The sequence below is a fragment of the Lonchura striata genome, chromosome 1A (genome assembly GCF_050655825.1).
Source record: "Lonchura striata isolate lonStrDom1 chromosome 1A, ASM5065582v1, whole genome shotgun sequence".
Taxonomy (NCBI): domain Eukaryota; kingdom Metazoa; phylum Chordata; class Aves; order Passeriformes; family Estrildidae; genus Lonchura; species Lonchura striata.
In genome coordinates, this window is record NC_140741.1 from 12,824,489 (window position 1) to 13,364,467 (window position 539,979).

The 539,979-nt window shown below is 40.4% G+C and overlaps 3 protein-coding genes and 2 long non-coding RNA genes across 32 annotated transcripts; 2 read left to right on the forward strand and 3 right to left on the reverse strand.

Annotated features, from left to right (window-relative positions):
- The first annotated feature begins 12,835 nt into the window (after positions 1-12,835).
- Positions 12,836-138,982, forward strand: EPS8 (EGFR pathway substrate 8, signaling adaptor). Of its 16 annotated transcripts, none has more exons than XM_085569940.1 (23): positions 12,836-13,461; positions 44,795-44,934; positions 86,650-86,740; positions 87,782-87,855; positions 94,845-94,895; positions 96,560-96,627; positions 98,561-98,722; positions 98,921-99,070; positions 102,754-102,836; positions 104,870-105,006; positions 107,280-107,353; positions 108,332-108,458; positions 108,815-108,903; positions 111,102-111,176; positions 111,777-111,925; positions 113,931-114,114; positions 117,780-117,913; positions 121,233-121,344; positions 122,191-122,334; positions 129,902-130,151; positions 133,721-133,901; positions 134,536-134,665; positions 137,534-138,982. In XM_085569940.1, exons 3-23 carry the CDS (start codon positions 86,679-86,681, stop codon positions 137,645-137,647), a joined length of 2,550 nt encoding a protein of 849 aa, XP_085426066.1. In that variant the 5' UTR covers positions 12,836-13,461; positions 44,795-44,934; positions 86,650-86,678; the 3' UTR covers positions 137,648-138,982. The 16 variants fall into 16 exon arrangements, with proteins under 16 accessions (XP_085426066.1, XP_085426070.1, XP_085426078.1 ...); XM_085569944.1 differs by having other exon boundaries at positions 12,836-13,270; XM_085569952.1 differs by having other exon boundaries at positions 12,837-13,461; positions 117,780-117,814.
- A 1,754-nt stretch (positions 138,983-140,736) lies between these two features.
- On the reverse strand, positions 140,737-286,277 carry PTPRO (protein tyrosine phosphatase receptor type O). 3 transcript variants are annotated; one of them, XM_021535161.4, is made up of 27 exons: positions 285,829-286,277; positions 206,263-206,536; positions 197,572-197,730; positions 195,587-195,739; positions 193,567-194,016; positions 193,004-193,165; positions 190,178-190,377; positions 187,762-187,882; positions 185,616-185,809; positions 183,130-183,241; positions 177,386-177,537; positions 174,886-175,006; positions 170,723-170,862; positions 167,458-167,590; positions 166,420-166,540; positions 164,747-164,815; positions 162,145-162,228; positions 158,407-158,442; positions 157,353-157,434; positions 156,215-156,305; positions 155,626-155,702; positions 152,557-152,691; positions 151,066-151,188; positions 149,787-149,941; positions 147,711-147,846; positions 145,789-145,909; positions 140,737-144,827 (listed from the first exon to the last, which is right to left on the reverse strand). In XM_021535161.4, the coding sequence occupies exons 1-26, from the start codon at positions 286,045-286,047 to the stop codon at positions 145,805-145,807; spliced, it is 3,804 nt and encodes a 1,267-aa protein (XP_021390836.2). In that variant the 5' UTR covers positions 286,048-286,277; the 3' UTR covers positions 140,737-144,827; positions 145,789-145,804. The 3 variants fall into 3 exon arrangements, with proteins under 3 accessions (XP_021390836.2, XP_085426065.1, XP_077639389.1); XM_085569939.1 differs by lacking the exon at positions 285,829-286,277 and adding an exon at positions 227,299-227,346; XM_077783263.2 differs by lacking the exon at positions 162,145-162,228 and having other exon boundaries at positions 285,829-286,156.
- A 40,057-nt stretch (positions 286,278-326,334) lies between these two features.
- RERG (RAS like estrogen regulated growth inhibitor) lies at positions 326,335-422,569 on the forward strand. Of its 2 annotated transcripts, none has more exons than XM_077783266.2 (5): positions 326,335-326,465; positions 328,514-328,688; positions 404,226-404,282; positions 418,148-418,221; positions 418,823-422,569. In XM_077783266.2, the coding sequence occupies exons 2-5, from the start codon at positions 328,628-328,630 to the stop codon at positions 419,228-419,230; spliced, it is 600 nt and encodes a 199-aa protein (XP_077639392.1). In that variant the 5' UTR covers positions 326,335-326,465; positions 328,514-328,627; the 3' UTR covers positions 419,231-422,569. The 2 variants fall into 2 exon arrangements, with proteins under 2 accessions (XP_077639392.1, XP_021390848.1); XM_021535173.3 differs by lacking the exon at positions 326,335-326,465 and adding an exon at positions 326,814-326,962.
- LOC146763383 (uncharacterized) lies at positions 383,722-408,197 on the reverse strand. Its single transcript, XR_014952249.1, has 4 exons — positions 407,202-408,197; positions 406,282-406,348; positions 385,705-405,841; positions 383,722-384,627 (listed from the first exon to the last, which is right to left on the reverse strand). It is a non-coding gene; the product is annotated as an uncharacterized LOC146763383 (long non-coding RNA).
- Positions 422,570-469,795: 47,226 nt separating the features above from the next.
- LOC146763384 (uncharacterized) lies at positions 469,796-527,499 on the reverse strand. Of its 10 annotated transcripts, none has more exons than XR_014952239.1 (5): positions 519,895-527,499; positions 512,969-518,535; positions 486,109-511,335; positions 485,771-485,990; positions 469,796-484,963 (listed from the first exon to the last, which is right to left on the reverse strand). It is a non-coding gene; the product is annotated as an uncharacterized LOC146763384 (long non-coding RNA). The 10 variants fall into 10 exon arrangements; XR_014952237.1 differs by having other exon boundaries at positions 486,109-506,975; positions 508,951-518,535; XR_014952236.1 differs by having other exon boundaries at positions 486,109-513,031; positions 514,766-518,535; positions 519,895-527,498.
- Positions 527,500-539,979: the final 12,480 nt, after the last annotated feature.

A 539,979-nucleotide genomic window follows, 5' to 3' on the forward strand; every position in this document is an offset into this window, starting at 1 on the left:
CAAGGGAACAGACCCATACCTTACCCATCTACGCTGTCTTGGTTGAAACATTTTTTATTGTTTCAATATGTGGCCAAATTAAGTTTAATATTCTTTATGAGATCCAGGAAATTTTTTGACTGAATGATTTAAATAGTATGGTCTAAAGCATCTACAGATTGAATTAGTAATTTTATTTTGGAGACTGTTCTGGTTCACACTCAGTATGGTCCAAGATGATAAATCCTATTGCAAAAATGTGTCATGTTTCTAATGTGGGTAAGAATATATGTTTGTAGATTGATTTCAGAGGAGGGCTGTTTCAAATCCTTGCAAATGAGGAGAAAGAGGACAGCTTTCTTGTAACGTTGCTTTGCTTTTGTTTTCAATCTCACAGCAATTGGATGCAGAACTAGTATACTCTCTCAGGCCTCTGTTGCTTTGCTGCCAAGGTCAGCTCTGCAAGCAAACTTCATATTTTACACGTGGCAGTTCCATGCTTCAGCTATTTCTCTGGTGTATTAAAAACAAGTAGGCTCCTCTCCAACGTCAAATGTTCATGTCTTTGCTTTGTTTCTCTGTTTCCTTTTTAACCCTTACATCTGTTGAAGACCTAGGAAGGGGCCCCCACCCTCTTACCCCATCCTCAACTGCCCCTTCTCCACCTCTGCTGCCCTCAGCAGGAGCTGAAGGTCTGCCTGGGACACATTAGACTAGGAAGTTGATAAGCAGAAATATTATCATCACCACTTTTAATGAAGGGATGGAACCACAGCGTCTAAAAACGATTCATTGCTCAGATAAACTTCAGTCTCAGAGGCTGTGAGGTTTAAGAGAACAAACAGTTGGCCATAGCACAAAATGGCCACAAGATCTTGGTTACAAGGCAATATATATAACTTTCTAATCCAATGAACATTTGCCACAAAGTTTATTTTCTTTTTCTAACCTATCACCTTTACTTACTTCTGCTGCAATGTGGATACTTTTATCCAATGGGCTGCTATCTCACATACACACATATACTTCTAAACTCTTAGCTACTCTATACAACCACACCCCTACATTATAAACCCTTCACCATCTTATCAATGCAGTTTCTCACTTATTTAAGGCATATTCTTACTTATAACTATAGAAACATAAGTTTATCATTTTTCTGCTTAATGTCTGTGTACTTTATTTTTACATCAATCCAAGCTTCTTCTAAGGCTGCAACTCAAACCTTCCTGTGTCTGTGGAAGTTTCTATCTTTCCATTTTCGACAGAGGAACTCCTTACAGATCCCAAAGTGACCATGAGGAAGGTCAGGGATGCATAAGGATTTGTTCCTCTGAACAGCTGGGGTTCCAGAATTGTTCAGAAGATGGTAGTAACAGTTGTAGGAGAGTGGTAGGATTTTGAGTGGTTTGGCTTAGAGCATCCTTTTGTAGCTACATTAGTTTATTTTTTACCCCTGTCTCAGGTGTAGGATCCAAATATTAAGTATGTGTTAGTGGGTGTTCAGAATTACCTGGAAATTGCATTGTACCATTCAATTGCAAAACAAATATTCTAAACTCACTAGTTAAGCTTTCACGCTTTGGCTGTTGCACCCTGAGTGCTGTGGGGGTTAAAATTTGGGTTTCTGTCTTGAGTGAGCTTGGGCTTAAGTGTTCACAGCTTTGGGAGGCTGATATATATACCTACACCTACTGATAGCTAACACACATGATCCTCTTATGCTTATAAAATTCCATTAAAGAACCAACTGAAAAAAACACTGTGAGTAAAATTTGACATAGTTTTTAAAATGAAAAAATAAATCTTGATTTGTAAGTGCACATGTTTTTTGCTTCTGTATTCTCAGGGCACCCTGCTGCACAGGGAAGTGTGTGAGTAGTCAGGAGAACTTTCTGACACTGACAGGACTCTGCTGCAGAGGTGCTGCTCTCCTTCTAAACTCCCTGTTGCAAGATGCCCAAAAAGCACTTAAAGAGGTTGGAAAAGAAGGAGCTGCAATGCTAATGTAGGTGGATATGACAGGCAGCCTCAGAAGGCTCACTAGAGCAGCCAGACATTATACCGCAGATATGCATTATCTGTATAGTATTGGATGTGAAGAGAGTAGCTTTGAAAAACACAAAACATCTGAGCTCCTGTGAGAGCATCCTCTGGGCTGTCCAGCATCCAAATTCCTCAACTTCACTGCTCTGTTCTTATAGTGCCCTAAAAGTACAGATAATATTTCAGTCTAGAAGCCTGATACTTTCTGGCTTTATAACTCTGTAAGCTAAATAAATCCTTTTCTGCTTTATATCTCTAACTTAATTACAAACTTCCTTTTGTCATAAGTGCAGCTGGGACAACATAGCCGTAGAACCCACAGAATGCAAGAGCTGAGCTAATGAAGTGTTGGCTGCTGGTAAAGAAATTAAAGTATCTGCAGCTCTTCATATGAGCCCAAAAGTTGTCTCACTGGTAAAAAAGGTAATTCTAAATTACTCACTGTTATGACCCATAAAAACATATCTGATGGCCAACTTTTTCTATTCCCAAATATCAATACAGAGTTGCAAATAAAACAAGCCAAAGCCAAACCTGAGAATGAGTCCCAGCAAGGTGAAATAAAGCATACCAAAATCTATGGAACTTAATGAGAAATCAAATGCAATTTCTCTGGCATATTCCCACAGTTTAAGTTAATGCAAGCAGTAATGCTAAAATAGTCAGGTGTTATTGCTCTCCTCATGGGAGCCAGGGGGAGACCTGTACTTCATTTTTATTCCTATATGGTCAAAACTGCCTATAGGTGAGAAATAATTTAAAATGTGGGTCATTAAAAATCTCATTCCTCTAGTAGAAAATAATAAATCCTCTGAAGAGAATGGTCTACTGCAATAACTTTAAAGATTTACTATCCTTAAATATCCTAAAGATAGAAATTGATGACTAGAACCAGGATAAGGTCAATATAACATTGTAAACTCAATGAAATACATCAATAAGGATGAAAAATATAAGAAATCACTTGCTGACAAATGATGATAGGGGACTGTGAGCATTTTATTTCCAATGTATTGTGAAATTCACATAAAAAACTTCAATCTCGCCATCAGTTAATCAACTTCTGTCTTACTTAACTCCAACCCTTAGCCCATAAAGCCTTGTTTAATAGTGGCAATGACATCTTCCTAATGTGAAAATAAAACTATGAAAATATGTTGATAAGAGGAAAGCCTTCCTGTTGAAGAACAGGTATCCTATTAAAAGAGACTCTCACTCTGTTACAGCTGTTATTCAGAAATATGGGTATTTTTTTTCACTAGAAAAAAAAACACACTTTGAACAATATTTCTGTGCTGGACAACAAAGGAATTTTATTCATACCCAGAGAATCATTCTATACTATGCAATTAATTCTTTATATTCCCTAAGAAGACAGTGACACTCCCATAGATAGAAAAGCTGAAATGGTTGCAATTAAATTGATGTAATAGTGAAACCCAAGTCCAAAACAGATACAAACTGATACATTAATAAGAATCATTTCCCCCAGATTTCTGTGACCTAATTTCTTACACTGCTGGGATTTTTAGTAGGAATATAGGTTCTATAAAATAGAACTACTATATTATAGCTACTAAAATAATAATAATAATACACTGTATTATCAATAATCATATTACTAAGATGCATTATTATTGATGACTTGTCAAAGCTGACCTAGAACAGAGGCTAGATGGAGCTAAAGAATAAAGCAGGGATTTATTAAAATTATCTCCTCCATGGATTCACCCTGGGCAGCACATGAGCCCAGCCAGGGCTGCACCCAAGATGAACCAAAATGATCCCAAAATGCACGAGCGCTCACGGGGGCTCTCCCTGGGATCAGTTCTGCTCCAATGGCACCTTGGAGTTCATTGTCCAATTCCAGCTTTAGCCCAGGCAGTCCCATCCTGCTTGTTTTTCTCTCTCCAGCCCACGTTGTTTGTGCTCTTGAACTGAGATTTGGATCATTTGTCCTTGGTCCCCAGCTAGAGAAGGAATTGTTTTGTCTCCCTGCTCTGTGCAGAGAGCTCACCATCCCCTAATATGAAGCTCAGAACTGCACACTAAAGCAGCACAGAATCTGAAAAATGTAAAAGCTGAAACCTGAGGCATCATTATAGCATGTGATTAAGAAGAATGTGTCATGTATGGTCTTTTTTTCATTATTTTTCTTTTACTCACTCTCAGGTTTTGTAGAAATTGCATATTATTTGGTAGGACAGAAATACTGGAACACACTCAAAGCAAGGTTATGCAGCAGGCAGACTGTGGCAATGGACACACATTGATGACACTCCTAGTTCCGTAAAATTAAATGTAAAATGCAAAACAGCAAATGAATTTAATGTACAAATGTTTGAAAATAAAACTAAACATGAAATGGCTGTAGGGATACAAGGGTGGGGACAAAGCTGGGGACTGAATGGGAGGAGGTACCTGCTGATCACTAGGAATGATCCCATTTCTCCAGCAGTATATCTGGTTTTGGGGCCCTGAACACAAGAGCAGTATGGCCATACAGAAGTGAATCTAGTGAAAGGTAAGATTATTTATTTGGGTGCTATGATGAACAAAGAGAGTGTGACAAAGCTGGATTTCTGCAGCCTGAAAAGAGAAAGTCTGGGGGAGACCTTGTTGCTGTCTGTAGCAACCAAAGAAAAGTGTGTGGAGGAACCAGAGTCAGGAATAGCTCAGAGGTGCACAAGGAAAGGATGGGAAGTGATGAGGTCTCAGGCTGGAACATGGGAAATTCCAAGTGGGTAAAAGGAAAAATAAAACTACCATGAAGTTAGTCATCACAGGGACACAGACACAGGTAGGTAGTGGAGTTTTCTTGGAGATACTCAAAACTCAACTGTAGGAGTCAAGCAGCCTGAGCCAACTTCATTTTGCTACCTCTCATTTATGGTACAACCTCTTTTACTCCAATTCTTTCAGTTTTTCAGGGCTTTTAAATAAGTGTAAGCAAATAAACAAAATACCCATACAAGTAAATGCAAGTATTAAAGTACACTGCTATCTATAGCAGAGTAAACAAGAATCAGGTCCATCAAATCTCAGTTTTGGCCATGAGTGGCCATCAGCTGGAGTCACTGCCCTGGGCAAGCTGCTATTTGGAGGAAAGAGCCCACAGTCTGAGCTGCAAGAGCTCATATCTGCCTGAAACAGGAAAGCTCACTCCACTCATGCACAGGAGGGTGTGCCAGTGCTTGTCATGCCAGTGGCCAATTGGAGTTAACCCCATTAAAGAGAAAATTCGCTCATAACAACATTTTCTTTAAAACTTCCCACTTTTTTGGTCAATACCTCCTCAGCGGAGCTACACACAGAATTGAAATGAAAATTCCTGAAATGAAAATTCTTGTGTCCCTGTTAGGACAATCTGATCTATTGTGTGCATTCAGTTGTGAGTAAATGGAGAATGCTGACAACACTGAGGAACAGAATGTGTCTGTCTGTCTATCCTCTAAAGAATCAGCTCTCAAACTGCCTCTGCCTGTGCTTCCTGGGAGAAACACATTAAATGAAGCACACACCAGAGAATTTTTCATTTAGCACAAAGCTTTTGGACTCCTTCACAACTGCTCTAGCATCTACCTCATAAATTAGGAAAAATTCTGGTAAGTAGCTGTCAGCACAGAGAGCCTGACACTGGGGGAGCATTGTCTCTGTGCTACAGTTATTTGATTGGGGCTGCTGTCACATGTTATATATGTTATGTTCAACTCAGCACTGAAAAACAGCCTGTGCCATTTACCCTGCTCTCACAGACAGGGAAGCTCAAACCATTGTTCCTGGTTTGTTTTCAGTTGTTGCAGTCTCCGTGCTGATAATTTAACAGTCTGTAACTTAGATGGGGATAACAAGAATATATCTTTGAAATAATACAATGCAAACGCACATGAAAGGACAATTTATTCTGGTTTTACAGTGCTGTGCACACCCTGACTTATCCTTTGCCACAGCCATTTACTCTGTAAAGTTCAGTAGTTACTTTGCAGTATATATGGGTTTGCTCCATTGTCCCATAAATTAGAGATATCCTTCTGGACTTCAGAGGACTTTGGATTCAGTTTTAGCAAACATCTCATCTCGAGATCTCAGAGTGTTTTGTAATTATACCTAAATAAATCTTCACTGTGTCTCACTCTCCTGTAAGTAACAATTCACTTCTTCAGAAGGGAGGGTAGAATTTAAAGGCAGAGAATAAGAGAGGAATGCAAAGCTGGCTGGTGGGTGTATGTGCTAAAACACGTTTGTGTTTGCTTTGCTTTTGTTCTCAGACTGAGGAGGAGGGATGCTTCAAACATCTGAAGTTCACTTTTCTTGCCTCCATCAAAACAATAGAAATACACCCCCCAAGTTTTGAGTGCAAGGAAAAATCAGTTGCAAACCTGCAACATTTTCTTCAGATCCCAGAAATATACAAATACTGTGGGTTTACAAATGTTTTAAATACTTCTGATAGATCAGGTAGGCTATCAATGCCTGCAGTGTACGTTCCTGGCATGTATCCCTGTTTTAGAGTTGGGAAGCTGAAAGCTCTTCAGTCCTCCCAGGGAATTTTCCAGATTATCTATTCTGTTATTTCCAGTAACTGTTAGTTTATTTTACTTGGTGATTCCTTCTCTTCCTACTTTTCTTAAAGTCCAGAAATATCTGCATCATGAGTAGACTCCCAGTCCATAGCTTGTTCATTCTGGGGGTTAAATCATCCGTGTCATTCTATAAGAGTTTCAGTCCTTCTCAGTTTTTCCTTTTGTCTCCTTACAGCTGCACCAGCCACAAGCATCGCCTGATCAAGACCATTCAAGCCCCCTTTTTTAAATTCAACAGCAGTCCGGGTGCTCTTTGGAGTGGTGAATTCTGCTGGCTGACACCACTCCAAAGGAAGAAGAAATTCTTCTCTTGGCCGAGCACTTGCTTATTCTTTTAACATAAGCTCATGTAAAGAGGAAGGACTTACATTATTTTTGTCACAGTTTTGCCTGATTTGGTAGGACACAGAGGTTTTTCTCAGCACAGAGCCCTGGCTGTGCTAAGCATTGGACACCTATACATGCCTGAGGACAAGTCCCAGTCATAAAAATCCCCCCCTTATTAAAACTGAATCCACAGAAGGTGTGGGAAAATGTTTCTGTAAGTGAACAGGGTGACTATCATTGTGTGTAAGCTCAATTTCTTCCTTCAGCTCATTGGAAAGCACCCCTGGCAGGGGTTAGGAGGGGAGGGCAGCTCAGGTTTCTCCAGTTTTCCGTGGTGGCTGGGTGCAGAAGTGCCAATGGAGCAGGATGCAGGAGGCGCTTTTTGCGACCCTTTCTGCCAATGTGCCTGTCACCTGCAATGTGGCATGGTGGCTTTTTCCCATCCAATGCCCTTTCCCCTCATCTCCCCCTTGTGTGTAGGGTCGTGGAGGGGAGGAGAAGTGCTGGTGCTCCCTGGATTCACAGGGGAATGGAAGGGAGCTGAGCTCTTATGTGCACAGTGTGCTGGTGATGGGCATGTTGAGGGCAGGGACTGTCTTGAAGAACACACCTTTGATCTTTGGGGTTCAAATGGCCTCTTACTCTCTCTAGAGAGGAGAAAAATTATTTGGGACCATTGCTGTGTCAGTGAGTGCACTTACTTACAAAAGAGTAGGAAAAGTTTTGCAGCATCACAAACTAAAGGAAAGGAAGAACATGAAGGACTGATGGAGAGAGTTTCACGGCCAAAGTCTTGTTATTGGCAAAGGAGGAACACACAAGCCAAGATTTTTTTTTTTTTTTGGTCTATTTAAAATCTTAACATGCTAACTAATACACAACACACAGTTAATTAGTTGTATTGCAGTGACAATACACAAATATTCACACTCCAAATTATCTAATTAATATAAAATAAGCTCTGCCTAGCTCATTCACTGGATGAATGGTTTATGACCCTGAAATCTTTAGTACCATTCTGTGCCTGTACTTCACTGGACTGCATCTCATATCCCTGCTCTGGAGGCTACTGCTGTCCTGCATCATTATACCAAGGTTATAAATATGTCAGAATACACAGAGTATCAGCTTGTTGCTGCTAACTGTGTAAAAATTCCTATGCCATATGGCTGTAACATATGATTCTGCCATGTGATTTTGCTCAGCTCTAGAACTAAGGGAAAATTAAGTTCAGCTAAAGAAGCTGATGGTAACATAGCCCTTAAAGCATAGTGCTCTCAAAGACCTCTCAATCATCCAGTTCTGCTAAAAGGCAGTGACCTCCAGATTGGAGTTCTCCCAAATACTTTTTCCATGCCCCAGAAAGCAGAAGGTGTGCTGTGGTAGGCAACTTCTTCCTCAGAATCTCTGAGCTGAGCAAATAGTTGTGACCACCTCAATAGGAAATCCATCAGTGGCTGACTAGTGATCATAACCATAGAGCTTAATCTCCCTTTTAATTTTTGTTAGCTGTTCCTTACTTGTAACAAGCTCAGGGAAGGCCCTCTTTGACTTGGTAACGTGTGTTTCCATGCTGACATTACTGTGGGGACTGGGGTGCCTTAAGGCAAAATGAAGTAATGTAGCTGTAGACCTGCCACATCTGTCATAGGCTGAAGCAATTAGGAACTTAGGCATTGCATATTTTTATCTGGAAACTGGATGGAAATTAATCTGTCTCATCAAAATTAATCTATATCTATCTTCTTTCTAGGGAAGAAAAAGCTTGAGTCTGCTGGAGTTTTGTGAAGCAGTTCTGAGGTCTGTGGCAGGAACTATGTAACCAAAAAATTGATATCAGCATTATTAATTAGCGCCCTCAGCTAATTAAATAATTATTCAATCAGAACTCAGAAAGTGTATGTGAATGATTTCAGGTGACCAACACATTCTCTAATCAGTTTGGACAGTTGAACAAGGCCCTTCTGTCTTTAAAAACAGGAACAAGGATGAGTATTTGCAAAATAAAAGTTCAGAACAATTAACAATTAAAAAACCGTTTACAAAGTAACTCTGTTCAATCTAATGATTTTATTATTGTGGTAATAATATTTGATACGTTTCTCAGAAGCTTCACTTCATCTTGTGAATGCCTCAAATCCTTGTCATTTGTTACAGGAAGAAAGCCTCTCCCTCTGACATTTCTGCTAGGAAATATGAAATCTGTGAACACTGAATTCAAATAAATGAATATTAGTGTCTTTTTTATCAACAGCTTGTGATTATTAAAGAAATGTATTGATCTTAAATGCTTGACTCAAGAACTCTGAAGGCTTTGGGATGAGCTACATGCTTAAGACTGTTCCCCGTCCAACACAGTAGAGCTCAAAATCCTAGAATAGAAACTAAAAACCAGAAACTTCTATACATTCTGGCAAAATAAATTATTTTGTTTCTAGTAGTTACATATATATTTTTTGTGCCTGCTCTCTTTTTTTTCTTATGAATATGATAGTCAAGGAAAAAGAAATATCTAAGGTTTAATGCTCTAGCTCTCTGTCAATAAACATCAAATTGTAATAAAACACACATATCATGCTTCCCTATAAAAAGCAGAGCGTAGATATAAAATGACTGATTGTCTGTGTCTTGTTTCTTTTTTGTCTCTGTAAAGTAGGAATATGGAAGCATGTACGATGTAATGTGTAAGAACATTTCAGTTTGCTTTGTAGTCTGCAATTTATTTGCATGAATTCAATTAGAGTCTCATTCATCAACCATAGTGTAGCTCTTGAGAGGTAACAGATCAAACTCTAGTAATCACAAGTGTGCTGAGCTTTGCCCAAATTATGGCAAAGGTTTCTTGCACCTCCGTTTTCTTTCAGGAGAGTCTTTGACTTCCAAATCCAAGTGTCAGCCAACCAGCTCTCTGTACAGAGATTAAGTAATGCACAAATGAAGGGTTTGGGGCTGATTCTATTCCTTCTGAAATAAATGGCAGCACTCCCCATGGCTCCAGAGCGAGAAAGGTTGTCTACATCACTGGCTGATTGCAATCCACCCAGAATGGTGCAGAGAGAACTGCCAGAGAATTCAGAACGTCACAGAGCCCTTGTCTTACTGCAAGGTTTTTATCATCACACATTCAGCTTCAGCCCTAGTTGTAAATTATATGGTTTGTAATTGATGCATTAGTAGTCAGAACAGCTGGATGGCAAGTTTTTAACTCATCGGTGGAGGCAGCTTCAGGCTGGAGAGTTTTGTGTTCAGGATGAAGAGTTTGTGCATTTATCTCAGTCAGCTCAGTCAAATAATCTCCCTAATGGCTGTAACAGTAATTAGGAACAAGGAATAAAAATCCATGATCCCCTAGCAAGGAATAAATATGGAAGGTGTACATTTAATGATGCAAACTCCAAATAAGATTAAACAGAGACCAGAACACCCAGGAGATGTAGGTCCATGTTCTCTGACTTGGGAATGCAGGCACCATAAGGGTCATGAGCAAACAGTTGAGTCTTTTCTTTCTGTAATAACTGAACTTTTCTGCTCTACAGAGTGGTCCCTCATTATAACTTGGGCGAAGTGACTCACGACAGCTCTTTGAAGCAGTTTTATCTGTCATAGTCCCTGGGACCCTCCATGGAGTTCCATGCCATGACTTCAGTCTGACAGACACCTCACTCTCACCTGATATAAACCTGCCATATCCCCAAGCTCTTCTCAAGAGTCATTTCTTGCATGGAAATGAGACTTCAGGGAAATTTTTGTGCTGCTTTAGCTCTGTAGCTGGGATAGAGTGTATGAGTCAGCCAGGAGCAGTCCAGACATTTTCCCTCTGGTTCAGAACTGAGTCTGGAGTTCAGTTTCTGTGAGGATTTCAGACACACTGAGTTCTGCCTTTTTCACATTTAGATTGTGGGTAGCTCTCTGCTCTGCTTTACTTTGCTTGCCTGAACCAACCTTCCTTAGAAAGGTGATTAAAGAAACTGCATATAGTTTCTGTAATATCATATTAATCAACTAATCACAATCTTTTCAATATAGGAATCAACTAATGAGGAGAGAAGAGGTCTTTTTAAAATCCTTTTATATTCCTTTTTTTTTCTTCTTCTGGGCAGGGGGATCAAACTTAAACACAGTAGAAGGTTTTTCCAAAGGTAATTTTTTGGGTAGCAGACCCCAGCTTCTTAGTTAATGTAGAAGTGTATAGAATGTCCTGAACTTGTTTAAACCTCACAAATTTTGAGGTCATTATGTTATTCATAGATAAACAGTAAATCTGAATTTAGAACCATTAATCACATTAACTTAGTGTCTTCTGTAAATGGTCTAAATATATGTACATATATATTTATGGCACAAAGGATAACGTATTTACGCAGAATACTTTAAAACCAGACCTACCCAAAAGAAGCTCCCAACCAAACTACAAATTACTTTGGGACTAGAAAACCTCTATGGTTGTTCTTCAGACTTTTACCTACATAGTTTTGTAGATAGTACCATGTTTAGCCATGATGCAAAATATATTCAATAATTTTTAAGCAGCAAATAAATATTTTCTTTTAAGCAACAATCAGATTTTTTCTGTACTTGCAATTTTTTTTTTGTTTTTGTTTTTTATAGCATAAAGAATGGAGTAGCATGGACCAAAAGCCAGTCTCTTTTATCTCTCTCTTTGCTGTTGATTCTTCTAGGTTTATCTTTCATTTTTATGACCTAAATCAGGAACAATTCTGCTGTTTCTCACTGAGCTGCACGTGCCTTACAATCAATAGAAGACTCAGGCTTGCTTTGTATATTTTTATTCTGAAAACTGTGGATACAGCGATGTCTGTTTTCAGTGAGAGTGGAAACTCCAATATCAGCAGCTAACCTTCAATCTCTGGGCTTGCTGCAGCTAATACCACACAAAATGAACCTTTTTACTATACACATCTCGAAGAAAAGTCATGGAGAACAGAAATAGAATTTATTCTTCCCCAAATCTTTCTCCCATTTATCCTTCTGGTTTCTCTTCCCTCATTCTCACATCCCACTTTCTTTCCTCTTTATTGTCTCTTTTCCTTTAAAATGTTTTCTTTCTATGTGAAACCAAACAAAATTATCAGCCCACAATGATCTTCTGCATTTGTGTTCTGTCCTTTGTTAAAGGGAATTGGAGCAGGGGGTGGGCTTGGGCTTCTGTCCAGGAAAAAGGGGGAAGAGAGGCACTATGTATTGCTGCCAAGGACTGAAGCCATCCCCAACCTTTTCTTTAAGAGAATCTCTCATATGTCTTTCTACCTCTCATGGGGTACTTTTTTTTAAGTATCAATTACTGTTATTATTTACCTAGGGAGAGTGTGTATGGCATCTGGTGTAGTTTGGAAATGTCAGTGTTCCTGTAAGCTTCATTCACAGGAATTACCTAGGTAGCCTCTCCATAATAATTCTTTAAGAATTGAAGGTTTGTTGGAAACAAACTAGGAAAGCATATGGTATCTGCACATTTCAATGTTTGTTTGGGTAGACAGAAGTGGATTTATTTCACACTTTTTTGTGCTATCCTGTTTTGTGGAGGACCAGAAAAATAGCAAAGGCAGAACTGGTAGAAGATGCAGCACGACAAGGGGCTCTGCCAGCTCCGAGCCAGGAAGGGGAAGTTGGCTGAACTGCTTTTCTTTCTTTCTTTCTTTCTTTCTTTCTTTCTTTCTTTCTTTCTTTCTTTCTTTCTTTCTTTCTTTCTTTCTTTCTTTCTTTCTTTCTTTCTTTCTTTCTTTCTTTCTTTCTTTCTTTCTTTCTTTCTTTTTCTTTCTTTCTTTCTTTTTTTCTTTCTTTTCTTTCTTTCCTTTTAAGCAGGGTTAAGGTGAACTCCTAAGCAATTGTGGAGAGAGGCCACACCTCTCCCAGCCTGATCTGCAGGCTCGGGTTACTCTTTCCTGCCTGGTTCTCAGGAGCCCCCAGTGAGCTTCACGCCTGCCTGCTGCTCCTGCCTTCAGCCCGAACCTGCCAGAGCCTGGCAAAATAACTCCCTCTGTAGAGTTCAGACCTTCTTTCAGGAAGGTTTGCTGGCAAGCACCAGCTCAAGGATGGAATAGCACCACTTGAGATTCAGCAACGAAGTTGCTGCAAGCAGTAGCTGAGCAATATCATCCACTTTTTTTTTTTTTTTTTTTTTTTTTTTTTTTTTTTTCAAAATCGGGAAAATCCGTGTTCTTCCTGGAGAAGCCGTCAGGGGCGGGACTCTGGCAGTGATGGCTCTGATTTCACCTGCTTCTGCAAATGAGTCACGGAGAGTTATAAAAAGCAAGGACCTGCCAAGTTTTATTTCTTGGAACTGAGTGGAAATTTCAGCAAGCAGCTGCTCTTTGGTTAGTTTATAATTTTCCTCTGCAGGTTTCTTGGGGAGGGCCTGGAATTACAGAAACTTTGTAGCAGAAAGGACCTGTTGTTCCGTTTTGATAACCGTGGCTCGGTGGAATTAGCTGTTTGGTCCAGATTTCTCATCTTCTAAGGGATCTTGGTGAAGCCTGGAAGGAGCCTCGGGAACATAATTAAGCAGGTGTGTAAATTCTTTCTGGACTGGCAATTGAATCCTATCAAAAATCAGGAACAGACCCTCAAAAATCAGATTAGTTCTCCTATACGCCACCTGAATAGAGGCTATTTTCATATCTGATACTGTCAAAAGATTTATGCTTTCTAGCTTTTTTCTGGAGTCACATAAGGCAAAAACTTATTTGAAAGAGAAATCAGTCAAAACAGATTCTCGTGGAACAGCCGGGTTTGAGGAGAGGAAGTGGCTCATAATAGCAATCCTGACTGTGCCAACAGTGTAGCGTGAGGACTTTGGCTACCTGCAAGCGCGCCGGTAGGGACCATTCCCCCGCGCTGAGCGAAAGCCACGTGTAAGTTGTCAGAGTGTGGAGGAATTGGTGCCAGATGGAAACAACATAAACAGCTGGGAGATTTCATCCGGCATTTCAAGCGAAGACGGGAGACTTTTATTCTCGTAGACCAGTCGTTCCTAAGGTGCTTTAGCTACACCTACATCTTCGGGGGAGGATGTTGCTTTGGAGTCGTGGTAGGTTTTGTGTGTGGCCCTGTGTTTAATTTTAGGGGTTTTTTTACGATGACTTTAAACTCCCACATTTCAGCCCGGCTCCGGGGCGCTGCTCTCAGCACCTTTGCATGGCGTGAGCCGTGCAGGGACGGGAGGAGAGAGCCGGGCAGAGTCCGCGGGGCGTCGGGCGGCCGCTCCGCCGGCGCGGGAGCTCCGCGCTGCCCCTCCGCGGGCCCGCCCCGGTCGCGGGCCGGGGCTGGGGCTGGGGCCGGGGCTGGGCGGGCTCCCGGCAGAGGGAGCTCGGCTCCGCTCGGCTCCACTCGTCGCGGCTGCTCCACTGCCCGGCGCCCGCCCCGCTGCCCGGCGCCCGCCCCGCTCCCGCACTTTGTTGGCGGCGCGGAGCCGAGCCCCGCGCCCGGCCCTGCCCGGAGCCCCGCGGCCACCGCCGCCCCCGGCCCGGGAGGAGGACTCGGGGCAAGGTAAGGGGCTGCCGGGGCGGGATGGGATTTCCCCCACGGCGTCGAGCCCCCGGGTTGTTCCGCGACCCCAAAAGCCGCCGGGGCATCCGCCGCAGGGCTGATCGCGGGGCGCTGCCCCGGCCGCTCCCCGCTCCCGTGGGCGCTGCCGCCGCCACCCTGCGCTCGGACAGAGGGGTGAGAAGTCCCTCTCGGGCTCCGCGGGGACGGTGGTCGCTGCTGCAGCTTTTCCCCCGCCTGGCTGTACACCCAGCAAGCCCTCCGTGTGTGTGTGTGTTCATGCAGGTGTGCTGTGCTCTCCTCCTGCCGCTGCGGTACGGCCGCACCTGGCCGCACCTCGCCCGCCGGGCTCGCAGCGGGGGCGGCGGGCTGGGCATCCCTGCCAGAGCCCGGGGAGGGCACCATCCGTGCCGCTGCCCTCTTCCTCCTGCCTCACCTTCTGCCAGGTGACTCGTCTTTCAGTGCTTACTGGGCTATTTTTTCCCACCCGGTGGTTCAGCTGGCTTTTCCATCTCTGTAGCTGAGCAGCTTTGGGATGGGATAATCCTGTTGGATGCCCGCGTTTGTTTGGGGCTCTCCCCTGCTGTCTTTCATGTCCCCCGCTGCTCAGCCTTTCATTCTCTCCGGTAACTTTCCCTGGTGTCCTTGCTCCTTCTGCCCCTGTCATCGCCATGACACGCACTCCCTTACGATTGACCTGGGCACACCTTGGAAACAGGTTAGTGGCGTTTTGAGGAATAATTTAAGGTGCTCCTGCCCCCCACCGTGACCTCAGTAGGGCTGCGTTGTATCCACGAAAAGCGAGATGTTACAGCTTCCACTAAAGCGTAGTTTCAAGCTAGCTGGTAGCAGGCAACAGAAGGAAGGGAGGAACAGGTTTTTCTCAAGGATGGTGTTTGAGAACTAATCCTCCCACTCAGAAATTGTGCTTTGCCGTGCCTTGTGAATCTCGTACCCTCCAGAGTGGTGTGACCTTTGGTGGAGCCTGCTTTGTTTACTTGAGGTGAAGTACTGAAGGTAAAAGTATTGCTCCTCTCATCGTGTCTGCTGAAATATTAACCAAATGATGGATCTCACATGCCTTCACAGCAGAGATCATATTTTAATTACTTCTCTCCTTCATCATGAAAAATGTGTCCCCCTCCCTTCCTAGTGACTGTCTTCCTTCTCGTTTGTGATTGTGCAATGTCTATATGTCAGCTACAAAAGTTGCTTGCATGGGAGAACATAAAAATGACCAGTTTTTGTTGTTAGCAACTGGAAATACTTAGCATCGTGTGACCGGTCTCCTTTCCCTGGAATACCCATTGAAACGTTGTTCCTGCCCTCTAAGGAGAAGAAACCTCTCCTGGGCCAGGCTTGCAGTGAGTTGGTGATTCCCCCTCAACCAGCGGCTGGTGGGGACTGCAAAGAGCTTGCAGTTTCCAAGGTGTAAGGGAGACGTCCCATATCTCCTCCTGATTCACAGTTCACAGGGAGTGTAGCATTATTAGCACTCAGGTAAGGTGATACTGTGCTCAAGGCTCCACGGGAGCAGGCTGTGGCTGCTGCTTGCTTTTACTGGGCAGCCAAAGGAAATGGAAGTGGCTTTGGACTTGAGTTGTCCAGCTGGCTTGTGCTGTCACACACTCATGGTGTGGAGTTTTGCCTTCTCCTAGCTCTGAATGCTTTTTTCTGAGTGATTCTGTGATTTTGAAAGCAGACAAAGTGTCCCATTACATTTATTTGGAGGGAGGTAACACCCCACCAGCAACAACACCCAGTAATGATTAGGTGCTAGTTATATACAGCAGTAATGGAGAGGACAATATTAATCTGAAGTTACTTACTTCTGCTGTGAAATGCACAGATGGAAAAAGTACTGAAGTTTTCCACTTGGTGACAACTAAATTCTTGACATAGGGTTGATTTTTTTTTTTTTTTTCTATCCATAGTCCAGCTGTAAATGGAGAATCAGTCACATTAACTACTGCATTTTTTTCCCCTGTGGGTGACAGCTTATTAAAATCTAACATCTGAAGTCAAATAATTGAAGCACCAAGAGTCACAATGGATAAAATAAGAAAGAATTCTTCAGTTATTGTGGGCTGATAAGAGACTTGAAGTCCACACGACAAAGATTGCACCAATAAAGCACTTGCTAACTTCGGTTTCAGTGTCTACCACTTGTTGCTCTTACATTCCTGGTTACAATTCCTGCATCTCTTCTCATACAGTGAATGACTGCTCAATGCACAAGATTTTTTCCAAGACATCTTTTGGCTATGCCAGACAGAAAAAGGAAGCCCTTTGGTCTGTGACCCCTCCAGTCTCCTCTCTCTGCTGTGGGGCTGGTGGCCAGAAAGAAAAGACATTTAACACCTTGGAGTTGTTGCTTACAGTGCAGCGTGCATGGCCTGATCCTTGTATCTCCATTCAAAGTATATATTTTGATGTGAAAATTCGGTATATAAGGGACTCAGTTCCTGTATTTAATACTAGTTATCTAGTTTTTTCATTACTAAGTGCTTCAAACCAGAAGAAACTAGAATTCCTGCTTTTGGGGAGGGGCTGTAACTGGTGCCATTTTATCTTAAATTTCTCTCTGCCAATTTATTCATCTGAAAAAATGACATTCTGTTTTGTACAGCTTTTTTTTTCCGATTTAACTGTGATACCTAGGATTTTCAGTTTTCTACCCTGAATTCCAAGTTAGATGATGGCTGTCATCTGAACTTAGTTTTGCCATGAACTTCAGCTGTTAACGCAGTCCTGAGCCACCGTGGAGTTTTTCCCTGCTGTGCCCATAGAGGAATTTAGGTATAAAGTCATTGAAAGTTTCACCCAAGTCAGTGACGCTGTTTTGTGTGTGTGTAGAAAACATTTGCAAAACTGTTTATAAAACAATGTTCTGCAGTCGCTGAAGGGGATTGTTAAAACAAGGTGTCTTTTACAGCTATTGACACTGGGAGAGTCACAGCCTTCTCAGAAATACCATGATGGTGTGGGAAGAAGCAACCTCCACATGTGTTTTGTGAGGAGGGACTCTTTTCCCCTCCTAATTTTGTGCCATTGACACTGGGGGATAAAAAAAATGAATCACAAATGGAAATGCTGTTAGCATTAGTTTTTTAAGATCTGTTTCATTTTGAGCTGTGGCCGTGAGCCTGCCATCACTAACACATGCCTTTGATTGTAACATCTGTTTTGGTAACATTTTTAAATATTAGCCAACTCAGGGCCTTGAATTGCTACTACTTGAAAGTTTGCAGTCCTTTCTTTTCTTCCATCTCCATGCCACTGTCTCAGTAATTAAAGACAGGCATGCTGTGAATCTCCACAGGGTTAAGATCTGACATGGGAATAGCAAATTACAAGTTACTTTCTTTGCATTTATTACCTTTGTCTTTTGATGAATAGACTTCAGCAATCTTGTGCATCCTGAACAGACAAAATTAGCAGATGTCTCTAGCCTCAAAAGTGCAGAGTTAGTATTTTCCATGAAGTTGTCCATTTCTGTGGGATTTTCTCTTGTGTAGTTTTCTCATGCATGATAGGCATCTTCATTACTGGGTGGTGTGACAGGGGATTCTACTTGCCTTTGTTCTCAAAGCCTCACTCATGTTGTCACTTTGACCAACCATGGAAATTGTTAGGTTGTCTCTAAAGCTACAGAAGAAAAAAGAATAGCAAAACCACCAATATAAACACAAAAACAATTAAATCATTCTCCTGGAATACTATGAAAACTTAGAGTGTTTCAACAGAATAATTAATAAAAATTCATAATTTAAAGAATGGTATCTGTTGAGTGAAGGTAGGCGTTATGAATGTCCAGTAACTTAAAGAAGGTTTCATACAGATAACATGGTTGTTTGGGGTTTTTTGGTCTTTTTGTTGTTTTGTTCCATTATTGATTTTATTTTGTTGTAGTTTTTTTGTTTGTTTTCATTTTCAAGAATGCATTGGTTTTACATGAGAGAGAGGATTTCTTTTTTAATAATCCAAAATGTTACAGTTCATGGATTTTCTGGATTTTATAGATTACCCCTGAAGATAAGGGAACACTTGATTCCTTTCAAGCTTTCCATGAGTGCAGGGGAACTGCATTCAGCCGAGTTAATTGTGAAACTGCCAGAGCTGGTTCTTGGGGCTGGAGTTTGCTGTAGTTGCTGGATGCTTCAGACTAAATGTGCTACAAGAGTTTCTCTTATTGTCTGTAGCTCAGCAATGTTTGTAACCGGAAAATAAAGAAGTGACTCCTGGCGGATTTGTATTTATTACTTTGATTTCTGCTCCTACATGTAAAAGCATTTTTAAAGACTTGACAAAATAGAAAATCAGGCACTAGTATTGTTGCTTCTCCCATCAGTTCTCCCTTCTCCTCCCCCTCCAGAAATTGTCTCAAGTGCAAAGAGGAGCTGAAAGTGAGGTGTTAGCAGCACCTGCTTGTTGTCCATTACATAAGCCCACACCCATTAGGAAATGGTTTTAAACACCCCCTCCCCAAAAACAGCTGCATCAAACTTGTTCTAAAACACATGAGAAATACCTGAGCTCACAGAAGTTCATTTGTTCTTCACTACTTGCAGATACCTATTATCCCAATTTTGTCAATGTTTTGCCTTTAGGTAGACTTTGATGTTGCTGTGTTTTGTTCTGTTCAAGGTCCCAGTGAATTGTCTTCCACCTGAAATGTGAACTTAGGTTAATGAGCACAGTCTTTGATTCTGGGGTGGTTGAGAGGGCTTAATTCATCCCTCTGAATACTCCTTTCATGGAAACTGAGGACTTTGCTCTTCCTTCTAATGTATTCTTCCTTCTTCCGAGGCCACTGATCTTTTTATTTGTTTATTTGTGTCTGAGGTGTAGTCTTCTCTATTTCCTGAGACGAAGATCTCTTTGTTTCCAGTGTAAAATACAATTTGAAGTAATTAGCCTGAAGAAAGTTTTTTTTTTTCCTACTTGGTGTTCCTGGGTTTTAGGTGTCTGGTTAATGCAGGAATTTGCTTTAAAGTTCAATGCCTGTGAGAATCCCAGTGTGCATCATAAAAATATTTTTGAATGAGCTGTTCTATTACTCAGAGCATGTGAATGTGAGACCTTTGTAGAAAGAGTGAGACATTAATTTTGTACATTGTCTTATGCACTCAGATACATGGAGTACTCAATGATCTGGCAAGGATAATGCAAGGAAATTGAGTTACATCATGAGGAGTCTGTGATATCATGTGGCAATAAAATTTAGCTTGATGATCTTCTGTGCCATTTAAAAAAATGGTGTGGAAGAGTCAACCATTTATACTTGTGCCTCTAAAGTAATTTTCAGCTTTGCTCAACATGTTTTGAGAAGGCAATGAATGCATTGTACTGCCTTCAGCTGGAGATAAAAATATACATCTGTGTTTCACATTCAGAACAGGCTGCATATGAAATACATGTGTTTTCTTCTTTCCCTTCAATCTCAGACTCACTTTTCCCAAAGTGGAATTATTTATTCTCTGCTACACTTCCAGCATTATTTATTGCTTTGCAATTCTTCCTGTGCTCTCACAAGCCTTAGTGTAATGTTTCAACTTTCGTTTCCTTCTCTTCCTGTGTTCAGGTATAAAGTCTTGTCCAGGGCAGAGGGCTGGGAGCTAGAGGAGGGATTTGTTTCTGTTTTAGCAGCAAACTTCGTTAAGGCTAATAAATCTGTAATTAACTTGTAATTAGCCTCTTGGTGCTATCTGTCATGGAGAGGGCAGGACAGCACAAGGAATCTGGACTTTGTACCTTGGTGTCTCTTAGGTAAGTCACCCCTGGGTGACAAATGTCCTGCCTCTGCCAAGAAACAGGCACAGTGTCCCTTCCCCTGGCTGCTAAAGGGCTGCTGCACTGAGAGCCTTGCCCTCAGCTTGGGCTCACCTCTCCCTGCTCAGCCTGGCCCCTGGGTGAACTCTTCAGGGTTTCCTTCCTTCTCCACCTCCCTCAGACATGTTTCTCCACGATCATCCATATTCTGGTCCATCCTACTGTTGAGTCTTTAGTCTCCTGTTTATTTTTTTTCCTATTCTGTTTCTTTATTTAACCCGTATTTTCCCAACCCTTTTTGTGTTACATCACTCTTTTAATGGCACGTAGCGCTCTGTGTTCAGCTTCATGACACTTCTTGCAGTAAAGCTTTTGCATACTCAAACCCCAATTCTTTCTCCCCTTTTGTGTCCTTTATTCCAATGGCTTCTCTAAAGCATTTCAGATCCACTGTTCTCAGTGGGAAATGTGGTATGTGAAAGTATAAGGATAGTCAAGTCTTTGTGGGTTGTCATGTCTTCCCTACAATGCTGCGTACTTTGTCAAGGCAGTGATTTTAAGCTCTCCTCAAGCATTTCTAGAACTCAAGACTTTGCTGGGAGGTGTTAGAGTGTGTGTAGGCATTTGTTTTCCCTACGTGAGTGAGGTGTCTAATACACATCAAAAAAAAGCCTCTTCACTAAAGAATGTTACTGAATATGACTGTAAGATATTCTCAGAACTGCCTTTGATACGGGGTGGAACGAGTTATTTTCTACTTAGAATTTACAGATTTTGTCATTTTTTAGGTGAGAGCTGAATGTTGACATGCAAGTGGCTTAGGGCAGCTGGCAGCAGGGAGCTGTGTCTTCCCAGGGACAACACTGATTTTTTTTTTTTTTTTTTTTTTTTTTTTTTTTTTTTTTTTTTTTGAGGAGGAGGAGGAGGTGGATGCTTAGAGCATGAGAGTTTATGTTCCACTGGGTTCTTTGAGTATTTTAAGCTGTCCTTTTATAACTCTGAAAGTTATTGTCCAGGCATCTCCATTCCCTTTTTAAAAAAAATAATCTAAAAATCTCAATTTTGGAAACAGCTGTTTTGTTTCTGTCTCAATTTTTCCTAGTTATAAACAAAAAACATATCTGACTCTCAGGAGTTTTGTGAGGCTTAATTAACAAATATTTATACAGGCTTTTGAAGATATAAAGCATCATATAAATGCTAAGTAGTGTTATTATTACCACCAGCTGCTTTGTTGTAATTGAAGTAATAAAAGTTCAGTGCCAGTGGCTGTATTGCTGTTGCCTAAATACAGTTTTTGTGAACTCAGGAGAGATTGAGGTTGGGGAGAAAATGATGGTGTAGACCATACTGAAATACAGTCTGTGGGACAGCTCTGAAACATTTGTGAAGGACTTAAAAAAATTAAATAATTATGATAAACAAGTATAAGTCTATAACTGGAAAAGAATAAACTCTGTTCTGCAGTATGTTTAGAGGTCTCAGGACTAACTGGGGTTGTCTGTGCTGTGCACTGTCTCCCTCATTAGGAATGAGCTGGCAGCATTTGCATTTGTGACTCTGGCATATAAAAGATCTTTTAGAGATTGATAATGGGTAGCATAGGAAAAGTAACATGGTATAAATCACAATTAGCCTTTACAATTTATTTTTTTAAGGTCTACTTTTGTAAAACATTCATGGCTTAAAGCTGAGTTATTTTTATTAATGTTCTTGTGCTTATCTCACATAACCAGCTTGTTAAAAGCGGATATGAACGCTTTTCAAGCCTCTGGCTTATAAATTGTGAGAAAGAGAAAAGAAGATTGATTCCAACAGGCTTGAAGGTAGATTCATTTCTCTTCTAGTTAGCAAAATGAGAGAGTGGGAAGAATTAAGCTGTAGACTTAGTGAGCCAATCAGTTTCAGCCAGGGTGAAAATCATTAGATTTAGCTCTAATGTACAATTTAATTGTAAAAGTCTAACTTAAAAGAAAAGGAATTCAGGGGAATTCTGTTTTGGTAAATTGATGATAATATCTCTAAGTTATTTTTGCCTGAAGTAATAAGAGTGTGGAAAAAATGAAGTAATAACAAAGGAGCAGTGAGGAGGAACAATTATTTTGCTAACTTCTCCTGAGGTTCAGAGGGAGTTACTTGGTTGCATTAAAGAAGAATATTGTACTGCTTGAATATTGGAGAGGATTGATAAAAACTGTGGTTTGAAGAAAACATTTCTGTTCTTTTTTACTGCAAACATTTGAGATAGGATGGAAAAGCTTGGAAGAATGCAACATCTTCTGTGAGTTCTTTCAGCATTCTTAATTGTTTGTTATGGGGTCTTGGTTTGAACATTGGCAGGTATTTCTGGTGGGCTTTAGGGGGTTCTAATTTATTAAGTTGGGCTGTCAAACAATCTATAGCAAGTAATCTGTCTCTAATAATATTTTAATATTTAATAAAATGCTGGTTTTAGTTGTAAGGGATGTTTGCCAACAGCTTCTGGACCAGTTCTAGTTATGAAGAGCTGAGTTAGTTAAAGTGTTAGAGGGCTCACATAAATGTGGATCATGGGTGTCATGATTTCATACTGCAAGGACTTTGAGAACAGAGAAGATGCAAAGCAGGGAACTTACTCAGTCCTTTATGATTATAGGTAAGCAAATTTTCAGACAACTTTGACCATTATTAAATACTGAGAAGAAAAGTCCACAGTCCCTTTTTTTTTCAGTTTTAGGCAAATCTCACTTTAAAAACTTCCATAAAATGTACAACCACAAAGTTGTTCTGCAGAGAAATAAAAGTGCTTTAAACACACAGAGGCAGGCAATATAGCCCTGAGGCACATATGGAGACAACCCAAATGCTGAATGTTAGGTTCAGAAAAGGTTACTGCTCAAAATATTTTCAGTAGCCAAGTGGAAGACAATTCATAGCATTGTATTAGAGCTGCTCTCTCTTTGTGAGAGACTGGTGACACCTCATTGTGAATAAAAGTCTGGGGATTTTTGACAGCTGTGGGAAAGAGCAACTATTTCATGCTCCCTGTATACAGTGGTAGAACAATTAGATAGGAATTTGTTTTTCTGTTACCCCAGACTGTAACATAGACTGTATGATAACTGTCTTTTGAAGTACAAAAAAATCTGCCTCAGGGGCTATAATTTTAAAGCATCATATGAAATGCTGATTTAATAAGGTCTGCTCCTTGCACATTTTGAGTACAAGGAAATGTGTATGTTGAGACCTTGCTAATCCTTCATTTGCACAAAGTCTTTGGCTTGTTCCCTAGCTATCAAGGAATTAATGGTGTGCTTCAACAAGATCCTGCATTACTAGGCTGTAATTATTTTCATAAGAGATTCTGCACTGCGTTTGGTGGTGCTTTATGAATTATCATAATAAATAGAATGAAATTGCTGTTGTCAAAACCTATGAGCAAAGTAATCTGATTCCCATTGTTCATGTACTCAGTGGCTCGTGGAATAAAGTGATACCCAGTGGACTCCCAGGCAGTTCATGCAAGTCGGTAGAGGTTTGTTGAGTTGGGTTGTTATGCTTGTGGCAAGTTCAACAGGGAGGTAGGTGACAAGGAACAATTCCACTGAGCCAGAAAGAGGCTCCAATTGCATGGGACACAGTGGTTTTTGTGTCTCTTGGCTGAGGATGGAGGTCCTTGCTGCTGTGGCGTTGCCCAAACTTGGGTATGGCTCTGCATTATAGACACACCCTGCATCTGCATGATTTTATGGAAATCTGCACTAGCTAAAGCAGGCTGTGCAGAAGGTAGCATATATCACTTGCTTTTCAGGTGGAGAGAGTCAGTAGTATTCAATTTTGGAATATCTACGTAGGATTTTCCCTTTGGTTTATTACAAACCTTTGTACGGTCATAGTCCCTCCAGATCTTAGCCAGTGACTGGAGGCTTGTTGTACCAGGCACTCAATTTCAGGAGAATGTTATTATTTAAACATTGTGTCTATTTTAAAGTCAGATAATCTATAAAACCTGTTTTAAACCACAAGAGATCATTACATCATCTAGTTTGATCTCCAGAGTGTATGAAGGAGGAGAGTTTCTGTCCTTCTATTTCTGCTAGAAAAATATTAATCAAGTTTCCTTGGCTTTCCTCTCAGAGGAAGATATACACAGTAATTTAAACTACCTGCCCCTGGCAAACATTGGCATTTTTCACTGAATCCATTAGTGAATTTTTAGTGGTTCTTTGTGTGTGAACCATGTGAATGCCAGAACATGGTGCAACCCTCTTGATGCTGCTCTTTATGTGTGTGTATATATATATGCATAAATATATATACTTTATACATATATATATATACTTTGTATATATCTGTATACACTTTGTATGTGTGTATATATATATATTTATATATATACACACACTTTGTGTGTCTATATACATATATCTATGTCTCTATCTCTACTTTGGCATGTAGCAGATGCAATCCATGTTTCTTCCTCTAGATACACACACCTTTTCCCCAGAAGCTTCATAGGCTAAAAGCAGGTGATCCTGGAGCTTCTACTTCTGCCCTTCATGCTTCACTGGATAAATTGTGTAAACTCCCATCACTTTGTGAACCACTGTGTGCTTGTCTGTGTAATCACTTTTTGCTCACATGGCAGACTGAGGCACTTGTTTGCACAGCAGTTTTTAGGAGTTTAAGGCCATGTTAGCCTGTGTGGGGAATCCATGGGAGTATTTGGGAAGTTTTGTATAGGTTCACTTTGATTTTTGAGAGATTTGTGGCCTTCCTGCCTCCTAGAGCATGGAACTGTGTTGTACAAACTCTGGGATGTCCAGATGTGTGCTGTGCTAGTATTTCCAGTAGTACCAGTGATGCCTCAGGATTTAGTTTTTATATTTTTCAGATTCTGTACTGCTTTAGTGTGTGAGTCTGAGCTTCATATTAAGAGATGTTAAGCTCTCTTCACAGAGTGGGTAGACAAAACAATTCCTTCTCTAGCTGGGGATCAAGGACAAATGATACAAATGATCCAAATTTCAGGCCCAAGAGCACAAACAACATGGACTGAAGAGAGAAAAACAAGCAGGATGGGACTGCCTGGGCTAAAGCTGGAATGAGACAATGAGAGCACCCGTGAGCACTCGTAAATTTTGGGACCATTTTGGTTCATCCTGGGTGCAGCCCTGGCTGGGCTCTGGTGCTGCCCAAAGTGGATCCATGGAGGAGATCCTTTTAACAAATCCCTGCTTTATTCTGTAACTCTGTCCAGCCCCTGTTCTATGTCAGCCTTCACAAGGCATCACCAGCAGTAACATTTTTTTCAATATTGTCACACCTTCCTCATGGCTTCTATCAAACAAGATTTACAGATGTCACTACAGGCAATTTAGTAAATGGAGTCCAAAAATTTGGTTTCTATGGGAATGTGTCACAAGTGATGTGAGTCCTTGATTTCAAAACCTTCCTTGTAGAGCTTCAGTGCAGAGACATTAGGATGTAAAGAAAAAAATGTGGTCATTTTACAGATGACCTCGCACTTTATGCTCTCCCTGCATGAGACTCTTGCTTCCAGTAATGAGGAAATGTTCTGAGGCAGTGTTCTTGCCACAGTGACATAAAATAACAGAGACTTCCAGTTATTCCCTTGTTCCTGCCCTGAAATAAACATATTGCCTTCAGGGACCAACTGACCTTAGAAATTATGCATATCTGGAGCTTGGGGTAATTTCTGTTTGTTTGTTTTTTTTGGTTTTTTTTTTTTTTTTTGTTTGTTTTTGTTTTGGTTTTTTTTTTTTTTTAATAGGTATTGGGATGGTTATACTGCACTCACTGATGAGAAACCATATGTGATTAGTAGTCTTGATCCAAGTGTGCACTCTCCACTCTGGACACATATTCCCTCTAGAGCTTCTAGAAATACACTCAGCTGTTGCTCTGACAGAAAGAAAAAAAGCAGGAAAAAAGCCCAAAAATTGCCTAAAATTTACCTTTTATGAGTTTCAAGGAATTTTTGAGCCCAGAGTTAAAGATTGGTGGTGATGTCCATGAGTTGTTCAGCTGTGGGTGAGAGGATTTCTGCAGCATGAGAACCTTGGTCTTTAAGTACTTGTTTGTTCCACTGATATTAATAGAACAAATTGTCTGCCTGTTTAATGATTTTGAGGTTAAGGCTCAAAAATCTCAAAAAACCAACAACCCACAACAAAAAAGCAAAGCAAACCCCAAGATAATTTGTGTGCTTGTTTTGTTAAAGGAAACTTAGATCATTTGAAAACAATTTTAAAGAATTTGTCACCATTCTTGTTATTTTTTTCTGTCCTCATCTTACTGTGAGACATCTTTTATTTGAAGCGTGTACTATTTAAAACAGGCATTATGTTTTCATGAAAACTCTGCTGGGCAATGTCTAAACCCAGACATAAAAGCAAATAAACTAAGAAAAATCCTCTCTTTATCTGAGATGAGAGGACTTTTTTAAGAAAAGGAGGAAGAGAGAGGATCTAAACCAACTTAATGGTTTCTTTTGTCTCTCTTTATGTTCCTTAATTTTCTTCTGCAGTCCTCAGGAATTACATTATCTCATTGGTATGTCACTGGGATAGTACTACAAAGAAATGTCAAAATGCTACTGTTTTTAGCCTATATAGTGAAGAGAGACAGAAAGTGCTGCATTACACTGTCTGATCTAGGCTGATTCTGATTTTACTCTGCTCTCAGGTTTCAGATGAGAGGGGATAATTCAGAATTGGTGTGAGTGTTTAATGATTGATAACATCCTTTGGATGCTTCCTGCATCTCACTGAAATAAACCTGAGGACTTACATCGTTCTTTTTGGGCTGTTAATTTTACATATAGCTGAGATCTCTCGTGTGCAAGGTTGGCTCTTTGGGATTTCTAATTAATTGCATTTGACAGCTCATCCTCAGTTTTACTACTTGGTGTTGCCTCAAACAAAGCTGAGCAAGATTACTGTAAACTTTCCCAAGCTCTTCTCTATTGAAATCTGTCACAATTTCCTGTCACTTGCAAGGCTGTGGAACTAGCTGTCACACAACTGAGTGCTGGAATTGTGGAGGTGGATGTATCAGCAGTGCCAAGTGAAGTAGAGATGAGGCAATTGGGGCTGTGGACTGGGAAATGAGCAGGATGGTGTTGTGGGGGGCTCACTTCATCTTCACTAAAATCTTCAGGATCTGACTGTTGAGAGCTAGGATATCTTCCAGGGTTCCTGGACAGGAGGCTCTTTGGTTTGTTATCACTCAGTTCTTCAGCTAGACTTACCCCTGTAAAGACTAACAGCCAAATGGGAAATGAAGTTAACATCTCTAATTTTCTTCCTTTTGACCCCAGTGTTTTTCAAAGCATCCACTGCATGGATGGAGGGCTTGTTTTTATATATTTCCATATACCTCATTGCCAGGTACTAGACAGTGAAAGTCAAAACTACTACCCCAAAACCCCCTGATAATTCAATCCCCAGTGATGCTATCTGATGAGCCTATGGCAGTGGTACTAAACAGTCTGGAGTGGAGAATATCAGTGCTGCCACATTCTTCTTTTGCAAAGCCCTGGGATTCTTCTTTTATCTTGGTTCAGTCTGCAAAGTCTTGTGAAAACAATAGGCTGGCTCACCTCCAGTACTGTGATTTTTATCTTGAATTAATAACAAGTTGTCTTTTCTCACAAAGTACTTTTCTTTGAAACAAAAATTGCTTTATCTTCTTGAGGATTCTACCATGTTAGCTAACACATTAAATATGGTGGTTTTTTGTTCTAATAATCTTTGTGCTATCAGGACCTTTGATTTGCCCTGGATTTTAATGAGTCATTTAAAATTAGAGGTCTGTTTTGGCCATTTGACTGTGATACTCCTTCTCAAATCAGTTACCATTTTGAGAATGACATCTGAGTCTGCCTATGTTTCTGCATGACTGGAAGCTGTCACTACTCATTGAAACTTATTAGTGCTGGAAATGGATATGCTGCTTCATCTGCTGGGGATGAAAAATGAGGCACCGGCATTCGAATTTAAGTGTTGTTCCCATGTGGAAAGGAGGAGAGCCTGGATCGTGAGGGGTGAGAGCTGCCTTGCAGCTCAAAGAGCCTTTGGGAGCTTTGCCTACAGGTTGCTAAAAGCAGATTGTGGCATTTTTTGATGATTCAAGAAATTACTGTGCTTTAAGATCAGAGTTTAATGGGAGGATATGAGGCTTTAGCTGAAGATTATACTGTGGAAGACACTAAATTTTTCTTTAAGAGGAACCAAAGCTGGGCATCCTCCTTTTGGGGAGGGAGAATGAGCACTTGAGAAATTAGTCTTTAAAGAGGGCTGGTGCAAAGTTTGACTCAAAGCCAAGCTTCTGAGAGCCCATATGAGCAACCAAGGTGTACAAAATGATTCTTAGAAACCTAGACCTGGGGAGTGGAGGCCATGAGCCTCCATCTGTCCTTAAATGACATCTAAGCACTGCTGACACATTGTCACTTTCTCACCTGAGAGGACTGTGAGCCAAAAGAGCAGAAAGACAAAAGGAGTCCCTGGGTGGCTCCAGCTGTAGCTGGCCCTGACCACATCACTGACGCTGCTTGTTTTACAAGGCTGTAGTGGTGTATTTTATAATTTCTTCATTGTTTTTTCATTTCATTAAATCTAAATATATTCCCAGTACAGAGATTATTTTCCTCTACCTCTTCTCCCCCTCCCATGCCTCAACACAAGCCCAGAGCTTGCTTGAGATGGGAGTCTTTGATTGACAGTGCCTTCACCGTTTGAAACTAGTGGTGTGCTAAAATGTACAACTGGCATTTCAGAAACTGCAAAACTGACCTGACGAAGTGTGATTTTATAATTCTTTCTCTTTTCTTTTTACTCTCCCCTTCTCTCAGCAAGTGGTAGATGTGTCTTGATTCTGATCTGTCACGTTGTTATGTCACTGGTTAACATTTCTGCAACCTGTAGAGAACTATAGAATACTGGAATTGGTACATTCTGAAATTCATAGAGAATTGGAACAGCATAGTCATAAATTAATCTTGATTAAACTTTTTTTTTTCTTAAATAGGGTTCAGTTTGCAGCAGAAATTCAGCAGTCTGAAGCTGACAGAGTGCAAAGGTGACCTTCAAGGTGATGGGAATGGTTAGGACAGACCAGATTTTACTAATGGATTTGTGATTTCCATAGTGCCTCTGAATAACCCATTTATTTCTCTGAAACAAGTTGGGAGTTGTTGCTCTTTGCCTAAAGACCAGCATTTTTAAAGCAATCTTACAGTTCTCTCATCCTCCCATACAACAACTTGGAAGCTTTTCCTTGACAGATAATAATACTGTGAGGAAAAGGAAGTTTTGCAACCCTTAAACTTCCTGAAGAAATAAGTACGATTAAGATTCCTTGGAAAAAAATTTAATAACACAACAAAATATTCAATGAGTCATAATTTACAGGAACATCTGAGATGGTAACAAGATATAATTTTTTTCCATTTATCCCAAAGGAAGGCAAATTTTGCCAGCTTTTTTGCTGGTGTTACACTTCAGTATGGCAATCATATTTAAAGGAATAGTACCCAATTTCATCCATCAGTAAAATGAGGATGCTTCTGTATTAATATCAGAAACTCTCTGCATCAGGTTTGAACATTGAATAAAAGGAAATGAGGAATCAGTTGAATAAAAGAATAAGAAATTTCTTAAAGACATGGCATAAATAATGAAGCTGAACATTAGCAGAAATGCTTATAAAGGAAAGCCTTCCCATTGCAACAATTAGTCTGCAGCTTAGTGCAAGAGAATGCTGCTTCAATTAACAAAACTGATTTCTATAGCACAGTGGTGAGATTGGCTCAGGCTAAAACTGAAATATTCTCTTACTAAGGTGCTAATTAGTGAAAGAAAGAGCTCTTCCAAGTGAAGTCACTTTTTCTGTATGAACTAATAGCCCAATTTTAAAGAAGTCTCTTACCTGATCAGCCTTTGAGGCATTGCAGTAAGCAGTAGAGTTTTACAACTCATGCTCAATAACATTTCTGAAGGGTGTGCTTTCATATAATGAAGGTGTGCTGGATGTCTGGTTTTAAGCTCATGGGGACTTACTCTCCTTGATGACTTTTTCCCCTCACATCTCATTGTGCTTCTGAATGTCTGTTGTGCACAAGGTTTTCTCTTGACCTCCTAGAGAAAAAGATTTGGTTTATGATCCTAAGGGTAAATATTTTTATTTACTTTTTTGTTTGTTTGTTTTTCTTTCTGGTATTTAACATAGCAATGTATCAATAGTGGTTGCTATCTGTGTTGTTCCCACAGTTGCAGTGGTGTGGAGCATCAGAAATTTGGTTTGTCCTGGACTTTGAAAGTTGCTATGGTAACTGTGAATCCCATTGGGAGCTTGAGTTAGGTGTGCACACCTCATTTAACTTTCCAGCATTTCTCTGAAAATGTATTAGGTCTGGGAACTCCATTAAAACATCATCTCTGGTGTGCTAAGAAAAAAAAGAAATCTCTTTGCTGCAGTCTGTGATTTCCTCCTCGCTCTGTGTTGAGTGAGGAACTGCAGATGCTCACCTGGATCTTCCTGCATGCTGATGGGCACTGCTGGAGGGCCTGGTCCAAGCTGTTGCTCTCCATCAGTGGAGAAGCTGAGCCTGACACATGGGTACCCATCTGAGTCACTGCAGGGGCTGCTCCTCTCTGCACCGCTGGATTTGGGCTCCTGGAAATCACTTTCTTGCCCAAAAGCAGCTGTCATCCTGCGCCCTGCCTGGGCATTGCTTCCTTCTGAAGCACCACACAGGTAAGAGCTGACCTTCAGAATTAGTGCTCTGGGGGCTGGACCATGTCCAGGGCAGTTCAGACATCTCTTTTCATCACCCCCTTCTAAGAACATAACAAGAGCTGCATATGCACTTAAAGAAGGGAATCTTCACGGGGATGAAATGTAAGCAACCATGGTGTAAATATTTTTTGCATTATACAGTGAGAATTATACCCTCCTCTTTGATTTTTACATGCCAAACTCTAATCCAGAGGGATTTTTTAGGAAGCCAGCATCTCCCACATGCAAAAATGTGATGGCTCCTCCCTTTCTCCTTCTGTGTAAGATATTCTCTCTTATTTTGGGTGGTGTTTTACCGCTGTGGTAGGACAGTGAGCCAACCCTGTTGGTGCCCCCATACACTCAGTGGAGCAAAGCCCAGGCTGAGTGCCTCCCTGAGCTTGCAGCTGGAGTGAATTATGTTTGGTTTTCTGTTCAATCTGGCTGAGGGCTCAGCACCATCTGTGAGCTGTTTGTAGAGAGCAGCAGGTCTCATGTTCTGGAGTACATTTGGGCAAAAGACAAGCGGGGCTGGGAGGAGTGGCAACCCCTGTTTTTGGTGTGGTTGAGATGTGCCTGGTCTGACAGCCAAAAAAATCTTCAAAGGATCTTTCTCACCATGGTCAAGTCCTGCTAGCTTGCTACATTCAACTTTTGTTAGCTTTTTGGTGTTTTTGGTACCTTTTTTTTTTTGCTACGTATTCAGTTTCAGCTGTTGGCCTCCTGTTGTCTACTTCTCATCATTGACTGATGGCTCTGGTGCCTTTGGGGTAAAAAATAAAGACCAGATGGATCACCCTGCTCATGGTGATGTTCCTTTGACTTTTTGATAAGTAGAAGTCCATTTTCCTGACTCAGACTCCCTATCTTCCATTTGCCAGGATATTTTGAGGTGGGGATTCTTCCTCCCTCCCTCCCTAAGAAGCACAAGAGAGAACCTTGTCCTCAACTAATCCTGCCAATTCATCTTTGCCCTTGGAGAACATTCCTCTATAGAGTTTGAGGGTTATGTTTGGTTTGTTTTGTTGTGGGTTTGGTGGGGGTATTTTGAACCAGTTTTAGTAAACAAGTTGAACTTGCCTAAGGCTAGAGATACAAAGAAATTTAGGATGGTGACCTGAAACTTTATGCTGAGACATTTTTGCAGAGCAGGTCTGTTACCAGCTTGCAAGCCCTAGGTAATTAGTTTTCTCCATAAATCTCTGTGAAGAGGAGGCAAGTGTAACATATTAAAAAAAAAGACAAACTTGTAGTCAACTTTCTGCCTTTCCTGGAGGTGGAGGAGAAAGCTATTATGTGTGACCACAGTTCTTTTTTTCCCCTTCTCTTTCCTGATGTTTGATACTTGGGAGTGGGGAAATATTTTACATATTTATAATTATAAATCTGTTTTTGATTTCAGTCCTGACTGGAATGCAGAATACCATCCAGTTTGGTAGGACAAGTGTAGTTAATGCCCCCAGGACACTGGCTTAGGATAACTGTGCAAAGCTATGGATATTTGCCTTCCCTCTTGCAAATTCAATGGGAAACATTTGTCCAAGCTCCTTCCTTGTCTTGCTGTTTGACTTAAGCGGGAACATAATGCAGTTGAAATGTGTGAAAAAAAATCACTTCAGACACTTTAATATCAATCTTTTCTTTCTTGTTGGGCACAAGCTAACCAGAGAGCTCCTGCATCTGCTGCTGTGTCCCAGCGCTCAGCTGGGGCAAAAAGTTCTCCTTTAGCTTCTGACAGAGGAATATAATTTTCAGCACTGGTTTTGCTAGGAAATTCACTGTGAAAATAATATTGGAAGCTGTCAAATTGCAAAGGATTTTCAGATTTCTGGAAAAAAACCCTAATATGCCAAGCTGAAGTTAGGGTTCTAGGAATAGTCTAAGCATTGTTATATGGGGAAATAATTATTTTCTTGTTTGGCTAGAGGACCACCAGCTTTCATACTGTCAAGAAGAATGCACATGTAACCTGAACAACACATAATCATGTCTCACTGGAACTTAAAGACATGAATCACAGGGCTGATAGGCTCTTTGTTGTATCAGCATTGAATGGTTGCAGCCCAAAGAAAAATGTACTTCAAGTACCTAGATAAAAATTAGGCTGAAATATGTGATGCTTTTAATGCTGTGAATTGTTATGTCTCCAAGTTAGCCTTGTATGCAAAACATTTTTACTTCTCTCAGGAACATTGAACATAATATTCTCATTTTCCTGTTACTGCAGCATTTTTGCAGTTTGGTAATAGGTATTTCTTTTTCTAATCTGTGCCCACTGGGTTTGGTTGTGCCCACTGGGTTTGGTTTTGCCCACTGCATGCAACCTTCACTTCTGGCATTCCATGAAAATCTGTAGCATTCTGGGGACAAAGCTGTGCCATGGTATTGCCACTCACTGCAGGAGCAGGAATTTAAATCCACAGTTTCATTTTGACAGCACTGTGGTGAAAACTTTTTTGGTCCCTTCTGCAGTCATCCCATGATTGCCAGCATCAATATAAATAATGAATGGCTGAAATAAAAGGGAACCAAGTGACTTTAACTCCCCTTTCTATAAATACCTCATTTTCCTGCCTAATTTTCCTGAGGAAATTTGCTCCAATGTTGCTTGTTCTACAGGCTGGGCAGTGTGTTCATCTCCTTGCTTTCACAAGGGTCTGGCAGGGGGATCTTGTGAAGGTACTGGCCCAGCATCACTACTAAGCAGATATTTCCTGAGTTAATTGATGGATGCTATAGATGATAAAACTTTGAGGTATTACAGAGAAGTTTTTGCATTGTAAGTGGATTTTTCCTCTCTCAGGGAAGGGCTGCCTCAGTATTGAGCAGAAGGTGACAGGCACAACCTGAATTCTTTAGCGTTGTTCTGCAGCTGCACTCGAAGTCATCCTGTGGCCACAATCATTTCCTGCAAGGAGAGATTTAGAACTTCGAGGTGCTGGCCTGAGTGTCCTTCTTCTGAAGGAGCTGCATAAATGGGCACAGAGCCTTGCCATGTCATGGTTGGTTGAGGTCCTGAGGCAATATTTAGTGTAACAGAATAAGCAGTGCTCCAGTTAGCACAGTCATCTCTTATACAAGGAGATGTATTTATGCCTTTCAAGACAAAGAACCTTTTCACTATATGTCCAGCTATTATTCTGTTAGTTCTTTGTGGGGAATTACCACATCTTTGTTTTCCTTTGGGAGGGGAAAGAGTTTTGCACTATTCTCACTGAAAAGCCCAGTGTTTGAAGACACAGCACTTACATGAGGATTAACTTTTTAAAAGACTTGAGGGTCCCTGTAGAGTTGCCTGAGCCCATTAATAAAAGTTTGAATTTTCAGCCTAATGTATTAATTATGTTTGTCCAATTCCTAGAGGACCAGTAGATCAAATTAATCTTAATTAAATTTAAGGCTGTGATAGGAGGGGGAAAAAATATTGTAGAGTTTAAAGCTTGAAAGAGTCACTAGACAAGCAGACTGTTACTTTTTCTGATTAAAATGTAAATACATTTTAAATTAAATTCCAGTAAATACATTTTAACTTACTCATTTTTAGACTGGAGTTAGATCTGCAGTAATATGCTGACTGCTGTGCTTTTGTCTTCATGGGAAGATTGTTTTTCAGATTAATAGGTTGAAAGCTCTTTTGATAAAACCTGGCTTGTCATGCTAAGCCTGTAAATTATTTTTATGAAATTTGTGACTTTAAATAGAATATTAATATTAGAAACAAAATTTCTGTGGTGGATGTTTCCATATACTTGTATGAGAAAAAGCTGAAAGTGATAAAGATGGAAGCCACTCAGATTTGTGTTCTCAAGTTGACTTAAATCATCCATTCAAATCCTGCTCTAGGAATCCTTAGATGTGTGAGACCATGCAGAATTACTTTATCTCCTGAGGATGTCTGCATTTTAATAAAACAGATGTCAGTTTTGCATCATGAGGTCTATTTCTTGTTTCTGCAGAAAATTTTGCATTTGATTTAGATCCAACACAAAGGTTTTATAAAAAATTTGTGTTTATCAGGCTAATATCACCCTCTTATAAAATAACAAAACATCTCTCAATTTCTTACTTTGTGGAGTGTATCTAGTGCTCTTTCTTATCTCTTGTCTCATAACAAAATTTATGTAGACATAAGCATCACCAGAATGTTTTGTTTTGTTTTTTTTTTTTTTCCATTATATTCATTTTCAGTGTTTTAGGGCTCTGAAAGACAGTATATGCTTTGGTCTTCTAGAAACATTCTTGTTAAAGCTGTCATTTACTGCTTCCTTTGGCCTATTTTTTTATCCACCTTGTTTTAAAACAATGCCTTGAAGCTTGCAGGAAGTTTAGCACAGGATGTTTTTGGTGTAATCCACTGACATACTTGATATACTTTATACATTTATGCCTTAGGTGGGTAACATGAAGTATCTGGTTTATGTTTGGAGGTGTTTTTAGAATTGCAAGACACTGACAGCAGTGTTTTGAACCTCCCTGGAAGTGAAAATATTTACTCTGGAGTACGATTTTGATTATGCATAATTTCTCTCTGTCTTCTGTATCATATATGTCTGTCGTATACATCCTTCCTTTATTTTAGCAGTCTTTATTTCACCCTAACAAACAGAGGGGAAACTGGATTTATTATTAAACTCTAATAAGGGTGCACAAATTGTTTTGAAGTTCAAGACAAATGACACTGCTTGGGCAATGTAAATAATGCATGGGTTACCTGACAGACTGGAGGCACTTCTAGAGTTTCTCACCTCATCTCATCTCCTGCAAACGATTGGAAAAGGTCAACTTCCAGTTAGGCTGGAAACTGCTGCTTTAACTTCATTAGACTTAAAAAGATTGTCCCCATTTTCAGTTGTTTTCCATTTTTTTCTAAGCCTCATAATACACATGTGTAAGATGCATTTTGCTTTTCCAATATAACCTCATATTTTAAGTTTCGTCATTTGGCCCCAAGTTTATTCCTCCATGCAAAGATGTGGAATAGCCTCTTTCAGCCTACAAGGAACAGTGTTTTATTCACATTTTTCTTGAATTTCATTACCAATTTGAGTTTTTTTTTCTTTTCATTCATCACCATGAATTGCTATTTTATGACTAGAATTGAAAGTCTGAAAGTAGCTTTGAATGCATAAAATAACAATGTAATGAATGTTGTTTTAAATGAGAGCAGATTTCTGATTTTATTTATTTTCCCCAGAAAATTTCTGGTGGCATGATTAAAATGATGAAACATTGGATTAGGAATTGTTTGTTCAGTGTTTGAGTGTGTTCAGCATTGGTAATGACTCTATGCAATGAACAAAACCAAACACAATTGAAATACTTTGTTGACAGTAGCAAGTAGCAAGCAAAAATTGTAGGCATTTTGGGAAACTTAAAGGCTTTTCCTTTTTTTTTTTTTTTAATGTCCTCACTTTGTTGTCTAGTAATGTTGATTTAGAGTTACTCTGTTTTGATCATAATTACCAAGCAAAAATAATTTGGAAATATGGGAGGTGCAGAACAGTCAATACAGACCTGAGAAGAAATACCCCTGTAACCATGGTGAGGTTTTTTTTGGTTTTTCCAGTTTGCAGGGAGGCTGAGCATTTTTGTGTTTGTTTTTCTTTATGATCTGTTAGCTCAGGATTAGGCCCTTTTGTTTGTGGTGTAAATCCTGTTCTTGGCCTACAATGAATGCTAATTAACTTCTGTACTTCCATGTGCCCTGTTGCAGAATCAGCTCCTTATTAGTAAGGCAATAAAAGCAGAAATGAGATGATACAAGGAAGTCAAAGAGAATCTGCGATCAGATCAAGGGCAAACACCCTTGTTCTAAAACTGTAAAACAGAGGAAGAGAGATAATTGGAAAAGTTGGAAGGTATTTGAGCATGAGGATTTCCGTTTTATGCACCCTTAACTTTCAGAAGGGCATTACTGCGAGACATTACTGAAAGCATTACTTTTTAATAGACTTCAATAAAAGAAACATTAACAAGAAAACCTTTATAGAGGTAAGTGGTGGTTTTTGTCATTCTTCTGGGGTTGTTTTACGGAGTGGAACCTTTTAGAAAGCTGGCTCCTAGCTCAGACTTGATTAAAGGAATATTATTTTGTAGTTGACCTTTGCAGGGCTCTTGATGAGTACTTGGCCATCATTGTTTGTACCTTTCATCACCTACAGGAAACTGAGGGAGGGACCTTGTCCTACAGCAAAGGGACTGTCATGTTTGTTTTTCACATGTAGGATCTGAGGAGAATATCCAGGCCAAAGTCTCCAGAAATCCTTGCCTTTCACACTGTCCTGGCCAGAGTTCTACTCCAGAGTCCTACTCCTACTCCAATCCATTTAAAAAACAGATTGCCCATTTTTTAAAACCCAACCAACCAAAGGAAAAAAGACAACCAAAAAGACCCCAACCCTTCTCCCCAAAACCCCACATTTAAACAATAAACCACACTTCTAGAGTTATCACTACCACTTTTAATGTGATTTATTCCCGTTGCAGTAGGAATTAGAAGTTATGCTCTATTGGGAGCATTGCAGATTCTTTAGAAGGAACAGAGCAGCTCTGAGAAAACTGCCACCTTGTCCTTGTTGTAGACTATTAGATTCTTGATTCTTTTTTGTCACTTTTTTTTGTTAGACCTGATAGTTGGCCTGAAAACAGGCTTGTTCTCTTTTTCTTTTTCCCTCTACATGCATTACTAGACTAATAAAGGCTATTACAAACCTTGCTTTTCATAGTTGCATTGATTTTTTAAGGTAGATGTAGCTTGGCATGTGATTTAATGTGCCTCATTGCATTATAATAAACCATTAATTCGTGAGGAAGAGGTCAATAATGAGGGGTTCCAGGGCTGTGGTCAGTAGCAATGATGGAGCAAAAGAAAAAAGGTCACAGTTGCTGAATTTCTTCGCAGGTTGCTTTGAGTCAGGGCAGAAGGGTTCTGACTTTGATGGGCAATATCAGAAGAGACAGAAAAACATCACTAAGTGTGCAGTGCTTTGATCCCAGGGGGCTACATCAGTGATTCTAATTGGGGATAAGTACAAAGCAAAGGTAAGAAATGGCATTTGGGGAAATGAAGAGATGGACTGAAACTTCTGGCATCCAGATGTCTCAATACTGTGACTCTTTTGTGATTCCCAGGTAAAGGATAGCATGAACTGCTGAAGACTGGTTTTTTAACTGTCTATAAAAATGTGATTTGATGTGCAGGAGTATAGGGAAAACAAATTAAGAGATTGGTAGAAGTTTTTAGGTGTTTCAGAAGCTGTGCCCATGGTGTGCTCTGTCTTCTCTTGGGATAAAAATTTAATTAATCCAAATTTCGATACAGCTTCAAAGTAACTTCTGATGACATCATGATGGGGACACTCCTCCTCAGCTACAAAGAGAAAATTATTGACACTAAAACTGATTTATTACTACGGACCATGCTTAAAATAACTTTTATGACCACAGTGGCTGTAATGTGGTGGATGTCTGTAGGTGTATTGATGTGAAAACCCCTCTGCTTTCCTTTGAGGAAGGGATTTCAAAAAGCTGCCTGAATTTTTTCTTTCCTTAACAAACAGAAAAGATTCAAGACCTTCCTGATGATACAGTTCTCCAATGCTAGGAACTGCCAGGTTTCTAATCTGTGCACAGTATTAAATTTATACCAGTCTGAACCAAATGTTCTGTCCTTCACCTTTTGGCCCTGAGTTTTCTTAACTATGGAGTTACTCACTGTTCCTTCATGCTGCTTCTCCTGTTTTCTGGCTTCCTTCTTCACATCTTGAGAAGTCTCACACAAATGAGCTATTATAACTTTACACAAGGCAAGATTAGCATATTTTTTAAACAAGCTTCTTGATGTGTTAAATTTTCACGTGACTACTGGGCATTTTAATGGTGTGCCTTGCCCTTCTGAAAATGTTAGAAAGGCTGATTTTTCAGCCTACAGCGGGACAGTTGCCTGGATTATTTCAACTTTCATTTTACAAGAGGGCCAGCAAAGGAAGGACTTGATAGCAGGCAGCTGGGAAATTAAAGTCATTTTGCTACTGAACACAGTGGACATTCTGGTAATATCTAGTGCTAAGATATGCCAAGGATGGATGTTGTTTTATGCTAGTCTGTCCATGTTCTCTGTTTTGCTGTTTCTGTGGAATGTCATGTGTTTTTTGGTGGTGTTTTTTATTTTTTTTTTTTCCCTTTGCTGAGCAGGAAAATGGAGCAAAAAAGGTCAGCTCGAAGAACAAACACAGTTACTTTTCACAGCCTGGTTGCTGCTCTGAGCACCTGTGGTAAACAATCTCCCCTTCTAAGCCAGTGGTAGGATGGGAGAAACCCCTGAAATAAATGCAGAGTCATTGGGTAGTGCAGAGGGAATACAAAGGGTGAGCAGGGATATGATGGGTGTTTTTGCCACATGGCAATATCTAGAAATTGGTATTTAGAACATTCCTCAAGTCCCACCAAATATGCTAAGCCTGAGAATCAAGGGTTGAACATTTCTGCTCACATTTCAGAGTGACAAGTAAGAAACCAACCCCTTCTTGCACTCTTCTGCTCCTTTCCAAAGCCCAAATTATTTTTCTTACTGCTTTTTCTGAAACCACATGTGATGCTTTTCACACATCTCTTAAGCTACAGCAGCCCATTCAAAGGTATGGGAATTGATGCAGTTTTTGAGAGAATTCCCAATCTTATGATGTCCCTTTGTGGGCATGGGTGGTATATTTATTAACACCAGTAACACTCTGTGTCTGTTTCCCATTGCAGTGCTCTCTGGGCTGATCCTTTCACTCTGTATTGGTATTTGAACACAATAATCTTCCTAAATAATATCCTGTTCTCAGTTTTGTTTGCTTACCTCATCTAGAGACAGGTTTGTAGTGCTAGTAATAAATCCCGGGTCTGCTGAGATGTAAGACCAAATGTGTATTGACTTCAGGAAGGCAGAAACTTAGCCTCTGTATTTTTTTTTTTTTTAATTAATAATCTCTCATTGTTTCAATTGAAAAAATAATAATTGTAGGGTTTCTACTAAGATGTGCCTCTAGCTGGTAGAATAGTAGTTTACATATGAATATATTTGACATTGTAACTTTAATGCACTGAGGTTCAGAAGTGGATCCAAGCTGAATATATGAAAATAATTTTTATAATACCTGAGACTAATATAATTTGTCTCCTATTTCAAAATATAAATAGTACTGATTCATTTTCAATTTATTATAGCTGATCCTTGCAGAGTTTGAAAACCAAACATTGTGGCAGGAGGAATCTAAAAGTAAAACCAGGTTTCATTGTTTCTGTAAGAAACTGAAGCTGAAAAAAATGCAGAAGTTAACAAGGAAACAGCTTATGACAATAGCCACTGTAATCTATTATCAGGCTGTGAATAAACCAAGTCTAACATCGATGTACAGAACCAAGGAAACACTCAAAAGGTGGCAATGATAATAATAAATATCTATAGTAATTTTGAACTCCTGTGGCAATGAAGATAGACAACTTTCAGACATCAAACTGGATTTACAAAGCTTTGCATCAGTATAGATAACATGAGTCACATTTTGCAGTTCTATTGTCTTCCCCTCAGATTTCTGTCTCTCTTTATATCCATCCCACTCTTGGGTGGTATTTTGTTCATTTCTTTAGGATAACTATTCTATAGTGGAATTATAGTGCAGCATTTGAAATTGTGCTGTTGAATATAACCTTTTAAGTGTCTGACTTGTCCATGAGTGGTGTGGAGGCTTCCTTTTCTTTTGGCATTCTGACTAAGTGATGTAGCATCTTAGCCCATTAGAGAGAAGGGTTGGGCATTTGTGTGGCAAATGTGACAAATCTGACTGTGGTACATGGGGAAAACCTGCACTTTTAGAGATGCTGGGTGTTGCATTATGTATCTGGTGAAATGAGCATTTTTGTTAGCCAAGGAACTTTCACAGATGTACATGTAAGCAGACCTGCTGCAGAGTTAGACATTGAGATGTTTTTTGAGGGGCTCAGTATCTCCCCGTAGGACAAACGGTGTGTATTATGTCTTTTAGTTTTAAATTCATTAGTACTTCTAAAAGAGGGATTACAAATGCATCACACCAAAGGATATGTTGTCTCTTTTGACCTTTCCAATAATGCTTTTATCTGTGCCTTGCAAAGAGGCTTTTCCCTGTGCACTTACCCATCAACTCCTTAAAGGTCAATAGAGGTAAAAGTTGAACTTGGAGGTTTTTTGTTGATTTTGGATTTCTTTAGTTTTGGATTTTTTCCCCTAGATTACATAAATGACTGATTTAGGAATAAAATATTATGTGAAATACATTGGTCTGTGGTAATTTCAAGTTCTTTTTCCTGTGTACTGCATTGCCATCTCAACACACTGCCTCTCTTTTCCACATCCTCAAACCCTGCTGGTGTGCATCAAGAGACTCACATTAAAAACAGAAAAAAAAAAAAACAACAAAAAGGGAGAGAGTTAATTACAGCTGCTTATAGTGCTGTGGAAGAAATGTTTTAAAAAATAGTCCAAAAGGCCCCTTCACTACTATTATTACTAATTTCCCAGAGAAGCAGTGGTTCTAGATCTGTTCAGGTCACCACTTCCCCTCCCTTTGAAGTGTGTGAATACTTTTTCAAGACAAGGTTATGCCAAACTAATTGATTCTTTTTTCCCCCCTTCTTATTAAATAAGTTTGGCTGAGCCACATTTACTTGGATTAAATACAAGCAAAAAGAAAACTCACATTGGTTCAGGAAGTTTGTTTTCTGGTCCTTTGGAAAAGAACATTCTGTCCACTCTTTGTAAAAGCGATACAGTCTTTTGGCACACACACTATTCTTTGTAGATACCTTACTTTAAATTATCTCTCTGTTATTTTGCAAGATTAAGTATCACAGTCCATATTTTCTGGATAAATACTGCCTTGTGTAATTGTGCTTTTGCTTTGGAAGTCACATCCACAGTGGTACTTGGCAGTTTCACATGACTAAATCTTCTAAACACCATTTGAGATCTGCTGCTGAAAGATACTGAATAATGGAAATGGTGATTATAAATTTTAGGACAGTAAATGGGGTTTATGTAATAGCACTTATTTAGAAGTGGTTATATCTCATTGTTGAAATGATCATGTAAAAATATGATGTGAAGGAAAAAGAGCTGTAGAGGCCCAGAGTAAAACTGCAAGAGGTTTTTATTTTGTAGTTGAGGAATTGTGTGTGAGTTTTGTGGAGAAATGTCCTCTTCCCTTTTAACTCTTTAAAGGATATTATTAAGCTACTCTGTGCTACTAAAGGAGTACTGGGATAATTAATTTCATGTGCTTGTGGCAGGCACACGTGAGAATCTGGCAGGAGCTGCCAGAATTGGGAGTAACAGCAGAGAAGGAAATGTGGAAATGTGCACTGTGCAGCCTTAGTCAAACAGGGAGCAATCTCTGGTGCCCTCCTTTGATAATATATTTAGAGAAACCAGTTAGGGGAGGAGCTTAAGTGATGTTAATAAGTTATTGGTCTGATTCTTCAAGTGTCTGTAACTTTTACTGGCTTGGGCTCTTACAGGAAGGGAAAACAAAGATATCCTGTACCTTGTAGGAGGCAGTCCTGCATGTGGTAAATAATATTCCTAGAGAGTGATAAAAGCAAATCAAATCTGTCTTGTAACAGCTTTGAATTGAGCTGAAGGTTTACACATTTATTTGGATGTAAGTTTTGAGAGGGATGTTTTTTAACATAAAAGGAAAACACAGTGAAGGACCCCAAACATTTGAACTTTCTATTTCCACCTTTTAAATCCAAAGACTAAAGTATTTTGAATGTCATGTCTGTCTTACCTTTCTAGCAAAGCTTTTTCCTATAATTAAAAAGGAATCAATTTTTCTAATTGTTGCCAAATCCAATCCGAGCCTCCCACACAATCATTTCACCCTTCCCTCCCCCTCCCATCATTGTCTGATATTTTGTTTGCACAGTCATTATTCATTAACTGTGTCTAGGGCAGCAAACAGAAGAATCACATTAGCAAGGAGGAGCTCAGAAACTCACCAGTGAAATCTGTTTTTTCCTTTTCTGTTTTACATTGGCTTTCAGATGAGAATCCCAAAACCTGTAACAAATTTCAGAGATAAGGAGCCTGGAAACAATGAGTGTGCTTCTGTTTGCTACTTCCTTTTCTTAGCAGAATTCTTTAGTCTTCCATTCTACTGAGAAGAATTAATTTCTATGTAAGAAGCTACTGAGATTATAAATTACTATTGGAAAGGAAAGAGGTGTAGTCTGCCCTCTTTCTTCCCTCTTCTTTTTTCTTCTTACAGAATCACACACAATCATTAGTTAGAGTTGGGAGGGACCTCTGGAGATCATCTTATCCAGCCCCCTTGCCAAGGTAGGGGTCACCTAGAGCAGATTGCACAAGAAGAGTTGGGTTGTGGAATCTCCAGGAAAGGGAAATTCCACAGCCTCCCTGGGCAGCTGTTCCAGTGTAAAGTTCTTCCTTATGCTCGAGTTCTTCCTTATGCTCAAGGTCTTCCTTATGTTAAGGTGGAACTTTCTGGGATTTAGTTTATGGCCACTGCTCCTTGTCCTGTCACTGGGCACCACAGAAAAGAGCCTGGCACTACCTTCTTGGCACTCCGTTGAAATATTTCTATGTATTGATGAGATCCCTTCTCAGTATTCTCTTCCCTGGACTACCCAAGCCCAGTTCCCACAGTCTCCTCTTGAGAGGGGCACTCCAGACCCCTCATCATCATTATGTCCCTCTGCTGCTCCAGTAGCTCCTTATCTTTCTTGGACTTTTTCCATGTTTTGAAGGGAATGAAATGGGCATGGAAGGGTTGGAGAACCTTGCCTGAGGTCACTGAGGCTCATGAATGGAAGGCAACCTGTGCTGCCTTAAGGTGTTGTGCCCATGTGTTGTCCTTTCTTCTGTGAGGCTTTTCTGGTCAGAAAAAAAAAACACATTAATTTTTTATCTCCCCTTCAAATATTAAAATGTTATTTTTTCAACAGAAATAGGTGATTAACAGATCTAAACCACCAGTAGATTCTGGTCATATTAGTAAGCAGATTGATAAGGTTTAGTATAAAAACTAGCACAATATACTACTGCATTTTTACATTAATGTGCAACCACTGGATCAATTCAGATTGGCTGAATTGACCCATTCTCACTTGTCCTATCAATGAATTGACTTGGAACTGCTTCCTCCTAGTTCTGTTGCCATGTCAAATTGATCTGTATGTTTTAATTAATTTTAATTGGATTTATTGTAAATGGCTTTGTAAGAGGAAGGAAATGGAACCTCTCATAGAAGTCACAGGATTGCGATAATGCCAAAATGAAGGCTTAAAGAGAGTAATTAATAAGAAAATTCTGCTGTATATTGGTCAGATTTGCTGGAATTTGAAGAACTGGTCAGTGCCTGGAATAGTGCAGTTGTGAAGCTGGAAGTGACTCCTATTACACCTAAGTTAGAATGAAGTGTTGCGTATGAATAAAGACATGAAATAGAAAAGGACTTACTCTTGCATGTCCCATTCAAAATTGAGGGGTAACAAAATTTGAAGGGTTTATGGTGGAGGCTGTTCAGTTATCCTGACCATGAGGTTCCTGTTAGCTGTACAGAGGAGTTCTTTTTGGTATCATTGGTATTTAGGAAACTCACACTGACAGTAGTGGATAAACTCTAACCAGAACCTGTATTTCTCCCTGTCATGCACTGAGGGAAATTACATTTTAAAAAGTCAGGGATTAGCAAGCTGAACTCATTGTGTAACGTGCAGTGGAATTGCAAAGCTGAACTTGTTTCTTTTCTGGTTTTCAGTGATTTGTCCTGTTGGGCATCTGCCTTCTAAGTGCCTCTGGAGAGATGCCAGACAGCTGAATTAAGCAGTGGCAGGGACAGCATCTACCCAGGCTGAAGTTCTAAGCCCAGGCACGTGGCACTTGCACAAGTGATCACTGGTGAGTTGTACACGAGCACAGCTTCTCTCTTTCCTCTCTGTCTCTTTAGCAACTGGCATCTGCTGCAAACTCTGAGTTTCTGGATGCACAGACTGGCCTGCCTCGCTTGTTTTCCCCAGAGTGTGACTGATGGGCTTAGAGAATATGAGAGTGATCCAGGTTACCAGCTAATCTTAGGAAATCCTTACTACTTGTTTGTGTTTATGGATTATTTCCCCCTCTCCCTTCACTCAATGAGTAATGTCCCAGTGAGGCCAAACGTCAATTCTATAGCATTTGTGTGTTGTACTAGGTTATATCAGTGTGCTTTTTTTAACCAGAGGAGATTTTACACCTTCTTCCTTAGTGCTTCTTAGCCTGGAAATCCAAGCTGTGGGGTTCTGATAACAGAAGTAGTGACTGGCTGCTGTCAGCACAAAGGTGATTAAAAATGTGTGTGTGTGCTGGTTCACTCCTTTTCCAGCTGAATAGAAAATGAAACTGCCCAAAGCCTTTTATGTAAGTGCATGGATTTGGGGTATTTTTTTCCTGTTTAAATCTCTGTGTGGCTGTGTGCAGACAAACTTCACCCCCAGCTTCCTTTTGAAGATGCTGTGTAAAGAAAAGACTGAGCTTGTTCTGACCTATGAGGCATGATCTTGTTTCCAGCTCAGTACTAGACATAACTCTCTACAAAAGGCAATAGCTGACCATTATTTTTTTTAGGGGAAGGTGGTTTCTAGTCAATTTTTCCAATATGTGGTTTTCCTTGATAAAACAATGGCAATCTGCTTCTTCCAGCAGCTGAAATGCTGTGATTCTTCAACAGCAAATGTATGGAGAGCTGCCTTATACCTTGTGACACCCTGCTTTATTTAAGACTGGCATGCTGGGCTGACTGCTGTTTTCCTGGGAGTGTGGCACCAAGGAATCATTGATGAGATGCAGCCTGGTCTGTAAAACACACGTTTGCTATTAAAAACAACACATGTGCCCTTAGCTATAGCTAATAATTTAAAACTCTCTGTGGAATTTGGGGGAGATAGCCCCTCTAGACATGGAAAGAATCCCATTAAAGCATCAGCATGATACAGCTCAGCATCAGGTGCTGAATTATCCTATGAATATCAGAGTAGGGGCTTTGTGCTTTAGGCAGAACTATCTGAAGGTCTCTTCTGGAGCAGCAGGAGGATCCCCCTGTAAGGATTGGTGCAGGAAGGGCAAAATGTATCCAGGGCACTTATTTGGCTCTTTCAGGTTCTTGCCATATTTTTAAAAAGGCTGGTTGGAATATTTGGACAAAGACCTGAAGGGCAGTGCTGTCCTGAGCTGTACATGCTACCTTAATTAGCAACAGAGTTGGAAAATTACCCCAACCTGAAAAATTATGGGGGTAATTCTGCTTTATGCTGGAGGGGACAAAGACAGAGCAAGGAATACAAATACATTTGTTTCAAGGTCCAGTAGCCTATTAAGCCAGACTAAAAAAACTAGGCTTTAATTAATGGAAAGTTTAGGAAAACAAATTTGGTGCTATTGTCACATAACAAGTTGGAACTTACCTGTCCTTAAGTTCCTTTCCTTTTTATTTCTGCTGATCTTCCTGCCTCAGTTTGAGCATAGCAGTTGCTATCTTGGGAAACACTGAAGGTAGATGCATTTCCTTTCTGCTGCTGGAGAGCTCTGAACCCCAGCACTTAAATAATATAGTAACTTCAGTGCTAACTGCAACAGCTTTGGAGGAGAGAGGTTTTCAAATTGCTGCAGCAGATTTTCAGGGTGTGTAGAAATAGAGAAAGCAAGGTAGTAATTGAAGCACTGCTTTTTTATTTAAAATCACTGTCACTTGGGTAGGTGCACTTCTTTTTTGCTTGTAAATATTTTCAATTATTAAAAATTAGAGACCACAGATTTTTGTAGAAGCCAGAGAATTCCAGCAGAAGCACATCTGTGTCTTGGTCAGGGGGACACCAATTTAGGACAAATGTCTGTGTGTTGTGTCAGTCTGGCTCACAGGATGGAATGCCTGCGTGGGGGAAAAGGCAAAAACCTTTGGTCCCTCATAACATGGGTAGGAAACCATCTCTGTGTGGAGAAATTGCACATCACCAGGAAGGTGCATTGAAAATTCACTTTATTCCCAGCTAAAGACTGAGTCAAGCCACTGCCTTCTTATCAGGTCAGGTGGTGATTGTGCTGTGACATAAATCACAGTGCTCTGAGTACATCCAGTTCCATGGGTTTGCCTACGGCTGCGTTTAAGAAATGAATGTGAACTCACATGCAGGTTTTTAGTTTGTTGTTTTGGTTGGGGTTTTTTTCCTCCCCCATTTCTGAGAGCATTATAGAGCACAGAACGTCAAGTGCAGGGTGTCTAGGGAGTGTCCTGCCCTTGGGGTTGAGTGGTGTTTTGCACTTTGCTTGCAATTCTGCTCCATTACTCTTTGCTACCTGCAAGTGCAGTGTAGACGTTTGAAATTACAGTTTGAACCTTCATCTGGAAGATGAAATTTCTTACACTTTTTCTTTAATTTTTAAAAATTTTCTAGTTCTTCTTAACTATACTGTCAGAACAGTATTACCATAGAATCATAAAATATTTTACAATGGGGGGATCTTTAAAGACCATCTAGTACAGCCCCCCTGCAATGGGAAAGAATATGTTCAAGCAGACCATATTTCTCATAGCACCATCCAACCTGGCCATGAATATTTTCAGAGATGGGACATTCACCATCCCTCTGGGTAACTTCTTTCACCACCTTAATTGTAAAAAACTTCCTTACATCCATTCTAATTCAACCTTCTTTTGCTTTAAAACCATTATCTCTTCTTGTCCTATTGCAGTGGGTCCTGATAAAAGTTTGTCCTCACCTTTCCTATAGGATCCCTTGAAGTACCAAATCACTGAAGTGGTTGGCTATTAGAAATATTGCAGAATCAAGTAAATGAACCTCCTGCCTCAGGTGGTTGGATGCTGAAACACACTGGCAGAAATTGTAAACCATCATAAGCCTGCAAAAGATTAATGGTTAACTACAAATAACTGTTTTAAAACTCAAGAAAAATGATAGCTTAAGCCATTGGTATGAATCAAACCAATTTTGTAGAAGCCAGAGAATTTTGTTAATATAAATTTTGCTTGGATCTAAAACTACTGAAGGTGGATGGATATTTCTGATGTTTTTACTACAGAATTTAATTTCTATTTCTTGACAGGAGTAAATGAGAGATCTGCACCAATCACCTGTGGCTTTGATTTAAAAAAATAAAATTCCTCAGAACCATTGGAATTTTTTTTTTAATCCTATAACTCAAAATGAATGGTTAGCCTATCTTTTAAATCCTGAGACCTGGCTGCTCAGGTGGGGGATGTGCTTTAGGACAGGTAGAGAAATCTGGGCATTTTTAGGGTTGTCATTGCATGTGGTGAGGGCTGCTGGTGCCCAGGAGCCTAGCTCTGCAGGAGGAAGCTCAGTGTCACAAACGAGAGCCCTGCTGCTCACCGGGTGTTGACAGCTTGTCATTACAGACTCTGTTTTTTCCTCCTGGCTGGTAGTTGAAAACGTTTAGAAATGACCACAATCTCTTTCCTCCAGTGACTGGGGAAGTATCAAGGTTTGTTCTTTCCAGATTTAGGAAAAAAAAAAGAATAAAACACCACTCTGCTTTTCGTTTGTGCTGAGTTTCCAATTATTTTATTGTCTCAGTTGGATTTTCGTAGCATATCCAAAATCATTAATCTCCCATGGAGTGAGAGAGGATGTGAAGAAAAGGAGTGGAGAAGGGAGAGGAAGAACAGAGTGGTGGTTAAACAGACTGGGGTTTTCTTGGGTATAGGTGGGGTGTTTATTTTACAGCAGCTATTCCTGGTACCTAGGGGAACACGTGGAAAGGGTGGGGTGACAGTGGTGTGTCACGGAATATGGCACTTGCTCACCGTGTGGCAAGAAGGAATTGTGATCTCCCTCCTTTTATCTGGGGTTATAGAATAATTTTATTGTTTAATGCATCAGTGTGGCCATTCTCAGCTCTGGGTGTGCATGCTCCAAGTGGAGTGGTGAGATCCACTGACATAAAAACAAACCTGAGCAATCAAGTCCCCTGTCGGGTGCCAGTGGAGAGCACCTTTGCCCTTTGTCATCAGAGGGACAGTGCTGGGTGAAACCAGCCAGTCTGACTTGGCTCCCACCTTTGTTTGGAGGTTGCTGTGGTGATGAATAACCTTTGCAGAGGGTGTGTGAGCCTGTGTGTGCTCCTGCCTTAGGCTCTGGCAGATCAAACAAAACCCACAGCATCTCACTCCATATCAGAGTGTGTACCCTGGTGGTGGATTGGGCTCCCAAAATAAGTTACACCTGCTGTCTCAGAGCTGGTTATTGACACGGTAGAGATCTAATCACCACTTCTGCTGGGTGCTTTCCCAGCAGGCAGCAGGAGCCTGGGTGATGGCAAGCAGTGGCTTTGTTCCCTTGTGTGGCATGGGAGCTGATGTGCCTTATTTGTGCAAGGTTATGATGCCTGAGCTTTGTCTCCCTATCTACCCTTGAGGAAGGAGAGTAGATAGAGCAAGAGACTGGCAAAGGCACTCTGTAGAAGGAAAGAGGGAAATATTATTATCCAAGAAGTCCTCTTTTTTTTTTTTCCCTACCATTGCAAAGATTACATTTTCTATATTGAGGAAACTTGTGTTTCTTTTCACTCCCCATTTATCAATAAGTGTTCCAAAAAATTATTGTTAAATTCTCTGCAGCTCAAAATGGAAGTGTGTTTTTCATACTAAGACACAAAAATATGACCTAACAACCACATAGTGATATAAAAGTGCATGAAATTTGGAATTCTACATGAGCATTACATGCTTTCCTCATGAATTCACACAAGTACAAATATACTTGGATGATAGAGGTGCCTGAAGATGCTGCAAGTGTCATGTCTGGATAAGAATTGCCTTCAAAAAGGTTTTCAAAACTTGTTTTCCCCCGCTCCAAGAAAACCCTAGCAGGAATTGGCAAGAATGAATTGCCACCTGAGGAAACTCATGGAGAATTTTCCTCCCTGCATATCACCCTTCTTCTCAACATCTGCGAAGCTGCCCTGTGCACAACTCATAGGAAGTGGTCTGTGAAGAACTGAGTCACTCAGAGATGATCCAGTGGCCATGACAAACACCATGATGTTTAAAATGTCTATTTTTGCTGCATAATTCCTGAAATTTAAATTAAAAAGTGAATTACTCAGTTCTGTGTCAGCTCTCCATCTCCTCACAGACCTTCAAAATGGGTGGTTCCATTTGTCAGGCTGTGCCTTGTTCTTGGCACTGAAGGACCAAAGAGGAATATGAAAACTTTTTAAAGCAGTGAGGGTTGTCACAGTGCTTAAGATGAAGGTGGCAAAGGCAGGCCCATGTCTCTCCATTGCATCATTGATGGATCTTCTTTCTGAGTTAGAGCATCAGGGAAATAACTTCTTCTCCTTTCAGCAGTGGTTTGAGGCTTGCCATCTTGAAGCTGTCAGGTCCTCTTAGTGACTTACTTAGTTAAAAAACACCTTCAGTAAGGAGTATTTAATTGCACCTTCTAACACCTTATTCAGGCTGCCCTCTTGGATTTTGGAGAATGCTGCTAAGAGAGCGGAGCCAGCATCTACAGGAATGAATTAATGGCAGTCCCATAGCTGTGATTTTTACATCTGACACATTCTCCAAGGCTAGCATAGTACCTCCCATACTTCTTCAAAATTCATTTGTTCCATTTCAGCTCAGCCTTTTGAAATATTTTGTGATGAATGGGTGTGCTGTACAAGCTGGTGATCAGGAGCAGCTGTTCATACTCATACATTAAATTGAATCCATCTGTCAGTGGGCTCTTTAAAGTGTGAGTTTCACATTGTCAGGAGACCTGATTGCACCAGAGCTGTATCTGGGTGCTGTTTGTCAAAAAGAAAAGGACAAATCTAAGTGAAGAGTGCTTGGATGGTCTCTGGGATACCCCTGTAGCCTCATCTGCAGAGCTGTGATTTAGCCTGCTGAGATGAGAGCGAAGTGGTTACAAAGCAGCACTTCTGCACTGACATGCAGAGAGTTGTTCAGATGTAGATGAAATTAGGAGCTGACTTGCAGTGAGCTTTGTAGAACTCGTGTACAGTGGTTGCTGCTTGGTTTTTAATCCTGACCCTTTGACCTCATCACCAGTTCTTTAAATTTTTTGGTGGTAGAGTTTTTCTTCAGAGGATGAGCTGAAGAGGAGAAGAGGTGTTTTGTTCAAATCAGCAAAAGGAGACCACACTGTTTGTTTGCTTTTTTGTTTATTCGTTTATTCCCCCCCTCCCCACCCCAGCATGCATGCATCAGTTTTTATATTCATTTACAAATAGAGATGAGCAAAATTAATCTCCTGAAGCTGTTTTGCAAACTTCATTTAAGGCAAAATTTCAGTCCAACAAACGGTTGTTTCCTGATTGCAATATTTGTTCTCATAATTTTAAGTGAATGCTTCAGTCTGTAATATTCTCTGTAAATGACACACTGGTTAAGGAAGCCAGCTGATTCATGGCCTGAAATATGTTGATCTTGTCCAGGGGTAGCTTCTCTTGGCTTCCTTCTCCCAGTTTGCTCCTCACCAAGACTTTTGTGGTGAGGACTGTGTTCGTGCTGGCTTGTGTATACTGCTCTAGGGAAAGGCCTTGCTTCTCACCAGAAGCTTTTTCACCCACAAATGTAATCTTCATTACATCATTTCACTTTAGGACAGTCAGCTTCTCTTGGAGGAGCCACTGTAAAACTTTCCTTTGGCACTGTAAGACTTTCACTGATGTTGCAGGAGGGCCATGTTTTATTTCTAGGCTCTGCAATGGTCCCCAGAGCTGCAGAGCCCACCCTTTGCTGGTGATCACATCTCCTGTCACCTGGGGGGAAGCCCACCCGTGTTTCCCTGCAATAAGTTTCTCCACCTCACTTTTTTTTGCAAGCACTGCAGCTGCACTGCTGCTGCATTCCTGGTGCAGGGCTGAGCCAGCATTTTTCAATTAACACTAAATTCAGTGCTGGCAGAAGCACAGAGAGGGTAAAAAAAAAAAAAGTAATACACCAGAAACGAGAGCACCCACGCTGGCTTTGTGAGCTTGTATTTTGTGTCATCCTATGGTAAGAGAAGAACACTTAGCTTTTCTTTAACACAGAGAAAGCAAGACTGAAGCCTGTTATTTCTGTGTACCTGGTAAATATAGATTATTTTTTTTAGTAGAAACTCATTAACGTGTTTCACATGGAGAAGTGAGAATTGCACTTAGAGTGAAGAGATTGATTGATGTTGGCTTGTATTAAGAAAATATGGCTAACAGAAGGAGTCAATACATCCTTTTAAACTTTTTTTTCCTGTGGAGTACATTGTTTTTCTTGCATGTGTTTAATGAGGGAACTTAGCAATGGAATGGTATTGCTTAACAGAATCTTGTTATCTTCCTTTAAAATATTTAAGAGTGTTAAAATACAGTTATTAGGATCTGGCAATCATTTGAGCACCCACTTGGGACTGTGGATTATAACCATTCTCTACCATTATTTACCATCTGTAAATGAGCTGCAGATGCAGAGTAAGGATCCAGTCCTTCAGCATCCAACCTCACAGGCAGCAAGAGCTGTGCACCAAGAGTGAAATGCTCTGCAAACCCATGGACAAACCTGTCCTTCCTCTCTGGGAGTGCTCAGACCTTTGAAAACTGCTTGGTTCTCATCCCTCCCTGGGCAGCTTATTCCAGAGTCAGAAGTCACAATTCAGAAAGTTCCTCTTCATATTCAGGTGGAATGTTCCCTGTTCCCCTTCAGTATGGGCAGGCAGGGCATGCCAAGCCCACTGCTTCAGCACTGATATGTCAGGGAATTAGGAATTAAATTCTTGATACCTTCTCTAGACTGTACTGATCATAAAGGATGAAATTATGTGGTTTCAAATCCAAGTTCTTTTCCTTTGGCTTTTAAAACCTGTTTTGAAATATGAGGAGTTTTGGCACCATTGTATGCTGTAAGCAGAAAAGCTGATTATTTTGGACAAAAGAGGAGGCTGATGTGTTAATTTCTTGGTAGACTTAATTGATGATAAACAGGAATCTGATTCATCTCAGACAGTACTGGCATGTTCCTATTAATTTTGTGCTGGGTATGGTTATATGCTCCCCAGATAGTTTCAGGAAACCAGGAGCTTTGGCACCTGCCTGTTTGGAGGAAGGTTCAGCTGGTTGCAGCTAATAATTCCTATAATAGAGGTGAAGTGCAGGAAAATACACTGTATGCAAAGAAGGAAATGCACATTCCTTCTGTGAAAAGGAAAAGTTCAGGATTCTGGCAAGGCATTCATACACATTTACAGTTTTATCACATTGAACTGCAAGAACCAGTTCATGGCTTCAAAGAGGAATGGTATTTTAACATTATTATTATTATTACTATTATTATTATTACTATTCCCTACTTTAAAAGAGCAAGTTGTTTTAAAAAGGAGGGTATTACTTTGGATTTCATGCTGATCCCCTTTCAGTATTAGGAACAGACTTTATCTGAGAATCTAAAATTCTCAGCAGAGATCACATCTGCTTTATGTTGTGGTTGATCATGGAGCTCTGGCTCTTACCAAATATACAAAATAAGAAAGCAAATGGATCAAACATGAGTCATTACAGTTATGTGTTGCAAAGATGGAGAATTTTTCCTTGTTTCCCATATTTTTTCTCATTCAAATAAAACTGTGGGCTCTCCTTCTTATGTAAATGAATTAGTGTTATAAGTGTTGCAAATCTTTTCTGGATACTTAAGGAAAAAAAGGTAGAATATTCCTTCTAGAGGTTGATATTTCTCATGCTTCTTACTCTTGTGTGGAGGAGTGGATTCAGACCAGAGCTCTTTTTATGTCTTTATAATCATTACTTATCTCAAAAAAAAACAAAAAACAAAAAAACCCCAAAAAAAAAAAACCAAGAAAAAACAAACCACAAAAACAAACAAAAAAAACAAACAAACAAAAACAACCAAACATAAAAAGAAAACCCCAAACACAAAACAAAACAACAAAAAAACCCTCAAAAATCTTTCTACCATGTGACCATTTAGAGAAGCAGTGTCTCACTTAAATATTTAGAGTTAAGCATGCTTTTAAAATTCATTATCAATATGAAAAATACAATTAGCCAAGAAGCTCTGAGCCACAAGCTGCTTTCCTCTAGTTTCTTTCCCCAATAATTTCCTGCTTTCTGTACTTCATGGTTCTCCTTGTGCACCTGTGAGTGGGAATTGCTTTCTCTGCCCTCTTTTCACTGGGCTTATGTCCATTCCTTACAGTTAAACAAACCCTTGCTATTGAAACAGCAAAACCTTCCAGGTGCTATTTATAATTTACTTTCAAGATTAAGTGATTGTAAATGTGAGGAGTTCCTGAAGCCTATTGCTGTTCTGACATTCCAGCTTTGGTTTGAGCAGCTGTGGTCTGCTCTGGGCTTTTCCTCAAAACTGCACAGGTGAGCTCAGCTCCCAGGCGTTTTTAACCTTTAATCTCTTGCCTTGGTACCCAAGACCTGGGTGACCTGGCAAAGCAAAGCTTTGGGGAGGTTGTGTCCTGTCTGACACCCAAAATACACCCAGCCTGTCACCTGCTGTTCTGATTTGCCTCATGCTTAGGTGTCAGGTGCTACATTTCTTGTTGAAATAATAGAGCATGACATTATGTGTCCTGTAGATTATATCTCCTCTATTTTTATTTTTATATGACATTATTATATGATATATTTATTTATGACATTATATCTCCTGTAGATCTCTGCAGATTCCATACCTCTGGACAAATTTGGTAGGGATTGAATAGGTGTAGTTGAAATATTATGGGATTCCTGCACTGGGAAATGGTAGAGATTTTATGTGCTTGCTTTTCATTGTAAACAGTGTTTCAAAATATATTCAGTGAGGCTTGGATTGGTAAGCATAACACTGCAAGTAGCATTTGTGTCACTAGAAATTCTCACTGTTTCCACACTACTTTGTAAATTTAGATATTGTTTTTTCTTTCAAGTACCATACTTGAAAAATTACAATAAGTAGACAAGTATACCTTTGAAAAGTCCTTATCTCCTGTGGTATGACAACAGAATAAAATTGACCTTGGCCCTGGAAGCTTTGAAAAGACTGCAGTAAAAGTGCAGATGTTTACCTTGCAAAACGACCTTCCCTGCTTTGAAATATTTGGTGCTTTAGTGCATTGTTGATAGTGACTTCATGACGCCTTCAGTTAAACCCCTCTGAGCAGCCCTGCTCAGATTCTCCTCTTCCCTTTGACACTGGTATCCATCCCTGTAAAATGCTAATGAAAAGGATAGGTGCTGCACAGAAACAAAGGGAACCATTGACTTCACAAAGGGAAGAAATCTCGTTTAACGCCCTTGGAAAACTCCACGAGGAAGTCAGACAGTACTTTACTCACAAAGGAGATGACATCTCTTTGCTGATATCCAAAGTAATTTGTCATTTAGGGAAGAGGTAAAGTGTCAGTAGAAGTTTGTTTTTTTTTTTTTTTTTTTTTTTAGGTGGAGGTTTGAGAGAATGTGTTTTTTGCTGTTTAAGGATTTTATTTATTTTAATTGTCATTTGTCAGAGCAGATACTGGAGTTAGTGCAGGGTGGACCTTGTGAATCTGATAGCTCTGGGATGATAAAACTGTAACACAACTGTCCTGGGTTTAATTTGAAGTTATTTTACTGATCCTGAATTAGAAAGTTTATGCACTTCTGTTTCAATTTATTAATAAAGTAGACTCCAGGTTGATTTTATATGGAAGAACACAATCTTAATCCCAAGGATTTCCTTCCTAAGTGTTAGGATTTTGTGCCGGAAGTTATGAAGGGTGATAATTCTAACTACCTTCAGCATTTGGTTAAGGCTTAGGGGCAGTGTAGACTTGTAAGCAGATGCTGCAGTAGAACAACTAGATTTTGCATTTAAGTAAAAGAAAAAAGCTTGGCTTAAATGCAACCTAAACCTTTTCTGGTTTTGTTTGTTTGTTTTTTCTTTTTGGTTGGAGAATATATAATTTCTAATCAAACTGAAATTGTTTTCAAATGGTGTAGAATCACTTGTTTTGAGTGCTGTTCTAAAATAAAATTATGTTTCCATGCTAACTTTGCTCTGAATTGTCCTAACCATTGAGAGAAGATATGATGAGGGCAGACAAGCTTGTTCCTGGTTTTGAGGCTTGTGAAAAAGAGTAATTGAGAGTGAGTAAGTAAAAATCCATGTCAATCTGGTTAATTCACCAGAATTAACCAGAGGAGGAGAATAAAACAGATGTCTCTTGGGAGATTATTTTGTTTACAGAAGATAATCTGGTTTTGGGGTGATGTGTGCAAGCAGGTCTGGGACATCTCCAAGGTGACTGCTTTAACAGTCCTGCACTTTTGTCGAGCTGTGCCCACGGCATGTGAGATGCTCTGGTTGTAGGAGCAGTCTCTGTTCCAGCTTGGAGCAGATCCACTTTCAGTGGAACTTCCACAGGAACATGCAGGGCCTTTGCTGTGAGGACATTTCTGACAGACAATTCCACGTTTTCCTGATGTAGCACAGTCCCTGGTTTCAGCTGCAGTCTTTAAGTGGGATTTATCGGGTCCTGAGGACATCTCTGAGGTCGGGAGGAGGTGATGTGGAGCCATGGCCCTGGAGGGTTTGGGAAGGAGGGAAGGGGGAAACTGTGCCCTTGGAAAGAAGCACACCCTGACTCTGCATGAGCATGGGGCCACTCTGATCGTGCTCCCTGAGCACAGCTGTCCTTTCCAGCCTCTCCACAGGCCATGGGTTCCTGCAGTATCAGCAGGATGCACATCCTACCGAGAGCTGGGAAGGAAAGTGGGAGGGAGGAATCCTCTTCCATGAAAAGACACAAACTGGATCCATCAGCTTAAAACTGGATCAAACTGGTTCTAACTAGCCCAAAACTGTTGTAACATAGCCCAAATAGTTCAAACTGGTTCTGGCCAGTTCTGACTGGTTCAAACTGGTTCAATCCAGGTCAGATCAGTTCTGACTGATTCCAACCTATTCCAACCACTTCAATCCAGAACAGTTCTGACTACTTCCAACTGGTCCAGACTGGTTCAAAGTGGTTCCAGCTGTTTCTGACTGGTTCAAACCATTTCTGGCCAGTTTCAACCTGTTCCACTGCTTCAAACCTGTTTCAACTGGTTCATCCTAGCTCTGACCAGTTCAAATTGGTTCTGACTGCTTCTGGGTGACTTGCCCCATTTCAACTGGTTCAAACCACTTCAAAATGGGTTAGATTGGTTCCAACCCATTCAAACTAGTTCAAACTGGTTCCAACCAGTTCAGGCAGGTTTTAAGTTGTTCCAACTGGCTCCAGCTGGTTTCAACCAGTTCATGGGGGTTCAAACCATATCCAATGAGTTCAAACTGCTTTGTTCCATTATTCTGTATGTTCTATTCCATACCTGTAGTGAATTGTTGGCTGCCTAAGCCATCACAGTCAGGACGAGAGGAACAACCTCAGCCCTCCCTTCAGAACATTTGTAGCTGCCATGTTATTCACAGTCATGGCTGTGCTGTAATTATTCCAATATTAACATATTTCCATTCCATTTACCAACCAAGGTCTAATAAAACAAAAATCAGAAAATTAAAGTATTGCAGAAGATCCCATTCTAATTTTTTACATTTTTGATGTGGATACTTTTCATAAATAGAGCAAATGCTTCTAATTATGTTTTCTCAAGCAGTTCTGAAGAAGTTAATTTCCTATTGGATCCTAAATTCCTAAAAATTACCTACTTAACAGTCTGAGATCCTGAATAAAATTTATTAGAACCTATATTTTACATATGTAGGTATTATTTGATTTATTCAAACCACATTAATTCTCATTAAGAAAACTTATGTTTCTACCTTAATCTTTACCTTTTTTTTTTTTCTCCTCCAACTGGAAATGGTTGGATTAAAGTGCTTATCAATACTTTATTGAAGAATATGAATGCCTGAGTCCAAGGTAACTTATGACACCTTGCTCATCCTGTTTCTTGATGTATTCTGGTAACACAAATTCTTTCCAGAACACTTTGAACTCTGATCTCTTGAATGGCAGAGACAAGGTTATGGCTGGTTCACCTATCTGTAACCATGCTATCCTTGGTTCAGTCATTTTCATAAAAAGTTGCAAGTTTTGGCTTGATTTTTAAAGTTCTTTTACTGAACTTTGAGGATTGTCTCATGCAGTATATTCTTTTGTGTTTGCAGTGGAGAAGACATGGGGGTAATTTAACAAAGCTGCCCACCATTACTTTTTTCCTCACATAACTAAATTGCCTGGGAGGAGAACAAAAAAAAGGGATGTCACAGGATGGGAGAGAATCATGCTTGAGTTTCGAGGAAGAGGTTGGGTTCAGTAACTGTTTGGGCATTCCAAGGCTCTGAGAGTCCCTCTGTGCTCTGTGGTTGCTGTCACAGAGCAGCGACTCATGGATGGACATACCTGTATGGACACCTTTATTCCCAGCAGGAACTGTCAGCTTGTTTAATCAGAAAAAGGAAAGGAGGGCTGTAGGGAGCTGAGACAGAGGGAAGCTCCTGAGTACTCACTCCCCTGTTCCATGTAGAGAAGGTGGCAAAGAGGAACTTCCCACCATCTGGAATCAGCCCAGTGGAAATTAGCAGAGACACACTGAGCTGAGCTGCAGTATTACTCCACTGCTTTGGCATTAGCACTTTTAATTCTTTTAATTGCTTTTTTTTTTTTTTAATAATTTTTTTTTCCCCGGCACAAGGTCCTGCCCTTTGACTTCTCAGTTCTTTTGACAGAAGCATCCTTTGGGTGTCAGTGTCCTGTTCCTTGTGTTTGACCTTCAGAGTTAGTTGTCTAATTGTGGAGTGGGCTGACCCACGTAGCCTGTGTTTGACCAAATTGCTAAGAAATAACTGTGAATACTATTGATGCTAAATATGGACCACTTGACATCCCAGTGCTTGCAGAAGCTACTGCAGGTGTTTTCCCCTCCCATGTTCAGGCAGCCCCAGGAAAGAGCAGTGTGATTCAGCATAAGTGGCTTTTTGCTCAAACTCCTTATACCCAAAATCTGGTTCAAACTACACTTGAAATGCCTCTTCACATTTATTACACAATCTACTCTCCGTGATCTGTGTTGTTTTCTAATATTGATGTGATATTTCAAAGAATAATGCTGTAGAATGATTTCTTCAGGAGACCTCACTTTGGCATTTGGACAATTATTAAAGTTTGAATTCTGAAGTTTGGGGGTTGATAAAAGAGGTGAAGTTGATAGCAGTGGGAAATGTTTTAAAAATACAAATCTTGCTTTTTTTAAGGTTGCAATAAGTTGTAGTAGGATTTAACTTGAAGTTTTCTTTACAAATTTCTAAGTTGGCCTGAATGTCCCCCCAGTTTTTGGAGAGAAAACTGTTCTTAGTCACTTTACCCTGATATAGTTACTTTTGATTTATTTTGCACAGTTAATATCTATACTTTAATACTTTATTTTACATAATTTGTGCTAAATAGTGTTAATACTTTCTCATCTGCAAAAATGTGAAACTGCAAACAACCCTACTTGATGCATGTGAGAGGATTTTTAGAACTTTTCTATGTATTTTTAAAACACCCTGATTTTGGGCTGTGCATACTGAGCCACATTAAAGGATTTCCTGGTGCAGCTTCCCTGGGTCTGAGTGCCTTTTAATATGATTTCACTTACAGTGGTGCACAGGCTCCAGCAGCCTGGTGAGCAGTGATGACTACTTCAGATGCAGCACTGATGGCTGTCCTACTTTTGGATTTATTCTATTCCTCAATTGCCTTCTCCACAACACCCAGCCTCCCTCTCCTCCTGTCCTGAAAAAGACACTGTCAACTCTTCTGTATTAAAAAAAAAAATAAATATATATATATTGTATATATTTCTTTAGTCTGAAGAAATAATACTACTTAGAGTTCATCAGACTTTTTGCAGCAGTGTTTGTAATTGTTTTGCTTTAGAAAGAGAACTTTCATTCATTTTCATTTGTGTATTTATTTATTGTGTACTGCTAAAACTCTTGCTGAGCTTCCAAAGACAAGTTCTGACCATGAGCTAAGTGGATGCTTTCAAGTAGCTGAATAATAATTGAGGACCTCAACATGTAGGAAAACTGACTCTTTTTTCTTTTTCTTTTTTTTTTCTTTTTTTTTTTTTCCCTCTTCTTTCTGAAGGTTAATTTTTTTCCTTCTTGTTACCACACTTTGTATGCTGGGCTTTACACTGATATTTGGCACATCCAGTCTGAATTCCTTCCAATACATAATTAAAGAGAGCAAAACAGAAAAGGCTAGATTTAAAAATTTCATCTCTTTGAGTTTTATTTTCCTTTTTCAGTCCCAAGGGATGCAAAGCCATGAAATGAGTCTTTGCCTCTTCCCCAGGAGCCAGCACTCCCAGCTGGAGCCAGGCTGGACTCTTTCCTTCAGTGTTCATAAACTCTCTTCTGTTGTCCTTCAGTTTTTCAGTTTTACTCATAATTTAAGGAGAGTGATGGGAGTGGAAACCATGGGAATGAAAATGCAGCAATACAGTCATGAAAAGACTGAGGAAATCTTACTTATAGCAACCTCTGTAGGAGTAGAATTGGACAGACAGTCTATGAGTAAAATTGTAACCTCTTTTTACTTTTTTTTTTTTTTTTAATATAACAGTGTAGTCGTTTTCCAGTCACCCCTTCTCCTCTCAGGAAAAGTCAGGTATGAAAATTTAAATTGTAAGGAAAGAGGCGTGCAGAAACAAAACTGAAAGCAGTTTCTGAAAGCAGTTTCCTTTCTCCTACCATCCCTTCTTCCTCCTTGTTTGTTTGTTTTTTTTCCCTTTGCTTGTAAAAAGAAACATGAGGTCTGTCTTTGCTTCAGGACAGATCTTTCAGCACTGTATCAAAGTGCAGGGGGCTGTTAATCACTTACACATTTTCAGCTGGAAATAGAAAATCAGCCTGGTTATTCACTTCTGTGATCAGCCAAGGAGATATCTCTGAGAACTGCAAGGCACTATTTTGTTCCTGTTTTTATCTGAATCAAGAGGGAGGGAAAAGAAGTGTAAGTTGGTGACAGTTTTTTAAACTTTTTAAACAGAAATACAAAATGAGAACATTGCAGCATATCAGTGTGTGAGATAAATGAAGTTGCTTATCCAGAGCCAAAGCTCCTTGAAAATCTGTTTGCAGTGGTGTGGGTGAGGGGGCAATCACTACTCCAAAACAGCACCCAGATTAACTAGAGGATCGTGTAGAGTAACAAAGGACAGTGCTTCTGAAGTGTTCGTTAAAACACAGAACTCTGTGATTTCAGAAAGCAAAAATCAGAAGAGGATTGGAAATGAAGGTGACAGAATGACTTTGAAAGTCCAGAGAGGTGGCATCAGAGGGATAATTACTGCATGTGTAATGCCTTGCTTCATCATGTCCATGGCAAGTGGGGAAAAAGGTGATGACAGAGGGAGCTGCTTAGGGGAGTGGTACAGAAGATGCTGGCCAAGAGCTAGAAGGGAGTGTGGAAACAGAAGTGCTGATGTCCTTAATGTTTTTACAAGCCGGATCAGCTTTGTGCTAGGTTTATCCAGCAATTTGATTTCTTGATCTGTGTTTTCTGTGTAAGCTCTTTGTAACAAAGGGTTTGGCACCAATGCCCTCTGGCAAGCACCTGCCAGTAAGAATCCATCTGCTCCTGCAGCGGTGGTGTTTGTTTGCAGAGTTGGAGACAGGTCCCTTTCCAAGGGGATTCTCTGTTACATTTCCCAAAACAATGTGTGCAGCCACAGGCTAGAAGCTGAGAGCTTCACCAGCACAAGCAGCGATGCCCAGGCATTTCTGCTTTTAGGAGTGGACCAAAAAAGCCTCATTGTGCTGCTGTGTGGAGGGACAGGCTGATGTGAGAGGTTTCTGATTTCCCTATTAGGTCATGTGTGTGTGATCCAGAAGAAGGCCATGCACAAGCACAAGAGCTAATTGTGGTTTTTTGAGCAGGTGAAAGAAATGCCCGCACTTAACAGGTTTCTCTCCTCAAGCCCAAACAAGGAAACAGTTCATAAATTTGAGGGAGCATCTGCTGATAAACTCTGAAAGTTTGCTCCTGTCTTCCCCCTGGGTTATAAGAACTGGCACAAAAGTATAAACTTTGATGATTCCTTGTGAAACAAGAGCAAGCTGTGCTGCTCTTGGACTATCAGGGACACAAAGGGGCCTGAGACCAGTCTGATACTTGCCTGCTGACTGAGAGCACATGCTAGCAAAGTCTTATGTGAGAGGAAGTAAAGCATGGAGAGAAAATGGTCTGTCTCCTGTGGTGAAAGATGTGCTGTACTTCCTGACTGAGGAGGTGTAAAAGAAGCCAGATGTGAAATGTTTCAGAAGGGTAGGATGTGGCACCCAGACTAACAAAGCTGCAGTTGGTGTGAGGTCTCAGAGGAGCAGGGATAGCCCCAAGCCTGCCTTGGGAGGGTTAGCTAGAAATGCTTTTCTCACCTTTGATATCGTAGAATAAAGATACATTTCACTTGCATGGCAGTTTCTCACCAAAAAGCGCATTTATTTTTAAACCAAGCACCACCATATGAAATGCATGGAAATAAGTTGCTATAATTGTTTCTGGTGTGTAAATGTTTAGAACATATGTAAGCAAATATTCACAAATAACCAGAGTCTCTCCCTTGCATCCCAGGCCTGTGATAGGATCAAGATGCTTCGCAAGCCTCTCAGTGCCTTCCCTGGGGCACAGCCTCCCCTTGCACATCTCTGAGCAGCCCAAACAGCTCTGGGGGTTATTGGGGTAAAGAAGAAATGTGAGCCAGTGGGAGAAGGCCTCCCTCTGCTCCCCAGAGCTGCCTTGGCTTGCAGGCGAGGACTGGCAGGGCTCAGTCCTGGCCCAGAGACAGCTCCTGCAAGCCTCTGGCCCCGACAACACTGCTGATGTTCACCTGATAACAACTCAGCCTTTCATGCCAGGCTAACTTGAGCAGGATTTAGTTCTTGCAGAAGCTTGGTATAACTAAAAGGCTTGGCAGCTTGAGTTATAAATTGCCAGGAATTCAAGATAAGTTGATCTAGTTTATTTTATTGCGTGCCAAAAACTCTATTTAAAGTGTCTGACCTCAAGATGCAACAAAAAAGAAAGTTCCTCTGATCTTCTCTGGCACCATTTTCAGACTCTTTCAATGCAAAGAAAATATTTTGTTCGTCTACCATCTGCTTAAATCTGAAATATGCAAGGAACGAAAAGCTCTGATTATCAGTAAAAACATGACATTTCAGTGGATTTGTTTCTGTTCCCTGACCTAAGTTTTTTTGTGTCATGAAATGAAATGTCTCTGGCATATCAGTAGCAGGTACAGAGTTACTGGCACAAATGGAGTGGTTTTAGTAATGCTTTTTCAGAATAGACATTGCTTACTAATTCAGTCTCTGTTAATTAAGATGAGCAGCGTATTAAAGCCTTAACTACTTTCTTGAGGCAGAACTTCTTAGCTAGAAGAGAAAATTCTGCTTTGCTTTTCATAAGAATTTTCAGGCTTGCTATAATGATTTTTATGTGGGCTTTGTGGAAAAAAAAAGCCCATGTGACATGAAATAGCATCTTACATGATGCTTACTGAGGTGCTAGCAGATGGAGATACAATGTATGCTGTACTTGATTTAAGAGGAGTAGTTCATTTTCAAGAGCTTCAAGTCAGATAATAGTAAAAAATTGTGGTGGTGTATTTTTCTATGAGTCCTGGGCAGCTCTAAGAGCAGGTCTTTTTCTATCTGTTTCTTCTTTCAGAAGCATCCTTATCTCTATGACTTTGAAGTTCTAAACAACAGACTCTATTACTGTTTATTTGAAGTATTGTGAAAATACACTTGAAAATATTTTAGACCCTCACTTTCAAGCATATCTTTCCTAATAGTTCCTATAAGGTTTGCAAGCTTGAATGCTGAGAAATTGTTTTTGTACTATCACTTATCAACCACTCCTGTAAATTAAAATTTAGTCATATTACGGTAGTATGATAAATTCAAATAGTTTTTTCTGGCTTATGTTCTTCCTTGAAATGATGAGCTGGTGTTCATACACAAATTTTGTTTATTTTATGTACTATACCCACAGCCTACACACGTGACCTTGAAGTGACCTTGAACATTGGCAGTGAAAATTGCTTGATTAATCTTTTACACCAACTCTCTGATTTTTTTTTTCTTTTTTTTTTTTTTTTTTTTTTTGTTTGTTTGATTTCATTCTACAAAGAGGAAACTGCTGCTCTTGAATCTGGAAAGTGCTTGTATAAAAGTAGCTTTACAAGGCAGGAATCTGCCTGGCTCTTCATGAAGCATTTCCCAATCTCTCAGACCCATCTCCCTTCCTGAGCGTTTTCGCATCGTAAAGTTCGTGCAGAGTGAAGCACGCTCTGATATTGTCTCTGTATCCCATTACCTGCTCCTGAGTGAGGCAGCAAGAAGTGTCCAGATATGTAACTGAAAATTAATGAGGAACTTAGCTTTTTATGGAAGACACTAGCATTCAGTTTGCTACACAGCAATAGCACTGATATCCTGTCTCAAACAAGCATGAAAGCAGCAGAGCCTTGTTTATCTCACCAGTCAGCAGCAATCACTCCTGACTGCACACCAGCAGCAGATTTGCTGAGTGCAAAGGTACCATTTTTATGTTGCTGTTTATCAGACCAGAACTACTGACTTTACTTTCAAAGCATTTACTTTATTTATTTTGGAGATTGGTGCTCTTCCAGGAGAAAAGTAGAAACCTATTTGAGGAGAACCAGCATCTGGGAAAAGTGCTTCAAGCCTGCTTTTAGAAGTTACTTCCTTTATTTCCTCCATTATTTCAATACTTATCAGACAGCTTCAAATAAACTTTCTGTTTAAGTCACCTTTATGCCACCCTAGAGCTGTTGATAAAGTACCTGTGCTAAAATATCCATCAGCCTGCTTAGAAGTGAAGCAAGCATAGCACAAGACCAGCAGAGAGTTTTCAGACACTTCATTTATTCCTAGCTTTGCTATTTTTTGTGCATGTTAATTTTCTTGGCTTTATTTTTATCATTTAGCAAGAGCCCAGAGGTACAAGAAGGCTGTTATGGTACTGTTGGCAAGCAGATGAGAAGATGCAACTCAGCTGTAAACAGGCAGTGAGTGATGATGGAAAGAGGAAATGGGGGGAATTAATTACACTAAAGTAATATTTTCTCTGGATGCTGTAAGAGGTCTGGGATTTGAGGTTGATTGTTGGAAAGAGTAATTGCTACCAATTTCTAAATATGTGTTTTAACACAAGGATACCTGTGGAGGCATAGAGAGGTAGAGAAACAAGTTCAGGAGTAGTGAGGGGAGCTGAGGTGGGCATGGATTGATGCAGAGGTTTTCCTGGGAGGCTGCTAGAGCCACTCTGAGTACTGGGATTACAGTGCCTGGGACAACTATTTCTTTATTTAATGTATATTCAATGTTTTCTGGCCCAGCTTCTCATTTTGAGACACCCCAAGTCTGGATGGCACATGTGGCATACAGTAAATTTTGCTTAAAATTAATTTGAAATTGTTTCTGTTAATGGTAAAGCAGTCAATGTAAAGGTAAGGATGTTTGTCAAAAAAAAGAAAAAAGTGCTGAGACCTGACTGCAGAAGTTTGTAAGTCACTTCTTACAAGGTATGGAGAAGCTGTCTGAACTCACTTCCATACTATTGACAACTTTTGCTTCTTGGAGGACAGGAGACAAATAGAGACTGGGGAAGAACAAAAATACAAATCAAGAAAATGCTGATCTGCAAGAGTGATCTGCAAAAGCTTGAAGTGTTTATATCAGTGTTTAATATACAGGACAAAGTGAGGAGGTATGTGAAGTTAGAAGCAATCTCCCCATCCCATTCCTTCCCCCTTTCCTTTTATTATTTGCTTGGTTGGTTTGTTTTTTTATTTCACTAACTTGATGGTTTTGAGGTTGTTCATGCTGTTGCTTCCTTAACTTGCAGGAAGGGATTGTTGGGGGGCCAGGGAATTTCAAAAAGTTGTTCTTGGAACTATTGCAACTTCTTTTAAGTTGCAAGACTTATATGTTTTTAATTAAATTGTCTTTGTCTTCAAAATGTGAATTTAGTACTTAAAATCAAACAGCATTTTTAAAGACTCTTTTCTCATCTACTCTGACCTCCTCCCACCACCAAGGTCATTCAGCTGTACTGCAGAGAGGAAGCGTGGAAGGAAAAATGTTTTCAGTTTGCCAGGAACCACTACAACCTCAAGGGATTTTGAGCAATGGGTCATTTTAAGAACTGTGATTTGTTAAAGTACCTGGAATTTGTTCAGAACATTCTTGCTGGTGCTGTTGCTGGTAGAGAGGCAGTTATTTGATTTTCCAGTATGGTCAAAGTGTGAACAGCAAAATATGTTCCTCTCTTTTAGACACACTTTGTAAGACAGACTGCTTTCAGCACTATTCAGAGTGACCATTTTCAATCTTGTTAACTTAAGAGAGCTTGTTCCTGCACATGGGAGCCATGACAAACTATGCTGTAGGATGGTCAGACCATTAAATAATCTACAGCCTGTTGCACTTGGCACAGCTCCTTGCTGTAGCCTGGATGTGTGTGTCAAATCCGAAGAGACAAAATCAGACTCGTTGGGGCACACGGAGATGCTACTGCTCCTATTTAGATCTGTATGCATGTATATATGAATTATGCTAATGCCAAGCAATTATGGCAGCTCACAGCTTGACAGATTGTCTGTGCTGGATAGAATATGTTCATTCCCTGCTCTAGAGAACGGAGTTTGTTGTAACTCAATCTCATCTTCTCCCTGTGGCCCCATAGTGAGGCCGCGGAGAAGGGGAATGTATAAACAGCTGCAGTAAGGCTGCTCCCAGTACAGATGTGTCTTCCTGCAGTGAGTTCTCTGGGTCACCAGGTGTCCTGGTTTTGGCTGAGATGGAGCTCATTCTCCTCCTAGTAGCCAGTACAGAGCTGTGTTTTGGAGCTGGGTTGAGAATAATGTTGATAACACGCTGATGTTTTGGCTGTTGCTAAGCAGTGCTAGCCCTGAGTCAAGGACTTTGCAGTGTCTCATGCTCTGCCAGTGAGGAGAGGCACCAGAAGCTGGGAGGGAGCGTGGCCAGGGCAGCAGACCCGAGCTTGCCAAAGGGATATTCCAGACCATAGGACGTCATGGCCAGTATATAAACTGGGGGGAGCTGGCTGGGAGGTGCCCATGGCTGCTTGGGGACAGGCTGAGCATCCGTCAGCAGTGGGTGAGCAATTGCTTTGTGCAACGCTTTGTCTTTCTTGAGCTTTATTTCTTTGTCTCAACTTTTCATTACAAATCTATCATTATTGTTATTTGTTATTGCTAGTACTACTATTATACTTTGTTTCAGTTATTAAGCTGTTCTTATCTCCATCTATGTGTTTTCCCTTTTTTCTGGTTGTCCTCCTCATCCCACCAGGGGCAGAGAGGGAGCTGCTCTGTTGTGATCTGGAACTAAACCACAACACCAGGGACCATGCAAGCCATACTAAATGGATTTCAGGAACCTCTCCATGGGTTAGCCAGTTGAGCTGTTCTTTTTTCCTCCAGGGAAAAGCTCTGCTTCCTTCCACCCATCTAGCTGTCCCCTTGCTCCTCTGGGTTCTGGCAGCTTTCTGTCCTTGACATGCTGCCCCTTTTTAGTCTGGTTGTCTCAAAACCATTTTTCTTAAAATGCTGCTGAGCTGCATTTGAGTTGCAGGCTGGCAGCATGCTCCTGCCAACACCTTTACTTGTGTTCTTCATCCAGTTCAGATGTAACAGGACATGAGCATGGGATCAAAATGGGAGAATTTATTGTGCTTGTGGTCAGGAGCTGTTTGTGCTGTGTTTCTGGTGCCTGGAGAAGTAATTGTGATTATTGTACATTATTATAGATTCTATCTGGGTCTAGTTTCCAAGTTGTTTTGATCAGATGACCTCCAGAGTTCACTCCCAACCTAAATTGTTCTGCAATTTATACTGCTATTTAAACATAGTACAGATAAGGAGCAGATGGTGCAGTAAAAGAGCTGGTGAGCGTAGCTCAGAATTCGGAAACAAAAGGTGATTCACGGGCTAAAAAAATAGAGTTAAGTCCAGTGTGTATCTCTTTTTTGCAAGTCCACATATACATAGGCTGATATTCAAATATTGGCTGGTCTTGACAATCCACTATATAATTGATAGATCACAGAAATAAAAGTCTGGCATATATTTTTTTATGAATGTTGTTTAAAATTCTTAGTTTTAACTCTCCTTAAAAAACAGCAAGTGGCAGGGGAATCAGCTTATAAAAGAAGGATAAACTTGTAGATTTTTCCACCTCTGATAGGTTGTTAACACACTTTTATTCATTTATACCCTTTTGAAAACAGCTCAGTAACAGCAGGGTGATCCCAGCTGTTCACCAAAATAAAACTTCCTATAACGATTGTTTTTATTAGAGATGCATTTGAATATACTAATTTTGAAGATGCCTTCCTGAATCATTGAAATTTTATTCCTCATATAACTAAGAAATTGTGTTGCTACTGCAAGCCTTCACACAAGTACAAACACCATTGCTCAGCTATAATGATATGTGCCCTCCCAAAGTGCTTATTCTACATTTGGTGATTTGTGTTCCAATGTACTTTAACTTCTAGTGCATAGTGTAGACTTTTTTTCCTTGAAGTAGAAGAATCATATGCTTTTGGAACAATAATTGGTCTTAAATGGCACCAATATCTGCTTGAAAGTCAGATCAGCACAGGAATTAGTGCTTGTTTTATATCTTGTCATTTCAATCTTAGTTACCTGAAGCTGCCTCTATTTTCAGAAAGCAGGGACTGAAAATTTTGCTCTTTTTGGCTTTTTTTGATTAATAAGGTACAATTATTAATAAAAAAAAATCACAAAAAAAATCACTCCCAAATCACCTGGGCTATTTTTTTTTTTTTTCCCCAGGATTCCCTTTGCAAGTTTTTCCAGCCACCATCAGCCTTGGGAGTTGGTGAGAGTGCTGGCCCCAAGCTGTGCCTCCTACATGCAGTGAGAGTTACTTTTAGGGCTATGATGGTTGCTGCAATAAAGATGCAAGTGTGGAGGTACCTAGGATGAAATCTAGCCCAAGCTCTGGAGTATAACCATCATTATTTGGTTCCTGTGGCACAGAGGTCCTTCTGCACTACTGGGTGCACTGACCACCTGTGGCCAAGACTTCTCCCAGTTCTGGGGATTTTTTTGTTGGTCCAAAAGCTGCTGCCAGCCCACGTTGCTGTGCCTGCTCCCAGGTGTACTGCTTCTGAAACCCTTGTATTTTCTTGGCTCATGGGGTGTGTGCTCTTCCTGTTCTTCCCTGATTCTTGAGCAGATATATTTACCCCCTACCATGTTTTTCACTCAAAATCTCTCCCATGGGGTTATTTAAGGGTGGGTGTCTCCTCTTACCTTACAGCTCTTCTTGAGTGCTGGTGATTGCACTACAAAAATAGAAACCAGTGATTTATGTTCATTCCTGGTAATAAATGACCTAGGGACTGGGTGTCTTAAGACCTAAACTGTAAATAATTAAGCTTTACCTCTGTGGAACCCTCACTCAACCCAGGCTGGCTTTAGCTGTACTTTTATAACAGTTACCTTTTAATTTCTTTCCCAGGCACTGTGGTCATGTAGCATGGTCAAAAAGCCCCAAAAACTAAATGCTTATGCACACCTTGTTTTTATGTGCATGAGATGATAAATGCTGTGCAGTCAAAAACCCAAAAGCTGATGTTACTGCAGAGCAGCCATGTGTTAATTCCAACTTAGCCTAGCAATTCCAAACAGGAGCAGGCTCTCAAGCTCATTGATTCCCTGGTGTTTTTTGTTTGTTTGTTTGTTTGTTTTCAAGTTTATCAAGCTTTATGGGCTTTGGGTGTCTGACTTTTGCTCTTGACCAACCTGATACTGGCGATTCAAGAATTTTTTTTACTTCATATCTAAATAAAAGGGAGCATGAAGGAAACAGGGGAAGATGGAAGATGCAATTTTTCAGTATTAACTGATGAAGTGGATGATTGTAAATTTCTAAAAATATTAAATATCCTTTCAATTTTTTTTTTTTTTTTAATTTGGGCAATTCAAAAAGTGACAATTGCCTCTCATGGCTTAGGCTTTTTAGCCAGAAAAGGCTAATTTATATTCTGGGCATTCTGAATATTGTTCAGACTGTTCTGTGAGCAGCAATGCTCAAATTAAATTGTGATAGTTAGTCCTGCGAGCATATTGTGGTGAAATAAATTATTGAATGAGGTGTTTGGAAGTGAGTGTTAAAGATTACAAAAATATCCAGCTGAGTGCACTACTGCACAACCAAATATTACTTTTTCTTCTGAGAATCATCTAGGTGCATGGGAGAACCTTGATTTTCAGGGCGTAGGATTTTCCAAAATCAGTATTTAAAAGAAGCTGGACAACTAGCTGCTCTGTAGTTCCTTCAACACCTCCCCCTGAAAATCTCTGCAACAAAGGGGAAAAAATGGAAAACTCTGGATTTTATTTGGAGAGAGACTGATCTGCATGTCATGATGCTCTTTTAGAGGTTTTTTTCCTTTCTAATCCATGCTGTGAGTTTATCTCATGCTTGACTTGTACTAATTATCTGTGCTCAGTAACTTTTTCAGTGTCCAGGAAGTCCCGTACTGAATACATTGTTGTGACTTTATCCCTTCCACCTTTCTTCCACATAATTCTTCTGACAGGGTTCTGTCTCCTGCAAATCCCATGGACTTATTTTCTTCTTTTTCTTTTGTAATTTGATTTTAAATGTAGGCCTGTTGATCCAAATACTTCTTCTATTAGCAATCACTATTAAAGTGTCTGTTTTCTATGTGGAACAAGATGGGGATTAAAATTCATCAGGGATTTAAAAAAAAGCACAAATGAAAAATAAAATGGAAGCAAGGTTTTCTTCCTGTCCTTATTCCTGTGTTTGTGAGAGGGCAACACAGCTGACTTGAAGTCTGTGGGATGTGGACAGTAGGCAAAATATATTGTGGAGATACATTTCCCTCTGGATAATTCAAAAATATACAAAATAATCATTATGCTGCACACAATTTCCTTTGTTACTCTTGTGGCTTGAAACACATCCCAGATTCCTCAGGTCTTGTGCAATCTTTTCTTCTTCTTCCATAAATCTGGAGCTGTGGATGCTTCCTCCCTCCTCTGCTGTACTTTACTCCTGAGGAGGAGGGGATGCCCAAATGCCATTTCTGAGTAACAAACCGTCTTGTGCTCAGGCCAACAGTGTGAGTCAGGAGTGAGAGCTCTTCCACTCCTTGCCTCTGCTCAGACAGGTTTGGAAATCTCTGGAAAAGCATTTGTGGTCAGTTTAGCATTAGTTTTTATACTGCATGTGGCTAGTCTTCTGCATCTTGTGTATTATTCTCTTGGATAATATCCCCCTGGAGTGCACTAAAACACGAGAAGGAGAGCAACACTAGATAAGAGCAACCTGCTATTAGGGAAATGCAAATTACATGACATCACAGTTTACATATTTCTGTTTCAGGAGCAATCCAAGAGGGTACCATCTCCATCAATAGAGAAGTTTCACTGATTTTATGCACTCAGGATAATTTGCAGTGGTTAAAGTCTTGTTTGGTAACTACTGGAAGCACGTGCCACCTGCTGCAGTTCTTTGTGTTAAGACTTCATCACTGGGAACGAGGGTGCTGAACAATATATGCCCCAAATTTTAAAGGAGAGCCATTGCTGCCACTGGATTCATGTTACCCAAGCACTTCTTGTCACCTGTCAGAGCTGTCTGATCACTGTGCTAGGGCTGCAAAGCCTCTTCTGCTCACAATTGAAAGGAAAGGGGATGGTTTAGCATCTTTTGGGCTTCCAGACTGCACCAAGCCTGAGCAGGAGAGGGAGGTGACGCTGGTGCAGGAGTGAAGGGAGCTGGTGGTGAAGCTGGGAAAGCAGCACCTGTGCTTCTGATGTGAAACCATCCAGTGCCAGGGAGGGGAAAGCCCTGAGCACACTGAGAAGAAGCCATCTGCTAAGTAATGCTAAAATTTGGCAGGGGTGAACTGCACAGGAGACCCTAGTGTTTGCCAATTGATCTGGGCAGCAGGAAAAACGTTTGTTGGGATTTCCCTGCTTGTAGAGTAATGGATCCCCTCCCTTACAAAACTCTATGGGTTTCTAATATGCTTCAAGCAGAAGCACTCAGATAATCTGTGAACTTTTAGAAAAAGAGCTGTACATGCCCTTCTCTGGGGAAAGAGTCAATGAGGAAGATGGGGCACCAAGGCCTGATCTTTCAGAAACAATAAGGGTGTTTGAGACTATTGATCACAAATGCATTTTTTGGAACCTGAAGCTGTGTGTCTCTAAATCTTGACCCACCAATGTGATTAGAGCTGTAATCTTATTCCATATTTCATTCAGAGAAAACAGATGGGAATATCTCCCGTTACATCACCTGAGAGCCTGGCACTGACTGAGATGTTCCTGTGCTTCAAAGATCTGAGTCACAAAGCCGAATAATGCCGAAAGAAGCAAGTTTTTTGGATGTGTAATTTGCCCAAATGTCACCTTCAGCGCTCTGCACTGCAGCTGTGCTGTTTTCCCTTCAACAGAGGGCATGAAGGAGGCTTGGCCAGCCTGATTAGATATTAATTGTGCAGATGCCTTTGGGGAGAAGTACTGACCTTGTGCACAGGCAGGGAATGGTTTGGGGACTGCTCTGTTCCTACTGTGTGATGCCACATCCCACTTTGTGGCTTGGCTCCCCCCAGCCATCCTGTGTGGCTGATGAGGAAGCACAGGAACATCATCCCTGGAGTATCCCTGGACCAGGGGATGTGGTTGGCCCATGGGATTGCTCCTGCAGGAGGTGTCTCAGTGTGACCCAGAGCCAGGCCCACAAACATGGATAGTCTGGGGACTGTTTAGGCTCTTCGTGGATGAAGAAAGGACATCTGACAACCTTCCAGCTATCCTACTAAATAAAACACCTTATCTTTGTGCTGGATCTTATTTGGGCCATAACCTCAACTGCTGCAAGTTGCAGCTTGCTTCTCTTCCCTGGATTTCATACTGGTACCTACAAAGAAGTTGGGATTTCTATGTCAATATTTTTGCATCCATGGAAAGAAAGAGGTTATAGCAAATTAGAGTAGTAATTGCTTCTGCCATTTCACCTAAACCTGTCTGTGAATGAGTTTTCAGAAAGCTTTATGCAATAGCTGGGAAACAAAAAAAACAAAACAAAAAAATATCCTATCCCTAATTCTTTTGGTGCCTCTGTTGGAAAAGGCAGTATTTATATTTGTCAGTGTTAATTTCTTAGTGATAATCCAACCCAATCCAACAGGAGATGAAAGACAGTCATAGGGTGGATGACAATCTGAGTCCCCATCTTAAAGATATTGTACAATGTCACGAACAATTTTTGAGTCTACACTTGAATTTTTTTTAAATAACTTTAATTTTTTTCCAGAAAGTCTGCTGTAAATGTTCATGAAAAAAAGGAAAAGGAGGAGAAAAGAATAAGGCTGCATTAAACAATATGAGGAAAGAGTAGAGGTTATGCAAAGTTCAAGAAGCAAAGCGATATGGCTTAGAAAAACACTGAGATAATGAAAGATAATATATAGATGAAGTAACTGCAATATTGTTCCCCCTGAAACTTGCCTTGTGGGCTCCTAAGGGAAAATAGAAGTTTACATCTGCTTACTTTGGATTGTCTAGCTGGAAAAACATATGAGATGATACACGTGAGACAACATCCTTCTGGGCCCATTGCAGTGCTGATGTGAGTGGTGAGCTCTAGAAGAGAGGGGAGGTAGCAGCAAGCCAACTATTCTTGATCAAACAAGACAGAGGAAAATAGGATATTTTTATAAGCCCAGTTCAACACTGATTTGATGCATGTTATTATTTTTTTCTTTTTTCTTAAATTAAGAATCTAGTGCATTTTTTGGGTGTGTTGTGGATAGAAGCAGTGTCAGGTGAGTTTAAACTGCAACATGGATTTTGACTATTGAGAAGAACCTTAGATTTTGATTATTTAATGAGAAGAAACCCATGGCCTCATTAGCCTTTTTCAGAATAAGGCTAATGAGACCCTGTGCTTCCCCAGGCTTGGTTGATAGCCTCCCTTATTAGAGCACTGAGGAAGAGGTTAGGAAGTACTACTTTTTGGGAATTGCCTTGGCACAGTTGCTCCTGCCTTAAGGTTGTGAGATGACTTCCTTTTCAGCCCCATTTCTGATTGTTTTGGAAGCTGTTTCAAAAAACACTGAGTTTTGGGGAAGCACCTATGAACAGGCAATTGCTTTGTTCTGGATAACTTCCCAATAATTTGGTCCAAGCTCTTTTTACCCTGAGTCTGTCACAGACATGCCTTAGTTCAACAGCAAGTTTCTTGATCAGATTCCTTCATGAAAGCATAGAAATCAGAATGCTCCTTAATTCTTTATATGTTTCATGTCTAAAATATGATTATACTTTAGCCTCTTTTGTAATTTTTGAACAGCATGGAGTTCAGAGCAGTGCATTCTTAACATTTGAAACATTGTATGAAGATATCTGAAAGCTCTTTTTTCATACAAGGGCTTCTTTAAAAGCCTTGGGTTTATTCTTTAGTCTTATTTTTTTCTTTCAGTTGCGTCTCACAGTAACATAAAGGCAAATGTAATGGAAACAAGTGCTAAGTTCTGGGAATGACAAATAGAAAAAGGATAAGTAGAGAAAAAATGTTCTGCTTTTCATAGGACTTCAGAAGTCTTTGGGAGCTTGCTAGAAGTGCTGGCTCTTTTCCAATGTGCTTTTATTGGCATACATGAACAAATTACCCAGGGCACAGCTATTTTTCTTACTGTAGTGAAAACAGGGACCCTGAATAGAGGCTTTGTGTAGGACAAATATTTTTCCTTTGAAACTGGCTATGAGTTTAAAGTTTATCTAGCATGCCTTCTGGAAAAGGGAACATTTCACTTCTTAATCCCTCAGAATAGAAAATGTATTATAGTTTAGGCAACTCAGAGCTCTATAAGCAAAATTCACTCATTGGTGAAAAGCTGGTATAGTTTTATAGTTTTATAATAAGCATCATTTCTTAGTTGCCTAGAATGTGGGAGGAATTTTATCTGTTTATATTGGTTGTAGCTGTGTCCCTCAAAAATTAACTATGGATCTCTTCCCTCTAGCATGTCTTGCAGGGCTCTGACCTTTTTTAGCCACATGGGTGTAGCCAGGAGGATAAGGGTGTTATGATAAACAGTTTTTAGATAACATTCTTTGCTCTAAGGACTGTCTCCATGGGTAATTCCAGTTGGAGCTGTAGCTCACTGTGTTGTTGTGTCATTGCTCTTCAAAACCTGGCAGCATCCTGGAGCAGAAGGGTCCCCAGTGAGGATCATTTGTGCAAAATCCCCATAAATTGGTAACTCAAACCACAAAAACCTAAGCTTTCTGAGGTCTGCAGGAGGGTAACCTGAAGGAAGATTTTAGATGAGTGCTTCTTAAGTAATGTGCAAGAACACGAGAATCACATCTAGAACAATCCTTGTAGAGGTTGGAAGTGAATGGCACAGTCAAATTTCCCCAGCTTCACCTTTTTGATGCTTTCCTCACCCACCCATATTACCTCATATGGCTTTTTAGCTCCTCCCCTTTCTCCTTCCCACCCACACTTATTTCACACACATTTATTTCTAATAAAAGCATCAGTTGAAGAGCAATAAATTCATGTTCAGAAAGATTTTTGAAAGTTCTCTTTCTTCAAAACCTGTGGGAGCTTTCCAAAGTGTATAGCTCCACTGAGGTTTCCTGGGGACAAGGTATCCTGGGCTTCTGCCCCACACTATCTGACATTAATTCTAAGAAAATTTGACATTAAAATTCTCAGCAAATGTTTTCAGTTGAATGTATCAGCAAATTGCAATAAAATACCTTCTGTATCTATTCAGAATCCATTTCTAGTGAGAGTTTGTTAAATTTGGCTTGGTAATCATCAATGACAAATTCCTGGGGAAGATTTCCTTGTGAAATTCAATTTGAGGTAATTGCAGCAAAAAACATTTTGTAGTAATTTTAATTTATCTTTTCTAAAGGTTTCTAATTTTGTTATCCTTGATCACTGTATGTTTGCGGGAAACTAAATGTGATTGTAAAGGCATTAAAATTTTAAAAAGTATATGTACTTTTACTTCTGAAAGTTAGGCCTGTAAACTTGCCAAGCCTGGGCATTCACAGCAGAGGCTGCTTTTGAAAATGTGAATCTGTGAATTGAGTTGGAAAATAATAATATTTATGCATTTGATTCAGGTAATTTAAAACAAATCAAAATCTCAAAAATATGACTTGTGCTGAATATATGTTTCTGGAATGGAAATACAGCTAGAGGAAGGGCTTGGCCCAGATTAATGGATGAGAAAATTGTATCTGTACAGTGAAACATAAATGATTGCAACTAGAAAACCAGAGGCATGGAACACCAAAAGTTTAATTCCTATTTCCTTCCCACAGATTATGGGATTTGCTATTGTTCAGCCTATTTTCATCCAGGAAACAATTGCTGAGTTACATAAGTGCACTGTAAATACTGTGGCAGGGTGTGACTTCAGTCAGCTGTGACCTCAGTTCAGTGAGTTCTTTTACACTTGACTCACTTTGTGCTGAATAATTGCAGCCCTGATGTGGACAAAGACACAAGATAGTGCCTTTTGTTTACTTGCTGAATTGCAGTATATTCCTTTTTTTTTTGGATTACGTGTGTGTTAACACAAACAAAAAAATCAATGCTCAAGTTTTCTGGTGACCCCAACAAACCCCTCCAGCTGATGCTGGTGATGCCTTGTGAAGGCTGCCCTAGAACAGAGACTAGATGGAGCTAAAGAATAAAGTAGGGATTTATTAAGAGGCCTCAATGGATCCACCTTGGGCAGCACAACCCAAAATGGCCACAAAAAATGGATGCCCAGTCACAGGATCTCACACAATTTTTTGGTCCATTTGCACATTGGAGTTCATTGTCCAATTCCAGCTTTAGCCCAGGCAGTCCCATCCTGCTTGTTTTTCTCTCTCCAGCCCACGTTGTTTGTGCTCTTGAGCTGAGATTTGGATCATTTGTCCTTGGTCCCCAGCTAGAGAAGGAATTGTTTTGTCTCCCTGCTCTGTGCAGAGAGCTCACCATCCCCTCATATGAAGCTCAGAACTGCCCACTAAAGCAGCACAGAGTCTGAAAAATGTAAAAGCTGAAACCTGAGGCACCAATGGGGTGCAGATGAGTGAAAGTGCTGAGAGTTGCGTGGACCACAGTCAAGGTCACACACCCCACTGCAGTCGTATGCCTGTTTGTGACCTCAGGTGAGGGGGAGCTGTCCTTGAAGTTTATTGTTTCAGATTCATGCTTCAGAAGGAAAAGCCATCAAGGAAATGCTGTTTGACTTCACTCTTCTGTGTGAGCAAACAAGTCACACACCTCTTCTCAAGTCTCTATTTTATTCTGCTGTAGAGTAGGAAACGGTTTTGTGTTTCCTGGTTGGTGTCAAGAAGGTATTTCAAGCAAAAGGGAGAGGGAAAAAAAAAAGTAATATTCCATTGAAAAACATTTTTCCCAGTGCAAATTTTTCAGTGAAAACAAAATAATTGTGATTTTTGACTGTATCAAATTGAATATCTCAGTTGATCCAGTGGTGGTGTTATGGGTTCTTTTTTTTCATAGGTGGGAAAATGTAACAAAGTTGTTTGTAAAAGACAGTGACTTCTACTTCTAGTGTTTAAAATAGTGCAACTTATCCTCCAATTTTATTTTAAAATAATTTGGCTTTCCTTGTCTTTTCTCTCTTCTGTCTCATTTTCATTGTTGTTACCATGTGGACACTGTGCATCTAGCCCCCTTCTCATGGTGTCTCCTGCTAGTAATGAAAAATACAACAGGTTGTGATCTGGAGAGCAACTCAGGAGCAGCAGTTTCTCCCTTAGATTCAAGACAAAGCAGTTTTTGTAGGCCCCAGAGTTTGGGAAAAAAAAAATAAATATTCCTGTATCAGAGGGCAAGTTTTAAAGAAAATACTAGTCCTCTGCCAAAAGTGTCTATGAAGCAGCTTCAGTCAGACCTCTGTGATGAGGCAGGGCACAGGTTTGACTCCCAGCTATTGCCATTGTTGCTGCTAATCACTACAGCTTCACAACCACGTCTTTGAGAACTAATTTTTCTTATGTGCTTTACATGTGTATGACAAGCAAAAACCTGGTCCCTTTTAGGAGGCGTGCTGACTAGGTTTGAAATTATTTCAAATACTTTCCCGGAATCATGGGTTAATTTAATACTTTAATATACCCACAATGTTACAAATACATTGACAATATTAGGGGAATATTTTAAATTAATTCTGAGAATATGAGTACTCTGATGACTTTACTGGCATTATAATCTTGTTTAATCCCCAAAACTTTGATTGGTGATGTTTGGTTTAGATTGTGTTACCTAAAGTCATGAAGATTTGCATATAAGACTTGTGAAACCTTGTTTGCACATTATATAAGGGGAGTTTGAAGAGTTAGTCAGCATCATTAGAATAGTATGTGTTTGTTTATTAAGTTTTAAAATTAAACTTTAAGATTTGCTATTGAGTTCCACTGTGAGCTTATCCTTATGCTCAGCATTGCTGGTTTGTTGTGGTCTAATCAATAGCTTTTCAATGGTACCTATTTGTTCACCTTTATTAAACAGAGCCTTTTCTGTTTACACTGAACTACATGCAAACTGCCTTTTTAAGTTTTTTTGGGGTACCATATAGAAAATCTAAATCTTCCAGTAAGACATGGAACATGAACCCTTGCCATACTAAAGTTTGAGGCCTTCCAGATGCATGTTAGTTTGCATTCAGAGCACTTGACTGGTGAAAGAGCTGAAGATTCAATAAACAAAGCTAAATCATCAAGGAATGCCATCAGTGGGTGGTCCACAATAGTTTGGAGCCTGAGTGTTTAAGATCATCAGGAAGTCAGTGGATGTTGCTTCTACTCAACTTTATCTTGTTTAATTCAGAATTGTAATATGCTACAGACCCAGAAATTGGTTTTCTATGTAAGTAACCGATGGACTTCAATAACTTTTCCAAAAGTTGAAGAAAGCAAATTTGTGAAAACAAAAATTAAATCTTGCCACATTTCTATTAAACCAAATTAAAGAGGTATTGAAGGGTGTTCATGTCTTCTTTTCCCCTCCTCCTCCTTCAGGTTAATTTTTATAGTCTGGTTGGAGTATATCATTATATGGTTTCAGTTCAGCTTTTGTTATGAACTGTACCACGCCAGTTTTAATATTGTCCCTGTGTCATGGCACAGTTATTAATTGGCTAATAAATGTGGGCAGGTGATTAAGCCAGTTTCATTTGCGCAACTTGCAGCTGTTTTTTAATTATGTTGGAAGTTCTTTCATTTTTTGGCCAGAATGAGAGGAAAACTATCTAAAACAACACTTAAAGACACTATCTTATTAACCTTTATATATTTTAGAAGTTTTCAGAAATTTCCATTTCTAAAGTGATGGCTTTAAAGTTGGCTGTATACTGCAAACTGACTTTCAAAGTAGTGTCTGGAGTGCCCTCTTTCGAAATCTAATTATCTCATTTGAAGTGTGATGTGTCAAAGAATAAAAGGAAATAAGGGGAAAAAAATCAGGGAGTATGAAGAAGGGAGATACAGCTATGGTTTCTGTGCTGGGTCAGAAGAATTTGCCAGTCAGCAGTTTTTGTTTAATTAAAATAATTAAATTAAAAAAAAACAAAACAAAACAAAACAAGCACAAATAACAAACCCACCAAAAGCCCAAACCAAGACAAGTTTTTGGATATCTCTCTTCAAGTGGAGATACTGAGTGAGTTGTTGTAGACACATTGGAATTGGGATTTATGAGTAAAAATGGTCTCATTTGCCAGCTCTACTCTACTTGACATAGACTCAGCAAAAATACTGATTTTTATGGTACATTATAATCCCTTTTTTCTACTTTCCTCTACAAATTCCTCCATATGCCAAAAACCCCTTCCTCTTTAGACTGCTCTGTATGTGTGGAAGGCTTTTTGTTTGGATTTTTGGGTTGGTTTTTTATCCTTTCTTTTTTCTTTATATACAAGATATTCCACCTGTAGTGATGCATTCTGCAAGGACTGCATAATGATCTTGATCTTGGTAATTAATACTCACATTGCTTTAGATGAGGTGGTTTAATTCTCCAATTAAAAATAGCAGTGAGCGGTGTCTTCAGTGCTTAGCATATTTATTAACGTTTCTTTGTTGCAATGGGGATTTTAAGTCTTTGAAGCTTTTGTATCTGTAAAGCTTTTTTATTTTCTTTCAATATGGTTAATTATAAATCATGGCCCAGACCTGAGTGAAAGGGATGGAAACAGGTTGCCATCCCAGAATAAGAACATGTTTTCAAGCAGGGTCTTTATTAGTGTGGCAATAATAAGGGCAAAGTCTAAGAACATGATCTATCTGAGGTTTATTCATTCAATTCTTGCTGTTGCTCTCCATATTTCTCCCCTCTCTCAAAATAAAAGATAGCCATTCCTATTGTATTGTTAGAATATTTCTTTAACAGTGGATCACTGGGAAATGTCATAGCAGGAAAAAGGAGACTTCCAGGGCATTTTTTAATGTTGTTAGTTTTTCCAATGGAAACCTTCTCTTTTAGGAAGCAATTTCTGTTCTGAAGACAGGTCTTTATCTACTTTGGTTGATAATTGTGACCACAAATTTTCTCTAATAAATTTATCCTCTCCCTCCTGCTGAAAGGAATGCTGCTAATGAATTTAGCATATTTGTCCTTAGTGAAGGACTCAGGGAAGAGTATTTGATTTCAGAAAGTGCCTATGAAAATCAAAGCACTTTCTGAAGCTGGCAAAACCAGCATTCATCGAGCTTGTCTGCTGCACCGCACTGTGGAGAAGGATGTGAATACATTTACAAATCCCCCCTGGGCACTCTGTGTGCCTTGTCACTGTCCCCTGCCTGGACAGAGGGGTATTTCTTGTCTGTCATTGTCTTTAGTTGCTTGAAATGTTTCTACCCCTGTGACCCCTTACACAAACATGTAAATAATATTCTGCGGTGAAATTCAGCTTTCTGTAAGGAGTAAAATTCAGGCATGAGAGGGAGACACATCCAGTCCTTTCCTCCCCACCTCCAGGTTTCTTTAGCAGGAACCCCAGTTAGTTAACACTGCATCCAGCACTAAAACCTCAAACCAGGATAAAACGAAGTGTAGATTTGCATAAACTAAAATGCAGTGTAATTAGTGCTAAGGGTTGTGCTGGACAACAGCTCTGAATACAGAGAGGTCCTGAAGGAAACAGCATTTTCAAAATTATTTTATTAACATATTTCCTGGTGCTTGGACACAGGAGTGAATAGTGGAGCATATACAGCTCAGAAAGCTTCAAAACCCCGTCATAAATATTATAGAGTGGCTTGAGAGAGGCAAAGGGGACAACAGTCACAATGGTGGGGAATCCAGTTCATTCATTTTGTGTTCAAACTCTAGCACTTGTAGGGCCTGGCTTTCAATTTTCTGCATTGATTTTTTTCTGCTGTCATCTTTTCTACCAGCTTTTGGATGCTCCAACCTGCTTAACAGGAAAATGAAAACATTGCAGAGCAAAGCTGTGCTAGCTCAACCAAGGGCAGCTTTTCTCAGAGCAATTCTGGCTTCAGTGCACTGAGGCTGGAAAGTCCCCAGGGATCATTTCAGAAGCATTACTTACTTATGCATTCATGTGCATTTTGCTGTTTATCTCCAGGCAAGATGTCCAACAACCAGCAGAACTCATGTTTGCTCTTGGTTGTGCTCTGAAGCAAGTCCCAAAACAGAGAGCAGCAGCAGCAACATTTCTGGCTCCACAGGATGTATTTCTTCCAGGAGTTTCCCATTTGTAAAATCTGTCTGGAGTGGCTGGAGTGAAGATACAAATAGGAGAGTAACGGGTCAGAACAACAAGGTAGACACAAGGAAATTTAGCACCAGTAGGGAAAGTTGTGTGTGGGTGAACGGGATGAGGTTTGACAAGAAACACATGAAAAATGGCAAGTCACACAGCAAGTTAAACAGTTTTTGTACATTCTGCAAGTCAGCAGTGCTGAATGCTGTGGGATAGCAGTAAGAGGCATTTTTACTGAGTGCACAGTGAGCCAGGAGTACATGGAATTTTTTTTTAAATTGTTTTTTCCCTGTTTTGTTCTTCGTAATACTTTTGAAAGGGGAAGGGTGGAGAGAGAGAGTCCTTGTCTGACATGACTGCATTCACTAGGGAATAGTGTTATCTTGTAATGTCCACTGCTTTCTGTTTAGGCTGGGGGAAAATTTTGGGGGGTTTGGGGAGATACATAATGACAATGACATTTTCTTAATTAGTAGACAATAACTTTTCCAGCCATTATTGGCTTTTCTGGTCCTTCTTGTGCATCCTTTTCTCTTCCTCCTCCATAATTTCTAAAATATCCACGTCATTAAGTTGTTTCTCTTTTGGTTTCCATATGATATTGTGATCTTCCACTGGGTGGGACTGATTGCTTCAGAATGAGTGGAAAAGAGCACCAGGCTCTAGCATATCTAATTTTCTCTAATGATGCAGCTCTGACTTTCTGGAACAGTTGTTTTGGTTTTTGTTTTTTGGGTTTTTTGTTTGGTTTTGTTTTAGTTTGTTTTTTTTTTTTGTGTGTGTGTGTGTTTTTGTTTTTTTTTTTTTCTTTTTAAATAAACTGGAGGATTTTGTTACTTTCAAACCCCTATTAGGAAATGACATGGCAGGACATGTCAGTTGTTGATGTGTCACATAAATAGCATTGTTTTCACGTGGCTGCCATGCTACAAGATGGGGAAGGCAAAGAGTATTTTTGCATTTTGACTATTTTTTAAAAATAGTGCTCATGACTGATATAATCATGTTGTACACTGGAATGATTCTCCCCATGCTTGGGATTACCACCTTACAGGTGGTAACCCCCATACTAAAGAACAAAAGTACATCTGTCTCAGAAATGGTTTCTCTGTTATAAAGGCTGGATCCTTGTCATTTACAGAGCTGCTGACCATCAACATCCCCTCAAAAATAAAGCTGATATCAGCAGGGAAGTCCTAGGTGGATTTTTTTGTTGTTGCTGAGACAAGTTTGTAGATTGTTTACTGGTTTTTCAAAATAAAATATTTATAAATATTTGTGACTGATTTTAATTATGTATATTTTATTTATATTAAGTATACTAATATAATATTTGTATATTATTTTATTATACTCAAATTATATTTGTCTTATTATTACTGTATATATTTTCTTCTTGAAATATTATTTAGCTTTCCTGGTTTAAAATATTTCTATTTCAGAGCAGGCATGATTTTGTTAGGTTTTAAATTTTGTTTTGTTGGGGTTTGGTTTTTGTTTTTTTGTTTTTTTTTGTTTTTTTTTTTTTTTTGGCAGGATCCTGAGACATGATCATTTTTGGTCATATTCACAATTAAACTGTTGATACTTCAGGCCTAATTGAAGAGGGATTGTACAGTTAATTGGGAAGGATGTTTATTTTAAAGTCTGGGACACCAACATAGTTGCTGTGAACTGCTGAGCTGAGGTGAAAGAGAGGATTAAAGAGGAAGTGGAGTTTATTAATAGACTCCTGGTTGACAATGGCTTTGCAGCGTGCAGGGTGTGACTTTTGCTACAGGACTGACTGGTTATAAGAGATGAAAGAGCATGTGAGATGAGAAACACAGTAGAGAAAGCTGTACAAGGGAATAATAAAGCCCTGCACATACTGTTACCCTTTTGTGGTTTTTCACTTTTCTTCATCCTGCACTTAATTAAAAAAGAAATTAAAATGTCTTCCTATTTTTTTTTTTTTAATGAAACATTTAGGTTGAATGAGATTCAATTGTGTGGTAATTTTGGGGAATCATGAGTGGTTTTTTGATGTTGTTATAAATATTTGGTCTAATTATAAATAATTATAGTAAAGGGTTTGTTTGTATTCACTTCTGGTGGTTTCTTGAACCAAGTGACAGAAGCATTGCATGAAATTGCAAGAGCACTGAAATTGTCATGTCAAGGTAGTTGTCCTGGCATTTCAAAAGCACTGTAAAATTGCATGGGGGACAGGAAATATTGTTGGTTTTACTCAACTATCTAATAGTAAGTGGTGTTTTGTCTGCATATCAGCTAAAGCTGACAAAAACTTTTGGTTTTGTTTGGCAGGAGAAGCTACTTGCTTTTTTTCTTTTAATAGTCAAAATTTTTGATTTCAAATTTTCAGTATCTCTTAATTCAAAATATTATTCTGAAGCTTTTTGTATTTAAGTGGTGTTGTGCCTTACAGTGCGCAAGTATTTAGTCATGAGAGGTGGTTTCTTTCCCCAGTGTGAAAATTGGCTGCTCAGTTTCTTGCTGCTTTCAAACTCAGTGTGTCATGTTGACTTCAAAGGCTGAAGCTTGAAATTCTAATATATTCCACTTTAATATATTGCATTCCTTCTACTTAAAATATCTGCTTCACCACCTCCATAAAGATGAGTGAATACAAATACAAACCAATTTTTGTCAGATTAAGATGTCAGAGCAGTGGAATTATTCTGAGAGTTTTAAACCAAGGGGTTCCCCCCCAAGATCTCACTTTAAGACAGTTGTAGCATTTCTTACAAATATGCCTGTGAAAAAGACTACAAATCATAAAAGATTATGACAAACAGAATTATTCAATAAATGCTATCTTAAACAATGTGTGGATGGAAAGTAAAGTGGGGATACCAAGAAGCAGCAGAGATAATTTGTGTGTTTTGGATGTCGTGACTCCATGGAAGCTAATCACAGGGGAAAGTGTAAAGCAGGGCATCAAATTGAACTTGGTTGCAGATGATGATAAGAATTAATAGCTGCTAGGAAGTGGGGAAGAACTCAGTGGCAGCCTGGGCTGGAGAGGAGCACTCTGAGCTGCTCTGGTCCAGGCAGTCACTGAAACGAACAGGGAGTGCACAGTGAGCTGGCAAATTCTGCTGAGAAAATGAATACTTGTATCCTTTCAAGTCATGTGATAATTTCAGGATGCTTCCCCAAGCTTGTAATTGCTAATGAATTGAGCAGCACTCAACATGGGTAGTAATTTATTGGAGACAGCTGTTAAGGACTGCAGTCTATAAAAAGAGTCAGAGCAGCCAAACGGGTTTGGATATGTGATACTTTTGTGGGGCAAAATGTGCTTTTGTCACTAAAGAGGTTCTGCAAAGAGTCAAGGTTTAAAAGAACATTAAATAAATTTAAAATAATAATAATAAAGATACATATATATATAAAGCCAAATTAGTAAGCATGTACCTGCTAAAACAACACTGCCCTTCCACATGATTTCACTTAGCACATCAAATACACTTTAAATACAAATACACCTCAAATACATAATTTCACTTGGAATGTGTAATACACCAACAAATACACACTTCTAGCTAGTTTTGTAACCTGCGTCCAAGGCAGGAGGTGCCAGGTGTTTGTTCCTCAGAAAGGTATAAAAACTGTGCCCTCAGCAGCAAAGAGCAGCAGCTTGTATGTCTCTTGAACTGACTGATGGATTTAGAGCTCAGCACAGATTTTGGTTGTCTTTTTGCATGGAAGAAGGAAGTGGCAGAATATATGTGGGCACTCAGTGGGTCAAACAGCTGCTGCTTCTCTGAAAAACAAGAAGAGAACAGTTAATTTGGGGCAGTTGAGCTGAACTGGGGCCTCAGAAGATTAAACTGGCTGCAAGGCAGCTCTAGTGCAAACAGAGCAGGTTATGCTTACTTTGGAAATGGAGCTTTTGTAGGTAGAAATTTGATCTGATACACTTTTGACTGTTCTGAAGTGTGACTGAAATGCAGAGAGATATTCAAATTTATTTTATTCATGTGTATATGTAAATGAAAGAGTATTTGCCAATGGTAAATTTGAATATGAAAGGGTTATGAAAGTCACTTTCCAGAGCTAGTTTTAACTTCAATGGACATATTATTAAAGGGAGAATTTTTTAAACTGTTTTATCATGGCCCGTTCAGCACTGCTTTTATAGGAAAGGTTTCATCTCGCAGGCCAAACTTTCAGGATGTTAAGCACTGCTTAACACAAAAAAAAGTTTTCTTAAGTACCAAAATAGCTAACCAAGTTTCCTTTTTTGCTAACAATTGTGTTTTAATTTGACAATGCCTCTTTCTAACAATTAAGCTGATATGTTTCATAAAATATGCATCAAAAGGTCATTTCAAAAGTTGTATTTGAAAGAAATTAATTGAGGGCTGAAATAAAGCACACTTGAGTAATAAAGTTGCCATTTGGAACATCTTGTTCACTTTTGCAGTAGATCTTTTTCTTTGTTTAGTGAGCCTTTTATATCTACAGCTATTCCTAAAGACCATTGTATCCAAAATAATAGCTTTGTTCATAAAATTATAAATTGTTTGAAACTGTAACTATCAAATTGCTACTGGGAAAAGTTCCATAGCGGGTCTTTGAAGCATCACTGGATACAGTTAACAACAACTGAGCTTGTTGATGTAATCTCGTTTCCATTTCAACCATAATTTCCTCATTAAGTTTGTATTACACCTGTGTTCAACTTTTATCTTTTAGGAGACTTTAGTTCACATGCTGTTGTTTCTTTCCCCAGGTCGTTTCTCCCAGTGAGTGACAGTGAGAATGAATGGACATGTATCAAACACCCCTCCTGGTGGATATGGAAGCTACTTCCCTCAAATGAAGTAAGGTTTTGCCTTTGGCTTGCCTTTTATGGACAAAATGGTGTTGTACTTCCTTCTGTAGGCTTTCATTTCAAATAGAGCTGTAATTAGTTGGTCCCACTGGAATTATAAAGGAGTTTTCTGTAGAAGTGTGAGGGGTTTGCAAACCAAAGGGACAGATATTTTTGCATTCATGTGAAGGAAAATTGTGTTACTTCATGGACTCATCTGGAACAGCAAAATAAATTACTGTAGCCATAACATCCTTATTATGTTACTCAGAGAAGCCTTTGTGTGCCTGAGAGGTGAGCTCTGAGTGAATGCATTTTTATGCATAAAAGATGAGGCTGCCTCTTCCATCTGTGAGAACAGACTGTTTCCCAGTAAGGAGAACTGAGCAACTGCTACCTGAAAGTGTTACCTTGCCTAAGATAAGAAGGTGATCCCTCTATCAGGGGCATGGCACTAGAGTCACTCACAACACTAATGAGAATTTGCCCAACTGATGCCAAGGAACAGGTATTCCTGTATGGAGCAGGATATCTGTGGTGTCTTTTGCATCTCATGTTGTTGTCCCTGTAAGGTGAACTCATATATCACTCATTCTTTTAGAACTTGTAGTCATATTACCTTTTGATTTGTGTAAGATAATGACAGTAATTTCAAGATTTTCATTAAAAGCTGTTAAAATTGTTAAAATCAGTCAACACTTGTGTATGGAGGAAAAAATCCGTAATCCTACACAATTCTTTGGCATAGTCATTATTATTATTGTTATTATTATCCTTATTTTAATTGTGCAGTGAAGTTTGTTACTGGAGTTAAGGTGGTATTTATTTGCATACCACACTCCAGTTGTGCATGATGTTGCATTAATGCAACAAAAGAGAGCTCAGAAAGGTCTGCAGCCCAAGACAAACATTCTCCCTCATATTCATGGTGTGGAACAAATATCCAGTATTGTTCCCTCTGTTACTAATGCTGTAGGTATGTGTAGTAAGGGGAGAGGGTTTTTTCAATGTCTACCAAATGCAGAAGATAATCAGATTTTTTTTCTTCCAGTGGCTATGGCTCCCCAATGTTCACTCAGGCAGAGAGAGAGCAGAATTCAAGAACAAGTGCAAAAGCTCTCTATGGTAAGGTGGCAAAAACTCTCTAAACTTCTGTGCTAAATTGCTGTTTAAATAGTGATTGTGATGTGGTGGTGGAAATATTTTACACATGCTAATCTGGAAGTGTATGTACATACACATGGGTGCGTCTGTCAACTGAACTAAAACACAAAATTGTTTTATTCCTACTAAAGCTAACTAGAAAATGATCAGTTTACTAAGCAGAGAGGTCCCACCTGCTCATTTTTTAGGCAGCATTCATCACAAAACTCAGAGTGATCCTATAGGTAAGTTATGCACCAGGGAGAAGTCATTCAAGGGTTTAGCTGTGCTTAAATCCTTAAAAATTGAGGTTTTTTTTTTCTCCTGTACCTCCCTCTGCCTCCCCAACTTCATCTCCTGCCAGCAAAAAAGGCATTCACAATTTTCTTCTTCTCTGACACAAGGATTTAATAGAAATCAGAGCTGTTGGGACAGATTTGGAGTCCTGCTTGGCATGCTGTTTTCAGCAGGCTCTGTGACTGTCAGATGTGATGTTACAAATGCCTGAATGTTGTTGCGCTCACCAACTACAAATTCTGGTGTTTGTCTTGGCTGTGCACACTACTCTGCAGCCTAACACCAAATCACTGTTCAGGAGAAATGTAGTCATGTTGCTTGCCAGCCAAATTGCACCATTTTCAGGTTCTCCTCCTCCACTGTGAATACATCCCACTGATAGCAGTGCTGGTAATGGAAATAACAGCAGTGAGGCTGTGAGAAGTTCTACTTTGTAAATCTGTGTCTGTCACTAAATGCTCTTTTGAAAGTCAGTGTGACTGATGAGACTGGAAGGATGAGGCTTCTCCTGAGAGCCTGGTCGTGTGCTGGACCCCTGAGACCTCTCCCTCTATGCATCTGCCACTCTTCTGGAGGCTCACCAGCCGGGCAACTCAAAGAGCAGTGGCTAATAACAGCAACATGCCAAGCAGTAATCTTCTCTCCCTCCTCTTTTGGGTGGGTGGGAGGGAGCTCAGAGCTTAGGGGAGTGGTGGCAGCCTGCTTTAGAATCTTAGAATCATTTCAGGTTGCAAAAGACCTTAAAGATCATCAAGTCCAAGTGTTAACCCAGTCCTGCTAAGCCCACCACTGAACCATGTCCCTAAATGCTTCACAAACAAACAAATCTTCCCAACACCTCCAGGGATTGTGACCCAACCATTTCCCTGGGCAGCTGTTCCAGTGCTTGATAACCCTTTTGGAGAAAACATTTTTCCTAATATTCAACCTAAACATGGTACTACATGTGAAGCGTTCTAAGTTCAAAGTTACTTTGTTTTAGTGCTATGCTACAAAAGTCAGTTTTTGACATAGAGCTGAAGGCAGGAGCCAAAACTGAGGACAATTCTGAGCAGATCATTTTAAAGAGTGATTTCTGCATCCTATATGGGTTCACTCAACAAACTGATTGCAAGTGTTGACAGAAATAGTAGGTGGCAACAGAAACCAGCAGGAGATGTTGCAAAAAACTCTCAGCAGATTATTTCTTTATGAGAGTGTTGTGATTCCTTTTTCATTTTATTTCACCATCATAATTTTTCAGTAGTATATGGTTTGGACAGTGGGGCAGTATCAGTGTCCTAACTGTGTCCTTTAATCTTTGTGGGCTGTTAAAATATCTCTTTGAGCTTTTTCATATCAAACTTTGTGGGATGGTCATGTGTCAGGAGAAGATGGGGACAAGTGAGTAAATTTGAAGTGTATAGTGGTATTCTTTTACTTCCAACTGAATTCAGGTACTAATGGAAAACATTTGCCATTAAACTGCTGTGTGGGTAAAGAGAAATGTTGTCCTTGGTTCACTTCTGCTGCTGTAGATATATCACAAAATGATAGTTGCAGTTGCCAGGAGCTGAATGAAATAGAAGGATCAGTTATTTTGGAACTCCAAGTGGATATATATTGGCACAACTTTCAGAGTTTGCACATTTTACTACTTCTGCTCTGCTTTTTATACATAAAGAAGTAGGGTGTTGCTATCACCACATATATGAGCGGGAGTTAAAAAAGGAAAACACCTAAAATCTTTCTTAAATTCAGGGCAATTTTTCTAATTTTTAGCAACAAAGTTACTATTCTGCTGCATCCCATGTCCTTCTTCTTCCTTTGTGATGTTAAATTTTTTGTGCATACTCTCCCAAATTGGCTGAAATGCAGCTGAGTGATATTGGAATTGTTAAACAGTGTTGAAAATGCTCATTACAAAGTATTTTATTTATAAGTAATAACTAAGTTATTTTATTTGAGATTATTGAGTCTGAAAACTTATAAAGCAGGAGGAAGCTGTCTTAGCTTTCTTTTTATGTTTTGTTGTGTACATATATTTTAAATGTATGTATACTACTTAGGTTAATAAAGAAAATTCATGTGCTTAATAGATTCACTTACACTAGAAAAAAATATGTAATTTTACTGTAAAACTAAAATGGACTGTGTTTTATTATTTTACTAAAATGAGACAACATGACATCAGCAGAAAATTTTCCCCATTAAAATGTTCTTTTTCTTGGAAAACTTGAGGGTTAATTGGACTGAGCCACCTATCCCTGACTATCAACAAGTAAAATGGTGCCTGGGCTGGTAGGTGACTACTTGATATTGAACTCAGTTTCTTCCAAGCACTGTAAAGACTAAATAATAATAAAATTAACAATAATAATACTACTGATAATAGTAATAATGGTAATGCTAATTATTGTTATTATTATCATAATTATAATTATCATTATTGTAATTATTACTACTTATTATTGCTTTTTGTTATATCTATCTTTATGTCCTGGCATATATGTAGGCGTGTTTATGTCCTGGCATGAAGTTTATGTCTTTGATGCCATTGCTGAGGTGATTCATGATTATTCAGCCCTTCATCCACCCCACAGAAGGTTGGCCATGGTGTGTGGGAAAGGAGGGTGGAATATTATTGGTCTTACCAAGAGTTCAGCTCAAAGCCAGACCGGAGCCATCACTATCTCTAGTCTGCCTGTCTGATAGTGAAAACTTCCTTGCAATTGCCTTTTTTCCTGTGTCAAATAACCCTTTTGTTTTCACTCATTTCCTTCCTGAAATGAGCTGTTTTCTATTTGCATGACAAATCTCTCTCTGAACCGCAAGGGAAGGTGCTCTCTGCACGTTTTTCTGGGGTTTATTTCATTGTTTGCTTCCTGCTCTCTCCATCTGAAATGGCTTTTGGCTCCTGCAGTCATCTGTTGTTCTAGCATTGGCTTCTCCATCTGCCTTGAGCAGCTCTGCCTGTGGGGAGAGCAGCAGCAGTCTCGGGGCTGCGCCAGCCACTGACACAGCGTGGAGCAGCCTCATTCCTCAGGAGGGATGGACCAGGAGCTCAGTCCAAATTGTCAGATTATTGTACAGCACAGAACTGAAGGATGCTGCTAAATTTGTCTTCTCACAGCACATTAGGAAAGACTGTTTTGTGCTTCGAGTTTATGCTCTTGTGGCTGTGATTTGGAGCTGGAAGTGAAATTGCCTGTGTATTTTTGCTCACATGCCTCATTCACAGCAAGAACTGCAGTGTAACAAATCCAAGGAAACCTCAAGCAGCTCACAGGCAGGTAAATGAGTCCACTGAAAGAAGCCATCCACGTAACAGCCTTGTAGTATTTTGGTTCTCCAATTAAATTGACAATTGACTTCTAAACAACACGCTTCCTTTGACAGCTAGTTCCACACAGCCATCAGAGAGCAGCTCCTGGCATAAATCTCTGAAAATGATAGTGTTTGCTCCTCTGGAGAGGAAATTTGTTTTGAACTCATGTTCTGACCTTTCCCCCTGGATGTTTAGGTCATGTTTCCTGCACTTTGCTCTGCTTCAAGCTTATTTTTTTTTTCTGGTTGTGCTGTAATTTATTCTTAAAAGGTATCAACAATCAGTCCAATGCAAATAGATGGTAGTAAATTAAGTATTGGGCTTTTCTGCTTGCTGATGTGTAGAAATATTTTATGTTGTCACTCCAGGATTCTTAGGACAGATTCTCAATCCATGTCCACGTGGATTGCCATCAAATTTCAGAGCAATCTAGAGTCCTGTTGATCTGTGTCACATACTTACTGGTAGAGCTTTTGACTTGGCTGAAAGTCTTTGGTTAAAAGGTTGCTTTTTGTTTTCTGGTGTTTTGGATGCTTTCAAAAATGAAAATAAAATCAGTGGCTTTCAACCTCTGTTTGGAAACAGAAGCATGGTCTGTTCCTGATGATTGGTGAATTCAATGATTTCACAAAACATGAATTGCAGTAACATCTGTCCACATCACACATCAGGAAGAGAACTAGTTTCTGTGGATCACTGTTCCTGTTCCTCTGGAAGCTTTAGTAGCTACTAGATCTTATATTAATTTCTCTCACAAGAGAAATGCTATGCTACTTTTCACTTTATTACCTTTGTGTTTTAAGAAATTTTATTTTAATCAAATTCTTCTGGGTTGTATTTGCTATAGATAGTGGTTAAGAATTTAACTTAAGTGTCTTCTGCCATGATTCTCTCTTATTTTTTATTTAATTTTACCAAATAAAAAAACCTTTATCTAAATAGTGTGCAGCATATCAGCAGAGTTTAAGCTAACCTGTTATTAAGGCTGCACTGTACTTTAAGTGGTGGATGTAAGAGCTGCAATGAGTATACAGGAAAAAACTCAATAATTTCAATAGTTTTATTCATCTTTTGATAATTTTATGCATCATATCTGGAAGTCTCTGTTGTGGTATTTCACTTCAGCTTCAATAGTGTCTCCATGCATGAAGGGACCTGTGAGAGGCCGAGATTGACTGGGAGGATTAGGAGAGTGAAACAGAGCATACAAAATATTATTTTGTTTTCAGTGTCAGGGGTTGGTCCCAGCCAGCAACTGAGGACCTCCCCATTTGCTTGCTCATTCACCCTGTCTCGTCTCTGGAGCAGAACAGGGGGAGAACTGAAAGAGAAGAACCAAGAAAAAAACCAGATGGGTCAAGATAATGATGGCTTAATAGGTGAAGGAAAGAATGGGGAGAAAAAAGGACTGAATAGCACAAAGGGATTTACTCACAGCCTTCCATGAGCAGAGCAATGGCCAGACTATCTGGGCAAGGAGGTTTTGAAAAAATCACCTGCCAGTTTTATTGCTGAGCAAGGATATTAAGCAGTAGGGAATATCCTTAGGGTCAGCTGTCCCAGCTGGGTCCCCTCTCAGCCTCTTGTGCACCCCCAGCCCACACACTGGGGCAGCAGAATAGGAAATAGATAAGACTTTGACACCCCTCAGCCACAACTAAAATATCCCCACATTATCAGATCCAAAATCATCTCCATCCTAGCCAGACCCACTGCATTCAGTACATCAGCAAATTCTGTTGCTCATCTTCAACAGCAGAGCACGTGTTATTTGCATTTGAAGTTTGTGTGACAAGTTAAGGATTCTGTAAAAGCAGTCAGATTAATATTGATAGGTAATAACTTCTCACTTTGATATGTGAAAGGGTTGAGAGATGGAAGCTGCATTTCCTGAAGAATGGCAATGGCCATCTCTGTAGGAGAAGTTTTATACAGATGAAAAAATCTGGGATGTCTCTGATTTGGAAGTGGGAATACAGAGGTGCTGTAGGAAGGAGCAGCAGTCCCTTGTGTCATCTGGACAGAGAACAGATTTGCAGGCTTTTATCAGCTTTTCCAGGAGTTCAAGGCAGCAGAGCACTTCAGCAGACTGGGGTGCAAAAGAGTTTGTGTCCTTTCTGATGGCAAGGTGAGAACTTTTGGAGTGTTGTAGATGGAATCTATGTCAGGAGCCAAGCACTCTGAGAAAGCAGAACTTGAAAATTCATTTTGAGGTGCTGGCAAAAGCCATGGGACAGGGAATGCATTTTAGCTGCCAGTCTTTTATTTCCTTTCCTTTTTCTTTTTTCTTCCTCTTTCTTTATGTTCATATTATCAGGGGGGGACTATTCTTCCTTCAGTGTGATTCCTGCCAGGCAGTCACAAAAACATGTCTCCGGGAGCTGTAAGGGAAAGGAGACACATTTATGAACCATTGGATTGTAAAAGGTTTGAAAAACAAAGGCTGAAGACAAACCCTTCTAACAATGGAAGAATTTTGCCTGCTACAAGATTTGTGTTAGAAGATGTATTTTGATGGGTGAATTTCAGGGTGCAGCTGTAGTATCCACCTCCAGATCCTCTATAGTTGTTTCATTCCGAACTGAAATGTTCTGCTCTGCTCTAAATGGCAACTCGGGTCTCCAGCAGGTTCTAATTCTTATTCAAACTGCCTTAAAGAAATCAATTTGTAAATAGGAATTGCATTCAGTGTGGACTCTCATTTATTTTTCCCTCTTTTTTGTTTATTAACACAAACACTGACTGACTTTTGTTAAATGTAAATCTTATTAAAATTGTTGTTAATTACAACATAATAGTGACAAGAACTTTAATAAAATTTACATTTACTCTCACCATGACAGTGTGTGTTGAGCACCTTTCCATCCTGTCTGGCTGGGAGTGTTGTGCTGCTCTGTGGAAGAGGAGCTGTTAATCCATGCTGCAAATGGTTTTGAAATTCCTGCCTAAACACAGAAGCAGAATAAGGAGCCTCCTGCAAATTTACTCTCTGCTTTTTAATTCCTTTGGAACATATATAACTTTCTTTCTTTATTTAAAGCAGCTCCAATTGTCACTGTTTGCAGCATTTACAAATTTTACAGTGGATGTAAACTTTCTTATGCTTGTTTAATTCAATAACACAAAACTTAACTTTTTGTTCACCTCAAAGGAGACAAAGCTCAAAACTGAGTACTTGGTGCATTGTTATTGAAACAAGTAATTTTTTTTATTTGTTTTGTTTAAAGCATATATTTTTTCTTACTGGACAGTATTTAAGTATCATTTACAGTCCACAGCAGAAGACTGCTAACTGATCCCCTTAGAGATGCAAATAATTCTATGGGATTAAACTAGATACTGTTTTTTAATCCCCTTGTTTTATTAGGAACAGATGGACTTTACTTCTTCAGATCATCATCCAAACAAAAAAAGAAAGGTAGCAAATCAGACAGCACTGCTTTACTGACTGTGTTGTGGGGTGTGCATGTGTGTGTGCTGTGGTCAAAAAGACAATCAGCTGAAAAAATAATTTCACTAACATGCTGCAAAAGCAGAAATAGCAGATACAGATGGAATGATCAAGGTTGATCCTCTGCCCTGGGATTTCAGAATAATGCATAATGAAAGAAAGATATCTATTTTGAAATATTCACACACCTGGCTAAAAAAATATGATAATTTGTGGTGTCCTTGAATTTGACTGTTTGCTCTGCAGACTTCTCTTGCTAAAGCAAACTGAGCAGCTGCTGTACAGGATTGGGATGGCTCTGCTGCCTGAGTGGCATTTGTCTCGTGGGAGAGGGGCTTCAAGCCAGTGCTGTATCTCAGAAACTTGTGAAAATCACTGAGAAGGGGAGAGATAATGGTGTGTTTATAAAAGGTGACAAATGCTTCCACAAGTGACGTCTGAAAATGAGGGCACTGCTGTCTTTGCACCTGGAATTCCTGTATGAAGGAGCCCTGTCACAGAAGAGACCTTTGTAGGGGGGCTTTTATGGACTCCTCACAGCAGATTTCTGTATGTCACAGATCATATGTTTCATAGTATTCAGAATTTTTTTTTTTCCAACGACTCCAAGTGTGATGAAATTGATGTTTTTTGTATGTGTGTTTTGTATTTGTATCACATGATAAAAAATTAAACCACCTATTTTACTTGACGATCAGAAATTGACATTTTAAATGAAATACAGAAAAAAAAAAATTACCTACTTCCAGAGTTTCCCTAGGCCTTTCTTGGCCATGTCACCTACTGACTTTTTCACAGCAAAGCTCCTGGTGCTCCAGATCAGGTGCTTAAGGGTTGTAGTGAAAGAAACCCAAAACTTCCAATTGTAGTATTCAATTTTTTTTCACTAGAGTTGAAAAGAGTTCTTCAGTATTCATCTAAATTCATTATTTTGTGGTGTGGGTGTGTGTTGTGTCTTCATCTTGCTTTTTCCCCTTCCTCTCCTGCTTTAATGTGAATCTATTGAACAGAGTATAAAGCACATAATGTTTCTGTTTTTGCAGCATTGTGTTTTGTTAGCTGAAAAATATTCCTGTTTTGAGATATTTTGGTGTGTTTATGTATATTTCCATGCCTATTTCTACATTAGCAAGTCAATGAATTGAATACTTTTTGAAGAAATAAAGTCAGGTCTTTTTTTGTGTGTACCTTTGTCGTCTTGCAGATTTAGCATGAGAATTATTTGTATATATCAGAAAATATTTTTGCTTTCAAGGATGCTCATGCAGATACAGTGAGCCCAGTGCTAGTTATCATACTGCTGCTACAGTGACAAGCCAAAGATTTTAATAATCAGCTTTCCCAAGGCAGTGTTTCCAGTTAGAGCACTGCTCCCCTCCAGTGTCCTGACCCACTGGATAAGTGGCTTTTTTGGGCACCCACCAGCTCTCTGTTAACATTGCTGATGTAAAAATGGTCCTTGTACTGGACCACGTGGGGGTGGAGGTCTTTTCTGCTGAAATATAGAAATTAACCACAGTTTATCTTCTCATGTATACAACTTGTCCAACGTTTCTCTGAGAAGCTGTCAAGACACCAGGATAAGGCACTGTTACGTTAATAATTATTCTTTCTTTTCCTCCCATCTGCAGAACAAAGAAAGAATTATGCACGAGACAGTGTCAGCAGCATATCTGAAACATCACAGTACCACGTGGAGGTGAGATGAGAAGGATACAGCAATTACAGCTCTCAGTTACATGTGGCTATTTTTGCCTACATGGTTTTTTTTTTGAGGATATATAAGCTTGAAGGCACATGCATCTTCCAAAATATCCCGCCAGCCTGGGGTCACTTCAGAGCAGATTACAATGAAATGTCTCAAATTCTGTAGCTTTGCCATAATGAGCTGAAATCTGGATGTGGAAGGATGTAAGCAAAGTGGTGTGTGGCTTGGCAGACAGACAGGACTTCTCAACGGGACATCAATTCCACACCTTGTGCTGCCCTGCCTCTGAACCTGGCTCCTTGCAAAGATGAGGCAGAGCTGAACAATGCTGTGCTGCTGGCAAGGCACACTGGGTGATATTTAAAACTAATACTCTGATCAGATCTAATCAGCAGAGGTATTAGAATATTCATAAAGTGCTGAGCATTAACCCCTCAAAGCCCCAGTGGGTCGAGTACATGGTGGTTAAACACATTCTGCCAGCACAGAGTCTTCCCCAGTGTGAAGAGCAAGGTGTGCGATTTGCTGTCTTAAGCTGCTTTTCAGAATTACTGCATGCTGCTCTCATATTTAAAATACTCAGCAGGGTAAACCTGAGTGCCTGTATGTAGCCTGTTAGGCACTTTTGAATGAGTTCCTCGTTTTGTAGCCTTACTTTGGCTTTAAACTTTCTCCTGCTGGCATCAGATCACTGTCATGAGTTAAGACAAGCCCTGCAACCACCACAGAGTCTCAGCTCCTAGGGTTTTAAATCATCTAGGAATTGTGAGATTATATGCAGAAGACTCCTGATTTCAAGTGCTTCAGTCCTACAATCAGCTTGCAAATGAATACATGTGTTGGTTCTAATTGCCTGTTTACTTTGTGTGCTTTCTTCATAACGGTTTTGGTCCTGTACTGGCATAACAACTAGTACTTGCATTTAGAATCTTAAGCATTTCTGGTTAAGCAGCCAGTGCAGAGTTTGTTTCACTTTACTTCTTTTAAATACTTTGATTATATGCAGCTTACACCTACTTTCTTCTCAGAAATTACCATGTGCTGTTATCCTGTAATGGAAGAAAGCAGAGTTAATCCTTTTTTGTTATTTTTATTTTTTAAAGTTATTTAGAAGACAGATATGCAGGCATACATTAAATGTGGTTCAGCTTGAATGAGTTACCAGACCTTCAATTAGAATGTGAAGGTGGATTAATGCTTGAAGAAAATGAAATAATTTTGTGGATTTTCTTGCACAATTGGCATGCTGAAGGAGACATTGCCACATCCAGAATGACAGGGAAGCTAGCTGAGGTGATATTTGTGAGGTACTATTTAGTTTCCAGGTCATTAATTGAATCTGGAGAATATTCCAAGCTGATGGTGAGCAAAAGTTGTCACTGTTTTCTTCTGTGCTGCACGTAAAAGTGACCAGCCCATCCATAAGGTATCCCAGTCAGATGCAAGCCCATCCTGGCTGCCACCAGCAGGCTGCTGGCAGCTCTGGCAGAGATAAGGACACTCCAGGTCAGGTGCATTGGCAGGGAGCTTCTGGGAAGCTTCTGCTGGCACCTCCTGAATTCAGCTTGCCACGAGAGAGAGACAGGTTTTCACTCCTCAAGAAAGCTAATTAAAACTCGTGGTTTAATTCTATCTTTGATACCTGGAGGATGTCATAATATGCCTTCAAGTCTCACTGCTTACAGTAGTAAGGAAATGACAGTGGGTGTCAAAAAGCAGGCCACAAAAATAAGTTGACTTAAAATGACATTGTGAACTAAATATCCTTCCTCATGTCCTAGAGGTGGTCTCTGTCATATACCAAGGCACTTTTACTCATGAATAATTTGTGTTGCTACTTCCTGACAATTTAAATACTGGCACTCCTGAACAACAGGGAAAATTGCAATCATAATTTCTTTTAAATGTACATCTTACTCACCAGCACTTGACCACCTTTGTTCTGGACCGAAAAGAGGCAATGATTACAGTGGATGATGGAATAAGGAAGCTGAAATTGTTGGATGCCAAAGGCAAAGTGTGGACTCAAGACATGATTCTTCAAGTGGATGACAAAGCTGTCAGTTTGGTGGACTTGGAATCAAAGGTAGGATCTGTGAGTGACAGTCTCATTTTCAGAGAGAGAGAAAAAGGGAGCGAGCAAAAAAATTATGTATGTGAGACTGAGGATTTTAATTAGCTTATTATCACTTTCCCTTTTTAGCTCATGCAGCTTTTCTGAGATCAGGACACTGTATAGTAAGGTGGAATTTTGTGTTTTCTTCTTTTTTTCCACTTCTGACAGAATGAACTGGAGAATTTTCCTTTGAGCACAATTCAGCATTGCCAAGCTGTAATGAATGCATGCAACTACAATTCAATTCTTGCATTAATATGTAAAGAACCAACCCAAAACAAGCCTGATTTGCATCTTTTCCAGTGTGATGAAATTAAGGTAAGATAATAGTGGAGATCTCCTTTGACTTATTTGAATAGGGGAGATTGTATGAACTGGCCAGTACAGTGGATAAAGACAAGTGAGGTGATTCATAGAAAATAATTGTTTACTTTTATTCTTTTAAATATGCTGTAAGTTTAATCCACTTATGATATCAGCACTACTTATTGTATGTTATCAAATGTAGTGTAGTATGTATTGCAAAGGAGGAATCTAATATTTAAGCTGAATCCTTAGTGCATGTTCAAATATGTCTTTACTGTAAATATTGGTTCTTGGACTCTATAGCTGCTAATTTGGGTTTGCAAATGTATGAAGCTCTTGAAAATGTCTATGGTTTGCCTTCATACTTCTGAAAAAAGTGGAGTAAAATAATTTGAGTTATCTGAAATTTATTTTATAATCTGCAAAGGGCTCATCTGAGCCCTGAGTCTTACCTACTCTTTCTGCTCTTTTTGTCACTGAGCAATTAAACATTCTCTACATTCTCACCTCTCTGCATCTCTGCTCTGCTGGAGAGATCTTGAAAGGGAAAATATTCCTTGCAGGAGGGGCAAAACAAGGAAAGAGATTGCTTGTCTCTGATGAAAATATTGCCTTCAAGTGTAAATTATTTTTTTAATGTATTCTGTAATACTTCTTTTTTTCTGAGGTTATAATTTTTAATTCTGTTAGCTATTTTCTGTAATTCCAGTTGATAATTTCATGGGGGTTTCTTAATTTCTTTGTAGTAATTTGTCTTGAAACAACAGACTGATAATCACACTGTGCAACAGTTTTGGAATTAGCATGGTGAGAATGGAGTGAGGATGATTAGTTATTGTGTGATTTGTTGCATAGAATTTGCTGTTTTAAACGAGAGGGGGATCCTGTCAGAAGTTCGGGGGTATTGTGTTAAATAATGCAGGGATCCGATTTGAGGTGTGTTTGGACCCAGTTTCTCAATGTGTAGAGTTGGTCTCTCCTCAGTTTTGAAGTTGTTCCTTGTTGTAGATTTAAAAATGTAAAGTGCATAAGCACAACTTGGAAGTCCAGAATCTCCCTTAGATCTGAAGTATTGTTTAATTCTGCGGCCATATCCCAGATTTTTTTCCTTACCCATTGAACTTTTCTTTTTTTGAAAATTCAGATCTTTCTCTGTCAGCTTTTCCCTACTTTTGTTTGAATTTACAAGCAAATCCAGGAACCTTTGCAATAAAAAATAGTTAAAATCAATACTATTTGGGGCATTCTGACATTTTATAAACAACAACAAAAAATAAAATAGTAAATAACAAGAGTGTTGGATTAATGGACTTCTTCAGGGTTTAAGTTCCTCTGGTCCCCTAAAGTTTTTTTTCTATTAATTCTGTAATCCTAAAGTGTCCTAACTATTCTGTAGTGAAGTCCATTATAGCCTGAAAAGTCCTGCAATCCCCTTGAATCCTAAATTCAACAATGTTTTCTGGTCCTGGCAGAAGTCACAAATTCCTCCCAGAAAGGTACACACTTGTGCATGATGAGGGTACTAGGAAAGACATGGTCCTTGCAGAGTGAGCCAGACACTGACAAATTTGGGCTTTGACAGCCTTTGTAGGAAATTAATTTGTCAGCTGAAGACATGTAACAGAGCGTTCTAAATCCTGGGAGAAGCCATGACCTATTTAATGCAAGATCTATTAAAATAATGCTTTAGACGTGCATTGAAATTTCACTTGTGGGGCCACTGGTTGAGGCAGACTGCAGTTGTGGAGTGGCAGAAATGTACAGGTGTCGTGGTTTGACACGGAAAAATAATTTTTCCGGAAGGAAGAAGTCAATTTGGATATTGACCAATTGAAGGTGGACACGCCTCTGAGAACACAGAGGGGTTAAAAGCAGAATTCCCAGGAGAACTGGCTCTCTTTAGTTCCAGTCAGCGTGCAGTGCAGGACTCTCCCCTGCCTGGCCCGTGGCTGGGTGGGGAGGGGAAGCCCCATGGCCTGACTGAGGTGGGCCCAAGGGTGGAGGGGCTGGAACCGGGCTGGCCCCTGCAGATGGAAGAGGTGGAGGAAATCTGGGATGTCTCCGTTCCTCTTCCCCCCTCCCACCCTGCTCCGAGTTTCTCTCCCAAGAGGGAGAGAAAAAGAGACAGCAGCAGTTTTGTCAGCAGTTCACCATGGGGAAGGAGGAAGGGGGGGTGGGGGGTGTGTTGCAAGGTGCCCAGTTGTGTGGGAGCCTCTGGAGTCTGGGCATCGAGCCATCCTGGGAGTCCAGGCTTTTAACCCTTCCTTGAGAGATGAAAACTTTGTGAATTTTTTTTTCCCCTCCTCGGTTTGAAAGAGAGGAAGAGGGACACCTTGGACCCTGGGATGTTAGAAGGAGAAATTCTAGATGGGAGGGGGACAAGGAGTGGCTTTTGGCTGGACTTCTCTGTGTTGGCCACAAACTGAACCAATCTTCTACTTCAAGAGAGACTGTATTTTGGGAGGATGCCAGAGCAAAGTCAAGAGACCTGCTTCAGCTGGAAAAAGACAGAAATTGAGTGAACAGAGGAAAGTTAGGGGTTTTGTGGTGGTGCCCCCTGTCCTCAGAGAAGGAGAAAAGAAGAAGATCTCTGTTCTTGGACCCTCAGCCCCAGGGGGAAATGGGGGGGGACTGTGGTACCAAAAAATGAAAAACTGAACTGTTGTTTTCTCCCCTCTTGGCAGGGCATCCTTGAAAGGAAAAATCCTAAAAGCAGTCTGTCCATCCATGCATTGGTGGTGAGAGCACTGTGCATGGAAAGGAGAAGGGTCACCATGGCAAACTTTTTTTTCTGGGTGGTGCCATGTGTGACATGGAAGCACAGGATGTGGCAGTGTGTTTCTTGGGGGGTCTATGGCACAGGAGAGACTCTGTTCCCTCGAAGGACTGAGTATCGATTGTCTGAGGGGTGGAAACCTGATTGGAGTCCAGATTGTGTCTCACTGTGGTTTGTTGGAGTTGGGTGGTGGGGGGAGGAATGCTTTGCAAGGTTTTCATTTTGATCTGTGTGTGTGTTTTTTTTTTTTTTTTCTTCCTTTCTTTCTTTTATAGCAGTAGCTTAATAAAGGTTTTTTTTGTTATTAAGCTTGGGCCTGCTTTGCTCTGTTCTTGATTCCATTTCACAGCATTCAATTGAGAGATTACATTTACATGGGGGCACTGGCATTGTGCCAGTGTCAAACCATGACAACAGGTTAAGGAATCTTATGTCACATCAATGAGAAATTGGAGGTTGTCATTATTTCTGAAAAGAAATTGAATTGTGACAAGTTACTTTCTTAATGCTTATGCTGCAGCCATCTATAGTAGTTTTACTGCTTCTATATTTAGTAGATTTTCTTTTTATAGTCTGAGACAAACAAAATAATTGAGACAATCAAAAATTACGTGTGCAGAGGGAAAAAGTAGCTTATGCAATACTGGTTGACTTGAGATAATTACAGCTGTTCAGACAAATTTGGTGTCTAGATTACTTACTTGTGTGATGATAATGCTTGGGGCTGGAGTAGTGATAAAAATACCAACTCCCAGGTTGTATTCTGTTCTTTTTTCGGTTTATGCATAAAACAATATTTCCAAGTGCTTTTAAATAAATGGGATTTGATCAGGTATTCTCTGTCTAAAGATGAGATATTTATTTCAAAGATCTGGGCACAGTAGCTGATTCCTGATGTTTCCTACTCCTGTCTCCTTAGGCTACCCTTATTCATGAAGATATTGAAAGTGCAATCAGTGACAGCAAAAGTGGGAAACAAAAGAAGAGGCTTGAGACACTGAGGTAAAAATCCAACTGTTTGGCAGTGTATGAGATCATCAGATAGTGTGACAGCACTCAGAAGCTCTCCAGGTCTGCCTGATGTCTTTTGGGCTTTTGTAGGGGGCTTGAGCTTTTTTTCGTCTAGCTAATAATATACTTCCAAAGCCATGTGTATTAAAGCCATATCTTGCTTTAATAATTTTCTTATGTTCAGTCAATTTATAGTGTCAGTCTTACCTTTCCCAGTTCCACCTTAGTGATGGGAACAGCTCAGATCAATTCCACTTGCCAGAGAATGGCATTGTCTCAGCTCTGCATATAGGTCATGTAGTTCAGAATTTAAATCAAAACTAGAAATTCTCCATAACTCCAAGTAAATAATATTATGCTAAAAGGTTTTGGGATCTGAGGATGTTAAATAAAACAGCAACTGAAGATTGAATAATCTTCCTGCCTGCCTACTTAATGATACTGAAGACTTCTTGTTTCCCTGGTAGCAAAATCTTCTCTGCCAGTTGGAAAATGTGAGGGAAAGAATCTGTTGGGTTCACAAAAGATTAATACAGAAATGAGTAGTAGCAAAGAGAGGCATAAAAGCAAGGGCACAAATATATCAGATACTGCGTGGTGATGGTAGTAACTTGTTAGAAATTCAGTGTGTAACTGATGCTGATAGTATCTCTCAGTAATAATTGTGCTCAGATAGAGAAGTCTCTGCTGGACAAAAATTAAATGAATGTATAATAGTTCTGGATACCTGTTAAATTCTGATGTGCAACTTACAAAGATTTCCTAGAGCAAGGGGCACTCTTAGAAAAACAAAAGAGAATCTGAACTGTGTCCAACTCTATTTGCAAGTTTAAAATTAAATTAATAAATCTTAATATTTGTGGGACTGTTGCAAACCAGGCATAAGCACTGAGAGGCAAACCAGAGGGACTCAAACACATTGGATGTGCTGGGAAACTAATGAGATTCAATTGGGATAATAATGTAGGTCAATACATCTGTTGGGACAAATAATGTGAGATATCAATCTCCAAGGGCTGTGAGGCCCAGAGGTCAAATGTGGGTGGCAGCTGAGTGCTGCCTCCTCCTTTTTGGCTCGTGTGCCTGCTGGCTTTGGGTCACAGGGAGGGACCCTCCTGCCTCACTGAGGCTCTGGGACATTGTTGAGGTGCTGCAAAGTTGTTGATAAGTGCAAGGGGAATGCAGGAAGGAAAGGCAAAGGAAATTTTTTTGTTGTTGTTGTTATTCACTGTTCAAAGGCCAAACAACATTTGATGTTTTGTGGTCATTTTGTTGAATGCTGTAAATAAGATGGGTTTATAAAAGGTGACTTTAAGGGGAAGATCTGGTTTTTAAATAGGGCTCTGGGGAAGGAATGGGGGGATATATATGACAGGAGCTACTGTGATATTTTTTTTGTCTGTTGGTATCAACAGACTGCAGGATAAAATCTAAGACCTTTTCCTTACAGCACTTAAAAATACACTGAGAACTGGAAAATTGCAGGTGGGAACATTAATATGTTTGTATTGAGAGAGGATGAACAGACAGACCCCTGTTAGAAAACAAATCAGCCAGTGAATTTGGTTTTGTTGGTAGGGTTTTAAGCAAAAGGTAGTTGACAACGGGCCACACTTAGGGGACTAGACACTTGATTTGTGATGGCTGAAAGGTAGCTTCAAACCTTCCAATTTTCTCTCATAGAAAAGACAAGTGCACCCTTACAACTGCATGTGCTGGTAAAAATGCCACCTAATAAACCCAAGGCACTGAATTTATCTGTGTACACTGGCAGGTCTCCTCATGTTCTTTGGCACTGCTGGGGGATTTCCCAGGTGACAAAGATTTGCTAGCTCCCTGGAGGAGTGTGTTTCCTGCTGTGTTAAACATATTTTCACATCATGGTCTGGAGCGCTGCTTGCCTGGCAAGCCCGTAGTACGCTCTGCCGTCCTTGTGAAACCTCCTCGTTTCTTCTGACCAAGCACTGGAGAGCAGAAGGTTTGTCCTTCCAGTGTCACTCGTGGGCTTTCTCCTGTCCTTCTAGAATGATCTCCAAAGCTGACACTGCCATCCCCCCACCCCCCCGGGCTCCTGCCCCCGTGCCCCCGGGGACCATCACCCAGGTGGACGTGCGGAGCCGCGTGGCAGCGTGGTCGGCATGGGCCTCGGAGCAGGGCGACTGTGAGTATTCCTGGGGCTGCTGCCACACACAGGGGTGCCAGGAGTGGATTTTTATGCCACTTGGGTATCGGAATCTGTGGCATTGATGATTCCAAGATTGTAGAAAGTCTCTGTCTTTCTGCCCCACTGCCAAAGCAGAAGCTATAATTGGTCTGTGCTGGTTCCAAGGTTGTTTATTCTGTTTATCTCTAACATGTTCTGCTGCCCTGCCCAGCTCTGTCCTGCAGGGCAGCGTGTGGGGCTCTGCCCTCAGTGGGATGTTACAAACATTTAATACCAGAAACTCCCTGGGCTGGATTTACAATAATGTGCCAATATCTGTCACCTACGTTGAACAGTGTGTCCCCAGCCTAAACCAATAGAAAAATGCCAACACTACAGTGAAACATGGAGGGCATGAAGAAGGAGAAAAAGAACAAGGCACACCCAATTTCCTCCATCTTGTCCCCTCTAGACCCCTAATCTAGAATCCTAAAATTTTACTTTTGCACCCGTGCCACACTTTATTATTACTTATATCAAACACTCAGAGCTTGTAATTCATCCTGTGAGATTGAAAACTCTTTTCCATGGACAGAGATCAGTGTCTCTGGGGGCTCTGTCCAGGGGGGTTCCTGACCCCCTGCCAGGGTCCCAGGGCAGCCAGGGCAGCCAGAGGGAAGCTCTGGATTCCCACACTTGGGAGCAGCAGAAATAATTTGGAAAGGCCATGTTCACGGTGGCAGCAGCTGGATGCAGAAGTGGTTGCACAAGGTCAGCCCTCACTCCGAGTAGATTTTCCCAGTCAGGTTTGAAATGCCCCAAGCCACTGCTGCCTGATCTGGGGACAAAGATGTCTCTGTCATAATCTGATTTGTCATTTCCGTGCATTTACCCATTTTCTGGATTCTTGTTCAGAGCTGCTTTTACTTGTTCTGGGTGTGGGCTCCAGATTTTGATCTGGGATTTCTTGTGAAGGTGGTAACAGTAAGACAGAAATCTAATGATGCTCTCCCCCAGTAGTAGGGCCAGATGTTTTGGACAATTAAAAAGTACATTCATGGATACAAGGTGACTTAAGATCATCATTATTTATTTATATAATATTTATCTTTATAATAGCTGTTTTGACTAATTAGTTTGTTGGATTTTATTTCTTTTTTTTTTAAGGCTTAACTAGGAAATGCTCTAACTTTAATGTTCCTTAATGTGTTGGATTTTTCTGTTAGATGGTCGTTTAAAAACATTTTGATGAGATTTCTTTAAAAATAAAAGTTCTTCAGAAAGAATAAAGTTCTTTCTATAAAACAGACTGAAAAGCTTAAGATGAAGCCTCTTTTAGTTTGCTTGGGTTCTTTTAATAATAGATAATAAGACTGTACCATTGAAAAAACTTGGATTCCTTATAATTTTTGTTTTATCAAATGATAGCCATATAACTTAACAGAGTACAAAACTATGCAAAGAAAACAACTACAAATATGTAGGGAAATCTCAAATGTTAAGAATTATTCAATCTATGTATCTATAGTATTTGAGTAAACGTTGTCTTGTTCTTCTTGAGTCCTCACACCAGAAAAGTTTCATTAGTTTGGTGTGTTGTCAGACCAGTTGTGGATGTGAGTTCCTGCAGTTCCTTTTATTCCACTCAGGTAGATCTTTTCTAAAATGTGTTTACTGAAATCCCACCTGCTCACAAATGCAGTGCAGTACTTGGTGTGGGTTAAAAATGCAACATTTATAATTCCTCAAAAAATTCAGCCTTGTTATTTTCAAAAAGAGTCACTGACTGAGCTTTGTTATTTGGAAATATCCATTCTATCACATCATTATTTCTTCTTTCTGTGCTTCCAGACCTGGCATCCCTTTTTGCTAATAACTTTTTACATAAGAATTGTCTTCAAAGCCACTGCACTCTTTCTTGCTTGCTTCTACCAGAGTAGCTTTCAGCATATTTTGCAAAATAGGATGATTCCTAATTGTGTTGTATTTATAATCTTCCACTTTGTGTTGAATTTTTTTTTTAATTTAACGTACCATACTTCTGCAGTTTGCTTCATTTATGTAATTAAGTAGGCTGAAAGCAGGTACAGAAGCTTTTTTTGTGAGCCTGGACAGGATCAGGCATTAAGGTACAAGATTTTAATCTTGTGTGGAGTCCTTACAAAGGGAATGACAGAGTTTTGTCCATCTTTCCCTTACAGTAGTGTATTTCAAATTATAAACTATATAAAAAGTTTTATATACTAATCCCACAATTATGCATGTCTAATTCACTTTTCCCCTGTTTGCAGATGAAAAGCACAGACAATACCATGAGCAGGAAGAAACAGCAGAGATGATAGCAGCCAGGATTGACAGAGATGTTGTAAGTGAGAAGCTACAAATGATACTGCTTCATGTCTGTGAAATCTTGCAACTCTCCTTCGTGGGAAGACTTTTCTCCACATGGGATATTCAGTTCTGGAGAAAAGCTTTCCAAGCAACCTCTGCTTGTTGTGGTAGATCTAAAATGGACAGGTGGCAGTTTCTTTCCTTAATATTATTTTCTAAAAAAGAGGGAAAACACACTGAATGTTGATGACAAGTTTTCTGCTGTGAATGGCAGGACTTGGATATGTGTAATACCTGGAAAATAAACATGGTCATTTCTGAAGACAGGTGGACCCTTTTTATTTACAACTTAAAGCATTCCTGCATATAAGCAACAATACTGGGCATGTTCTATGGTATATGCTAGATCAAATATTGCCCCATCTGTCATTTGTAATTTTCTATTTCTCCACTCTGCTTTTACCTTCAGCAACATCAGAGGGTCTTGAGAAAAGCATGTTGGGCCCTGCTAGATTGGTGTCTTTGTGTTTTCCCCTGGGGTTCATTCATTCTTCTCCAGTTATGCTTTGAAATCAGTTCTTCAAAGAGCACTTCACAAACAGCTGAATTTGTAGAGAGCTTCATCAAATAGCTCAATACTCAGTACTAAAGGAGATTGTGAAGTTATACTCTTTATAAAAATGCTGTCCATTCAAATAATTACAATTTTCTTTGTGTGCTCTCAGCACAAATGTCATGTGGATGTAAATTGTGTAATTGCAGTCTGAGCTGAACTGTCTTGTTACACATAATTTAAAAACTTCCAACGGGCCTACATTTTTAAAAATCTGAAATTTAAAACCTTTTATGGGTATGTAAATTTAAAACCACAAGGAATCTAAATATGGGATATTCCAGCATGGAATTTGTACCAAGGAAGTTATTGGTGTCTGGGAATCTGGACATTCCAACATCTGGAGTATTTCTGCTATAGATTCTGTAGAGAACCAGTTATTTTTCTTTTCTCTCACAGCAAATTCTGAACCATATTTTGGATGACATAGAGTATTTTGTTACCAAACTGCAAAAAGCTGCTGAAGCATTTGCTGAACTTTCAAAGAGGAAGAAAACTAAAAAAAGTAAAAAGAAAGGACCTGGAGGTAAGAGTTTGTAGTGCACATAGTTCTATTTCTCTCAGGACCATTGAAGGAGCTAGGAAATGTCTTTTTGTGTGGTTTTTCTTAATCAGTGTAGCAATTTCCTCTCAATTTGAGCACAAAAGTTCCTATGCAGTATATGCTTAGAGGGAAACCTATGAAAATCATTTGCTTGAAGTCAGTGGGGAATGATTAATTAGAGATGTGACCACAGAATATGCTCCTGCCTTGGTTCTATATTTACAAAAGTCTGTAACATGGTAAATTTATTATCTATTTTATCATTTACTATATCTGGAATACTTAAGGAAAATATATACATATAAATGAGTGTATAAAAATCTCATTTTGTTCACCAGAGGGTGTTCTTACTCTCCGTGCAAAGCCACCACCTCCAGATGAGTTTGTTGATTGCTTCCAAAAATTCAAGCATGGCTTCAATCTCCTGGTAAGTGATAACAGCTAGTGAGTCTGAGATGAGGCCAGAGCAGGGCTGGCCACCTCTGGGTTAGCTTGGCCTCTGAGTCTTGGGATGCTGCTAATCAGGTTCTCTACACAATGACCAGATGAGCATATTTGGTGTTCAGCGTCATTGTGTTTCTTTGTTTCCTGTTTCTTTAAAGCCTTTGCCTTGGGAAATTTGATTTTGAGTAATGAAAGAATTCCTAGAAGGTCTGTGAGGCTCACAGATCTGTTGCGTGTTTGCCAGCATCACCAGCTGTGGCTTTAATTTGATTTTATTCAGCCATGCCCATCAGACTCAGCCATTCCCCAGGACCTTCTGGCCTCAGAATGTTCCATCCAACAAATTTCTGTCTCTTTTTAGGTTCTCAATAAGCAGAGATGATAATTTAAGAGCCCTCTGCTGGCATCTCCTCTTCTGCAAGTGGGAGTCTCCTATTCAAGGGAGGCAGCACCTGGGACCCCTCAAAGCCTTTGCTGTCACTGACTGTCCCTTCCCATTGCTGGAGAGTCTGTGCCAGGGGGGAAACTGCTCTTGAATTCACTGAGGCAAATCAGCTTCTTTCCTCCTCTTGGGGAATGGATTCTGATTGCAGGGCTATAGGAAATTATTGAGACATGTTAAAGATAAAAAAAAAAAAAAGCCACATCAAGTGTTGTGGTTCTGACTGTAAGGGATTGCTGTTTTGAAGGAGGATGAGTATCGTGGCATATGCTCGTCCTTCTCAGTGAAAGATGTAATGTCCAGGGTTTTTTCCATTCTTTTTGCTACATTCTGCATTTAAATTACTTTTTTACTCAAGAACAATCTGTGCATCTTTTAATCTTTCTCTTCTGTGCAGTAGAAGTCACAGCTCTTGTTTTGATGCTCAGCAGCATCTGGGACTTGGTTCTGGTGCTGCTTTTGAGGAGTTGTGCCGTGACAATGCTTAAACAATGCTTTACTTCAGTATTTTTGCAGGAACAACAAAAGCCTGAAATTTGTGCTTTAGGTCATGCAAGGAGAACTGTATAAAATAAAAAATCTGGTTTAAAAAGAAAAAGGAGTAGCTAGAAGAATAAAATCTTCAACTAGAATGGAAATTATTTTAAAACCTCATGCTGGAAGCTTCATAGACTGGGTCTGGGTTGTTGTGACTGAGGAACAATGTATAGGAAGTTATTAGAAGCAAAAACACATCCTCCTCCTTTCTTCATTTGGAGGGACAATTGGATGTAAAAACACATCCAAGGGTAGCCAAAAGCAGTTTGAGGAACAGATGGCAAGATGCAATAGAAACTACTACAACTCTTTAAAGCACAATTGGGCTTCTTATTTCTGGAGCACACAAAGCCAATGGGTTATCAGTAGATAAAATAAATTTCCCAAGAAGCTGTATGAGTGAATTGTAATGGTTTGGGGGTTTTCGAATTTTTTTTTTTTTTTTTATGGTGGTGTTTTGTCATAGGTTGGATTTGATGATCTCAGAGGTTTTTCATAGCAATATCTTATTCTAGCAAAGTAATAGCTGAAGTTCACTATTGATAGATGTGATAGTCATGGACTGGCAATGAAAAATCTCATACATAAAACAAATTAGAACAAAATTTTGATGTAATAGGGATTCCTGGGAGATAAGCGTTCGTGTTCAGTGTGATTAACCAAGGAAATGGTAAAAGCCATCAGGGAAAAAAAGACAACAGAAGATTATCCAAGAGCATCAATATGCCATTGTGTTAGCTGGCCTGATGTTTTTGGTAGTGTAGCAAAATTGAAGAAGGTCCAGGGTGGACAAGAATGCTTGAAGGAATTATTTCAGCTTGGAAAAGACCAGATTCAGGAATACTGTAATAAGTCTGTAAATGTTATGAGCATTGCTAGAAAAAGTGAGTTGAGGAGGACAATTTAGTTTTATTTGAAGAGTTTGCAGAATACTAATGAAAGTAAGAGGTGTCAGATTTCCAAAGGAGATGCTTCTTCACAAAGCATGTGATTTGGTTGTGGAACTTCTTGTTCTGCACATTAAGTGCTAAAATATACATGGACTCAAGAGCAATGGGATGGATGAGCACTTGCATTAAGTGGGTGTTGCAGGCCAAGCACTGGGCTTTGGTGGACCTGAGCAGGGATGGCCATTCTTAAGTGATTTATTGTCTTAACAGTCAAATGTTTCCTAAAATGTACTATTTGTTTGATTCCTTCAGGCCAAGTTGAAGTTCCATATCCAAAACCCTAGTGCAGCTGATCTGGTTCATTTTCTCTTTACCCCACTACATATGGTAAGGTTTTACAGTTTTCTAAATGATTACCTCAGAACTCTTGTATTTATATGCTCTGTAACCTTTTCAATGATAACAAGATTGAAATGTTGTGTCCCTGGACAATAAGTAAGGAGAAATGTTTGTATCTCAAGATGAGGTTTTCTTTAGAAAATAATTTATATCCTTTTCTGCATATTTTCCCTTCTACTAAATGTTTTTTTAAAATCATCTTTAGCCTCATGTTACACATTGCCAGTATAACTTTTAACTAGCAACAAAAAATTGAGGTTCCCTACATAATGCAGGAGGAGAGTTGGAACCATATTTAATGGAAGTATGTGTGGCTTTGATCAATATAGCAAAAAATAACATTGCCCAGAGTGGGTTTGAACAAAAATGGTTGGTGAGCAGGACAACAGTTCTCCAGTAATAAATAGTTTAGTTAATTTGTGTGACATCAAGACACCCTGTTAGATTCTCAGAGGGGTTTTTACTTCTGGGGCGTGTTTTTATGAGTAATGACTGTTAACTAGCAGCACTGTAGGTAAGATAAATTCACAGTCACTTCCTTACTGACAATGTGTGTGTTCCTGGCATTATTTTAATCCTTGGATTTAGGTGGTACAGACTACAGGAGGTCCAGAGCTTGCCAGCACAGTGCTCAGCCCCCTGCTGACAAAAGACACCATAGACTTCCTGCGATACACCGTCACCAGTGAGGAGGGACAGCTTTGGATGTCCCTGGGTGATTCATGGACCAAAGCCAGGTGAGAAAAAATTCTTCAGGCTTTAGACAACATTCTCTAAAATCAAGTTTATCGACGTGGTCTAACCAGGTTATCCAGCCCCCGATAAATTCAATATTCCTTTGTTAGGATTGGGACCCTTGAGAACTGTTCTTTGAAGGTTTTGGAAAGGAACTCTTTAGCTTCACTGGGATTTGGGATCTCAAATAGAGACAAAATTCATAGAGGTTTTTTTGGTTGGTTTTTTGTTTTTTTTTTTTTTTTTTGTCAGTGATATGCAGATATTATCTTCTGGAGTATCTTTTTCCGAACTGTCCCTTGCATGCTTCCAGTTATTTTTCACCGTTATTTTTTACCGCCTATCTATCTGGACTTCATTAAAAAACTATTTCAAGATGCAATAAAGAGTGACAAAATTTTAAATAATAGTTACAAATGTCTGTTTTCAATTTCCAAGAATTATTTAACGTTAAAAATTTGCAATGTCCTTACTTCATTAAAAGCATCATAATGCTGTATAAGTGTTTATAATTGTAAAAAAAGCATTTATTGACTCAACTGTGCCACATGTGCATACCTTATGCATTGCATTTAATGGACTCACTGTTATGATTTATCTTAGCTGAAAGTTAACTTCTTTATGCATTTGCTGTGTTCAAGGTGACTCTGTAGTTTAAAATTCAATGAATTGAAGATGCAAAAGAAAAATCTCAAACTAACAAAGTGCATTTTAACTCTATAATCTGTGGTAGATAAGTACATTTTATGATGATGAACTATGCAATCACTTGGGCTGGAAATGCAGCATAGTTTTTGTGTTTATTCATCCTTGCTCTTAAAGTTTAGATTGGAACACAAATATCTGCCAGATAGATTTTGTTTTTATTAGTTATTTTATTATTTGGTTGATTGAAAGCTGTAGAGCGTAAGGAAGGTTGCATGGAAGGAGTGGAAACATCATCATAGCATTGGAGCCCCATGCAAGGAAAATGGATCACTGGACAAAACAACAGGCTCCTTGTCTTGGGAACTACTCCATTTGTTTAGTCCATCCTGAAAAAAGGGAAATGGAAAGAGAAATGTCTGGTGCTTGGTAATGAAGGATGAAGCACTTAAAATGTAGTTGGGTGATCTGTGCAGATTAGAATTGATGGTGAGATTGATCTCAGTATCCAGAGGTACCCTGGGGTGGGAAGTAGCAGGAGAGGGGAATGATAAAATCAGGGATTACTGACCAAGGCCAGGCCTAACAGGCTGGGGATTGCTGCCTGCTCATGTGACTGGCAGCATTTGTCCCTTGATTTTGGGCAGTGTCAGCAAAGAGCCTGTTAAAAGACTGATCTACATTCCTGTTTCTGCTCCTACTGTGAAGACAGCAATTTATATTGTGGGACAGAGTGTTATGTGTGGTGCAAAGGCAGAGCAGGACAGCATTAATTTAGGTGTTTGGCATGACAACAGATGCTAGTAGAAATCTGAAAAGTAGTACAGTATTTTATAAAGATCAATCTGGACCATAAACCAGCAAATGTGTTGATAATTCTTGTGTTCTGGAGCATGTAGAGTTGGGTGGAGTTTATGTCGGTAAAGCTATTGTTTGGGTTTTTTTTGGTTTTACTGTAGCTAGGCCTCCCAGGTTTCCATGTTTCAGATGCTCTTACAAAGCTGGCTGTTTCTCTGCAGTCTTCTGTTGGTGCTTTCACACAAATAGAGCATTGTAATATTTTTCCCCATGTCTCACCATTAAAACAAGTCCTAGATTTGGTTTGATTGATTCTTCTACTCTCCATCCTTTGCTATAAGGCAGAAGTCTGTTGTGTTTTAGTACTGATGTGTGCTTATAGAAGCAGCAAACTCCTCCTGCCAAGCACTGCACAGAGGATAGTTGAGGTAAATAAATGTGTTCTGCTGATTGTTCTAGCATGATTCTGCCTGTCTGAAGCATTTCAATTTCTATAAATTGAACCGTATTAAACCAGCATTCGTGTGGCCCTAATTTCTAATTTCTAATTTGCCTTTCCCACAGAGCTGAATGGCCAAAAGACCATTTTATCCCCCCTTACGTCCCCCGGTTCCGGAATGGTTGGGAGCCTCCTTTGCTGAACTTCATGGGAGCTCCAAAGGAGCAGGAGCTCAACCATTTGGCCGAGTCTGTGGCAAACGTGGCAGAGCAACAGAGGAAGCAAGAGATGAAAAGACTGTCCAGTGAGGTGAGTTACTGCAAAAGTGCGCTGTTAATTAGATAATTAACACCAACCTTCCTAAGGGCAAGGGGCATTCCTGGAGTAACCACCTGTTCTGTCAAGTAGAAGCTCTTCGCACTTAGTGATTGGAAACCAAATACCTGCTCAGGCACCAAAAATGCAATTAGGATAATATGAGGTTTTTTGCTTACTGCTCTCCTTGAATCTGTGCACTTCCCTGCCTCAGCTTGGAGGACAATCCAAGCCCCAAGGTTCAGTTTGATTGAGCTCTGCTATCACATCCCATTGATTAGGAGCATAAATACTTGGGACAATGTTTGAACCAAAGTGCTGTCAATCAGAGGCACACTATCTAAAAGAAAGGAATCACCATTTTTGGTGGAATTTTGGGCTTAAACTGCTTCCTCATAAATGTGGGATTTATTATTCCTTTCATTAATATTTTGATACTTTCACTGTATTGCTTATGAATATTTAGAGGTGGTCTCAGGGCAATAACATGTCAGGTAGATTAGGCCTACTTAAAAAAAACCAAACCTGCTGATTAGAAAAATGATTGTATATAACATTTTCCAAAACTTTTCTCAAAAGGAATGTCACAAATTTAGCAAAATTTAGGTTATTCTCTTTGAAGAGTGGAAATATGCATCACCATCTAAAGCCTTTAGAGTTACCAGGGTGCATTTTCTGACCAATTTGATAACTAGCCCCTTGTTTCTCAATCAAGATTCTATCCCTTCTTTTTCAATAGAATTTATCAGAAAATTAACTTTGATTTTTTGTGAAAATTTTAAGAATATATGTGGATTTTGTTGCTTTTCAATTAACCAAAGGTGGGTATTACCTTTTTAAATATACAAAAATTTCACTTTGGGAGGTTTTGTCTTTTGCTGGGAGGACGCAAGATTTAATTTCTAGTTTATTTTTCTATACTGGTTTGAGTTTAAACCTAGTGTTAGCTAATCCAGTGTAGTCTTTTAGCAGCTGTGAGATGGAAGTACACCTAAGAATTTCCTAGGTTCACTTAAAAGTCTTTTCTATCTTGGGGAATTATTATTGGCTGTTATGGGTTATTGTATTCTTGCAGATCAATTCTTTAATTTGAGATAGCAAAATCTCCCCAACAAAAACTTCCCAGTCACATTAAAACTTTATTTTCATTAAAATCTCTGTTAGTTATTTTTAAAAAAGGTCTACTCAACTATAGAGACAAAAAAATAAATTGGCAAAATCCCTGCCAAGCAAAGTGGGGATAACATGATTCTTTTTTGATTACTTAAAGCACTGTTTGGCTTTATGCCTAACAAGATGCACAAGAATAAATGTGACAAGAAGTAAATATTGCCAGCGATTCATTTTAGTGAAGTTAATGGGGACAGTAATGTGAACTGTAGATTTTGCCATTGCTACCACCCCCCCTTCCCTCATGACCTCCCAAAAAACATCAAACATTGTCTCATTTTGATGATCTACATTTCCATGTGGTTTTTGTTTATATTGTATCCCTTCTAAATAATAACAATAGTAACAATAATAATAATAATTAGACAACCATATTGAAAGTTTCCTGATATTATTAGAAAAAGTTCATTAATTTTTCTCATCTGATCATTCTAATAACTTCATGTTATTTACTTATATAATAACCTAAAACAAATCTGAAGGTTGAGAATATATTGAGGGGTTTCAATTACTTGTGTTTCAGGGAGCTGATTTCACTTCAGTCTTTTTTGTGCACTTTTAGTTGTTTATGCCAACTTAGCCTCCTTGTCTTAACCTTCAAAAGACACATAGAGCAATGAACAAAAAACAATTAAAAAAAACTTATCCCAGTTCATTGAAGCTGTTTGTGTGCCTGGTTCCTGTGATGTCAGGCATTGGTTTCATGACTGTCTCTGATTCCCTCAAGGTTCTGGGCAAATGATTTAACCTTGGTACCTTAGCTCCCTGTGCCCATGCCTCCCTAGCACATCCCTGGGGGAAAAGGCACTGAGCTGCCTAATAGCTGTGAAATGCTGCAGGTGCTCAGCTGGAAAAGCTGCCTGAGTGCAAAATTCTGTTTTGTCTGCAGCAAAAGCCCACCCTGGAGTGGGTGACAGCAGGATCATTATTCTTTCATAAGCCTGTTGTAACAGCTTGTTCAGTGAGGAGTGCTGTATAAATCAGATGAGAATGGAAATGTTCATCTCTTGCTGCTAATTTGCCTCATGTGTCGGTGTGGAATTCATCTCCCCAGAACCAAGGCTGCCTGTGGAGAGCTGTGCTGGGAGAGCAGAGAGGGTGCATGGCCCTCTTCTCCCTGCTGGGCAGGGCTCTGGGGTCAGGAAAAGTGTATTGGAGCTTCCCACCCCTAAAAAACTCCTTGTTTTCTTTCCATTCCTGAATTCCTGAATCTTAAGATTCAGCCAAATATGCAGCTTCTAGCAGTTCAGCAATGAGGACTTCAAATGGTGGTGGAACAACCACCAGAGAGTGTCCAAAGTGATGCAAATAATTTGTGTGTGAAATAAAATTAATTCCTGGCTCATGCATGTCTTTTGATGTAAGGCATAAGCCAGGTGACACTGGAGATTTTTTCCAAAGGCATCTAGGAAACGTGCTTTAAAGAATATTCTAGTTGTATGGGAAATTCTGTGAGGCTTAATTTATTTTATTAATTGCTTTTCGTAAACCCTCAGTCCCCTAAGCAAGGGTCTCTGGGTGCTACGACACCTGGGGGTAGAGATTAGGTGAGTAACTTTTCTGTAGCTACATTAACAGAACTAAAATAAGACAATAAAAATAATTAGCCAAAAGCAAAAACAACGCAGGAGAAAATTTTAAAAAAGCCACAACAACCCAGGTTTAAAGATTTGGCAAATTCAGACAGTCTCAGACAGTCTAACTTGTGCAGACGGATGGTATAAGGAAAGGATATAAAATTAGCTATTTAAATATCATAATACCCATAAATGAACTGTTAAGCTTGGCCTTGCTTTTGGAAATGGTGATTAAGATAATTTTTACCTAGAAGGGGAGTATCTATGCTGAATTTAAGATTTTTTTTTTAGTTAAAGGAGAAAAAAAAATTTCCTAAACCCTTTAAAGTTCTTACACATGTGCTTGTGATAAAGTATGATTATTTTCCCTAATTAAAATCCATAATTATACCAACTATCACACTCCTTTTTGCATTTCTTCATGGACTATAGCCATATTCAGTGAGGGTGTGACATGAATTAGCCCTTGCAATAGAGTGATAGTTTTCCTTCCTTCCTTACACGCACTCACTGCTGGCTGGCCTAGAGGTTTTTGGCTTGAATTGTACATCCAGAACAGAAACTCAGAGCAGTTTTTCTGTGCAGGTTACTTTAAAGCAGTTCAGCCATTGTTTATAAAGTTGTGTTGCTGTGGTGATATCTGAGAGATGACACAGCCCTTGCCCCAGAGATCTGTTTTCCTACAGAACATCCTCTGCAATATTAATGCAGTGGGACAACTCAGGATAAGAAATCCTTCTATTCTCATCCTTTTGATCTCTGCGTTCGCATAGCTGAAAAACTTTTCATGGCAGAACCGTGGGCACCTGAGGATGGGGGAATGCTGACAGAGCCCCTGGGGGATGCTGGGTGGAGCATAGGGGAGGATGGCACTAATCCAGCGGCGGTTTTGTTCCCCTTTTTGTCTTGCAGCCTCCCGGCGTTCCCGACTACCCCCCGGCGGATGGGTATGCATTCAGTAACACGGTGTACAAGAGAGGGCCTCTGCTGGACCAGGGGGCAGCTGTGGCTGCCTTTAAGCAAACTGTTAGCCGACATGTAGATAGGTAACCCTGCCCTGCCAGCGGCCGTGGAGCTGTGGAAAACTGTCCCAACTTCTTGCTCTTGGGGTGGCAGGGTCTGTGACTGCCTCTGGTTGTGTCATTGTGTCTGCTGGGGAAGTGATTCTGCTTAGCAGTGGGTATTCTGCTTTTCCTTACCCCTAAAGTGTGTCATCAGCACGCTTTTTGTATAACCTCTATGAAATATCCTGTTGATCCGTGACATTAAATCACTGCTTTTGTCAAAAATGATACAGTGGAGTTCCAACCCAAATTGTGACCACAGAATCCACCCACTTTGGTTCAAATTTTTGTTCTGATTTGTTTCATGTTTAAATACACTCTTTGCTCTTTTCAGAATTACAAAGGATGACAAGTCTGCTCTGAGATTCACCTGTCCTTGTTTTGACTGATTGTTTGATTTTCTTAGCTGCTCACTTAGTGCTTCATCATCTACTGCTTTTTTTTTCTGGGCTGGGTTATAAATACCCACTTTCAGAACAGTGACACCTTGTCTCTTCCATCCTCTTTCAAATGTTACAGAAAATACTCTGAAATGTTTGCACAGAAAACAGTGTCTTTTTGCACATCCCCTTTCACCCCCTTAATTTTATCCTAAAAGTGAATAACTTGACAAGATGATATGCAGTGATCCTTGGCCTTATCTCTGGGGAGAATTTATACCGGCACAAACTGTGGAAAGCAGATCAGTAAAGAAGCACTGGAATTGCTCCCCTGTACCAAACCATATTCCATATATACTGTCTGAAAAGTATTTTGTCTTATGAGCCTTGGAAGATGTTTAAATTTTGGGGATCAACTTGCTGGTTAAAGCATCCTCAATATAACTCTTTTGATGAAAACCCTTTAAGAATCCCTAGTTTTGAGCCATGTGCTAAAAGATCTTGTTTTTAATCTGCATGCAAGCCAATTCCCATGTGGTGTCCAGGTTGAAGACACAGTTAATTTCTCTGAATTTTGGATTTATTCTTCATGGCAACAGCAGCAGTCATCTCTTAATTGTTTTCTCAAACTTGATTGCCTGTTGCATTCTTGTCTCGGGATCATTTATTTTGAAATCTAGATGATCTACACTCTAAATTCCTTTCCCTTACCTGTAATGTGGCAAGACCTGTTTTGTCCTTCCAGAGTAAGAATATCCCATGCAAAGGTTTTTGCCTTCACTTCAGTTTACAGAAAGAGTCTTACTGCATTGAGCTGTTGATGGTATCAGTGTGCCTGAAACAGAAGGAGTTATCCAGGCCTCCTTTGTGGCAGTAAAGAGAAATGGGTGTCTCTAAGAAGCAGTTCATGAAAGGTGAAATTAGTCTTTGGAAAGCTGTGGAATGAGACCTGCTTGTCACCACTGATGAAAGACATGCCTCCCTTGGGTGATGCAAATAAAGTGCCAGAGTTTTAGACTTTCAGTGGATATTAGGTATTTCAGGAACTCTGATGCCACAAGAGCACGGAATAATTTTCAGCAAGTTTTGTGCTGTTTCAAGGCAGCAGTTTTTTGCTGTGTAGTTTGGCTTTCACTGTCATTTGAAGAAAAGCTCTCTGAAAGTCTGTGCAACCCTCAAGGCTCATGAGCAAGGTACAGTGAAGAGCTGAGGCCTAAAATTATTGTATATGTGCTAGGCAGAAAGAAACACAATGTAGGATGGATGAAGTGATCAGAATATTTGTGCCCAGAGTAAACTGGCTCATTAGGCTGGGCTTGAAGAATTAGGGTCTCTTCAGAAGCAGGCATCCATTGTCTGGCCCATGTTCTGGGCATGGTGCTAAGTTGAGTACAACTTAAATGTAGACATTTTTAAAATTTCCACCTGAGTTACAATTTTGAAGTAATCAGGATAATTAGGTGTGGACAAACTAGGAAGGCAAAAATATTGACGTGATCTTAAAAAGGCTGCCTAAAAGTAAAAGAGTACTGTCAGAACTACATTAGTCACATCTCTGAGATAGTTAGAAAGAAAATCAAAATTATATTAATTTTAGGGAGGTAGCAGGAAAAATTTGCAGTACTCACACATTGTTCAGCCTCGTAAGAGCTATTCTGCAGGCTGGGGATCATCCCCTGCTTTTCACTCTCTCCTTAAATACTGTGAGTGTTTTCTCTTTCTTTCAAAATAATCCTTCAATCTAAATATGATTTTCCTTGGTTCTGCTCTTCGAGTCAAGTGAGACAGTTCTCCACAGCCATGCAGTAGCCAGGTAGCTGCTGGATTGCTCAGGCACACCTGGAACCCAGAGTTACACAGCAGCAGCAGCAGCAAACACCTGTGTTCATATGCCCAGGCTGTGACCTTGCACCCAGCATTTCAAGCCATGAATTGCTTCATGTTTTAATTAGCTGTCTGTATTTTAATTATTTTATTCATTAATTTATTTATTTATTCATTCATCTATCTATTCATGTGGGGTTTTTTTGTTTGTTTTGTTTCTTTACTGTCCAGTAAGGGTTAATGTTGTTTGGTATAATTTGTAGCAAGTGTATAAAGTTAATGGACTGTACAAAGTGTATAAAGTTACTGGGAGGGTTTTTCTGGACCTGTTTAGAGTGGGCTGGGGACTTCTCTGTTGAAAAGTGTTATGTCAAAGAAAGCAGTAGCTCCATAAGCAAAGGCATTCTGGACAGGTCTTTCCTCATGGAATCAGAGAGATACAGAGCTTGCTGTAATGTGCCTTGTTCTATAATGAGTTCCATGTGTAATTGGCAAGTTATCTCTCATTCTTAATTGATAAAGTAATTTGAAGTTGTTAAAGTTGATGGCATCTTATGGTCAATTATTAAAACTGATCTACAACAGCTGAAAAAATTTTAGAGTTTAACTCCATTAGTATTGATGGCAACAATTTATTCATCTATTATGTATTTGAAACAATCTGTGATGAACACTAGAAATATAATTTCATACAAAGCCTAAGCTATCAATTATATCCTAAGCATAGTCATTTGTTTATATGGCAAATGACTGTTTAACCTTCTGTTGAAAAACAAACGAAATATAGAGCACATGTTTATTTTTAAACAATAGCACCTGCTAATCTAGGTTGTTATCATATATCTTGCATGCAGTGAGCTGATAAAGATTAGCAGTTCTTGAGGTCTGTGTATTTCAGCCACCTCTTTACTTTGTTTTATTTGTACTTTTTTTGGCACTTAAATCATATTATGAATAGGTAGTTCTACAGCAGCATCACATTATGGTTGAGAGGTTTTTGTTTTAAAAAATACTTTGCGGGTTATTTGAAGAAGGAATTCTGTGTTTTTATTTGCTTGACTGTCTCACTGAACAAGAGTCTGATCTTTGCTTTGCAGAAATTATGAAGCACACAATAAAGCACAGACCAAGAAATACGCCAAATGCAAGTATGAATTCGTGGCAAGAAACAACAGTGAGCTTTCTGTCATGAAAGAAGAGATTGTCGAGGTAATTTTGTTTGCAAAGACAACACACAAATTTCTGGTGCTGCTCAAAACTGAGGGCACCTTTCCTGTGGACAGTGTGGTTTTCCTTAATATTTACTTCAATGTGTTTAACTTGTCTGCCTCAGTATGGAAAGTTCAGTTAATATGTTTTGCACCAATTTTGCTGACTTAGGAAGGGTGCTGCAGAGATCCGTGCTCGAAATACATTTGTGTGTTCCTTCCACCTTCTCCAGTGTTTCTTTTAAATATGAAGTAGTGTTTAAATAACTGTGTCCACATAGAATAGAGAAGGACTGTTCTTTCCAAGAGGATGTGGCACCATGAAAGTGAGATACATTTGGAAGGGAGGGAGCAACAAAGAGAGAAAATGCTGAGTGTGCGAAAATGAGGCAGGCAGTCAGACTGCTCCAGGCCATGCTGCTCCCATTCCTTGTTTCCCAAGAAGTGTTGTGTGTCCAAATTTGTGCTCCCCCAGAGCTGCCTTTACTTGGGTTATTAATAATTATTTATTCCTTTTGTCAGCAGCATGTGGGTTGTAGAGATGGCAGCATCTCTGTGCAAGTATTTGGGTTTTGTTGCACTGTCTGATCCAGCACATTCCTGAGTTATACAGAACTCCATTACACATTTCTGAGAGCCCCATTTTGAATAGTGCAGTAGAACTACGTAGAGTTAATGATGGTGGGGATCAGGGAAGATGCAGGGGTTTCTCAGGGACACATCTGTGCAAGATCTCTTGGCAGACACAGAACCTGGCAAAGCCGTGGCTTTGTTTTGAAATGATTCACAGCCTAAGTACTGGAGGAAAGTCAGAAAAGATTGTAATTAATTTACCAAATTATTTCAGATTCTGGATGACAGAAAGCAGTGGTGGAAGGTTCAGAACAAAAGTGGCAGCACAGGCTTTGTGCCAAACAACATTTTGGACCCTCTGAGGAGCACAGAAGGCGGTCAGGGATGGCCAGAGCCTGCCTACACCCGGACAATCCAGGTACTGTCCATCCTGGGAGCAAAGCCTCCTCTGGAAGTGTCAGTGTAGTGTGTGCACAAAAAATTTACATTTCTCGTAAATCATCTGAAAGTGATGTGAGGAGTCTTTGCTTCTTTTTTGCCAGGTTCGGGATTAAATGCACAAGACAGTATTTCTTGTTGGGACTCATGTTTATTAGTTCTTATCTCTGTCACAGTCTCACAAACCTTGAGTTCTACAGCCCTTCACTCTAACAAACTAAAAATGGAGCCCCATCTCTCTCTCTCTCTACAAGGCCTTTTAGGGATAAACTGTCCAATTAAGAAATGACACCTAAATTATTTTCACTCTTAACCCAATAACCAATCACCCATTCCTGCAATGAGGACTTTTTTATCCAATTACACAAAACCACCCAAACCCACAGAGAAGAAGGTGAAGAAGAAGGAGAAGAAGGTGAAGAAGAAAAATAAGAAGGTGAAGAAGAAGGGCCAGCCTCCACCCTAAAACCTCCATCTTACTTTATATATATTGCTGCATTCTAAACTCTTAAACTCTAAGTTTTCCACCCTGTGACATTACACTCTTCTATTGAAACTCCACACCCACAATCCCAGTTCTATCATTCCATTTTGGAAGCTTCTCCACAGCCTCAGGTCAAATGCAGTGTTCTCTTGGGGGTCAGTGCCTGTCAGCACAGAAAGTCTAAAATTCTCAGCAACCAGGATTTCAACACTGCTGTCTCTATTTCACAGAGAATAGAGTTGATAGAGATACTGCAAAAATGTTTTACCTCAGGGTTTTTTACCTTCTTATTTGCTTAGAGGTGGTAACTTCAGTCCTAGTGGATGTATATGTGTTTATTTTAATTGCAAATATCCTTTGTGAATTGATAGCTGTTGATGCCAAAGAAGGAGTTTGAATTATTTAAGGTAGGGTCATCTTTGTTTTTCTTAGAAGAGTGAACTCTACCTTTTCCTTTCATTTTCTGTGTTTGTGTGTCTCTATCCCAGTCTTGAATTTATTTAATTATTGTAATTTTGGAGTCATAAAAAGGAGGTATATTTCCTTTTTGAATTCACAAAGCAGGTATTTTTCAATTAATATGTCTGTGCATCAATAGCACTCTATTATCCTGACCTCATTTTTAATTTTCTTTCTTTCATGTAGTGATGTGGAATGAATATTTTTGTTGTTGTTATTTCTTTTATGTGTTGAACAGTATTAGAGAGAATTACTTAAAAAAAAGTCTTCCATCAGCACAATTATCCATCCAAGTAAGGTTATATATAGGATAAAGTTGTAATATGTATTTTTAGACAAAATTTAAGGGGGTTAGAGGCTGTTAAAAGAAGTTGTTCTATTTTCTAAGACCTCTTTCTTTTCCTCTTTTTTTTTTCTAATGATCTTGAAAGTTTAGGCAAACAAGTTTGAATTAAGCAGAAATTCCAGGCCTACCTCTACATCAGACTTTTAAACCAAACATCTGTAGAATCTTGAAGTTTAATAAATTAATTTAATCTAATATTCATTTGCTGTGTCTGCACCTCCCAGCTAATGACTGAACACCAAGAAATGCCACAATGTTTTGCAAAATAATGCAGTAGACCTGCCTTGATCTTGGTGGGCTTGAATCTTACCATTTCTGAGCTTTCCTGCCCCAAAGTGTTTGCCTGTAACATCTTGGCTCATTCTGCACTGATTGTGGATCTGCCTGTCTGTGAAGTGAAGCATGCATCTAGAGTGCTTTTCAAATCCTGATTTAAAGATTTGGCTTGTTGGTTTTTTGTTTTGTTTTTTTTTTTCTTCCTGTGCATGTTATTTTGTGTGTTTGGAGTTTGCCACCACGTCCTGAGCAGACTGAGTAGTTTTGAGTAGAGGTTCTCACATTATTCTTCTGTAATGCACTGCAGGGTTTGAAGTTGTCTGTTTGAAATAATGACAAGACATGGCATTAAATAAAATAATCATTTCCACAAATCATTCTCCATGGACCTATGAAAATTATAGTCAGAAAACTTAGTTTAAGATAAGTTTGTTACTTTGCCCTCTGACAGGTTATTCTTCATCATATTCAAATGTGAGCTTGAAACACTGTGAAATTATTTATGAATATAATGAATTGCACAGGATAAATTAAGTCTTTACCAAGACATGTCAGTAAAGCTGTTTTAACTTTGTGGTGATTATTATATTTTTAGCGCTCCTGAACATTCTCATTTGTCTGTTTTCCTGTGATGGACACATGGTTCATTTGGGAGGTGTTTGCATAACTCCATTTATTTTCACATGAGACATTGCTACTGTTTCGGAGAGAACTGAGGCCTTGAAAGGGTGAATGCCTTGCCCAAAGTCAGACACGAGAACTTGTGGGTAGAGCAGAAAATCAAAGTGGTTCCTATCAGTGCTTTTGCCAGACCCTGAACAGGAGCAGTACCTGGTGCTGGGCAGCTTTTGCTGCTCTCCCAAATCATCTTCAGCTTTCAAAGATCTGCTTTCACAGTGGCCTGGCTGCTGTGGCCAGCTGCAGATAAGTGTTGTGAGCAAGGGCAGTGTCTTCCTTTACAGACTAATCACTTTCAGTGCACTGCTCACCAAAGGGTGTTTACAGATTATTAGGAAGAATTAAGGATTCTGTTGAAAGAGAGGATTTTTTCACTTAATTGTTCTACAGACACCCCATCTCTGAGAGATGAATACCTCATTATCACAATTATTTTCAGAGCTGTAATGGTTTTTTTTTTTTTCTCTTAGTCTGTCTCTCTGCCTAGTGACCTCTAAGGCCACGCATTACTTTAAATCCTGATTTTTCACTCAATTGCTTTCAGGATCCATGTCCCAAAAAGTCATTTGAGAGCACTGAGGTGATACTTGCACGACATTGCCACCAATACCCCAGTTATTTAATTATCTTTGTGAGTCAGAGGCTGTAACACTGTCTTCTGGTCAGTTGAATTAGTTCCAGGACCAGTATTTTTGCTTGTCTGGTACTCTTGTACTTTCAGGAGAGCATTTTGCTGTATTCTTCTATTTTCTACTATTGTTAATTATGGTTTATCAGAGTTTTCTGGTCATTTAATCTGTTTATTTTATTGTGAGCCAGCATTGGTATTTCACTATCCTATTATATATGAACATAAAGAACTTCCCAAGCACTCTGATTTCTTATTTTGTAAAAGTATTGCTGGTAAACCTATGAAATAATTCATCACAGTGTTTCATATTTTCTGTGCATTTTATTAACTTTCTTTTAATGCTCTTGAAAATGAAGTTTGAAGAACATAATTAGGATAGAATTGTGTATGTTGTGGGTATGATAATTAATCTCCTGACACCCTTTTGGAGGAGAGACAGTTATATTATCAGTGATGTGTACAAAATCCTTAGGCAAGGAGTAAATGTTTAAAAAGGTGCAGTTTTCCTTTTTTTATTTTTTTTTTTTTTTTTAGAATTGGGGACAAATTCTAGCTAATAACAATTTGAATAAGTAAATTCTGTCTAAATTTCCTGTCAATTCAGTAAAATCCCAAATGTCGTATACCCCACTAAGAATTGCTGAGGTGGTTTTTAATGGGATTTTAGTTGGCAGCTGTTTGCATAATAGCTGAACTCACCAAAGCAAACCCTGGCAAAAGACCCTGCTTGAAATTTATTCTTCCAGCCTTGGGCACCTCATTGGCCCTTTTGGCTGAAGATGAGTGGTTGGTTCTCTCATGTCCTGTCAGCGGAGTCCCAGGATAAGATCCAAACCACAGTGCTGTTGACAAAACTTAGGCTGAATGCTCTGAAGCCCTCTTGGTGGGCTCGTGTCACTGTGCAAACAGGAATGTGGCACTCAAAATTTCAGAAAGAGATTAAACTGAGAGCTCTGTGTCTGTGTTCACTTAATGAGAGCATTTCCCAGCACTAGCACTGGTTTTGGTTGTTTACAATGCCTCTTTGTCAAATTTTTCCCATAGTTTGAATACATATTTTCCCTTTTATTAATGCCAAAATATATTTGAAAATATATTGTTCCCTCTCTTTTACACTGATCAAGGATTAGGGTTGGTACCAATAGCATTTTTACTCAAAATTATTATTTTGCTTCTATTAAAAACAGATTGAATCATACTGAATCTTCTTTTTTTTCACCAGATGCAGCCTGTAGCATGTTGAAAACAGCTTTGGGACTTAATTTTTCCTGTAAAAACAAAGATTTTTCTGGCAAGAAATAAGAAAACAAAATTTTGTCCCAGTATGCTTTTATGATATATCCAGATTTTTTATGAGTGTGTGTGTGTCATCACCATTCCAAACAGTTTCAAGCATTTGTTCCAATTTACGTGAACTGAGGTGATAAGAGGGATGAAACACCTCTCCCGGGAGGAAAGGCTTAGAGAGTTGGGATCATTCAACTCTGGGGAGACTTTCTAAAGGCCTGCCAATACCTAAAGGGGGCCAGCAAGAGAGATGGAGAGGGACTTTTACAAGGGCATGGAGTGACAGAAAGGGGTTAATGGAATTAACCTTAATGAGAACAGCTTTAAGTTGGATATTGGGAAGAAATTCTTTCCTGGGAGGGTGAGGAGGCCCTGGCACAGGTTGACCAGAGGAGCTGTGGATGCCCCATCCCTGGAAGGGTCCAAGGCCAGGTTGGATGGGTGTTTGAGGAATCTGGGATAATGTAAGTTGTCCCTGCCCATGGCAGGGGGTTGGGATTAGATGGAACCATCAGGTCCCTCCCAACCCAAGTGCCTCTCTGAGCAGCACCTTTATCTCATTTGCTGAGCTAAACAACATTTCTTGAGCTAGAAAAATTAAGCACTTTTTAAATACTTTTTGTGACTTAACTCTTATTTTTCTCCAGTTACAAGTTTTGTTTACATTCACCTGAAAATCTTTAATCTTTTGGCTATCTTTTCTTGTTTGGTTTTTTTTTTTTTTTTTTTTTTTTTCCTATTTAAACTGTTCCTATCTGGGTAGGTGCTCTGAAAAGTGCTGATTGCTTATATGGCATCACATGTGTATGTTTTGTAGCCAGCATTCTGTTCCCTATTCAAAATAAGAATATTAGAATAACTCACTATTATTCTTAATCACTTTCCTAGTGATTAAGAAGAGGTAATTACTAAGACTGATGTTGCTTTAGTTTAAATTGCTAATGTGTATGAAATTTCAGGAGTGATGTGTGAGACAGTTACTTCTTTACCATTCTAACAATACTATTTGATGTGATTTACTCCATTTTCCTCACAGCAATTACTGGGAGAGCTTTCAGAGGTAACTGAATTACTCTTCTGATATTGAATCTCAAAATTTTCCCTTTTGGACTATGCAGTCACCAAATTCCATAGTGCATGTTTTTTATAGCAATGAATAGAAGTGATGGGATGAATGTGTGGATGTCCTCAAAAGATATGGAGTTAAAAAAAGAAACATTAAATGGGATTCAAATATGTAATTGGTTTTTGGGCACTGTTTAGCAAAATGCAAAGTGTATTTTAATGTGGTTGCATTTGTAAATTTAGAGTTTGAGTGATGCTTCCAGATTAATTTTTGTTGTCACTGCAGCAAGTTGTTTTGATGAGGCTTATGATTGCAGTACAACATGTTTATGCAGCTCCTCCAGTAACACCCATTGAAAGTTACATGGAGTTTTTAGCTCTCTCTTTTTCTGGATTATGATTGTGGCAGTGTGCAGTGGATGTCTTGGCTTGTTACAAATCTTCTCTATCATGAAATAGTTCTATTTTTTCTTTGTGTTATTTTAAGAAGGTCAAAACACCCATGAAGAAGGTACATTTTGCAGATAATAGTCTAGTAACGAATCTGTGAACAACATAAAAGGATGTAAATATCATTGGAACCTTTTAGTAGCTGTGAAATTTTAAAATTCTTTGACAAGATTTTGAGTCTAGCACAGTACATCTATATATAATAAATTATGGTATATTTGCTATGCACCTAGTGGAAGACTCTCTTTCCACCAAAGGGCAAGTTTCATAAATACATTTATTCTGCTTGTTCACTTTTATATTATGCATTTCACTTTCCTTGTCATTTGACAGTTAAAGAAGCATTCATTTTCTTAACAATGTAGCAGTAAAATGCAGAAAAGTCAGTAATGATTTTTTTTTAAATACCCCACATTGCACAAAGCAGTTAAGATGGAGGCCTTTTAACAACTAAATGATGAGATAGAATCAAATGAATAAACAAAAAACTTTTATGGGAGACATTTTGCAGGGATATATGTTTGATTTAGTAGTTGACTATTGTGGTTTAAGTGAAAAATCATCCAAGGCTCCTTTCTCAGGCTTAATTGATTGGCCAGAGAAGCCAATGGGATAAATTTTCTGCTGGTGTAAATCAGTATTGCTGCAATGTTTTACACTCACTAATAAATGCCATTTCCATCAGCTGGACTTCACTGAGCTGGAGATTCCTGTACAAGGGCAGCTGCTGACATTTAAGGAAAGTTTGATTGTTGTCAGGACAGTGATCTGCTACTCAAATTCTAACATACTGCTCCTACAAATATTTCCCTGTTTGATCTGCCTCCAAGGGAATAGGGAAAGGTATTTCAGGAAGGAGCAATGAATCTGGAGAATGCATCCATCTCTCTTCATACCAAAGTAAGCAGACTTCTCATGACTATGAGATGAGGCATCCCTATTGAGAAAACAAACTGTAATATTGAACCTTCAAGCTGTGTTAGTCCAAAATTGTGGAGAGGGAACACTGTTAAACAGTGAGATATGGAGTTTGAACTGCCTGAAAGAAAGGGGTAGCATAGGTGGCTCATGGATTGGTCTGTCCTTATGACTGCTCTGGGAAAATACAGGTGTTCTTATGTAACTGGGCCCCTTATAAAGGCAAAGAAGAAATAACTTCCCAAAGTTATTCTTGAGACACCTGCTAGTTAGATATTAGCAGCAAGATAACTTGCCTGTTGTTAGAATGTTGCATGAAGTGGGGGAGAAAGAAATAACAGCCCTGTTGCAAGAATTGTGCAACCTGGGGCTTGTTTTTTAATCACATAGCTGCCTTGAGATGACTTGTAATGATCGATCATGTCAATAGCTGAAAAAGCAGAGATGAATGGATAGGAGGAGCAGGAACCTCTTAAATGCTGTCTGCAATTCAAGAAACAAAGCATTATGCTATCCTTAGTAACATCTATAAGTTAAAACATTAGTTGAGTTTAGTTGTGGCTAGATGTGTTCATTTTTCAGGTTTGTTTTTTTTTTTTTCTAATAACATCTCTAAAATATACATTTTTACACTGATAAAGTTCAATAAGTCAAAAGTTTTGAAAGCTTTTAAAAAGTGCCAGGTAATAGAAGTTTGAGATAAAAACAATCTCATTTATAGAATGAAAGAAAGAAATATGTTTCAGAGGATTTCCTTACTGTGAGTCCTGTGTCGAGCAGAGAAATTTATGGCAAACATTGACACTAGATCAACTTTTGGCAAATTTTGGCATATTTTGGCATGATATGTGGCAAGATGCCCCTGTGGAATAAAAGACACCATTTGGTGCAAAGGTTTGGCTGATGTCTTGCCCAGATGCTGATTCCTTACTGAACCTCTCTGCTTCCTCCAGAAACAAAGGATGGACTATGTCGCCAAACAGCCCGACCTGGCTCCTGCCACGCCCTCGCCGCCCCCCACGCCCGCTCCTGTCCCCGTGGCTGTCCCCGTGGCTGTCCCCCAGCCTCCCAGCGCCCCGGCTCCCATCCCAGTCCCCGTGCCCAAGGCGCCGGCCGCCGTCAGCCGCCAGAGCAGCACCTCCAGTGACAGCGGTGGCAGTGTGGCCCGCGACGCCCAGCGGCAGAAGCAGATTCCCGTGGATCGTAAGTTTGCCCCAGGATGCAAGAGAAAAAGCTTTCCTCCCATTCCCGTGTGCTTGGCTTAATAGTGAAGTCACTTGAAGTTTGTGTTTCAGATGAGTCTTGGTGAGAAAATTTGGTTCTAAGTTTTTGTTTAAAATACACGTTTTCTATGGATGTGTGTTCTGACCCTCGTTATAATTACCATAATGGTAATTAGGGAAAAACATTTTATTGTCCCATCTTAAATCACAGAATAACCAGGCTGGAAGAGACCTTCAAGATCATCAAGACCAACCCATACCCTAACATCTCAACTAAACCCTAGCACCAAGTACCACATCCAGTCTTTGTTTAAACCCATCCAAGGATGGTGACTCCACCACCTCCCTGGGCAGGTCATTTTAGAACTTTATCACTCTTTCCATGAAAAACTTTTTTATAACATCTAACCCAAATTTCCCATGTCTGGGATCTCTAATCAGTGGTTTCCAGCACTGGAAATGCCCATGCTGCTATGCTGGCTAATGGAGGTTTTCCACCCGAGCTCACTGCCGCATTACAACCTAAATTGCTTGTAAAATCAGTTACATTGTTTTCACACTTCAATTCATGATCATCCATATTTCTAGGTCGTTTGCACCGTTCTGAAACATGTATTCAGGGCTCCAAGAGCACTTGCAGGTCTTGCACTGATGCACAGGAACCACGTTGTAATAGTTTTGTAGAGTTACTTTACAGTCCAGCTGCCCTGTCTTGGTCAAAGCAGCAGCAACGGGCATGGGCTTCTATGTCCTTGCTCCTGGAGGACACAGGAACATATTCCATACATACCTCTTTTGCTGGAAAAACTTGGTAATGTGCATCCAACAGTGTGTGGCTGTTTCGAGAAGTTTTGATTAAGGCCACCTTGTAAATATGCCAACTGAGGGATGCTGAGGCTGCTACTGAAAAGCAGGTCAGAAAAGCTTGTTTAGTCAGTAATTTGTATCCTAAATGCACTTTAGGCAATGTGATTGCTTGGCTTAGAAATAACTGAAACATGTAGGCAAGCATTTGCTACAGTTTTTTAAATAATAGCTGTGAAAATCATGAGCTTTTTGTAGTTCAAGAGTTGACAGTACTCACTGCCTTACCAGCAAATCCTGCTTCCACCTAAGGTCAGAAACCAGCACAGAGCACAATCCTTTCTAGGGAAGTCTTCTTTGCTCCCTGTCCCCAGTGGATGGGAAGGGTGCCTGTGTGGATAATCCTGCTGGTGGAGCCTGTAGTGACATTACCTGGTGGAGGACAAGCTCCTGCCTAAGCCCTGAGCTCAGGAAGGCTCTAGGAGCTTTTCTTTATAATGACCTAATGGACTGTCTGGCTGGAAATCAGAAGTGGAGAACAGCCTGGCTAGAGGAACAGGCTTCACTGCTGCTTCCTAAAAAAGGAGTTGATTACTTAAATAAAAGCAGAAAAGTAGAAACTTACAAAAGATGTGGAAAGTGAGGATGATTTCCCCCACACACACATGCACAAAAATGATATTATTTCTGTGGAAGGACTTTGCCATAGCATTGCAGTGAATCCTTGAATCCACGGCGGCCTCCTCTATCCATGTTAGATAGAAAATGAGAAGACAGGATCCTGGCTTCAGGTACAAGGCATGTGTGAGGCGTGAAGAGTTACTGTAGAGGCTGTGGGTCACACACACAGGAGATCCTGATCACTTAAGCCCAGTTAGTGAGCTTCAGGCACCTCAAAACTCTCACAGAACAGGTGCCTCTGCAATGGTGATGGGAAACCTGCTGGCCAAGTACCCACCTGAACCCTGTAGAACCTGCCCCGCACCCTGTTTATTTCTGATGCATCTAACAACAGGAAGAATCTCTTATCTAACAGCTAAATGTTTGTCTCTTGAGACAGTCTTGGTCTAGATTAAGCACAAGTCTTTCAAAATCTGTGTAAATAGAAGGAAGATAGCAATGTTCTGTGTCTCTTCCTGCTTGGGAAACAGCAGGTGCAAGCTTTGATAACACTGCCTAAAGGCTTTCCTCGTATAACCCCTGTCAGATTTGCACAAATCACTGAGCTCGTGTCGTTGGGCTTCTGACTCACACTCAGGGTGGGGGGAGAGGAGAAAACCCTACACAACAGGGCCTGAATGCCTCAATTATTATAGTAGAGGTACTTTTTCCCCTTTCAACCTGAGGCTATTTTGTAAAAGAAAAAAGGAAATGGTTAAACCAACTATTTTTCTTCTTTTTGCCGTGGTGATTAAAGGAATAATCCTAGAGGCCTATATAAAGCTTGTTTTTATTTGTTTGACTGGCTAGAGATATTGGTCCCTGGAGAGGTTTTGAGAGAATATAAAAGGAAAGTAGAGAAAGCAAAAATATTTCTATCTTATAGGGTTTTTTTTCATATTGAATTTGAGTTGTTTTCATCTGTTCTTATCAGTATAATGGGAGAAAATGAACGGGTTTTGCCATCTGAGTGCCTTGAAAGGATGGTGTAGTTACTGTTTGTGTATCAAGGTGAGAAGGTTGCAGGAAGATCACAAAAAATATCTTGGCAAGGAAATCCTGAGAATTTTTGAGATAATTGGAGTTGTCAGAGGATTTTTATAGTTGTTCCAATGTTAAGGCACAGAGATTTAAACTGTGAAATCACCATCTTCTCTGAGCCCAAGAGATTATTTATACCTTATTGAATTCTACCTATTTTTGTGAAGTTATCCACAGAAATTTGTATTATAATTTTAAACAATTCTCACTGTCATTACAATTGATCTTGTTGAAATGACTGAAAAGCATTTAAATTTGTTGCCTGCTAATGAACAGCAACTGAACTAAATGTTTCAGACAAATGGGTTCTGGGGGATAATGAATTCTTGCAGTTTTGTTTAAAATGAAAAAATAAATAGCAACTCTTGCCCAATTCTTGAGTCTCTGGTGAGAGCAGCTACCCCCTTTTTATTTTATATTCCTTTTTTAATACAATGTGCGATAATGTTTCAGCTAAGCAGCCACTCCAGGCTTGGAATGAATACAAATTTCTCAAAGCCCTGTCAAAAATGCAATTGCTACAATAGCTCATTAGATGTAAGTTGATATATGTCAGCAGCTGTGGAATTTTTTGCCTATGTTGATTTGCACAAAAAAAGTTGGATTTTCAATTGAAGAACTGTTTGTGGAAAGTACTACCTTCTCACAGTGTGAGCAATCTTACAATCTTCCCCATAATTTTCTTGTTTTCATTTTTGAAAAATAAGGCAAACTCTGGCAATTGAATGACGCTCCATTCCCATTTTATTCTACAGCTTGGGTGCTGTCACACGGATCTGCACGTCTCTGAGACATGCAGTCATCTCTCCTTTCTGGGGTCTTAGGTGAATTCTGTCTGGGGTTTTTTGTGTGTTCATTTTTGCTTTGTTTTGCGAAGGGAGGCTTGGGAATATTGAAATATTCCATGGGGGAAAAGGAGAGTAATAATTCAATCAGATCTAATGAATTTTAAAAAAAAAGTTTACGATTTAAAGTGACATACAAGAAATTACTTGGCTTTGATAAAGAGAATAACTCCTGTGAAATCTCTCTCTCTCTCTTTAGGCAGGAAATCCCAGATGGAGGAAGTGCAGGATGAACTTGTCCACCGGCTCACCATAGGCCGGAGCGCTGCCCAGAGGAAATTCCACGTGCCACGGCCAAACATCCCCGTTGTGAACATCACCTACGACTCCTCTCCTGAGGATGTGAAAGCCTGGCTGCAGTCCAAAGGGTTCAACCCTGTGTAAGTCCCAGGGCAAATGCAGCAAAATTTCATTTTAAATATAAAAGGAGTTGTTTTCCTGTCAGGATGTGGTCTGACCACTTTTTAAAATCAGGCAGCCTCCTGAAAGTCAAGGGATGTCAGCTGCACTCTTAGAAAAATTAATTTGTTTTTACATACATTCATACATACATACATATATATATATACATACATATATGTATATATATGTATATACACATATACATGTACAAATATATACATATATATACATCTATATACACATATATATGCACCTATATATACATATATATATACATCTATATATACATATATAAACACATATACATACATATATAGATATACACACATATATGTGTATAAGTGTACCTAATACATACATAAAAATACATGTCAATGTGTTTATAGAGCTACAGAATCTCTATAAATTTTATATATATAGATTCTGAATATAGTGTATGTATGTTTTAGCCTCTACCAAAAAGTGTATTTGTATACCCAATTGACTTCAGTAGCCCTGCTGCACCAAGTTTGCTCTGAATTTACTAGCCCTAGCCAAGGCAATGTGCGATGAAGACAACCTTGGCCAGTGTGGCTTTGCTGATTTACTGTTTGTTCCCTTGATGTGTCCCAGGACTGTGAACAGCCTCGGGGTGCTGACAGGAGCTCAGCTTTTCTCCCTCAATAAAGAGGAACTGAGGACTGTTTGCCCAGAAGGGTCAAGAGTCTACAACCAAATTACGGTACAGAAATCTGCCTTGGAGGTATGGACAACTCTTCTTACTCACCTAATTTGGGTCACCAGTTTTGAACCTGTGGAATTAGATAACGGCTTCTGTGAGGCAGGTGGTTTTTCCTCAGTTCCCATCACAGTGATAAACATTCTTTTCATCTGAGTTATTTGGGATTAATTCACTGGAACAGCATTCATCAAAACAGATGAGTTCTTCCCCACTTCTAAAGAGGTCCAAAATCATTAGAAGTAGCACTCAAGTTTAAGAGGTTTTATGGTATAACCAGACTGCAAGAAGACAAAATCAGCCAAAAAGAGCTTTGGGGGAAACAATGGAAAAGTAAAATGCCCTTTTTCCTGCTTCTTGCTTTGCCTGGTGCTTGGACAAACACATACTCCCAACAATTTTAGTGGTGATAAGTGAGTATTGTTTTGTCTTTATAGAGGAGAATTGATTTATAGGGTATGAGAAATTGGTAGAGTGAGCCCACTGCTAACCTTTGAGTATTTGGCCTTCCAGGTCAAATACTGGTCCACCTGCGCTGAAGGGAAAACACACTGGACACTGTGCTTGCAGAGTTTCTGAGCCAAGGACCAAGTATTGCGTCTCTGTATTTATTGCTCTGCAGCACTTTGCTGTAATTAAAGAAGCTTTGTCTCTTAAACACCTTAACCTTGTATCCAGAGCTATGCTAAGGACAATTTTTGCCAGTTTTAAACCAGTAAAATTGGGGATGCACCTACTTTTTTTTTTTTTTTTTAACTTGCTGTGGCAAGTGGAGAAATAATCTAGATGTGAGATCAACCCAACTGAGAAGTTATATTCTCCGCATCCTATTTAGAAGAAAATCTTGAAGAGGTTTAATATATTGTCCTCTCCTTAAGCTGAGACTGTCTCACTTAAAAGATTTTAAGCATTAACTACATATTTTTAAAGATAGGTTTATAACTACCAGGCATATTTTGCACTTTACGTGATCAGTGTGGATCAGAGAGCATAATTTTCTAACACTGTCAAAATCATTTCGTTCCCTTCTCCAAGCCCTATTTTCCAGTTAAAGGAAGGGAGAAATATTTCACCTTTACTCTTAGGAATAGAAGTCACTACAGTCCAGGGCAATCCATAATTTCCTAGTGAAGATATATTTGTATTCTTCAACTTTTTTGCATGTCAGTCATCTTGTACTGAGTGTACTGAGATGGAAGCAGATTTACAGTGGAATTTGGTCTGAAAAGCATATATGCCCTGGATTGGAGGGGCCTTTTCCCCTCTGTGATGTTACTCTGCTTGCCCCACTTAGGCCTCACTCTGCAGGAAACTCAGAAGTCCAAACTTATCTAATAAATGCCCTACAAGAGTAAATTAGCAGGTACTTAGAGTCTAACAAGGTAATTGTTTTTTTTTTTTGTTTTTTTTTTTTTTTTGTTGGGGAAAAGGTAATTGAAATGTTTATTTCTGCTTTTGTTATTTGAGGTTGAGTTTCAGAATTTATGCAATTCCTGATGGCTTTAGTCTGTTGTTTGCTGAATTTTGTCATCAAAGGAAGTTGCACCATCCTTTCTCTCCTTATAATAATATTATAATATAATGCATTTCAGGCTTATCTGTCCTGTTGTCATTGATGTTATCAGGAAGGCAAATTCTTTCAACTTGGGCTGCTCAGTTATTCTCAGAAAAATATATGTACATGCCCTCTGATGAAGCACATTGTTGGGTATCTGCTGGTGGTTTTTATGCATGACCTCAGTAATGGGTGCTGCACTTGTGTGTCTGAAACCAAGAGGGCAAGGACAAGATGGATTAAGACAAGTAAAGCTACTCCCTCAATTTCAGAGAGTCACTTCTAGGCTCCCTGCTTTGCCCTTGCACTCTGGGAGAGAACAGCAATGATATTTTAAGTAGGAGGAGCACTGTAGTTAATTTAAAAATTGTCTCACTCTTTGTGGTACCAGGTACTTCATTTTAATGGATATAATGGGCTAAATCTATATGAAATTTTATGAAATTAATAGGATTCATTTTCAGAGTTCAGAATCAACTGCAGGATTTCCCCCTTAACAGTCCTGGAATTTGTTTTATAAATTTCAAAACCAGTTTCTGTTTCCTTATTCAGAGGGTATTTTGGAAACTGATTTTGAAGTTTTGGAGGTCATGTCATGGCCAGATAGTACAGTAGCAGATATACCCTTGGTTTATCATCCCCTAGTTTTATTCAAAGTCATGCACACTTTGGGAAGTTCTGCTCTAGTGAATAGATGTCCTGGCCTTGCAAATAATTTCATTTATGTTGAAAAAGCAATGTTGGCAGCTGCTTCAGCAGACCGGTTTTCCCTCTTAAAAGGTGAAGTAAGGCCTTGTCCTCACAATACTTCACTGTTGCTAATACTGTAATATGGTCCCTGAGTGTGCTTTCTATGAATGTGCTCTAAATTTGAAACCTTTATTTCCTAGCTGCAAATGCCTCATGGTGTGTGAGCCTGAGAATGAATCCTCACTTAGGTCTTGCCTGTGCAATCCTATGTGCATGTGTGAGCTCTTAAACCCATCAAAGACTTCTTTTTGTGTTTTTAATTTCTAAACATCATTGCCCCAATTTTTAAGTATGGAACCTAACAAACTCATTCAGCTTAAACTCTGCTTTTATTGAAGCCTTATTTTATGAGCCCCCTAAATATCCAACACCTCCAGGGCTTCATGTGGGAATTAAAGATGCTCAGCAGTGCTGAAATATGATTTTAATAGTTTGCAGATTTTTTTCTGGTCTATATCTAAGGATAATGTAAATAATTTCCTATTGGAGCAGCAAGGTGAGTTTGTTCAAACAACTATCTTAACAAAATGTTGACAGAGGAATTTCAGCACCATTCAAAGCCACAAATTCTTCTCTTTTGTTTTTAGGCCAGCAGTGGTAGTTCAGAACTGCAAGAAATTATGAGAAGACGGCAAGAAAAAATCAGTGCAGCTGCCACAGATTCAGGTGTGGAGTCCTTTGATGAAGGAAGCAGCCACTAAATGTGTTTCCTCTTTCCTTTAATTCCATTGTCTATAGCATTAAACCATCCAGCTTTGCTTTAGGAAGCAGTGAAGGGAAATGTCTTATTGTATTGTAAATGTAACTAGCCGACATAAAGAGAATTTCCAGTAGTCTCCACAGAAGTACCTGCTGCTGGCTCCTCACCATGAGAAATGAACAGATGAGAAATGCAGTGGAGATTCCTGACAGGTGAAAATAATGGTACATGATTCCTTACAGCCAAAGAGGAGTCTTGGCTTTATGGAATTAACACGACAGATAAAATGGGGCACGTCTTTGTTGGTGATTCATCTGAGGGAAGCTGAGCCAGCAATAAAAAAGCACTTGAACCCTTCAGTAATAATAAGATTCTGAATCCCATCTCTTGCTGTAGTGTGCAATTATGTCTTTTTTGGCTCAGTCTTTCTTGTCAGGCATTTGGCTGCAGGATGTTTACTTAAGTTGTCGACTCCAGCAAATGTGGAGGAAATGTTTAGGGAATGAACAGCAGCCCAACATAGACTGAATCTTTCCTGCATCACTCCCAAGATGTTTTATTACTAATGATGCTGTTTACAGCAAAATAATATTCTGTACATTGATTTTATCTGTATTTCACCTGTGATGAACTATAATATTGCACAAGAAAGAGTAACTAGAAAATAGTAACACAACCCAGCTCAAAGAGGTGATGAGATCTGCTGTAGCCATGCAACAATTCACAGTATATATTTTTTTAATATAATTGCATTTTTTGTCTGTAACTTAACCCATCAAAAAGAACAGTGTATAATCTAGACTTCTCTGTGTGTTGATCCCAGATATCAGTTTTTCCTCATGCAAAAAGCCTTTATAATTTCCTTTATAAATATAATCTTTTGGAAAAGTGGATTCCCGAAGGCAAAACAGGGGAAAAAAGAAAAGAGAAACATCCCTTCCAGAAAATGCTATTTTTGGAGATGCAATGATTTTTGTCACAAAATGTTCTGTTTCACATGGCCATGTGATTTTATATATAATATATGTATTATATATAATATATAATATCACTTAATTTAGACAAATTTAATCATCTAGTTTGATTAAGTTTCATAGTGCCTTTTCACATGAATCACCTTAAAGTCTGCAATAAACAGTATTTCTTGTCTGTTGAATTATTGTATCTTTGCGGCTACAAAGACAGTATTGAAATAAGAAAATAATCTTGGTTTTTGCCATTAGTTTGCTTTTCCTCTGCATAAAAGGGAAAAAAATAATCTATTCTTTTTTCACACATGAAAAATTAAAATCTTAATAAAGGTGTTAGTGCCATTTATTGTAAATGTCTTCACAAATACTACTTCTGTGTGGTTGGTTGTGTGTCCATGTATGTTTTTACATTTGATACCTATTCTTTATGCCTGTCTGCATAAACATGGCCTTAATCAGAAATGGGTCAATAAGTGATAAATGCCGTTACTTGTAAGTGCAGCAGGAGGAACCTTTTTAAAAGGTCTTTGAAATTCTTATTTAAAACTTAGAGTCCCTGCCTTTTCTCATGGGAAGGATGTCTGATTCTCTAAAAAGCACTGTGGTGGTAACCTGCACCTCTACTCCCCTGATAATTACCAAAATAGGAAGCCAATATTCATTCTCTCTGCTGGCTTTTATTTCAACATGCAGCACATGGTTTGCTTTTGCCCAGAAAGAGGCACCAGCTCTGGGACGTCCCAGACTCTGTGAAGTTTGGCACCTTGAGGTGTTGGGAGGAGAACTCACGTTCCACTCTGAGAGAAAAGAGGTGGCTTCACAACTGTTTGGGGTTTTTTTGTTTTTTTGTTTGTTTGTTTGTTTGTTTGTTGAAGCTGGGTTTCTGTGTAGATGTTTAGAAAATGCCAGACAAGTCTGAACGTGCTAAGAGGCACCCTGGGAGATACTTGCGGGGAAAAGAGGAAAGCCCTTCCACACACTGAAGGGATAAGCAGAACCATCTTGGGGGTTGGTTGGTTGGTTTGTGTCTTTTTTTTCAGTTTCTAAACTATTAATGAATTAATAACCAAGTACTCCTTGAGTTCTATTTACCCTTTAAACTTTGCTGAACTAACCACTATGATTTCTGTGTTACAGTCTGGGAAATCTGAATGGTGTTAAGGCAAATATTTCCCTGTTTGCTGGAATTTCCTTGCTGCTTTAAAGCCCTGCTGCTGTGCAGTTTTTGAATTTTCATTTTGTTGGCCGTCATAAGAAATCAGAAGGAGATCTCATTTGGGGTTCCTCAAATGAAAATGAAATGTTTTCTTCAAAATATTCCACAGTTAAAAGGAAAATGGTAGTAAAATGCAATGTCTCATTCAAAATCTTTTCTCTAGGATTTGAGCAGTGAGGCTTATTTTTTCACTACTAATATTTTAGAAGGATGTGATATGTCTTTGAGAAGGAAACAAAGCATATGCCAAAATCAGTGCCTTATTAGACATTTGAGAAGTGGAAGTAATTTACTATTTTTCTGCCATCAATCTGCCTTTTTACCTGGGTGGAGGGAGGGTGTTTTAGCAGCCTGTGTTCACTCAACAGTTCCATGCTTTCAAAGCACAAACCTTTTAACATCAGCAAGGCATTTCTTCCCACTTCTTTAGGCTGCTTGTTCCCTTGGGACACCATGGGGAGAGCAAACCACTATGAAACCTCACATTTAATTATTGAAGAACACTTCCAAACAATATTGATGGGTGGAACAATTTACTTACCATATAGCAATTCAAATGTTGCTCAGACAATCTGTGGTCTCTGGGATTTTATACAAACTTTCATTGCTCCAAAGCATTGAACTGGATAAAAATTGGTGGTTTGCTGTCTGTTTTTTTTTTGTTTTGTTTTGTTTTGAGTGGGGTTGGGAAATAAGTGCATCTATGCATGACTTATGTGTGCAGGAATAAATGGTTTATGAAGCAGTAGAGATATCATATCCAAAAGTATAATGATAGTCTGAAATGTGCAGAGCTCTCAGTGTGTTCATTAGTGTGAACTTCAGAATTTTGGTAATTTAAGGGAAAAAACAAAAGAATCCATGAATACCTGTAAGATGTAAATTCTTTCTAATTAGGAAAACTGTAAGTCACAGAATTTTTATTTTAACATGGGAGTGAAGGCATTTTGAGTTTTCAGTTCATAGCCAGAAGCAAGTTATGGCTTTAATACCAGACCCTGTTCAAGCAGGTATGACCACTGATTTTCTTGTATTTCAAGCATAAAGGAAACACGGTCATGAATGGGAACTCAACATTCTGGCCAAATTACCCTTTCATAGGAGCCCAGTTTTTCTACTGTGTTGAGTCTGGTGTCTAAACCAGCCCTGTTTAAGGTTCTGATGCATCAAAAGTATTTGAGGGAATAGTTTTGAGATCAGTTTCCCCCCTCTACATAAAGCACCAACATTATATAGGAGAAGTTCAAATGAGAGGGAACCTATTTTGGTTCTGTGTTTAAATATTTCAGACTTTAAATTTCTACTGCAGCTGTGACAGATTTCTGCTTCCTCAGTTTTCAGACCAAAATGAGCATCAGGATATGAGTCTATACTTCAACTCCTTGGTAATATTTGCAGATTAAGAGAGGAAATGAGTGAAAATAGGGAGTCTTCCTAGAAGATTCCTAGTCCCCACTGGTGCCTGTCACAGCAGCAGCAAAGCTCAACCCACTCTGCTCCCATCCATGTCAAGAGCACTAACAACATTATTCTCTCACAAGAAATGGCTGAAACAGCAGCTTTTGCCTGCCTCAATGAAATTACAGTTTTGACACAAACCCTTCAAAAGTTAGAAGTGAGGGGCAAGTGGTGTGACTGTGGTTAAAGGAGGGAGGGAAGGGCCATTTTAGAGCATAAGATGATGATGTTGATTATTTGACAGGAGACATTCATCCTAGTTTGGTGTAGGGAAAAAGGACAAACATTAAACTGAAATAAAGCATGAATAAGGCTTCCTGACCTGTTCTTAATATTTTGGTGAGATTTGAACAAAACAGTTCTGAAGACCCAAGGATGTCAGGGCTCACTGCACAGGATGTGCTCAGAGAGGCCACACTTTTACACATGCCTGTAAAAGCTTCCTACCATTTCAAAGTCATGTTAAGTTTACTTATTTTTTACTTCTATGGCAGCACACACACAGCATGAGAAAACCTGCCCTGGTTTCAGTTAATGGTCACTCACAGCACAGAACTGCTTTTACAGACATCTGGGTCAGTAAATGCTGGAAGAGCAGCAGATCAATAAAGAGCATCAATAGTGTCAGCAGAGCTTTGGACATGAGGCTCATAATTCCAAAGATCTATTACCAAACCTGAAGCTTCAGATAGCTTCACAGCTGTGATGATGGGAGGGTTTTATTTTAGCAGATGCTGGAACCAATATTAACATGAAGCATAAGTCCAAAACATTGTTCTTTTGGACTTACACTGAAGGGGTATGATGAGGTAATGCCAAAATTATGATGCCAAAATTCAGTCTAAAAGGCTCTGCATGAGTCTTCTGAACCACAGTGTCTTCCAGGCTCATTTATTGCTTTACTCATGTCTTGAATGCTGGGAGAGGTGGTTTCCATTGCCATCCCACATGTCCACTTACACAGTCTTGCATACTGCGTGGGGTAGGAAAAGGTATTCTGATGGAATTTTCATTGTAATTGACTTTGTGATTAAGCAGCTATTAAAGGAAAAATACCCACCTGCTGCTGTGCAAATGGAAAAATTTCTAGCACTCATTCAAAAACTGTCTAGTAAATTCAGGCTGCTCAGTGTCCTTTGCAACAATGTGATTTTGGCACCTTTGCAGCAATTTTGTACCCTGTCACATTCAGCCAAGCTTCTATTACAGCACTGTGATATTTTGTGGGCACAGAGATGATTTAGCAGTAACCTGCTTACCCTGGTGTGATACAGAATGAGTATTGGCTCAATAGGCAATGGCCAGCAGGAAGGAGGAGACAACACATGAAAAGGAACATTTGTGGGTTGTTTTTTTTTTTCTCCCAACCAGTTGTCTAAAGGGATATGAACACATTTTCTGAGTAAACATATAATGAAACTCTGAAATACATTAAAAAAAAAAAAAAAGCATGGAGGCAAGGTCTAAATGGTCAAGCACTCATTTATAATTCTGTTTTCTGTTCAGTTTAGGCCAGACAACTCTTTGCTGTTCCTACTGGAATGGCAGGCCCTCCAGCTGAGGCACACCAATGAAATGAGGGAGAAATGTGCACCATTGAAGAGTTTCTTGTCAACAACTGGCTCCCTGAAACAGGGTGCTCTTCCCTTCTGCACCCATTTTGTGCTTGGAGAAACAGCATTCCGGCTCTAGGACTGGGATTAGTGGGAGCAGTGGGAGTAGCACTGGGTGCCTGGAAACAGAAGGGAGGGGAAATGCGTATCACACCCATGGAACAATCAGTGGTGGGGGTCTGTTTGTTTAGTACCCCTCACAGGACCTGTTTTACCTGGTAATTATGTTAAGTCTGTGCAGTTTTGCACAATATACACAGGACAGTTTGAAAGATGCTTTCTCCTGTAACCAATACCATAATAAAATAGTGATCAAAGAAGTGTGCACCTATTTACCTGCCAGTGGAATAACTTTGGAAGAAAAAAGAAAATCAGCTGAAAGGAGATTATCAGGCTCCTGAGGGCAGCTGAGCTACTGCCCTACACCCTGGTGCCCTGCCAGGTGATAGCAGAGTCAGGGTGAGTGAAATAAAAATCATGTGCAGGTGTGTTTGCTGTTTTGCTGACAGTGACTTCTCCACAGGTAAGCAATCCAGTGTGTTTACTTTCAGTTCAAGTCTGCTTTGTTTACATTGAGTACCATTGCTGCTAACTTCCAATGAGGTGACACAAAGCAACAGGTTACAAAAATGCCATCAAACATCCATTCTGACAGCATCCATGTCACAATACACAATGATGTACCGGCATTATACAAAGACAAAAAAAAAAAAAAAAAAAGATATATATATATATATAGCTAATTATTTTGACTAGAACTGAAATGGACAGCAAAAAAGAAAAGAGCCCCCTTCCCTGCCCCCAAAGGCCCTGTAGGAATCCATACTGACATTTTTGCAGCCTTGTAGCAACAAATTGAAAACCAGCCCTTCACATGCCAAAACCTTGTATTTGTAACATTGTAAATTCCTGGTTCAGGAAAAATAGTTACGTCTATTAAAGCACTTTTTGTGGGTTTTTTTTCCACTCCTCCAACCTGAACCAGCTTCACATTTTTACACAGGGTTAATAATTACTAAAAACAATACATGAGTGAGGGGTATAGGCACCATAGACTGCTCAAACAGTTAAATGCTATAGTATATATGCTAAGATATCCCAGCTGGAAACTCAGCTGCCCTGTGATTAGATCCACCAAAAAGAAGAGCCTGATAAGTGGCATTACTGAAAAAAGGTTGGCAAAAAGAGCAATCCCTCTGCTCAATTAGTGGCGGCCCAGTCAAGAACCAAACCCACCCCTTCCCTCAGCTGCCTGTTTCAGCTTCACAGCTCAGATTTCTGCTCGTCAATGCTTCCTCAGGTCCCATGCTCCCCCCAGGCCCCACACAGTCCCCATCAGTGCTCTAAGGGAACAGTCAAATCCATGGAGCCAGCAGCCCCCCCCTGCCCTCCCAGCCCCTTTTCACAATCTCCAGGTTTCTTCATGTATGTTCATGCCTCGCTATTCACTAATGAGGTATTATTAGATACTAACAATGCCTGCTCTCCTAGGGACAGACCAGTGACACATGAAGAAAGCTCTTCAGTCAACCATTAAAAAAATATTGCACTTACTTTAACCTTAAGCCCAACCTGCACAGAAAACCAAAATATTATGAAAGAAATTACCTGAAAGTACCAAACAAAATCCCAATGCTCTGGAGCAATCTGTTTTATGCACATATAGTGTCTTTTCCTTCATGTTGTTTAGCTGAATTTGGTCCAGTATTTAAAAAAAATGTCCAGAAATTAAACAGTTCAAAAGACATCGCAGGCTCGTTAAGGCTTTGTCTCCCCAGTGCTTCAGAAAGGTAAAAGTTTCTTTCCCTCATTGTCTATGCACTGCAAAGCAGTGGTCTCTCGTGGCACAACACCTGCCCCTTCAAACCATCAACAGAAAATAAATCAGAAGCAAGGGAAGATGGGTGTGCTTCATGGTCTCACCTGCAACCAAACAAACAGAATGCTTTAGAGAGAAGAAAAGGGAATAAACATTTATTTTTAGCATTTGTTTTACTGACCCTCCACTCAGGCTGGGACTGCAGGTCACCAGTACAAGGTGCTGGGACTCAGACTAGACAGTAACCCTAAACCTGAGGGACAGCGAGGCAAACTGGGGTTCCTTTACAGACAGGGGGATGATGCACACAAGGGTTAATAAATACACAAGTGCAACACCACAGACACACAGCAAACACAGCTGGAGATGCTCCCCCAGCACAGGTCTCCACCAGCTGCTCAGAAAGCAGCTTGTGTCCAAGCCTGCAGCTTCCTGCTCCACCCAAAAGGGACTATTTAGGTTATGGCTGGGTTATTGCTGCCACCTAATGAGCCAAAGATTGGGAGCTTAAAGAGCAGTGACACACATCCCCACAGCTTGTTCCCACCAGCAAACCTTGTGGTCACAGGCACTTGTTTTACTCAGGCACAGGGGTCAGGAGGAGAGTGAGACCAACCCTTCACAGATGCTGCTGGTTCTCTGGTTCTGTGATTTTTGATTTAGGAAAATATTTCCCACTGTTTCATGCCAGAGCTTTTTGGTTACCTTCCAGCAGAGCATCCCCAAGCCTCTGCTGGCCTTGTTAACCAGGTAAAATTCTTTTTTGAGAAGAACTGGAGGTAATTGAAGTTCTCCTTGCCTTTAAGCTTTGCATGGCAGGTCATGACAAGTGGTACGGAATGCTTAGATGGCTCATCAGGAGTTTGGATTCTCTTTTTCTTTAAACATGACTGAGCCCATATATTCTTATAGGGCCATGGAAAGGGTAGTGGGTTATCTACTGTGAGAGGTTAGAAGGATTTTTCCCTCACTCTCCATGTGAACATGGAAGAGGAATAAGAAAAGCCCCAAATTCCAGTGGAACAGGGATGTGAGGTTGTGGTCATGGCACAGGGCCTGACTTACCACCTGTGACTCTGAACTAGGACTTGCTGACGTTCTCATATATGACATCACTGATGCAGAACTGCTGCTTCTTCTTTTGCCACATCAGCTGCACACACTGGTGAATAAAAATGTACTGCTCCTAGAAGAAAAGACCATATAAATGGGCATTTTTTGCCCCAGAAAGCATGACAAAAACACAACCAGTGGAATAGTTTGATGGTTCACAGTAACATGTCTCCCAGCTCAAGCCCCTCACAATGCACAGGGAGTTATCAACTCCCAAAATAATAGACCACAATTGTTACAGATAACAGAAGGGGAAGCATGAAATCCACTGACACCATAATCCCTTATTAATAACCTGAATGATGACAGAAGAGTTGAATCTGAGTTAAAGTTGCTTTACTTTACATTGCCTAAAAATAAATTCCAAGAAAGGTATCTGGATGCTTTATGTGCAATAAATTGCACCCATGCCACATATGCATCTGAAATATTTTAATGAGGTTCAGGTTCCTCAGTGTTTGACTTCTTTATCAATAAAAAGAAAACCCCAATTCTGTTCACAGAGTAGTTAATTTGGAGAGACTGGTTTCAATTAAGGATATTCCCAATTCTAAGGCCCTTTTTGGGCCCATGCCATTTGTTTTTTGAAACTGCTCATTGAGACACTGCCAAGTCTCCAGCATACCAGGCACTGTGAATTCAGGTGAGCTATCAGTGGTTTCATATTTTGTAAGGAAAAACTGTTTGGTGGCCTCTGTGACTGAGTGTCAGTGTCCCTTGGTGACACTGAGGCCAGGCTTGCCTGTAGCTGCAGGAGCTTAGGAACTGCCCTTAACATGCAATGAGGCTCTACATGAAAAGAATTGAAATATTTAAAGGAAAAAAAAACCCTACAAAAACCCACATCACCTCTGGAGTGGTAACAGTTGGAGCTGAAATCAATCACCCACCGGGATTTTTTTCCTCTGGTGGAAAGGATCTGCCTTTGGATTAATACAGTGAATTGTGATGAAAATGGCAGTTTGATAGGAATGATCCAGAATGGACTGAAAATTAATTTTTTTTTCATTTCCAGATCCTAGTTGTTGTCACTGCAGGTTTTCTTCCTCCTCTCCTCTCCCTGCTACAAGTTTTTTCTTTGATCTCAGTTCAACAAACTTTGGCAAAAAGCAATCATCATCTGGAAACAGTGATGGTGACATTTCTAACTGCATGGAGGTTGCTCATTTATATGGTGTGTCTAACCAAGGAAGAGCACAACAGGCATGAAATATGAAATATTTCCCTCTTTACTAGGAGAACTGGGAAGGTTTAGATGCATATCATCTTCTGCTTTTAAGAACGAGTTTGTGATTTTTTTTTCCCCCAGTATATATTGTCTATATATTTTTGTCTTGAAAAACAGAAAAATAACTAGCCAGTAGATATTTGGATAGGGAGAGGGGCAAGGAGGGTGTCTGGCAGATTCACAATCCTTTTGTCTGTTTTGCTTGTTTGAAATTCCATTGTGTGATGAGGCTTGGCTGAATGATACCAACATGATACTTGAACAAGGCTGCCTGATACTGATATCATTTCATGAGCCATTAATACCCTCAGCAAGCCCAGCTCTTTGCAGTGTGGCTTGAAAATTTCATATGTTAATCTATTCTAATACATTGTTTGCATATTCATTTCACAGAAGGTGAGAATAACTCGTTTCCTCTGGCAGACAGTGAGATTGCAGATATATCATCAAACCCACCTATGCAGCAGATTAATAATGTGACAATATCACATTGAAGTCGAAAACTTGATTGTATTGACTCATACTGGTTTTGTCAAGGGGAACAACAGGGATTCTCATGTGTATGATTATTTGCATGAACATGATGAAAAAGGGTATGAAATGGGCATGACAATACTGTCACGGTGCTGAAGTGAACAGACCTTACCTCTGTCTGCACCATGGACATTCTGTAGGACCTCATGTCCGACACCAGGCCCAAAATGTCCACAAACTCGTGGTCACGGATGTGCTGCAAGAGCCGGTCCAGGGCGATGAACGTTCCCGTCCGCCCCACGCCAGCACTGCAACACACACAGACACGCAGCTCACTCAAGGGCACACACAGCAAAAGCAGTGGCACTGCAAAAGGCAGGAGTCCTGCAGCTGTAGCTATAACTGATATATATATATATATATATATATATATATATATATATATATATATATATATATATATATAACTGATCTGAGGCCAGGCAGGCTGGTGAATCTGTGGTATTTAGTGGCATTGGTTGGGCAGAGTGGATGCACTCACACACAGAACGTGCACACGCACCCTCACCCAGCCTTAGCTCCCTGCTCTTCCTGCTGTCACTGCTCCCCTCACAGACTGCATGAGAGCTCCTGCAACTTCAGGGGCTGGAGCCAGAACTGTGGAGACCTGCTCAGGAGCAATGGATGCCCAGAGACAGTGGGGACCACACCTGTAGGACTTGGCTCCACAGCTCTCCACACTGCAAAGCTCTTGGCTTGCAACGGCGCTGCACGAGTGTAGCTTGTCCTCAAAGGACAACCCCTCAGTGATGCCTTGCAAAGGCTGCCCTGGAACAGAGGCTGGACAGCATTACAGAATAAAGTAGGGATTTATTAAAAGGATCTCCTCCATGGATCCACCTTGGGCAGCACCAGAGCCCAGCCAGGGCTGCACCCAAGATGAACCAAAATGGTCCCAAAATGCACGAGCGCTCCTGGGGGCTCTCACTGGGATCACTTCTGCTCCATTTGCATATTGGAGTTCATTGTCCCATTCCAGCTCCAGCCCATGCAGTCCCATCCTGCTTGTTTTTCTCTCTCCAGCCCACGTTGTTTGTGCTCCTGGACCTGAGATTTGGATCATTTGTCCTTGGTCCCCAGCTGGACAAGGAATTGCTTTGTCTCCCTGCTCTGTGCAGAGAACTCACCATCCCCCAATATGAAGCCCAGACTCACACATTAAAGCAGTACAGAATCTGAAAAAAAAATAAAAGCTAAAACCTGAGGCATCACCAGAAGAGTCTGCACTTCAGGACTTCTGCCTTAGGAACATGAGACTCCCACTCAGCTACCACTCAGCTGAAAATCTGCATTTTCCCCAAAGGGAATCTCAGCAACTAGAAAAAATACACACTGCTTTCATTTAGAGATTCTCACGTGTACGATTGTTTGCACTGTGATTTGACATGTGATGTTTAAGTCAGATTTCACAGAGGTTTTAGAGTTTCAGACAGCATCCCAACACCTTACCTACTACTAAGGGTGTGTATCTTGGCAAAAGCTCTTTCTACTGTTTTGTCATGCTTTTTCTGAAAGGCCTTGCAATTGTTTTCAATAATGTTTAAGAGCTCATCTCAACACAGTTCAGCATAACTGTAAAAAAAGAGGTCTCTACTTTGGCTTTTGTTGTGTTTATTTCTCAAATACATGAATACAATGGAACATCTGATGTGTTAATTGGACAGATAAATGAATAAATTAATTCTGTGCCTTCTTTAATGTCTGAGAACAATTGCTGCAGGAGTTGATCGATGCACTCTTTCTTTGACTCTTTTCTACTTTTGTAGCATTGTTATTTTAATCTATGTGGTCTAAGATACACAGTATAGTATCAAAATACTACCTGAAAATATGCCTCTTTGCTGCTAGAAGAATCCTCATTGAAAAAAAGAAAATATTACAGCTGTTGCCCAGCTCTCTGATACTTGCTTCTGTTCCTTCCCAGAACAATTAAGCAGTAGATAAAAGGTCTGATTTTATAATATTATATCTAAATCTCTCCACTGGCTTATTGAGCACTTTTTTTAATACCAAGACCCATGGAACAATATCAGCTATGAATTTCTCCATGAGGTTACAGGGCAGAGCTGCATAACACTAACACCAGAGAGAACCACCTTCAGCCAAATCCCAAAATCTCTATTTCTCATGGTTTCTCAACCTTTTTAATGTCACACCTTGTTCTTCTCCTATTCCTTGAAGCACTTACCTGCAGTGTATGACCATGGGGCCTTTAGTCTTTGCTGATTTCTGCCTGACCATCTGTACAAACTGGAGGATGCTCTCGGCAGCGTTGGTGGTGGGAACGCCGTGGTCTGGCCAGGCAGTGAAGTTAAAATGCATCACGTCCTGCACCTCATCAGCCTGGTGGGAGAAGCAGAACAGCACCATGGCATCACACTGAGGGCGTTTTTGTCATTTTGTGCTCCTCTTTTTTTCCCCACATCCAGCCTAAAAGACTGAAGACAGCCAAGAAATTGGCAAAGAACAAACAAGCTAATTACAAAGTGGGGGGGAAAATCAGGCCATCATTATCAAAACAACATGAACTTCCTGTTTCTGGGTTTGGGATTTGCTTTTTGCTTTTGTCCCTGTGGTAGTTCCTTCTTATTTTGCTTTTAAATCAAGAACTGTTGCGTTTTTCAACTCTGGGCTTTTTTCCGCTTTTTATTCCATTCCCTCTTCTTTTCTCATTTTGCCACAGATAAAGAACAACACTGTTGGCAAGCAGGCAAACCTGAAAAAAAAAATCTCACTGAGAGATTTTCTTTTCAAGTTTTAAAGAAAAAAAACCCAAAAAAAACTCCCCAAAATTAAGAAAAAGAATTTACCACAGGAAACATTTAGGAAAAAAAGCTTCTTATAAAAAACCCACTTTTACAGTGCTAAATTCTACTCGCTTTAGATAAAGTAAGATCCTCAGCATATAAGGTCCTGGGTCAGTGATGAATTGCCAGTACACAGCTTTTTCCACAACCCCTCCACATCCCTAATTTTTCCTTCATTAGATGGTGCTGGCACTGAGCTGATGCAGGAAACAAAGGTGGAAGGAAAATCTGAGAAGCTTTCATTTGGACACCACATACTCTCACATCTGTTTCAATACTTTATAGATAGACATTATTGCAGAATTGCCGTTTTGAAAAGCATTTTCAATTCTTCCACTGATATTTTCAAGTTTTGAATAATTTATAGCAAGAAGATGTGTGTGAGATGTAGAAAAGAAGAAATTCATACATTTGTTGTCAGTAATTATTGGTACCACAGAAGTGTCCAGAGCTCTAGTACTATTTTTGTTTAAGCCTTGCACTTTGCAGATAAATTTAGAGATGATTTTAGGGGAAAGTTTTGTGATTTTGTCATTTGTCTGTGTGAAGTGAGGGTAAGGACAATGATCTCTCTTAGGTGTTTCCTGCTGAGTTCCAGAAATGGACAAAAGTTAAAGAAAAATCACTGAAATCACTCCTTTGGCAAAGGGTTTCACTCACATAGCTGATCCGGAAGCTGCGATACACCCAGTCCGTGTGCTCCTCCTCGCTCAGCATCTCCACTGTGATATCCCCATATGCAACAGGATCTTCTGTGAAAGGCCAGTAGTGGTCACATTTCACCTGAAATGGAGGGAAATCCAGGCATTTTTGTATTTTTATACAAAAAGATATACACACACAAAAGGACACAGAACCTCAGGTTTAGCAATGCCTACAGCACTGCACTTGCTGCTGCAATAAGAGGAATTTATGCTGCAAGGACTTCCAGCCTGACCATTCCCATTTAAATGTGGCCATCAGCTATTTATGAGTTTTCAGAAGGGCAGCTTTAGTGCCATGAAGAACAGACAAAGAGTGCCTTTTGTTATTCTTCCTAATATAATAGCTCTAAATGGAGCAAAACACTGGGAAAGAGAATTTAAACTCCCCAAATTATATTCCAAATATTTCTATTACAATATCAAGGGAAAATGTAAAGATAGAACTTGCATTTCATAATTACCTAAACTTAAAAGTGCAGAATCACAGAAGGCTGAGGTTGGAAGGGATCCCTGGAGGTCACCTCGTTCAAGCCCCTCTCCTCTCAAGCAATGTCACCTAGAGCCAGCTCTAGACCATGTCCAGGTGACTTTGGAATATCTCCAAGGATGGAGACTCCGCAAGCTCTGGGAGCACCTGTCCCAGTGCCCAGTCCCCCTCAGAGTAAAATAAGTGTTTCCTGACTTCAGAAGGAATTTAATGTGTTTTTTTAATTTGCACACATCACCTCTTGACTTGCCACTGGGCAAATCACCACTAAAGGAGTCCCTCATTTCCATTCCCTCCCATCAGGAATTTGTACACAGTGACAAGACCCCTGGAGCCTTCTCTTCTCTAGGATGGAGAGTCCCAGCTCCCTCAGTCCCTCCTCTGGTAAGAGGGGAGGCTTCATAACAAGGTCAGGGGAGGTAAAAGGGCAGAAAAAGTTGAAGAAGATCAGGGGTCATCAAAGAAGTTCAAAGAGGGATAAAGAAAGGTTAAGGAGGTTAAAGAAATTCAGGAAAAGTCAACATCAAAGCAGGTAAAAGCAGGCCAGAGAAGGTCAGGGAAGCTCAAGGAAAATCAAGGAAGGTTGAAGAAGGTCAGGGAAAGTCAAAGAATGTTGAAGAAGTTCAAGAAAAGTCAAAGCAGGTCAAAGAAGATCAAAGAAGGTCAGAAAAAGTAAGAAGGGGTCAAAGAAGGTCATAAAAGATCAGAGAAGGTCAGAGAAGGTGCAGGTCAAGAAGGGAAGGTCCAAGAAGGCCAAGAAAGGACAAAGAAGCTCAAAGGAAGTCAGGGAACATCCGGGAATGTCAAAGAAGGTCCTGAAATGAGAAGGCAGATGCCATTCCAGGGCTGGTTGTGATGCTGCCTTGTGATCAGAAACAATGCAAAGACATTGACTCAGCAGAAAAGAGCTCTTTTTCAGGGTGGTTTCTTTTACACCAGATAGAAGATTTTGTTACATACCCGTCTTTTCTCATTGCACTGAGTGAGCATAACAATAATTTGTGATTTTTGCTGGAGAACCATCTTCCAAAAATCATTCCTAGTTTCTGGCAGTGGTCCTTGGGTTGCAATGTATTCCTGGGGTGAATTATAACCCTAAAAGACAAAGAGATAAGTCCTGCTTACTAACATGGTTACTGCTTCAGAACTTGTATTTTTCAAATTTTTTTTAGTTTGCCCAAATTCAAGTTGCATTTCTAAAAGTGATTTTTACTATAAAGAAATAAATTATTTTGTATTTATTTTGTGATGACAACTTTTGCTAGATTTTGATGTTCCCAAAGTCTAAGCAATCTAAAACACAGCAGATGAAGCTGCTTCCACACAAATCATTTGTACAGAGAGCAGAAAAGGCAACATTAAAAAAGCAAGTAGTAAGAACCCCAAAAGAATGTTATTAGAGCTCCTTCCAGATTATGTAATTTTAGGGTTTGTTTAGTTATAGGCACAAAACCAGTTACAGATGCCCAGGTTCCTCATCCCAAGCAGTGCCTGGGGTGATTTTCAGTCACTGGTGTAAATGGAACAGGATTATATACACTTGTTCATGTCATGAGGCCTTAAACTAATAAAATATTAATTAGAATTCTGCTTAAAATAATAGAAAATATGCTAAGTCAATGCTCTTATCAGATGTTAAGATGCTTCATATGCATGTATTCCCTTTCCTATCAGCATGATTTTAGTTGGAAAGGCTCCTTTCACCTCTCCAAAACCGAAAGACTGTTACGAAGACTATAATAAAAAGACCACAGAATGACCCTTTTGGCATCTGCTATAACCATATTTGCTGAGATTGTATCATCAGAACTGCATTTGGAAAGTTATTTTATTTTCCTATCAAGAGCAAAAAATACCCAACACACAGCATGATCCCATGCAAATTGGGCAATTTCTGTGCCAACACTGTATGTGGATCATAAAATTATTTGTGATTTGGGAGTATTTTCCACAAATGGCTTCCTCCAGACATGTCTGCAAATGAGCTCAATCCCAGTTTTTTTGCACTACACAGAATTTGCTGCCTGTTCTGTGTGGGTTGTGTCTGACCTAAGTGACAAATTCCGGTTAGCACAGGGACAGATCCCCCTGGTTTCTGTGTTTGGAGGCAGGGAATTGTGGGAACTCAAAATGTCTCTCAGACATTTTTAGAGGTTCCAGGCCTTGGTCAGAAGCATTTTAGACCCTGGCAGGCAGCTGAAAAACAGCTGTGATTTTGAGTTTGAGCCATGGAATGAATTACCAACTTTGGAGGTGGAACAAGCAGTCACAAAATGTTAGATAGTATAGTATAAGTAATTACAAAGTAGAGGGGAAATTTTTTAGTATTGTACAGGGGGGTTTTAACACATGTACAAGGGAGTTTTCACTTTGTACATGGGGGTCAGAAGTTCTAAAATGGAAGAAAGTAGGCTAATCCTATTCTTCCACCTTTTTCCTTACCTCCATATTCTTAGTAATGTTAGCACTCACATATTGGTTTAAAGTAGAAAAACACTTAGCAACATAAATAGTAGGTATTGGGGAATAATTGTAAACATGTTATACGAAATATATCTTATAAAAGATAGCAGCAGCCCTAGGCGGGGGGAGAGACAAAAAAAACAGCAAATAGAGAAAATGTCAGTGTATATGTGTGCCTCTACCCAGGCCACTAATCAAATAGCTGCAGTCCAAAAACATAATCTGTTAGATAACTAGCAATAAACTACCTTAAGACCAAACAGCAAAAGCCTGCGGAGTTTTTCTTTAGAAGCACAAATTAGAGGAAGAATTTCACCACCACATGAGACCCCAGAGCAAGGCCGGGGTTCTCACAGGGAATCAGTTGAGCACTGATTATCAGAAAAAGAACAGCATTAACATCACATGTTTATCCCAGTTTCCATGGTCAGCACAGTGCTATAAGCAGAACTAAAGAGATGCAAAGCAGAACTGAACATCTGAAAGGGACTGAGTGCTGCTTAGGATCCTGTTAGCCACAATCCCGTGCGACAGAAGTTTCCTGGGATGTGAAGCCTGGAAGTTTTTTTTTCCTGATTCTTGCAGTGTGAGTGCTGAGGTTTGTGCCCTGGACACAGAGAAGCCATGCACAGACACTTGGCTCAACACTGCATACTTGGGCAATGCCAAAGTGACAGGGAAGTGGCCCCAGTGACTCATCCAAGGGCTCCTCCTTTCTCCATAACGCTGGCTCAGCTCTCTCCAGCACAGCCAGGGTCAGCTCTATCTACAGCCAGACTGCAAAAATATTCATTTTTCTGTCAAAGACCTCTTCCTAAAGGGCTGCAGTGGTGCCCTGCCTCCTCTCCATGCAGAATAACCCATGGAATTCTTGCTCTCCAGCCCACACTGAGCCACAGCACAGAGGTACCAGAGGGGCAAACCCTTGTGGCAGTGGCAGGGATAAGCCTAAGTGACTGCACCAGCTCACTGGAGAGTGGAGAGAGCTGATGAGCTTTCAGCCAACCCCCAGTGTCAAAATATTTGCCTACAGCTCTGTGTACGCTGCAATTATCCTGAAACTGTGGGTGCTACCCCCGGGAAGTGGTTGCTCTCTGCCAGGTGCAGGGAGGCACAGGGGAAGCACCAGAGAGGAGCTAGAAAGCAGAAGTCTCTCCACACACCATCTGGGCTGTGTGCATTTTGTGCATTTGGAGTGCCTGCCTTAGCCCTTTTCTTCCATGTGCAGTAGAAAGCTAGAAAAAAAATCTAATTTGAATATCTATGCTTCACCTCTCTATCTTAAAAGGCCATTTAACATTTCCTGCTCATTTTCCTACCACTCCAATCAAAGTCTCACAAAGATTCACAGCTACTGCAGGAAAATTTGCTAAAAACCTTCCCCTCCCACCTTTTTTTTTTTTTTTTTTTTTGATGGCTGTTCTCTGGAGACAAAATATTTGGAAGCTGAAGGAGATGCTGAGAACATGACTGAGCTTCCAGGAAATATTGTGCTATTTTCAAGGGCCCAGCTCTGCCTGGTGTGCAGGACACTGCACTCCACACTGACCAGACCTCTGTACTCACAGGGATGTAGTTGGCATTAATGTAGTCAGATCCTTCCTCTTCATTCATTGAGACTAAGCGGACACGACTAAAGTCATCTGCAAAAGGAAACAGAAATTAGAAAAAAATTGCCTCTGAAATATGGCACTCATCTCCAGCTCGGCAAAATTTAAATTAGCCCTATAGGAATGGCCAAAAATAATCTACTAAAAACCAGGAAATTCTTGTATTGACTAAGAGAGCAATGTTTGCTTCAGCAAACATGGACACACCATCCTTAGTGTTCTGCAAATACCTCCTCCAAGTGCTGTCCCTTTGGGCTCCCTTAGGCTTCATTAAAATCATAAAAGAAATACAGTAACACCACTCAGTAGCATAAAACCCCTTGTGTTTCTCACCTCCAAACTCTTGCCATGACAAACACTTCCAGGCAGCTACATCTATTCAAAGTTAACATAAAAACCACTCTTGCCTGGCTCTCTGTAAGAGCAGGATTGTAGAACAGGCTTTTACCAGTCTTAGAAAATCTCCTGATTCTCCAGTTTTCTTATTGGAACTCTTCTTTCCCTCTCTAGGGGTTTTAGCAGGATTTAGTGTGTGTTGTACTTACATGGCAGTATATTTGTGTAGCGATTCTTACAGCGATTCATGGGGAGATCAGCAGCAAAGTGGGGGATGTCCAGCCCAATCAGTTTTAGCTCCTGAGACAACAGAAAGGAAAATGTCAAGGCCAGCCTCAAAAACACTCAGAGAATAAGTCCTTGTGATTCCTTATGGCAGGTAGCAGACAGAAAATGCTCATAAATCACTTTATAAATTGACAGCAGGGTGACAGATTGTCCTTTTTTGATGCCTCTGAGCTGGGCTCCAAGCAGCTGGAGAGCACTGTTGGGGTTTCTCCACCTGATGTTGCTGCCATCCCAGCTGGGACTCAGAATTGCTCCTCTCTACCCACATTCACTGTCAAACCAAAAATGCTATCAAACTAGGGGCTTGCTAAATTATTTCTGTGGTGGTTACCTGCCTTCCTTAATGAGGTTTCTTGAAACCCTCAAGTGGCTTTCAGTCTTGGGGAAATGCTTAAAAGATCTTTCTAGTCATCATCTTCAGTAGCTACATTTGGTAGTAGCATATTTACTACTATATAGTAGTAATATATGGTGCATCATGGGAATTTGCTGCCTGAAAGAGATTGTGGAAACACCCTGAGAGTCCTCCCCACTGCCTTTCCATGTTTAAATCTTTGGGAAACAGCCCCAGGATAGGGATGGGGTTTTGGTTTTATACTACTAAACTGACTTTAAATTTTGAGTAATTAAGAGAATGCACCTGAACTTAGAGAAATTCACCTGTCTTAGAGAAATCTCCTTGCTCTGACAGAGATTTCTGATGCTACTTCCTGATTTCAGTACTTCCTCTCAAGTTAAGGACATGAAATATCCAATAAAGCCATTAAAATCCCAAATTCAATTCAGGTTGCCAGCATGCCCTAAACTTTAAGCAAGTGTGTTTTTTTCTGACATTTAACTCAATTTGAATGTGAGAAGCCACTCCAATCAGTTCACTAAATGTAGGGTTTAACAACACCAAGCTCCATTTCTAAATTCTGCAGAGGAAGTGAAGCTGGCCCGCCCAGCAACGCCACAGATCGACCAACAGAGAGCACACAGGAGCACACCATGCAGCCTTAACATCTTGTAAAAGCTAATCTGAGCAAGTAGCAGAGGGCAGAATCCTCAGAGATTTACCTCAAATTGCAGAGAAAATTTATAATCTGAGTCTTTGGCCATATCCTTGATGTATCCATCAAAATCATCCAGCTGGACAGGGCTTTAAAACAAAAATACAGAGAAAATCTGATTTTTTTGTAGTACTTTTAATTTCCTTCCACCAGAATACTCTCAAGTCATAAATATCTATTTGCAGCTGTTAATGCCAGAAATAAATGAGGACAAATCTTGTGGTTCAGGGCCACGAAATGCTGGATGTATTACATTTTGGATGCCACTGCCCTGGCAGCTTTCTCTGCTGGCTTTGACAACTGCACACATTTGTAATTATAACTCAAACTCTTTTCTCAGAGAGATGGTGGCTAAAAAAAGGTGGCATATAACTATAAAAAACCATGGAGAGCTTTAGTAAGTACAAATTAGCCTTGATTTAATGACTCCCATCTTTCCACACTTTTTTTTTTTTGCCAGGTGAGATCTATCTGTTAGTCAGGCATAGCCCCTGAACATAACACAGAAATAATTAGGCTGACACTCTGAGTAACGAAACACAGGTAAACAGCTTCCCTCACCTAATTATCATACTCTAATTTACAAGCTACTGAAGCATGTACACAGTAATCTTCTCATTTACTTGGAGGCAATATGCCCAAAGGAACCTGTCTTATCACCACTTAATTACTCCTGTTTACCTGCCAGCATTAATGATCTAATGTTCTAGCAACAATTGTAATGAGAGGCCCATGTCAATAGGGAAATATCACTACAAACAAATGCATCCCAGTTTTTTTCACCATTTGCAATTTTTAACTAAGGATAAGCTCTGTTGAAATCACTAAATTGGATAATTGATCTTTTCCCTGATGACTAATTTTGTATGTTTTACTACAATCTGTTGAGCAGAACTGCTTTTGTACAATTATTGTTTGTTTTCTGCTTTCAGGTATCTCCCTTGGGATATGTCTAGAAAGAAGTTTTCTGTATTTGTAACTGAAATACCACTGTGCCATGTACTCCATAATGCCTATTTAGGCTAAGAATTATTCCTTTAAATATCAAAGAAGTTACATACTTGGTCAGCTTTCTCTTCTTTAATCCATTTTTACTCCTGTAGGAAAAAAAAAGGAAGTGTGTTTAATTCATTAAAGAGTTGTACAACGTTTATTCAAGACAGCACTGATTTAAGAAAGTGTATTTTTTCATCATACTCAGGAGGAGATTGGTGATAATAACTGGTGGACAATTTAAGGCTGATAGCAGCATTTCTGTTGAGTCCAGTGGGAGGCATATCCCTTCTGAGGCTCTGAGAATGACCTGCCATTGAAAGGGAAAATCTGTGCCCAGAAAAAGCACATCTGTGGAAAATCTTGGAAAAGCACAGGAAAATCTGTGCCCATGGCTGCCCTATAAATCCTGACCCATTGGCTCTGGGTGGGCTGGGGCTGAGTCCCCAGGACCTGAGCCTGGTTGAGCTTGGAAAATTGGATGTCAGCACTGGGAATGAGAAGCATCTGTTGGGTAAAGGGACAAGACCACCACTTGGAAATTCAAGAAAAGGTGAAGGCAAATTAAAAGAGCCAATCTAATAACCTGCTTATGGTGATAAATGAAGATAATGGCAAATATCCTACTGACCTCAGCAGGACGACTCAAGCTTAAACCTAAGAAAATGTAATTGACTTTAAACAGCTGGAGATAATTGTGACAGTCATTTAAAACAATGATTATGGCTGATGTAATTCACTAGCAACAGTTGTGAGCAGCTTTCTGAGTATGTTAAGCAGTAAAACCCAAAGGATTTGACTTGAGAACTGCCCTACCCCAGCTACAACGGTGTGGTTTTTTGGAGGGGGCTGTGTGTTCATTTTGTTGTTGCCACAAAGAAGTCAAGCAACAATAAGATTACATACACAAAGCAAGCTTGCTTTGTGTGATCCTTGCTTACTCAGAAGGAATTTTAGTAGTGTGACTTTTTAATTCCTAGGCATTAAAAAATATCCATTCATTTTTCACATTATAATGATGTTATTTTTAATTTCATGGTGATATGAAAATTATTGTCTAGATCATTTGGTTCACAGCTTCAATTATTAAATGAAAAGGACAAGACTTCTAAATTAGAAATAATGACATTATACCAAAAGAAATATTAAAAAGCAGAGTATTTTTATTTTTCTACCCTGTTAAGTTTAGCAGTTACACTAAAAACAAATAAAGGGCTACTTTCCAAAATTAAGTTTTACAGAATATTCAGTTTCCGGAGCAGCCACAACACATAGTAATTTTGTTATTTTTTCAAAGTACATTTTCATTTATTTAGGCATCTTTGCCTGCAGAATTAACAAGAGTTATGGCAATACCAGCTTTCTATGAATGTGGGGATTAAATATTATAAACCTCTTCAGGCTACCATGTTATCTGTACATTCATATGTATACTGTACATCTAAAGTAGTAGTACTTATTTTCCATTTTCAAATATTTTTTCCAGTGAAATCTTAAAGTTAATTACACTAAATTATTCAACACACCTCTGTCCCCTGTGACTATGGTAAAACCTCTTAATGTCAGGCACATAAGAATTAATTTGAAAAGAAAAAAAATCCCTAAATGCCCTTTATGGTGGGAATGTTTCTAAGAACACTTCTCCAAGGAACATTGCAAGACGCAATAAAACAAATGACTGACAAGCATTTCTTAGCAAGAATTTTGTGTGCTTTGATAGTCTCAAGAGGCCTTTGCTTCTTAGCAGTGCAATTGTTTCCTGAATGTTCATAAATATTTTAAACCAGCTTATGTGCAAAACAAAAACCATTGAAACACTAGCTGGTGTTTCATCTGTTGTTCCATTTAGTCTACATATTAAAATATAAAGAGAGGGATTAATCTCATCTCATTCCACTTCAGCTCCTGTAAACTTAATCATCTAGACTGAAATAGGTAGATTGATTGAAGGGGGAACCTCTGAAGAAAGATGCACATCTGGAAAGGTGATTTAATGCATAATAAAAGAAAAAAAGGCAGAGGGACAAAAGACGACAACATTTTTGCAGCAGTGCCATAGACAGTGGCCACTCTGGGCTTCTTGACCAGCTAAGAGAGCTCAGTGTGACCTCCAAAATAATCACCTGCTTGCCTGACCTGAAGCCTCAGGTTTCAGCTTTTATATTTTTCAGGTTCTGTTCTGCTTTAGTGTGTGGTTCTGAGCTTCACATTAGGGGATGGTGAGCTCTCTGCACAGAGCAGGGAGACAAAGCAATTCCTTGTCCAGCTGGGGACCAAGGACAAATGAGCCAAATCTCAGCCCCAGGAGCACAAACAACATGGGCTGGAGAGAGAAAAACAAGCAGGATGGGACTACCTGGGCTGGAGCTGGAATGGGACAATGAACCCCAAGGTGCAAATGGAGCAGAAGTGATCCCAGTGAGAGCCCCCAGGAGCGCTCGTGCATTTTGGGACCATTTTGGTTCATCTTGGGTGCAGCCCTGGCTGGGCTCTGGTGCTGCCCAAGGTGGATCCATGGAGGAGATCCTTTTAATAAATCCCTGCTTTATTCTTTAACTCTGTCCAGCCTCTGTTCTAGGTCAGCCCTCTCAAGGCATCAGACCTTCCACCTCTGTGCAGCTTGAGAGCTAGCTGAGCTTATACCAGACAAGCTCCAAGTATATAATATTAATATACTATAATATATTATAATATACTATAATATACTATACTATAATATAATATCATATCATATCAATAACATAATATAATCCTTGGAGAGGAAGGAAGACCCCCACGTGCTCCTCAGTAGGATTTGTGTGGAGAACACGTATTTTCTTTCATCACAGAAGAAATGGACCTTTCTTTACTTACATTTCTAGTCCCACTGAAAATTTGGATGGGTTTTTCTACAGACCCACTCAAGGAAAATCGGTCTCAAAAATCCCTCTGCTGAACATGTTGATGTCTGCCTGCCAGGGCTTTGGTGCCTCATGGTAAGAGCAGGGAAAATGCCTGGGAAACAAAATCTTAACCTCAGGAGCACCTTTTTTGTAAAACCCTAAAACTTGGACCCAAGACCATCAGAAACTTAAGTTTCTTTATATGAAATAGGCAATTTTGGGTCATAGTCAATTGTAATTATTTGTTAAATGGCTTGTAAAACAATTCTTTTTCTAAGTAGACATGTGGCTTTGTCAGGTATTTTCAAGAAAACAATCAGGTGTTTACTAAATCCTTATAAATCATTTACAGACTAAAGTATTAAATATACAAAATGAGATGTGCACACAGTGACTCTGTTTTTACTCTTTGGGACTTCTAGTGGTATTCATTTTCAATGAACTGCTTTTTTCAAAAGCAAAATTTTACTGACATCAGGAGGGCATAATAGCACCTTTGAAAAACAAATGTATTTGACATCACACACCAAACAGGTGGGGCATGATCAAACAATTTTAGTAATAGAACAACAGCAGCAGAAGTCAGTGCCAGGCAATGAACATGTAAATAACCAGGACAGAAGAAGCCAGGACTTATCATGAAGCAGCAAAAGTTGCAAAGACAGCAATGAGATGGATATGATGAACACTGTAAAATTAGCTTTTTAATACCAAAATGGGTTGGAGAATAAACAGACAAACCAGATGAAGCAGGGTAGCAAATACTTTGATACCCACATCCTCGCCAGTCCATGTTCCAGTACAAGAAAATTATATCTCCAAAAGCTTTGACCCAATTGAGAACAAAAGTACCACACATTTTTCATGTTATAGAAACTCACACTGTTTACACATTGCATATGGAAAAACAAGTAAATCACTTACCAAGGATTAACATAAAATGCCAAAAGATAATCAGTCCAAAGGCATGAGGGTAGCAGAGTTAGGAAAGCAAATACACTTCTACGCCTGTGAGCATTAATAAATAACATACATAAAGATGAAAAAGTGAGGAGAGTTAGTAAGACAGACATCAGGAGATCAGCAAATTCTATTTTAAAAATCACCTAAACCCATAAACCCTACTTCTTACTTACTTCCTAAAAATATTGTTAGCATCACTAGAATTTTTACTCCTCAACCTGCAGGACTGTCAGCTATCCAACACAAAATTCTATATGGTCAAAATAAGTATGTCTTATCATATTGATTCAGACCTGTTACTCCTAATTTTCAGAGTAAAGTGGGTAGGAAAAATATCTTCAACAGATTTCCAGCAATTGCATAGGTGGTATTAAGCCTATTTTCAGTGTTTTGAGATATTCAGTACTGATATGCTTTGTTTTTATCACACACATAATCTCCCATGTTTGTTCCTGCAAGTGATCCTGTGGATATCAGAGATAAATTCAGATGCTTAAAACATCTCTTAATACCCTCTATTGTGTCAGCATTCTCAAGGAATCCCTATAACACTTTGCAGAGTGCTTTAAATTCTTTCCTAGGTTTTCATCTAAACATTGCTTGAACAGTTCTTCTTAACTGTGTTTTCTGTGAATAACTATCCACAGCAGATTTTACTGTGGCTAAAGGAAATATGAGTACAAAATCATTCTAAACTTCTGTGTTTGCAAGCTGTTTACCAGGTTCTGCTGTGCATTAATTCAGGAAACCCACTCAGGCCTATTCTACCTATTGGTGAAATGGGCTTCAGGTACTTTGCAAATATGAAAAACTCATGAAACTTAAACAAATTTGGCTCCAGTAAAAGGATGATTTTTTTTTTTTTGTCAAATACACTCTCAGTGTGTTTTTTCCCCATCAGAGAATCTGCTGCCTTAAAAGTGATACCACCCTTCTGCAGCTGTTCTAAAGAGGAAATACAAATTTCCTTGTTCAGTACTCTTGGCTCTTATGAAGTTGGTAGATACTGTGTTTTCCCTGACAAACAAGTCATGCCAAATTGAATCATCTCTAAATCTTCCAACCAGAGAGGAAATCTTCTGCCCGTGCAATGAAAACTCCAAGTTATGAGTTCTAATGAGTTTTGCTGCTGCAGAAGAAGCAGGCAGTGCAGTTTCTGCAGGGCACCTGCCCCAGGCTTTGGCAGGAATTGTGTGGCTCAGCCAGAGACAAGAGCCCTTCCTAGTCAATAGTACACCACAAGCATCAGTTTCACATCCAAGCCTGTTAATTCCCTTCCCAATAAAAATAAAAAGCCTTTTATGGTTTTAATAACATCTCTTGCTAGTTTAATAATTTCATTCAAGCTTGGCTATTTAATTAACATGAGTGTTTGCTCTTCTGACTTTTTTGCCACTCTGAGGAGTGGTTTCATTTGCACTGCATACAGCTGGCTGCTATTAAACCTAAACCAAGCAAGTGAAGCTTGTTTAATATCCAGTTAATTAGCAGCACAGTGAGGTATTGACAAGATTTGCTGGGTTTGTTAGTTCACTTTGCAGGCTTATTAGCAAAAGGCTTGTGGTGGTGCAGTGTCAGTCCATTCAATCCCAACCCTGCTGGCAGGCTGTGTCCTGTGAGGTCATGGAAAGCAGTTCCCTGTGCACCAACTTTTCTTTCCGACTTCCTGGCTGTCAGCAAAGCTGACCATGGGTGCAAAGGCACGTATTTTCTCCAGGAATGGGGGTGATGTCATGCTTGTAAGTGTCTCTGTTTGGACTTGCCTTGAAAGAGAAGTTTTTGCAGAAATTGTTAACAACAGAGCAGTAAACCATGGCTCTGTCATTACCACTCATTTATTATCAAAATAGGGATGGAAATGACCACACTGGTGCCAGCCAGGTAGCTCTCAGAGCCTTTTACTTCTATAAATGCTAATCCTACAGATTTTATTTGTACAATTACTTCTCTTCAGCTGATGGTAACAGTGATGATTTACAGTCCATATCAGTGCCTGCAATTCTTGCAGGTGATTTTCTCAACTAGCAAGATATATTTAGGGGTTGTTGTTGTTGTTGATTTTTTCAACAGCACTGAACATTAGTTACAGAATATATTTGAGTTGGCTTGTCCTTGTCTTGTAATGTAAGGAAATATTTATTAAAGGCACTGTATGAAGACAGTTGGTAATTAAGTTATCTACAAATAAGCCTACTCCTGGATGCAAATGCATGGTAGTGCTAATGAATGTATAGATCAATTATCTACAGTTGTGTTATTTTAGGAAATATATCTGTAAGAGAGAGGGGAAAAAAATCCTCCCCAAATACATCTATGCAACTTGGCTGACATGTAAATACATTATTGCCTACTAAAAACAGCAGGTGACAGAATTCATGTCTTCAGTCATCATTCAAGAAATAAAATACATTTAAGGAATAAAATATGAAATTAACAAGTCTAGTAGTTTTATCCTAAAAAGGGACAGCAATGACATAAAAAATAAGCACTTTAAGATTACAGATAATATTTGCCAAAAAGCAGAGATGGGGAAAAAAACATAAGCTTTGCTTCAAACACTCACCAGTTATAGGGGAGCTTTCCATCTCTCTCTAAAGATGCAAAATTCACAAAGGTCCCAGCCCCGCACTCCCTGTTCCAGGACAACCATTAGGTAAAAATTAACATTTCTGGATTCACAACACTTGCAAAGAGCTTGATTTAACAGAGAACTCTTCAGCAGGGAAGTGCTGAACACATCTGTGACTAGGTCTGAGATAATCTGTAATGAACATAACTAGAAACCCTTAATGCGGTTGTCTAAAACCAATAAGTGTTCAACACCACCTGAGATCAAATTGCCTAAAAATGCTTCAAAAGAATGAAATTCTCAAATAGACCTTATCTTCTGTCCAGATTTGTACTTTCCATAGCATGGCACTGGCCTCAGTGCACAGGTTAAATATTTACCTTTCTATACTAAATATTCACTGTTCCCACTCTAAGGAGAAGTTGTTTAATTGTGTCCTTTTTACAGGATAATTATAGGTAATTTTGAGTAATAAAAATAACTCTAGACAAAAGAAAAAAATCCTGAATAACATTCTAGTTGTTTCTTTATCACAAGTCCATTATTTTCAACTATGAATTGTAAACTAACTTGATTATTTTCTTGATTTACGCAAACCATTGCTTGCAGCTTCTTGATGGATTTATTTTTTAAAATTTCCTCCTGGGGTGTTTATCTTCTGTGGCTAGAAGCAGTTGATGAAGAGAAAAAGCTTTGGGCTGGCTGCACAGTAATTAAATAGGAAAGATAATTAATTTAGCTGGGATTTCCACAGAGCCAGTTACATGCAAAAGGAACAAATTATATAATGTTTTCTTAAAAAGATAACTTGGAACATAGGTGTGATGTGGTCATCTCCTGCATGGAATACATAGACAAGACATCACACAAAATGCAGCATCTTCTAGGTTGTCAAGCACAAGATTGTTTGCATAAGTTTTTTTTACAGTAAATAATTTCCTTCTTGACACAATACAGTAAATTTACATAAAATATATTACAAAAATCTATTACATAGATTATAAAAGGACAAAGACTCTGTGACACCTTCAAAACTAGTAGGTAAACCAATTATATATATATAAATATAAATATACACAGGATATACAGAATTTGGGGAAACTTCCATAGCTCACACAGGCCACAACAACCCACATTAAAGTGAGCAGTTGCAGGTAAGATGGCCTAGAAAAGGAAACTGAATTTCAATATTCAGGTACAAATGATTGGTGCAGACTGGCAAATAGTGAGAGAGAGACTTTCTAGAAAATGTTATCTGTTGGTATGGAAAAAATCTCTTGCTTCAAACCATATCAAAGACTTTCAAAGAACCTTGATGTCCTGCTCATGCCCATTTGCCTCAGATCCTAATTATCATTCATGTTCCTGACACAACCCTTTTGTAAAATGGGATTGCAGTTATGGACTCGATCCTGCAAAGCTCAAAATGAGACAAAGCTTGAGGCTTGTCAGTCAGGTCAAGACTGAAAGCAGATAGAAGGAGAAGACATGCTCAACAGCAGCAAAACAGCTCTTTTGAAGACACTATGTTCACAAGCACCTCAAGCAGCCTCACCCACCCACACGAAAGCATTCTCAGCTGAAACTATTGACATGACGTGTTTGTCAGTGTCTGATTTTTTTTTTTTTTTTTTTTTTTTTTGTAATTGGCATAAATCTGGACTTACCTGGCCATTTGTAGGTGTTTTCTCCTGAGTACAACAAGAGTGACCAGCAGCAGTCCAATCAGGAGGATGCTGAGGATGGCCAACACAGAGATGACCACGATGTTCGGGTTCATCTCAGTGACTGTAAGTACAGAAAATGACTCTCAGTTTTTCAGTTCAGAAGCATTGACATTTTTGTTTGGTTTTATTTCCTCCTGAGTTTTGATAATGTTATTTTATTTTTTTTATAACTTATCTCAAAGAGCCTGGAGTGTTAGAGAGAGAAAAATCTACCACAGTAGATAAAGGGAGTGTTTGAGCAGCTATTGCTCTTAGAAAATTTCTGTGGGGAAATGCCTTCACCCTGGCATTTTTGTTGAAATTTAACATGTTCTGATTTATTATTTTTTTCCTCTTTAGCTGACATTTATAACACAAGGGAAAACTGTGAAGGTAATACAAAATACAGATATTCATCATCATCTATGTCTCCAAATCGCATTTCCACTCTGAAATCATTCTTCAACAATAATCAATGCTTTTTCCGACCCAGAAGCAAAATAATAAACTGAGGATTTGTAACATGCTGGGTGGAAAATGCTTAATTACTCTGGAAAATTACATGCCCAGGGATCCTCCCTCAGGAGGCTGTGACTGCTGAGGATCATGCAGAGGCCTTTCTTCTCTCTTACTTCTTTGTTGAATGCAGGAAGCCTTAACAGCTTATATGAATGTGATTTTCCTCTTGTTTGGGCTTGGCTGAGAAAACATTTTTCTCCATAAATATCATCAGGCAGCCAATGTCAGTATTGACTGAACCTGATATTTAGTATTGACACCACAAATTCTGTCCCTGATTTCTAAAACCCAGTCCAGAACCAAGCCCCTTTTCTAAGGGTTTTCCAAAGCTTCTCCCCCCATCCCATTCACATCTGGCAGCCTTTCCATAACACAAACAACCCCTGGGGCCAGCATTAAAAGAGCAGCTTTAAAAAGCAAGGGAGAACAGATGTAGCTGGATGAGAACAAAGAAGGAGAAAGCAGGGAAGTGCTGCTTACCCATGGTGGAAACGGAGATGAAGGTGGGGATGCTGGGGCTGTCGTGGCTGAAGGTGGTCACACTGCAGTTGTAGGAAGTGGCAGGGGTCAGGCTGGAAATGGTGACAACGTGTGAAGAGACAGTGACAGGTTCCTGCAGACATGGGGAAAAACACAAAGGAGTTTGTCTCTCCTGTGAATGCCAGGGCACAAATCAGTGTTCCATGTATCTGACAGGTAAAGTCAAGTCTGGTGGGAGAAATCAACACTTTGAAACACAGGAAAGGTAACCAGGGCCTGTCTTTGACAGCAGGCAGATAGACTGGCAGAAAAGGGGAGGGAAACACCCCAGAGCACTCCATGGACCCCAGAGCCTTTTGGGCAGGGAAGGACACGCACCCTGTCAGAGTCCAGGACATTCCTCTGGCTGTCCTGGCTGTCTCGAGACCCTGGCAGGGGGCTCAGAGACCTTGGCATGAAGTCAAAAACACCTGTGGCTTTGATTTTAGCCCGTGGAAAACGCTGGCAGCTTTGTATGAGGAATTACAGCCACAAGGGTTTGAGTAGTGTGGTAGTTGAATTAACATAGGGTGGAAAAGTAGAAATTTGGGGTTTTTAGAATGGGGTTCAGGGAGTCAAGATGGAGGGATTTGGGCGTGTCCTGGCCTTCTTCTTCTTCTTGTTCTCCTTGTTTTGGTGTGATAGTGACACTTTTCTATTGGTTTAAGGTAGTGACACACCGTCCAACATAGATGACAAGTATTGGCACAATATTGGAAACAGACTATACATAAATTTTGATATAAAATGTGTTCTGCCTCTCACCCAAGGTGAGAGGCAGAACGCCATGGCCTCCTTGCTAGACAGAACTCAGCAGATTAGAGAAAGAATGGTGTAGACAAGGAAAAATAAACAACCTTGAGAAGCCAACCCTATGCATTTCAGACTCCTTCTTTGGCTGCATGAGCTGGGAAATGAGGACTTTTACATTCTTGGGGTCATCCCAGCACAGCAGACCCTGAGAGTGCCCCAGAGCGGGTTGGTCAGGCACAGACTTGGTAGGTGAGAACACTGTGACCTCCAGGACATCCCAGAGGTGGACACAGCTCATGAGCTCTGGTTTCTAAGCCACACAGGTAGGAGGAAAACCAAGTTATTTTTAATCAAAGAAGATCCAAGGCAGTCACAACCTCTGCCATGAATGAAATCACAATTCTGGTTTGAATGCATGTCACCTCTGTCTCTGAGGCAGCTCCTCTGAGTGTGGAGACCTGTGAGCCCTTTTGAGTGGCCAAGGTGAAAAACAAAGCTAGAGCAAAGTCTTTTGCAATAATTATGATCAAACACCCTACATCTCAGTGTTTCTAGCTGGCAGAAACTCTACATATTTATACAACGTGTTAATTATTATGACCCTTATGAACACTTTTGTGGATTTTAAATGCTGATAGAACAAGAGCAAACAAATACAGAAAGAACACCACATGCATTGACTTAAAGAAAGAGTTCCTTAAGGCTCTGTTTTCTGGACTGCCCTGCAGAAGCAGGGGTGGGTTACAGCTGTGAAAACAGGGACACTGAGCCAGTGGTTTAGAAGGGAGAGAAGGAGATGTTTTATAAATGAACCCACTCCAGATTGAGAATGCAAGATGCTGTAACAAGTCCCAAGCACTGGATACTTGCAAGAACCTGTTGTCAGCCATGGCCTAATCCTAAACTCCTGTTGCAGAGTAATTCTGAGGTACCTTGTGCAGATGAAATCACATGACTGGAAGGAAGGAGAACCTTTTTATTGCCTGAGCCGAAAGGAGGAGTCAAACTTTGGCAATTGTACTTGGTTTCATGTTTCCATTTTCCCCTCTGGGAAATTTAAATTAGTCAACTCAAATCCAAGATGTTCAAAATTGGAAACCTGCTGCTTTTCATTTCACTGATTTAAAGATGCAGGGAAGGGACAAAAATGTTCATGTAATTGGCATGGAAAATCACAAAGAATTTTCACCAGCCTACTTGGAAAGCATCCCTTTTTACAGTTCAGAAAGGAGCCCTTCCCAGTTTTTCATGGAGGCAGAAAAGAGAGTGATGAATCCAATGAGGAGTGAGCTGACAATCTCTGTGCATTACCCAGTGCCAGATGTTCCTATCAACAAAGGAGACACCCTCTGAAGCATCTGCCAAATGAAGCAGTCTTTTCCTGATGCTCCTAAAAGAGATCTGCTCTGCAAATCCTCTGGTGCTTTCCTTGCCTGATCCCATCACTATTTTGAATCTCTGGTAAGTGATGATAATGACTTTGCAACCTTTGCTATTCATCATGAAAAAGCAAGAATCTAGAGGTGGAATCTAAATGATCCAAAAGATTTAAGTGCACGTAAGCATTTTTCTTCCTTTAGTCGTTGTCTGTCTCAATTTAAAAATAATATTAAATAATTCAGACTGATCTTCCATAGCATTAAAGAGTATGCAGGTCTTTTACATGTGGTAATCAGTGGTTTTAGTAGGTAATTTTTCACTTCTTTCTCAATGATTCCCCATTACGTGCCACAATGCACATGAGAAAATAATGTTTTGTGGCATGTAATCAGAGTGATTCATTATACCATCAGCTAAAGCACAAAGTAAACCTCACATGTAGCACAGTATTGAATGTCAAGGAATTAAAACTACTACTGCTCTCTGTTTTTCACTTAACAGCATTACCCATTTAAATACTATATATTTAAATTGGCCACTGAGCACAGGTACCTGACTAGACAGAAAGAAAAGGAGGTTCATATGTTCACCTCAGGAGGTGGGTCTTGAAGACAATACCCTGAGGTAAAATTAATATAAAATGCATTAGGAGCAGCCACATTTGCATAAAGGTACTCTTGGAACAGCAAGGAATCTCCTACAGAACTTCAATTAAGAGATCTCAAAACCAGGAATAAAGTATTCCAGAAATAATTAGATACTGTATCAGAAAACTCATGGCATCTAAATATCTCTATTTTCCCCACTCCTTATGAAGCTACCTGACCAATTTTCCCTTCTTGTTCATTGGCATTCCATTATTTTCATAGCCTGTTAGGTTTTGCATGTATCAGAGCCATTTCCACATGTAGCCAACTCCACTGACACTGCTGGATGCACACAGCTTCTCTCCAACCAGTTATATAACCTCAGTAAGACAGAGGTCAACCTTAATATTGCAAAACAATGAAAAAATTTTAGTATTTGAAGCGTAGTTACCTTTTAAAATTTTAATTCTGGGATGAAGAGTGGACACCAAAGAAGAGACACATACCTGGGCTTTTGTTTCCTGGCCAGATCCAGCCTGCTGGCAGTAGACTTCAAAGAAATCAGCTACTCCTTCTTCCACCCACAGCAGAGTCACAGAGGTCTGAGTCTTGTTGACAGCAAACAGTGATTTTGGAGGGGCTGGTTCTGGTGTAAGAGAAAAATCTCCTTTCATTAAGCTTATTTTTAAGTTTCCGGACAGCTGAGAAAAATGAAAGAATTGAAAGCAATGCCTGATGCCCTGCTTTCATTTCCTTCAGATAAAGTCTACCAATGTAAATCCTCTCATGATGACAAACTACCACTGTAAAATGGGAAGATGATGAAGTGTGTTGGTTTTTCTTCTCTATTTAAACCGTTCTCTATTTGGACAGAGGGATAATTACTTCACTTCCCTTTTCAGCAGAGCCCTTGTTTGAGGATCATTAGTGGATTCTATTAATAGAGCAATGTTAGCAGGAACTCTTTCAGAGAAGATCCCTGTCCACCTGTTAGCAACACATTTAGCCTGAGAAGGCTTTTCTTCACTTGGCTGCCCAGGAGACTATAAAGAACCAGCTTCCCACAAGCAAAGGTTGCCTAGGTTCCTTTAATTGCAGCAGAGAAAAACATTAGGCCAATTACCAGATTAAAAAACAACCGAACTTGTAGTATTCCCCCCCCCCCCGCCCCCTCTGGCTAACATTTAAGGGCTACTGGATCTGTAGGAATGCAGAGATCCAGATCTCCAGAGGTCCTCAATTAATTACTTTGATTTTCATTGCTTTTGTGCTGGATGAAGTGACAACAGACAAACAAATACAAGAGTCTATCGAGCAGAGGACAGCCCTATGACAAAAGTCATAGATGGAGGATCTCCTGGGAGTGATGGCATCAGAAATGTTGTGAAATATGGATGGGAGTGTGGACTCCCCTATCCCAATGTCCAGTGGCCTTGGCTGCTGCCTCCAGGGCCATCTCCCTGCTCATGAACCCCTGTGGAGGTCACCCCTCCCTGTAACCACACCCAAACCAACCTGGGGAATGGAAAGCACAGAATAGCAGGGAAAATCTTGAGGACCAGGAGAGGAGCCAATGGCCTAAGCATAGTGCTAATATGAGAGATACTATTTCTCCTCAGTATTATTTAAACACCAGTGCTGAATCCTGATATTCATCCTGATGGCTTCACAAGATGGGTACTGGAAATGCCTAGCTTTCCATACCTCAGGCCTTCTGGGCTCTTCTGCTTTGCCTTCAGAGACTGTAAAATTTGGGTGGTACATTTCTGAGTCGTTCCACACAGTTTTCAGATCTCCTATTCTATGGATGTTTAATTAAAGCTGTAATTCTCAAACAATGACCCTATTTTGGGATTCTGAACACACTGCATACAATGGATGATGCACAAGAACATTCTGGGTTGATTCTTTTTCCTTTCACACACAATTTGTTATTCTCATTCTGTGAGATGCTGTCACAGGAACCTTGGCACAAGGGGTGTGCTCAAGTAGTTATAGACATTTTGGAGATGTATCTGAAACAATCAGATCTGTGTTCTGGGATTGGAGTCTACCCAAGCCATATTGGCATTATGGAAAGAGTTGGGCAGGAACTGAGGCACATTCATGTGTGTCATGGGGCTGTGCACATATTGTCCCAGTGTTACATAGGAAAGTGTCCCTTTCCCATAATTACACACATATATCTGCTCTTGGACTCAGAAACACATTCCATCCCTCACTCCAGGTAAAAAAAATGGCCTCAATTAACATATGAGTTTTGCATTTGGGCAGCGTCCCAAGCAAATCCTCCTTTTGCTTCCAGCAAATGGATTGATTTTTCTGCAGGTGGAAAGCTGCCAGGATGAAGCAAACATCATGGAGGGAAGAACATTTGGCAGGAATGCTTAAGTGACTGCCAAGTGCTGAGTCGTCTATCACTTAGAGTCAGCTTCCACTACTGCTAATTACAACTCCCATTGCTCCCCTCAGAAATGGAGAGAGGGAAAACCTCTGGCAAAATATCCTCACTTTTGTCTATTCAAAGTTCAAACATCATAAAGGGGGAAAAAAAATCAAATTCAATCTAACAAAAAAACCCCACACCCAAAAGTCTAGAAGTGTCGGAATCTGTGGTATTGATGATTCCAAGATTGTAGAAAGTCTCTGTCTTTCTGCCCCACTGCCAAAGAAGAAGTCATAATTTGTCTGTGCTGGTTTCAAGGTTGTTTATTCTGTTTATCTCTAACATGTTCTGCTGCCCTGCCCAGCTCTGTCCTGCAGGGCAGTGTGTGGGGCTCTGCCCTCAGTGGGATGTTACAAACATTAAATACCAGAAACTCCCTGGGCTGGATTTACAATAATGTGCCAATATCTGTCACCTACACTGAACAGTGTGTCCCCAGCCTGAACCAAGAGAAAAATGCCAACACCACAGTGACACATGGAGGGCATGAAGAAGGAGAAAAAGGACAAGACACACCCAATTTCCTCCATCTTGTCCCCTCTAGACCCCTAATCTAGAATCCTAAAATTTTACTTTTGCACCCATACCACACTTAATTATTACTTATATCAAACACTCAGAGCTGGTAATTCATCCTGTAAGATTGAAAACTCTTTTCCGTGGACAGAGATCAGAGACAGTGTCTCTGGGGGCTCTGTCCAGGGGGGTTCCTGATCCCCTGCCAGGGTCCCAGACCTGCCAGGGCAGCGAGAGGGCAGCCCTGGATTTCCACATAGAAGGGATTTATTGAAATGGAATTCATCCCACCTTCTCTTTGTTGACACTGAAGGGCAAAATACCCATCCAAGTTCAGTAGGAGTGCCCATCCATAAGGAAAGAGCAGGAAGATACAACTGCTGCAGGGTGTACAACATGAATAAGGCTTATGGATCTGTCTGAAAGATAAAGCTAGCTGGTGTTTTGAAATACCACCCTAAAACATTTGGACAGTGGTAGTAGAGGATAATACTCACTCCCACACATTCACCCTCTCAGTGGGTGAACAAATACACACACGAGGCATGGGGAAAGCAGTGGATATGGTTTGCACAGGGAAAAGAAAACTCATGGAATTTGTCTACTTCTTTCAAATATTGTCTTTGGTAAGAAGACCTGCAAGAACTTCTGATTGTTGTGTCTGTTTGCCTCAGTACTGTAAGAATACTGAGAAAAATAAATGGACAATGGTTTTTTTTTTAGAGCTCTAATCCCATTAGAAATTATAGTCCTTTAAATTAACTTCTCTCACGGTGACTCACAAAAGGATTATTATTCATAATAATATGAATGGAGAATCTCATAATAATGAGAAGATAATCCACACTGAAATTACAAACTCCTCCTTACCCACCTTCTCAGCAGAGCTAATGCCAGTAAAAGCAGTCTGGCACACTTGGAAAATTCAGTGTTTTAGGTACCTAGGGCTCAACAACTCCACATATATTCAAAAGACAACTAAAATTTCTTAAGGTACAATGGTGCAGTGTCCAGTTTCCCTCTCAAGTAAAGAAAGATATCAGGTAGAAAGTTACATTTGAAACTCTTACATTAAGGATCAAACTCTCAAGTTTTCTTTTGTTTCTATGAGTATATTACACATATTTCTCTTAAAATGAAGCTGGGTTCTACACTCACAAATCTGACTATTTTTATAAAGAATACTATCATTAATTGGTATTTAAGGGTAAGTTTTGGTGTTGAAAGATTTTGCAGATGTCCAGAGAGAGATGAGGGGAGACAGAAAAGCAGACCAAATGGCAGAGAGGTGTGGAAATAGGCTTGTCAGAAGCAGAAAGGTAGAAAGAGAGGTTCTGCTTTTTATTGAAAAGTTCATCTGTGAAGCCTGAGTTGCTGTCCTCAAAACCTACATGTGTTCAAGACCTTAGGCAAGCAACTGTGAAGTTGACTTGTTCTCTCAGCAAGGCACCAAGCGATTTCCACTCTCCTACTTCCACTTACAGTCAAATTTTGCCACTCTTGCTCCTCTTGAGCAAAACCCTTTCAGGAGAGTGGCTTCACACACAGGCATGAGACAACCTTCACAGCAAGGTGAGGTGAAAATCACAGCTTTGCAAAAGAAATGGGCTCAGAGGGACAAAACTGAAATGAGGAAGGTGCTGACAGAGTTACTTTACAGTCAAATGAGTGGGGTGAGTTAATAAAGTACAAACAAGCGCTTCTTACCCAATTTCACAAGTTGGGGCATGGAAGTATTGCTGCCTCTCTCAGTACAAGCAGTCACTGAAAGGTTATAAATGTCCCCAGGAGGCAAGCTCAGCACTGCAGTCATCACATTGCGTGTCACCTGAAGAATCAAAAGACACCAGCTTAAACACTACACAAACCACACAACTGCCTGGTAAAATTAACCTGCTCACTCAAAACACTACAGAGAAAGTCCTGTGCACCACAGCACATCTTCTGTGTGCTCCAGGCTTGTGACATCAACCACTTCCCACTGATACCAACCACAAAACCAGATTAGCACAATGCAAAAAGATGATGATTTTAGGCTGCACTTTCTATGTGACTGGTGAAAATTTAAGGAAAAAAGAAATTCTCTCTCACACCACTGGGAGCATCTAGATTTCTCAAGTTGTGCAAAATGCTAAATAAGGCATGGACTTGAGTCTATTGCAATTTTAGAGGAATTAAAATCAGGTCAGACACCTCAAAGAAGGGCACACAAGCCATGTGCAGGCAAGCCTTTATGCATCCTACAGACCTGAAAATTAAATCCATCTGGGCAAGGCTAACATCTCTTGGAGACCTGTTAACTTGACAAGAGATCTCAGGGTCTGACTTCAATCATCTGCAAATCCAATAACAGATCCTAAACTGAGCTAATTCTCAAAAGATGGAGAATAACTTCTTCCTTTTATTTTAGGGTAATCTTCCCATTTCTCCAGAGTCATGGAGAAGGATGCGGAACTTGGAACACACTGTTTTCAGAGCCTTTCTGGACTATCTATAAAGGGCCCATCCAGGAATTTCATGCTGGTTTTCAAAGTAATTTAATTCTCAGATGCAAGAGAAGCTGACAGTTCTGAATAAAGCCCAATAGGGCTTTGTACATAATTTTCATCACTTCTCTAAAAACTGGCCAACTTCTGTGGAATCTTGGGAAATACACAGGGAGCAGGAAGAAAAAAATCAACAGTGCCTGATAGTGTTACCTATTTATTTCAATAATGCTACAAGAAAAACAACCATATTAGCAATCATAATAAAATAATATTATGATATTTCAATATAGTATGACTTTTAAAGGAAACAGTTCCTGGAAGTGACTAGCAGAGCCTGGGAGAACAGGTATGCCCTAATGCCTGCAAGCATGTACCCATATTTATCCATATGAACAGAACCATAAAAGTTAGCTATAAATAGGTAGGTTTTTGCAGGATTTTCCTAAAGAATACCCTCTGGGTTCCCTGTCTTACAAGGAATATAAAGACAAACATTTGTAAAGTTTTGAAATTTTATTTATAGATATAGTATATTTCTAGATATACTATATTATAGATACGGTCTACTTTTAATCTTTTATTTAATAAAATTACATATTCAGTTTTGGTTTTAATTTATTTAAATTTTCACATTAAATGTTTATTTCATATTTATTTAATCTACAATTTTTGCATTCAATGAAGTTGGATGGTAAAGAAATCAGATTTTTCCTGAAAGAATAATATGCTTACAGAAAACATGCCTTTTGAAGGAAAAGAAGAGAGGTATATAATTGTGATTTTTTTAAAAATTCAATTGATAGAATATTTTATTTGTAGGACAAAAATTAAAGTCTAGTTCTCTTCCTTGTTAGAAGTAAGGATCCAAATCCTGAAAGCTCCTGCTGCTCAGAAAGGTTATAAATTCTCCTAATCATATAATTAGATTCATGTTGCAACAAGCTCCAGATGGGTGTACTCTCACAGCCACAAGGAATTTTAATGAAAGCTAGGATGTTCTACAAAAATCCACATGAAAAATCAGTGATCAACCTGCACTTCTGCTGAAAATGCACTTCTGCTGAAAATACACTTCCAATTTTCCAAATGTTCAAGAGAATGCACCAAGATCACACCTTAGCATCTAGCAAGTTTTCTAAGTGCTCACATTCTGGGTGAAATCCTCATCCCATCAGTTAGTGGAACTTGTATTCAAACATAAAATAAAGAATACAGAATTTATGAAGATAAAGTCAGAAAGAGGGAAGCAACAATACTTGAACAAAAAAACCCCAAAAAACAACAACAACAACAAAAAAAAAACCTGAGCCAGCAGCTTACTCTATTTAATAAATAAAAATGAAAAGTACCACACCTGTGTATAAGAATAGTCTTTATGTTTTACTGTCTGAAACTGAGAAATTTTTAAGCTCTTCTTATATTATGTAAATTATCAACACCTTCACTGGATCACACAAAGAAACACTTTGTCCACTGGCTGTTTTGAGACCTCAAGTGTTTCAAAGTGCATGCTAACACTGGGAAATAACTTTTACTGGCTTCCACCAAACTTGCTGGAACTCAGTAATACAATGTTATCACAGTTGTCAAGGTTTTTCTGAGTTATCAATTCAGAAAAACAAACCAACCAACCAAAACCACACCCCCACCCCCCAAAAAAAAAAGGAAAAAAAAAGTAAAATAAATGAACACCATCTACCTTCCACACTGATACTTACACTCTTCTTGATTTTTTTCTTTCCTTCTGCAACAACCATCCAGTGCAGCATCCTGGAATGAGAAAGGTCAGGGCCATCTCCTCCATAGGTCCAGGTGACGTAGAGAAGGTGGTTGTAATACTCTACAGCGGTAATTTTGGGTGCCACTGGTGCTGAAGAAAGAAGGTAAGTGCGTCACAGACAGTCTAACATAGTTGATTAGTAAATCCAGTGATAAACTTCTGCCAAAGGATGCTGTCATGAGAAGAGTACTACAGAGCTAGCAAGAAAGGATCATTAAAACCATTTGAGCACTAGCTTAAAGATATGAAAACCATAATTTTACCTGGGAGATAATCAGAACAAAAATACACTTCTTTTTGCAATCTTTTCATTAAAAAATAAAAATCACAGCAAATAAAAATAATTTTTGAGTCACAATTATAAGTCAAATTCAAGTTAAATGCCTCAGATATTGCTTCATCCTGTCACTGAACTGAAAAGAAACAATAAATTGTTGCATTGATAGGTTTACCATAGGGGAAAAAAGATATATTTTCCCTGAGCTTGCATCTTTTCCCTGAGCTCTCATCAGCTGTGACCTGCAGAGAGCAACCTCCAGAATAACCCTAAAAGCTCCAAAACAACACTAAAATTGTTGTTTGAGATGAGGATTCCACTGTAGAGGGAGCACAGCTGGCCAGCACACCTTGATTGCCTGATCCAAAGGTGCAGGAGCCCAGAAAAGAGTAAAATTAATAGCGAGTGTGTTGAAAATAGCAGGCTCCGGCATGGTGTGGATGGATAGAGGCAGAGATCTCTGAAGATTGCTCTTGAGGAAAGAGGTTTGTTGGGGGTGCAGAAAGGTCCTGCCGCATGCTCCCAGACGCAGCACATGGCCTGGCTTGAGAGGGTGTGGGAGGAGAGAGACAAAAGGATGCTCTAGGAGAGAGGAAACTCCAAGAGGAGGGAAGAGGTTCCAAGAGAGCGTGTGGCCCCTGGAAGCCCCCTTTTCAAGGAGCTTCAAGGTGGGTTAGAACAAGGCTCAGGCCAATGGGGTTACAGGCACTTGATGTTTTAGGGGAGGGTACAGAGGTGTGGGATGAACCATGCATCTTTTGGGGGGTGAGATGGAACAGTCCACTTGACCCCTGGACCCATCCATAGGCAGGGGCATTGTCCCGCTAGCTGGGAGAACTGTTCTCATCCTGGCTGTATTATTTATGGATAATCATATTTTATCTATCTTCCGCAACACGAGTGGAGAGACAAAAGTGAAAATCTCAATCAGTGAAGATCTCAACCCCTTCCAAAAGAGATATGAGTAGGATAATTTGGATATTACAGGGATGGATCTCTGTGCTTGGCTGATTTTTGGGGAGCATAGTGGGGAAAATGGTGTGAACTGTCTGGTTTTCCTCTGCTCAAGCCACCTTGTGTCCAGTGTGCTCATGCCAAGGCAGATCAGAGGAGCAGAGCCCTGGGTGCCAGCACAGCTGTGGGTGACAGGGAATGCAGGATGGCCTCGGGTCTCTTGGAAAGGGCCACAAGATGTCACTGCTGCTTTCACGAAGGCTCCTTCCACTTTGGCATTGAGACTCGATTTGTTAGGGAACAGATTGACTGAAGCAATCGCTGAGGAAGGCAGCAAATGCAGTGCACAGACAATTTAGAGCCATTCAGAAATGTTCTCCCAAACATTCTCCCAAATTGGTCTTGAAAATGTCATTTTTATGCTGCTGGGGAAATTTAGTACAAAATGCTTGAAGCAGTATTTATTTTAATTTTTAAAGTTCCCAGCCCATCCCTGCGCATGGATTGTGTATTCCTTGCAGTTTAAGGCCATACACAAATAATGATTTCTCCCTGCACTTTATTATTGATTGTATGCTTTCATGACAGTGAATATCCAGTGTGGTATTCACATTCTCTGGACAGAGACACATAATTCTGTCTCTCAGGAGAAGCACAGAGAGGAGAAGAGAAAACCATCTTTTATCTCTGCTCCTTTGTTTTCCCCATGCGGAGTTTAGTATAGAGACTGTTTACCTAAAGTGATTACTTGATTAGATTCTAGTGAAAGTTGTTTGGGTTCAATAACCATTTGGATCCAGCTGTGTCTCAAACTCTCAGCAATCACGAGATTGTTAATTGGTTGTTAGATAAGAAAGAAATATGTATGTAGAATATGATAGTCTCTCTTTAAATAGTATAGTAATGTAATATAGTATAGTTTTAAAAAAAATATTAATAAAACTATACTGTAGTTTTAATAAAACTTCAGCCTTCTGATCTAAAACCAAACATCATCATTTCTTCCCCATCAGGGTTGCCTTTTTTGCAATAGTCCAGGATATGTCACATGAGAGCAAGGGCCAGGGCTGGTGTGACCCAGCCCCTATCACAAGGTCCTGGGGAGCACAGAGAGGCTGTGGAAGTCACACCCTGCTGCTGACCTGGACCAGAGCGATAGCTGGAAGCACCCACGGGACCAACAGGCAGCACATGTGGTGGCAGTCAGCAGAACCCAGAGTCTGTCTTTCTCACCCCTTTTGCTTCTCCAAAGACAAAAGCATCCTCACTGCAAAAAGCAAACCCTGGTGGTCCAAAGAGCCTTTGCTCATGGTTGTTTTAAATCCAGCTGTTTACAGCAGGTGGCATTAAAAACTCATTAGTCACCACAGCAACCCTGGCAGCACCACAATCTCTCCCTGAGTAAAACAATGGTGTGCACCTGCTGCTGCAGGAGCTGAGAGGACAAACATTGCTTCTGACAAGTCTCTTGGATCTCCCAAATCTCCCCAGCTGCTGTGGGAGAGAGCTCCATCTCATCACCCCAAGTCCTGCATTCAGTCCAGCCCCAGCCTCCCAGGAGCAGTGGGATCCTGCACCAAGGAATGGCTGCTCTGAGCTTCCTGCAATCCTCAAACTCCCGGCTGATCCTTCTGCTCTGTTTTTGAACTCAGGTTTATGCTCCAGCTGTGGAGGTTGGCTCACCAGTTACACCCAGAAGTACTGACAGATATACTGTCAAGGCTACAAAACCTCCACTCCTGTATTTTTAAAATATAGGGCTTTTTGGTGGTTTTCTTTTTCTGTCTGTTTATTTGAATTCCTGGCAACCTGTGAAGGGGAGATGGCATTGTTCAAAATGATGCAGAAAGGAACCAAGTGCTCCATAAAACCATCTGCTCCCTCACTGGGAGGAAAGAGGCTGAGGGTGAGAAAGAATTCTCAGTCCCCTGGTGGCTTAAAGCCGTGAAAAGGCAGGGGACACACTGGGGACAAACTGTTCAAACCTGCAGATATGACAAACTGGCCAGCCTCACAAGTCAGCCTGACTGCAGTTCCTGGGCAAAGCTGAGGAGATTGCAAGTAATAAGGCAATCAGAGGACAGGAGTGCATTTAATGCTCACATTCAGTGCTGACCATCTATTGGTAAGTGCTTGCAATTTGACCAAATCAGCTTTCTTTGTTAGGGCTCTTCTCTTAAAATCACAGTGTGATTTTAATACCTCATTGCTATTCAACATTTTCATCGGTACCCTGAAAGTAAAAGCAGGGTTGGTGAACCATGCAAGAAGAATGGCAACTGGCAGAGGAGGGCAGGATTTGGACAAGGCTGAGCTTTGAAATATTGCCCCCTGTGCTGGGCCTGCTCAAACAAAGTGAATTTCAAAGTGCCAGGTGTGTTGGAAAATGGCATGTAGACAGCAAATGATAAATTCTGTTAGGAGCCATAAAACAGAAGCAAATCAACACAGAGCTGCAGTGTGGTGATGCAGGAAATGCAATCATTTAGATGCACACACAGGAGAGCTTTGAATAGGGAGCTGATTGTGCCTCTACAGGAGTATTCAGCAGGCTTTCAGTTTTTATGTACTTCAGTAAAGACAGTAAAAATTAGAGAGGCAGAATGGGAAAAAAAAAAACTAACATGGGAAAACACCTAAAAGTAGAAAGCACCTAAGTAGTTCAATGGAAGCAGAAAAACAAACTAAATTCTGTTTAGGGACCAAAAAAAAAAAAAAAAAAGAAAAAAAAAAGAAAAAGAAAAAAAAAAGCTTTGTTTTTCTTTAATCAGTAAGATAAAAGTGCAACAAATATCTTGGACTGGATATTAAAACCAGAAAAATTCAAATCAGAAACACAGGGTATAAACCCTTGATAATAAGAGAAGTTAACCATTGATGCAGCATTCCAGTTGGATATTTTCAATGCAGACCAGATGACCTTCTCTAAGAAAGGTTTTGCCAATCACAAATGGATGATATTTAGAGGTTGATCCATTTCTGATTTTGTCTGAATCTGCTAGTAAGAAGTCGATCCATTATTCATTTAGCAGCAGTAGCAGTCTTTCCTGTCATCATAGAGATCCAGATTGGTACTGATGGCAAATTACATTTCAGAAGACCCTTAATCTCCCTCATTTCTGCTGCAGGTTTCTGGAGATACAATACTGAAGTGAGTATCCCACTGGAACACTTCCACTCTCAACTGCTGAACCTGGTACCCAAATCATTTGGAAAAGACATTTTTTTTCCCCTCATACAGCAACCAACCAGCTGGAAAATTGCTTCTTTACAGTGCTACAGAAAAGCTGATTGATGCCAAGGGACAAGGAATATCCCTGGAGACCCTTCACAAGGCTACAGTTGTCATACACTGGAAAAGTGCCAGAATTTGTCAGCAGAGTAGCCTGGGATCAGGTATCTCAGCATGGGAGGGTTTCTGTGGACTCCAGTGGAGCTGCAGCTTTAACTGCTGCTGACTTTTCTGTCGTGGTTTTCTGGGGCACAGGCTGTGTAAATCATCATTGCAAATGGGTCTTGTTCAGTAACTTTTCCAGGTGCATTCTCTGACTGTCACCAAACAGAAAATGTGGGGCTAGGCTAGTGTCTGCTTTGGATTGAGTGGTTGGGACATTATACCCTGATTTTCCTTGTAATTGGATTCCTGCAGATGGAAAAGTAGAGCAAGTATACTTCATTGCATCTCATAGTAAAACTGAATTATTTACTGCTTTCAGTCACCTCAACTTCAGCAAAGGGAATTAAACAGTGACACTTAAAAGCAAAATGATTCAATGGAGGGCTCTGACTTTTGGCCTAACCATCCTGGATGCTGGGAGCACATGGCAAGGCACAAACAGGGCCTCTCTCATGCTGCTCCCTCTGATCTGTTGGACATACTGAAGATTCAAATCTAAAGAGTCTGCCAAGAGATGCCAGGGTGTGTTAAATCCATGGCTGGTCCCAAGTGGAAGAGGAAAATCCATGTGGTTGTATCAGCTCACTCATCTTGGTGCTGCACAAGTCATGCTCTGGCTTGCGGATTACTGGGAGGGTGATAAAACACTTGGAAATATTGCAGATGAATAAAAAAGTGTTCCATAATATTAAGAAACCTGAGAATTCAGGCTTACTAATTTACCTATTAGCTTCTCCATGTGTCAAATGTATGGTGTGGTAAAAGTGGAGCAGGACCACTGGCCCTCACTGGAGCCAGGCACTCAGCTGATGGAGGATTGCAACAGAGCAGTCAGGCACTGTGCTGGGCACAGGAAAAATTTATTTATATGTTCATTAAAAGCAGTCCTCAGAGACTTAAAATAATAGAAAACCAAACAAAAAAAACACAACCTAAAAAAACACTTAGCTGATACATATCCTAGCTTGCAACTATCTGTAGGTGAAACACAGCACCCAGGTCAGACTTCCTCAGTGCTTCTGCCCCCAGGAGCATTCCCAGAGTGTTTTCATACCTGTTATGAAGCTGATGGTGGAGCTGTCACAGCAGCTCATCTCTGGGTCCCCCCAGGTCACCATGGTGACCCGGAAATTGTAATACCAAGCAGGCAGCAGGTTGGCTATTCTCTGTGAAGGGACAAAACACAAAGAGCAGCTCAGGAGACAACTCACCAGCATGAGGCAGGACTTCTGAAAAACAACAGTATTTATAAACCTAGTGCCCGCACTCATTTTTCTGAGCTCCCATTACTCCCTTCAGTGGAAATCTCTGAAATTTGGCCTTTCAATTTACTAAAAAAAAAAATCTCTGTGGGGGGAGCAAACACAGCTGTGATGGCTCTGCTGCTCATCCACATCCACCTGGTTGCAGGTTCTGTCCACCATGGGAATCTCAAAGGATTTCCAGGGTGGTAAGAACCATTCATACAGAGCAATCTTCCATCACAATTCCAGTGTGATGAAGGCAAAATCTTCAACTGGAAAATGTAGGTGTTTCTAGTTTGATTAAATGGGGTTTGAGGATAAATTAGAATCAATGCTTTTGTCTCAGATATTGTCACTTTAAAAGATGTATTTTTATCCAATTTTCCAAGTGTATTTCACTTTCTCTTATCATTTATTATAAATGGAATAGGAATGAAACATAAATGACTTATGAGACATAAATTATATATGTAAATATAAATTAGATATAAATGAAGCATAAAAAGCAATGACATATTATAGTATTGTGTGCAATATTTAAGTTAAAACTCTAATTCTTCCACTGACAGCACAGAACATTTAAGATATTGATCTTTAGATGAAAAGCCTCTTGATATTTTTAAAATTCAAAATAAAAGCAATTCGAAAATAACAACTTCAACAATATAGAAACTGCTTTTTTTGCAGATCTCTGTTGTTTGCAGTGGCCTTTTTCCTCCAGATACTACAAGACAGTGCAAATATAGGTGATGTGATCTGTTCTTTTCATGATTTTTGGAAGAAGTTGTATCCATCCTTGAAGATGATTGGACTTCTGACATGCCCCTGGTGTCATATTGGAAATACCAACATCGCTTTGACAATTTTCAAGTAACTTGCACAGCACAAATGAATGAAGCAACTAAACAGAGTGAAAAGACAAATCCATTTCCAAAGGTTCTTATCAAATGTTAACTCTCCAGGAAATAATGCTTGATTATTTTACGCTGTTGGAGACATTGATTTTTGATTCTCATTGTTGCATCAGAATACACCACTCAGAGGTGTTAGCAGGGATCAGTGGGACTCTAGAGCACCATTAGAGAACCCAAACAAAAGTTCACCAGTCCCTACCGGTACAAGAATAATAGGGAAACATTCTTTTCCTAATTCACAATTAGTCTTTCAAATTATCCTTGAAGAAATGCTCACTTTAGTTGCCATTTTGCATTTCAGATTGAAATCCAGACAAAGCAATTCCAACTTGGTGGCTTCCCTGAGCAGGATTTGCAAGAGTAAGGGACAACATCATCTCCTTTTCTAATGAACCACATTAACTCTGCATGATAGCTTTATTTCTTGGATCACTTAGATCACTCAGCTATTAATCTATTGGTGCTGAGTCATGATTACAAGATATTAATTACCAGTTTGGTAAGTTATTTTTGTTTTTAATTTCCCTGGAGATTTATGTGCTAGATTTATAGTCACATACCCAATTACAGTAAAGCTGCTGGATCCAAAATGACTCCACAAATGGTATTATGCAAATCAGTTACAGTAAATCACTGTAGCTCGCACCAGCAGCAGAAGTTACTGCTTTTTTGCATACTCATAACTTTCTTGAACAACTAATTTCAGCTGGAATTGCCTTCTCTAGCACTACAGCAAAGTCTGAATAAAATCTTTTCACCTTCTTCAGGAAATAATGGAAAACAGGAGGAAAATATTGCTTTATATCTGCAAGGACACCTCTGAATATATGAGTGTGTTCTTACAGAGACCAGCGCTGACCTACTTAAAACCCTGGCCTAAAATTTGGCAGCTTCAGAAGCATGAAGGATTTTTTCCATAAAAACCAGAGCTAAGCCTTCCACATGGCACACTGAGAGACCAGCCTCCAAGCCCCAAATCCATACTATCAATATTAATTATGTAGATAAGCCTTTGCTCTACACCCCCTGAGGAGATGATGGAACTTTTAAAGCCTTGACTGACAAACTGACCCACAAACTGAAGCTGCCTCTGGACTTGCTGAAAAAAAACCAAACCAAACCAAAACAAAAACAAACAAACAAAAAAAAATAGGCTAATCTCCTGTCTTATTGCTCTGCTTAAAATTTAGCATGGTTCAGCTGGCAGTGCCTTACTTTAGCCTTACAATGGCACCATTGGCCATTTTCTCTGCTTTGCTGGGGAAAAAAACATGCCAGGCTTAAAGGCATATATATATACATATTCATGGAGAAACGTCTGGGAAAAAAAAGTGTCACAAGGTGCCAGGCATGGGAAAGCAAGGCAGGAATGGTCACTTTACCACTGAGGCAGTCAAGGAGACAGTTGCTGCTATTTCATAGTAGGTTGTCCACTCCGAGGTCATGGTTGATGGGTTGAAGTAAAACATTTCTACCACGTATTTCCTGAACACCCCAAGGAAAGGTCTGTTCCAGCTCAGAACCACAGAAGTAGGTCCCAAAGGGTAAAGTGTCAGATCCTTAATTCCTGTGGGCACTACAAAGCAGAAGTTATGGTTAGCAATGCATATATGTTATCAGTTGCACTTTATTTTTAAAGTATACCTTTCCTTAATCAAGTTCTACCTATTTCTGGTTTTCTCATGACTAATCTTCAAGAACTTCCTGGTCACAAGCAGTTGAATACTATTTTTTAAGCATTTCTTCTCCAGTTTAAAACTACTTTTTCAGAAGTGGTTATAGACCACTTTGTGTTGGCTGCTTATCTTGAGATAAAGAACACATCTTGCTTTCTCATAAATGGAGGGTTATATTCTACTCTGAAAATCAGGATGCCTAGGGGATATTTCAAGATGCTCAGAAACAAAAGCATCAAAATCCAGAGCACCGTAAGAAAGGAAAGTTTTCACCTCTAGCCCTCCTTCCCTGGGGAACCCAAAGGTTCTGTCATGTGCTGCTATTCTTGCCTCGCAGATGGCAACACTGAGAAAGAGTCAAGTGATTTGAAGAATGTCACCTTAAGGGTCAGCTTCTGCAACCTGTATGGTCTGGAAAGCAATTATTCTTCATGACTTCACTGAGGCTACTTAAATAAGGGCTTGGAGCTAACATTTGCCAGGGCTGCAAAGCCCCAGCTATTGCACACCGGGTCAGAACCCAGAGCAGCACCCAGGTTATTTCAGCCCATGTTTGCACATGGCTGCCTTTACCTTTATAAATCGTTTACCACATCTTTGCTTTGCTTTCACTGAATTGCTAATAAATGTGAAAATGAGCCTTAGGATAATGTGGGGAGAATGGAATTCTTCTTAAAGTGCATTTTATTTTATTTGAGTTTCATTCGTTGTTAGCCACCACTGGTAAGTTCACAGAACAATTTGGTTTTCAGTTTTATTATTTTATTATAATATTCAATAAACTGTTATGAAATGACAACTCATGCCACTGTTGTTCTACTGCATAAAAACAGACACTTTATAACATGAAAGTTATGAGATGTTCTATTTAGAAACTTATTGCCATTTTAGTTTTGTAAGAAATTTTCATGGTTATAAGGCCATAAAAAAGTGGAGAAAATGAAGGAACTTATTTGCTTTGGGTATACATGATTTTACTTTGGCAAATAAAAGAATTTTTCAGATTTTTGAATTACGGTGAGAAAGAAGATCAAAGTGTTTGTGAAAACTGTCCAGTGATAGAAATTTTAACGTTAAAGTATATATAAATATTTACGTACTAATTTTTCCTTTCCTGAAATATAGCATACTTTACAAATTTTTATTCAGACCAAATTTATGAAAATACATAAGAAGACTGACTAGAATGAAAAGGCTCTCACCATAATCACTAGGCCACATATTGGCTTTTATTTAAGGATTAAATTCTTAACAGGATGACATTTTTTTCTGTTTCACTTTCTTCCCTACATCACAGAGAGAAAGCAACATTAAAAATACTGAAGATGTCTAAGTTTCAGCCACCTGCTGTCCCACTGAACAGACTTTTTGTCAAAAGGAGAAGCTGGGTGATACAGGTTAAATATTTCTCTGCAAATGCAACTCTGTACACTGGATCTCTTTCTCTTTTCCCCCTCTCTACTTAATACATTTTGTTTAAGTGGTAATCTTAACAAAATAAATTACACTGAAACTTGAAAGTTATTGAATTCTGTCCTAAATGACCCTTTGTAGGAGCCTGGTGGAATCCTAAATTACAGGTATGGGGGAAGCAGCTCTGCCTATTGGACATAAAACCACATTCTTGAAGATGTTAGTGTCAGTCTCAGAGGGTTCTTCTCCTTTTCAAATCCCAAAGAAGAGAACATTGAGATCCACTCTTAAACTTGAGAAAATCAAGGCGTGGTCTACAGGACTTAATGAACATACTACACATATTAAAAAAAAAAAAACAAACAACAACAACAAAACAAACAAACAAAAAACCCTAAAAAGAAATAAACGCATTTCAGTCAGTAGGTTCAGGGGTTACCAATGGAAAATGTGACAGGATCAGAGGGAGGTCCAACCAATGGTCCTTTCCGTAGGTAAACCACAACTTGGTACTGGGCACCAGGAACAAGATTTTCAATGAGGCTGCTGCTTGAATTCACCTAGGAGGAGTGGAACTCATCAGATATGAAGCATTTACTTAATTAATAAAAGAATATTGAGACTGTACTTGAATGGCTCCATTTACAAAAGGCATTAATCCAAACACATTGGCAGCAAGAGCTTTATTCATTAACCCCACGTGGCAAAACTGTGGAAGTGGTCAGGACTGACCTCACAAATGATCTGACTCAGAGAATTGCACTTGCTTGGCTGCATAAGGTCAGCTACCTCACTTCAGACCTACCTCTCTCTCTCCTACTGTCAAAGTTTATTACAATATTCAGGCTACATTAGTCATTTTCAGGTGGTGTTATTCAGGATGGAGCATTTAGACCACATGTTTTCAATTAGAGCCTGAGGCTTTGCATCCATCATTGATGCAGCTCTGTGGGGTGAAGACAGCATTTTGGGGAAGCTGTCCTCTGACTGCATCTACTGAGTGACTCCACAATGAAATCAGAGAGGAAATATTCTCTGTCACCTCCCCTCCAGAGCACTACAAACTGTAACTAAGGGGCTTTGTGAGTCTTCTTTTCAGTTTGAAAACATCACTGTTAAAATTTCTGCTGTGCCACACCAGGTTTCAGTCAGAGCTGGAGGCAGAATTCCTGACCAAGTGATTCCTGGTCTGATACAACAGCAAGAGGCTTATCTTCTGAAGACTCCACAAACAGCAAAAGCACAGAGCAGCTTTGAGGAAAAGCCTTCACACATCCTTTCTAGAGCTGCAGGCTTGTATTTCCTACTAATATTTTCTTCACAACCTTCTCAAAGTCTGCACCACAGCCACCTTTGCATTGGTGGCTCATTGCAATGCACATGAGTGTATCACTGCCAAGCACAGATTTAGTGAGGAACAGAATTTGTCTTTACCAGCTGCTCTGGAAAGCTAAATCTCTTTTAAATCATGCACCATGTTAGAAATGGGTAGAACTCTGCAGTGCTCTTTTCAGCTCATGGAGAACTCAAACCAACAGCCTTTAACGATTCCAGATATAGTACGTTGATAAAATTTGATACAAATCTATATAATGACAGAAAGAAACAAGCAACTGTATTTAGACTTTTTGACCTACTTGCAGTAAATACACATGTACTTTTACAGTTATCTTGTTTATTCACAGATTAGGTACTTTTTTTTTTGAGTTTGTAGATAAATCCTGCAGTATGTGTGGAAATTATAAATGCAAATGTTTGTGATCTGTGTTTATAACCACCTACTGTACTTTGCTTCCCATATAAATGACTACACTTGTTTAGAACCACCTACTGTACTTTGCTTCCCATTAAGATGACTGCACTTCTAAGAAATACAAGTAACAATGAGATTCTGAAAAACATTTCTCAAACGGTCACAACAAGACACAAGAATTTAAATTCACAGCCATTCTTGAATTGAAACTCAAAATTTCTACAGAGATTAATTTTACAAGGCATTTTAAGGGTCACAAATTCTCTGTATTAATTCACTGGTAGGGCTGATCATGAAGGCAAAGGAAATTATTTATAAGGATGCCAGCAGTCCCCTCCATTCCCATGGGTGGGCTGAGGGTACAGCAGGGCAGCTCTGCAGCCCTTTGCAGACTCCTCCATCACACACGTTCAGGGAGCCAGACAGAAGCCATGGCCCTGCTCAGAAAAAGGCTGTATCAGCATCTTGGTGAGGTTATTGAGATGTGGGCTAAAATCTTTCTAATTGAAGCCACGTGCCACTGACCTATCACAGGCACAGAGCCTGCACTCACTAAGGGTTTCAAGTAGCAGAAAATTGTCAAGTTTTGGGGTTCAGGATTCTTGATGGTTATAAACACATCCCATAAAGGACTTGTCCATACAAATCACTGGTGGTCTGAATTGCTTTTTTTTCCCCAGAGCTGACACCTTTTCCTAAGGATGAAAAGATAAGCTGGCTTATGATCATCTTAAAACTTCCAGAAAATTTACAGTCAGGTTCTGCACTCAAATGTGAGACAGCTAAGAAATAATTTATGCTACTTGGAGGATAACCATGCATGTAAGCACTTCACTGATTACAGATGCACTGCAGCACGTGCCTGAGTGAAGCCACAGCAGAAACACCACTTTAACAACGCTGTGGTGTACTGCACATCCTCACTCCTGACTGCTGTATTCTCCCCTCCACTCAGCACCAGCCACATCCCTCCCTCTGGGCTGCAGAAGGGAGCAGCTGCCACTGTCCTCTGCAGCCTGAGAGAGCCCTGGGCCACAAGGACTCTAAACAGCAGTGTGATTTTGTTACTGGATTGGAAAATGCTCCAGCTTCTGCTCCTTACCTCGGTGCAGTAGTGTTTTTCAAGCCTTTGGCTTTCCTTTTGCTTCTGGCAGGTGAGGGAGAGCACAGACACGATGGTGCTGTTGCCACTGCTCTCGTGTGACGCCGTCCAGGAAGTCAGGGCAGTGGTGGAGCTCAGCACCGTCACAGTCACACGCTGGGGCTTCTCAGTGAGCTCCTCTATCCACTCACCTGTGGGGCCTGGGACATGGCCCAAAAGCACAGGTGAGCAAGCCACTCCATCCATTTGAGGCACACATATTAAAACACCCTTCTTTCAGGGAATTATTTACAGCTGGTGAGGGAGGCTGGACTGGCAGCTCTCGACCCCACAGCTCCTAGGTAGCAGAAGTGGCAGCCCCTGGGAAAACCTGCAGCAGAGCCCACGACAAGGGAAACGTGCCTGTCTGAAAATTCAGAGGGCAGTATTCTCTGCTGCTTACCAGAAACCACCCAGCAGGATCAGATTTGCTCCAAGGGAATGCTTAAAAGCACTGACAGCCAAAAATGTACAGATCATTGACCAGTATTAAAGGATAAGCACACAGATTTTTTCATCTCTCCACATACTAAAACACCCTGCAAGTGCACCATGACCTCAAAGCATGAAAATCAAGTTTACAGAGGTCACCACAGTGAAGAATCTCATTCTTTTTGGAGCACTTGGTTGAGAACACAGCATTAAATATAGATAAAACAACAGTTTTGAAAATAACTAGCTAGATCTGGTTAAAATTTTGTGTTTCATGAAAACAGCCCATTTTTCTTGTCACTTTTAAGTGATACTTGTGACTGCTCTCTCCTTGACATTCTTCCTCCATGCAGCTCTAATGGTAATTTACATTTATTGATAAAATAAAACAAATGCCAGAGCAAGAATGTGGTTTAAAATCAGCCTATATGATTTGACTGCTGATTGGATGTAAGAAAAATACGTAACACAAGGCAGTAATTTGACAGGGTGATTCACCAACCAAGCATTACAAGGAAAATATAAGACTGACCCTGTGGGCAAAAGACCCACACCCACGCAGGTAAAAAAGAGGCATTTGATCATTAGATTATTCTCTGGAGACAGAGGATGCACATGTTGCTCTCACTATTCAGAAACTCTTTCAGCATTGGCATTAAGGCAGCAGAGATGCCTCATGTCATAACCCAGAGTTGTAGTCCCCACACAAAAACCATACTTGATCAGACTCAGAAAGAGGAATGGAAAAGCAATTTCAACCTAAGAGTATTAGTTCATATCTCCAATTTGGCATTCTATCAGAGATACATATGAAATCTATCTAAAATACTAAGGACCTTGCATTTGACAGACTAAGACAACTGCCAAGAACCCTGATTTTGTTGTAAAAGCCTGCAGAACTAACTGACAAAACCCAAAAAAAACAAAGGTTCTTACATGTTACATGTAAAATTAAAATACCCTTGCCTTCCTGTAACACTTTTATACTTCATCTACAATGAGATTAAGGTTCATCCTTAATCTAGTCATCTATACCCCTATACTTTGGGTTAACATGTTCTCATTTCTCTCAGGTCCACAGTTAGCATGGTGAACACTTTAAGCATTAAATACTGCTTAATGAAAATAAAATATGTCACAATTTACAAAATACAACAACATTTGGTACTAATAGCAATGCTATATATATCTTTATCTACTTTAATGCTTTTCATATGATGAAGATGTCCTAAACTATTCCTAAAGAAAAGCAGAAGACAGTGAAATAACAACAGCAGAGACCCTCTCTCTCATGTGCTGTTTTCTGGACGTTTTCCAATTATTGTTTCTTCCAACTATAAAGTTGTTAAAAATGGGAGCAATAGTGGGATTGCTACATACAGTCCAGCATTATGATGACTTCAAGTTTAAATACCTAGTATTTGTAAATGTTATGAGCTACTAAAGGTGCAATTTTTATTCATAATATACTGAAGTGCTTGACTACATTTCCTTTTAATAGGATTTTTTCTGCCAGCTTTGGCTACTCTGTTTTGTTGCAGCATTCATGGTTTGGGGAGGCATTATCTTTTCACATGCAAAATTGCGCAGTGCTGCAAGTATTCCCCTGTTCTCATTCTATGGGCATTTTGTAGGGCATATCTATTTCCTTTTGCAAAAAAAAAAATAAAAATACTAAGGTGACCACAGCCATTGAAGGATAATGATCTGAATTCACCAACACCTGTCTCACTTGCTGATCCAATCATCAGTCATGGTATTAGTTTACACGGTAGTGTATTATTACTTTGTCTTTTACTAAATCTCCAGTTAAGAAAGTATGGAATTCTACAGGGAAATAATAAATTACTTTTTCTCCTTTGAATTTAGCAGGCTGTACCACTTCATCCACTGTAATTTGCTCTGTGTTCTCTCAGAGACCATTCAGTTTCAGAGTTCAGTGTTTAATTGTGCAATTCTCACACTCTCAGCCTATGCTGCCCTTCATCCCTAACACAGTACATACTCCAGGAGTAGGAAAGTTAAATATTTCCAGAGCTCTCTATAACCACCAAATTAATTCTTGGAATTAAGTCCTCACTGTGAGAGGTGCAAAAGGGAAACTTATTTAACTTCTGAACACTGACAATGCATCACTTGCTTTCCTAAGGCTGCCAAGATGGTACAACCAAGGCCCATCCAGGCAGGTTGCAATATATTAACATATTTGCACTATATTTGCTTCTCTGGCACAGAGAATTCCAGAAGACAAGACCCTTGTGATCCATCAGCAGGTTCCAGAAATACCAGTGGTCAAACTCTACATTACAGCTATGTTGCTCATGGAGAAAAAGATGAGTTTGATGAGATACTTACTGATATAAAAGCTAAGTGCTTTTGCTGATTGACTTCCCCGAACTTCACAAGAGCCAGAGGAGCTAAATGTTGTTACAGACAATTTATATTTTCCTGGTTCTTTCAGTTCGGCAACAAATTTGTGAGTGTCCTCACTCACTGTCAAAAATTCTGTGGAGTTCTCTAAATCAGGAGGAAAAAAAAAGTGTGGATTAACTGAAATTTGAAAGGTTCCAGTCACCAGGAGAATTATTTACATCAGAAATGCCAATCTCGTTTCAGATGTGGGATTAAAAGATATCCAAAAAAACTTTATTCAAACAGTGTGTCAATATGTACAACAGTATAAATCTTGTTTAACAAAATAGACCTGCAAAGTGCAATTTACTCCTCCTCCCCCCCTTACTTTTATGTTGCCCAGCCAAAAGTAGATGCTGTTCAATGCAAAAACTCCTCAAGAAATACATGGGATCTAACAAAGCCCTCTGAAGAACAGTACTAGATAATGAATAATTTGTAGAGGAGACAACCAGCAACAAAATTACAGAAAAGGAGGATGAGAAGGGCACAAGGCTCTGCTTTACCTTCCCTTTCAATATTAATGTTGAAACCATCAAAGGCTGTAGGGGGCTTTGGGGGCAGCCAGCTCAGCACCATCTGCACAGGAAGGAAGGGAGGGGGCTCTGCTGTGGGTCTGCCAGCCGTGTTGGCATCGCTGGCTTCATAATCCCTGGAAACTGCATTGACAAACTCCTCCTCCCCCTCAGAGGACTCGGCCTCGCTGGACCACCAGGACGGCTGCGAGCTGGTTTCATATTCAGTGCTGGTGTTGGAGGGCTTGTCCAGCCAGGCTGCAGAGGTGTTTGCTGCTGGGATTTCAGTAGGGCTGCCAGAAAGATGTCTGCCTTTCTCTTTCCTGATGATTTCCTGCGGTCCCATGAAGGATTCTTCCGCGAAATTCCCACTGTGCTCTTCCCAGTTGTTTCTGTTGATTGGGACAATCTGAACAGAAATGTTTCGGGGTGGGTAAGGAACTAAAAGAGAAGCAAGGATAGTCTTTTAATAGGTATGTTCTGTGCACCTTTAAATATATTAATTCCTCAGACAAATAACATTCTTCTAGGGATTGTTTGAAATAGTTTGTTCTTACTAAGATACTCCCTTCTCTTTCCTATTCTTATACGTATACCAGAAGTGATTGTAGTGGGATCAAGATGAGTATAAATTCACAGCATTATCACTATTAAAGAATGCCAGGAAGTAAAGTAGATGTGAAGCCACGGTAAATCAAACTTCAGTGCTATTATAACAGCATGTCTACTCTAGTATGAATTTTTAACAGTGAATCTTTGTGTCTTCCAAGAAGTTCTTTATCATGCAGAAAAACACCACCTCTGTAGAAATGAATTGAAACATATGCAAAATGAATATATAGCATAGCTCATATTAAAAAAAAATAACCTTCATGTTGCTGTAGGGCTTTTCATATGCTTTTAGCAGCCACCTTTTCACAAGCATTAAACATCAGTTTAAATTTTAGTATTTGTGAAGGCTTGATCTTAAGATTTGGGTCTCCACAAGACAAGATTCTGGCACACAAAGAAGTTACTTCAGCTGATGCCAGGAGGTGAACACACAGTATTTTTTCTGTCTCACTGTAATTGCTTGTCTGCCTCTCCTTACACACTCTAAGTGTGAATATCCTCTGCAAATAATTTTGCCTGGCACCTTTTAAGCTGGCACTTTACAGCACACTAATTTGTTCAACTTCCATCCCAGCCACAGCCACTAATAGAAAACCAGACTCTACATTCTTGTTGCAGCTCATGTGAAAAATGAGGCATGGGAGGGCAGCAGGAAAAAAAAAGTGATCCTGTTGGTTATGGTTCAATACTTCAACAACTATATTTAGGATCTTCAGGACAGAACTCAGCTGGCATCAGTTGGCTTAGTTCTGTCCAAGGTAATGGACCAACACCAGTGTATTCATCTGAAGATTTGGCCTTTTGATTTTATTGCTGGTATACTTCACTTTGGACCCTGAAAAATGTCTGCAGTCCAAGAGATTAACAAAAAAGTTTTGGGCACCATACCAGGGCCAAATTAAATTAGTTCTGGACCCTGAACAAATGCAATTTTCAGCCTTTGCAACATGGCTGTCTTGGAAATTAAAAGTTCATGCTTCAGGGCACAAAGTGGCCGCCAAGTCGGGCAGCTATGACATTCTTCTCCGTGATGGAAAAGTGCACAGTGAGGAAAATCTCGAGCAGTTCAGCTGTGATTCTGCACAAGGAGACAGACCAACAGAGACAGACCCATGGTCTGCTCAGTGCAGCTATTCCTGTGTCATAAAACCTCATTCCTAGCACAAGGCCTGGGATATCTCATGTGAAGTTATTTTCCAAGAAGCAAGCTTTATAACAGAAACACACAAATTTCCCTCTGCACTGTTTGCCTATGGAACAGCCAAAACATCCTCCTCCCGTGCTCCCAGGGCTGCTTCCACACAGACCCTGCTCTCTGTGGGATCAATCCCCTCCCCACAGCAGCCAGAAAAGCAGCAGTACAGACTTGGAGGAAACATTGTGTAAGAATTTTCATCACCTGTTCTGTGCTGTTTGGGCTCATGCTGGACCCCACTGTATTCCACAAGCGTGCTTTTGTTGAAGGTTGCTTCTGACACCAGCTGAAATGTGATGTTACTGTAGCATATGCCTGGCAGCCAGTGATTGAAAACTGTTTTACCTTTAAAGAAATCTGCAGAAGGTTTAAAGGAAAAAGAAGAAAGGGGGGAAAAAAAGCGGATAATGCATCAAATGTTCGCTTTCTGATAATGTGACTGCACATGGTGAATGGACAATGTTTTAGATGTTTAAACATTTTCAGCCCACTCTGAGACATGAAATTGTAATAATTCAGTTTGCCAACACTTTTCCTGGCTGCCAAAGCCACTTTGCTACCAGAAAAAAGAAAGACCCCCCCCCCCCAAAAAAAAAAAAAAAAAAAAGGGCCCAGCACAAGAAACATGAGCTGTTTTTCACTGGCAAGGGAACTGAATCTGGCAACCTGCTCCATATGACACTGAATATCTCAAAGAGCATCTGACAGCTCTCCTGCAGACCTTTAACTGCTGCACACAAAAGTGTCTTTGGTCTTTTGCTGACTGAGGCCCAGCATTTTTGGGTGATGTTCAAAAGAACACCTGCCTGCAATCGAGGGGTGCTGAGGGCTCAGCTCACATCCACCACACCAGAGGGCTGAAGAGAACTTGCTCAGGGCTATCTGGCTGTGTGCAAGCTGATTAGTGAATCTCCTAATTTAAGATGACTCTTATTTATCAGCAGCTTCAGCGTTACAGCCCCCAAAACCATCTATTAACTGTGGAAGAGACAAATGACTGCGTGTATCCCTTTTGTTCTCTGCAAAGAGGTGACCTGTATTTTCTGCCACGATCCAGACTTTATCCTTCTGAACTTCTGGCACTTTATAGCACCGAAAATAGGATTTCTAGCCCCACTTGGCATTGAAGCAAAGAGACTCCCAAATTCTCTGACCTCCTTCTGGAGGTGTGCATCTCCCTCTGCTGACTTTAAAGAGAGCTTCCAGTGACCAGTCTTCTATTCTGGGATTCTTAATTCAGCGCCTAAAATTAAATTCAGCACCTACTGGATTGCCCAGAGATTTTGATTTGATTTTGGATTTTACTGCCACTCTGGGATGTTAAGTCATTGGGGCTTCAGGGTCCACAGGCATGTGGGTGTCTTCCTCACCTCTTAGGGTGCTTCCCACAGGACATTTATGGTCCCATTTATATCTCTGAGACAGATACTGTGCTTAAGCTATACTGCAGGGCAAAAGTTGTAAACAAATATATGAAAGGGTTCAGTTATGAACAAATGAAAAAAGAAGGCAGGATTTGCTCTTGTTTGGATCATTCAGGTGGTTAGGTTGGTTGTTTGCCTAGGCTGACTGTCTAGACTGTTAGATAGATTGCCCTTGATTAGATTATTTTAGGAACATGGAAATTTCTATTATGCAGCAGGGTTTATTAACTGAGGGACAGCACTGAATGCTGCACTGATGTAATATACAGCACAGCACTGTGTCACTGCACGGTGATACAGAACCACCAGCTCTGATCCTGTGCCAACAGTCAGCTTTCTTGAATGGGTTTCCCTCCTCTGGGACATCCCAGAGCTTTCCTATCAGCCACAGACCAAAGAGGAAACCTTGGCCAGAGGGAAAAGCCTGGGAGCTTTTGTATTATTTGAACTGACACACAAGTACCAGTGACTGGGGATGCCTTCCCAGGTTCATTTCAGACCGAATGCAAAATCCAGGGCACCAAGTCTTACTCTAAAATCCAAAAGAAATGGAACATCACTACAACTAAGATTCTAGCAATTTAAAAATCCCAAGTGAACCACCAGCTCAATTCAAAGACCCATCCCTTACTTCACAATATACAAGCACATTACCAGAAGGACAAATCATGATATAAATACATGTCAAAACCCCATCTAAGGCCACTGTTTAAAATGTTTCCAGCAGAGTTGGTATTACATTTTGGTGAAATACTTTCCACCTACCTTTGTAGAGCATTGTTCTGTAGTCTTTCCCTTCCCAGTAGCTTATATTGACCCTGGTAAAAACATTGTACTTCTCTGGGTACTGAATTTCAAACAACACTCCTGTTTCTGGAGATGGTTTGTAATCATAGATAGAAACATTGCTCACAGGAAGTGGTTCTAAAGGATATACAAACAAAAGAGGAAAAAAAAGGAAGAAAGGGGTAGATTAAAGGGGCAAATTGGAGTTACTTGCACATATACAATATCAATGAAAATAAATGCTTCTGTAGGTATGATAAATACAATATAAATGAAAATAAATGCTTCTGTAGGTATGGTAAATACAATATAAATGAAAATAAATGTTTCTGTAGGTATGGCACAGGCACTATTAAATCTACCAGGTGATATCTGGGCCTTCACTGATGTGTGGGGCAAAGCCACCACGACACTGTCAAAGCCAGTATTTCTACACTCCCCTCGCTTCAAAGAAGGTATCTTCTTAACACTTATGCGTCAACAGCAAAATTTTCATATTTGACATTTAAAAAATGTTATTATTTAAGCACTCACAGCTCTCACCTCAGAAACATTTTCATCTTTAATGCTTGTCAATCATGTAGAAGTGCCCAGACAAAACCAACACAACACTTGAAACTGATTGTGACTTCAGCATAAATTTAGAGCTTTCAAGATTAGCTGAGAAAATTATCAGTGTAATGACCTAAAGAAGCTACATGAATAAAGGTTTCCTATTTTGGTATCTATAATTTTCTTTATTTCATGGGTAGTTATACAGTCCCCATTCCCACCCTGTGAAAGGGTTATCTGTTTATCCACACTAAACTTATACAAAACCAACAGGACCACTACCATTATTTTAAGGATAAAGAACTGAGGTACAGAGAAGTAAAGTGGTCTGTTGGAGACCACAGGAAAAGCCTGTGCATAGGAAGGAGGCAAGTCAGAAGCTGCTCCTCTCTGATCTCAGAATCAGGTAGGCCACAAAAAGTAAGAAAAATATCTTCTGTCCTGTGATCTGAAATCCAGACCAGTGTAGCTCCATCAGCTGAGGAAAGCCATGACAGGTTACTGCTGCTGGGAGTCTGCATTGTTGCTGACAATAAGAGAATCACATTTTTATTCAGCCTTCTCTAATCATTAAAAAAATCCCAAGAAAAACTAAAAGAAAGAACACCTTTTGTTCAATGCTCTCCTCAGCAAGAAAAAGTTGACAGCAACCCAGTTATCCTGTGGTTAAGAGGTCCAAGCAAGTTTATACTGTTACCTGATATTTGTTATAGTAACATATTTTAATAGAGATAGTTAATGCAATTATGCCTACATCCTTATAAAGATTAGCATGTTGATTTAGCTCTTGCACAGTATAGGGATCAGATTGCAAAATTCAGGCTGTTGATTAGCACAGCCTTACAGGACCCATTTGACTTCAAAATTCTGCTGCTCTAGGCCCTGGAGAAAAAAAATAATAATTTTTTTCCCCAAAGAGCTTATAGTCACAATGGGCAAGAGAGCAAAAGAAATGGGAAAATCAGTATCAGGAAAATCACCTCCACAGGAGGTGGAGTAGGTTAATCAAAGATGGAAAAGCAAGACTGTAGTGAAAGAGCAAACTAAATCCCAATGACCAGCAGAGTATTTTCACTACAGCTTTAAGTTTATAGATGTGATGAGAAAGAGAGAAGAAAAAAGAACTGGGAATAAAACCATAGATGCAAAGAGAACCTCTCTCCAAAACCAATGTGTCATCATTTCTAACTTTGCCAGAGCATGGAAATGCAGTAGTGTGGGATTATTAAACTATTTCCCATGGCAAAGGCACCTCATTATTTCCATCAGATATATAGCAGTATATTTGTACATTAACCACTTACAAAGAGAAGCTCCCCTTCTCACAGATATCAACAGGCACTTCAGTAATGGGATCCATGAAAATTCTGCTGACATTTCATGATAGCCCAGAAATAAACAGGAGTAAAGCAGAGTATAGGAGACAAAGCCTTCCCTTCTTTCTGCCAATGCTCTTCCCATTACTTATTCCGGAATAAATAGTGGAAATTACTCCCAACATGGCCAGAGGGGTCATATCACATCTCACACAGCACACCAGAGTGGTTTAAATGTCAATAACCATCTCTAAATAGCCCAGTGCTTATGTGCAGTCATCTCCCACGTTAGCAGGTGTGCCCTGGGCTTTCTCCTGCTATCTCATTCACATCTGAGGTCTCCTCATTTCTGGAAGAATTACTGAAACTTGTGCCAGTGATTCAATTATCCCATTTATTCCTTCCTACAACAAATCAAATAAAGGATGGAAGCTATATTCATTTTTTATCCAGATGATTTTTCCTCCTGATGCTTTGATTTAATTAAGCAACAATTGAATTAAGTGGTAATCACCACAGAGTCTCTTCCGTGTCGCTGTCTTCCGCTCACTATCCTCTCCTTGCTCGTGGCTGATGTCAGCAGAGCTGCATGAGTGACATAATGCAATTTAAAGATTCTCCCATTATCTTACTTCCTTCAGCACCAAATCTTCACATCAAAAGCTATTTGCACACTGTGAAATTAAAAGAATGCTCAGCAGATAACCATCAAGTTCTGTCTTTCACTTACTAACTGCTCCTAGGGCTATTAAAATTAAAGAATATGGAAAATGCCACTCTTTACTATCTATATTTATAATTCAGAGTATAAACAGTCTGGTCTTTTTAATTTTACTATTTTTAATGTTTAGGATCCAGCTTGTCACAGATTTCAGTGACTGTCAAGAAATAGCCTAAATAAAGTGGAATCACAGAAATTTAATACTTAGAGCTTTATAAAAGCTCTGTACTACGTTGAAGTCATATTACAGAAGGGATTTAGAACATTTCAATGTCCCTCTAATAGTTTAAAGTACCTCTTCACTTACAATCTTTTTATTTTTAGACTTGGAGATTATATTACACACACATAGACAAGACTGCAGGATCAAGACCTGAATTTGGCATTTTTCTTAGTGTCTCAGAATCTGCTGTTCCTGTAGCAGCTGCTTTTCCATTTTATCTATTTACAGGAAACTCAACTTCTCTGTTTATCCTGGACTTTCCAGCATTTTGCATTTAACTTGCATTACATAAACATCAAGACAGCATAATAAATATGCCTAACATCTTCCTCCAATGCCGTGGAAAATTCTGAATGCCAAATCCTCCATTAATGCATTCAATTTGTGTCAGCCACATTAATAGTTGCAGTTCAGGGGGGAAAAAAAGTGCTGTGAAAATAAGTACCATATTTCAAACCAAATCAATTGTTTGCAATATGTGCAGATTGGGTCACTCCACAAATTGAATTGATTCTTGTTGTGGCTTAGAATACAGCATACCTGTGGGACTGAGATCTCTTGCTTCTCACACTGGAACCCAGACTAACAGTTATTTACCTCCATTCTGTGACTTTTATAAAAGAAGATGCCCATTAATGAAGTGACCTAACCCCCACGGGTAATTCCCTTTATTTACAGGAAGAAGTTGTGAATTAAACCATTTTCTCCCCAAGATGACACTATTTATGTAGCTGTATTATTACTCAGAGTAAGGCACAGCCAGGGTAAAGCTTCCATTACGCTGTAAACTTTAGGATTTTTTATCTCTTGTTAAAGAGAAACCATCTTTGAGATTAAAGAAGCTGTTGTTCAATACTTTGGGAACACAGTATTCAAGTTTATGATACGTAATAGTGATATTGTGCTATTGCTTATGAAGGGGAAATATAAATGAAAATAGTACCTGAGCAATGATGACATATACTGCAAATTCTACATGGCCACATAGAGTGATAACTAAAAAGATGACACAGTTTGAAAAATAAGGTTGTCACAAGAACAAAGGCATAGCTATTGTTCTGGAACAGATTTAGGCCAATTGTTTAGATCCTCCTCACAATGCAAATTACAGCAGGAAATCATATGGTTGCAGTTCTTTCTGCTTCTTTGATACTGATGGAGAAGTCTTTTCACCCTAAAAAGAGGATAGCATGTTTAATTTGCTGGGAGAATATGAGCACAAATGGACCTAGATGCTGCCGTGAGTTACATTTCAAAGTTAGGGCTGCCACAGATAAGCAGCCTTTTTAAAGGTGTTTCACATCATCCTTTAAGAAAGAAAAACATGAGGGGCTAAAGTTTCACATTTCATTAAGGAAAAACCCTCTGAAGCTCCGAGTTAGAGAACGCTGATCCATTAAAAAGCCAGAGGAAAGGACTGGACCTGCTGAATCACTTCCTGCAGCATCTGGCACAATGACAACAGAACATTAACTGGGTGTAATTCCAATTACTTTCTGAGGGCTGGAGATCACAGTCCCAGGCAGCAGCTGTTGGCCTCTCAAGATGAATATTTTTTGTAGGAGACAGAGGCAGAACTCCCCCTAAAGGGAATATATTTCAGTCATGTATGCAAGGAACCATCAGCTTCTGAAACAATGAGACTTTTTACCACTCAGAACTCCTAATCATCAGCTAAAATAAAAGCCAGGCAGAGCTGCTCTTAATCACTATCAAAGATCTTCAGATCCAGATTTCTCCAATTCCCAGCAGAGACACATTTTTTCCTGCAGCACACAATAGCTTTGCAATGTACTGCTTTCCCCATTCCTTCAAATGTATAAATATTTTTTTCCTTCACAATATAAAATTGATAGTGCATATGGAAAAAAAAAATTATATGGTTATGACTTACCCTGAGAAGAATAAAATAAGGCTTCAAGCTGGGAAAATGTAGGCTGAGTGAGAATATCAGTCATGGATTTTACAGAGGTGCTCTTCATTTATTTCATAAACTACTTTAAAATCAATTAGCAATAAGGTTGGATTTTCAGGCACGTATTTCAAAGCACTAAATAAATTATACTATTCCAGAGTTACTTCATCCCCATTGAAAAGCCAAAGCTCCAAGAGCAGAGGAAAGCAAGCCTGAAAGATTTGTATTAGATAGCAGAACAATTCAACAGTGCCCAGACTGAAGACTGGAAGGAAGGTCACTGTGACAGGCACAGCACAATTGCACCCACAGGAATCCAGCCAGGAGGGTGAGAGTCTCACAACTGTTCTCATCAAAACCATTGCAAGAATCTTTAGAAAGCACTCAGGGTTTCCATTTTTCTCTTTCAGTGATGTACTGAGCCTAATCTGCTGAACGCAGCTTTGCTACAGAAGCAGAAGCAAAAAGTGCTATTTTGTGCTAAAATTCTATGTTACAGGTTTCTTATCTAAGAGTTTTCAAATAGCTCATCCTTTTTGTTGAAACAGTCTGGACGACAGAGCCCAAACGAGGAAATTCTACAGCTTGTGGTGTTATGGTTAACATGAGAAAACCCTGAAGTTATCCAAATCTGAGACAAGCAGAACTGTGCGGGCTTGTAGAAAATGACCATACACATGAATATGTGCATGGATGACCTGCTCAAATGCAATACAAGGAGGTGATCCAAGACAGCCAGGATGGCTTCATTAAGGACAAATTGTGCCTGACAAACCTGGAAGTTTACACTGAATATGAGGATAAACTTCACTGAAAAGGTGGTCAGGCATTGGAATAGGCTGCCCAGGGAAGTGGTTGAGTTGCCATCCCCCTGGAAGTGCTCAAATATGTGGAGGTGGCACCTGGGGACATGGTCTGGTGGTAAACTTGACAGTATTAGGTTAACAGTTGATCTTGATTATCTTAGAGGTCTTTTCCAGCCCAAATGATACTATGATTCTATGTTATACATATATTTATGTGACATGATTTTGTGTTTTTATACGTACATATTTATGCCCATATATTTCTATGAAGAGTTACACATATATATGCCTATATATAATGTATAAAATATATATTTTGTTAGCTTTTCAATGCTTTTCTGGCCAGAAACCTTTAAGGGGTAAAACGAAAGTCTTCTCTGAAATGGGTTTTTCTCTTGCTTTTTCTTGCCAGTTCTTAGATGTAGCATATTGATGGGAGACATGAACAGGAGAAAGGAAATGTCATCGGGATTTACCACCAGAAAGTAGAGGTCTTTCACGACTCTCACTGAATTTCTAAGTAGGCAATGTCTTTGAGGCACCTTGGTCTTGTTTTGACGAGCACTTTTTGGGTACACACTGCTCTGTGTGAAATTCAGACCTCCAGCACACGTTGAAAGGCTGGATCTCCTTTGCAGACTCCAAGAAATCCCAAAAAAGCTCTTGTGAGCACCGCCTTGGGAATAACCACATTGGCATCACTGGCTATCCTGCTTGATTTATTTTGTGGCAGCCTAATGAATGGGGTCAATCTGCCACTGGTAAAGCTCTCCTGACACCAATGGAGTTAGAACAGGAATTAATTTGGTACTGGAAGCTAATTGCAATGAGCCATTCTTTCCTGTGTAAGATATAGATGGAATAATTTAGATAGTTACATGAATAAATAAACCAGGAATATTAAGCAGTCAGAGAGCATAGGGCAAAAAAGAAAAATATAAATCTATCCTAATTATTATGAACCAAAATAACATTAATTGACAGTCATAAAATTATGTAAAACATGCAGCGGACAATACTAATAAGAGGGGGAAAAAACCCAACAAGAAACCAAATACCACCTCATGCAATTTTGTAGGAGAAACCAGTGGTCACTACAGGAGTTTTTAAATCTCTTCTCAAAACCTGAAAGGTATTGAAACACCTTTAAAAGGTCATCCTGCCATGCTGCCTTTTCATTCCAAATTTACTTTGTTCTGCAGCCTTGTGCTCCAAAAGATGAACTTAGGAGCAAAGGCTGCTACAAGAGAGCCAGCACTCATCAGCCTGCCTGACAGAAAATATCACAGAGGATATTGGATCCTTTCCCTTCCAAAGCTCACAATTTACAGCCTGCTTTTGGAGTTCAGCACAGCATCCTTCAGTGCTGCCTGCAGGACTGCCCTTTCTTTCCCATGAACAGGGTTGTCTCTCTGTTCAGGCAAAACCAGAGCAATCCCCAGTTCTCTCTCTGTTGCACGTTTCCCACTGGCAGCACTGGCTGAGTGCCAGGACCACTGCTCCTTCCAAGGTCTGGGGGAGCAGCAGGACACCCCAAGATGTTGCCAGCACACCCCATCAGACAGGTGGTGAAACCATTGAGTCTTGGAGGAGGGGGAGTGACACAGGATATGCCCTTGGAGCCCCCAGCCTCACATTTTCCCAGGAACACCTTGTGGAAACCCCCTGAGCCAGCAATGGGAAGCCTGGGGGCTTTGGTCAACTAAGTGACTCTGGCTTCCTTTTTCCTTCAGAGATTCCCTGCACAGGAGCATGTGCACCATCTGCCAGCTTGGATCCCACCTTCCCTGCTACCAGAGACCCTTGTGGGCTCTGGAAATCAAAGAACAACAAGCTCTGCTGCACAACTGCAAATGCACAACCCAAAACCTGCTGAGAATGCATAGTGAGGCATTTTTTTTTTTCCCAGTTGTATATGCCAACAGATGTTTTAATTATTTTCTTTGAAGAAAAAAAACATAAAATAGAAAATTTGATTAAAATTACTACTTTGCTTACTACTACTGCTTAAAGCAATCAAAGGAAAAGAAATTCAGGCTGCCTGTGAACCCTGAAATTGTTCAGTCCTTGCACTACCCAACAACATGATACTTTTCCCATGGAACCCCTCATCAGGGCACAATTTGAGTACACAAGGGAAGGCTGAAAAATGTATAGATGATGGAAAATCTTGTTGCTTCTGAATTTTAGACACCTTACTCAATAACACATGAACCTATTTTAACATGCTTTGAATGTTATTACCATGGATGGTGTTTCCTAATTGACACCATATAACACAGGTACAAAAAATCATGACAATTCTTCAAATGTCATACAGCTAAAGCTACCCATAAAACCCAAGGTGCCATTTAGCAGGGGGGAGGGGGGGGTGTAGGGGGTGGGGGTGGTAATCTGAAAAATTAGTCTGGCTCTATCCAAACAGATTTTTGCCATCTTCCAGATAAAGAAATAATTTTCTATTCTACAAATTGTTTTCAATTTCCAGGCTGGCACTAGAAGCACAGCTGGAAATCTGTGGTAATTTGTACAATGACAGAGCAAACAAAATCACACCTCTGCCCCAGGATCAATGCACCTGGAACTAGTAGGAGACAGACTACTAGAAATGTGTTTTCCATCACAAACACCTTCAGTACTGGCAGAAACACATGGTTTTGGTGACTGGTGACTTCTTTCCAAGTTTAGTATTGCTTTCACATATTAGCAGTCAAAGAACAATGTTATAGCATTTAAAACAGAATGAAACTCACTAAATAAGAGGAGCACTTACACTGAAATGTCAGTCATGCCCTTTACTAGATTTTTGGAACTCCTGGTTCAAAGGGTTTAGGATGAACATCTGAAAAGGGGGGTTCATTCATCACACTCTTTTAGTGTGTTACACCTCAGTGTTCAGGAAGAGCCAGCCAGGTGCAGCCTACAGCTTTTCCTTTCTTTTTGCCCACACCTTATGAATTTTCACTCACACCTTGTAAAGACTTCTTCCCTACTGTTCTCACACAGGGATGCATCCTACACACAAGCAGGTCCCACAGGAAAAATAACCCAACCTTGATAACAAGAAAAACTCCTGGGGAAAAAAGCCACACACACAGACAAGAAACAGAAGAAAAGAAGAGTAAGATGTTACTTACTGGTTAACACAGTGATTGACCTCACTGACTTGGAAACCATATTTGAGTTGACTACCAACAGAGTCACTATGTAATACAGGCCATGGTATTTGGCATTAAAAACCACAGGGGCAGGTAAAGTGCTATTGAATTCGTCGAACTGGAAAAAGTAGTTCTTGGATTCTCCAGCTATCTTCACAACATATACAGAGGAGGAGCTCACCACGTCTGACACTTCCAGGGACACAATGATACAATTGTCTTCTTGGACAGCAACTTGGAAGGGCTCTGCACTCTACAAGACAAGAATAAAGAGTTTGTTGAGGTAAAAGCTAGTATCTTACTTTCACCTATTTCCCTTGTTATTCATAGGATACTCATGCTATATTTGCAATAAAGTTATCTCTTATATCCTACTGGAGAGTTACCATCAAACAGGAGCAATTATTTCAGGCTGCAATTCACAGTCAGCCAATGTCCACATGTATCTGATTATCAGAGGCCAGACTCTCTGCAGCAGAGGTCAGATCCTGCTGTGTGTTTTCTGATACTTCAGATACTCCATTCCTTACATCCTGAGGAAAAAAGTCTCTGTCATCCTTTCATGAGGAAAGGTTAAGTAGAGCAAAGAAGGATGAGATTGTAAAGGGTATCGGGGCAAGAAGATTTCCAAAAAAGCCTCAATGTCATTTAGATCCCCTCAAAAAAAAGGTGATTAAATCAAGACACTTTTATCTTGCAGAAACAGGATCATATATTCCTCAACACACTACATTCTGAAAGTCTACAGCTGAAGAATACTTTTTGGTTCTGCCTAAGCTTTTCCAAATGGGCATTGTATTAACCATACTTGGCCATTTCTGCAAGTACCAAGTTATAAGCAGCTCTCACCACTATGTCCATAGTTTTGGCTGGCACTTTTTTTTCCTAAGCTACAGCATTTATTCTCAATATTTATTTTATTAGTAGTAGAGAGAAAGGAGCAATTTAATCTTGTTTTCCTATATCAAGAGTGTGTTAAGCCATTGCCAGCTGAAAACACTTTCCTTTTTATTAATTTCAAACCAGCTTGAAGCACTTGTTCTCTACAGGAATTTCAAAACAGATTCACGTTAATTAATGAGAAGGAAAAGTTCAAGCTTACTGTAAGAGTTGCCTTTTTGTTTATTAAACCACACCACACCCTTTAATTTTTTTAACCCCTGTGAAAACTGTAATATCTGGTATTTTCAGTTCCCAACTCCCCAGTGGCTTTTTTTTCCTTCATGTTTCAGAGGCTGAGAGCTCTCAGGGAAAGGTGGAAAAGCAAAGCTAGTTTGCAACTTCTTTGATCAAGTTGTTCTTGTACCAGAGAGAGATAGAGACCTTCTACAGAGATTAATTCTAGCAGCCTGACTACCTCCTATTTCCTTTTGGTTTTGTTTAGTGCTTGTTCTTCCATGAAAACAGTATTTCTGGGATTTACACTGCAAGAACCAGGATCCCTACTTGAAATTCACACAAATCTGGTGTTGCCAACTCCTGGCATTAAAAATAAAAGAGAAAAATAAAAAAAAAGGCAAGAAACCCCCAACAACAACAGAAATAAACTGGCCAAGAACAAGAATAAGTAATTGGTTGTAGGAGTGTAAGATTTAAAACAGCAGCAGTTGGATTTTTTTAGAAGTTTTTTGTTTTGTTTTGCTTTTTGTTTTTACATCTATTCATGGTATCATCATTGGGCTTTGACATTTACAGTGTACCTAAGGTTATGCCACCCTAGAGGCAAAGCCACAGGCTTGAGACAGAAGCCCTAAGAAAACCCTCTGATCTGATCCAAGAGGAGAGCAAGGCACAAAGCACATAATCAGTCCAACCCAAAGAGGATAACCTGTCTAGACAGCTCCAAGCCTGAGATTAAAAACAGAGGCAATGCAACTTCAGCTGCTGACTTGAGGTTTGCTTTAGTCTTTAAAAAATTACTTTTAAGTTGTTAAAATTGTATCTGCCAATGTTATCAGTGGGAGAATATTTTGGTATGGAAGTCTGGGTAATTTTTCACAGATGACAAAGAGATTGTTCCAAAAGGTTTATAATGTAAGACTACAACTACAAGAAAGCTTCCATGTGTTTTCCTCAGCCTGAGCTGAATTCAACAGGCTTACCCTTGAGTAGATCAAAATTCTACATTTCAAGTGGCTGTATTGTGCCTTAAATCCCAGTCTAGCATTTGGATTCACACAGACTCAAACATTTAAATGGGGATTATGCTTAGATCTGGTCAAAACCAAGTGGAGTTTCTCTTATCCTTCTTCCTCCCTATTTTCTTTTCACAAAGAAAATGTGGAATCAATCCTACTTCAGCCCTCCTGGTGTGGGAAGACATGAGAAGGAGGGCACAGGTGACCTGGCTTTCCAGAAGCACATGCACTATTGTACACAGAAGCCATTGTTGTCTTCCAAGACCAAGAAATGACTCAGCAAGGTTATTTCTAAACACTAATCTTGCAGTTCATGTATAATCCCACAGAAATCTATGGGTTTTGACCTACCACAGACTTGCATTTGAATGCTTCACTAGAGGAAAAAGAATGGTGTTGTCTCTAAAATTATTCTGGCCTTCCCTTGGCCTTGGCACTGAATCCCACAGCTCTAACTCCATGTGCCCACCTGGCTATGAAGAACCAGCTCAAAGTGCCAAACAAATTTATATGTGCCAACAAACAGTTCAAAGCAAGTTCCTTAGAGCTGGATACTATAAATCATTTGCTATGCTAATCAAGTACAGCTGGAAATTAAGCATATAATTGCAGAGTCATGGATATTCCTAGGATATAATTAGATATCAGTCAATGCTCATATGGGTTGTGATTTTACTCTTTGATTCTTCCATGGGTATTGTATTAACTGTGATGAAGACCATGCTTTTATTTTTTTCCCCTCAATGTTTTCCTGAATACACAGCAAGCACCCTTCAGCAAATGGTTCATGAGCCTTCTTCAACAGTCCTCACACAATTAGCACAGAATGCCTCTGCCAGCTAAATAAAACTCTCAGACATTTGCTATAGTTACCTATGACACCTGCCTGGGATAAATAGCTTTTTTTGAGTCCTCTGTCACCTTAAGCACATGGGGACTGGATAGCTTTCCTCATCCGTGGGCCTGTGTCCAGATTCTTTGGGACCACTGTTGCCATAATGCATTTTTTGAGGGCCATCTCCTTAACAGCCCGTGGCAGGCACATTCCTCTCTCACTCAGGATTTTTCATAGAGGAACACAGAGGAAAGAAAGAGAAAACTATTTCTATGTCTGCTCCTTGTTTTTCCCATGTGGAATGGGTTTTGAGAATTGTTTACCTGGGGGGGGGGAGGGGGTGATTGCTTGATTGGATTCTGGTGAGGATTGAGCCTGATGGCCAATCCAACCCACCTGTGGCTGGACTCTCAAAGATGGTCACGAGTTGTGAGTTAGATATGGTAGTTAGAACAAGTAGGTTTGTAGTTTTAATATCTCATTTAAATAGTATATTGTAGGAACCCAGAGCTTCCCTCTGGCTGCCCTGGCAGGTCTGGGACCCTGGCAGGGGGTCAGGAACCCCCCCTGTACAGAGCCCCAAGAAACACTGTCTCTGATCTCTGTCCACGGAAAAGAGTTTTCAATCTTACAGGATGAATTACAAGCTCTGAGTGTTTGATATAAGTAATAAATAAGTGTGGCACGGGTGCAAAAGTGAAATTTTAGAATTCTAGATTAGGGGTTCAAAGTGGACAAGATTGAGGAAATTGGGTGTCTTGTCCTTTTTCTCCTTCATGCCCTCCATGTTTCACTGTAGTGTTGGCATTTTTCTGTTGGTTTAGGCTGGGGACACACTGTTCAGTGACAGATATTGGCATATTATTGTAAATATAGCACAGGTAGTTTCTGGTATATAATGTTTGTAACATCCCACTGAGGGCAGAGCCCCACACGCTGCCCTGCAGGACAGAGCTGGGCAGGGCAGCAGAACATGTTAGAGATAAACAGAATAAACAACCTGGAAACCAGCACAGACCAATTCTGGCTTCTGCTTTGGCAGCGAGGCAGAGAGACAGACTTTTTACAATCTTGGAATCATCAATGCCACATATTCCAACAGTATATTCATGTATTATAGCATAGTTATAATAAAGAAATCATTCAGCCTTCTGAACTGGGTCAGACATCATCATTTTTTTCCCCACCAGGTTCATCTGTATTTCCAATAGCAGCCCTTGTGCCCCATCCAACCCATCAACTGTGCCCCTGTGCAGGATATATCCCTCCTCTGAGTGGACCCTGTCCAGTGATTATCTGTCCGTCTTCCACACCTCTGTGTGCTCAGAGGCTTTCCACATGGTACGTGGCAGACAGCTGTTGTTCATTATCCACTGGCTCTTTAAATAACTTTTAGCCTTTAATTTCATCTTCTAAGACTGGAGTGGCAGTTCAGAGATCAATAAAAATAATTGGCAATTAACATGCCATGAGACAAAATCCTTTATCTCCTTTGGAATATGAATTTCACTTGGGCAGTGTTTTAAAAAGGACAGACCATTCTGCTCATCCTTCCTTCAAGTTGTACAAGGCCAGGGCTGGGATTGTGATTTTAAAAAGAAGGCTAAGAAAAAAGCTGAGTATTTTCTCTAAGCACCACTGGAAGTGACAAACATGCCCCATTTAACTAGATTGTAAAGCCAGTGTGTCTTAAGACTGACAGCATCAGTATGGTAAATACACATTTCATTACTTCTGGTCAGCTACCTCCAGGATTTAATTTGCTGGTGTCACAGCCTGAGTGGCTGTTTCATGCCTGTGGGGAAATTTGGCAGGGCTTATGCATTCAGAACCAAATTATTAGCTCCAACTTCCTTCCTAGTTTATTATTACAAGCTTGTGCCATGATAAAGCACTTAGAATAAAAAAAAAAAATTAAAAAAGAGGGGGGAAGTAAATCCCACAGTGTGATGCCTGTTCATTTCCAGTGCAGGGATGAGTCATGTTAGTGGAATTTCCAGCCAATAACCAGGTCCCAATTTAAATAAAAAGGAAGGGGAGGCAAGGAGATACACAACATGTCAAATAAACAATAACCAAAGAGTAATAGGAAAATAAATGGTGTGCAGCAAAGCTCAGAGTCCTCTTTTCAGAAGGTTATATCCTCAGTTTATTTCCATATAACAGAATGAGTTTCACACATGAGGAAGAGATCAAGGTTGCAAAACAACTACTGATTTTAAGTACTCTAGCTTTTGAATGTCTCATTCTGAAACACATTGTGCCAGAACCCAATTACCGGAAATGCAAGTAGTTACAAGTTCTGCTGACTTTAAGAGGAGCTGTGGACATTCATCAGCTCTGTAAAATTAAAGTACTGGTAACAACATCTCATTATCTAATGCCAGACAAGTGGAACCAAAATCCCAAACAAATTACTTTTGTCAGCTTTTACAGAGTAAATCCTCCAGCATTCACAGACTTTTCAAAGTGGGCATCTGAAATCCCATAGCAGGAGCAAATTTTAAAGCTACGAGGATCTACTTCTCAAGCACCATACTCATCACCTACTGTATGATGTTGGACAAAAATAATATCCATGAAAGTACAAGAAAATATTGAACACTACATCCAGACTTCTTGGGTGAAATACTGGCTAGTTAGGGAGTGATTCTACTACACTCTGATATATTTTGTCCTGGTGGCCAATAATGCTAATGTCACTCTAAATCATGTGATGACTCATTCTCACCACAATTCATCTTACTTAATCTTAGGTACTTAAAAGGAATGACTAAGCCAGGATGACCTTTTCAGACAGAATACCTATGGATTCACCGAAGACTGTAATTACTTTTTCAAAAGCCTAAACAGCCAAAGGGCTGATGGCTCCAGCTTGGCAATATTCCTGCAGTCCTCTGTCACTGGGTGCAGTGAGTCCAAGCCTTACAAAAAAGACAGCACTGGGGTCCAGATTTCAGGATCTTCAGCCTTGCAGTGGTACAACCACAGAAAGCGGGTAAGAAAAAAACAGTACTGCAAAACATGCTTCCTTGGAATTGCTGACTATCATTATTAGCTCCTAGAGTTTAGAGTTTAAACAAAACAGGTAAAGCCATCCTTAAAGAACTTAGGGAAGTACATCCTAAGTTTTCCATGTGTTCCAGTGAATTCTGGAGCAGGCATAGACTTCAGTGCTGACTGCAAGACAAAAGGATTGCTTGACATGATCTTGAAAAGAGTGAACAAAAATGTTACAGCCTTCTGACAAAAATGCAAAGACTTCTGGAAAATAAGGATATTTATTTCTGAGGCTTTTGTTTTTATCTACACTTTCCCACAGGTTGTGTAAAGATCATCCCTTAATAAACACTCCTCAAAAGAAATACTCCATGGGGAAAAAAAAATGCAAATCCGTGTAGTTAAGATTTTCCATGCAAAAAGGAATATTTTAACATGTAAAAAGATAGCAAAAGCTGCAGTTGTCAATAATTTATGGTTTGTGATTCAGGTTAACACATAATTTCTGGCATTCTGCTCCATGAATAGTGTCCTCAGCCCTGTTGCTATTCTGAGTCTCAAAAAGCCAGTAATAGCAATCTTCTGGTCATATTTTATAAATGAGCTTCCACATTTCCTTGCTCTGGGAGATTGCTCTAAAAAGCAAAGTATTTTTTCCCTGTCTCTGCCCACAAATGCAGAACATGGGGGTGGTTTTTTTTTAAGCAAACATCATTTTGGGATGTGCAGCCCACCATGTTTTGCTGCCATTCTGAAGTTAATAATCTGGAAGGAAATATTTCTTCACACAATCATCTGCTACTACAACAGCATTAAGTAGCTTCCAGAATGCTAATATCAGTAAGGCTAATATCTAATGTATCCCACTGTTAACATGTCCAATACTTGATAAATTATTGCTAAATATATAATTCTAACTCTTCTTTCTAGCGCAGAGGGCAACACCCAAGCATGGTGATTCAGAAGCCTTGTGTTAACAAAGTTTAAAACTAATTTAAGCTTCCAGGATGGCATTTCTCCCTATTATTGATCCTGACTTCACCCCAGATACAACAGGAATTCACACCCAGGCAGATATAGTTTGGTTTCTCTCTGCTCTAGATTTTTAGCTTTTCCCTAGTACTAAAATTATGTCAAAGAGCATAATTCTGCTGAAAGAAAACACGATTTTGCTTCCCTTCCCCAACTCAGATCTTTATGGAGCCTCTGCAATTAAAGTTTAGCCATCCCTTGTGAATGTAGCCAAACACATGCCAGATGAACCTTGTGCTTTAATTAAAATGCATCTTCCCCTCTTGATCCTGTATGTGAGCAAGAGAAAACGAAAAAGGGCACAGGAAACATATCACATTGCCTCAAATCCCTTAATTCTACCCAAATGGTCCTTCTCCAGTCAACCCTTGTTCTCTGGGACAAGAATGAGAGCAAACTTCTGCCTGAACTCATGGTAAAATGATCAGAGCTGAACATATGCAGGTAGGAGGTGTTGGCTGGATCCCCTGCTAAATTCCAAAAAGAACAAGTAGGGAGAAAGGAAGAGAAAGATAAACTTCATGTACACGTTATTCTAAGAACATACACACTTTCCAGTGATTGAGAGTAAGAGCTCTCACAGCATAGCATCCATCTGCAACTACAGTTCACTGTGCATCCCAGGAGGAAGGAGGAACAAATCACCTCATGACAAGGCTGAAGGAGAAGGCAGAGTGAACAAATGAGCAATAAATTAAGGTAGATTTTGAAGAATTTGATTATTAGAAAGAAGCCTCTCCTTCCATGGTGAGAAAAAAATTTCTGAGGTGTTGCAAAGTGCCCTGTTGGAAGGTGAGAGGGAACACACTGGAGATGTGGGTTTTGGTGATGAAGGACAAATTCATTCAAGCTGTTCAGTCCTTCAATTCCAAAATCGTGGTTTCTCCTCTGCCAATAATGGAAGTCTGTAAGAGAAGCTTCTGATGCTGAAACAGCCTCTGAAGAGCTACTGATGCTGAGAGGTGACGCTAGGAAGTTACACAGAAAATTCCTGATGTTCAACAGAACAGGAAGACTAGTGCTGCATCATGAGAAAACAACTCCATTAGTGCTGTGCAGCTGAGGTGAGCTGACTGGAGGCAGCTGAACTTCCTACTACATGGTGAGAGAATGACAGAGGGTTACAGACTGACCTGGTGGGTGCTACAAGAGTGGAAAATGCCTCAATTTAGAATTAATAAGTTGCCTATATACCCGTCGTATGTATACAAGTGAACTAGTTCTTACAGGCAGAATGCAATGCTTTGCTACTTGCATTATCTATTAAGAGCACAGTACAGCTGAGAGAAAGTTAAGAGTTTTTACTTATCAGAAAAATTGGAGACCGAAGTGGTTATCAAATTAATTTGTAATCACAAAGCAATGTAAGGGAAAATGGTGGAAGAGAACCAGACTTTCTCTTCCCTCCCATGTTGTTCTATAATAAGAGAACAATGAATTTACTTGTAGATAGGGGCTATTCCAGAATCTTAATCCTTTGTTCCCTCCCTATCTGCAAATATTTATAAAGGGGATTAGGCACCAAAGTGCCGTTAAGTATTTTCAAAATTGAGACTGCTAGAGAGGTTTTGAAATTTGAAATTGAGATGCAGTCATCAAAAAAAACCAAAAACAAAATTAACAAAAAACCCCAAGAAACAGAAACAAAAACTAAAACCTGTTCTAAATACCTTAAACAAGTGGTCTACCTTATTGCTGGTCATTTTTCTATCACACCCTGCCTCTCAGGTTCCCAGAAAAAAAGCTGCAAAAAGCCACCATCCTTTCTTCACTGGTCACAGGAGTCATGGCATGTCTGGAAAACCTAAGTCTAGATCCAGAGCAGCAGTTTTCATATTCTGTACTTACTACCCTTCTTCCCTGAGCCATAACTGGTTGTGTGCCTATGGCTATCCCTGAAAGATTGCTCACTCAGGTTCAAGTACAGGTTGATTTTGTTTTCAGATCCAAGTGGAACCTGATGTTCTGCACTTTGATTACCTTGTGGTGTCCCTGTGCTCTCTAAACTGGCAAGAGATGAACAGACAAGCTGCTGAGATTTTTCTCTTGTTATTTATATATAGTTTGTGCAGATGAATGGCATTTTTTTTTTGCTAAAGTATTTACTGTGGTAAAGTGTGTGTGTGTATGAGTGTGATTGATTGTCTTGCTTGGTAAGGGTGGTTTTTTGTTTTTTGGTTGCGGTTTTTTTTTTTTGTTTGTTTTTTTTTTTTTGTTTTTTTTTTTTTTTTGCTTTTTTGTAATCTGTGCTCAATGGGAAGCAAGCTGACAGTGCTATTTCCCTGATTACTAGCAACAGATGAGCTCTGTAACTCTTTGTGCAGCACAGGGTCAATTGCAAATCCACACAGAACATTTCAATTGTAGCTACAGCCTGATTGCAAATTCATTTCTAGTGTGGCTTTAGGCTCAGTTCAGCCATTTGTAGCAATCTGCTAAGTTCATACCCACAGAAGAATGCTCTGTCACACTGGCAGTGTGCTGCTCAGAAGTCACAAAACACCCCCAAACTCCAATGCTGCAAAACTCAGAACTTGTCATTGCCACCCTGCCCTGCAGGGGTGGCTCCAGCAGGATTTATTTGATCACAGTGTGTCCAGCATTTTGTTCTTAGCATGACTGCCATAGGCTGACTTGAAGGAAGAGAAAAAGAGGACTGAATACAAAGAGCTCAGGAAATGGAGCCAGGACCCTCAGCTGCTGGAAAGTCCTTCCAGATGTAAAAGTGCCACCCCAGCTGCCCAGAGCAGGAGACTGGCCAGGGGACAGTGACTGCTGTTGCCTAAATGAGGACACCTCAAAGATTTGCTTGCCAGAACTTTTGTGATGAGACTAATGTACTTAGTGTGTGATTAATCTGGCTTCATTTTATCATAGTAAAAATTGGGTGTGTAGTCAAATCTTATCATCTAGGTTCCCTCTGTAGGGAGAGAGGGATCTGAAGAATTTGATTTACCCACTTAACCTTAAACAAGCTGCCTCCTACAGATGCTTGTCTCTGTGCACTTTCCATTTAAACACCAAGAGCCAGATGAGACCAGAAACAGCTGTGTATGCTTTGATGGCAGCTGCAACTCAGATTTTCAAAGCCATTTTTAGCAATTATGGCTCCTAGTCTTTTTTTGTCCAAAATGATATTATAAGGTTTCAATTTTGTTTAGCTATTCTCTTTTTCAGCAGTATAGAAGTGCATGATGGCCGTGACTGAGCAAGGCAAATAACTTGAAGCACAAAATAACTTTAAGCATCCTACTCAGCAAAAGATGTAATCATGTCCATAAATCCTTTGCCTCTGTGACAAAGGCAGGCCCTGAGTACAAAGAATCAATCAGGAGATCAAGGTCTCTTTTCTGGAGCTGCCAAAGAGTGATAATCCCCTGAAACTTCCTTCTAATAAGTTTTGAGTCTTTTACAAAGTGAGATTGCTAAAAAGTCATTCAAAGAATAATTTTTAAAAGCCTTGGTCTCTTAGGTGATGCTGAGCCTCCTGTTCTGCAGGTTTAGTGTTCTCCTCATAGAAATTATTATTCCTTGCTGTGGTCATGTGGTTTTTACACTTGACAGTTATTCACTGGCCAACAGGGATGCAGTCAAACCACTGCAAACACATTCATCAGCCTAACATCTCAGGCTGAAGTAGCTCAGCAGTAATGGCATGGAGAGCAGACACATTAAATTTCTGTCTGCTTTGGCAGCTACGTACCCTGCGAGTGCAGAACTAAAAGAATTAAAGTTTTGCCATTAGCTTTCTTTTATATATTTCTCTGTTAATACCTGACAGAGCTTTTCCCCAGGCATGACAATGGCTAGTCAGGCAAGAGAAGGCTTAATAAACTGAGAGATGAAATCAGCTGGAAAAGGCTGTGTGGAAATTGGCAATGAGAAGTCTGTTCCCTACAGTAGAATTGACTGTAAAACAAAAATATAAATTTTCTGAATGCTGTTTCCTCATTTTAACTCAGGATGCTAAACCTCTGGAGTGTCTTCTGAAAAGGATGAATTTATAAACAGCATGACCTTAAATGAGTCAACATGCCCTTTCCCAGACATACACCACAGTAAATATTTACTGAGCTTTATTTCATAGGCATTAACTCATTGCTAATATAAAAAGCTTTCAGGCTGCTAGACAATGCAATAATTAATCCTATCATTCTGACACTTAAGAATATGCACAGTTTAAAATGATAACAATTTTCTTTCCTAGTTACCTTCTAGATATAAGTTAACCATGTATTTGTTTATGCTGTAATTTTCTTCTTCCATTTTATGAACTATTTTTTGTGGCCAGTGAAAGGGAAGGATAAGGATGAAGGCATGGATTTTTTTTTTTTTCTTTTGTCTTCTATTTAACTCACAGCAAGTAATGTTTTCAGACATAAGCATTGGTCATTCTGCATTATACTAATCCAGGCAAAAATACATTTAGCCTGGTTGTCTGACTACCCTTTGCAGGTCTTAGTGTAGCAATTTCTCAATAACTGCAGTGTAAATATACAAATCTCTCTTATCAACTTCTACACTTTAAATTCATGCAATACATACATTGCCTAAGAACTTACCCAACTCTTTGACTGAACAAAAATATTTTCAATATACTTCTGAGAGCACACCTGCCTGTACTTTAGAATTAAAAAACTGACATGACCCTTTTTTCCTAAATGAGACCATGAAAAGTCACAAGTAAAGTTCTGGAAATGAACATGGTGTCCTATAACCCAGATAAATATCCACAATATCCTTCAAAAAAACAGAACTGGGCACCATGGTATTTTTTATGTTAAGTTAAATGTACACCCTTAAACCTCTCTACCTTCACAGCATGGTCCTTCATGTACATGTGCAACAGAAAGATGTAAGAAAAGGCACGCTGGCAGCACTGAGCCCCTGTGGTAACAGAAGCAGCTTCATCTCCAAGCCAGATGAGTGGTTTCTCCTAGTTATTTATATCCCTTTTAAATTTTAATCACTTTATTTGCTTATTCTCTGCCAGATCCCTACTGACCGCATTCAGTTTTCCCTCCTCTTCCACTCCACTGTGCTCACAGAGCAGTGAAAGCTCTTTACTGCCAGTATCAGTCTACAATGTTGTTTCTCAGCTCAATGGATGCAATTTTTGCCTCCTAATTCAGGTGACAGGAGAGCCAATGGACAGAACTATGCTCCTGACCAAGCTGCAGAGAGAGAAGAAGGCTGGTGTTTCTTTGGGGTTCTGTTTTTGTGGCTGATAATAGGTTACATCAAGTATTGTAGCTCTGGGCATGTTTCTGTGGTGATTTCTCAAGCGATGAAAGAAGTGGGAAGAGCACACAGAAGAAAACTAAGGCTTAGTGAGTCATGGAGTTTTCTGTCCAAACTCCAGAGAAGAAACTCATCACCAACAGCACCCTGAGCTCACTACAATTCACAGCAGCAAAAGTCATTTGCAAGCAACAGCTTCTCCACAGCTTAATGAAACACCAGCAGTAATAGACTCTGCACTGACTTCAAGCACCAGGCAAAACTGATTTAAATTACCACAAAGATTACGACCATAAACACAATCAGCTGGCATAACTCAGTCTACAAAGAAAAAAAATGTATTTACCTATGGCAACAAAATTAGCCATGCTGTCCTTATCTCTGCTGCTGCAAGCACTTACAGCATGCATGTGAAAGTGAACATTCATGCTTGCACTAAGCATTTGCATGTTTATGAATAAACTGTAATCAGTTTGACATTATTCCTCTTTCTTGCCTTATTAGCCCTGTGAGCTCTTCATTCAGTCCTCACGCTTTGCATACCAAAAAGGCAGACAGGGAAAAACATCAACACCCTTGTGAAGTTGCACACAAGCACAGAATGTCTACATAAATAAGAAAATTAGACCCAAAGACTAGAGATCATGCTCCAAAGAGCAGCAATGTCTTAGTATTGACCACAGTAAACAGAGAGGCTGGGGAAATCTTGGATTTTTTTTCCTCATTTGTCTCTACTTGAAAGAGGGGGGAAAAAAGAGACATGCATGACTGATGGTAATGGAAAACCTATTTGTGTCCAATTCACTGGAGAAACAGTACAAGGACATATCATCTTTGTGAAAAAAATTGTCCTGTATTCCTTGAGCCAGATGAAAGTCCCATTATGTACAAAACAACACATGCCAATGAATACAGATTTGGGAGATCTATTATCTCAATACACTGCCTCGGTGCAACCTCTGTCATGAAAAAGGTTTCTTTCCAAATGCCTCCCACTGTCATAAAGTGTGACTTTTTCTACTAACCTAGAATAGATTTGAAAGTGCACAGCAGCACCGAGGAGTCAGTCATGATTAGGGCTCTCGCTGTGAAACAAAACTGGCACATGCTCCTGGAACCTACAGCAATTAGCAAGTGTGAAATCAAAAAGTCACACCACACCAACTGTTCGAAGAGCAAAAATAGAATGAAACAGCTACATCTCTATAGCCCTGGATGGCTTTGCAATTCAGAGGGACCTTTATGAGCACATTACAGCTTCATTCCCTCAGATGAGGCTGGTACTGATGTATTTGAACTTCTCAAAGTTTTCCTCTTCACCCCTTCAAGGTACTCTTATCTCAGATGCTGCTCATTACTAATTCCCTAACCTAACAAGAAGTCGGTGGAGGAACAAAAGATTTCTGAGATCTAAAGAATGATTATGAAGTGACACAGGTATGATAGCAAATATAAGGGTTGTTTTCCCCTTGCAGTGCTAAGAAAAAAAAAAAAAAAAAAAAAAAACCACAACAAAAAACCAGGCCCAGTAGTCTGCCCAGTGCAGCACAGAGCACTGGAGCCTCTTCAGCCTGCAAGCCATTGTGCTGCCTCTAAAATTTAAGGGCTTACAGAGCAACTCTATCTTTCACATCAAACTGAGTAACAAAAGAAAAAAAAAAAAGATAGAAAAAAAATTAAAAAAAAAAGTTTTGAGGCACCATCCTTGGTTGAAATCTGCTACATTCACATTACAAATAATCAATTCGAAACACAAAAAATGATGGCTCTGCCAGGAAAAAAAGCAGTCTGTAGCTACACATGGTAAAACAGAAGCTGAAAGGTAAAGTCCATGCTGGTTTACTAAGCTATCCTAGAAAAGCCTATAGCTCTCATTCAGATGCAGGTCAGAAAAGCACAGTTGCCTAATTTGGCCTGAATATAGCTGATGTTAATGTTGATTTATGTTTGTTAAGAGACCTCAAGTATTTTACCTGAAGCTGAAAATCTTGCATGTTATTGTATTCATACCTAATTTTTGAAAAATCATTATGAATATATTTGATGTCCACATCTTACATGGACGGTTTTTGTTTGTTTCATTGTAAGCATTTCATGTGAGCTATTCCCAGAAATTTCAGAAGGCTTTAGCAAAAGCAGCTCAAGAATGAGGAGCTAGGGAGAAAGACCAAGAGCACAGAGAGAATAATGATTATAATTCAAACAAAACTCCTCAAAGGGCAGAAGCAGCTACAACTGTGAGAACTAATTGATTTGATTCTACATACACAAAAAAATGATAAGAAGGATTTTGTACTGGTAAGATAATTTTTTTTAAGAGGGATTTAATTAAACACTCCTCAGATTTTTTTTTTTTTTTTAATTTTCAACTGTCAGGCATCATATCCAAAAGAAAAAAACAATACCATTCAGGAAGTAATTATCTGCATTAAATGTGCTATTTGACTTTTTTCCTGCTACAGTGATCTCTGCCAGAAGGAGAAACCAAGGAAGGTGGAGGAGGAGGGGGAAAAAAAATTGATTCAGCAATTTGAGAAGCTAAATACATTTCTCTGTGTCTCAATTAACAGAGGGAGGGTTTGTTCTGCAGGGGGAGCAGCAGCAGGTGGGGAGCAGCAAGGTCTATTTTAGTGAACATGTGTCATCTTGGAAACTGGAGGAACAGAAGGGGATTGACCCAGCAGTATTTGCTGTGAATAACAACCCCCTGAGCCACCACTCAGAGCTGCTGTTGCACCTCAGATGATCAAATCTGGGCTTGCCCAGCTCCAGCCACTCAGCCTCTGCCCTCCTCTGCTGGCTCCAGTTCCACATCACTTATTTGTTGGTCAGCTTTCAAGGTGGATGCAGTCCTTACATTTTTAGAGCCCTGTTTTAAATGTTTCATTTCTCCCGACTTTGTTTTAGCCCAGCTCCTGTTATCCTAGATAATTAAGAGTTGAAGTCAACACTTAATATTTAAAATGTGTTTCCTGTGTGTTTTGATGATGTCACCTTTCATATTGAATCCTTTCACTGGTTATCCTGCAGAAATTAAGGCTTTATCCTTTTCCACTCAATACTTCTGCTACCATTATTTGATGACACTCTTTCCCATTACCTGCTTCTTCTGCCAGTAGCAGGAAACACAAATACCTATTTCTGCTTCTTTCTTTACTGCTCCCTATAAATGATACTGTCTTGCCATCAATAAACTAGAATGCCTCCTTTATACAGAAGTTTGTAATAAATCTCAATAGCTTCTGTTGATTTGCTCCATATATATATTTTTAAAATTATATAAAAAGGAAGCATATTTCATATGAAACTTGCATATAGCTTGCTCTTATGTTCCTCACTTTTAAAATGAATTTTTAAAAACGAGAAAGATAAGTGGTTTTTATCTCCAAACAATTTAGCTTGTTAAATTCCTCAATGTCTCTCTCTATTTTCTGTATTGGTTGTTTTCTTTTTTTTTTCCTTGCTCCTGACTGATGTGGACTGATGCTGCTCCTGTGGAGACTAAGCTGGTTACCTCATCTAGCAACCAGCCCAATAGGTTTCCAGCCCTTCCAGGAGCTCTCACGGCTCCTTCAGCCTGCATTGCAGCCATCCAGCACAGCTATGGGATAATAAACCTATTTTAATTTGCATTTTCTGCTCCCCAATAGGATAAAGGTTTTGCATCTCCTCTGTCCTGTGTGAAGGACATCATCATCCTTAACACACAAGAGCTGGACCTGAAGCAACATGACAACCTCACCAATAATTTTGTTTTGAAAAGCCTTCAGTTGTGAACTATTTTCTAGTGTCAGTCATGGCAGCCCAGAAAATCCTTCTGCTAAGTTTCCTTTGATTTTTTGCACAGAAACAGTGCTTTTTGACAAGAGACCAGGAAAAGTCAGCCTGAAATAATCATGTGATCCTCTGCGCACGACTGCTGCAGTGACTAATCCCAATTTGCTCCCTTAACTCTGTTTCTCTCCCTTGCAGAAGGCAGCTCAGCCCTGAAAACAAATGAGAGTGGAGGAGAAAAGGCAATTTGTCCTCACATTATCTCCCCCACCACACTTCCTCCTACTCCAAACTCAGCAGCAAAGAAGAATGTTTTGGTTCACTAGCTGAGCCTACATTCCCAAATACTGTGCTAACAAACAGCAATGAAAGAATGTTTTTTTGCTTAATTATGTGACTCTACTGCTGCTGTTGCACCTGACGGGGGAAGATGAGAAAGTCTGGGTGGTTTATGGTACAAATGTAATGTGGGAAGTGCTCAATCCATACACTTGTTGGGCCATCATTCCTTTTCCCAGGATGTCTGAGAAGTCTTCACTCTTAAACTGAAGAATTTACTGAAAGCTGACATCAAGATTGGAAAATGCTCTGTATTTCTGTGATATGGTATCTTTCACTGCAGAATATCAAAGTACTTTTCTAATACATGTTAATCAGCCCTTACAAGATTGCTATAAATACAGTATCATGTGTATATGACTCATGTGGCTTATTAATTTTACATCACCTACCCTGCTGCTTGAGCAAGAGTGACAGAGCAGCATTCAGGCAAATTCCTCTGCGAGAATTTAGCCAAAATAGCAGTACCTGTGTCTTCAGGGGTCAATCTGCCTCAAGGCTTATTCTAGTTAGCAATATTCAGTCTGAGAGAAATGTTCCCTGCCTACCACAGCCCTCCCAGTACAGTCCTCTCAACAAAAAATTAGAGCATTTTTCTAATAAGAAAATAAAATCTAAAGCAATGTATAACACCTCCTAGGTTAAACATCCCATACTCTGCCACTGGTCTACAGCAGGGTGCAAGGAAGAACAGGAACTTTGCTGGGGGATGGATATGGATCCAAAAGGCATAGATCCTCAATGGGACTTGATTTTAATTTAAAAAGCAGGAGGGAAAAGCAATATTTAATCTTTTAAACTTACCTTATGCCCTTAACCAAATGACATTTTTACTTCACTTAATTAGCAATTAACACTAAGCTCCAGAAAAGCCCTTTGTAATTTCAGTGCTCACTCTACTCCTCTGGCAGTTAGCCCATTAAGAGGTTCCACTGACAGAGAAATGAAGATACGTGAAGGATTTGTTTGCTTGGTACTTTACTGGAGCTGTGAGCCAGGCAGATGATTTAAATGGAGACAAACAGGATTCTGTGCTCATACAGGTTGATGAGAGGTCAAGTGTATTAGCATGGGGTTAGCACTAGCCAGTGCTAGTTTAGAGGAGAAGAAGGTAAAATAATGCCTGGCTGTAAACCACCACACCTTAAACAAATGGTTAAAGGTCCCCCAGAGGGTAAATAATAGAGCTGAAACCACAGGAACTAGATTTCTTTAGCCCAGGCTCAGTGGAATCAAGAAAGGTGGATCAAATCACCCATTTCATAGTGATTTCTTTCTTTCCTGCACCCAGGATGATTGATGTGGTGGAATTCAGCCCAAACAAGGCAGGAAAGTTTCATCAGCAGTATCCACAGACGTGAGAAAACTGAGGCAGGGTGGAGGGAAAGGAGAAAGCTCCAGGAGCTGCATTGCTCTCTCACAGCAAAAAAAGGAGGAGAAAGTGAAGAGGAAGATGGTTCCTCCTGTCCCCCAAACAGGAGTAAGGACAGAGCAAGCAGTTTCCTAGGTGTCAATTAAACCCAGCACCTCCCACCCTTCCCACACTGAAACTCACACTCATTGCTTGTCTTTGCTAATGCTTCCTCTCCATCCTGAAGCCAAATAACTCCAAACTTCCCAATATTCTAATCCAAGAGCAGCTTCTGCAGCTAGTGTACCCCTGAACTCTAAGCCATCCATACCCACTACAAGTTTCATTCTGTAATTGCTACAATTATTTAGAACTCAAGCCTGCAAATTTTGATTTAAATGGAAAAACGTCAATTCTCTTTGTCAATTTAAAAAACACACTGAAGTTTAAACCTGTTTAAGTGATGCACTTAAGCCTTTCCTCTAGTAATTAAAGACTGATTTAAGAACTTTGCCATTTAAAAGGTTTCTATCTCAGCCTGGTTCTGCTGTACTGAAAGTAGTGTACATGGATATGCTCTGTCAGCACAAACAAGGACTGGGTGGTGGACATCTATTCTTCCTCCTTCATTTTTCCCCTGGTTTTACAGCATCTCAGCTTTGTTTTGTCATCTTTCGCCCCTTCCTGCTGCACCTCATTAAAAATGCTCTGACATTCCAGGAATTTCACCTGACACAGTAGGAGAAACCTGAGAAAATTCAAGTGCATCTGCTTGCATGTTGCAGCCACACAGCACAGCCCTCACCCTAATGGCCTTTGAATTGCCAAGAACGATCAATCCATGAAAAGCTAAGAAAAAAATTGGTGACAAAACACGTGCAATCACCAAGAGAGAACCTGAGAGACTCTGCTGTGCACTGGGATCAGTCAGTCCTGGACTGCCTGGGGGACAACAGCTCCCACAGCCTGAAAAGGCTCCTGAAAGGATTTAGCACCATTTCTGGTAGGGAACAATCTGGCAAAATCAGTGCTCTTATGAAACACCTGATGGAGTTAAAATGGAAGTGGCCCCTTATCCACAAGAGCTAATAACTTTGAGGAAGGGAAAAATTACTTTAGGAGCCTGCTTGTATTCTAGGGGAGGAAAGAAGAAGACAGTTGGGGGTTAAGGAGGTGAAGAAAAGAGGTAAAAAGTCTCATGCATTGGGAAGAGTAATTTATTTCTTTGAGGAGCAGAAGGTTGGGTGAAGCTGTGCAGCAATTTGGCAAATGAGTCTACCAGTTTTTGAAGTTAAGGCTCCCATTTTCAAGACCAAAAGCTCCAAATTTGGTACTTTCCACTAATTATATCTGCAAGGGAGTTGTGTTATTTATATGTATTTTAAATTGTCTGGTGACCTGGGCTGTATCTATTACAGACCAAATGCAGTTTGCATATCATTCATAATATAAATGAGGTTTGAAATGAACATAACTGTTTCATCAGAAGACATCCATTTATTGAGCTGGCATTTCTTCATTACCCAAAATATATGATAATTGTCCATGTAATTCCTTCAGCAATTTAATTGCTCACAGTCCTGCTCCTCCATGGAAATTATCTGTCAACTCTACATAATAATTATGCATCAGCCTCAGTTAATATTCAATCAGACATACATAGGGCTGGATTGAAACTGCATTCAATTCACAGCAAGGTGAGCACCTTTTTTTAAAAACCTACAACAATGAGGTTTTTACAACAAAACTAAAAACAATTCAATGATTGAAGTGCTACCATGGCACGTGATGTGGGGTATGCTGGCATATCACAAGAGATACAGCTTCTGCACATATATCATAATTCCAAGGTGAAAGGTAATGGTAAATCAGGGTAGTCACATTCTGCCCTGAAAGGAAGAGATTCCCTCTGCAGGAAGGGTAGGAGGCGGCGTTTCTGCAACTGGAAACAAATTTTGCATTTTGCACTAAACTGATCCAATTTATTCTAGTTCCACTGGAAACCTGACTCATTTCTGATGTAAGTTTGCTGCAAGCCTGCCTGTAAGTTTTCTGCTGCAAAGGGATTAGGTTCTGACAGGAAGCATTTCTCAGCCCTGGCACATCTGAGGCTGCGGTACAGATCTTGAGGGAAATCCCTGAAAGATGGAAACAACATTGCCCTCAGATCACATACAAGATACTAAAGTCAGGCTCCTTGTTTACTGTCACCTCCAATTTATCCTTTGTGAGACAGCCCAAAACAACTGTACCACAGAAGGAAAAGAAAAGCATGAAACAGTCTATGTGATACAAGCCAGCAAATCTGTCAAAAACATCTTACATGTGCGTGTGTGTGTGTGTGCCTATCCCTATAAAACCACAAAGACTATTCAGATGACTGGCTCAAAATAAATGCAAATCCCCTAGCCCCAAAAAATCTGACAGAAGAAGGTCTCAGCAGCTAAAAATGTAAGTTTGAAAACTGAAAAGGATAAACTGACAATCTAGGTCAGGTTTTGTGATCCATTGGTGGCTGATCTCAGCCTTTCTGAACCTTTTTTTTCCTGATCCTTACACATCCTCATGTTACAACTTAAAGGAAAAAAAAAAAAGAAAAATATCTGTCTCCAGATCCCAAACCTTTTGGTTAGCTAAATAAAGGGCTTTGCCCATCAAGGCTTTAGAATATTCTATTTTTCTTTAGACATTTATAGAGGAAAATACCCTGCAATGGAGTCTGTATTCAGAACCGGACATAAATCCCCAGAATAGAGACCTAGCCCAGTCACACTCTTTATCATCATGAGATCATCCAACAATGATACAGCATATGAAGCAACGGAAACAAGAGTGCATTTTGCAGAGGCTACAGCATTTTATACTCTCTGCAGTGAGTAAACAGGAAAATCTAAATTAACTGTCTGTATTGAGGTTAGCATAAATTACTGCTCCAGGGACTGCTGCATTCCTGTCACACACCCCACAGCCTCAAAAACAGCACCTCCCTACCAATTTCACCTCTTCTCGTAAAAACCAAATTTCTGTAACTGTTGTGGAGAACGAGATACAACCAGGTTGCAGCAAAATTTGTCCAGTATTTTCCCTTTTTTAGGATTAAAAAGGAGGCAACCAAAATTTGTTTGACAAGAAAGCTCAGCACTTGTCAACAAATTGAATCAAAGGTCAGTGGTGCCCCCATGGATCAGGTCAAGATCAGCATTTACTGCAACCTCAACCTCAGCTCCTTTCTTACAGAAAGTCAATTAAGTTACAAAAGAAATCTTAAAGGAGAAAGAATTAATACAGAGAAACTGTTACCTCACCCAAAATTGACCAAGAGACTGCCTGTTCCCTCAGGATCTCCCCAGCCCTTCAGCAGGAGGGAGGAGCATGTGGCCTTCCATTTTAATTGTTTCATTCCATACAGGTGGGGAACATTTCATACTAATTCCATGGCCCTATCAAGATGTGGAGTCAACAGACAGCAAAAGGCAGTTTGCAGCATCAGTGCAGATTTAAAATGGTTTATGTATCCCAAAAGTAGAGAACTTTAGAACAAACTTTCTCTAGACGATCATAAAAGTCTCTACTTCAAACCCCGGTCTCTGTGCCAGCCTTATCTCCACAGCCTCCACAGGTTACATTTATTTTGGAGGGGAAGTCTGACTGTGTGCAAAAATCAGACAGAATTTTCTATTGAGTTTTGGCCCTGTGTGCCTCAGAGGGAACCTCAGTGGGTCAAGGGTGATTCTTAAAGTTGCCAGTGATATTCTGATAGCTCTCCTGCTGACTTCAGAGGGGTTTATGTTCCTTAGACTCTGGGGAGGGGAAAAACTGTGAATTTGTTATCATCTTTAATGTCCATAAAACAAGACCTGAGATGCACAGCTCACGATGACTCAGAAATTTAAATTTTAGTATTAAAAACTATTTTTTTATGTCAAGATCACAAAAAATAACCTCCCCTAGAGCCAAAGAAATGCATCCGTCTATTTTAAATGTGCCATATATATGTATAACAAACAGTTAAAAATTATATCTTCAAACAGATTTCTGTACATCTGAGTAGGCTGAGGATCAAAAGTCAGGCTCAAATTTATGCCAATTGAGCTTAATATGGTAAATAAGGAATCTTCAGCTGGAGATCTCGGATATTTTTTCTGCTATTACACTCCTTCATCCAATTTTCCTGTTGCATTTCTGATACTTCAGCTTCCTGTACTGAATGGATATCAAGCATGGAATACAACATGGCCAAAAAATTCAGTCTAGAAAAAGTTCAGACTTAAGATGCAACAAAGATTATTTGCAAGACTAAAGAGAAAAAAAAAACAACCTTAATTTTTTTTTTTATGCTTACCTTAGCCTTAGTTATAGGACCTCAGAAAAAAAGATAATGACACAACAATGCTACAACTTCAAGTGCCATAACAACAAGAACAAAATAATAATAATAATAATAATTAGTAGTAGTAGTAGTATTATCATCATCATCATCATCATCATTATTATTATTTGTGCTTCTAAGCAAGTTCAAGGAAACACCTAATGTGCTTTTGTACACTAACTGAGGATCCTATTTCATGACAGAATTTCTTTATAGTGGTCTAATTTTACTTTACAGTAGAAGCATAATTTTCAGGTTTTTTCTTTATGGCCCAAATGGCAGTTCCCTAAAGATCTAAAAACCTCCATCTTTTTAAATGATCTCTAATTTTATGGAAATCTGTCACTTGACTGGGAAATGTCTGAAAGAAGAAGCAAATGGAAGAATTCTGGTATTTTTGCAGTTTGAATTAAAGAAATAAAATGTCTGGAAGAAAATTAGTTAGATGAAGTGTTAAGATGATGAAACATCTCTTTGATGCCCACTGAAAAGAGAACACCACTTTCTTGTCAGAGACATCTTACACATTTCAGCCAGTATAACCAAATAATAATTAGCTTTCCATGGCACTCAACAGAAATATAAAATAAAAAAGAACACATAAATGGTTACTCGAATAATGTCATTCAACATTTTTTGTATTTGAAGACAATTGAAGAGCAGCTTTTCACACCTTAGGGGAAAAAAGTTTTGCTCTTAAAAGTAAAGCACATAATTTATGCCTTTAAATAAAATAATCCTGTCTTTAAATAAACAAAAGTTGTATTTTAATAAGGCCATTGAACTAAAGTTGATTGTTGAAAACCAAAAAGATATTGATAGTTGAACTTTCTTCCTTAAAAATATTTGTAGGGAAAAAAAGTAAAAATTACCCCAAAAAATAGTTTGAAAGTTTCAGCTAAAAGGACAGCAGGTGACACCTCTCAACTCTAAGACAACCAGAAATACAAAAACCTTGTTTCTTCAATAGTTTGCTTTCTTGTTTTTGCAAATATGTGCAAATTATTCCTCTTTATAGCAAGGGCTAAACCATGGATTTCATATGAAAGCTCTACAGTGGAATGAAAAATAAAACCATCATTGACCAAATTACTTAGAGCCATCTGCTCTTTTTGAGCTGCTCCAACCAGACAAAGAGCAAGGGAAATTGCAGGATTTTCTAGGTAGCTCAGAGCCAGCACAGGCAGCTTCCTCTGCCCATCCTGCAGCTGCCACCTCATCCAGGGATGGAGCCAGGGACTGATGATGCCCTAAGTTTTAGCTTTCATATTTTCCAGGCTCTGTACTGCCTTAGTGTGCAACTCTGAACTTCACATACAGCGTTAGCAAGTTCTCCTCACAGTTTAGTCAGAGGAAACAATCCTTTTCCAGCCTGGGAACCAAGGACACCACTGCAGCTTTGGGCCCAAAAGTGTGAACAACAGTGACTTGAGGAGAGCAGTCTGGGAGAATGGGACTGGATAATCTGGAGCTGTACTTGGACAATGAACCCCAATATGGAAATGGACCAAAACTTATAAAAGTGTGAAAACTCATGACCCAGGGTCCATCTTGGGTGGAGCCACGGCTGGGCTCTTGTACTGCCCAAGGTGCAACCTTTGAAGGCCTTTTAATAAATCCCTCCTTTATTCCTCTAACTCTGTCTAGCCTCTGCTCCAGGTGGCCTCTGCAAGCATCACTGGGACATGGCAACACTGTCCCCAGAGTGGTTGGCTTGGAATGCTGTGGATGGAAAAGGTAGGAGCTGTCCTAGGAAACTGGGAGCCACCCTAGCCCCAGGGAAGGATTTCCATGCTGCACAGGCTCAGGGAGCTCCTTCCAGTGCACTTTGTCACATGCTCTCTTCCCATTAACCAGTGCCTAGAGGATTGGCCTGGAAATCTGACCCTAAAGTTTGGGAAAACCACAAGAGTCCAGAATGACAGGAATGGGACAGGGTCTGGAGCCACTGATCCTTGGAGCACAGATGGACTAACCTATGTCTTGCTCTTCTGACCGAGTTCTTTTTTCTTCTCTTAGGAGAAAACAAGCCTTTCCATCACTCCTTATCTTTCCTATTATCTCATCCTGCCCACAATAGCAGGTGACAGATTGTGGAGAGGGCTTTCAGAGATATTGTAAATGCTTATCTGCTGTAAATCACAGCTTCATCCCCTCCAGTGGAATCTGCTGAGCTCTACCAGCCCAGGGCCTGACTCTGCACACCAGCTGCCCATGTTCCACCTGTAATTTAAATTAATGAGGAACCAATGTTATTATTTCTGCCACAGAAAAGGAGCTGCCCACACAGCAAGAGAAAATAATGATAGCAAGCTCGTTCTTCAGCTGTAACTCTTCAATGAGTTTACAAAGGAAGAAAGCAGCATTACCCTGTTCCACAAATTAAGGTACAAAAAGGAACATGTAGCCAGTAGAGCTGGTAGCAAATCCAGGGGCAGGCTCTCAAAAGGCAGGGAAAAAAGACATCCACAAGGATTTAGGATATATTGGAAACCTACAGGAGCACGACTCAGAAAATTCAGGAACTGAGAAGCCTTATGTCCAAATAAAGCAAAGCTGTTCTAATGGTGAAATGAGAGAACAGTTTGCACATTTTTAAACATTTTCCAGTGGAGCAGGGGTGTCTTTGACTCTGAGCTAAAATCTTTCCTGCCTCTTTCAATCTGTATTCAGCTGCAAGTGAATAAACCAGCCTTGCTTTTGACAAGGCAGAGCACGGCAAGAAAAAGCCCACCACATGAAATTGTGACCCTATTTCAGAAAATGGGAAAAGTGTGGCAGCCAAGAGACAGCAGGTACATTTTTCCAAAGCTTGATAAAGATCCATATAAAGACCCTTAATATAATTGTTCCAAGGAGTTACAGCACATAGGGTGACTTCCAGCTTGGCACAAGTTCAAGGGAGATTCACCTGAGCTCTGAACTTGACCCACCCTCTCAGTTCTGATGGGCACTGCCAAACTCTCTACTCTGGTCCAAATCTCTCATTTAATGGGAACATGAGGGCTCAACATCCCTAGGTAAATTAAATTTCTGAATTTTAGGTCTATATGTATTTATTTCCCTGACCTGAAAGGAAGCCATCTGGATTAAAATATTCTGGCTCCAGCTGCCAATGAGGCTTAATTAACAGAATTAATGTGTGACAGGTTGTCCCTGCAGATCCAGCCCTTTCCAGTGAAGAATGACAACATGTGCATTTATGGCCGCAGGAGAATTCCGGGTGAAACTTCTCTCATTTAACTGTCCAATTATTAAGACAATCTGTGTGACCAAGATGGGGAAGTTTATCCCACATAAAAAAACCCAAGTCAAACCCAAATTCAACCAAACCTCCCAAAGTATGTTGGTATGATGCTTAAAATGGCAAAATGAGAGCCTGTATTTGGCTTATAAATAGATTTTTGTGGCAATGCTTATCAGTTCAACCAAATTCAACCAAACCTCCCAAAGTATGTTGGTATGATGTTTAAAATGGCAAAATGAGAGCCTATATTTACAACCCTATATATATAGGGTTGTAAATAGATTTTTGTGACAATGTTTATCAGTTTGTCTCATAATCACTGAAGTGGTTTAAAATAATACTATAATCCTTATTTGAGGAACTAGATTACTGTAAAAGTTCATCCAGGGAGTTAATTTAGAAAGTTCCTAGCAGAGTTGTGAAGCCACTCTTGATATCCTAATTTCTTACTCTATAATTAAACCTAACAGTTTGTCTAAACTTTTACAGCCAAACCCTACTCTGCTAGATTCTCCATCTCAATCTTCCACAAGCTTAACTAGTTCTTATGCTAAACACACCTAGAAATCGAGTGATTTCAAGCAGCTGTCCTCATATACTCACAGTGATGGGGCAGGTGCCAAAAGCATTCCAGGCATCACTGGCTGCATTGCAGCCTTCCCACAACTCTGCTGGAAGCTGCCCCTCTGCACTTCACCTGACACAGTTTTGAGTGAAACCTCATTTCCTCCTCCTCCTCAGCCTCAGTTTGTTACTTCTGGTCCACGTTTCAGCCAGGCCTCCAAAATACAGCATTGAAGTCATCCACGTCCCCATTTCTTCCCTGTGTACTCCTCAGAGCCCTGGAGCTGGGAATCCAAACCCAGTAAAACACACATCTACTGAAGTCTCAAAGCAGAATTGTTTTTAAAAATGTGAGGATTCCAAATGCCAGCTTATTTATCCATCTCCAATTGCAGCTCACCCTGCAGCACCCTGCACTGACAGAGATTCACTAATTATCCTTTGGAGGTGAGCTGGGCTACTCCAGCTTTGATGATCTGCTTTGCAATTAAATGTATTCCAGCAACCACATGGGGGAGAAGGAAAAAATACAGCTTCCAGTTCTGCAATGACCTACTTACAGCATTAAAGCACTGAGGGGAAGGGGGAGGGCTGGGGAGGAGGGGAGAGGTCTAACTACAGCTTAATGCAAGCTGACACTGGTATGGGCTTTAGAACACACAGCAATCGATATCAGATATGACTTCACATCCTACAGAAAATATTGGTGAGACAGGCAAAGTTAATGACAGGAAGAAATTAATAGAAGGCCTTTCTTCTCAAAACCTGCAGTAGTTTTAGTATCCACAATCCCTTTGTGCCTCCCCGGCCATTCCCCAAACCACAGCACTGCTAAAGTTTGTATAAAATTCACAACATTATTCAAGCTAAGGGAAACTTAGCACTCTCTCCCTGTACAGGAAAACCTTCTACTCCACATTCCCATTCCTCCCTCTCAAGGAATACAGCAAGGAAAGGAAGAGAATCTGATTTATTTAGCATCACTAAGCTAAGTCAACGCCACAGATTGATTCCAGACCTTCTCATTCATGTTTTAAGCCTGTCCCTTCCCCCAGTTTTTCCCCACCTCATATTGTCTTTAATCTTTAAGACGGTTAAGCAGAATCATTAGAGAAATGTGATCATGGGAACATTTTGCATTCTGTTAGTGACCCCAGAACACACTGGATTTTTAAGTATGGGATGTATTTTGGGACATGGTTTCTCTTCTCAGTATTCCACTATCCTGGCACAGACAATTTAATTTCTGTACTTCATACTAAGCATCATGTTTATTTGTGACAAAGTCAAATGACAAGCACACACTTAGTGCTATTAAACTAGACTGTCCCAAAATGACATATACTTGCAGCATATGAAATGCCCATTGTTTAAGTATCAGACAAAATGTTTTGAAAGCTTAACTGCAAAAATTGAGCTGAGCAACACATTAATAAGAATATAAAAGTCTTTCATTCCTTGGAGCCTTTTGTATAACATAAAGCAAAGGAAATCCCTTTAGCAGTCTGAGAAAATCCCCTTTAACAGTCTGAGAAAATAATCTGCCTTTTTTTTTTCCTTTTTTTTTTCTGGTGTCAGATGAAATATTAACCTTCAGTTCTGTTTCCAAAACTTTAAAAATATATTGGAAATATCAAATGCATGAATGTATAATAGTTATCCTCAACTACGGTATCTAAGGATCAAGAAAACAGAAAGAAAGAAAAAGAAAAAAGTGAAGGTGAATGTCATTTTTTTATCCTTTCAGTGCTCACCCATATGAGGAGCAACATCCAGCAGCACCACTTGCCCCAGCCAGAGGATTTTCAGCCTGAATTATCAGTTTCCTTCAGTATTCTCTATCTCAGTAGTTGCATTGCTGGAAGGATCATTCATATCTGTGGAATTTACTAATCCTCTTCTACAGCTGTCACAGAAATTGGCTATTCTCCCTTTCCCCAACTATTTCTGAGTCACACAACCTAGGGCTGTGAGCTTGTCATATCTGATAACTGAGGCAGGGCCAGACACAGCCTGTACTTGAACAAGAGACAGCCAGAAAGAGGAGAGATGCTATGGAGACGATGCTGGTTAATCAATGGACAGCAGATCACACTTTGCATGATTCTGCACAGAGCATTATGCCCTCAGCACAGCCAGTTGTGACACAGCAGACACAGCTGGAAACAAAAAGTGCTGCTCCTGCTTGAAATGACAGTCAGAATAGAATAATTTAATGAACAGCTCTGAATTAGTCAAAATCACTATGATCTATTGCAAGGGATAAATTCCTGCATTAATGTCCTGCAAGAAAGTTGGCAGAAAAGTCCCTCCATTCAAATCACAGCAAAAATCCCATTTCTCAGCCAGAGGTCTCATTTAACACCATCTCCAAGCATCACTGCATTGCCATGGAACGTAGAAGCTCTAATCTCAAATTTACTCAGTCTGCAGCAGAGCATCAGATAAACCAGAATTTCCTGGAGTCAGTCAACTGAACCTATTTATAAACCTTCGTGCCATGGAATGTAGGAGCTCTAATCTCAAATTTACTCATTCTGCAGCAGAGCATCAGATAAACCAGAATTTCCTGGAGTCAGTCAACTGAACCTATTTATAAACCTTCGTGCCTCCAAAATCCAGGCAAGGTTAAAGTGAGCAGGCAAATGAGAAGGTAGGGCAAAAGGTGTTGGTTTGCTGGTTTCCTCAAGTCTCTCTCCCTTCTGATAATCCTCTGTAAATGCTAATACCACTGCTTTTCTACAGTTTGGAGTGAAGGAAGTATTCCCTGGAGAGGAAGACTAGAATTTTCTTGTTGTTACCTTGAGATCCTGTAAGGGTCTCGTTATTGGGTGAATGGATCAAGGACCAGTGAAAATATTTGAGCACTTGAAGTTATTTGAGTCATTATACAAGACAGAAGTGTCTCACTTTATCCACCAATACTGTAAATTATGTACTTAGCCTTGCAGTGACATTAAGCCTCCACAGTTGTAAAAATTTTGCCATGCTTGAATGAAAAACATCATCTAAAGTATACTGTATAATTAATGTGACTGCACAGACTCTTCCTTCTTTTTAACCAACTTCTTCAAAAGCATTCTAAGCATCTAAAGTCTTTTTTCTTTTCATATGAAAATGACTGATTGCATATTTAAAAGTATTAATTGGTTCTATGATAAGGTTTTTTTAAAAAAACCCTTAGCACTTCCAAGATATCAGGAAGAAACATTGTAATTGCTCAAATAACTTAAAGTGCTCAGATGTTTTGGTGGTCCTTGATAAAATCACCCAATGAAGACACTCATATGGGCAAAGGTGGATGGTATTTATTTAGGAAAGGTTGCTTGGAAGTAATGGACTAATGATAAATAATTTGTAGACCATTGTGCACAAATTATAAAAAGCATTCCAAACAACTGATCTCATTCCTTGGTTTAATTATTCAGTTCTTTTTAGGCTAGAGCTACGTGTCTGATATATTTGCTTCAGATCTCAAGAGGGTATTGACCAGGTTTTCTGAAGTCTTCTGCATTATTTATCTCTTCCTACCATAAGGGGTCTGATAGGCACACTGTTTCAATAATTAAATGTCAACAATTCATGCTGTTGGCCAAAACCCAAAGGACCTTCATAAATAAATAATAACATCTTGCATTTTTATAGCTTCTTTCATTCAAGGGTCTCAAAGTGCTCTGCAAATATTCATTAAGACTCCTCCCCACCCCCCAACAGCCTTGCATGGTAATTCAGAATTATTCTACTACAGGATTTTCACAACAGGAAGAGAGAAGGATCCACAACTCCAAGGTCAGGGCTCCAGCCAGGGTCTGAGGTGGGCAAGAGCCCAAAGCAACATCCCCTTCTGCCAGCTGTCCTCAGCAGACTCTGCACTGGCAGCAGCAGGAAGCAGATGTGGCTCCAGGCAGCTACGAAAGTGGGACAGCATGGGGGAAAATCACTGATGGCTCTACTCTTTACTTTTGTTTTAAACATGGCTCATTATCACATTTCCAGAGAAGATGAGGGATCAAAAGAATGCTGCACCTGGACCCAGCACTGACATTTCTCTCTTACTGTTTGTGCTGGTCTGGTCAGCAGTCATTTCAGTCAGAACAAGGAAATATCCTGTTTCCAATCTAATCCATCAAAATGTTCATTAGAAGTCAAAGAGCTGCCTTTCATTCGCCTTTCTCCAGTCATTTTTGTTAGCATCATTCTCCATGACCTCTTTTTCACTCCATACTGAGGAAAACAAGAATGATCATAATGATGTGACATTTCTATAGTGGCTTTCATCACGCTGACATGTTGAGAGCAATGATGAGCCCAGAAATAACATAAGAAGCCTTTTCAGGCATCCTCTTCTCAATTTAGAATTGAGTTTCTGAGGAGAGAAAGCCTGAATCTGAAAGGTGAGTGCACAACCTCGTTCTGTTCATTCAGGTAGTTTTCAGACATTAATTCTACCTCTAGTCCTGCAAAGCTGTGAGAAATTCCACACAGAAGTGACCCCAACAACTAAAACCTCCCATTCTGGTACTCAGAACAAACACCAAGTTCATAAAAGCTCCATTAGCGTGCTCCATTGGAGCTCATTTCTGGTTTGAATGCAATGCCTAGATGAATACACCACCTGAATATCTATTTTTAAACAAATGGCAGGACATCCAAAAGTGCTTTTACTCACAAATAGCACTTTAGGGGCCCCTAATTTCCGTTGCTTTCAGAGGAATGCCCATGTTTTCCACCCCTTGCCCAGCTGTCAGTATATACAGATATACACACATGTACCTGACACACAAAGTACAGTTTCAGACTGGTTTTAAACTGGTTTTAGACTGACCAAATCTTAGTACAAGTTATCCCTCGGTTTTTCAGGAATTAAAACTATTTTTCAGATGCTTGAATATATATACCTGGTCCTGATTGGCCTCCTGAAATTCTGCACCTGAACTTCTCTCTGTTATTACAGCCAGGAATATTTACTAATTTTCAAGAACTGTAGACTTCCTGTCCATTTTTTAAATACATAAACCATCAATGCCTTTTTTTATTCTTTTTTTTTTTTTTTGTAAATTCAAATAAATGGACCAATTTACTCTGTTTGTGGGAAAAGTGATGAAGATTACATGAAGGACCATCCACAAATATTTCCATGGGTCAAAATACACACACTGTCCTATTTGAACTTGATCAATGCTCACTACCAGTAAGAAAAAGATAAAAAGATGAAATATTATTGTTATGTAAGGATATAAGAACATACTTAAGTATTTAAGGCTATACCATTGAATGAATAAAAATGAACCAAATTTTATACACTGTGAAAATCAGTAAAAAATAATGAAAAATGGGATACCTTATGGGATATATATAATTTAATAACAGTAATTCAGCTCTTTCTCCTGCAGGTTCTTTTCTTCATGCATGTGCTATTACTCTGCTTCCCTTTCACCAAGCTTTATATTTGCTTCTAGCTCCCTACAGCTTGCTTTGGAGCAATTCAGGGAAAGTGAAAGTTCTTTTAATTACCACACTTCTGTATCCGCTGCATAATCTAAGTCATCCTTCCCGCATTTTTTTCATTAAGTCGTTCCACCCAGAAATTAACTTCATTGGCAGTTTTGCCTTCAGTGAGACACAGATTTGTGGAGTACAATTAGGACAAGACAGAAGGCCATAAGAAATCACTTGCTTGGCAGCGATGCTGCCAACGTGGTGGATGTGTAAAGACATTTTTCTGTGCAACAGCCACTTGATTTATGGATTCACTGATCCCATTTTCCCCCATGTGATGTGAGAGTGTCTTCCCACTAAATGAAGGCTGACCACATGTTCCTGTGCCAGAACAACTCCACTTCTGTTGACTGCAAGCAGTTCTTCCTCAGTTTTCTCCATGCATGCATGTCCAGCAAACATGTAAATAATTCATTTAGGTACACTCAAGCCTGTGTAGGTTAGGACATTGTCTCAGGACAGCAAACTCCCCAGTGTTAAATATTCCAATGCTACTGCTGAAACACAGTTTTATTCACTTCTTTTATTACCCTGAATACTTTCTGCTTTATTTGTGATCTCCTGAAGATCCAGCAAGCAGCACAAGACAAATACAATTAATTTTCAGAGAAGGTACTATTGATCCCATGTCACTGCCCTATTAAAATGACATTTTGCACGATGCAGAATGACTGATGCAGAAGTTATTTAACCTGACAGATGCTAAGAGCAAGAAGGCAACAGTTGCTCACTGCATCATTATTCAATAGATAATAATTTAACTTGGCTTTGCAAAGGCCATTCTCATTTATAGGGTGCTAGTGAACTGACATTTTATTACAGTTTAAGATTACATCATCCACTTCTAACATTCCTTCCCTTCCAGTAAAACAATCTTAAATCCAGTTAATGCAATAGTGAGCAAAACAGTGCTAAATTCTATTATTTGAAACTGATTAAGTTACAAAGCTGGCCTCAATAATATCTACAGATAATTACATATATTATTACATATATAATAATATCAACAAATAATACAACTAGACTGCATTCTACAATCTGTTTTCTTACTTCTCCTCCCAGTTTCTTTACTGTAGAATTCTCAAATAACCAACCAACCCCCACCCACCATCATCCCCACCAAAATCTTGTATATGAAGTGAGGAAGAGTCAGTCTCAAATTTGACTCTCAAAATTTTTGCCTTTTGTGTGCAAAATTCTGTAGCTGCAGAAGCCAAAAGCTTTTTGTCTGAGTCTACAGGAATTTTCAGATTCAGCCAGGGAGATTTCATACAGCCTGACATACAAATGTAATCCGTTATTAAGCTAGGATACTCATTCCGGCTTTCAGAAAATTATGGTGTCTTTTGTCCTATTCTTTCCTCCTAATGTATAATCTGGAAACTCTTCTAGAAGAGCTAACCAGAAATCCTAAATCAGGAGAAAAGATTGCTCAAACTTCAAGCCTTACACCACACAAACCATTTCAATGGTGACAACAGCATTATCTGCATGAATGGGGACTGAGCAGCATTTCACTTAAATCTATTTCAGGTAGCCCCCAGCTACTGCATATGGACTTGCCTTCAACCCCAGCCAAAGCTCATTGAAACAGCAGGCTAATTGCTAACCCAATTTTTTTTTTTTTTAATTGAAAAAGCTTGAGTAACTCAGGGCCTGTCCACAGAGGGTTTTTGCAGACAGATGGGAAAATGGTTTGCCCAGGCTGTGGGCTGCCCTGCTCCATCCAGGAGCCACAGAGACACAAGTGACATGACCCTGTGCTTAAGTTAATCAAGCTCTGCCAAGAACTTTCCTCATGTGACATGTTATCAGCCCACAGGAAGACTGATGGTTTCACTCCTGCTATTTCCTTCTGCTCTAAAAAGGTGTAAAAACAAGCAGAGAAATGGGATTCCAGCACATGAACTCAGCAGCTGACTTGATCTTCACCTTCCATCAGACAAGAGCAGAGACAGGATCACACGAAGTATGTGTAGAAGGTGAAGGGTACAGAAAGCACAAGGGGCAGCCTTGCTGCAGGGATAACAGACATGCAGGCAGGTCCTTTTTGTCCCCCTATGTGCAGCCCAAAGCTGTAGCATGCTGCTGGAAAGCCTCCTGTAGCACATCAGTAGTACAGAAAGCTCCTTTCTTTCTTCTCTGCCATACCAGAAATTAGTTTGTAAAAGAGATTTGCACCACAAAGTCGTGCAAAACTCATCTCTGGTAGAATATGGGAAACAAGCTGTCACTGACAGAGCATCTCAGTTTATTTTGGTCATTTATAGGAGAGCTTCTCACCTGCTGAATGCTTTATAGGGAGAGATGGGTTGTCAGGGCTAGGCCACTGATCCCTGAGAGCCCTGCTGCTGGAGCCAGTGTTTTTGACTTCCAGTGCAAATTCGATGAGATAGGTAACATGGGGACCTCTACTTGTACCTGGGTGTTGATGAACAGCAACATTAAGCTTAAGAAGCAGAGCTTTCATGTCTTCTTTGATGGCAAGTCAAACAGACCAGATGAAGGTTCCAAGGGACCACACCAGTAGCAGCAAAATATTTCTAACACAAACAGCTGTCTATTTAAAGAACCACTCTCTGGTGAGGCTCCCATGTGAAAAATACACCCAGGAGAAGCCAAGCCCTGTGGTGGTTATCTTAAAAGTTCCCAGAGGCCTGATTATTTAGCAGTGATGTTGTAAGCCTTGTGGAGATGCATTGCTTAATCAATCCCTGCAGAATCCCTGGGCTGGCTGGCCTTTCGCTGACAGGATAACCAGCACCAGCCTGGGAGCTTTGCTCCTGAACAGCTCTGGGATGTTAACAGAGACAATAAAGCACAACTGGCTGTTACTGCTTCAATTACAACACTTATTCTAATTGACAAGGTTTGATAAGACAGAAGGAAACAAGGCAGGAAAATCCTTATCTGGTCATTTCTCTCCCAGTGTGGTTATGCATATTCCTTTGCATAGCAGCACCCCTTGATTTGTAACAGCTCACTTTACTTACTGATCATATGCTCAGATTTATTTTTCTAAGGAAAGAAGGCAGCATTCTGCCCTCTATTATGATCTTTTTACACTCATGCCAAAAGAACTCATGCCAAAGAACACTGAGCAATTTCTCTTAAGCCTAAAGCCTAAACCTCTGCTTGAGCCATAACAGTTTAACACAGATTCCTGGCAACATCTGTACCAACTTTCCTTCGCCTTTTTAAAAAAAGCATGTATAAAAGAGACAAGTATTACTAAATTAAAGACTTACAAGTGAGGAAGAATGCACTACTTCTTTAACTATCTACAGAGATTAATTATCCATAGTGGGTTTTTTGTTTTGTTTTGTTTTGTTTTTTCTTTTTTTGCATGTTAAACTCAGCATCAGATCCTTAGATCTGACAGAATAAGAAATATGGAGATCAAAACACTATTGAGTATCAGAAGTCTCTTATCAATGTTGGTTCTTCTAGACTATAACCAAAGTGACTCCTTCCTTTCCCATGGATAAACTAACTAGACCAAGCTTCTTTAATCTCCTCTCTAAGTGATGTTCCCCAAGCATCACCCTCATACCTTTTTCCCTTAGCCTTTTTCAAATTTGTGGCATTCTGTTTTAAGTTACATAAAAAACACAGCTTAGAAGCAGCCTGCAGAGTCATAAGAACAGGCAGTTGAATGTCATTATAAAATCCAGCAGAAGCTGGTTCTTATTAGTCCAGAAAAAAAAAAAATTGTGAAATTGCAGGCTTGTAATAAAGAAACCATATGTAATGGAGATCTGTGATTGAAATGAACCTAAGCTACCCAAAGACAGAAGAAAGAGATCTAGGAAGAAGTAGAGATATTAAAAAAAGAAACTTTATTTTGTATAATATTATCTTTTTTTCCACATTTTTCTGAAGGGTGGATATCCATCTCTAGAGAAATTCAGAATTAGCCAGAGCCAGTTAAATATAAATGTGTCTCCCTCACATAAATGATTCAAGGCTGAAAGTATAGGGAGAGGGAGGGAGGGAGGGAGGGAGGGAGGGAGGGAGGGAAGGGAGGGAAGCTGTCATTTTTTTTAATTAAAGAAATTGTTTAAAGTCCTTTTCCCCCTCTCTATCCTCTAAACTAAACCTTCTGATGGACCATGGCAAGCTGTTATGGCTCCAGACACATCAAGATGTTGACTATTGTTATATAATTGCAATAAAACTGAAACCTTTCATAAAAAGAGACCAAAAAAAGGAAATATTTTGCAAACTCTCCTGATCAGGAAATAGTTGAGAATGTGTCTAGGAAAAAAAAAACAAGCATTTGTGCAGTACAAGCTGAGTCTGCAGAGACACTGAAATGACAAATCTCATGGCAATATTTAACCCAGGACCTATTGATCTGGAGGAATTTCATCAGCATCATCTTGTGGCTTCCTGTCTAATCAAGGCATTTCCTATCCCCACACCACTGCTGGCCTCATTGGATGACAACAGGACTTTCAGGATGCCACAGGAAACATCATGTTATACTGCACAAAAAATTTTAGATAATTTTTAGATAACTATGCCAGACTCCAGTAAACAGCATCTCCATGACCCTTTCATCACATAATGTAGAACTGCATTCTTATTTTATCAGCAAAGATTCCTCCATGATGAAGGTGTAATGTTTACTGTGATAACTGTAGATACAATCCTAGTTGTTCTGCTGCAGGTGCATTGCTCTCTTAAGAATCCAATTTCCAGCAGTTTTGTTTTTGGACAACTTTGTACTTAAGCCAATAAGATTCAACATTGGAAACAATGCAGACTTGTAGAGAAAATACTTTCTATTTCAAAAAAAGCCAGGGGAGCACCAGGCAACTGCTTTGTGACCAAGAAAATACAGCTGAGAGCAGCTTTCTAGAGCTGCTTATAAAAACCTCCATGGTTTTGAGCTGTAAGCTTGGGGTTTGGCTTTGGGTTGGTTTTTTCTGGGTTTGTTTGGTTGGTTTTTTTTTAGTTTTTTTGGGCTTTTGTTTATTTGGGTTTTTTGGTTGTTGTCATTTTGTTGGGTTTTTTTGTTATTTTTTTCTAAAGCAGGGGGAAGGGTTGAGTGGAAGAACATGAAAGAAGCTAAGGTTTCTCACATGGCAGAGCAAATCTTCCTGCCTGAAGACCTCAGAAACAATGTTATGATTTTAACATGGCAGGCAGAGCTAGATCAGTAATTTAGGATGTGAAGCATGAGGAGACTTCCCTTATCCTCAGTGCCACCTTCTGAGAATGCAGCTGGGGCTCTTCACTCAGGCAGGATGATCATCACTGCCATGTCTACAGCAGCAGACTCAAGATTTGGAGCATCAGGAAAAGGATGACCTTCTTTGCATCCATTGTGACTTTTGTTTTGGTCATGTTTAAGCAGCACTTTTCCTTAGGTGAAAATTAATCTCCGTGAAAAGTTCTTGTATTTCATTCTTTGTGATTTATTTGACTACAGAGAAAAGAATTTTGTTTTACACTTGTATCTGTATCATGAAAATGTTTGCATATCTTTTGTTGCAGCTTGCAAGTCAGCACTCTTTTCCCTGAGCCTATAAAATTTTAGTGTTGGCTTTTGGGAGAAGTTTGACAGATACCATCAAGCAAGCATTTCGTTAGCCTATTATTTTCTCTACATTTGTGGGTGTCCTGCATATGGAAAAAATTGCCCTTCAAAGGTACCACAAAATGACACAAAAGAGGGCACAAAAAATGCCCTTCTAAGGCTGTTCTCCCTGCACTGCTGGTGAAAAGATCTTTAGCAGCTTTTCAGATACAGAAATAGAATGTCGCCTCCTCTATTCTTTGGTCATACCTTAAGCACATTCTTGAGAAGTATAAATTCCTCTAGGAACTTGTGCCATGTCTGGTGTGGAGTCTTTGAAGATTAACCCTCCTTTTCCTTTACACCTCCGTGGGATAAAAGACAATAAACAATGTACAAATGTGATTTCCAGGGTCTAAAGCCTTCAACTTTATCTACAGATGGCAATTACAAATTCACTTCCTATGTATTTTACCCAGAGGTGTTTTGCTTGTGATGCCTTGCAAGGCTGATTTGATCTACCCAGGTATGGATGAAGCACCCATCATGGCACCAGCACATTATTATCACTTTCCCTTTGCATTTTGATGCACCTGATCACCTCTGTTTGCAGACTGAAGACCTGTGGAACTCCAGGGGATGATTCTGCATCCTCCCTCCCTGCTCAGGAAAGCAACATTTGTTCTCTGGGCTGGGGAGACAGAGCACCGCCTGGTGTCTTGCTGAGCATCCTTTCACAAGCAGTTGTTCCCCTTTAGCTGCAGTTAACTTGCTGGATTTGCATAGTTCTCATGCAAAACATCAAGAAGGTAGCTTCAGATCAGTGATCACAGCTGGTGAGAAAACCCAGCTCAGAGCTCCTCACCTTTTCACATTATCTGAGAGGCTACACTGCCTTGCTTTTCAGGAAAAGGAAAACTCATTGCATGTGCCCGCAAGCACCACGAATCTCTCCATCCAACCAATCTGTGCCTTGACTATCCCAATAATTTAAACACCAGAGGGATGGTGTGGCACAGTGCCCTGGAGTCACTCCCCAGGAAGTGACCTGCCAGACCACCACCACAACACTCTGCTGCCAGTGGACACACAGGAGCACAGCTGAGAGGTCCTGACTCCCAAACTGAGCTTCACAGGCAGTGCTGCTGACACAGATGGCCTTTCCTCTCAACTGTGCCAGCAGCTCCTCATGGGAGAAGATGCCCTATGAATGATCTTGGAAGTGAACAGAGCTGCTGTCATGTCCCTGACTCAGTTCAAGGGATGGGGATGGAAAAGAGGGGAGGAGAGAAAGGGAATCACCCCTCGTGGCAGAGCTGTCCTCATAAAGCAAAGGGGGAAGGGCTGGGGATGTGACAGATGAAGGCATGGCATGGAATATACCAAATGAGAATGTAAGATCCAGTTCAAACTTAAAACAGATGGAATGCCAAAGCCAAAAGGCCACAGGAGACCTTCTGGTAGCTAACAGCATCCATCACTGAAATGCTGGTGTTTCTCAGTCTCCCTCCCAGGATGAGCCCTGCAGCACAGGGCCAGCACAAAGAGCAGCAGAGTACCCAGGCAAGGGACACCCAGACCTGCACAGCTTGGCTGCTGCAGTTTGGAATACTGAGGCAAAGGCTACTGGTGCTCCCACCCAGCTCCACAGGGATGGCCACTGCATGTCGGAAAACCCCACATGGAAATAAATTCTGAAGGCTTTCCGAGACTCCTCTCTGTGCTGCCATTCTGCTCTGATATTATATTAGTAGTGACAAAGCAAAGGCAGAATATAAGCATACAGACATAAACAAAGTACTTTAATTTCTTTCAGAAATTCAACTCTCTACTCCTCCTTCCATTTCTCCCTCCCTCTCTCAAGATGGAGTGAGCATTTGTTAAATTTGGCTTTGAAAATATTGGTTTGTAATACCCTCCTAATTTGCTTTTCTTGGCAAATATACTGCACCAGCCGTCCCTGGTTCTGTTGTTAGGGGATGACTGTGAAGTTAGGAAAACACACACACAAATTCTTGAGTAATTGTATGTGCAGTTCCTGCTTTTTAATGCACTGCAGTGTAATTACCTTTTTGTCAGCTCAACCTCATTCTGTGCAGAACAGCTGAAATCCCTAATTACCAACTGCAGCCGCCAAAGTCCCCTATTTGCTCCCAAGGAAGTGATATCATTAACCCAACTCATTACGGGCTGCTAGTCACGTGAGGCCTATGGAAATTTCACCTGCATCTATTGGTTTCCTTCTGTGGAAGCTTGAACACCACTTTCTGGATAAAACACTGAGAAAAAAACCCACTCCACTCCCCAAGGGAAAAACTCAACAGCCAGACCCAGGAGAAGGTTGTAAAAAGGTGGGGATCAGTCTCTTCTCACACGCCACAAGAGGTCATTAACCCAGTTTGCACCAGGGGAGAATTTGAGTGGATATTTGAAAAACAGAGAGGCTTGTCAAGCATTGGAACAAGGAAGTGGTTAAGCCACCACCATCCCTGGAAGCATTTAAAAAGATTTGTAGATGAGGCTCTTACAGACATGGTTTAGTGGTGGACTTGGCAGATTCATGGCATTCCCTTGCAGCCAGTGGGGAATAGATCACTCTAAAAGCCAGGGATTAGGGTCGTGCTCCTCAGTTTTCACAGTCCTGCTTTATACTGTTGAACAGCAAGTGCATTTCCAAAGTTCATATGTGGATTCAGATGTGGCACACACAGATGCTGAGAATGCAAAGAATTCTTGGATTTACTGTGCAGAATTTCTAAAAAAAATTTATAGCCTTTGTGACTCAACCATTTCTCTGCCAGGAGCTCTACCCTGCAACATCAGCCTGTCAGACACCTACGAAATATTATAATAATAAAATCTTTTTATTGTGAGCATACCCGCTTCCTCCTCTCTTTCCAGAAACTAAATGGTGAAATACAACACATGACAAAATTTTAGCAACTTCTGAGCAGATTTAATTAAGGAAACTCCATTTCATTGCAGACAGGCTGTCCTATTTAATCTCCCACTCACAGGTTTTCTTCTCACTACATTTTTGTGCAATTAAAACAAGGCAAACTGGAATGCCAATTAAATGCCTCTTGAAACAACAGCCACCATTTCTGACACCTGTTTAAAAATGCATGAACTGACACACTTGAAAACTAATTTTGGCATTTCTGCACTGGCCCTGGTTGCCTGCATTCTGGGCTGATGCATTTTGTGCCTTAGGAAAGCAGAGAAGCTCAGCCACTTGTGGGCTCTGCCCCTCAGCTTTGTGAGACAGGAGGAAGAGAGGGAGGTTCCTAAAGCTGCTGCTGAGGAAAGGAGGAATTTTGGCTTGGGAAGAGAGAGGAGACAGTCCTTCTGTCTCTTAAAGTTTCAGGGACCTTCTTTGTTTTTGATTTTTATTGATCTACACCTGATGGAACCTCCTGAGGACCCATGATCCTGCTGCCCCCCTCTGCCAACCCTCTCACTGCTTTCACCGTCCTCAGACCAAGAGAAGAATTCACTCTTCCTCCTCCCCATGGGGCTTCCCTTCTGCACTGGAGAAGGAGAAATTTTAATCTGCATGGGAGTGGGAAAGATGATGAATTTAAACTCTGAATAATCAGTTACTGGATGTAGCTGAGGATTCAGGGTAAGATAAAGCCAGGCACTCCTGGAAACAAATCTAATATTCTTCTCTGAGGAAATGTTCAGTTAGAAACCTTATTGTGAAGCCCTTTAAAATCTGGGCAAGGTGGCAGCTCTAAGGATGTGTTACTCAGCTACTTGGAGAAGGACAGAGATTGGCTAACAATGACACACACTCTCTTGTGGCACGAATTACAGTTATACCAGGAATAATGAGAAATAAGGAGCCTGTGCCATTGCTTGGACCACAGTACTCACATATTGTATTGCTCCACTCAGAGTGTTTTTTTTCCAAGTCAAAACTCTCCTCCAGTGTGCTTCTCTGTGTAGCCACATGAATGAAGGCACGGGAACAGGATGGTAGAGACAGGAATGAGCAGGGGAAGGGTACAGCAGCTGCAAAAGGGGCTCCTTTTCTGGCATGGTTCTAACCAGCACCAAAGGAAAGGCTGAGAAACATGCACCTTACACAAAGCAACACATGGAGATGCTCCAAGGCCAAGGCTGTGACTGAAGTGCTCCTGCACCACTGCTCCTCCCTGCTCTCCATCCCACAGTCCTGCCAAGGAACACCACTCACGCCTTGCTCTGAACTCAACCATTAAACTGATCTGGTTAAAGGAAAAAAAAACACATGGAAAAGAAGGAAAAGCCTCAAGAGGAAAGGATGAGCCATGATGCTGTCCACAGCAAAGCAAATCTCCCCAAAATAGCCCAAAAAATTCTTCAAATCTCGCCAAAATATGCATGTCGTGGTTTGACACAGGAAAAGAATTTTCCGGAAGGAAGAGGTCAGTTTGGATATTGACCAATTGAAGGTGGACACGCCTCTGAGAACACAGAGGGGTTAAAAGCAGAGTTCCCAGCAGCAGGGTTGGGTCTCACTGTGACACTGGGATGGGAAAAAGGAAAAGCTGGGGGAATCCCAAACCTGCAGAGCTGCCAAAGCCTCTGCTTTTGCAGACAGTCTGCTGGATTAATCATCCCCAAGTATCCAAATCCTGCCCACCCATTTAAAGTAAGGTGTTAAAAATTTTCTAACTTAAACATTAACTCTTTCTGCAGCTCCATTCACTGTTCCCCAGTACATCTCCATGCTTTTCACACAGAACCCAGCTCTTCTGCTGAGGCTTTGGGCAGCTGCTTCCACCTCTGCAAAGTGAGTGGAAGCAATAAGTCTTTGGTAAGGAATAAGACTTGGTACAAAGAAAACATTTCTCCTTCTGTAGCAATTGCTCATACACCAGGCTCTACACCAGCTTAATTATGTCAGCACTGACACTGCTAAAAAGCATAATCCCATCTTCCTTCCTGACAGAGTGTTTTTCTCCTGTCCTCTTTTTCTTCTCTCATCCTCTGTTTTCTCTCCCCTCATATCAAAATTGCTGGACCACACAAAGAAATATTTTACTTCCTTGCATTTTTTCATTCCCAAGCACTAATAAATAATTTCTCACCTTTCTAAGATCTGCTTGGCAGCAGTCAAAAATTATTTTCTTTAGTGGGAACACTAATTACAATCTGTTTTGCTTTCTAAATTTGCAAGTTCTTTAGTCTTTGCCTGACTAGAACATCAGTTGAAGTGGTGAGACATTGTTCTTTTATCTTGCAGAAAGAATTTTTTTTCCTGAGATTTATTTTTTCCCTATTCTTCACCAAGATGACACTGAACTTGCAAAATTTTCCATGGAATACAGGAAACAAACACAAGGTGAGAGAAAGGGAAGAGAGCAGCAGGAAAAGAAGGAAAAGCCAGGGGAAAATAGAGGGGAAAAACATGGAAAGGTAAGACATGTCTCTTTGAAAAGTTTTGTTGCCTTTAACTGCAGCTGAACTTGTTGTTTTGGCATAGGTTTCACCATGTGTTTAATCTCCTGGACTCACCACTTTCTGTGTGTACACATGTTAACAGGGCCTACAAGAATTTCTTGCCTACAAGAAATTCAAGTTATAGTCAAAAGAATGAGCGGTGGAAAATTAGAGTTCAGACCCCTCTGCTCACTGCATCCCACACATAAGATTTGATCTCCATCAGTCACTCTTATGTTGGAGCAGTGCACATTATAAACACAGATTGTGGCAGCTCCAAGCAGAAATGCTGAGAGACCTGTCATGAAACCATCCATAATTTGGGGCATTTGCTTGTCCAGGGGCAGCCTGCTGAAACGGGGAGAACCTGAGGACTGCACATCTCAGATGGACATTCAGGTCCCTAAAATCCTGCCTCTTCCAGAATCAGTGTTTCTTCAAGAGTAAAATCATATTGGGTCATTTTGCATCCAGTAACTTTTTTCCCGTGAAAGTATGCTTTAAATTGATATATGTCTAAGGAAAGTTCTGACTGATCAGCAGAAAGCTAGCCAAAGAGCTTATTGTTAAAATAAAGCTAGATTTGAGGCACATATACACACAGCTGTTTGAGTAGGAAGATGAAGAACTATGCTGTGTCTTGAATCTGAACCAAAAAACAAACCAAACAAATCCCACTCTCACACAGATGAGAGGTGGCTCTGTACTTCTGGCTTCTGTATTTTATTTTTGCTAGCCTTTTTTTTGCTGCCAGCCAGTTTTTCTGAAAGTATTGTTTCTGTTGGTGGCAGGTACTGTTCTCCCCCTGCATGCAATAATTAAGCCATACTGCACATCTGCTTAGTCCTGTCAGCTCCTATCACAGCATCACTCCATCTTCAGCCACCTGCAGCTGCAAGACTGCTGATCCAGCTGCCTGGATTTGTCTTTCCTAGGTAGATGTCTGGTGTGGATCTTGCTGTCTATTTGTGTTTGAGCAGCAGCCAGCACCCAAACTGCATGTGTTGTAAAAATGTCTCAGACTGAAAATATGAAACACTGAAAAAATTCCAAATTATTTTTTTTTTTAATTAGGAAGTTAAAATCTATTTTTTCTACTGTAGGTAGAGCCTAAATATCTTAGTCTAGCTAGTTTACATATCAACCTGTATGCTATAGAGCAGTCCAAAGAAAAAGTCATTTCAGAGAACAGAAATAAAACTACACCAAAACAAAAGCTCACATATGGCATTAGTGAGGCATGCTAGTGATCCAAAACCAACCAAAACAGTTCACAGTCCTTGACCCTGATCCTTCAGACTGCTCTGATGGTTAGGACTGCTTCAAAGGTCATTTGCATCCCCCTTGTCATTGTCAATTTATTCTATTAAGTTTTTAATGTATAGAAAAGATCAACCCAGTAAAGAGCCCAGCTGAACATAAGGATGTGAGGGTGACCCCACAGGGCCTTGGTATCACAATTTCTGCCAAGTTTGGGACATGCTGGCTGAAGCACAGCAGACCTGCAGCACCAAATCCTCTTGTGCCTGGGGGCCTTGATGTGCCCTTCTGTTTCCTGGAGGGAAACAAGCCAAGACCAAGAGACCTTCTGGTCCACAAAGAAATCTGTGGGAGTCCCTGCTTTGCAAAGGAACCAGCTCAGCAGCTGGTGAAACAAGAAATTCAAGTTATAGTCAAAAGAATAAGTGGTGGAAAATTAGAGTTCAGACCCCTCTGCTCACTGCATCCCACATATAAGACTTGATGTCCATCAGCAATTATCATTAAGCAATTACAAACACTTGCTTATTGAAAAAAGCTCGTTTGAACTTGTACATGTTCAAGGGGGTTTTACCTCAGCCTGACAAGCTGCCTGTGTTGGCTTGGCACAAAATTTTCGTGTAAGTGTTCCACACAGGGATCCAATATGCTGTACACCTTCTTTCGTTTTTCATGTAACACCACCACACCTCTGATGTGTGGCAGACAAGCCTCTAAGAGAAGAGTTATTTTGTAGCATTTTGCACCTTGTTACTGAGGCAAACATGACCATTTTTGAAGCAAACAAAAAAACACATATTTATTTCCTTGAGATGCATCCTGGAGTCATTATTCACTACCATGATTAACATTCATTTTCTTTTATGCACAAGACACAGCAGTGACTATTTATCACCAGTGTTCATTGCTTCAAGAAAGAACATTTTATGATGGATGTTGGACATCCTGTGCTACAGTCCTGTCAGAGAAAATTAGGATCTAGCATTCCTATGAAAAGCCTGTCTGCAGGTAGTGGTGTCATCTTTTTTTAAAGAGTATTGTTACTATAATCCAACCACAATCAAAATTCATATGTACTGGATGTGGGACAGGTAACAACTAGTCCTTTCCCTAAAGGGCTATGATTATTACCAAAAAATAGACCAAGTGAAGGAAAAGGAAGCATTAGCTGAGCAAAACAGCAAGAAGAGAATAAAAATACCTAAACAATAAAATATCTGCAGGATTTTTACTAGGAATAATAATACAGAGATTGTTGAAAGAAACCGAAGGATGAGAAGAAAAGTCAATGCACATGTTCAAAATTCTCCTTCTGTTTTTTAACCAAAAGTTCATTATTTTTACAAAATAGATTCACAGCTTTAAATGATGGGGTTGCACCTGATGACCACTAGAGATCCCTTCCTGTTTTAATTATTCTGTAGCCCTCTAACTTCGTTGATGAACGACAGGGATTTTCCTGTCAATCAAGAATAAAAGTAACTGTATAGAAAAATAAAATAAATTCATTTTCCATCATCTCTGGTCTCAAGATTTGTTTTTGAACAGCATGCCTAACCACCACAAAAGGATATGGTCAAAAACTTTGTGTCTTTCCTACAGCACTCAGAATATAAAGAAAGCATGACAAAGGACAGAAAGGCAGAGTGACAGCAGAGTTAGCAAAATAAATACATCAAATAACAGCCTGAGACTTTGTGATGCTCTCCACACTTCAAGAACCCCTTCAGGGGTAAACTCCACTAAGAGGGGCTCCAGCTCCAGCCTGGCAATCCTGAGCTCAGTACTAGGACTGCACAGACTGAACATCTTCAAGGCACTCTAACCTCTTCAGCCAACATCCCTTGATGCCTCAGGTTTTAGCTTTTACATTTTTCAGATTCTGTGCTGCTCTAGTGTGTGGGTCTGGGCTTCATATTAGGGGATGGCGAGCTCTCTTCACAGAGCAGGGAGATAAAACAATTCCTTCTCTAGCTGGGGACTAAGGACAAATGATCCAAATCTCAGGCCCAGGAGCACAAACAACGTGGGCTGGAGAGAGAAAAACAAGCAGGATGGGACTGCCTGGGCTAAAGCTGGAATGGGACAATGAACCCCAAGGTGCAAATGGAGCAGAACTGATCCCAGGGAGAGCCCCCGGGAGCGCTCGTGCATTTTGGGACCATTTTGGTTCATCCTGGGTGCAGCCCTGGCTGGGCTCTTGTGCTGCCCAAGGTGGACCCATGGAGGAGATCTTTTTAATAAATCCCTACTTTATTCTTTAGCCCTGTTCAACCTCTGTTCTAGAGATCACAAGGCATCACTCTCACAACACAGGCCACAAGTCTCAACCCACCAATCTCTGGCCCTGGCAACCCGCAGCTGAGCTGGGAGGTGTCACTCAGGTGACAGAGCATCCCTGGGGGAGCAGGGCAGGGTACACCCCGCAGGGCCACCCCTAGGGAGGGGAAAACCAGCAGCAGCACATTTTAGTCCAGCAGCAGCAACCCAGCTGTGCCACGTGAAACACCAGTGAGGGAACGATGTGGCGGAGAGGTAATCCATCACTGAGGATGGATTAGGAGGATGGAGGAGGATGGATTACAAACTCATGAGGAATGCAGGGAAAGCAGAATGCAAATGTAAGCAGCCTGGCAAAAATGTAGTGACATTTCATAGACACAGACATGGACCCAACTTAATGTACTGACATTTCATAGACACAAACACAGACCCAACTTGAATTTCCACTGCCCCTCCACCAACAAAATGCAATCTTGATGCACAGGAAAAATTACTCGCCTTCCCAGCTCACCAGCAGCTTTATTATACCTACAGCAGCACTTATCCTGCGTGTTCAGTCTCATTAGCTTCACTAGGGCTCTGCTTACTGCTAGATCAAAGGAGTCTTTTCCTGGAGGGTTTGTGCCATTGATAATTTGGATATCTGCAGTAAACTTAATCTATCTGTGCTACACTACAGAGATTTGAGGTAGGGGAAGATTAAAGTGATTTGCTTAAGACAACAGACACAGTTTGAAGGAATTGAATGCAAGTTTCCACAAAGCCCAGGCTTAAAGAGGAGAAGTCTCTTCACACATTAAGTACCCCCTAATACACATCTGCAGAATTAGGAGTTTGCTATCACCATATTGGATAGCTAAAGGGGAAGGATTTGGAAATAGGCTTATGTTTGTCTTTTTGCTGCTTTTTTTTTTTACCCTTTTCTTCCTCCCTAGCCTATCTTAATTTTGCCTCTGAAAGGCCCAATCAAGTAAGTCACACAAGTCTTTTGCATACATATCTTATCAGCAGACAACAGCTCTGGGAGAATGCTTTTCCAACATGCTTAGCTGTGCTAAAAATCCTTTCCCATTTTTGCAGTTATTTCAGGAAAAATCACTCTGAGAGAAGGTTCTAATGGTCCCTGCCACTCCTGGGGTCCAGCTCTGGCTGTGGATGTGAAGGGTGGCAGTGGGAGAGGCAGGGGGCACAGAGAGAAATAACGAGGGTTACTCCAGGATCCCCTGGAAAGCACTTGCAGGTGTTGCCTTTCTTCAAAAGGTTTAAGAGAGAGATGTAGGTGTGACAGCAAATACCACTCTGGCATTGATAATGACATTATGCACAGCTAGCCTATTCTTTGGCTTGTTAAACTCCAAGATTCCTGTGGGTAAGAAATGAGCATTACTCCGTCACTGTTTTCAGGGCTTTCTGCCATGTGAATCTGATTATCTATGACAGTTTCTGTCAGTTTGTTAGCGAAGATCCAATTATTCTGCTTGGCTTTTAAGTTTTCACATATTTCTGGCTAAGGGCCTGATCCTGGGTGCTTCTTTGTCCTCATGCCTTTAATAAAAATATTAATGCAAAAAACAATCCCACAGAACAGAATCACTAGTGGTGTATATACAGTTCTTTAAAAATGGATGCATTCTCCATCTCCAGCAAGAATAAACCAAAAAGCTGCAGAACTGACAGCTGAAGGAAATATATGGCTCTGCACTCGATCTGACTATATTTCTGTGATGAAAATTTACAGTGTTAGTATAGAAGGGAAGTGGCTTTGGGGGATTTTTTTTTCCCCTCCTTTAAACTCTTGTTTAGATTTTGGATTTTTTTCTGCATTAAAAAAAATGAAAAGGAAAATACATCATAGTTCTATAAATAAATGGGACACATTTTAGACATAGAAATTAAAATAGAATCAGGTGGGATCCTTTTCCAAGGCATTTGACATTACAGACCACACAGTCTGTTATTTTTTCTCTTAACATAATTTTTCTCAGATATGAGTTTGCATGGCATAGACCTGTAGGATAGGAAAGTGGCAAGAGTGTATGAAGTTATAAACAGAAAAATATATATGCCCACACCATTAAAAGGTGTTCAGTGCCTAATACTTGCATGTCACTATCTTTTAACTCATCTCTGTTTCTCATTTTTATCTGTTCTAAATTTTTTCTCAATGATGCCCACAAATAGCATATATCTGTCCAAGAGCTTTCTTTCTTTTGTAAAGGATTGCCCACTGCTTCCTACAATGATACAGCTCCACTGACAACAGCATCAGCAGGAGCTTGGCATGACAATCTCCTGCAGGTATCTGATATAAATATCTAAAGTTCTATCAACAATTATGAAGATTCTAGAAGCTGTTGGTCTTTCTTGCTTGGGCTGCATGGGTCTATTACTGCCAATAATCAGCATTAGTGATACCTGCAGTAGTCACCATTTCCCCTCTCCAAATCCTAAAAAAACCCCCAAAAATAGAGAAAAGACCTGTCCCAGGATGGATATGCTTCTTCAAGAGAAGGAATTCCTATTATTCCATGGTTCTGGTCTGTAACAAATTCTTGCAGGTAATGCTTTACAGTCAAAATTTTGGGAGCAAACAGTGCTCTCTTCCCACCTCTCCACTCCTTTTTGGGATGTTATATAGGTTAAGTGAGACCCTTGGGGCCACAGACATCTCATCAACTGCAAAAAAGCATGACAGCAAAGCCTTGTATTTATAATTCCATAAAAACCCTGCATCCCATCAACCAAATCAGGAACTGAAGGTAGCGGCCATGAGAATGAATTTGATAATGCTTTCCTTAAAAATTACAAAATGGCCATGAGGTCCCATCAGACCAGAGGCCATACTCAGCAAGAACACTGCAAATCAAGCTGAATTCCACTGTTAAATATTAGATGCAACTTTCTGTACCATCACAAGCTCCAACATCTCACTCCATGTTCATTTCCTTGCACAGTTCCCTCCAAAATGATCCTGATCATAACTGGAAGAGATTCCTCACAGTCAAGAGTACTACCAGCCCCTATCAGGCAAGAATTTCTCCACATCTTAAAAATGACAGGTGAAAGAACAGGTAATAAAAAATCCCAGCATTTTCTTCTCTAGGGAATTTTAAGGCTTGAAAAAGTTTTCTTTTTCAAGCGCAAGCATAAAATACCAGCTTGGATAACAGCAAGATTGGGTGTTCAGGAGGAAAAGTACTGAATCCTCCTGCCCCTCTCCTGTTGTGCTGAAGAGAGGCTGAGGAAAAATGTGTGTGTTTGTGTGTGTTAGGTGAAGAGGGGGGAGCAAGGCAATCAAATCTCACAGCTTCAAAGCCTAGTCTATCCCTAACAAGGGTTAGCAAGAAATCCTGCAGACAATTCTACTCTGCCTGCTATGGCTCAAACGAACCTGTGCTCTGGGGGGTTCTGTGGGGTTTTGCATCGTCTCAGGCTGCTGCTTCAGCCAACCTGCTGATCTAAATGGGCCAATTACCTGCACCAGCAGCCAACAAGGAGTGCTAGGAAACCATTTGTAATACTAATTCAACCCACTGATAGTCACTGATAAATAGGTTTCATACTGAAACACCTCCCAAGGTCTCTGAAACTGTGTAAATGAAATTTTCTCCCTGTTACATCTGTCTGACACCACTGGAAGTGATTATACTGTGAGAAAAAGGTGGAAACAGAATACAGACCACACTCCTGGGTCTGGGAGATAGGATTATAGAAATTATGAGCTACTAGCAAAACCTCTAGAGCACTGTAGCAAACAGAAGTTTATAAGCTTGTAGCACAATCAAATGCTCAGTGAGCATCTCAAACCAGGTAGATTAAAAACATAAGTCTTGCTCATTGCACTGTCTGGGGTTTTCTGAAAGGCATTCTAGAGAGGGACAACAAGATAAAAACAAGAGAAAAGAAAAAGCTTCAAAGTTTTAGTGGCAGCAGGGAACAGCACAGAAGCAGGAAGGCAAAGACACCACAAAGGCAAGAGACATTTACTGTGCATCCCCCACAGAGGAGCTGCTCCTGCTAATGCCTCAGCTTCCTTCCCAGTCACAAGGCTTGGCTGGTTTTCTCTACTGAAAATATCTAAAACTTCCTCCACTGGGCTAATCAGAAATATGCCACCTCAGTTAAAGTAAGGAGTTCGGATGGGAAAATAAAAAAAAAAAATAAAAATAAAATTTAAAAAAATAATTTTTTTTTTAAAATCTCTCTCTGCTTTATTTCACCTATTTCACCTTTAGGCTTTCCCAGCACTGAAGCTTGTGGAGGAAAGCAGACCACTTCAGTCTTCAAAAAATTTAAGATGAACCTTCTCAAGTGCCTTTAATTTGAGTGCAGCAGCAAATGGTTCTCCAGGGGAATCCTGGCAGTGCCGGGGATCATTGGCCTCCCTGATCTGTCACCTTTCCTTGCTGTCACTGGGGCACAACCCCACTCACATAAAATGTCCCTCTCCTTTAAGCCAAGGGTTGTTGCTGTAAACCACAGAGTCAGCAACCACAGCCTGAGGCTGCGACAGAGAAAATATCATGATAATTCTCCCACATTCCCTCAGAGAGATCAGAGCAGCTCAATTCAGCCCTAAATTGTATAAAGCCCACAAAGATCCTTAAATGAAAGGTGCAAAACAGCCTGTGTAGATGTGCCTAAGCCAGGCAATAATTAGAAGCACAGGGTGAAGAGAATAAGCCAAACCATGAAGTTCAGGGAGAACATGGCACTATCTGCTGCTTGGTCTATAATTAAATGCAGTGGCATTTTAGATGCAGTGCTTGCATAGTTATATTGCTTGAAGCTGTGCATAGGAGCACCTGGAAAACTGAATGACAGATGGGAGGAAAAAGCTTTTCCTTTATATGATTATTATTATTATTATTTTCTGTAGAGGCCATTCCTTTTCTTCAGAAATCACTTTCACACAAAAGTAAGGGATAAAAATCAGGCAGGTAAGAAGAAAATCCATCTGCATAAAATCACCACCAAGCATGGGTAGATTTACAGGCATGTAAAGATTTTGAAATACCTGTAAATATTTAAATTTTGCTCAGTGTATTTTAAAACTACTCTTTGCTTCCCTGCATGCAGCCTTTCTTGCCAAGATGCATGGGCAGTATACAGCCAAGACACTGAAAATGCTTGGAGCTATTTCCATAGCAACAGACCGCCGTGAGGTAATACACCTGAGGTACTAATGACCTCAGCATGGAGTCTGGATGCTAAAAGAGAAATGAAATGAGATGGAGGAATTTTTTTTTTTTAATATATTTCAATGGGCTTTTTAAGGAGCAGGAAAACAAATCCATAACAAAGATTTCTAGATAAAACAATAATCTTTTCTTTGTCACTCCCAGGACATATATTCTTGTTAGAGGGAAGAAAAAAAATTTAAAAAGAGGAAGGCAAAGCCATGCATGTATCTTCAGGATGAGCAGAGCTGACACAAGCAGATTGTTCACCTCTTTTTTGCTTCTGCATGTACAAATGCACTTGCATTTACTGACTGAACACTTTTAAGTCCATAGAGCTTTTATTTGCTTCAGCAGATTTTACCTTAGGATTTAGCACAAAGATCCAGTTTCCCTCCTAGGTCACCTTCCCCATGTCACTCCCCCTAGGAGATTCTCCAGCTAATTCTTGCCAAGAGGCACAAGAGCTAAAAGTCTCTCTTCAAATTTGTAACACTCATTTGGAAGTGCGTGGAAGACAGTTCCTAAAATTCCTCTGATGCAGTAAACTGTCAGCCAGATCCTGCCATGCTCTGATGACTGGACTTTGAAACAAAAATGCGCTTGTGTTCAACAAGTGAGGTAGCTATGACCAGTCCCATGGAAAGTAAAAAGGAATGAAACCAAAAACTAATGCCAAATTTGGTCTATTTTCTGGTGTATCCAAGAGTAATTTTATCTCAGTCATTCCCTCTTCTTCTTGCTGGTTTCATCAAGATGTAATTGTGCTTAAGAAATAAAAAAAATATGTATCATTTTTAGATCGTCTTATGATTGTCAGCCACATCCCCAGTTCCTACAGCTGTCCCTGCTCCAGGACTCCATGCAAATTCCTTCTGAAAGTCACAATCTAACACAGAGTAAGTGATTTTGACAAACCACCCAACAAACACTGAGAATATGCCTTTAAATCCTAACTGCACCACAGCAGAGGTTACTTTACTGGTGATTTATAAGAGAGAAGTCCACTCTGGGTTAGGGCTGATTTCCATAATGAAATTATAAAAGTGCAGGGTTCCCACCTCACCAAAGCAGAGGCACTGGGCAGCAGGGATGTGGCCTGGCTTACAGGATATTCAGGGCTGCAAAATAACCAGGCAGTTGGGAGCTGGACTGAGTACAGCTGAGATTATCCAGCATCTGGATAAAAAAGAGCCAAAAGCTTGCAGACAGGCTTGGCAGCATAGCGCTGTCAGAAGAGGATCTCTTTTAAGCAGCAGTGCCAATGCTCTGTAGACATGGGCATGATCAGACAAGAGCTTCTCTTCCTAATTACTTGACTTATCCTCTTTTTTCTCACAAATTCAAATTAGTGCCAGGCAACCAGTGTTTTCCCTTTTCCTGTAGCTGCCCTTGAAAATGCTTTTAATCAAGATACAGAAAAAGCTTTGATAAGGTTGCAACCAGATATTTTCCAAAATGTGCCTTTAAAGAAATGAATTTGCAAGTTATTAAACAATTTTCACCACATCTTTGGAAGTGGGAAGGTACTAACTACAGGGAAAACAGAATTGCATTCAACCAACTCTGCTCCAGTTTTTCCATGAGAATCCTTCAGTAAAACCATCACACTTTCCATTTGGAAAAAGTCATTATCAAGTAATATAGATGTGTGATCATCATGGGCTCAGAGGAAGCCAAGCTGGGGACCAGGATTTGCACTTTGGTTCCTCTGGCAGTGAGAGGGGATGCGACTCCACCTGTGCCATGGAAGTGGGCAGTCATTTGTGTGCAGGTTGTTATATCTGTGTCTGAGGCTGTCTGCCCCCAAAAGAGAAAATAAAACCCAGCAGCTGAATCCCTGAATGGGGTAAAAATACCCCACACAGACCTAGGTCTGCTGCTGCATGGGTTGGTGATTGCTGGGTGAAGGGAGTGCTGAGCCTTTGGGTAGAGATTAAGTGAGGGGGGCCAATGGAGTAATGCAGAGCAGTCAACACAATTTTGGTTTATTCCTTCTTAGGAGTAACTCAGGAGTCAATTCTCTTTATCTGTCTCACAATCTCACATCCCAGGGTTGGCACATAACTGCTAATTTTCAGCTGGCTGATTTCACTTCATTAGACACTCCACCAAGTTGGTTTTTGTTTATTTGTTTGCTTTGTGCATGAGAAATCAGATATCTATGGAAGCCAGATCCTCTTTGCTCTCAAAGCCAGGTAGACCTATCAACAGAAATAGCAAGTAAGTGGCAGCTAAGATACTTATCTTAAGTCTAAGATAAATGTACAGAATGGAGAACAAGAAACAATCTACAAAAAACAAACCCACACCCAAAAAAGAACCCACCACAACACTTTGCAAGTGGCTTGAAAATTAAAATATAGAAAACATACTAGCTAATTCTGATCACATAAGGACTAGAGCACAGGCTTGCCCCTGTTGCAAACATATCACTCACTCTTCAGGGAAAGGAGTCTTCTGAAGAGAGAACTGGGTCAGTAGAACTGGAGTCCAGGCTTGTCACTTCAGCAATTTTAACACAAGTCAAATTAGTCTTTAAACCCCAGGCTCTGACTCAAGGAATGTGAACAGATGCCATGCTGAGAGAAATCAGACAAACCCATTTTGGATGAGTTTATTTACTCCTTTTTTTAGTCTTACCTCATCTGAACTTCCCCAGAATTTGATATAAAAATTCAACAGAACAACCCAGTTCCAGCATGTGCCACAGAAACGAAGATTTCCACATGAATATTTATAGGCTGTAAATTACAGTCATTGGCACTGTTCACTTAATGCCAAAAAAAGCAAGTATCACATTCCTTTCACTTAACTTACTATTTGTGTTGATAGGTCTACCTGGCTTTGAGAGCAAACAGGATCTGGCTTCCATAGATATCTGATTTCAGGAACAGTGTATTGACAGAACTTAGTATCATAGTTCTACCCTAGAAAGATTCAAGCTGAGTACAAAAGAGACAGGATAACACAAGCTGGAAATGTCTTTTACTGTAATTAAAAGTACCCAATAATATTTATCATCCTTTCCCCTTAGCAGCTGCTGCCAGATTTAATGCTAATAAAAAAGCACATTTTGGAACAATGTTATTTTATTGCAATCCTCTTCATATTCCTGACCTTCACAAGAAGCTGAAGGCTGTTTAGTGGACTGAGAAAGGACAAATTGGTGCAACTCAAAGAACTGCAATGTAAAGAGAAAGGGAGTACTTAGTCCCTGAAGTATGAAAGTGAAGGTCAAGGAGTCCATGAGTCCCCAGAAAAATGCAAGACATAAAATTCACTCCTGAATATTGATTAAATTCTCATCTCCACCATAGGACTATGGTTTGATGCTACCTCATTCACCAGGCTGGTTTTTTTTTGTTGTTTGGTTTTTTTTTGTTTGTTTGTTTTTGTTTTTTTTTTAATTACTTCATGAATCATTTCATCTGAAACCATTTAACACCTTTGCTGTGCCAACTTCTAAAGGAAATCAGAGTGGAGTCCCTGGGGAGCGCTCATCTCCTTGAGATTTCCAATGCTCCTTTGTCACAGGGAAATCAGAATACACAGAGTATTTTGTGGCTTGAGGCATTTGGTATTTTCATTTCTGGGATGAGAGAATTATGCAAATTCATACACAATAACAGAGAACTTTGAAGCTTCTAAGATGTCCTTTCACAGCCAGAGGGTTGATATGGAAATTTAGCATTTCCATTCAGCAGCTTTCCCTTTCCTGTGTAAAGCATTACTTTCTCTCTTCCAAAATTTCATTTTGTGGAATTACTATTCAAATCACATCCTTAAATAATAATAAAGGCCGTTGTTCCATCCCTGTTAGTGCTGTTGGTTTAAACCACAGTTTCTCTTAGGGTGAACTCCTGGCTAGAGAAGCTCAGCATGCTGAACACAAGGCTCTTACCTGAGGGATGTTGCTTTTGGCCCTCTCTGGCTGTGTCCTTCATAGAAAATTAGATTTGCAGAGGAAATTAGACAGCTGTCTCCAATTGAATTGCAATGAGATTTGAGGACCAATTTCCCATAAACCTGGAAAGCTGTAGTCAGGATCATACCCTGGCACGCAGGTAAATGAGAAATGCTATTCTGGCTTCTGCCTGCTACCCAATGGTGTGAAAGTGTTGGTTTGCTACTGTCTCACACTCTCTCCTCACCTTGAAATGCTAAACCATTTCATTTTGGCATTTGTTTTGGGGTTTTTTTCCCCCCAGATTTTATTCTAAGCTGAAATGACAAAACTATTAATGGTTAAAATTTGCTTTGGGCAATTTGTTACTGAATTAAGCTGCTTTTCTTTAGCCTATTTCTAAACTGTAAAGCCTTTTTTCTACTACATTTACCTCTTCCCTTTCAAGCAGCATTCAGATTTATACATTTGCCTTTTTTTGTCCTTTTCTTTCCCTTTGGAATGGCTAATATTTGCAATAGTACTGAGACAATCAGGCAGGAAAAAATTCTTCAGACAGAAGACCACAGAAAATTGGTTCTGTACACTTATGTGAATATCCAATTTATGTGAAAAGAAAGAGCTAAAAATTATAATGTTGGCATGGAGAAGGTGTCTTTAGCACACCAGTTGGTCCTGAGAGAGCCTGCTTCACCAAGCCATAATTGTACTGTAAATTATGGATAATCAGGAAGAGCAGAAGAGGCCAGAACTGGATGCACAAAAACTGCCTTTCAGTCCCACAAACCATCTCTAACAGGGCACATTTGATATCAGTAAGGTGGTCAATGAATCTCCTTCCTTTACAGATGAAACCCAAACTGATAATTCCACTCAGGGGTCTTACAGATTGCAAGATTTATTTTTTTTTAATGAAGACCAATTGAACAAAATAGAAACACTTTAAGATATTTAACTGCAAACTCAATTCCTAAAAAAAGAGAGTTTTCAGATCATGGTGTACTATTAACATGTTAAGTGTCTTCCGGCATTCTCTTAAGAAAAGCCCCAAATGTCTCAATATCTAATAGAAGTAGGATCTTGTTTCCAGTGCCTGGAGAAGTAGTAGGTAATTACAAAACAGACAGAATAGCTGGAGGAAGATAAGAAAAATCATTATGTCACACAACCTTGAGTTACATTGATTGCATGCTGAAAACTACAGTGTTCAGTCTTCCCTCTTGTGAGGTCAATGTTAATGCTGCCATGGACTGCACTTGGGAAAAGTTTTGTACAAATACTTACTTATTTGACACTTGGGTCATCCTAAAGCTTTTGTTGACATTACAGTAGTTATGAATGAGGTTTCTAATTAAGGTATATATGCTCTCTATAAAATCCTTTCTAATTTACAGTAGTGCAGGAGAAATTCACTTAAAATTATGATTTCCCTTCCCCCAAATTATAGTTGGGGCAGGGAGAGGAAAGGTATCTTTGTATCTATTCATGCATTAGGTCTTTGCTTTGAAATTTGGAAGGTGCATAAAAATTTTAAGGTAAAAGCATGAAAATGACAAAGCGAAAGGTTAATTAGTTCCTTTCCTCCTTTCCTCTGCAAATGTCTTCACGCCTCCCCTGTCTCACATTTTGGAGGACTTTTCACACTTAGCACTACTTGAATTGTCTGCCTATTTTTTTTGTTTGTTTGTTTGTTTTTTTAGACATCAGAAAGAAGAGAGAGGCCAAAACCAGACTTCAGTTCTACTATTGTTGGAAAAGAATAATAGATTTACTGATTTTTCTTATTTACACCATGAACAACCCCATGATTCAACATAATGCAGCCACTGACCCTGAGAACACTCCAGTGGTTACAGCAGGAGGAAGCAGAGCATGTTACCATGGACACAAAGTATAGATTCACTCCCAAAAAGTGCCTCTGGGAAAGAATTGCAACACGTGGAGCTGGCACTGCTTTCAGTAGCATCTTTAGTGTGGACAAGCACTGCGATTTTGCTTCCAGAATTAACAATTTGGCAGCCTCCTTACGCAGAAAATTTAGTTAGGAATAAAGAATTTGCCATATATTGGTTCTTTCAGGCAAGTGAAAATGAGCCAGCTGCGATTATTAGAGCTGGAGTCTCCTAAATTCCTCCTTCTTTGTAGGGGTCCTAAGTGGAATCTGGCTCACAGGTTGGGAAGGATGTACAAATAACTGAACACAAACCTCAGGTTCATCTTCCAGGTAGTCTCCAGATAACTCTGCAGTAATTTCCCCTCACCATCAGGTAAATAATAGACTCCCAGGGGGATGGAATTTAAAGCCAACTTGTTATGTAAGTAGAGAATAATTAATTGCACTCTTATTTACAGTTTGTCTGATAGGAGCATTAAATGGCAAGTAACTAGAAGAATTCCAAGGTGCTGAAATGTTTACTCTCACCCACTCAACATTTAAACACAGGGGGAATTAAATTAATTTGGCACTGACTTACAGTGTGATCCCTCACAGTAATGGGGCTTGGACTTTGCAAAACAGGAATCACAGATGCCTCTCTCCTGAAGCTGAAATCAAATTTTATTGGTGCTCTGCAAAGCAATAAAGTGCTCTAAATACATCAGCCGTCTTAGAAGTCATGAAACTCCAATCATCTACTCTGAGATTATATAGGACACCCATACATTATTCAGATTACAATCTGAGGTATGTCCTTGATTTTATTTAATTTTTTTCAATTCAGAAAGTGCTACTGGTCCAAAGCTCTGGTTTTATTTCCAAACCCCAGCACATACATCTGGTGGAAATCAGGATATTAAACATTTACTTGCCCAGCTAATTACATACCTTTTATGACATCCAAAGAAAGAGGGGAAAAAACTTTAAGGGGAAGTAGGGAAAAAAAAAAAAAAAAAAAAGGGTTATAAACCAGGCATAAACCAGTTACAATATCCATGTCATGTTCACTTGCACCCTACTTAAAATTTTGTTCTGGTAGAACCAGAACATCTGTCACAAGCCTCTTAATACCCCTCTGACAAGGTGAAGATAAAGTTACATTAAAACCTCTGCAAGTGCCAGTGAAATGTATAAGCTGTTCTCACACTCAGCAAAAATGAGGGCCCAAGATTTCAAATTGCAGTCATAAAAGTGAAATAAAAAGCAGAAAGGAGAGAGAGAAAGAGAAGGAAAATGCTTTTATTTGAGCCGTGAAGAAGTAATTCCCTGGGATTAGCATATTTTTATTTCCTTTGCATATTCTTTTCTGAATTAATTTCGCTGCATTTTGATAGTGATCTTAGCGAGTGAAAATAAATTGATGCCAAAAAAGTTATGCTAATAGGAATAAATGGCTTGAAGGTAGTGGAAAGGGATATACAGCCTCTTTTATAGGTTCCTACTTAATCCAGCTCCAAGGGCATTAGGGAGCAAATGTTGCTGCCTTCTTGTGGCAGGAGATAAGCCTGGCTGTGAGGCTCATCCCTAAAAACCAGGGGGGCTGTAAGAGGAGCAGCAGCCTCAGTGAGAAGGTCAGAGGAAGTGTTTCACACACACTTGCTAAGGAAAATCCAGGTTTCACTGGTCCAAATAAACCAAATAAAGCTGTGTCTGCATAATGCTCCAGGGCAGAGTCAGAATGCAGGAGGGAAATTCTGCTTTTCCATAGAAAAGAGACTTTGGTGTTGGTTACCCACTTCTTGATTTTTTTTTTTTTTAATGTTAACAAAGGGAAGAGCAACATAAGTGAGAAGGATTCCCATGGGCTAAATTATGATCAAGCTCAACTGAGTGACAGCTCTAGAAATCATAACCATCTGTGAGGTGTGTGGTACAGCAAACTCCCTCCCATAAACCCAGTGAGAAAAGCACACTTTTGTGTAAAGCAGGAGCAGATTGGCAGCTGAATTTGAAATACTCACTTGGGTATTAACTATTATCATGTAGTGCTGGTGCTATTCAGTGGTGTAAAGAGAAAAACCACTCCTAACCACCCAGTTTATTCAAGAAATATTTGTTTAAAATCATATTACCATAAGATTCAGCTATTACTTTAAGAAATTCCACAGTTTATGGGTTTTGATGCATGCCTAATTATCAGTGTGTGAGCTTTTCCCCCCTACTCATCCTCTTTTATGTATAAGTCTTACACCACGTTATGAATAATAGAAATACCTACAGTAAGAACAACTTGAAACAAAAGCAATGTATTATCCTGATTTGAAAAGGAATAGGACACCTGAACAAAAAATCTAATTATAAAATTGCCTGTGACAAAAAGTGAGAGAAGAAACACAAATGTGAGCCACCCTCAAACACCAAAGCAAGAAAAAAAATCCTAACCACATCTTTCTTCCACTAGCAGAATCTGCTGACCCACTTCTCTGAAACTCAGGCACCAGAAGTGGGTTGTATCCAGGAGGATTTCTGCAATCCACATCTCCAGCCTTGCTTGTTTCAAAGAGCTGTCAAGTCCTTATCACACTACACTTCAAAGATAAATTTCAGCCTTTCAAAGGGTGCACAGCAATTTGGCTTTTTGTAAAACATTAGTAACAATAACAAAGAGAATAGGAAAAATTTTATGGAGCCTGATGTGAACACAAATATTTTAAGAATATTACATTGAAAGAATGCACAATAAACATGGCCAAAAAAACCCAAAAATAAAGCAATCAAAAATATATTCAAATAACCAAAGAAATCTCCAAAACCCCACCTTTTTCTTCTGTTTAAAAGAACACCTACAACTCCATGTTAGACCACAGAAACAAGTAAAACTATCAAAACTACTAAATGGAACTCAGCAAAGTATACAAAGTGAAAGAATGTGGGCTCACTGTACTGACAGAAGCACCCAGGTAGATAAATCAATGAAAAAGAAAGCACCTTAAGGCTGATTTTACTGCTGGTGTTAGTATTTCAGCTTGTGGAGAAGATGTTTTGCAAGTGAATCTCATATGAATTCAAATCAGTTTTAGCAAGCAATTAAGTGTAAAAGGAAACAATTCTATTGTCTCTCCTTCATCTTAACATGAGATCTCTGTGTCACTTCCTACAGCACTTTTCATGGATTGGATAACAAAAATCAAAAGATTTACAAGAAATATGACCACGTGCTTGCCAAAATTAGTGACATTTTCTTAGTGACCTCTATGAAGGTTAACAAAAGGAGTAGGAGCCTACAGACAAAAATACAATAACCAACAAAAACAATTTGGAAAACCTTTATAGTCTCAGGAGACCCAAAGGCTGGAGGCTGATGGAACAAATTACCTCATTAGGTAAGGTAATTATGGACTGTGGTCCAAGCCTTATGACTTACTGAAGATCCAACACAAGTGATATTTCCTGTAATCAGAGCTGGATAATACTTTTAGGGTACACACATGTCTTTGTACCCTAAAAGCCAAACTCTCTCTCCAAAAGAGCAAGTGGAAGGTCTCTCATAAATATTTCTCTATTTCATCCATGCTTTCTTGGCTTAGCCTGTACCATAACAAAGGAAAAGAGGTCTGACTAGGTTTCAGGCTAGTTTCATCACTAAGACTTCAGGGTGAAATCCTAACTCTGTGATGACAGCAAAAATCAATACTGGGCTTAAAACATAAGATTGATGCTTTAATATTCTCCTCCCATTAATGGTCTCCTAAATCTCTCTCAGAGCTTTGAAAACTAAAGTCCAAATTACTTCATTCAAAACTGCTGAATTTACCCAGAAGCTTTCATGAACAAGAGATACTGAAATTCTTCTTATTTTTGCACCCATAAAATTGTATGCAGCCTGAAAAGTCCATTTAGGAGATATGAACTTAAGTTATAGCATCCAAAGAGCCTAATGGGAATTTCAAAATTATTGTTGAACCAGAGGCCAAACAGATTAGATATGGTGTCTAATAATTATTAGAAATACTGCTTGTAATAGCTGTGAAGGTGTAAAGTTGTCAGTTCCCAAAACATCATTATTTTCTCAAGCACAAAACCCCCACAAAGGATCTTGCCAGGCACTGCTAGAAAGACAGTACCCCTCACTTTTCCATATCATTTACAAGCAACTTTTAAATGAAATTTCATTTGAATCTTAATATTCAAGGATGCCAGGTAATTTTCAGTGCTACATTCTGGTTGGCGTCTGTTGTCTCCACGTCCCTCTGCCTGTGCTGTCACACAGACAAGAAAAATCATCACAGGACAACCCGAGCCAGGAAAGAAGAGACTCATGGGCATGAGGGCTGGCTGCTTCCAGAAAACCTGGATTTCTTTCATTCTCAGCTGAAACTCTTGAAAATAGGGACACCTGGTCTGAGCAAGTTGGACTCATGTTGTCCTGATGGAGATGACCAGGTGTGGAGGGTAAGTTACCCCACCTTAGCACCAATATCTGTTCCCCTGAGTATACAGCAAAATACACATCTCATGGGCAGGCAATACCCACCTTTTTCGTGGATAATGTGAGGTAAATCTCATCCAAGACACATCTGAGCTGCAATGGCCCAGCCCCAAACGCAGCTTGTCCTTCTGGGAGGTGCCAGCGTGGGCTGGTTATCCATCACTCCCAGGGCTCCTGCTGCCAGCACAGCTACCCTGCAGTGCCAAACCCTTGTCATGGGGCTCTGCTGCACAGTCAGATTCTGCTGCTGTGCCCTCATGGCAGTGGTCCTTCTCAGTGTGCCAGGATGCCACACGTGGCAGGGAGTTTGATCCTGTGCCTGCTGCTTGTGGAGCCATGGCAGCAGCTCGGCTGCAGGTCCCACATCCCCACAGCTCTGCTGCTGAGGGCAGCTGACCTGACTGGGTTAAAAGCAGTTTATGCACCTGAGATGGAATCACTGCACTGCCCCATGCAGCTAAAGGGCTGGTGAGTTCCTGCTGCCAGCACAAGGGAGCAGTCCCAGATCTCCTCCCTTGCCCGAGTGACCTCTGTCCATCCTGTCACCAGCTCACTGGGTCATGCTGGGGCTGCTTTGCTCAACTCCACTGACTTCTGCTGCAGGGCAGAAATCCCCACGGAGCACTGTGAGGGAGCTGCTCAGCCAGGCAAAGTCTGAGCTGAGCCTGCTGATGCCCATCAGCTTCCTTTTAAAATGAAAATCTGGAACTTAATCCAGAGCGATCTGGATCTGAAGGCATACCTCTTGTGATCCATATGTAAGAGACCTGTTTATTATTTTTTTTCTTTCACTTTGTGTGATTGGAACAGGTTAAACAATGCAAAAGCATGATCCTGAGGGTGCTAGGCTGGTCACTAATTTAGAGACTACCCAAGCAAGGAAGGGTTATTTCACCCAATTAAGACAGCATTTGCATTAAAACAGGCAATTCAGAATTCTAAATACTGTTGAGTCTGAAATTATGATTGTTAATCTCTCCTCACATAACAATGTTCTACTGACAGACATTGTAAATCACTTCCTTTTGCTTGCATTAGATGAACCCACCGCTCAAAGTGCTCAATTATAAATCTGAATACAATTTAAAAGGTGAACTTTCTTTAGTTTTACTGAGGGCAGAAGGGCAATGCTGATGGTGTAATACCAATGTTAATGTATTACTTATGACTGAAATTTAGTCTGTGTTCAATAAATTGCTCATTCCTGTGATCAGAGCAGGCAGCAATTTGCTTTCCTGGATGTTATTCCCTTTCCTGCAAGTGCATTAGGTGTGTCATGGGCAGCAGGATACCCTGCTGTAAACTGTCTGAAAAGGACGTGTTAATCTATAATTAAAAACCACAACAAAATAGATAATAAACTCAGAATATTCGTTGCATAATCACGACAGGTTTGCAACCTGCAGGTTTACAAACTGCAAGTGAAGACAGATATGGAATCATTAAAACACAAAATACTACATTGTTATTTTTTATTTTCTTTTGGAATGAGATAGACATGAACAAGTATGTGAACACCAGTGTGAATACTCTCTACTCCTCAGCATCTTTAGGTGCAAGGATTTAATTATCCTTTGTCCCATGCTAATCTGCTGAGATGCTTCCACTTCATCAGAAACTCCTGTTGAAGTAAAAACCTAAAAATAACCACCTCCCGTGCAGAACCGCAGTTTACCAAAACAAAGTCAAGCAAGGTTTTACAGTAGTAATTGGTTTGCTGACCAAGTGAATGCTTCCATTTCAGGTCACTTCATCTGCTTAATAATGGGAAATGCTTTGAATGTACTTCAATTCCAGACCCTATTTCAAGTGACAGCTGAGATGTACAGCCTTACTTAATGACAAATCATTTCTAGAAGTGGCCAGAAGGCAACTGAACTCCCATGGTTAAAAGTGATCTGGTCTTCATCAAAATTTTGACCATTTTTACTGTCTGCCCTTGTCCCCCATTAACAAACTGATCCAGGAAATGTGTTACAGGACACAAAAGGCAACAGTCCCAGCATCCTTTCCTCACAAATTTTTTGGCTCCTGCCTTGCTGCTCCACCTCTGACTATGTTAGTGTGACATTAAGGAAACCAAACCACTGGGTTTGTACAGAAACACACAGGCAGATGTCTCTGAAGGCATTTGCAGTTCTTCTTAACACATTCACAAGCATAAAGGCAACACTTTTAGCTCTAAGCTATTCTGCACATGTACAGCAATTTCAGCACTCTCAGCAGTTTGACTTCATAGCTCCTATGAGCAGTCCCCAACCTGCTCTGGCTATCAGACATAAAGAAATTGAGGAAGGCTTCTGAAGTCATGTAAATGTGCCCTGCCAGAATTCCTGCAAAGAAGAAGAGGAAACATCTGCAGTGCCACCTGAGGCTTGCTGGTTTGCCTCTAGCACATGTTCCTGCCTCACCCCCACAGCTCAGCCCCTCATTGCCACTCTGTGACCCATGTGCCACTCCAGTCTCTTCCAGAGGCACCTGCCCAGCTTCAGCACCTGCAGCAGCACAGCAGAAGCGACAGGAACTATGCCCTTAACAGGACACCTCTCTTGAAGGGGAGGGGTTGGGGGGGGGGGAGGGGTTGGGGGGGGGGAGGGGGGGTTTCTCACACCACCCCCAGCTGCAGCTCACAGCTGCCACTCAGTTTCTTGGATTTCAGAGCCTGCACTGGCTTTCCACCCATGTATTGTAAATGCAGGCAAACCAAACGGGAAGAAATTACTCAATTCAGAAGACTGAATTATTTCTTTATTATAACTATGCTAAAATACATTAATATACTATATAAAAGGAGGATACTAAAACTACATACTATTTTCTCTGACCCTATCTCTAACTCACCACTCGTGACCCTCTCTCCAGAGTCCAGCCCCAGGTGGGTTGGATTTGCCATCAGGCTCAAAAATCCTCACCAGAATCCAATCAAGCAATCACCCCAGGTAAACAAGTCTCCAAACACACTCTACATAGGAAAAACAAGAAGCAGAAATAGAAATTGTTTTCTCTTTCATTTCTCTCTGTGCACCTCTATGAAAAATCCTGAGAGGGAGAGAAATGTGCTTGCCATACCCATGGATGGAACTCTGAAGATAACCCTCACAAACCATGCTTCTGTGTTTTTAATCCACTACTTGCTTTCACAAACTGACAGAGTGACTGGTTTTCTTGCAAAAACTGTAAGAACTTAAAGCAGTGATATTCACAAGCAAGGTCATTCACCTTCCAAGGAAAGCATCCCAGCTTGCTAACAATGGGATCGATTAAATTCCTCTGTGTCATGTGGGAACCCCACTATTGTTGGTAATGGTGGGTTTAGAACTTAGGAAGGGCCTTGGTGCAAATCACATAGCAATAGTCCTAGAAAATCTATTTTATGGGCCATCAACCTGTCCTAGTGTAGAGTAGGACCAATTTATCTAGCAGAAAGCTTAGAGTATGATAAATGGAAGAAACAGATATCATTCAGACAGACAAAAGTACCCAAACAAATTTGCATTAAATGTTTCACATGAAAAAGTGAAGATAGTGAGGGGAGAATAAAAATCAATGCTAAGATCTTCACAAAGGCTTGGAGCTCCCAGACTTCTTTGATTGTAGCACAATATTTTTAAGACAATCGACCACATATTTCTAAGGAAGTAATAATTTTTAATTTGGGGGGGGGGGGGGAAGGTTCATTATTAGATGTATTTATATCTTACAGTAGTGTATATCAAGCTGTGTGTTGAGTCTGTGGTGGTGTCCCAGAGACAGCTGGTGGTGGTGGTGGTGTTGCACAGCCAGCCCACAGAGGTTATGGAGATACCTGCTGAGGGACATTCAAAAGCTGTCTGCACCCAGCCCTGGTGACCCTGCCTCAACCAGGGTGTTGGACCTCCAGAAATCCTTTTCTTTCCAGCCTCAACCCTGCTGTGATTCTGTGAGCTGTAACCAGGACAAGGCTCTGGAACCCAGCATAGCTGCAGCCCGCTGAGCTGAAAGTCACAGGGTTTAGTTACATTTGGTAAAAATCAGTGCAACGAGGCTGCTTTAGATGAAGTTCATTTGAATTCACAGTGTAGGTGACAAAGCTCAGTAATTGCCCCTTTTTATGCTGAGAAATATGATCTCTATATGAATAACAGCTATCTTCACTAAAATAGTCTTTTCATGCAATCACAGTCTTTTTGTGACTATTTAGCATTCTTCTGGAAGTTAAATGTGGAGCTAAATGACTGCAAATGGTGTGTGCAGAGGAGCCTTTTCTGTGATTGTTACAAAGCCGCAATCCCAAAATGTTTACTGGAGAAACACCACAGGGAAGCTAAAAGCAAAATACTGGAGAAATGAGGTTACACAGTGCAGGTGAGGAGGGTGGGTGTGAGCCAAAGGGACTGGAGCAGGGTTAAGTGCAGATGGAGGGGTTCAGGGATGGCAAGTGAAGCAGAAAGGGAAGAAGTGGGCTGGAGAGGAAAGAGGCCGAGGAAACAGTAGCAAGGGGACAAATGCTGGAGAGGATAAATGGGGAAAATGGGATAGCATTCTATCCTTGGAAAAATACAGATCTCAGTCAATTGCAATTATTTGCAGATAACTTCAAGTGGTTGATAGTTGAATTTTCCTTGACTGACTGGCCCTGCCTCCTTTTTTCTTCAGAGAGGGCTGAAAGCTTAGAACTGAAGTGCTCTTTCTGGAGAATACAAATATTTGCTGGGAAGCCTCTTAGGCTTCTCTATCATAGCAAAAACTGTAATAATAATGTTTCTCAGTCAGTGCAAATTATTATTTTGCTTTTAAAACCTTCTGAATGCCCAAACTCTACAGTATTTTTTGCAGAGGATTAATGAATAAAACATTCACACACTGCCCATTTAAAAAAAAATCATCTAGTATTTAAGCCCTGAGGGAAAAGAAAAGGAAAAGATTACTCTTTTCACTTTCTTAGAAATTTCTTTAAATTATCCAACAAGCTGCTGCCTCAGAGGTGTTCCTCCTCTCTGTCTCAAGTACAGTTTCACCAAATCTGGAAACCAGATTAGCCTACAGTTTATTCATGGATGTACAAATGGGTGCAGCTACAAAGTCAGGTGAGTTGTTCTGCTCTCTCCTTTCCCCCACATGAGCTGCTGCAGGGGGGGCAGGATGGAAGAGGGACATCAGCAGGTCGAATCCTGCAGGAACTTCTTCTGGTCTGGCTGAAGGGGAGAGGGAACAACCCACTATGCCACTGCCGTGCTGCTTCCATAGTCTCCATGCTACCGGTTACCAAAATCTGGCCCTTTCTGCATAAAACAGCATCCACAGAGACTCCTCCACCACTGCCACAAAACTGGGTTTTATTATTTTGAATAACACCCCATATTTGCTTAATCCCTCACAGTCAGAGTAGCAATATGTACATTTATTAATTAGTACTGGTCAGGGGACAAATATTCAAAGTGTGTCTTTATCTTGCCTCTCAAACATGATGATTTATAGATTGATCTGACTGGTGGCTTTGACACGGTTCCTTTAACCATAACATTTTTCTGTTCTTCTAGTAGCTGAGATTTAGCATTTCAGGCTGTGTACATATGTTGGATAAGAACATAATCCTCAGCTCTGGGCATAGGAGCTCATGGTAAGAGGATGGCTCTGCATACAAATTGAGAGCACTGAGATGCAGAAAAAGAAAAATACACTAAACCCTAATATGCATATTATTAAGGCCTTCTGGCATCAGAAGAAATCATCAGTTATTTAGTTTGACATCTTTAGAAACAGAGGGACTAGAGAGGAAAAAAAAAGGAGAGAAAGGGAGAAAAAAAATCATATGACCTTTAGCCCGACACTCCTAGTAAAGACTTTGGATAAATAGGAACACAGAAAGAATGTGCCAGTATGCAAAGAGGAAAAGAGATGAATGTGACTAGACCCTTTCTGCAGAGAAAAATCACAGCACTCCCATTTCACAGCCATTTCTGACAGCACAGAAATGGATTTATCAGGGGGCAGAAGGGGACACTCCTCTTCCCCTCTATTAGCCTTCTTAACTCAGCACGTGCATCCCTGGGTGCAGCATGCAGGCACATCTCTGCAGGCCATCTGCTTCCCCTCACAAAGGCTAGGGCTCACCTCCTCATGCAAAAAGACATTCCATTATCATTGCAAAAATTCACTCTGGGCATCCAGCAATTCCCAGCCATCCATCTCACAGTACTGAAGGGTATAATGTTCTGCACAAAACCAGAAAGGACCAACCCCAGGCATCCTCTGGCACCTCTGGACTTTGTTTTTTAAACTTGCACAAGACCAGAAAAAAACCCAACATGCCGTGGAAAAGCAGGAGAGTGTATGACACAGGAAATTCCTGTGTTAATAACTTATAAGCTTTTCAAATGATTAATACCAACTGAAACCATGCATTTAAATCGTGCTGCAGGCAATGGGCTCTGCAGCAGGGCTGCTCCAGCCTGGAGCCCTTTCCCTGAGCTCTGCTGGGCACACAGTGAGGGAACCTTGAGGTTTAAGTTCATAGCTAAGCCTGGCTTTGAAAAAAAGTTAGAATTAAAGGACCAAACTTTTTGAAACACAGTTGATGTGGTTCATCAGCTATCCATCCAAAATCCCATCTATCAATTTCTTTTCTGTTATAGTCCAGAGGTTTTTCCTTTTTCTCTGTAAACTCACATGCTTCTGTGTAAGCTCCGTCCTTCAAGATATCCTCACACTCCCTGCTGACACCTTTTAGTTCACAAAATGGTAAACACATCCTGCAGAATACTCTTTCTTTCAAAAATAAATTCAAATTGGCTTTGCAGGGTCTCCAGGGGGAAAGCATCACTGTTGCTCTAACAGATGAAATTGTGAGGGTTTTTTTTAATAGTGTTGTGAACTGTAAGATAGGCTTTTGTGTTATTCACTCAAAGATCTGACCTAAAGGTACAAGAATAGGGTGATGTTGCTTTCACATCAGGGTTCAGGGAAGAGGACTGGAAGATACAAGGGCCACAGGACAACCACCATGTTAGGGACTTTTGAAACTTGGGGAGGTTTGTTTGTTCAGGTTTTTGTTGGGGTTTGGGGGATTCTTTTGGAGTCTTTTTTGGGATGGGAAAGGGGCAAGAGGGAAGTTTGTTTTTTTATTTTGTATCCTATAGTTAGAAAGCAGAAATGTGTATTCTAGCATGGACAAGTTAAAAGTATGAGCTAACATAACTTCAAAGCAAAAATCTGGGAAAAAAAAAATTCCGGAACTCATCCTCCCCTCCAATGTTGTAAATCATTAGGAATAAAATCCTAGTACAATGCAGACTCAGGCAACAGAAGCTGTAATCACAGGCCAGACTGTTTTTTTGGAGCTCATTAAGTGTATTGAGTCCCTGTAATCTTGTATTGATTTTAGGAGCAGTGCTTCGGTTATCAATACAAAAAGTATAAGAGAAATTTTCAGAAAAGATTCCCCATATTCCTTTGAGACGTATTTTACCACATTGGTTTCTACAAATCTTGGTAGCTGGGTGCAGTGATGACAGACTCCTCTGCTCCAGCACTAAGCCTGCCAGGACAGAGGCCAGTCATATATCAAGAGCCTTTAACTCATCTTGCTCCCAAAAATCCCCTCGGGGAGGTTTTAATGGTTTCCTGCATGCCTAAGACCTAAGCTTGTAAAATACATAAAGTCATAGTTCTCCTCCCAGAAGTGTAACTTGGAAGAGGAGGGGGAAAAAATGGAGGGGGGAAAAATAAAAGAAAAAAAAAGAAAAAAGGGAAAAAAGAAATCAAAAAAACTCCTTGAGAATTCTGAAGCTGTGCATATGCAGTGATGGCAGATACCTGCCTGACTCTGCAGAAAGCTTAAGTGATAATTAAGGTACAGTCTAACACTGGCAGCTCTAGGAATTTTATCCTTGATATAATATTTAAAGCTCAAGCTTCAAGGCACTGATAAATGCAAGAAAACAAGCAGAGTTCAGCATAAAGCTTATGACTGTAACCCAGAGTTTGAAATTCTATAAAGGAAGATAGCCAAAATTACTTTAAAATTAACGAATTTGCAAAACAGACCTGTGAGGTTAATAAAAATTTAATTCTCTTTTGTGTCCCAATACATGATCTTTAAAAGGACTTAATTGGCTGACATTCCTCTCTTGCAGGGCCCTAAGAAGCTGTCCAGAGAGGTGGTGGATTCTCCATCATCACAAACGCTCAGATCTGGACTGAGCCCCTGACCTACCTGGCCTCTCTCTGAGCAGAGGCTTAGACCAGAATGCTCTCCAGACATCCCTTCCAGTCTAGATCACTGTACAACCCTGAACAATTACACATGTCCCTGACCCTCTGGGATACACACAGCCCCTCCTCCACACCACATTCTTTGCCCTCTTGATGACAACCAGGGGACAATCCTGGAGAGCCTCCTTTCTCAAGACCCCTGCTGCAAACTCTTGCCTCCCCCTTTCCCCACGTGCTACAGCTGCCCTCTACACCCTCCCAGCTACGCCATGGAGTGAGAAATACCAGCCTCACTGGCAGCTTAAAGCCAGCTAGAAGGATAAACAAGCAGATACCTGTGGTACTCCAGTAGCTCTCCTACGCTTTAATCACATAACCAGCGCTCATAATGGAAATAAATCCCTCCCTCCAGGGAGGGGAAGAAGAAATAAAAATGGTTCAGATAGAAAATGGAAATGCTCTGATCAGTAGATGACTTTTACTCACAGTACATATTGACAACAATCAGCTGATCCCATACAATCATTACAAGATATCATTACTAAAAGCCAATCTCCAAACAGGTCACATCTTATTAAAGATGAGCTACCAAATGAAGAAGGGATGCAAAAATAACCTTGTACATAACTGGAACAGACAAAGCTGGCTAGATATGCTCTGGCACATTCCAAAATGCTTCTGTTTCTTCTCCATTTTATCTCCTAACCTCATCATGTCCATGAACATGTTTTATTTGTGCTTGAAGTAATGTCACCTGCAACTATTCTGGCCACACCATCCTTCTGGTGAGGCCATGAGGAAGGCACTGTGGCTCTGCTCCAAGCTGAACACTCATACAACAGACATTCCAGAACTTGTTTCCTCCACCTGGACTTCTACTGATATCCTGATTTGGGCTGTCCATCACCTTGTGCAGCAATGCCTACCAGGAAAAGCTGGTGTCTGATAGTTATGCTGTGACTCAATGCATAGAGCTCAGTGACCATGCATCAGCTTTTCTTATCTCAACTCAAACCTTTTTTTCTGATTCTCTTCCCCATCCCACCAGTCAAGGTGACAGTGGCTGCATGGTATTTGGTTGCCACAATAATTTGCAAAAATGATCGTGCAAAGTTCATTGATGACTAAATATTTTTTTTAAAACACCAAAATATTAAATATAATATTTTTAAATATTTACAATATGGAGTAAATAATTATATAAATACCATTTAAAGCTGTTGGAATGCACTATAGCCAAAGGGCCAAAACTCTTTATTTATTTACTGCTCTTGTCAATTCCTCTTGACAATGCAGCCCTCTAATCCTAAATTTTTAAACAGAAATATGTCCATGCAGAAACAGATAGTGCTTAGTTAATCTCTACAATCACTCTGCTTGGATATCTAAGAACACATCCACTTTTCCTCATGGAAAGAATTCAAAGGGTTTGACTTCATCATGAGTTCCTCCAAGCAAGAGCAGCTCTCCTACTCAATATGTAACTTGGAATCACTGGCTGTCCTTTTGCCAATTAGCGAAGAATTATTACAAGCACCAATCTTAAATTAATTATGAAATTTTGGTTCATTTCTGCATTTGAAATACGTATATTTTGAACTGTTATTACTATCTGTTTTATCACACCTATGGCAGTCTGCTGGTCTCTAGTTAGCTGCAAAGGTGTAAGTGGAAGGGTCTAGGAAATAATAGCTGTGTTCTGATTGCACCTGAGCTGAGCAGGATGAGAATTTATGTTCTGAAATTCAAAGGCCTCAGATGGTCACTGGGTTTTGGTGTCATGATTGAAGAAGAAGGGACCAGCCAGATTTTTCAGATCCAGATACAAGTATCTGATATTGACGCAGAATTTGGCTTCCATACATCCATGTATCTGTGGTAATGCTGCAATGCCAACAAGAGGAGATGTAGCTTGAAATGTCCTTAAATGTGACCTCTTATTTGAGCGCTCTGAAACAAACAGAGGAAGAGAAAGGGGAGATTGATGGCTCTGTCTGCAGAAAAGCACCCCAGAGCAGAATTTGTGAGTTCCTACCCTGGCTTCAGCTGTGGATTACAACACCCCACCTCCTGCCAACACAGATACCCCCTAAACAAAGAATATCGATCTGATGGGGAGTTTCTTCAAGCTGTCAGAGTCTCAGATTCTAAAAATCAAATCCATCCCCATTTGTGTCTCCAGTATGTGCTGCTGGCACTGCAGCAAACCCAGGGCCAGCGCCCTGTCACCGCTGGCTCCGTGCCACGTGCCAGAGCTACAGCATCCCCCAGCTGGCACTGCAGTGCCCACTGCAGCCTGCTCCTCAGCCTCTTTAAAGCAACATAAAAGCATCCATTGACTTCACTTGGGCCTTGGAGCCATTCCCAGGAGCACAGTAGACTCTCTGATAGCCCCTAAGTATTAGAGGAAACCCATCAGTTCTGGTTCCAGCTAACAGACATGGATGCTGCACATAAACAACAGGTGAGGTGGCAAAGTTGTTGTCCCTGCTCTCAGAGTGTCCCAATTTCACTGAAATGCTGGTGACATAATTCTGTAGTTTTCATTATTTCCCCCAGTGCTGCTAAAGGAAAACTGATGGGGCTTCAAAGCCCATGGAATCCTGAGTAAGTTTTCAAAAGGTTTGAAAATAAAAAAGACTTTTTGGTTTAACATGTTATTTTGGAAGGCAACTGAGAAGTCATTTTATACCAGAGATCATTTTGAAATACATTTAGATTTTCACTACATATACATGTCACTTTCAGAAAACACCATAATTTTTCTTGTTGTATTTAATAACTGCTAGCTAATTATGTAAAATCCCACCCCATCTGCTTATTCCTTCACACAGCAAAATTAGAGGGCTTCATTCTACAGTCATTACTCACAGAAGAAAGGCATTGATTTAATGGACTTCCCTGAAAAGGGATTACAGTATAGGATCTTCCAATATTGATTTTGTGACATCATCATCTTTTCCTCAGAAGCAGACACTGATGACTCAAGAAAATACCAGTACCAGATTAGGCAGGCAGGTTGGAGAAATAAAATTATTTTTAAAATCCCCAAACCTCCTAATTTACAGTAAGCTGACTACAATAAAATATTAGCTATGTTCTCTGTTTCAAATACAAGTTCTCTTCGAAAAAGGAAAATATCTGAGTGATGTTTATCTCTTTCATCTCTTGCTCTGCTTACAGTCACTTTCATGAAACTATTGTGAGCTAGAGCATTTTTTGTAAGTTAATGGGATCCCTCTGAAAGGATTAAACCACATTGATTATTAATTATTTTTGATGTTTTAAACTGATGTAAACGTCCAGAAGCTCTGAAGAACAACATCCTGTAGAAATCAATGCCAAATTTAAAAAAAGAAAAATTAACAAATAACAAAAAACAAAACCACTCTGCTCAGCTCCTGGGGGAAACAATTGTGACTTCTGTTTGGAAGGTATACCAGCCCTTGGAGAATACCAGCAACTGGCATATATGATAACCACTTCTAAGTTATCTAGGGCATCCTTATTTTGATGTGTCTATCTTCCAGACTCCAGGCAGAGTCTGCAGGTATTTTGCATACAGAACAAAGCTAGGCACAGTAGTGCTAAGCAAATAATAAATAAATTCATTTCATTGCTCTGGGAAAATGATCATTTTTTCCTTAAATCTGCCTTGCAGTACTTTAGGAAAACACTAATTAGCATTCTTTCCATGTGTTTTTTCTTTTTCTCCCCAATTCTCTCTAATGTTCTTCACCACTTGTAATAGATGTTGGGGTTTTGAGTGTGTGGGTTTTTCCAGTGTCTTGTTGGCTTTTTCCCCCTTTCTCAAATTTAATATTTCTTTGCTGTTTGTAAGTGGAATGGAGCCATTCCTTTTCATTTAATAGATCAGTGAGGAGTGAAGATTTGCCATGTTCAAAGGACTTCCATATGAGCAAATAGGAAATGATCCAGAATAGCTGTGGTGCAGATAAAAGACAGAAAGCAAATTACACAAAGGGAACAAGTCTGCCTGCTTTGGGGGCTCCTCTCAGCATTGAAGAACAGCCCCTCCATGGCTGATTCTAGGGGATGTGACAAGGAAATTATTGAAAGCCCTTAAACTTGAAGGAGTTGCTGATCAGATTGACAAATTAATGATTGGGACCTACCACTCTTACTCCAAAGACTTGGCCTTCCTGTGATATAGCTGGAAATCAACACCGCTAACCTGAAGACCTGCAGGTTTATAGCACACAAAGGAGCTGCAATTGTTCAAACCCTTCTGACAAGACAAGAAGGCTCTTGTCTCATCAACCAAGAAAAGTGCTGAGGCCAAATCACTTCAAAATCACAACTGTGTAGATTGACAGGCAACCTTATCTGTTTTTACAGAGAACTTAGCAAGGAATTTAGGATTTTTATCCCCTAAGAGGTTCATATCTACAAACAGCTACCTCATATTAAATCTCTGGGCTGAAATAGAATAATATCTCAGAGTTGTTTATTTCCATTATCTCTGTTCAGCTCCTCTGAACTGCTCAATGCTTGTGCTTAAATACCATGCTCACATTTTGCCACCCCCAATATTATGTTACCTGTTCAAATATCTCACATATTTTCTTCTCATGTCCATGCTATCACCTCAAGACCAGCATACTTAAGCTTAAAACTTCTGCTAACTCTCTTCCCTGGTGCTGTCAGCTATGACACCAACTTTTCTATCACCCACACTTACTGTAAAGCATTTCTTCCCTAAATACCTGCATTCATCAAGAAGGGAGACTGCAGAGCTTGCCACACTCATTCCATCACAGCCCTGATACAAAGTGCTATCTTTATGGCAAGCCAGACACCATGCATATAATTTTATTTCTGGAACTCCCTCTAAAAGCCACCGTAATTTCCCAGCACAAGAATAAGGGGGTTCCAGAAATGCAATGCATCATGTTTGGCTTGCTGTAAAGATGGCAAACTCCTTCCCTAGGAATTGCTCCCTTCACTGGCTGCCATTCATTTGAGATTGCAGAGTGCTGAGAAAAGCAAGGTAACCTTTCTGTTTCCAGTATTTCCCATTCTCTATTCATCTGTTATACTCCATATGTGGCAGCTAGCATATGCTGCCACATTTATCTCAAAGTTTTTCCCCTTTTCAATTCTACATCGACAGAAATTTAGTAAGGAAAAAACCCAGGAAGTTACAACTCTTATGTGAAACATCTAATAAACCAGTCTCTTAATTTATATTACTGCACTTGTAGGTACTCAAGTCTGTGTAAAGATTTTAATTTCAGAATATTCTTAATATTTATTAAAGTTGTTTTTTTCTTCACGTTGCAAACAACTAAGTTTTGCCTCAAGAAGAGAATCTTTAAAACCCTGAGTAAAAAAAAATGGAATCACTAATTTACTAGAAGACTGCTCAGGATGACAATGCATACTTCTCCAATGAAAAAGGCAAATAATTTTAAAGAACACTTAGAATCAAAGTTAGCTATGAATCTTTTAAGTTCTTCAGCAAAGATACCTGCTTCCAAAGGTTTATTTTTTGACATTTATTGTCCTGACTCATATGCCTAAGTAAAAAAAATGCTCCCTTCCCTAGAGCTGAGACTGTCTGGTAAAATAAGTCTCAAAATGGATTTACACAAGGCTCTGTTCAGTTTAGCATACAATCTGAAGCTCTGTAAGGTCATTTCATGATCTGCCTGGATTGCTCTGTGTGGTGACAGCAGAAATGTAGAGATTAGTGGGATTCTCAAGTTCAGTCAGCACTTCCCAGGAGCCCTTTAATGAATTGCCATGGATCACCACAGGTAAGCCTGTTCTCAGCACAGCCCATCTCAGCCTGGATGAGGGATCACCCTTGACTGCAGCTTCTGACCCAGGTGATACAACCTAGAAATTGCCTTACTGACCCTGTGCAATCTGAGTCTGGGGCTCATAACTCCTGCAGACATGAAAGATCTTTTCTCAATGGTCCACTGTCATTTCATCACAAGGAAGTCTGCCAAAGGGTAATGGAAGACTCTTATTTCACTGGCAGAGAGGGGTTTGTAAGTGCCTGCTGCAGTTCCGTAAACATGACTTGGCACAAGCATCCTCTTCTTTGGCTTTGCCCTCCAGAATGACCCTGATCTAGATATTATCCATGAAAATGAAGATATAAGAGACAACATGATTTGTAGTAGTTTTGAGCTGAGGGTGACTGTTTGTAATTAGTTTTTTAAAAAAGAAAAGTATTTGCTTTTCCTGAGAGGATGCTTTTCTCTCCCATACAGGCTGGACAGTCCCAGAGCAGTGGTAGGAAGAAAAGACTTTTACCTCTGGGCCTGTCCCATCATGAGGATCCCTTACATTTGTTTTGCAAACAAAAATGAGCTGGAAGTGTAGGTTTGGGTCTTTCTTTATTTTATTTTGACACTAGCAGAACATGACCATGAGGAAAGAAGACAAACTTGTCTCAACCAGAGCTTCAGCTGCCATCTCTTGGAGAGAGAAGAGATGCCAAAAGGATTCCATAACAAAATTCAAATTATGTGTTCATTGCTTTTCCCAGCAGGAGGAAACAGCAGTGACACACACTGGGGCTCTCAGCTGTGAAATCAGCCTCCCTCTTAAAAAGGTTTTTCCTGCAGAAAAAGGCAGCACCCTAATGGTAAGGCTTTTACTTCAGATTATTAATTGAAAATGTATATATACCTGAAAAGTACACCAGTAGAAACAGATTTCCTTTGCTGGGTAAGGTTGAGTAAAGTCTTACAGAATCTCAGCCTCTTTGAATATATTGGCCCGTGTAAAAATGAGTTGAGAGTTCACTATGAACTACAAAAACTGATGCAGTATTGGACAAAATTCTACCCTGATAGACACAAGACGTTGTCCTTCCTAAGAGAAAGAAAGAGGGTGGTGCTGATTTAAATGAAGAGCATATGATATACAAAGACCTCAATCTCCTGGAAATAAGAGATGCATTATTTTACTTATAGAAAATTTTTCTGAAGAGTGTCATGACTGCTACTTAGCCCAGACATGGAAGCAATGTGACAACCAGTTTTCTCATTATTTTCCTACTGAGAGGCTTGCTTAGAACAACTTGGAGGTGGAACAGCTTGTAAACCATGTCCCAGCACCAGGTTTGGCTTGTTCAAGATGCTTTTGTTTTCTAATTAAGCTTTACCGTCTACCCCAGAAATAATTCAACAAAGCAACCTTAAAGCTCCCAGGTGCAAGCCACCAACAATGTGGGATATCTGACACATCAGGGACATGATCCAGAGCAGAACTTCAGCTGGCCAGAGCTCAGTGCAGTTATGACTAAGGGAAGGTTTCTAGGTTGCAGTTAGAAAATATGAGAAACTTACATCAGTCACTGGAATGAGGGAATGTGTCTACTTTTTATTCTTATTTATTTAGCTGAAGTACAGCTTTTCCTTTGGGCTGTGCTCAGCCCTGCCTTTGCCATGCCAAAATGAGATGATTACAGAGCAAGTTGCTGAAGACTCTGCCTTCCAGCCATTCTGACTGAAACAAACTAACAGAGAACACAGACCCACTGCAAAATGGCAATATTTTAAGAGATTCCTACAGCAGCAAGGTTGGAGTCTTCTCTGAAGCAAAACCCACAGCCCTGCTCCTCTTCCAAGTACTGTGAATCCATCCTGGTGTCTGAGCTTGCACACAATGCCTTTCTTCTGCTAATTTCTAAATTAGCCATCACATAAAAAAAAATGCTAAAGAATGAGAATGGTAAAGGTTTAAGATCACATTGTGGTATTTCCAAAATTAACACTATGCTCCTACCCTGGGGCACAGAAAGCATCCACATCACGCTGTTAAAGAAGGAACTAAACCTTACTAGCCCATGGGCAACTGAATCAGGCACATGGCATGCAGTGGGCAATGTTCCTGTTTGATCTCCTCTTGTCACTGACCCAGCAGCCTCAGAGAGTATAAGGAGTTGGAATAAACTGGCACTATTACTTCACACCATGAAATATTGAAAATTGGAAGACAAGAGAAGAGAGGAGAAAATGTGCTTTGAGCAGCTTTATCACTTTGCAAAGTCTGCTGATGATTTTACAAGTTGCCAGATGGGCATCAAGGCCACATCAAGCAGATTCAGCTTAGCAAGTGACATTTGGGCTGCTAACACTGAAACAGCAAGCACACAGACATCAGTTTTGCCTGTCTTCGGATTCATCAGATCAATGCCACTGCTTTCTCAATGAGATTAACTTCCAGGTGAAGCACCAATTTAATAAATCAAGTCTGGTTAATCTTAATATTGTTTCAACAGGTTGGTAGAACTAAACAGAACAAAACTGGGGAAAAGCCTTGTTTTGAAATGAGTTCTTTTTAATTATATGTCACTGAAAATAATTACACAGATTTTGAAGAATATTCAGTGAATTTCAGGCTCAGGAAAATGGTCCTCTTGTGGTGATCTAAAACAAACACTGTTTTTACTTCTCCAATTTCTCTCCTGTAACCAGATTTACTTTGACTATCACTCCAAATCTCATTTCTTTTACTGTAGTGTTCAATACCAATACAAAGATAACTAATTACAGTGGCCTTACTATCCAATGAAAGTCATAATCCAGTCATACAGGGAGATACTGATGCACCTCTATCTGAAGATGCAGCTTAACCTTCTCTCACTCTACAAAATTCTGCTAATGCTCATCAGCTTTCTTTGTCCTCCCAGTCCCAGGTTTACTCAGCTGGGGAATGATGGTTATTTCCCAACAAAATGACAACCTGGGCCCTTGGCTACCTTCATACCTTATCCAGTTACTTCAGATTTACTATTCATTTAATACAGATTTAAATTACCTATTTTCTGTCACGCTTTACCACAACAATGATAGTAAAAAAAAAAAAAAAAAAAAAAAAACAGTACGTAAACACCTTAACTTAAAAAAAAAACAAACAAAAAAACCACAACCCGCTAGGACATAGAATAATGTACATTCCCTGATTGTGGGATAAACCAGCTACTTAAAACTGTGTGCACTTGTATGTTTATGAAAAAACTATAAACTTTCTCTTTCTACTGGGCCATAGCATACTTTTTTTTTTTTAAATGACCACAGTCCATGGAAAAAATTTTGTCTGTCTATTAGCATTTTATCTTGCATAAATGTATGTTTCAGCAGTTATGAAAATGAGACTGTTATCAGTTGATTACTCTATGTGAACAAATGCTGTGAAAGCTTCCCTTAAATAGTTCTGTCAATGCAATGTCAATTTTAGAAGCAACACCACTGCTGTTCCAGGACATGATCCTGCAAACTCTTACTCACATAGGGAGTCCTGATGATTTCCATAGAACATTTACATTTATAAGGCTCTGAAAGGTCAGGTCCTTAGTCGCAGAGCTCTGCTTAACAGTGACTGACAAATATACAACAAAGTTTTTAGCAGTGCTGAGCGCTGTTCTTTAGGGCAATGACATTTACACCCAGCAGTATTCACTTGGGCAGCACATACATTTTCTTTTAGAAGTTACACGAAGCATATTAAATACACCTAAGAAACCATGACATGAGCTAAAGCGTAAAGATGAGAAACGCCATGTGAAACGCCATATGAAACCAAGCTTGCGGTATGAGGCAGAACTTTGAAAAATGAATCCGCCGAGAAGACAGGCTGAGCTCGAAACACAGAACTGCTCAGCTGTGCCACGATAAACCCAGCACCATCCAGCATCCTCCCCTTTGTTAGCGGCATCTCCATCAGCGGGGTCCGCCGGGATGAAGGTGCGAGCGCTCGGAGGGAGCGGCCGGGCACGGGCGGTGCTGAAGGACAGCGCAGCGCTCCCCAAAACGCCGCTCGCCCTCCCCGGCACCGGCAGCGGGCAGAGGGCTCGGTGCCGCTCCCCGGGGCTGCCGCCGCTTTCGGCGGGATGCGGGAGGCAGAGGCGGCGCATCCCGCCCCGGGCTGCTCCCGCGGGGCACAAAGCGGAGCGGGCACACAAAGGCGGCGCGGAGGATGCTCGGGGCCCGCGGGAGGGGGTGCGTAGCCCTCCCCTTCCCTGGCACTTACCTTCAGCAACACAAAGAGCCAGAGGAGACAAGAGCGGGCCCCCGGGGCCCCCCGCCGGCGGCGGTCGGGCATCGGGGAGGACGGCGGCGGCCTCGGCCTGCGGGGGTGGCTGGGCAGGGGCGCCTGCTGCTCCTGTGCCCCCGGGACCCCCGGCTCTGCCCCCCGCCTCCCTCCGCTCGGCTCCGAGCCGTGCCCGGCAATGGCGAATTGCGGCAGCATCAGGCGGCCGGCAGCGGCGCCGGCCTCCCCTCGGAGCGGCGCATCCTGCTGCCCCCCGCCCCTTTTATTTGGGGTTTGCGGCGGGGAGAGGACGGGAGGAGGAGGAGGAGGAGGAGGAGGAGGAGGAGGAGGAGGAGGAGAAGGAAGAGGAGGCGACGGCGGGTGCTGTCTCCCCTCCCAGGAGTTTGGGCGATCGGGAGTGGCAGCAGCCCCCGGCGGAAGGCGAGGGCTGGGAGGTGGGAGATGGAGCCGGGAGCCGCCCTCGGGCCCGCACCGCCCTGCCCCCGGACCCCTTTGTCACAGCAGCTGCTCCCCGCTGGGAGGAAGCACAAAAAGCCATCCTGACCGCCGCTCACCCACCAGCCCTTCCCCAGCTACTGCTTTCCTGCCGCGATCGGGGCACAGAGATGCCGCCAGCATCCGCGGGTGTCTGGTGGGGCAGGGCAAGGAGCGGCCGGAGCGGCACTGGGAGGAGGCTGCAGGAGCTACAGCTGCAGGAGCTAGTACCCACAAAGTCCCTGTGGCTGTGCTCGTCTGGACAGCTCTTCAAATGTTCAAGGTACAGGGCTGAACCTGCAAGGGATGGAGACTGGAGACCTCATTCTGTCCCACAAGATACTCGGGGATACCAGGGATGCGAGGGGTACTGAGAGAACTCAGGTCACCTCCCCTGTTCTGTCTTCCCCCCACATCCCACCCAGCGAGCCTGCAGATTAATCAAAGCCATCTCCAAACACTCTTAGCAAGAGTCTTGCTTAAGATGATTTTCTCTGAGAAAAAAAAAACAAAAACAAACAAACAAAAAAAAAAACCAAAAAAAAAAAAACCACACTTTGAGGAGCCAAAACAAAATCCCAAAGGACTTAAAGACCTTCCCCATTCAACCACCACGATGAAAACAGTCTTTCCAAAGTGAGAAACTGTGGGAACTCAAAATGTCTCTCAGACATTTTTAGAGGTTCCAGGCCTTGGTCAGAGGCATTCTAGACCCTGGCAGACAGCTGAAAAACAGCTGTGATTTTGAGTCATGGAATGAGTTACCAACTTTGGAGGTGGAACAAGCAGTCACAAAAGGTTAGATAGTATAGTAAAAGTAATTACAAAGTAGAGGGGAAATTTTTTTAGTATTGTACAGGGGGCTTTTAGCACATGTACAAGGGGGTTTTTACTTTGTACATGGGGGTCAGAAGTTCTAAGATGGAGGAAAGTGGGCTGATCCTGTTCTTCCTCCTTCTTCTTCCTTACCTCCATGTTCTTGGTGATGTTGGCACTCACAGATTGGTTTAGAGTAGAAAAGCACTTTGTAATATAGATAGTAGGTATTGGGGGAAAACTATAAACATGTAATACGTAATATATCATATAAAAGATAGCAGCAGCCCTGGGTGGGGAGAGAGAAGAAGAAGACAGCAGATAGAGAGGATGTCAGGGTGTGTGTGTGTGCCTCTGCCCAGGCCGCTGACCAAACAGCCACAGCCCAATAACATAATCTGTTAGATAACTAGCAATAAATCATCTTGAGACGGAACAACAAGAGACTGCGGAGTTTTTCTTTGGAAGCACAGGTTGGAGGAGGAATTTCACCACCATATGAGACCCCAGAGCAAGGCTGGGGTTCTCACAAGAAACTACCTCAGAATCCCTTTTGTCACAAACCACACTCTCACTCACACCAGTATAAATTAGGATGTATCTTTGGTAACACTACCAGAGCTATAACAAAAACAAAATATAATTGCCAGTGTAATAAACAGCTGTGTCTGTTCAGAGCAACTTTGGGTCTAGGTGTACTGCCATTACTTAGAGTAATGGGTCACTCACTCTTCCTTCAAAAAATAAAGTAGTGGCTAAAAGTAGATCCTGGGATGGTTTTCAGATTTTCTAAATCATTTAGGCAAGATGAACTCTATCACAGTCTCATGGGAACGTCCTTTAAATCAAACAATTACAAAGCTTTTTTCTAACAGCACTGCTAAATTGGACAATAATGAATCTGTGTTTCAGAGACCTGCCCAGCTTATACATGGCATATTTTTGATTTTCTTATAATTTGGACACTCAGTCAACAAAAGCTTGATTTCAAAGTGGCCAAAGCCAGAGAGGGATGTGCTGAAATGGGCCCTTGAGCAAAGATTTGCAATACTTGATGGGGATTAATCCAGAAAGCGAAAGAGAAATACGGGTCCTGTGTAGACATTGGCACAAAGCCTAAATATAGAAATCCAAAAGGCAAATGTTATCCACATGTTCATTTATAAGAAGCTGTGGGCATTAAAGATGTACTCAATGCTATCAGTGAAGGACACAGACTTCTCTTGGGTATTCACTACTCTGTTAGTGTTTGAGGCATTATCTGAAACTGGTATACAAGGGGTTAATCATAGCTAAATTTCCTTCAGTATTCATGTTTAGGATGAAGAGAGGTTATCTGAAAGACAAAGATGTGAATTTCTTTAGGAAACCAAAATTTTGCCAGTATTTGAAAGCTGCAGATGGAACTTTAGGCTGGGAACCTCTTGTTTATTAAGTAAATTGAACTTAAATTATTTTTGTCCTTAGGACTGTATTTTATGCTTCTTTCTTCTCCAGTATTTACAAACATTTAGACATTAAAATGATGATGGCATAAGCAAGGCTAAAGATCAAAGATATTTAAAAGGAAAAACAAAAAGTAGAAAATTCTAGTAGCATTTTAGCCTCAGGACAACACTATTGGAATCAAAGAGAGTGAAAAATAGCTAAAAGAACTGAGAAACATTTCTGCAATGAAACCTTCAATAAAGTAGCAAGATAATAAAGTTTTCTGATCTGGCTGTTGAAGCTGAGGAAAATGCAGCCAAGAGAACTCAAGGATTGCATCCTCTTTAAGTTATGGGGGTATAAGATTACTCAACTTTTTCAAAAAGGGACAGTGCTTTGGAAGATTCCAGTTTGTAAATAGAACCTAATTCTTCAGGAAAAAAATACAGAGCAGAGGGAAAAATAAGATCTATAAAAACAGAGTCGCCCTTATTTGTTTTTAGAATCTAAACAATAAAAGCAGCCAGTCTATTAATACACCAACAAAGCTTTAAAAATGGAGACAATGAGATAACTTTTTTGTACTCAGGGAAGAAGAAACAGGATAATTTGTGAAGTTAGTAAAAGATACTGATGCTCTTTAACCCTCTCCATGGGCCCAGGGGGAAAGGAAGTGTTCAGCAGGATACCTCACCAACTGGAATTTCATTTATTTGGATGAAAAACACACAAGCATTTGACAAAAATTTTAAAAATAAAAATAAATCAGGAAAGATGGGGAACATTTGTTCTGGCGTCAAACATGTTTTTTTCTGAATCAGATATTGGGATTTTGGTGATTTGAACTAAATTCCCCCCCCCCTCCCCCCCTTCCCCTTTTCTTTACATTTCAGAAACCTGAAGAAACCCTTCTTGTCAGAAGGGTTCTGACCCTTCTACCTTCAGGGAAGAAGCTGGAACACATTCCCAGTTACTAAGGCAGCCCTGTACAAGTGAAAGCCCTGACCTTTGCACTTGTGCAGCTCCTGCAATGCAGAGCAGCTCGCTGGCCACAGAGTCCTTCAGTCCATGTCAGACTTCCCTTCACTCACATAAATCTGACACTTGTGGAGCTCTGCCACCTTTCCCCAGAACTCATCAAACATCCTTTGGGGCATTGCAAACTATCCACAAGGATTATGGAAGCCCAACTCCTCCACTACAGCATGGATTCATAACAGGACCATGTTGCGTTACAAACATCTCTCATTTTTCCTTCGGGATCTCTTCCAATTGAAAGACATCCTAATTTTTCTTGGTCTGTGACAAACTCTGGGCTGCAGTGGGCACCTGTCAGAGCAGCCTTAAGGGACTTTGGTTCTCTCTGAATGCAGCTGGCAGAATCACAGTGAAGCAGAGAACTTAGAGCCTGATTGAGAGGTGCATAATGTGGTGTTTTGATACAGGGTCCTGTCTCTACTCACTAGATTTACTGGAAAAGCTGGGCAGGAATTATTTATTCTGATGATGATTATAATTATTGTTTATTCTGATGTGCAGTATGCAGGAACATGATAAAGTATTTCAAGGCATTACAGGACACAGCCCTAGAAGGCAAAAATGGTTTAAAGAAAATCCTCTCACATTTTGAGAGGAGGACTCCACATCAAACACACAGTTTCAAAAACTTCTCAGGTCACTCATCACCCCCTTGAAGGCTGTATTAGTTACAGTGCTAGAGCTTTACCTTTATTTAATAGCCTGATTAATTAAAACACTGGTGTTTGCTTTAATCAGCTATTTAATGCATCATCCTAACTAAACCAGTGTTAATTACCATATACCACCCTAGATTATCAAAGAAAAACAGGAATCAAATGTTTCATGGTTTCAAATGTTTGCATGAATGTTCCTGCTGGTACCTTACACAGATTTGATTTAAGATTTATGGCAAATTCTTCCCTTTTCATCCCTGAAAACCCCAGAGCAATATTCTGTCAGATATACCAACTTTGCCTAGCCTACAGAAAAAAAAAAGCTGTAAATTAGCCTTTACTCCTAGTTGTAGTATAAACCCAGAATTATATGAAGGTTTACAGGCCTCCGCAAGTCTGGATAAGCATGACATGAAAAGAGGTTTATAAAAAAACTCACTCTAAGTAAAAGTCATCCTGGTCCAAGAAGTTTTGGAAGCAAAGTTATTCTTCAGTGACAAATGTCCTACGAAAATAAAGTGCAGATCCTTTTTAAATGTCTTCTCACCTAAAGTCATTTCATTTCAATGACAGCAGTGGATAAAACAATAACAAAAACAAGTGCAAAGGGTGGCTAGAATAATGTACATGGGTTGGCACTTATATGTTCAAGTGCAAATTTATCTTAGATTTCAGTTTGATAAGTATGGGCCCTGTGACTTCTAAAAGTGTGCCCCCCTAACAAACAAGCTGTCAGTTTTTTTAAAAATCTGTCTTTTCCTAACAAGAATGATTGACACACTTCAGATGTGCAACCTGATCAACTTCCAGACACTTATTAGTCTTTCAGTGCAGGAGAAGCAGTCAAAAGGTCATTTTCATTTTTAAAGCAGTCACAAATCTGTCTTTGACATTGAATCTCTTCCTCATAAATAAGCATATGAAAGATTTTTGACTGATGTTTCATTCCTTTAGCACTGAAATGGGGTATGGAAAGGCACTGAGTTGGTTTTTGTGGTTTTGTGTTGTTTTTTTTTTTTTCCAGAAGGGAAGGAATAAGCATACCCACAAGGCTGATGAGATTATTTAACATTTAAACAGTGTATTTCACTTTCATTTATCTGTCCCAGGGTATCTGGATGCTACAGGATGCCTGAGAAACAGATTGAGTTCTGTGAACATAATTCTAGATAAAAATTATTCATATATTTATTTTTCTAGTGAGATATTAAGTATTTGACCAGACCTGTCTGTTATCAAAATGTCCCTTTTACTCTTATAGTTCTCTCTCCAGTGTCAGCAGATATGGCTGATAGAAATAAAAATAAACCACACTGCAATTTCTAATTCTTCTTATTTTGTATTGCATCCACAGTGTTTTCTTCCACTTGCTTCTCCATTTTTGTCAATGATCTAAGCAGGCCAAAGACTGGGGAAAGAGGCTGGTTAGGAATTTCTCACTGTCTTCAGCAACTTATAAAGCTATGTAAGTAGAAAAAAAGTGTGACAAAAAGTGAAAAAAAATTATTTTCTTTCTGTTTAAGATGGGTAAATCTTTCTGGGGGTCATTTCTCAGTAATTCCACTGTACTTTCCATTGCAGAACCATACAGGCTTTTTATTAAAAAAAAATAAAATAAATAAAAGGGGCTCCAGTCAGTCACAGCCTTTTAGCACCTTTCACCTCTGAAATATACTGACTTCCTGTGACCCTCACAGGCTCTATTGATTCACAGAAATCTGAGTCATAGTTACAGGAAACAACATTTCTCTCCCAAGAAATTTGCAGTAGGAGCTGAAATTTTGCACAGATAACATCCTTTTCTTCCCTGGCATCTGTGCTGAATTTTTTTTCTCTCTCCATGGCATGGGGGTACTATATCCCAACATAAATATGTAATATAAATATGCATGCCTTACACCAGTGCCTTTTCACTGCCATTTCCCAAATGGCATCACTAAGCAGCCTTTTCACTTCAGATATGTTTTTATAGTATCAGAAGACCCCAGCTGATCAATCAGGCAACAAGACCTGACTAAAGCAATCAGTCACACCGTTTGATTAATTGTGCCAATTACTGGCCACTCAGAGTAAACAATTTTGAAAGCAACTCCGTGTGGAAAGGGGGCCTGCAGCTATGTGAGAATGGGGAAAATGGCTTGAAATCGTAAATGTATTCAGAAAAAAATCCCATTTCATTCACTAACAATTTACTTCCTAGGGGGTGGATTTCGTTCAAAGGAGAGAGAGAAAAGAGAAGATTCAGCAAATGTATTTTTGGCACAGTCAGGTATTCTAATCACCAAAGAAAGTGGGTTGGCAGGATTTAAGAGAATTTTACCTATTATACAGAAATAGCAAGAAAATCTGTAGATTTACCAGCTAAGGCAAAAATGTTTATTATTTAACTTCAATCTTTATCATTTCAAAATCTCAGGGGTCAAAAAGACTGTTAAACACAAAGAACAGAATGATGCATGATTATTTTTTTCATTTTTGCCTTCCTGTACATTATATGTGGGCTCATTCCAGACCACTTGAAAGACAGCCAAGAGTAGGTAGGGGAAAAAAAATTTTTTTTTCAAACTTAAGTGTTAGGACATCTCCATAAAATTCCCTCTCAATTTTTAGACCCACTACACAGCTATTCGCACAATGTTAATTAAATATAGCCCACTTTCCTTTTCAATTGTCATCTTTCACAGACTACCCAGTTTACATAAATTAGCACACTAATATGTCAAATACATCAATTATGAGCTAACACACTCTCACACTAATAGGATTTGCATGTTTTACTTCAGCAGACATAGGACACCTTGTTTTTTTTGGAAAACAATCTAATATATTTGGGCAGCCAACTGTGTCTTCTAACATGACTTTCATCTCCAGGAATGATCCTTCACAGCCCACAGAGAAAAAGCTAGGTGTGAAAATATGCCAGGACCATGGTTTGCTCTGCCTACCCTGATGCCTTGAACAAGCCCTTAAATGAGAAGAAAGCCAGCAGAGCTGAGCAAGGCAGCCAGGTAGCTGTGCTGTCAGGGGAAGTTAGCAAAAGCTGACCCTGAGCTGTCTTCAGTTCCTGTGTCCTAAAGGAAACCATCTGATGCCCTAAGTTTACTACAAGGCTGAAAGGATTTGACAAGGAAAAACTCCCACTGGTTCTGAAGAGAACCCAAAGTTTGAGCTGACAAAGACTAACTAACGTTGTCTTCTGCTCTGACCCTCATGGTCCTTACAGGCTGGCATTGAATTCTACTGGAAGAGCATGGGGAAATCCTGTACTTCAGAGGCACTTCAGAGCCTTGAGACTATCAGTCTACAAGGTAGGGGTGGCAAAAAAAAAAAAAAGATTAGAAAATCCCTCACTGCTAGCAGTGTGCAAAAGAATGCCCACATTAGCTTAGCCAAGGTTATCAAACCCATGACCAATATGGGGTTCACTTTCTTCTGCTTCCAGACAACCCACAAATCTCAAAGTGCCAAATGAACTAAATTGCTATGAAATTAGAGCCACACAAAACTACACGCAACGATGAAACCCCGAACAATCTTCATTTCCATGGCGCTTTTGTCATAATTAAAAATATTCATAGAGCTTTACAAAGCATGAAATTACCTTGGCATTTCCATATCATAGAGTAGAACCTTGGCATTAGCTCAGGATGAAACCCTGGAACACATCAAACAGGCATCCACAGAGCTGTTCAAACGCCTGCCCAGCACTTGCAAAGTGCTTGGAGTGGAATGGAAAATTGTGAATGTGATTGGGAACTGGGAATGGGAAACTGGGAATGGAGATGGGAATGGGGATGAGAATGGGGAACTGCGAATGCAAACAGAATGCTTTTGGACAAGACAGCTCTGACATTGTCTGTCAGCTCAGGAAAGCTGCACAAAGCAGGAGGTAGATCAATAGCATAGAACACATCAGAATGACATTATGGGGACTTGGAGAGAGGTAATGTGTTTCCAAGCATAATAGCTTCAGCTGCAGTAATTAAATGTGAAGCTTTGCTCAGGCTGCTGGATGGCGTGTCCCAAATACACGCAGAGGGCTAAAAAAACAACAAAAACCAAAGGCACACAGGTACATTAACTCCCAGGTGTAGCCAGAAGCAGCTAATGAAGGGTAATGCCCATGAGGTATGATGTATCCAACAAAGGAAGTAAAAATGGAGTTCATAGTTAGAAATGTGGGAAGTGCTGTGGCTACTCCCTGACAATGGCTTGCTCTGTTAGAGCATCACGTTCCTGTAACAAATGTCCACTCAAGCCAGAGGGTCAGTTTATAGGAGAAAAGACCCTTTATTCAGGGTAAAAGCCTTCAGAACTCGGGGTGTCACTCAGGGTGATACTGAAAATAATTCACATACATCTCAAGAATACTTCAGCTTTGGGATTTGTTGTAATTAGTTACCTAACTCCTTTTCTTCATGCAGGAAAAGCCAAATCTTTGTTCATACAACTCATTTTATACAGTTTTTACAGGCCTCATGTGCAACTTTAACTGGTTAATAGTTTTCTTGCCAACTACTCTATTGGTTAGTAAGAGATATTTTACTTGTCTACCCAATCTCTCTATTCTTTAATTGTTTACTTATTTTCTTCATTGATTCTCATGGGACAGATTTAATGTTTATGCGGGTGCTAGTCGTTTTTCTCCCTAAGAATTGGTTGTTGTGTTAACAAACTCCTCATACCAAGATTGCTTTCGCATGGGAGCTTGCGAAGTACTTAGCTGCACTTAGAAGTGACAAGCCAGCTACTAATTTAGCAGAGCAGGCCTGATCTTATGAGACCTTTCTTTTAGAATTTCTCTACCTGTCTGTGACAGGGATTCACACCCATTTTCAACCCATCCTGATGTAGCCAGCACAATACACCCTTCTCCCAGTCTCCTTAGATACTTGCTCCCAGGAATTTCACTCAGGTCTGTTTCTAACTTGAGGAGCTTTCTGAGCTTGGACAGCTTGAAATTAAGATGGCTCCAATATTCCAGTAGCACACAAATAATTAGCAGAACAGCACAGGTTCATGCTGGGGCTCAGATTACCAAGGCACAAATTTAAGTAGTATTGTTGCAAATGTCTGACCATGAAAGCCCATGTTGAAAAAAGAAAGAAGTCTTCAGTTTCTGTCCCATCACTGAGTGAAACAACTATGATTGCAATAGCAAGGTGGATCTGAATGCACTGCCATCAGAGTAATTCCACTTGACAGAGATGAAAAACGGGATCCTGTTATATATGGCAACACACTTTATTACAAAAATCAGACTGTGCTAGGAAAAAAACTAACACAACATATTGAGGTCAACTGAGATTACTGTGGAAAAGAGGATGAAACTAAAATGACAGACAATACCCAGATGAAAACACAGATTTTCAGGATAATTTTCAGTACATTCTAAGTCTCGAAGACTTATCTGCAAGATTTCTGTCAATTATCCTCAAAGCACTGATCCATCTATCCTGAATCAAGGCATTTTATCATTTTAAGGTGCAATATTGATTCAAGTAGTCACCATGACAGTAATCAGAAAGGTGGAGCTGGTTACCTTGCTAGGAACAAGTTCATTGTTGCACTTACAGGAATAAACATTGCTGGACAAAGGCTGAAAATATCTCTTTCTTCCAGGGCAGAGTAGACATCAAAGAGACACAAGACAGCCACGTTCTTATCACTGAGATGGAATGAATAATGTTGGAAAATATATTTTAAAGAAAGGATAGAGTAATGGAAGTGGAAGTCCATTGAAAACTTCCTGCTAAGATCATCATCCACACCGAACACATACAGGCGGATATTTAAGGTGACACTCTGAGCAAGCCCTCATCCAAAAAACAAAATCAAGCAAGAGTCTGGCAGAGAGGGTGAGGAGCAAGTAGCAAAGCACTCCAACCCCTAGAATTCAGAGGAGAAAGGTACTGCACTAGCCTGACATGTCACAGAGAAATTTGAGGTTGACATCAGTCATCTTTTGCTTTTCCCCTCCTTCCCATGCACAGTGCTGTGGGAATCCAGCACATGGATCTCAACTTTTGCCAGACTGTTTTGCATTAAAAATGCCCCTTTTGTCACTACCTGGGCATACCTGTACAAATATTGCTGTCTTCCATGGATTTAATGCTTTCTAGCCATTTACACTTCTGTTTTAACTTTATTTTTATTCCCTATTCTTTAAGTAAGCTGACCTACTTAATCACTTTCCTTTTCAGCTCTACTGAATACCACCTATTAGTGTCTGTTAATGTCAAAACACACTGCAACTTTTTATTTTTCTGGTATGTTCTCTGCACTTATAAAGCAAAATAAAATTATCAAACAAGAACAGGATAGTAACCAGCTATTCTTAGCCCTTTACATGCAAATCTGTAAACTATTATTGCACTCATTTTTAGTACAAGCTCTCCAATAACTCTGATGTGGATGCTAGTATCAATATAATCAAGTTAGTATAATTTTAAATCAAAATGCATAAAAGTAAAGAACTATCAGATTACACTTTGTTTCCATACCATTTAACCTACAGCAAGCAATATTTTGACTTTCATTTTAGTGCAGCAAAAAGCTCCACAAAATTAATTAAGCCTTAAAATCCCTCTCCCTAACAGGAAAGTCTTATTATCTCCATTAAACAGATAGGTAAGCTGGACTCAAACTGTGTCTAATGACTTGCCTGACTCAATGACAAATGCAGGAATAGAGCCAAGAAGTTCACTTTCCCAATTTCTCCTCTTTTATCACTGAAAACCTGTGAGAACCCCGGCCTTGCTCTGGGGTCTCATATGGTGGTGAAATTCCTCCTCCAACCCGTGCTTCCAAAGAAAAACTCCGCAGGCTCTTGCTGTTCGGTCTCAAGGCAGTTTATTGTTAGTTATCTAAAAGATTATGTTCTCGGGCTGTGGCTGTTTGGTCAGCGGCCTGGGCAGAGGCACACACACACCCTGACATCCTCTCTGTCTGCTGTCTTCTTCTTCTCTCCCCCCGCCCAGGGCTGCTGCTATCTTTTATATGATATATTATGTATTACATGTTTATAGTTTTCCCCCAATACCTACTACCTATATTACAAAGTGCTTTTCTACTCTAAACCAATCTGTGAGTGCCAACATCACCAAGAACATGGAGGTAAGGAAGAAGAAAGAAGAAGGACAGGATCAGCCCACTTTCCTCTATCTTAGAACTTCTGACCCCCATGTACAAAGTAAAAACCCCCTTGTACATGTGCTAAAAGCCCCCTGTACAATACTAAAAAAATTTCCCCTCTACTTTGTAATTACTTTTACTATACTATCTAACCTTTTGTGACTGCTTGTTCCACCTCCAAAGTTGGTAATTCATTCCATGGCTCAAACTCAAAATCACAGCTGTTTCCAGCTGCCTGCCCGGGTCTAAAATGCTTCTGACCAAGGCCTGGAACCTCTAAAAATGTCTGAGAGACATTCTGAGTTCCCACAAAAACCATTATCTGACTCAGGGTAAGCACACATGAGCTGCCTCAATATGTGTAGTTATTTAGGCACATAAATAAACTTCACTGCATTTGTCTTTTGGTCTTCTGTAAGAAAAGCCTCCATCAAGTCATATTCTAATTAATACAGGAAGATGGTCAATATAATATGTTGACATCAAAGCTTGAATTTGCTGATAGTATAAGCCATCTCATTAAAAGGAAAAAATTAATTATAACAGTTTATCAGTGTGTCAAGTTCTGAACTAGAGGCTCCCAGAGCACTGAATGCATCGTTGCACCTTGTTTGAACTAATTTTCCTTTGCACAAAGTCAAATATTGCTAATGTTTATGAATATAAAGCTTTTCCAAATCCATGCATCATTGTCTGACTCAATTTTTCCATGGTAAAAAAGCCAATACAAGTGCAGCACACTAAATTAGACTGGCTATGAGCAATACAGTGTGCATGTAATATCCGTGGTAGCCTTCTGAATACATTAGTGTCTTGCAGCAGAATTAATTAAATTGGTATCAGAGATAACTCTATTGCTTCATATCTTCCAGTGAGTAAGGAAAGCCCTTCAATGAGTTTAAGATCCCCTCAGGAACAGGAATATCATTGGGAACTAATTGCTGTTAAAGCAGTCCTGGGCAAAACTCAGTGTGATTTAAAAAGAGCATCACTGAATTGGTGAGACATGGTTATGAATTCCTAGTGCTCAGATTATTCCATGTGCTGAGAGAGACACTCAGAGATGCTTCTCTGAAATGAGAGGGATAGGGCAAGGAGAGACATTAGAGGTATTTGACAGAGAAGGAACTCACACACACCAGGGTATTGATGTGCACCCAATGCCACAAAAATTGACACTGACAGTAAAATTCTCCTCACAGCAGCAGCAGCCATAATGTCCCCCTGGATCTTGCTTGTGGGTGAAAATAAAGCTAAACATTGAGCATCATCTTCCACAGCACAGACAAGAAGTTTGAATGGTTTTACCTGATGGAGTCTGGAAAGAGCAGATGCATTGGCAGAGCCCTCAAGCTCCACCTCAACATTAGGCAAAAGAAGAAGGAAAAGAGAAAACTTACCTTTGAATTTACACAATTACAGGGCATAATTTCAAGACATAACTCCAAGGATTAACCAAAACCGAACAAATTAATTTTTTCCCTGTCCAACTATTTAAATGCAACTAATTCTGTAAGGAAATATGGACACTGAGAAAACATAGAGATAACTGCCTCAGCCGCAAGACTCTGACTAAGCTTGAAGCTAGCTGGATCCAGGGTTTGGGCAGCATCCCATCTCTGGTCCTTGTAAAATATGGTTAATTTGAGAAATTAGATTGGCATTTACCCCTTCACAGGCATTTACTGTAGTAAAGCTTCCAATAGACACACATGTCAATGCACTGAGAGGTTAAAACAGTATCTGTGTGAACATGGGTTGCTTCACTTTATGAAAAAAACCAATAATGCAGAAGGTGGTAAACAACTTAATAGCAATTCAGAACCTTAATGATACATTATTTTCACATTACAGAATGTTTGGATACAATTATGTAAGAAACAGGCAAGTATGCAACCCTGCCCATTGTTTAGTTTCAAAAAAATCAGTTTTGATTTTCCCTACAGAAAAATAAATTAATTGAGTAGGACATAGCAGGGAAACTATCAGGAAGAGAACATGAAGAGCTCAGAGACCAGCCATGCTGGTCACTCCTCCACAAATTAAAAATAAGATGAGAATTTTAAAAACCCCATAATTAAATCCCTGTATCCTATCCTCATTCCAACCGCTGCAATTCTCTAACACAGCATCTCAGTGCATTCTTGTTCCCTCTTTTGCATTGGAACTTGTCATTGCCACACTGAATTATTATGCAGAGTATAGAGAGGGTTACAGGGAAATGCTCCACCATCAGCCCAGAGCTGGGATTCACCAAATAGTCAGCAGACTTCAACAAAATTCTCTGAAATATTGCCACGCTGTGGCAAGTCAAAGTATAAGATTTTCAATTCTCTATTGAACAGGTAAGCAGTTTTCTATTGCTGTAAAATCTGGTTTAAAACTTTATGGAAGATAATGTTAAAAAGAGAAAGATTTCTGGCAAAGAAATAGCTCCAGCTATGATATAGGGAAAAACCCCAAAAAATCCTGAGAAGCAGAATTACATTGGTGTACACAGCTTTAAATTCAGTGATTCCTGATTTCAGCCTGCAGCAGCACTCAGTCTTAATATTATCATAATGTAGTGCTTTCTGTAGGAGAGAAAACAGAAAGCAAGGCTATAGAAAGGGACCTCATGAGATTTCAAACAGTGAGGATGAGGAGATCCTTCCTCAGCCCTTCCCAGAAAACAGCTATGCTTTTCCATGCTTCAAAATGAAAAGGAAAAAAACAAACAAACAAAAAAAAAAAAAAAAAACAACAAAAAAAAAACCAAAACCCGCACAACAACAAAAACAACAAAAATAAACAAACAAAGAAACAAAACCTAAATGCATTTGAACATTAAGCAGCATAGGGGAAAGTGAAAAAACCCTGTTTCCTGTAATCAGCAGCAAATGCAGGAAGCCAGAGGCAGTTTGATTTTGGAAATCAAACTGTGGAAGCTGAAGGTGCATCATAGTTCATTCAGGGGCTGGCCCCAGCAGGACAGGTTCTTATTACTTCTTTCTGCTTCCCAGAAATCCCCACTGCATCCAGCAAAAGATTCTTGTTTGGAAGTGGTGTCTCAAGACAGCTAGATAACAAATGCAGGTGGTGTACAGAAAAGCTGTGCTACCCAGGTGCCCAACTAAAACCCTACTTGGGATTTATCAACCACCTTCAAGGAAGCACCTTGGAGCGTGCTGACAACAATTCTGTCACCTGGCCAGCAGAAAAATTGTGACCATAAGAAGGATCCTGAGCAGGTGCTCCCAAGAGGGTGAAAAAATGTGCATTGGGCATAACTGATTTAGTCATACACAGAAAGGTACTCACAGCATCCTTACTCTATCTTTTTAGCTTATTTTTTATGAGAAATAAAACCAATTTCCTGACTATTCCTGTGATTTCTAAGTATTCTATAGCTCATCCATTTGGACCACAGGTACTAAATTCACCATCCTAGGCAAGTTCTTGTCTGGACAACATGATCTAACTCTTCCAAAGCTCTTTCCTGGATCAGCTGGATGAGACACTTCCTTGCCTCCCCTGCTGTAATGGATTAGCTGCAATTAGCAAGTGCTGAGAGTGACCCTCTCCATGACTTTTAATTATATTAGCTGATTAGGGAAGTGCAAGGGAAGCTTTAAGGAGGCAAGATGAAAAATGTGCCTAAAGGAGAGATTTAGATCATTGCACTGAGCCAAGTCTAAAGCCCAGTCATAACAGAGAGTGAGTGGGAAGGGCTTGCTGTGTATGAAGTGATTATTATCTGATTATCATCCTTCTCTAGAGAAACTTTCCCAAAAGCTGAGTTGAGTGAAAGGTGGTCAGAAGAGCAGGCATAGCATGACCACACATTAACTCTGTATGTGCCCCTCTTTTTACCTGGAACATCTGGTTGTGCTGCTTTTGTGAGCAGACAGTAGGAGGCAGCAGAAGCTGAAGTTACTTGGAAAGGTCACGGTAGAGTCACCTAAAACATTCTGGCAAAGGTAAATAACTTTATTGGCTGATGTTATTCACAAATTTGTAATAAATTGATGCAATTACCTGAAAAAAAAAAAAACCTCAAGTTGTTAAAAAAAAAGTGTTAATATTTCAATCTCGCTTTCATTTATCATGTTAAGTTTATGTTTTGTTTGGAAGCAAGCCTCAATCTGAAGCAGTAAGTAATCCAACAAATACTACTACCAAATAAAAACATTTTTATCCCTCTCCTAACTTTTGGGGGTTTTGTCTTAGGCAATTGACAGTTTTATTTGCTTGTGGCTCAAGGCCTTACAAACAGTAAGTTACAGAAAAAAAAAAATTAAAAAAAAAGGAACTAGGTTGTTCTGAAACTCCTTCATACACAGACATTTAGAAAATTAAGTTCCTGTTGCCAGGCTCTCTCCCTGGCACTTCTGACCACACAGAGACTTTCTTGACAGCCTTGGCATTTAAGCTCATATTCTCAATAAATTTCTAGAGGGAATGGAAAAAATACTTACATATTTGGGAATGGAAAAATGTATTTTAAAACATACATTACAACTTTCCTATCTGATGGTCTACAAAAGCATATTCTAAGAACAAAAAGCCAAAGTCTTCTAATATTTCTGAGTCTAACATAACTTATTTATGGGTATCCAATATTTATTTCATACAAAAATTGTAATAGTTGGCCTCCATGTTATTCTGAAAGTAGCAATTTTCCATTCTCAGCATCTCATTTTCAAAACTAGTCAGTTCTGTGCATATTAGAAAATTGAACGGGTCCAGTGTCACCCTTCAGAAAACCCATGACAGTTCAGGTTTATTTATTACTCTGTCCCCATGTGTGTCTGAAGGACCACAACCAAAGACCATCCTGGGGCTGGTTTATTAACCTGAGCACCACAGCCACAAAAAAATGAATGAATCAGCTCTGGGCTGCATTCAGAGCCGTGTTGGAAAACCTGATTCCTGCACTGGAAATCCCCACTGGCTGGGAGCTCTGCCATTTTGGGTGTCTCTGTACCAGCCTCCAGCTCACCAGGACATGCCCTTCCTCAGTCTGGAAGGGTTTAGGGCTGCAAATGTTCACCCACAGGAATCAGGCTGTGGGTCTATATAAAAGTCTGTCTGCAACAAAGTAGTCAGAATTTAATTGCACAGCCCCAACACTCTCATTTGACAGAAACCAGTCCAATTGCTGCATTTTGCATTTGTGCAAAGCACTTCTGTGCACAAGGAAAACACAGCCTAACCTTCACCTCGTCTGCTGTAACTTTGGATTTCAAACAACTTATTTATTAAAATGGAAGACGTTGAGGACATGAAGAATTCCTGCTGGGGAAATTCTCCAAGTATAATGGATTTCTCTGAAGCATTTCTAAGCACCAGGGAAATCCTAGAAAGCTTTTATAATTCTGTTTTTATCCCACTGGCTCTTATACACAATACACATCCTGTCTACTTGACACTTGTCATTAAGAATCCCCATTCCTCTTGAGTTTGCATTACAATTAATCCTCTTCTAAGCAAATCACCACAGGCCAGATGTCCTCAACAAAGCTTAAAAACATTCAAATGCATCCTACCCTTCCTTTCCTTTTTATGAGCTGCATTCCCTCTGACTAGACTGGGGATTTCTGGCCAGCAGAGGTTTACATATCACAATTCACAGGATGCAGAAGCAGCAAAATTCTAAAGCAGAGGCTGAAGCAACAGCCTGGCCCCATTTGCTTCTCCTTGGCCTGGGGTGGGGTAACGAGGCTGTGAACACAACCAGGGCCTTCTATGGGGGAAGAGAGAAGTCAAGAGAGATAAGAAGTTTCAGCCCAATTCAAAAAACCCTAAAATCTGATAGGAACCTTCAAATGATAGATCTGATGTCTTTGCCCTTCAATTACACAATATATCAAGTCCCAGAGAGAATATGAATGTCATGATTGTAAAACAAGACAGAGAGAATAGAAAGAGGAATATCATTAAATAATTCTGAGAGTCTCAATTATTTCAGAAAGATTATTTTGGTAATAATCATTATATGGTAATATAATAAAATAATTCTGTAATAATTCTGAAAAGAATTCAATTATTTTCAGATCATTCTTATTTTGTCCCACACAGTTATATTCCAGAACAATTACTTGAAGTACATGTTTTTCATAACACATTGCATTTGATAGTTTAAACAGCAGTAATTTCATTTAGCATAACCTACAAACTCAATGTTCTATGAGCAATGATGTGTTAAAAAATCCCAACATTCAAGCTTCTGAAGGTGAAGAAATCCACATGAAAACATGAAAAGTTCTGCTTTCATTTTTTCCCAGAAGAGCAATGTGTGTGTAATGCTCCAAGGTGTTTTTGGGGTTGTTTTTTGCAGTGCTCCCTGGCAGAGATGCCATCGGCCACCTTTCCACCCCAGCAGCTCTCCTGCTGCAGCTGACCACTTGGCAGCCTGCACCCAGGCAACAGGTACTGCAAGTTTTCAATCTGCTTCATTTGCTCCTTCCAGAAGAAAATCCTGGCCAGGAAAACACTTGCCAAGCAGCAGGGATTTTTATGCCAGGTACCAGATCAGGTACCAGCACAACTGTAGAACACTTTGGGATGGAAGGGACCTTGAAGGTCGTGTTGTTTCAATACCCTTGCCATGGGCAGGGATATTTTCCACACTTTCCAGGTTGCTCAGTGGCCCATCAGACCTTGCCTTGAACACTTCCAGAGATGAGGAGTCCACAACTCTCTGGGCAATCTGTGCCAGTGCCTCACCACCCTCACAGTAAGGAATTTCTTCTTTATATCTAATCTAACACAACCCTCCCAAGATTCAAAGCTATCATCAGTTTATATTGCTCAATCACCCCTCTTGCCCTGTCCCTTCATGCCCTCTCCAGCTTTCCTGTTTATAAATATATAAATTTCCTATTTCCAATAGGAAGGTGTTGCAAGCTCTCCCCAGAGCCTTCTCTTCTCGGGGCTGAGCAACTCCAACTCTCTCAGCCCATCCCCACAGAATGCACAGATCCAGTGAAATCAGCACATTATTAATTTCTCTGCACTTCCTATGGATGGAAGAGAACCTTCTGGAAAGACACATCATCTAGTTCCTCTCTCTCTAACCCAGTACCTGCATAAATAGAACCCTGAACAAGCTAATTCAATTATGCCCATTCCATGGAGAATTTAAACGCATCGTTATCCTCTGATTTGGCCTTTTTGTAAGCATAAACAAATACATAAGCATTTTAGCTATCTATATCTAATCTATATATACCAGTAAAGCACTTTCTTTTGCTTTATGACTATTTTATTTTGCTGTTTGCTGTTGCATTTCATTTTTAAGAATGAAAGCATAAAACTATTGTATGTACTACAATCAGAATATACGATTAGTGCCTGAAACTATGAAGAAACTTAAATATTTATTTTAAATGTGCATTTAAATGCAATACTACTGACTAAATATATATCAGCTAAATTCACCCTTTGCTGAAATAAAGGTTCCCCTTGAATATAATTTTAACAATGGTCAGTGACTGCACTCAACCAGAGACCTGCCAGTAATTGACAAATTATTTTCTGATGCAACTCACCTGAAGCCAAAATTCCCTGCAAGGATGTTGATGGAGCTACTGAGAAACCTACATTGCAAAAGACAGTGTGTGTGACTCTAAATTCCCAGTGACAAATTTAGCTGGATCACCAATGCTGTTACCTGACCTAAGGAGGGAAATGCAGAGAAAAGGAGACTCAAGGAAAATCTTCTTGCTCTCCTAAGCCACCCTAAAGAATATTGTAGCCAGGTGGAGGTTAATCTCTTCCCCCAAGTAGCAAGCCTCTTGTTCAGGGGACAAGAGGAAACAGCCTCCAGTTGTGCCAGGGAAGATTTAGATTGGGTATTAGGAAAAATTCCGCCATGGAAAAGGTTATCAAGCTCTAGAACAGGCTGCCCAGGGAGGAGGGGTTTAAAAGCCAGGTAGATGGGGCACCTGGGAACAGGGTTTAGTGGTGGCTTTGACAGTGTTGGGCTAATGGCTGGAGTCAATGACCTTAAAGGTCTTTTCCAGCCTAACTGGTTCAACGATTCCATGACTGTATGATTAATGATTCCCATCCCCTAAGTCAGTGCTTTACAACGGGAAGAGCTTTTCCATTGCCAGTGTCCCACAGCAGCACCGCACTTGGCGTTTGAAGAACAGAATCTGGCCCCTGTGCTGGCCAGCGCCCGTCCCAAAGGCTGGCCGCGACATTGCCACCCTCCTCCAGCCCTGTGCCCTGTCCCCTCCAGCTCCTCGCCACAGCCACCCGCAGGTGGCAATGTTGGATCTGCTTTTGAGGATTTTGTTCCACAGAGCGGCCCGAGGATGCAGCACCGTTGTCCTCTCCTCACTCCTATATTCCATTTCCTGCATCGCTTCTTGTTTATTTTCATCCTACGCTGGGCACTCACCCTAAGATGCATTCCGGTGTTATGTTAAAATCACTTCTTGTTTCTTGATACTTAATCTTCCATCTTTTACAGGTTTCCTAGGTGGCTTTTGTGGAGTGATAGAATTTTGGGAGGATTCAATTTCATTGAATTCTCTACTTGATTCTTTCTGCAGCCAATACTTGGCTGACCTTGACAGGCTCAAAGGAGGTGTAAATTGCCACTCCATGCTCAGTACATTTAAGACTCCTTTGGGCCAAGGATTTATTACAGGAGCCTCAATACTGTAAGTACTGCTACAAGGAAGAGAGTATAATTTCTCTTCCTTTTCTCTCCACAGACATGAAGCTGGCAGATGCTAATTCCCCCTAGACCTCATTACCAAGGACTCTGAGGACAGCAGCAAGGCAAGGTGAAAACAGTGGGAATTCCAGAATGAATGTTGGCACTCTATTGTAATGAGGAATATACAGCCAGGAGGAGGAAAGGAGCTTTTGCTCAGCTGTAGCATCTCCTCTGGAAGCTACAAGGATCACGCACGTCTCAGACCTCAACTCTCTTACTCAGTTAGATCAGAGAAAGAAATTCTCACCTTCTTCATTAGAAGCACTAGAGAGAATCCAGTGCTCACAGATGGTGATTAACTACTGCAGGGACCAAAAGATTATTTTAAAATCTTAGTCCTTTTTATAATCCCCTTAAACCTAAGAGTACATGTGCAGTGAAGAAGGCTGGGGAAAGGCTACAACTCCTGTATTTTAGTTATTTTGAATCTATTTTAAAATGTCTGAATCATACTCTTTCTTTATAGTCTCCCAGTTTACCAGAGTACCACAGTAAGGTCCATGTCTTTCAAAACAGGGTGAGAAAGGAAAAGAAACTAATTGCATTTCTATCACAGATTTCAAAGCTCTTGAGGAATAGAAGCAAGCCCTAGAAGGTGCCAGCAGTTGTGAGGGGAATAACTAAACCCATCCAAATTTAAGTATTGAATTTAAGAACCTAGGCACAGGAGGATTCTTTTTTTGTCATTGGAGAGAATCAGCATTTTTGGAGGAAATTCAGCTGCTAAACTTTCTACAAAGACTGTATCAGAGCTGAAAAATTACTATGCTTCTAATTCAGACGTCTGAGGGTATAGGAATTCCTGATTTCTCAATTATTGATAATCTGTTTTTATAGAAGAACAATCACATCACTTCTATGATTTTTTTTCTTTTTACATTAATTTGTATGAGCATGGGAAAAGTAGTAGAGAAGCATTAATAACTGGACTAGAAATCACTGATTGTGCTTCAGCTGGGTGCAACTGCTGAAAAAAATATCACTGTGTAGCTTATTTCAGATCTGAAAATTATCCACCATGAGTATTACTATCCCACAAGAGAATATGCCAACATTTGGACTTTTGTTTCACACGCTTTTCGACCAGCAGGACTGTGATCAAGAAGGGAAAAAAACCAAACCAAACCAAACCAAAACAAACCTTAACAGTAATCCCACCCTCAGAAACCCTCTGGAGAACTTGCTGCTGAGAAACCCTGTCCTGGAGGCTGCCAGAGGCTCTATCAGCTCATATATCAAAGCTGGAGTGCAGCCTGTCTGTTTCCCCGATCCCAGCAAGAGTTAAAATAATTCTCATGGGTCAAGCTACAAATCTAAGAATAAGCAAGAAAATATGCATTACTACACCCTGCAAGATTGTGAATGGATGATGGTGATCAAGATAAGGCTTTGATGCTGCATCCAATACATTCCTACATCTATTCCAAATCCTGCATTTCTGTGGATTTAGTGAGCCAGGGGTGAGCAGAGGCATGTGGTTTACTTCCATGCTTTATGCCAGGCAGGCACACTCACATTTTTTGCCTTTGTTGGCATTCAAACAGGGTGAACTGTCACTTTAACAAAGCAGTTAATTTATCAAAGGCTGAAAGGGTAAACTAGGCTTTTACAGTCAGGAGACATTTCTTCCTTTTCGCATTACAAGCCTTTAAAAGGTCACACGGTCCCAGCCGAGGAGCCACTATCAGCACCAGGGACTGTGGCTGTACAGCTCCTTCTCACACGTTCTACACAGTTTCTCAGATGTGGGGATGGATTAAAACCCTAACTGCACTTTCATATTCATAAATCCATCCAAATTAACTTTCCCAAAACATTAAGCCATTCAGTTAACAGCAGAAAGTAACAAAAAAGCCCAACCAACAAACCAGATTGCTCCCTGAGATAACACCTTTCTTTTTTTATGACTTGTGCAGTGTAAATAGCAGTTTCAAACCTAGACACCCAAGAGGTCACCCCTTTTCCCCCCACTGCAGAGTATGTGATTAACCCCAGTTTGCCCAATGCCATCAGAGCACTGGGAGGCAGCCACTTGTGGAGCACAGAAGTTCACACTGTGCTCTGTGGCAAGCACATTTCTCTCCCTCTCAGGATTTTTCATAGAGGTGCACAGAGAGAAATGAAAGAGAAAACAATTTTTATTTCTGCTCCTTGTTTTACCTATGTGGAATGTGTTTGGAGACTTGTTACCTGGGGTGATTGCTTGATTGGATTCTGGTGAGGGTTGTTTGAGCCTGATGCCCAATCCAACCCACCTGGGGCTGGACTCTGGAGAGAGGGTCACGAGTGGTGAGAGTTAGAGATAGGGTCAGAGAAAGTAGTATGTAGTTTTAGTATCCTCCTTTTATATAGTATATTAATGTATTTTAGCATAGTTATAATAAAGAAATAATTCAGCCTTCTGAATTGAGTCAGACATCATCATTTCTTCCCATTGGGTTCGCCTGCATTTACAATAGTACCCCAGTGTTTGCTTGAGGAGCCTTCCCTGTCCTGAACAACAGGTGAAAGTTGTAGGATGATCTATGTGAATCCAGCAGTCTTCTTAAGCCCTATAAAAACCCTCAGATTTTCAGACAAGTGTCATTTTTCTTTTTTAGGAATGCTGTTAATGATAGTGGCTCTAATGTGGGGTTTTATTGTTTTATTTTCCTTTTACCAGCTGTAGAGCAAGTGTCTTTATCAAGGAAGCAGCATTATCAGAAGTTCAGCTTTGGTACTTTTGCACAGTAAAAATTACTTTCCTAAACAAGTAGCCAGCCCTACAAGTTTCAGTGGGGCTACTTTTAGAAAATATTATTGCTCAATTGAGTTAAAGCAACCCTGGAATCTCCTGTGTGAGCAAGTGGGACTAGAGGTCAATAACCTTGGATGTATTTTATTCAACAGATCAAATAGCTGTAAATTATCCCTGAGGTGGGCAAGATTAAGTCAGATAAGAGCTCAACTCCTGTGGTCATGCAGAGTTTCAAGACTCTCTTCCAAGTGCAGGCTTTTTGGAAGTCAGTGATTAAATGCTGGGAAAACAAAATAAAACAAAACAAAAAAAAAAACCCAAAAAGATAAATGTTTCAGATAATTAGAACCATTTACTCAGTGGGAAAGGGCATGAACTGCATTTTCTTAAGGACCAGCAAACATAGAAGGACCGCTACCAGCTTGGTTGAACTCCAAAAGCACATATTCCATATTAAAGTTAGATGATTCCCATGTGGGGTGGTAGGCAAAAGGACTCTTGTTGATTTTTTGCTATCCAGGCCTCATTTACCCCATACAATGAAGTGTGGCATAAAGAAAAACAAGGCAGGATACTGTAGAAGTTTTCTTCATAGGCATTTGGGTGGTCAAAGCTTTGGTGGGGGGCTTGCAGTAAAAGTTAATTCTGGGGCAACCCTTGCTTTGCATAATGAGAATTTAAACAGCTGGAGGCCTCTGGGAAATCTGGATGTGGCACTTCAGCAGCTTGGGGACCATCTGCAGTCACTTTCATTCCTGTCTTCCTCTTAACCATCTAAATGATTAGCCAATAAATCATCCAGTGGAAATGGAAAAATACTATAAGCCATAGATTCTGAATCAGGAACTCCTGCATCACATCAGTAATTTATAATTGGTTTATAGCAACACTTTTAAAAAGATCTGCTTAGAAAGAGATCCAGTTTAAATTAAGACATAAAGGAGATGGTCTGTTTAAATAACTTGAAAATTATTTCAAATCTCTGTCCAAATACAAGTGAAACTGAATGTGAACACTGAGAGATTTAGTGACTTTGTTTACTCCCCATTTCTCTTGTGTTTGTAACTAGAGACAGCTCAGATTAAATCTACATTTAAACTCTATGTCTGGATGTGAATATCCTCTCTCAAATGGTACAGACCATAGTCTGAGATCCAAACATCCAAGAAAATAAAAATAAAAAAAAAAACAACAAGCAAACATTGGATGCTAATGCACATCTTGGGAAGCGTGAGGTGTGCTGGAAGCCAGCAAGTGTGAGCTCAAAATTATGATTATGGGCTAAAATTATGGATTCCTGGGCTATTTGCACAAATCACTCCTTATAAAGAACCTCTTTATCACATTTAGTTTGAAAAGGAATATGCAGAACCTAAAAAGTAAAGATTTTGGTTTAAGGAGCAGCAATCTGCAAAAAATGGGTAATGGTATAGGCTGCATCAGTATGCTGACAGCAAATAATAGGAATATATTACATATACCATTTATACACATGTACCACTGAACTGTGCAAAAACAAGAGTGGTATCAAATAACCAGAAGAACACCACAGGTATTTATTGGAGAAGAAATTCCAAGCAACAACCTCTACATCCAGAGAACAAGGGTGGAGGCATTCTAACAAGCCTGAATTCTGATTCTCAATTTTGACCTAAGAAATTTGGATAGCAGGTTTAAGGAGAAAAAAAAAAAAAGAAAAAAAGAAAAAAAAATTGCCACAACAACAAAAAAAATCAGTTCTCAAAAACATTGCATTATTTCAAAGCCAATTTTGAAATTATTTTATTGAGAAAAAAGAGACAGTTGAAAATGTTTAAATTATAGTAAAGATATTTCTTTCAGTAGGTTTTGCTCCAACTTCTGTACTAATCCTCGCTCCACTTTACAATTCATCGATGTGCCCACAGCCAGCTCCTTCCATCTCTTACAAGCTCAGCTCATTACCAGTCCTTATCACTTGACCAAGATAATTTCTTTGAGGGCTTAGTCTTGCAAATTACTGATATTCTGCCCCCAGTCTACAAAGCACTTGGACAGACATTAGTCTTCAGCAAAACTGCTGATGGAGTTAGAGTTAAGACTTGTTTTGGATCAGGGCCAGAGCAGGTTTTTCTTCCCAGGATTAAGTCCTAAATCTCCCTGCAAAAATGGTTCAGTTCAAGGTTTTTTACCCATTGTTTTGCTCTCTGAAATTCTTCATTTGCTTTCATCTTTTGGAGGAAAATCAAGGCCTAAGGCCTGGCTCACTCATATATTTTTTTGCACTTTTACATGAGCAAAATAACTTCAATGAAGTGTCTTAAATCAAATCTGGGAAAATTATTATCTGGGTGAATGGATGTGTTTATGCACTGCTGGTTTCAGACAGCTGGTCACTAGGAAAAATCTCTTCCCCACTCTACATTTGAATAAAAACTGTAACAAAGTATCATTTTTATCCTCTTTATGATAAGAATGAAATAAGCACAAGATCTTTGCCAATGAGATAATCACAAGCTTTTCCTGATAACATCAACAAAGAGGGCCTAAAGAAGGAACAGAGCAAGGGAATTAAAAACCATTATTCCAATATGATTTAGATTAATTTTTAGATGTAGCAAGTTTAAAAAACAAATTAACAACATTTCTGGCAAAAATTGCTGAGGCAAAAATCTGTGGCATGCCAGGGAATAAATTCTCATTTTTGTGGGTGAGGTGGTGGAAATTTTTGGTTTCCTTTGTTCTTATTGATTTCAAAATATCAGAGTGAGCCTTTCACATTGCTCTAGATTTCAACTCCCATGCAATTACACTGTGAGTTTTTCTCAGTTTACAATTATTTGACAGAATTTTCCGAGTAATATCATTGACACCATTTTGTTGCATGTTGATGGGCAAAATCTGCTCTGTCCCTGACTTGCCAAAAAAGATGCAGAATGAGTGATGCAATCTCTTGTCTTCCATGGAGTTTCTCTCCACAGCTCTGGTGAAAGCTCAGTCTAACTTCAGCATGTGAGCGGATTTTCAGCTCAATTGCACATTTTGCAGTTAAATGAAGCAATAGAAAGTAATCACATCTTGTGGCAAAGCTGGTCAAAGCTCGTCTCAGACAGGCTGTGTAACAGAAAAACTACATAAGAAGCCAAGCAAATCCTTTTAAAGTCAATCATGATTTAGGGAAAATGAATCATCTGGCAAAAGGTCCATTCTTTATCACTTGAAATGCATTTTGTCTAAGGTAGTAAACAACAATACCAGTTCAAGTTCACTTTAAGGCAAATCAATCTAAGCAGATTGCTCTTACTTTAATCTCAATAAAAGTGCTAGAATTTTCAATATTTGGTATTTTTATTAAAGTTACAAAATGCTTTGAATGTAGTAAATAATGACTAAATCCTGACTTTCTTCAATATTTTGAGATCTTAGTTACTCTTTTTCAAAGAATTATTATTTGACCATCCCAACAAAAGCCTGGGTGGCTGTTGAACAAGTGTATCTATGCACATATTTCTGTGAGGAAAGAATGCTTCTGGCTAAATCTAATATAGTTAAGGACTGCATGATCCCTTAAACAAAATCTGCTCTGGTAGAAATCAATGCCAGGATGCATGTTAATTTTTATTGTCAATATTAATGCAATCTTGTGTGAGTTGCTCCTTCAGGGTATGTTTTAACTAAGACATGTAGTGAGGCAGCCTTCAGCAAGAAAAGCAAGCTGGGCTGGTCAGGGAATAGGTGCATCTTGAGAGCATCTCATTGCAGATCAGTACAATAATAATATATCCTGAATATATAATAGTTATTATCCTGAATAATTGGATCAGTTCCACTGCCAGCACAAGTCCCTGCTTGAGGCAGGGCCCAGATAAGCTGCCTACATTTATATTCCTGGGTGGAGATAGGAGAAGATACCCTTGGTGTTGCTGCCAGATGGCTTCCAGAGGCCTTTTGGTGGAAAGCAAGGCAGACTTTGACTTCTGGTGCACACTGGGCTCTCACCTTGACTTATGTCAAAATACATCTGGACCTAAAGACTATTTCAGGTTCTGGAGTCTGGGTGTAGCCTAATTTAAGCAGAAAGTAAAGAATGGATTAAAAAAATATATATTTAAAAATCTGGAATTCTAGCAGTATCTTTTTAAGTAGTGCAAATAAAAATCTATTTGTCTTTATGTCCCTTCCTATAGGTGAATATTACAGAACGTTGTTGTGGCACCTTCACTGCATGCAGCTCCTACAAGGAAAGTTCCTGCCTTTCACAGCATCTGCAGTTCCCAAACCTACTTGAATTATCTTTCTGCTTAGAAGGCATTGCAATATTAGTCTCTTCTGTACAGTTTCAGATCAAATATTCATCTTGTGATGGATGGATCTGTTTAAGTACATTACATTAAAAAAAAAAAACCACAAGAAGAACACACACAATACAAAATTCCAGGTTTAATCTACCCAAAAGCCTCTGTAATTCACCTTCAGTGATACATTCCTTAATTATATGATGCAAATGATTATTTTCCCCCTGGAACTCAGCCTTTTCCACCAAGCCTCACCTTGAAGGACAATGTTTCAGATAATCCACCCAAGGAGCACCTTCCTCCCAACAACTCACTCTTGAAGCCTTTAGGGCTAATTAAGGCTCTAAGTAACCAGCAAAACTCCAGGACTGCATTTCATATTCCTTGCCAAAGTCAGCTCTAGTTGTAGCTCTAAGGAGCTGCACAGCTGTAAAATACCTGAAACCAGGTCAAAATTCAGTCTGTCATAAAACACAACCTTTGTGTGTGTGCCCACACCCCTTCCCTCTCTCAAATCCAGGTCAAAATTCATGACATCTGACTCCAAGCCCAGGCTGTTTGTGTCTGTGCTCACAGTTTCCTTCCCTTTCTCAAATCCAGGTCAAAATTCATCACATCTGACTCCAATGATGTGTTCACACATCCCCCCTTCCCCACATGATCTGGGATGGCACAGTGGGAATCTCTCCCTTATTTCTGCAGATTTTCTGAGCTGCACAAGAGATCTTGGAAGCCACAATCACCTTCCCCAGCAAGCTGCTTTGCACAAGACTTGCAGCTTGTGCAGGAAAAAATCTCCATGCAGCAAGAACTCCCAAGCCCATGCAAAGATCCCACAGAGAGAAAATACCGTATGCTCATGCTTATCAAGATTAAGTAAAGAAAAGCCAGAAATCCCATGGGTTATGAAGTTATACAACTAAAAATACTACTGGCTTTTGACACTTCAGAGAACCACTTTTCAACACATTTCTGCAGTCTGTCTGTGCTTGGTTATACAAGGAAAAGAGTTTTGTGCTGTTTCCTTGAAGGTAGGAGTGAGCATGAGTTTACAACAAAGAAGCAATGGCCTGCTGCTAAACTGAAGCAGTCACACACTGCTGGCCCTTTGGAATACAGAACTCCTCAGATAGTTGGTCAAGCTTTAACCTTAAAAATGTCCTTAAAGTTGAGATTTTTCACAGATGACAAAATATAGTTCATTCATTTTTGTAACTGACGTTGATTCTACTTAGTACAAGTCAAACCAAGAAATATTGGACAGATAAATTCTACTGCTGAATAAAACTGCCTTCCATTTTTTCCACTCTGTCATGATTTATCTGTAATCCCCATAAATGTATTAGCTCAACCTTCAACATGCATAAAATCTATTTTTGCATTACAAAATTGTAAAAAATATTTACTTATATTCAGCCACTGAAAGAGTCTCCCTGCTATTGCTGTTGTTGAGGAATTTCAAAACTGCAACAGTCAATCCTTTCTGCAATACTAAAATATACTAAAGAAAGTATATTCTTCTAATCTTTGAAAAACATTGGACTCTCCAGATTTTCAAAGCCTACAATTCTGCTATTCAGGTCTTCAGAACAGTCACAGGAACAATGAGTTAGTTATTTTTCAACAATGGAGAAATGGACAACTTGGGACACATTTGAGTAATTACTTGAAGGATCAGTGGCCAAAACCGAAAACACATCCTTTTAAAATAGCAGCAGTTGTTTTTCCATCTGAAATAAAAATTAAAATATTGTTACATAAACAAGAAGCTTTAAGCTCAACATGACTCAACAAGTGGCTGAATGTTGGAAAGCAAAACTTTTATGTGATATCTGAACTGTGTAGTTCCTACTCCAGCCTACTCTGCTTCTTCTGTAACAAAAATACCCCGGTTCTAAACACTTCTACTTCTTAAAGAGGAAAATTTTTAAAAAGGCTTTTATTCTAAGTAACTATGCTGCAATTATTTTAATTTTTTTATTATTTAATTTTTTACTCCATTTATAGGCCATTATCTTAGTCTGTCATTAGCATTTGCATAGGAGAAATTTTCCTATGCATAAACAAAGTAAGCCTTATGGCAATAAGTGCTATCTTTAGGAATCTATAAAAAATGTTTTTGTCTATTCCTGTCAGAAAGCATGACCTCTTTTTAATGACACAATTACCATAATTATTGAATAGTGTCATTACAGTCAACTCATGTAAACATGCCACTTTATAACAAAGAATTACATAAAGGCATTGAAATACACAAAATTCATGCTCAGACCACAGAATCCTAGAATAATTCAGGTTGGATACCTCCTCAGCAGATGCTCCAGCTCAGCCTCCTGCTAGAAGCAGGCTCAGCCCTAAGTGCAGACCTGCCTGCCTACTGCTTCTTCAGCTGGCTGTTAAAAGCTTGCAAGAACAGAGGCCACAGCCTCTCTGGTAGCCCTTTCTGAGGTCTGATTTGTTGCTGTCTGGGAAGAGCATCAAACAGAGAGATTTCTTTAGTGAGTATAATTCTGATCCAATCACTCAAACCCTATTGTAAACAAATGTCTCCAGCACTTTTTTCAGCTATTCCCAGTTAATTGATAAAGCTGCTCAGAATTCCAGCATTAAACTGGGCAACTATAGGATCTGAAGATTCTGCTTCTTTTTGGAAATGCTCACTCAAGCAGTGTCACTGTCCAACACAACAGAAATAAAACATTTCTTATTATGATTTGGCTGCAGAGCTCCAATGCTGTTTTACTGTCTCAGCAGTTTGAAATCCAACACATTACAAATAAGCCACTAATGGTCTATTTATGGGTGGGGTTTTTTTTTGTTTGTGTTGGTTTTTTTGTTGTTGTTGCTGTTCTGTTTCTCCTATGCACTAAATAAAAATACTCCAAGAGTTTTGGTAAAGTCCCTTTCTAGAAGTTTCCTCCCTGTGCCAGAAACTGGCTGGCTATCACATTTCAAAGCCTTATACCACACAGAGCATTCAATTAACTTTTCTGAATAAATTCAGAGCTCATGTGTAACAACAGTTTGTGGTTGATGGAGCCATTAATAAATGTTTCTACAAGTCAGCATCCCTAATACCATCTCCTTACCTGGCACAGGAGTAGGAAGACACCTAAGGGAGTTATGAGTCTTAACAGGCAAAGGCATTAATTCTAAATTACATAAGGAGGCTAAACATCTTTACTTCCCTTTATAAGCAGAGATCAGGATTTGCTGCTGTTAAACTAAAATCAGGCTCTGCAGGTGTCCTGAATTAGCTGCAGACTCCTCCCTTTCCTCCACTGACAACAGAACAGCACTCAGATGAGTCTCCTTTCCTTAAATAAAAACCCTCCGACATTATGAAACCACATCCCCAGTTTTTGGTTGTTTCCAGGGCAGTTAAAATGTGTCTTTTCAAGATGGAATACATGGAAAGCAGGATTTAATGAATAGTCCTGCTGCTAGTGGTAGTTTAGCTCTGCAGATTTTTGATCTCTTAACACACCCTTCCAATTAGTCCTGTGAAAAATGAAGAAAATCTGGAAAATACTTCAAAATATAGGATGAGTGTTCAACACTTTGTACAAATGAAAGATAAATTTGCAGCCCATTAGGGAAATTTCAATGCACAAACAGTCTAATCTTAAGAGCTATGTTTCTTCCATAACATAAATCTAACAGTGTTTTAATAGCTCAAAGCAGCACCTACACCAGGTTTCTCTAATTATCATTCAGAAGAAGCTTGCAGGCAATTAGTAGCTTTAAATTTCTTGGTGCCATCAATAACCAGAAACTTAATCAGAGTTTTAACACAGTAGAAAGAATAAATTGCTTTCTCTCTTGAAGGCAAACATTTTTACACTGGATTATTTTCAGAGGTTATTTTTAGTTTGGCTGGATAGTTAGCAGAGTTTTGGTGCTTGTGAGATTTCCATAAATCATGGAAGAAGGTGTCTTAATGATGCAGATGGCACAGGGTCATGGAATGTACACGCTGCCTGCCTTAAAGAAGACATAAAACATGTTCCTCTCCCCATGGCATGCCTTGAAAACCTAAAAGGGTTTATATCTTTGTTTTACTTGAAAGTCAGCCTAGTAATTCAAATTTCTGAATACAGCTTGTGCCTTTTAAGAGGTGCCACCCTGAGCCCCATGTTAAATAGCTGTGTGCCTCTGGGGATGGTCATTTCAGTGAAAGGGTTGTGATTGTCAGGGGGATAAGAGTGGACTTCCTTAAAGCCAAGCTGTCTGCCCCATTCAGGCTCAAGAGAAAGTGCAATCAAACCCTTTATTGAGCTGCAGGTGATGATGGTGATTGCCTCAGATCTTATAATAAAGCCAGACAGACCACAGTTCACCATTAAAGTGGCTGTAAAAGGTCTGGGTTGTAAAAGTGGGAGGAAGACAAAACCAGGAGTTGAGACAAGGTTTGTTGAGTGAAAAACTCCTAGGAGTGACACATATGAAGCTTTTCAGAATGCTTCTGTTGTGGTCTGGAGAGCAAAAAAAATATCCAGAGAGCAAGAGTGCATACAAGAATGTACCATAATAGATGCAATTTTAATAGATTTTTTATGTTCTGTAAAAACAAGAATAAAAGCCACAAACTTTCCTGGTAGGTTACATCACAGAGAATAGGAATGTCAAATTTTGAACCTCTGGAGAGGAGTCCCACACCTTCAGCTGCAGGACAGTCACTTCTTGGGAAATAGGGATGGACCTTGAGAATGAAACCTTCAATGCTTCAGATGGAAATAGGACTCTTTTGATCAAGAGTAAATGGTTCCATCTAAGCTATTTACCTAAAATCACTTTGCAGCCAATGGGAAAAAAAAAAAAAAAAAAAAAGGAGGAGTGTGTTAAACTCTGTGCATCTCAACAAAACAGGTGACTTTGACTCGAAGCAGAGGTAGGATGCCTGTGACCAGTCTCCAGCTGGGTGAGAAGGGCTGTTGGAAGTAGATTGTATCAACAGCAAATTGTTAGATTTAACTGAAACACTGGAGCCTCCAAGATGCCTTCAGAGACAGAGAAGATGGAGTTAGAAGTAACTCCATGGACTGCAGAAAATTAGATCAGCAGCTTGGAGTGGATGTGCATTAAATGGCTTTAAAAGGTAAATTAAATAACCCAGCCAGCCCTGGCTGTTTTGAACAGGACACTGTGAGCAGTCACACCCAGCATGGGGACACCTGTTACAAACATTCTCCAAATTAAATCTTCTTGTACTCAGGCTGGACTCTCAGCCTGTTTGCTGACTGAATCAGGAGAGGAAACATAAAGCAGCTTGGATACAGACTCACATTCACCCCACAGGCAGGATGGATGGGATGGGGGCCTCCAGTTTGGCTGCCTGGTGGAAATCTCTAACACGGAACCAGTATTTACAAAATACTGAGTCTGAACATCAGCTTCCACGGAGAGGTGTCAGATTCCACATCCATTCATTAAACCACTGATACAAGATGAATACTTATCCAATTAACAGTCATTTTAGGCAAGAGCTGATGCTCTCAAAAGCAACAGAGAACTCAGAAAATGCACTTAAGAATTCTTCATTAATATCATGACCTCTTAAAGACTTCCGAAGCATACATCAAAAAATTTAGAATGCAAATACCTTTCAACACTTTTTTACCAAGATGTTTGTGTTAGCAATGGGTGAACTTTTGTTAGCAGTAACACCTGAAACCATTTCTACTCTCTTCACCAAAAAGAGCTATCACCTCGTCCATCTCCTTGTTTTGGCTCAAGGTCAGCAGTGAGCTGCTGTTTTGGTGTTTCAGTATGGAAAACAACAGAAAAGTCTTAATCTTTCATCCTTTTCTACAAGGATATTCTTCAGATGAACTCTTTCCTTTACCAGATGGAAATAGAATATATAAACAGAAATCATCTTGGCTGTGGAAAATGTACTGGTCTTTTTTGTTTAAGATTTCACAGTTTGGAAAAAATTTCATCCATACTGGCCAAAATATTATAGAATTCTTATAACTAAGCTATTTCATTTGATATATTGTTTCCCAGTGCCCATTTGCTCTGCACCTGTATGCATTAAGAGGCTGAACTGCAATCTTGTGTGAATGGAGAAAAAGTGCTACTTCATTCCTGAGACAGAACATTCAAGTAACAAATGAAAAAAACAATGTACCATTGGACAGCATGTTCTTTAGCCATGCAAGAATATGGCAGCTATATTCATCATTATAAATTATAAGTTTCCTGTAGAATTTATATTTCTAACTGAACCCAAAACAAAAAAAAAAAAAAAATTCAACTAATTTTAAGTATTACTTTTAAGTATTTAAAAATGGAACATTTATTCTTTTAATCTTTTCCCCAACTACATCCCAAAACATTTAATGAATTTTTAAAGTACATTTTATTATGGATGATTCCCTACTAATTAAGGGTATAGCACAGGCATTAGAGAATAGTGTTTCTTAAGGAGTACACTTCATTGTGTTCCTGCAATTGTACCATCAGTGGATACTGAAATAATGAACAGTTTAAATAAACTAGTGACTGCTTATTTAGTTAATCTCCATAAAAATGTTACACTGTTTTCTATGGGTTTTGTGTTTCTATGATGATGGGAACCCTGGGTAAAGGACTAGAGTCTTAATTTTAGTTTGTTGTTTTGGTTTTTTTTTCCTGCAGATTTAATTACTGCTTTTTATTGAACCCCTTCAAATTCAACATGTGCTTAAAAGATTCTGAAAATCTGGCATTACTAGTTGTCTTTTAAAATAGGTCCTTTCAGAGTTTCTCCACCTCACAGGATAACATGCTGGGAAATTGGGGCTTGTAACATCAATTTTTTAACATTTTCTTCCCTTTCACTGGAGGGAAGCTCTGACTGCTTCTGTCCTAAGAAACTTATGTTGGTTTATTAATCCTTCATTTACAAGTGGTGCCTAAAGGTCTTTGTTGATGCCTCAAACTTCAAGGGCATATACAAATTCTCAGAGACCAGTTCCCAGAAAGAGTAACAGTAATTAGTACCCAAAAGCTACATAAATCAGCAATAATGATTTCCAGATGAGGATGTATGATCCACCAGCACCATCACCTCGTGTCCTACAGTCACGGAGCAGCACAGAAATGCTCAGCATCTGTTACCAGCTACAGCTCTTTCCTAATTCTGGAAGAGCTGATTACCTTCACCAGCTGTGCCCTGGACAGAGAGGAATCTGAGGCTCCTAAATTCCTTGATCACCTTACACATAATAAATTCAGGGATAGTTCTAAGAAAGTATTTGGATGTCACTAACATTTCAAGTATTCCAATAGTTGGGTTTTTTCTTTTAAAAAATATTATGGAGAAAATTGGCAATATTAATCCCAGTGTATCATTCTCTAAAACAGCACCAAAGAGAAGGAATATATTTTAAGGAATAATTACATAATCCAAGCACACAGGGAAGGAGAGCCCCCAACAGACCCCAGAAGTGAACCAGATTTGAGTTTGCAGGACTGATGGATAGCAGACCATCCAGTACTTGACTGAAAAGTGTATTTACTACTTTTTCTTCAGAGGTGTCACCATCCCAGTGACATGAATTGTACAGAGGCCATTCCAGCTGCAGAGCACTTGGCTGCACAAAGGTTGATTCGCCACCACAACACACTCCCAGCCCTGGAAGACAGCTGGTGGATTTGAATAGATGGAGAAGGACAAAGATTGTAAAATATTCCTTAGCGCAATAGGCAGTGGTCATAATATATTTGCAGAGAAACATTTATCAAGTTCATGTTAGGTATTATGGCAAGGAGGAATTTTAAGGGCTAGACTCAAAGGAGGATGATGAATTTTCTTTATGTGAGCCCCTTCCAAGCACAGCAGACAGGACAGGGGAAAGCACATCTCTGGAGAATTTATAAACATCAAAATGTCTCTTGGGCCAAGGTCACACTCCCACAAAGCAGTGTTATTGTCACACACTGTAAAGACAGACCCACCCTAAGTTAAGGAGCATCCCACACTCAAGATTTACCTGGCAGTGTATTCCTGAGCTCATTTAAACCCTGGCCCTGAGAGTGGACTTGCATCTGAAGGATTTGGGTAGGAAAGAAGTCAGGATCTGATCATGCACAGATGAAGATTCCCATTTAAAATCCACGTCCACCTATGTCTCCCCTTGTTACAAGTACAGATCTGTTTTACAGGACATGAAATGGCCCCAGAGAAGGAAACAGGGAATATGTTTGCCAAGATACTCTTCTGTGAAAGGGCATTCCCTGTCAAAGCCACTGCTTGGATTCAGAATGGAAGATGGAAAAGTGCCCTCCAGCCTCTCCAGGCCTGCCATGACGACTGGCACTGCAGTGAGCTGCAAGCAGCTGCTCCTCAGTCTCACCTCCTTGGACAGACCTGTGTCCCCTCCTTCCTAGCTGCTCCAAACTCCCAGAAATCACTCAGGGTCTTGAAGACATTAACAACGGCAGCAATTTCCCCTTCCCATTCTCTTGATTAAACAGAAGGAAGGAGGTAGATAAAAGATGAGAGACATAAAACTCCAGATGTTGTCGACACCAATATTTGGTTCCACCAGAGAATTTGAACACTGAAGCAATGATGAATTACAGTGGGGTCCCTACAGCAATCCAGACTGCAATCATAATACCACTGAGGGAGAATAAGGGCTAGCATTCATTAGTGTGAACAGCAAATGAATTTATGACGATTTCCACTGGTACTTTCAAAGAACATGAACACATCTGTAAGAAATTAGGATGACACACCAGTGTAACTCATTCATTAATAATGTCTGAGATTGCACATTTGTTGCAAAATTTGTTGCGTTTTTTTTTTCCAGTGGGTTTTAATTCTAGAAATGTACTTTATTAAAGCCATAACACAAATTTCTCTAGGAGAAGAGTTCTAGCCTATTTGCTGACCATTTTGTAGGTGATTTTATTTTTAGTTTAACTTTACTTTGGTGCAGAAACTGAACTTGTTCAGGTTTAGTGAGCAGATATTTAGTCAGTACAAAATAGGTGGAAGAGAGTTAGAGTCACCCTGCTTTCTTTTTGATAATACAGCAATTAAATTGACATTAACAAAAACCTATTAAACAATCTCTCTGTGATCGAAGGGTGGAGGGAGAAATAACAATACCAGAAGAGCAAACCCTCAACAAAAAAGCAAACCAAGTAACAGCATCACCAAGCTGTGATCAGAGCTGTCACAGCTGTGTGTATGGCTATGAGTGAGGACTCAGCTTGCCCATTTTTAAGGACAGACTCTCAGGATGCAACCTGCTCAAGGGTGAGAAGAAACAAAGGCTAGCAGAATTTTAACTTGGGCAATATGAAGTATATCTGCTGGCCATGTGTTATAAAACATGGGCTGATACCTCCCTCCTCTACTTGGCAGTAGCTGCTACTGAGCTGAGTCTTTCAGCTTTGCTCATGCATCACTGTTAAATATACCTGATAAAAATCTTGCTACTGCAAGAAACCCGAGCTGTGTATTTCTTTCTCTGCACAAATGTGCCAAATGCCTGCTGAGCCAGAAGGTCTGCATTAGGACAGAGGCATTTGCACGTGTGAGAGCCACACTGTGCTGTCAAGAGCATACCATGTTCATCTCCTGTGCCCTGTTTTGGCACCTCACAGAGCCAAATGGGACAAAATGTTGAAGCCTGGGCTCTGCAGGTGGCTCCACATAGCACCTTCAAGTGGTACTGATGGGGAAGCTGTGCCTCCTCTGGCCACTCCATTAAGCCTGTCCATCTAAGGTTAAACACAGATAAATACTTGCAGGATTGTGGTCTTATTTATTCCATTAGAAATAAACACTTCTAAAGAATAAAGCCTGCACTGTGTATTTGATTTTTCTTCTATATATTGAGGAAAAAGTGGAGCAGAAAAGAAGTTATAAATGCTTAGCTTACACTCAAGAAAACATAACTATAAAATCAGCATTTCATAAGCTACCAGGGAAAATATGAGAAAATGCAATATTAATTTAAACCAGCAATACTTCACATTGACTACAAGCCAAACTAACAGCAAAGCTTATCCATAATTTAATGACAAAGTTGCATTATTTTTCACTGTGCTAGATTACTGTAACTGAGCAGATTTATGTACATTGCTGAGAGCCAACACAAAAACATTTGGAAGATATTCTCTGAAAATTAAGAAAACAATCTGAATCCTTCCATGTGAACCTTTAGTAATAGCTGCAAACATAGTGTTAACATGCTAGTTTTCCTGTTGCTATAGGACACGAGAAAGCACTACGCGAGCCACTGCAATGGCAAGGTAAAAAGAAGAAGGTTTATTTTCTGACTCTAACTTTTATACTTTTCCAAAGGTGACAGTGGATTGGAGAGTGAATGGGCCACCTCTCCAAAGACATTGGACAAACCAGCAGTACATCAATTTCCTCCACCCCCACGAAGGAATGCAAAACAATATGTTGTTTATAGAAAATGTGTGGGAAAGTTTTCTAACAGAATGTAAACTCAGAAGGCTTTAGAAAATCTTAAGAATCAGGGCGACATTTTCCTACTAGTTATCAAGTCACATCTCAGCTCCCAGCAGAAGGGCTCAAAGGAAGGATGAGAAATAAACCAAATCACAGATTTGCTTTTTAATGCCAACTCTGACCAGATTTGCTCTGTTCTAGACCAATCCTCATGGCAAATCTGGGCTGTTCTCTACCATAGCAGCCAAGACAGCAGCCCCGAGTTCAACAGCCCCTTCCTTACTGCAGGAATTGTCCCAGAGGAGTCTGCTCTCTCATCCATGCTACCTGTGGCATGATCTGCTCTACAGTTTGTAGACACTTGGACTGAGTTGCACAGAGGTGCTCAGGAGATGAAATGCCACTCAGTCCCACAAGAGTCAGAGACTCCATGAATCTCAACAAACCCCCTGCCCAAATCTCTTTTTGGAATTTGTTGAAACCTACAAAATTGCTATCTATAAGGGGATTTCCAGCTTCAAAAGAAAAAAAAAAAAAACAACTCAAAAAACAACACCACCAAATAACCAACAACCCACAACTTCAGCTCCTTTCCTGCTCACGTGTCTTCTTCACATGTTAGTTGCCAGGCCTGCAGTATCACACCAGTCCTCTCTGCCATCTTTCAGGAATCAAATGTCATTGGCTTTCACAAAAAAAGACACCTTCAAAAAACACACCAGAAGCACCCAAGATGAAAAAATAAGCCAATAGAAGTGCTTGGCATTAAAAAAAGTAGCACCTCCAAACCAGGCAGAAAGAACTCTCTGGCCTTTGGCAGGACCTGGATACATTTTTGAAACCCAAAAAATATTATTTAGTGGTACTTGAAATTGTGAGCCTTTCTAAAATGCTTCTGTCAACTGTAACTGCTTGGATGGACCTCTGAAAATCAATCCTGAAACCACATTTTGTTTTGACTTAAGAACATACGGCTTCATTGGTATTTCAAGATGTTCACACTCCTATTTTATTATCTGCTCCTCAGCCATCAAAGTTTCTGATGAAGAAGGGTAGTCCAAAGCTCAGGCTGCAGTCCAAAACTCTGACAACAGGGTAGACAGTAAATGAACCAAAATTCTTGTTGTGGACCACTGGTATCATCTTCCTAAGTAAACAGGGGTGCAGTCAGGTCTGGATAACAGGGAGCTGAACTAGATATGTCCCCCACAGCTGCAGAAAAGGAGTGTACCAAGAGGTGTACGCTTCATTTCAGCCAGTAATTCCCATAACACAGCTGTTTTCTTGTGCTGGGATTACTCCTCCTCCTGGTAAAACAAGAATAATATCTTTAAATACACCAAAATGCAATTTTCAAAAATTAATTAAGCTGTGAAACACTATATGAAACTCATCAAGAGACAGAAGGAAGAAATCTAAGACACTTGGCTCTGATGGATGGGAAAGAGTGTTCTCCACATTTTCTGCTGGATGAGGCTGAATTCAGACTAACAACACACAGACCACCAGGGATCAGACCCCAGCACTGCTTCCCTTCCCTCAAATTTTCATAAAATGGAAAGGCAGAAAAGAAACCTGCTCCATCCTTCAGCCACATGATGGACTTCACTCACTGATCTCAATATTGGTGCCAGGATAACATTTTTTTGATTATCACAGATGGCAAAACCATGGAGAAAATACACTATGTCAGCCTCTACAGCCAAAAAAAAACATTGCTTATGACAAAAACAAGGTGGCCTTTGAACTACAGGATGAAAGACTAAGGCTTTCAAAATCCATTTTGGGTAGGAAAAAGTCCCCCAGAATCTCATCAGCATTATGAAACAGAGTACACAGAAAACAAATGGCAATTGGTGCATTCCTGGACCAGTCTTGGGTCTCAGCCCTCTGAAACCTTTGCCTGTGTCCATGATTAGTGTTTACTGAATTCTTCACCAATAAGAGACTTTAGCACAAGCTGACTGCATGGCCACTGGGATTATAATGCCCAATAAATTATCTGCTGTTTTGGAAAAGCCACTTACCATATTTAATTTGACAGCCCCATGCAGGGTGAATTCCATAGACACAAAACAAATGTCAGGCCTCGAGACTAACACACATTTCCCCAGATGCAAAATACACATCAGTTGCTCTCTTAGGAGGGTGGAAAAAGCTAACCCCTCTAAATTATGCAAACCAAGCAGTGAGAGCAGGCTTAAAGCCTTTGCTTTTACGAAGTAAAGCATAAACCACACTACTGCTTTATATCTGCCTTCTAATTTTTTTCGCCTTTCCATGGTCTGCAATGCAACTATTTTGAGATCTGCTCCTGAGTGCCTCCAACTGGCACTTCTTAGAGGGAATTAGGTTCTCATTTCTTCTCAGGACTGCCACCTGGCCCCCCAAACACTTATCTTGCTCCTATAGAAAGACTTGGACCATGGAAGATCTTTTCCAATTCAACTTTTATTTAATTTTGCATGAAGGAAGACAGTGAGAGAGTTTTTCTTTTACTCATGTGGTATCTCATTCAGGTCTGAGTTGGAACAGAAACAGAAGGAACATCCACTGAACTCAAAGTGCTTTCCAGCTTTGGTTCACATCTGTTACTAATGCATCTTTATATTACTGGATAGTTTAATAAACTATTCACTGTCTGGTGAAGTCGGTCCTAGCATTTCAGAACACTTCCTTTTGCCATAAGCCGAGTGCAGAAGTCGGGAGGAAAAGCTGAGTAAAAAGCTGGTGCTACTGCAAAGCAGTCTGATAGGGCAGCAGCCCTGCTGTCACTTTGCTGTCACACGTGTCGGGACGGGAGAGCCTGGCTCTGCACAGGGTGGCACACTGCTGAGGTACACTAAGAGAGGGAAGGAGAGAGAGCACGAGATGTTAAAATAAACTACGCGGCAGCCTTGGCCGGACCCGCTTCCCCAGAATCCAGGCAAGTGAACAGCAGCTGCCCCACATAATTAAAGGCTGCGGCGCCACCGAATTACAGGGCTGCGTCCCTTCCTCTCGGGCACGGGTTACGCTCCCGGGACCATACCGCGAGGGGACGGAGCCACCTCGGCCGCCCTCTGCGTCCCTTCCTTCCGCTCCGTTCCGCATCCTCCCCGCTCCACATCCCTCCCTCTGCGTTCTGCATCCCCCCCGCTCCGCACTGCATCCCCCCCGCTTCGCATCTCTCCCTCTCCGTTCTGCATCCCTCCGCTCCGCTCCGCGTGGCCCCCGCTCGGCGCAGGCTGCGCCCGGCGGCCCGCAGGTGGCGCGGCAGCTCCGCGGGCGCGGCGGGCGCTGCGGAGCCGCGGCCGGGCGGAGGGGCGGAGGGGCGGGCGGACCCTCCGCATTGTGCGGCCGCGCCGCTGCGCCGGCGGGAGCGCCCAGGGCCGCGCCGGGCCGGGCCGTGCCGTGCCGGGCCGCCGAGCAGCGCGCAAAGAGGTGAGTGCCGGGCGGGCGGAGCGCGGCTGCTCCGCGGGTGCGGGCGCAAGGGAGAATGCGGAGCGGGGCTGCTCTAGGCACGAGCGGGGATGCGGAGCGGGGTTTCTCTAGGCACAAGGGAGGATGCGGAGCGGGGCACCCTGCGGGTGCAGGCACAAGGGGGGATGCGGTGCCCGCGGTGTGCGGAGCCGCCCTGCGCCGAGCGGCACCTGCCCGGAGCGGTGCGGAGCAAAAGCCGCCCGGAGGGACGCAGCCGGCGGCGGGGAATCGATACTTGCCTGCGCGGAAATGTGAAGCAGAGGTGCGGGCGGCCGGGAGCTTTCGGCGTGCCATTCCTCGAGTATCCCAGTCGTCCTGAGACAGTTCGTACCTCTAACTGTCCCTGCAGACTGAGAGTGGTCCGTTACTCTCAAGCAAAAGGAATCAGGAGCATTTAGACATCAGAGATAAACCGGGGTCGTTCTCGATGTAAAGTGTCTTTACTTTTTCTTTTTACAAGCATTTTTTGTATAGAAAACGTCTTCGGCTTTTTTTTCTTTTTTTCTTTTTTTCTTTTTTTCTTTTTTTCTTTTTTTTTTTTTTCCAAATAACGTGTTAGAAATGCGTTTTGCTTTAGAGCAAAGATTGCTGACACGGGAAGCATCCTACACCACTGTTACAATTCATGGCAAAAGCGAAGTACTTCAGCTCAGCAGCAAACCCGTCACTGGGTGCATTTACACATAAAGTTCTACCCTGCTTTAAGGGGAGGTCGAGTATTTGACTATTTAGTCAGGGCTGAGGATCATCATCATCATCACGATTGCCATGTTTTCACTTTAGAACTTAAAGCATCCCACAATGACAGGTATGGTTATAGATTTCACTATCCAGGTTAGCAAATTTAAGGTCATGCAGCAAAACTGTGAGCATAGATAATTCCCAAAGTTCGAAGCTCAGTACCAGAAACTCTGGCATCCTGCTGCTAACCCTGTACTTTGCTGAATGTTTATGTATGACCTGAGGCAGCTTAAAAAGGAGCCCTAGAGAACTTTCTGGGTATGGATTTGTTTAGGGCACTGAGCAAGGTACAAGGGCTTAGAGGGTTTTAGGCAACTGCTGCTGAGTAATTAAAGCCTTTTTGGAGCTGGAGGGCTCAAGGGAAGAATAGCTATCTTCAGGCACTTCTAGTGAGAGCTCACAGCTATTAAATATATTCTACAAAAAATAATTCCCTGCATATGATTCAAGTACAGTAAATATATGAAATTTTAGCTGAAAGAGAAAGGAAGAAATAAATAATTAGGAGCCTTGCAAGGCGGGTGCTTGCAGTTCTAAAGTACCATTTGCAATCTTACAGTGCCAGTGTGAAGCAAAGCAATAGCCAGAAAGCTGATGGTAGGTTCTGCACAGAGTGCCAAATGTGTCAGTGGTGTTACGGCAATGCTTAAAGCACGAACATAGCATCAATTATCAGGATTATCTAAAAATAAGGAAAAAAGGAGGGGGGCGGGCAGGGGAAGGGGAGAGCCTGGCTCCTTGCAGTTCCATCCTTGTGGTGTTCTTCCTCAGGCTCTGCATTGACATCACAATGACACGGTGAAGCTGAAGGCTGGAGCTGGGAACAGTTCTTCTGCTTCACTTTTGATAATTGAGTGAGTTTGCCGCCACTGCATTCCTTCCAGCATGGCCAAGAGTGCAGAAGTGAAGTTGGCGATCTTCGGTCGAGCTGGCGTGGGCAAGTCAGGTACGTCTGACTCCTGATTTTTTCTTCGGCTTGTCTTTGGGTAACTTTTTGCTCTCTCTGTGCAGATAAACTCTTCAAAAAAAGGACATCTCTTACCTTCTTGTCAGGGAGGTTGGGATCAGGCCAGGCATTCTCTCTTCCTTGGCTGTTCATGCTGTTTTCTCTAGGTTCTACCAAATAAAAGTGCTTTTTAAGAAAAATCCCAACAATAAACAACACCAAAACAAACTTCTCAACCCAAATTAAACCCACTTCTCATGGAGTGAGTGGCAATACTATTCTTCTCTGGTGGAACAGAATTAGTAATATTCAATTTGTCTCTTCATAGCTTGTGCTCAGTGAAGGCTTGGAATATCATGCTCCCTATCTTCTGTTAAATATTAGATGACTTCTATAATAGTTGTAATTATGGCTGATTTCCACAGGACATTTTAGACTCAGCAACTCAAAGAAGTTTTGTTCTCAATGCTCTCCTGGATTTACATGTTTACCAGCAATCTAAGGCAGCACCACGAGTAAAGTTTGTATTTGCAGAGATCTTTTGAGAAATAAACATAGTCTGGCAAGTTCCTACGGCAGAGACACAAGAGGGAGGCATAAATTTTAAAAACCCATTTCCACAGACAGCCTTCCCTCTGGTGAGGTGAGGAGCAGAGTGTGAGGCTTGCAATCTCTCTCGAGTAGTTCAGGGGTGTTCCATTAACTTGACAGTTCCATGATCATCCTGACAAGTCCTTGCACCACAGGGATGAGGAAATGAGGAGACTGAGCCAAATCATGCTCTTGAGGCAGTTTGGGAACTGTAAGATACTGGTTTATTTAGAGAAAAATCTGCACAAGAGAAGGCAGGAGATAGGATGTCCTGGTAAGAACATTAAGCCAGACTCAGCTGCCATCAACCAGCTCCAGTTCCCCAAAGTGACTTTTATATTACACATGTCAAGGTTCTGTCCTATAAATGCATTACAGCTTCAGTAACTTGGGAATGGGTTGTTTATAAAAGCACATTCACCCTGAAGGTATTTTAGCAGAACACTATCAGTGAAGTAGTTCTGTCAGCTATCAGGACAAAAGGTGCATGTGAGGCAGAAGTTCTTAGAGATTATACTGCTTATTCAAAGGCAATGCAGATCAAATTCCACCTTTTTGAATAGAATGCCTGAGGGAACACTGCTAATATACCAAGTTAAGTTTAAACTCTTCCCTCTTCCCTGCTGCCCTTACCCCATCCCCTCTTTTGTATTCATATTTCACTGTCCTACCTAAGTTTTGCAACTTCAGTTGTTCCCCTTTTGGTTTATCCTACATTCAGTTGATGGTTTCTGTGGTTTTCCAGTGTTTTCGCTAGATTCAAAATAATGCAAGAGAACATTGAAGTATTTGCAGGTAAACTGCAGCACTACAAGAGTCCCTTCTCCCTGGTATTCTTAATATGTGAGAGCTTATATTTAAAAAATACAAAAATTTCCTTTGAAGTGCTCTGTTAAAATGCTACACCAGTACAGGATCAACAAAAGCCATTTTTACCTATTGTATCCTTTTTTGTAGACTTTAATATATACTAGGATAGTATAAATAAGTGTTACTGTAGTCCTGGAACTGGGTGGGAGACAGAAGAAACAGAAAGCCAATGAAAACATCCTAGTGCTTCGAAGCCTTCCTCCTCTCTCCTTTTTTTCCCTTTGAGATGCAAGGAAATGTTACATCAAATATGAATGAGGTCCCCTCTTTTAACTGTGACCATATTTGCCATTCTGCGTGGAAATGAAGGCATAAATAAGTGGGCAGCACACCAGGGTGAATTTAATGGGGTGGAAGGGCCATGGATGGAGTGCAATCAGCTACCTGAACAGAGTATCAACTGTGCCTTCCAGAATCTCCAGCTTGCTTATGAAAACCCCTCTTGTACATTCCCATAAAAGGATCCAGTTTCAACAGCTTGGCCAACTGCAGAGAAATAAGTGTGTGTGTTTGTGTGTGTGTGTCTGTGTGTGAGGGGGGTGGTGTCTGAAAATACCTATTTGCCTGTAGCCAACAGTAAGGACAGTGGGAGCTGTGGAAGTGCTGTTTGTTACACCTTTGCTAGGAACAGAGCTGGACACAAAGCAGCCCCCAGACAGCTGGGTCTGGTGGGCAGTACCCTGCTAGAATAGTGTTGATGGTGTTTTTGCTAGTGTTACCCTGTCCCTATGACCAGTTTGTCATGTGCTGTGGGGACAGGATCCTGTGGTCAGAGCTTACGGGAGCAGACTTGGCCAGACAGCTGGAAGATAAGCCAGACTCCAGAAGCAAGAGCACAAGGCAGAATGCTGGAACACACATGCAATGAAAAGGAGACTTTGGGTGATAAATAGGGCCACTGTAATTGCCAGAAAGTCATGCCAAAATCTGGTCACTGGCTTGCTTTCCTGGCTCATCTTTATTGCTGAGGAAGAGCCAGGCTTTAGGTTTTTAATCTGTAAGTGGCTGAAGCACCTGACAGCATCTGGGGAGCTCCAGACATGCTCTGAAACATCCTGGAGAGGCTCCTGTCCTGCTGCCTGACCCAGACCTTGGGTCAGTGAGTCAAAGCAGCTGTGGAGAAAGAAGTGTTGTGCTTCAGGACGTGTGGGGAGCCAAAGTTGTCCCTCAGGCACTACAGAAGCTGTTGGAGCTGTTACCATTACTGAGAGCTGAGGAACGCCCCAGTCTCACCATTAATGCCAGGCATCTGTTTTAAGGGAAAAATACCCCCTGTTCTACAAAGCAGTCTCTCCCAAGACTCTCCCAAACATGAGGTGGAAATCCAGAACACTGTTCACAAATCTGAACGGTGACAGCATCTCCAAAGAGTTAAATCCAGGGAAAACAAAACGTTACTCCACTTTCTTGCTGCTTATCAAGTTTCCACGGTTCAAAGGTTTAAAAAACAAACAGGGGGTAATAGCTAGTGTGAGTGTCAGCTTTTCACTGTTCTCCTTCCTTGCCTTGTCTCCTCCTGCCTGCTGGAGAAAACCAGCAGAGTGGCTAATCAACTCACCTGTCCTGTTTTGCCTTTTTAACTTAATACAGACCTAAACCTTTCAAATAGGAAAAAAAAAGAGCAAACTAGCCCAGAAGGAGGCACACAGGAGTCCCCCCAGATCAGTTACACTGAGTAATGGCCAAACTCACCAGGTACAAGCATCCCAACCTGCTCTCATACAGTGCACTGGGTGCTCCTCCATTCACCCTGCTCTTGCTGTACAAAAGCTGCATAAACATTGTTTTAAAGCTGAAGAAAACCAGATGAGGAGCTCTGCCTGAGCCAAGGAGCACTTTGCAGCTGCTTCACTCGGGAAGAGGAGGAAGTGCTCTGTGGGTGGGAAGGGACATTGCTAAAACCTGCTATAGATAACAGGGCTGTACCTCCTAATTTGGGCTGGAGTGAAGCAGCACTGAGGAGGGGAGAGAACCTTTAGATTTCTTTATGGCCAAGAGGAGCTTGGATGGAGCAGAGAATTAAAGTTGAAGTGATTTACTTAAATGCTGCTGTTTAAGTTGTTCTCTCACAGAATCCTACAGCTTCAGTCCTATGGTAACAAAACTGAGGATTTCCTAAATAGCTCCTTTTAAAACTACAGTGGTAGCAATTAATGAAGACTTAAAGGCCTTGTTCTTTCATGTCACCACAAGACACAGTATGTGTCCAGAAAGCTAAAGAGGAGTGAAAATGTATGAACCAAGAGGAGAAAAACAGGGCATAACACTGCATGGCTGATGCTCTTCCAACTCATAACTCAGTTGACTTAAGATGCTCAAAGAGCCTCTGCTTAGGAGCCTTTCTATTTTGGCCAAAAGAGACAATGTCCAGCTGCAGCATGTGCTATCCAACATGCTTTTTTGATATGCATGTACCAGGCTGAACACTCCGAGTTTCTGGGTTAACAGGGCTGGTTTGCCCAACCCCTAGCAGATGCAGTTCTCATCTGTCTGGATGGGCTGTGCAGCTGAGGAATGGGACATGGAAGTGTGTGGGTTCCACTGTAGGTTCAGCAACGGGGAAGATACTGAAGATTTCCCCCAATAACTGCATCAGCTTCTAAGCAAAGCATTGCTTGTGCAATCAGGTATGTGGGGCAGAGGGCTGTTGTCACCTTTAGATCCAGCAACAGCTTGGATGCTTCCTTTTGGGCAAAAGGGTGACCAGAAAAGTGGTTTCAGTGAGTGTCACCTCACAAAGAGTCTGTGCCATCACAGAAATGAAGATCGCAGGTACTCCAGTCACTTTAGAGTCACAGTTGGGAAAGTCCTGAGCAGATATATATTTGTATCTGTTGGCTTATGCTATTTTCCCATGTCTAAGCCCGGATGGGGGAACATAGTCGGGAGAAAGATACCTGGTTTTGAAAGTTCCTACAGAAAAATTCAAGTAGCAGCCAAACCAGAGAGTCCTTCAACAAATCTGTGTTTTGTTTTCATTATTTGGGGATATGTCTGAAAAACACTACCAGGGATCACTTCCCAATTGCAAGGTCTGGGCGTGTGGGAAATAGAACTGCATTCATTGTCACCTCAACCCGCATTTAAAAAAAACCTGTGGGTTACTGGGAAAGAAGCCCAAAGTGATTTTTCTACTTCACAAATCCCTGCTCATATATTTTCCCCCACTAGCTGCATTTCAGGGACTTCTGCAGAGGAAACATGAGTTATTAAGGAGTGATTAGTTATCAAGCTCACAGCTCTGCTAGTAAGGCAGGGAAAGCTGCCACAAGATCTTCAAAGTCCAAGCTGTACCAACTGATGTATGGATTACTATAATAAGGTGCCTCTGAAATCCAGAAATGTGGGTGGAAAGAGACTGGATTTTCTGTTGTGAGTTTTGTTTTTGCTTGCCTTTTTTTTTTTTTTTTTTTCACTTACACTAGTATAGTAGGTCAGCTGCCTTTTTTTCCCTGTGTTCTTAGGAATGGCAATGACAACCAGATGCTTAAGCAGTTATTCAGTGATCTTTAACACCTGCTATATTAATTTTGTTATTTTTCAAAATTTAAGAAAAAATACTATTTTGTACTATTTTGCTGGTAAAGTACTCATAAAACACTCCAAATTTTTACATTCTCTGATTTTACACTTTTCAACCAGCTCCACCTTCTCTGAAGGGACTGTGCATGTATGTGTATAAGCCATAGCAGCAATTAGGTCACTATCTTTATTTCTTCTCCAACAATACAAATATACAATAATACAAGAATACAAATGTGCCCCTTGGAGCAAGCAATATTGCAAGCAAACAGTTACATTGAAATTACCTTCCCAAGCTCCTGTTCAGTGGATGATGCTGATGCCCATTCAGAGGGAGAGCCCCAGGTTCATGCACTGCTGAAATAAGTTGCATTGTGGCTTTAGCACACAGATATAATCTCTTTAGCCAACAGCCTTTCTCAAAACTGCATTTGTTGATCTTGTCCTGCTAGAACTAAAGAGAAAGAACACCAGGAACCTGGGCTAGACTTGCAAACATTTGCTCTGCTTGTGTCTGTTACCTCCTCTCTTTCTTCTGCTTGTTTGCCTATCCATGGTTCACTATAGCCTTGCCCTTGCTGTAGTAGAAACCATTCATCCTCTGCTCGACATTTGATCCTCCTTCTGGCTAACCATGAAATCATAAAACGCAGAATTCCTCTAACCAAATGCCAAAGTTGTTAATTCAAGCATAGCTGCCTCCCCTGTTCCATCTCATTTAACTACATCTGACATCAACTTTACCTGTATCCCTCTGAGCAGCTGGTGGCAGCTGTTAGAGCCAAGACTAGTCCTGCTGTTCTTATTTTTGTTGTTGTTGTTGTTGTTTAGGTTGAGCTAAATATAGCCTGCTGTTTGATTACTGAGGAAGGAATGCTAGGATTCAAGATTTATGCGTGCAGCACAAATTTTTCCCTAGTCCTGTGCCTAGCCACCCCCTGCAGCTCTTGCCTTGATAAGATAGCTGCCCTGCCCCGTTGTCTCCTGCAGTTTTGCCAAAGGCAACTGCAAAGCTTCCTGGTGGAGTTCCAGGAACAGTTTGTCTGGTTATGGTAAAGGTTTGCACTGTTTGGGTCAGTCTGCTGCTCCCCAGCAGAGCACAGAATGCAGTCCTTTCAGAAACAGCAAGATTTTTAATCTTCCACAATCTTGTTGCTACCTCCCCGATATCTGAAGTCCTTTTGCCTTGCGCATACTTTTCTTGCCTTGTTTCTTCTCAGCTGTCACCCTTCCCCCTGCCAGTTGCCTAGAACTGTGCATATTCCCTAAAGACTGCATATGGTGAAATGGCTTTGTACTTTACAGGAAGACTTTGTATTTACAAAGTTCCTTTCTCATCCTCCTCACTCTGGGCTTCCTCCCATCTCTGGTTCTCATCCCCAGCTCCTCCTTTGCCCACACTGTCAGTGCACTGTGCATCATCAAATGCTCAGGGCATGAGATCCAGGTGAGCTAATCCTGGCAGCAGTGGTGTGATGCAGCAAAGAACAGTGATTGTGAAGTGGCTCCTACTGGAACTGGTCCTGGAAACCATTCCTTTGTGTGGATTTGGAGGATATTGACTGCTCTAGGCAGTCATTGCCTGAAGCCAGCTTTGCACAGGTTAAAAAGGAAAGCAGTCTGTAGCTGTACATAGCTTGTCTTGGTCATGGAACTGGGTAAATTTACCTATTTTGGGTTTGTGGCAGAGCAGGAGAAACAAATTATGTCTGTATTTCTCAAAAAAACCCCTATTTTTTTGCATTTACTTTTGTGCCACCCTTGAGCACCCAAAAATAAATATGTTAAGTGTATGATAAACTAACACTGCCCTAAAGTAAGAGGATCAATGAAACGCTTTAGGCTCTAGCTGAGCCCTGGTTACAGAGCTGTGATTATCTGCTGGTGACTGAAGGTGTTTGTACCCTCTCACCACACTCCTGGCAGGCACTCCCAACACTCTGGTGAGCAGGAGAGACAAAGAATTGCTCAAAGGTGGCAAGAGAGCTGTGGCATCCTCATCCATTTGCTGCTTTCATTCCAAGTCTGTGCTTGCTCACTATTACTGGCAGCCTTTCATACACCCCCTGCTGCAGAGGTAATTACAGCTTTGGGCAGGGACCCTGTTGGAACTCAAAATGTCCCTCAGACATTTTTGGATGTTCCAGGTCCAGGTCAGAAGCATTTGAGACCCTGGCAGGCAGCTGGAAACAGCTGTGATTTTGGATTTGAACCATGGAATGATTTACCAATTTTGAAGGAAGAACAAGAAGTCACAAAGGTTTAGATATGATAGTAGAAGTAGTCACGAAGTAAAGGGAAGAATTTTTGAGTGCTGTACAGGGGGGTTTTGTTTTTGTACATGGGGGTCATAAGTTTTAAGATGGAGGGATTTGGGCCTGTCCTGTCCTCCCTCTTTCTTCTTCCTTACCTCCATGTTCTTGGTGGTGTTGGCACTTACAGATTGGTTTAGAGTAGAAAAGCACCATTTAATATAGGTAGTAGGCATTGGGGAAAAACTATAAACATGTAACACGTAATGTACCATATAAAAGACAGCAGCAGCCCTGGGCGGGGAGAGAAGAAGGGAGTCAGAAAGGATGTCAGGGGTGTGTGTGGCTCTGCCTGAGCTGCTGAGCAAACCACAGCAGCTCAAGAAGAAAATCTTTTAGGTAATTTGCAATAACTTGCCTTGAGACCGAACAACAGAATACTGCTGAGCCTTTCTTTGAAAGCACGTGTTGGAGGAGAGACTTTTCTGCCACACAGAGCCACCCCTGACCTAGGGTGAGCTCCAGCAGGACCCCCCTCAGCTTCCCTTCCCTCTCCACAGGCAATTTGAGGGGTGATGATGGAGTTCCCCACTGCTCCTCCAGAGCTAAGGACCCCCCACTTCAGCAGATCTCAGCCTGGCCTGCTGTTTGAGCCCACATTTCTTTCCATTCACCTCAGATCAAGCCAGCCCCTCCTGTTTCCATTGACGCCTACCTCTTCCTGGAGACAGGAAAACAGCAGAGGGAGGTGCATCTGTTTCTATACAACCTTTTCATAATTTTGAATGGGAAAAGTTCTTTTTTATGACTGTTTCCCACCAGGTAGAGCGTTCACGCTGCTGGAGTCAGCCTGCAGCTGTTACAGCTTCTGATGGATTTGCCATGTAGGTGTTGGGAAGTGCCATATGTTATGGCAGTGATGCTGTAGATAACTCATATTCTATGCATCCAGCATGAAAAGATGAATGGCAAGAGAAGCATGAAGCCCTGGGGAAGGAAGTAGTAGATATATTAAACATATGTGCAGCTTTAAAGTGTCATAGAAATTGGCTGGAGCCTCCAGCTGCCTTTCCAGAAATGTTAGACAGTAGTCTACTCACAGGAAAATGAGGGAATATGTTGAAAACATCCAGCCTTGGTCTGAAAGCACACAGAACTGCTGACATTCCTGGGTGGTTCTGCTGCCTCTGGGGTCAGCAGCAGGAGAAGCTGCAGAAAAGCAAGAGCAGAGGCCTGGGGCAGTGGCAGTGCTGTGTTACCACAGGGGAACTGTTTGGATGAGTGGCTTGAGGAGTTTTCAGGGTGGAAGGATGCAAGTTGGCAGTGCACAGGATACATTCTCCCAGGGAGGGAATTTCTGCAGTGCTTGAGCAGCACTGTGGCTTTCCCAAGGGCTGTGGGAGCAGTGGCCACCAGCATGGCCCTCCTGCAAGGCAGGCCACTGGGACTGGCCTCAAGTGGCCCGTCTGGGAGCTGAGGTGAAGGAAGGGGGAGCCTGACAGTCCCAAGTCACCAAGGGAATTGTGACTTGGGCATTGCCAAAGCTCCTTTCCATGACTTCTCCTCAGGGCCAGGGCTGCTGAGATCCAGCCTGATGGATGCTCCCAGGCTGGCAGCGTCTGAGAACCATCCCCTGTCAGTGCTGTGGGATCCTTCTGGCCCTTTATGGCTCTTCCACTGACACTTATTATTGACAGCAAAATAAAGCACAGAAGCAACATTTATTTTCATTAAAAACATATTTGGCAATCCTGTCTTTCACTGATTTTCCAGTAGGGCTTAATTTCATTTTGACCCACAGGACCACAAGCACAAAAGGATCTTGTCTTTACTTCCTTTCTCCCCTTCACGTGGCTATATTTTCCATCCAAGTCTCAGTCTAACTATAATATAGTCTATCAGAGATTTGCACAACCCTACTCTAGAGAGCTGCTTTTGTCAGCAGCTCATCTCTGTGCCTGCCCTGGGAAACAAAATTCCCACTCCCCAGAGCACTGGAAGCCAGTTAGACAGAGCTGTCAGCCACACTTTGCCTGACCTCCCCAGCAATTGACCCAGAGGAGCTTTACAAGTGAGAACTTCAAAAGTGTCATTCAAAGCAGGAAAGTGTAAGAAGATCAGAAAGAGTTATTTATTTTTTCACTGCAGAATAAATTGAAAATTATTGAAGAGTCACCACAGAAGAATGCTGTATTAGACCCATGGGTGGTAGAGAAAACACACAAACAAAAAATCCCCACCAAACCCCACACTCTACAAAAGGCTGGACATGGGCGTATGAGTGCCAAAACAAGCACCTTGTTAACCAACTTCAGTGGCAGAATCTGTGATGCCAAGCGCTGCTGCTTAACCCAACTGGATTCCTGTGCACTGGAGTTGGTTCTCTTCCAGGCTGATTTCCAACATGAAATAACTGAATAGTGAACCACAAAATGTCTTGGTCTGTTAGGTCTACTGCCAGGCAAAAGTTTCAAAAAAATTTATCTCCAATTAAAGAAAATTTGACCTTTATCTACATGGAGTGTGATAGGTCTCAAGATACTACAGTAAACTGTGTCCTGGACAATCAAACATTCATATACTAATCTTCAGTCTCACATGGTAATCTCAAATAATATCTCATGCAAGAATACTGCTTTGTTTGTATTCAGTGTAATTAAACCAGTCTAGTTCTCACCACCCACCACCATGTATCCTCAGTATCACTTTGGTAATTTCTTGGCAAATTTTGTTTGCAGTTTCTGACCCGGCATGTGAAATAACCAAGCCTCTCTCATGAAAAAAACTACCTCTATTTTAAACATACTCAATATGACTGTTTTCTTCATTAATTGCTATTTGGGATTTAGTTTGAAAGAGGTCCCTGAGATTTAACTCAGTACCACTGTGCTGGAAATTCACATAGTGTTCAGTTCAGATTGGGAGGAGTTTGGGAGCCTGTACTATAAGAAATACTTCTATAGTTTGGACAGGTCTTATGTGTCATTCTACAGACTTCTAGGACTCCACAGAAAAGATCACACTCTACTTCCACTCTTTCCTACTTAAAAGGAATTCTCAGCTAAGAAAGGAGCTTTGCCTGTTCTGTTTTTCTAGTCTTCCTCTTCAGAATAAAGCACCAAAATATATAGGATTTTCTTTATTTTCATGAAGAGGCCTCATTAAAGTTGCCTTTATCCTAAGCAGCTCTAGCAGCTACGATGTATATTTATCTGTAAAAATCACATGTAGCTACTGACGTTCATGGTACAATCAGTATCAGCTCTGGAGCAGGATAGTTTGGCATCCTGGTAAAGATGAGGCAGGAGACAGACCATGGAAAATGCAGAAGAAGCTTTGAGCAGTTTCTTAAGTTCTAACATATTTTACAGGTATGAAAAGTATCATGATCTGCCTGCAGGTCTTCACACCCAGCTGGACAAAGTTTCAGTATTATTAAGACTAACTCCATGCTCAGTATCATGTATCTCACTTCACATTAGGTCTGTACCTAAAAGACTTTTTATTCACCTAAAACAATTTCGCATGGCTCATTTTGTAGCATTTCTTCAATTGCTAAACAATTACTAAATGCTGCCCTTTCTAGTAAGCTGTGAAAATATGAATATCATCCAGTCTGAGGAACTTGTTTGCACATCAGAGCTGTGGAAGTATTATTTTCTGTTCCCAGTGCAACAGCACAGACAGGGACTGGATGCAAATAGAAGTAAGGGACTCAACAGAAGGGAATGACCTTCACAGCTGAGTTAAAACAGCACATTGCCACCTTAAATCCTACCTCTAGTTTCTGCACAGGAGGTGGCTGGCAGGCATGTTCAAAAGGCAGGGAAAATACAATGACCAACAGCAGGAGTTGGAACAGGAATTAGGGAAACGTGCTCACGACAAAAGTACCTTGAAGCTTGGTTGTACCCTGCTATTTTCTGTTCATTCCCATTAACACTGCTGCTCTTGGTGAAGGTTCAAATGCTTTTGTTACGGATAACACGACAGAGGATGGAAAAAGGCTTTAGTTCCAAGAATGAGCAATCTGACATCATGTGTTAGAGGTCATTGTGCAATTCCAGGACTTCTCTGTTCACTTCAGCAGGTGACTCCTCAGAAGTCAGGGCTCTACAGCCTTGTGACAATCCAAAGGTATATTGAGAACACGGCACCTGCTGGTTACAAAAGTGCTCTCAGATCTGACTGTTGTCCGGAAAAGGTTTGCAGGCCAGTCATGATCAGAGGATGCTTAGGGTGACTCCCAGAGTGCTAAACCAGTGAAAGTAGTTCTGCACCTGGGTCACTTTGTAAGGGCTAATCCAGTTGCACCTCTGCAGTTTCTGAGGAGTCTTAAGGATGCTTGTAATGATTTTTCTCCTGTATTTGGAGAACAAAATGAATATGGTGGGTTTGGTTTGGGTTTTTCCAGTATGAGTACTGACCTGTAGAAAAACTTATGTTCCTGGAGCTTGGAGCACAGAGTGACAGCCTCTAGCTCCCAGTTGGGTTGCAGGCTTTCTGAAGAGCAAGGAGTGTCCCACTGAAACACACGAAACAGCCTAGAAAAGTGCATGAATGCATGGAGGTGTTGGGTCATGTGGGAATGGGGGCTCTCTCTTGTGCAATGCCTGATGACTGTTCCACCTCCAGCTTATCCCTGTACCTCTCAGCACAACACCACAGCCACTGCTTCTAAAAGAAGAAAAATTGTACCAGTAAAACAAGTGCTATTCACCACCTTGCTGTAGGATGCCACCTGTGTCCCCAGGAGCTAAATCACAGCGACTCCCTCAGCCCATGCATTCAAAAGAAAACCTAAATATTGTCACACAGGTGGTGCACTTGGCACCACACTTCACTCTTAGACAAACCTGGAGCCTGGACTGTCTATACTGTCATAACCTGCAGCCAGAGCAGGGTTTTCTACCCTGCTGCTCCCAGCAGTGCAGAACCTGTCCGATTCTAGGTGCCTCATGAACACCCAAGGGTTTTATTCCTCATTAAATAATTTCCCCAGTGTCAAGTATTTTATGTCCTTCATTGCAAGGGGGTCAGAGAAAATGATTGCAATAACCCTTCCTGACTTGAAAAATATGATCTTGTGGACTTGGAGTATATTAAATTAAGAGTATTTCCCTGGTGCTTAGTGGATTTTTAATTCCTCTTGGGCTAAAACCCTGCTATAGTCATGATCCTTTCCTCTGGGCCACTTCCCTTTTTTTTAGTAGTGTTTGTATTCTATATATCTGCCTATTCTACACACCACCCACATGGAGCTCCTCTCTTCATTTGATGAGGCAGATGATCTTCATAACACTATTATGAAATCTTAAGATTTAATATTAAGTATCTAAGGAAAAAATTAGATAACTTTCTGTATTGGTTTTATTTAACATATAACTTTATGGCACTAAGATGAAAGCATTCACCAAGTCAATATTTGGACTGCACTGCAGGGATGTTAATGAGAACATCCAAATTTTATGCTTTTGAACTCATTAAAATGAACAGCACAATTTGTGCAGCAGTAGCTTATTTGCAAGAACAGAAATTAACAGAAGCTCATAGAAGAGCAGAATACAGATGCAATTTTTTTTTTCTCCTGGAGATCAGAACAAAAATGCAGAGCTTTCCCAGCGACTTATGCTATCAGGAATATTTTTACCTCTGAACAAAGTGTAAGATTTGAAAACACACTGGCAAATAAAAAGCTTGCAGAGAGGAGATCTGCATATATCAAAGAGGAAATGTAGAAGCAGTCAGATTTAGAAAGACAAACCTTAAGCTAACACTGTTGGAAGATGAAAAAGCAAAGTCACAGAAGGTGAGCTTTAGTTACAACTCTTCAAAACTAGATGAAAATTTCAAGGGATTATTTGCAAAGCTAATAAACAACATCAGTTATGGAAAATTAAAGATTAATTCCAGACCTCCACAAAGTGCTAGACTACATAACCTTGTGCTGTGTCCTGAACAAAAGCTGTGGCCCTCACAGACCAGAAGGAGATTGATATATGAAAATAAATGAAAAAGTCTGTGTTTATTTCTGTGGGCTTGGGAGCAGGGACACCAGGAGCAGGATCAGTCATGCCATGGACCATGCCCACTCTGCCTCCTCCCAGGGGGCTGGAGGGTGTCTGGGGTGGCCCCACAACCAATGCTAGCAGCCTCCCAGAAAGTAATTTAGTGAACTCAAAGACAATACACCGTTTAAAAGCAAGCACTGTAAGAGCAAAACCACAGACCCAGGAAAAGCGTGGTGTGCTGTTTCCTCAGTCATAGGTGCTGCATCGTTTTTCATTCAAAATTTGGTGCACTTCCTACAAATTATCTAAAAACACATCATCTAAAAAAGTTATAGTTCACACATTTTTTCCACCCCTGCCTTGCATCAGCACTAGACTTTATATAGCACAGCACTTACACACCCTTGTAATAGCATGGATTTCACAAACTGAGGGCACACTGAATGAAACCACAAAGGAACTGACCAAGGTGGTCTAACCCAGACCATTCCAGCTCAATCCAGACACTGACTCCTTGGACCAAGGACTCTTCCTGCTTTCTGAATGACTCAAACTGCCCCTATCAGCATGTTCTATTTTTCAGTCACATAAATACAGGTTTACCACAACCTTCTGTCTTCATCTCCTAGATACAAGCACTTTAGAAGGCTTCTTATCACAGGACAGTAAGAAAATGCCCACAGTCATGAGATTTGCTGTTCAGCAGCAATGGGACTTCTACATAAACCTGGCTTGGACTGCTCAGAGAAGCAAAAAAAAAAAAGTTTGCCAAGAGCTTTGGTAATTAAAATAATGAGGAGACAATGGCAATGACTAGCACATGACACGTCAGGATCATAGGTCCAATAACAGGATCTATTATTTAGCTGTGCTGCCTCTAAATGCTGACCTAAGTGAAGTCAATTGGGTTCCTGCATTTCTTTCTCTGACAGGGATAAGTGTCATCGGTCAGAATAAGCTTCAGTTTTCACTTGGGGCTTCACTCAAAGCAAAACTTAATGTAGCCTTAAATAGTGTTAGGGTAGTTCCAACACCCTCCTGAGTTTCTTAGGAAATTGCTTAGGATTATCTATTCAGATTTGACATTTCCATGCTGGGTGTCTGCTCCAGGCTGCCTTTTTTACTGGAAGATGTCTGCAAAAGCACTACAGGCATTTCTAAGAACAAGGATAGGAAAACAAAAAATAGCTGTGTGTCTGTGTTAAAATTTATTCTTGTAGCAACTGTGTCCAGGTGTTCTAGTATTATCAGTCCCCAGAGCAGGAACATAAAATATGACAAGAGTGGGGTCAGGATGTCAGTAAGGATATTCTTTTTCTTTGCCTCTGAAAGTGTGCCTGTGTTTGATAGCAAAACAATACCTCTGGATGTTCCAAGCTGTGTGTCGCATGCTGGGGGTAGAAGTTAAATTTTCCTCACAAGTTTACCCTTGTGGAAGATATTCCAGCCCTAGATATAGGACACTTTATTTTCAAGAAGCTGTGTAGGGAAAAAAATTGGGCCAGACTCTCTGAAGAAGTAATGAAGTACATGGGAGACAAAAGCCCCAAGAAATGAAGAGCAAATAGCAATTTAGGATTAAGTTTGCCTTTCCGTTAGCTTATCTGAAATAGATTTGTCTTGGCAAGCAACTCTGGAAGCTAAAAAAATGCAGCTCCCAGCATCAGAGATTAGTGGCAAAGTCTCAGTTGCTTTACCTCACCTGTGCACATCACTGTGAAACTTTCTCTCCTCTGTGCTTGGGCTTTTTACACTCTGGATCTATTCTCCATCCAGTGCAACTAGAAGTAAGGGTACCATCAGAATATCTTTTTTTTTTTTTTTTCCCTACTGTCCTAACAGAGGCCATTCCAGAAGAGTTATTTATTTCATACATTCAATTGAAGGTTGGTTGCTTGCTGCTTCTTGATTTTTTTTTTTTTTTTTTTTTTTTTTTTTTTTTTTTTGGCTTTTTAGTGCCAGGCTGGAATACCGTGTTCAAATCAGGACAGTGAGCAGCTTGGGAAGCAATGCTAATACCCTGAGTGTACACCATGCAGCAGTAGCCGCCCCAGAAAACATTGTCAGTGCACCACATCAATTTTGGGTGTTCACCTTACTTCTAGATGTTTGTCTTAGGTAAATGCTCTTCAGACTCTTAAAACAATCAGTGATCCAAATGCCTTCCCAAGGTTCAGCACTTGCAGAGCAGTGGGGAGGCCTTTGTTTATGCCCAGACTCCAGTTTAGGCTGCCCCAAGCGATGATGGTGCACTGGCATTTACATCAGCCCAGCAGGACACTGCTGTTTAGCTCTGGTGGAACTTTATAGCCTGTTTTACCGCAGCAAAGTCAGCAGTGTGATGAACCTTTTAAATAAATCTCCTCTGATGGATTTGCTGGCACCTTACTTAGATCAGAGGTGAAAAGTATCCCAGCGTCAAAGCTCAACACATTTCCCTCCAACACAGGCCCCATTTGCCACCATTAGTGCAGTTTTAACCAGGAAATTTACATTAAAAAATGCATTTACTCTGTGGGGATACAGCATAGAGTGTTATTTGCGTGCAGTGAATAACACAATACTGACATGAGTTTTTATTTGGTGTTACTCAAAGTCAAAGCCTTATACACAACTTGATAATTGTCTCTTCTGCTATGTTTTCCTCACAAAGCAACAAGTGAATAAATGAGTGCTCTGTAGTTTGTCTGCTGCTGAAATAAGCTGTGAGGGAAATAATTAATTAAGGGCAACTTCAATTTCATCTTCTCTCAGAAAGTGACTTGATGCAATTTTTGTTTATAAAGTAACTTCCTCTGCCCTTCCCTCCACTTCTTGCTTCAGTGAAGCAAACTGTTTGAATGGCAAATTTTTCACTTTGTCCAGAATTGCCATGACGAAAAATTTCTTACGCCAGTGAGAATAAGGCCAATTTCAATTTTGCAGAATCCTAAAATCCTGGGAGTATGTCCACATTTAGACTTTGGTTTGTGCATGACTAAGAGAAAAGCAAGGAGAAAAAAAGAAAAAGGTCTGGCTTGGTAAGTAGCTCTTAATCCTATATGTCATGATATTCCCATTAAACTGTACTTTATTTGCTTAAGCCCTAGGTCTGTGGAACTGAAAACTTCTAAAGCCTGTTTATAGGGCAGCATCTCCAGTCTGACTGTTGCCTGGTGCATCTGCTGGGTGGAACAAAACACCCCTTCAGCATTTGTCTCTGTGCACAGGAGTTTAGGGTCTGACATTCCCTGGGTCTTTCCTAGGCTCTCTGTGCTGTTAAAAAAGAGGTTTTTGATGGATTGCCACTGCCTCCCCTTACTATCTCTCTATTCCCTGTTCCCTTCAAGTTATCCCTTTGCTGAAGAACAGTGGGAAGGGGATCTTACAGCTCTGCTGCCATTCCTGGGGACACATCCTTCCACACTTTTCCCCTCAAACTTTTGCTTTGCTTACAGCTTTGCGAAAGCTCCATTGATTCGTACTTTCCCCCATGGCTTCCCCTTGTACTTTTATTAATCTAAGGCATATTCATTTTACACCTATAGCAAGTAATAAAAGTCTGATCTTTGGCAAATATACAGGAAATGAATACAGATTTAGAATGTCACATTATTTTTCTCTTTCTTTATGGAAGCTTTCCCTCAACATATTTCCATATTTTTGTATATGAAAAAGACATGAAAAGTGATTTTTGAGAAGAGCTTGAGCCTTTTTGAGCAGTGGGTTTACAATCTGTCTAAAAATAAAAAAAAAGTTAACTGCTTTACTAGTTTGATACAGAGTATTTAGTAATTTTCATCTTATGATATAGACAGAGAACACCTCCCTGCATTTTTGAATCTCCTGGGGAATCATAATCTGATTTGTGGTGTCATTCATACCAACTCTCCTGAATGTTCCAAGCTACTCCCAGTGAATTCTAACTGCTACAGAGAACAGTTTTAGTGTGAATAAAAGTGCCAGGATCGTGTTATGTGCACAGAGCAAATCAATGACAGCTCTGAAGTCCACATGTATCTACACCAACAGTTAATTAGCAGCCAGAAAAAATGCATACATTTCAATATTTAACCTTGAAGTCAGGCTGGTGTAAAGGTCTGAAGTAACATTACAGTGTTCACCAGTAATTGTTCCTCAAAACGAACCACAGTGAGCTGTTGCTGACAACAAGAGACTTTGGTCCTAGTTTTCCAGGATCTATTCTGAATTCTGCTGGTATTTATTATATAAACTTGAAAAATCTTTGATCAATTTGGAGTTATTTACCATCTTATGCCGAGACACAAGGAGAAGGTTTTAATAAGCACAGAGAAATGCTTAAAGTCATTGTGCTGGGGCAGCTGTACAGGTGCAAAATGTGGATGACAGAAAATCTCATGGAAACAGAGTAAAAGAAGGGGAAGGTGGAAATGAATCCCTCCAGCCCTATTTCAGCTATTAAGATTCTTCTATTTGGGCCCTCATAAAAGAAGATAACATACAAACATGCTTATTCAGAAGTCTAATAATATTTCAAGCTAGAGCTATTTAAAATGTTGAACTGAAGGTTTGTGGGTTTGGGGTTTTTTGGGTTTGTTTTTTTTTTTTTTTTTGCATTCTTTTTGGGCTTTTGGGTTTTTTGTTTTTGGTTTTTTTTTAAATTTTTGTTCATTGTGGAGTTTTTTGGGCTTTATTTCTCATTTTTTAAACAGCCACCCAAATTCCTAGGTAAAAAAAAAACCCTTATCTCTCTGTAGCCAAGCAGCAGAAAGATTTGTCTTACTGCAAACAAATACTTCAGCTACACCACTATGCTTTAAAACACCCTTATCAAAACCTCTGTAGGACTACCTTGTTCTTCAAAGGAGCTCTACCAACCTGAGCACTCAGAATTGATAATTTTAAGCCAGTTAAAAAGGGACATGATGTCACTGAAGAAGAAGATGTGCAGCCACTTTTGCCCAAGCCCAGGGGGGTTTACTCTGAGGACGTCCTTTGCCTGTGTCCCTGTGTGCCAAAGGGCCAGAGATTATCCAGGCTGAGTGCAATGATCCACTTCCCAAACTTCATGATGCTTTTCAAGAGCAATCCTAGTTTTCATGCAAGAAGTCCCACATCTCCCAGTTTCCCAGTTTCCAGGCTGCAAACTGGGAAATAATCTGAGGGTTCTCCCACTCCTTGTGTGGTCTTGGCAAGTCACAGTCATTCCCTACCTCAATTTATCCCTGTCCCTGAGGAGCATAGTACCTTTTAATTTCCTGCTTCCTCTTGAATTATGGCAGGGCCCAGCAAGCCCCAGCAGAGATTAGAGGGTTTGCTAAGAGGTAAACAAAGGATGTGCAAAAATCAGCTGATGTTTGTGTAGCAATGAATGCCTTGTTTGCAGTGCACCATATGGCTGCAGAGTTTTATATCTGGCATAATCCTACAAGTAGATGCCTGAAGAAGCAACTGCTCATCTGAAGTTTTTACTGGAGGAACCTCCTATTTCCCTTATGCCACAACCTCCTCCTTCTCTGACACATGGAAGTTAAATGTAGTTATGACTCAGGGAAAAAAATTTAAATTGAAAGAGCTTTCCCTGAATGTCCTTTCTGTGAGGAGTTTTCTTTGTCACATTTCTTAGAAACCACTTGCAGAGTTTCCGTGCTTCCATAGACTGCATTTTATATGTAGCAGAAAGCCATTTGCTTGTACCAATGTTATGATTTTGAGGACAGGTTTGCTGATCATCAGGCTTCAAATAAAATCTTTAATAGCCCAGCAGAACAGTTTTGTTCTCCCACTTTTCTATCTGCAAGAAACACTGTGCAAAATGCAAGGTAGACCTCATGGGAGGCAAACTTCTTTCTTTATTTAGGAAAGACTACCCAAACATCAGCTAGGACAAAGCAAATGATGTAGTGCCTATCTGAACTAGTTTGAGGTACCTGTGTCTACCCTATGATGTAGTTGTCATTAAGGAGTAGGTGTCTTTGAAAACCAACAACTTGAATTCAAATTTTATATCTATCAGAGATTTCTTGTACAACCTTAGGTCAGTCACTTCAACTGTAGTGTAATTAGTAGACTAGAAGTTTATTTCAAAAAAGCCTGGGGGAATAAATCCTTTTAGGCCTTTAAAAAAATTGAATACCACATCAGTGGGAAGCTCCACACATAAGCATGTCAGTTTGTGTTGTAGTTGTGCAAAAATGCTTGGAAGTAGATGAGATTTCTTTTGTGGATACCTCCTTGGCCTCCACATTATTTTTCTCTCAATCTATTTTAATGTCAAAATAAATTTCTTGTAAAAGAAAGAGATCATAAAGATCGTGTCTGAGAAAAGCATTTGGGGGTGTAAATATGTGAAATGCGCATTTTCCAGGGAAGAAAAAGCCATCAATCAGAGTATTTTAAGCTAAGGAGTTTGTATCTACACCTGTACCTTCCCCATTTTGTCCTAACATCTCCAGCAGTATCTTGAAGGTCCAGTGTCTTGTCCATTCCCTGGACATCCAACAGAACTTGTGCTCTCTGTGGAATCTCAAGGACATGAGGATTCAAGGAGCCTTCAACTCTGCGTGCTTGGATCAACCAGAGTCCACTACTTATGTGCCTTACCTCTGTCCTACAGAACATATCCCTGTGCTCCTGCATTTCCTCCCATCTCACTGGTGAGGCATTTAAACACCACCCCCAACTCCCCAAACCTTTGGTACCTGACCCAGGAATACACCAGGACCCTTCTTAAAAGCAAAAAGGACATTGTCTTGCAACAGAAGTAGAAGAAAATTCTGCTCTTTATGTGGTGAGGGGCAGGCTCATACTCTTGTTTTAAAAAGACTGGAGGTTATAAAATATTTCTTAATGGAATGTAGGAGACTCAGAAAGTTGTTTCAAAGAAAATGTTTTTCATCTCAGTCCATTTTAAAGTCTCTCCCTATGTTTTTTCCATTGGCACTGAAGCACTCATCTGAAATAGCTCTCCCCTATAGAAACTTCTGCCCCAGAGAACATCTTCATCCAATATCCCAGTGGTACTTATTAGTTTTTAAATGTGCACCTGATGCCCTTTTCCTGTGGAAACCAGGTGGGCTGAGACACGAAACATGCCTGCAAGCATCACAGGGCAGAAAGAACTAAGAATGCAGTAAGAATTAAGGATGCTTCCCCTCAAGAACCACAACTATAGATAGATACCTAGTCAAAAATCAATCCAAAGCAAGAAATATAAAAACATCCTACTCCTCCTTGTAAGTGTGAAAATTTATTATTAACAAATACAGACACCCTGCTCCGCACAGTTTAGTTAGGACAGTTTAAGCCAGATGAGAATTTAAATATGCTGCCCGTGCCAAAGGGCTTTCCTGCAGTATTTCTGCCTACATACAAAGGGATTTTGCAGCTATAGGTATGACAGAGAAGGTGTGCAGAATTTGTCCTGCTATGGCCAAAGATGAGCAAGCAGAGCCCTAGAAGTACATTGAACCTAATTCATCTTCAGCACATTGCAATGACAGGCAGCTCTGAGGTGAGCACATTCTCCAAGGAGATGTCCTGCAAAGACATCCTGCAAAGAGCATTCCCAGAGGACAAGGAAGTTGCTCTGAAATAAGGAGACATAGTGTTAATTTGAAGCATAATGACTACTCTAGAATACTCTGCATAGCTGTCCTGATTTCAAGCCTAGTATTTTATAATTTTGTTGAATTCCACTTCAGGTATTTGTCCTTGCTCAAAAATGCATCTCCAAGAGCTCAAACCATCTATATTTTCATTTCCCACATCAGGGATTCAGAAATAAACCACAAGCTTACAGTATTGCCTGTGTGGTATCAAATGGTTTTTGGAACTATCTGTTGGAAGTTTCACATCCTGGTTTATAAGCTACCATGATCACATTCCCTGTCTGAAGGGGCTTCAGTGCCTTACACAGTTTCTCCTACAGGTTCTGCAGCAAGATTTGCAGAGTCAAGATAATGAGGCAAAATTTTTGGCAACTAGAGCTCAGGACTATAGAATTACACACTGTCTCATTGGAACAGGCTTTGTGTCTTCAGGGAGTTCATTTGCTGCTAAACTCTAAAGGTTGTCCATATTTTCTAGATAGTGTGTGGTGATTATGTGCAAAGGTCAGAATACAGCACCAGCAGCAAGCAGATAGTTACCAGATCTCATAGTGCATACACGGGCATACAAGGAAATCAGGATTATCAGATCCTGAAAAAACTTGGACTTGTTGTGTATCCCATAGAAACAGCAAAACATTTTTCTTGGAGAAGGGCCACTGACCAATGAGTCAAGCCAAAAGTCTAGGAATACAGCACAGAAATCACTGACTAGCTCAGGCCCAAACACTGAACCTTCAGTGCAGAACATTTTCTGCCTAGGAAGGTTTCTTGGTGCTTTCCATTGGCTGCAGCCAGGCACCACCTTTCTTTTCATGACTTCAGGTCATTCACATCCCTTTAAAACACAGTTTTTCCTAGGACCTGCATGTTTTTAATGTCAGACAAGCCAAGGCCAATCTCTACTAAGGCCTACATCTCCTTACCTGGGAGTCTTCATGCATTCCTTCACTTGCTGAGTTCCTAAACTAACTTCTCCCATTAGTGGAGTTACCACTGACACTGCAATGAAAGTCACACCAAGTCATCACACCAAGTCAGGCACAGACTACACAAAGATATGTAGGGCATGACTGGTTTGCTTTTTTTTTTTTTTTTTTTTTTTTTTTCCCCTGCATATGTTCCCTTTCTGCTCATCATTTTCTGGTCTTGCTTTTCTCCACTCAGCTTGGAACCTCCTTTCCATCCACCCTCACCTCTCACTTTGAGACCTCATTGCTCTGCTTGGCACTTCCCTGGGTCCTGTCCAGCATGCAGGAACAGATGGTACAGCCTGGTGAGCCCCAGAGAGGAAGACAAAAAAGTGTTGCCTTGTTATATCAGTGCTGCAGCTCTGATGCCTGGTGAAGTACAAGCTAAAAATCTCATTCTTTGCATTGTGGCTCCTAGGAGGAAGGTGATTATTTAAATGTGTTCTGCAATGCAGCTCATGATTTCTGGACAGATCCTTTCTCAAAACGAGAAACCCTACGGGGGAAGCAGTCTCACAAAGCACTTGGAACTTGCAGGAGATCCATAGCATCTGATGCACCCATGATCTCCAGCACAGGAAATAAAGTGACCTCTTCCATCAACTGAACCAAACTAAGTTTAAAAAAATAATCAAGGCAACAAAAGAAAAGCTGCTGAAGGCCCCTGTGCTCATAATGAATTAAGAAAATTTAGATAATCCTAAGGGTTGACTACCATATACAAAGATCAGCTTCTATTTGCTATAACCCAGGTTGTGTGGTTGAAGCTGAGCATAAGTTAGATCATATCAGATATTTCCCATCCTTTGCAGTGCTCAGAGTTGGACCAGTGATCCTTGGGGTCCCTTCCAACTGAGCATATCTGTGACTGAGTGGTGAGAGTGAACCTTGTCATAAATTGGATTCTCAGCTTGTTCTCCAAAGCATGTAGGAAAGGCATTGTGAAACAAATCATAAAAGTCTCTTTGGAGCTTTGGGTATGAATAAAATAAGTCAGGAGCAGAGCTAGATAAATTGTAGAAAATACCTGACTCACATGGTAGGAGGAGCCTTTGAAGTGGGAAAAAAAAAAACCCCAAAGATTTGCTCCCATGCTGTTCAGACAGGCATTCACATCAGCCTTTACTGTCATATAAAATGAGGGCTGTAAGTGCAGGGTCTGACTGCCAGCTTCAACACATGGCCCTCACAGGGTACCCAGAGCTGCTCCTCCAACTCCAGACAAGAAGCATGTGCTGAATTTAACACCTCTACCTTCAACATGGGCACAGTTTGCATGTAGGAAGCAGTCAATGTATAGCTCTGTTATAAAATTGACACTTTCTGCATAAAAGCCATATTTCAAGAACAGGGTTTTTATTTAATTGAGTTCAAATGGGCTCCTTTGCTTAATTTAGACTAAATACAGAAAAAGAAATGCTTGTAGCCCAGAAGCTGACCATGAATCTCTACATTTTAAAAAAGCCATTTATTCTCTACAAGTATTTAATTTTCACATATATTTTGATCTCCAGGGCAAGCATATCTTATAAAACTTATTGCAAGTGTAAAAACCAAACATGCAACCCCTGTAACATCACTCACTCCTGCTCCACGACAAAAAAAAAAAATAAATCCCAAAGCCCTCCAAGAAATCAAAATGATTGTTCTAATAAAAGGAGAAACACAAGAGCAGCTACAGCCTGAACTTAGTCATGTTCTTGAATAGACACCACTAATTAAAACAAAATTGGTGCTATTTTATATCTTACCACATCAGAAGGATGAATACAAGACTGTTCACAGAAATGGGCTTGTAGCCTACCTGGCCACAGTTAAGGATTTATTACAGTCACACTCCCAAAGATAAAATGGGGCACTCAAGTAATCCAGTGTTAGTATTTCAAAGGGATAGGTGTGAATTAAATCTTGAGAGTAGATTTTCCAGACAAAGCATCTGGATTTTCCAGACAAGGCCTGTATGACACAGCTGTATGAAAGGCCTTAGCAGTGAGCTGCAGTTCCATGCCTAGGGATGAACAATGACCTGGTATCCTCTCTGAAACTCACTATCAACAGCACTATCTTGATTCCTCAAATGGGCACCAAGCAGTGGGCATTCACAGCTCTACCCTCTCCCAGCTCCAGCTCCTTGACCCAGGATGAAACTCCCTAGTGAGACCAACAGCAGTAGATTTTGGAGTTTCACAATAGGCCTGTTATTTTCTGCACACCTTCTTTCCAGCTCTACACAGCTCCACAAGTTAACTGTAAACTAATTTTCTTACTTAAATAAGTCATGGCTCATTTTTGCCTCTGTTTAAAATTTTATGCTGGATGAAAGGTTAAAGCTGACAAGCTTGAAATGAAATATCAGAACATTCCTTGACCTTGTCATAACCATTTGCTTTTTACTCTTCTGTGCAATGAAAATATTTTACTTTAAAAACCAGCATATTCCCATGAAACTTGTTGATTTTCATGAATTGGAACTTTCCAGAAGGAGAAAAAAAAAAAAAATAGCTGGAAATTTTTCAAGTAGCTCTCTACACAAGAGATGCAAAGCAGAAAAATTGCCCCAGCCAGTCCAGTTTGAATTCCCCAAGAGCTTCTGATTTGCTCCTTTGACTGTGGCCAGAAGACAGAGCCTTCCCTGAATTTCCTCCTGCAAGATTCTATAATGTGAAATAGTTCTCACTGCTTTTTGGGTTGCTTTGCATTCTCATAAAGCCACACGTGTGCTACATTACTGGAACTGATGTAAGCAGTGGGTGACATGAAAAATCCCTATTTGGTATCCAGACACAAAATCAGTGTTTACTCCAGGAACATCCACAAACATTTGCTGGTTTCTGTACAGGACTCCTACCTTTGTCATGTGGCTCCTTCCCATCCTTCCGAGGGTGCATCCCACTCCCCAGAGAGCATCTTTGCCAAGCTTAGGCTGCCCTAAGCACCCAGGGGCTTGCAGGTTAAACAGAGTGCTGCAATCAGCTGATCTCCATCACTTGGCACCCAGTTAGCCACAGACTGCTGCCAGTTTTCAGCTTCCTTTTTCTACCTCTGTTGAGGTGAGGATTGAGGGCACTTGAAATGATGGTTCACATTTAGACTCAGGTTTTTATTGTTTCTTTTCAATATTACAGCCTCACAGCTTTGAGATCTGCTTTCTTTCATTAGCAAGGCACAAAATGGCCATCTCTTGTCACAAGTTCTTTTAAGGCTAAACTATCCAATTAAGAAATGACACCTAAATTATTTTCACTTTTAACCCAATAACTGATCACTCAAAGCCCTCACTGTGGACTTTTCTGTCTGATTACACAATACCACCCAAACCCATGGAGAAGAAGGAAGAAGAAGGTGAAGAGTAACCTTTCTCTGTCCTAAAAGCTCCATCTTGCTCTACATATATTGCTTTATTGTAAGACCTTAAACTCTGATTTTTACCCTGTGATTTTACACACTCCTATTCAAACTCCATACCCATAATCCCAGTGTTATCACTCAATTTTGGAAGCCTTCTCCATGGCCTCAGGTCAAATGCAGTGTTCTCTTGAGTTTCTGTGCCTTTCAGCACAGAAAGTTTAAAATTCTCAGCATCCAGGGTTCCAACATCTCCCTCTCTTGTCTGAACCATGAGCACTGCATTAACAACTTTGTCAGCCATCTGTCAGACACACATTTAACCAAACTCCACATTTCATCTAACAAAAATTCTACAACACCACTTATTCCCATATCCACAAAGAAACCCAAAGTCCACAATCTCCTGTGGGTTAAACACAAGGGTTGGAATCTGTGCAATCCAACGGATTCCAACAGACTGCATTTCCCATCAGGGTTTTGTCCTGTGGAGAGGGTGATGGAGAAGCAGCTGCCCTGGGGTCAGCTGGTGAAGTGACAGGGCAGGTAGGGTGACAGGGCTCTCAGCAGGGCCTCTGCAAGCTCCTTGGCTGCTCTCTTTGCTTGGCAGCTGGCTCTGGAATGAAGCTGATGGAGAGAGAAGACACCATGCTATAAACATGCATCACACTTCACAATCCATTAAAAGAGTAAAATACCAGCAAAACTGAGCATGGAACGATTTGGGAGAGACAGTTGGACATAATGAATAATTTTGACATGTGCAGCAGCCTGTTTCCAGCTACTGAAATTGAGAATAATATACCTGAGTGGTCAGCCAGAGCCCAGAGTACATTCCTACATCCTGAGAAAATCAGCAAGCCCTGAAGTTGCTGTGGTGCTGAAATACAGTTTTTAAAGCTATGGTTTAATTATTCACTCTTGGTGAGGAAAATTATTTGTCTAAGCATAAATTTTCAAAATTACAAGCCATTATCTATAAGTAAAAGCTTTATTTTCATGATTTACAGCTACATTTGATACTGGCCTTGCTAATGATGTGATGTTTCTGTCTGTGTAACTTATGAGTTATCCAGCAAAAGCACAATATTTCATCTCTTAATAGCTGAAGGAGAGTTTATTGGGAGAGTTTTTCAAACTGTGCACTTCATCAGAGTAAAGAGGAATCCTTTCTTTATAAAACTACAAGCTATATCAGGACATGGGCACTATCAGCATATTACACAGTATTCTCAGGGGGCTACAGATTTGAGAAGTATCTATTGAAAATCTGCCAGTATTCAGCTTCAGTTTGTCATAAAACTTCATGGTTTCATTCCTGTTTTTCCTTTGTCCAGATGGGAATGGTGGAACATTTCCAAGATGGAGATGAAGTAGTCTTCCAATCACTATGGCTTTTTTTTAAAATTAGATTTGGTATCTCGGTGTACAGCCTTGTACAAAGGGTCAGCAAATGTCCTCTGCAGTGTTTTTGCCCTGTATCATTACACCAGGAATTGTGCTGAACTGAGGCCACAATGCTGCTCCACTGCATACAAACATATTTCAGCTTTTGAAATGCTGAGGAAGGAAACTACTTATAAATCTCAGATTGTTTCTTCAAAGCTAAATAAATAAAAAATAACTGTTTTGCAACTATCTTATTATAAAACTATTATCTTGTGTAAGAGGTCTTGCTATTAGAATGGTATCTCAAACTTTCACATAACTTGGTTAGGAAGGAACACAAAAAATCTATTTGGACTGTATTTCTTGAAGGTTTCAGAACATCCTAAAATAGTTTGGAAGTCTTGCAGGAATACATTTTATAATGAGGTTTTTGGGACTCTTTGCTTCTGCTTAAACTGGAGTGTAGAGAGAAAAAAAACCACAATGAAATGTTTAAGCAGAGTTTGCTAAGACTGAAATAGGTCTTATTTGAAATGGGAATATTCATCTGTACTGTCATGGTATATATTAGTGAGAAAGTATATTAAATGTGCTTTGTGATTACTCTTCTAACCTCACATTAACTTCCTGTAGTCCACTACTATTTACACTGTAATTCTATCTCTGAGAAACTGGGAGGTTCAGATTTAATTACACAAGAAGCCCGAGTCTAATCAGTAAGGGAAAAGCAATAAGGGGAGGTACTTCTGGAAAAGTGTGACTTCACAAAAAAAAAAAAAACAAAAAAAAAAAAAGGAATGAGAAAATATGTGAATCCAAAAGTTCCACTTCACTGTTGTCTTTGTGGTCCTGGTTTCCTAAGGAAACTTGATTTTCCCCCCATTATTTCATCTTGCTCTATTTAGCCATCTGTCTCTTATTTTAATTATTTTCTGACCAGACTGCATCCAAAATTGACAAATAGATATAATTACCTTCAGCATATTGTGTCCTAATAGTGCATATAAAACCCTAGTTGTAGCAACTGGTCATTGTAAGCTCTCCTCTTTAGACACCTGAGATTAATCTTGGGAGCCACATCTGAAACAAAACCTGGACTCCCTCAGTGTTGCTCCTCCCAGACCGAGTTTCTCCCATGGTTGTAGCACTTCAGTTCTCAGCACACCTGGCCAGGTTGTGTTAGGTGCTGTGCAAACACACACCAAGAGCAAAGATTATCGTGAATGGTCTCCCAGGGCAGAATAATGCCTAGAAAATAGTTCTAGGGTAAAATACACCCAGACATACAAACTGGAGTTGCTTGACATTCCCACACTGATTCATATTTGTAATGAGAGGAGCAACAAAGAACTTCACTTAAAGGATGAGTTTAGGTGCAGTTCTTCATCACTTGTCACATTCTCAAAGTGAACCAAAGAGGAGGACTTTATTTGAAATTATTCTCAAGCGCTGAATTCAGCTGCAGCCCCAGCCCCGAATTTCTATGCCAAGGCAGATGCCTCTGTTGCAGAACTGTAGTTAATTATTCATTACCTGTGAACTGCAATGAAAACAGACCTGGAGATGCCAGAGAAATTATATGCTTGTGAATCAAATTCACCAGCACTGAGTAAGCAGGTGCAGCCTCAGCAATTTGAGAGAAATAAGTTCTCCAGTAAAACTGGGCCACTGTTTAAGGTGCAGGTGGCAGGAGGTTATGGAAGAAATGGATGTGGCTGATTTACTTTCCGTAGTGCTTCTAAAGTAGTGTGCAGCTATGTGCTGTGTATTTACTACAGCTTTTACTTTACTATAGCTGTTCCTCTTTCTGGAAATGAGTGCTTGCAGGCCATGGTAACAGATGCTATGCAGACAGTGTGTTCACTGGTTCTCAAAATGCTGTAAGTGTTAACAGCCTAGAATGCTGAAGTTCTCTGTACCCTGTGAGATGAATGCCATTGCACAATATCAAGCTCCTGAAGAAACACTAGAGTCCTTTCTGCAGGAGAAATGAAATATTTAGTCCCTAAATCCCTGTGGGGAACAGCAGGAGCACAAAGGTATGTGGAGCTCTGCTCTCAGCATGGTTCTGCACTGGGTCCTAGCATTTCACACTTGCCACTCAGAGCAAAGTGTTTCACTTTCTCTTGAAATGTATCCGGCTTAGTGGGAAAGCACAGTGTAGTTGTGATTTTTCTAGACAAAAAGTGAGGGGCTCCTTTAGCCATCCCAGCTTCTAGAGTGGAGACTGGCAGAATGGAGGGGCCTGAGTGTGCCAGGAATAGCACAGCTCCTCTCTCCTGCAAGAGTGGCCATCTGTCCTGCTCTCCTGGCTCTGCCTTGGAACTTCACTGTGAGTTTTGGCAGCCTCTGCTTCCAGCCTTCTCATGTATGGAACAGGGGCTTGCAGTGTTTCCTCCACCTCCCAGGCCTGCTACAAAGCTTTAAGACACAAGGTGCTGGCAAGGTCTAAAAATATCATGGCTGCTAAAATTTGGAGAGCATTTGGATCAGAAAAGCCAGTGAGAAGCATTTGGAATCTATCCCAGATCCAGCAAGGTGCATTCATTTCCAGTTAGTCTTTGTCCTCTGGGTGTCAATGAATCAACGAGAGGAGAACTTCTATTTCCCATGTGCTCTAACAAGACACTGCATTATTGTTCGTAATACAAGTAGGTGCTAGATAATATTCCAAATAGCACTGCTTTGTACTTTTGTGCCTCTGACAATGGTGCTAAGTGCATAAATATTGCAGTTATGCATTGAAAGATTTCTGCTTAACAGAAAATTCAGATTGTTTGAATTTTGGTAATATTCTGATGAGAGACATGTTTTTAAATCCTCTATAAATAGAAAAAGACATGGGATTAGGGCTCTGAAGCAGACATCTTGGCTCTCTTCCCCACAAGCAGAGCAATGCCAAGAGCCTTAAGAAACCTAGCCTTTGTGCTGACTGATCCCAAAGCTTCCTGGACTGTGAAGAAAAACTGTCAAAACCAAACCATCTCTTCAAAATGTTTCAACTTTGACAAATAAACAAATGCTAATGGGGAAAAAAATACCAAAAGACAACAAAAAACCCCAAACCAAACCCTTCATGAAATTTTTCTCAACCCTGCTAGTAAACATTGAAGTGCTATGGCTCCAGCTAAGCAAACAGGAAAGCATGCCCTTCTGCCTAACTGTGCAATCTGGCAGTGGCAAAATAAAGGCAAAATAGCAACCAAGAGAGGTCTGGGTCTCTAAATAACACCATGTAATGAAACACATAAAGATGGTTCCTCTTCATGAGCTAAAGCCTGTTGTGCCACGTAGATGATCCAGGCTGATGTTGTGGTGAAGCCATCCAGGAGAGCAAACAGGATCTGCTGTTGGCTACAACAAAGAAATAATGACTTCAGGAAGAACACACATCTGTTCCCTCCTTTTGATTGGCAAGAACATCACCGGTATTCCAGTGCCTCCCTGAGTGACAAAATTAGCCTCGGATAATTGTGGCTGTGTGAGCGTTGCGCAGGTACCGCTCCATCCATGAGGTGTTATTCCAGCCCTGTTGCTGGGATACCATTAGATTATGCTAGTAATGATATTGCCAGGAGGGGGTGTGGGCAAAACTGGAAATATCTTCCCCACCCACCCTTTGTGTTCTGTGTGATGGTAATTACTATTCCCTCCTTCTAAACTGTGGAGAAGGCAGCTCCCCCCGGGCACTGCACACCCTCCATCCCTCCCTCCCTGCAGGACTGGGAACACAGACTGTGTTCCCTTGGCCATTCTGCAGCCCATCAGTACAGCTCTATTCATGTCCCAAGTCCCTGCAATGAGTCACCTTCCTCTGTGGCTAAAACACCCATGTGTGGCATCTCAGCCCATTCCCTGGGTGTTTTGTAACCAAATCTCCACCCAGGTGTGCAGGGATTAACAGCATTGTTTTCTGTGTCTGCCTGATCTATATTTCTCCTTTTCCCATTTTGTTATTTGCTTTGGGAGTCATATTTGAAGAGCTATGACTCACTCTACTCATGCTCCTACTGCTTAAAATTAAAATAGGAAAGCTTCTCCCTCTGCACCCTCCACCTTTCAGTTTTCTAATATGTTGCCTTCTGAAGCCATGCAACACCTTATAAAAGTTTCACCAGTAGGGAGCTGACAGAGAATTCCCATCTGTCACATTAACACAGCCTGGTTGGAAATAATTTTAAAAATTAAGGTATTACATGGAGGGAGGGAGTGGACAAGGACCTGCCTACGTGACTGGGGAGAGATGATAGGAAATGTTAAGTACTACTACCTTGGGTTTGAGAATCCAGGCCCACCTTGAGACTTGCTGCAGCTGCTTTTACACAGGATGAGCAACCACCACTGTCTGCCTGCACTGTTGGTGATTAGCAAATCTTTGTGGCCTTTGCCCTCTTCCTCTGGACCCTTAGAAATGGAGACACTTTTGTTAGAAGTGAAAAATGTGGTGCCTAAGAGTCACTAGAACTTAAATACCTGAAAAGTAGCTCTGCCTACATTCTCGAAGTGGGGAAGGATTCTGTATCTTAACAGTAAGTTTTTTGTACAGTAAGTTTTTCTTTGTCTCCTTTGAGCCAAACTTCTGTGTCACCAAAACCATTGCTTTGGGCGTGGCTGTGGTGGGTTCTCAGCCTTAGGTGTGGCTGTTCCACATGAAACAGTGAGCTCAGATCTCACCGGGCCAGCGCTGCGAATGGTCACTCAGGAAGGAGAAGCAGCACAGCTGAGATGTGTGTGTGCTCAGAGTAATTAAACTTTTCTGTTGGCAAGGCTTTGTGCCTACACCTCTGCTGCCACACAAAATAAAGACTGGTTCTCAGCCCTGAGTTCTCCTCTGAGCTCACGCCATCAAGCTCAGTTTACCTCAGAAGGAGCTACTTGGCACAGTCCAAAACAAAGATGGGGCCACCTGATGAGTGAACAGTGTGAATGATTGAGGCTCTTTCCCACTCTTGATCTCTTCCCCTGTGTCATTCAGCAGTGTATATTTATGCTTACCAGTTCAGTCTGACCTGTGTTCTTCTCTCTTCCTGGGGGTGTCCTGAGCAGGAGACTTTGGTGACCTGCAATTATTTTATGGGCTCACAGAGTTGCATGGATGAATCTACATCAGAGGGCATTGTAGTCAAACTGTAAGCCAGAGACAGTAAAATACAGTAATTTGTGCAGGGGAAATAAAGAAAACAAAACAAACAAAACAAAATAAAAACAAACAAACAAACAAAAAATCCTACAAACCACTTTTTTCCGTAGTAGGATGGCTTTAATTCTGAGATGTAAGCACAGATAGAACATCTGTATTTCTCAGTTCCACCGAGTAGGAGGAGTGTAAAGTGTTATCTTGTGGCTCTCCAGGAGCTTGCCTCACTCTGCCTCATTCCCTGTGTCTCATGCAGCAGCTCTGTCATCACCAGGATGCTGTTAGCTCGTGCTTTAGCCCATGCCCACGTCACAGCCCGTGACACACAACTCTCCCTGGAGCTGAACACTTTGTCACAAGCCAGCCCCACTGCAGCCCAACTCCATGGACAGAATTGGGTGACTTGAGCCTGGATCCTGATCTCATTTCCACCTGATGCACAAATGTTCCATCGCTCTGGGCCCTCGCTCTAAGCTGTCAGTTTGTGTCCTGCAAAGCAGTGATAACCTTACAACAGAACTCCAGATTTTCAAAAGAGCTCAGCCTCCCACTCTGACAGCCAGACTTCACAAGGAAATCACCTCCCCTTCAGGCACCAAAATGTTCATAGGTAGAGAAGATATACAGCACACTGAGTCCTCAACTTCTCACACAATCTGGGCAGCAGGCACTGCTGTTAGGGTTGTTGGAAACTTTGAAAAATTTGCACCTTCTTTAAGAAACCAAAAGAGAACTCAGTTTTTTGGAAAATCTGGCTCCAATTTAGGTGTTGAGCATTCAAAAACTTGAGTCTGAGCTCTCTGAAAAATCTGGCATCTAACAAAGGAGTGCCATGAGGATAAATTAATTAATGTGACATCCTGGGGTAATGGTGTTGACAGGCCTGCTAAACTTTGTAAAGAAGTGAGGAAGAGTTGCAGGTATTGAAATTTCAGGGAAAATACCTAGCATGTGGGAAATATCTGCCACAACATGAGGAAAACCACAGTAAGTTCTCCCATAGCTAAATTCTGCCACTGGCAGAATGAATTCTGTTGCCAGTGACAGATATGATACTATTGGCACACAATTTTAGAGGCTTTGAAACATTGAAATACAGGCTTTAGTGAAGTAGAAAAACACAGTATATCTTTAGTCCTGGCTTCCTAACCAAGCAGTACAAAGAATGTTTGAAAGCTGTTGCTGTGTTGCTATTAGTTGCAACCAGAAAATTTGTTGTCAGGTGGACTTAAATTTTCCAGATGACAATAATATCCCTGCAGGAAATGAGAAGGAGATGAAGCAATGTATTTGAAACTGCTGAGTTTTGTACAGGAATTACGCAAATGTGATAATTGTGTGTCTTCCTTTCTAGCTGTATGAAAGGAAAACAAATGCATCTAGGAGATGCCTCTTGTTGTGCATGCTCACTGGTGTAATACCTGCTTTGTGAAAAGTGTTTGTTTCTGTCACTGTTCCTCTCAGGGACAGCCAGATAACTCTGGTTTGGAGGAGAAATAGAAAGGGTCTTGCTTCTCCTGTAGTTCTTTCATTTCTGATAGGTTCTCAAACACAGCTGGAGAGCAAGGCTGCATCTGGCGCAGCCCCACTGCTGGGGCAGTCACACCTCCAGCAGGTAAGCAGCATTTATTTCATGGCTTCATGTTCCAAGGACCTTCCATCTCAGTTTGGTAGTGAGCTCAGCAGCCACAAAGACAGAATTCTAATGAGTTTGACAGAGCTACTCTATATCCAGTCAGCAGAGAGAGCAGTCAAGTAAATAACATTTTTGCAGATGCACTAATTATTTGTTCACACATATGTACATGGACAGCACAGTATTCCAAGGGCAGTGGAAACAAGCACTTTGGTACTTTGTTAGCTATCTGGCCTCTCTTCTCAACATTTCTTTCACAAGATTTCTCTTTTGCCCTTGGGATACTTAACTCCCTTGCCTGCTTCTGCCTGTTTAAAAAATAAATACATTTTTTTTAAAAAAAATGTGGGAAATTTAAATTATTTCTGGAATGTGTCAGCAACAAGTAGAATCTCTTGAGACCTACTTTGACACACAGGGACAATAAGTTTGAGAGGAAATTGGTTTCCCCACAGCTGATGCTTTTCCTGGACTGGTTTACCCCACTCCCACAGTGCTGAACTATTGAATGCTCAATTAGTATTCCCCAAAGTGTCAAATGAATTGAACCAACTCCAGAAATTCTTCACTGCAGTTGATGTATCATTTTTTCAGGCTCTGAGAAAAAGACCTACTGTTTCACTCAGTGCAGCAAACAAGTTCTCCCCTTCTCAACCCTGTGCTGTTTTTGCTTTTTAAAAACATGGTTCAAGGACACCTGCAAAAATAAACAGGAATAGCAAGTTATTGCATCCAGAATATGTGCAGTACCTCAGCAAGCTAGTTTATAAATAGATAGGCAGATGGTTATAATGACTATAGTATCTTGAAGTATTTTGGTTTGGTTTTGTTTTGCTTTGGGTAGTTGCTATAATACCCTGTGTGATTCTGACAACAGTAATGGATTCCCAAAGTGCAGATGGCCAGCTCCATTTTGAGCTACAGGCCATAAGTCATGCTGCCAAACCAAAGGACTCAGAAATCATGACCTCTATTTAATCTCAAATGAAGGGATTTCTTCACAAGCTGGTGGAACTCACCTTGTAACTTAAAAAAAAAAAAAAATAGAAAGCATTGATTGTATTTCATATTTATATTTTTGAGTTTTTGTAATGTGTTTGGTTACATTTTCATCTCATCTTTATATCCAAGAGTCATAAATTTCTTGCTTAGTAATAAAAACAGGGATCATAGTGGGAACTCCAAGTTTCAAAACAAAAACTTTCACAAGAATAGAAAAAATACCAGAAGTTAGAAATTAACTTTTCAGGCTCAAGGGAGGTCCAAGGATAACTGGTTCTGGATCAGCCTGGTGCACATTCCCAGAAAGTTTCATCTTCACTTGAATCACTCTCTAAGGCACTCAGTGTAATAGATTCTGCCAATCTTATTTGCATTAACTTTGTTAGGTTTGCTTATTATTGTCAACTTAACCGAGGCTTTGCTAGGGATGTTGGCCAGGTTTGTTTTTGTGGTCAGAAGCAGCAGATAAATAAAAATAAGATATAGCTATGCTGGGTGCTGGACATTACTGAGTGCCCCATGGACCAAGATGCTCAGAAGAATGAAAAAGCAGAAGTTGTCTAAACTTTAAACCTCAAATCACATCTGGATTTTAACCTGAAGTACCAAAGAAATTTGCAACAATTTTTTCCATTTATTCTGAAGTGAGTTTTAGTATCTTGGTGCTTTGCAGTGAGATCAAGGATTGTTTTTTGAGAATTGAAACACTCAGCCAGTCTTCCCAGCTCAGTCAGGAACTGCTTATGAGAAAACTGCATGCTCAGGAAAGTATCAAAGAGGATTTTCTTGGAAAATGATTCAGGAGAAAAACTGGGCAGTGAAGAGAGACAGGGGCAGAGAGACAATGGCTCAATATGCAAATACCCTTTGTTAATCCTTGAGCTCTGACAGACATGGGGCAGCAAAATAATTAATAATTTTCATGATGGGTTGGAAAATATTATGCTGGGATGAACAAGGAGTGTTCAGAGAATGGAATAAGAATACAAAATGATCCTGGTGATTTGGAGAAGTGGTGTAAGATGACTATTCTTTCAAGAAAAAGATTCTTTCACTTCTGTTTAGAAATATTCTTTGACTACTATTTAGAAAAAGCTTGTGATACAACACTGAGTGGTGGAAATTGTGGCAATCAGGCAGAAGATATTAATGGCATGAGCACAGCCCGGGGGTAGTCTAGCTGAGGATCACTTTGTCCAGCAAGGACTTGAGAGTTATAATGAATCAGAGACTGTGACCATGAGTCCAACCAGCCTGTGACAGATAGGGAAAATATCATACCAGTGTGTTAAAAACCAAATATAATCTGTAGTAATCACTCCACTCTGCTTGGAGCTCCTTAAGACTGAGACAGCAACAAGTAGCATTCTCCAGTGGGTAAAATGTAGTTGTGCTTACAACAGAAGCAAAGCAATGGTCTTAAAATTGCAGCAAGAAGCATTCAGTTAGACATTAAGGCCAAACATCCAACAGGAAGGATGACAGACCCCTGGAACAGGTTGCTGTGGGAAGGTGGGAGAATCGCAGGAGCCTCAGACCCAGAAGATAAACATCTGTCAAGGGCAGTGATAGCTGAACTGGCACAGGGCAGATTGGGTGACCTCAGGGTCCTTATTTCCAGTGATTTGCTGGGAAAACCTACAGAAAAGAGGAACATACTGTCACCATTTCTCAAACATTGTGGGCAAAGTGCCTCCCTTTTGGTGTTGTGTGATTCTGAGGGCGATAGCAGCTGTTCAGTGCAGAAGGCAGCTTTCAAGAGAAGCAGTGCAAGGGCAAGTGGAGAAGTGTGGTGGGGCTGCTGACTCAGCCTGAGTGATGAGCTGTGGCTCCAGAGCCTCTTGCTGTCACAGGATGCTCAGGAGAGAGGCAGGGATGGCATCCCTGCCTACCACTTGCTTCCAGCAGGCATGGCGGTGCAGCCTGGGCCATGTGAGCAAAAGGATTCAGAGCTCACCTTCTTTGGGTTTTTCAGCACACGTGAAGATGCAGCTCCCTGGCCCAGAGTAAACCCCCCGAGTGCCTCCCCTTTATTTATCCCTGAATAGTGCAAAGGGCTGCTGATCATGTTTGGCCTTCTAGCAGGATTCCTGTTTAACATTTGGAGAGAAATCCAATGTCCCACCTGCCTCACCTCCTCCTGGAGCCCAGACAGAGGCCAGCATGGTTCATACCTGGAGCTTCAGCCCTTACAGACTGCAGACTATTCCTACTTGGCTCCATATCAAATGTTATACATGGAAGAAAACACTAAAAATACACTTGAACAAGCCAAAAGAAAGAGATAAAGAGAGAAAAATAGAGCTTTTACAGGCACAGGGTGTGTACAACCCCAGAAACTCTACCTTTATTTTAGTTTTCAGCTGTCTAAGAGTGCAAGAAAGTTCTGGGAGAGTTGGAGAGTGCTTTGACATGCACACAAAGACTCGTTCCTTGGCAGAAAAAGTGTTGCTGGATTTGCTACTATATCAAGAGCTTTCCTACACTGACCCTAGCTCATACACAGTATTTCCTAAAGTTTTATCTCTCTTCTGATTTCCTTCCTTTCTTATTTTCATTTGGAAACTGTGTAGTCAATAAATAAATCATTAGATAGGCTCCTAAATAGAAATAGGCATTAAATCAAAGAAGAGGAGTGGGTGAACAAAGAGGTGGCAAAAAAAGGGGAAGACTGGACTTAAGGCTGCAAAGAAATTTCTTCTATTTGAAATAATGTTCATAGCATTTTCCCAGCCTATGTTGAGTTTAGCTATGCAGCTAGAAGAAAGGTCATATAAACCAGAGCATCTGAAACAATCAAGCATACAATAGATCATTTGTAGTCTCACAGCAATGAAAGGAAAGTTCCATAAATAAGTCCCTAACAAGCCTGAATTGCCATTAGGGCATGACAACAATCTAACTAAATATGGAGTGTAAATCCGGGGACTTTAATTGAAGGGATCGCCCAAAATATTTATGAATTATGTTGAATTAATAAAAGAATCAATTGTCATCTTTGTTTTCTCATGCTGCACTATTATCCTTGCAGAGTTCAAACAATGTTGAGGGTACTTGAACACATGCTGTTTAAGTTGAATTTGCCCTGAGCAACCTAGACTGTAGGTATCCATAACGGAAAAAAAACTTGAAATGGGGATTGCAGCCTGTTTCTAATGTCTCCGTGGAACTTGCCCTGCAGAAGCCACCAAAAAGCAGCCAAACAGTGGAGACTCATGTTTTCCACATACTGTGGAGCTGCGGGGATTAAAGCTTTCTGGTGAAAAGCTTTGTGTCCCATTAGTAGCACCTCAGCTTTTGTGTGCTGGTGACAGAAGGACTACCTGGTGTGAGGAATTGCATTCCTACACAAAATTTTAAACCTGAAATCTTAATTTAATTTTATTTTTCCTTGAAGACTTCTTTATTGTTCCAGGACTTCTGGTGTATTTTATGCCCTGTTATTTGACTTTATTACACAAGATGCCAAGATTTATGTTAATAGAGGAAAATGCATTTAAAATGTCTCCTAATATATTTCCTTTGAAATACAGGAAGATTACAGCTGCTGCAATAAACTCATAATCTCTGAATGCTAGAATGGAAACGTTTAACATTAACAGGTTGCTTTTAGAAATAAAATATCTGCAGCAAGGACATGGAGAACTTACAACTGAAGTCTGGTTGTGACTGCATTTGAACTTTGTGCGCTGTTTGAGATTCAGAGGGGGGAAATGTTAACTTTTTACACATACCTCAACACTTCTTGATGTCAACCAGAACCAGAGGCAGCAGAATTCCTCAGGAGAGACTGCCCCCATGTCAGTTTGGAGTAGGCAGGAGCCAAGGAGAATGTGAAGTCTGGTGAGAAAGTCTGATTCTTTCTATTTTCCAGTCTCAATGACTTCCATGGAAAATGAATGCTAGGGAATGCATACAGAGATTTATATAGCTGCAGCACAATGTTGAAATATCTGGAATGGTCTGGGACAACTTTAGGAATACTTGGGTTTCAGTCAGCCCTGAGTTTGTGACATACCCTGATTAAATATGTGGCTGGGAGACCTTGGAAGTGGTAAACCATTCTGCCAGCCCTTACTGCACTAAATTTCATCCCTTTCAGAATGCGGAGGCTGGCTGTTCATGTTACTGTTAAGTAGCAAATGGCAGTGAGATGAAAAGAGGTGGTCTCTGACCAGGTTCTCTAGTGCCAACTAAGATTTTACTAGTTAATCTCACTATAAATCTGACGCAGTGGAGCAGAGACTAAATCTAAGTTTAGAAAATCTGGGCACACTTGAAATTAAATTGCCAGAGTAGAACTGTAGTTTTTACTGCTGTTAGAAATCCTTTAGGCTTAAATAAGATGAAGCCCATTTTTGTACCCATGAAACTCCTGCTGAACTCTGCTGGCATTGACGGGGCAATGACTAATTGCTCAAAATAAATTACCATTGCCTGCTCTGAATTCCTTTTGCTAAGTATCTAGATCCTTTTGATATACAGAGGGTTATTTAAATCATCCTTTGCAAAATGAACGTCAGAGGGTGGGTCTGATCATGACCTCCACTTTTGGACTGGGGAGGCCTTGTCATAACAGAGATTTCATTTATATCCTAGGCATTTACTGCACAATGTATTGCACAACAAAAATGGTACCTTTCCCTTGTGCTGGAATACTCCACTGGGAGGAAATAGACCACAGAGTGGTTATATTAACTGAAGGAACACAACAATTTTTGTGCAGAAAAATCACAGATACGATCCTGCCTACGTCAAGAGAAACAAACAAAAACAAAATCCAAAACAGCCCCCAATCTGCTTTAATAATATCAATAATTTGCTATTTTTTTAAACAAAGGAATCATTTTGGTGCTGAGCTTATGAATATGCTCCATGCCAGAAACACAGATATCAAAACTGAAACACACCACAAACCACCCCACTTAAAAGAAAAATCTTACATTCTTATAATCTCTTCACATTTTCATAGTCAGAACAACAATCAGTTGTCTAGTTGAGACAGTCTCTAGTTGAAACAAGGTCAAAGTGGTTTCAAAGAAGTTAATACAACTCATGTGCAGTTTTCTGTGTAACTGAAAGCAGAATTTCATCAATTAAGTATTAAATGAGAACACTTAAAATAGGCAATATCAGACTCCAAGCACATGTATCATTAGTTCATATTATATTTTACCTCTTGGAGCCTCCCAGCACAGTGAAAAAACAAACAAGTGTGGGAAGGAATTTCAGAATCAGTGTGAAGAACAGCATCTCTTCTACTATTTATTATTAATTATTGCCTTTCCTGTATAGAACCACAGAATGATTTCTTATGTTCATCAGGAATAATTTTTTTATAGCTTTAATGTAAATTCCTTTTTGTGTTGCTTTGAGCATTTTGTGTGTCTTTATTCTATAAAATCTACAGTGAGTCTTTCTCTCTTTCTAATCCTTATGCATTGTCACCATTATTTTGTTTATGCTATAAAGGGCTTGGAACGGGTTCTTTGCTGTATACAAATATGAAAGAAATCACAGTCCCATCCCTCAAAAGCTCACTAACATCTTTGCATTTATCCCTTTTATGGAAACTAAATTTATCCTTTAATATGTTTTAAAGAGAAATCACATTTTGGTAAATTATTTATTCAAGCCAGAAAAGGTACTCAGTAGAGTACCCCTTAATTGGGTGTTTTATCTGACTTGCCAAGACTTCTGAAAATGTTTTGTTTTCCACTTTGAAGGGATAAACTGAAAAATATTTTGCTATTCCAGTAGTGCTGGGAATTATAATTCTTTGGTCCTGAGTTTAAAAAAATGCCCAGAGTAAAGCATCTATTAGCACAATTTACCTAGTGCAGCTTGAAGGCAAAGATCCCAATATTAATCAGGTCTGCAAAACTGCTACATTATTAAGTCAACAAAGGCCTTCATAATAATAGTAAAACTAAACAAAAAGTATGCACATAACATGATATTTGGATGAGTTTTACAATTATCCTCTCTTTTTGGGGGTGCTGTGTTTAATTTTGTTTTTTTAAAATAAACATTGGGTCTGAATATTGAAGTGTTTCATTTGGAAGCTCATTAGATGAGGTGGAATACAGTAAAACTAAAAAGCCAGTGTGTTCATACCTTTGAATGTCCTGGTTATGACTGCAGTGAGAGCTGAGAGCTCATCTCTCGGGAGAAGCACAGCATTGCTGAAAGCCTGTTTTATTGTGCTATTTTCTCTCATCATATGAACTTGGTTCTACACAGGAATATTTAGTACAAAATATGGCTAATCGAAAGTCAATTTACATTAAAGACTGCTTTTGATGACAAATTTATCGCCAACAAATTTATCATTACAACTTTGTAGTCCATAACAAAAAGGAATACTCGGGTGGGAAGTAAAGATCTTCCATTTACTAAACATATTCACTGCAATGGCATCAAAGGTATTAAGGCCATTTTTCTCAGGTGGAGCTTCACAGAATCAGATCCAGAGCTAATTTGCATGGTGTCCAACTTCTGCAACCAATGAAACTGATCTCTGATATTCAGAAACTTATTCATTATCAAGAATCTGCTCTCCACCCTCCATAGAGCAAAGAAAAGTACTGGGGTCTTGGAAAAATAATACATGAGCATGTACCTAAAGACTGTATAATAGAATGAAAGTAATTAGATTAAGATATAATGGACAACCTGAATGTTAAATATTTACAGCTTGTTTTCTTGCCAACTTAATAAGTATGCTAATAACAAAGAAAATTAATTGGGTGTCTATTAAATCTAACATTAAAAAATTGTTGTCCCATTAATATTATGCACCTAAACATTTACATTATATTTCACATAAATAAAGCTTTTACGTGCAAAAGGTGTGGAGATGCAGATAGAGTGCTGGGAGATTGCTTGGTTGGTCTTTAAGCCTAATCTCTCCTGTCCTTAGTGCCCTAGCAGGTGTTAGCCTTCTATGTGAATAGTGTATTAAAAGAAAAATTGCCTCATCCACAAGTTGTTTTCTAATTCAGATTAACAAATATGTAGAGCATTTCAAGAAGACATTGCATGTAGAAACCAATAGCAGATTGTTTTTACAGAGTGAAAATAAAAGAGATTGGGAACATGAAAAACATCAGGAAGTGCCAGAGCTGCTTCTTCAGTCAATAATTATTCCCTGGTTTAAGTTAAAAGGGAAGACAAAAATGGCCTCAACTCTTGCCATGTGTGTCATAGCATTTTTAAGGTATAATAGTATATTAAATAAGGTAGAATAGTATATTAAATAAAGCACAAGGTATTTTAGGAGTATTGTCATACCTTGAACACCTGCATGTTGTCTGATGAGCCCTGAATCAGGCTGACTTTGCAGACAAATATTCTCTCTTTGTCTCAGCTTTGCTGGCTAAACAGTGATGTTCTTGTGGGTGTTCAGGGGTGCTTTGTCCGGAAAATAATGGATGAAAGTATGTGAGGATATGGCCACCATGTGCATGTCAAGGATTCACAAAGGGGAGTTGCCATAGCACATTCATCCTCATGGGTCTGACAAGCAGATAATCTAAATATGCTGCGACTTCCACCTATAACTGAATGCCCGAAATGCCCATTCTAACCTCAATTTACTCTAATTTATTAGTTCTTCTATTTTTAATTTGAGAAAATTACTCTCCTTTTGGAAATGTCAGCTGAAAGCCAGGGGAATGATACCAATGCACCTGATATTTAGATTGACTGAAGTGCTTTTCTGATGACCTCTGAGGCAAAGTCATGAACCTGCTGTTTCACAGGGCTGCTGGATGATGTGAACTGCAATTAATGCTGTCTGAGGAAGCAGACAGTTCTGCTCATGGGCTGCCACTTAGTCGTGTAGCTTTCACAGCTGCAGAGTAAACAGCTCTGTAGCATAATTCTGAGGGTTAATTCTCCACCAGGATAATTATTCAGAAACTGAATTATGCACACACTCCTTGGTGCACCTAAGTCTCTGCTCCCTGTGCATACTGTCAGCTCTGCACCTCCATATTCCCACACAGCCCCACAGCCTAGAATCAGGTGGGATAATTTAGTTATGGCTGCAAAACACTCTCCATCCAAACCACAGTACTTTGGGGGTGATTCCCAATTGCCAGAACCTCTGGACTTTTCTTGAGTTTTTATGAAACAATTTTCTCCTTTCTTTCAGAGCAGACTGCTTGCTGATTTAACAAATGGTTTCAACCTCCCTAAAGCTGGATTTTCCTTTTATTACTGTTTTGTTTATGAACCTCCTTTGGTTTCTACTTCCTTTCCTGTCCCTGACTGATAGTGCAGCAAATTGCTTCATTCAGTCCATCCCCATCCAGCTGTGGGAAGGTGCTCTGGGCTGAACAGGGTTGGACTGTTGGACAGGGACAGGGCTGGACAGAGCATGGGGATGCACGGTGATCTCTCATCTTCCTCAGAGCCAGGCCACAGCTGGCTCTGGGGAATGCTGGGGTGGATCTCCAGACACTCCTGACTCTATTGAGGGCACATCCATCATGGGCTCTCAGGGTTGGAATGAGAAGGGCAGGGGGAGGGAATACCAAAGCCCTTCAGCTCCAGGGCAGCAGCCACATCCCAGGACATCCCTCACTCCAGGCTGCTCCTTGAGGCAAAATGTGAGAGCAAGATCTGTGGGTTCCATCAAAACTGATGAAGAGAGTAAAGATAAAAAGGGGAAAAAAATATTCGCAGCTGTTCGAATAGGAAATTTCTGTGTCGTTCAGACCTCAAAATCACATTTTGTTCAGGCATCAACACACATTGCTGCACTGGTTTTTACAAGACACCAGATGCTGATCTGATTTGCTTCACAGAAGCCATTAACAATCCAGGAGATTTAGGAGGCTGCTGATAAGAGAAGGAACAGCAGCTCTGTAAAATTATCTCATTAAACACCAATAAGGTTGAAGTGGGAGCTTTTAATCTCTGCCTAACTATGTGGAGTTGTTGAACCTGCCCATTTTCCTGAATAATAAAGCCATTACATTAAACCTTTTAGAAAGTACTAGATTAATTCACCATCCTTCACTGAAGAGGCAGTTGTAGAGACTTTTTTAAAACTGCATATCTTATTTTTTATGTTAAGGCTTTGGAGGCTACTGCTGACATTTACTTAGGTGGTTTTAATTAAGTAGTATTTTCAATGTACCTGAAGCCGTTGTCAAAAGATTTTTTTATGCGTGCTCTATCAGCAGACCTAAGCAATGATTCCACCTGAAGGTGATAAGGTATAAATGTAAGTTTAGAGAGCAGTTATAGTTAAGTGTTAATATTTTCCACTTGATCTTCTAGTTTTTCAGTTCTGCCTGACAGATCCTTTCTCAGTTGTGCTGGATCCTCCCTTGGGAAGCAGTTCCAAGGATGGAGCTGCTCTAGGCTCCCTTTGAATGGAAGCACTAGAGTACTCCACAGTAAGCTTGCTGTCACTCAATGAGAACAACAGAATTGAGATCAGAAATACTCTTAAAAGGAGATATTACATTTAAGAGTAGCCTTTTCCAAGGAAAGGATCTCACATTTCTTGCCCCTGTGCTCAAAGTCTGTAGTTTGCTGAAATTTTGGAAGCGGGGAGGTGATGCTGTTCTGAGTTTTTATTAAAGTTCTGGTGGGTTTAGGCATTTGCCACAAGGGTTTTCTAAGTGACGTTGTCAGCACAATGGCAAAGGCTAACATTCAGCTTGCAATAGCTGAAATGTTGCAGTATACTCAAGTGATTTAAGTGCTTTGGGGGTTTCTATCCTAATTCCTTGAGAGCAGAACTTAAAATGTCTCTTATAGCAGAGGAAAGTATAGCAAATACTCGTAAGAGTAACATCATTTACAATTAAAGGATAACTAAACATTCCTAGAGATGGATATAAACCAGAACAATTGGATCCAAACAGAAGCAGCCTTCCAGACAGACTAAGATCTGGTTACAATATTTGTAGCTGAAGCATCTCTCTAAATATCCCTGAAAGGAATGTATAACAACTTACACTGTAATATCTGAGTCACCTTTCAGCTAAGGAAGTAGAGGTGCTGAAGACAGCACTGAATATTTGGATGTTAAGGGCACCTAAGGAGCTGTAAAATAAATAGTTAGGTTTGGGATAAGTAAAGGAAAAAGTCAATAAAAAGTTCAAAATTCATGTGTTGCTTCTGAAGCTACAAAAGTGTTGAACTGTGGACAAATAAAATGAAGCATTTACCTAGCACAAATGGAAAAAGAGACTGAGTTAACCACACGATAATTCACATAATATATGTATACATAAGTGATAGTAAAAGGGTTTTCAAATCATGGGGATTTAGGGTTAAAAGGAAAATTAGGCTTAGTAGGCCCTGAAAAAAATAAATACCTTAGGTACATGAAGGCCTTGTACCTTGCTAGAATTGCACCTGTGTAGCTAGTACATGATAAATGATATATTTGTTAGATGTGATGATTGTTTAGTAATTAAATATAATTACTGTTTAATCATAAGAATAATAATGAGAAACTGTGGTCAGGGACCTAAGAAAGATCATGAGAAACTCATGGTTGAATAAAGTCAACATATACAATAGAACAATATAAGTTTAATAATTAATATGTAAGTTATATAACAATAGAATATAAAATACATTCAGCTTGAAAGCCATGTCGGAGTCAGATTTGGGTCTCTACCCCTGATTCCAAGTGCTCTTAATAAAAGCACCTGCATATGATCATATCCTGTGATTATGTGTGCTCCTGAATGCTAACATAAGGTCCAAAAAAATCCCCAAAACTGTTCAGAGTATATCCACCCGGTCAAATAACTTCATCTGCATGCTTTGCTCCCAGATCTGGTCCTTTATCTGTCTGCATGGGCTGGAATAAAACAACTGAATTCTTGCCCTCCCCTCCAGGTGGGATTCAGGGAGTTGTTTCCTCTGGACAGTTCCCATAGCATGGGACAAACTACTGTTAAAAACAACAACTCTGTCTATGGGGCCGATTGATACCATGGGCTGAGGGGTCCAGAAAGAATCAGTCTGAGTGCTCAAGCAAAGAAATTGCAACAGAATTTTATGGCATCAGTTATTTCCACTGATAAACTGAAAAATGCAGACTTAGTTTCTACGCACAAAAAGGCCTGCTGGGCAGATTGGATAAAGCTTATGATTACAGATACCGAAGATGAGCTGACATGCTGGCTTTTGTACAAGGACAGGCAGACCTGTCTAGAGTAGAGATGAGATAATTACATTTAGCTATTTTAATAAGCTACTTCTCATCATGCATAAATGTAGCCTGATCAGTAATTAAACTGGGGCTGTACTATGAATTTGTGCAGTTTTTCTTTAAACAGGCTCAACTATATTCTGCTGCCTGTTCATTTCGGTATCTTTTCATGTCACTGTGCCAAGGATAATAAAATTACCTTTTTGGGAGATCAAGTGTGAACATACATACTGATCACATACAGCAATAAAGCATTGGTTCAGTGGCTACAGGTCACTAGGGCTCACTTCAGAAACCTTTTGTCTCCATCAGTGGTGCACACCTTGAAGAGACAAACTGTACCTTGTGGCTGTGCATAGAACAAAGACCACACAGGGCTCTCGAAAAATAAAACAGTTAGTTTGTAATAACAATTAATGTAATCATCAGTGTTTATTAACAACAGTAAAATGCACAGTGATTACACATCAGGGAAAGACAAGACTCTTAACTGCAATTTTATCCTAATTTAGCTGAGCATGAAAGGATAAATCAATGAGATTTTGGGACAAGCTGATATGCTTTATGTGAGTGTTCGTGTGGAAGAAATAGAAAATAATATTGCCAAAAGCAGTAGCTTATCCTATTGAAACTGGGAAGATTTCAAGAGCTCTTAGAGAGTGTTATTAGTAGAGGGCATTTAAGAAAATAATAATTTGTTCTTGAGGAAAATGTCAGAAAATAGAGGACTGTTCATATTTTTAATATTTTGGCTGGGTTTTTAAAATTATTTTTTGGTGGTTAGTAATGAAAAATTAAAACATTTCCCTTTATAATGGAAAAGGAATATGCTCCTATTAGTAAAAAGTTTAGAATATTCTTCAAGCTAGTTGAAATTGTCAGTGAAAGAAGAACAACTAAAAACCAACAGGCCTGCAGTTTTCCTCTGTGCTGGTACAGAAACAGACAAAAATCATCAGGTCATTTCAGTTGGGAAAGATCTTTAAGGTCATTACATCCAACCATTAACCCAACATAGCCAAGGCCAGCACTAGACAGGGTCCCCAAGTGCCACACCCACACATCTTTTAAATACCTCCAGGGATGGTGACTGAGCCACTGCCCTGGGCAGTCTGTTGCAGTGATCAGCCACCCTTTCTGTGACAGCATTTTTTTCTTATAGCCAATCTAAAGTTTTATGGTGCAAATTGAAACCATTTCATCTTTTTCTCTCTACTCAGGAGAAGAGTGTACCCCCACCTGGCTACACCCTTCTGTCAGGGAGTTGTAGAGACCAATAAAGTCCCCTCTAAACCTCCCTTTCTCCAGGTTAAACAACTCCAGCTTCCTCAGCTGCTCCTCAAAAGACTTGTGCTCCAGCCTCTTCACCAGCTGTCACTCTTCCCTGGGCACACCTCAACACACAAAACAATTCTCAGCTTAAACAGAGCATTGGACTGGCTCAGAAACTCACCCTTATTCCACTATATTGGTAGTAAAAGCAGCATTTCTCATTTCTTTCTGAACTGGCTTTCATTCTTGTAACGGTTCTGCACAATTTCCAAGTCCATTATTTTTATTAAATGAAAAGCTTGTAATAATATATGGCATTAAAAGATTGGGGGAAAAACAATAAAACAATTATATGGATCGCAGTCTGTCATGGCCTAAAAAAAAAAAAAAAAAAAAAAAGGCAGAGAGTCCATCTTCGAGTTTGGAAGGTTTTTCTAAAAAAATGGAGCCATGGAAGACAAATGAGCCACTGACTGTAAGGAAGAGTAATTCTATAATAATAAAAATCACAGAAGACAGAGAGTCAACTTTTCCCTGAACATTTTAGAAGTTTCAAGATATATCACCCTGCCATGACATTTAGCTGGAACAGAAGAACCCACTCCCACTTGACATTTAGCTGGAACAGAAGAACCCACTCCCACTTGATGATCTGGGAAACCTCATTAACCCAAATTCTGCTCCTTGACACATTCCCAGGAGCTGTTCAAAGACCATATGGAGCCCTGCATTCAGCACATGAGCCCTGAAGTTTTGCAAATGCTTTGCCACAGTATAATAAAGATCTCGGAACATCTTGCATTTTGCGAGTGAGGAAATGGAGACACAGACAGTGACACCATGGTCCCCTCCCACACTGTTTCAAGGCAAAGGTAAAACATGCTTCACACCACAGGCCACTCATTCCATCTTTAGATCATGCTATTGCTATTTGTAAATATTTATCCATTTCCTATTCCAAATTTATCCATTTCATATTCCAAAAAATGGCTGATAGTGAAGGCTGTAGTAACACAAAACAAATATGCTTTTAGTTTTATTTTACTACACATTAGTGATGGCAAAACCTTTGCACTGCAGAGGCGTCTTCAAGAGTAATGATCACCCTGGCATGGAGAAACCATTTAAGACATGTAAGTATAGGGTGTTTTAACCTGCCCATGCTGTCTGAGCGCTCACTTCCACACTGTGAGGAATTCCTCTATATGGAAAACATTCCTTGTTTGTCATGAAACAAATGGTTTCATAATCTGACACAAAATAGAGCAGAATGATGAATTGACTCAGCTGAAATAAATTACAAAAATTCAAGGAAGTTTGCTGAACACAAGCAAACACCATAAGCTAGGTTCCAGTCTCATTCTGTATAATAAATGTTTGGCAGCAAAACAGAATAAAAGCAAAACATATCTTCATGCTTTGGGGATTGTAGTAAGAAAGAGGTGCACTAGAAAAAAAAACAGGAAAAATGGAAAAAGAAGGAAAAAAAAGGAAAAAAGTAATTTTAGGGGAAAACAAGTATGGAGGGAAAAAATACATTATCAAAGTTAGGACACTGTTGTAGAACTGAAGGAACCTAAAGGTAAAGCAGCTTCGTGAAATCTGAAAATATAGAAAATAATTTTTCATAAAAAGCCATCTCCATGGTCTATCTCATCATGCCCTTGGGAGTTGCTTATGTATTTTGTCTGCATAGAACAGAGTGAAATTCATGTTTGGAGTATTTTGCTGCTGGCTGGGAAATCAAGAAGATGCTCATAAAGAGAAGCTACTAAGTGCATTTCTAACTCCCTGGGCTCAGCATTTCAAGTGGGAATGACTAGCTTTTAGCTAAAAGCAAACTGGAAATTTCATGCTAGGAGCTAAGAAATGGTATGTGGGAAAGCAGCAACAAGATCATTCCACTTTTCATCCTTGGTTAAGATCTATCCCACATGGCTGTTGGTCAAAATCATTTTCCCATCCAAATGCATCTGGAGAGAAGCCAGGATACTGGAGAGTCATTGCAGCTTGTGGCTGCCTGCACCACCTCCCAACTGGGTCTAACTGGGATTTGTGCTGTTGATTTGAGCAGTCACACATTCTCTCCAGAGTGCTGGGTGCAGGCAGGGCGTTTAGGCAAATCCATCTCCAGTAGGAGCTGCCAGACAGAGCAGGGGGAGCACTGAGACCACGCCAGCAGAGCTGTCTCTGTGTCCCAGCCCCAGGTCCAGCATCAGCCTGAAGCCTCAGCTGAGTTCTTGAAAAGCTTCTGGTGGTGGTGATCAGGCCACCACTGTGATGGTGCTTCAGCCTGTGGTGAATTTGGGACATTGTCCTCAGCTCTGCGGGTTGGGCTGGGTGGCACTGCTGTCCCTGCCACCCCAGCTCCTTGGGAACATGTCTCTGCCAGCACCTTCAAGCAAGGAAAGGCCCCTTGCTTGTTTGTGAGAGGCAGAAGATGCTGCACACAGTGATTTTAACTGTTTGTGTTCACTGTGTTATAACAAACTCTGAGGCAATAATTACTTCCCTGAGGTAATATAACTGCACTAACAGCATGAGAAATCTGATCTGCCCGTGTCCTGGTTTTGGCCACAGTTCATGAAATCACAACTATCAAATGCAGGGCTTGGATAAAAGGGCCATTCTTCTCTACCTACACAGCTATTTTTGGTTCTTCATGGCTTATAAATAAAATAATTTTTGAGAGTGAAACTGATCAGGAGTTCTTTTCCAACCACATGACAAGCTCTTGGAGAGACAAGAAAAGTCAAAATAATTTTTGAATCATAATTCTGGGTTTGAAGTATTCAAAAATGAAGCCATGTTCCTACAAATACACAAATACTCTGAGTTAGATCCTGTCCCTGGAGAAGCATTTCATAGCCTCAGTGATTTCCATGGCGTTATGCCAAATTACACAAGCTGGATATTTGCTCTAGGCCATTTTGCTATCACAAACAGCAGCTACATGATAAGGATTACAACATATTTCTGAAAGGAGGGCAAGTGTCACTGATAGACTGGTTGCAAAAACGTCACTCATTAATAAAAGGTCACAAGTGACCACAAGGGATACAAATGAAGTATTTCACTTTTTTGGAGCATCATTTTGAAATCCTGTTAATTGTACCTATCAACCATATTCCTAACCATTTCCAAGGTCTGCCTTCCTGCAATTTAAGGTCTGTGTTTATGAACCTAGGTTTGAAAGGGCTTCCCCTTTCAGCCTCTAAGCCTGAGTACACACTAGGAAGGTGAAGACTAAAGTTGCAACGGTGAGAGAGAACCTGAGCATTGAAAGGTGCCTCAGACGAAAGACCAGTGTGTGCAAAACACAGGTCTGAGTACAGCAGCAGCATTGGTGCTCTAAAAAGTCTATAATTACCTGCTCAAGGAATTACAGACTACATTTTGAAGCAGCACACACTTAGCAGTGTGAGCCCATAGAGACTAAAAGCATGAAGGGTTACCCAATCCAGAGCATAGTAGCATCCTTAGAAAAAAGAGCTCCAGAGAAAATTATGCCAAAAGAGATGCAATCTCACAGCATCAAGCACGAAATTATTGAATACTTGACTTCCTCAGTCACTCCTACCTTAGGCAACAAAAGCAAGCTTACACTACAGGCTGAGAAGGAAAATTTATGAGAATTGTGGAAATAAATCACAGTGTTTTACTTGTCCATGGTGTGCAGGTTTTTCTCAGAATCCAGAATTTTATTTTTTTGTTCTTGTTCCAAGCACTAACAAGGAAAGTGTCCTGAATTAGTGCAAACTTTTAAGTTTGCTTTTCCAAGATAAAGAGCTGTAACATAATTAAGAACTCTCTAAAGTCCTGCTTTAGGGGTCACAAAAACTGTCTAACTCCTTGATTTGGACAGCAACAGAGGTGAAGGTCTCCAATTCTCACACAGTACATAATCCAAAATGAAATGAAACTGTAAATCAATCGCAAAACACTGAGGATTTTATGCCGTGTAACTTTGCCCCCTCTTCCACCCAACTGATGTTAATGAGCAAGTATGAAGAGGTAGTACTAGAATCTACTCATGGTAGGGATAACCCCAAAGTATTTGTACAGTTTTTCCTGTTCCCTGCCTGACCTGCTCTGCTTTATGTCAGTGTCTACATGAAGGGGGAGGATTTTTCTTTCTGTGCCGTGGTTTATGTAATGTCACAAATGCTGATATTGATCTCTTGCAGCCAAGGTTTCTGTTTGATGTTGCCAGTCTGTGTTATTTTCATCAGGGCCTTTCCAGTCACTTGATTCATTTGATTTGCACAAAGTAGGATTGTAACTGGGCACTGAGAAGGGGGAAGTCATATGTGCAGGGTAAGATTTAGAAATTCCTATATTTTCTGTAAGACAGAGGCTATTTTGAGTTTGGGGGGAAAAAGGTATCTTGCCAAAGCAGAGGGCAATGGTATCTAATTTTCCCAGCCACTGCTTGTAAAATACTTATTAAATAAACTTTTACCTTCTCCCTTCTTAATTCTCAGATAATTCTGGGACAGAGTAATCTTGTTCTGAGTGTAAATGTCACTCCTCTCCCAGTCAGAGAAAATAACTGCCTTTGACAAAACAGCACATCCCCATTTTTCACAACAGCATTGCTTTCCCGCTGGTTGTTTAAAAGGCAAAACAAATGTTTTGCCTGTGGGAGCAATTTAGGGTGAGATAAACTGTGGGTATTGGCCTCTCAAAGGTCATCCCAAACTGATGTTATAATCTTATTCTGGTGATTTGTGAATTCTCCCATAGTAATATCCATATAAATGGTTTAGTTATGGATCATCCAGCAGGATCTGTACCACTGCCACAGGTGGGTATTCTCCTAAGTGGGCTCTGACTCACTTGCCATTTGCATTCTTGGAAGAAAGAAAACCCTTAGAGTTGCAAACCAAAGGTATTAGTAGGAAACAACTCATACACATCTGCAAGCAGCAGGAAAAAAGTAGAAATCCCAAAGTTTTGAGATTACATCATCATCCTCATAGGACCAGCTGAGCATTATTACAGGGCCATAGTTACTCCAAGGCTGCGGGATGCAAATTTAGGTGCCAAGTCCCATAAAAAGTCTCTTGTGGAGGAGATGTTGAGGGAGACTAAGACTAGGGCTCTGTTTCAAAACCAGAGTCCAACATGCCTGCATATTCACATTTACATGGGAGTGAGGGGTGCACATTCTCTGTGTTCAGCCAGGGCTCTGTGAAGTTGCTTAAACAGAGCCACTGGTGCCACCTGGGACAATTGCAGGAGGCTGCCTGGTGAGGGACAGGACCTGTCAGGACCTGTCAGTGCTTTTCTAAGTGACTGCTGGAGCCATGTCAGGCATTACAAGGAATTTCTAGCACCACTTTGTACCTGAACCAAATCTCCCCATTGCTCCTTGTGCAGTTCAGACAAGTAGCAGGCACAGTGCAGGAGGCAAATGGCTCTGGCTACCAAAGAGCTGAGCCAACAGCACAGGTTCTCTTAGCTAAAATGTTTTCCAAGGCAATAATTTGTCTGGCAGAAAATAATTTCCTCCTGCAATTGATCTAAAGTAGAGTGGGAACAGGGCATCTCTGTGCCCTTCTCTTTTCCTGTCTTTTTAAACTTTTAGACCTTCTCTAACACCAGGAAATCAGGAAAATTTTGAAGTTCTCTATGGGGAGAGTGAGTCCACCTCAAGGTCTAGAAAACAACTTGATATCCTGAAATATTGAGCTGTGACAACCAGCCAGCCTACTTGCCTGGCAATTCCTGCCCTTGGTTCCCTTTATCTTCCTCAGATATTCTCCTAGATATCATTGGAGGCCTCATTTGAATAGCAATGACATTTTTGACATTACTCAGGAAAAACAGCAGCATTATTCTAGTTTTTTTACAGCCCCCAAAGGCTTCAGAACCTACAGACGCGGTGGTTTGCAGTGCAGCAGGTCCCTGGTGTCTAATCCTGCAAGTATGTGACTCATTTATCCTACAGCAGTGTGGGACCATAAATATCAGGCATTTCTTCACTCAGCAGAAGGCCACATTCACGTGTAGCTGACAAACACAGGTCTCTGGGCAGTAAACACTCAAACCTGAAACAGCCCCAGCCTGAAACCAGGAATTAAGAGCTTTGCTGTTCTGTAGAATTTCGTGTTCCAAGGTAGACTGTGTAGTCAGTACATGAATGGTCCCTGATGAGAATTATGCTGTCTGACTTTCATAACAAAAGTATATAATGAGTATTAAATAAGCTTTGGTGTTGTTCATGTCTCTTTATCCTTTTAAGGCCAAAAATTATGATCAATTTGTCATGCTGTTTCCAGTCAAAATATGCTTGACAGATTCTAATTAGTGCATTCAAAGGGGCAGTTTTAGCACAGTTTCCCACATACACTTCTACAGCAATTGTGTTCCAAGGGGACCTAAAACCAAAGGGAGATCTTGCACTGTAAGAACATTTGGCTCTTTATCTGTGCTCAAGGTTGCCTGGGTGTTACATGTTCTTTCCTGACAGAGAAGAATGAATTTAAATGGGAAAAATAACAAGAATCTTTCAGGTAAAGGGCTGCATCATCCCGGAAATTTTTTTCTTAGCAAATAAAATTCAGTGATCTTAGCCCTAGCAGAGCTAGAAAGAGCTCAAGAACACATAAATGTTTCTTTGCACTCATTGAATTTCCACCTAAACTATTCGCTGCTGTGATGCAAGTCAAATACAGCCTAGAGATCCCACTGCAGAAGTACCACTAGAGACTCCAGCGTTACAGGTACGTTGGCAACTGCAGCATAAAAATCCTGCTATTTCACAAATTAATGGTAGCTTTGGAAACTAAACTCTAACACAATAGCTCTTCAGGGGACAGTCTGGAGGAGGAAAAGCATTTTAATTTGGTTTTGACAAGCTCATTTGTTTCCTAAGCCCCCTTCTTACTAGTATCCACTTCAAACCTTGCACTTTGACAGTGCTCGCACTCTAATAGGGATCTGAGGCTACGTGGCACATTTCAAACCTTTAATCACAGCCACTGAACAGGGTTCTTCATTACCAAATTTAGTTCTGCAAACAAGACAATTAAAATGTCAAGCTTCAGGGTTGCACTGATTTTCTAGAGCAGCCTCATGCTCAGCTACAGCTTTGGCAGGGATGTGTCCTTACAGTGTTTGCTCTTTCCTTGCCCTGTTCAGATCCCGGGATCGATAATCAATATTCAGAAGCAAAAGCTCTCAGCCTGAAAGACTTTATCAGTTGTGTGCCAACACTGGTGACATCCAGAGGGTGCAATAGATGTAACTTTCCAGCAAACCCTCAAGTTCTGCTGCTCAAGAAAACACAGTTCTCTATTATAGGAACTGCCAGTCTTCCACTCCCCCGAGTCAGCAGCACAGCAGCTTCTCCCTGTGATGAATTTCCTGCAGTGCAGCAACTCTTCAAGCTTCAGTTTCTAACTAGAGTATAAAATTTAATGAGAGTTGAAGCCCAAAGCAGGAGAAACCACATCAAACAAGATGGGCAAAGAGTTCATCCTCCTCAAACCTCCCTATACTGGAAGATAAATTGGCACTTGTGCCGCAGGGTTTTGGTTCCAGGGTAAATGTTGTCCAATGGGTACATTAGACAGGTAAAACATAAAAACTACTATAATAAAATTGTACTGCACAATAATTCACTCTCATTGTAATTCCTACTGAACTCAGAATTGAGATTTTTAAAAAATCAGAGTGGGGCACTACAGAAAATTAGAGTTCACACCAGACTCTAGAGTGTAGGAGAGATATTCATTATGAATGGAAAATAAGATAACATGTAATTGTGAAGGGAAAGGTAAAATCTACTCACTTCATGTTTCTCTAAAGTTAGTCTGAGAACCTCACATTCTGAAAAGATTAGTAGCTAGTAGTATGTAGCTTATGCCAGTCAGGGTTCACTGACCATTTTCCCCTCTGCTCAGAGCCAGTGAGATCTTGACTTGCTCTTCCCAGGCTTTCAAAACCCAGGCATGAAGCAGCCAGAGTGGTCATTCCCTCCTTGTAACCTCATTGTAGACAACTGGAGAGCACAGAAAGGCACCCAGAGTGCTCTTGAGTTCTGTCACTGCTCTTCTGGGTCTCATCACTGAGAGCAATCCCCTTAAATATGGATTTTCTCTGGCATCCAAGAGCAGTGTCCTTTGCAACTCATAGCTTAAAGAACCAGGAGTCAGTCTGGGGCTTGGTGACCATTGAATTGTAGATGGTCCCTTTTTCTGTGTTACCCATTATGCACAGATATGAACCATGCACCTGAATCCAATTTTGCTAAATATATATATATATATATATATATATCTCCAATCATATATCAGAAATACACAATTAGTAGATGTTAAGGTGAGGTACAAGTATAGAAAAAGATTCTTGCAACATCTAGACACATCACTGCAGGCACACTATTATGAGCCTACTATTTTTACCCCACCTGCCTTCTGAGTTTTTGGCATTCCCTCGCTGTCATGCACCTTGCACTGCTTGTTGCTTTGAGTGAATGCTATTGCTGAAAAAGAGTGATCTGATGGCAAATTGAAAGAACATTTAATCTAATCAATTCTTGCTTTGAAGCCCTGCTTGTCAGATTAGAGTTCTTACACAGTGCAGCTGCTCCTCCTGAGCCTGTACGTTGTACTCCACTCAGGGCTGGGGCTGCCTCTGCAGGAACATCTGGGGGCTTTCTGCAACTCATCTCTGCTTGCACAAGGAATACCACAATCCTAAGGGAACCTGCTGTCAGGAAAGTTCAGGATTTTTCTCCTGATCTCATTCAAAGAAGCATGTGAAAGAATTAAGGAAAAAGTAAGGGAGTGGAACTTTCCAACTTGAAAAGGAGTGCTGAGCAATTTCGGCTTGAAGAGAGGCTTCAAGTAACAGAAACAAATAGATTGGTTTGAATGAAACCAGAATGGCATTCAAAGTAACTCTGAATGCTCTTTTTCTATAATTAGTGAATGCAATATCCTTCATATTTTATAAAAAAAAATGCAGGCAATAAATCTTAACTTTACTAAAAAAATGAGCCTACGCAGTAAAATGTCACAAAGTAGCATTACCTGATAAGTTCAGAACTGGGGATTTTTTTTTATGTCACCTCTGCAGGGTGGCTTTCAGCAAATAATGTCACGTCCATATAACCCATGTTGACGATAAAATGGTGGAATATAGTCTTCTAGTTAATAAATCATCTTGCAGAACTGTGGGTGCAAACAAAATTATCTAACAGCTCATACCAAATACTTATATCAGCTTGCTTGTATAGCTGAAAACATCACATGGATAAAAGCTACATGCAATTAACTGGAAAGCAGGAAAGATCAATGGCTTATCAGCAATAAACTGGCAAAATATTTTGGGAGGTCTTGCAGGGTTTAGGAACCCAAAATTTAGCTTATATGAAACCAAGGTCATAGCATACAGACCCTAGGTAAGAAACTCAATCAAATCAAAAAGCTGCAACATTATTGTAAAACCAAGCAGCCTGCACTTGGGTTTTTGTGAATGGAAGTTTACATTGATATAGAAAGAAAGTAACAAAAATATGAACCATACATGATGTTTCAGTACTTAAAATAAGTGCATTTATGCAGGGCTTTATTTTATTAATCTCATGGCTTGCTGTAGGCAAAATCGTTATAATGGAAGAAAGTGGACAATAAACAAGAAAAAAAAGATGGGTTCAGTGTGTGAATATGTAACAGAAAAAATAAAGGCTATGAATAATCAGAAAAACAGCAATATTAAAAAAACTAAAGCTACTCTCTAAGCCTTACTCTTACAAAACCCTCTTTTTATAAAGGGAACATACCAAGAATTTTATTTATTTATTTACTTACTTTAAACTATTCTAAATGCTATTAACTATAGAACAAACATCCATGTGTTGTTTGTGGAAACCAAGTGAAAGAATGCAAAGCAAATATGTAAGTAAACTAATAACCCGTGTTTCTTCAATTACTGTTTTGTGGAAACAAGCAGAGTGATTTAATATCAGTTTGTAAACATCTTACCCAAACTGCATTTCCAGTTGATCATCTGCATGCAGATCAGTTTAAATTAAGCACATGCAAAACCAAGCCAAAATTCAAAGGAAAAAGCCCTCAAAGATTCAATAAGAAGGGATGGAAAAGGATGAAGAAAATCAAGGAAAAGATAAAAACAATTGTTCAAACTCTTCCTTGCTAAACAATGTTAGAAAACTGTCAACCAGAGAAAGATGCAAAAAAAACCAAACAAACAAACAAAAAAAAAATACTCATCTTGTATAAACTCACTTGAGAATTGATAATGAAATATTTTAAACAAGACTGTCTGCCAAGAAGAGAAGTGGAAGTCCCAGCTGCAGTTAAATATATTGACTACTCCTCCTCTGAAAGCAGCAGAGCCAAAGCTCCTCTTTGATGTCTCCCAAAACTTCCCCTTTGCTGTGGCTCTTCCAGTGGAGAGCAGCTGGCTCAAAGCAGGCTGAATTTGAAACTATTGGGGGGAGGTGGGGGAGGTTTTTAGGGCTCACAGCTGTTTCATTCAGGTGCTTGCATAAAAAGGATCTGTTTGAGGAAAGAAGGAGTGCCCCAGGTGAGGATCTCCTTTCCTATTGCCAGGGAACTCAGAGAGTGAAAAAAGGGCAACAATTGTTCTCAGCTTATTATTACTAGCAATTACCAAGAGAGAGCGTATTACAGTGCCCATTGCTGGCCTCACTCCTGTGAAGGAGGGTAAAACAGAGGAGAATCTGCTTTTCAAATATCGAGGTTTTTATCTTTGATGAACAAACCATGCAAACTGTAGATTGTAGTCAGGTATCCCCAGCAGCAGACCTGCTTTCCTGGGACAGTTACAGCATGCATGAGACTGAGCACATCCATCCTTTACTGAAATATTTGTATTGCTCCCTAGCCAGTTTTCAGGTTTCTGAGTTCTTCTACCCAACAGATATTGCTCAAGCAACCATTCAGCTTTCCTATTAGGATACTCCAAGGATGGAGAATTTCTAGGGCATGATGAGGTACCTTATAAAAGGACAAAGCAGCTGAGTAATTTGTTTTTACCACTTCCTCTACTTTTACCACATCTCCCTTACTCTGTCCTCTCTCCTGAGGTGCACAGCCCCAAAAGCTGGTGCTCTGAATCCGAGGAGAAGCTGCTGCCCTTGGAGATGCCCTTCAGCATGTGGCATGGCCCTGGTGGCTGGACTGTCCAGCTGCTCCCCTGCAGGGTGCTTGCTGTGTCCCACAGCTCATGGGAGGAATCCAGGTTCTTCTTTGCCCTCTACCTCCTACTGGAAACCTCCCAAGGGTTATTAGATTCTGTAAGAGGTGACCTTTAAAAGTCAGCACTGCAATTAAGCAATCTGGGCAGCTCTGGGCCAGCAGCTCAGCTCGTCCAGGAGAGGCAGGAAGCAGACAGTTCACTCCTGACTAATGTCATTACAGGAGGACAGGAGGGGCACCCAGACACTCTAATTAAACGGCAGCAGATCTGCTCAGCAGGCTGCTATGATTGAGTGCAAAGCAGAGAGACAGTGCAAGACATGACAGAATCCCTGGGCTTTGTCCAGTTATGTGTCACAGCCCTTCCTGGGGGTTTGATGGCAGCACTTTCTCATACAGCTGGCACAAGGAAGGGAAGGTGTCCAAACAAATGGGCATCCATCCCTGCCAATGCTCTGGTCTGAAGGCCTCTGTCCTAACTGACCTTATCAAAATTAATGCATTAAAGCACTTGCAGAATGGAAGAGAAGGCAGTGTGGTGAGGGGATTGCCTTCTCTAGCTGTGTGAGACTCGCTGCTCTGCTTTCAGAAATTTCTGCATGTCAGAAACAGCCCTGCATGCCATGGAGCCCCTGAAGATGAGAGGAGTCAGTGGCTCAAGCCTGACACTGCTTCTTTCCCATAGCTCAGGAGCCTCTGGTCAGAGTTAAATGGTCACTTATTTCTCTCCCTGTCCTCTCTACTTTACATATGGAATCAAACAGCAAAATAGGAACCCTGCAAAAAAGTGAACCTTGCAATTCTGTTGGAGTGTTTGCTTTTTCTGGTGTGTCAGATGGTTGGAGTTGTGGACTGGCTGCTTTGTGCATGTCAGTGTTTGTTGTCCTTTCCACTGGGCTTCTACTGACATTTCTTGCTTCTTTCTCTCTCTCCTGCTCACAGCAAATTGCCTCTGGTTCCACGCAGGCCTTTTCTGTTATCAAATGAAAAAGCTCAGACTTAAAATTAACTACTTTTTACTTGTGTCAAATAGGGCAGGCCTAAATTTGGCTTTTATTTAGGCTGGTAAACTATTCACTCTGCAGTACGAATGCAAGTCAAAGCTGGTAGTTGCCGATTCTTTTGGCCCCTCATTTCTCTCACCTCTTACTCAGAGAAGCAAAGTTTTCTGAACAGCTACCTGTGAAAGAACCACAGGCTCCACATTTACTCACAGAGAGCCTTGGGCTGCCCCTAAGCTTCCTACAGTATGCCAAAAGGACCCTTTTGCATTCTCAAGGAACCCCAATATCCTTCACGTTATTGAAAGTTAAATATACTCTTAAATGTGGGCATGAGCTCTTTGCAACTCTGCTCCAGGGACAGAGGTGGGATAGATTTTTATTAATACAGATTATAATCCAATGCAGGAACCTAATCTATCAACTAGGCAAAAAAGTCTTGGAAAAATTTCCCTTGTGAGGCCAAAATAGCAAATAGATCCCTAACATAGATCCCTAGCAGCCTAAAATTCCCAGTTTTCTTGCATTTACTTGATTGTGCAGGCGGCCCAAATATATGTTTCATGTCTGCTAAATAAAATGGGTGCAAAGCTTGGGAGCCAATTCATTTTGACTGAAGAACCTTGTTCAAAATAATTTAAAACTTCATAATGATTTCCCAGCTAAGGCTATGGAGTGACTCTCTTACTTGTCTTTTTTTTGGGGGGGTACTGCCAGTAGAATTTGCAGCTGAAAAATATACTTCTTTCACTTGTAGAAAAACATTGTTAGCATTATTACCTCTGAGGAAACAAAAACCTCTAAACACTGTGGTACTTGCTCCTGATTTAATTCTGTGGTTTGCACATCTGCTTTTCTGTCTCATATAATATACTCTTGTTCATCTACTTTCATATTTATGCATAAAACTTCTAATTACTTTAAGTGGAAGCTGTAGGAATAATTACATATATTGATATAAAATCTACAATGAACATCTAAACTGGCACAGATGAAGCAGAACTTGCAAAGCTAGTAGGGGCTGTACCTCTTCTTGGAAATAATAAAAATGACAGAGTTAAAGTTATAAACAGAGATTGAGGGCCAAAATTGTTACTAAGTGCATGTTTCTAGAGCTGCAAAAAAGTGCCAGGAAAATTGTTGCTTCAGGAAAATCTGATTAGGTCCCTATTTGCATCTGAAAATCTTCAATATATTTATGCTTATGATAAATGAGAATTTTCAACTGAGGCTATTGTTGGAATTGGGCCTTTGAATAAAACCTAACCTCACTGAAGTATTGGGGAAATCTTTCAAATGCCTTTTAATGATTTCCTAATCTTTTAGGTTGGCGTCATCCAAAATTTTGACAACCATAGACCAAAAGATATTGTAGGAATTTGCTCAGATTGGGCTTTTGGTGACAAATACACTTTATGGCCTTACAGAGCAGTGGAAAGATCATTTTGCCAGGGGTAGGTAGAAAAGGCCCATGATTTGCACAGCCCTGCACCAAGCCTATGGAGTGACCAGTTACTTCTATTCTTTTTATGGTACTTTACTGACCAAATGAGGGAGAAAAACCCCCATAATCACATCAATTCAAGTCTTACTGGAGAAAAACATAAGGAAGTTTATCTACTGCCTAATCTTTTCAAATGGAATGAAAGTAAATTTAATTTGACATAAGTCTTAGCCTTGTGCTCTTGTGTGGGTGGATCACAGCTGATTTGACTCTGCTGGAGAATCAAGACTCAGATACAGAAATCTAAAGACCTGTGGGAAATATGGCCAACACTGTTTGGATGAGTAAGAGGAAAGAAAGGGTATGAGAACATAGTTGCTAGGAACTAGCTCAAACCTTAGTTAGCAGAGAAGTTTTCATAATTTCTTATCGAGTGGAAAAAGAAGGTCCTTCTGAAAAGGGCAGAAGAAATATAGATCAGACAGAATAAAGGGGAAGCTTGCCATGAAATTTTACCTAAATTTGAAGTATTTCAGGTTTTCTTTCACAAAATGGGAGAGCTCACTGAGAGGGAAATAGCCTAAAATGGCAACATTTTAATGAAAAAGTTCCAATGAAATCCCTACTGGCAAGGGCAATATAATGGTAACAAAACTCGTTTTTCTTTACACACTTTTTCTACTTCCCTTATAGAATTTCAACTACCCTGCCTAACCCCTTCTCCCCAGGCTGTGATTTCACTAAACCAGTGTTTTTTAGCGTGGCCCATTTGGCACAGATTCCTGAGTGCCACCACTGTGGATTAATTCATTAATTGCCTGTAGTGGCTTACAGCACAGCCATCTGCCATTCATAAGACACTCAGGTCATGGCCTGTGGCAAGAGAGCTTCAGTCTGGTGGGGCAAAAAACAGCTGAATATACTCGTAGCCAGCAGTAATTGTCCATGTTTCCTTAGCTGTGTGGCTATGGGTGTCTGTGGGATGATGTTGTATTCATCTGTTAGGCCGTGTGCTTTCTTTAGTAATTAGCTTGAAGATCTGCAGGAATGAATAAATGAGGGTTTTGGCTTAGTGAGAATGCCACAGGTAAGCATTTGGAGTGATGCCTTGGACTAAAAGTGGACACTTGTGAAGTGTCTGCTTCTAAGAGAGTGCCAGCAGGATCCACAGCAAGTGCCTGAACCCTTCAGCAGTTTCTGGGGAGTGGCTGGGATGCTCCCCAGCAGCACCATCCAGACACTTGTGGAAGGGTCAGATATACAGGACAGTAATTAAAATTAGGGGGAAAACGTTTTTGAGGAGTTCTCCATCCAAGAAGTGAAAACTTGGCCTAGCAGTCCTTTTCCCAATGATTTTTGAAGTGTTGTAGTTTAGCCAGGTTTCACAGGAGAAAGACCAGGAGGCAGCCTATCCACACAAGAGCTGTTGACATATAGCAGTTGTACTTTAGTTTACATGCAAGATGATTTTCCAGGCACAGACAAGCTTTTCCAAGCCATGAACAGCTTAGGAAGAACTTGAAAAATCAGTGAAATATTTGCAAGAACCCTCACACAGAAGACTTAGGAGAGATGAGAAGCTCTCTCTTTAGGACACCCCACTCTACAATTCAGGAACTTAAGCTAAGCCTCCTTGTTTTTAGCTATTGAAAGCATGGGCATTTCAGTCTTAACTTCTTTCTTGTATGGTTGGGTCTGCTGCCCATATCAATTTGAGAAGATCACTTCTCTCTGCATCTAAACAACTCCCTGGGGCTGAACCTTCAACCTACACAAAGAAAAATTTTGATGACTCCAGTAGGTTGTGCCTCAGGGTGCATTGAAGAAAAGAAGAATTCAGCACAAAAGTCGTGCCAGAAATATACCCAGCTTCATTGAGCAATGGCAGGGCACTTCCCAGCTGCTGAACAATTTAACAGCCCAATCCAAAATAGCCTCCTGATGCTGTTTCACTAGGAATAGTTTCAGTGGCATGTGAGTTTTCTTCCCTTTCATTGTCAGCTTGATTTCCATGAATATTTTTCTTTTCTTCGAGCACGCAGCTCTCTGTCTCAGTGGTTTATCTGATCCTAGTTTGCACTGGGCCTGCTGCTTCTTTGCTCGTCCTGGTCTTATCTGCCCAAGTAATGCCTGACATATCTTTATATGCTGCACTTTATCTGCTTAAAATGGCAGTACATTGTTTGCCTCTTTTCTGGCCAGCCCATGCTCATGGCTTTAGAGCAGTGAATTATTCAGCTCTTTTTGCCACTACTCTTGGGCTAAACCCTGAAGAATGGCAGGGAAGGGAATTCAGAGAATGGGGTGGAATAACAAAATTCCTGCTTGAGCTCTGATCCTGATGGCAATGGTGAGAGCAGGAGTTGCTGCCTTCACTGCTCATGCTCCAGGACAGCAGGTGGGGCAGACAGAGAGGAGCAGAGCAGTGCTGGGTTTTACTGTCCCCCCCTAGGGCTCCATCACATCTGGATGAGCAGGTGGTGCCTCAGCCCTCCAGGTGCTCTTCCATCTAAAGATAAAGCCTCCAGGGCAGGACAGTACTTGTGAGTAGGTTTAAAGACCATGTCTCTTCCTCTATACGAAACCAAAACAGTAAAGAAGGGATTTAAGACTAGTTTAAAAAATAGCCATTGCTCCTGTAAAAAAGGTCAGCCAAGCTTTCAGCTTTGGTTGAGCTCAGCTGGAGCTAAAGGGTTCATCCCACCCACAGCAGAGTCATTTGTGAGACCACAATGCTCATCTTTATCTCCTGGGGAGGCTGTACCAGGATGCATCAGGAAAGTTTAAAATGCCATCTAAATTTGCTTCCTCTTTTAAAAGCAGTAGAGAAGCAAGAGTTATAGACTATTCTTGCAGTCTCTAAACAACTTCTAAAGGTACATTTGTGAAAGCATTGTTGCAGCATCCAAGTGATATTTATATTTCTAAAACACTTCTGCTTTGTCAGCATCAGTCTATCTGCAGTGATAATCCGTTTATACCAACAGCAATAGCATTACACACAAGCTCCAGATGAAACTGAGGAATGGCTAGGGAAACTAAAGACCAAAATTTTCAACAGCTGCTTGGAGACTGAAAGACAGTCTGCAAAAAATTTTCTAGAAATGCCCTAGTGTAAGAGAAATCTCCAGGTGTAGGAACAACAAACCAAACAACAACAAAACCAATGAAAACAAACAAACACATTAAGAACCAAGCAAACAAAAACCCACAACAAACCAGTTTTGGGGAAAGAGAATCTTTTGAATCAGGAGAATTTAATTAATTCCAGATAGAGTTCATCCCCACACACAAGTGAATCAGTATGGCTGGATGGGTGCACTTGGAAAGCTACAGAGTGGGGAGTGACAAGAGACTTGGTGGCAGGAATGGATGGGATTACAGCTCAACACCATTGAAGTACTAGTGGGCATCATGCTGGCTACCTCCCTGTTCTGCTAGGCACACAAATAGTGCTGAAAAGGTTAGCAAAGCAAAATGTAAAGCACAATGAAGCAAGGAATGTAAACCATCCTCTTGGACTGGTTCCCTAGTCACTGCATCAGCTTTCATTGTGAGCAATTGGAGGTTTTTTTACTTGTTAAATTGTGGAGTCCCGGGGCTGTGTTTCTTCATGTCTCCTGCGATGTCATTGTGAGCAGCTAAGTAAAGGCAGATTGCTGCAGCCACTCTGGGCACTCTGCAGGGCAGTAACAGGAGAAAGAAATGTATACTATTCCAGACAGAGTGGAATTGTTTATGTGCTCTCTGCTCACTCTGAAACGAGCACTGGGTGAAACTGAGGAAGTGTTCTTAAAACAAAGCATTAGAAGGAAAACATTGCCATGAGAGGTTTATCTTGCTGGCCTGAGAAAATAATAAAAGCTAATATCATCATAATTGCAAACTTCCTTTGAGCTGAATGATCTTTGAGCCCCTGACACTGCTATCCACTCTGGTGGTGTGTATCTACCAAGCTTCAGGATGGAGGGGAGGACCCTTGAAGGGAAAGATCCCCTTGCAAAACTGCTGTGGGATCTTTAAAGTCCCCCTGGAACAAACAGGAACTTGCTGTTTTCAGCCTCATGTAAAAGGAATGAAGAAAATCCTATCACTAAGGTCACTTCAAAGTGGATAAACCACTGCATGAGATAATGGCTGAAAGAACCCTGAATATATGGGTTGTTATATTTCTTATCTGTGTAATTTCTATGGCCAAGAGACTCTCACACATATATCACCTCAGATTTTTGGGGTTTAACTCATTATTCAGCATGGAGAAATGTAGAAAAGTTCCCTCTTAATGCAGACTTTTAACTAAGTACAGCTAATTACTCAGCTGAGACCAGAAGAGCACTCTGGGGAGGCAGGGCCAGGTCTCCTGGCAGCTGTGATGAGCATCATAAACTAAGTTATGTTAATCCTCCAAGTTTCAGACTTGAGATAAGTCAGAGGTTTTACAGCACCCATTATCTACTACTGTGGCTTTTATTTTGTTTGAAGCCACACAATGTTTATTAGCTGAATACCCTTAAGCATTGAGATTGGAAGCATAAATTTACCATTTAAATTTAGATCATGCTTTCCCCCTGTCACACACCCACACATAATTTTAAAGTTTACTCTGAACAGTTCCCAGGATTGTGTGTCCAGATTCCAAGCAGAAGGCTAATAATAATCCCTACATTATTATAGACACCAAATGGGTGCTCATAAAACCATAGTTGCAGCCAGAGATAGGAGATAGTTGTTTATCAAAACAATGAATTAATTTAAATTCATTTAGTGCTGTCACTACACTGGGAACCAAGCACAGCACTCTGTAGTGCACTGACTGGACCACTTAGCAGTATTTATCTTTGCCCATTATAAATGATCTTGTAGGAAATCACCGCTTCCAGGATCTGGGATTAATTATCTTCCTCCTGACAGAGGTTGTATGGGATGAGCAGTGCTGTGAGCCCTGGCAGATCACCAGTTAGGCTTCAGACATAAACAGGCTTTGCTCAATGGTGATTTAGGATGAGTTGCTCTCCACCCACACCTGTTCCTCCAACCTGCTCCACAAAAGAAAAGTGATGCTGGGGTGATACTCTGAGATACCATTAGGTGCTACCAATTCCATCTCCCCCGGGGTCACTTTTCTGCCTCCAGGAACCATAATCTCTACAGCACTTAGGAAACCTTTGTTCAGACTGAGCTTTAGTCTTCAGCCAATAATTTCTACACTTTGTAACACATTTATTTTTATCGTGAGAAAGATGTGGTCCTCAGTGTTTGCCTTCAATTTCACTTCAGTTGTTGATCAAAGTGTTTCTATCATTCTCTTTTATCATCCTGCAGCACTGCAAACCCTACTGTGGAAATACCTCTTAAAGAGCTTCTCTGCTTATCCTGCTGTGTCTCTTAATTCTCCAGGTATAATGGCAAAGCTGTTTGCTCTTAAAAAAATTAAATTGCTGGTACAAACAAAAGTTCAAGATTCCAGGTGGCTAGCAAATAACAGGAGCAGGTGTCTTTACAACACAGAGAAAAGGAGAGCAGGTAAAAAAAAAGGCATAGTTAAAATTTGAGAATAATAGCTGATTTTGAAAAAGATGGGTCCCCCTAAATATTGTGTTGTGCCCTGTGTTAAAAAGATGTAACATTTATCAAGGCTTATGTCAGCAGACTCATTAAAAAAAAAATAAAAAAGAGGATCATTAAAAATCCATGAGTCAGTTTTCAATGTATTTTGTTGCCTTAATTCCTCATCTTCCTGGGACACAGGCACCTTCCAGGCATGCATCCATCAACTGATTCAATCATCAGTCACCAATCAATAGGGCTGCTACAAACTTCTGGTGTTCACTTAAGCTCCACTGTCACAGAAAGATGGAAATGACACAGGACATATGATCTTTCAAGATCTTCCTGAATGTCCTGCTCTAGCTGGATTGGAATCACAATGCAAAGCTTTTCCAGGTTGTCTGAAATTTCCATGGAGCCAAACCCAGAAAGCCAAGGTGTGCATGCAAAAAAAAAATGAAGTTTATCACAGGAAAAGCCAGATCAAAAACAAAACTTGTTTTTAATTTGATGCAAGCTGTAATCTCATTCAATCTTGTATACTGATATAACTGAAAATAATACAAGAAAATTATTATAGTCAGGCCGAGGAGAATAGGGTGACAGCTAGTCTGTGTTTCTGACCACACAGAAACATCTAGTGCTGTCTACCAACATAAAATACAGAACCCTGTGTCTCTATATGACATTTCTACTCACCATTTGTGCTGATCCATACAGACTTAGTGAAACAGTAGCAGAACAAGGCACTCTGACAAAAGTACTTTTTGTGTTGTGAAGATTACAAGTACAGGCACTGATCCAACATTAATGCCAGTGGCTTTACTCACTCAGTATGCCAACTGCCCTCCCATTCAAACTGACTCACTAGAGCCTGATAAAACTGTATTTTTAAAGCATTTTTACTTACTCTGAGCTGCACATAGTAAGTTGTGCCTTTCCAGAATGACTTTGTCTTTACCAGAACATACCACGTCAAACAAAATGTCTTTTGCTCCTGGCCAGAGCAGCAGAAAGGAAGATGTTGAAACACCAACTCTCAGAACTATCAAGTCCTAACTACAACAAGAGACAGATTGGTTCCTTGAGTTCTTTAGGAACAGCCTTCCCCTTGGGCAGGGCTGGGATTTCTGGCCAGGTCTCACAAAAAAATTATCTTTAAACTGTTGGAAAAATTTCTTCATCTCTTTCGTACATGAGACCGTGCCCCCTCTTCTACTCTCTGGGAAAGTGGTCTGCAACCTTCCCAGATGTGTGCACTAAGAAGGCAACTTCACTTATCCCCTTTCTTCCAGTTCTTCCTACTCATCTCTTGGCTTCTGAGCATGGGAGAGGGAAGAGAGTAGGGATCAGACCTAAAGAAAAACAAACAAACAAACAAACAAAACCCAACAACCAAAAAACAAAACCAAACCAAACCAAAAACAAAACAACAAAAAAAAACCCCACAAAACTCACTTTAAAAAAAAGCAAACCCAAAACAAAACAAACAACCAAAAAAAAAATCAAACCAACCGAAACCCAGCAGCTATATCACCACCAATACCAAAAAATCACAACAAAAACAAAAATCTCCACCTCAGCACTGGCCATGTGTTTATGGGCACTCTTCCTGGTGCTCAGGGTGTGCTCCTCCCTTTGCACTGCAGGGGATGAGGCGGCGGCTCCACAACATCCTGGGAGCAGTCTGAGGCATCTCCAAAATATCTAAAATTACTTTTTCCTTCAGGAGCGTCAATTCATGTTGGCTACACCTTGTTTCAGGCTCAGCTCTGACAGAGTAAGATCAATTTTGAACCCTTTTGGCATACAGGAACCAGCTGAAGCCAAGGAGCTGGTGCAGGCTACAGCAAAGTGTGTCCTTGCCTCCCCCCTGTAACACTGACACCTGGATAAAAGGATCCAATTAATGCCCCAGATTTCTCCAGTGGGATACAAAACAGCAGTGAATAAAAGAATAATCAGGGGCTAGTAAAGCTGTGTTTGTTTGTGTTAAAGATGCAGCTCCTAAATTGCAAGTTCTTTGAAGACAAACTGTGAGGTGTTGAGTAATTTCCTTTGAAAATCCAAAAAACCTAACTTCCTTGCAAAATATGGTCTTTCTGTTCAAAATACATTCACCAACAAAAATTCATTCATGCAAAAATTCTTTGACAATAACCAGATCATCCTGCCATTGAAAGCATTATAGAATTCCCTCCTGTGTCTCCTTTCTTTCTTTTTCCTTCTTAAAGATGACAAACTAATTTGACCAAAGAAAGAGAGCCGGATGTTTTCTAAATTCAACACTGGAAGAAATATAAGGAAAGAAAAATACAAAAAATTTACAGCCACTGAAAATTTTGACATCTTGCCATTGTCTTATTGAAGTGCTGGATTCTTAAAGAAAAATGTTTTCTACCTCTTCTTTCTTTTCTTTTTTCCTCTCAGATATATCTAACTTTTTTAACTTTCATCTTGAGATAGGGGGTTGGGTTAAAAGTTCATTATTGAGAACGCTGTTCTGCTTTCCTCTGCCCAGTGTTTTTCAGAAGAGCACAGAGATCCAAACCTTACCTTTGTCAGTTATCCAGAAAAGCCTAAAAATTATTTTAATGTGATTTCACCCCTAAGATTTTCCCTACAACACCATCAAAAATATACTCTTGTCTCAGAAACAAAAAAAACTGGAGGTGTTGCCACTAACCGTGCTCTGGAAAGCCACGTGTTGAGCTTTAACTTTGTTTTTTGTTAGGGTTGGGATTAAATGTGTGAGGTGGTATTTCTTGTTTGGATTCAGATGTTTATTAGTTTTTATCTCTATTATAGTTTTTTTTTAAAGTGTAAGGTTTACAGTACTTTAACAAATTTAAAAATGGACTTGTGTTTTTATAAGGCTTTTTAAAGGTAAATTGTCTAATTAAGAAATTACACTTAAATTATTTTTACTTTTAACTTAATAACTAACTACTTGTGATTCATAATGTGGATTTTTTATCAAATTACAAAATAGTACATAAAATTATGAAGAAGAAGGATTAGCTTCTGTCTTAAACTTTTTATCTTGTTTTATATATATTACTATATTTTAAAACTTTAAACTCTAAGTTTTCTACTATGGAATATTACACACTTCTATTCAAACTATACACTTCTAATCTTAGTTTTATCATTCAATTTTGGAAGCTTTCTCCACAGCCTCAGGTCAAATGCAGTGTTCTCTTGGGGGTCAGTGCTTGTCAGCACTGAAATTCTCAGAAGCCATGGTTCCAGCACATATGTGCTATAATAGCACACCAGAAAGTTTAGGTTTCACAAATGGGGTGACAGAACAAGTTAGACAATGAAGTCAGGAGAGAGAAATTACACAGGTGTGGATATTACCCTAAAATGATCAAAAACCATTAGATACACCAGTCTGATCTTTCACCTGTGGAATAAACAACCTTATACTGAAGTTGTATGTTATGGAACAGGGTAACATAATATAAATTAAGCCTCCTGCTTGAGTTCCATATGCAGCAACCTTTGTAAAAAAATGCCTTGAGCACTAAAAGCAGTGGGGAGAACATTACAAAAAAGATCCTCCTGTTCAGTGAGGATGGGATGAAAGACCACTAATCAATAAGGAAAATCAGAGTCAACTATCCAAAGGAGCATACAAAGAAGTCCAGTCTCCCATTAAGACAGCTGAGTATGTAAATACACTGTGCGTGGACTTCCAGAATTTCAGATGAACGCCTTGAAACAGGTTATTTTTTCCTAGGCTCTTTCCACTCAGAAGTTCCTAAAATCACATATTTCCCAGAGAAGCAAAATGCAATTACATCTGAGATAGATGGAAATTGCCACCAACAAAAGAAATACTCCCCAAAACCTTGTAGCAGAAATTGAAAAATGACAGTGGCATGAAATACACTTACTTTAGTCAGGCTGGAATGTGAACAACCTGATGGAGACTGCAAAAAAGCAGAGCTCTTTGTCTCTTCCACAGTAGGATACTCTTTCCAAACAAATTGTGAAAAGAAGGTCAGTTATTGACATCTAACTGGACAACCTGCTGAATTATTATCTGAAATAGCCTTTGGAGTTCTACTGCATTCACATTCTGCATGAAAAATATTATTCACTTTGAAGATAAATCCAATACACAGCACTGAATATTGTACATTTGAAAGCTTATTAGTGGTTTTGAAATGCTTGAATGTGGAATGGTGGTTTCAACCATGATCCTGCAGTGGGAATTGAGATATTTGAGACAGGTATTCCAGTCCTTTTATATTACACCAGAACAAAAAGTCATTTGAACCATTCTTGGTGCTTAGATTTGATCCACAGAACTGAAGCCCCCACCATCACCACTGAAGAAAAAGACTTGCATTACACAGTGAAACCTACTGAAAGGCAAAAGCAACACATTTCATCACACAGCTGTTCAATCCTGGTCTGTATTTGCTATAGCACTGTATATATACACCTGTATATACAGACACACTGTTGCATATAAATTGCTATGTGATGCATATAATAATATATACATTTTGTATTTATATTTAATTGATCTTTATATATTAAAATAGACATACTTTTTAACTTACACTAGCAGTCAGTGGAGGACCTTTCTGTGCTGTTAAAGAAAAATGATCATGAATAGGAATTTTTCTGAACAGCTCACTGCTTAAGACAGTGCTTAAAAATGCCTAAAACATGCAGAGTTTGAGCAAGGCAGTGTAAAACAAAATATTTTTATGCTTCATTGATTTCACCCTTATTTTACTCACTGATCTTGCTTTGCTCCATGAGATTTACTGGAGGAAAGTCTAATTTACTGCAGCAGGTCCCAACATCAGAAGTGACCATGGTGTGCAAACCAAGAGGGGAGGCGGAGAAGTTCTGCTGTTGATGTCTAACCCAGCTCTCACATCCCCACATTAAGGAATTGCCAGAAATCCCCTCAGAACTGGGTCAAACTCAGGCCCAGAGATGCAGAACAAGGCAATGGGTGCATGTTTACATCCCTGCTGGATCAGAAAATGACTCTGCATTATAACTTCACCCTTTCCCCCACACACAGACAGCCCTAGATGACTTGCACATCCTGAAGCAAGTTAAATTCTCATGGTTTTGCCCTTAAAATGAACCATTATTTCCTGAAGGTGGATACAGAGCTCTTTAAGGAGGCAGAACATCATGTGCCAGAATCCAGCAGCACTGCCCTCCTGCAGGCTGGAACTCACCCCATCTGCCAGGGGGGCTGAAATTCCAATACATAAAGGGCCTCTGAGAAGGTGAATGGGGGATGAACTCTCTAACGAAAATATATATTTCAAGAAGTAGTGCAATACTTCATTTCTGAAAGTGCCTTTTGATCATTGTAACCTTTGGTTTTAACCACTCTGGTGTCCCCTGCCAAGTGTGGTTTATTGATGACACATCATCATGGTACCAGGAATGGACTTGTTGATACCTTAAATAATGGGTCTACTTTCAGACCATTTTTATAGCTAAAAATTCTCATGGCATAAAAGAGTCATCATACAGTTATTTCACTGTGGAAAACTGTTATTTTTCTTAGAATAACTTTGAACTCCAACTTTTTTTGAAGGGGGTTGTTTTTCAAATAAAACCCTGCTTCTTTTCTTCCCCCAAAAACTCCACTTGTATTAGCTGGAACGACACCAAATCCACAAAGATATGTATTCAGACAGATTGTAAATTTAGCTAGAGCATTTATGTTACCAAATCCAAACAAAGATCTAAAGCAAGATGCAAAATATCACACACACACACACACAAAAAAAGTTCCAAAATATAGGGAATGGGATTTTTAAAGCTGAGCAAGGGACTCAGCCGTACAAATTCGAAAGAAATTGATTAATTATGTGGTTGATAATCTTGGTTTATATGCCATGTTAAATCCTCATATAACTTCATTGTCTTCAGTGAAGTTGCACTGCAGATGTATTTGACAGATAATCGTGATTCTTCTCCAAGAAAAACTTCTAAGGCAGAAGTTTTAAACATGAGAGTCCTGTGCCAAGCTCAACCCTAATTTATACCCTGTACAGAACAGCTGACTTGGAAGTGAAGGTGTCAGGAAAGGCAGAAGGAGACATGAGTCTGTTCTTCCTTTGCTGGGACATTGCATCAATTCCCTTTGGTGATGGTCATGTCTCCGAATGGTGAGAATCCACAGCGCAGCCTGTGGGAGATTCTTTCCTTCCAAGCCTGCAAGTTCTTGTATTTCACAAGCTGCAAGTGTTCAGGGAAGATCCTGGACTAGTCTCAGCGGAGAGCCATGAAATTCACTCCTATTAACTACTGCATCAATCTGAACCTTGGCTGCTTCAAAATGAATTTGAGGATGAGCACTGGAAATGGCCATTTTAATATGAATATTGGAATTAGTCACTTAATTTAATCAGAAAATAATGTGTTTTAGACCGAGAGGTCTCTGTTATTTTGAATCAAAACCCAGATGGGTTTTCTTGAGTTATTTTTAGCTCATTATTAGCATTAAACATGGCTAAGTAAAACTGACACACCTTTGCTCAGGTGAGAGGGAAGTAATGCCCATCTCAGCTCCTCTTTTATGCATCATTACTAAGGACATGGGGGAATTTTATTATTTCACCCAAAGCATCATTTAAGCCAGCAGCAGCAATTTGACTGCTTCAGCTCTAAGTCTAGAAAATTGCTAAAGTCCTCAATCCTGATTCTTCTGCTGGCAGAGTTATTTTACAGCAAAGTGATGTAATCTGGCAGTGAGTGAGCTCAACATAAACAGCGTGGCTCCACAGCAATACCCCTGCTCCAGAGGATCATTGCTGGGACAGGAGGCACCAAGCCAGCAAGCTGGTCTCCAGACTGACAGCCCAAGCACTTGGATGCCCTTCCCAGCTCTTCCTTCATCATCTATTTTCAGTCAAATCATGCAGCAAAGTCCCATACATTGTTTTAATACCCCACTGGATGTCAGAGGCCCATCTGCTGAGCAATGAGGCAAAAGTGAAGACATTTCCCATCCAACATAGTCTGCAATACTTGTAAACAGAACAGGCTCTGGATCAAGAGCCTCTCACGCTCCCCATCTGTGAAATGCAGCTAGCTGCTAATCTTCAGCCTCATAAAAATGTGTGGAAGTAAAAAGCTTTATAGGATGTGCTGTTTGAGCACTGCCATGAAAGAGAGCAGCAGCATTTTGAAGGTCAGAAGCATGGAGGCTGAGCAGAGCCAGCCTTGGAGTAGCAGCAGTCCTGCAGAGCCCCAAGGTGCCCCAAAACAGACACAGAGCATTTGGTTCTGGAGATGGTGGTTCCCCACTCACAGGAGTTGTGATAAGGGGGTATTTTCTTCCCTTCACTGGACCCAAAGAAAAGGAAAGTACTTATAAAAATACTTTATTGGCAGCAGTGCCTAGCAAGTGGCTCACTATGGTTTCTGTGCCCACCTGTGAGGTCTGCTAGCAGAGAGACTGATTGCCATCTGTCTGTGCACCTCCCATCCTTCTTTCTTTAGTTTTGCACCCTCCTAAACATGTAATTATTTATGTATCTGCATGTTCTGGAGATAAATACAGCCTAACTTCCCCCTTCTCAGCAGAGCTTACACCTATGATCTCTAATTCTTCTGCAGCACTGCAGCCCTGCACCATTCCATCCCATGTACATAACTGGGTTATGTACCCTGGGTTTTTATGTAACCTGGGTTTCTCCTCCCAGGCTCACCTCAGCACCTCCAGCCCAGTTCTACTTCTACTTCTTATGGCTTGTCACCTTCTAATCTTTTATATTTGGGCACCTCCAAAATCAGCTCTTCTCCCTCTTTCCCTTCAGAGCTCTCTCCATGATCTGTCTGTCATGACTGACAAACTTCCAGTCCCTTCCATCATTTCTACTCTCCTCTGCAAGATTTCCATCTACAAGTACAAGGTCATCATAAATAGGGGGACCATGCTAAAGATAAAAATAGTTGGACAGGTTCTTCTGCCTTTTCTCTCTCTTCAGTAGGTTCTCCAGGTCCAGGCACAGGCTCAGGCTCTGCCACACATCACTGCTTCTCCTCCAGAGTATGGCTGTCAAAGAATAATTTTTTTACATCTGTTTGATTTTTAAATCTGTTTATTTTTTTTATATCTGTTTTTAAATCTATCCTTGACAAAGAAGCTAGTAAGAGAGAATCTATTACTATTAAAGAAGCATCATGACCAAACTTTCAAAACAAGATGCTTGAACTATTCCAGCTATGATAAAAGGTGCAGGAAAAAAAGTCCTGGTGCAACATCACCATGGATGGGAAATCAGCTACATAGAGGTCATCTTGTTTTGTTATGGCATCCAGGTTAAGGGCCATGACTTGAAGAGTTACTTAGACTAAGAATTGCCACATCTACTCTGAGGAACAAGGATTAGCAAAGCCTAAGCCAAAAAATCAAAGTAGGATTTCCTAAGGAAAATAGAAGCTTAAAATAACACCGGGTACAAATTGCTTCTTGTATGGTGATATCATTTCCTTAGGATCAGCTTCTTATTGCCCCTCCAAGTATAAGGCATAGTTAATCTTCTGATTAATATTTTGATTGTCTGATTAAGGGAATCTTAATTCATTAGATTTATTCTGCAGACTCTTGCTTTATCCTACTGTTGGGCATGGAAGTCTGGGATGGAGGGTTTCTCCTGACTTCAGTTTTAAAAATAATCAGAACTCGGTTTTACTGTCCACCTGCAACCAAAAGAAGAACCCATCATATATGGGTCTGATGACAAGGAAAGGTTTTCCTGTAGCTATAATGGCTGCACTCATAGCTTGTGCAGTGATATCTCTGGCTCCTTTTGCAGAAAGGATTTTGGATGATTTGCAGTGATAAATTATTCATTTACATCACTAGAAATTCAAAGCAGTGCTTGGTTTTAAATTCAAGAATAATCAAAGTCTATATAAGTTGTTTTAATGGGTTTGGGGCAATAGAAAAACTTAAATACAAGAATATAAGTAACAAGAGCTTATCCTATAAGCTGAAATTAAAAGCTACCTGTCCAGTGCTCCAAAATCTAAACTTTTTTTTCTATTTCTGCAAATTGATTAATAGCATGTGTTGACCATTGGTTTGAAATATTTAATGTGTTTTTTTCAAGTAGGCAAAATGTGGAAATTAAACTGTTACAAGGAAGGCATGCCAAAACAGAGAAGGAAGCTATTTAGCCTATTATTTCTGCCTTACAAGGATTAGAATCCAAAGGAAATTTTTCAAGAGTAAAATTATCTTGATCCACCCTTTATTTTGAAATGTCAAAGCTGGTTCCAAAACCACCAACACTTTAGGTATCCTATAATCACTTTCCACTGGTTATAGGATACCTAAAGCATCCAAAGTAGTGGCTTTTGTTTGTTTGATTTTGTTTGGTTTGTTCTGTTGCCCCCATCCAAAAGTGTGAAGTGGCCCACAGACAGACACAAGTTCTAGAGTGCCCCAATAAGCAACCCTGACTCCTGCTCACAGTTCAGGGGAGCTGCTACCTGTCCACTCACACAGAAAACTTTGCTGGGAAAGCTTTAAAACAATCTGTTGAGTTGGTGTCTTGTCCTTCTGACCCGAAATCTCTTTGTCCCCCCAGCTCTCGTGGTGCGCTTCCTGACCAAGCGGTTCATCTGGGAGTACGACCCAACGCTGGGTAGGTGGCTGTGTCCTGGAAGCATGGTGTGGCATGGCGTGGCTGAAGCAGGGGAAATCACAGAGCTAAAGTTCCAGTCAGCATCTAAATTTGTTGCAAAAAAAAAGCTTCTCTATGGTCATTTTAAGCTGGAACAAATTGTTACCTAAGATGACAGAATAGAGAAGCAGCAGCACCAAAGGCTGAGTTGGTGTAAGGCACATTTCTGCCCACTCATAAATCCAGGGGAATTCTGCCATTGAAGTAAATTGCTTCAGTATTAAACTCTTCAAATAATTTCATGTGAGATCAGTCTTCTCCTTTTGAATAATCCCAATGTCTTCTGCTTGAGAATAAGATGGACTGGGATACAGACCTGTATTCTGGGATAGAGATCTTAAAAATCTGTGGCCAAAAACCAGTTTTTACAGTCAGCCTATCTAGACTTAAGTAATTTTTTGGTCCTCATTTTCAAACATATATTGTCTCTTATTTTTTGAGTGACCAGATAGGGTCATCAATCCTCTGAAGGGCATGTCCCTTCCACTGCTCCCACTTAGCTTTTTTGGGTCTGGCATTTTCAAGAAGCTGTCTCAGATAGCTCAAAAAACCTGTTGAGCAATTACTCTGAATTAGAGACATCGCTTAAAATTTGTGCCAAGGTTAATTTTCTTAGTATTTCTTAAGTTAGTATATATTTAAATGATCTGCAAATCCAGGCCAAGAAGTCCTAGACAAGACATTCACTTCTTAGATGCTTTCAATACCTCTGGACTAAGTAATTCACGTGTAAAGTAAAGGGCTGGAAAATTCTCATTTCTCCAACAATATGTTCCTTTCTCCTTCCTAACATTTCTTTGCAGGCTCCAACCCAGATCATACGGTTAAATATCAATGTCTTTATTAATGTTCTTTCCTTAAAAGGTTTCATTAAGGAAATAGAAAATGCCATAAAATTGCACAGCAGAAATGAAGTTTAATATATTCCATTACAGAACCCAGGCAGCCCTTAGTAAAAAGCAAGTATCCAGGATTTTTGTTTGGCAAAATGGAGAGATAACAGATATCAAAACTCCCATCTTGGGAAAATAAATCTCAGCACAACTGAACTCAAATACATTCTTTTATCTGCTACTATCAATGTAGTCTTCAGTGAATTATGTGTCACCTGTCTTGTGCTGCACAGTGGAATGTTCAATAGAATGTTCCTTTGATATTGTTAGTGTTAGTATTTCACATTTCTATTACTAGTACATCATTCTCAGAACTTGACAAGAATTGTATAAAGCCTTCTCTATCAGTGTGGTCCAAGTTCATCAATTTCTTAAGGGCCATTGCATACAAAAGCATCCCTTTTGCCTTGTTTAAGCACACAAATGAACTTATTAGCCAGCTACAAGGTTTATTATTTTTTGCCCCATTATGAGGGCCCCATGCCCTTTGTGCTGTACAAGGCTTGACATTTGTTTCTGTTTTACAAATGAATAAAATTGCAAATTACCTTGCTCCTCAGGAATCTAATTGTCTTCTCTTTGCAGCACGGAAAGCTTTCATGCAGGCAGCAGTCTTATCTCAATAAACTAAAAAATTAAATCTCTTCTGATTTACTGAATTTTACATCCTCATTCGGTGTAGAGAATAATAGTTTAAATTATGTATTATAGTCATTGTGATGCTCAGCTCTCTAGGTTGCTCCAAGGAAAAGGGTTGAGAAATTCAAAAACTAATAAACTCTTGACAAGGAGTTATTTCTTAATCACAGTAATCTCTGGTGGAAGCTGCTCACCAATAGATTGTTTTGTTAAGTATTATTTTGTCGAACTGCAGATCACAATGGGATTCAAAAAGGTTCTGAAGTGTTAGAGATGACAAATTATCTTGAAATTGCAACTGCTATTTAGCCCTTCAGAGATCAATGAGAAAGAAACTGCACCTTGAAAAACTTTGAGAACCAGTGCCTGAAAAAATGCATTTCTGTTTTTTAGCATTGTCATCCTGCAGCAATTTGGTGTCCACTTACTTGTAAACATCTGAATTCACTGAGAAGTTTCAGCAGAATAGATTCATTTCTTCTCAGCAGCCATGGGCTGTGGAAAGAGGGATATCGATATGCTCAATCAGTATAAAAATTAAAGTTGTGTCAGTGAGGATAATTTCCTCCACCAGGGAGAAATAAGCAGCTTTGTCAAGCTATTCTAAAAGGACAGCAGTAAAACAGATGCAAATCATCCAGCTACTAAGAAATGGGAGGTTTTGCCAAAAATCACTGGGGCTGAGACAAAAACATCAAATTTATAGTTTATTTCGTATGTCAAGTGTTCAACCACCCATTAGCCCTCTGATGCAAGCAATCCCCAGATAATTCCTATTTTTAGGAAATCTTTCACCAAGCTATTCAAGGCCTGATGGAAATTCAACATTAACCCAAACTAAGCATCATATTTTAAAAACCCAACTTTTAACTGGAAGGGGAAAAAACACCTTATAAATATTCCTTACTACTCTAACCTGAATAAAATGAAAGGTCATATTTTCAGCAGCACCTGGATAGGATGCTGGTCCACCAGGAGCCAAATTGCCAACCACAAAATAACATTTTCTGGCTGGAGGAGCATCACTGAACCTTGCAAGCTTTGGAAAACGAAGCTGCTGCTGAAGTCAGGGCTCTGCAGCTCTGCCACTTTGGTGCAGATGTTGGATCTGTGCAAACACTGGCAGGACAGCTGCATCTTCACAAAAGTACATCTCTCTGCTTTTTATTTAACTGTTTTCAGCCAAAGGGCAACAACCACAGCAAAGGTCATTTTCTGGGGAGTGTTAACCATCAGCCTTGACTTGTCCAATATTTCTGTTTAACTGGCAACTCATTGTAACTATCTTGGCATGAGGTTTTTGTTTGCTTTTCCAAAAGGTGCTAAATTCCTCAAGGTAAATTCCTACCTGGCATTATTAATGTGAATGGGTTTCCACATCCATCTTCATTTACAGTAAATTGCAGCTATCTCACATTTTCAACAGAATGAGATGAAAGAACTCTGTGTAGAAATGGGTTAGAATAGTACATTTTAAAAAATACATACATGCAGTTGTTTTCTAAAATATTAAATACATGAAGGATTCAGCATTAAACTAGTCGTTAGCTGGTTAAATATGCACTGAGAAAGGGGGTTGGGTTCCCACATGGATTTCACCAAAATTCATTAAAGTTTACATGTTTTTAAGTAGAACAAAACTTGAAAAACATATAAGCAAGCTCAGAGTGATGTTGGAAGGCCTCAAAATGCTTGGCCTGGGTAGGGCAGCAGTGAAGTCACACTCTTGTCATGAATGTAGGACTGTCATGGACCTCAGTGACCCCAGGGTTTGACCCCATAATTTTCATGGATTTCAGCAGGGAATAGCTGCTCTCCCCAGCCCCAGTAAATTGCAATAACAATTTTTGAGTCTGCATCTCAGCAATTCCCCCCAGGAGCTACTGGCAGTGCCCAGAATGTATGGTGCTTTCACCTGAGCTCAAAGAGGGAGACATATTGTGGTTCACTTTGATATTTAATTTATTTTAGAATTGGAGATGCTGAATCAGAGTAATCAAGGAAACTGCGAAATCTATTTTTTTCCTGGGAGGCAAAAAAAGGAGGAGAAAGCCCAAAGAGCTATCACAGCAGTAGACAGATAGAGAGTCTGCAGAGAACTTCATGGGTTGCAGCAAATTTCTGCCTCTATAAGCCATGACATGCAGGGAGAATCTCCTGGATCAAATGATGAAGGAAGAAAATTCATCATTGCTATGGCTGACCGCTTTTAAAAATAACTTTGCAGAATTTCTCTGAGAACACATTTGTTGTTCCACCAAAACTTGAACAAGTTGCTTTACTAGAAACAGAGCTGGGGTATCCAAGACTTGGGGAAACAAAAAAACAAAAAAAAAAAAACAAAAAAAAAAAAACAGAAAAAAACAAACAAAAAAAAAAAAAAACAAAACTCCCCCAACAAAAACAAAAAAAAAAAGGGGGGGGAAGGGGCGGGGGGGGGAGAGTATTATGACTTATGTTTTGTCATTTGTTTTGAATTAGCATTTTTACATATAGTTGGGAGAATCAGGGGGTTCCTGAGGCTCAAGGACTGAAATATGAGTTTTTGCTATATAGGAAAAAGCCCCAAACAAATAAAACCCCAGGTAAATGCAGGAGACAGGCTGCTCAGTTCTTTTCTTGTTTCTGTAACTGATTTGCTGTCTGCAGTCTCTCTGTCTCTGTGTCTCACCTACAAAATCCTTCATCTTACAGAAGGATTCTAAGTCCTTAGAGTACCTGATACATTTAAGACACTCATCAAAGGCACACAGAAACACCAACCAAAGCCTGGATTTGCAACAAAAATCTACTTATATCAGAAAACAAGGAGATGATATTTTTGTTGACCTTTCTAAAAATGTCTTGGCTTTCTCACACTATCCCTAGATGTTTTTCTCCAGCTACTCACACATTTCATACAACTTTGTCAATCCTCTGAAAAGAAAACTCTCTCTTAGCAGATGAACAATAGAACAAGACATAATAGACTGTGTATGAAGGCAAAGAAAGACAGAAAACAAAGGATTTTATTTCATTTGAAAGGGATAGAGAGAAGACTTCACTACTTTAAAGTAGAGGTAACTTTAAGAAATAGGGGTTTAAAGAAAAATTATAACTATAACTTTACCAGGACTACTAGATTAATAGTGACATTTTGGAAGAGTATTTCTTCTGACTGTATTACAATTTCTTTACAAGTTTTTGTTCACTCTTTTTTCCTCCCCTGGCAGAATAAAAAACTTGAACAGTGTTTCTATAAAGTCCTATCTAATGCAACACACAGCCCATAAGAGACCCTCAAACATGGGTAAGATGTGTAGGTATAAGGAAAGCAAGAAAGACAGGAGACAAAGTAGTAAAAATTGCTTGAAGGAAGGAGACAGAAACCTCTCTTAGAGCCCTGAATTCTCCCACAGCAGAAAACTAAATCTACTGCAGATGAGCTTAAGGCTTGCAAATGACACCACTGTGGCACAAACAGCAGAAACAACTTTGTGAAGGTATTTACACTGGCAAGGAGGCTTTTCCCACTGGAAAACTTCTTGCAAGGAAGATTAATTTTACATTAGAAGGGCAGTTTCGCTTACATCTGTAGCTGGGGGGTCTATTAGCAAAGCAGCATCATTCAGGAATCACAAGGAAAGAGTGGAGGTCCCATACATGATATAAATAATATGGAAAAACTAGTAAATAATGCTGGCCTGAGTTTGCTTTCTGCACTGGATAAATACATAATACATAGGTCTGTATGAACACCATACATACAGAGCAAACATAAACAACAGAGCAAAGTAGGAATAAATCAGGAATATATCCAAACTGGCTTTCATCAAAAGGGTTGAGAACCAGAAACAGCTTAGCTGTGGGAATCAAGACCTCACTAAAGAGTAAAAGTATATTTATTTAGTATAATCTATTCTGTGTCTATTATTATTTTAAAATAAATGTAAATTATATATTTAATACAAATATACATAACAATATTTATTATCATTATTTCTAATATATTATTTAGTGTAATTTATTATTTATTATAATATATCCTAGTAAGAGAAGATAAAAGAACTATCTTGTTGGGACAATTTTGTGCCACTGAAGCCATGATAAAGAGTTCAGGTCCAAATACAGCTCTCCAGAATTGCCTTTGCTGTCTGGTTTATTCAGCTAACACATTGTCTGGACAGCTGGAATATCATGTGAATACAAACTCCTGATCCCTGGGATTGCCATCCCTGCTGCAGATCCCAAATTAAAGAAACATTTTCTTTGTGCATTGTGGGTTTTCTTCATTTTCTCGACTGGTGGCTTAGTCAGCAAGTTTGCCTTAACACTCCTGAAGGTTATATTGCCTGTCTCTAGCACAAAAACCCTGCAGCAGCACAGCTGAGGCAGAGACTGCCCAAACAGCAAACAGAGCTTTTAACAGAGCAGCCCACAGTAAAAGAGGCATTTATAAATCATTAACTGATGGCCCCTCCAGCCCTTGGATGTAAAAGCTGGCAGCCCTGGAAGGAAGGCAGCCTCCCCACCAGTCTCTCCTCTTCCAATGCAGTCTACAAGCAGCTCATGATTGGAAAATAACCATTTTCTGCAGTGAGCAGAAGAGCAGAGAGTTCTGCCACCATCTTGCAGAACTTTGCTTTCTGCATATTTCTTCTGAACAGCCGTGCTGACAGCTCCAGCTTGTCCAAGCACAGGCTGGGAATAACACACGTGGTCCTTAGTGGGGTGTAATGGTGAGCAACAATTTGGGGCTGGGAGGAATGGCTGCCAGCCTGTGCCTCAGGGACTGCCATGACAAATGTGTAGGCACTTCATAAATCACTGGGAAACAGCCTTGTTCTCAAGCCAGACTCCAGCTATTCGTATCCTGGATTTTTATTGACAGAATTACTCATTCCTTCTGCCTCGGTGCTTAAGGGATTCAGTCCTCAGCAGTCTAGGTTGTGCCTTCTTAGGCATCTTCCTGTGATCATATTTTTCCTACATCAAAACAGCAGAAACATTATTTAACTTCATATATATTTAATATGTTGCATCATTTTTACTGTGCACTTCAGCAGGAGGAATTTATACTGAGTGTATTATAGCAATGAGCCATGAAAGTATTCCCAGTTTCTCTGAGGTGTTTCTAAGGAAATGGACTCATATGGCCTAAAGCACCTTAAAAAACCAACTCTGGCTTCTAAAATCCTCAACAAAGTCTCGAAATGATGAAATTGTAATTGAGAGCAGCAAGAGAAGATAGTTGCAATAACACAGGAAGCAGTTATCTGAAAATGTGGTTTGATTTCTTTCACATGAGTCTCAAGATGAATATATTCCTGATGCCAGTAATAAAAATACTGTTTTTTTACAGTAGCTCAACAGACAGCCAAACTCAGGAATGGCAGTAAGTGTTCTTGCTGTAGCTACAGCTGTAAAATATTTCTCCACTACTTTTGTTCCTCATCATATTTTAAGATGTTTCCCAGATCGGCAGAATTTTCCAGTGCTTGCCTCTGCACCCTCAGGAGAGAAGGCTTTTTGTTTTACTTATTATGGGTGTGAGAAAAGTCTCACTGGTTAGTTTTCACTTATATTGTCAGAAGTAAGGTGAAACTCAGCTTCACAGACAAAGACTTCTTGCTGCAATCAGACAAAAAGACAGAGAAAAACATGACTTATTTAGGTTTAAATTTATCAGGGACATATTTCCTACCAAGAACTAACATTTCTTCCAAGCATTGGCAAGAAAACTAAATTAAAACAAAAAAACCAACAGACCAAAACAGCCAAGAACTGTTTAAAACTTTGAGCTTACTCCCTACTTTTTAGCACTGTTTTGGCTTTATTGGTTTGGTTTTAGCATGCCTTGATAAATTCAGTTCCAGGTACCTGCCCACATTTTCTTTGTCTATCCCAGTAAAAGTTGAATGAGGACAGAACTGGTAGGAAATGAAAAGCAACACCACTTCACTTCTCAAAAGAAACCCATTCTTCATATGCAGCACAAAAATCACATTTACATGCAGCAGAAGGTAACAAACAAAAACATTTTTTCATTTTTCTAGCCTACAATTTCTGTTTGGAGGCCAAAATATTATTTATTGACAATATCAACACATCAAGAAAAAAAAATTGTTTTCTCTAGACTAGGTATATATTACACATGTGTTCTACCTAAAAAGAGGAAATTCTAGGGATGCAACAGATCCTCTCATATCAATAAGAGAACTTTATAGTGTATTAGGGCTATGTACACACTAACCATCTACTACCTTCCCGCTTTATTAAAAATAGGAAAACATGATAAAAACCAAACTGCTCACTAAGCAGCAACCTAACCAAGCATCATTCCTCCTGGATTTGTTACCATATTTCACACTACAGTAGCTGTTTATTTGCATGTGTCCTTGAGCTCCACGGAGCATCCTTTTCCCCCATGAGTCCCCACAGCACCTGAAGCTTCTGCTCGGGTCATCTACAAATATTCTCTGCCCATTTCCATGGACCATGGACAGCCCCAAATCCTGCCTGTGCCTCCTTAGGTAATGGATTTTTTGCTGAGGTGGTGTGAGATGAAGTTTCTTGTTCTGACTATTACCTATATTATACTTTCACAAGCTGTGAGTTCTCCAGCACTCACAAACTAAAAATGGAGACATAGTTCTCTTTCTACAAGGCTTTTTAAGGATGAACTATTTAATTGAGAAATAAAAACTAAATTATTTTTATTTTTAATTTAATACCTAAATACTCATGGCCCACCATGCAGAGTTTTTAACTAATTATATAATATTACCTAAACCTGTGAAGAAGAAGGTGAAAAAGAAGGATTAGACTCTGCCCTAAAACTTCTATTTTGCTTTATATATATTACTATATTCTAAAACTTGTAAGTTTTCTACCATGTGATGTTACACACTTCTCTTTAAACTACACACCCACAATCCTAGTTCTATCATTCCATTTTGGAAGGTTTTTAAACAGCCTCCGGTCAAATGAAGTGTTCCCTTGGGGGCCAATATCTGTCAGCACAGAAAGTCCAAAATTCTCAGCAACCAGGGTTCTAACAGTTAGGGATGTCAAAAGGGTTGCTGTGCCTAACCCAGTCCAGATTTACATAGAGCAGAAACCTCTGAGAGCTTCACCTTGCACTGAAAAAGGCACTGAAAACAGCTCAGAGAGCAGAGGTGCCCTCAGTGCCTCCCATGTGGCTCCTTTTGTGCCCAATTTTGACCTGACCAGCTTGGGAACACCTGCAGCACTGCAGTCACAACTCTGATTTTTGCAAAAGTAGCCTCGGAGAGGGCAGCCAAAAATGAAAAGAAACCTGTTTGCACCCACCACCTGAATTCCAGAAGCAGCATCCACTGCACGTGAAGCAGGCTGGAAACTCCAGACCTGGGTTAAATACCTCTACCAACAAGTATCTTCTTTCATCCATGTTTTGGTTGAAATTTGTAGCTTGACACGAGGGTTTGTGTAGCTTGACAAATGCAGATTAAGAGCACACAACACCTGTAGGGGGTGTACAACCTCCTGGAACTTTTCCGTCCCTATTTCCTGACTCCTGGGGCTACACGTGCACAGCACAACATTGAAGAGTCCAAGTCCAGTTATCAGAGTCACAAGGTTTCCTTTCAAAAACATTATTTTTACTAGTTTTTCCTCCTTTTACACATGACAAAAATGATGCAATGACCATTCATGACATCTTGTTTGATGGTGTTATTAATAAATAACCCAACTTTTCTCATTTGGGGGTCTGTGGTATTAATGAATAGAGAGACACATGAGGTTATGCTGCATTAGCATTAGAAATATGTGCTGAATACACAAGGTACTGTGTTATATTGTGGTACTGTGCTTACTGTAAAACCACTGGTGGTGGCAAAATACAAACCCTCCTGTAAGTAAACAACAGAGGGAACACAGCCAGAGGCCAGCAAGAAAAATAAATTCCACTGAGCTTTGAGAAAAGCTGGGGTTGATGAAGAAAGAAGGCAGGAGAGAATTTCTGAGTCAGGAGGATGCACTCAGCCTTACAGGGGATTTCTAAAATGTGAAAAGTTCCTGAAGCAGAAGAGAAATGCAGAGGGGGACAGACCTCACCAGGGCTGGGTTAAGGAAGGGGTGGGAAAACAACACCAGGGTAATAATTTTTTTCCCCCCAATGGGCTGTCAAAGTCACCATTCTCAAATGTGACAGATAGGTGCACCTGATGGGTGCCAAAAATTGCAGCAGTCTAAATGAGTAGTGAGGTACCAACAAAACCACCCCAAACAATAAACAAGGACATTTATTCTGTTAACAGAACTAATTATGGGGAGTTTTAGTCTTTTAGACATTGCCATCCAACAGGACTTCAACCACAATTTTAAAGTTTATGTCTATTAGCCGAGGTGTTTGACCTGAAAACTCTCCTGCAATCACTACACAAGAAGTCTTTCTCCAGATCTCTTGCATTTCTCAGATCCACCTGGCTGAAAACCACCATTAGACCAAAGTTTCTTAAAGCATTTTTATACATCCTTGTTTGAGTAACCTTTCTTGACCAAAAAAAAATTCAACTAAAATTCTGTATGGAAATAGAGGTTATGTCCCTCTGTACATAAAAGCAAACAACAGACCAGGCTGGCTTAAGTTTGCCTGTAAAATATTATTGCTCCATCTCAGCTAATTTACCTACTCCTAAAACCAAGAAACACCTCCATGCAAGTATTATCTTCTAGAGCTGTGACATATTCCAATAAACAAGTACTGAAAATAGCTTTTTGCATCACTAAAACTTTTTACGTCACTGCAAATATAACTCAAATTGTAGAAATTAATGTCCAGATAATTCTCTACAAACTACAATATTCTGGAACAAATATACTCATAAAAACAGGATAGTCCTAGACAAAAGAAAGGTCTGAGAGATGCTGAGCCAAGTCTCATAGGCCAAAACTCTGGTAAAAATAGTATAGTAAGTATAGTGCCAGAATGTGATGTGATCAAGCTGTGACAGTCTGTGGATTCAAAGTTTTCCCTACAAAAGTAGGGGTTTTTCCTGTATTTTTTAAATCATACTGCTCAGAAGAATAAAGATATTTGTAATATGCTTATCAGCACCAAGAGCCCCCAGGGAAGTTTTTTTTTTCCCCTGCAAAATAATTTTTTCCACAATTATTCAGCAGCCACGGTCATTTGATTAATTAATTAATTAATTATTGTGCTTCAAATGTTTCTCAGGCCTTTTGACAGCTCTAAATATATTTGAAACAAACCTGAATTTTTCAAACAATGGAACCATGAGAACTAAGAGTACTTTGCACAGCAGGAGTGCTGGGGGATTTCAGCTTTTTGACCAGGAGCCATTCTGAAATCTGGCATCAGCCTTTAAAGCCACACTCATGACACATTTGAGCCTCTTACTGGGAATATGACTGGAAGCACAGCACACCCCCAAGCAAGAACAGGTCAGATTTGCTTATTTATATTGAAGGAGAGCAAATAAATCAATCTATTTCCACAGCACTACCAGATTCAGGCAGACCCAGTCTGCACAGCAGCTCCCTAACTGCTTTGATACTGAGCTTGCTGTGAGAAAAGCACAGCTCTGTGGTGTCTGTTCCATCTCTGAGGGCTTAGCCACATAGCTACAGGCAGAATATATAGGAAACACCTGGTGCAAATCACAATCTGAAGTGAAGAAAGTTGCCTAAAACCACCTTGGGAGCTGCTGGTAGAGTGTTACACCTTGTTTTTTCTACTAAACCATCACAATGCAAACATAAGACTTTTACAGCCTGGATTCATCTTACCAGTTTTGGGCTTCCAAGTAATTTTGAGGTGCAGTTTATTCCAGGAGAGAGCTCAGACAAGCTATATCCACCAGCACCTGATTTATTTCATCAACTCTAATAGGAGTCAAGGGTGCTCAGCTGAGACACGGACACCTGTGTTGTCAATGACTGGTTTCAGTCAGAGGTCCAGCAGTTCTCTCAAGCCCTGTAATTACTCTCTGGCTGCATGTCTCAAAAACAAACAAACAAACAAAAAAAAAAAGGCAGTGCCAAAAAGAAAATGATACTAATAAATCCCAAAAACATTGTTTTTGTGATGCAACATGGGATCAGTGTGAGCAGACTGGAAGTCACATCTTCAGGGCTCATAATTTACAAGACAACCAGATTCTTCAGATTTTTCTCTTCCCTTGAAGGAGAAGCCATGTCTGTGATTACATCAAAAATGCTTTAAAAGTCCAGCTGTTTTACACTCCTCATTAAAATTCACCCAGCTACCACACATTCCAAAGCACAGGAGCAGACACACATTTAGTAAGATTTATTTACACAGATCTGACCTAAATCGGTGCTACTCATCCAAGATCAAATTCCTTTCCAACATGAGCATCCAAAGCAAGTTAAACTTGCAACATAAAGTGCTGCCAGAGTCCTATTTTGAGAAATCAAGCATCATTTAAGACTCATGCTGCAAAAGTCTGTTCCTTGAGATTTATTCTCCCATTTCATAGGGAAGATCTTTATGGACTCCCCACTCCTGCCTCCTGAGGACATTTCACAGATATCCTGCAGTCATGGCTGGGTGAGCACTTTCTCAGGTTCTGTGGAAAAATTCTCAGCAGCCACTTGTCAAGCAGGGCCAGATGGTTGAAGGCATATGAGCATGGCAAAGCCTTAGCAAGTAAGGAGCTAAAATCAGACTGCTTACTCAGAGAGCCACCTCTCCTCCACAGCACCCTCCTCCAAGGAAACAGAACAGAAGTTCCTAAACAACCTCGAGCTTGGAGTACTACACAGGGAATCCCAACCTAGCATTGAGCACTGAAATAATTCATTGAAGGTGCAGCTCTAACACCAAACTAGTTTCCTGCTTTTTCTGCATTCCCTGAGGGAATTGATGCAGCCAGGAGGATGTGTGGAAGGCACAGATAAGACATTCCACCAAGGGACTTTGACATATCTCACTCTGCTGTGCTGGTATAGCCTCAGGATCACAAAGGGAGACTCCAGCTCCTTCAACAGCCTGGAATACCATCCAGAAGGGGTATTTACAGCCTTTAAGAAACCTAATCTTCATGGCCTGAAACCCCACAGCAAGCTTGCTGGCCATCTGCCCCAGTAAATTGGCCATTTGTCCCCATTAGAGACAGCTGGGCTGTTAAAGCAATTAAGTGGCATAGGGAGGGAGTGACATTTTTGGTTTGGGAAGAGGCTGTTTGCAGCACTGACAGCACTGAAACACTCCTGATTGTGAAGAGGTGACATTCTTAAGTGAATAATGAAAACAGGCATTCATGAAACACGAGCTCTTCCAGAAGTTCAAGTTAAAGCAATATGTTTCCTAAAAAGATATTTGTTCCTATTGAAGAGATTTACACCAAATGAAAGAATTGTGTCTCTGACAATGCAAAGCATTCATAGTCACCGGCCAGACTTTTACAGAGTACATATTTGTCTTTTGATACAGGACATCTCTGAGCTAGCAACAGTAATAAATCTGAATGTTAGCACAGATAGTTTTCCACATTTTAGGTCAAATGCTATCAAGTTTAGCTTATCAGCTTATTACGATAAAACAAGCTGCTTTGTCATTAGTTTTCTGATTAGTTGCTTGGTTCCAAAACCTGGGACAGTAAATAGGGTTGTTGGGTTTTATTTTTCCATAGTCTAAATGCTTAATGCCTGCTGGTTATCCTTACAAATCATAAACAGGGAAATCACTCCTTGATCCCTTGCTAGAAGAGGGGAATGTGATGATTTCAGCATGTTTAAAACACACATTCCTAAAATACCTAACTGGTCTGTAATTTTTTCACAGTATAAAGCCTGAGCTTAGTGGTTAGGTTCCTTGATCTGCAGCCATACTGGTTTTGATCAACAAGCCATGCAGTGACAGTCTGTTGAGCTGGATACCTTGAGAGTTGTGATGTTCACTTCCAAAGGTAGCAGCCTTTCCTTGTAGCAAACAGGAAAAATGGGATACAGCTTTGCAGAGCTCTCTGCCACAACAAACTGTCCTTTTCTGGGTGCAGACTGCAGCATCCACCAGGCTTTTGCAGGTCTAATCCATGGGAAAATAAAGGTTGTGCCCTATGGAGAGAGGTAAGTGTTGCTGTTTTAGAAAAAAGGACTTGAGTGTGCTCTAGGATGGCTGGAAGAGCTCCAGCAAAAAAAATAGTCAAACTGCAAGTCACATGTCTGCTCTCATGCTGGGAGATCTGTGAGAAAGATTGTAACACCAAAAAAAAAAAAAAAAAAAAAAAAAAAAAAAATTACATTTTTTTTTAATACGTTTCACAACATGTGTTCTTATTTTAGAGTCGACATACCGTCACCAAGCTACCATTGATGATGAGGTGGTTTCCATGGAGATACTAGACACAGCTGGCCAGGTGTGTGGGTGCATGTGCTGCTGCTACCCAGTGCCTTGGCTGGGGTATGCAGCAGGGGAAGAAATCGTGGTGGTGGCAGCAGTGCAGGGGGTGGCAGCAGTGCCTACTCTGGGGACACTGATTTGCTTCTGGGCAGAACCCCCTCTCTCCCCCCCATTCTGGATCCACACCCTTCTGTGAGGGATCCTGCTTGGAAGAACAAACAAGTCAAGGAGCTTACTCTGGGGGTGAAATTATTTTGTTGTCACATTTTTTTATTCAAGGCTGGCCCAACAAGTAGGCACAAAGTCATGGTCTCTTTCTACAGTCAAGTGATGAGGCTTGACAACAGCATACAATAATACCCACTAGAGTGAAGAGCAGATTTGTCATTGGCAGGTCTCCCTTTTAAAACACAGCAGGTGCAGGTGCTGCACAGGCCTGGGCAGGCCATGGCTCTGGGTGGAATAGATCTCCTATGCCACATGATCAGAAAGGTGATGTGAGTAAAGTATGAAGTAAAGCAGATGCACACAGCTGTGAAGGACCAGCACCTCTCTGAAGGCCTGCTGTCTTCTTCATAAATCAAATTCCTAAGTCGTTCTTCTGTCTTTTTGAACAGGAGGATGCCATTCAGAAAGAAGGACACGTGCGATGGGGCGAGGGCTTCGTGCTGGTTTACGACATCACGGACAGAGGCAGCTTTGAGGAAATGCTGCCACTTAAGAACTTGTTGGATGAAGTCAAAAAGCCCAAAAATGTCACTCTGATCCTGGTGGGGAACAAAGCAGATTTGGATCACTCCAGGCAAGTCAGCACGGAGGAAGGTGAAAAGCTGGCCACGGAACTTGCGTGTGCTTTTTACGAGTGCTCTGCTTGCACGGGAGAGGGCAACATTATGGAGGCCTTCTATGAGCTCTGCCGGGAGGTGCGGCGCCGCAAGATGGTCCAGGGCAAGACTCGGAGGCGAAGCTCCACCACCCACGTCAAGCAGGCCATTAATAAGATGCTCACCAAAATCAGCAGCTAAAAAAGAGCTGTCCTTAGCCAGAGAAGCAGATCATGCTTAATGAGAAATGGTCAAATCTTTGCCATGAAGAAAAAAAACCCAAAAAGACAAACACCACCACTTTTTTTGAGTAACGTGGAATCGTACTATTTTCCTGTTTTGAAATATATTTAGCCACACTGCTTTTGACTAATGTGGGGAAAAAAACAAAAAAAAAAAACAACAAATGAACTCCAAAGGACTCAAAAATTGTGGAGATTGGCGACCGAGAGAGAATCTTCTGCTTCTAGGTGACTGGCTCCAATCCCCTGCAAGTCAGTAGTGCCTAAACTTCACTTCCAGTCAGGCAGGTGCTCAGTAGCCATTGGAGAGTAAGATTCAGTCCTCAGTCCATCAACAACCATCACAACTGGTGTTCTCCAGGACTGACTATGTGTAGAGGCTGCTGCGTTGTAACAAAGTTCACCTGACATCTTCACCAGCTCTGAGTTGGCTCACTGTATGCTTTCACTCCTTCCTTGTTATTTTTATCAAATCTATGAGTGTTGATGTTCTTAGCAAGGTATGCAAAAAATATAGGAAAGGTCAATTTCCTGGAGCATTTAGCCAGCTAGACACACATTTCAAGAGAGCTAAAGTTCAGCTGCTTTTCCAGCTCCTCTGAAACTGCAGAGTTTTCCATAAATAATCATCTAGTCCAGCAGCATTTCACCATTTCCCCCCAAAGCATTGTACTTGGGGAAATGGGAACCATCTTACTATTGATTTAGCTATGGGTAGATTTTAGATTTTTTTGTTGTTGTTGTTGTTTTTTTGTTGTTGTTGTTGTTTTCTTTTGGATTCCATTAGTTCTTCTTAGTTTATTTTATACTGAAGAACTGAATCCTTGGGAAGGCAAGTATTTAAAGTCTAAATCAGATCTGAATGGCCTCTACTATATCAAAAGACCGTAATTTTCAGCTCTTTAAACTCCCAGATGCTGCTTGGAGCACCCTGGGGCTCAAAGCAGTGCAGGTTTTTTGTGACTTTTGTCTGACACATTGAGGCGGAAATGCATTTTATCAGATTTTAGTGCCTGGGATAAAAGGTGTCCAGTGCTTTCCTTCTCCCTCATCATCTCATTTAAGCCAGCTGCCAAGTTTTGCCTCCTCTCTAGTTGGTTTGTGAACTGCTAGAATATGCAAGAACCAAGACTGGAAGCTTTTCATCCAGATTGTGCTGGTCTCCCACCAGTGATGGAGCATCCCTTTGGGCAGATCAGATTGTCAATGTGTAGAACCACAGCCAAGGGCTGGGATGACAAATTAGCAGTGTTCTCCTTTGAGGAACAGCCCCCTTGGAGCATTTGCTTACAGCTTTATTCTCCACTTTGTATGTGGTTATTTGTGAGGAACTCCAAAAGCCTATCAAAAGCAAATTGCCGCAGATGTAGGAAAGTGAGTAAATCTAACTGGCTAGCAGTTTGTAGAGCTATGGGTAACCATATAGGTGGTGGAACATATTGAAGAAGCAGATCTGTATATCCATGTGAACAGAGAAAAGTTCCAAATTACAACTTCTATTAAAAGTATTCACTTAAAGATGTTTTACCAAAGTAAATTTTTTAAACTTTCACTTTTACTCAACCAGCAAAGAACATCACATTCAGATGTATATTTTATTTGGGCTGTTGTTTGTTTTCTCTGTTTCTATATTCTAGGTCGTAAAAACTCATTTGACTGTCCTGGAATCAATGTCTATAATTTGGTCCTCATGTTCACGTGTGTTGCTGTACATCATCTGGACACATGCAATGGAAGCTCCACTGTGTGCCTCAGGGCAGGGGGTTCTTTCAACAGGCCTCTGTGACACACTTGTTCCCAAACTACTCATCATATCATTAACTTTTTATAAAAGGAAAAAAAAAAAAAAAAAACAAGAAAAAAAGGAAAGAAAAATAGAGGTTTTGCCATTTTTAGTATTGTAGAATCAACACAAGTGTAAAAGAGTGAGCTAGTGTCTGTTCACAAACCAGAATTCTTTAGCTGAGGGACTGAACTTGCCAGCAATTTAGTTACATTAGGAGCCAGAGTGAGCATTTGCAAGCTGAAGCACTGAGGTTCTTTTATCTTTCCAGTCAGTGCTGGTGCATGAAGTAAACAAAATCCTTACCTGCAATCCCATGGCAACGTAGTCATGTCTTTACTTTGGTATGCTAAGCAATTGGTTCATTCCTCCTAGAAAACCTCAACAGTTCTTTCATCTGAAAATCCTTTCTTGGGGTTCAGGTTGGAGCTGCAATTAAAATACAAAAAGATTATAAATGAATGACAAGAGAAAACAATTAACCATATTCATAGGAGAAGAGTTGAAAGGAAGGAGAGGCTAAGTTACAGCCCTCATACTTTCCAAAAGATTTCCAGCAAATTGTATCTTCTTTTATAACATCTGTGTGGATAAATTATAAAATCCTGGTGAAAATAAAATGTTCCACTGTGCAAACATCCCTTATTACATAAAAACCCTAGAATAAAAATAGCAACATTCCTTTGCAAAGACTGAATTTGAAAGCTGCCAAGCAAGATAAATACTTGGTCAAAAAGGAGGCTGCCTCCAAAACTAACACAAACTTCTTTAATTAATTGCTCATTAATTTGTTTCCCTCTAAGCCATTTTTGCTGACATGCATTACATAGCATTAAATACAATTTGTTTTACTGCTGCTCACAATGTTGCAACCTATTACTGGGTATGTTATAAATCTGTCATGTTCCCATACTGCACAGATTGAGCCCAAAATTGCCCAAGCATTGAAAAGGCTGAGTGCAGCATGAACCCACATTCTGTAGCCTTTCTGCAGCAGATATCAACAGATTCAATTCTAGTTCTCCTGCTGCTGTTTAAGTGTGTGTATGTGACACTAACATTGAATTTCTCTCCTCTGCCCATTGCCATTTTTGTGGAGAGAGGATGGGAAAGACGATAAAAATGGGGAGGAAAGGTGAAAGGGATACTTGTTACCTTCAACAGGTTGATTATCATTTATGAAGTTTTTTAAATACTTATCTTCAATTGATGAAGAGTTAGTCATGCCCATGCTGCAAGACCTGGATCAGGACCCAAAACTTCCCTAGAACTTTGAGAATCTTTATATCTGGGGGTTTGGTGCAACTGCAGATGGAAGTGAGGATCAGCCTCTGGGTTTGCACCTGGATCCAGACAGGTTGTCCCCAACCTGGGGATAGTTGGATCTGGCAGTTTGCTACAAGGCTAGTTGATTTTTATATATATAATGATCTGTATGCATCTTTACATTAAAAATATGAAAGCTTGTACTTGTAGATAATATATTTAAAAAATAAATAAAAAAGAAAAAGGAAATACAGTCTTTTCTGTACTGAACTCTCACATATTGATCTTCCATTAGATGTCTCCAGTGTTCCTTCCAGCTATTAAGGGGCAGTTCCAAAAGCCCAGATTTGTTTCTTACTTAATCTTTATCTAAGAAAAACAAACAGTGAATTTTACCAGAATAAGCACTGTAAAATTTGGATAATTTTACTTGAACTTATTTGGCTGTTAGTCCTGGAATAGAGAAGTCAAACAGTATCTACAGTGCGGCACAGCTCCAAATGTTCTTGCTAACTATTAGAAGGCTGATGAAAAATGTTACAGGGTAATTACCTATCCTCAGTGAAACCCACCAAAAGCTGTCCTGCCAACTAAATAACAAACCTTGATCTCAAGCTTCTGAGGTGAAATCCTGGGATAAGAAGCCTGGGAGATTTATGGTGCTGGTTTGGACAGAGGCAACTTTTCACCTGCTGCCAACTACACCCATGTTCAAAGGATAATGCAGTGTTAAATCTGAAGAGGAGGTACATAATATGTACCTTATGAAAGGTACAATATATGAGTGGTAAATAATCAGAGTGTGGGTATTAAGCTGTAGCAGAGGTAGCTTCAACACTAAGGAGAGGAGCTGTAATCCATTCTTTTCCCCCAAAACCTGTGCCAACCAAGTAACCCAAAGTGTGGTGAACAGGAGCGGGGGGATAAGAATGCCACAACAGGCAGAGCACTACATAAAACTGGGTGCAGAATCTATGCTGGGAGGTGAAACCTCCCAACACCAGTCACTGTCTGCCTCTGGAGCACTGCAAAGCAGCCTTGAGTTCTGTCAAGCCACACTATAACTTGCTCCAGTCAAAATAATTTCTCCTGCAAAGTAGCTGCAGTCAAAAAGGCTTTGCATGAACAGTCTTGGGGTTCCTTTTATCTTTTTCTTTAATGGCTCAATACATATGCACATCTTAAGAAGAAAAAGAAAAAGAGGCTTTAATTAAAAGAGGCTTCTTGGCATTTTGATGTATCTGCCTTTATGCTCTTTGCAAAATTAAACCCATAATGAAAACAGTGTTATCTTAGAAACTCTGGTGTTATGCATTTTATTTCCTCTAAAGATGCCAGGCACTAATTACCTCAGGCTATGAAAATTCAAAGCAGCAGCAGCTTGTCCAGTGCTGTGCAAGGTTTCTAGGAGGTGATAATGGTGTAAGGCCAGCTCAGCCTGGTTTCTGCAAGCACCATTGCCCATGGGGAAGGCTGTTAATGCAGCTGGCAGCAGGAGGAGATGTGGCAGATTCCTGGGGCAGGACTCTGCTGTCCCTGGTGGGGTTTGCACGGGATGGGTAAAGCCCCTGGTCCCCAACATGTGGAGAACACACTCCAATGGCCAATTTCCCTCATCCACCTGAAGGATTTTCTCCTTTTTCAGTCTGAAGTAGACTGGCAGGAAACCCTAAGTCCACACTACTACTGGCTGTTTAACAAACCCAAGAATTTGAGGGGAGTTTGGCCTTTTTGGACTGGTCTCCTTCATCTCCAGCTTGATTCCCCAACACAGAATTTGCTTTTTGCTGTTTCCATCATATTAAATGAAGTAATTTTGAGTTTTGCTTGGTTGTTTGGGGTTTTTTTCAAATGGTAGCTGTCAATAGACTCTGATACCCATGGGCAAAGAGGCTGTATCACTTCTCAGAGGTCACTCTCACAAGGATGGAGTATTTGCTAATGCCTCTGGATATTAATTATTCACACTGAACACAGCAGCTCTGAAGAATTAGAAATAATTTTTTTTTTCAATAAGGGAACCTCTCATCATTGTAGTACAGACGGCTGTGTCAAGTACCAGACCTAAACCAGACTGAAATACTCTGCATCACTAGGAACAGCCATGGCCTGTCATGAAATATTAACATGCAGAATAATAAAAAAAAAATTGAAAACAATTTACAGGCAGACTTCAAATTATACCTCACAGAAAAAACCTGCACCTTTTTTCCTTTAAAATTTTATGTGGTATCAGGAATTTACAGAACCTCATTTCAAAATCCAACAAGTTCTGGAAACTAAGAATGTATCAGTAATGTAAAAAATAAGGGGTTTTATCAAACTCCTTTGTCACTACACACGATTGAACTCTCCACTCTGTTTCCTCTAGTCTGGTCAAAACTGTTATTACTACAATGAATATCAAGGAGATCCAGATGGAGCTTTTGATATTCATAAAAAACCAAAGGAAAAAAATAAAAAAAATTAAATAACCCTAAAGGGGCATAATCCAAATAAAGGTTGAATTTTCATTTTCCTGAAAAGCAATTGTAAGATTTCATACACTAGTGCTGGTACACAGGTGATATGAACAACTAAGTATTCAGAAACAGTGGAATATTTTGAGATTTTAACTTGGATTTCTTTTTGCAAATATAACTGTAAAGAAATAAAATTATTATTGTGCAACAGACATTAGGTCTGGAATTTGTAATTGCCAGGTTTTTGATATCCAGCTTTCAAAATATGAAGAGGAGAGAAGAGGAGAGGGAAGAAAAAGAAAACAGAAAAAGGGAAAAGGAAGAGAAGAAAAACAGAAAAAGGGAAAAGGAAGAGAAGAAAAAGAGAGAGAAAAAGAAAATAAAGAAGAAAAACCTAGTTTTAAAAACTCCAAATAATTTTTTCTTTGTTCTTAGGGTTTCTCTGTGCAGAGCTTTCTGCAGTTCTGCAGTTTCTCACCACAGCCAATGCTAGAACACAACACTGACACTTGCTATCCAAAAATCTTGTATCTGCTAAGGACAGATAGAATCTAAACCACACTCATGTAAACATTCAGCTCAATTCCAACCTGGGACAGAAGTTTACATCTACTTGAATCCAAATTATTTCACTTTTGCATTCAGGGTGTATTTCCCTTATTTGGAAGATAATTCAATTCAAAAGCAGTGAATGTTACTAACAATATAAAATACACATAGTTTTACTATGTATTTAAAAGAAATCCATAAACAAAAGAATGCTTTGTCTGTGAGAAATGAAGAAAGCAAAAAAACATTAGATAGTTCTGTAAATATGAAACCTCTTGCAATAGACCAATAAGTTGCCTGTAGCTTCTTTGCTTTTTCGATATTTGAAATAACCATAATAAACACAAAAAGCCTGCAACATCCTTTAGGGAATTTCTGTGAAGAACATTATTTCTTTGTATAGCTATTTATTCTTCACAGAAATAGGGTTAAAATGTTCAAGTTTATAACTCAATAGAAAATATAGCAGGAGTGGCAAAGAATTGTTTTAGAGAGGTAGAAAGGTAGGGAAGAGTGATATCCTCAGACTTCCTAGACAAGAATCTAAGTAAAAGCTCTGTGAAGGACTCTGACATTTTCATATACTGATGAGCTGTTACCTGAAGTGTAAACTCATATTAAAAAAAATAATAATTATTACTGCAGGGAGCAAAGAAGAGATGGGTGAGATGGTGTATTTTGGTAGCAAACCATCAGATCTTTCCCTCAAGGTTAGAGCTGTTACCATGCTGAAGCAGAGTTACTATCCTGGTTTCAGATAATTTTCTTCAATAGTACTTAAACACCATTCCAATTTTCACAAACAGACATCAGCAGAAAAAAAGAAAAAAAGGTGGAGGCTGAAAGATCACAGTGTTTAATTTACCTGTGCAACCCACAAACATTTCCTGGGGTTTTAGAAATGGCTGCAGACAGAAATTCATAAGTTACTGAAAACATCCATAAAATGGCAGACACAATGTTCTTCCATGCCTCTCCCAGGTGTTGGCCCTAAATTTTCTTCACCAAATTCTGGACTGTTTTAATGCCTTTGTCTTCTTCAAGGAAAGATCTAAAAAATGTTGGTGCAAAATTTAGTGATTTGAAGTCAGTTTGGTTTTGGTTTTACATCAAAACATTTAGAAAATATTTCCAAAAATAAACCAATCCCCACCACACTTTAATTTAGATTACTGTGATGAGCTCAAGGAAAATATCTCAATAACTGTTTAAGAGAGTTATTTCTCACAACTATTTTAAAAAGAGAGTTAATCCAAACCTTTTTTTTTTTTTTTTTTTTTTTTTTTTTTTTTTTTTTTTTTTGTGAGCTCATACACAATTTAGTGCACTCACTTGTTTTCTAGTGTGAACTTCTGGGTCAGTAGGGCTCTTACTCTCAGACATTCTTGTGAACTCCCATAGACCTTTATGAAAACAAGTTCATTTCTTTGCAGAGAGCATGCCATGATCTCACAGCTGATGTCAGTCGGTTAAAGGTTACTAACCATGGTTTAATCAATTTCCTATATTCAGTGACGAGCAAAAGGAATTATCACAATAATTATCACATCTATGTCCTTGGCCACACCACTCGGCTGACCAGCAGCTCCAGCTCCAGAGGATGCCCCTTCCTCTGTCAGCTGGCTTTGATTTACAGCCACAGCAGCAATTTCAGCTCAGTCAGAAAGGCGTTGCACTTTTCCCACATGGTTCTTCATGGATTTGATCCAGTGGCTTCTGTGACCCAGTCTGAACTCTGAACACAAAAAAGCACAAAAAGGCATGATGTTTCCAACATTTCCAACTTGCAATTATTGTGCTTATCAAGTTTCAGGAAGGGAATAAGCTGCTTCTAATTACATGAAGTGAATGTGTACCAATGGCAAGCTCCAGTAGAAGTCAGAGCAAGTTTCCAGAAACTCCCAAAGACCAGTGCATGTTTCAGTAAGAGTGCTGAGAGGCACTTTGCTGAATTGCAAAATATGCAAAAATATATAGCAGGACAGGACTAGAATGCAAAATAATTCACTACTTAAACACAACCATCAAAGCTAAATTCAGTTTTCAGACTGACTCAGACTTACCACTTTTGATCCTAAATTAGAGCTGTTTCATAGTTTACTGAAGTTAATAAAAATAATTCCCAGTATGTTTTCAGGAGCTTGGGGATCTGCATTTTTACCCTTACAATTCTAAGTTCTGTTGCCTTAACTGGATACAATGGACAATAATTTATTAACCCTCAGCACCTTTAAAATGCCTCAGTGAAACCACACTAAAATGGACATGACCAAGCCTAACTGTCCAACTGTCTTAAAAGGATTACTGACTTTATTCTGTTAGGGGATAGGGAGTAATTTGCAAAAGCTGAAGTTTTGCTAAAGTTATTTTGAGTCCCTCCTCCTATCAGTTCCATGATAGCATTTTCAACCAGTTACTCTCTTTTACATGAATATTGGATTATTTAAAGAAGCATGGCTTATTGCAGCACAAGGGAGAGCTTGATGTCAGCTCATTCTCCTCTGAGAGGCTCAATGGAAAAACAGGGGTGGCCCTCAGATAGCACCTGTAATTTAAAAAGTCATTAAAAATCAAGAAAAAGCTCCTATCAAGACCCAATGTTCCCTTCCTCTGGAATAAATTGAGAGAAACGAGGATAGTGTTCCTACCAGAATGATTAAACTGCATCAAGATGTTTATTCAAACCAATTCCCTTTTTTCTCTGCTTTTGATGATTAAAAACATGTCATGAACATTCAAAATATTAGTTAGATACTGGGGAGGGTATTTTATCATTAAAAAATTCTTTGTTTTAAATCTTTTAGTTGTTCCTCTTTATCCAAATGTCTAAAGACAGATCTACCCTTTAGTCATCTCTATTTTTCACTCTGTAAGTCCCATAGTGCAGTTTTCTTCTTGCATATTTCCACACTCAGTTAAACATGAACTCAAAAATTACACACTCAGTCATTCCTTCAGATCAATGACATCCCTGGAAAAAAATTAGAGATTTATAATTTTTCCAATAGCTATAACAAAAAAAATTGCCAATGCTGGCTTCAAAGGCATTGGCAACTCATACTGAGCTGCTTTTCCCCAAGGTCTCACCCACCTTGGGTCCATTAACCTGTCTTACACTCTTGTAAGTGAACCAATAACATCTTTTAAGGCCTGTGTATTTTCTTTTTCTACCCTTATTTGTAGGTATAGTCTCCCTCCAATTCAATCCAAAAATCACTTGCTTGCCAAGTAAGAAAACCACACTTTTCAAGAATTTACCAGAAGAGTTCCTAAATCAAGTTCTTTGCAGTGAGATAATTTTTTCCCCATATATTACACCCAGTGTTAAGGAAATAACTATCCCCACAGCAGTAGCACTTGGCACGCCTCAAATGTTGACCTCTACACAGAAAACAAAGTCCAGAAGAAAATCTCACTGTTGCTTGAATTTCCCTGTGATGGCAGCATGCACACATTTACACCACTGCATTAGGAAGGGTGACTCCTTATTCCCACTCACATTAATGAGAAGTTATATTAAAAAGGACTGCAGAAAAGGGCAACTGCATAATTAGCATTTCTTAGCACTAAAGGCAAGGAGGTGAAGACAGAAAAAAAATTATATTCTTACTTTTAATGACAGCTATTTCTGGTAAATAGGAAAGCCAAAAGCACATCAAGCCTTTAATCTTCAACACCTTTATTTTTCTCCTCTAACAATTGCTCCTTGTCCATAGAAAATCAGTTCACCATTCTGAAAAGATCACCTTGTCCAAGGCCTAGCACGATTCCATATTCAAGAAGGGCAAGAGAAATGAATTTTTGAATACAGGATATTGAATCTAAGATTTATCACTTTTTCACTGTGATCACAGTTGCTCCAGTGTTATTTTCCTGTCTTCAGTGGATGTTTGCCCCAACAAAAATCTTCTCCCTGATGCAATGATGCAAATAGAAAATAGAAAATACAACCAAGAGCTGCTGTCCTTTCTCTGTCCTAGCTGGCAGTGCTGGAAATCATACAAAATTAGAGGCCCAGGCTCATCATAATAACAAGAATAGTGGTTTCTTCCCCATGCCCTAAAGAATGGCAGATTTATTTTTTATTTTATTTACATACATAAAATTGTTTAGTACATTAAGTACTGCATTGATGGTTTACAGGGACAGCTCCTCAGCTGCAGGGAATTGTTACCTTTTCAAGCCCCACTCAGAAACATTAAGAAATGTGTCTAGGAAATGAAAGATCAGCAGTCTGATTTGGGCTCTTCTACAAAACTTCTGTCTCCATTGGCACCAAGCTCTGACTGCTCATTTGGAATGACAGGAGCCCTTATTCACCCCATAGGGATTCCTGAGCCTGAATTTATTAACAAGGCTGACTTGCTTGGTTCAAGTGCACCTCAGCCACGTCCTCTGACATCTTCTGCTATTTATTGGAAACTCACTTTCTGCACTGTGACAAAAGCCAGGGAACTTCACCCTAGAAGGCTGAGAGTGCACGGTGAGCAGGGGCTGAGCAGAGGTTGCTCTCATGGGGCCAGACTATCACGGCGAGGAGACCATAATAGGAGACTTTATGCTCTGCTGGCACACTCCCAGCCACAGAGCTGGGTCACCAGAGGTGAAGGTAAAAGGGAAAAGTGGCTGTGCTGTAGCTACCCTGGCAGCTCCCTTCAAACACAAGGCCTTGAACGTTTCACTAGGCAATAAAAGAGTGTTAAACAGTCCCCTCCTCTCCCTCCTCAAGGTCGGCTGGTGGTTTCATAACCCCTGGAATGCATCGTTCCCACCATCCCCATGTATTTCATCTAAGTGTGAAAACAGAGTGAAATGTTTAAATGGCTAATAAAGGAGATCTAACCTTTGGGGAAAAAATAAGAATAAGAATAAAAAGAAAGAATAACATTGTGGTGTACAGCACAAGAGCCCTGGCTTCATTTTTCTCAATGATTTTGCTAAAATCACTTTATCTCTCTGAGCCTGTTTTTTAGTTCTAAATGGGGCAAAGGACATGCCCTTGTTTGAAATATACATGGGAAATGTGCTTGATGACAGGTTAGAGGTATTGATCAAAGCCACTCAGCAAAGATAAGAACTTCAAAGAGAAATGGTGGATGATAACTGGAAGAGTGACAAATATCTAGAATTTCAAACATTTATCATAACTCTTGTTTGCCAGATGTACTTCCAGACAATAACAATCTTAGTTTTAGAATACCATTGGAATAACAACAACAACAAAAAAGAAAAGTAGAAAATTTTGAACTTAAGATACTCACTTCCAAGGATCTTAATGAACTGGGACGCTTTTTTCCCCCAAGCTTTTCTCATAGAGAAAACTGCAACTATGGTTGCATCTTTTGAAAGAGTTCTTTGATGTGTGATGGAATAGAATTTACAAGAATTCCTGTAATCTTGAATATTTTCTAAAGGAAACAGCAGGAAGAATTATGACTTTAAGAAGATGCTGACATAATCAGCTTTCTCTCTCTTTTGAATTTCAAAACAACAATGAACAGACACTCTGGGGCCAGCATATAACTCCAGTGAGGCCCACAGTGCTGAACACAGAGAATTTGACCAGACACATGTTACTGGTCAATGCAAAATGCAATTTTGGTGGGTTGGTGTGAGTTTCAGCTGTCTATCAATGCAAGGTTTATATACCAAGCATGCTTGAGTCTATCTGGCACCAAGGTGGCTAAAGGAACAGTTGATGATGTTTATTTTCCGGTGTCCCTTTGCTGGAATTTTATCATTGTCAGAGAAGGGTCCAAAACTGTGGAAAATGATTAATATAAACAAAGTTTCAAACTTTGCTGCTGGGATGTGTGTCTACCATGAGCTGATCTCAAACCCTAGGTCTGAATATCCCTCAAATCTGGATCCTTTCCAGATCTCAACTCTGCATCAAGCTCCAGGTCAAGCAATACTAAAATCTGATTCACAAGCCAGTAAACATGTAAACTAAGCAGAGTTCCAAGTCCAGGTCAGAAAATTTCCACACTCCCCCACACTTAACCAAGCCCTTCTCTGTCTAAGCAGCCCTGAAGATGGTTTTGCATCATTGGAGTAGCACAAATCAGCTCAGAGATAAAATGGACTTGATGCACGGACTGGGGTCAACAGATCAGTTCCCAATCTTAAGAAAAAAGTTGTGGAAGGAGAGCAGAAACAGCAAGCCCTGAAGAAAGTAACCAGTCAAGAAAAAGGCTGGGTTGTGGGAACAACCTAAAATGGCTTTTCCTTTGGGATCTCAGCTGCAGTGACATTGCTGGCTGCTCAGAGGGCTCAATGTGTTTGGGTCACAGAGCTGCCTTCTGGAAAACAACAGCTGGATCCAGAGAGCAGGATAAAAAACAGGGAGGGAGAACATCCTGCTTGCAACTTTGCAGAGGAAGACAATGCAGTGCAGCTCAGCAGAACACATAAATTCAATTGGTATTTTCAGAGAACAGTGTATCAGAGTAGATTCAGAAAAAAAGTTTCGCTCTGTGTGTTACCAGTAAAAAGAGAGAATGGAGCACTGCATGGGTGGACTGGACGAAAAGGGGAGGAGAAGAGAACAGTGCTTAGAAAAGGGGAAAGAAAACTGACACTTCTTGATAAACAGTATCAGGACTGAAGATGCCTTTGGTTTTTGTGGGGGTTTTTTTGCCATGATATGTTCAATGAAGTAGAGCAGTCTTTTCCCCCCGCAATGATAATTATTTTAAAATCCAGAAAACCCCATTCACATTCCCACATGCCCTTATGCTGAGTGCTTTCAGAGCCAGCTCTCAGGAAAGAATATATTGGACCAATCTATCTCTGGTATGTACCCAAAGAGGTTAATAAAGCAGCCCAAAAGAAGAGACTTTTTCCATTTGATGTAATCAGAAATATATAAAATAACCTATTGGAGAAAATGAGGCAAGAGGAAAGATCACCCTTCACTTCAGATAGTCCATTTAGATTCCCTGAACAAATATTTTAATATTTTCCAGTGTAGTTTCAGGATATATTAACTTAGAACAAGTGATAAAATAAGATTGAGGGACAAAATAATACTCTGCATATTTTTTTTAAAATTATGCTACTTGAAAAAGCAAACTTACAGATATATTCACTGACATTTGACTAGGCAATGCATTTTGAAGATTCAGAATATCACTTCCAAATTTAATAGGGTTTTCAACACGTAAACTGAAAAAATATATTTACATCTTCCTGAGGCACAGTATGCTGCTGGTATATTAAAAAGAATACACTCCGTTCAAAAAAGATGTGACAGAAAATTGTGGTGAAAAATTTATGGCCCCCCAGTCACAGCTGATTTTACCTGGACTCATTTCCACAATCCCTCAAGAAGATAAGGTCACATTGCTTGACATATCAGATCAGACTACAGTGGGAAAATGTTCATGAACTTCAAATTTCCACTTTCATTCTGGGATGCTCCTGCCATCAGCTGTCCCCATCAGCTGGTGGGTCTGACCAGCACTACCATCTAGTGGCACCACAACATCCAAAGCCTACAGAGCACACAGAACCCTTGCCCAAACTCCAGGGTGTCCAGCAGACTGTTCCCTGTGCTGTCAGCTGGTCCAGAGCCCAGTGACATCCATTTGTCAGCCGGGATGTGGACAAATCCCACAGTGCTATCCCCTCCAGCACATTCCAGGAATAAGGTAGGTTATCCTGCCAGAAGGAAGTGAAGATGATATTTTTATTATCGTCCAAAATGGTAATATATGGCATCTAAAGAGCAGGTGGCCCTCTAACAGGCCAGAAAACCTTGCAACATCCTGTGTAGGGGAGCCACAGCCCTCTACATGCAAAGTATTCAATGCTGGAGAACACAAGACTGTGAAAATATAAGGGAGGAAAATGGTATGAGGGAATTGCATCACTCTCCAATACATAAATAAACAAATAAATAAATTTGGCGAGATGCAAAATAAATAATTGATTTAAAAGTAAACCAAGTGTGGTCCTGTAAGGGTGCATTAAACACCAAAATGAATGCTACTCTGTTAAAGTTTTAAAGAAAAAGAACCTTTGTAGGAGCTTGACAATAAAATCTAAACCAGAAACAAAGCTTTTTGCAACTCAAAATGAAAACCTCTCTAGCCAAGTCCAAGAGGAAATCCAAGAGGATTTCCAAGAGGAAATCCACGTGTGGTAGCCCAGAGAAAATGCTGAACACAGGTACATGTCTGAGACCCACAAGCTCTCCACAGCACAAGCACACCAATCTGTCTCCACATGCTCCTTAATAGGAATTGATTCCATCCTGCCAGGAGAAATGCAGGCTGAGACCCTCTGCTACTCCCCAGGAAAACTGCACTCCTCTCTAAAGAGGCACTCAGCCTCAGAAATACAGATTTACATGGGGCAACGCACAGGCCAAGTGACACAAATGGATCCACAGGGAAGGAGTCCAGCCTGCAAACAAATGAGAGATAAATGGCACCCCACTGATCCACACCATAACTATGACCAGATGCATGAGGAAGGAAACACACCTCAAGGACTGCTACCACTGGGAGATCCTCCCCAACAGCTGAGAAAGAAGCCAGATAATCTACTGCCAGCACTGTTTACATGTGGAGCAGAAAAAAATAACTAGTATTTAATTCCATTGGCCTTTTGCTGCCGTTCCCACTACCTTTCCTAAGATTCAGCTTTAGGACTGCAAGCCCCTTCCTCTGGATAGGTATTTTTGTTCATCACATATTGTAAATGCAGGCAAACCCGATGAGAAGAAATGATGATGTCTGACTTAATTCAGAAGGCTGGATTATTTCTTTCTTATAACTATGCTAAAATACATTAATATACTGTATAAAAGGAGGATACTAAAACTACATACTACTTTCTCTGGCTCTATCAACTCGCAACTCATGACCCTCTCTCGAGAGTCCAGCCACAGGTGGGTTGGATTGGCCATCAGGCTCAAACAATTTTTACTAGAATCTAATCAAGCAATCACTCCGAGTAAATAATTCTACACAGGAAAAACAAGGAGCAGAAATAGAAATTGTTTTCTCTTTCATTTCTCTCTGTGCAGCTCTATCAAAAATCCTGAGAGGGAGAGAAATGTGCCTGCCACAATCACACAGCTCCCCAGCAGTGGAGAATTTCCACAAGCTAGAGATCTTCATCCAGGTGACATAGTCAGCCTGAGCTGATGGCAGGCCAGAGAAGCTGTTTTCAAAGGCACCACAGACACATCTAACAGTTATTTGGTTGAATTTAATCAGCTCACAGAAGGCTGGCAATCTGCATCACAATTCATTTTAATAATTAGAGTAAGGCACTCATGTGGCAAGCACATTTCTCTCACTCTCAGGATTTTTCATAGAGCTGCACAGAGAGAAATTAAAGAGAAAACAATTTCTATTTCTGCTCCTTGTTTTTCCTGTGTAGAATGTGTTTGGAGAATTATTTACCTGGAGTGATTGCTTGATTAGATTCTAGTAAAAATTGTTTGAGCCTGATGGCCAATCCAACCCACCTGTGGCTGGACTCTCGAGAGAGGGTCATGAGTTGCGAGTTGATAGAGCCAGAGAAAGTAGTATGTAGTTTTAGTATCCTCCTTTTATACAGTATATTAATGTATTTTAGCATAGTTATAAGAAAGAAATAATCCAGCCTTCTGAATTAAGTCAGACATCATCATTTCTTCACATCGGGTTTGCCTGCATTTACAATACACCCGTTTTTCTAGGAATACAGCAAAATGTCACAGAGCCAGCCACTTTAGGATGAGATAGATAAGAGCTCCTACACAGATGTCAAAGAGCATTCAGGAGGATGTGAGGGTCACAAAGATAATTTTCTCCACAGCTGGGAAGAAGAGCTGGTTATCTCAAGTTGTAACAAACTCCACAAATCAGGTTAAGTTAGGGCAGCATTAAAAATAAGCTGAGATAATTCCAGCTGAGCAGGAGACCATAACCTAAGCTTGTCATGACCTCTTGCTTTTTAAAAGAAGAGTATGCAAACAGAAGATAAAACAAAGCAAATTAAGGCAGAAAATGCATCTCTAAACAACTGAGCTGGTTTAACTCTGCATTGAAAACTGAGCTGGACTTTATGTACCTACTGGACATCAAAAGAAGGAATATTTTCTCTGGAGACAGAGCCAGAAAACGAGATAAGAATCCATGACAGACTGGCTTTATTTGGAAGAGGAATAGGAAGGATTTAAGGATAGCAAAAGGCTGCTGGTTGTTATCTGACAAGTTTCCAAGGGCCATGTGTGTGAATAACAGAAACCATTATCACTGATGTTCTGCTACTTGAGGGATGCTCACCTCAGTGAGGGCAGTGGTAGAAGCTGTTTCCTCATCCAATCCCAAAAACAGAGGGCTGGTAATTGATATTACCATTTAGTAAATACCATTGATATTATCACCTGGTGTAGATGACTGCTCAAACTGCAACCTGCCTTTTTCTCCCTTTTTTTTTTTCAAAAATGGCAGCTGCCTTAACAGGGTCTTCTTCTCCATAAACACAATTCATGTCACATATCTGCAATCTCACTCTTTCAAGACATTTTACTCTGTGGTTTTTACAGCACCAAGAGCCCAGAGAACAGTTCTGCTAATGAGGCAGTCTGCAAAGTTTTCTGGAGAGCTGGGAAATGGTGACAAAGCCAGGGAAATGAGGGGTTGCCACACATCTACAAAGGAAGTCAGGCTCATCAATCTTTTGCTATCAAAACACTCTCTCAGACATACAAATCTCTTTGCATACTTTTGTGAAGCTGTTTCAGTGAAGCATGATAAATGCTAGAGAGAAATTAAGGTTAACAGCAGGGACTAGGTGGTGAATTCAGATGGTTCAAAACATCTGTAGTTCACAGAGACCCCACTGTAGCTTCTTTTTGTCTCGTTTTGCCTCCAGAGGAACACCTCACAGTGTTGCAGGCAGTACAGATACAACCCATTTCAAAGTACATATTTCTATTCCATAGTGACATAAAATCTTAGACTGGCCTGGATTGGAAGACACCTTAAAGGCCATCCTTTCCAACCTCCTTGCCATGGGTAGGGACACCTTCCACTAGACCATCCAGCATGACCTTGAACACTTCCAGGGATGGAGCATCCACAGCTTATGCCAGCAATCTGTTGCAGGGCCTCACCACCCTGACAGTAAAGATTTTTTGTCCTAATATCTGATCTAAACCTACTCTCTCTCAGCCATTCCTCCATCTCCTGTCCCTGTGTGCTCTTGTAGCTCCTCTCCATTTTTCCTGTAGGCCCCCTTGATATGCTGGAAGGCCACAATTAAGTCATCACCCATTTGTTTTGCTTTGGCTGGGGTTTGCCTTTAGCTAACCAAAAATTTTTCTGGTTGGAAGGATGTAGTCAGCTGTTGATGTCAGAAAAAAACCCCTCAGTTTAGCATTTGCTAAGGTTTAACATTTACAAAGAAGCAGCAGCTCCAGCACAATCAGCAGCAACAAGTCTCCCTGCAGGGAGACACACTGCTGATGTTAAACCAGCAGCAGCTGAGTGTGCCTTGGAGGTTTCAGCATCCAGCTGAGGATCAAACTTTCACCTGTAAGCTGTCATGAATTCCCCTGAAATGCAGTCTGGCTTCTGGACAGAAATGATATCTGCAGTTCTGCAATTGAATTGCACTCCTAACAATGTCTGGGGACTAGACACTGGAGAGTAACTACAGACAAGTCAGCTAAGGGGATTCCAGTGCATTCCCATTCAGAAGGAAGAGAGAAAAAGATAACTAAATAACTGAAATATAGAGGAAATAAAGAGTGTTGCTGAGCAATAGTGGCATTCAAGTGCACACAGCATTTAGCAATACATATAATGTTTCCACATAAATATATATTAATACATAATATTCAAATTATGAATACACACACATACATTTAAATGGTTAGCAAGATAATACTAGGAAAATCTCCCACTCATCCTCCCCCCAGACAAAGGTTAATCTAATTCCCACAAAATTTTCACCTATGTGATGTTAATGAAGATTGAAGTACCATTGTGCTTGCAGCATGTTTGAATAGCCTTGGGAAAAAAAGACTGCTGGGGAGTCAGGTATTTTCTAACCTTGGGAAAAACTAATATTTTATACAAGCTCCCCAACGCTGTGTCTATAACTGCATCAAAAAAAAATGCAATTTAAGACTTTTTTTTTTTAATAACCAGTGGCTGTTAAAACAGATGGAGTAATCATGAAGAACTAGAAGCACATCATTGCCACGTGTAGGTATGCACAAAGCAAAACTTTGTTAATTCAGCACTACCCTTGGAGGCTGGAGGACACATAATCACTTCTGTCCCTCTGTATCCTGACACTGGGTCCTTCTGGAGTTGTTAAAGAAACAAGAGGAGAAAAACACAGAGCCAAATGTTCCCCAGCAATTCCCTCATGCATGAACAGCTCGAGTAAAGCTAAAGGAGGAAATTGCTGTGTTGTTTTATGGCTGTGTGGTGAGAACACCTCACAGCATCCCCAGGGTGGTGCTGAAGGATCCATCTGAGAAGGGAGGAGACAGAACTCAGTGTGCAGGAGGAGGACTCTGCACACAGGCAGCAGTCATTCCACTGATGCCTCGGGTTTTAGTTTTTATATTTTTCAGATTCTGTGCTGCTTTAGTGTGTGGATCTGGGCTTCATATTAGGGGATGGTGAGCTCTCTGCACAGAGCAGGGAGACAAAACAATTCCTTCTCTAGCTGGGGACCAAGGACAAATGATCCAAATCTCAGCCCCAAGAGCACAAACAATGTGGGCTGAAAAGAAAAAAACAAGAAGGATGGGACTTCATAACCTAAAGCTGTAATTTCACAATTAGCTGCAATATGCAAATGGAGCAGAACTGATCACAGTGAGAGCCCCCGTGAGCGCATGTGCATTTTGGGACCATTTTGGTCCATCCTGGGTGCAGCCCTGGTTGGGCTCTTGTGCTGCCCAAGATGGATCCATTATTTTAATAAATACCTACTTTATTCTGTAACTCTGACCAGCCTCTGTTTTAGGTCAGTCTTCACAAGACATCACCAGGCCTGAAAGAGCAGAATCCTTCACTCCTCCCCTCAAATCTGCTCCACTGTTCATGGAAAGCAGGACAAGGAATATGGGGGTACAGAGATGGACAGTGCCTTTGGTTCTGTTCCATGACCTTCAGAACACTTACACAAAATTGAACGCGACATAGACATTTAAAGTCATATTTATTCCCCATGCAGCCCAGGCTCTGGGCTCTTCTGGAATAACATCCTTAGAAGGAAGAGACTGAAGCTGCATAAAGCCTACAATTATTTATTTTCAAGTTCTCCCAAATGAATTGTTGAGCAAATCAACCATCCCTGACTCGCCTCCATAGACACACATCAAATTCCTGCCTCCACAAAAAAAAAGGCAGAACACTCAGTCATTAAATCACTCAAGCAAGAAGCATTTCCACAAGTTTCATTTGGAATCTATCTCTTTCTTGACATTCAGTCTCTATTTTCCTTTTCCCCTGCTTCATCCTATCCTGTGAAGGCTCACCTTTCAGACCACATCAGCCTCTTGTTCATTGCTGTTCTCAGATACTTTTGTCTTAATCACAACCTCTGCCAGATGCTTGAGAAGAGTCCTGGTCATACAGAGCTCCCACTCCCTTTACGAACCACTGTGGAGAAGGCAAGTTTCCTTTTATAACAAAAGCCCTTTATAATTTTAGCCTGAATAGGAGCAGATTTAATTTTCTGCTCATATAGCTGAGGACTCCCTGGGAGGAGAAATGTAATCTTTCCTTTCTGAGTCAGCATGTAATTACCTAGGGTCCAGACATGGCCTGCAGCATCTTCACAGTTATTTTTGTCCCAGAAAAGGATAAGGCTGGATGCAGCATCATATATTCTGAGAGAGAGAAAGGGGCAGAGGTAAAAAAAGCACTGAAATGGAAGCCTCTGGCTACCCTGAGGCCTAACTCTCCATGAAACCGAATGTTAATTCCTTAATGAGCAATAAACCCAAGTGCTTCCATCACTACACTGGAACAAGAGTCCTAGACAGTTCAATCTTTGTTTTCAGGGGTGCTGCATTCATAAAAATAAAACAAACCATCCACTCCCTTCTCCCCTCACACTGAAATTATTAACCAGAGAGAAGAAAGCTTGTATACAAAGTACATTTTGTGCTGCTCCTTGATTTGAGCACAGATTTCAAGCAGTTCAAACTGGGAATAGGGTCTCAAAAGTAAGTCAAAAGATTAACTTAAAAGCTATAACAAGAGATTTCTAAAAGCAAATTGATAAGCGAGGAAATATACTTATGGATTGCTTGAATTATGAGAACTCTTATGATTCCTATATTCTCTTTTGTTGAAACTTTCCCATCTCCCACTTCTTCAGCTTTTGCAGTATATTATCAGTTTATAATCAGTCCTGAAATGTTACATCCTCCCATGTGCTCTAAAATACTTTTTCAGTTCTTAATACAACTCTATTTCAAATCTGGAGCTGGCCACTGGTACCAAGAGCGCAAAATCAAATTACCACCAGTCTGAGGTTTACAACTGGCATGGCTAAAAATCACTGGTTTTGTGTGTTTAAGTTATATCCTCATTTAAAATTACAACAGTGCAAAATTAAAAGAAATCACATTTCCTCTACAAAATGGCTGGGGATCTGAACAGTTCCTGGGGACATTCACTGTCAAGAAGACATCTGATGATTTGGCAGCAGGAACACATAACTCAGCCCTGGAAAATAATAATATATGTATATTATGGGTCATAATTCATTGCCATCTGCTCAAGCAGCAGTTTCAGGAAGAAACAATCATATGTTAAGTTGGTGGCCAATCAGTGGTGGAGGAAATATTTCAAATCTCATTATTGCTGCCAGTCTTTCATTGCTCAGAGACTGCCCAGGTGAAGAAGGACCTCTCCTCTCAGGAGATCCAACTGCACATGGGGTCCTTTGCAGCACTTTCAGGAGATGATGTTTCATCCTGTACTTTTTCAAATTATTATAGAAGGTGTTATCAGTGACAGGCCTGATAGATTATTATTATCTTTAGTTCTGGCTCACAGCAATACTCCTTTTGGAAAAAAGATGATGGGTGGGAGTTTAGAACATGTTTCATACCAAGTTTGAATCAAAATTCTAGCCTCAAGACTCCACAACACAGTAGTGGAGTGAACAAAGAATTGTCTCTAATATGCAGATTTATTAAAAAAAAAAAAATTATGAATTGAAAAGCCATGACAGAGCATGGTGTTTGGTGGCTTCTGTTGCTGCAGAATCAGTAAAGTATTCAAGGAGTTAAAACCCTCTCAAGCTTTCTTTGCTGCTTGTTGCCACTTTGCAGCAAGAGCTCTGAACTGAGAGTAAGAAAGGTGCAAAGGGGTTTTACAGAGTCACAGTTGAGTCACCAGCTTTTCCCAGAAAGGAAGCAGCTATTCAGCCTAAGATAGGCTGGGAAATGTTGTTTGAATGCCATACAATGTGCTTATATCAGGAGATAACCCACATAAACTGGAAAAAATCCAGGCTGCCTTTTGTGGATACTGGGAATCCATTCAACCACAACAGTTGCTGTGGCAGCAAGAGGCTCAAGTACCTCCCTGAGGGCTGATCACTTATCCAAACTTTTCAATAATTGTGGAATACTAAACCAAACACACTGTGCTATCCCACTCGTTGTCATTTATTTCTGATTTCCACATTTCTAGACCCACTACAGCCAGAACTGCCCCACCACTTTCACTTTTTATGCATTTTCTGCATAAAATGTAACACAAGATTTCTCACACTCAAAAGTATTTATTAGTGATGTCAGGCTGAAGAGCTAAAATTATTTGATCCTGTGCAGAAAACCAAGCATGCTTTTGGCTAGGGACTTCAAGGAGTTTGAGACTTGCCACAATTTTCACTACCATCAGCATAACTGTCAGCCAGTTTTTCTTTGCACGACAAGTGTTGCCACCATTTTCAAAACAAGGCTAAGACCTACCATTCCTCTTTAGAATTTCAAACCAGATGTTTGGCTTAACTCCCTTAATTCAATTAAGTGTACAATACAACCAAGACTACTGTTTCAGTCTATCCAAAACAGCCTGAACCATCAGAAATACAAGATATCATCCCTCACTGCAGCCTTCAGGGCAGCTCTTCCCCAGCTCCCCGAGATAAGAAAGGGGTGAGGATCGAAGTGTTGAGCACTCAGTGAACCTCTGGAATAAAACTCCCAAAACAAAAGTTTGCTGACTTCCAAACTAGTTAAGAAATTTGCAGTTGGACCACTTCTGTAGTCTCAGGTTAAGAGCACTCTGACACACTGAGCTAGCACCAGGGTCTCTCTGGTTATTTTCCATCTCTACCTATGGTTTGTCACCCCTTGGCAGACTAAGATGTCTGAAGCTACCAGGTAGATTTAACATCTGAATTCAAGCAATCTGGAGAAGATCCCTGAAATCAAAGCAGAGAATCTCAGAAACATGGGCATTTACTCTGGTGGCTTTCAAGGCAGAGGAATCTCATGCTATGAATTCCAGCTCTTCTTAATTTCTTAAGCAGCTGCAGATCAAAGTGCATTCAAAGTGCTTTGGAAAGGTGAACTCTCAAAAACAAGTTACCATTAAGGATCAGGCCACTGCTGCCAATCTGCTTTAACAGTAATGCATCCTGCAGTTCCAGTGGCTCATCCTGACTTTGATCGAACTGAAAATGTCAAAATTTGCTTTAAACCACCTTTTAAAGATCAGTGGCATATCTATGACTTCACATTAATCACCAAAAATTAACATGTGTCATCTTAATTCTAACATCTTCAAGAATTTCACAAAACTGCAATTGCAATTTATTCTTAAACTTTCTGAAGGGAGTTTTTGAGAAGATAAGTGCAACTTAAAAACCTTTTTGATAAAGAAAAAAATAATTCCTTCCAATTATTTACAAAGAAATTATTATCCTCTGGGTACAGCAGGTGCTAAGCAAGGACAGGAATTTGTTTTTCCTGTATACACCCACACCGTCTGCCCAGAGCACAGTGGAACATTACCATTAATTTCCCTGTAGGAGCTTTACTACTACCACTGACACTGAAGTCACAGAAAGAATTTTGAATACATTTGATGCAGAAGTGGTAGAAATCAGGTGTATATTTTCATAGCTTGTCTAACTGAAGCAATGCAAAAGATCAGAGAGTGCAACTGAAGAAATAATGTGGATAGAGGAGGGAGGAGGAGTTGTTTTAATAAGAGATGGAAAGATCAGACTTTGAACATACTGACAAATTACATAATCGGAGGTAGAAAAAACTGTCAAATAATGCAAAATAAACAAACTCCGGACTAACAAATTTCATAGGCATAATTACATAATCGGAGGTAGAAAAAACTGTCAAATAATGCAAAATAAACAAACTCCGGACTAACAAATTTCATAGGCATAATTACATATTCGGAGGTAGAAAAAACTGTCAAATAATGCAAAATAAACAAACTCTGGACTAACAAATTTCATAGGCATTTAGAAAATGTCATCTTTGATGCCCCACCCCAGTGACATGTCAGGCAGCATCAGCTGTCCCCAGACTAGCCCCAAAATGAAGCTGTTTTTTTACACATCACCCTGTGAAAGCCTACAGTTTGTATTCCCATTATGGCCAAGAGATAATGGTGTATTTTGCTCTTCATGAGATATGCCACTCACATTTAATTTCAGCTTCAGCAACTAAATGCATCAGTGGCTTACAACAGTAGTAACCTAAGTTTTATATATGGCTCACTCTGTGGGCTCCCCCTTTTCCTTCCTCCACTGCAGCTGCTGCCAACTCCCAGCCTAAACCCTGCAACCAACAATATCACTTCTGTAACCAACAGAATTAAAAAAACAAACAAACAAACAAACAAACAAACAAAAAAAACCTACCACGTCACTGAGAACACAGAATAAATAAATAAATAATTTTTCCAGCTCAGAATGTAACTCATGCATTATTCCATGGCAGAAATAAAACACCTGACTGGTCTGACAATACATACTGCCAGGCAGGCACAGATGCCAGATGCAAGAGGCAGAGAAAAGCAGTTTTAAAAATATGAGGCTTCTTATAATCAAGGAGAAAGCCATAGAAATCCGAAGGGTGGGAAGCAAAAAAAAGAAAACTGGCTCTGAATAGCAAATATTAATGTAAACACTATTTGGCTTCTTTAATTTACTAGCATCTCTCTAAAATGTACTGATGCAAGGACACATCAGTCCTGGTCTGGAGGAAGGGCAGGAAGGTCTCTGAGCTCATTCCTGGCATTGCACAGTTTTCTGCAGTGCCCACATGTCAAACTGGGGATGACATTAATGAAGAATCTGCTCTGTCCATCCTTCTCCCCACCCACCTCAGTAACTTTGCACCCGTAATCACTTTGGCTGCAAGGCAGTAAGGTTGGATACAAGACTAAGTAAGTGACAGCCACTGGTTAAAAAGATAGCTTAAATTACAAATACTAACAAGCAGCAGGTAGTTGAGTTTGAATAGATGGGGGAATGTCCAAAACTGAATTTCTGAACCCTCTGACAGAAACCTGATACTGCAGCCTGGCTGCAACAAGTGCAGGCTCTTGTAGATTGCCAGGACTAAACAAAAGTGACACATCCCAAATCCTTTTAAAGAAAGGAACACGAGACAGAACCACCAATTAGGTGGTTAACATATTGTGCTCCTTCACACACACCATTTTGAGTTGGAACAGTCAGGCATTCATGGTTTCAGAAAGAAGGCCAAAAAGAAGAGTTCCCATAGAGGAACCATGGTCTTGGAGAGAAGAGAGCCCAGAACTCAGAAGGTGAAGATGCCATCTGGAGGAAGATCCCAGAAGTGGTGGAAGATGCAGGAGATCAATGAGCTGTGTGGAGATGAGTGTTTGGGGAGGCCCAGGGGAGTTGCCCAGCAGCACCAAACACTGGCAGCTGGAAACAGCAGCACACCATGAAGCACCATGAGCTTCTGTCAGCCTTCCCTGATCTACTACAACCTCACTGCTCCCTCCCCTAGAGATTTCCAGGGCAGCATCCCAAGAGGGGAGAGGTGAACCTACAGAGGGAACAAATGAATGGAATGAGAAACCAAAATCCTACACATAGCCACATCTTCTCTAGGATGAGGAGCAGGAAACAGCAGATCTGCAGGTGGAATTGTGTATTTTTGCTAACAGTGTGGCTGAGGAACTTTAAACAGAAAATGCATCCTGTTTGTCCTTTTTGTCCTTCCCTCCTATTTCCCAGTGAGCCTGTAGAGTCTGTAGCCTGTAATGGTCACTGTAAGTATAATCCTGGGGAAAGGTGACATGTCAAATCAATGTGTCACAACACAGCTGTGAGAGGGCAGTAACAGAAATGTGGCCAGCTCTCAGTGTTGGAATGCCTGATCTCCAGCTCCAGTGCTAGAATCACATACTTGGAAAGAATAGACATGATCCAAAATCTCTGAGATGGGACCAGTTCCCAGACCCCTACAATAAGCCCTCTGTCAGCTCAGATGAAAAAAAAATCATAAACAAACACCAAAACTAAAAATGCATCTGCAGTGAATCATCTGGTTACTGGTCACTTTGTATGACACAATTCACATGGTATCCATAAACTGCTGTTTGTTCTGTCACATTCCAAGACACCAAACTTAAAACAAGGAAAAACTTCTGATTTCCATGAAAAATGTGCAATGAGAAGGGCTGCAGGGCTGTGCCTCAGTTTACTGCTTAGGATGCACAAGCCAGGCTGCATGGAGGTTTCCAGAGTGCACCAAGAGCACAATGAGCTTGTGGAATCCCTCATTTCCCAGGGAAGGAAATGAGGGATTTCCCTCAGATCCCTCACACCATGAAAGAGAGCATCAGGCAGTGAATGAGAAGATTCTGATTGCTGAATTAAAATATCACTGCCCACCTCCCAGTCTCAAGATCTATTCACAGTGCCCATCCACTGTAGGCTGGCCTTTGGCCACAGCTTGCACTCCACAGTTTGGCCAGCACTTAGAGCTCATTAGCCACAACTTGGCCAGCTTCTGAGCTTCCCTAGGCTTGCTTTTCAACACAAATAAAACATTTATCCCCAAAATAAAAACATATTACATTATCTGGCACTCTAAAGAAACTGAGCTACTGCGCATACAGTATATTCTCTTTGCACAAGTTAACAGGGTGACAACAATAATGCTGAGCAATGAGATAGGCTGCACTTTGCTGGGAAGCAGGTCAGAAAAAAAAAACTCACTTCAAAGCATATTTCTTCATGAATGCAAGGTCACCTATTTAAAGAAAATGGCATTTGAATATTAAAAGATTATGAGTTAATGTGACCTTAGGATTATATGTAATATACTAAGCTTGCAAAATGCAGTTTTACAGATCCATTGGAATTTTCTTCACTAAAAACCTACTTTAAAAACATTCTGAAGATATAAGGTTAGTTTTTAAATTTAGCACTATTCAACAATGCTGGCTGCTTGTTAACTGAACTTGGGTATCATAACCCATTATTTATGTCCTCAGTCAAAATGCAAAAATGAAATATGGTCAGCTGAATTTCTTAATAATTCAGAACACATTTTTGATATGGATTCCACAGGATTAACAAGTTCATAATTTCACAGGAGGTGCCAACTTGTTTGCAGGCAGCCTTGCTTTAACAGAGACAGAAATCTCTTTTTATTGTTTTGTGTGCTTGTTTCTTTAGGGAAGCTGTAACAGTCAGCAGGGAATTTAAATCCATCCAAATTCTTACCTAGAGCCAATTTTGGAAAACCAGAGTCAATTCTTGGGACATCAGCTATAAATAAACTGCTAAATATAGTACAGTCATGGATTGACTCAAGACAAAGAGGTACTTTCTGATTTCCTCCCACCCAACTCATTGCATCACAGTAAGAGGGAGTAAAAAAGGAGTGTTGGAAATCAAACTTTGCAGCAAGAACTCTCTCTTATTTAACAGTACTCACATCCTCATGTCCTGGAACTCTCATGCTGATGCTCAGGCAGAGAACACTACAAAGAAGTTGTTTGTTTCTATTTCACTGACAATTCTTGTGCAGGCAATAGTGTAAACAGCAACAAAAATTTCTTTCAATATATGCCCAGGTTACACTAACACAAATTTCTAGGAGAGAGAAATTTGCTTCTCAGCAGAATGCTAAATCAATACATTAGATTTCCCAGGGCATTTACATCATGTGAGCTGAAGTATTAACAGATTTCATAAATTTTGCAAAATGCCTTCAAGGGACAAGCTGCAATTTGATCACTGTTGCAAATAAAGGAATTTGCACTAGGACTTTAAGACCTGTACCATGACAAAGAAGGGGAGAGCAGCTAAGAGCAGCCATCCTGGTGGATTAAGAATCATTCACACTGTGAGTTAAATGTTATAAAACAGTATTTGAGTCATTTAGAAGAAAATTTTAAAACCTCTAATGGGAGACTTAAAACCAAAACCCAACAAGAACAACAAAAAGGCAAGTTCATTCCAATTTTTCCTTTCCAATAACTGAATCAGGGCAAACTACTAACTCCTGGCATAATTCCATGTTATAGTCCACACACTAATTTGTACTCTAATAGGAGATGAGGAAGAAAGAAAGGAGCTTTTCTGCAAAGCAGTCACTTCAAAGCTGTTAGCTTTGTCAGAGTGATAATGGCATTGTTCTGTCCACCTGCAGACAGAGGAGATGATTTCCAGTTCTCCCTCCATGCTTCCTTTAACTCAGCAGCCCAAAACATGAAGGCTCACTCAAGCTTCAAACACAGTCAATGGCAAGGATGCCACTGACACTCTGGGCAGTGACTGAACCCTCAGAAAGGTCCTTACTGCAGCTGACAGGAATTCTAAGCTCCTGCTGTGTGGAGTTCCTTGGAGGTCATCATAAATTCAAACACTTCTTGAAATGTTCAGCTGCACTCCACAGACACCATTAAACAAGGGATTAATGGGAGTCAGCTGCTGGGAAGGTGTAGAAAGCTGCTCCTGTGAGTTGTTTGCAAGCAGAGCCTCTGAAAAAGAGGTAACAATTATGCTGATTTACCTGAACTGTGGCCCTAATGCTCTTACGCTCTTTGATGTCTCTGTTCTGCAAATACATGAAAGCTGTGGTCTTTTCTTGAAGGTGAAAATAGATTCTGTTGAGGTAATTATCTGTAAAACTTACTGGGCATCAAGTTCTTTATCTTTTTTTTTTTTTTTTTTTTTTGGCCCAAACTGGACTGTTGCTGGCTCATGCATTATTTTAATGATTTCCTTAAAAACTGCTAAGATCTCACCTTTTGATTTTTCTTCATTTTTAGCCAAGTATGACTAACTTAGCACCTCTTATTCTAGAACAGACAGGAAAACATGTCACCTACATAAGCTTGACAATTAGCTGGAAAAACTTATCCTGCTAAAGTAAAAATAAATCCTGAGTTTTAACCTAGTTTCTGGTGATCACTGAATACTTGCAGCTAAGGCAACCAAGTCTGTAGTGTTTATTACAGCACCAGCTCCTGTTTATCACACTATTTTTCATGAGACAGCATTCAAGAGCAGTTGCATGAAAAGACCTATGTCTTTAGCATTTCTTGCCCTCAAAATGTTTAGGGCATATAGTAATTTCTGGGAGTGTGCAAAAGAAGGTGGGAGATACATACTCTTTAAGTATTAAGATCAATAGATAGACAGACAGACAGACAAGTCAGAATCTAGGCAGAGAAGCAGAATTTCTGCTATGGCTTAGAGGACATGTTCATTCCCATCAGGCATCAGAGCATCACAGAGGCACCCTCCCCCTGAAAGGCATCTCTGTAAAACAGACTCCCCCAGATTCAAGCTCTCAGAAATCCTGCTTGATTTATAAATGCAGTACTCTGTTTATAATTAAACAACATTTCCTATCTATGTGTAAGTGTATTTCAAATTTTGCAAGGTAATTACCAAGTAGTTTGTTCTGTCCTCCCCTAACACATGCTGTCCCCTCAACTTTCAGATGAGAAGCCTTTTCTAAAGGCATCCATTCTCTCTGGATGTCTTTCTAAAATATAATCCAACCAGAAGCTACAAGTTAGATGCAGCTATTAGTGGCTGAATTCTTTGCTTTGGGTTATGCAGAATACCTAATTAAATCATTATAATGGCTGCTTTCGGCCTTAAAACAAAAATAATACAAAACAACACAGCATATAATATTTAATTCCCCTTTTCCCCTTCCAAAGACCTCAGGACTAAATTCTTTTCTACAGAACAAAACCTAACAGTATATGCTGTGGTTACAGCAACCCATTCCAGCAAAGTAATCTTATTTGTTTCATCCCCGTAGTGATTGCAGAGTATTTCTGGGAAGCAGAGTTCTTGGCTTACAAATCAGAACCCACAAATGTCATTCTTCCTATGCCATGAAGTTCTGTGCAGCATGTGGTGCTCAGGGTGTGCAGAAATTGATGCTGCAGGCTGGTTTTTGCTGATGTACTTCACCTTCTACCAGGGGGACATGAGCCAGTGTTGGCTGCTTTGTCTGCTTTGAAAGCCAGCTGCTTTCAAGGCTAAGCTCAGTCATGACATAACCAGGTATTCTGGGAGGTGAGCACAGAGTGTAAAACTTTGGAAGGGGGCACTTGGGGGAAAGGGCAGCTCTTCCCTGACAGCTGTGCTGAAATGATGTATAAAAGGCTGATACCTTCACCTGCTCTCTTCACCATATTTTCTTGGTTTAGTTTTCATTAAGTCTGCTCATAGACTCAAAAGCTTCCTCTGCCTGGCATTATTTATGATCAACAGTGTCATTCTGTTGTGCTACCTAGGGATTAAAATGGAATATTGTGCTTTAATGCACACTCTGTGCACGTTGCATCTCAGCTATAAGCAGCAAGCCAAGTTTACAGAGCAAGGCAAAATTTTGCCCTTGTGCAATGCAACTAGATTTCTTGATTCAAACAGCCAGATTTGGATTGGGCAGGAATAGATTAAAATCTACTTTCTGGCCCAAAGCTTCCTAAAGACAAAATCTCATTGACACATTTGTCTCTTGCTGAGATTGAAAAGTGCACCGAGCAATTGCAGTGCTCGAATAAGACTGAAAAATCCTCCTGTTCTCTCTGAGAACTCCTCACTTACTCTAGACACTGCAGTGATTAAACAATGCCAGTTTGATTTCACACTAATATTCCAGTTAATCTTCATGGTTTAGTGGCTGCAGACTCTCGTTACAAATCTCTGGTGCTCACACAGTGGCTGCAGAGACACAAGATTAATAACAGTGTAGGATAAAGTCAAGGATGGCCATTTATTCTAATTTGTCTTGCCACGTGGGTAATAAAACACTTCTTGCCAAAAGCAAATGTGCATAGAAGTATGTTTTATATATCTTGCAGCTAAGTTTCCCTTTGCTAAATCTTATGATCAAAACCAACCCACACAGAGCACATTTATTACTAACATTTATACCACAGGATGAATTTCCTTCCTTAAACTGGATGCTGACTAAAAGAATTGCAGAGGAAGGTTAGGAGTTGAAATGTTACTTTTTGTAACACAAAAATTTGACTGACAAACACAGACAATTTATAACTGACTTTGGTCCTTGGCATTGAGGAAAAAAAAAGAAGCTGTCAGGTTTATGTCGTCAGGAGAACAGATTTACCTTGCAACTGTTCACAAAGGAAAAGCTCTCCTTGCCATTCTTCCCTCAGTTTCCTATGCAGCCCTTTCCTGTTAACAGGATTTCCCAAACCATATAAAATGTATTAGAGACTGATGGAGTGTACACCTACCTTTTACATGCAAAGGTGCTGGTGGACTCTAGGCTGGTGGATCAAATCAAAGATGATCAACTCACAGCCTCAGGGAGGAAAATGAAGGTGTTTCTCTTTGAATGACAGTGAGACAGATCAAGGAACTTTGATCTCTTGGAGAAAAAGAGTGGTGCACAATAGAGTATCTAAGACTAATAGGAAAAGTGGGCAGCCTGTGATAAAATAGAATTTAAAAAGGGAACTGTTAACCATTCCTTGTGTTAGCTAGTCACATGAAAAGAAAGGAAAATTAGAATATATTATTAGAAAGGAAAAATCTTGGATATACAGTTCTTCAAGGTGTCTACAGATTAGCAGTAGCAGATCAAGCTGCCCTTTTACATCAAGCAGAGCTTGTTTGCTCAGCTCTGACACACAGGATTAGTTCTGTGCCAGAATAAAAAATGGTTAAACTCCCTTTCACCTGAAGTTTCCTAGTTAATTTGCAGCACATACATTAGGTTAAGTCTCTGCTTGCAGATCATCTGGCTGGTTACAGATCTCTCATGGTTGGATGGCCCCTATGGAATATGTTGACCATTTGTTTACTTGCCCCTTCAAATAGCACTGATATACTCAGACCAGCCTATCCCAGGTCTCTGAATATCATCTCTGTTTACTGGGGCAGTTGCCAATATAGCGACTAGAAAGAGAAGCCATCTGCTGCCAGGGAGTCTAAAAAGTTTAACTTTCTCCAAGGTCACGAGACAAAAGCACAGCTCTCTGGTGCTGAACTTGTTGATGTTAGCAAAGTCCTAGGAATGCCTGAAGCTAAGCAGATAGTTCAGGACTGATCAATCCTTTTCCTCTTTCACAAAATCCAAGACTTGGCAAGAGAGATTTTGTTATTCTTCCCCACACCCTTTTCATTTTCACATGCTTCTCTGTTTCTTGGCTTTGTCTGGGACCAAGAGCAAGGGCGGGATGCTCTCATCTTTCCAGCCTGACTAGAAAAGGGAAATGTTAGAAATCTAATGAAAAGCATGTTCTCTGGAAATTTCCAGCCCAGTTTGGCAGATGCAGCCGTAGCTCAGATAATCAGCAAGATTTCTGGGTGCTTACTTGATGGGAAATATTTGGTTGCTCTGCAACACCACTTAAAGCATGCATGGAATAGGGTTGTTGCTGTGGATTAATGGAATCTGTCAACCTAAAACCTGTATTTTCAGCTCAGTTTTATGAGGTGTTAGTACTCAACATACCGATGTCCTCACCACTCCTCAGCATCACTTAATTTTTAAATGATCTGACCCCTGAAGAGGTGCACTCAAGTTTGTCCTGCTTAAATAGCCCCAGCACTGAGAGAAATTGCTCTTTAATTTGCAATCACAAAAAAGGCTGTTCATCAGCAGGCATTTTTAGTCTGTGCCATCCAGCTTGTGCTTTGCTACAGCTTCCCACCTTCCTGTCCCTTTTCCTCCTGCCAGCTGGAGCAGCCTGGCTGGGGTGTGCACGAGAGGCTCTCTCCAGACACTTCCCCTTGCTGGAGGTGTCCAGGTCCAGCAGCTCAAGTGCTCATTGCTCAGTCTGTGGCTGCAGAGGGCTCCCAGTAAAACCAGCACCAAATGCACTGGAGAATTTTGCCCTTATTTAGTGAAAAGATTTTGGACCCATGATGAACTGATGAGCTCAACTGGGCATTTAGCAAATAGCCACAGGCATTCACCAGGCTTTATTTAACATCCTTAGACAGGCTTATTTTGTTAAAGCTGAGCCAGTCTAAAGCCTTTTGGGTTGGGATCCTGTGCAAAATCAGCCCTAAGGAGAGGAAATCCATACAAAGTTATTTCTAAACAGATACTGATGGGTACCAGGTGATCCATGACTATTTAAATGGATTTTTTTTTTTAACACGTTCTTGCTTGACATAATTAACTGTTCTTGTTATTCTGTTATGCTACAGTAGCCAGCCATATGGTAGCTTACACCTTTTTGGAATGGGATTTTTTAGTTACTATTATTTTCAATTCTTTTTTAATCTAGTGCAGAACATACATTACATGATAAATTACCAATATATTGCCGTAATAAATTGGCATTTAGATCTAGCCAACACAGAGTAATTTTCCTAATTAAATGTCAATATGTGCCCAAGAGTACAGCTCTTCAGCATTGCAAATGTCACAAATTAGCAAAGAGGCAGAACCATCTACAACTCTGTTTCTCCAGATACCAAGGAGAAATTCTGCTGTTCTTCTCCCATGACAAAACTGGGGGGAAAGAGGGGAGAGGGAAGAGGCAGGAGGTGTTACATGACCCACCAAAGGAACAGCAGCAGCACTCCACCAACACTCACTTTTCCTTCATTATTCCCTGCTGGAAAGTTGTCTTGTCAACTACAGCACACAGTGAGGGCAGATGAAGCTTAAATAGGAGTATGTTGTTACTCTTCTGAGCTCAGCATAATCAGCCAGTGAGATGGCCCAGCACTACAGTGGTCCTTAACTATAGCCAGCAATCTTAGTCCTAGTGGGTTTGAATTAATCCTTTGGTAAATGTTTCAAGTTGTTTTGGCAAAGCAAGGTTTTAGCAAAGAAAAAACCTTCACTTCTCCCTCCCATGAAAAAGACAAGGGACTTTGCTAACAGGGTTCAGTCACCCTGTAGATGGGAATCCATCAAACACTGTGCAAGTAAAACCTGCTATTTCTGTTACACACTTTGTGAAAGGAATTCTAGTTCTTCATCTTATAAAGATTATCTGATCTCTGTCCCCTTGGGGCCATTCAGCTACAGCAGTTCCTCCAACTGGTCTCTTTGCAACTTTTGGTTTTGAGCCCCTTGAATCCTGTGATATTAAATTCCATTTTAATGCCAGTTCAAGATGATGTATCAGCCCCACAGAAATGAATCAATAGAGATGCATTCTGTTGACAGCCCTAATCAAGTAAATTGATACAGTGACTTATTGCTTACCTTGTTCTGATATTGGACAGATTTTTCACTGCCATTACTGCTGAGTTTCTGCTGGTTTGGAGTTTTTTTCTGCCTTCATCATACCTGCAAAACACTACCTATTGTAATTTTTAATTAAATAGACTCACATAAGAATAATTTCAAGAAAATGGAATTTCATGCTGTGGCTGCATATAGTTTACAAGTTGTCCACGTCTCCAAACTGATTGTGAGGAAAACTGAGAGTCTGAAGTTATGCAGAAATCACAAACTTATCAGGGAGAAATTTGCCCTTGAGGGATTCCTAAAGGGCTGCACCTGCAACCCCACTCTGCAGTGACATCTCGTGTAAGACAAGGGCTGCTCGGGCAGGTCTGAAATTTTTTTTTTTTTTTTTTTTTTTTTTTTTTTTTTTTTTTTTTTGCCTACTTTGAACACACAAGCCTTAAAGCTCTTTCTAAAGGAAAGGCTCCCCCTCATTGCAACGTCCTCTTAGGGCATTCAGAGTTATCCTGGCTTCTCTTCCTACATGGTTTTTGGATGTTACTAGTTAGTAAAAATGCATATTGGGGAAGTCACTTTTGACTGTGTCTGCCTCCCCAAAAGGTCTTCTCCAATGGATGTCTCTTCAGAAGCTTTCCTCAGCTGTTGCCTGGTCCTGTAGAAACTGAGTCCTCCAGCCTCAGAGTTTCTTTCTTCCAAAAGCACTTCAACTGCAAGCTCCAAGACACATCCGTTTATAGAAAACAGGTTTTCTTATATTCCAGGACCCTGCCGGTCTTTGCAGAACACACAAAACTGTGAGCTTTGTTCCACATAGTTTAGAGAAAGAGGCAGAAGATAATGTTATACCTCTTTCCCCATGAAAATTCTGAATTCTCCATCTTCACTTCAAACACTTTCCTCTTAGTTATTTACTGACATAAAGGAGAGAATGAGCATGACTTTCAGCCAGTGTTTAGAGAACTCACTTGGTGCATAGGAGGATTGTGATGTAATTTCACTAAATAATTAACCCAAAATAGTGACAGCAGAAGTCTAAGAGAACCACCCACACAAGGCAGGATTTCAATCATTTTCCTCAGATCTAATTCAAGAAAAAGAAAAAATCACTTCTCCAGCCCTCATGTAGAAGCAATTTGTCTTCATTCTTTTAAATGAAGCTTCTCAAATCCATCAGAGTGACTAAAACCAAAGAACAATCCAATTCACAAGTCAGGGAGAAAAAAAGCACCTAAACTTCAAAATATCCATTAAAACAACAAACCCTATCCAATTTCTTGTACTAAATAATGAGTGCTCTACTGTTAAAATTAATTCCTATTTTTGTAGGAAGCTAAAATGCCCACTTCTGATTTGTGGTAAGCTGCACACCCAATTCTGGGCTCCATATTCTGCTAGACAGCCCAAATAATTAAGCAGTTACCATCACAAAGCTTCACCATTTCTGTTACATTTGTTCCCCAGCTATAGAGATGATCTAGTAATATTTTCTAACCACATAGGAGTATAATGAAACTCACATTCTTGCTCTAGCAATAAAAAGGCCTTGAAGACTTCATTGAAAGACACTGTTCAAAAGCAAAGTCACTCTGCAATGTATGAAATCAAAATTGGATTTTATTAGGAATGATCTTTGGTGGGAAAAAGTATATGGGAGAAATACTTTAGTGCTTATCTGGAATACAATGGCAGCAAAATAAGGTTTGGCCTTTGGACGGCCTTTCTTGGTAAAATCATGCTACACAATGAGATTGAATATAAAATACATTTTGGGATAAACACATATTTCCTCATTAGGATTTCTGTATAAATAAAATTATTATTGATTAAATAGACTGAAATAGTTTAATAGCTTCTCTTTTCAAGAACAAAAGTAATCTAACTCTTTGTCATAATTATTTGAGTAAATGTTAGCCATCTGCACTCTGGAGAGAGGGAGATTCATGAGTGTGATTAAAACACTCTTCAAATACAGTAAAATAATAACTACAGACCTGACACTATTGCTGCTGGAAGTAGAACAATTCTACTGAAAACCTCATACCACATCAAGGCTGCTTACTGAACGTTATCAGTGCAAATTAGTTCTGGCCCAGCTTGGCAAACAAGTAGCCATCTACTTGGTTTTGGACAGGAAAAAAAACAAATCTAGACCACCCCTTCCTTTAGTCCTACAAAACATCCAGGGAAATCACAAAAAAATATTGCTTGGCCAATGATATTTTGGATATAAGAAAGACTCTCATGGCAGAAACATTTTCTCTTCAGCAGGTGAAAATGTAAAAGTTGTGAGGCTTGCTTTGCAGGTTTTATATTTATTTACCTTGAACATAAACATCACTCAGCCCCTAGACATATGTTCACCTATGTAGGTCATGACAGTTTTGGCAAGTTAAACTCATCATGCAAGTGTGGCAGTCTTAAGCAAGCAAAACCTCACAGCAGAGTGGAGCTGGATAAAGCAGCCATGATTTGTGGTGCTCACTGCATGCATGTCAGAGCTACTGAGGGCAGCCAAATCCAGCTTGCTGAGCAGCACAACAGAAACAGCCTTTAAATCTTCTTTACTTATAACAAGTGGGCAAAGGCAAAGCTGTGCAAAATTTATCTGCCTTTTTATTGGTTTGTAGCAAAAGAAAACTCAACTCACACTTGGGCAATGTTGGCAACCTGAAATCTGCACATATAAAGAAACAGAGCAAAAACAGATAAACAATTCCATCTCTAAAAAATTTAAACTATGCTGTTTTCATCAGTATGCCTGGGAGAAAATTCTGCTGCAGATGAGCTTGTGTCAAACATTAACCAGCTCAAGTTGGACTCAAACAGTCAACTCAGACTCAAACAGCATAAAGACAATAAAACTGATTCCAGCACCTCATAGCCCCCCACCACTGCTTCAACTCAGTCTGCTGGAATTTGCCTGCACCTGTGGAAGAAATTCCAGATTCTTACAGCTGAGTCCTAAAGGGGACCATGTGCCTTGCCCATCCCTCACCCGAGCCTGTGGAGGCTCATCAGAGTCTCCCCATCATGGACAAATGATCTCAAACAGATCTGCAGAAATCTCTAACAGAACTTCTGCAACTAATGCCAAAGAAATACCTTTTTTTTTTTTCTTTGAATATGTATTTCAGGTGTGCATGTTGGGTCCTAACAAGTTTCCCACCATTCCCTCCAACCATAAAACACAAAATATTTTAATTGAAAATGTCGTGGAGTTTTGGAAGGCTCTGCAAACAACCTTTTGCACAGGTTTAAAAAGAAGTTTCTGTCTCCTGACAGTCTACACAACACAGGGGAAGTCAGGAAAGTTTAAGAATAGTTCCAATTTTCTAAAGACTTGTTCTTGACATCCTCACTGTCTCAACTTGGTTTGGAAGTATGGTTTTCATCACAGGAGATTTTTAAGTTTGGCATTTGCTGAGCTTCTGCCTTCAATGTTAATTTTATTATCAGATGTTTAATTTTCCAACAGTCACTGTTGTATTTTCAACTCAGATTTATTTCCAGCACTTGATGATATGCCATCAGAAAGACCTAATTCATTCCCTCTTTTTTCTGGTGTTTGCCATCAGCAGAAGATTGCCTTCAAAACTTTAAAGATGTAAATGCAGAAACAAGTCAGGCCATTTCATAGTGCCATCATCTGCCGGAAAAAGGTGTTCCCAAAAAATTCTGGAATGATTGTAGAAATTCAAAGCAGGTATTTCTATTTTCTATATTTTTCTGAGGAATATTAAGGTACACATGATGCAGGAAAAGAAAACTCCCAACATAAGCCTGAATATTAAGCAGGTAATTTATTATGCACTAGTATTACTATTATTTTTCTTTTTTAAATCAAATACTGCTGTCATTTTTTAGGCCTTTGGGATATTGTTGAATTCCATCTCTTTAAAAAAATTGCAACTATGACATTCACATCAGTAGACCTGAGAAAAACTTCTGCAACAGGTGAGCTGGTGTCAAACATTAAGCTCAGGAGAATTTGGGATGTGGAACTTAGCCTTTTGCAGCTAAGGCTCATTTTGCTCACTGGGTAAAACCTTCCAAGCCCATGTCCATCATACTCAAAGTAAGCCAAATCCTCTTCCAGAACTCTTAGGAAGAAAAGTAATCTGACTGTTTGTTTTGACCAAGTTAAGGCACTTTTTCCACCCTTCAATTTAAAAAAAAAAAAAAAAAAAAATTACAGTGTGCAAAATACTTCCATGTTCCTTTAAGGAGAAACTCCTTCCTGGCACAAAGATCCTCAGGCAAAGATTTAGCATCATGCTGACCTGATGCTAAATACAGTTCTTGATAAGGAAGTTAAACAGAATAATTGTGCTTCTCATGCACTGCAGCAAGAAATTATAGATCAAATAATGGGCCCCACAAAATATATGGAAGGAGCAGAGAATTTAAATATGCTTGCACAAGGGTTTTTTATCAAATCAGGTGAATGGGATTAAAATACAAAAGGTCAAAAATAGGAAAAGATAACCATCTATGCATTCTGTTATCATTTTGATATTACTGAAAATTTTAATATAGTTAAAGTCATAGGAAGGCTAATCCTATATAAAAGAAACATTGATCTACATCAATCCTATTAATTATTTTATTGAATACTTTTATTTCAGGCAACTTCTGAGAAGATTTCACTGGAAAAATGAAAGGCAGTCAGCAAAAATTATTACCCTTTTTTCAGAAGCAGAAAATAGCCTTGCTTATCCATATTGACAATCTGGACTTCCAGAAAACCATATAATTATGTGGAAAGTTATCATCTTGTCATAATATCAGCAAACAAAAGAGATGTTAATCCTCTTTGCAGTCCTTTCTTGTCTTTGCTTTTTAGCAAAGAAAGGAGAATTGGAAAATGAGCAATGTTTTAATTAGATATCACCAGGTTTAAATTTCAATAATTGATTTAGCCACACCTAAATCCAAAGATATACAATTTGGAATATCTTACAGGAAACACCTAAGGGACTTGCAGCCAAGGTTAAAATTGGCAAACTCAATATTAAGTTGCTACCTGTTGGTACACCGAGATTTCTAAAATAAAATTTAGTAGGGAACAATAGAAGTACAGCAAGATATATTTATTAACACATTCAAATAGGCCCATTCTGCTAGATACCTTCAAGGAAAATAGCAAAGAAAGGTTTTCCCCCACACTTTCCAGAGAGAAGCCCTTATGCCCAGGTTTCAGAAAAGATTTTTCTAAAACCACAATCTCAGTCTGTAATATCTGGGTTTCAGCTCATTTCAGAACCACAAGGGAAGTGAATGCAGCAGGTCTGTTTGGAGGCTTTACTTCTGCAGCTTTTGCATTCTTTCAATTCACTTGGACTTAGCTTTGATACACACAGTTTTTAATGTTTTCTTAAATGTTAGTCTTTTGCATATAAGGTTTTCCCCTTCATTTGCAAGGTCAGAAAATACATTTGCACAAACTAATGCCACAAGAAATCTGAAAGCCACCAAAAATAAGAGGAAAAACACTGGGGAAAACAGAAAGGAAGGAAAGAACATTATAGCCATTAGGGAAGCCTGTTTTTACCTAAAGATTGAAAATATAAAACCGCATTCAAGGTATTCAAGGACATTCAGATTCTGGCTGCTTGAAGGACACCATCCTCAAGAAAGGTACAATTCCTTTGCACAAAAGCTGACATTAAAGCTGATCTTGTATTTTTCCATCTCCCATTCTCACAAATCCATGAGTTCTTTCTTTAAAATAATGAAGATGAGAAAAAGACTCCCCAAGCACAGCCGTGTGCAAAGTATCATAATTTCCATCTAAAATAGCACTGCCTGCTCAGCAAACCTGAAAGATTCTCCTCTGGCTGGGAAAAAGCAGAGGTACTTGCTGTGCAATCACATTTCTTTCCAGTCACAATTCTGTAGGGTGGGGGTTTCCAGCAGCTCTCTCCTGTCTGGGCTGTGAGAGATCAGCTGTCCCTGGAAGGAGATGGGTTCTTTTGCCAATGACCAAAATCACGATAATGACACAGAGGATGCACACCACGTTACTGGTGGTGGCCCAGTTTTCCATGCCAGTGTTCCCACCTTTCCCTGCTCCCAGAAATCTGAAATCCTCTGGGCTCTGCCTCAAACGCTGCCATGCTCATTCCTGCTGCCACAGGATTTGAAAATGTTTTGTTGTTTTTTTTTTTTCCTTCACTTTCCCCCAGACTGATATTTCTCTTTTTTATTTCCCCTTCTGCCTGTGCTGGAAACAGCTCTGGTACTCCACTTGCTTTTCCCAGAGGAAAACAACAAATATAACAACAAATACAAATGGGATTTCATTTTAAAGGCCTTTCACTGAGGACCAGCCTTATGTTGTTCTAACACCTTTTCAAAAGTTCTGCACATCCAGAGAAGCTTTTGCCCCGACTCGAAATGCACATATTTCATCAGCAGGCTCTGTTTGCAGCATAATTGACATTTCTGAGTGCAGATCCTCACTCCCTGTAAAGCAGTGTCAAAGTTAACTCTAGAGGAGTAAAAAACTACACTAGAGGCGTTAAAAAGAACTCTTCTATTCCCAAAAATAAAAAATAATTTTAAAAATTAATAATGAAACCCTTTACTTTTAAACCAGTCATCTTTAAAACAATACCCCATAAATTAACATAACCCATAAACACAACTATAAAAAAACTTATAAAAATAGAAAAAGCTTCACAATTACAGATTTGCCCAAACAATTACTATACATTAAAGAAACCACAAAAAGCATATTTTTTCATATTAAAAAGTCTCCACACTATCTACAAAAAAACTTCTCACCCTAAATAAACTAAAATAATCTTATTCTAAAAATAATAAACTGTGGCAAGTACATTAACAATAATTAACTCAAATTTTAAGTTTTATTTCTCTACATTATCAATAAGAAAAAAATTATTAGAAATATTCTAAAAAATTTATTGTTATTTTTATTACTCCTTATTTTAATTACTACTAATAAAATTTTCTTTATAGCCTTTTAATGTTTTAAACCCACTTTACCTTTCTCCTAATCCTACCTCACAACAAAAAAGAAATATATTAATAGTTAACCAACACCAAACCCACCACACTCTTTAATACACTAACCAAAAAATCTCAAAATTAACAAAGCAAAACCACTACAAGGAGGGACCCAGGCAGATGCAAACTGGTTGGTGGTGAAGTGAGAACAGTTTAATCAGCCTGCTGTCTCCATGTCAAATTGGACATTGCAGAGAACACAGCACTGGGTTCTGGGATCAGCACACACTTGGGAAGCCATGGAAATGGAGGAAGTAAAAGTCAAAATGGGAGAAAGAGCAATTCTTTGGAGGTGGCTCTTGGTTTGTTTCATACATCTCAAGAAACACAGGAACTATATTTATTCAAATTTTTTTTCTGTTGTCCAAATAATCACTTAAAATACTATTTGAAATGCCCTATACAAATAGTAATTTCCTGGTTTAATTTTTTAATTTTGGCCCATACCCCTTGGTAACATCCTGTTTAAGCAGAGAAAGGATTTTGTTTTGAGACTTCTGAGTTCAGTGACATTTTTGAGGTCTCTACTCCTTCTCAAGTTATGCTCCAAAGAATGTCTAGGTTTTGGTGGTGGGAGTGTGAAGTTTGAAAATATGAACAATCAGCTGAGGAGAAAAGGAAAATAGAGAGGATTAGCTATAGGCATGATTCTGCAAACTGAGAGCCTGCTGCAATCCAGGAAATTGAAAATTGCCATGGAAAAACAAGCTATAGGAAAGCTAAAAAAAAAACTTTGTAAAAATTTTGTTTATTGAAAAGAAAATTGTTAAGGATAAGAGGAAAAAATTCCACAGCAGAGAAATTAAAAATGCACAGGCTTGCTCAGAGTTAGAAGAAAGCAAAATGCAGGGAGCTGTGAGTTTCAGAGAAAAAGGTAATTCTGTATTACTGTAGCTTCAAGCTGAATCTCCTTTTTCCAAGCCTTCATGCTCTTAAAGCCTCAACCCCACTGCATCTCTGCTCTCAGTTATTTTTCACTGGTGCTCCAAATCTCTGAATTAACTGGTGAAATCAGGGAGGACAGGCCAGCACCAGTTCACCAGAGTATTGTGGTAATTCCCTGATTCACTCTTTTCAGACACAAAAATGCCATCATCATCATCATAAGGCATTTCAGATCTGCTGAGCCTGTCTATGGTCAGGTGTAATCAGAGGCCCTTTGAAAGAGAATGGAATGACTCACTAGGCAGGACACTACCACCTCCTCACAGAGCAATAAGCCAGCACTCAGCCCAAGAGAAAGAATAATCCCAGTTTCCCCTCTCCTTCCCTATCAGATATTATTTATCTATATATATAGATAGAAAATATATATCAATATAGAATATCTATGTAATATATAATATATAAAATTATATCTCTTTTCTATAATATAATTTTATATTGCAAAAATATATTATATATTATATATAATAATATTATACATATTATGAATACTATATTATATATTAATACATAAATATGAACTATAATAATATATATTATAACAATAAATATTATACAATACTATATAATATATAATAATATATTATAGTATAATAATATAATTATTATTTTGGTATTTATTCTAATATCCTATTAATATTTTATATATATAGTATTGCATTATTATATAGTATTAGTAATACTATATATAATATATATAGTACTAGTAGTATTAGACTAATAGTATAATATAATTAATAGTAGATGTTATATATATTACATATATATATATATATATAATATTATATATATTAAAGATATATCTATCAGTGTAATTTCCTCCAGCATGTATTTGGCCCAAGAACCCCAAAAAAAACCTCCAAAAAAATCAGTTTTCTCTCCTGATTTCTCAGTTAAGAAAGAGCTTGGAATGTTTACCCTATTTCCTGCATCAGGGCTTTAAGAGCTTTTAGGAAATGATCTGGAAGTGCATCAACACAACAGAAACAAAATGCCCAAAAGTCCTGAAGATGCTGACTGCTCAAAGAATAGCAATGCAGCTGACAGGGGTTATTTACCTTGTCAGGAAAACTGTACAAAATTCACACACTCCTTTGGTACTGGTGGGGCTTCAGAGGCACTCAGCAGCCAAGCATATAATGTGTTTTCTGTGAGGAGCCAGGAACTTTCATTTCTATTCCAAAACTCACTTCTCCAAATTACAGAAAGCATTGCCTAGCCAGGAATCACTTTGGTTCCAAATGCTAAGCTTATTAACTGTGGTATTAAACAGCATATGAAAGGTCTGCGATGAGATTTACCATACAACTCTTCAAATCACGAGAGCTTCTGGGAAGAGAAGAAACCCTCTCTCAAAATTATTCCATTTTAAAGTTCAGCTCAAAAAAGCTAGCATTATCCTCAGTCTTTAAATACCAAAAAATCAATTCCAAAAAGGTTTCTAAAGGCAAATTTATGGGATTTATTGTTGGATATAGAAATATATGATTTTTTGTAAGACTATCCCAGAAAACAAAGACTTCTTACCAAAGGAAAGACATTAACAGTATGGTCTAGTGAGTAGACATCATTCCAAATTTAATCATAACAGTTCTTTCCTGAGAAATAATCCTTGATAGATAATTATGACTGTAAGGAAAAAAGTGTTACCTTACTTCTCCATATATATCTCAAATAGGATAAACACAATGATTTAAAAAATGGCAAATTTTACAGGAATTTGAATAAAAAGAAAATAAAGCATTAAATAAATAAAAATGTTCATTTGCTTATATTTGGATCTTCTTCCATGCCAAGGAAGAGGGTATAACCCCTAAATCCACAGATAATCACGGTGAAACTTCAGTGACCTGAAATTTAGAAAATGTACCCAAAGACTGAGGCTGTTTCTGTTCAAGGAATAAGGCAAGACAGAGGTGACAAAAAGAGCAGCATCTTTTCACTTTGTTTGGCTTGCTTCACTTCTTAGGGATTCTGGAAACTTACTTTACTAAGATTTGGTACTTATTTACTTATCTACTGTTGCAAATGCAATTTACTTTGATTGGCAGAAGTCCTCCACACCTCCAGACTTCAACACAGCCCCATTCAGGTAGAAAAGTTAAAAAACAATCTCTGTATCAAAAAAAAAAAAAAAAAAACCAAAAAAAAAAAAACCCCAAAAAAACAAGCAACCAAAGAAACCAAACCAACAAAAACACCCCAACCAACCCAAACAAATAAACATTAAAAAAAAATCTTGGTAGCCACAACCAAGAATAAGGGGATCACGAGAGCCTCCCACATGAACACCAGATCCTTGCAGCTCCACAAACCTGTGTGGACCTTCCCCTGAAGAGCAAATACAAGCAAGTGAAGACAAGGAGATTTACACACAGGGCACAAATTACAGTCTTCAACAGCAGCCTGTCCAAAACCCTCCAGGTACTCTGGTGTTTTCCCTCTTTTCCCCAAATTCATTTTCAGCTCAAGAGAGTAATTTTTCTACTGATTTCCTGCAGGTTTAACATTAATGTCCCATCAGCAGGAGAAAAGCCATCCCTCAGTGCTCTGCTTGGATTTCAGAGTGCCAGGAAGCTCAGTCCCTCCGTTCCTGTATCAGCTGGGGCAGGGGCAGGGTTTCATCCCTAGATGTGTTTGCAACACGCCTCGAGAACTGGAAAGGAAATGGGAGCATCAGGAAGTTTTACAGGGGTTGGAAAAGAGAAAGGAAAAGAAGTCATAGAAAACAGAGAGGAAGAATCCAAAGCACAGACACAGTGCAATCAAAAAATGAAATTAATCCAACCCACCAAACCACTACATCCTTTCAGAAAAAGTAAATGTTTCCAAGTACAGAAGAACTGAAGTAAATCAAATACAAAGCTGGTGATTTGGAGTACAAAATTTACTTCAGCCACTACAGAAATGAGTAAAAAGAAATCAGCATTGCCAGTAGCAAAATCCAATATGCACTTTGAATACAAAATTATGATAATACTATTGGGCAGTCAAGAGAAGCACCTGCCTGTTGTGAGGAATTTAGTGAAATAAATTTAATTTCCTTGCACCTGAAAAAAGAAAGAAGTTGGAAGTTTGTGATATCTACAGCTAGTCTTAATGCATGATTGATTTTTAATCTGAAAATATCCTAGTGCATGTGTGTATCCCCAAGGCTACAGGGCCCTCATGGGGTTAGATGTAGCAAGGATAGAAGTAATGCTCTTTAGACACCAAAGGCATTCTTAATCTCAGCACCTAAGAGCAATTCTGGTTTAGAAACTACCACATTATTTTAAACTCCCCCTATATCAAGTCATCACTGGATAAACCCATTGAAGTCAATGGAAATATTCTATTTGTTGAATTTCAGTTTATGTCTTTGATTTTGGTATCTTGAAGAAAACTGACTCCAAAACTCATGCTTCCCTTTTAACTGGGTGGTTACATGCAGTTATTGATTTGCAATTATTACACTGCTTGAGGTTTTTCTATTGGAAATATGTTCCCAGTAGCAAGCTGGGAAATACCCACTTTAAAAGTTCAGTTATGGTCCAGAAGATTGGCATTGTGGAAATTTCTGGGTCTGGGAAGAGCTTCAATTCTGAGTTGCACAGGCTGAATTAAGTATTTATTTCTGATTCACTGCTGGGCCCTGGCCAGAACAGGAGAGGTATCTGACACTGGCAGTCATTATTGAGGCTGTCAGCAAAAGTCAGGCTGAATAATTCTTCTTTGCAGAGTGACACAGGAGGGGGAAGGAGTACCTGTGGCATTTCAAACCATGGATGGTTTAGGCTGCTAGAGATTGTCCCACATAATCCTGCCTGCAAGTTAAGAGACTGATTCACACAGGTAAAACCAAAGGAGAACAAATAGAGCCTTCTACAGCCATTTCCACAGGGATGTTTCCTAACTGTAATTCCACTGGGCAGCCTGGGACTGGCAGAAGTTTTAACTTCAGGGAGATTTTTCAGCTTGGAGCTGCTTGTGGCACTAATGTGGTTGGTCTTTGGAGAAGAAATCCAAATTGCTGATTGTTCAGCATAAATTTGCAAAGGTACATAGGAAGGCTCCATCTTGTAAAAGGCAAAAAGAATTAAAATGATAGGTGCAAGTAACAACATTTGGATAAAGCTTAAAATATAAATCTGGTTTGTTTGCCTTTCTTTTTTTTCAGACACAAAATATTTGTAACTGATTGGTAACTTGCATTGTAATAATTTTGTTGCACTTGAATCAAGATCAAATTCAAGTTGGTATTTTTTTACCAAAAATGTGACTCAATAATTACGGAAGGGGACTGGAAGCCCAAGAATCTAGCTATAAATGATGCCAGATTCACAAATACACATATCTTGATTTATCAATGCGTACAATGAGAGATTTATGCAAGTTATGTTGCCTTTCTGGAATGATTCTAAGGGATAGATATGGCAGGGGCTGTGAATGCTTACAAATATTTAAATAGATGTTTATTAGATACATAAAACAGTCCTGCATATTTCTACAGGCTAGTTTTCATTATTTCAGTGTGATATTAAAAAATCCTGTTCTGTAGATTAGTGACAGCTTTGTTTCAACTGATAAAAGAAAGGAAAAAAAAACATATATAAAGAAAAAGAAAATAACAACAAAATAGAACCAGGTTCAGAATAATTCCAGTAAGTCTGGTCCAGAACAAGCCAGAATAAAGCCAAGGGCAAATTTTGTTTCAAATCATAAACTCTCATTTGACCTGCATTAGGATTTCAATGCACAAGTCTTATTACTTCAAATTCTGTTTGAAGCCAAGTGTGTTTTCAAAGCAGACCTGCACTGGAAAATTAATCAGCCATCTCCAGACCCCAAAGCAGCTTTGTTAACATTCTGCAGATACCATCACAAGACCCAAGTACTTGGATACTTGGATACTGCTTGGAATTGCAGACAACCATGCATTTTACTGGTATTTGGAGTCTGAATTCTGCCACCAGCTGAGCATGTCCCAGCCTGGCCATCACAGCAGGGATGCCACGCAGCAGGTGGCACCTCCATTGATGCCTGTGCCCCTTCCCAGGTTCCAGAGCTGGTCACTGGTGTATTTGAAATATCCTGATTACTCAAATAATTTTATATCAGACTCTTGTATAATTAAAATATCTTATGGAATAAGTTAAAAAAAAGAACAATTCAACAGAAGTCAGATAAAAGCCATAAGTGTGGGGAGTCTAGATTGCAAAGGTAAAAATATTTTCAAGAGATCAGTATAACAATAACTTTTTTATAATGCTTTCAATCTACATTGAATTTTTTTGTCATTGTTACAATTTAATGAGCTTACCCAAAGGTCAGTGAAGTCAGAGGGAGCCTTTCCATTTACATCCAAAGGTTTTGGATTCAGCCAACAACTTGACAAGTATTCTGGAACAATTTTGTGTGAAATCATCTGCATAAATGAAAGCTTAAGCACCTCTAATGAAGCAATATGGATTTCAAATTGCAAAGAGACAAAGGATGAAGAAACCTGATTATATATCCCTGGAGGTGTGGCCACTTTTGTATTTTCCAAAAAATGTCATTAGGAAATACAATAATTATATTTCTGAAGCAGCTTAATCATTAATTGAAAGCTGCATTCAAGGTTTGGGGAGAAGGAGAGAGGAGTCAAGTGACAGCACTGAGGGGCTTTGCTCAGCTCACTTTCTCAGATGAAGATACACTTGTGCAAATATACTATCCAGTAGCTTCCAGCATGATTGTTTTCCATAGTCAAAGGACTAAAATGGTCAATAAATCTAAGCACGTTCTCATTTTTAAATGATTTGGTGAGATTTGGTGAAGTTCTAAGACCCGCAGAATTCAATAGATCAACAACATCTTCACTTTGCATTGCCACTTGCAGTGACAAAATCTTGCAGTGACAAAATCTTGCAGTGACAAAATCAACTTACTTCCAAATAATAAAAAAAAAAAAGAGATAACTAGAGAAATAAATCACTGTTTCAGTAAAATGTTTTTAATTGGGTTTCCTCTGACATTCATCCTTTCCCACAACTCAGCAGATCAGGTCAGTAGACGTTCTCATGTAGGAAGGTGCCATGGAGAGATTTATTTCCAATGTTCTTTGTCAACAGGCTCTGTCACCTCAGTGCTAAACCAAACACACTAACGTGCATTTTCCCCCACAGCCAGCTTCAGAAAAAACTTCGAGTGTCAGGTTGAGCAGAGCTGAATTGCAGAGAGTGATCCCAGGTTACGTTCCCATTAATGTGCTGGAAGTGGATTAGGAGATCAAAGCAGCTGCTGCCAAAACCCATCCACGTGCCCTGTGTGCATCTCAGGAGCTTTCCCTCAGAGCAGCTCCAGAGTGGGCTCTGAACCACAGCTCTGAACCACACTGTACATGCAGTTCAAAGGATAATTTTGCTCTAAACCTCTGTTTTCTTGGACAGGAGGCACTCAGGGGATCCGTCTGGGAAGCGCCATTCAGCCTTTGTCTCCCACAGAGAGCACAGCAAACTGCTCAGCCCCTGGCAGTGTCATCTGTTTAAGGCCTCACAAGCATATCCAGATCTCACTTCTGTTCCTGATTTTCCTCCTGTTATATTTCTTCCCATTCCTACAAAACATAAAAACAAAACAAAAAACCCCAATAATAATAACAACAGTAATGAAGTTCTCAAAAGCCAAAATATTCAGTATGTGCACAGAGAATCCCACTATAACAGTACGACTAAAAACATATTTGTAAAATTAGTAGGGCTTTTATTCTAACAAAAGCCTTAATTAGATTTTAAAAAAATTTGTTTTTAGGGCACCTGTATATTTGGAAATGCTTCTTAAACCACAAAGAACTAAATAAAGTATCAGCGCTGGGCAAAATTCTCAAGTCTAGAGGAATTCAGGCCACAGATCCAAGGGATCACATAAAATTCACTTTTTATCTGGTGACAAAAGGAAATATTTATCCCACAAAAATACCCTCAATATTTGATGATAAAAATAATTAAATTGTTAGCACCACTTCTTTGCTATCCTGGAAAGTCCAGAATTAAGACACTCCTAGGCCAATATGGGAAAAGAATGACCTGTTCCCAGTTCTTTGGCCTGGCTTTCTTGTCCTCCAGAGAGTATTGACCTGCTTTTTCTGGAAAAGAACTTCCTAACACCTCTCACATCTTCTTCCCCCTAATGATTCCTAGGATTCCTACCTTCACTCTGCTCAGCTGCAGCAGCAAATCAATCCCTGTTCCTCACTCTTTAGAATTTCCATCACATTTCAGTTGTTTCAAAGAAATGCTGAACGTACAGTGAAATGTGTTTACTCACATTTGGTGGAGGCATTATCTAGATTAAGGATTTTTGTTTCCCATCTACCTCAGCAATAACATCCACGGCTTACCAGCTAATATTTGCAGTGAAAAATTATGTGGAAGGAGCTGATCTTTTCTGCTGATGACTAAGAGGTAATTTGTCACAACACTTGCATGCTGGACAAAGAGAAGATGGAGAGGGATATTCAGGTAGCATTTCCTGGCTAAAAAATATGTCATTTTCTTTTTCTTGTCACTTCAGGCAGCACTGGCCCCCACTGCCCCACCAGTGCCGTGCTCAGCTGAGACACGAGTGAACTTGCAAACAGAGCTCAGTAAACCCCAACAATTCACTGGAAGACACTCCAGGAATTTACAATGTATGGCAACAAATCTTGTTTTCTTGCTAAGAGCAAAGCTTAACTATTCCTTCCGAGCATTTTGTCCCCTAAAGTATAACCATGCATGGCTAGAGACACTGATGCAAGCTAATCCAAAGCAGTTTGGAAAAATAAGGGAATAAATAAAGGGATAATAGCAGTGAGCTTTGACTGCTTTCTTTTAACATCTGTTTTGCAGATTCTTTTTCTTGTCAGTGTTTTTAAACTTTGTTACCTATGAAGAGGATTTTATATAGGTGAGATCAAATTCAATAGGACAGCAGAAGGGAAACACTGCATTGAGGAACTGGATACTATCAGATAGATTTCAATAAATCAGGTCACCATCATTTTATAAAAGGTGCTCTCACACTCAATATTTGGAATTTAGATAGTTTGCTTTGATTATTGGAAGTTGGCCTCTGACCAAACACATTTTAGAAGCAATTTCTTTTTTTTTTTTTTCTCCACATGAGCAGGAGATCAGGAGATATAACCAAGGTCAGCTGCAGGTAATGCTAAGGGCAGTCACCTGTTGGGGACAGCAGTATGGACATGGCTCTGGTGCTCACTTTGTCTCAATAAGAATTGTATTTTAGCTGGACAACACAGAAAATTGCCTGAAAGGTAGTAGAATTTTGTCTCATGTGGTACTACATCCTAATAAAACCAGTATAAATTCAGACAGTCTCTGCAATCACTGGTCATCTGATCCAAGTTTTTTGGAACTTAAATCTATGTTGTTATTCATATTCTCCCTGTAGAGCAAGAAATTGCTGCAGGTGTATCAGAGCACAAGAATCCAACCACAGAAGGGACAGAATTGTTTCAGGGACACGGTCTCAAGCAACAAATCTACCCAACAAAAACAGGATGCTGAATATTGATAGCTCTGCACTGAAGAGGTTTCTATTCATTCCTTTTCTATTAAGCAAGACTCCTTTTGTTTCCAATGAAAACCAATTGTTACCACAGTTGTATAACACAACTGGAGAATGCAGTGAGCTTTGCCATTCTCCATTTACAAATTAGTTGTTATGTTCAGCCTTATTCCTAGCCAAGGACAATAACACACACCTTAAGGCAGTAAATAAGGGAAGTTAATCAGGGAGTGTAACATTTAAATCTACTTTACAAGGAAAGGGAAAGTCAAGAAGGCAGAGAGGCACACAGTGACTCTCCTGCTATCATCAGATTTTCCAAGGAAGGCAGCATTCTCCATCCCTGTCCTTTGTCTCAACCTTTGCCCAGAATTCCACCCTCTGCCCTGGTTTCCACACCTGAGCTTCAGGCAGAAGTGAGGATGAGGGAGTTACACTCAGAGAATACAGCTCAAATCAGGGAGAAGCACAGAGAGAAAGGGGGCTGTTCCAAGTGTTGCAAACAAAGTTTCTAGAAGTCCTAACTCTGGGTAGACACACAGGTGTTAAGAGCAGGCAAACAGATCTTTCATTTTTCTGTCTGCCTTGCTGGCAAAGCTCTGTTGTGTTTTCAAAGATGCAAAGTGTCCTCATAGATATGAGGGAGTGTATTCAGGGAAAAACCTACAGATAAAATATGACTTGCTTTTAAAATCCTAAAGGTATCAGAATGTCAAGATTTAACTTCTTTTTTTTTTATACTGGGAAATCTAATAAGAAGGCAAAGAATAGAAGACAAGGGACCATATTCTATGTAGAAAGTGAAAGAAATTAAATCTATTTTTTTTATATATTCCCTCCTTTTTATCCCAATACAAGTGTCACACTAACAATTCTGTTCCTGAAAAATCTCTTTCATCCTCAACTCCTCAGCTTATAGTCAAATTCTAAAGCAAGACCAGACAATGATTTAAAGAGATCCAAACTATCTAATTGGTTTTTAAAGATCAGAATCCCAAATTATTTTTCTATGACAATGCAGATAAAACTGTCAAAATGAGCAAAGGAAGGAATGAAAGAAGAGGAAGAGGCAAAACATAAGCACATTCCCCCCTACCACTGGAAAGCTGAGTGTGCTCCGAGAAGTTAGGATGCTGCTCATGAATACCAGAAGATTGTTGGGATTAGCCTTTATCATGACACTTCCAGAAACAGCTCCTCAAAGTGTGCATCTGGGTCAAGGTATCGCAGGAAATCGCAGCATTCATCTGGAATGAAGTGTTCAAGTAAGAAGCCAAGCAAATTGCAGCTTCCAACTGCTTCACACCATGGTTTTAAGACTTAACCCAACATTTTTTGCTCAAATTTGAATTCCCACATTACATTTGCTTAGAACTCAATCACTGTCCTTTATTCTCATTAACAAGTAGCTAGCTCTCAATGTTTTCTCTGTATTTTGGTGACTAATTTGTTTTGAATATTCCCTCAATACCCATATCTCATGGAAAAGTGAGTTTCTGCAAATTTCCTAGAAGGTCCTCAAAGTCAAAAGCTCTCTTGTCACAGCACCATCACAGAAGTTCCTCCACTTCACATTTCAATGCCATTCTATTTGGTCTTAACAGATGATAAACATCTTTAAATCATTCAAATTCCCACAAAACGGGCAGTTCCCAAGCAGTCTCCCCTGAAGTATTCACAGAGTGCAGCAACACCACTGCTGCCTGATGCCCAGAGATTCAGGTCATTATCTCCCTCATCAAAGCCTACCTTTCATCTGAAGGTAACAAAAACCTTCAATTTTACATTCTGCTTAAAGATGGATTCTGGGCAGACATTGCTGAAAAACAAGATTAAGAAGTAGAAGGTCAAAGAGCAGAGCAAACAACAGCATCCCACACCCTGCAAACTAAAGAGCAGCACAGGAATACTAAAGCAACATTCTGTGTTTATTATCACAGCAACTGCAAAAAGCAAATCCTGGCCTGGTCTGAACCAGAGAGGTTTAAAATGGGTATCCATCAGAACTGAAGTACAAATTATAAAGGTGATGGCTCAGATAAGACAATGAACAAATCAATCTCCATTCAGAATTTCTCTATTTACAGCACATAAGATAAACTGTGAACACAACAGAGCAAAGTGACCCAGGGAGTTCCTTGCCCAGCAGAGTAAATTTTTTTCTCACATTCACTCTCTTGTTCCCAGAGCATAACAGCAACTTCTTCTCTGTAAGTTTGGAGTTTCTTTGCAGCTTCAGAGATGAGGAGGATAAAGATTTCACACCCTTTTCAGAAAAGAGAACAATTTTCTTTGTGTCTTTCTTTTAGGAAAAATACAAGCATTCACACACACATTGTGAATTGCATGTGAACTAAATAAAGAAACTGTTCAAATGATTCTTGTTATGAAATCCAAATATAACAAATGCAGAAAGCCTCTGTAGCTAGAGGAGATAAAATGCATTGTAAATCATTAAGACAATAATAAGGAAGTCACAATATTTTGTATAAATTGCCACTTAGAAACAACACTCCCCATCTTATATAAGTAATCTAGCAGGAAGGCAAAAACTGCAAGAAATTTGGAATTAAAAAAAAAAAACAACAAAGGAAAAAACAAAACCATGGAAATACTAATAAACAGCATGCTATCAAGATGAGTGAATGGATTAGCAGCAGTAATCCTAAAGACTGAGAAAAGAAATTTACTTTTTCCCTTACAAACTCCTCTTTTGACATTTCACTTGTCCATCAGATAAACTCATTTGCAGCATTCCCTCATTCATCTCGAGTCTGCTGAATGACCTATCGACAGAGTAATACTCCCAAAGAGCAGACACCAAAGGAGTAGTGCTGAGCAATTTCCCAGATAAATGGCTTTTCATGACTTCCAGGTAACAGTGTCACAACTCAGGCAGCTTTGAGTAATGACCTTGAGCAATCTGAAGTTGCTGCAGGTAGGTGGGACCACAGAGATTGGATACTAGGAAAAACTTCTTCACAGAAAAGGGTATCAAACACTGGAACAGGCTGCCCAGGAAAGAAGTTGATTCACCATCCCTGGAAGTAATTCAAATGGTAGATGGGCCATCTGGGGACATGGCTAGTGGTGGGCTTGACAGTAAAAGCTGGGCTCAATGACCTAAAATGGTCATTTCAGCCTAAATGATTCTGTGGAAATAGAAAGAGCAGATTGCAAAGTGAAAGGCCAGATGAGAAATGCATTGCTCAGAGTTTCACTAGAAGAATAACTGCAATGTCACTTTTTGAGAGCAAAGGTATTCCATCCCCATGGAATAAAGTGAGGTGATGAGTGTGAGGAAGAAAGAAAATTGATGTGGCAGTTTCACCATCAGGAGAACAAAGGCAGGTTGTTCAGATAAGTAAATGTATCTTCCATTAATAATGTGGGTTTTATGTGCTAGAAACCACTCAACATGCACATATTTCTGGAACCCAGTAGCAACATGAACTGCAGCACCATGAAATGTAGCTTTTAAGTTCATCTTTGGTATTTTTTGCAGCAAGGGACCAAGAGAGGTCTGACTAGGACCAGAGTGATCACTTTCTACAGAACATTTCCTCATTTTCATTACAGTTTTGCCCTTTAAAGCTTGCCAGTGAGAGCTCATTTTACTGAAGAGTGGTTGCTTAGCATCACACCTGCAGGAACACTTTGGACATGTTCCTGGAAGGGCAGATGCAGAATCTGGGAATGCCAAAAGTGCTTCTCTGTGGGGTATTTGCTGTTGCAGAGTTGCAGACATGGACAGACAAATTCTGTGTGGTTTTTCTCAGGCATGTTTTAGGTGTGTTGTGAAGGCTGCTTTGTTTGTACTCAATGCAGACAGGGATTTGTAGGAAGTCCAGCACAAATTCTGGTTCTGGGCAGGTTTCTTTCAGTAGCAAATTCTCTAGTAAATCTGTGAATGCTTAATGGATTTCCATACAAGGACCAGAGAAAAATGGTGTTTAATGGCTGTAAGACTACATGGACTTTATAGTGAAGTACTTCCTCATAAAGTTCATGTAGCTCTCTCAAAAGCATGCTTCTCCCTTTGTAAAAGTATTCCTTATGGGGAAAATCACCTTCAGAGTAGAGTTTGATGACTCTTCCATAGATGCAGGTGTATCTAAGTCTTAATTATGACTTGATACCTCTCATTATGGTTGATGAATTTAATAACAGCAGTTGCACCAGCTGCAATTCTTCTACATAGGTAGTTGACAATAATCCCCATTCTTCAGCACAGAGATAAGATCAGAGATGCTCCCTTCTTCTTTAGTCTGATGAAGAGGTTCCAGGGCATTGCAGCAAATTAATCCTGCAGTTTTAGAAGGTATTTAAAATCAAAGTGCCAGTGAGATGCACGCTCATGTGAAGGCAGAGAGAAGGGATTTAAACAGAACCTGCTATATTTTAAAGCACTGATTAGCTCAGTAACAGGCAACTCTAAACCTTGCATGCACTCCTGAAGAGTTCCAGGGGAGAAGAGCCTAAGTATTTTCAAGAACCTATAGTTTAGGAGTATAATGCTTTTGTTTCTCATCTCAAAGGCTCACGGGCACAGGCATCATGCTGAATGAGCTTCAAGCCTTGGTGTCTAAGTAGAAATAGCTACCAAAAGACAGATTTGAATCCTTTGTTTGAGTATAGAATCATTTTCAATAGCAACATTCAGTCTCAGAATATATTATTAACAACTGAGCTAGGAGTAGATTTTGTTCCATAATTAAAGTTCATGAAGTGTTAAACTCAGCTGCCTCTTATGGAAATCATGACAGAGCTAGACTTGACTGTTGGAGCAACTGCTCCAGCAATCACTACCATGTATTTTAGATTTAAATGTCATGCTGCTTCCAGCTCTAGAGTGGTTTATTTCCAAGTTGCTCTCCTACAGCTGCATGCCATCTCTCAGCTAGCAATAGTCAAACAGAATGTGGATCCCAGCTGGCAAGATCAAGATGCCCCTTCCAGCCAAGGCTGAACAGGGTTCAGTGAAGATGTGGATCTATCTGTAAAAGTATCTGTGTTTACAAATTTAGAAAATTTGGTCCAAAAGAAAGGAAGTGCTCTTGTGCAGATATTAAGAGTCCAACCTAACATTTGTAGATAGAAGAACTTACTTGACACTCATCAAGCTATGCAGCAGCAATGTCCACAATCATGTTGTTGATATTTGCCAGTTATTAGTTCCAGTTCCTGTTTTCCCCATGCTCCTAATCTTTGCTACCCTTCTGCTTATCAAAACTGTAACAAAATCAGACTATAATATTTATTAAGACATCCCTCTATAACACCAAAAAACTTTACAGAACCAGCTCACCTTGTGGTTGCATATAGGCTGAAAAAAGAATTTAAATTTCAGGGGTGTCAGTTCTACCTATGATGGTAGATAGGTAAGCCAAAAGCTACCATGTAACATACTTGTCTAAATCTTCAACTTTTTTAGACTAGAAAATAGCTTTAACCCATGGCTACTTTGTCCTGTTCCTGACTCTGCAGTCTTATGCTGATCAATTTGGTGATATTTCCACAAAGATTTTTGTCGTATATCTGACCTGGTCTTCCCCAAAATCTATCATTTCATAGCATGGAAAAAGCCGTAAGCAGTGGCATGGAAAAAGCAGTGAGGGCCCAGCACAGCACACTCAGCCTGTGGATTTTCAATAGTATCTCTTCTTGCCATACAGGGGGAGTTTTTTCTCCCCCAAGGCTCCTCAGATCTCAGACCACCAGCACTAAGACAAAAGCCAGCCAGTTCACAAGCCCACAAGCATCACAGTCACTACCAGAAAACACAGTTTGAGCCAAATTTTCCATTTGCAGTGTTTGACTCACCTTCACTGCTGCCAGCATGAGGTGAAGGAAGTTCCCTTATCAGGCCTTTGTTGAAGAACTGGCAGATTCTCCTGTCTGCTTAACAAAAGCTAAAATGTGCTTGATCTCCTTAGTAACCATAGCAAACAAATATGTTCACAAAGGGGAGACAATCTACTAACACAGAATCAGGTTCAGTTTATTTCTAAATAAACTGTCAACACATTTTAATGCTAACCAAGTCACAGCTGGGCAACTGCAGCTATAAGTCTATATCCTGGTGCTGTACAGTGCCATTCTCTTGACTTTCCATCTGTCTTCTTGGAGCTTAATATCTGTTCAGAAGAATTTCCACAGGGCATTAGAACCTATCTCTGCATCTCAGCTAGACATTTTCACCTGGTTTCCAAGCAAGCTGCCTAATCCAAGCCATAACCAGACCTTAGCCCCTCTCCTCCAGCTCCAACACTTGCTGTGGAAAGCATCAGCCACATCTACCAAAACAGCATTTTTATCTGAGACAGACTGCTGCTGACCCCACCCTTGACACTGCCCATCTGAGAAGGGGTCCATCAGATCCACACTATGAGCATTGTTTACTAAGTGTTGTATATTCTGTACTTTAGCCAGTGTGACAAAACCAAGGACAACCAACAACTGTCAAACTAACAGCAGACTTGGTATGGACAGAGGTTCCTTAGGATAGCTTACATGCTCCATGGCCTGTGAGACCAGAAACTCAACAGCTCCTTGTGGAAGTATTGTGAGACAGGTTTGAGATGTTCATCTGGCTACCTAAAATGCAGCAGTGCTTTCCTGTGTAGAGAAGGACGTGTCAGCAAATAAACACTGAGCAGTCTGCACCCATGGCAAGATGCATGCAAGCAACAGCACTTCTCTGATTAATCTGCTCCCCATTTTCAGAGGAAAGCCTGTGCTTTTCTTTTCCAGTATAATTCCTCTGAAAGAGAAGCTGAAGTTGCAAACTGCAGCCCTTCCTGAAGGGACCTAGAATCACCCAGGGGCACAAGCCGTGCAAATTCTTTTCAGCATGTGCTTACTTTGAGAAGTTATTTTTAAGGAAGCAGAATCAGTTTTATAACTTTTAGCTTGTGGTACTTTCCTCCAAATGGTGGGCTCTTACCTCCCATTTATTTTCACTTCTGCCATTGAAACATCTTTTCACAAGTTCAAGATAAATAAAGAAGCCAAGTCACATACAGATGACATTTTTCAAAAAACACCCACACTCACACCCAGCTAAAAGCCAAGCTCTATCCCCAACTAAAGGGAAATAAATTGAGAAAAGACCAAAATTTCCCATAGTTACCAAGCATTGTTCTAGCTGAAGCTTTTCAACATCACAACTACATCAGATAGTCCCAGACCAATACTACACAGGCCACTGAACCAAAGCTTTATGAAAACACAGCTTAGAAACACAAACTATTCCTACAGCTTCAATGAAACTAACTCCAAACTCTTGATGCACCAGCCTGATGTTTTTGTTTAGTTTCTAACCACTAATTCAGTTTATATACCCTTCCCAATGACTAACACCAGACTGACAGTTCAGAGAGGCAATAAAAATGAAGTCACCACTTGTTCTAAGCAAAAAGAGAAACTGAGATCTCTTTGTAAGCTTCAGGACTTATAGAGAAGCATTTCACTGTGTCTGAGTCTAATTAATACCTCTGGTTCTTCAATGAGCAGCAACATGTCAATCTGGTGACTTCACTTGCAAATCAACATTTTGATAGTTAACAATTGTGAAAGAAGGACTTTAAATCCAGGTGGCTACTCTTGATCCTTCATTAGGGTAGTTGAAAGAGGGGTAGTGAAGACAAAAGATAAAAATAAAATAAGAAAAAAAAATAGAATAGAATAGAATAGAATAGAATAGAATAGAATAGAATAGAATAGAATAGAATAGAAACAGAAACCCTGGAACAAGTTTTAAGTCTGACTTGAGTACTCTTCCAGGAAGAAAACACAACCTGATGCTAAGTCTGTCCTGCTTACTGGCAAATGGGCCATATGACAGCTTTATGTACTCTGGGGAAATCTTGCTGCCTTATTTTTCTGTTCTTCACTAAAAAAGTGGATATAATAGTACTGATTTGACTTGTGAGCTTAGAGTAAAGATAAAAGTATTTCCAAAAGTAGACAAGCTCTTCAACTTTGATCACAGCCTTCACAATAAAATGTTAAAGCTTTTAGTTGGAGCCAAGAGCACTAGAAGCAAGGTAGGAAAAAAAAAAAAAAAAAAAAACCACAGGACAAAACTCTAATGGCATCTCAAGTGGCCAAACTTTAAACATCTAACCAGCTTCTCTTCCCATTCTGAAGGTGAGAGAACATTTTTTTTTTTTTTAACTATTTTTATTTAGAAATTAAGAAACAAATATGAGGAGGAGCAGACAGGGGAAAGATCTCAGCTTTGGCACTCAGAGAATTCTTAGCACTCTGTAAGTGACATCCTGCCATCATCCCTGTTGATTCAAGTGATTATGCATGGTGATATGACACAGAAGAAAGCAGGATTTTGGAAGGGACTGTACACCACAGCTCAACAATCCATCAGCCCACACAGCTGGAGTACAATTAGGAATTTATCATCCCAGTTAATTCTCCTGAGGAGCACAATGACCCTCACTCCATTGCGCACAGACACTTCCACATGCCTCTGTGACTAACATACAAAACATACAACATTTAACATACAGAAACTAAAGGAGCACAAATGTGTCTCTGCTGTTCCACAATCCAGAGCCTGCCATCCTGCAAGGAGCTCTGGAGGCAGTCCAGCACAGACAGCAAGTGATGTGCAAATGCAAATTAGGTGCTTACTTAAATGTTCCCCTCTCTGGCCTTTCATCCAGGTTTTGGTGGGAGAAAATTGCTGTGCATGCAACAGTGGCCGAAGTGAACTGAAGCAGTTCAGATTCCCTGGTGTTCCCTTTGTATCCAAGCTCCTCAGCTGGGGTTTGCATCTTGAATGTCACTCGTGTTCCTGGCCTCTGAAACACTCTTATTTGCCATGGTTTTGCCACGAGTGTCTAATGAAAATCACCACAGACCCATGAAAGTTTTAAAGTGCCTCTCTACCTGTCTCCATGCTGATAGCCTTCGAACCAAAGCACAGACACCTTCTTCTTTGAGGCTAAACCCAGTGCTCGTCATATTGCCAGTCCATGTGCATTCCTACTTGTGAAAAGGACCATAATTTATGGCAACCTTCCAGTCTAGGCTGTATCAATGCCTGACTCACCCCAAACACACAAATACTCCTCCTCTGCTCCCACATCTGTGGATTTTGGACAATAGACCTTAACTCAGCAAGACATCCACAGAAAAGGGGAAGGTGTTGCCTGGATTCCCCACAGTCACCCAGCTGCCAGGATGAGTTTTGGTGGCACTCCTTGCTCCCAAGCTCCTTTTGAAGGGTGAGGTAGCTGATCCAGCTCCTGCAGAGGTTCCTGCCCTCCCCATTCCCACCTCTGGTAACCCTAAACTCCACCAAGAGTCACCACTGATGGCAGAGTGCATCAGGAGAGAGGGCACTGTGCAACAAAACACATTCAGAGATATTTTGGCAAAAAACAGAGCACCTTTTACATGGGTCTCTCAAAATCTGGCATCAAACATAGTGAAAAGCAATCATTGCTACACACAACATTATGTATAAGTTCAAGAGGCATATAATGTTAGAGAGTTATTTTTAGGGGATGATTTAACGCTTCTCAATAATTTTTTTACTCTTGGTTAGAAAAATTACCATCAACCTTCAAAAACAAATAAAAATATGCTTCTGATCCTTGCATGAATTGAAAAAATAGCTTGAAATCTGAGGGATTCTGGGCAAAAGACTCAACAACTCTGTGAAAAAGAAAAACAGCCTAGGTCTGAAGTCCTGTTTCCTATCTCCTGCCTGATTCCCCAGTAAACTACTTCAAAGAATGGGAGCTTAATTTTTCCTCACCCAAAGTCACCCCTGCTCCTGAAGGAGTGCCTTTATTCCCATTGGCCATTTGAAAACTCACAATGTACTGCACTGCCTAAAAATGACCTATATTTGCAGCTTAAGAAAACAGGTTTTGAAATAGATCTAAATTAGGTTTAACCATCTCTCACATATCCAAGCTTGAAGGTGCACCCTAGCAACAACCTTTAGCATTTTGCAAACATTTGCTACTAATTATAGGTTCTTAGAACCATAATACATGGCTCCATGCTTTACAGAAAGAGGCCAAAAGCAGCCTCAAAAGTAAGCCTTAGCCTTTAATTTAAACCAGTGCCATACAAATTCTCAAATATACATTGCAAAAGCTTGCTCTGATTAATGGCTCCAAAAAATTTGTAAAAGCTCAGCTGTCAAGCATTAAAATGTAGGCAGAGAAAAAGCTCATGTAGAGCAGCTAAATAAAACTCCTTTGAAACAGCTTTTCCTTTCACCTTAAGCAATGGCAACACAAGAGAGCAGCCCACAGGAGAGCTCCCAAGAGCTGTAGGGCTTGCTCTGTGCTGGCTCAAGGGCTCCCATACCTGCTTCCACCCAGTTAATCAGAGCCTGTGACAGGCCAGGCTGCCCCACAGACCCCCAGCTCTGATCTCCCAGCCAGCCTTCTGTGGCTCATCCCTTCGCACCACGAGGCACTCCCTAAAAGCTCCCCTGTTGCTGCCTGAGCTCCTTTCAGCCTTCAAGTGCTCTTCTACTACCCTTGACCCTAAGCAGAAGACAGAACGAAGTGGGCATAGAAGCAGCATTATCCTCTCCAGGTCCCTCTTGTTTTTATTCTCAGATCATCTTGCCTTAACAAGTGGCCAAGCAGCATCCAGCCCATCTGCTGCAGGTGACACCACTTGGTCAGGATGGTGTTCAGAGGTTCTTCCATTCTTAACCCTTCTCTGATTCACATCAGCTGGGCTTCAGAGACAAATTTACCACAGAAAGCCCAGCCATAACCCCTGTGAGGATGTACTGACAGAAACCCCTTCAGCAAGAGGCTCTGGAAGATGCAACATCTGCTTAGGATGAACCTGGCTCTTAAGAGAAAGTAACATCTGATCCGGTTGCTCCTTGCTGAGAAAATAAGGGGTCCATTTTTGTGGTTATTTTTTATTTGTTTTCTTCTCACTCTATTCAACGTTTAACCGTTTAACTGTTTAACACTCACTATTTAAAAATTCCTGGGTAATTTTTAGTGAAACAAATTTGTGGCCACAGCCTCTGTGATGGATTTTCAGTTTCCTCTACGAATGGGTAAGGAAGGTGTTACAAAACTGTTCTGTTTGTCTTTAGTACAAGAACTGCATTGGCTCAGAAACTTCAAAAGCAGAATGACAGAAGAGAGTAAACACAATAAATTACTGGCATTGATTACCACATATCCCAATGATTTAAATTACGGCAGAATTACTTTTACTCCTAGAAACTGACAATATGAGAAAAATCAAGGAATAAAAAGAGCTTTATTGCTTGCGGAAGCTGGAGTTTGGTGGATTTCAGCATCACAGGCTTTCTAGGTCCCTGTGTGTGGAGGACCAGAAAGGAAAAAGAAAACAGCAGGATGGTTTTAGCATGTAATATACTGGGCATGTCCCTGCAGTGAACCAGCTACTCTGTCCTGTGAGGCTGAAGCCTCTTCATACTCTGCAAAACTGCTCCTACAACAGACAAAACTGCCCCCGAGTTTCCCTGGGTCTGACAGCTGATTTACTGCTAAACGTCCACCATGTCTCACAAAATTCCAAACTGTCCATGCTGCCTGACAAACCATAGTCCTGATATGCTGTGGAAAGGAGGGATTTTTTTTTCTCTCCCACCCCAAAGTACTGTGTGGGACAGCACTCCCCTGGCTACTTTACAAACTTACTGGAAATCCACTGTCTTTGTAAAGGAGGAGAAGAAATGAGGAGCTGGAGGCCTCCTAGAGACAAAGGTTTTAATATCCCTATTAAAAAAGCCCAGGGGCTTTTTCAATGCTTCATCAAAACACTGAACCTGCAGCTGCATGATCATTGTCCTGTTGTGTCGTATGATTTTATTTGGAGGATTTGGGCAAAGGTGAAGCAAAGAAAAAAACACTGCTGTATCTGATCTTCCCCCAGGCATAAAAAAACCCAAACAATCCTTGGATCTGAGTCTTCTGGAAGTTTGAGAAAAGTTAAACTCCAAGTGCTGCAGTTCTGGACAGTCCTCACCTAAAACTTGCATTATATTGGATTCTCATAGGTCAGGGTTATCATTACATCACATAGATATTGAATTAAAAACTGCTGGGTTTGAAAAATTTGATAGTGATGGCAAAATAATATTTTTTTTTCCTTGTGCCTCAGAGGGAAAAATGCATTCCAACAAAAGTACGCTTTTACCCAAAGGCATCTCAAGATTCCACCAAATTATGGGTTTGATTTATGAAACAGAAGAGTGTTTTTAAATGGCAAGAATTTTTGCTTCCACAATACGTCACAAAACCAGAATATACGTTATATTATCAAAACTCTATTGCTGAATTGTTTGAAAATGGCAGGTATGTATAATTCTTTGAAAAATGCTGGTGATAAACTTCTTAAGTTATTACCCTTGTGACAGACAGAAAACTGGCCTTTTAAATTAAAATTTTGATACATTTCAGCAGTAAGTGTACTCTGAACTATGATTTTATAATTAGACAAAGGCTGAGATTACACAGCTGCTACAACATTGACCAATCCAACTAGAAATATGAATGGGGACAAAGTTTGCCATCAGATCTGAAATTAATGATAAACACATCTTTTTCCCATGCATTATTTAAAACATACCTGGTGGTGCCAATTTTTGAAGACAGTTGGTAATTGTAATAATTAGCAATTGTAATTGTTTTAAATGTTGGCTTTTGAGGGGCTAAAACAACAGCAGAGCTTTGGTTACCCAGTCTGCTCTGCTGCTCATCCACATGGCAACTTGGGATTCACAAAGAACTCTTTGTACACCTCTGACATCCTTCATCCTCTGTGTTTGAGAAGATAGTGCTTCCAAAACAGTCCTGGTCAATATTCCAGCTGTGAGGCTTCCTGTTATTTGTGGCTCTTTGCATGTCTCTCCCAGCACTTCCAGGGGCTTTTCCTAATTAACCCAGCCTCAATCCCAGCAGCAAGCACTAGCATGTGTTTTCCTGGTACCATGCCTGGCTGGTTTGCAGATGACATTAAGACTGGAGCTACAGACCATAATACTGAAGCCAACGGCAAATGCAGGCAGGTGCTATTAAAGCAGTGGGAGCAGGAGTCAATAAAGAAGGATGGGACACTCCTGGCTGTAACACTCCTCCCTAGGAGGGAATAAAAATAAACAGCCCACAAGGGATGACAGATAAAAGCAAGTAAAGGCACTGAATTATTTAAAGGGAATAATTTCCTATTTGCTTTCCTTCTTACTCTCCTCAGTTTTGAAGCTGTTCAATCCCAGAGGTAATGGACTTGTTGCAGCAATGCAGCAGGTAAGGAGGAGAGGGTTCTTCTGTCTGAAACATTAATTGCACTTTTCTCTTGCAAGCCAGGGCTTAGGGTGCAAATCAGGGTTCATGTGTGTTTTCTGGGTCAAGAACTAGCATTCAGTCTCTCTCAAGCTGTAGACAAGGTTACATTTCAACCCCGTGCACCAATGGAGTGGTACTGTGTGAAAGAGGTGCACTATTGGAAGCTTGAGAAGAACATTAAACAGCAGCACCTGTTACCTATTGCTGGGTCTAATTACCACCCACTACCATGTCCTTTTTGCCTTCTTTTACAAAGAGTTTATACCTGAAGAAGGACCAGTGGGGTCAGCAGATGACCTCATGTGGATGCTCTACAATGGGGCATTATGGCACGTCCCAAAGCTTCTGAACATTCAAAGTTCTACTGTTTTAATTAAAAAGCTGTTTTGATAATTGTTTTACAACTCTGTGGGAGCTTAGCCCCAAAGCAAGGTGCTCTTTCCTAGTTTTGATGTCCACACAGCAGCCACATTGCTAAGAATTGCGTGGCATTCATGTGTGCATCAGATTGGGGAAATAAAACATGTTAATCATACAGAAGTTCAACATGTCATGGTTTGATACTGGCACAATGCCAGCGCCCCCATGAAAATGTAACCAATCGACCGAATGCTGTGAAATGTGATTGTGAACAGAGCAAAGCAGGCCAAACTTAATAACAAGTGGAAAACTTTATTACACTACAACTACTACTACTAATATAAAAGGAAAAAAAACCCACACAAAATTCAAAATTAAAACCTTTCAAACATTCCTCCTCCCCCCACCCAACTCCAATAAATCACAGCAAGACACATTTGGACCCTTAATCCAGTCTTCACCCTTCCACATAATCCATACTGAGTCCATCAGGGCAGAGAGGAGTCTCCCTTGCACCACAGACACCAATGGAAACACAGCTGCCACCTCTTGTGTTTCCATGTCACACGTGGCACTGCCCGGAGAGAATCTGCCAGTGTGACACTCTCCTCTCCATGTCACAGTGCTCTCACCACCATGCGTGGACAGAGACTGCTCATAGGGCCCCTTTAAGGATGCTTTCTCACCCTTGCTTAAGGACCAACAGGAACAACAGTCCAGTGTCTCATTTTGGGACTACAGTCCCCCCCATTTCCCTGGAGCCGGGGGTCCAAGAACAGAGATCGCCTTCTCTTCTTCTCTGAAGACAGAGGGCATCCTCACACCCTCCTCCGCTGATCTCTGTTCATTCCTGAACTGGTAGTTGCTGGAGGAGTCTCTTGGCTCACCATTGCATCCCCCTAAAATGCAGTCTCTCTTGGAGGAGAAGTTGGTTCAGTCTATGGTTAACAAGAAGAGTCCAGCCAACAGCCACTCGATCATCTGCCCCCAACCTTCTTTCCGTAACAGCTAAGGTCCCCGTCTGTCTCTCTTTCCTTCAAATTGAGGAGGAGCAATATTTCACAAAGCCTTCATTTCCCAGGAAAGGGTTAAAATTCCCGGACTCCCCGGACGGCTGAAATCTCGGCCCAGGACTCAGTCTCCCATCTCCCACGCTGGGCATCTTCCCCCCCCCTCCTCCTTCTCCTCTGCCAGCAAACTGCCAGGTGTCTGCAGGCTCTCTATCTCTTTTCCCTCTAGGTTGGGGGTCGGGGAACAAAGACATCTCAGACGTTTTCCACCCTTCCGTCCGCAGGAGCTGGCCCAGCTCGGTTCCAGACCCTTCCTCCCTGGCCTACCTCTGCAGGCCACATGGCTTCCCCTTCCCCACCCAGCTCATGACTGGGCAGGGGAGGTCTGTACCCTCCGATGACCAGAACCAAAGAGAGCGAGTTCTCCTGGGAATTCTGCTTTTAACCCCTCTGTGTTCTCAGAGGTGTGTCCACCTTCAATTGGTCACCCCAAGTGTCAGTATCCAAACCTGACTGGACTGACTGGACTGACTGACACCAGCAGTCAGCAATTGAGGTAAGCAAGCAAAACCTTTGGATCTTGGTAAAAATGCACAGAGGAGCACACTTCCCTTTGAAGTATGCATGCCATTCCATATTTTCCACTGGTTTTACATTGCTGGAAATACGTACCTGCCTCAGCCAGTAGTTGAAATCTGCAGGTAGATAAAGGTCCTTGCTACTGTCAGCTCAATGTATCAAAACTTACATTTTTTTATTTGCTGGGAGAATGTTACCTGTAAATAAACATCTTTTGGTCAGAATTTTTGCCTCAGCAATGTATATTTGTTCAGAGTGAGACCTTTAACAAAAATATATTTCCACATTATTTTCTCCCCCTGCTGTAAGAAGAGTATTTTTCCAGCATTCTTAAAATAGAAGCAAATTTCCTGGCTACAAAGTTTTCTGCAGCAAAGGTTTTAGTCTTACTAACTGCAGTATTTTGAAACTCTTTTACATAACAATGACAGGATAAAAGGAAATGTCTCAATATTATTAATTTATGTGGCGTTACTGTAGTGAAGTTATTGTGTGAAGTTATCTCATTGTTTTGCTTAAATTTAAATATTTTTTTTTAATTAAACTTGAGTTTGGGGTTTTTCTCTGCCTGTTGGAAAATCTAAGTTATCTGTACTTTGAGTGATTTATATGAAGTGATTTTGTCAAGGCAGGGAGGCCATGGAGGTCTTTATCTGTGGGGGATGTTCAGATTCCAGGAGCAGCCTGGGACCTACCAACTCACAGACACTAGAATTTTACAACTTCTTAGAGCCCTTAGTTAAAAGAGTGAGCAAACAAGGCTTATAAATACTTACTTATTTCTATTTTTGGCCCACTCACCTGCTTCCACCTTTTTATGCTACCATTTACTATGTATTTCCCCCTGTGGAGCTCCTCAACTCATTTCAAACATGCTTTTCTTCATACATCACAAATATTTAAACAATTTGCCATATGAGATTCCTTAATAAACAATCCATCACCAGTGCTTAGTGTTATTTTGATAAGTGAATTTCAAATAAATGGCAATATGAAAAACTTACAGGTAAAATGAATCTTGTGTAGATTTCCTCCCAGTCCCAGCTGCAAAGCTGGATTTGTTCTCCTGTGAGGAACTACACCAAACCATAAATCTGCAGCATTCCCAGGTGGGTCAACAGGGGAACAGAAGCACTTTGTTGACATGAGCACAAGGCTTCCATTAGCTTCAGTCCCACGACTCAGAGATGCCATCTTCCAGGATCTCTGAGAACTTTTTCTGAGCTGTAGCAAGACACAAAGGAAAACTAAATATAGAAGTCAAAGGTTTCCAAATATAAGTGAGGTGAGCACGCTCGAGTGCTTTTTTAAAACAGCAGGGCAGGCAAACACAAAAAATGACCTTTTCAGCGTATCCCCTATGGATGCCAGACTTTTCTTCTCTGCATTTTCCTTATATGCTATAGTCAGACTGAAGAATAAGGGAAGATGGATTATACAAGAACTTTTTGGTGTTAACTCCTCGCACCTCTTTGTCTTCAGCAGGCAGCAAACCCAGAGGTAACAGGACACCAGGGGGAGATCAAATAGCCATCAGTCTGAGCAAATGCACCTAAAACACAAAGGGATGATAAAACATGGGAATGTCAGCGCAGATTCAGAGTTTGGTGCTTAGGCAACAGAGTGGGGGAGCAGCAGGGGTCATGCCTCACTCCTTGGTCACTGTTCTCCAAGGAGTTCCAGGCAAAGGGGCTGCTCTGTGGGGAATCTTGCAGGATCAGTAGGGCTGCAGGCACACGCGAAAGCCTGACCCCGCAGACCCCATTGTAAGAGGGAGCTCTTGGAGGCAGTTTTGTCACAGCCAGCCTCTGTGCAAAAGCATCGAATTCCATCAACTCCCAGGCAGAAATGACCCAGCTGAAGGGATTCCAGAGAAAATAACAGTGGCCAGATACTTATATATAAAGTATAGAGTGGCAAAAATAAATGCAAAATCAAAGAATGGATTGCCAGAGGTTTGCATTGCTGCATCTTCACAGAGGCAAGAGAGTTAAGAGAAGTCATGCAAAATAAATCTCTGTCCTGACAGAACAGCAAAGGACTTCAAAGCAGAACTGGGAACACACAGAGAGGGTACAAAAGGAGCTGAAAAATAAAAGAAAGTTTGAAAGTGGTAGGAAAGTTTGAAATTTAAAAAGGGGAGAATGCACTGGACAACAATGCAACCCTGGAAAAAACAGCTGAATTTATGTCTCTGAATGATGTGGATGAAGAATTATCTTACAAAGCCCTGTACCACAAACTTGATGAAAAATAAGGTTGCATCTTTTTATTTTCTCAGGATCCCTCTGGGTTTGGGAAATAAAGTTGATCTGTGACAGGTGTGAAAAAAAAAAGCACAGACAATCTTCCTCATCACAACAAAAAGCCATTAGACAGGAGATCGTGCCACACATCATGGTCTCTATTTAGTGTGAGGAACTGTTAGTATGTTTGGGGGTTTTATTGTGTTGAGTGTGGTTTTTATTGTTTTGGTTTTTAAATTGTGACTTTTTAAACAAAAAAACCCATAAAGCCATATATTTTAATGGCTAAAGGGAAGTAAGTAAATAAATTTAAATAAGGTTAAATAGAGGAATTGAGCTTGATAGATTCCAAAAAAATCAAACTCATGGGATCTTCCTGTGAAAAGGAAAAACTGCTTAATGGCTCTATAGACTTGAGCAAATTAGAAATTTGCTGAGTTATGTCTCTCTTAAACCAGCACTTCCCTTTTCTCACCCTTGCTCACTAATGGCAAAATGTTTAAAACTGTGGTAAACTGAGACACTCTTGAGCAGAGTGTTGTCATTCCTGCAAAATGCAACCATAAATTCAAATTCTCTTTAAACAAGTCGTAACAGAGCCACTAACACAGAGTGCAAATCATAAAACGAGTAAGGATAAAAACATCTGCAAATGTCTTGGTGTGCTTCAATGCCTTTCCAAGGGTTCAGGCCAGACTGAAGAGCTATAACATCCATTTAGAGCTGTGTCAAACTGCTGAGCACACATCCCAGACCCAAGCTGCCAGGAATCCAAGGGAAGGCAGCTTCCATCTTGGGTGCTGCACCATTGTTATATTTCATTCTGGCTCACATAAACATCAAGCCCTCAAGTAACTACTTTACCACACACTTAATCCCCAAGTAAAATAATGAAGGTAACTGTGCAAGAGCTACAAACAACCACTTTAACCAGCCACAGGCAGCTAAGGGCTTCAATGGTGGGAGAAATCCAAGCAGAACTGACTGATGCCAACAAAACTCTTTACAGCTGGAAAGGTCTCTGATATTAATTTCAGGATTTCAGAACAGCTTGCCTAAAGCCGTGGATGTTTGAACCAGAAGCTGGTGCAGTGCATCCTAGAAAGAACATCTAACAGCATTTACACAATCAATAAGTGCATATATAGAACCATTTGGCTGAAAACCATAAAGGTCCTAAACACTAGATAAAGATTTTTGTGAGAGTATCAAATTGAAATTTCACCTTGCTTGTCTATTGCTTTTTCCAAGAGAAAGAAGACTCCAACTACAGCAGCATTATTTTTTTCTCCTCTAGTATGGATCCATCGTTGCATTTGATTTCACACATTTGCATTGTGGAAAATTGTGTCAAACATTGCTGTTTCCATTAATTAAATGTCAGATTAAACTAATCTTTTTATAAATATTGGATATAATCTATTTACAGAGGGAAATTAGATCTGCAGATGCTGGGGAAGGAGTGTGGAGATGTAATTCTCCTTGCACATACTTTTCCCCCCACTCCCCGTTCCATGTTTCCTCTGGGGCTTAAGCATCTGAAATGCTTTTATAAATCCATCTCTAGTCTGATATTTAGTTGTGGAATTAATTGTTTAGAAATAACCACCAAAATCCATTTTTTCATGACCAAGATTTTTTGTTTGGTTGTCTTTTCATTGGGATTTCTTTCTTTTGGTGGGTTTGCTGTTGTTGTTTGGGTGGTTTTGTTTGTTTTGTTTGTTTTCTTAGGTGGGTTGTTTTTTTGGGTTTTTTTGACATCGAATTCATCCTTTTGCTTAGGAGAGTAAAAAAAAAGTGCAAATGTCTTTCTTGGATTCACAACTATATTCCCCAAAGTAAAATATATTTCATAGCACCCAAGATGCTTTCCTGTGACACATATACAGGGTTGGGATACCAAGCACTGATTTGGAGATGAGAATTCTGAGGGACCTTCTCCTAGTTTGGCTATCTCATTTCTACTTTACTTTTTCATTTTTCTCCCTGGTAAGAGGAGAAAACACAGTCCCGGCTTCAGGGTTGATGTGATTAGGAATGTTAATAGGTTTCAGCCTAACTACAAAGGTAAAGCCTGAGTTTGTATGACATGCTGAGGATGTCAGGCATTAGTTTTACGTTCAGGACAAATGTATTCATACCTGCAACCATTAACTAGGACTATCGACTATCCTGAGCCATTTGCCCCAGTGAATGTATCACAAATTCATTTCATTACATAGATAATGCCTCGTGCCTTTGAAACAGATGTAAACTGTAATCCATGGCTGAAAAATACACGGGGGTAGTAGTGGGTTTGGGGGGGGGAAGCTCACTGGTTTCCATTAGGAGATGCATTATTAAATTAGCATCCCTAGCAATGCATGAGAAGCATTTCAGTACACTGGGCACATTTGTAAACCCTCCTACTGCATTTGAAACTTAATCTTCACGTCTACTGTGTTGTACACATTAGCTGTGAGACAAAGCATTGGAATAGTGATTACAGAGAGTTTATGCCAAAAGCAGGTTCTGCTGCCCGCAGAACCTTAACACCACATCCCATGCCTGCTCCTTTCCCTCTGGAAAGCTCATCCTGCACTCAGTGGTGCAGTTTGCAGATGCCACTGCCATGAGTTCAGTTGTTACTCCCTCCGCTCCTCCACCCTGACTCTTTGAATGGTGCCTTTTTTAACATTGTCAGAGGATTCCTAGTGCTTCCAAAGGATGCACACCCCACAGGCTCCCTACAGAACTGTTGTTCCCAGAGATGTTCAGTAGTAGTGATGCTTTATCAAGGCTGACCTAGAATAGAGATTAGATAGAGCTAAAGTAGAATTTATTAAAAGGATCTCCTCCATGGATCCACCTTGGGCAGCACAAGAGCCCAGCCAGAGCTACACCCAAGATGAACCAAAATGGTCCCAAAATGGACACCTGGTCACACGGTCTCTCACTTTGATAAGTTCTGCTCCATTTTCATATTGCAGCTAATTGTCTAATTACAGCTTTAGCTGATGAATTCCCATCCTTCCTGTTTTTCTCTCTTCAGCCCACATTTTTTGTGCTCTTGAGCTGAAATTTGGGTGCTTTTTCTTGGTTCCAAGCTAGGAAAAGAATTGTTTTGTCTCACTACTCTGTGCAGAGAGCTCACCATCCCCTAATATGAAGCTCAGAACTACACACTAAAGCAGCACAGAAAGTGAAAAATATAAAAGCTAAAACCTAAAATATCAGTTTAGAAACACATGAATCTTCACTCTGTACAGCACTGGCCTGGTCACCTCACTCAGTGATGTCAGTTCAGCTGAATTCACACCATTATCCTCTGCAGCCATGGGTGATGGGATGGGGAGACACCTGTGGCAGTGCAGCACAGAAACCCACTATGTTCCACTGAGGGAAAGCAAGGTCAGCTTTCAGCCTTGCAGGGGCTTCTGAAAGCAGCAGCAAGGTTAAAACAAAATCCTGTGGATTTTAACAAGAAAGCTCAGTGAAAATGTGCATTTGAGTACAATTTGGGGTGACCATCCATAAAGAGGGTCAGACACACCACTACAGCAATCCACACAGATGTGTGCAGATTCCAGACTTATCAAATGGTGACATTCCACCTCTCTTCCCCCTTCTTTTAACTGGAAATTCCCATTCTCAGAGGGGCACAGCCAAAAAGTTGCTTCAAGTCCTAAGACTGCATTGAAAAGTCAGGTTTCTATGTACCAGAATAACTTTTTAACACTTGGGACAGACCCAAGTCTAAGAAGTCTGTTGCTTTATTTACCTCATCCCTGTGGAATTCTGAAGTCTACTGAGGTTATTTATAGACAAATATTCATTTTTCTATTGTTCAGCATTTTTGCAAACCAAGCATTCTCTTGTAGTATCCCACCTTCCAAAATCCTAAGTTCCATACTCACCGTTAGATTTCTTGACAAACACAACCATGTAATTTTGTGGTGACAGTTATTCCACAGCATTTTAAGGACCAGGAAATGTGGGAACAACATAAAATAAATAGCATATCACCGAATAATAATAACAACATGAATCACAATGCACTTTTTTTTTTATGTTAGCAGTGTGTAAATGAGCCAGTTTAAAGTTGAGCTGAGGCTGCTGCAATCTCTTAATTTTAACTGATCTGGAGTGCCACCAAAAATAACATGTCCTGACTGTAAGTCAAGACATGTGAACTTACGTAGAGCCTTAGATCTTATTCCTGTCCATGATTCTCCTTTTCTGCTTTTCATCCCCTGCCCTTTTGGATCCTGGGGGTTTGTTCTGGCCAAGGAAAAGTTGTCTTTTCCCACCAGCCTGCACAACTTGGGTGGGGACTGCGGTGTCCTTGCCAAGTAGCCTGAACTCTGGGGGTTTGCTCCAAGTGCACCAAAGCCTTCCAAGGAAACATCACCTCACCATGAAACTGTTTCCAGAATTCTGTAACAGCAGAAGATAAAGGATTCTCACACAATTTCTTCAGCTTCTAAATATGATTTGAAACAAGCTGATTTAGTTCCAGAAGCCAAACCATCTCAATTTAGAGTATTCTCAGCAATTATACATTCAGTCACTTATTTTAAACTCTGCGAGAACCCCAGCCTTGCTCTGGGGTCTCATATGGTGGTGAAATTCCTCCTCCAACCAACCCGTGCTTCCAAAGAAAAACTCCGCAGGCTTTTGCTGTTCAGTCTCAAGGCAGTTTATTGCTAGTTATCTAACAGATTGTCTTCTCGGGCTGTGGCTGCTTGGTCAGCGGCCTGGGCAGAGGCACACACACACACCCTGACATCCTCTCTGTCTGCTGTCTTCTTCGTCTCTCTCCCCGCCCAGGGCTGCTGCTATCTTTTATATGATATATTACGTATTACATGTTTATAGTTTTCCCCCAATACCTACTACCTATATTACAAAGTGCTTTTCTACTCTAAACCAATCTGTGAGTGCCAACATCACCAAGAACATAGAGGCAAGGAAGAAGAAGGAGGAAGAACAGGATCAGCCCACTTTCCTCCATCTTAGAACTTCTGACCCCCATGTACAAAGTAAAAACCCCCCTGTACAATACTAAAAGAATTTTCCCTCTACTTTGTAATTACTTTTACTATACTATCTAACCTTTTGTGACTGCTTGTTCCACCTCCAAAGTTGGTAACTCATTCCATGGCTCAAACTCAAAATCACAGCTGTTTCCAGCTGCCTGCCAGGGTCTAAAATGCTTCTGACCAAGGCCTGGAACCTCTAAAAATGTCTGAGAGACATTTTGAGTTCCCACAAAACTCAAGCTTGTTAAGAACAAGGCAACTTAAAATATAGGTATTTGGAGCTGGTGGATGAACAAATACACCAGGAAGAGAGAAAATGGTCCTAACACTTGCTTAAAGAACATTTGTCTTTGCACCGTGGCTGGAAAAACAACACAGAACTGTAATCTGTAATGTTAAAAAAGGTTACAGCCTTGCAAGATTTTGATTTTGTGAAACCCCTGCTCTAAGACTCACCTGCTTTTTTTCTTAATGCACAGGACCCAGCACTGCTGGACAGGGATTGGCATCCCCCTACTTCATCTTCACTGCTTCCCCACATAAACTGCAGACCAAAACCAAACCCTGGCTCCTGGCAGCCCTTAGAGTTATAATCTTCTGAGCATTTTGAAAATCAGAACACCTACAAAAGATAACTGAGGGATGCTTGAATCATGAGACAAGGAGGTGAAAGAAACCTTCAGCTAATTTACCTCACTAGCATGACATACCAACCATATTTCTTCACTGATGCTCAAGAAAAAAGTCAAAGGTGCTTGAAATCATAGGCTATTTCTGAAGTTAACCCTGCAACTTTTAGTTAATTATTCAGCCTTAGTGTTGACCTTGTTCTTGTCCTTGGTCTCCATTACTACGAGGACTTGGCTTTCTTTCACCTAATTATTTGCAAATAGACACTACATGCTGAAAAAAAAAAAAAAAAACCAACCATCAGATAGGAGAAGATTAAACAAAAAATGCAAGAATTGTCTATTTTATACTCTCTTCTGTAGTAGCGCGGCACACGCTCCCCTCGCCACGATACCCCGAGCGGTGCCGTGCTGGGCGGCGAGGGAAGAGAACGGGCGGCTGCTCCCCCTGCGAAGCTCTGCAGTCCCAGTCGGTGGTGCGGGAACAGACAGAGGTGACATGGGACTTAGGGGTGAACAGGATGGTTTTATTCAGTGAGCCCCAAGACCCCCTCGGGAGTGGGAGCAGAGCTTTTATACAAGAATTCAGGGAGATGGGTGTAGGAACAGCAACCAATGAGGGAACAGCAGGGGAGGAGTTTAGGGCAGAATTAACCCATCACAAACCTATCAGGGGAAGCAGGGAAGTGAAATAACACAAAATAAGCAATAGGGTTTCGAGTCTCACCAAACAGACAGGGAATGCTCTGGAAGCAGAGGAGGGGGCTAGGATGAATGACAGGGAAGATTCCAGGGAAAGGGCAGGGAAAGGGAGGATTGACAATTTGGGGATGAGGGGGTTAGGGGAGAGCTAGGGAATACTGACAACTGGGGAGAGGAGGAGATTAGGGATGGGGGGGGGAGGGGGGGGAACAGATATTGAACAAAAATCAAATTACAGACACGCCACCACACTCTTCCTCTTGTTGCTGTGATAATGTTTTACTGGTAACCTTTTACCAGTAGAGAAATTAAGAAGAGCATGTGGCAGGTCCTCAGCTGTGGAAGAAAGGGAGAGAAATGTCACTCAAAGCAGCAGCTTCTGCATGCTTCAAACTGCTCAGAGACACCCAAAGGGAGTGGAGGAGCTTCCTCTGACACCAAGGAGCACAATCCATGCTGGAGGAATTACAACTGATCCTATTGCTCCTGCAAACATGAGGGGAGTTGATGAATGGAGCTGGAGCTCAGCAGCACCCAGGATTTATTTTCTAGCATCATAATATGTCAGATGAAAAGGAAAGGCATACTCTGGTACCTATTACAGTGCCAAATGTCACAGGCAAGCTGAGTAAAGAGGGTCAGACCAGGCATTTCTGGAGATAAAGACTCCTCATCCTCAACTTGTATATAGTGCATGAGTGGGGTTGATCCAGAGCTCCTCTGGCTACCTTCCAGAAAAAAAACCCTCCCACATCTGCTCTTCCCACACCCTTCATTAATCCAACCGGCTGCTTCACAAAACTCCCATCACAAAATCCAACTGCTCAGCCAAACACACCAAGTACTCACAGAATCTGTAATATCTCTTCATTGTTCCTGCCTCCAGTGTTAGGACAACTTATTTTTTCCATAGTCTTTACTTTTCTCTGAGTGAGACAGAGAGACCCAGATGAACACTGAATGTCCTTTGAACTGGGAAGTGGAGGGACAATTTAATTTTTAAGAAAGAATTAAAAATATTACAGAGATATTTTATTTGCTCCTTGAGGTTCCACAGGATATTTGTAGAACAAGATAAAGATACAGGAAAGCAAGCTAAATTTGCTTAGATGTTTATTCTAATTAGTGAACATAGTGGGATAAATAGTACATGTAACGAATATCTGAACATCATAAAATTGCAAATCTAAAGTATATAGGAAAAATACCTTAACTGTTGTCTTTTAAATTTTACTTCATTTTCTGGGTCTACTTCCAACATGAACAGCTCTGAGTTACTTATACAAGGCAGTCATACATTACTAAAGTATCCTTTGTTATGCATTTCACTGTTTTGTAAACCTAAAGCAGGAAAATCTTTTTGTTCCAGCTGAGAGCTGCATTTAAACTTTTCACAGCTGAGCACAATGTCATGGGCTCATATTTCTCCAGAACCAAAAGAAGGATCTAGTAACACCTGCAGCTCTTCATGGAGCAAATCAAAACATGAAGAGCACAAATTGAGATGTTCTCTGTATATCCAGGGCACTAAACAAATTTGAGCCTGTTTTGGTTGGCTCAGTGCTCTTGAAATAAAAAGCTGCTCTAAATTCAGATCTCAAGTTACAGACAAGCATGCTCAGACTGTGACAAAGTTTAATTTCTGCAGGGAAGGTAAGATGGGAAATAGGGTTTCTGGAAAGAAAGGAAATAATGAATGCTGAACAAAAAATGTGTATTGGGGACAGCAAGAAAGGAACCTTAAACCCAGCATCATGATGGATTGCCAGTCTGGATTACACATCCAGAGTATCTGAAATGCTGCACAGTATGAGGAACATGGGAAAATCCAAACCAAAGGGCTGGGGGATGAGCCCTGCTGCAATGTGAGCATGGAGAAACTGGAAAACAGGCTCCCAGGAAGGTGTAGGATCATTTTGAGCATTACAAAGAACCTAAGTACTCCAAACTAGTTACTGCAGGTAACTTCCTGATAAGAATGAATACCCCACTACATTTTTGAAAGGATTTATTCCTTTGCCAAGCAAGATACACACAGGTGAAGGAAGGGAATTCCGATGATCAAACTACAGCTGTGCAGACTTAGTTAACTAGACCCCACTGCTAGCAACCAGCTTGCACAGGTTTTTATCTACAGGACAGGGCTCAGCCACCTACCCTAAGGTGAGGTGAATCACCATGGGGGAGGGAGTTCTCATGGCTTTTTGACTGCCAGAGCAGCTGTATGCGTGGTGAGATGCACGATGATGTCTAAAAGCACTGGCACCATCATGTCCCATTAATCCAAGCAGTAATTGGGTGGTACCAGCAGCAATAGAAGCCAGGGTGTGCAGGACCTTTTGTTTTTCTTTCCAGGGACAGGAGCCAGCTCCCACCCCAGTCAGTGTAGCTGTCAGCTGCAGAAACCCAGAATTATAGCTGGCTTAAAATAAACCCCCTCCTCTCAGGAACTGGTGCAGCATCATTCCCCACTCAAAAGCTGTTCAGCAGCTTTGGGAAAAGAGCAAGACCTATTTGCATCAACTTTCAGAATGCAGTTTATATAATGCTTCACCAGCCTTTTTAACAGAAAGGATAGCAGCTGTGGAAGTTCTGGAAGTGTTTTGCAGCATGCATAGGTTGGGAATGAGCATAAGGGAAAGCTCCTCTTTCAAGAACTCTCTCCTTCCTTTCTGCCACGGTGACCATGTCAACTGAAATCAAATTAGAAAGGTATGAGACCTCTCCCACAGGTGGGAATGCTCAGATCTGAAGATGATTGGCAGTTGCAGAGCTAAAATACACCCACAAAATCAGAAAGAAGGTTCATGCAGCAGCATCCATCTGATTGGCTCACTCTGATCCAGGCTGCTGCCTGGGGATATCTGTAATTTGTAATCCCCATTATAGATTGCAAGAGAGAATAAAAAAGAAACAAGAGGAAAAGAGATAAGGCAATCTTCCCCCAAAGAAGTATGCTTCAGCCCATCACTTCAATCCTTTCTTCACAACTAACTGCATGTCTGAACATGAATAGAAAAGCATAGGGAAAAAAAAAGGAAGAAAAAGAATAAATATGCTTCAATATAGCTGCCTTTTACTCCTATCTCCATTCTGTTCTTCACTGAAGGCATGGAAGATGTGTCAAAATAACACAAAATTACTGTGTTTCCTCCCATGCTCCCTGCAAGACAGGAAACACTATGGCCTCGTAAGAATATTTTTTAAAAAACAACTGTGGCTGATGCTGCACTGAGCTCCATGGAAACAACAATGGAACTCATTGCTGGACTGTAGCCTAAATCAGGGGTTTAACTCCATTTTTTTTTTTTTTAGTTTGTTCTCATTTTGTCCAAAACAGCCTACGCATCTCTGGTACAGCTCTGCTGATCCATCAGGAGCTAAGCTGAGCTCTCCAACTTCTTTTTAAACAAGACACCAAGCAGCCATGAAATGGCAATGACTTTGAGTACTTAGCTCAGTAACCCACAGGAGGAATGCAGGTAAAACTTTGTTGATTAATGCTGCATTATGTAAAGCCAGGATCAGATAAGTGCTGATATTTTTTCTATGCTTGCCATGATGAATAAAAACACACAAAGCTTTATTTCAAAATATAAATGAGGTTGGGCCAAATGATTCCTGTAGGTCTTTTTAAAATTAAACAGTTGAAAAAGAATTGTCAATCAATTTTATAGGGAATAATGAATGCTAAACCTCATTCAAGACTGTTTCTGTACTGGTCTTATTTTCCTAGCATAGCATGCATTATTTTGATCCACATATCAGATGGTATCTTTATGCCCTGCTCTTTGAATGATTTCATCTTTTGTGCACAAAGCCAGTAGAGAATCCTGAAAGACCTTTTCAGTTTGTTGATCTGAAAGAGTGTTTGAATACTGAAGAAGCCCAGCTATTTTATATCCTTGACTTCATTATTTTTACAAAGTACAGCTACATGTGTTCCTCTTTAGCCAATAAAGATGCCATTGAAAAGTATAAATATGACACTCAGTATGCAGGGTTTTTTTCCCTGGCTGCAACAAGATGTTCTGCCAACTAATTCACATTTGCATGACATTGTAATATTTCCATCAACATGGCTGATAAAAGTTTTGAAGGGCTGGACATTTTGAAGGTCTAGCAACCTTCAACATTTTCTTTAGGAAACTTCTGCCCTACCTCTTCTTGAGGAAAGGAAACAACAAAAAGGCCAAACTAAAGAACTAAACCAAATCATCATGACTTAAAAAATTACAAGTTTTGTTTAAGTTTTATATTTGTTTTCAGTAGGAAAGCAATTTTATTTTTTAACATTGTGCTGTTTTAAATGTTTTCATGAAATTGGCATCACAAGCAAAATAGACATTGAGAAAAGTTGGGCATAAAGCCAGAACTGGTCACACTTGTGAGTCATTGCAGACCAGAATTCTCCCATGCACAAAGACATGAGTCAAACACTGAAAGCAGCCAAAGGCCAGAAGCATGAGATAAAGGATAGCAAGGAGATAACTTTGAGCAGTTCCTACTTTACAAATCCTAGGAGTAGCTGGCAGACCTTGTCCAGAGAAACCCAACCTTGGATGAGCAAACAGGACCCACAAAAAGAATTCGACTCCCTCAAACAGCGAGAGGCCAAAGCACCAGGAATTCATGCAACACAGGAAACAATAAATAAGGAAATAGATATTTCTGATTGAAAGTAAGCAGCTAATCAGGATACTAAAACCTCTGCTACTCTAAGAAATAGGGGTCAAAGAAATCACACGGGATCACAGGTGCCAGAGAGAAGTGTTGCAGAATTTCTGAGAGAGGGCATGATTTATGTCTGGAGTGAGACTTGAACTACCCCTCAGACTAGGTCCTGATAAGTGGCCTTGGTGGGGCCTAGGAGCCTTCGACGCAGTGAGAAATTAGTTGTGATGCTGTTAGGAATTACGTTAAGTAACTACAAAGTAATAGGCTATCCAACTTTGAATTAGGGTAGAGCTGCAGTGTGAAAAGCCTGACCAACTTAAGACAAAGACAAACAATGTTAGCTTGCCAATCAGAATGCCTTTGTAAGCTGTAAACTATATGGAAGTGTATATAAACTGCCATCTTTTCACTAATAAACGGCGAATGTTGCATTAATCATATTGGTTCGAAGTGCGTTCTGTCCCATCCAGCTTTCCTGTTTTATGAAGACCCTGAGTTCAGAGAAGCACTGCTCTGTTTGCATCGTCAGACTCGGGTGAAGTGCGGGGCCCCCTCATCTCACCTGAGATGGGCTCACAAATCCTGGAAGAGGGAAGTTATTTTTTCTTCTTTCCATAAATAAAGCCAACTAAAATACAAAGCTTGAATAAATTCAGATCAAGAATATTGGACAAGAACCAGGCAAAGAGCACTAAAACCTCCTTGCTCCTCACTTCTAGCTTCAGACCCTGCTGCTGGGGGCAAGGAGAAAGAACACAACCCCTAAAAACCTCACAAGTTTCCTGTTGTGAGGCAACATTAACTACCTGCTTTAATACACTGAATAACGACAGATTGAGGCGCTCTACTTCACCATTAATTAGCTCATCAACATCTTGCAATCAGTAGTGTGCAGCATAAACAATTCCAGCCCTGCTCCACTTGAAGCTAACTTAATTTTGATGGGTATTTTGTGCATCACTGATTGTAAGTGTGAGCTGTTTTCAGAACTGATAACAGAAGTCTCAATAAGTGATAGAGCTGAAGCATTTATTTTTCTCGGGTGTTTCACAGGGGTAATGTTTGTGGTTTCTAGAACCATCATACAGATAAGGAATTCAAACTATCCTCTCATAATAGTATTTCTTTTAACATGGTAAGAAACACACATTCATAAAGTTTTTTAGTTAAAGTCTGAGCACACAGTGCTGCAGGGTACTCATTACCTGTAAATTCTTGTGCCCATCTACTGCCTCATGTAACACAGCAGAGCAACTCAACCAGGCCCTATGTAAGGCAATATCTTAGAGCCTGAAGTCATGTTTCAACTTAAGAATTTTAATGCTCTGAAAAGGTCTTTGGGCAGTAGAAGATAGCTGCTTTTGCTTCTTTTGCACTTGATCTACAAGACAGACCTTGCATCCGTTGGAACTCCTCAGTTTTCACTGGGATCATAACAGGGATTACGCTGCTCTTGCCGCATTAAATCCTTTCTAAAGGAGCAGGAATAAAGGTCTTGACTTCACTTAGTTAAAAAAAGCACTCACAGAAGGAGCAGACTCCAGCAGATCTCTAATTTATGGCCATGCAAAAACTCTGGTCAGAGCAGTTTAGAGGCCGACGTTCATCTCCCCACTGCAGGGCAGAATGATGCTCCTGTTAATTTGAGTCAATTTAACCTTTGGATTTACACTTCCTCATGGTTTTGCCACTAATTTGTTCACACTGCTCTTATGAATTGAAAACAAGCCTTTGAGGGACTTTTCCAGATGTCTTCACATGTCCATACCATTAAATCAGACAAAGAATAGTTCCAACCTAACTAAATACAGCCTTTAATATCTCTAAGCCATGGGTGAGAAAGAGCTCTGCCTAATGAGCCTCTGCCCACCAGAACATGTGTTTGTCAGTACTGCAGACTGATGCCAAGATTTATTATGTAAATTATTACACAACCATTTATTGAGTCTCCAGTACTAATGACTTGCTGTGAAAATAGATCATAAGCAGAAAAAGAAAATCAAGAAACAAACCACATTATTCATATCCGAGTGTTTCTGCCATCCAGTCCCCAGCCAGAGCATTTCTTGAGATAAATCCTGTATTCCACTAGTGACTGCCAATGAGTTTCTGTGTTTGTGTCAGCAAAGGCGCCTAATAAAAGCACAGACAGTGTAATACACACTGAGAACCAGAAGGGGAAATAAAAGAACCTCTGACTCATCTCACTTTGTACCCTTTGGATTCCATAAGGAAGTATGTTTACACAGCTCATTAAAGATATATATATTTTTTTAAGTGATGGTACCATCCATACATGGCCTGTGACATGGCCTGATGTTTCAATGACTGCTGTTCAGAAACCTCCCATTTAAAGGTAAAAATTCTTCATCATTTTTAAATGATTTGCCAGAAATAAAGGGTTAAAAATATATGCTCACAGCAGCACTCTTTCCACAGGTATGTAGCACCCACCATGGAATCAAAGGCAGACAACACAAACCATGGAAAGAATGTTTTATGGTGCCTCAGCTCCTTAGTGTGGAGCTCACCCTTTCCAAAGCACCAGTCAAAATTCCACACAAGTGAGCATTTACAACCAAAACCATCCTTTTCTATTGTTTTGATTTTTATATCTGCTCTACATTCCACCTACCTTTTCTTTAGTTAAAAAAAAATAATAATTCTGACCTCTGTCAAAAAGAAACATATTTCAAGTTAACAAGCTACCTTTCAAAAATATCTACATTGCAGTCTTAAAAGTAATTGACATATGAGTAGTTCCCAGCCCTCTGCTAACTAATTTTAGACATATAACTGCTGTCACCCTAAGTTCTCTAGGAAATAGCAAGGCACCTCCTGACAGCAGCTGAGATCATGGTGGTACAAGCTGCTCATTTCTCTCTCTGACTACAGGGGAGACAACACAATTATTTTCCAAACTGAAATGCATTAATTATGTATCTAAAGGTATCCAGGCTTATGCAGATATAACATTTACAGAGAATCACTGCACCTCAAGCACATCTGTGGAGAGGTAGCTCTTTTTAGCAGCTTTTAAAGCCCCTGTTACATCTTCAGGTACCTCATTCCCCCTGAATTAACTGGGAGCTGGTGAACACTGCTTAATGAAGCCCTTTCCCCAAAGCACCTGTGAAAACATTACCTCTGCTTTTCACCTGTTTTGGGAGTCTGAACACAGCAGCTGAGCACCTAAGGAGAGCAGGTAGCAGGTGATGGGAGAGGGACCAGCTGAGGAAGAGAGAAAATTGAGTTACCTTACAGGCACACCTCAGAGGCTCCCGAAGAATCCTGCTGGCTTTGTGATTGATGGAATTCATGAAGGTCAAGAAGCCAGGAGCTGTGGATGCCACAGCTGGCAGAGTTGCAGAGGGGCACAAGGCAGTGACAGCATGCAGAGTCTCCCTCCATGGGATGCACCACTTTAAACCTTCATTAAAGCATGCTAAGCAAGGGCTGGTGTGTTTATTTGCAAGATAAAATCATCCTTTTAGTAAAAATAAACTGTTACAGTCCAAACAAAACTTTTGTTGAAGGTAAACAGACTCAGAGGAGAAAAGCAGCACACACACATGAAATTGGCCAGGCTTATTTAAGCCTGCAAAAAGAGAGTTGAGGATTTACCAGAGCAGATCTGATAACATCCCATATGTAATTAGAAAAAGGAAAACAAATGCATCCTACTGTATCTAGCACATCTCCATTGCTGTGTGTTATGGGAAAAAGTGCAATCTCCTTCTCCCTGCTGAAATGGGCCGTTTCAACCAATAAAAATATACCAGCTGGGTTTTAATGTGTATTTTCACATTAATAAGACGCATAATACAAAATACTGAGGTGTAGGCCAACAAAATTAGGAAGGGGCATCCAGCTCCACACTTCCTACAGCTTCCAGCATGCAAATAATAAGATGCAATACCAACTTAATCATAAGCAATCTTAAGCAATACCAACCCATCCTTTCTCGTTAATCACTTAGGAAAAAAGTGTTTCCCCACTGGTGTGAATTTCAAATACATCTCCACATGATCTGATCCTTAGCTCTGAAATGCAGAGTTTCCCAAATGCCAGACTCTTCACTTCAGACACAGCTGACAGAATTGAGCCTTTTGCTTTAATACTAGGATCCACTACAAAGCAATGTGCAACCTAATGTGAAAGGCTGACTTGACAGCCTTGGATCAATGCTGCCAATATTTACTTGTGAAAGTGATAGATAGAGGTTTTCCATGGAGAAAAGCCAATTCTTTACGAAATAATTTCTCATAAATAATCAATTTAATTTTTCTAAGACATAGCAACATATGTTGCATTGGGCATGCTCCTAAATGAGGTGAATGGTGGAATGGCTATATCCTTCTAGTTTACATTATATTTAATTATGTTCTTTATTCTGGCTGAGCCAAATGTCTGCATTCAGCCATGAAAAATGCTATGTCAGGCTTCCTGATCCTGCAGCTGCAGGTGAATGTGGTTTATAGGAGCTGAGGTAATATCGGAAACTGGTGTCAGCACTTATCTGTAGAAAAAACAGCACTTCAGTGCAGGGCTGCTCGTTGTATTAAATAAAGGCTAGATTTTAAGAAAGTTGTGGTCCATTTTCTTCATTATAACCTATGTGATAGCTGGACCTAGCAAATAAAAAAGCTTTAAATAATCTCTGTCCCAGAGCAGGTTATGCTTCTACAGCAAAAATTAATAACAGTATCTACTAATCTCTGCAAGTCTCTTAAATTCTCTGGACCTAATAGTTGCCCTCCATGAAACAGATATGACATGTATTGCCCTCACAAAAGTCACCATGATGATGAAAAATATTTCTCCTATCTAACCCTTCTTTCAAGAAAAAAAAGTCCTTAAAAAAGGAGTAAAAACCTGATGGATACATGAGCTTGATGTAAGCTCAGGCACATTTTCCTTCATTACAGGAGACATGAAACACATGCGCATATGGGACACAGCAGGGCCTTCTGGCTCCGTTTTGTAAATTCGCTCTCTGATGGAAATTAGAGTTTTTAGCTCTTTGTCGAGGTTTGTGGTGGCCTCTAGTGGCATCCATGGGAATTGAACACTTCCCTCTCCCGGCTGCTGGGACATCCGAATGAGATCCATGAACCCAAAACATCCCTGCTCTGGGTTCTCCCATTCCTCGCACGCGAAAGGTGTGAAAGAGCTGATCAGCAAAGCTCTTCTGTAGTTTCCAATTTGGGATGAAAAATATAGGCTCTTTGAATGTGAGGAAATAACTTGATTTGCTCTCTATTTCTTTGCAACAAGCTCGGCAAATCCTTACTTTGTATTTCTAAATCTTTTATCCTGGTGCCTCGAATTAGTCCTCTTCCCTAGAGTTTCCCTCAAAGTCTCCAGGGCCTATGGTCTTTAACATGTTCTTCACCCTCAGTCCAGGGATAAAGAAATCTGAGGATGGTCTTTTCTGAGAGAGACACGTAGGTGAACTCCCAAAATTACCAGGACACAGTCTGACCATGCTGCAATAATGAGCAATGAAAAGGATAGTTTTAGGGCCTGATTTGCTCCCAGGAGAAATGTTTTTGAACTTCATTCCTTAAGCTGCCTTTTAAATATTCCTCAGGTTCATGTCAGAAGCAAAACACCACCCTCTGCTGAGAGAAGTATACACATTTTTCCTCACCACATGTGAAGAAACATTTCTGTGTACACTCTCAGGCCTGAACAACTTTCTTTGCTGGTGTCATTTATAATTTCTCTCTTATCTGTCTTGAAATCATCCTCAGGAAAAGATTTAATCATCCAAACCCTCTGCTGTACGACTGCAAAAATCTTTTAAATGGTTGTGCTATTTCTTCTTCCTCCCCTCAGACCCTAAGGCCAGCCTGCAGTGCTGTGAGAGGGCTCTAAAACCAGCATGAACTTGTAGCAGCCATGGCAGCGCTCACTTCAGCCACCACATTACTTCGTGTAGCAGAAATCAGGATCACAGGATGCTTGTCAGAGGTGTTGGAACTAGGAGTGCTGGGGGAGAGCCTAATGAAAGGTGAATTTGTCTAAAACACACCCAATCTCTTCTTTTTTTAAAAAACTCTCATTTCTTCAAGGGCTTGTACATTCAGTTTAATTTATGAAAAGCTAAACTGAATGTAAACTCATTCAGTTCAGCTTTTCATCTGAAATATAAAACATTGAACAAAGAATTTAACAATGACATGCTGTCTTTCAGCAGCTCAGCTGGCCTTCCAAAAGAGGCCAGAAGCCTCCATGGAGGAGCCCAGAGAGCAGCACTGAAGTGCGGGCTTATGTGGGCTGGGAAACTGAGTCACAGATAGAAGAGCACACAGATAGGACGCAACAAAGTCAGAAATAAACTCCAATATTCCCAGTTCCTAGGATCCCATCCTAATCCCTGAGCACATTCTTTTTCTTGGGAGGGTTGTTTCATAATGAACCCTTAAATCCCACCACCGTTCTCATCTTCCTCTGGCCAAACGATATCACATGTTGTTTTCATTACTGGTTTGTGCTATCCTTTGGCTCTTCTGCCCCACTCCAGCTCACTTGACTTGGCCCACGATCTTTTCAAAAGCACAGTGCAAGTATTAATTCTCTTCTATGCAAAGCTTGCCTAAATTTGTGGCAAGGACAAGGCTGCAGAAGAACTCTATCATGTGACTCCCAAATGAAACCAGCTGCCTATGATTTCCACGTCTGTAACTTTACACCAAATTATGTGAGCTGGAAAACCAATCTTTGGCCACCCTTTGACAAAGGGAGCACTTGTAATTATTTTTATTTACATTTTGTGCTGTTAGCATGGAAATTTGATTACAAATGTGACCTTGTCATCTCCTCTCGGTCAGCCCATTTTGCTGCTGAGCTAATTACAGCGGTGTGGAAAATCTGCCTTAATGGGTGGTTACATTGTAGCTGTCAAGTCTACTAATAAGAGACATTCAAAATTCAGTGGCTCCACCTCCCATGGGTCATTGACAGCAATTGCAAAGCTCTCCTGCAGTCTTTGCCCTGCTTCCTGGCAGGCTGTGAAGACCTCCGCCAAACTCCATGCTACTACAGACCATCCCTGTCTGGCAACCACAATGACTGATCTGAAATTAAATTGGGTTATTAGGTATAATAATTAGCCCAGAGAAGGATATTGGCAACATGGGCTCTCTGAGAGTAGCTGGGGGTCACTATTGTTACAAGTTTATCGACAAATACTGTGTGTCTTCCAAAAAGCAGTTTCACTCTCAAACAGACAGTTAATACAGGAACTGTCCCACGAAACATTATTGCCAGAAGTCTGTAATGTGTAAGTTAACAACTTAATTATCGTTTTGGTTATTAAAGCACATTATTTTCTCTTGAACCTGTATGTTAATTAGCTCTCTTTCAGCTGCTAGAGAGGAGTGTCTTGTTTCACCTCAAACATTTCAAAACTTCTTTCTCCAAGCTTCTTTATACTTGTGGGGAGGCAGAGATAAGAAAAAATGGGGTATTTTCCTCATTTTTTTCCACCTTACATCCTATGTGCTGTTCGTACTCATTTGTGAAATGCAGAATCTTTTCCTGCCATTATCAGCAATCTCTTTCTGGCTCTGATTATGATCTGAGCTGTCATGTCTAGTGTTGTAAAAATTGTTTTTGGAGATCTGTAGGATAAGAAAGTCCATTCAATTATCAGCAAAGGATCTCTCTTTAAGGTGTCCCATTGAAATTTGAGACCATGCAATTGCATTTTTTGTCCTAACACTGCAAGAAGAAACGGTTGTGACATCGTACAGTGACGTGCTTGTCTTTGTTCAAGGCCCTCAGCAGCTTTCTCAAGGGCTTCTCAGGGCTCAGGTGTGAGGGCTCTGGGGTCTTTCTGTCTGGGCTCTTGCAAGGGCTACACCTGAAAGTAAAATGACACCGGTAAATCTATTTCCTAAAGGCTCTGGCAGTGTGAAGGTGAAGACAGAAAACAGCTACAACAGAGCACTACCTAGTGGCTTTAACCAAAATAAAAAATTCAGTACATGGGAGCTGCATCTCTTAAAGCCTTGAGTACCAAAACCAAGCTGTGATTCACATCTCTTACCACCTGTACCCTCGCTGTAAAGGGTCTGTGTCTACAGCTCCCCTGATCTGCACGGACTTCTATTTTTTGTTCTTTGCCACTTCTCACCTTCTCAAAAGCCAGAGTTCAGAGACTCAAACAGTCAAGGCTCAGAATGGCTTCTGCAACCCATTGAGAGACAGGTAACATGAATGAGGCAGCAGATTTTTAGCAGACAGAAATAAGAGATGACATGAGATATCTTCTTCCTTCTTCGGAATACTGTGCACTAAGATATCTGCCATTGATATTATGGGAAATGTGAACATCCAAAAATAGAAGGTGGTGGAAGCAGGATCATGCCTCAGTGCCAGGTCTGAATTGCTATGGTCTATCCACAGCCAGCACCTTGAGGCTCAGAGTAAATCCTGCAATATATTTCCTTTTAAAAGGAATTTGTGATCAGGAAGAAACTGGCTAGTAGTATGAACTCATTGTAAAACAAACACATGCACAAATCCTGGTACTCTTCAAAGGATAATAGATTCACATCTACTTCCATCCAATTATTTCTTCATTTTTAGAGGGCACAGTGGAATGAAAGTATTCAGAGGAATGAAAGTATTGAAGCTTTATCTTAACCCTGCCAGATCTGCATAAGAAAACGTGGTTTACAGCTTAAGGTAAAAACATAGTTATTTGTAGAACCTTTGGCTTCCTGGCTGCATATCCCATGGGCTGTGAGCATCCCACATCTTCATCTGGCTCTAAGTCTCCAGTGAAGCAGACCTCCAGCAGAACATACCAGAGAAAGTTAAAAACTCTCACTTACCCAGCAAGCTAGGCATGCAACAAGCTCACCATCCCCACTGGCAACATGAAAGTGCAGATGTCCTTGGCATTCCCAGAATAATTGTTACCTTTTAATTTCCAGAAAAAAATCCAGAAATAAAAACATTTAAGTTGAGAACAACGGCAACAAAACCCAGATGTAAAAATCCTAGATCCTATGCCCACAGTTTTGCCTTTCAGAGATAACTCAGAAGAAAGTTCCCAAATCTTCATGGTTCTACAGATTTTATTTTCTTGCATAGCTTTGCCAAAATTTTAGGGTTTGAATGCCAGCACGTGAGTCTTTGGAATATGCTACGTTATGAAAATAATTCCTGTAGTTCTAAATTATTATATTTCTATAGCTCTATAGTTTCTATAGTTCTAAATTTATATATGTATTTTACATATATATGTATATATATATTTACCTAAGTGTCAAGCTGATAAACATGCTGATAAATAAGCTGCTAAACATGTAAACAAGTCCTGGAGAGTGTAAATTATAGCATGCTTCTGGCAGGGTCAGTAATCATTTGGTTTGCCTATTGATTTTTAACTCCTTGCTCTTTCTTATACACTTAGTGCTTCTAAAAGCTTGCTTGTGTTATTATCAGTACTGATGGCTGTTACACCAGCACTTGCAGACTAAAGCCTCTTTAAGTCTTATGTGTAACACAACTGCTCTGTGGTTGGTTGCAGAGGTGTCTCTTAGCTCTTGAATTGACCATAATCCAACTGAGCAGTGTGGGCTCAGCCAAGCCCCAGACAACCCTTCCCACTGCCTCTGTGGCCCAGGCAAGGGACAGGAGCAAAATCTTGGCAGGATTCTGGCAGTTCACAGTACCTAGAATATACATGCCACTGCAGGGTTCACAGATTATTGTTAAGGCAACTTCCCATATGCTTCTACTGTGATTTCTTCTGACTACAACATTCTCAATCATCTAAGTTTGCTTACACTTAAACTTAGTTTTATTCATATATTTATTTATTTATTTATTTTAGTCTTGGAAAAAAAGAACCATAGCAATTCCTTTAGTTAAACAATCAACACTAAAGTGGCTGAAGCAAAGGTATTTTTTAATGGAAACTTTGGAATGGAAATACAATTTGAAAACACCTCTTCACTACCATCCCTCTTTCCTGCCAACTTTTCACCTGGGTTTGTTTTCTGCTGTGGAGCCACCTTCACCTTACCCCATTGGATATCTCAGGTGAGACCCAAAACAGCCAGGGAGGCTTTTGCATAGATGAAATAAAGAGAATAGAGGTAGGCACAGAGCACGTAATTGGTGGTGCAACCCAAAAGACAGGAATAAAATGTGGCCTGAAAATATTTCTGGTCCTTCTGCTTTCCCACTAAACTTTCAGAGCATAGCTAAACCTTCTAAAATGGCAGTGCTGGGCTTGCACCCACTTTGGGATGTCCAGCCTGAAGCTCCACCTTGCACAGACAGGGTTTGCAGCCAAGAATTACCAGCACAGCAGACGCAATCCAACCTGGAGGACACAGCCATTACAGTGCTCCCAGCATTGTTACAATATTTCATAAGGAAAAAAAAGTTCCCAACAGATGTGAAGATTTCTCTCATATGTCTAACCCTAGACACCACTCTTGAATTATATTGAAAACAGTTTGCTCCTCAGAGCCTGCAATTATGTGTTTTCAGTCTTGCATTTTATTAGTCCCATTTTATCCTTTCAATAAAGTTAATAAATAGTAAAGTTGAACAGTACAATAAAATTTTCCTTCACAGCTTCAGTTAGTGTCTCTTTAGCCAATCACAATATACAAATTTAGTATAACCAATGCAACATGAATGGAGGCTTCTATTCTTTTAGTGTGACCATTTGAACAGCAGAAATTTTAACCCCAGTAAGAGTCGTTATAAAGGTTTTGGAGTTTTTTAGTTTTGGAACAAATGCAGAAGTTTGCTCCATTGTTTTCAGAGTCACTATGACCAGGCATAACATTACTGGTCTGTCAGGCTGCAGGAACTGATCCAATTACTAAAATAAGTTTACTCTGTTAATAGACCTAATTTCTAAGCCTTAACTCACCTTTGACACAGCAGATTAAGTACTAGCAAGTGCCAAGCCATGTGGTCTTGTGCTTTGCTGCTCCTCACAGCAGAAGCACTTATTTTAACTTGTACAACAAGCAGAGTGATGATTACAGGAGGAAGCTTCTTATTACATGGAATCACAGGCCGATGATCCAGGCTGACTCTCTCCACCTTTGTCTACATGAAAAGAAATTTCAACTTGGACTGAGTGACACTGCAAGCACTCAGAGGCAGCATTTGACCAAAATAATTCTTAATCTGCCCCCTCTGACCTTGCCCTAGGTATCCCAGCCATAGTAATATTTCAGAAGAGACAAAATACCAGTTTGCTAGTTTTATCTATTAGTGTAGATGATTTGCAATTTGCTGCAAATAATTCTACATTCTTAAGCTATAGAGAGGCTGAGAGCATGCAAGGCTTTGAACATTTTATTGCCCTGCATCTGACTCCATCTTTGTTGTGATTAAAAAGACTTGTTTAACTTGAAAATTAAGATATTTATGAATTATATGCTACCTCATTAAAATGATAAATAAAATGGACAAAGTAAGCCTCTTACAGCTCATTGAAAAAGAATGAGGCTCTGGTTGAAACTTCAAGACACCTGAAGGCCTCCTTCTGAATTAATAAGGCCAAGTACTTTCTCATTTCCAATTTCTTCCTTTATTATTTTTTCCTACTTCCCTTTGAGCACACAAAACTAATAAGTATTTTTTTTATCACAGAGAAATAAAGTAGCACTGCTGTAATCTGCAAGACCAAGTGAGCATGGAAATAATGGAAATGTCTTTTTTTTTTAATAAAAGTTTAATAAAGATGCATGTATAAGCCTTGCAGCTCTTCAGTAAGAACCTGAGCCTACATGATGCTATAGACCTCAACTTCCAATGAAGTTGGCGAACTATTTCACAGGAAACAATCTTGTGTGTGTGTTTCTATCTTGAACCTCTGTGATTAGGTTCTTAATTATATCAGCTGGAGACTATTAGGAGCACAGGAGCGTGGATATGCAGATCCCAGCTATTTTTTCTCCTGGTGCAAGAGGTGAGTGACACACTCCCAGTCTTTCACAGTGAGTGCTGGGGGAAGACAAAGCTCTCAGGGTCCCCACCCACTCCGCCATGCTCAGCCAGAGCCCCAGTGCTGCAGCAAAAATCCTTCCATGGCAGCCTCTGCTATAGGAATGTGGCAGCCAAGGCCCTGGTGGCCAGCAGGTCCTGCTGCTACCAAAGGTGTCAGGACCCACAAGCCATGGATTCATTAAACCATTTAGTCTGGAAAAGACCTCCAAGATCATGGAGTCTGATTTACCCCAACACCAAGTCCCCAAGTGTCACATGTACACTCCTTTTAAATCTCTCCACCAACTCCCCCCCTGTCACAGGGACATATCTCTCTCTCTCAGGATTTTTCATAGGGGTGCACCGAGAGAAAGACAAAACAATTTCAATTTCTGCTCCTTGTTTTTCCTATCTGGAATGTGCTTGGAGAATTGTTTACCTGGGATGATTGCTTGGTTGGATTCTGGTGAGGATTGTTTGAGACTGATTGCCAATCCAACCCACCTGGGGCTGGACTATCAAGAGAGGGCCACAAGTTGTGAGTTAGATATGGTAGTTAGAACAAGTAGGTTTGTAGTTTTAGTATCTCCTTTGAATAGTATATTAATGTATTATAATATAGTTATAGTAAAGAAATCATTCAGCCTTCTGAACTGAGTCAGACATCATCATTTCTTCCCACTGGGTTCACCTGCATTTACAATACACCCCTTCCCTGGGCAGCCTGTTCGAGTGCTTGACAATAGTTTCTGTGAGGAATATTTTCCTAATATTCAGCCCAAACCTCCACTGGTGCTACTCCAGGCCATTTCCTCTTGTCCTGTTTCTTTTTACTTGGGAAAAGAAACCAACTCTTAGTTGCAGTAAGCAGTGAATATGTTCTAGGAGGAGTATCTCAAAAATTATTTTGGAGCCAGTCATTAATATTTTTTCAAACTAAATGAATCAATACTGGTAGTGAGAGATTTCTGATTCAAAAGGGAAGATCTGATAAATTGGAAGTACCAGTTAATAAAATTAACTAGGCTAGACAACCAGACAGAGAAACCTGGGCATCTGAAGGCCTGCCTGCAATTTCTGCAAGTTCATCAAAGGCACATAAAGTCATAAATTCACTGCAAGTTCAGAAAAGGCTTTATAAAAAGGCCTGTGAGAGCAAGAAAGCTCCTTCCCTCCTCCTCTTCCCACACCACCCTTCATGCTCCAGCCTCTCAAAGGGACTCTCAGACCTCACCGTTTTCCTGCCACCAGCCCAGGCAGCTCAGGCACAGGTATTCTCAGCACGAGGAGCAATTCTGGCTTCAGGACAGAGGAAAAGCTGAAATAAAATTTTGTTTCTCTTGTTTATGGCTTTGACACGCTCTGCTCAAAATGGAAACTCCAGAAAATTCAACTCAAGTTAGGGGTTTTTTTTAAAAACATCTTATTTGTGTTTGTATTCAAAATGGTGCTCAGAGTTGATTTACACTGTAATAAAGAAGTAATATTCCTCTGGCAAATATTACAGCTACTTGGATATTCCTGTGAGAGCATTGCTTTAATGAAAGCAGAAACAGTAAGAAAAACAGACAAACAAACGATTTTCTCTGCCTGTTGAACTATGACAACTGTTTTACCTCCTATCAACCTTCATTAGCAAGGGAAACAGTTTTATCCAACAGGTATTTACAATAAAAACTGTAGGCAGTTCCAAGTTTGTGGGGATCAGCACTTTGAATTTAGTTTCAGAGGCTTTTTAGTACAAAAAAAAAAAAAAAAAAGAGAAGTTGTATGTTACAAGACACAACCAATTAAGGAATAATCAGATCAGTTATTTACCAGAAGAACTGATTCTGTTTTAAGGCTAAGTCACACTTAACACCAGTATAAAGAGTGCAACAGACAGATTTACAGATGTGGGAGGCCATGCTGGAGGTATGGAATAGAAACGGCAACTAAAATGATGTCGCCTTTCATGAATCACTCTGACAAGACAGAGTTCTACATCTTTTACTGTCTTTAACTGTTCTCTTCTATCTTTTGACTGTCTTTTACTATCATTTTTTTTCAGGTTGCAGGAACACTCAGATGAGAGGTTACATGAAACTGAGACAATGATGAAAATGGATTTTAGTAGCAGCCAGCCCAGACAAGTGCTGCTGTGTCACAAACAGCCTGACTTGGCTTCAGGTACAACCAGAAATCTGCAATTCAGTACCTGAACAGGAGTTAAAGATAAGCTATTGCTGTTACAGCCTGATAAAAACCCTGGAAAAGTTATAGAAAATTTAATTTCTGAGGCTCAGGCATACAACATGTCACAACACATCTCCCCCACCTTCTCCCTTGTATCTCAGTTTCACCATTGCTACCAGATAACCAAAATAGCCAAAGCTGCAGAGTTCTTCAAACTTGGATTTAATCCTCTCTTTTGACACCTTACATAGAAACTGGGTAAAATGTGTGTACTTCAGAGCACTGGCGACAGGATAGAAAGCACAAATCCCAAAAAGAATCTCATGATTCTCCAGGAACTTAGTGTCACTTTAAAGTCCAAGAGGTAAAAGGTACCAGCAGGAAAATGACAATTAAAACACAAAAGCTGGGATCAGAAGCTCTCATACACTATATAAACAGCATAATAAGCAGGCACAGTAATTATGTAGACCATGAAATGTATAGAAAATTTATTTGTAGGTATGACACTATAGCTTAATTATCTCCTAAAAATCCAGATTGGATGCAAAGAAATCAGGTATTTACATAACCTTAATCTTTACATGATCATAATCTTATTGCTACAGATTGTACATAACAAAACTCAAGTATACTTAACTACAGGCCTTAAGAAAAAGAGGAGGGAAATCATTAAACAGAAAAGAAGCTGCCTATGTCTATATCTACTCTGAACTATGTAACAATTAAAAGCCTTGTCTAGTGTCATATTTTATGAACAAAAAAAGCTTGCCTACCTTCTGATTTTGGGATTTCCACAGCAAAAGCTCACCACGGTGGACATCCACAATACCCAGTGCCTGCATGGGAGGATGTCCTTGTTGGATTTTTGGGGGGGGATATTTTTTTTTTTTAACACAGTGGATCAGCACAGAGTATAGGAAAGTTAAAGCTATTTTAGATGGGAAAAAAAAAAAAAAACCCAAGAAGAAAAAAATACCCAAAGAAGCCACTGAGTTATCCTGATGGTATCAGCTGAACTCACTGTGTCTGATCAAGCCAAGCCCCCATATGCTTGAAAAAGGACTGTAAGAAAGGGCAGGTGAGGCTGACTGGAGCCATTAAGGCTAATTTCTAGCCACAGGGTCCTGGCCCAAATATTTCCAGTGTCCCTTTCTACACACATCTGGTTTATCTTAAGAAAATTGCAAAGGAACAAGCAGTGTATTGCCTTGTCTTCCTGAAATGCAAAATCTGCCCTGTATTCAGCAGTGAAATCCAGGTGCTGTCCTGAGCCAGGAGTTTGCTTTAGTGTAACAGTTAGAAAGGAACACATTTTCACTTGTGCTGCATGCAAAAACACCCATGACACGAGTCCCTTTTACAGCCCTGGTGCCTCACAGCAAAGGGACTGCAAATTATGCATAAACTGAGGTAATCTGGCTGTTCAGAGCCACAGCAACCAAATGAAAGGAAAACTGTGCCCACTGGAGACCCAGCAAGTGATTTATGTTTAGAAACATTCAGCTTTTCAAATAAATTTGAGCTAAAAAGCAGCTAATTTTTCAGGTGTTCCTTGTCTCTGCACTCTGTCAGGATTGCAGGGAGAAGGAGAACTTGAATGTGCCAAAAAAGAGGAGAGGTCACTGGCTGCTTTGAGCAGAAGGACAAGGCTTTGACTTCTCCAGACTCAAGTTCTCCAAGCATGGACCTCTCACAGCCAGGCTCATGGCATGACCATCTCCCTGCTGTTATGGTTTTTTAATTTATATATGGTAGAGTACCTGTCCTTAAGAGTTTAACATGAGGAAGTAGATAGTAACAACAGAAAAAAAAAAAAAAAAAAGAGGAGAACAAAACCCAACAAACAAACAAAAACTCCCAAACTACTGTATGCAGTTCTGGCACTGCTGCCTTGAATTAAATCAGGGGAAAAGTGTTACACAAATTTTCATTATGGGAAGAAACAGAAGGCTGACTCCATGACAAAAGCATCACTTTGATGCCACACAATATCAACACTCTTTTAACTGTTTTACATAAAGCAACAAGGAAGAGCCACACACAGCTGTGGGACCAGGCACTGCCCACAGGCAGTACCCTACATGAAGGTGGTCAGATTGCAGTCTGGTATGAAATTATCAAGCCCACAAGAAAAATGTTTGTCTAGTTGCCATTAGAAAACTGGAGTAACACTTCATTCAGCTCTGGGTACAGTTTCCTCAAAGTAGTTTCAGGCTGCACCTCCCACAGAACGCTGGTGCTTAACAGAAAGCACAGATAACAAATCATCCTGTTTATTTTGCTTGTAATCTTCTCATCAGTATGCACTTAAGAGCATGAATAAAAGAAAAAATCAACAGGAAAACACGATGCTATAAAACAGAGTGAAAGTAGCCTGGTTTAAGTGGCAAGGAAAAGGTTCCTAGCCAAACATCCCTGTTCCCAAAGATCACGTTAGAGTCAACCCTTCCCTCAAATTAAATTTGAATATTTTTGTGGGGGACTCTCCTGTGTAAAAGGAAAACGTTTTGAGTGGAAACTGTAGGCAGAGCTGTAGCATCATGGATCCAGAAATCAAGAAAGACTCTTACTGACTTCAGCTGGTCAAGAACAATTTTCTTCTTCATCTTCTTTATCCACCTACCACACCAATAGTCATCACCTCTGCAAATAGCTGATAGTTGTGTGGGGTAGTACAACAAAGGTTGTCATCTTCAGAAATGAAAATGCACAGATTTTCTCTACTCTCTGTGGACCAGATTGTAGCCTCTAAATATTTGGATGAGAGGAAAAAAAAAAAATCACATATTATGAGTGCTTACAGGAGTGCTGGAGAAACATGTCATGATTGTCAACAGAAAGGTGTTAGCATTAGAGAAACTATTCTGAAGCTGACAATTGTAAGGAAGACTAAATAAATATTACAAGATTGCTTTATGCCATTGGCTCAAAGAAATATGAATAGCCAGATAGAAGATCTGTGATTTGTAGTGATATGGCAAGAATTTAAAAACCCACCAGAAAGATGGGAAATGAAGAGGAAAAAAGAGCAATTTCAAAAGTTTCCACAAAATTAAAAATAAAAAAATCTTCCTTTGTGACTATGAGGAGGAGTCAACTAATAAGCTACAGAAGTCAGTGAAATGGCAAATGCAATAATGTGTTCTACAGCAAAGCTACAACAGCAGAGTAACAAGCACAGCTGTGATGGTGTAGTCAGAACTTCAGAATCACATTAAAAGAATTCCATGCCCAAAATGACACACCAGTCTCTAACACACCTGACTGTATGGATGTCTTCCAGCATTTATAGCAAAACACCTGGAAGCAGTCAAGTATTTTATCTCAGCACAGTTTCCTGTCATCTTCTATGGGTGAAGTTAGCAGTCAGCTTTGTTTGCAAATCAGCAGCACAGGAAAAATGAATTCCACACATAAACCCAATAAATGTAAAATAAAAGAGACAGTATAACAAAGCTTTAATGAATCTGCATCCAGCATTTGTGGACATTAATTATTTATTAAAAAGATAGAGGAGCTTCTCTCAAGAAGTCAGTAAAACAATATTTGTAACGCTCTGATAAAACATGAAGAACCGTGTAATCCTGCTGGACTGTAAAAGAGCAACATTCATAAAAGTCATTAGAATTTCAGGAGTGGATAGTTAAGGAGACTTGTAAGTGATTTATTCTTTTTTCCAATTGGTATAAGATGTTAACAGCAAAATGGAAGTTCTATAAGTTTCTGTCTCCACTACCAAGCCAGAATCATACAAGGGGAAACATCAGAGAGCTTTGTGTTGACAACCTACAGCAGCACTCAGGAGAGACAAAATTTTCTCGGCCTTCCCAGAACACACAGCTGAGATCTCCTATTCAGGTGGATCTTGTGAGAATCAAGGAGATCAGGAGGACACTGAGCAAATCTAAATATTCAGATCATTTGCAGTACATATATTGGGTTTATTCCTTATGTTTTGGTATTTTTGTTTTTATTATTTTTCCCTGCTGCAGAAGAAGTGACCAAGCAAATGGCTTCTCTTTGACACAGCATTTAACTTTGGAATTTCTAGAGTGAAATGGAGAAAGATGTTTTCTCTTTTAATAACAGGAATCTATTTTTAAGATGTAGTGAATGCTCTAAGCCCAGCAGCCATGAACTTCTGTTATTCAGAGAGAACACAAAGTACCGGCACAAGTAATGGGGCTTGCCTTCAATAGCTCAAGTTTTCTTATTGTTTCTTAAGAAAACATCTCAGTGGGTATGAGTACTACTTCTGCTGAGGGAAAAAAAAAATCAATCAGTGTGACACTTAGAAATAAACATACCTAATGTCCTTAGTTAAAGGCACTACAAAGATATTATAACGAAGAAGTTATAAAATATGTCTCATTCTAGAGTGCTAATTCAGTGTAAAAATTCAGCAGAAATTAAAGGCTGTGTTGTTTTTATGTGAGCTATTTAGTCAGGATAATATCTACAAAGAACTCTGACTAAAGTGAAAACTACCATCTGCTCTGCATTAGGATCTTACCACCCAGTCTTTCTGAAGTTACTTTTTTCTTTTTTGAAGTTACTTAGCAAATCCAGTGCCAAAGGATTTTTCTCTCTCCCTGCTCTAATCCACTTTACTTCCTCTCTGTCAAATCTTTCAAGCAGTGAATGGTTGGTACATTTCTGTGCATGTTTTAGTTCAGCTGGTCATGGCAACTGAACTGACACCTACCCACTTTTGGGCTACTCCCTTTTTGAAAGAGCTGCTGTGGAAAAAAATACTTTGCTCAAAAGCTGTCCTGACATCAACTTTGAATTAGCTCTTCCTCCCTCCCTGGCATCAATTGCTCAATGGGTTTTATTTCTCTCTGCATTTTTTCAAAAATAAAGGCTCCTTTGGTAATACAAGCCATGCTTCCCTATGTCTCCTCCAGTTTAATTCCACTTGGACTCAACTTTTCTGAACACATTTGACTGTGTATGTAGTGTTTCAGATAATGACTTGCTGCACTTTGTAAAGTGTAATCCCTCCAACTTTAATTACATGCCCCACCTAACACATCACAGCATTCATTTAAAGCCAAAATGTATCAGGGAGCACAGACCATACATCAAAACTCTAATGAGAGGCTTCCAAATTAGTAAAGACTTGAGGTACTGCAGCCTAAAATTCTTCTTTGACAAATTTTACAATTTTCACATCTAGGGAAAAGGAACTGAAACATAATCTAACATTTTTTTGTTGTTGTTGTTGTTTTTAGAATATTCATTCCCTCCAAAGTTTTCCTAGGGAAAAGTCAAATTGCACCAGGGGTTGGCACATGATGGACATCAACACAGGCTTTGTGATATAACTGAGGAACAACATGGTTTTGTGCACTAAGTGTAAGGCAGAGAGAGAATCCTAAAGGACCAAAATGCCACAGGATTGGGCTGGTTTGAGCCACCTTGGATGCTGCAGTCAGTGAGTGAAATTTCTGGGCGTGTCCCAGTGCATACTGAACACAATGGAAATATTTGCCCTGATTTTCACAGGGTTTTAGTCAGGCCCAGGGAAAACTACAACTTAGCCTCAGATAAGCTTCACAACAAATGCAATGCACGTGTTTAGGAGGTGTTGTGTTTCAGCTTCAGATACCTGTGAATCTGTTTTTCAATAAATATTTCAGAGAACATCTGGATTCTAAAGTTAAAAAAATATGACAGTTTAGAAAAACATTATTGTAACTCTGATGAGAAACCCCCTTAAATCCTTTTTTAAATTTTGTGAAGATTTGAATATCCTGATGTTGTAAAAGTTCATGGGTTTGTTATGTGTGCGAAGCACCTTACAAGGATTTCAATTTCTCTTTATAAGGAGTTATTAGTTCACATAAAAAATAGCCAGAAAAGCATTCTGTATTTAGAAAAGACGAAATATTCCTTTCTCTCTCTCCCTGCCTGTCTCCAAAAATAAATCAAGAATTTGGTTCTCCTCTATACTCAGTTATTTTCTGCAGAAAGAATCATAATATTTCAATTTAAGATTATGCCTTCTTGAGTGAGAATTTGACAAAAGCTCTCATCTGTATTTGCAGAGAACTGCAAAAAGATAATGCCCAAATTATTTTCACCAAAACAGCTTAAAATATTACCTAAAAATGTTTCATTTTATCCCATGTGTGCTGAATTCCCAAAGCACAGTGGGGAATACACTTACCTCTGCTTAGTCAGGTCATTGTGGTGATCTTCTCCCACATTTAACTGAAAGCTCACATTGGGGATGACTCAATGCACCTAATCTGAAGCTGCTGAAAAGATTTCAGGTTCTTAGAGCCTTCAATACAGTTGTTTTTTTTTTTTTTTTTTTTTTCACAAACAATAAAAGCTGTTTACAAAAAAAAAAAAAAAAAAAAAGAGAAAGAAAATGAGAAGAGAAAGAGGAAGGGGAAAAAATGAGTTTAACAACCTACACTGCTATAAGCCTGTGGCTACAGCAGACATTAAGGACTCCAGGACTCTAGTGTCAGCAGCACCTGCCTTTCCATAAAGTTGTCCCTCCCCATCTATAAAAAACCCCTTCCCTTCACAAACACAAATATGCCCTGTATTTTCAAATGGTAAATTCATTGCAGGAACACCACTTGAAGTACCAGAAATCTTCCAGGTTTTATAAATTTCTTGCAATAAGAGATTTCTTGCTTAACTAAATCTCTTGGAGGTAGCATGCTTGAAATGGATTGCAAATTAAAACCTTTATTTTCCTATGCCTTTCTTCAGGAATCCCACACAGATCTAATTTTTATTTTAGAATTTTTATTTATCTCTGTTACCTATTCCACTTTTGATGGCTGTCAAGTTGCCCAATTCATATGAACCTCTAACAGTTTCTTTAGTAAAGTAAGTTTTTAATAGGAAAACAAAAGAATCAAAGGCATCAGCAAAAAGAACTAAAATTAATGGGGTTTTTGTTCTCTTAGCAAAGCTCTCTGTCAGTTCTCATGCCCTAGGATACATGGAAAATAAAATTAACACTGCAACCAGATTTCTAAAAGTGTCAGCTGATAATAAAGAATGTAATGACAATATCTGGAAACAATAAATTGTCCTACATACAGAGAATATTGCCCAAGGGTGCAGATAATCCCTCTGGCTTCCGTCTTACCACTCTGAACTTAAGAAAATATTAGTGATTGAACTCTCAAAATAATTGCACATTAAACTTTTCCACTCAGGCCAGGCTGGCCTTAAAATTCTTGCCTGTAGCTGTGTCCAGCTGAGGTTTCAGCATCCCAGCTGGCAGGTCCATGCCAGGGTTCTGTGTGGCACCATTGCCTTGCCACCAGCCACCCCCATGTGCGGCACAAAGAAAAGAAAGCCCTGGCTGCCCAGGGAGGTGATTGTCCCCCATCCATGCACCAAAATAAATCTAAAGGCACTGTTTCTTCTTTCATCAGGTGCAGCTCTGTACAGAGGCTCTCTCGTGCACTCACATGTATTTTTGATTAATTAACAAGGAAGCCTGCAGGGTAATTCCCTGCTCCTGAGGCCTCCATCACCTAAAGTGCCATGGACTGCAATAAGCTCCACCATCACTGTTTCCTCAGCCTCATGCCTCGCCCTGCATGCCCCTAGAAGGAACTGCACATTTTTACAGCTGGGAGCCTCCACCTTTCCCACCTGAGGAAGGGCCACCCTGCTGCACAAAGAGCAGGCAGCTGCAGATGGGTACATAATAGGCCCAAACCTTTAATCTGTCCTTTGTGAAGAGTAGCACCTCTCTTCCCCACCAAATTATATAATGATGCTGTGCTCTGCTTTGCAGGTCTAAACCTTGCAATTCCTGGAATCAGAGAAGACAACAAGATTATTATTATGCTGCTAATACAGCTACTGCAATACTATCCCAATAATATGTTCAAATCAAACAATTTATTTACAATTAATCATTTTTATCTTAGAAAACTGCATGCTCAGACTTAATCAGAGCTATTAAAAATCTCCAAATACAAGTTACACTATTTAAGCCACCTATTTCAAAACTTCTGACCAAAAGACTTGCACTGGGTAGGAGGCAAGATGAAATTTTCCTCTTGTTTTTCAGCAGGGTCAAGGACAAGCCTCAACAAAGGTTTTCTGCTCTCCCCAGTATCACCATCATCTGCAGCCACACAGAACATGAGGGTCTGTGCTGGGCCTTGGCACAAGCACAATTTTGCCTCTTGACCTCCTTGGTTTATTTTTATATTTTTTGGTTCAATATTTTTTTGGTTGGCTTTTTCCCCCATCAAGCCAAAGATGAGATATAAGCAGGTCAATGCAAAAAGTTTTTGTTACAGCCAAAAAACTAATCAGATTTGCTTAAAAAGAACCCCACAAAGGACTTTGACCAAATACAGAGAGCTAAATTTAAGTGCACATTCACTCCTACACAAAGGCTAACCACCAAGCTGAAAGACTGTTGTACCTCCAACAATACTGTAACCCAACCCTTTCACAACTGGTATGGAGACTGTGAATTAAAAATAAAACATAAATTAACAGAAATAAACAAACTGAAAAAAAAAATCCTTGTTATGAAACATGGGAAGTCAGACAAGTTAGACAAGTTTTACCACCACACACTAACAACTTTCTCGCCCATCCCTTGACAAGTATTTTAAGTTTGAGGGATTATTTCCCTAATAATACTGCTCTAATTGAGTGGTAGTGAAGCATTTATTTTGATTTGCAGAACAGAATGGCTTTCTTTGAAAGCAGAAACCCCTACACTTCAAAAGCAGGTTTTTTGCCTAAACATTGCTGTCATACTATCCTCCCCCTGAAGACCTCTGCTAAATCACTGAAAATAAATGAAGTGAAATAATATTAATAATGTCTCAGATATCTTACTCTGTTATTCTAGATACTGCTGAAATCGTGAAAATAAAATGTGTAACGAAAACCACGTAGTTTATCATTTACCTCCACTGTTTTAATTATATGAAAGAAACCACTTAAAGCTGGAAGCAAGAATTCCATCAGAAACTGTGAGCCAAAAGAAATACCCAGATAAAAATCAAACAGAAAGCAGAAAAAGAGACATGATGAAGAGGAAAGCATCCTATTAGGGAAAGAGAGAAAATGACAAGGAAACAAATTGCATTAGGCTAGAGAGAATTGCTGAGCACTATGTGCAGCTTTTGAAGAATAAAACACTTCTGCCAATTAAATGGCAAGAGCCCTAATTTCAGTAATAAATGCTTTTATCTCCATTTTTGTTGCAATTACATTTCTAGAGAGGATCTTGGTGCTGATGATGTGCTGCTACAAGTTACCAGAGGAGCAAAATGCACCAGGAGAATGCAATAATTCTGCTTCTTCTGAGCAATGTGGAAATTTTGCACCCTCTGCAGGTCCAGGAGGATATAAAGAACCTAGAAATATACCCATCCTGTAGTAAAATACATTTTCTAATTGTCATGGTTTGACACTGGCACAATGCCAGTGCCCCCATGAAAATGTGATCCCTCCCTTGAATGCTGTGAAGTGGAATCTAGAACAGAGCAAAGCAGGCCCAAGCTTAATAACAGGGGAAAAATAACTTTATTAAGCTACTACTACAAAAAGAAAAAAAGAAAGGAAAAAAAAGAAAAAAAAAACACACAAAGATCAAATTAAAACCTTGCAAAGCATTCCTCCCCCCACCACCCAACTCCAACAAACCACAGTGAGACACAATCTGGACCCCAATCAGGTTTCCACCCTCCAGACAATCGATACTCAGTCCTTCGAGGGAACAGAGTCTCTCCTGTGCCACAGACCCCCCAAGAAACACAGCTCCACATCCTGTGCTTCCATGTCACACATGGCACCACCCAGAGAAAAGTTTGCCATGGTGACCCTTCTTCTTTCCATGCACAGTGCTCTCACCACAAATGCATGGATGGACAGACTGCCTTTAGGATTTTTCCTTTCAAGGATGCCCTGCCAAGAGGGGAGGAAACAACAGTTCAGTTTTTCATTGTTTGGGACCACAGTCCCCCCCATTTTCCCCTGGGGCCGAGGGCTCAAGAACAGAGATCTTCTTCTCTTCTCTTTCCTTTCCAGGACAAGGGGGCGCCACCACAAACCCCCTAACCTTTTCTCCATTCACTCCACTTTTGTCTTTTTCCCAGCTGAAGCAGGTCTCTTGACTCACTGGCATCCTCCCAAAACACAGTCCCTCTTGAAGGAGAAGATTGGTTCAGGTTGTGGCTAACACGGAAAAGTCCAGCCAAAAGCCACTCCTTGTCCCCCTCCCATCTAGAATTCCTCCTTCTAACATCCCAGGGTCCAAGGTGTCCCTCTTCCTCTCTTTCAAACCGAGGAGGGGAAGGAAAAAATTCACAAGCTTTCATTTCTCAAGGAAGGGTTAAAAGTCCGAACTCCCAGGATGGCTCGATGCCCGGACATCCAGCAACTCCCACGCACTGGGCACCTTGCAGCTCCCACCCCCCCCTTCTCCTTCCTCACGGTGGAATTGCTGACAGAACTTCTGCTGTCTCTTTCTCCCTCTCGGGAGAGAAATTCTGGGGGGGGGAAGGAGACATCCCAGATTTCTTCCACCCTTCCATCTGCAGGGGCCAGCCCGGTTCCAGTCCTTCCACCACCCTTGGGCCCTACCTTTATCAGGCCATGGGGCTTCCCCTTCCCCACCCAGCTCATTGCTGGGCAGGGGAGGTTTGCACTGCACGCTGACCAGAACCAAAGAGAGCGAGTTCCCCTGGGAATTCTGCTTTTAACCCTCTGTGTTCTCAGAGGCGTGTCCACCTTCAATTGGTCAATATCCAAATTGACCTCTTCCTTCCGGAAAAACTTCTCTTTCTGTGTCAAACCACGACACTAATTTATTTATCAGTGCTGCATTGCTGTGGCAATGTCTGATTTCCTCCTTTTAAAACATCCCTGAGTGCTGTTCTTCCCAAATCAAGCCACATAGGATATTTCCTATTCCTTTCATGTTTTGATTCTAGCTCAGAGCACTGCCTTGCCAGCTGGGTTCAGGGCACTTGCAGTGACCACAAGCCTTCTTTAGACAATGTTTACTTGGAAATATTAGAAGGAAGGGGTTTTAAATTAACAAAGCCTATGGTACACATAGCCTCACCTAAACATGATGCCACCGTACTGGATTTTTTCTCATGTACTAGTTCAGATTCCTTGTGCTTCTCTGCATGAGACACTTTTGACCACACACAGACTCTAAAAAACAGCAGCCATCACACAATTCCTCATAGAAACAAGATGATTTCAGTAAAGCACACCATTTTCCAATGTCACTTAGGGAAAAAAAAATAAAGAAAAAATAAGAGGGGCCAATTTTTAAAGTTAATATATATCAATTTAATAATGTAATGAAAGTTCACTGCATAAAAATCATCTAACTAATACACTCTCACAAAATAGCAATATCAATTGATATAAGGAATTTAATCAATGGACTTCGAACTTTATTTCCTCAAAAGCAAGTAATTCTCCAAAATATTGAAAGAGAAAAACTTTGATAGCGCCTGAGGAAAAAAAAAAGGAAAATAAATAACACTGTATTTAAGATGAAAGTGAGTTTGATGGATTTGGTAAAGCCAGTTATATATTACTGTGCACCCTTATCTGATACAGCTGCTCTAGTACAAGACCCACTGCAGCAAATACAAACTAAGCCAGCAACTGATGATTAAAATTTGTGATGAAAAGACATATTGGATTAGTCTCAAGTATATTCCAGGGAAAGACTCTATACCACTTTTCCTGATGACTTCAACATGTGTTTGAAGCAGACAGCTGCTTTCAATTGCTTTTGAAACCTCCACTGACGTCAATAAGAAAACAATGTCAGCAAAAGATCTATGATAAAATGAGCTTTAAGAGCAACTGTGCTTTTGGTTATTTATTTTTAAAGTACTTTGTTGCTTCTAGTCGGACTCAGATGAAAAACACATTTACATTTAAGAGGATGACTCCCTTATTTCTCCTGCCTCTCTCACTTAATGAGAAATGTCTAATTTCACACCCTGCACCTCCTACACAGAAGCCATTCCTAAGTCTTCCCCTGGTTTCCCCACCAGTTACAATTTCACTTTCCTTCCAATTTACTAAAGATCAGCAATAAATTTGTTCTCCTAAAGCATTGTTATCAGGCTTTATAGAATATCAGCCCAAGAAACAACTAAGAAAATTTAGAAAAGAATAGGCATTTAAACATTGGTTTAGACATTGTAATTTAATTTTCACACTCAAAAGAGCTGCAAGCATAATACTTTCTTATTAAAAGTCCACAGCTGACATCCAGGTAACACTAATATTCTATGGGGAGGTAACATAAATACATTAGGAAAGTTGGAACATACCTGCAGCTAAAGAAATATCTCTAAAATCAAGAAAAAATTATGTCAAAATTGAAGGATGAATGTCAGTATGCCCTGCCCACAGTCTAGGGAAAGGTAAGGCCTGACATCTTTATTCTTTTATAACAGCAGATAGTTTCAAGCTTTCTTACAGTTATAACAGTGAAAGAAGGGGGAAAAAAAACCATTTTTTTTCTCTTTTTACTTAAAACATGGTTAAGTTGGCTGGTTTTCCTAAAGGTATTTAAAAGGTGCATTCTTTGTAACAGGATTGTTAGAATAGTCCAGCTTTGCTGATAGTTTGATTTTCTGAACAGAAGAAAATAAAATTGTCACTTCACCTGCCCTGAACTGGTTTCAGCACATAGTTGTCTTCTCCTGCCAAAGAAGTTTCAAAATTCCATTTAGAAACCAATCTGCAGAGAGTTACAGAACCCCTCCTTTTTACACCTATGCACCAACCATATTGAAAACTCTGCTGTAAGATACAAGTAAATAAATGAGGAAAAAAAAATGAACTTGGAGTGTAGCAGTGCAATAAAAACAAATACTGATTACATAAATGTGGTTACTCACCATTTCCACATGTGTGAGTCAGGCCAGGCAGCTGGGACAGCCACAAACTCAGAACTAAATCACAAAAAGAACATTAATTTCTGTCACTTCACCCAGCAGGGGATGCTAGAAGCAGCACCTGGGCAAACGCATAAGACAGAAAGAAATAAAGGCAAAAAGACATCTCTGACCATGCTGGAGGATCACTGGCCTGCTGCTCACACAGGTTTATCAAGAGTCATTCCCACTGCAGGGTAACCTGAGCATGTTTACAATCAACAGTCTTCTGCTTTCAGCTCAACCCTCCCAGTATTAACACACCTCCTTCTTGACACAAGAGCACCTATTTTTAAGGTGAAATAAAAGGCTGACAATTCTCTTGTATAGCAATGACAACAGCGAGCCATCATCCACCCCATTTAAAAATCATTTCCAGTTAGTAAACATAAATATTTTCTCAGGGAGTCTGCTGGACACCACCCTGGCATGTATCTGTTCATATTCAGAAACAAGGGCCTCTACCAGCACTTCAGAGTGCAGAGAGCTGGGCTGCAGCCAGACCAGTACATTTCCTCATCCATCACGACTTTCCTGCATTCTATGGTGCACTCTCAGGTGATCTAAGGTGTTAACATTCTTACCTGGATCAAAGGTGTTGTCTCAGCTGTTTTCAAAAACCTGCAATGGAAAGATCCAAGATTCAGAGGAGGAAAGGAAGAGGGGAAAGGCCCTAAAAGCAAGGAATAAGCAGCAATCAGGCTGTATAACTGGTGAACTGGAGAGAGCCCTTACAGAATTTAACTCAAGGCTCTTGTGAGCACAGAGTGTGCTTATGGATGGGGCCAATGAATGTGTTAGGCTGCTCAAAAAATCACTGTTAAAGGTATTAGTGAAAGCAGGTTTTAACATACATTTGTGAAGATGTAATTTAACAGAGTTCAGTGGCAAGGTTACTCCATTACTTACTACACAGGTGAAGCATACAAAGGAAAATTGCATTAGAATCAGTTCAGAATAATTTACACAGGGACCAGGGATAAAAAAAAATAAAGGTGCAAAGGATAATGGTGCAAAAGGGCTTAGCAGCACTTAGCTATTGACTAATTTAATATTTATAAAGTAATTAAATAGGATTTATTATAGTTGCTAGAATAACCTAGTTACAGATTCAAGATAGCACCATTGCTATTGTTCTGGAGAGGGTATTTGAATTAATTCACATGCATGCTTAAACAAAGATATCCTTATCTATCTGTAAAACAGTACCTGTTAAAAAATCTCCTTGAGTGCAGTGGAATACTCACATTTGATGCCTTTGCATCTCTGAGTGGGTGGAGGAATTGAATTATCAGACCAGGCCCTGCCATCAACTTTTGGCAACAGCCCTCCAAGGATCACAAACTTGTGGGTTCACGAGCTCTGAGAGGAATCCCACTCACAGCGAGGTGCTGGCACAGTCCACTGTGGTCCAGGAGAGCTCAAAAAGCCTCACTTAATACCTAACAGGAATCCCAAAGGTTGTGAGCAGCCCCAAGGAGAGGGGAAGCAAATGCATCACCATACTGGAGAAACAGGACATAGCTTGGGATTCAGTGGACACAGCTCTGGTGACTCTTTTCAATGAATTTCTAACCCTACTCTCAGAGTTTTGGTGAAAAGTTTCACTTCAGTGTTACTAAAAATTGTGTCTTGCAACCACTCCAAAGGCAGCTGCTGCAGGGAAATTATTTCAGTAAGTACTTGCTGATAAGTTTGGGTAATGTCCATTGCACTCACCAAGAGGAAAATCAATCAAAGCATTCTACAAATGTCTCTCTCACAAAAATCTTCCTTCACTGCTGATGTACCACTTCCTAGTGACACTGCCAGATCCACCAGCATGATGTGGTTTAAATAAGACTGACAGAAGTAGATCTGTCTCAGTAAGAGTAGACCTCTCCTGGTCAAGTTACTGGGGCTTGTTTACTTTTCTTTTTAGAGACAGGCTGAGAGAGGCACCAATTCAGAAACACACTGAAGACTATGACAGGGTATAGCATAAAAGGGAAAAATTTGGGTGCCACAGGCATCCCACAAGAAGGCCCCCTACAAAATGGTCATGTCCTGCACAGTGCCAGCTACACTTGGCACAGCACTGCCATGTTTACCATGCCCACACCCACAGGCTGCAGTTTGGGGGTGCACAGGGCTGGGTGCCCAACGAGGGCCGCCCAGGGCATGACAGGGAAGTGACTCAGCCAAAGCACAGGAAATTAGTTAATGAATGAATGAATGAAGGTATTAAATCCTCCCTCCTCTTAGCAGAGACTGAGAGAGCTGAGGATCCTTAGTCTGGAGAGCAGAAGGTTCAAGGGGGAGGGTCTTGTCAATGTATATAACTACCTGGGAAGGTGCAAGGAAGACAGAGCCAGGCTCTTCTCAGTGATGCCCAGTGCCAGGACAAGAGTGAATGGGCACGAAGTGAGACAGAGGAAGGTCTCTCTACCATTACAAAACATTTTTGCACTCCAAAGGTGACTGAGCATTGGCACAGTTTGCCCAGAGGTGTTGTGGTGTCTCTGGACACAGCTCTGAGCAACCTGCTCTCAGTGGCCCTGCTTGAGCAGGAAAGAGGTTCAAGATGAATTTTAGAGGTCCCTTCCTATCTTGCCATTCTGTGATTCTGTGCTGTGTCACAGTCTTCACCCATTGCATATCCTGAAAAGGTGCCCAGTATGCCTTTAGACTCACAGGAAAAATAAAACAAGTTTTACTAAAATATAAATAGTGATATTTACCTTAACAGTTAAAAAAAAATCACATTTGTTGTTTCACTGTTGTTGCAATCAATACATTGCAATGTTTTGTCAGCTATGCAGGAGTAGACTCTTGTGACAGGCTCTTTAGCATTAGTTCAGGAAAATAATGCAAATTGTTTCCACAAGGAACCCTATCAGCCAGGTTGACTCATGTTGAGACTTCCTACCTAAAAACTTTCATCTCTAACAAACAGTTGGGCCTGATGGTCTTGGAGATCTTTCCTAGAGTCTGTCTAGACAAAACACTCCCATTGGACTGCCCACACACATAAGAGATTTGCATCTTTCTGCATTTCAGCAAAATCTGATCACGAAGGAGCACCATCACTCTTTAGAAAAGTCACTCCAAAGGAAAGACAGCTCCAAATCAGACACCAGTAAATTTCCAGTCAGGTGGTAGCAGCCCATGGGCATTATTAACAAGCATTTTTTACCTGTGCCCAAGTTTATCACTGTTCTTTCATCCCTGAAAAGTTTCAGTCAACTTAAACCAAAAGTCACCACTGCCACGCTCTCACCCCAAATCCCAGTTCTCAGTCCCTTTCTGCCCCAGCTAGCTCTCCAATGGGGCGAGAAGGGCAAATGGAAGCACCCTCCACTGAGCCCAGCAGGGCTTTGGAGAGTGCTTTGTGGGTCTGACAGGCGCAGCGGAATCCCATGGCATAGCAAAGAAGAGAGTCTCTTGTTAGGGGCTGAATCCAAAGTTTACTGTAGCCCAGCAGAGCCCAACAACACCTGCATAATGCCAGCTAACAAGAGCACAAACAGGCGGCTTGCAATATCTTATGTACTAAAACAGAGGGGACTTGGTCAGCCTATGCGAGTACAAGGAGGAGTGGATCTTGAATGGGCAGACAAATATGGCTACCAATGAGAGATGGATATGGGAGGGGCCCCAAGCCCTTGCCCAATCACCCGGCACGTAGAATGGAAGCTTCTAGATGTATGGGAAGGGATACAGAGTGACTGACAGGCTGCCTGGGAGGGGACAAGGGAATAACTCAGGACTTTAGGGGAGGATTGACACATAGGGCAAGGAGGGAAAACTAGGGACAAATCAAGTTGAAAGTGGGGGGTACATAGGAACAAACCATGCTATTGCAAAATAAAAAAAACATGCAACAACACAACTCCACACACCAACTGAAGACTCTGATTCATTAAAGATAATGGAAGGGTCCGCAAACGAGTTGCCAAGATCTGAAGGGAGCGAAATCACCACGACTCCCTACTGGACTACATTGCAGGGAAAAGCTTTGCCAGTGTGTCTCGCAGGGGAAAAGCTTACCAGCACAGCGGACTTATCCCGATCTTGCCCAGAAACATGGACTTGCCTCACACTCCAAAGACACTGCTCTTTCCTGGGCAGGCTAGAAAATGCTCTCAGATGGCCATGCTCTCTGCCTGCTCCTGCCCAGCTCGTAGATGTAAGCGCGCACATCCCACCCTGGCATTCAGTGCACAGTGAAGGCAATTGCAAACTCCAGCAGCTGCTCATTCCCAAACACATGGCGCTGTTTATACTCTTGCTTCCCGAGAATTTCAGCGCTGCCCTTCTTTTCTGCAGCTGCCACCCAGGTCTCTGCATCTCGGAGCCTCAGGGGACGAGCACGAATTTCCCAGCAGGGACTGCATCAGGACGAAGTCAAAACCCAAGAAAGTTGTCCTGGAACATCGAGTGATTTTAATGTAACATATATTTCAAGGTGAGTTGTTTGCTTTTTAAGGACTTTTAATATTTGATAGCTCATCAAAGCATTCTGATTGAATAAGGTGATACAGACACAACGTTGGCCTTTGAGCTCATTGATGTTCCCATGACCCATGTGGGACATGTTCTAGAGCAATCCGGCACTACCGACTAAAACCATTGAAGCACTGTCTTTGCAGAAGTACATAGTCCATAAACAATAGCCTATAAAACAAGAAATAAATAACAATTTTTAAATTTCCCGGGGTATAGCATCAATACCTGTATGTACAGACTTATTTTCTGCTTAATTCTTGTCCTGTGAGATGTACAGTCTCCTTCTTGACTCTCATTTCTCCTATTAATCTAAGTTATTCATCCATCTTTTTAGCAATATTTTGATACCAAGGCAAGTTCTGCGTCACATATCATCTCAAGCTGGAATGTTCAGCAGCTATTCCCTTAATCCCATTTTATCAGTTTTGTCCCAAGTGCAGCTATGTACACTGCCAGCTAAGAGAAAAATAAAATCTTTCTTTGGTGGGGTTTCCTTGGTATTTAATGACATACTACTTCAATTTCTATGTCAGTGTCTCAGTGTCACAGCATTGGGTGGATGTACAGATTAGGGAGCTTCATGAGCATAAGTGCACCTCATGATCCACCAAAACGAACCAAGTTGCATATTGTATTTATGAAAGGATCTAACTTTGTGCAGTTAGGGAAAAAAAAAACCAAAAAAACAAGAAGAGACTTCAAGATTATAGAATACCATTCCATAAAGTGCAAAGAGACTGAATTGGCAGAGCTAATCATTACTCAGCTGTCAGTGTCATTTTGTTAATAAATGAAGAGTCCAGTAGAATGCATACTAGCTCTATAGGCCTATATTTTACACATCATAATTTTATAGCGGTGACACTAACAAGTCAAAAACTGGGTATAAGGTTTCTCCATTTTTCTCTCTTATGACTCAGAGAGCTGTCACCTCTCCCACATTTGCCTGGTACAGTAATTATGCTGGACTTTCACCTCCAGGACATAGTAACAGTAGAAGTTTCGTACTCTACCAATATTTAAAATTCCCTCACAGTCCTTGCTAATGTACTGATTCTTTGCTGTGCTGAATCAGCACAGAACTGAAAGCAAATCTCTCCTCTTTAAATCACTGACAGAAAGCAGTGCCTTCACAAGGGCAGAGTCAACAAAAAAAACAGGATTAGAGTAGACTGAGAGTAGCTGTATCAACACCTATAGCATTATTTTAGAATTATCTAAAATCGATAACCTCTCATTTATGGAGCATGAGGTTCAATTCTGCATTTAGCCATGCATGAAAATGAGTTCAGCAATCTTGGGTTAGCCTCCACAGAATCAGTCATGTGTTTTCCCATAACTGGCAGATTTTACTGTAGAGAAAGAATGAAAATGAATCAGAAAATAAAAGGGTAAATCAGAATGTCAGAATCACAAAACAGCAAATTCAACTCTGAAGTTTTGGACCTTCATTCAACTTGAATGGAGAGAATGAAGAGTGGATTAGAAAGCAGGATCAACTGTAAGTACAGTGTAGCAGCCACCACGGCATCAATGGAGCAGTCAATGGAAATGGCTGTGATTGGGAAGTGTGCCCTCCAGACTGGGGCCGAAAGGCGAAAGTTTGTTTTGTCTCCTTTAGCAGCCGGCTTACCTCCCCCCTAGGGCTGTGTCTAGGAGAGAGGATAGGGCTTGTTTGCTGGCTGGCTCTTTGCTCTCTCTCCTGCTTTTGCTTTTGCCCTTGCTTTTTTTTCCTTTCCTTTTCCTGAATACCATTCCAACCAGCTCCTGGGAAACACTAAGAGACACCTGCCTGCATTTTGTGACCTGCAACAGCCCTCCCCAGTGCCAGAGACCGAGAATTAGGTGACCATGAGAAACTTGCTGAATTTGTCATCTCTTCAGAGCGGTGAAAGGGTTTTGTACTCTGATGTTGTTCATTTATGGTGCTGGGGATTGTTTCTGTCTGTTAAAAAACAGGGTTTTTGTTTTCCACTTCTCTCCAAGGAAATTCTTCCCAAAGCAGGTCGGGAGGAGGGGCTTTGGGGGTTTGATGTCGGGCGGGGGTGAGGGGGGGCTCGTACTGCGGGTTTTCTCCCAAATTTTCCCTAAACCAAAGACCTAGTGGGTCTTTCCTCCTCATATCCCCACAATCTGCCTTTGCAACCCCTTCCTCGTGTGGGATCCCCGTTGGCTTCCTGTGCCGTGGAGCCGCTCAATACGGCCTCTTGCACGAGGTTCTGCCACATGGACTTGTCCTCTCTGGTCTCCATCCTCAGCTCCTGACTGCTTGGAGGATGAAAGACAAGGAGTGGATGGGATTTGCCTCCGTGCCAGAGAGAAGGAGATCTTCCAGTGGCAGGATGGTGCATCAGGGAGGTTGCCCTGCAGCCAGGGGCCATGCCAGGCTGGGAGATGGAGCAGGAGAGAGGGGAAAAGGGGCGGTGACGTCCTCCTCACCTGCCTGGGTGTCCCGGGGCATCTTCCTCTTCCTCCCAACTTCCAAGAGCTTGGAAATGGGAAATCTTGGTTTGGGGAAAAGAAGGGATGAGCACATTGACTTGGAAAGTCCTCTGCCCAAGGCCATCTCTGGAAGTCACTGGCCATTTGGGCTCCATTAAACCTCCCAAATACCAACATTCAGCCCTGGAAACGTCTCTCCGGAGTTCTCTGTCCCTGCTCTCTCCCCTTTGGTGTTCGGGATTCCTCCTGTCCCAGCTGCTGGGGGGTCACACTTATACTCAGGGTCCCCTGCTCTCCCCAGGCTGCTGGAAGTCCCAGGAATGCTAAGATCCCCATTCTTGGGTCTCCCTGTTTAGGGATGCCAGGGATTTGTGGGATCCCAGCTTCCCTTCTCCCCTTCTTCTCTGTTTTGGGGTGCAGGGACTCCAAGGAGCCCCCCCCTCCCCTCTCCAGGCTCTGGCAGCGCTCTGCCCTCTCTGGGATCCCTATTTTTGGGTTCCTGGGGGACACAGGGCTCTGCTCCTCTAGGCTGCCTCTGTTGGCAGATACCAGCAGGCCCCACAGAAGCAGACATACCTACAAGGGCTGCAGTCAGGCCCGGGAGAAAGAGGGTTAATCAAGACGTCACCCACAGGTGTCGTTCACACGCGGCGCCAACAGATGTTGCTATTGGACAAGAAATGAGTACACAGATGCTGGGAAGTTCCAAAGAGAAAAAGAGCCTGTTTTCCAACATCTGGTAAGGTATTTCGAGAACTCAAAAGGTGACCGTGGATTGGAGGATGGAATTACTACCTCTCCAACCACACTCGTCCAAAGACCATTTCTCTCCACCCACAGAGAAAGATGCAAACGATTCTATTTCCACCTGAAATGCTGTGGAGCTCTGACTTTCAAAGATGAAAACGTTCTCAGAAGGCTCAAGAAGTTTCATGAGAACTCTAAAAGAAAATGTAACACTTTTAAAAATCAGAGCAACAACTGGGCTCATACTTTGCGCTCCTTGCAGCAACTGAGAGAAACTGGGATCATGCTGCAAGCCAGTTGCAGGACCTGGGAATAACTGGATGCAGGCTGGAGGCAACTGGGTTATTCTGGCCATGACAGGGGGGATCATACTGGGATAACGAACACCTTACTGGGGCTACTGGTAGTGCCTGGAAATGATTATGGACATGCTGGGGACAATTGGGATCTACAGGTACTATCTGTAACCGTAGTGGGGGGACTGGAACCACATTGGGAACGATCAGGACTGTACAGGGGAGAACTGGGACTGAACTGGAAGCAACTGGGAGTGAGTGGGAACATGCTGGGAGGGACTTGGATCCTTCCATTATTCCAGCCTCTCCTTAAAAGCAACGTATTCCATAGCTGGAGCACAGATGCTGAAAAGCGGCAAAGCTGAGTAGCCTGGCTCAGCTTCAGTCATGTGCAATTCACAGAAGGCAAAAACCGCAGCAGCAGAGAGCACCGGGCTTCTGTGTGAAGTGAAGGCAGTTACAAAAATCCAGCAGCTGCTCACTCGCAAACACAAGGCGCTGTCTCTGTTCTTGCTTCTCGACAAACTCAAAGCAGCCATTCTTTTCTGCATTGAGTTCTCTGCACCTCGGAAGCTCAGGGGACGAGAAAGCTCTCCAGGACTTCTGCATCAGGACGACGCCCACACCCGGGAAAGTTGTCCTGCAACACCTTCCATACACAGGCTAGCAGAGAATTGAAGGGGCAGGCGAGCGGCAACCACCGTCCTTCTAGCTGCGCACAGAAGCCCGGTTCTCTGCGGCTTCGTTCTTCGCCTCTTACCCGCTACCGCGCTCTCCGACTCCTGGAGCCGAAGGAGCGGCTGCTTCGCGCACACTACACCGGAGCGGCTGGCGTTTTCCTCCAAAGCTCAGCTTCAGCCGTAAGACGCCGGGGACCGGCACGTAGCTCCGGACAGCCCCGGAGACCCGTAAGTCTATCTCTCTAGTGGACTGCATCATAGCGAAAAGCTTTTCCAGTGTGTCTCGCAAGGAGAAAGCTAACCAGCATGCTGCACTTATCCTGCTCTTGCCCAGAAACACGGATTTGCTGAACACTCCAAGAACACTGCTCATTCCTGGGTAAGCTGCAAACTGCTGTCAGATGGCCGTGCTCGCAGTGGTGAATTTGTCAAGAAGCAAGAACATAGACAGCTGACTGTACTTATGAATGAGCAGCTGCTGGAATTTTGCAATTGCCTTCACTGTGCACAAAAACCCGATGCTCTGCTGCTTTGTTCTTTGCCTTCTGTGAATGGCACACAAGTGAAGCTGAGCCAGGCTATTCAGCTTTGCTTTTCACCATCTGTGCTCCACCTATACACTCTGACATCTCTCGGGTTTTTTTGCCTTTGCCAGGCTGGAATGTGTTTCGCTGGTACAACGTGCTGGACAGAATGGACAGAGAGCACAGCTATCTAACAGCAGTTTGCAGGTTGCCTAGGAACAGTAATTTCCTTAGAATATGCATGAAATTCAAGTTTCAGGGCAAGATCGGAATAAATGAGCCGTGCTGGTACACGTTACCTTCTGAAACCTAGTGGAAAATTCTTTGCTAAGATGTAGATGACTAGAGATGCAGAATACGGAGCTCTGAAGCTGTCTGAAGATAAGTGCTGGTTCCCAGCGTCTTTTGGGAGAAGCCGCGCTCCGGACCATACAGCTGCTGCTCCAGTCATCTGTGCGGGAAGTAGCCACTTCTTCGCCTCCAGGAGCCAGAAGGTGTGGCAGCTTGCAAGAGGTGAAGAATGAAGCCAAACAGCAACGGGATTCTGTGGGCACCGTTCTGGTTGCTAGAGGATGGTGGCTGCCACTCGCCTGCTTGTTCACTTCACATTAGCATTCTTATGGAAGGAGTTCATGTATAACATTCCTGAGATTCTACCTAGTCCTCGTCCAGCCATCCATGGAAATTCTTGCTTGTCCTCTGAGGTTCCAAGATGCAGAGAACTCCATGGCAGCAGCAGAAAAGAACAGCAGCAGTGAGTTTGTCAAGAAGCAAGAACATAGACAGCTGCCTGTGCTTGGGAATAAGCAGCTGCTGGATTTTTGCAATTGCCTTCACTGTGCATAGAAGCCCTGTGCTCCACTGCTTTGTTCTTTGCCTTCTGTGAATGGCCCACAAGTGAAGCTGAGCCAGCGTGTTTGGCTTTGCTGCTTTTCAGCATCTGCACTCCACCTATGCACTCTGACCTTTGCCTGGCTGGAATGTGCCTGCTGCTACAAGGAGCTGGGCAGGAACAGGCAGTGTTGCAGAAGATAGATAAATATGATTATCCATAGATAATGCAGCCAGGATGAGAACAGTTCTCCCAGCTAGCCGGATGACACCCCTGCCTTTGGATGGGTCCTGGGGTGAAATGGACTGTTCCATCTCACCCCCCAAAAGATGTATGGTTCATCCCACACCTCTGTACCCTCCCCTAAAACATCAAGTGCCTGTAACCCCATTGGCCCATGCTTTGTTCCAACCCACCTTGAAGCCCCTTTATAAGGAGGCTTCGAGGGGCCACGCACGCTCTTGGAACTTCCTCCCCTCTTAGAACCTCCTCCCTCCTCTTGGAACCTCCTCCCTCCTCTTGGAGCTTCCCCTCTCCTAGAGCATCCTTTTGTCTCTCCCCTCCCACACCTCTCAAGAGGGATTTTGTCTCAGTGCCTTTTAGTGAAACACTACTTAATGTCTTATTGAAAAGGCTGGGAGAAAAGAGGATGATACTCAAATGTTTTGCTGACTCCTATGCTCTGGAACATATCCTTGGCAGTCAGAATAGATCACAGCCTACAGTATCCTAAACCAAACAGGTTAAAGGGCAGGGTAGTGGGAGACTGCAGTGTCTTTACCTTATACCACCTAAAATGTGCTGAGTTGCCAGTCAGAAGAAAGACAAGACGTGACTGTAAATAACAAGAAAAATATAACAATATAAAAATATAAAGACACAGATTTCCTCCATGCAGTGTACCAAAAGAAATCAGGTCCAGGATTACTGGCAGCTCCTTCATGGCACAGCTTGAGGTTTCTGGAAAAGGGAGCCAGGAGCTGGAGATGACAGCAAGCAGACCAGAGCAGCATCCTTGCAGGCACAGGACAGCCCCCAGTACCTGTGCAAGGTGGGCAGAGCTGGCTTGGTGATTCCAACCAGGCACAGCCAAGAGGCTCAGGAGGAGTCAGGGTCTGCATTGGCAAAGCTGCAGCACAAAGAGTAAGGGCCTGAGCAAGATGTAACCCTGAGCATGGCAGGGTTCCTCCCCAGTGAAGGCTCCTACTGTGGCATTCCCTGGCATCCAATCTGGTGTCACCCAGTCACACCACATTTGGTGGCCTGGAGCGTTATTGCCAAACTCTGGGGAGAAGGAGGGAATGCCAGAGTGTTAAAAGAGGAGAGCAGTGCCTCCTTGACCCTCAGCCTCACTGTGCCGCACCATTCAATCCATTGCAATACACAGAGAAGATGAGACAAAACACTTTGGGAAAGATCCATCATTTGGTAACTTAAAAAAAGAAGAAAGATTAAATCTAAAATTTTCCATCTAAACCAAAGACACAAGGATAGCAGCACTGCCCAGAAACACACTTTAATGCACAGCGTATCCTTGTGTGATCTCCCCTTGCACATTTCATTTCTGGTTGGGCACAGTAACAAGTGCCAGGAGGGGCACTCAGCCACTTTTCGATGCCTCAGTCTTCTCTGGAGCTCAGTCTGTCTTTCACGCCTCTTGCCGGGCAGAAGAGCCAAATCCTTTCAGGCCAGGTCGCTCTCGTGGCTCCCCAGCGGGGCCGTCAGCTCGTCCCGCGGTGCGAGTGCCCGCTCCCGGGCCGAGGGAGGGCGGCTCTCCGCGCTCGACCGCCGCTTCGCCCGCCGGGTCTCGCTGCCCGACGCTTCTTCCCCGGCCGGGGCCGGGCCGTGTTGTGGCCGGGGCCGGGCCGGGGCACAGGCTGAGGCCGGGGCTGCGCTGGGGCCGGGCAGTCCCGCGGTCCCGCAGCGCTCTCCGGGCAGTGCTGCGGGCGGGGGCGGCCGAAGGCTCTGCTCCAAGCCCCTGTACCACCGTGAGCTCTTGCAGAGCAGCCCGAACGCCCACACTGAGCGCGGCAGCTGCTGTGCAGAGATGCTGGCATCTGTTGGCAGATGATGGGCGGAGGCACCCCTGACCCGCCTGTGCCCAGCTTCGTGCCCTTGGAAGCCCCCGGCACTACTGTTGCTGGTGAGGAAAAACCGTAACCCAAGCCTTTCCATCTCTCAAAATAAGTTCTTTCCCTTTTTGATTTATTTTTCCCTTCTGGAAACAAATATTTCATCACAGCAGAGCTCACAGTCTCTTCCCATTTTTAAGGGGAATCTTCTTATACTTTTGGCTCAATACAGGTCATAAAAATCAACATAGTTTTATTCTTAATCTGAAAAACCTTGCAGAGATATTGAGAAGCTGAAGAGAAACCAAATATGAACATCGTGGAAACTGAGGAATTATACTGCCATTATTCAGGATGTTTGCTTTCCTATCCTCTTTCAGGAAAGGCTATTGAAATAAACTTTCTTTGTGAGACAAAGCAGTGGGACAAAAATAGATAAGCACAATGAAGAAAAAAAAATAATTAAAGCACATTGAAAATTATATTGTATTGTCTCTATCAGAGTTTCCCCTCTACATCCATATTGCCTGCTCTGGGACAGTTTCCAGTTCTGTTTGAAAAAGCTACTGCCGAAATGAAAGAAGGAGTCAGATCACACCTTCCCTTACACCCACATCCACCCAGGCTGGCTGTAACACATGTAGAAATATCTCTGTTTTTATATTGCTTCATAATGGACAAAGTCAGGTCCCTCCACCCAGAGGTTTTAGAAAACCAGAGATCCAGCCAAGAAAGAAAGTTGGCTACAACTTTTCCTGTATGCAGCCAGGGCTACCAATTTGCAAACATGGACTGACACACAATTCCCTGAATACTACCAGAGATTTAAAAGAATCAAGGTGTTTTGTTTTGATTTTCAGTTTAAAATAATGGCCAGGATGGCTATCTCCAGAATATATTCTGAGGTGGAAAGTTGCAGAAGATCATGGAAGTAGCAGGTTGGGTGAGTGGCTTTAAGTCAGAGGAGGACATTGCTCCATTGGTAGTGATGCTGCCTCAATCAAATCAAATCCAATCCAGTCAAATCAAACCAGATGAAAGTTATTCTTTGCCGGTATATTTCAAAACTATAAATACAGCTGTGGTTATAAGATCAACACAAATACCAAGTGAAAAATGGCCTATTTTCTCCTTTTTTGTTGTGACAGGACACAGAACAAGGCAATCGTTTCTGTGGGAACAGGGTAGATAAAATGGGGCAGAGCTGACATTAGTTTGGTTTTGCTCAGTCTTCTCTCTTTCTGACTGTTTCTATAATACAAAAATACAGAAGTTCACCTTTAAACCTGCGGTTTAGTTATTTTTTCCTGTTCCTTTCTGGCTGCCCTTCCCTTTACTGGTCCTCAAGTACCACTTCCCTTTCCAGGGAAGGGAACTTGAGGGGAACCCTTTCCACCCCCTGCCCTCGCCCTCCTTTTAGTGTTGGAACAAATATATTCTGCATCAGGATATGGGGTATGTTTGGAAAGAAAACAAAATTTGAAGTTTTTCCAGTTCATGGCATGACAGATCATTAATAATCCTTAATATGCAAGCTTTCCATCTGCTATTCTTGTTCTGAGGTCAGCTGGTCCAAAGAAAGCAGGAAGCAAATAGGAAGCTTCAGTGAACATGAACAAAAAGCCTTCTATAAGCCTGCAATGTATATGTGAACTCCAAGCTGCTATTCCTTGGAAAATCCAAAGTTCATTCTGTGTGTATTTCTGCTCCTACTAGTAAATTCTTCTGTTGGAAGGAAAGACACCAGGATGAGCTTATCCATGCAACAGCCTCAGATCAAGGTGTAGCCTCAAGTACTTTTGTTCTCCTCCCAGTCAGAAATCCCTCTGCATCTCCTAAAACTGTTTATCTGCCACAGATAAATCTCCCAATTCAGCTGTTTCATATGCACGGGTCCCTCCTAGCAATTTCATGTACAAGCTTATTTTGGAAATGGAGGATCAGTGTGATGAAAATCCCTCTTAAAATGGAAGTGTTCTTGGGGTTAGTTATACAAGTAACAGAATCATAATTTTGGTTCACAGGCTACAACAGCATCACCCTGCCCTTTTCCTGATCTTACCTAATTAATGCTTAACATGACTTTGTGAAAAAAATGCAATGCCATATGAAAAAAAAATAGATTAGTTTATGGGTGTTTAAAACAGAAGAGTCTCAGTGTAAGCACTGCATTGGGAAGTGCCATTCCTAAACGATGACTATAAGCAGACTGACTTGTTTGAATGTTCTTCTCATAAGCAAGAACAATAGCCGTTGAATTTTATTGCAAGTGCAGTGTCCTTCTCAGTGAAAGCTTATGAACATGTTTTGATGAAAGACGGAAAATATGAAATAAAACTAGTGAACTTCTGTATTCTTAACGAAAGTGCTGTACTTGCAAGGCTGGCTCTGGCAGGACAAGTCTAGCCACTGGAAGAGGAGAAGTAAGAATGGAAAAATCAGCAGGCACCCGGGTGTAATAGCCATGGAAGGTTATAAAAAACCTCCTCTTGTCTGAACTCAGTTTCTGTTGCATTATGTTTGTTTATAATCCAGCAAAAGATTCTCTGGATATGGATTATATGGCTATATTTATCATCATTAATATAGATACCAAACAATGTCCTTTCAGGTATCAAATATTTTGTGGTATCATAAAGGGAAGGAACAACCCTGGGATTCTAGAGCTCTAATCCAGCCAAGTGAATGGTGGGGATGATCAAGCAGGTGACAGGCTGCCCTAAAACTGTCAGCAGGCACATCTGGTATTCCCTTTTTGCTACCAGATCTTTACT

What these genes read in the sequence shown, in the direction of transcription:
- EPS8 (XM_085569940.1), top strand. Translation starts at nt 86,679, where the DNA reads ATGAATGGACATGTATCAAACACCCCTCCTGGTGGATATGGAAGCTAC. An exon ending in GTTAGCCGACATGTAGATAG is followed by an intron (nt 117,914 to 121,232) that starts GTAACCCTGCCC and finishes TTTGCTTTGCAG; the next exon opens with AAATTATGAAGCACACAATA. An exon ending in TCCAAAGGGTTCAACCCTGT is followed by an intron (nt 133,902 to 134,535) that starts GTAAGTCCCAGG and finishes GATGTGTCCCAG; the next exon opens with GACTGTGAACAGCCTCGGGG.
- PTPRO (XM_021535161.4), bottom strand. Translation starts at nt 286,047, where the DNA reads ATGCTGCCGCAATTCGCCATTGCCGGGCACGGCTCGGAGCCGAGCGGA. An exon ending in AAACACCTACAAATGGCCAG is followed by an intron (nt 164,816 to 166,419) that starts GTAAGTCCAGAT and finishes GTCCTGGAACAG; the next exon opens with GGAGTGCGGGGCTGGGACCT. An exon ending in AGTGCAATGAGAAAAGACGG is followed by an intron (nt 151,189 to 152,556) that starts GTATGTAACAAA and finishes CCTCCATTTCAG; the next exon opens with GTGAAATGTGACCACTACTG.
- RERG (XM_077783266.2), top strand. Translation starts at nt 328,628, where the DNA reads ATGGCCAAGAGTGCAGAAGTGAAGTTGGCGATCTTCGGTCGAGCTGGC. An exon ending in GGAGTACGACCCAACGCTGG is followed by an intron (nt 404,283 to 418,147) that starts GTAGGTGGCTGT and finishes TTCTTATTTTAG; the next exon opens with AGTCGACATACCGTCACCAA. An exon ending in TACTAGACACAGCTGGCCAG is followed by an intron (nt 418,222 to 418,822) that starts GTGTGTGGGTGC and finishes CTTTTTGAACAG; the next exon opens with GAGGATGCCATTCAGAAAGA.